The sequence below is a fragment of the Triturus cristatus genome, chromosome 5_1 (assembly GCF_964204655.1).
Source record: "Triturus cristatus chromosome 5_1, aTriCri1.1, whole genome shotgun sequence".
NCBI lineage: Eukaryota > Metazoa > Chordata > Amphibia > Caudata > Salamandridae > Triturus > Triturus cristatus.
The window spans coordinates 104212198-104630992 of NC_140587.1; the positions used below are offsets into that span (position 1 = coordinate 104212198).

A 418795-nucleotide genomic window follows, 5' to 3' on the forward strand; every position below is an offset into this window, starting at 1 on the left:
AACAGCAGCACCACTTACGGAGTGCTCTCAAAGCAGGCATGTTCAAGAATAGTGCAAAATATGCAATATTATTCAAAAAATGGCACTTAAACGTTGCGCCGTTCAGATTCAAACCACCCCGGAGAAATATCTCCACATGACCTGCCTATATGTGTTGCAACGCATATATTTTCACATTATTCATTTCAAAATATGACCGGTCATCACAAATCAAATCAAATAGCCTTGCCAACCCCGGCTTCAAAGCTCGCAGCAAGTACCGTACAACGGTTCTTACCAATCAAGAGCGTCCAGATTCCAACTGCCAAGTTTCAAATCCGCCCAAACGGCTATTGCACGGCAAAACCGACAGAAGGGACCTCAGTCGAGGACCGGCACCACCCAGATGGTCAGCTCGGAAGGGAAGGAAGAAAGCCTCGGGATGCCAGGACTAAAGACGCCGCTGGCAGTGATCACATCCCTGGCAAGGTTCCACTCCTTCGTCACGACCAGTCCTTCGAGTATCCGAGTCGCCGATGAGCCCCACGTGACAGGCGCCAATTAATGAATACAGGCCCCAGCTAGGCCCGCAAGTACAGAGGGTTCGCCCTTCTGTATACGAAGAACTAGAAGGAAGTTGGCACGGAAACTGCAAATACAAAGTTTATTAACCTTCAAAGGTGGTCCTACAATCTACGCAACACTCTACAGTATTGCACAGAGTAGCACACAGAACTTGTGCACATGGTCCCCTTTTATACACAATAGGGGGGCTCATAAGTAGGCGGATACAACATGAAGTAAGATTTGTGGCCTTATATGGACATGTTCAATGCAGGATCAATACATGGGTGGAGTTAACAGTTCCTGAGACCCGCGAAAACACATTCGAGCAAAGCCTAATTAGTAACAGATGTGGTCAGTCTTGAACATATACCAAACGTACAAAGGAGCTATTTATAGACTGTTGCTAGGCAGATCTCGGGAGTGACCAATGAAGAGGTAAGACTCTTCTCGTGCAGAGCACGTGGCTTCGTGGCCATACAAGATGGCGGACGGCTAAACAAAATGGGGTCTTGAACACTAGTCAATATAAAGCAGAAAACGTAATTCAGACATGAAGAGCACATGTCTTCAGTGAATGCTTCATTTACAACACTTGTGGCGCCGGAGCCAACGTTGCAGGATCCTGTGGCGCCGAAGCTGGATCCGCCGTCGGCCTCACAGGTTCCGGACACGGGCCCCAAAGCCGTGCCGGCGGGAGCCCGAGGCCTAAAAAGGCAGCCCATGGTAGCAAAAAATTCTTGCACCTGTTCGGGAGTCGCCAACAGACCCGGGTAAGGCGGGTAGGCTGCGGGACTCTCAGGCTCCAAAGAAGCCGCAGGGGCAGAACCCGCCCCCCTTATCCGCATCCAAGGACCGACGGGGGGACATCGGAGAGCGAGCTCGCTTCTTCGACTTTTATTTATGTCGTTGTTTACCCGAATCTGAGGGCGATGACTTGGAGCACGAGGAGCGACGACTGCAGCCACGTGAGCGTTTTCGGGAACAGTACCTGGACCTGGAACGGCGCTGGGACAAGTGCCGGGCCTCCAGCAGCTTTCGGCGCCGCTCCCTCAAGGCCTTCAGGGCCATGGCCCGACAGTCCCAGCAGGTCCAGGAGTCGTGGTCGGTCTCCAGGCAGTAGAGGCAAACTTCGTGGGGGTCCGCCATCAACATACTGCGACGACAGGCCCCACAAGACTTAAATCCAGGCATCCCTATGTGCACCAAGGAGAAAAGGAGACAAAAAGTCTCAAAAGGGGTAGTCAAAAAGTGACTAAGGTACGTGCTCTAACCGGATCTGCACTTGCTGGCACGGAAAAAGAAAACTGACGTCAGCGCGCATGGGTGGCGCCTAAGTAGTCTCTGTGACGTCATCTCCGCGCTTACGACACCAGCGACAGACGCAGAGCCACACAACGCCACCTACTGACGCGCAGGGGTACTGCTAGCAAAACTTTCCAGATCCAGTCTGCGCCTGGGGATATTCTATGGTAAGGAATCCATCACTAACGTGTCTCCTTCAGATACCACATACAAATAGGGTGAGGGTCCGTCGCAGACGTCAGCGCGCCGGGGTGGGACTTATGTGACCTCGCAGATGTTACGTCCGCGGACGTCAGGGCGGGGTCGCGTGGTGCCGCCCCCGCGCGCATTGATGCTGTGGCAAACAAAATTCCGGATCCAATCTAACGCCTGGGGATAATTCTACGTTAAGGAATCTGCGGCTAGTAGTCTCTATAAGATACACATGCTTGCATAGACTGTAACGCAGTCCCTCTCCCTATACAGTGGTTAACTTGTGGGGGTTGCAGTTATCTAAAAACGAGTCTTAACTAATGCCAAACCAACAATGGCTTGTTGACATGCAAATACATCCACACAATAATGTTTTGTGAAGGTGTATGGAGTAGACCATGTTGCTGCTTTACAAATATAAGTAATAGGAATGTTCCCTAAAAAAGCCATAGAAGCTCCAATTTTGCTAGTGGAGTGCGTTTTTGGTAGAACAGATAGAAATCGTTTAGCCTTTGCATAACATGTCTGTATGCATTTAATTATCCATCTTGAAATGCCTGACTTGGAAATTGCTTTTCCTAAACAAGGAGGTAAAAAGGAAACAATTGTTTAGTTTTTTTCTAAATGATTTAGTCCTATCAATGTAATACATTAATGCCCTTTTTACATCTAAAGTGTGTAATGCCCTTTCTGCAACTGTGTCTGGTTGTGGGAAATACACAGGTAAATCAATGGACTGATTGATATGGAAACTGGAAACTACTTTTGGTAGGAATTTAGGGTTCGTTTTAAGGACTACCCTATCCCTGTGTAGTTGGAAAAAAGGCTCTTCTAGGGTTAATGCCTGAATTTCACTGACTCGTCTAAGAGAAGTAATAGCAAATAAAAAGGCAAGTTTCCATGAAAGATATTGCAACTGACAAGAATGTAATAGTTCGAAAGGAGGGCCATTAATCTTGTTGTGCCTGAATTTCACTGACTCGTCTAAGAGAAGTAATATCAAATAAAAAGGCAAGTTTCCATGAAAGATATTGCAACTGACAAGAATGTAATAGTTCGAAAGGAGGGCCATTAATCTTGTTAGAACAATGTTTAAATTCCATGCCGGGGAAGGTGGAAATCTAGGGGTATTATTCTTTTAAGTTCGTCCATGGAAACTTTTATAACAGGAATTTAAAACATTGATATGTGTTGTCTATTTTGGAGATATGCTGCAAGATGTAATCTTATACGAGTATATGCGAATCCTGCAATTTGTAAATGCAATAGGTATAAGTGTTTGTACCTTTGCCTGAGGAGGGTTAACGTTTTGTTTGTGACAGAACATAACAAATCGTTTCCATTTTGCTGCATAAAATTGCCTTGTAGTTGATTTATGAGCCTCTTTAAAAATGTTATTACAGACTTGAGGCACATTTATGTATCCAAACTCTAAGACTTCTGGGAGCCAAATTGCAAGGTTAATTTCTTTGAGATTGGGATGTTTTAACGTTCCATGGTTCTGCGAGAGAAGGTCCATGTTCAGGTGAAGCTTCTCGTGTGGGACTAGACATATGAGTGTTGAGAAACATGGTTGTCGAGCCCATGTGGGAGCTATTAGTATGAAGGTGAGTGATATTTGTCGGAGTGTTGAGGTTCCGTGAAATCTGAATCTGCGCTATAAACATCATGGTTCCGTTACGATTTTGGTAACAGCGAACCGTAACTAGTGAGTTCGGCTAGTACGTGTGTTTTCGTCACATTACACCAATGGATTCACGGCGTATTTAGGGTTTTCGTTCCAAACCCTGGGTTCCATTTTGCGCATGGTAGCCATTTTGTGGTTGCCCTCACATAGGCAGATGACTGTGGTTAAACGAGCTTTTTAGTCAGGCGCACTTTTAGCTCGAGTTTGTGCTGACTCCTACATGACTTGAGTGAACTGACCTCGTTGCCTGAGGCAGACCCTGCCAAACCCGTTCCCGCCCGCTAGCTGATCTTGATTAAGGGTCAGAGCACGGGATCTTGTAAAGTTTTATTGCCCACAAACATGCCCCATCCTACTTCTATCTGTTTCTGTTTCTTCTTTCATGGTCCATTTACGATATGGGTTGTGGTCTCTTTATCATGGGTCTGTCCGGCTTGTCTAAAGAAGAATGTTGGGATTGTTTGATGATTGATCATGGGCCGGACACCTGAAAAGTGCGTTTTACCGCCATGCGATACTTTTGGTGTGGTTACATGCGATTGGACAATTTGTAAAATATGGGTGTCTGTCTGGAATGTAATGTTTTTGGCATAAAAAGGGATGACTTGCTTTGTAAAGTTGAGCAGTCACCTGAGAACTCATACCGTGATGACTTCTAGGACTTCTGTTACTGGCTGCAGCCAATAAATTTGAACTCCGACGCCACCAAGAAGTATCCTGTGACTCTGTATTCTAAGACGGGTGAACCCGAAGACTTTGGGCGTGCCCCTGACGCCGCTGGGTTCTAAAAACCCAGTTCTTCAGTTGGCGCCCAACGTAGGGCGACAACTGAGCGGTACCGGTCCAAGCCCGAGGATCGAGAGGAACTTCGTGAGGAAACTCTGGAGGAGGGCCCCCACTTCAGCGACCCTTGCATGTCGAAAACGTGGACCGAAGGGCTTTTCCACGAGGTTTCCCCCTTCTGACGGCTACGTAAGGACCGCTGCCCTGACTGTTGCCCTGTCTTGGACAGCGCCCCCTCTTTGTGAAACTTCGTAAGGCGAGACGACCGACGGATCTTCTGGGTGGCGTAGCAGACAACTTGGTTAAGTATAAGTGGGTTGCTCCCACTAATTTGTTTGGTTCTTAGTTTTACTTGGTCCTTAGTTTGATCGGTTCTTGGTTTTGCTTGGTCTTAGTTTGGTTCTTAGTTTGTTTGGTCCTTAGTTTTGATTTGAAAATTGCAATTTCCAAAGCCGAGGGTCTAGTATATTTACGAGTGTATCGGTAGAGATAGCCCCTTGAAGTTTGAAGCTCGATTAGTGAGCGAAGATGCCTAATCGTAGCAAATTTGGTACTTGGTTTTGTTGTGATTATAACAGGAAGTTCCGATTGGAGGATTCGTGTCCGATACCTCCAGTTGGAACTCCGACTTATGAGCTCTACGCTAAACACGGCATGGGCCCCATTACGTTCAATGAAGTATGGGTCCGCTACACTAGGAAAGATGGTGTCTTACGATGGCCCCAACATAGTAGTTTTGAAACCGAGATTTTCGACAATTTGGAAGCGAAATTATTTAGGAAGAAAGCCCGGCCGGCAATGTTCGACTCCTTCCGCCTTTGGCGCAAAGAAGCCAGACAACGAGAGATAAAACAAGCTAAAAGAGATAAGAGAGAGAAAGGTGTATCGATAATGCAAGCTGCTAGGCAGTTTAAAGAAGATGAAGAAGGTAAAGCGATTGAGGTGTCAAATAGGCAACATCATATGGCTATTGACAAATGTTATCCAGTTTTGTCACCCCCTCCTGTGAATCCTGTTAAGGATCCCGAAAAGGATCCATTAATGTCTTATTTGTTAAAATCACCTCCCCCTTACGTGCAAGGTGCTACTGCACCGATATTACCGCTTGTTGTACAACAGGTTGCTGGTCAGCCTTTAGTCCCTCCGCAACCCCCTTTTCCTGTTCCACAGTTGGTTCAGGTTCCTCCGGCACCCCCTCTTCCTGGGTTGCCTACTTTACCTTTGCCTGCCTTGACTCACACTGCTTTGCCTCCTGCTCCTGTCCCTTCGACTTCCTCCACTTCTGCGTCTTTTTCTTTGCCATCGCAAGGTACCTTTTCTCCTGTTCTCATGACTGCTTCCCCTTCTGTTCGTCGGCGAGTAGCTGACGCTATTACTAATTTCCTAACTCCTCTATTTGGGTCGCTAGTCACGACCCCCGTTTCTGATGACAGACAGAGACTTAGTCAGCTCCCTGGTTCTGTGGAGCGTGGAGTGTTGGATTCGTTGGCTCGTAGGTGGGTTATGAATGTTTCTATGTATGATCCGGGAGCGGTGCTGAATACGTTCCTACAGTGGAAAGAGCCGACGCAGCGGTATGTTTTTGATAGGATGTGTACTTTGCTTCGGGAACAGTGGGAAGATGATGAATTGGAGTTGGCTCCTGTTGGACTGCTTGATATTCAGAGTGAGTTCGCCAAAGGGATGATAATGGGAGCTGGTGTTGAGGATGCGGTAGTGACACTTCTTACATATAGGTCTGCACTTCCTCCCCAGCCATTGTTTGAGCCTGATGCTTCAGTTAGAAAGAAGGTACGACAATATCCAATGAGAGAGGTTCCTCCAGTCTGGAGAGAGGGAGACGCAAACGCTAATCCACCTGTTTTGGCTCATTTCCAAAGAGTTTGGATACATGTCCCTTGGAAGAGAGCTGAGGTTTTGGCTCTTAAGCAAACCTTACGCGACCCCCGTAAGAATCCCGCGGGGTATTATAAGGAGTTGTCCCAGACAGTCGACGCATGCATTATGAATCTAGCTGATGTGGATATGTTATTGGGTAATGTAGTCCCTCAACCGTTGTGGGCGAAGATTCGCCACGAGGATCATGCGGTAGAATTAGGTGATACATGGGTGAATATTGCGACTGTAGATGCTAGACAGGTAGGAGGAGCTAAACCTGAGCCTCTAATTGCGGAGTTACCAGGTAGAATCCTTAATATGATAAAAACGATGATGCCAGCGTTACGAGTGAATTGGGACAAGTTGACAGCATGTAAGCAGAAGAAGGGCGAAAGTGTGTCTGATTTCTTCACCAGGTTTGAAGAGACTTTTATAGATCATAGCGGTCAAGATATGAGTACGGAAGGTGGCCAGAGATTGTTTGTAGATAAGTTTGTTTTTAATTTACTTCCCGAACTGTGTAATAAGTTGAAAGATTCCGAGAGTTCTTGGGCTGTCTCTTCGTCGGCCCAGATATTGGCGACTGCACAGTACTACGAGAATAGGGATAAGGATGAGAAAGATAGATTAGAGAAAAAGACAAAAGACTTAAAAACAGAGGTTCTTCTACAGCAGGCGTATCCGCCTCGCTCGAATCAGCAAGAATCACAGCAACGTCTACAGTTTCAGCAACCTCCATCTTTTCAGAGACTGTCACAGAAACCCGAGTATTTTCCTCCAAGACCACCTTTGGGTCTGAATCAGTGCGCGTATTGTAGAGAGGAAGGTCCTTATAAGAATGAGTGCCCTGCTTTACGACAACGTGCGAGCGGTATGTTGGCTCCAAGAGGTCGTGGTAGTTACCAGCAGGTGTCTAGGGGTAGAGGACGTGGCGCGTTCCCTCAGAACGAACGTTCTTTTCCCCCACAGACGTCTATGAATTATTTTGATCAGCAGAACGTGCAGACTGGCAGATCTCCGCAATATTATGTTGACGATTGCTATGTTGAGAGTGAGAGCACTGGTTATAATGATTGCTAGGACAGCCAAGGACAAAGAGAGGGAGTAGGGTCAGTTCCAGTAGACCAGGATGGACCTTATGTTGCAGTGGTTACATCAGGTGTGGAAGAGCCTTATCTTTTGAATACTGGTGCAGCGAAGAGTTCTATCATGCACTCTAAACTCCCTGGCGCACCTTTGTCTGGCTAAACGAATATTTCAGTGGGATTTTCTGGCGCCCCGGTTCGTAATCCAGTTTCTAGTCCCTTGTCTCTTTCTATTGGGCCTTGTGAATTGGAAGCACCCCTTATTCTAACGACAGGTTGTGGTGAGAATTTGTTGGGTCTGGATTTACTAAAGAGACTGCACGCGACATTGTATTGTTCTCCTTCGGGAGTACACCTTACATTGGGTAAGAAAGTGACCTCTCCGATTTATCTGTCTAGAGATCAGCTTCCACTGGAATTGCGTTGTCTCCCTGATACTCTTTGGGCTACTGGTCCTAATGATGTGGGTCTTTTGGGGATTCCACCATATGTTGTGACGCTCAAATCGAATGTTAGATTGCCACGTATTCCCCAATATCGGATTTCGAGTGATGGTGAAAGAGCGCTTTTAGCGATCATCTATGATTTAATTGAGAAAGGCGTGATCGAAGAGATGAGAGGTAATGTGTGTAACAGTCCTGTTCTGCCTATCTTGAAGCGTACTGGTTCTTCTCAGCAGCCTGAGTATAGGTTTGTGATTGACCTTCGAGAGGTTAATAAGATTGTTGTGCCCCAGTTTCCTGTTGTTCCGGACATTACTGCATTGTTGACTTTGATTCCAGCTTCAGCTGCCTGGTTCTCCGTCATAGACTTGAAGAACGCTTTCTTTAGTATTCCGATCGCCGGTGAAAGTAGAGATATTTTTGGCTTCTCTTTGGGAGGACAAAGCTTCCGGTTTAAGCGCGCTCCTCAAGGCTATTGCGAAAGTCCATCCATCTATAGTCAGGCTTTGAAAACTCAGCTTGATACTTTTGTTGTTGCCTGCGGGTGCTGCTCTTATTCAGTATGTTGACTATCTGTTAGTGGCTGCTGATAAGGAAACTTGTAAAGAAACTACTCTTTCGTTGTTACAACATTTGTCTGATTTGCATTATAAAGGGTCACGTTCAAAGTTACAGTACTGTCGCCAAGAGGTGACCTACTTAGGTCATCTCTTGGCGAAGGAGGGAAGAAGGTTGACCCCAGAATGAATCCAAGCCATTGCTCAAATGACTGTGCCTAGTACGCAAGAGAGGTACGCGCTTTCTTGGGTATCACGTCGTACTGTAGACAGTGGATTCCGAATTTTTCCTTGTTGGCAAAACCTTTGTTGGCTTTGACTTGTAAGGATACACCGAGTCCTCTTCCCTGGTCTGACGATTGTCATATATGTTTTTCTGAATTGCGTGACGCGTTGTGTTCTGCGCCGGTGTTGGTCACTCCTGACTACAGTAAGCCTTTTACGCTCTATGTTCATGAGAGAGAGGGTTGTGCATTGTCAGTTTTGACGCAGCAGTTTGGTGAGAAGCAGCGTCCATGTGCGTATTTCTCGTCGACTCTGGATCCGGTAGCTAGAGCGTTGCCGAGTTGCTTAAGAGCTACATCAGCAGCGGCTGTTTCCATCCGACAGTCTGCTGGGTTGGTGATGGATAATACGTTGGTAGTGATGGTTCCACATGCAGTGGATACTCTATTGAACAGAACAAAGACTCAGCATCTTACTAGTGCAAGGTTGTCGGGTTATGAGTTGACGCTTTTGGCCAGTCACGTGCACATTAAACGTATTAAATCCAGCGACATTGTTGCCGATTTCTGTGGATAAGAATGGTCAAGAACAGCATGATTGCTTTCTTAGGACAGAAGAGGAAACGAAGGGTAGAGTTGATCAAAAAGATACTCCTCTTTCAAATCCAGATGGTACGCTATGGGTTGATGGGTCATGCTACAAGCTCCCGAATGGTGATACGACTGCGGCATATGCCGTGACGACATTGTGTACGATTGTTGAAACTGCACGAGTAAGCTATAATTCAGCACAAGCAGCGGAATTGATCGCATTAACAAGAGCGTGTGTCTTGTCTGAGGGAAAGAGAGTGAATGTATATACCGATAGTCAGTATGCGTTTGGTGTAGCACACAGTTTTGGACGCTTGTGGCGAGAGAGAGGATTCCTTACGTCGCATGGGACTAAAATCCAACATGGACAGTTGGTGAATGAGCTCCTTGAGTCACTTACTCTGCCGAAGCAAGTTGCGATTGTGAAGTGTAGCGCTCACCCAAAGGTTACGGATGATGTTGGCCGCGGTAACGCATTTGCGGACGAAGTTGCGAAAGAAACAGCGAAAAATGTGATGGGTCGAATGTATGTTGCAGGCCCTGCGAGATGGACTGGTGCGGCTGCAATGTGTGAGGATATGATTGAGAGTGTAAAATCGATTCAGGCCTAAGCTACGGAGAGTGAGAAAAACGTGTGGAGAGAAACTACGGGTAGGTTGGATTCGACTGGTTGTTGGGTTGAGTTGTCGGAACACCAAAGATGGATGTTACCCGATGCGTATGTGCTTGCGGTGGTTACGATGGCAAATGGAATGATTCACATCAGTTCGAAAGGGATTTGTAAGTTGTTGGCTCCAGTGTGGGAGAATGGAGGAATTCCCAAGTGTGTGGAGAATGTGGTCAAGAATTGTATGGTGTGTCTGATGTATAATCCTGGTAAGGGAACTCCAACTCCAGCTGGTCACTTCGCGCCTCCGACGTATCCGTTCGAGGTTTTGCAATTGGATTTTATCCACATGGAAAGATGCAACAATTTGAAATACGTCCTTGCAGTCGTTTGTGCCTTTTCTAGATGGGTAGAGGCATACCCCCTAAAAGATAATACTGCCTTGTCCACAGCTAAAGTCTTGCTCAAAGAATATTTCCCTAGGTTCGGGTTGCCAAGGATGGTGTGGAGTGATAACGGAAGTGAGTTTGTGGGTAGGATCATGAAGAGAGTATGTGAGGGTTTGGGCATAAAACAGAAATTCCACGCTGCGAATCATCCCCAATCAGCTGGTTTAGTGGAGTGCTATAAAGGCACTCTGAAGCTGAAGTTAGCCAAGATTCAGGTGAGCTCTGGTCTCCAATGGCCCGATGCCTTGCCATTGGCACTTTTGTCAACTAGAACTACAGTGCATTCCCGAATTGGACTTAGTCCGTATGAAATTGTTTTTGGTCGACCGGCAAATGTGTGGGGAGTGCCGAGACCAACGAAATTTAGTGACATCGATTATCCTGTATTGGTGGACTATTTGTATGATCTGACGGCTAAATTGCGTGTCTTGCATCAACAGGTTCATGATAGCTTGCCACCAGCATCCGTGGACCCAGGTCATACTGTCAATACTGGTGATTGGATCCTGGTAAAGAATTTTCAGAGGACTAATAACGATCAGCCCCGTTGGACAGGCTCTCACCAGGTGTTGTTGTCTACAAGGACATCTGTAAAAGTCTTCGGAAAAAGAAATTGGATCCACGGCGTACACTGCCGTACGACCAATGGATCCGCGGAGGTATCGCAGACACCGAAACTGAGAGATTACCGAAATTCACACCGTTTAGCGACGCTGAATTGTTATGGACAATGTCTGAGAAAGGAGATGACGATGTCTTGCAAGCACCTGTGCCTTCACCTTTAAGATTGGACACCACTGAACCTGAACTGTTTCAAAGCCAGACAGAGCCTGGTAAAAGTCGTTATAACCTACGGTCTAGAGACAATGGACTAATAAAAAACAAATAATTCCTTTCATTTTGAGAACAGCACTCTTTCAGCCGAGGAACTGTTTTGATCTTTTTTCTTTTTTTCGAACCACCATCCGGGTTCAGCTGTAAGGTCGCGGTGTAAAGACTTGGGATTGCAGCCGTGTAGACACAAGGTCGATGGTTCTGGTTGGTCCTAGGGCGTTCCTTGGACTGACAGACGCACTCCCTAGCAGAAGAAAACCAACCGCCGCGAACAGCACGGTGAGAGGATGGAATTTTTTGAGGTCAAGAGAGCTGTTGAGAAAACGAACTTTAAGACGAAACTATGCAGGATAATGCATCTCAAATGTTTTCCGATTACATGTATTATGATGTTTCTTAGCATGACGCTAGCTTTGGTGGGTTGGATTGTTTTTTCTACCCAATTGACTTCTGCACCCACTTCCCAACCTACATCTTTTCCTATTACTACTTCTTTGCATTCTTTTCATATCTTACCCGAACACGAGCAGATTAGAAGGTCAGAATTTGTAAATAACTCATTTGTACAGCTTCTGCATAAACATCAGTTGGTAGTGAACATCACTAATTGTTGGGTGTGTGGTCTTATGCCACATACTACGGATAGAGGTATTCCATATCTGGTTTTGCCGTTTAGTCAGAATGGGTCTTTATGGGCTTTCCAAACGATGTTCATTTATGGTATCGAAGTCTATCCCTGCGTACCATAAGAGATAACTCGAGTAATAAAGCCTTGGTGAAGGGGATTGCGAATATGAGTAGGGATATCGATACATATAGGACTATTCCCAAGGACGAGTTACTAGCTTATGTTGGCTGGAACGCGACCGGATACAGTGTTAGCCTGAGTGAAAAGCAGAGACGAAAGAGGTCACCTCCGATTTGGATCGTACCCCACCGAGGTCATTTTTGTCTGCAAGGTATTGGCAGGAATCCGAAAGCTCAGTTAGGGAAGAGTCTTTGTACTCAAACGTACGTTTTTACGTCTCAGTCTTCCCCGCCGTTTTTGGCAGCCAAGGATACGTATTTCGTTTGCTACAACAGAGCATATACATGGTTGCCCCCTGATTTTTCGGGAACGTGTTATGTTGGATATTTGTTGCCTCCTACGTATACTGCTGCCGCAGATTACCACAAGACGAGAGTTGTCAGGGGTGTCTTCGATCAGGAAGATACCGCTGGACAAGAAGTAGGAGACTTCTTTAAGGGTTTCCTACCGTTTTGGGGACCTATGGTTAACAGTAGGAGCTAGCGGCAATTGACGAGAGTGGTTGAATCCACCATAAACGAAACTGCCGGTGCCCTTAGTAATTTGACAGCTGAGCTTCAAGCGGATCGCCTTATGACATTGCAGAATCATATGGTTTTAGATGTCATACTTGCAGATCAAGGTGGAGTATGTAAAGAGATCCAATCGAGTTGCTGCGTTTTCATTCCAGATAATGCTCCGAGAGTATACGAGGCCATCTCCAGGTTACATAAGATCTCCGAGTCAATACATACGGACGGAGGAGATTGGTCGTTAACTGGAAGGTTTTGGGGACTGTTATCCGCTTGGGGATGGAGGATTCTGACGATCATTGGTGTGGCTTTGGCGATCCTTTTCTCGTGTTGTCTCTGTGTACAGTGTGGTCCTGCCATATGTGGCCTTTGTGCTACTACCTGCGTTAGGAGACCGCCTGTCTTGAGAAAGGTACAGAGAGATAGGATGATGCTTCAACAGCACCTTGATGATTTGATGAATATCGACATCAATTCAGATGCAGACTGAGATTGCCTATGTAAGGGCAAAAGGAGGGTCTGAGGTTCCGTGAAATCTGAATCTGCCCTCTAAACATCATGGTTCCGTTACGATTTTGGTAACAGCGAACCGTAACTAGTGAGTTTGGCTAGTACGTTTGTTTTCGTCACATTACACCAATGGATTCACGGCGTATTTAGGGTTTTCGTTCCAAACCCTGGGTTCCATTTTGCGCATGGTAGCCATTTTGTGGTTGCCCTCACATAGGCCGATGACTGTGGTTAAACGAGCTTTTTAGTCAGGCGCACTTTTAGCTCGAGTTTGTGCTGACTCCTACATGACTTGAGTGAACTGACCTCGTTGCCTGAGGCCGACCCTGCCAAACCCGTTCCAGCCCGCTAGCTGATCTTGATTAAGGGTCAGAGCACGGGATCTTGTAAAGTTTTATTGCACACAAATATGCCCCATCCTACTTCTATCTGTTTCTGTTTCTTCTTTTATGGTCCATTTACGATATGGGTTGTGGTCTCTTTATCATGGGTCTGTCCGGCTTGTCTAAAGAAGAATGTTGGGATTGTTCGATGATTGATCATGGGCCGGACACCTGAAAAGTGGGTTTTACCGTCATGCGATACTTTTGGTGTGGTTACATGCGATTGGACAATTTGTAAAATATGGGTGTCTGTCTGGAATGTGATGTTTTTGGCATAAAAAGGGATGACTTGCTTTGTAGAGTTGAGCAGTCTCCTGAGAACTCATACCGTGATGACTTCTAGGACTTCTGTTACTGGCTGCAGCCAATAAATTCGATCGCCGACGCCACCAAGAAGTATCCTGTGTCTCTGTATTCTAAGACAGGTGAACCCGAAGACTTTGGGCGTGCCCCTGACGCCGCTGGGTTCTAAAAACCCGGTCCTTCAGTGTCCTGACAACTAACGAAGGTAGTGGGAGAGATGGAAAAGCTTATGCAAATATCCCTGACCAGCTCATCCACAGAGCATTGCCTTTGGATTGTTGGTGGCGACATCTGCTTGCGAAGTGTGGGAATTTCACGTTTTCTTTTGCTGCAAACAGGTCTATCTGTGGGACTCCCCATTTGTGAAAGTTTGGTTGAAGAACATTGGGGTTAATCTCCCATTCGTGGACTACTTGTGATCTGCTCAGAAAGTATGTAATGTGATTGCTTGTTCCTGGGACAAGTTCTGCTAACAGATGAATGTTGTGGTGTATTGGTAACTTCTTTATTTTCTGAGCTATGTGAGATAATTGGAGAGTGTGTCCCCCATCGTTTTCGTAAATAATACATTGTTGTCATTTAGTTTGTTCAAAAAATTACAACCTTGTGCTGTAGGTGATTTAGGAAGGCTTTGATCGCTAGATGAACAGCTTGCAGCCCTAGGTGATTGATATGGAGATTCTTGTGTTTGGAATCCCATACTCCCTGAATAGTAAGGTTGTGGAGATGTGCTCCGTTTCCTGTTAGGGATGCATCTGTTGCCCTTTGGGTGGATTTTGTGGATTGTAACAGTGCAGAGAGTGGTACGTGTTGCTGTTTACAAATACTAGATCGTGAAGTTGATCCAGTGACTGAGTCCATTGTAGGGAGAGACATTGTTGTAGAGGTCTCATATTTAGCCTGGCATGTGGGAGTCTGTAAATACAAGATGCCTTCATTCCCATAAGTCTGAGAAATGTTTTGGCTGGAATGGGAGTTCCAGTTTGAAATTGCTGAATATTAGTATATTGCATATTTGGTCTGTTTGGGGATGCTGACGCTCGATTTGTGTTGAGCATGGCCCCTAGAAAAGCTTGAGTAGTAGCTGGCTGTAGATGAGATGTTTATAGGTGGACCGTGAATCTTAGTTGATGTAGTAAATCTAGGGTCTTTTGAGTGTTTTGTTTGCGAAGTGTGTATGTGTTTGCTTTGATTAGCCAATTGTTTAGATAACTGAAGACATGAATGTTTTCAATGCACAGATGTGCTACTACAACTGCTAACCCCTTTGGGAATACTCTTGGTGCTGTAGTGATCCCAAACGGAAGAACTTTGAACTGATGTTTTCCATGAAATAAAAATCAGAGGTATTTTCTATGTGCAGGATGCTTTGGTATATGGAAATAGGCGTCATTTAGATCTAAGGTCGCCATGAAGTCTCTTTTTTGTTGTAAAGGGATAATCTCTTGAAGTGTGACCATAGGGAAATGTTGATATTATGCAATAATTTAGTGGTTCAAGATGTAGAATGGGCCCAAGAGAGCAATCTTTTTTGGGAATAAGGAAGTATAGTGAATATACTCCTGTACCGTAAAATTGTGGTGAAACTGGTTCCATGGCTCCTTTTGGCAACAGAGCTGTTAGTTCTTTTTGCAGAAGTATTTGATGTTGCATGGATAGTTTGTGGTTGCGAGGGGGAATATTTGGAGGAGTTATGAGAGCCATACAATGACCATATTGGGTAATGTCTAAGACCCATTGGTCGGTTGTAATTGAATTCCAATTTGAGAAATTGTTGAAGATGACACCCAACCTGTGGTGTGCTGTTTGTCCTCAGCTGGCTGTTTGGTGTTTCCTGCTCTATCGGGGCTGGGCTTTGCTCCAGCGGACCACAACCCCCAGCATTCCTAGGGACAGGACGCCTCACAATCCCGCGCCAGGAGGCGCTTAAAGGCGGACTCGGTGCTGAGTCCCTCGGTGTGCTGTTTGTCCGCAGCTGGCTGTTTGGTGTTTCCTGCTCTACCGGGGCTGGGCTTTGCTCCACCGGACCACAACCCCCAGCATTCCTAGGGGCAGGAGGCCTCACAATCCCGCGCCAGGAGGCGCTTAAAGGCGGGCTTGTTGCGGAGTCCCTCTGTGTGCTGTTTGTCCTCAGCTGGCTGTTTGGTGTTTCCTGCTCTACCGGGGCTGGGCTTTGCTCCACCGGACCACAACCCCCAGCATTTCTAGGGGCAGGACGGCTCACAATCCCGCTCCAGGAGGCGCTTAAAGGCGGGCTCGGTCCCTCGTCCCGCGAGGACACGCGCGGGCGGTGCCGGGCTAAGCCCGGGCAAAGGGCGAGCCCTCTGTGGCCCTCAGAGGACCGATTGAGGCCGGGCTGGGCCATCCCCTTTGGTCATCGCTCCCAGAATCCAGTAAGCTCTTTGTGATTGTTTGATAGTTCCTGTGAGCTGTGTGTGCCTCCAGTTTCAGGGGATTGGCGTATATCAGTTTAACAGCCCTGCAACACATAGCCTGCTGTTGCGCAGTAGTTGTGTAATCCAATTAATGCCACTATGACCAAACAAAAGTCAACCATGGATAACTATCTGGTCAAAGTTGTAAGCAAGATAAACAGTGACCGCAGAAAATCCTTAGGGCGAGATAATTTGCCTGCTCTGCCCCTGTCCTTGGGACCCCGTGAAGAAGAAATAACTGACACTGTTGAGTCCGTGGTCACCCATTGTGATTCCGAAGTTCTACCTGTAGCAGTTTCTGATCCCCCAGCTGTTTCTGCCTTGATTGAAGATCTATTGGTAGTACCGGAGCTTGTCCCACAGCAATGCCCGTTGGCCCCGCGTGCAGTGAGGGCATGCAGAAAAGTAACTAACAAACGGGGAGGAAATTCTACTAGAAGAAAAGCCGAACCTGCATCCAAGAACTTTGTTTGTGAAAAAGGGACCTTGGCTAAGGACAATTCAGTTACCATTAATACCGAGCAATTTAATCTACTAGTTGGTAATATCGAGAGTAAATTTGAGCTGATTGTTAAGCCATTAACCACCAAAATAGACGAACTTACAGCCGAAGTGTCTAGATTGGGGAGTGCCCTAGATAGGCTTATGACTAAGATGGAACACCATGGGCCTTCAGTGAAGGATGGTAGTAGAGCTGAACCTGCCATAAAACCGACTAATAAAAGCGCCTGTTCTGTGCAAGTAGCCACACTAGGTACACGAGCAGGTGGTCGGACAAAGCAGGTCCAAGTAGTACCTGCACCGGCAAGTCGGAGTGAACTACAAGCTTGTAATACAAGCACTACTGTGCAGGAGCCTGTTATGACTGCTATACCAGTTAGGGAAGCTGCACCCAACAACAACCGATCTGTAGACCTCCCACCTGAGTGTGCACCTTATGTTGCTGTCCTATCCAATGTCCCCTACTTAGATCTTGGCTGGACTAGAACCTCTTTAGAGTCGCAGGACTCACTAAAAAATAAAACAACCTTCTGGCTAAATAAGCATTGTGGGTTCCCGGTAAAGTTCTTTGATCAAATTATAACTACAAGAAGGGTTAGCTGGATAGGAAACACAAGGAAGTCATGTAGGGGGGATTGTGTTATTGTTAATTTTCAACACCCTCAGCATGTTGCGACGGTCCTGCAAAGAGCAGCCTCTATATCACAGAATGAGACTGACATAACTGTACGACCTTTGGGTTATTTTTACAACCATCTTAGTAAGCCGCCCCATGCTAGTAACAGGGATAGAGTCCCCCCCCCTCCTAATCATACCATAAACAGAAATAGATTATTATCCCCCAATCACGGGTTAGTTTTTGTAATCCCTGTTCAGAATAGATACCAATGCCTGAGCTCCTTAGATCAGAATGACTGACATAAGAAGACATTCAGGTCTCAGGCGACCGTTATTCCTAGCGGTCTGTCTAAACATTCTGATGGGTTTAAGTTAGCTCATGAGGATCCCCAGTTTAATGATAACCTGGGAACTATTAACAGTGGATCAGTAGTAGCAAATGTTATTGGGGGTAATTTGGAATCGATTAATGATGTAGCTAGCAGCTTGGGTGTGACTGTGATTTATCTATGCTGCGATGGAGACATCCCCAATACTGTTCAAGATGAGCTTAATAACAGCTCACATAGGGGTATCTCTATTGCTAGCTGGAATATAGCCGGTTGGGCCTCTAAGGAAAACAATCCGGGATGGGAGGTCCTGATTAGATCACATGATATTCTTTGTCTTCAAGAATCCTGGTGTACTGCTCAACCTTGCTTTGATGGTTATATATGTTATAGCTTGGATGCTACTGAGTCTAGACATGGAAGAGCAAAGGGGGGACTGCTTTTTCTTATATCAGTAGACCTTAAGTTGACGGTTGTTAAACATCTAACAGTTGGTACCCATTCCCAAATTCTCTGGGTGCGACTAACAGAAGGTTCTGAAGTGCTTTTAATAAATTTCTATAATAATATTTTTAACAATTCCCGGCACAAAGTAATAGCTGAGCTTGATAGTGCCCTCATGAAGCTTGTAGCAGAAGCAAAATGCATTCTTACTCTTATTTGGTTAGGTGATTTTAATTCTACAATATGCAGTTTGTCCTCCTCTAGGGCTTGTAGGGTACAAAACAATAGTGGCGAAAATACGCCTCATTTCCCACAGAACACCTATGGGGAGGCCATTAATAATATAATGGCAACCTATGATTTAGAGCTGGTGAGGCCTGATGTAGAGGCTAGTGGTTATTTTATCCCTACATTTACTGGGAGGAACGCTAGTTCTAGCATTGATCATATTCTGGTTTCATCTAGTCTAATGCCCCAGTGTTCGATCATGATAAAGGATGTTTCCAGCATGAGTGATCACAATTGCATTACCATGCGAATTGAGTCATGGAATTGCAGAGACCAGAAAGCGCCAAGAACCATAGCTAATATTGAACCGCATAGAGCTAACGGAACTAGGCTTAGGTGGAAAGGGGAAAAATCTGCAGTAGTAGTGCCTATAATCATATCTAAAAGTTTGGAAGATATTAATACCCTTCTAACACCAGGGTGTTCAGCTATCTCCGTTGTGACTAATTTTATTAATATCAATTTGATTATTAATTATATATTTACGGGAAATAAGCCGGGTATGAGAGGTAAGGGTTGGTTTGATCATGCTTGTACAGTCCTTTTTTCCCAACTTAAAAAAGCGCTAGCCCTTACCCAAAGGGACAAGAATCTAGTCACACTCTTACGATATGATTACAAAATGGCACTAACTAGAAGGAAAAAAGAACTACAGCAGGAAGCCTGGGATAACTTAACTCAGGCGGCAGAAACTTAGGACAGCCGCTTATTCTGGTCTACTATTAATTCCCCCTTCCTACATGATGATACAATTCCCCAACTCTCTTCTCATGTGGGAAGTGAGGCCTGGGTGTCACATTTCTCATCTATTTTTCAAGATAGTGTCAACTGATAATGAGCAAAGGCATTGGCCCATGCTTCCACTAGACATCTCCCTCGGTGAGGTGGAATGCAGTATTAAGGCTAGCAAGGGGGGAAAGGCCCAGGGGCCCGTCGGATGTCCCTATTGATGTCTATAAGGCCGAACCGCGGATTTGGAGACCGATACTTACTTTGGTCCTCAATGCAGCGGTAACCACTTTGATTCCGCCCACATGGGGAGACTAAATTATTGTCCCTATCTATAAAAAGGGGGATAAGGCTTTAGCTTGTAATTATCGACCGATTAGCCTGTTGGATTCATCGGTGAAGATTATGAGCAGGGTGTTGCTGTTTAGATTGGAAGCGTGGGCAGAGGAGAATGGGATTCTTGCCAACTCCCAATATGGTTTTAGAAAGGGCCGTGGGACCTTGGACCAGTGCCTCAACTTAAAACTATTAATCGGCAAGTATACCAAGACTATGCGTGGCAATTTGTATCTTTGCTTTGCCGATTTAAGTAGCGCTTTTGATCTAGTTAATCATCTGCCTCTCTGGTCAGTCTTGTTAGAATTAGGCGCCCCTAAGGAAATTATTTTTTTCCTTGCTAGATAACAAGATGCAAGCAAGCGTTCGATATGGGGTCAATGGGGAGTGCACCCCGAATTTTAGTGTGAAACGGGGAATTAGACAGGGCTGTGTCCTTGCCCCTTTGTTGTTTATTTTATTTATTAATGGGGTGGAAACCATCCTGAAAACAGTTAAGGCTGATGCTCCTCAGGTTACCGGGATAGGTGTGCCGGTTCTGCTTTATGCGGATGATGCTGTGCTCCTATCTCGGACACCTATTGGTTTGCAGCGCCTGATGGATCAGTTTTCCGAATTTATAGGGGAGAGGAAGCTATTGATAAATAAAAGTAAAACTCATATTATGATTTGCGGGCCTAAGCCCAGTAAGAACCACGCCTTTTTTATAGAAGGAGTGAAAGTGCAGCAAGTAAGAAATTTCTGCTATTTGGGTGTCACTTTCTCGGACGATGGTAGCTGGGCCCAGGATTTAATAAATGTAAGAACTAAAATGGCCAAAAGTTCCTACGGCATATTTAAATTTGCCGCAAAAACAGGGGATAGACGAATAAGAGACATGATGGAGATATATAAGGCCAAAAGTGTCTCCATTGCCATATATGGTGCAGGGTTGTGGGGTTATTCTAACGTTGGTTGTCTTCAGAGGGAAGAAAACACCTTCCTCAAGAAACTAATGTGTCTTCCCGCTTCTGCAGAGCTAATTCATAAAGAGGTCGGGGCTGCCTATTTGAGTGACCTTGTTTCCCTTAGACCACTGTCACTTTACAAAGCAATTTGGCTTAAGGAAGAGACTGAGTTCAACCAACTTGTTATCAAGGACTGTTTTAAATTAGATAAGTGTATGAAAATCCCTTGGCTTAAGTTTGTTGTCGACAGCGCGCATCCAAGATGGTCGCGTGAGCACAGGGCTCCCCGGACCCTCGCTGCTCCTCGGAATTTATCCTGACAATATCCTGATTTGGTTTATGGAATCTGGGAGAGGACGACCAGCTGAGCACGTATCTCTTTTCAGGAATTTAATCGGACCCGGGAATCCTGAAATATCGTTGTTTGAACTTTTGGGACCCATCCGACGGAGGTGCCCGGGGCAAGGTGAGCCGTGGGGCCGTGACGCAGTTGAACAACAACGGCTGTGGCGCGGTGCCAGGGGCCGCTTGTCCACTTTCGGTTTCACTTTCAGACCTCAGGGGGCTGGCCGGTGGAGCGATTGAGGTGGCGGGGTGTTTTCCTAAACTCTGCACAAAGCTTTGTCTCCGCCTGCCACTAGAGTGCCTATCGCCCTGGGTCCCCCCGCACCGCCATATTGTGGCCTCGGGTGAGGCGTTGGTTTCCAGGGCCGGTATCCCAACTACTTTTGATCGGCGGTCCCCCTCGGAGTCCGTGGCCACATGGGGGGTAAGGGGGGCCCCGAGGGGCGCAAGACTAAATCCTCCCTCCGTGGAGGATCGGTCCAGACCAACAACATGGACCGCTACACTCAGGGCAGAGGCTCTCCTGGAACGGCCGGTCCCCCTTCGGACGTCGCCGGAGGTGGCACATCCGTCTCTTCGGAACCTTCCCTACAGGACATCATGGGCGCCATTGATGGCATCAGGGAGACCATCGCCACGCAATATGAGGCCCTGGCCCGTAAGATCGATACGGTGGCGATTGATGTCACCTTAATACGGGCGGACCTCTCCAAAACAAACGAGAGGGTTCAAACTCTCGATGCACGGACCTCCACCCTGGGTGCGGATGTGTCGAGCCTGCAGGCCGCGCTTGGCGACATCAAGGTGGTCAACGAGCAGATGGCCCGGCGGCTGGAGGACTTCGAGGGACGGGCCCGACGCAACAACATCCGTGTCATCGGCGTACCGGAGTCCTCCGACGACCGCCCGGTTGACCTCCTGGTCGAGGAACTCATCCTCCAACAGCTGACCCCTGCGGGCTTGAGTAAATTTTTTGCCGTTGAACGGGCTCATCGAGTTCCGGGCGGGCGGCCACGGCCGGGGGCCCCCCCGAGGCCTATCGTGGCCAAATTGTTTTACTACAGAGACCGGGATGCGATTCTGCAGGCCTCGCGGGTCCATGGCCCGGTTCGACATGAGAACTCATCCATTAACTTTTATCCGGACTTTACTCAACTTGTCCAGAAGCAGCGGATGGGATTCCAGGGGGTGAAACGTCGTCTTCGTGAGCTGGGCCTAAAGTACTCTATGCTCTACCCTGCCAAACTCCGAGTGGAACATGATGATCGGACTGCCTTCTTTGACTCTCCTGGGGCCGTGAGTGACTGGTTGGACTCGCTGCCTGACAGAGGTGGCCGTCCCGGGCCCTCTGCGGGTGCCAACGGTGACGGGTCCCCTTTGGAGTGACTTTTGGTCCTTGACTTTGCCAATTTGCACTGCTCGGCTGGGTTGTACTTCTTTGGTTCAGTGTGTTTTGCTAGTATGTGTATGGGGGGCGGGCGGGGACGGGTCCCTTTCCTCCTCCGGGGTCTTTTTGTAGACTGGGGTTAGTTGGGCGACAGGCACACTGCAATTTTGGGGGGTTTTATGGCCCGCAGGGGTGCAGGGTGGGGGGAGTTGGGTGTTGGGGGGGGGGGTGGGGGGGAAGGAGGGGTTGTTTTGTAGTGTGGTTTTTGTTTGCAGGGCGAGGTATTGATTTTCATTCACTTTTGGGACTTGTGCTACTTGCGGGGGGACCTCTGGTCTATTGGAGGGGATGGGGGGGGGACGGGTTGAAGCTGATGTCTTGGAACGTCAATGGGTTGGGGGACCGTATCAAACGGGGTGTAGTTCTGCAGTATTTGCGTCGTCTGACTCCTGATGTGGTGTTTCTCCAGGAGACGCATTTGGTTGGTAATGTCTGCCATGCAATGAACAGGGGGGGATACCGCCTCGTGGCTCACTCTGGTTACACAACTGGCTCCAGGGGGGTGGGCATTCTCCTGCGATCCTCACTTCCGTTGGAGATCACGAGGGTGGTCTCAGATGACAGAGGGCGTTATGTTTGTCTGACTGGGAGGTGGGAGGGGCACCCCCTTGCCCTGGTCTCAATTTACGTCCCACCGGGCCTCCAGAACTCCACCTTCGCGGACTTGGGTCGAATGCTGCTTGAACTTCCGGATGGCCTTTTGCTCATGGGCGGGGATTTTAATTCGGTGGTCTCGGGTGACCTGGATCGTCACCCACCCAGGGCCCTCCCCGCTGCCCATGCTTGGCTAGGTGGTCTGTTGGATACCTTCGGCCTGGTGGATAGTTGGCGATTAATGCATCCGACCCAATGTCAATACACCTTTCACTCTGGGGCACATGGGAGTCTTTCTAGGTTAGACTATTTCCTTATGCCCGCGACGCAGGCGGGTCGAATTCGAGAGGTCAGGCACCTAGCGAGGGGTATCTCCGATCATTCCCCGCTGTGGCTTCTCTTTGACACCGAGTCGCGGTCTGCAGGGCGGATCGCTCCCATTAACCCGTGGTACTTGCGAGACCCCACGACCCGTGAGAGTCTGGTTAAGGCTATGGACCAATACTTTCTTGAAAACGAGGGGTCTGTGTTGTCTGCAATGTCCCTGTGGGAAGCCTTTAAAACTGTAATCCGCGGACACGCCCTCTCCCAGATAGTGGTGGCTAAGAAGCTCAGGAGTGAGGCGGTGGTGAAGCTGGAGACTGACATCTCGGGGCTGGAGTCGGCCTTGGAGGCGGGTGTCACTCCGGACGGGCTCCATGCCCTTAACCTGAAACAGTTTGAATACAGATCTCTTGTCACCGACGCTGCCAAAACTATGTATAGGGAGCAGCAGGGTCGGTTGTATGATGCCGGGGACAAGGCGGGAAAGCTGATTGCGTGGCTGGATAAGAAGGAGAGAGTGAATCGTGTGGTCCCGGAGTTGCGTGTCTCGGATGAAGTGTGTGTGACGGAGCCTGGTGAGATTGTGGAGTGTTTTGCCGACCACCTCCGGACTGTGTACTCCCCGGTGACTGATAGAGATGAGGAAGATTCTTGCCTTCTCCTGAGGGACATTGCTTTGCCTGGCCTTTCTGCCGAGGACCGTGAGCAGCTGGACGCTCCCTTGACGGTAGATGAAATCGCGACTGCGATTCGGTCCCTTCGCTCGGGCAAGGCCATGGGTCCCAACGGTCTACCTATCGAATTATATAAGTTGCGCCCGGATAAACTAGCGCCCTTCCTCCGTCGTATGTTTCAGGAGTCCCTCGAGGCCGGTTCCCTTCCGGTCGACCAGCGACTGGCCACGATAGTCGTGATCCCCAAGGACGGTAAGCCACGGGACCGCTGTGCCTCTTACAGGCCTATCTCACTGCTAAATGCAGAGCCTAAAATCCTGGCTAAAGTCCTTGCCAATCGTTTGTTGAGCGTCATCTGCGATCTGATTCATCCTGATCAATGCGGATTCATACCACATCGCAACACCGCCCTCAACTTGAGGCGTCTCCATGGCGCCCTCGCCAGGGCGGAGTACCTCTCTGAACCGGCCGTGCTGGTTTCTTTAGATGCCACGATGGCCTTTGACACCATCGAGTGGCCATTCCTCTGGGCTGTTTTGACCAAATTCGGCTTTGGGGAGGGATTTCTTGGCTGGGTGAAGCTTCTCTACACGGGACCCATGGCTCAGGTGGTGGTTAATGGGCGGGTCTCTCGGCCCTTCGCTCTTGGTAGGGGTACGAGGCAGGGGTGCCCGTTGTCCCCTCTGCTCTTTGCTCTCGCCCTGGAGCCACTCGCCGCTTGGCTCCGCTGGGAGCCCTCGATCAGGGGGATCCGGTGGGCACCGGGCTTTGAGGATCGGGTCTCGTTATATGCTGACGATATCCTCCTGTATCTTACCTCGCCGCGGCAGTCGCTTAACGTTCTCTTCGATGTTCTGACTTCCTACGGGAGAAACTCGGGTCTCACGATTAACTGGTCTAAATCCTGTGTCTATCCTATCTCCGGTGGCCCCCCTCTCCTGCCGCCTCGGCTTCCGATCCAAATATCTCTGTCCGGCTTTAAATACCTGGGGATACACATCTCGTTGGACACGGTAGCTCGCTATGAGCACAATCTCCTGCTTCCACTTCGACGTTTGAGGGAAGACACGGCTCGGTGGTGTAGGCTGCCCCTGTCCCCACTGGGTCGGGCCGCATTGTTTAAAATGATGTCCCTTCCCAGGTTCCTCTATGCACTTCAGAACTCCTTCGACATCATTCCAGTAGCCTACTTTCGGGAAGTAGAGAGTCTGCAGAGGAGACTGGTGTGGGACGGAAGGGCGTGTATTGCCCTGGCCAAACTTACTCTCCCCTGGTATGACGGGGGCATCGCGCTTCCCGACATTCGCAGGTACTATTGGGCCTCGCAGCTATCAGCCATTAACCACGCCACGTATGCGCCTGGCTTGAATCCGGCGTATGAGATGGACAAATTCCTGCTTCCCGGCGGTAACTATAACAGGGCGCTTTACTCCCGCTCGGCTGGACGGACCCTGACGGGCCCCACTAAGATCGCGGTACGGATTTGGAAGGCGGCTAATGTAGCCATGGGCTGGAGTGAGCGACTAACATGCGCTACTCCTTTATTTGCCTCCGACCGACTGGGAAGCCTCTGGACAACGAAGGGGTTTGACCGTTGGGACACGATTGGCATCAGTAGAGTGGGAGACTTATGGATGAAGGGCGCAGTGAAGACCTTCGCGGCGCTCCAGAGCGAATACGAACTCACGGAAAAGGAGTTCTTCCGATACGCCCAGGTTCGGCACGCCCTGCTCTCTGTCTTTGGGGAGGGGACCAAGGTTCCCGACAGTACTATCTCCTTAATTTATAAAAAACTCATTAACAATCGGGCCGACCTATTGGTGCGCCTTCGGGAGACGTGGACGGGGGACGGGGTGGAATTAGACGACGAGGACTGGCAGTCCGCACTATCATCCCCCAAGGAAGTTGCCATTCCAGCCCGCCTCCGCCTGGTTCAGCTAAAGATTCTCCACCGGGTGTATGTTACGGGCCCCCGTCTGGTTTCGATGGGATTCTCGGAGGATGGGCTCTGCAGGCGGGGGTGTGGGCTCAGTGCCACCTTTCTTCATATCCTCTGGGAGTGCCGGGAGGTGGCGGAATACTGGCGTCGGGTTCATGGGGTCATGGGGCAAGTCACCGGGGTGGAGCTGCTGCCGGAGGTGCGTCGCTGTGTCTTGAATGTGTGGGAGCCCAATGATTATAACGCGGCGCAGACTCGGTGGGCGGCCCTAGGCTACATGATTGCCAAGAGGGATATAGCGCAGCTTTGGGGCTCCCAGCGGCCATCCACCGTGTCAGTATGGAAGGAAAACATGGACTGGTGTATGTTCAGGGAGAAGACTGTATATGTGGCCCGCGGTAAGCCCGGGGCATGGGGTAGAATTTGGGGGCAATGGAACGTATATCGTGGGGGTATTTGTACGCCCCCCCTAGTGGACACCGATATTGCTTTGTCCCCCTGACCCTTGATGGTTCCTCGTAACTGATTGTATAATCGCATATATGGATGTTCCTTTCCCGTTACCCCCCCCCGATCTTTCAATACTCCCTCCTGTTGATAGCTAATTGAAGTCTTGGAGTAAAAGTCCCCCGGATGTAGCCTGACCCACGTTTTCTGCCTGTATGCCTCGCCTTTTGTTTTTTGTTGTTATTTATGTTAAATGTATGTCTCCTGCTTCTCTCGAGCTATCCTGAGCCATTTACGGGGCTGAGCCCCAGGTGTCGCCTACTGCTTTAACTAATGTACGATCATTTCTGAATCTAGCGGCCGGCCCTGGTGGTTGTAGGCCCATGTTTGTATCTGATTTATTGTTTCAATAAAATTTAGGAAAAAAAAAAAAAACAAAAAAAAAGTTTGTTGTCGAGAGCTATCAGGCTATTTTTGGGTTGAACTTGTTATTAGATTGTTATTCCCCACGAGTTCTAGTCAAACATGATATGAAAAAATCCTTTTTGTGGTCTAGAACCCAAAAACGTTTAGTTGAGTCTGATCCCTCTATTACTGTTGAACTATATAATAAATTCACTGAAAATGAGGGTTTTCAGCAGTACCTGAACATGGTAACCCGCCCAGCGCATAGATTTGTCCTAACCAGATTAAGGCTAGGAATGGTGCATGTCTTGGTGGCCTTCCCCCAACAAAAAAGATACCCTGTTGGCCCTTGCCTGTGCGACGGACACTCCAAACAAAGCAGTATGCACTTTATGCTTATTTGCACTCTGTTCTTGAATGTAAGGATTACATTTTTAAAACCCATGTTTTTAAAATATGGTATTTTTAATACGGAAGATGCAATGAGGTTGCTTTTTAACATGAATTCCCCTGATATATGTTTTTATACTGCAAGTTATATTTGTAAAGCTATTTATTAAAGGAAAAGTATGATTTTTAAAATGTGTTTCTTTTTAGTCTGTATCTTTGTATCTCTGTGTTTTGCTGTGTGCTTTTATGGTCATCACATGTTATGAACCGAATAATTGAATTGAATTGACACCCAACCGGTGTTTAATGTTGTAGGGAGTCATTGTTTAGTAATGGTATTTGAGGAACAGGTATTGTTTCTCCTGCCTCTTCCTTTAAAATGGTTACCTCTGTAAGAATCTCTGTAGAAGGTATTGGTTATAGAGATTTATCCCTGAGTTTTATATTGTGAACTAGAGGTATCTGTGGAAGCTGTCATTGCCCCTTGTTTGAAATTGGGTCTACGAAAGGGACTTCTATAGGTGTTAGTTTGTAGAGCTCCCATTGATTTTGCTACCTCGGAGTCTTTTGTCATTTTCTCAAAAACGGTGTCCACCTGCAGGCCGAAGAGCTGTTCCTTGTCCAATAGCAGGTATAATATAGTTTGCTGTACCTTTAGCAGCAGTATCGGCTGCATCTCATGTACACTTAATAGAGTTGTTGGTGATTAAGTTTGCCTTCATTGACAATCTCTTGACCTCTTTCTGTGCTCCTCTGGGAGGTGTTGGAGAAGCCCCTCCATTTCGTCCCAGTGGGACCCGTCATATATTGCTAGTAATGCTGGACTATTGGCTATATGCCAATGATTAGCTGCTAGAAGCCAAACTTTTACCAGAGGCATCTATAAGTTTGGCTTCCTTTTCTGGTGGTGGTGCCAGTCCAGTGGTTGGGGAGTTAGCCCTTTTTCTAGGATTGGATACCACTAAAGAGTCAGGAGTTAATTGACCTCTAATAAAAATGGGGTCTGATGGTGGTGGTTTGTATTTTTGATCAATGAGAGGAGTAATTTTTCTTGCTTTGATAGGCTGTTTAAAATGATTATCTGCATGAATTGTCATACCCTTTAGAAGTGGCAAGTATTGTGCCCCTCTTTTTGTAGTTTCAAAGAGGAAATCCTCTTCTATTGAGTCCTTGTATAAAGGCACCTGGTGTCAAGTAGCGGCTCTGGTGGTGATGGATGGCTAGGCTATAAATCAGGATGAGGGTCAATATTATAATCTTCCCAATGATCCCCTGGTTGTGTGTCATCTGGGATGTCTTAATCCTCGTCTACTGTTTACCGAGGAGACATGTTATCTGCCTCAGATAACCGTGGTGAGTGGGTGGTGCAGGTGTTGATTGTGGTACAGATGAAGTAGGAATGTGAGTGTGCAATGGACTATTTGCAGCATTCTTTCTTATCTTCTTTAGGGGTTGAACAGGAACGTCCAAAGTCTCCTCAGAACTCAACTGCTTCTTAGGAGTATGTTGTTTTAGTGGCGGTGCCATAATTTTCTTCGTTCCAGGCTGAATTTGAAGTGTTTTCTTTTCTGGATCGAGCTTTTGGTGAAATTGCTCAAGGATTGGCTCTGGAGGATTGGCTCTGGAGATTTCGGACCGAAAACAAAGCATTTCGGTGGTGGAAGCTTTGTCTTTCAGTGCAGAGACCGAAGAGTGAGGTGTTCTGGTCTCGGATGGAAGGGATAGATAGGCCTCTTCTGTGGGCTGAACTTTTGGAGCCGAGCTGGAGGACGAGGCTTCAGAGTCATGTTTTAGGTGCACGGCGTGGCTTGAGTGCAGTGGCGGCCCGTGAGCAGTTTTTTTGGGGAAGGTGAGGATTTTGTTTTCTGAGCAGTGGTAGAAGTAGCCGAGTCTCCTTCAAGTTTAGACTAAGTCATGTATGGAAAGGGATTCTTCCTGTGTCGACCGAAGATGTCGGGGATATAGTCTATTTGCTTGCGCAGCATTTATGGTCTCCTAGCCCATCGATCTTGAAGAGTCCATTTAGACTGAAAAGACTTACAGGCCTCACAGGTGTCTTCTCGATGTTCAGCCAAGAGTCTTAAGTTGCAAACGGGATGTTGGTCGAGGATATTTGGAGTGGCACTTTGTACAGAAACAGAACAAAGTGTGTTCCATTAGCAGGTCATTCGCGATCTCATTCGAAATGAAGTGCTGCCCGGCCGGGCATGGCCCGTAAGACCAAGGGACGAGTCTAAACCCTGCTACAAAAATCTAGTATGAGATGTATAGAATACTGATCGAGACAATACTGTTGAGATATACAACAGACCAAAGGAGACTAAGGGGATAAACTACATCCAAATCAGTCGGCAGAAAAGAAAATCTGAAGATGGTGTTGACCATGTGCAGTATTCCCAAGAGGAGTCACACAGCCTATTGACTCGAAGAAAACTTTTTGGAACAAAAACAACTTGTAATTATTCAAGCCCAACACTAGATGTCAAACTTATGCAAAACATGTGTATCTACAGCACACATGCTTTGAACAAAACGTACAAGTTACTTACCTTCGGTAAGTATGTATCTGGTAGATACGTTGTCTAGCCGCAGATTCCTTAACTTAGAATATCCCCCGGCGTCAGACTTGATCCGGAAAAACTTTGCAGCAGAACTTCTGCGTGCCGGAGAACAGCGCCACATGACCCCGCCTTGACGTCGTCCATGTACGTGACGTCAGCGAGGTCATACAAGTCCCTCCCGGCACGCGGACATCAGTTTTCTTTGGAGAAACTTTTCCGAGACAACGCGGAGCCACCAATAACAAAACGGTGAAAGTATGGACACAGTGTGCGATGGATGAAAATCCGTGAATAAATAAGGATGGTGCAGACACCATCGTAAAAGACATAATTAAACACCACCTACATAGAGGTGGAAAAGCTGTGAGAAAGAACCTTGAAAGCTAAGCGAATACCCTTCCCTAGTTTTAGAAGGTAAGAACATCTCAACAGACAGAAATAAACTGTCAGTACTATGCAGAACTGTGCCGTCCAGCAAGAACGGAGCACAGAGAGAACAGTCCACCGCAGGAATGAAAGGTCCGGCACTGCCCCTTTAATAACAGAGGTCTGAAACAGAGGTGAGTAGAGCCCCAAAGAAGACAACCGTACAAGAGCCCAGAACCCTGAGCCAACAGAGAAGGCGGAAAGACAGCAGGAGGAGAAGAAGAAAATGAAGAGGAATTGATAAGGCCTCATTTTACAGTTAAGAAACCTTTGAGAGTGAGGCAACGGTATTATTTTGACAAAACCCTTGAGAGGGAGTCAGCGGCATTATGGCAAATCTCAAAAGGGGCCCAACAATGTGAGCACCCATGAGAGAAAAAAAACAATACCAACTGTAACAGGGGGGCCAGCGGAGAACCCCACTTGGCAAGGCCCTCGCAGAACGGGGAGGCTGGGTGGGCGTTAAGAAATCTGCGGCGAGACATCTCTACCAGATACATCGCTACCGAAGGTAAGTACATCTGATAGAGATATCTAGCCGCAGATTCCTTAACTTACAATAGATACCACAGCCATACACCAAAGAAGAGGTAAAACTTGGTAACAAACAGCGCCTAGCATCCGATCTGACAGATAAGGGGGGGGGGGGGGGCAGCTGTGGCGGAACAGCCCGACAGCAACCCAAGCAGCTCGGAAGAGCAGAAATAACAGGATGGCAGATATCCTAAAAATGCCAGAATGGCATGAACTATACCCATATTAGAAAAGGGGGAGGTAGAACGGCCTGAGCCATATACCAGAGCAAAGATAGAGAAAGAAAGAAGGACCACTCTTCACTTAATGGCGCACGATCAGGACACCGACTCAAGTTCCAAAAGAACCAGAAGAGATGCAACCAGAGCCTAACGAACAAGTTACTTACCTTCGGTAACGCTTTTTCTGGTGGATACAGTATATGCCTGTGGATTCCTCACCTTGTGAATATCTCCTGCGCCAGCAACATTCGGAATCTTTTGTAGCCCTCCACGCGGACGAAGACGACGTCACAGAGGCGCGGCTCCGCTGACATCACTGGATCCATAAGAAGACCTCAATGACGTCATTTCCTCCCTTTTTTCCGTGCCTTCGAGGCACACGGACAGACTGACAGCAATATATATACAGTATACATAGTGCATAATATACAAAGCAACACACACCGTGTGGAGATAATATAGGAAGGCAAAAGAAATAATACACTGCCTGTGACAGTGACAAATCAAATTTGAAACACCATCGTTAGAATTCTAGGTATACAAGGGTGGACAACGGGGAGGCGGGTGGGTCAGTGAGGAATCCACAGGCAGAAACTTTATCCACCAGAAAAAGCGTTACCTAAGGTAAGTAATTTGTTCTTCTGATGGATACATCTGCCAGTGGATTCCTCACCTTGTGAAAAGATTCCAACAGCAGTCGCACTCCTGGAGGAAGGTGTCCACCCTTCTATACCAGAAAGTCCTGAAGAACGCAACGAGCAAAGTGTCCGTCCCTCCTCACCTCGGAATCCAAGCAGTAATGCTTTGCAAAAGTGTGGAGGGAGGCCCAAGTTGCCTCCCTACAAATGTCCTCCACAGGAACACCCCTAGATAAGGCAGATGTAGAAGACTTTGCCCTGGTAGAATGAGCCCTTATACCCTCTGGAGGTTCCTTACCGGCCAAAGAGTAACAGATCTTGATGCACAAGATAATCCATCTGGAAAGGGTGCGCTTGTGCACCACTCTGCCTTTCCTGCAGCCAACAAAGCCCACGAAGAGCTGGTCGTCCACTCGAAAGTCCTTAGTCCTATCGAGGTAGAAGCTCACCGCCCTCTTAGGGTCCAAGCGGTGAAGCCGCTCCTCCTCCTTGGAAGGGTGAGGGGGGAGGATAGAAGGTATGAAGGGTAATGGATTGCCCCAGATGGAAAGGAGTTACCACCTTCGGCAGAAAAGCAGCCCTGGTCCTGAGTACCATTCTTTCAGCAAGAATAGTCAAGAATGGGGGTTTTGAACTCCGAGCTTGAAGCTCACTTACCCTCCTTGCCGAGGTAATAGCAATGAGAAAGACTGTTTTGAAAGACAACAGCCTCAAGGGACACTTGTGCAAGGGCTCGAAGGGAGAACCCATCAAGTAAGTTAAGACCAGATTTAAGTCCCATTGAGGCACAATAAAAGTAGTAGGCGGAAGCTTGTTTGTAAGGCCCTTAAGGAATCGTAATACAATAGGTGACTTAAACAGGGAAGGCTAATCCGGCAAGCAAATAAATGCAGACAAAGCCGACAAATATCCCTTAACAGTAGCTACAGCAAAGCCCTGCTGAGCAAGAGAAAGAGCAAACTGAAGAATGTTTGATAAACGAGCCCTCAAGGGGTCAATAGACTTCTCTCCGCACCAAAGAACAAATTTGGACTACCAATAGGAATAGATAGATTTGGTGGAATGACGTCTAGTAGACAAAATTACATCTACCACATCAGGTGGGAGAGAAAAAAAAATTCAGGTTGCCCCGTTCAATCTCCAGGCATGAAGGTGTAAGCTCTGGCGGTGGGGGTGTAGAACCTGCCCCTCCGACTGCGAGAGGAGGTCTGCCCTGAGAGGGAGACGGAGCAGAGGGCACGAGGAGAGGTGGAGAAGATCTGTGTACCACACCCTTCTTGGCCAATCCAGGGCGATCAATATGAATTGGGCCCGGTCTTGGCGAATCTTCCTCAGAACCCGAGGAATCAAGGGTATGGGAGGAAATGCGTAAAGGAGATGTGAGTCCCATCTCAACTGAAACGCGTCCCCCAACACTCCCTGCTTCAGAAATTGGAGACTGCAGAATGACGGGCAGTGAGCGTTCTCATGAGTGGCAAAAAGGTCCACCCGAGGAGTTCCCCACATCCGAAAGATGTGCTGAACTACCTCTGGATGAAGCCTCCACTCGTGGTCGGCAGAAAACTGTCGACTGTGACTGTCTGCACGCACGTTCAGAACACCGGCCAGTTGATTTGCCATCAGACAAATCTGATGATCCTGAACCCAGGACCATAGACGTAGAGCCTCTCTGCAGAGACAAAGCGACCCCACTCCTCCCTGCTTGTTGACATACCACATCGAGGTAGTGTTGTCCGTCAGAACTTGAACCGACTGACCGCGAAGGGAAGGGAAGAAGGCCTTGAGCGCCAAACGTATTGCCCGTAACTCCAGAAGGTTGATGTGAAGCAACCTTTCCTCTGGAGACCAAAGACCCTTGATCTCCAGATCCCCCAGATGAGCACCCCACCCTAAAGTGGATGCATCCATTATCACCGTGGCCACCGATGGAGGAAGATGGAAGGGCTTTCCTTGAGACAGATTGCCCTCCACGCTCCACCAAGACAGATCCGCTGCAGCTTCTCTGGAGATCCTGACAGACCCCCTGAGATCTCCCTTGTGCTGATACCACTGCCTGCGGAGGAACCACTGGAGCGCCCTCATGTGCCAGCATGCGTGGTTGACCAACAGAATGCAGGAAGCAAACAGACCGAGCAGATGAAGGACCTTCAGGACTGGAACGACCGCTCTATTGTAAAACAAGGGAATCATTTCCTGTATGTTGAGAATCCTTTGAGGAGGAGGGAATGCCCGACACACAGTACTGTCCAGTACCGCACCTATGAACAGGTTGCGCTGAGAGGGCGCCAGGTGAGATTTGGGCACGTTTTTCGAGAAACCCAATTTGTACAACAGCTGAGTTGTATCCTGTAGATGATGAAGCACCTTCTCTGGCAACTGCTTTGATCAGCCAGTCGTCCAGATAGGGGAAAACTGGAATCCCCGACCTTCTGAGATGGGCTGCCACCACTGCCATCACCTTGGTGAAGACTCGAGGTGCAGTAGTAAGACCAAACAGAAGGACCGCAAACTGATAAATGTTGCGACCCTACTGTAAAACGGAGATACTTCCTGTGCGACTTCAGGATGGGGATGTGAAAATACGCATCCTGCAAGTCGATCGACACCATCCAGCCATCCTGTTGCAGCGCTTGAAGAACCTGCGCAAGGGTGAGCATCTTGAACTTCTCTTGCTTCAGAAAAAGATTCAAGATCCTGAGGGCCAGGATTGGACGCAGCCTGCCATCCTTTTTCGGAATCAGGAAATACCGGGAGTAGCATCCCTGACCCCTTTCCTGCTCTGGAACCACTTCTATCGGACCTTTTTTCTGTAACATTAGGACCTCCTCCTGCAGGAGAATAAGATGGTCCTCCGAGCAAGCACCTTGGCAAGGAGGGTAATATGGAGGAAATTCCCGAAAGGGAAGTGCGTACCCATTTTCTACAAGATCTAGAACCCAAAGGTCTGTAGTAACCGATTCCCAATCTTGTAGAAAATGGGTAAGCCGGCTCCCCACAGGACCAACATGATCCAGAATGGTGGATCTAGGGCTGCTTTGCAGTGATGGGAGGGACAGAGGAAGAGGAAGAGGAAAGCTGCCGACCTCATGCACGACCTCTGATTCTGCCCCTGTAGCTCTTATACAGGGTGTTCTGTTGCTGTTGCTGGGGCTGCCTGTAGGTCCGAAAGGACTATCTTCCAAAGCCCCTGTACCTCCTAAGAAAAACCCTAGGTTGTGTCTGCAGACCCAGAGATTTGGCCGTGGCTTTGCTTTATTTAAATCTCTCCAGTGCAGCATCAGCTTTTTTACCAAAAAGCCCAGATCCATCAAAAGGCAAGTCCAGAAGAGTTGCCTGCACATCAGGGGAGAACTCAGATGACTTCAGCCACGCACTCCTCCATGTGGCAACAGAAGAGCCCATGATTCTAGCGACAGAGTCCGCAGTATCCAGGCCACTCTGGATAACCTAACACGCAGCCGCCTGAGTGTCTGATAGCACCTCATTAAAGTTCTGTCTATCCTCCTCTGCCAGTTGTTTCGCTGAATCCATTAGAGCATGGATATATCGGCCCAAAAGACAGGTCGCATTTGTTGATTTTAAAGCCATACTGGCAGAGGAGAAGACCTTCTTGGCTGATTGGTCAAGTTTTTTTAGCATCCCTGTCGCTAGGGACCTGGGGAAAGGCACATGAAGATCTTCTAGAACAAGCAGCCTGAATCACAAGACTCTCCGGAGAAGGATGTGAAGTCAGAAAGTCAGGGTCCCCCGGAGCTGCCCTATATCTTCTTGCTACAGTTTTAGAAACTGCAGGAGCTGAGAAGGGCTTACGCCATACTTCCATGACCGGTTCAATAATGGCGTCATTAAATGGAAGCAAGGGTTCCGATACAGAGGAGGGAGAATGTAAAACCTCTGAGGATGTTCGGCTTAAACTCAGCAGAAGGTAGCTGCAAATCCAAAAGCTCAGCTGCTTTTCGAATAACTGAGTGGTAGGGAGCCACATCTTTTGAAGGAGAATCAGCTTCTTCCATCCCCTCAACCTGGTACCTTTGTTCTTCTAGTACCCTCTGAGCTTCTCTCCTGGATCTTATTCTCACAACAGGAGTCGGTGGCACCGACTCAGACGGCGCCGGATCCGGCGTCGAACCCGGATCCAGAGGAACAGCCGGAGTCGAACGAGGTCGAGCCAGAACCGGTGAAGATGGAAGCGGCGTCAATGTCCTTGGTGCCGGGAAATGCCAAGACGGCGTCGCCAGGAAAAATGGCATAAAAAGGAGCTTGAGGGTAAGCTTGAGGAACTCCCAAGTTTAAAGCCATTGGACCCATGGGACCCGAAGGCGCTCCAGAGGGGTACATTGCTCTAGTCAAGACCCCATACATCGCATTAAAATAATGCGTTGGATCTTGACCCGGGCCTGGAAAGGTAAGATATGGCTGAGGAATAACCGGATTCGGGCCGATCGGCGTCGACGGTGGAGCCAGCGCAGTCAAAGACTGATCCGGAGCCGGGACTTTCCTTAACTGGAGCCGGAGAATGAGCCAGCGTCTGAGATGGAGCCGGAGAATGCTCCGGTGAAGCCGCAGGCGAGGACAGGCCAACAGGAGAGGCAGGAACAGAGATAGGAGAAGGAGACACAAAGTCCTTACAACGTCGAGAAGGTGAGGTCTATCTCGGAGCCGCATCCCTATCCGAACGATGTCGAGAATCATGCCTCTTCTTTTTCTTGTGCTTCTTGGACTACGAAGCATGCCCTGACGTCGACTTCGACGCCGACCTTGATCTTCTTCGACCTCTCTTCTCCTTTTTCATTCTGAATAACTTGGCCTCTCTTTCCTTCAAAGCTTTCGTACTCATCTTGCGGCAGCAAGAGCATCCTTCGACATTATGATCCGATGAAAGGCACCAGACACAGTCCTCGTGCGGATCCGTGATCGACATGTGCTTACCGCACTCCCTGCAAGGCTTGAACCCGGACTTCTTAGTCGACATTTTCAAACTGCAAACAAGAAGAAAGAGACACCAGCAGAAAAACAAAGTAACCAGCAAAAGCTACAGAGTCCCCTAAAACAGTTAGCGTCAACAGTGCGGAAAAAAGGGAACTGACGTCATCACGCCGACGAGGTCTTCTTATGGATCCAGTGACGTCAGCGAAGCCACAAGTGGAGCCGTGCCTGTGACGTCGTCTTCGTCCTCGTCGGCGTGGAGGGCTACACAAGTTTCCGAATGTTGCTGGCACAGGGGATATTCACAAGGTGAGGAATCCACTGGCAGATGTATCCATCAGAAAGACTAGCCTATAGAAGGAAGGCTGAAGGAGCCGGTGCCAAGAGCCTAAAGGCAAGAGCTTGAACCTGAGCAATGCGATTGGAATAGCCGGCGGCAGCAGCAATGTTAAACCCGCCAAAGCAGGTAGAAACACGTAGCAGGCAAATGGCCACAGAGACCTTAAAGTGGGTTACAGGCAGCTCAAAGCAAAAAGCATCCAAGGGATGCCAATAAAAGGGTAATCACCCTTGGGAAAAGAAGACAGAAGGCTCACCGCCCATGTAAAACACAGAGCGCAGCTAAAGGATGCGAAATGAAAAAGTACCACCATGGAAGAAAGGCCTAAGAAGACCTAAGTGGGAGGAGGAAAGCCCGCAAGGAGCCGGTGAACAGCCGACTCGGCATGAGCATCAAACAGCAAAACCGCATCAAAGGGTGTCAACACGTCGCTCCCGGATATTTTCGGAGAAGGCACTATCGCGTAACCAAGCGTAATGCCGTAAGGCAACAGAGCATGTCCCAAAGAATCAACAGTATCCAAGGCTGAGCGAATTGTGAAATCGGCAAGGTCGCGCCATCCCGGAGGAGGCGAAGGAGATCAACCTGAGCACCTTCAGAGGGGGCCGAAAGCAAAGACTCTGCAGAGACCCACAGGGCAGAAGTTGCCCGTGCTAAAACACACATTGTATTCAAGGATCGTAGGGCCGCACTAGTGGAGGCAAAGACGTTCCTTCCCCATGACTCTAACCATCGGGACTCCAGAGAGGGAGGAAGCATTAGAGGAGGCAGGGAGGGGAAAGCAGTCTGCAACACAAACCCTTGCACATCAGGGTGTGCAAAAAGAAACAGGATCATGGACGGTGGCGGTGCAAAACTGAACGAGCCACCGGATCACCTGAAGCAGGCCGGACCCAGGTACCTAATAGGGTATCATAAAGGGAAGCCTCAAAGTGTAGAAGCGGCTCCAGAGTCCCGGACCCCCGATGAAGTATTTCAAGTAAGGGGACGACCGATAAAGGGGCAGAAGGGGGGGTTGCATGCTCAAAATACAGGTTGCCAATGAGACCACACTCAAAAAAGCTGCACCGGCCTTGGTAGCCCTCCGTGGAGGAGACAACTCATCAGTGGGGGAGGGTTGTAAACTGACACCCCCCCCCCCCCCCCCGACAGTAAGGGTGTGACCAATGTTCCACAGAAGGGAGTCCCATTGAAGAATGAGGATCAAGATGTTGCTCCTGGGGATGAGGAGCCTGCCAGATCTGGGAGCTCCAGAGGAAGCTCAACAAATTCCAAGGGGGGCACAGGCAACAGTACGTCCAGTGATGGTGGGCGAGAAGACGGCGCCGAACTCCCTCCTGAGGCCTCTGGAGAAGAGTCGTAATTCTGCACCGACACGGCACAGAAACGACGCGCGTCGGCACCAACCCCGCGTCATTAGACGCCAACTCGGCTGCGTCCGGTCTTCGACTCGGCGCTGGAGAGGAAGGAGCAAACGCCGGCGAGGCAGGCTTTCAGCGCCGGCCCGGCAGACTCCACCTTTTACATGCTAGGCTCCGACTCCAGGAAAAGGAGCGGGGCGTAGCTGAGGAGGTGAGCCTCCGACACCGGTACAGCGCCGACCCCGGCTCCGGACAGGCGACTGCCTGCCCGGGAGCCTGGGGCATATGAACAGGCTCCGACTCCGGAGAAAACAATGGAGGCGGAGCTGAGGAGGCGAGCCTCCGACGACAGTATGGCGCCAAGCCCGGCTTCGGACAGGCGTCCGCCTGACCAGGAGCCTGTGGTGTGCTCAGAGCAGGGCTATGAGCCCCAGCAACCCCCTACGGCGCCGCAGAGAGCCCAGCGGGGCTATGTGGCACGGCGGAGGCGCTGTGGGTCGTAGAGGGGAACCTCAGCGGGCCGTGCCCTAATGACTCCACGTGGACCGTAGAGGGGGACTCAACTGGGCCGTGCCCTAACGCTAACATCTCAGATGTCCCTAGGGGGGTGAGGCTCAAATGGCGCCGGGGACGAACCCACCGGCGAGTCTGTCGGAGAGCCCACAAAAAGCGGAGGCCCTGAGGACGTCCCAGGGACTGGAGAGGGCCCAAGGGAGGCCTGCAAAGCTGCGGCATATGCCTCCATTTGGGCCAGAGTTGCCCCACACCCGGAAAGGGCAGGAAGGGCGACTGCTGGGAGTGCACGTCTGTAAGAAAGTGCCATCTTTCTTGCATGGTATGCCCCCACTTTTTGCTGAATGTACTTTGACTGAGTGTGCCCTGGACTCCTGCCAATCAGGTGCCCAGGGACTATGTTCCTTCCTAAAAACAAACCAAACCCAAATTGGCAAACCCTGGCCACATGTCAGCCCATGGTAAATGGTACCCTAGGTACCCAGGGCCTTGTGGCCAGGGAAGGCCTCTAAGGGCTGCAGCACTCCTTGTGCCACCCTTAGAGGCCCTGTACCCTTACACACACACACTGCCCTGGCAGGCTGAGTGTTTGGGTACAAGACAAAAACAAAGTCGACATGACATACATCCCTGTGTGCCATGCCCATCACCTACACTGCCATGGCATACATCAGCCACCCCTCTAGCTGGGTGCCATATGCCAATGGTGTGGGCACAGGAGCAGGAGTCCTGTGCCCATACAGTGCCCAGGTCCATTCCTGAGCACTGTAAGTGCAGTGCTGCCATTTGAGAGTACATGGTGCTTAGAGCTCGTCAAACACGAGCTCCACAGCACCATAATGGCAACACTAAAGACTGAGAAGTTTGGTATCAAACTTCTCAGCACATTAAACCCGTGTGGGATTTAATGTACCAAGCACCCCAGAGGGCATCTTAGAGGTGCCCCCTTAAACCTAACCTACAATCCACGTCTGCTCTGAGGCTGCCTAGGCTGCCACCCAGCAGACATGTTGCTGGACCCCTGGGTAGGAGAGCCCCTGCTCTCCTGGGCCTGCAACAATGCACATCCTGGGCGAGGTGCTAAATCTCCTCCCCCAGGATGGGCAGGGGGAAGCTTCAAAGGCATGCCGCCTCTGTGAGAATGCAGTTTCTTCCACCTTCTCCCCCTTTCTCCCTGGATCCTTTGTAAGGGTCCTCTTGTGATTCTGGCACCTTTACAGTAGACAATAAGAGAGCTGCACAACAATCAAAAATTTCACATGAAAAAAGTTCCATTCAAGTTCCAAGTTCTTTCCAGTAAAATCTAAGTTTTCTGTGAAGAGCTTTTCTGCTCTCTTCTTCACCCTCAAGTCTTCCAGCTTACCGCAAAGTCCTCTATGCTTCAGGATCCCTTTGGACATCCACTAGATGGCGGAATGATGCACATCATGTGAATCCAGAAAAGATTCCCACTACAAAAGCTTGATTTCTGAGAGACAAATCTCAGCAAAATGTGTGAACACACCACATACGTTCCTAAAATCAATCACAGGAGTGGGAAAAGGACAGATTGTGAGGGAACTGCCATTAACAGCATCATAGGCTCTTGGAGCCTTAAAGCAACAGAACACCTTTTTTTCCCCAATCCTTCCAATATAAGCCTATCTCAAACATATTTTTAATGGGCCAGTCATCCTCCCCAATTCCTATACCTCTGTTTTAGAAAAGACTAAGATTCAAAAGATCTTGCCTATGACAGACTTTCAGAAAGTGCTAAACACCACATGACCTGTTGGATTCTTTACCAGTTCTGCTAATTTAGTGGCATAAATAAGACATATTGCTGAAGAAGTGTTCCACGGCCCCTGGACCTATGGTCTCTTGGAAGACAAAACAAGATAACTGGGTGGTTGTCAATAATGGCAAACGTTTGGCTGTAGTTCGGGCAGAACATGAACAACATTTAAACCAGATGTTTACATTCCAGTGATGGTCGACCTCCACCAGACCTCCTACGATCTTGCATGGACCTATTGATGTTTTCATTCTCCGGGAAAGATTCCTTCATACCCCTTTAAACCTGACCGCAGCAAACAAGAAATCTAAAATCGAATCCAGTATTGTGGCAGTGTACACTCCAATCAGGTCAACGCCCCAAAAAGCTAAAAAAAAAAAAAAAAAAAAGGAATATTTCAAACACTTCTATATCAAACTACCAACTGATGGGAGTAATAATGCACATCACAAGATTCTAGAGGAGATTTCACACGATAAAACATGACACGTTGGAGGTGATTAAAGGGGAGGTAGAGCGTATGCCAAAGTGCGTTTCACAGTAGTTTGGTTCTCCAAAGTTACAGATATGAATAGAGATCTGACCAATTATTATGCTTTATCAATAGCGCAATAAAACCATACACAGACGAAGTTCAATATTCTAGTTTAGCACTGCTCATTTAGAGACTACAGAACGAATTTCAGAATAAAAGTTTTATTCACAATTATATTGTATTGATTTACCTAGTGACAATATCTGAGCCGGGAGTACAGAGTGGGCTACAATTTTGCAAATTCAGTGTCTGCAAAATAGGAGTGTACTTAGTTCAAGCTTGCCTCACTCTGGTAACTACCCATGAAATGATCTTCCCATTCAGGCAGAATTGCAGACTGTGTGACAGTCTGAATTCTGATCAATTACACGATCTTTGTGTAATTACAATTTAATAAAGTCAATGGAAAGGGAAATACAAAGTCAGAGCAGAGGACAAATGAACTGACCAGGGCTGGGTAGCAACACCTTTTCTTCTAGGACAAGACTGTACTAACCTCTAGGGCGCCTACAACAAATTAGCAAATTGGACTGTTTGGAATAACACCATACATCAATACCCCAAAACTATCACTGTGTGGTTGTTGAAGCCACTGAAGCTCAGAACACGCAAAGATGCTTAAGCATTAATGCACAGACGCCTACCAGAGCAGGTCTCCTCATCCCAAAGCAAAAGTACAAGGATGTAGCATCTCTAAAAAACAAACAATGACCAACTGAAATAGCAGCCCCTAAAACTGCGTATTATTCTCCGTACAAAAGTAGAACAGAAGACCCCAGGCTATAGGATTCAAAACATTAAAAAGACAACAAAGCCAGTTTCGAAATGGTGCCGTAAGCATTTTCAAAGCACCAAAGCAGAAATCACTTGTGTGTATTGCTGAAAGTTTTCAGTGCTTAAAAGTTTTTAAAACAAATACAACATTGCCACTTGAAATGGGATGGAGCTTCCCATAAAGATTTTCAGTTCTGAAATTTTCAATTTTAGTCCGTTATGTTCATCTTGCAAGAGGAGATTACCTTTCAGCAAGGACCATTGTCCATACTTTTATTAGGGTTACCATAAATATTAAAATGTATGAGTGTTCTAGAATGGTAGCCAAGAGATGGTCAGTGAAGACATGATCACCCTGTCCTCGCAGATATCTGGACGTAAATCAGACTGTCCTCAATGGGTTTACAATGCAGGTGCTGAAACTGATTAAAGTCATAGGAAAATAATGAAACGATACACCAGCACAGTGCAACTAAACGTGTCTCGCTGGCTCTAGAGTTCACAAATACCATCAGGCAAGCACAGAGGCAGCATATCTTGAAATTAAAAACATACAATTGAGTTTGTGTTCAAACAAAATGCTGGTGCTATGCATGGACGGAATTTGCTACATCTGATTCGGTCAGAGAAATGCAAAACTTTGTTTGGTTCACAGCAGTTATCGCAAGTTAAAACAAAACAATTCTTCATCCAGCAGGGGAGTACAAGGACTATTGCACAACTGTCTATCACAAACAACGTAGGGACAGGCACACTGGTTTGTGTGTCTGTACTGTGATGCCCCTGCAGAGCATTCAGATTTTTAGAGGTTGAGAGGAGAAATATGGAGGTGCTCAGTGATAGAGGAGCAAGGGTTGCTCCAAGGGCTCTCAAAACATCACAAGCTGGCATCCATCATGCAGATTAGGTCAATCCAGAGATGTATCCTTTATAGCAAGAGTTGACATTCATAGAAGCAAGTAGGATCATCCATGGCATATTGGGCAAATGTTTTCCACATTTCTCTGCAAGCAATCTGGACAGAAGCGAGGTCTTAAAGTCGCAGATTTGTGGGCATCATATGCACATAACTTGAAACCTAAAGAGGAGAGAAGAAACATTAACATCCTGGGAAAAAGGCTAGATTTCAGCACAAGATGGACCAATAGAATGACAAAAAATCCAAGACAAATGTATTGGTCACAGGCAGGATGTGGGGATGAGAGACACAAATGGTGAGCAAGAGGAAGTTCGCACAGTGCATATTTTTCCAGCATCTATTTTTCTAGAACCTAGTCTTTCCCTAAACATTCCCTACATCAGGAAAAGTGCCTATCACAGTATTAATGTAGCTACTCCAGCGCACCAGACCATGTATTTTGAGACCATGTATTTTGAATCTGAAGCTATGACCTGTTAAAATGTTAATGAGAAAATAACTTGCTAAGATACCTTTGTAGTACAGTTGGAGCAATGTAGAAATCAGACTGATGTTGGTCTCCTTGTACTGTTTCACTGTTCTGCGTCATCAAGCTAGTCAGTTTCCCTTCCAGCTCTACTTTATCTCGGTAAGCCTGTGGAATGTTGGTAAATTGGTCATTAGGAGGGATGAGTGATCCAATAGACTAAGGTTAAGTCCTTGTGTGCCCCTCTATGGGGCATACCCAAGGTCTCGGAGTGGGAAGACAGTAATATGGTGAAGAAACTGTCAGAAGAGGCATAAGGGCTGGTAATAACAGTCATCTCTTGAGGGGCCATCACAATGGCAAGCAGGCATGAAGACTTGGGGACTGTTCCAGTGGGATTAGCCTTCTATAGAGACCTGTAGGAAAGTGCTCCTTTTTTTACATGGTCACTCCCACTTTGTCTGGTAATTGATATGATCTCGACTGGAAGTGCACTAGGTTCCTGCTGTCCAGGTCCCCAGTGCAGATTGTTTTCTCCAAAAACTGTACAATTGTTTCCCAATTGACAACACCTTTAGCCCTCTCTGAAAGTCCCTAGTAAATGGTACCTTTGGTACCTAGGGCCTGAGGTACTAAAGAGGTCCACCAAGGGCTGCAGCATGAATTGTGCCATCATAAGGCACCCCTCACCAACCTTATGCAGGGCTGCCATCGCAGGCTGTGTGTTTTGGTGCAGACCAAAGTGATAACACATGAGACGCACATCCCCGTGTGCCATTTCCTCTAACACTGCATGCAATATGTGTGAGTCACCCCTACATCAGGCTTCACAGCCCTATGGCAGGGTGCTTTATATTACATGTGAGAGCATACCTGAAAGAGCAGATATACCCCTGTGCTTTTCAGCCCGATTACTGCCACTGCAAGTAAATAGGGAAGCCATTTTAGAACATATGATGGACAACAGTGAAAAGGAATATGCTACTTACCAGTATGCATCTGTTCTTGGCATGTAGAGCTGCAGAGTTGTACACTTAGCATAGATCGCCATCTGGTGTTGGGCCCGGATGTTTGCAGTTTGTTTTTCTTCTTGGACAGTCTTTGGAAGTCACGAGTTTGGTGACTCCTCCTTCGGTCCGTACTGCGCATGGGCTTCGGCTCCATCCTCAGATTGTTTTTCGCCAACAGGGAAATGATGGAGCGTAGTAATAACAGTGAGAAACCCATGTGTTGTATCTAAATAAGATGTACTGGAACGGATACAGGTAGCCGGGGAGGCAGGTGGGCGTGTACAACTCTGCAGCTCTACATGCCAAGAACAGATGCATACTGGTAAGTAGCATATTCCGTTCGAGGCATATGAGCTGCAGATTGTACACTTAGCATAGATTATATAGCAGTACCCAACCTTAGCGGCGACCACCGGTATCCGTTGCAGCTGTTTGAAAAAGTGTCTTTAGTACAGCCTGGCCCACCCTAGCTTGCTGCTTGGAATGCACATCTACACAATAGTGTTTTGTGAAGGTGTGCGGTGTAGACCATGTGGCTGCTTTGCAGATGTCATCTAAGGGTATATTCCCTAGAAAAGCCATAGAAGCCCCTTACTTTCTTGTAGAGTGGGCTTTCGGAGGAACAGATAATGTTCTCTTTGCCTTTTGATAGCAAATTTGTATGCATTTTACAATCCACCTAGCTATCCCTGATTTAGAAATGGGGTTGCCTTTATGTGGTGGAGAGAAGGAAACGAACAATTGTTTAGTCTTCCTGAAGGGTTGCGTTCTTTGTATGTAGTATAGCAACGCCCTTTTCACATCAAGTGTGTGTAGGGCCCTTTCTGCAACAGATTGGGGTTGCGAAAAGAAGACAGGTAATTCCACTGATTGATTGAGGTGGAAGGGGGAAATGACTTTGGGCAGAAACTTCGGATTTGTGCGAAGTATGACCTTGCTGTGATGCATTTGTATGTAGGGTTCCTGTATGGTGAACGCTTGTATTTCACCAACCCTTCTAAGGGAAGTGATAGCTACAAGGAAAGCTGTTTTCCAGGTGAGAAACTGTAGCTCACATTTGTGCATTGGTTCGAAGGGCGGACCCATTAGTCGTGTAAGAACTAAATTTAGATTCCATACAGGGGAAGGTGGTGCCCTGGGAGGAATTACTCGTTTAAGGCCTTCCATGAAGGCTTTAATAGCGGGCACTCTGAAGAGTGATAAATGCTGTCTGTTTTGTAGATAAGCAGCGATCGCTGCTAGGTGTAGGCGTATGGATGAATATGCCAGGTTACACCTGTGAAGATGGAGCAGATAGCATATGATGTGCTGTATGGATGCATCTAGAGGGTTGATTGTATTGTTACGGCAGTAAATTACAAATCTTTTCCACTTTGCTGCATAGCATGCTCTAGTGGTAGGACGTCTGGCTTCCATGATGATGTTCATGCAATCAGGGGGAAGGTTAAGGTATCCGAATTCTAGGATTTCAGGAGCCAGATCGCCAGGTTGAGCTGAGCTGGGTCCGGGTGCCTGATTTCTCCATGGTTCTGTGTTAGGAGGCATGGGGATAGATGCAGTTTTTGATGTGGTACCACTGACAGTTGTAGTAGCGTGGTGTACCACGGCTGCCTGGCCCACGTCGGAGCTACCAGAATGAGTGTGAGGGAGTGCTGTTGTAGCTTCCTGACCACTAATGGAATTAGTGGGAGAGGTGGAAAGGCGTATGCAAATCTGCCTGACCAGTTCATCCATATCGCATTGCCCTTGGACAATGGGTGTGGGTATCTGGCGGCGAAGCTTGGGCATTTTTTGTTTTCGTGGGTGGCGAAGAGGTCTATGTGAGGATGCCCCCACTGTTGGAAGAATGGGTGAAGAACTTGTGGATGCAGTTCCCATTCGTGTAGTTGTTGTGTTTGTCTGCTGAGCAGATCTGCCATGGTGTTTTGTACGCCTGGAACGTGCTGTGCCAGGAGAAAGATGTTTTGGGGAATTGCCCATCTCCATATGCTCTGGGCTAAGCGGGAGAGCTGGGGAGAGTGTGTCCCCCCCTGTTTTTGTATATAATACATCGCAGTCATATTGTCTGTGCGAATGAGGACTGCTTTGCCCGAAATCTGTTTTTGGAAGGATTTTAGGGCTAGAAAGATCGCCAAGAGCTCCAGATGGTTGATGTGGAGCGATTTTTGCTGTGGCGTCCATAGACCTTGCATGGTGAGGTGTAGGAGGTGCGCTCCCCAGCCGGAGAGCGATGCGTCCGCTGTTAGAATCACCTGAGGAACCGGGTCCAGGAACGGCCGCCCTTTGGAAAGGTTTGTGGTGTTCCACCACTGCAGAGAGTGATGTGTGCGGCCGTCCACCAACACCAGATCCGTCAGCTGACCCTGGGCCTGGTTCCACTGTTGTGCTAGGCACTCTTGAAGTGGACGCATGTGGAGTCTTGCATGGGGCACTATGAAGATGCAAGACGCCATCATTCCTATGAGCTTCATAAACACTCTTGCTGGAAGAGAGTGTTGAGGAAGGAATGTTTGGCGCAAGGCTTGTATGCTTGCGATTCTGGCTGAGTTTGGATAGGCAATACCTTTGGAGGTGTCTATAGTGGCCCCGAGATATTGCTTTGTGTGAGATGGTAGGAGGTGGGACTTTTGGTAGTTCACCGTGAAGCCTAGCTGGTGGAGCAGTTGGATGGTGCTGTTTGTATGTTGCACACATTGGTCGTAGGACGCGGCTTTTATCAGCCAGTCGTCTAGGTAAGGGAAGACGTGAATGTGTTGACGTCTGAGGTGTGCTGCTACTACTGCTAGGCATTTGGTAAACACCCGTGGTGCGGTGGTGACCCCGAAGGGGAGAACCGTGAATTGGTAATGTTGCCCGTCCACCACGAACCTGAGGTATTTCCTGTGAGAGGGGTGTATTGGAATGTGAAAGTATGCGTCTTTCAGATCCAAGGTTGTGAGAAAGTCTCCCTGGCAGAGGAGTGGGAGGACTTGCTGTAGGGTGACCATGTGAAAATGGTCTGAATGTATGTAGGCATTTAGAGGCCGGAGGTCGAGAATGGGTCTGAGGGTCCCGTCTTTCTTTGGTATTAAGAAATATAGGGAGTAGACCCCTAGATTTTGTTGATTGACTGGGACCTGCTCTATAGCGTGTTTTTGGAGGAGTGGGAGTACCTCTTGTTTGAGCAGTGTGGAATGTTCTTGAGACATTGGACGGTGCCTTGGTGGGATATTGGGTAGGGTAGATGTTAGTTCGAGACAGTACCCTGACCGAATGATTTGGGTCACCCATTTGTCCGATGTTATGGACTCCCATGTGTGGATAAAGTCTTGTAGTCTGCCCCCGACCGGAGTGGGATGGTCTGGGGGGAGCGGAGGGGAGTCATTGTGTGGGTGGGGTGGCAGAACGGGTGTTGTTGGTTTTGCCCCTGCCCTTATTGTTGTTGCCTCTGTAACCGCCCCTTTGATTGCCCTTTGAAAAGGTATTTTGAGGAGGGGACTTGTAGGAGGTAGAGGCGTTATCGGTGGAGGAGCCTCTGCCTGTACCACGAAAGGACGAGCGTCGAAAGGAACGTTTAGAGGCTTGTGTTTGGAGTGCCCCCATAGACTTTGCTGTGTTTGTGTCCTTTTTCATCTTTTCCAACGCTTCGTCTACCTTTGGCCCAAAGAGAGTTTGCTGGTCAAAGGGGTGATTGAGTATGGACGCCTGGATTTCAGGCTTGAACCCTGAGATCCTGAGCCAGGCATGGCGACGAAGCAGGACACTTGTATTTATGGCTCTAGAAGCAGTGTCGGCTGCATCGAGGGCACACTTAATGGAGGTGTTTGTAATTAGTTTACCCTCCTGTATCAGGTCATGAGCCTTGCGCTTGTGTTTTTCTGGAAGGTGCTGCATAAGAGCCTCTAGTTCGTCATAGTGTGCTCTGTCATATCGCGCAAGCAGTGCTTGTGTGTTTGCAATGCGCCACATGTTTGCAGCTTGGGAGGCGGTGCGTTTACCAGACGCGTCCAGAAGTTTAGATTCCTTGTCTGGCGGTGGGGCTTCTCCTGAGGATTGGGAGTTAGCCCGCTTTCTAGCTGTGGAGACAACTAGGGAATCTAGGGGAGCAGGGCCCTTAATGTATGCAGGGTCTGTGGGTGCCGGTTTGTACTTCTTCTCTATTCTAGGGTTCAGTACTCTGGCCCTGACAGGGTCTTTGAACACCTCTGTAGCGTGCTTGGTGACGCCCTTAAGCATGGGTAAGATAGAAGTAGATTTGTCTTGTATGTCAAATGTATCCAGTAGGAAGTCTTCTTCCACTGGTTCACTGTGCATGTCCACCCCATGATAGTGTGCTGCTCTCTGCACTAAATGATGAAACCCTAAGGAGTCCTCTGGAGGAGACGGCCTGGATGGGTATAGGTCGTCCTGAGGTATATCTGGTATATCAGGGTTATTGTAATCCTCCCATGGGTCTGGGGTCCCTGGTGGAGTGGGATCCACTGGGGCGTCCGCCGGGTAATTGTCCGGGTCCCCGTCATCCGGATCTGGGGATGGGGCCGGATCGTAGTGAGGTGGAGGTGGCGGAGACCTGGGAGGGGGAGGGGGTGGAGGTGGTGGAGGAGGTAGGGGAGGCGGTAGTGGGAAGGGCACTCTGAGGGGTGAAGTAGCAGAGTCCTTCCTTTTGGGTGGTGGAGGAGGAGCCGGAGTATCAAGGCGTCTTTTCTTGATAATTAAAGTCAATAGTCCAGTCTTTGGATCTTTGGACAGAGTCTTTTGTAGAGGGTCTGGTGTAAACAGAGCCAGTGGCGTCGAATCGTCCGTCGGCACCGGTGATTTCGGAGCCGAGGGCTTCGATGGTTTGTGTGCGCCATGCTTTTTTGGGGCCTCCTGTTTTTTCGGCGTCGAAGAAGTTTTCGGCGTCGGAGCCGACAGATTTATGTTTGTGTTTGGTCGGCACCGAGAGTCCAGGCTTCGGCACCGGTGGCTTCGGAGTCGAGCTGGATATTGCTTTCTTCGGTGCCGGATGCTGTTTTTCGGCACCGGGCGTCGGCTGGCTCGATCCCGAGCTGCCGTGAGACTTTGGATGCTTCGACACCGAGCCCGAAGGTGGGGTGATCGAAGCTTTGGTCTTGGTTTTGCCCAGGCCGGCAGGCGAGGGAGTAACCCGAGTCTCTTTGGTTTTGGGCGCGGGGGTGGGAGGGGGCACAGTACTCACGGCCCGCTGCGCCGGTGTGATGTCCTCCACGTCGGAGTCGTCGGCTTCGGAAGTGCTGACGACGTCTTCTTCCTGCTCGGTGTGTGTTTGCCCCAAAGCTTCGGCGCCGTCTCCGAAGATGTCCGGTGGAGCTGCAGACGATGAGTGCGCCATGGTGCGTCGAGCTTTTCGATCCCGGATGGTTTTCTTCGATCGAAAAGACTTACAGGCGGGGCAGTCTCTGGCCTCGTGTTCTGGAGAGAGGCAAAGATTACACACCTGATGGAGGTCGGTGTGGGGAAATTTAGACCCACATTTTGGGCACTTTTTGAACGGAGTCCTTTCCATCGGCCGGGACCGGAGTCGAGGAGGGCCCGAAGGCCGGTGCCGATGTACGGGATGGAGAAAAGTGCCGCTTCGAGAGATGAAGATGATGATGAAGAAACTCGAAGATACGAGGATTTTCCGTCGAGGCTGGAACCGTAGAAGTTCGAAGCCGGAGCACGAAGTATCACATCCGAGCCCGATGGCGGAAAAAAAACAATCTGAGGATGGAGCCGAAGCCCATGCGCAGTACGGACCGAAGGAGGAGTCACCAAACTCGTGACTTCCAAAGACTGTCCAAGAAGAAAAACAAACTGCAAACATCCGGGCCCAACACCAGATGGCGATCTATGCTAAGTGTACAATCTGCAGCTCATATGCCTCGAACAGAGTTATTTAGCTACATGATGGCTTCACTGAAAATAGGAATGTTTGGTATCAAACATCTCGTATTAATAAACACACATTGATTCCAGAGTTTGATTTATCAATACATGCACCCATAGGGTACCTGAGAGGTGTCCCTGAAAACCTACTAGCTTCTGGTGTGTTGGCTGACTAGTGCCTGCCAGCCTGTCATTCAAGAAAGGTTTCTGACCTCCTAGGATGAAAGCCTTTAACAGGAGGTCAGGAACAAAGCCTCCCCACAAGATACCCTGCTGAATGGCCGTTCTAGGCATGTGAGCTTCAAAGAAGTTCCCGTCTTTGCAATGGATATCTGGCTACTCTCACAGGAGAGGAGACCGACCCCCTTTGTCCAGAGCCCTTTGGCACCTGGACAGGTGGGAAAATTAGGTAGTCAAGTAGGCGTGCTCACCTCCAGGTTAGTGCCACCCCTAAGGTGGCCTAACCTGGAGTGCGTACAACTTTTTAGAAGTGTCCATCTTTGCTTTGGCAAACTTAGAAGTTTTGGGACAGGGTTATGCCCACTTCCCACAGTAAGTGTTCAAATAGGGGGGATAGTGACCCCAGGGGTAGGTAGCCCATTGGCTACAACGCTACACCCCTTAACGCTCCTAAATTAAGTATTTAGAGGGGAGTCTCTGGTACCAGAAAATCAGGTCCTGTCAAACTGAAAGTCGAGAAGAGTAGCATCTTGCAAGAACTGAAGACACAGCAACTGACTAGCTGCCAAACCTGCCTGCTGCCTTCGCCAATTGCATCAAAAGTCGACTTGTCACCAGAACCCAGGAGACATGCAAGCACTTCACCCAGTAACCAGGACCTCCCAAGAAGTAGCGGACCTTCTTCCCTGCAGGCATCCAAAGAGTCCTGGAAGGACTGTGACCACAGAAACCAAACGTCTAAAGCAACCACCGCACCCATCGCTCCAAGCCAGAGATGAAGTGGACCAATGGTGTCAGAATGGTCCCTCAGGTCTCCAGAGACCGAGTCCAGAGAGATGACACCCTCATGGACTCCCAGAGTCACCTGCAGTCTCTGTATGCAGCTCCCCTCTACCATGACAGCTCCTGGTAAGAAAAACCCGACGCATAAGGACTCCTCTGCACCAGTCACCCCTGGGCTGTGGAGAAGAGGACGAAAGGTGTCCCTACTTCCAGAGCATCGTGAGGCCTGAGCTCCCCTGGTGGTTCAGCCCAACTGGCTTCCCAATCCGAGCATGCAGCCTCTTTAAGAGAGAACCGATCCCCACTGAATAACATTGGGCACCCGGCCGCCGTAGTGCCCCTGGTGGAGTTCTGCCGGTGCTGCCTTGGGCCTTGCCAATCACTCACCATATCTCCTTGAGATTGGTCCCGTAAGTCGCTGTACTGTACCTGAATGCCACATTGACCTTTCCTCCCATAGTGCAATTTTGAGAAGCTGCAATATTATCCTGTCGACTTTTTGAACTCTAAAATATTCCTATTAAAAACTGCACTTGCCTGAAGCAATTGATTCTGGTGCTAAAGCCTATATAAAAATACTGGCTGTTTAGGTCTCGGCTAGCGATGGCTGCGCTTGCACAGTCTCGCTCGCGAGAGATAATGACTTGGGAGAAGAGGGGCTTGAACCCGCCCCTCTTCTACCCTGTTCTCCATTGGCTGGCCTAGTAAATGCTGGCCAGCCATTGGAGAAGAGGTCCCGTCACTCCAATCCTGCCCCGTCCTTTTCGGATCGGGGGGCGTGTTTTTTAAAGAAAGTCTCATTCTCTCCTCCAGCCAATGGCTGGAGGAGAGAAAAGACAAACACGCCCCCGAATCCGAAAAGGACGCTGCGTTTCTCCGAGGCATTTTTGCTCTGCCTCGGGGAAAGGCGGTGGTGTTCCTGGCGTCCTCTTCCCCTGCTGTTGGCTCCACACATGAAAATAGATTAATTACGAAAATCTTACCTGCACTCAAAAGCGCGCTTGCAACTCCGAGGAGGTTCATTTTGCCCAGGTAAGTGAAGCGCACGCCGCGGACTGCTTTCTACGAATTGGCCAGCACCCTGAAATGGAAACCATTTCAAGCTCAAAACGTAAGCCTGGGCGGAATGAAAACCCACATCCGCGGATTCATCAGAAACTTTCCCTTCGAGTCAGAACAGCTACAAACCCACGGCGTAATGAGGCAATGCAGGCACGGTATGATGACAAGCGTGCTGCTCCACCACGTCTCCGGGCTCAGCTAAGGGCACCGCAGCCTGCCAGCCTCTTTTCTAATGCCTGGAAATGGAGCACACCGCTACCGCTGCAGGGGAACAGATCGGAGGAGTGTCCTGTTCCCAAGCAGGGCGCGAGGCCCAGTGGGCGGGGTCAGACCACGGGCTCGCGTGAGCCGTCAGTCACACCAATTCAGCAGCACTCCACCGGGCCACAGGAAAGGCCATAGACCCCGGGGCAGAGCACCACAGAGCCTAGGAGTTCGCATCGGAGCCGCAGGGTGCAGATGTGTGTGTGTGAATTTGCAATAGCTACGGAGGGGACTTCTTTCTGTAGTTTGTGTTTAAATATGCATTAGTGTTTGCGCACGTCCGTATGTGTGAATTTTTATCGTCACGGACTGGGATCTCCTGCTGCTTGCGGTAACAGATCGGAGGAGTGTCCGGTTCCCAAGCAGGGCGCGAGGCCCAGTGGGCGGGGTCAGACCATGGGCTCGCGTGAGCCGTCACACCAATCCAGCAGCACAACACCGGGCCACAGGAAAGGCCATAGACCCCGGGGCAGAGCTCCACAGAGCCCAGGAGTTCGCATCGGAGCCGCAGGGTGCAGATGTGTGTGTGTGTGTGAATTTGCAATAGCTACGGAGGGGACTTCTTTCTGTAGTTTGTGTTTAAATATGCATTAGTGTTTGCGCACGTCCGTATTTGTGAATTTTTATCGTCATGGACTGGTATCTCCTGCTGCTTGCGTGTGCGAGTGCAATAGCCAGGGAGGGGCTCCCTTGCTGTAGGTGTGTGTTAATGTGTGTGTGCGTGCGCTTAAACGTGCAGTCTCCACGCAGAGGATTTCTTGCTGTATAGGTGTGTATGTCTGTGTGTCTTTTTTGAGAGGGCTTTTAGTATCCTCAGGGACACGGATCTCCTGTTGTATAGATAAATCTGAGTTCCTATATGCACGTTAGGGATACATCTAGATACATCTATAGATGTATGGTTGTGTGTGTGCGCGCGCGTTAGGAAGTGAGAGAGAAAGGGACAGTCAATGTGCCTGGATACAGAACTTGGGGACAACATTTCATGAGTTCACTGTAACTGGCTGTCTGATAAATGCGCGTAGGTGACAATTAATGAAACGCTGGACTCAGAAGATGGGGTACGCTTACCGATTCCCTGCCTGGCACCCACATTTTCTAAAGTCGTTTGTGGTGCAGGCAGGTGGGTAATAACTTCCAATGGATTGGTGCAGCCGAGGTAGAAGCAGCGGCGGGGAAGTTTCACTCTAACGCTAACGCGCAGGAGGGGAGGGAGTAAATACGAACCGGCACCTCGCACAAAAACACACTTACTGCAGAGACTTAGTCTGAATGACATGTGTTGCAGGAGCACGTCGAAGTGGGTATCTCTCGGCATAAAATTGGCACTGTTGGAAGGAACATTGAGAGTAAGCAAGGCTTGAGGGGGATTAGGAACAAGTGTGGTATTGTTTTTATATTACATTGTCCACAAGTTCCATACAATCTCCCAGTTGTTCCTTTCAGTTCAGACATGCTGTTCCTTTGCACCCTTTCAGTTTCTGTTCCCGCTATCGTCTGGGCAGAAGATGCGCCATTGTTTTGTCATTTTGTGAGGTAATTTCCTATGTCAGCGTCTTTGGACAAATGAATATTTTTTCAGTATTAGCTATGCCAAATAGACTTGTGCGAAATTCGCAGCAAGGCAAGGGGATAGGGTATTCGCGGGACTTTTGGGTTAACCTTTTCAGAAAGCGTGCTGCTACAGATAAAAAATCAATCACCTTTCAGTGTGGCTGTGCCACAATTATCACTCATTTAAAAACAGTGAAGCTAATGGAGTGTTTTATCACGGCAGGCAGGGCCGACATTTTATTCTGAGCCCTCCTAACCCCTCCTCATCACAGTGGTGAATACAGAACACGACTATCTCCAGTCTTGAAAATTCCGACCACACGCAGCCTGCCAGGCCAGCATTATTACCCTGCCTTCCTGTCAGGGCTCTGTGTGCAGGGTGGCTCTGTGTGGGGGTAGCTGTGTGTGTGTGTGTGTGTGTGTGTGGGGGGGGGGGGGGGGTGGCTCTGTGTGTGGGGGAGGGTCTGTGTGTGTGTGGCTCTGTGTGTGGGGGAGGGTCTGTCTGTGGGTGGCTTTTTTGTAGGTGGCTCTATGCGTGGTGGGTCTGTCTGTGTGTGGGTAACTCTGTGTGTGTGGAGGTGGCTCTGTGGGTGGCTCTATGGGTGGCTCTGTGTGTGTGGGTGGCTTTGGGTGTGTGGCTCTGTGTGTGGGTGCAAATGCAATAGGTCTCGCATTTGAGAGTGATTAAGCTATTGACACTGTAAATAACAATGCCATTTCTTTAAATGTTTTAAAAACAAAAACATAAACAAAAATAATGTCATGAGCAGTGCCAATAGTTCTAACTTTAACAATGCCGAGACCATTGCATTGTAAATGCTTGTTTTATATATTAGTGTGGTTCTCCTTATTGAGTCTGGTGTATCATTGACTGTTGTGTATTTGCAGATGTCTTGCACTCCTCTTTGATAAATCTAAGGCTGATCTACCACACTACCCCCTAAAATAGCAAGTTGGGATTGCCACAGCAAACCCCATGTCCACTCACAAGGGAAACCCTCGACTCTTTACACAACAAATCATTTTGATATATTATATAAAGAGCCAGCTTCTTACAATTGCACAGCATGTTTTGGAGCAGTGTAAAATGTCTACTCCACATGAAGTATAACTCAAGGGAGTCGGTCTATTTTAATGATGTTATCCAAGTCTGCTGTGTACCAAGAGGCTGAATAAACTGAAAAGCAGTGTGGCTGCAGTTATAGCTTTGCAATTATGCCTCAGGCGGGGAGACAGATAGAAGCACCACCCATATTGAGGCCTTGTATAGTTGATGACAGTCCACTGGAGTCTGTTCCAAGCCCCGATAAATGACTAGTGCATTTTGGAACCTTTCATCTACCTTAACATTACTGTAAAAGGTACAGTGGGGTCTTCAGTGCTGGGGTCATTTCCAGTGGGCCTGAAGTGGTAGAGCAAAAACCCAGCATGGAGTTCTACTCTTTAGCAAAGACTATAGTCAGACACAATAGTACAAGTCTTCAGAAATCTCCTAATTATGCTTATGATGGCTGCTGTAGTAGAAGAAGCTAAGCAGAACAATTAAGGAGAGCTTTCCGGGTTAGACAGTGTCTTGGTCTTGAAAACGGCAACAGGCAAATAGTGATAGGAGCTTACACATTCCCCTTCTAATTCAGAGCTAAAGTGCCTTCCACTAGATGAAAAGACTGATTCCCTTCCTGAGAACCTCTGGATTAGCCACAATGATTCGGAGAAGCTCCACACAGTAGATCACAAAGGTAGTGGATAGAGAATTTTATACAAATTCCACTACTGAGACACAGCCGGGGTTCAGACTTGCTGCACAACAAAATACAATTGACCTAGAAATCCACAAAATGGGACATAGATGTAGCCAAGTGTAAATGTTTCTGAAGATGTTAATTTGGAAGCGATTCACAAACTCTGACAAATGACTGATGTACATAACCTAATTATCTAGACCCTTCTCCCCTTCCCCCCACAGTAACAGGCTCAGGGATCATTAATACTCTAGCCCTGCACTGGACTACTTTACTGAAGCTACTGACTCAGGCATGCAACCATTGAGCACTGCCGGCAAAGTTAAATTTCATTCCCCATTAAGAGATTATGGTTATTGCATCTCTGAAGCAGCATTTGATGGGTGTTAAACTTAACCTGTGTGAGGGTACTTTTACAGGGAGGTAACAATACAGCTACTCGTGTCAGGAATAGCCCCCCCCCCCCCCTACATTACCAGCTAATGTGGGGGCTGCAGCAGGTCCCAATGGGCTGGTGAACCAAGTGCTATCAAAATGTTGATTAGTTGTCTATGGGTTGTTTCAGTTTGTAGGTTTCATTAGGGAAAATGACAGGGGTATAAGCGGTGGGCCGGAATGAATATGGAAGGGAACAGAAAAAGGGGATAACGGGGGAATAGAAAGACACAAACAGGAGTGAACATGAGAGCGAAAGTTAAAAAAGGATGGAAGAGAAAAGATTAGTAGAATGAATGAAGGGGAGGAGAAGGAAGAGTGAGTGGAGGAATGGACAGGTTGGTTCAGTGAGGGATGGAGTAGTGAAATTATTAATGCATTTAAATGGTAAATGAACAGAAGGATAGAAGAATGCCCTAGCGGGTGAAAGGATGATGGATGGCTGAAAGGATTGCTGGATACATGATTATATTAATGGGTGAATGGATGGGTGTACATACGAGACGATGGACTGATGGAAGAAAGTAAGGCTTGATGGGTAGATAGGAAAAATAGATGTACAACAGGATGAAAGTGTGAAAGGATTGAAGGAAGGCAGGTGAAAATAAGTGTTCTAAAAAATAATTTGGTGTGCTTGCTTCTGTGTTTTTTACGGTATGGTTCACAGTAGGGTATTAACATTTTCTGGCAACATTTTGTTCTACTGTGAGGGTATCTTCGCCATATTAACAACCCCAGTTTAATTCTTGGCAGCAAGAGACAACCTCTTGTTTCAGGTCTTCTGTGTATTCCTATACTGTAAGAAAAAAATTGTGTATTTGGTTTTGAGGTTTCTGAGATGTGATAGGATCCCCTAACCGCACAAAGAAAATTAAAAATAGCAGTAACCTTTTCTTTAAAATCTCTATTTTCTCTTTGAAGACGTGATTAGAAAGTGAAAGTACCAAAAAAAGTTTAACAGAGCAAAGGACTATTTGAAAATGCAGATAATACAGGAAATCTACGTGCTGATGACAAATTGGCCCAACTAATAATTTAAGTTTGAAGTGATCTTTTCATTCTCCATCCTGGCTGGGATCTTACCCGGATTAATAAAGTTAGAATAGATTTCATTGTAATCCCACATAAGATCAACACAGATAGTGGAGAAATTGCAGTTACTGCTGAACCATATTTTTATTTTTTTTAGATACTAGCTAACTTTCTACATCAACTGGCACCCAATCTGAATCAAAGTCACACTGGCTAAACAAAACATGAAGATACTGATGTGACCTAAACAGCTGATGCCTTAGGCCAAGAAATTGTTTGCCACTACCATATTAGAAATGACTGGACCTCAGCGACTGACAAACTGAAGAGCTGAATCCTAATCCCTCTTTAAAGTTCAAGGGTGCTCTGTTCCTAAGTGTGTACACTACTCTAATATGTAAAAGAAAAGCAACAAATAGCAACTGCAGCAGAACAATGAAAATGCCTTCAGACTACAACCTTATAGCAGATCTTGATTATGTAAGAAAGCTCCAATAGCAGATCGTTCAAACAAAACACCATTTATATTTTATGAAGTGGTTTGAGAAACTGAAAGCAGAGAAATTATTCAATACAAAGCTAGCAAAGTTAGAAAACATGTATTGTGAGAAAATGTCTCAAAAGTGTAGAAATACAAATACAAATTCTAGTTTTAAACTCCACGAACAAGTTACTTACCTTTAGTAGGGCTGTTTTTGGTAGAAATTATCCAGGTGCAGATTTTTCGCCTTTTAAATACTCCCTAGACGTCAGACTTGATCCAGAAACATTTCTATAGTTGTGCCGGAAGGTGGTGCCGTGTGGCTCTGCATTTATGCCGTTTCACTCCAGAAATGATGTGCAGACCCTATATGGGCACCACTCCTGCACGGTGGCTTCAGTTGCTTTCAATACGGTTTGTGCCCCAGACAGGGAACCCCAAAAGGAATACTGGTAGACTAGTGTGCAGATTCCTAGACCTGCAATCTTATTGATGGGCTAGAGCCTAATCACAGAACGGGGAGGATCAGTGCGGAATCTGCAGCTAGACTGAGTCTCAACCAGAATGAGTGTTATAGGTGAGTAACTTGTTATTTTGATAAAATGCAGTCTAGGTGTAGAATCTTCATCTTTTGAACAAATACTAAAGCATTACCTATTTGGAGGTGGGTCTGTGATTGAACATAAACCAGAAAATCCTACAGGACCAAGTGCCACTACCGGCGGACTTGGCTGTCCAGAAGGAATGTGTTACTTATCCTGAAGCATCTGTTCATGGCATCTAGCGCTGTAGATTCACATGCTTTGCATACTTCCGTTATCTAGTGTTTGGTTCGGATGTGTGCAAGTTGTTTTTCTTTGTAGAAGTCTTTCAAGTCATGAGACAAAGTGACTCCTCTAGGTGATAATGTGCATGGGTTTTGACTCCATTATTAGATGGGTGATTATCAGTAGAGATGTCCATGCAAATAAAATAGTGTAAAGAAACTGAAACTACCACAGGTGTCTGAGGAGGAGGGTAGACGCATGTGAATCTACAGCACTACATGCCATGAACAGATGCTTACAGGGTAACACATTCCATTCATGCATGTGTGGCTGTTGATACACATGCTCTCCATAGGCTGTAAAGCAGTCCCTCTCAAAAAAGCAGTGGTTAACCTGTGGGTGTTGCAGTTGTTTGATAGAGTATGCAGCACTGCCTGACCTACATTGGCTTGCTAAGACATCTACACAATAATGTTTGGTGAAAGTGTGTGGTGTCAGCTATTGGGATATTGCTCAGGAAAGCCATGGAAGCTTCTATCTTACGAGTAGTGTGCCCTGAAGCCTGTAGGTAAAGTCCTTTTAACTTTGGCATAACATGACTGAATGGATTTAAATATCCATCTAAAAATGCTTGATTTAGATATGGGCTTACCTTTGTGAGGGGGTGAAAATGCAACAAAAATGTGTTTAGTCTTACAAAAACTCTTTAGGGCTGGCAATGTAGTACATTGGAGCTCTTTTGATATCTAGCTTATGAAGAGCTCTCTCTGCAACTGAATCTGGTTGAAGCAAGAAAAGGAAAATGCTGCTTACCAGTATGCATCTGTTCTTGGCATGTAGAGCTGCAGAGTTGTACACTATGCATAGATCGCCATCTGGTGTTGGGCTCTGATGCTTGCACTTCGTTGTCTTGGTAGAGTCTTTTGTAGTCACGAGCACTGTTCGCTAGAACGTGCGCGCACTAAAGTATCTCTGAGCGCGCAGTGTCCCAATTGTGGCACGCACACACACACAGCCCGTTCGCGCTGCCAATTTTACCAGCTGGGCAGTTTGTGGGCCCTTGTGAAAGTATTGTTGTTAATTGCAGCGCCGTCATGCACTGCAATTAACATGAATACTTTCACAAAGACCCACAAACTGCCCCGCTGGCTTGCACTATTAGGAAAAGGAATGTGGTAATCTAAAGCGCAACGTGTTTTTGATTCTGAAAGAACAAGTTGCGCTTTAAATTACCACATTCCTTTGCTAATAGTTGGCATCTGCGGGGCTGAATGTAGGCCTTTGAAATAGTTTTCATGCTAATTGCAGTGCACACGGGCGCTGCAATTAACAAGAATGCTATCTCAAAGGCCCACATTCAGCCCCGCACTATCAGCAAAAGGAATGCAGTCATACACAACGTGTGCTTTCAGAATCGTCTGAAAGCACACGTTGTATTTGACACTGCAGTTCTTTAGCTAATAGTGGGCAGCTGCGGGGCTGAATGTGGGCCTTTCAGATAGTATTCTTGTTAATTGCAGCACCGGTGTGCACTGCAATTAACAAGAATACTATTTCAAAGCAGGCACCGGTTCTAGCGGGTGGGCCAGGCCCACCCAAACAGGAGCCTTGGCCCTCGCAGTGAGGGCTTGAAGGCAGGCGCGCAACGCCATGGGGCTCAAAGTGCTTCAAACCCTCCCGCCCCCGTTCGTGTGTGCGCGCCCGGGCTGAGACAGCTTCCCGGGCTCGCACACACACACAGACAGTTTTTGAGATGACCACCGCCGCTGCAACAGAGTACTTCACAGGTCTTTAAAAGACCATTTACATGTTAACGAAGCTTTGTTTATTTTTTCACCCCTTCATCTCCACATGGCAAAGGCAACAATGTTCTGCTCCACATGGCAAAGGCGACAATGTTCTGCTGCATGGATATTTCTTTTTCTATGCAGCGCCCGGAGAAAATAAGTTTGTTTATTCCTATTCACCTTTCCTGACCCCTGCAGCTGCTTATCACATCAGGCTGCGACACTAAGTTTGACTAATGGAGAAGGTAAGAGAATGTGTTACTATTTTGTCTTTCTTTTTAAAATATGCACAGGCCCAGCAGCACACATACTTAGTGTGTGCTTCATTTAAACAGTTTATCATTATCATGGCCACTGCAGGACAATAAGACAATACAAAATGCCCAGATAACGCTGGTGATTAATGATCCAGCTTGAGCAATCATTTGTCCGTTAGTAGTTTTTAAATGCAGATGAACTGTATTTTATGTGGAAGCTCAGTGGGTTACTGCCTTGGTCAAAGAGATCCTTGTGCAACTTGCAGTTCAGAAGTTACAATCTTAACATAGGACAGTGACCAATGAACTGTCATCAAAGAGCTGCATACAAACATGAATGGTATAGTTAGAACTTTGCTTTCGTTTTTTTGTGCTGTAGTTAGAACTTCCCCAGTCTTTCATTATTCTAATTTTGCTAAAATGAGTATGTTTGGGCAGATATAAATTAAAAAAAAAAAAAAAAACATTTTACTGATATTATCAGCTGCACATACAAGATCACATTAGCCTCAGCAGCAACGTAGAACACATTTCTGAGTAACAAGATATACATTTTTATCAGTAAAGCTGACCCCCATGGAATATTCTTTAAATCCTGAGGTTGTGTTTCGCCAGACCAAACCCTCTTAAAATATGCGGCCCACCAGTATGTATGACATGTGATTCCTACACCTTGTAATCCTCATTGGCTTATGTGACATTCCCTGTAGACTGATTTACACACTTGTATGATTCATTGTCTCTATAATGTGTGCATGGTGTAAAGTACTGACAAACACTACACTGATATGAGTAGAGCTGTACAACAAATGAAATGCATATGAGAGAGGGGCTACGTAAAGATGAGGGGCACTGTTGGAGGGTGGCAGTGAGGGAATCCAAGGAAGAGGTCATGGGGTGGAGTGGGGAGCTAGGGAGAGATGAGGGCACTGCTGGAGGGTGGCAGTGAGGGAGTCCGAAGAGGAGGTCATGAGGGGGATGGGCTACAGAGATGAGGGGCACAGGTGGAGGGTGTCAGTGAGGGAATCCGAGGAGGAGGTCATGAGGGGGAGGGGCTATGGGGAGATGATGGGCACTAGTGGAGGGTGGCAGTGAGGGAATCAGAGGAGGAGGTCAATAGGGGGGTCATGGAGGGATGATGGGCACTGTTGGAAGGTGGTAGTAAAGGTTATTTATGGAAAAATAGGTTATTGGTACGGCGCCAAAAAAGACTTTCGCATCAGTGCTGAAGTCGGCCTCGTCATGGCCTTTCTGTTTTTGTTTATTTAATTAGCAGTCGGGTCATGAAGGGCTACTGTGCAAAATACTTTCAAGTGCGTGCTAATTATATTTACCGCTATATTCAATGTTTTAAGTTTGAAGGTGATTTTACTAATGTTTTTACCGGGAAAAATGAAGTGGAGCCTGATGGTGCCTGATATGGGGCTGGGGCCCAAGGTCAGCTGTGAGATAAGGTGCACTGGACAGGAGTAGTGGATAATCAAGCCTTTAAGGGAGTGCGTTGCAGAGTACCACTGTTGGAGTCCTATGCTATTCTAAACCCGAAGTGTACTTGCCTGTGTAACCAATTCATGTCATGGCGTGTGTATCTAAATTGAACACCTGCCTTTAGACCCTTCATGTGGTGCTACAGGTGTGGAAATGCATCGTCCTTTCAATTTTTTAAGCAAAAATTTGGAGTGATATTTGGCACTGCACCCACACGCGCGGTCTGATTCCCGGCGCACATAGCCTGGGCTGCAGTGCACAGAGGAAAAAAGTAGAGGGAACATTGGTCACGAGATAGGGGACTCCTCCCTTGGACGACAGTGCGCATGGGCATCGACTCCATCCTCAGATTGTTTTTTGCCATGATGGGAAATGATGGAGTCAGTAAGAAGTAAGATGTCCATGTGAATGTATCCAATATAATACTGGAACAGATACAGGTTCCGAGGAGGCAGGTGGGCGTGTACAAGTCTGCAGCTCTACATGCAAAAACAGATGCATACTGGTAAGTAGCATTTTCTGTTTGAGGCATATGAGCTGCAGATTGTACACTATGCATAGACTGTACAGCAGTGGTCACCTGTATCTGTTGCAGTAGTTTGAAAAAGTGTTTTAAGAACAGCTTGGCCTACAGAAACTTGTTGCTTAGCCTGCACGTCAACACAATAGTGTTTGGTGAAGGTGTGCAGTGTAGACCATGTTGCTGCTTTACAGATGTCCTCTAAGGGAATGTTCCCTAAGAATGCCATGGAAGTCCCTAGTTTGCATGTTGAATGCGCTCTAGGGGGAATTGTTAATGTGCGTTTAGCCTTTGGGTAGCATATTTGAATGCATTTTACTATCCACCTCGCGATCCCAGCTTTGAAGATGGGGTTACCTTTATGAGGTGGTGAGAAGGCTACAAACAGTTGTTTTGTCTTAGTCCTGTCAATGTAATAAAGTAGGGCTCTATTGACGTCTAGTGTGTGAAGAGCTCTCTCTGCCAGAGTCTGGGTTTTGTAAAAACACTGGTAACTCAACTGATTGGTTAAGATGAAAAGCAGAGATTACTTTGGGAAGGAATTTTGGATTTGTGAGAACCACTTTGTTACGATGTATTTGTAAGAGTGGTTCTTGTATGGTTAAAGCCTGGATCTCACTTACCCTTCTGAAAGAGGTAATTGCGACAAGGAAAGCTACTTTCCATGTGAAGCACTGCAGTTCACATTTATGTAGAGGTTCAAACGGGGGACCCATGAGCCTGGTAAGAACAATGTTTAAATTCCACACCGGAAAGGGTGGCAGTCTGGGAGGAATTATTCTTTTACGGCCCTCCATAAAGGCTTTATTTGCAGGTACTCTAAATATTGACAAGTGTTGTCTGTTTTGTAAATAAGCAGCAAGTGTCGCTAGATGTAATCGTATGGATGAATATGCTAGATTACACCTTTGTAAGTTTAGCAAATAATGTCCTGGATTGAAGCGTCCAGCGGATCAATTTTGTTATTTTATTGTTATTGCAGTAGATGACAAATCTTTTCCATTTTGCTGCATAGCAAGCTCTAGTAGTAGGGCGTCTGGCTTCTTTAATGTTCATACAGACAGAACTCTAGGACTTCAGGAGCCAGATCGCTGGATTCAGTTGACCTGGATCGGGGTGCCTTATCTCTCCATGGTTCTGCGTTAGCAATGTTGGGGAGAGGCGTAGCTTTTGGTGTTGAACTACTGGCAGTGCCAGCAGTGTTCCGAACCACGGTTGCCGTGCCCATGTGGGAGCTACCAGGATCATCTTGAGAGAATGTTGTCAGAGCTTGCGTACTACTAGGGGAATCCGTGGGAGTGGCAGAAAAGCATATGCAAATCTGCCTGACCAGTTCATCCATATCGCATTGCCTTTGGACAACGGGTGTGGAAACCTGGCGGCGAAGGTTGGGCATTTGCATGTGTGGCGAACAGATCTTATGTCTGGTTGACCCGACATTTGGAAAAATGTTCGAAGACCTTGGGGATGAAGTTCCCATTCGTGTATCTGCTGCGTCTATCGACTTAGCAGATCCGCAATCTTATTGTGAACTCCTGGAAGATGTTCTGCCAGAAGGTATGTGTTTTGTGGAATGGCCCATCTCCAAATGTTTTGAGCGAGCTGGGACAGCTGCAAAGAATGTGTGCCTCCTTGTTTTTGTATGTAATACATGGCTATCATGTTGTCCGTCCGGACTAGGACAGTCTTGTGATGTAGATGTACTTGGAATGATTTTAATGCTAGAAATATTGCCAGTAATTCTAGGTGATTGATATGGAGCACTTTCTGTTGAGTGGTCCATTTGCCTTGAATTGTGTGGTTTAGGAGATGTGCTCCCCAGCCGGTGAGTAATGCGTCTGCTGTTAGCACTATCCTTGGAACCGGCTCTAGGAACGGCCGCCCCTTGGAAAGGTTTTGTGTGTTCCACCACTACAGAGAGCGATGTGTGCGGCTTCCACCAAAACCAGATCTGTAAGTTGTTCTTGAGCCTGGTTCCATTGACGTGCTAGGCATTCCTGTGAGGGGCGCATCTGAAGTCTTGCATGAGGTACGATAAAAATGCAAGAGGCCATCATTCTTAAGAGTTGCATGAATACCCTTGCTGGGAGGGAATGCTGTGGTTGAAATTTGGTGATTAGTGTTTGCATACTGGATATCCTGGCTGGATTGGGATATGCCAGAGCTCTGGAGGTGTCCAATGTGGCCCCCTAGATACTGATGTATGTGGGAGGGCTGAAGATTTGACTTGGTGTAGTTTACTATGAATCCCAAGTTGTGTAGCAGCTGGATGGTTTGATGAGTGTGATGAACACAATGGTTGAATGACTTGGCTTTTATTAGCCAGTCGTCGAGATATGGAAAGACATGGATTTGTGGTCTTTAAGTGTGCTGCTACTACTGCAAGGCACTTTAATGAACACTCTGGGTGCGGTTGTCACCCCAAATGGAAGGACTTTGAACTTATAGTGTTGTCTGTCCACTATGAACCTTAGATACTTCCTGTGAGCAGGGTGTATGGGAATGTGGAAGTAAGCGTCCTTGAGATCTAGTGTGGCAAGGAAGTCGCCTTGTTGAAGTAGTGGGAGGACCTGTTGAAGAGTGGTCATATGAAAATTATCTGACTGTATGTAGAGATTGAGGGGTCTGAGTTCTAGTATTGGCCTTAGGGTCCCATCCTTTTTGGGGATTAGGAAATACAGAGAGTAAACCCCTGTTCCTTGATGCTGTAAGGGAACGAGTTCTATAGCCTGCTTTTGAAGCAGTGAGAGAACCTCTAGTTTTAAGAGCGTGAGGTGTTCCGTGGACATTGGACGCTGTTTGGGTGGTATGGTGGGTGGGGTTGCAGTAAGTTCCAGGCAGTAACCATACTAGATAATTTGTCTTACCCACTTGTCTGTAGTGATGGAATCCTAGACAGGTAGGAACTGTGAGTCTCCCTCCGACCGGAGTGGAATGGTCTGGAGGGAGTGGAGGGAAGTCACTGCTTATTAGTGGGGGAGGCGCAAGTGTTATTACCTCGGCCTCTCCCTTTATTTCCCCCATGTATCCGCCTCTAAAATATCTTCTGTTGGGGGATGTTTGCGTGGTGTTTTTGTAGGAAGAGGAGGCGGTGTCTGTTTCAATGTTTTTGGATGTTCCTCTATAGAAGGAGCGACGAAAGGAACCACGTGTGGATGGAGACTGTAATGCTCCCATGGATTTAGCAGTCGCCGTGTCGTTTTTCATTTTCTCTAGAGTGGCGTCTACAGCCGTCCAAAAGGTTGTTTCTGGTTGAACAGCTATTGAGGATAGTTGTTTGTACCTCCTATTTGAAGCCTGAGATGCGTAACCAGGCATGTCGTCTGAGTAACACACTAGTTTTAATGGACCTAGAGGCTGTCAGCTGCATCAAGGGCACACTTGATTGATGCATTGGTTATTAATTTGCCTTCTTGAATTAAATAATTTGCCTGGGTTTTATATTGATCAGGTAAATGTTGTAATAGGGTTTCTAGTTGGTCATAGTGAGACTTATCGTACCTAGCAAGTAACGCTTGGGTGTTGGCTATGCGCCAGTGATTAGCTGCTTGGGCAGCAACTCTCTTGCCAGAGGCATCTAACAACATAGATTCCTTATCTGGAGGTGGTGCAAAACCGGAGGTTTGAGAGTTGGCACGTTTCCTAACACAAGTTAAAACTAGGGAGTCTAAGGGTAGCTGTCCCTTGATGTAGGTGGGATCATCGGGAGCGGGTTTATGTTTTTTGTCAATCCTGGGATTGAGAATTCTAGCTCTCACAGGGTCTTTGAAAATGTCGGGGGCATGTTTAATGACCCCTTTAGCATTGGCAGGATTTGGACAGTCTTCTGTGACTGTTCGAATGTGTCTAGAAGGAAGTCCTCGTCTGCAGGGTCAGAATGCATCTGAACACCATGGTAGACAGCAGCTCTATTTACAAGTGGACCAAAGCCAATATAGTCATCTGGGGGAGATGGCTTTGTTGGATATGCCTGGGGATCAGGGGCAGTGAAAGGGTCATTGTTGCCTTCCCCCCACCCCCTAAATCATCATCATCATCATCATCATCATCCGGTGGTGAAAGTTTTGGAGGCTGTGGAGGAGAGACAGGCTCAGGAGGAAGAACAGGCTCAGGAGGAAGAACAGGGTCGCATAGGTGAAGTGGCACAGTCTTTTTTCTTCAAAGGCACTGCAGGAGTGTATGATGTGTCCAGCTTCCTCTTCTTGTGTGGAAGAGCAGCCACATGTCCTGTTTTGGGGTCTATATGGAGCTTTTTCTGTTTCAGATCGACAGGATCGGGTCGAAAAAGTTCTTCCTCGGTAACCGCTTCCGGCACCTACTTCTTCGGGTCCGAGAAGGGTTTGGGGTCCTTTGGCTTGGCTATGGAGACTGAAATCTTTTTCGGTTCCGAAGGCTTTGGTTTCGGATCCGATGGTTTTTCTTTCAGCGTCGAGGTGGTTGGTGCAGACTTCTTTTTGGGAGTAGGTTGCTCTCCCGTCTTAGGTGCCGAAGGCGCCTGCGGGACACTGAGATGCGGTTTGCTTGGTCCCGAGCTACCGGAAGGCTTGTCCCTTATCTTCGGATCCAGGCCCGAGGGTGGGGTTTCTGAAGCTTGTTTTCGGTCGCGACTGGGGCCAGCAGGCAAAGTCTTGACCAGGGCCTTCTTTTTTTTGGGTGGAGTTGGGGTGTGGGCAATTTTACTCACTCGTTGACCAGGAGTGATGTGATCACCTGAGTCCGAGTCGTCTGTTTCGGACAATTTCCAGGTCCTCAGAATCCTCCTCCGGGACATCGGGCCTTCATCGAATATGTCCACTGGTGCCGTAGCTGCTCGCTGCGCCATGATGTGTTGTCGGGCCCGGCGATCACGGATGGTCTTTTTGGATCGAAAAGGGGCGCAGGCCTGGTAATTGTTCTCGTCGTGCTCGGGCGAGAGACAGAGGTTACAGACCTTGTGGTTGTCACTGTGTGGGAATTTCGCTCCACACTGGGGGCATTTTTTAAATGGAGTCCTTTCCATGAGCTGTAGGCCCGAACGGCGTCGATTGGCCCAGCGGCCCGCGCTGACTGGAATAGAGTCGTGAAATGCGCGAAGATCACGCCATCGAAAACAAAACAGTCGAGTTGTAGATAGTTTGCAAGGTGAAAAGGTTTGGAGAATAAGGTGCCGAACCGGAGCGCAGAAGTTACATCCGAAACCAATGACGGAAAAAAACAATCAAACAATGAGGATGGAGTCGATGCCCATGCGCACTATCGTCCAAGGGAGGAGTCACCTATCTCGCGACTACTAAAGACTCTTCCAAGACAACAACAAAGTGCAAGCATCTGAGCCCAACACCAGATGGCAATCTATGCATAGTGCACAATCTGCAGCTCATATGCCTCGAGCCAGGTAATTCAACTGATTGAGGTGGAATGATGAAACTACCTTTGGAAGGAATTTTGGGTTGGTTCTAAGGAACAGCCTATCTCTATGCAACTGGAAGAAAGGTTCTTCAAAAGGTTAATGCCTGGAGCTCACCCACACACCTAAGTGAGGTAACGGGCACAAAAAATGCAACCGTCCAAGATAAGAATTGGAGAGTACGGTTTTGTAATGGTTCAAATGGTCCCATAAGTCTGTCATGTAACGGAGATTCCATGCAGGTGCAGGTGGAACTCTAGGTGGAATTACCCTTTTAAGGCCTTCCATAAATGCCTTAATAACTGGTACCTTGAACATGTGAGAAAGTACCAAGCACCCCAGAGGGCATCTTAGAGATGCCCCCTCAAACCTAACCTACAATCCACGTCTGCTCCGAGGCTGCCTAGGCTGCCACACAGCAGAAATGTTGCTGGACCCCTGGGTGGGAGAGCCCCTGCTCTCCTGGGCCTGCAACAAAGCACATCCTGGGTGAGGTGCTAAATCTCCACCCCAGGATGGGCAGGGGGAAGCTTCAAAGGCATGCCACCTCTGTGAGCTTCCCCAGGCCACTACAAACCCCCACTCTGGCGGGAAGCTTGGCCGGAAACCTCAAATAAGGACAGAGGATGTGCCAGCCTGCCAACCCCACCCCTCAGGTGGGGGAGGCGAGGTGAAGCACATCTCCGGGCTCTCGACATCTTGAAGATGGGAAGCCCTACCCTATCAGGACTAGGCTACTGCCCCCCCTCCCACAGGAGAGAGGCAGGATAGAGGGTGTACCCACCCCAGGAGAGGGACCCATTGGTCCCTGCCCTTCAACTACCTGTAACGCCCCTAAATCTAATATTTAGGGGCACTCTGAACCTTCCGTCCCCAGATTCCAGATTCTGAAATACAAAGAAGAGCAAGAAGAAAGAAGACCTGCCCTGCAGCTGCTAAGAAGTGGAAGACACCAACTGCTTTGGCCCCAGCCCTACCGGCCTGTCGACCCTCGAACCTGCTCCTGCTCCAACCCAGCATCTCTTGTAGCCAGCAACCTCACAAACCACTGAGGACCTGGCTACCTTTTGGCTCTAAGCCCCTGGGACTCCCATGAGTAGAGGCTCTACTCAAAACCTACCTCTACCCCTGGCAGCAGCCCGGAACCGCGAACCCAGCACACTCTGCACCGGCCAAGCCTGGCCAGTGCCGGAGTGAACAAAGACCACGAGGATGACCCCACGGCGACTGTGACCCCGAGTCCGGCACCCAAGGACCTCCCTCGACCCTCCTGAAGAAGCCTGCAGCCTCAGAACAAGGTGCCCCCCCCTACCGAGATCAACAGAGGGTAAGATTTCCCGACACCAAAGGGCACCCCTGCACGCGGCGCCCCGTGGCCCCCTGTGCCCAATCCCGGGGTACCTACCTATCCTCCAAGTACCCAACTTACCTCTCGAAGTGGTGGTGGCACCTGAAGAAACCTCGTCACCGAGCTTGCAGTCTTTTTCTAAACCGGAGATTTCCCATTGAAATCAATTGAGCACCCGAAGGCCAAAAGCACCCTGCACCCAGCCGCCCGAGTGGCCCTGGCAGTGCAACCTCTACACCTACCTACTTCCCCACTTGCCCTAAGTAAGTGACCAGGAGCCCAGCTCCCACAGCCGTATGGCTTGCTAGTCAGCAGCCACCAACCAAGGCCCCCCCTATCCCTCATAGGATAACATTGGGCCTAACTCTCTCTGCAACCGGCCGCCCAAGAGTCGCTGAGGGTGAACCAACTGTACCTACCTGACCCTGGGGGACCCCTGAGTCTATGCCCAGAATCTCAACTCTGCCAGTCGAGTACTTACCTTTAAACCGATAACTCTATTTTCTTCATAGGGTAACATTGACTGGCTTTTTCCTGAAATTTCTTCTAAGTGTGGACTTTTCAAATCTTAAAATATTCACCAAAAATCAGCCGAGTAACGAAAACGAAAATACTCACCTGCTCTTGGGTGAGCTTCCAGTGCTGGATCTTGGTGCCCAGCACTGACTGAAAAATACTTACAACTGTACATACCAGTAACCCAATTTTCTCCCATAGGAAATCATTGACTGTTTTTCTGTGAAATTTCTTCTAAGTGTCAATTTCTGCAATCTTTAAATATTCTTTAAAAATCGTATAATATCTGAAAACGTAATTACTTACCTGTTTTGGATAAAAGTCCCAGTACTGAGTCTAGGCACCCAGTACTGGATTACAAAAGTAACGAGAACATACTGTACCTGCAACTTAAATTTTCTTCCATAGGGAATCATTGACTGTTTTCTTTGAAATATTTTAGTGTCAACTTTTAAAATAGCTAAATATTGTTTAAAAATTACAGTAATTAAGTCGACTTTCATCACTTGATTCTGAGTACTGACCCAGGACTGAATCTAGGATCCAGTCCTGGAATTCCAAAAGTAATCCTAAAAGTAATCTGTTGCAAATAACTTTAAATTTCCATTGAGCTCAATGCATTGTTGTGTTTAAAATAGTGTTGCCTATTGCAACCACTTGTAACTGTTTATAAAAGTCAATTGCAAAAGTATTTAAATAAAGCATCTCATTCTGCGAAAGTACATTTTAATGCCAGGTGTTGGTTCAAAAATAAAACAAGCATATAATTTTTATATATAAACCATTGGCCTTTAGTTCAGTTATTGAGTGTGTGAGACCATTTGCTGACTGAGTGTACAACAAATGCTTTACACTGTCCTCTGATACTGCCTTACTGCTCGACCAAGCTACCACTTTAGAGAGTAAGGTTATATCTAACTTTAGCCTCTGTCAAACCCTTGGGGACTGTGGACTCTGTACACCCTGTACCTATTAAGGAACATTATATACAGAGCAACTTTATCACAGAACAAAGATGTGTTGCCTGTTTGATAGATGGGTACGACTGCAGCTAAATGTAGACGTATTGAAGTATGACCCAGGCCAAAATGTCTGCAAATGAAGGCAGCAAACAATGTTTTGCACAGTTGCATCAAATGGATTAATGTGTTTACTGCAACAGTAGAAGACAAATCTTTTCCACTTCGCTGCGTGACATGAAAGCCAGTACACTTATGTGTCAACAACACACTCAAACTAGACCTACAACTAGAGCATAAGTCAGTCGTCCAGATATGGAAAGACATGAATGTTCTATCTGCACACACAGAAGTGCTGCTACCACTGCTAGACATTTAGTAAGCACACAGGATGCGATAATGACTCCAAATGGGAGTACTTTGAACTGGTAATGCCTTCCAGCTATAACGAATGAGGTATTTGCGATGAGCTGGACGGATCGGAAAACGGAAGTAGGCATCGTCTAAGTCTAGTGCTGACAAAGTCGCTATTTTGGAGCAGTGGGATCATGTCTTTAAGAGTGACAAAATGGAAGTGTTCCGATAGTATGTAATGATTTAACAGCCTGAACTCTAACATGGGCCATAGTGATCTGTCTATTCTGGGCATTAGAAAGTATAGGAAGTAGACTCCTGAACCTTGGTTTTGAAAAGGGAAGGGCTCTATGGCTCCTTTGAGCAACAGAGCCTGCACTTCTTGTTTGAGCAGATTGTGATGTTCTATGGAGGAATTGGGTCTGCGAGTTGGAATGTTTGGAGGTGTGGTTATGAGCTCCAGACAGTATCCATGTTGGATAATGTCCAACACCCACTGATCTGATGTTATAGTTTTCCAATTGAGGTAGACATTTTGTAATTAGTCGCCAACAGGTGTTAAATGTTCAGCTGGAACGAGAAAAGATAGTTACTGCTTTGAGGAAGAGGGTGTAGAGCGTGTTGAGGCACCTCTACCGCGACCCATGGAATTATTTCCTCTACCTTCGTCTCCGTAGAACCATCTAGAGGAGGAGGTTTGATGTTGCTGTCTGTACATGGAGTTAGAGGCATCCGATAGTGTCGCTTTGGCACCTTGTTTTTATGAGGGATGCCGAAAGGAACCATGCGAAGCAGGCGTTTGGATTGCACCCATTGATTTACCCACACTGTCTTTCTTTCATTTTCTCCAATGCTTGGTCAACCTGGGGACCAAAAAGATGCTCTTTATCAAATGGCACATTTAAGAGTGTTTGTTGCAACTCTGGCTTGACGCCAGATATACGGAGCCAAGCATACACTTGCAATGATGCCACTGGCTGCTGTATCCACTGAGTCTAGGGCACACCTGATTGAATTGTTGGAACTTAATTTGCCCTCATTTACAATTTCATGTAACCCTTGTTAATACTTCTCAGGAGTTCCTCCATCTCATCCCAATGTGCTCTATTGTATCTTTCTAATAAAGCTTGTGTGTTGGCAATCCGCCAGTGACTGGAGGCTTGTGGTGCCACCCTCTTCCCTGAAGGGCCATTAAGTTTTGGCTCTGTGTCAGGTGAAGGAACACCTGCTGATTATTGTGAATTTGCCCTTTTACGGGCAGTAGATACAACCAGTGAGTTTGGGGGAAGCGGACCATTGATGTAAATAGGATCTGAGGGTGCTGTTTGCATTTCTTGTCGACTGGGAGTAATGATACGTGCCAGAACTGGGTCTTTGAAAAAGTCAGAGTGACGCAGCATGCCCTTTACCATAGGAAGATATTGACATTATCCCTAGCAATATGGTCTTGATATGAGTGAGCATCTTCAGGGGGGGCGATGGTCTGGCCAGGAAGAGATCTGGGTCAGTATTACCCAGGCAATCAATGTCATAGCTATCCCAAGGATCTGTGGGCTGTGGAAGAGAGCCCCCGCCCCCCTCCATGATGTAAATGGAAGCTTGTGGAGACTGTGGTGTAATGTCCCCTGGTTCACCGTGTGAATGATGTGGTGGTGAAGAGGGTGGAGAAGGATAAAGTAGAATGCAAAGGGCTAGTTGCAATGTCCTCCTTTGTAGCAGGCACTGGTGCATCAATGGCCTCTTCATAAGTAAGTTGATGTTTAGATGGTTTGGACACCGGGTGCACAGTCAGAGCTAATGGACGGCTAGTACAAGGCTCTATATGCCTTTTTTTCTGCTTCGGTTCGAGCCGCTCCTGCATAATTTGGAGGATTGGTTCTGGAGGCAACTTGGATGCTGAGGCTGAAGGTTTCGGTGCCAAAACAGATTTCTTTTTGAAGGAGGGCGAGAATGGAGTGCTTGGAACAAAGAGCCAGTTGGTCGGCTCAGTACAGAGTCTTTAGCCAGCTCAGTATGGAGTGGAGTTGTTTTGGCTTTGCTTGTGTTGCCGAGCCAGATGGCGGGGTATCCGTGGATGTTCCGTGCCTACCGTGGCTGCTGGCAGAGGCGGCCCCGGAGCCGTATATGCAGTTGAAACTGTTTTTTAGCAGGTGGAACAGGGGCATGGGTACTGGCAGTACGCTAGCCCGAAGGAAGATCCTTTATCTGGAGACCAATGTCAAGGTCAGAGTCAGAATTGTGAATGGAAAAGGCCTCTTCCTCAGTCGCTGAGGACTCGTGAAGCTCTCCCAGTTGCTGATTGACATCTTGTTGTTCGAAGATTTCAGGTGTTTCTTGTATCTCGCTGCATCTCTCTGCAACATGCCCGACAGTCCCACAAAGTCTTTTTTGATCGGAAGGGTCTGCAAGCCTCACAGCTTACCTCCTGATGGTTTGGAGACAAACATGAGTTGCAAACCTGATGGTGGACGGTTCTCGGGTACGTTACGTGGCTCATGAGACAGAAGCGAAATGGAGTACATTCCATTAGCAGTGCATTTTTGGTTGAAGCCGGCGATATGAAGAGTAGGTTCGAACAGGCGAGGCCCGAAGGCCACTACTGAAGCATGTCAAATCGATGAGCGAAGGTTTTATGGTTTTCAGTACACGACAACAGAAAAGCGCTTGAAACAATACTGATGAGGGTGGAAATGAACAGCGAACCGAAGGGAGCCTCGAACCGGAGGGACGGCCTCGAACCAGAGCGCTCACATGTCCGAACCAGACAGTGGAAAGAAAACAATCTAACATTGAAGTTGATGCCCATGCGCATTATCATCAAGAGGATATGCAGAGCATCTGTATCGACAGCCACATAAGCCTTAAAAAATAATGCTTTGTAAACGTATAGAGGGATAGCCACATAGCTGCGCAGCAGATTTTTAGGATAGGGACTCCAAACAGCTTTGGTCCTTTGAAAAATGAGAACGCAGACCTTCTGGCAGGTGCTTCCTAGCCAATACATAGCAGGTCTTAATGCAGAACATAATCCAGTGTGAGAAAGTACATTTCTGCACAGCCTTGCTTCGCTCCAGCGAACCCCACTAACAACGGATCGTCCACCCAGTATTCTTTGGTACGATCTATGAAGAAGCTCAGTGCTCTCTTGGGGTCTAAACATTGGAGTCTCTCTTCCTCAGAGTTGAAGCAGAACACAGAATGCCAGCAGGATGTTAGTTTGACAGACACGGAACAGCGTCACAACTTTTGGCAGGAAGGATGCCCTAGTCCATAGAGCAGGGCGATGGCATGTGGCAATCTGTTGATTGAATGGTGGCTGGAGTAGGTTTGGCCCAAAGTTCTAATAGGGTGTCCGTTAGTGCCTCGAAGGGAAGAAGGGGGTTCAGAAGACGTCTGTTCGATTGAAGACATTTGTTTTAACCTCCAAGGGGGGTGGGGGGGGGGGGGGGGGGGGAGAGCTGGAGGTCAAGTAAGTCTCCTGCAAGAGGCAGATTCTTCTGTGGCTTGTGGGGGAGTTGTCTCGGGGAAGGTATTGAAAGCACTACCCTTGTGTAAATTCTCATACTACTTGTCATCCTGATAGGGTTGAGCAAACTAATAACCCGGGTCACAGTCACTGTGAGAAAGTGCCTCTTTTTGCATGGTTAGCCCCCCGTTTGCCTTGTTTTGATGTGGTTTCAAATGTAGTGCCCAGGGTCCCCGTCTACCAGGTCGCCTGTGCTTCTTCCCCAAAACATTCACAATTGGTACTTCTACCCCCTTTAAGTCCCTAGTAAATGATACCCTCGGTACACAGGGTCTGGGAGCTGAAGAGGGTCCCCTGGGATGCCACTCACTGGGACCATGCCATTGCCCTTGCATGCCCCTGTGAGGGAGAAAACGACAAAGCTGACATGGCACCCTGCCTGAAGGTATAGTTAAGTCGCCCCTCTAGCAGGCCTCACAGCCCTAAGGCAGGGTGAACTATACCACAGGTGAGGGTCTGCATGAGCAGATATGCTCCTACACTATTAGGGTCCATTCCTTAATATTGCAAGTGCCAGTGAAGCCATAGAGAGTACATGGGCTGGAGACCCAACAACTTGAGTTCCACAGCAACATGACGGCTTCACTGAACACAGGAGTGGTTGGTACCACAGCTACTCCTCTCAATAAATCCACACTGATGCCAGTGTGATATACATTATACCATGGACTCAGAGGGCACCTCAAAGGTGCCCCCTGAAAACCTACCAACCCTGGTGTGGTCTCCGACTGACTGTAGGCAGTCAGCCACCAGACATGTTTATGGATCTCTGGGTAGAAAGACTCTGCTCTCAGGGATCAGAAACAATACACATCCTGGGCAGAGGCATCACACCTACTCCCCCAGGATGGGCCAGTGCTCGAAGGGGGAAGCATCAAAGGCCTGTCGCCTTTGTAATGCAACCCCCTGCCTCTGCTGCTAGCAGCAGATGGCATCCCCCGGTTTACAACCCTACTGTGGCGGGAAAACTTAGGAGAATGTGAGGGGTGCCCACGTCTGCCAACTTCACCCCTAACGTGGGGAGGTGAGGTGAAGCACATCTTCCAGTCCCGCCATCTTGAAGACAGAGAGACCCCTTCAGTCATGGCTAAGTCTAAACCCCCTACCACATGAGGGTGGCATAATAGAGGGTTTAGTCACCGCAGGTAATGTGCCCATTGGCCCTGCCTGCAACTCCCCTAAATTTAGTATTTAGATAGCTCCTCCAGACCACAAAACTAGATCTGCGATATACAGAGCCAACTTCCTACAGTCACTATTCGAGTCAGTCCCAATGAAGAAGTGCAAAGAATTATGTTTGCCTTGAGATAATTCAAAGACAGAAAATGGCGCCTTGATCGTATTCGGGCACAATGTTAGTTGAAGTCAGATTGACGGCGATTTACTGTGTCCACCTCTTTCGCTGGAGTTCACATGCCCAGGTGTGGCATGGATTTGGACGCTGGAAGAGCAGTCAGAACAGCAGCGGAGACAAGACAGGCACGGAGGGTCCAGCTGGTGCGGAGGGTGAATCTGCCAGCGATATATCAGGTGGAATATCCTCTTGGCTCCTTGTGACCCAAAGGCACACCAGTGGGAGTCGGTAGGGATCCGAAGAATCGGACCGAAGCTGCACAGAACTCTAATCTGACGTGGTGTGACAGAAGGTCCCAGAAACTAGGGTGGAGCTGGGAGAAGCTGCGGAATCGTCTCCGGCTTTGGTCGACTTAGGGGGCAAGATTGAGACAGGTGGTGCTGCCAACTTGCTTGCTCAGGTGAATGAGACTTCTTGTGCTCACCTGAAGACAGAGTGCAACGAAGAGGGACCTCTGGAGCAGCACAGTTGACTCCGTGAATGGATCGGCATTTAACCTTGGGCTCGGAGCAGGACTTGAAACAGTCTTGACGGTAGGCCACGTAAAGTTTCGCCTCGCGTTCCCTGATGGTCTTCAGGACAGCGACACATAGGCATCACAGGTCTTGGTGTCATGGGCTCACCCCAGGTTACCTGTTGGGGATCCATCACAGACATCTGTTTGTGACAGCGACAGTCCAAATAGGGTTTGAAACACTGAAGAAATATGGGGGAATTGTTTGGGAAATCAAGGTAAGTGTCTTGAGCGACACGAGAGGAAGCACCGAATCTGCTTCTGGTGGGGCATAAAGAAGGAGTTGCCTTCAGTGCACCGGAGTGGAACCTATATAGGCTACACATTTCCTGATCTGAATGGCATCAGTGAGGAGCTGCTCAAAATCACCTCCCTATGTGCAGAGCTACTACAAAAAAGTTTCTGAATCCACTCCTAATGCCTGGGAAATATTCAAAAGGTGAGGAATCGGTTTCTAAAAGTCTCTATTTGATGCAGAGTTCTATGTTACAAGGGTTTTTATAAACCACAATTTTCACAGCAGAAGGCAAGTCGATACTGGCAAATCTCTATGGGCAAATTCAAGTTAAGTAATATGCCAATGGAAACTGCAGACGAATCTACATGCATCGTGATACAACCATCCGATGTGAAGTAATAGCAGGGAAGAGAGGTGCAACCTTTGTAAGAATAATAAATGCAAAATGCAGAATACAGACAAGTTAAAGGTAGCTTTATTAGCCAACCCAGGAAAAGGGAGTACAATAGATCTGGTATTCAAAATTATAGGGAATCACTAGGCAAGTAGCAACCCTTTCTCTGATGAGGAATTTAGCCCTTGTACAAGTGTAGATAGATTCCATGAAACCACCCAAGTTATATGTTCACGGCCAGACAACAGAAATCTTCTATAATGGATCTACCTTAAATGGTCTTTCCTCTATGAGTACCTAAACAACCCTGACTTTATTGCAGGATGCCACATCATTTACAAGAGGAAACGAGGTGTAGTTTCACTAACCGGTCTTCCTCAATGTTTCTCTCATCATCGTAATTGTCATCAATTTCCTCTTGATCATCTTCAAGATCCATATCCAACTCAGTGCCAACTTCAGAACGTGTGTATGTGTACCCACTACAGAAAGAAAACATAAATAATACATCAGAGTGCAAGAAATGTTAGCATTGCTTAATGCTGAATTAGACACAAAGTGAGTACCACAAGAAGTGGGACAATATAGAAACAAAGGAAGAACATTTCCACACAAATACTTACATACCCTTACCTAATATTTACCTGCCTAGGTTAGTGCCACCCTTCTGTCAGGTTTCTGCATATTGTGCCGGCTAAGAGCCGAACAGTACACAACAGTGAATTTCTTTATTATTTTGAGTCAGATATGGGAATCATTTATTTTCATGAAAGTTACGCTTACTCAGTACTATTTTCACAGCTACTTCCAATTTTGTCGTTTAAAAAAAAAAAAATAATATACAGTGATAACTTTGTCCCAGAGCATAGTTGTCACATCAGTCTTTTGGAACTGAGTGCAATTGACTCTCTCAAAGCCTTCCTCCCAGCACTTTATCATCATTCTAAATGATATCATTCGAAATGGAGAGCAAATGCCTCTAATCTCCTGGTACCCGATGTGCACTCCCCATCCTAAGGAGGAAGCATCTGTTGCAACCGCAGCCACTGCTTTCACTGTGTCGCCCAATGCTCTATACTGATCACCAGCATGAGACAAAGCATTCAAATCAGACTCCATCCATCCAGTTAGGGGGGTATTGTTCTCCTTACAGAAGACAGAATGCCTCTCTCCTGGAGTGATGAGTTGGGTTAAGGTGAGCCCCTATCGATGCTGAAGGTCGATTTGGCACAGATACCAAAGGTGGCATTGAATATCTCAGATTCTGCAGAGCGTCATGCCAGACCAGAGAAGACGTTTCCACAGACGCTGGACTTGAAACCTGTGAGTGGGATAGGGGCCCAAAAAAACAGGGGGACTGCATCAGACAATACAAATGGCACCAAGGGCATTCCCGGTATGAGGCCCTTTGGGTCTGGTTTAGGGCATAGTAAGGGGTAATAGCGGCACACCTAGGGCACACCTGACATTGCTAAGGTAATCTCCTTTAACTTAACGATGGGGCCGGAGGGAACTTGGACTTATCTGTTGATTTTGACCCTCAAGGAGAAGCGCGGTGGTTTTCCTTTTGCCGCCTCTTGACCTTCAAAGATCTGGTGAATGGGGACATGTTTCAAGTTCACCTAGACCGGTCCCTTGACCGCAACTTCGTCCTACCGTGCACCTGACAAATCCTTTAAGAGTGGACCAAAAATAGCCTGGCCATACATACGCTCCTTCACGGCCTCCTGGTGCATTTACATGTAGATGTCACACAACTACGTGTCATGCCTGGACCAGAGGCACCAGAGGGAGCCGTTGTGTGAAAGGGTGATGGACATTAAAGATGGACTCTCAGCGCTTGCAACTTGGTGACCTATCTCAAAGTTATGGCAATTAGAAATACAATGTTACTAGCCTTAATTGGCAACATTAAAAGGACTAGAAAATCAAGAGTGACCATGTTTGTCAGACTTTCATAAAACGCAGCACAATGGGCGACTTAAACAGGGATGGCAATAGTTAGGCCTTTAGCAGTACTAGGCATTTTTTTGTGTAAGTTCTTAAAAAGTTGCCAACTACTTTATCTCCCAGGAACTCGACCTCCCAGGAACTCAACCTGGTTCCCCATCAGCATCTTCGAGTATCCCAACTCAAGGAGCTCAGTAAAGCATGGAAACTTCCCACGGGACTTAAACCAGCAAAAGCTCATATGCAGAAGTTGCTGGCAGAGATTAAGGCTTTGGCAAATAAAGGATCCCATCCTGGGTATGATGAAGAGGATCCGGAGGTTGATGAAGTTGATGATTCCAGCAGAAATCCTACAGTAACCAATACCACTGGAAGCACTGCAAGTAGTACCGCAGAAGTTAGATAATGAAGATGCAGATCTTCAGAAACTAGCCAAGAGGATAGCAGTAGAGGCTAAACTCTTGGCTACAGAAAAAGAAAGAATTGAGACGGGCCTCGGACACATCTCTGATAGCAGCAACAACTTAAATAGGGAGACAGAAGTAGCTTTTGACCCTAAAATGCCCAAAATACTCAGAGGGTAATATCAAAACATGGGTTACAGCCTTTGAAAAAGCCGAAAAAACGAGACCGCTCAAAAAGTAGTATTGGGGCTCTCTGCTGTATGAGCGGTTGTCAGAAAGTGTAAGGATAGTCTTGTGACACTGAACGAGACAGCTGCGAAGACCTATGACCCCATGAAGGATGCTCTAAGGGCTTTGGAACTCACCACTGAGGAATACAGGATCAGGTTCAGGGAGACTTAGAAAACCCAGTCAGTTCTGGGTTGACTGTAGATTTTTCAGTGAAAACCATAGGTGGTTGGTTAAAGGGAAGTCAGGTTCAAGATTATGATGGGATTTAGACATTGTTTAAGAAAGAACATGTTAAGTAACTGTACTTCTGAAAAGTTGCATCAATACCTGGTGGACCTGGGGCCAGTCTCTCCCCAAGAGTGGGGGGAGGAAGGTTGATCATTGGGTAAAAATAAGAGAATTCAAAACTAGGCATGGTGGGGGTGACAAAAAAAAAAAAAAAAAAAAAAAGAGAGCAAAAAGCCCCCCCAAGAAGGTTCACCACTGTGAAGACAAAGATAAAAGTAACGAGTCCTCTGTAGACCCCCAAAAACCTGTCCAAGAGGGAGGGCCCCGAGACACCTCACTAAACAAAAGTGGATACCAGGGTATGAACTGGGACCCCAAGAAGGCTTGGTGTCTTAACTGTAACAAGAAAGGACACCTGGCAAGGACCTTTCCTGTCCTCAAAAAAAAAAAAACCCTGGTGCACCTCTAGGGGGTTGCTAGTGTAGTTTTTCAGGACAACTCCTCAGATGAGGAGGTTCTCCTAGCTTTTAACTGAAAATTGGGCCCAAAGGAGAGTTGGGGATTCCAGAGGGGAGTAGACACTTCCACCACCGACTGGTGAATGTAATCCCAGCCAATGCCCTGAGAGATACCTGTGCCAGTCACACTGTTGTGCATGACAGGTTGGTACTCTCGAACCAGTATATCCCAGTTGAGGCTAAAAGAGTAAGGGCTATCCCAGGGAAAGTTACTGTCAGGCCTGAGGCTTTAGTACCACTAGAAGCAGCTGGGTCCCTTAGTTGAAGAAGGGTGGTAGTTGTGAGAAAGTGCCATCTTTCTTGCATGGTATGCCTCCACTTTTTGCTGAATTGCTGAATGTACTTTGACTGAGTGTGCCCTGGGCTCCTGCCAATCAGGTGCCCTGGGCTCCTGCCAATCAGGTGCCCAGGGCCTATGTTTCTTCCCTAAAAACTATGGTGAAACCTAAAACCCCATTTGGCAAACCCTGGCCACATGTCAACCCCCGGTAAATGGTACACTAGGTACCCAGGATCTTGTGACCAGGGAAGGCCGCTAAGGGCTGCAGCACTTATTGTGCCACCCTTAGAGGCCCTGTACCCTTACACAAACACACTGCCCTTGCAGGCTGAGTGTCTGGGTATAGAACAAAACAGAGTCGAAATGGCACACATCCCTGTGTGCCATGCCCACAACATACACTGCCCTGGCATACATCAGCCACCCCTCTAGCTGGGTGCCCTATGCCAGTGGTGTGGGTACAGGAGCATGAGCCCTGTGCCCCTACAGTACCCAGGTCCATTCCTGGGCACTGTAAGTGCAGTGCTGCCATTTAAGAGTAAATGGTGCTGGGAGATCGTCACCACGAACTCCACAGCACCATGGTGGCTTCACTGAAGACTGAGAAGTTTGGTATCAAACTTCTCAGCACATTAAACACGCACTGATGCCAGTGCAGGATTTAATGTACAATGCACGAAATTGCATGACAATGCACGACAGAGGGCAACTTAGAGATGCCCCCTGAACCTAACCTACAATCCATGTCTGGTCTGAGGGGCTGCCTAGGCTGCCACACAGCAGACATGTTGCTGGACCCCTGGGTAGAGAGCCATCCCCTCTCCTGGGCCTGTAACAATGCACATCCTGGGTGAGGTGCTAGGTCTCCTCCCCCAGGATGGGCAGGGGAAGCATCAAAGGCATACCGACTGTGAGCTTCTCCAGGCCACTTGCTGTACCAAGCAAGCCTGGCTGACGACGGCTGAAATGCCAGAAACCGGTCCTAGGAAGCTTGTTTCCGGTCCAGGGAAGGCATGGCTTGGCAGTTCGGGCTGGACTGTTCCTATGAGGCACAGGGTCAGACTGATTTGCATATGGCCATGTCTGAACTGGGGTGGCAGAGTGGGCTAAAGAACGGTGATGGATCAAACCCAGATCTGTTGACTGGGTGTGAGTGTTTGATTGGTTCTGATGCTCCGTCCATCACCACCCCCTTTTGTACTGCTTTGTTCGCCATAAGTTGGCAGGGTATGCTCAGACGCGAGTCCCTTGCTCACTTTGCCACTGGATTCAAGCAAGCCTGGCTGAAGACGGCTGAAATGCCAGAAACCGGTCCTAGGAAGCTGGTTTCCGGTCCAGGGAAGGCATGGCTTGGCAGTTCGGGCTGGACTGTTCCTATGAGGCACAGGGTCAGACTGATTTGCATATGGCCATGTCTGAACTGGGGTGGCAGAGTGGGCTAAAGAACGTGATGGATCAAACCCAGATCTGTTGACTGGGTGTGAGTGTTTGATTGGTTCTGATGCTCCGTCCATCACCACCCCCTTTTGTACTGCCAAGCAACTGGCCCCCACATGTTCTAAACCCCCTCTCTGGCGGGAAGACTGGCCGGAAACCCCAAGGAAGGAAAGGGGGTGTGCCAGCCTCTGCCAACCCCCACCCCTCAGGTGGTGGTGGGAGGGGGGGGGGCGAGGTGAAGCATATCCCCAGGCTTTCGCCATCTTGAAGATGGGGAGCCCTACCCAATCAGGACTAGGCCACTGCCCCCCTGAGTGTGGCAGGATAGGGGGCGTACCCACCCCAGGGCAGGGACCCAGTGGTCCATGCCCTTTACCTACCTATAACTCCCCTAAATTTAGTATTTAGGGGCACTTCCTGAGATTCCAGATTCTGAAACAGCAAAGAAGATCAAGAAGAAAGAAGACCTGCTGTGCAGCTGCTAACAAGAGGAAGACACCAACTGCTTTGGCCCCAGCCCTACCGGCCTGTCGACTCTCGAACCTGCTCCTGCTAAATCCCAGCATTTCCCATGGTCAGCAACCTCACAAACCCCGGAGGACCTGGCTACCTTGTGACTGAGCATCTGGGACTCGCACGAGCAGTGGCACTGCTCAAAGCAAGTAACTGACCCCTGGCACTAGCCAGGAACCGCGAACCCTGCACACACTGCACCCGCCAAGCCTGGTCTGTGCTGGAGTGGACAAAGATCCAGAGGACATTCCTCCGGCGACTGTGACCCCGAATCCAGCACCCAAGGACCCACCTCGACGCTCCCGACGACGCCTGCAGCCTCAGAACCAGGGACCCCCCCACCCCAACCGTGATCAACAGAGGGTAAGATTTCCCGACATCAAAAGGGACCCCTGCACCCGGCGCCCTGCGGTCCAACTCCTGCGACCTACCTATCCTCCAACTACCCAACTTACCTCTTGAAGTGGTGGTCGCACCTGAAGAATCTCCGTCCCCGAGCTTGCAGCCTTTGTTCGTCCTTGAGCTTTTCCATTGCAATCCATTGAGCGCCCAACAGCACAAAAGCACCCTGCACCAAGCCGCCCGAGTGGCCCTGGCAGTGCAATTTCTGCTCCTACCTACTTCCCCATTTGCCCTGAGCAAGTGACCAGGAGCCCAGCTCACACAGCCGCATGGCCTGCTAGTCAGCAGCAACCAACTAAGGGCCCCCTGCCTCTCATAGGACAACATTGGGACTAACTCACTCTGCACCCGGCTGCCCCTGTGCCGCTGAGGGTGTAACAACTGTACTTACCTGACCCTGGGTCTATGCCCAGAACTTTAACTCTGCCAGTCGAGTACTTACCCAAAAGCCGATAACTCACTTTTCTTCCATAGGGTAACATTGACTGGTTTCACTTGAAATTTCTTCTAAGTGTGGGGTTTCTCAACTTTAAAATCAACCGAGCAACAAAAACAGAAATATTCACCTGCTATTAGGAGAGATCCTAGTGCTGGATCTTGGTGCCCAGCACTGACCCTGAAGAATGAATAGGCTACTTACCAGTATGCATCTGTTCTTGGCATGTAGGGCTGCTGACATTCATATCTGTGCATAGATCGCCGCCTAGTGTTGGGTCCGGATGTTTGCACGTTGTTGTCCTGGAAGAGTCTTCGAAGTATCCTTGGATAGGTGACTCCTCCCCTGGACTACAGTGCGCATGGGCATCCTCTCCATCCTCAGATTGTTTTTCGCCATTGTGGCAGTGATGGAGTAGATACAGAAAGTGATGACCATGCTTGCAGTAATTCTGAGAGCTGCAGCTGCGACAGGCGCCGGGGAGGAGGGAGGGCGATATGAATGTCAGCAGCCCTACATGCCAAGAACAGATGCATACTGGTAAGTAGCATATTCAGTTTGAGGCATGTGGGCTGCTGAATTCATATCTGTGCATAGAATACATAGCAGTGCCCTCTATTAGCGGCGGCTACCCGTGCCAGCTGCAGCGGTCTGAAAAAGTGTCTTGAGAACAGCCTGTCCTACAGCTGCCTGCTGTTTTGACTGCACATCTACACAATAGTGTTTTGTAAATGTGTGTGTAGTGGACCATGTGGCTGCTCTGCATATATCATGCAGGGGAATATTTCCTAGGAAGGCCATGGAAGCCCCCAACTTATGTGTTGAGTGGGCTCGTGGTGGAATAGTTAATGTGCGTTTTGCCTTTTGATAACAGATTTGAATACACTTAACTATCCATCTGGCTATCCCTGCTTTGGAGATGGCGTTACCTTTGTGGTGTGGGGCAAAGGCAACGAACAGTTGTTTTGTCTTCCTGAATGGTTTAGTCCTGTCGATGTAGTACATGAGGGCCCTCCGTACATCTAGTGTATGTAGTGCCCTTTCTGCAACAGTTTGTGGGTTTTGGAAGAAAACGGGCAGTTCAATAGTCTGATTCATGTGGAACTGCGATATTACCTTGGGCATGAATTTGGGGTTGGTACGTAGTACGACCCTGTTGGCGTGAACCTGAATAAATGGCTCTTGAACGGTTAGTGCCTGGAGTTCACTAACTCTTCTGAGGGAAGTGATCGCTACTAGGAAGGCCACTTTCCAGGTAAGGAATTGAATCTCGCATGAGTGTAGAGGTTCAAAGGGTGGACCCATCAGGCGTGTGAGGACCAAGTTGAGGTTCCACATTGGAGCCGGTGGGTGACTAGGTGGAATGACTCGTTTGAGCCCTTCCAAGAATGCTTTGATGGCAGGCACTCTGAATAGAGAGAGGTGCTGCCTGGTTTGCAGATAGGCTGATATTGCGGTCAAATGGACACGTATAGAGGTGTACGCCAGATTGCATCGATATAGGTGTAAGAGATAACAGATGATGTTTTGGATGGATGCGTCCAGCGGGTTGATGTCATTATTACCGCAATAAATGACGAACCTTTTCCATTTGGCTGCATAGCAAGCTCTGGTAGTGGGTCTCCTGGCCTCCTTGATGATGTCCATACAGTCAGGTGGCAGGTTGAGATAGCCAAACTCTAGGACTTCAGGAGCCAGATCGCCAGATTCAGCTGTTGCGGATCTGGGTGCTGAACCTCTCCATGGTTCTGCGTCAAATGCGCGGGTTTGATCCGCAGCCTTTGATGCGGCACCACGGAAAGTTCGAGGAAGGTGGTGTACCACGGCTGGCGTGCCCACGTGGGAGCAACTAGGACGAGTGTCAGGGAGTGTTGTCGGAGTTTGCGGGCCACTAGCGGTATCAATGGCGCTGGGGGAAAAGCGTACGCAAATCTGCCGGACCAGTTCATCCATATCGCATTGCCCTGCGACTGCGGATGTGGGAATCTGGCGGCGAAGCTTTGGCATTTTGCGTTTTCGCTTGTCGCGAATAGGTCTATCTCCGGATGACCCCACTGCTGGAAGTACGGTTGGAGTACTGATGGGTGTAACTCCCACTCGTGCATCTGGTGGCTGTGTCTGCTGAGCAGATCCGCCATCTGGTTGTCCTTGCCAGGGAGGTGTTCCGCCATGAGGAACATGTTCCTTTGAATGGCCCACTTCCACATGCTCTGAGCCAGATGAGACAACTGTGGAGAGTGTGTGCCTCCCTGTTTCTGTATGTAGTACATTGCGGTCATGTTGTCCGTCCGGATCAACACGACCTTGTTGCATAGATGTACTTTGAATGCCTTCATGGCTAGGAAGATTGCCATCAATTCCAGAAGGTTGATGTGCAACTTCTTTTGTTGTGTTGTCCATAGTCCTTGCACTGTGTAGTGGAGTACATGAGCTCCCCATCCCTGGAGAGACGCATCCGCTGTCAGTACTATCTGTGGGACAGGCTCTTGGAACGGTCGGCCCTTGCAAAGGTTTTGTGGATTCCACCAATGCAGAGAGTTGTATGCCCGACCGCTCACCAACACTAGGTCCTTTAACTGTCCTTGAGCCTGATTCCACTGACGTGCTAGGCACTCCTGAAGTGGGCGCATATGTAATCTCGCGTGCGGGACTATGAAGATGCAGGAGGCCATCATGCCTATCAACTGCATAAACACTCGCGCTGGAAGTGAGTGATTGGGTTTGAATTTGGAGATCAGCAGTTGTATGCTGTTGATCCTCACTAAATTTGGCTGAGCTGTGGCCGCCAGAGTGTGTATAGTCGCACCTAGGTACTGTTGTACGTGTGCGGGCTGGAGATGGGACTTTGGATAATTTAGTGAGAATCCCAGACTGTGAAGAAGGTGAATGGTGCGGGACATGTGGCTTGCACATTGCTGGGCTGACTTCGCTTGAACGAGCCAGTCGTCTAGGTAGGGGTAGACGTGTATATGCTGCCTCCGTAGATGTGCTGCCACTGTAGCTAGGCACTTCGTGAAAACCCTGGGCGCTGTTGTCACGCCGAAGGGAAGGACTTTGAACTGATAGTGCTGCCCCTGAACAGTGAACCTGAGGTATTTTTTGTGTGAGGGGTGGATGGGTATGTGAAAGTACGCATCCTTGAGGTCCAGTGTGGCTAGGAAGTCTCCCTGCTTGAGAAGCGGAAGGACTTGCTGTAGAGTGAGCATGTGAAAGTGCTCTGAAAGAATGTACTGGTTCAGGGGTCTCAGGTCTAATATAGGTCTGAGCGACCCGTCCTTTTTTGGAATTAAGAAGTAGAGGGAGTACACTCCCACACCCTGCTCGTGGATGGGTACGACCTCTATAGCGCCTTTTAGAAGCATACTTTGCACTTCTTGCTGTAAGAGCGTTAAGTGCTCTGAGGACATAGGACGGCTTCTTGGTGGTATTGTGGGTGGAGTGGAGGTTAACTCCAGACAGTAACCGTATTTTACAATATCTTTGACCCACCTGTCCGTGGTGATGGAATTCCACGTGGACAGGAACCTTTGTAGCCTTCCCCCGACAGGTGTTATGTGGTCGGGAGGAAGGGAGAGGGCGTCACTGCTTGTTCTTGGGGGAGGACCTGGTGTTGCCGTAGCCGCGTCCTCTGCCCTTTGTGCTGGAGCCACGATATCCACCTCGGGTGTTTTTATCATAGGTGGTCTGTGTATTGCCTTTGTTATATGTTTGTTGTGACCCCTGTCCTCTACCTGCTCCCTTGTTTCCGGGGCGACGAAAGGAGCCGCTCCGAAAGGACTGAGTTTGTAGGGCGCCCATGGACTTTGCAGTGTCCGTATCCTTTTTTATCTTCGAGGGTGGTGTCAACCTCTGGCCCGAATAAATAGTCGGGGTTGACGGGCTGGTTCAGTATATTGTTTTGTACCTCAGGCTTGAATCCTGAGATCCGTAGCCAGGCATGTCGTCGCAACATGACGCTTGTGTTTATGGCTCTGGCAGCCGTGTCTGCAGCATCTAGTGCGCATTTGATGGAAGCGTTCGTTAGTAGCTGTCCTTCTCTGATGAGCATTTCTGCGCCTTCCTTGAACTGGCCAGGGAGATGTTGGAATATTTGCTCCAGTGCGTCATAGTGCGCTCTATCATAGCGAGCAAGGAGCGCTTGAGTGTTGGCTATGCGCCATATGTTGGCAGCTTGGGCGGCAACTCGCTTGCCAGAGGTTTCTAACACCTTGGACTCTTTGTCCGGGGGAGGAGCGTCACCTGTTTGCGAGTGTGCCCTCTTGCGTGCATTCGCTACGACGATGGAGTCGAGTGGTAATTGTCCTCTGATGTAAGTAGGATCCCCAGGTGCTGATCTGTATTTTTTATCAATCCTGGGGTTTATCACTCGTGCCCTGGTGGGTTCTTTGAAAATGTCCTTGGTTGGTTTGAGGACCCCCTTCAACATTGGCAGAGTCTTTACATGTCTTTCTGAGGATGCAAAGGTGTCCATTAGAAAGTCATCTTCGATGGTATCAGAGTGAAGCTGTACCCCATGGTTATTTGCAGCACGTTCGATAAGAGCGTTGAACGCCGCAGTATCCTCCGTAGGAGATGTCTTTGCCCCATAGAGTTGTTGATCCTGTGCATCGAGAGGTGCACTGGGGTCTGCAGGGTCGCCCCAAGTTTGATCAGGGTCCTGCTGGTCATCAGGGTCCGTGTCTACATGGTAGGGGACTTGGTCATCCATGTAGTCCTCCAATGCATCTGTATCGGAGCGTGTGGGGGAGAACCGGTGTGGATCCTGGTAGGATGAATGGAAGGGTTCATAAAGGAGAGGTTCCGATTCTGCAGGCAACTTCCTTTTTAGTGGGATCCTGAAAGGGTCCAATGGCGGCTCCGAAGTTATCCTTCGGTCGTGGAGAATCATCCTGCCAGTGTCGGCGTCGATGATACGTGCCGGAGACGTCTCAGCAGGTGTGACCGTAGGTTGGGTGACCCGTGTCCTGAGTTGGAACATTTTTGGGATTGTCGACGGAGGCAAGCCGAAGGTAATGTTGGTCGGCACCGAAGAGGCTGCTGGAGCTCCGATCAAACCGGAACCCGACGTGTCCTGGAGGACAGCTGTGGTTTTGCTGCCTTGCGTCGCACCAGGTCGTACTTGGGGCGCCTTCGAGGCTTTGGCACCGGCCAGGCTCGTAGAGGCGGCCGTAGATTTTTTCGGCGCCGGCGGTTCATCGAGTCGAGGTGCAGAGATCACCGTCGAAGTCTTCGATACCTGAGGCTTAGGTGTCGTCGAGGGAGCGATGCGAGACACAGCAGGCGGTACGGCCCTTGGTGTCGTTGGTGCCGGTAGCCGAGCAGGTTTGTCGGTGCCGATGGCTTTTTTCCGTTTGTCGACTCCAACGTCGCCCGCTTCAAGTTCGGCACCGAAGTCCCTCTTGGTGCGGTCGGTGCCGACGCGGTGCGCTGGCGTCGAAGGCCTCGATCCGACCAGCGCCACTTTCAGTTTCGGTTTCGGTGGAACCGGAGCAGCTTTCGGTTTCGGTTTTGTGGTAGGGAAACCAGCCTGTTTATGTAGTAATGGCTGCCGCTGAACGTCCGAGGCCGGGCCCGAAGAACTGCGGGATGGGTCTCGGGTAAGGCCCGAAGGCGATCCCTCGACCGGAGCCATAGGCTGTGGCACTGGTGTTTGAACGGTTTGAACAGGTAGGCCTTGTTCATCATTGGAGCTACTTTCTTCGGCCCCTAAGGCCTCCTCGTCGTCTCCTACCTCGGTGTCGTCTTCACCTCTGTGGAAGAGTGACTCGTCTACCTCGTCCGATCCGGGTTCGTGTTCGGAAACGGGACTGGAGGGCAAGACTTCCAATTCCTCGACGTCTTCGGCCTCGTCGAAGATGTCTGTAGGGGCCGGTGCCGCGTGCTGCGCCTCAAGTCTCGCCGCTCGTCGATTCCGCAGAGTCTTCTTGGAACGGAACCGGGCACAGGCCATGCATGTCGATTCGTCGTGGTCCGGCGAAAGGCATTTGTTGCACACCGGATGGACGTCGATGTGTGGGTACTTCGCATTGCATACCGGACACCTTTTGAATGGCGTCCTCGATTCCATCGTCGAAGTAGTCGATGGACAGGTAAATGCGAAAAAAGTCGGTGCTGAAAGTTAGTAAACGAACAGGATTGTATCGAAACCCGATCGATAAACAGTACCGACGCAAACTAAAGGCCTTTTGGCCTCGAAAAAATATTTTCCTAATTTGAGCTAAGATAGCACATCCGAACCCAATGGCGGAAAAAAACAATCTGAGGATGGAGAGGATGCCCATGCGCACTGTAGTCCAGGGGAGGAGTCACCTATCCAAGGATACTTCGAAGACTCTTCCAGGACAACAACGTGCAAACATCCGGACCCAACACTAGGCGGCGATCTATGCACAGATATGAATTCAGCAGCCCACATGCCTCGAACCAATTGTTACTTACCTGTAAACAGGTGGTTCTCCAGTATTGGTGTCTTTCATAGATTCACATGCTGGAATATTCCCCGTCGTCGGAGTGGGAGTCCCACGGTAAATAATATAGCAATATATACAGTCATAATATATATATATATACATAAGTAATCATATAAAACAGAGATATAAGTAAGTGATAAACATCAAGAATGTCCCTATATGAAATCTCCATAGAGATACATGGAAAGAGAAAAAAGACATTCGCAGTCTATCTCTGACATTATGTTAGTCCGAACTACGGCCAATCAGGCGTCAGCTCCTCTCCAGAACCTTCTCCTCAGAGCTCCTCACCTCAGATTTTCGTAGCACCAAAGTGACTTTTAGAGTGTATGAGGAGAAGAGAGCCTCTGAAGGGAGGAGGGAGGGTCGCATATGAATCTATGAAAGACACCAATACTGGAGAACCACCTGTTTACAGGTAAGTAACAATTGTTCTTCTCCAGTATTGGGGTGTCTTTCATAGATTCACATGCTTGAATATAGAATAGCTAGCAGTAACAATCATCATTGTTTCCATGATCACACAGCTTCGAAATTGTAATGACAATGTTCTTATGCATATGACAGTACTGAATAACTGTAACAGTATAAATATATCATTATGTCAATTATAAATGGAAACAATATGGAGGAGGGAAGGAAGAGGCTCATCTTATTTAAAAAGATTGCGAAGCACTGCCTGCCCAACTGCAGCATCCTCCTCGTTTAAAGTTGTCAAGCAATAGTGTCTTGTAAACGGGTGTCTGGTCGACCACGTAGCTGCTCTGCAGATCTGATGCAAAGGCACTCCAGCAAATAAAGCAGTTGAGGAAGACATTGCTCTGGTGGAGTGAGCCCTCACTGGTGACTGCAATGGCTTGTTTGCCTTTTGATGGCAGAAGACGATGGCAGCTGAAACTCAACGTGCAATAGTTGGTTTAGTCTCTGGACGACCCTTGTGAAAGCGTCCAAAAGCTATGAATAGTTGATCAGTCTTCCGTAAAGCAGCCGTTCTGCTGAGGTAGAAATGTTAAACATCGTTTCACATCCAGGGAATGTAATCTCTGCTCCGCAGGAGTTTGCGGATTAGCAAAGAAAGTTCTTAAAATCACTGGTTCGCTAAATGAAAGTCTGAAGGCCCCTTCGGCAAGAAGGTTGGATTTGTACGCAATACTACAGAATCTGGTTTGAACTGTAGGCAAAAGGTGGATTTATGGCAAATGCATGAATGTCACGGACGCGACGTGAAGACGTTAGCGCCCGAAGAAGAGCCACCTTCCATGTTAGATACTTCAACTCGACCTTGTGAATAGGTTCAAACGGTGGTCTCATTAGTTGAGCCAATACGATGTTCAGATGCCACAATGGAGGAGGGCGTCTAACAGGAGGAAATTTGCAAAATAACCCCTAGAAGAATTGATGGATAATGCTTGAAGAACAAAGGGAAGTTGAACCATCCTGACGGAAACGGGAATTGCCGCCAGAAAAAACCCCTAAAGGTTGCATGAGAGAATCCGGAGTTGGCTAAATGCAAGAAGAACGGTAACAATTGTTCTGGTGTGGAGTGAAACGGGTGCACCCCATTAGATGCACATCAGTGGAGAACCTTTTCCACTTCAATTTGAACGTTTTCACCGTAGAAGGAGCCCTCGCCTGAGCCAAAATGTCTCTACAGTCCTGTGGAATGTCTAAATGGGCAAATTCACAGTGCTCAGGTTCCAAGCTGATAAGCTCAGTGAGGAGGGATTCGGATGACAAATTTTCCCCTTGTCCATCGTGAGTAGATCTACACGAGGATGTAGAAAGATTGGTTCGCATTGAGACAGTAGGAGTAGTTCAGAGAACCATGCCTGCCGAGGCCAACGGGGGGCTATAGAAGTAGATGGCAAGGTTGCCTCCGCATCTTCCACAGAAACCCGAGGTATGAGTGGGATTGGGGGAAGAAAAAACGTAGTCAAACAGATTGTACCAGTTCATCAAAAAAGGCATTGCCCAGAGATCCTTTGTGGGGATGCCAGCTTGCGTAATCTCGGCATTTCCGGTTCTCTAGTGTGGCAAAGAGATCCAGCTGTGGGCGACCCCATCGTTGAAATATCCTCTCTGGAGTTGGTAGATGCAACTCCCATTCGTGGGTCGATAATGGACCTGCTCAGGGAAACCGCCAGGATATTGGATACCCCCGGTCGATGAACTGCTGCAATCGTGATGCGATGGTTGACAGACCACTCCCAAATCGACTGAGCTAGTCGAGACAGTTTCGGAGATTTTGTTCTGCCCTGCTTGTTTACATAGTGCATGCAGGTTGTATTGTCTGTATGTATCAGGACTGACTCTCCTTGGATTAAAGGATGAAAAGCTTTGAGAGCCAGAAATATATAGCCATGAGTTCCAACCTGTTGAAGTGCCAGGTTCTTTGACATATTGACCATTTTCCTTTTATTGATAAATCCTCCAAATGAGCACCCCATCCTTCCAGAGAGGCGTCTGTTATTGTCATGTCTGGTACCATTGTCAGAAAAGAAATGCCTTCCGTTAGATTTAACGGTTGTGTCCACCACTTTAGCGCCAACCTCATCCGATCTGTGACGTTTACAACATCGATTAAAGAACCTGTAACCTGGCGTTATTGGTCATCCAGTTCTCCTTGGATGGGGCGTGTCTGTAATCTGTAATGAGGGATCAATGCAATGCATGAAGACGCCATTTTCAGAAATGACTTCAATATTCTTACAGAAACTGATCTTTTTGATCTGATAAGGGTTACCAGTCGGAGAAGTTTTTGAAGACTGTCTTGGGAGAGAAGTGCCCTTGCTGACACTGTGTCTAAAGTTGCTCCCAGAAAATCCGTGCGATGAGAAGGCTGTAGATGGGACCTTGTTGTATTTATGGAGAGCCCTAAGGTGCGAAAACACCTCCTGGCAAAGATGTGTGTGTTGTAGAAGTTGAACTTTCGATTGTGATCTTTGGGAGATAGTCGTCCAAATATGGAAAGATCTGAACACCCTGGAAACGTAGGACGCTACCACAGGGGCTAGCACCCTTGTAAACACTCGAGGGGCCGAGCGTAGTCCGAATGGTAATACTTTGAACTGGAAAATCCTCTCGACCCACTCGAAAATGAAGAAATTTCCGATGTTGTCGTAGTATGGAGATATGTAAATATGCATCTTGGAGAGCGATGGTTTCCATGAAATCTCCTTGTGAAAATAATCGCAAGATCTCTACAAGCGTTCGCCTACGAAAAGATGGTTTCTTTAGATACCTGCTGAGAGCCCTCAGATCTAGAATGGGCTTCCATTCCCCCTTCCTTTTGGTGATAAGGAAGAATCGGGAATAAATCCTTTCCCTCTTTTGAGATCTTGGTACTACTCCTATGGCTCCCTTGTGTTATAGAAGTTGAACTTGTTGTAACAGTCCGGTAGGTGGTGTGGGTGGAGGGAATTCGATGAACTCCAAAGTGTGACCTCTTTCTATAATTTCCAAAACCCAACGGTTCCTCGTATGGAGGACCATTGAAAATAGCACCGATAGATTCGACCTCCAATTTTCTGGGACTGATACAAGTCATGTTTCTTAGGAGTGGAACCCTTGTAAGAGGATTTTCCTCTGTAAGTCTTGGAAGACTGCTGTCGAGAAGTTTGCTGTTGGTTAGAGGAATATCGGTTTGAACCCTGGTATAAGGTCGATATTGATTGTTTCCTCTTCGAAAATTAGAGGAGGTGCCGCGTCCGCGTGCAACCCGAAAGGGCTGTTTTCGAAATTGCAATGTGCCCAGAGAGCGAGCAGTGTCTGTTTCTTTCTTTATCGATTGGAGAGCTTCATCCACATGATCTCCGAATAAAGCCTCTTCGTCATATGCCATGGTCTTTGACGGTTCCGGCAGTTGCTCAACTAGTATTGACATATCCGCCCATACTTGACGGTCCTAACGACCCAGGATGGCTAAAGCATTAGCCGTTCTCACCATGGTGGAAGCCAACAAAGAGAATTTTCACCCTAAGGCATCCAAACAACATCCAGCATGATCAGGTGGTGCAGTGATCGTAGATGCAGGGTTTCTAGCCCGGCGTTGCGCTGCCTGTGTGACTACAGAATCTGGCTTCGCTTGACCAGTGAGGCACGCTGGTGCTCCTAATGGTGATTTGTACCTTTTCTCCAATCTAGGCACCCATGCCGGAAGACTATTTGAGGCCTTCATAATCTTTTTGCCTTCCTCCCAAATAAATTCGATTATAGGGATTGTATGTGTTTGTTTAACAGGCTGATTTTTGAAATCGTACAGGAAATAACCCTTCGTTAATTTGAACCTTTGTGCTGTCCTATCCCTTAACTGGTGGAACTTGCATATCAACCGGTGGTGAGCCACCAGGTAGCACCGGAGAGGGAGATGGTGTTTGGGCATGATATAGTTATCCCACTCCGCCATACCATCATATTCATCATCAGCATTGCCACCATCATCGAGAATCTCACCATCCTCCCTGTGCTGAGGAATTTCTTCTTCTTCTTCAGTATCATGAGGCCCAACGCTCCTTCCAGATATGGGAGAATAACACCCGCTCCTCCGACACACCCCTCCAATGTGGCGTGCCTCAGGGCTCCTCCCTGAGCCCCACATTGTTTAACATCTAGATGTCCCCATTGGAGGAGGTTGTCACCCCGTTCGGAGTGAGCATTGTCAGTTATGCGGATGACACACAACTAGTTGTCTCCCTTTCCCACCCTAGTCAACAGCCTGCGGACCTATTTAACTGCTTGACGCAGATCCAAGGGTGGATGAATAACTCAGCCTTAAAGCTGAAAGGTTCTAAAACTGACATTCTCCTTTTGGGTCAGAAAGGACTCACCTTCCCTTTGAACATCTGGCCACCCTGTTTGGGACCCCCCCCCTGCCCCCAAACAGGAAGTAAAACGCCTGGGAGTATGGATTGAAACAGACCTTTCATTCTCCACGCAGGCCAAAAAAGTAGCAGGCACCTGCTTCGGGCTACTCAAATCGATGAGAAAGATCCTGCCCCTTCTTCCACCCACATCGCAAAGACTTCTCATCCAAGGCCTCATACTGTCCAGGCTTGACTATAGCAACGCTATATACCTGGGCGCACCCAAAGCAACCCTAAACAAACTACAGAAAATCCAAAATGCTGCCACCCGGATCCTCACGCACACCCCTGCCAGAGCTTCAGCCAAACCTGCTCTGAAGCTCCTTCACTGGCTTCCAGTAAGGGAACGAGTAATATTCAAAGCCTTAAGCCTGGCCCATAGACTACTGCAGAATCAGGGCCCCCCCATTCTGAGGAAATTTATACAACCGTATAAAGCCCCTAGATCCCTCCGATCGGACAAGGAGTCCCTCATCATCTTGCCGAGATTCAAGAAAGCCCGCACGGGTGGAAGGCGCTTCTCGATCCACACAGCTCGCCGATGGAACGCTCTCCCCCGAGACCTGAGGAAAGAACCTAACTACCTGCGATTCAGGAAACGACTCAAAACACACTTGTTCCCTTAATATTTTTAACCACATCTGTTTAAAATTGCTGTCCCCCCCCTTTTTTTCTCACCCCCTACCCCACAGGTGTAGGGATCCTTAGCGCTGGGATACCTCAGGGTGACTACGCGCTCTATAAAAAATTTCTAATTCTAATTCTACTGTCCGAGTTGAAGAATGTCTCAGCGGTACTGCAGGTATTACCACAGAAAGTATTGGAGCCGGTACCGGTTCCGATATAGTTGTTGGCACCACTGGAGTAAGCTGAACCACAGACACTTGTGGTGATAAAGGAAAAACCTCAGACTATAGTCGTCCAACATGAGTTGCAGATTAGTTATCAGTGACAATGGTAGCGTCGCAGTTTGTCTTCCGTAGGAATTTCTTCCTGATAAAATTGTTCCTCATCATCACTATTATCTTCCTGGCATCTTATTACTAAATCTAAGGGACTGTGTGCCGTCCCAACCGATTCAGCTAAGCCTTCTTCTGAATCTTGATCAGAGTCAGTGGTAAAACAATGGTGAAGGAAGGCGGGAATCCTCCACCGATATAACCTCACCTGACATATCTTGTCAAGTACTCGGTGGTAATGGTAATAAAGGAACAGCAGCAAAGGACGAAGTAGTCGCTGTATATGTGGAAGAGATTTGGATTTTTAATGACCTCTGTGCAGAAGTAGTCTTTTTTAAACCCTTATTTTCACTGATGAAACTGCAGTCGACGGGCTCTGAGGCATAGAAGGCTATTGAAGACATCTTCGTAGACGGAATCGTCGACGGAACAATCGTCGACGGAACCACCATCGAAAGAATCATTGCCGACGGAACCATAGTCGACGGAACCATCGTCGACGGAGCCATCGTCGACGGAGCCATCGTCGACGGAGCCATCGTCGACGGAGCCATCGTCGACGGAGCCATCGTCGACGGAGCCATCGTCGACGGAGCCATCGTCGACGGAGCCATCGTCGACGGAGCCATCGTCGACGGAGCCATCGTCGACGGAGCCATCGTCGACGGAGCCATCGTCGACGGAGCCATCGTCGACGGAGCCATCGTCGACGGAGCCATCGTCGACGGAGCCATCGTCGACAGAATCATCGTCGACGGAATCATCGTCGACGGAATCATCGTCAACGGAATCATCGTCGACGGAATCATCGTCGACGGAATCATTTTGAAAACTGGAAAGTTGAAAACCTCACTAGCCTGAGAACTAGGTCTCGTGGGCGACACAGCAGTATTCAATGAAGAAGTGGCAGATGTCATAGTCAGAGACATTTTCTTCTTTTTATGGAAAGGAGCAGGTAACTCCTGTACACTACTGCGTTTTGAGGCTGTGTGGGAACGGCCAGAAGTAAAGTTTTCTACCTCAGAAAATTACTTCATCTTTATCCTTAAGTCTCTGGAGCCACAACAAGAGACGGCCTTCCCTGTCTTTCAGAGTTTTTGTAGAAAATTCTACAGAATTTACATTCACACACCTCATGGTTAGGGTAAAGACAGTAAATATACTTACTGTGTGGATCTTCTGAGATTAATGTAGCTTTCCACAAAAGAACAAGGTCTAAACAAAGACTTCTTACTTGAAGTCATCCTGAAGAGAAAAAACTGAGCAGAGCTCAGGGAGACTCCCTTTCACATGACGTGCGGTAGAAAATCTGAGGTGAGGAGCTCTGAGGAGAAGGTTCTGGAGAGGAGCTGACGCCTGATTGGCCGTAGTTCGGACTAACATAATGACAGAGAGACTGCGAATGTCTTTTTTCTCTTTCCATGTATCTCTATGGAGATTTCATATAGGGATATTCTTGATGTTTATCACTTACTTATATCTCTGTTTTATATGATTACTTATGTATATATATATATATATATATATATATATTATGACTGTATATATTGCTATATTATTTACCGTGGGACTCCCACTCCGACGACGGGAAATATTCAAGCATGTGAATCTATGAAAGACACCCCAATACTGGAGAAAAGTACTTACAACCGTACTAACCACTAACTCAATTTTCTTCCATAGGAAATCATTGATTGTTTTTCTGTGAAATTTCTTCTAAGTGTCGATTTTTGCAAACTGTACATATTCTTTAAAAATAGTACCAACTGTGAAAATGTAATTACTTACCTGTTTTAGATAGATGTTCAGTACTGAGCCTAGGAGCCCAGCACTGGATTACAAAAGTAACGAGAACATACTTTACCCGTTACTTGAATTTTCTTCCATAGGAAACCAGTGACTGTTTTTCTGTGGAAAATTCTTCTGTGTCGATTTTGCAAACTTATAAATATTCGTTAAAAATCGACTGTATAACAAACGCAAACTGCTAACAGGTGGTACACTAGTGCTGGATCCAGGATCCAACACGGACCTAGAAAAATTAACCATAACCCCACTTACCTGCTAAGTGAATTTCCTCCCAGAAGGATAACATTGGTAATTTGATTAGAAAAAGTTTCTAAGTGTCAACTTTTAAAATAGCAAAATATTGCTTAAAAATTACAACAGTAACTAAAACGTATTTACTCATTTGTTTCCAAGAACTGTCCCGGGACTGAATCTAGGATCCAGTCCTGGAGTTAGAAAAGTAATCCTGAAAGTAATCAATTGCATACAACTTAAAATTCCCATTGAGCTCAATGTATTATTGTGTTTGAAATTGTGTTGCCTATTGCAACTAACTATTGCATTCCAAGCCAATTGCATTGTGCAAAGTATTTAACTAAAGCATCTCATTCTGAGAAATTATATTTTGATACCTATTGTTGGTTCTAAAATAAAACAACCATATATTTTTATATACAAACCATTGGCCTAGAGTTCAGTTCTTGAGTGTGTGAGACCATTTGCTAACTGTGTACAACAAATGCTTTACACTGTCCTCTGATACTGCCTTACTGCTCGACCAAGCTACCACTTTAGAGTGTAAGGTTACATCTAACTTTAGCCTCTGCCAAACCTCTGGGGGCTGTGGACCCTGTACCCACTGTACCTATTTGGGAACAGTATATACAGAGCCACTTTCCTACAGTAGTCAGTACAGACCTCTCACTTGACTGTCTCCTTGGAAATAACCATCCAGAGGTTGGTCTGAGCCAAGAAAATGTACTGGTCCAGTGCCAGTCCTCACCCAAGGATTCTGGGGGGCTGAATCTCTGCAGCTAGTGCATGTAGGCCCCACATGAAGAGGAAAAGCAAAGTGTAGGAAAGATGGGCAACCTTTAGCCACTGTTCCAGTGATCCCAGGAGATTCAACACCAGTAGGGGAGACCTCCCATGTTGGCACTGGTGCAGCCACACCTGACCCACAAGAAGTCCTGACTAGTCAGGCAGTTAAGCTTGAGATGGTGGCTCCTCAGGTAACAGAAAGGAGGGTGGAAAAAGGGTGTTTGCTACAGGATGTAGTAACCCTCCCACTCTAAAGCAGCAGACAGGCAACCGGGACCCCAAGAAACCTTCAAGTTAGCACCTTCACCGGTCAGGGAAGAGCTACAGGTGTGGTTCCGGGCATTTACAGCTGTCAGTGGCCTCTGCTGGATGTTAGCATGTATGGCTGCACTGTTCTTGGCATGGATGTCTGAACCCATGTAAAATAGTGAGCTAGACCCTGTTGGTCATGGTGGGGTTACTCAAGTTGCGAGTAAGCTGGGGGTTGTCCTGGCTAAGTTAGGGTTAGCAGGGGTGAACACCTCTGATCCCAAACCCCAAAAAAATGAACACGGAAGTTTAAGAGACAAGCATTGTAAACAGGGTCCTCACACTATTGAGGTAGATCAGCTCCCCAAAAGGGAATGACCTGGACAGGAGGATGTAGGGCAGAGAAGGTCCTGCAACAATCCAACCTGCTTTCTTATTTTTCCTCACCGACAGACCCAGATTGTGGCTAGGCTTCCTTGTCTATTGGCAGGGGGGGCTGGAGGGGAGAATTTTGTGTAGGAAGATGGTACTTGTTGCAGTACCCACCCCCCACACTTTCTGCCTGGTATTTGATGCACTTTTGACTTAAGTGTACTGGGTTCCTGTTAAGTAGGTCCCCAGTACCCGTGTTCTTTCCCTAAAAATGTACAATTGTTTCCCTAATTGGTAAAACTTTTAGCTACCACTGTAAGTCCCTAGTAAGTGGTACCCTGGTACCTAGGGTGCTACACAAGGGTCTCCAAAGGGCTTTAGCACTAATTGTGCCACCTTAAAGGGCCCCTCACCAAGCACATGCACGACTGCCATTGCAGGCTGCATGTCTTGGTGCAAACAAAAGTGGAACCATGACATGTCACATCTCTGTGTGCCATGCCCCCTACCACTGCATGTACTACCTGTAAGTCACCCCAACATGGGACTTGACAGACCTAAGGCAGGGTGCTTGGCATTGCCTGTGCTGGTCAGTTCCATTACTGCCAGTGCAAGTGACCAGGGAAGCCATTTTAAGATGTGTTGGACAATGGTAAAAATTAGTTCCCCAGCTACATGATGGCTTCACTGAAGACAGGGAAGTTTGGTATCAAACATTTCGTATTGGTAAACCCACACTGATGCCAGTGTTGGATTTACCAAAACATGCATGCAGAGGGCACCTAATAGGAGTCTCCTGAAAAACAATCCGCCTCTGAGGTCCTTGCTGACTGGTTTCTATCAGCCTGCCACCCAAGACGCTGTTCTGACCTCCTAGGATGAAAGCCTTTGCTCTCAGGAGGCTCAGAACAAAAGACTGTCCAGGAAGAGGGTGCAACACCCATCTCCCACAGGATGACCTGCTGATTAGCCTTCCTTGGGCAGAAAGCCTCAAAGGGCTGCCTCCTTTGAAATGCGATTTTGGCTCACCTTGATAGGAGAGGAAGCAGACCTCTTTGTCCAGGACCCCTTGGCACTTGGACAGGTGGGAAAATTAGCTAGTCAGATGAGCTTGCCACCTCCGGGCTCGTACCACCCCTCAGGTGGGCTACTGTGAGGTGGACACAAATTTTCTAAAGTAGCCATCTTTGCAATGGCATACTTAGGAATTCTAGGACAGCGTTATGCCCACTTCCCACAGGAAGTGGTCATATATGGGGTGCAGTCCCCACACTTCTCTAACACCCATAAATTCAGCATTTAGGGGAGTCCCTGGCACCAGAGAAGCAGATACTGACAACCTAAGAAGAGAGGACATCGAAGAGCCGCAAAAGCAGAAAAGAAAGAAGCGGAGTAGTACCTGGTACCAATCCTGCCAGTCTGCCTGAATCCCCCATCGCAAAACGGCACCAAAGTCGACTCATCGTGCAGCTGTGGCCCAAGAAACTTGGGAGCACTGCCTGCCTTTGATAAAGACTCAAGACCTCCAGCGAATAGCGGAGACTCTGAGGGCTCCGAACCGCCACCACCTGATGTCACCACTGCACCCGTCGCCTTCGGCTCGATGAAGTGGGCCAACAAGGTTTCCCAGCCTTCTATAACTTGAGTCCATCATGTCACCCCTCCTGGACTCCCTGACAAAGCGTGCAGCCTCAGCATGCAGGTCCCCTACACCAAGACTGCTACGCTAATGAAAACTAGACGCCCAAGGAAACCCCTGCGCCTGTCTCCCTGGGCCTTGGAGAAGAAGAACGAGGAGCTGCATGGGGAGCTGCATTTCAGCAGCTCCCCATGTGGAAAAGCAATCCCGGCTCCCGAATGCCTGCTGGGATCGTGGGGCTCTCCCCACGGTCCCCAATGATTTCTTAATAAACCCCAGGGGAAGGGGTCCCCGGGGATAATAAAAATTAGTGATCCTAACGCGTTGGGTGCACGATTTCTCTCGCGTATGGTGCGCGGTTCCCAACGCATTGGGTGCGTGGATCCAAGGAAAAAAAACGTGCGCAGGGATCGAGAAAGGTGCACATAGGGTGCACGAATCCCAAAAAAAAGTATACAAAAACAAAATAAAGTATTGAAAGGAATATGCTACTTACCAGTATGCATCTGTTCTTGGCATGTAGAGCTGGTGTGAAGAGCTACTGTGACACAGGTTGTTCGGTCGGCGCCGAAGGTTTCGGGGCAGACGGCTTTTTAGGTTTGTCGAAACCGTGCTTCCTGGGAACCTCAGTTTTTTTGGTCGGCGCCGTAGAAGGTCTCGGCACGGGAGTGTTGGTGCCGAGGGTCTTGTGATGTTTGGTCGGCTCCCGAGGAGCAGGTTTCGGCACCGAAGACTTCGGTGGTGGAGGTGGAGGCCGATTGGCCGATTGGTGTGGAGGTGGAGGCCGATTTTTTCTTCGGTGCCGAAGGTTGTTTCTGGGCACCGGTGGCCGGCTGGCTCGAGCCCGAGCTGCCGGAAGGCTTAGAAGGCTTCTTTACCGGGCCCGAAGGTGGGGTGTGAGAAGCAATGTCCTTGGTCTTGCCTAGGCCCGGAGGCGAAGGTGTGACCGAAGCCTTTTTCGGTACCGGCGTGGGCGGGGGAATTGTACTCCCGACCCGCTGCGCCGGGGCGATGTCCTCCACATCCGAGTCCTCGGCCTCGGAAGCGCTGACGAGGTCGTCGTCCTCCTGTTGTATGTCCTGCTGTCCCGGAGCTTCGACGTCGTCCCCTAAGATGTCGACTGGAGCGGAGGTCGAGGAGTGTGCCATGTTGCGTCTAGCCCGTCGATCTCGAATGGTCTTTTTTGAGCGAAAAGACTTGCAGGTGGGACAGTCTCGGGCCTCGTGTTCTGGGGAGAGGCAGAGGTTGCACACCTCATGGAGATCGGTGTGGGGAAACTTGGACCCACATCGAGGGCACTTCTTGAAGGGAGTTCTTTTTCCATCAGCCGAGACCGGAGCCGGAAAAGGCCCGAAGGCCGCCGTCGACCACCGGAATCGAAGAAGTGCCGAAGAGAAGATGAGTAAGATGATTTATATATTTGAAGAAGCTCGAGGATTTGTGCGTCGATCGGTGAACTGGGAAGTTCGGAACCGGAGCGCGAAGTATTACATCCGAGCCCGATGGCGGAAAAAAACTGAGGATGGAGCCGAAGCCCATGCGCAATACTAACCAGAGGAGGAGTCACCGACCTCGTGACTCCCAAAGACTTTCCAAGAGGAAAAACAAACTGCAAACATCCGGGCCCAACACCAGATGGCGATCTATGCACAGTGTATAATCTGCAGCTCATATGCCTTGTACATATAGTTTAAAAAATATTTGATAAAATATAAAAAAATATTTTTAAAAAATTTACAATAAAATAAGAAAAAAACATTAAAAACAAAGAATATTTTTTAATTTTTAAAAGAATTAATTGAAAAGGAATATGCTACTTACCAGTATGCATCTGTTCTTGGCATGTAGAGCTGCAGATCTACACACTTGTGCATAGATCGCCATCTGGTGTTGGGCCCGGATGTTTGCAGTTTGTTTTTCCTCTTGGAAAGTCTTTGGAAGTCACAAGGTCGGTGACACCTCCTTTGGATCGTATTGCGCATGGGCTTCGGCTCCATCCTCAGATTGTTTTTCGCCAACAGGAAAAGATGGAGCGTAGTAAAAACAGTGAAGATGCCCATGTGTGTGTTATCTAAATGAGATAAACTGGAACAGATACAGGTAGCCGGGGAGGCGGGTGGGCGTGTGTAGATCTGCAGCTCTACATGCCAAGAACAGATGCATACTGGTAAGTAGCATATTCCGTTCAAGGCATATGAGCTGCAGATTACACACTTGTGCATAGATTATATAGCAGTACCCACCGTTAGTGGCGACCACCTGTCTCTGTTGCAGTGGTTTGAAATAATGTTTTGAGTACAGCCTGGCCCACACTAGCTTGTTGCTTAGTTTGCACATCTACACAATAGTGTTTGGTGAAAGAATGCGGTGTTGACCATATAGCTGCTTTGCAGATATCATCTAATGGGATGTTCCCTAGAAAAGCCATAGAAGCCCATATCTTCCGTGTAAAGTGGGCTTTAGGGGGAACGGATAGCGTTAGTTTTGCTTTGTGGTAGCAAATCTGAATGCATTTGACAATCCACCTAGCTATACCCGAATTGGAGATGGGGTTGCCCTTGTGTGGTGGAGAGAAAGAGACAAACAGTTGTTTGGTCTTACGGAAAGATTGTGTTCTCTCGATGTAGTAGAGTAAGGCTCGTTTGACATCTAGTGTGTGTAGAGCTCTTTCTGCAACAGTTTGTGGTTGCGAGAAGAATACTGGTAGTTCTACAGATTAGTTTAGGTGAAAAGGAGAAATGACTTTAGGGAGGAATTTTGGGTTGGTACGGAGAACAACTTTGTTATGGTGCATTTGCAGAAACTGTTCTTGAATGGTAAATGCCTGTATCTCACTGACCCTTCTGAGGGAAGTGATGGCTACGAGAAAGGCGGTTTTCCAGGTTAAGAATTGGAGTTCACATTTGTGCAATGGTTCGAAAGAAAGGCCCCATTAGTCTGGTGAGAACGATATTTAGGTTCCACACAGGACACAGGTGAGGGTGGCACTCGGGGGGGAATTATTCTTTTAAGGCCTTCCATGAAGGCTTTAATTGCAGGTACTCTGAAGAGTGATAGATGTTGCCTGTTTTGTAGATAAGCTGCTATAGCTGTGAGGTGTAGTCGAATGGACGTATAGGCTAGATTACACCTTTGTAGGTGTAGTAAATGGCCTATGATGTGTTGGATGGAGACGTCTAGGGGATTGATGGTGGTGTTGTGACAATAGACAACAAAACGTTTCCACTTGGCGGCGTAGCACGCTCTAGTGGTGGGTCGTCTAGCTTCCTTGATGACGTTCATACAGTCAGGGGGAAGATTCAGATAACCGAATTCTAGGACTTCTGGAGCCAGATCGCAAGGTTGAGCTGAGCTGGGTCCGGGTGTCTGATCTCTCCATGGTTCTGGGTTAAGAGGTGTGGAGAGAGGCGTAATTTTTGGTGCGGTACTACAGATAGTTCCAGCAGTGTGGTGTACCACGGTTGTCTGGCCCAAGTTGGAGCTACTAGGATTAGTGTGAGGGAGTGTTGCTGTAGTTTGCGCACCACTAGTGGAATGAGTGGGAGAGGCGGAAAAGCGGATGCAAATCTGCCTGACCAGTTCATCCATATTGCATTCCCTTTGGACAATGGGTGTGAATATCTGGCGGCGAAGCTTGGGCATTTGGTGTTTTCGTGGGTGGCGAAGAGGTCTATCTGTGGATGCCCCCACATCTGAAAGTACGGGTGTAGAATTTATGGGTGGAGTTCCCACTCTTGGATTTGTTGCGTTTGTCTACTGAGCATAGTGTTTTGGACTCCTGGGACATGCTGAGCTAGGAGAAAGATTCTCTGGGGTATGGCCCATCTCCATATGCTCTGTGCTAGCTGAGAGCGCTGTGGAGAGTGTGTGACGCCTTGTTTTTGAATACAGTACATGGCTGTCATGTTGTCTGTGCGGATTAGGACTGCCTTGCCTGAAATCTGTGTTTGAAAAGATTTTAGGGCTAAGAAGATTGCTAGTAACTCCAGATGGTTGATGTGGAGTAACTTTTGTTGAGGTGTCCATGTGCCCTGCACGGTGAGATGTAATAGATGAGCTCCCCAGCCGGAGAGCGATGCGTCTGTGGTTAGTACTATCTGGGGAACCGGGTCCAGGAACGGTCGACCTGTGGAAAGGTTTGTGGTGGTCCACCACTGCAGAGAGCGATGGGTGCGACCGTCTACCAACACCAGATCTGTTAATTGACCCTGGGCCTGGTTCCATTGGCGCGCTAAGCACTCTTGGAGAAGACGCATCTGGAGTCTTGCGTGAGGTAGTATGAAGATGCAAGAGGCCATCATCCCTATTAGTTGCATAAACACCCGAGCTGGAAGGGAGGGTTGTGCTATGAATTTTGTGCGTAGAGCCTGAATGCTTGCAATCCTGGCAGGATTGGGGTAGGCGAGCGCTTTTGAGGTGTCTATCGTGGCACCTAGATATTGTTTTATGTGGGATGGTTGTAGATGGAACTTTGTGGTTTACCGTGAAGCCTAGCTGGTGAAGTAGCTGGATCGTGGTGTGTGTGTGTTGTACACACCGATTGTATGAACTGGCTTTTATCAGCCGTCCACTGCAAATCTGAGGTACTTCCTGTGAGCGTTGTGCACTGGGATGTGAAAATAAGCGTCTTTGAGGTCTAAAGTTGTGAGGAAGTCGTTTTGGCAAAGTAGCGAAAGTACCTGCTGAAGCGTCACCATATGAAAATGGTCGGAGTGTATGTATTTGTTTAGGGGCCGAAGGTCTAGGATGGGCCGTAGAGTCTCATCCCTTTTTGTATGAGAAAATATAGGGAGTAGACCCCCGTATTTTGTTGGTTGGTAGGAACGTATTCTATTGCCTTTTTGTGTAGGAGGGAGATTACCTCCTGCTTGAGTAGCAGTAGATGTTCTGGTGACATTGGGCGTTGTCTGGGTGGAATGTTTGGGGGGTAGATATTAGTTCTAGGCAGTAGCCTGACCAAATTATTTGTGTTACCCATTTGTCCGAGGTGATGGTAGTCCAGACCGGAAGGAAATGTTGGAGTCTGCCCCCGACCGGAGTGGGATGGTCTGGGGGAAGCGGAGGGAAGTCATTGGGTAGGCGCGGTGGCAGAGCGGGAGGTGTTTGTTTTGCCTCTGCCTTTGTTATTGTTGCCCCTGTAGCCGCCCCTTTGGTAACCCCTTGTGAAGGTGGACTGAGTAGGGGATTTGTATGAAGTGGAAGCGGTGTCTGAGGAGTAGCCTCTGGATGTGCTCCGAAAGGAAGAGCGGCGAAAGGAGCGTCTGGGAGGATGAGATTGTAAGGCTCCCATGGATTTTGCCGTGTCAGTGTCCTTTTTCATTTTCTCTAGGGCGTCATCCACTTGGGGCCAAACAAATGTTCCTGGTCAAAGGGATGGTTGAGGATGGAGGCTTGTACCTCCGGTTTAAAACCGGATATCCTTAGCCAGGCATGGCGACGGAGGAGGACACTAGTATATGCTTTTGAGCCTTCGGGCGCTCAATTGATTTCAATGGGAAAGCTGTGAGGTGGTCTTTGTTCACTCCGGCACAGGCCAGGCTTGGCAGGTGCAGAGTGTGAAGGGTTTGCGGTTCCGGGCTGATGCCAGGGATTAGAAGCGGATTTTGAGTAGAGCCTTTACTCATGGGAAACCCAGGTGCTTAGAGCCAAGAGGTAGCCAGGTCCTCCGGGGTTTGCGAGGCTGCTGGCCACAAGAGATGCCGGTTGGAGCAGGAGCAGGTTCGAGGGTCGAAAGGCCGGTAGGGCTGGGGCCAAAGCGGTTGGTGTCTTCCTCTTCTTAGCAGCTGCAGGGCAGGTCTTCTTTCTTCTTGCTCTTATTTGTATTTCGGAATCTGTGGAAGGAAGGTTCAGGGTGCCCCTAAATACTAGATTTAGGGGCGTTACAGGTAGGTGAAGGGCAGGGACCAATGGGTCCCTGTCCTGGGGTGGGTACACCCCCTATCCTGCCTCTCTCCTGTAGGAGGGGGGCAGTAGCCTAGTCCTGATTGGGCAGGGCTTCCCATCTTCAAGATGGCGAGAGCCCGGAGATGTGCTTCACCTCGCCTCCCCCCACCTGAGGGGTGGGGTTGGCAGGCTGGCGCATCCCCTGTCCTTATTTGGGGGTTTCCATCCAGGCTTCCCGCCAGAGTGGGGTCTGCCAGTGGCCTGGGGAAGCTCACAGAGCCGGCATGCCTTTGAAGCTTCCCCCTGCCCATCCTGGGGAAGGAGATCTAGCACCTTGCTCAGGATGTGTATTGTTGCAGGCCCAGGAGAGCAGGGGCTCTCCTACCCAGGGGTCCAGCAACATGTCTGCTGTGTGGCAGCCTAGGCAGCCGACCAGACGTGGATTGTAGGTTAGGTTTCAGGGGGTATCTCTAAGATGCCCTCTGGGGTTCTTGGTACATTAAATACCACACTGGCATCAGTGTGGGTTTAATGTACTGAGAAGTTTGATACCAAACTGCTCAGTCTTCAGTGTTGCCATTATGGTGCTGTTGAGTTAGTGTTTGACGAGCTCTCAGCACCATGCACTCTTAAATGGCAGCACTGCACTTACAGTGCCCAGGAATGGACCTGGGTACTGTAGGGGCACAGGGCTCATGCGCCTGTGTCCACACCACTGGCATAGGGCACCCAGCTAGAGGGGTGGCTGATGTATGCCAGGGCAGTGTAGGTGGTGGGCATGGCACACAGGGATGTGTGCCATGTCGACTCTTTGTTTTGTCTTGTACCCAGACACTCAGCCTGCAAGGGAGGTGTGTGTGTGTGTGTGTGAGGGTATAGGGCCTCTAAGGGTGGCACAATGAGTGCTGCAGCCCTTAGAGGCCTTCCCTGGTCACAAGGCCCTGGGTACCATTTACCAGGGGCTGACATGTGGCCAGGGTTTGCCAATTTGGGTTTTAGGTTTTTAGGGAAGGAACATAGGCCCTGGGCACCTGATTGAGTGTGCCCTGGACTCCTGCCAAAGTACATTCAGCAATTCAGCAAAAAGTGGGGGAATACCATGCAAAAAAGATGGCACTTTCTCACAGTCCACCACTGCAGAGAGCGATGGGTACAGTCGTCCACCAACACCAGATCTGTTAGCTGACCTTGAGCCTATTTCCACTGACGTGCTAGACACTCTTGTAATGGACGCATTTGCAGTCTTGCATGAGGAACATGAAAAATGCAGGAGGCCATCATTCCTATTAGTTGCATGAACACTCTTGCTGGTAGTGAGTGTTGTGGCTGAAATCTTTGAACTAGCTTTTGTATAGCACTTATCCTGACTGGATTGGGATATGCTAGGGCTGTGGAAGTATTTACGGTAGCTCCTAGATATTGTTGTATTGTGGAAGGTTGGAGATGGGATTTGCCTAGATTTATTGTGAATCTCAGACTGTGACGCAATTGTATTGTACGGAGTGTGTGTTGAACACAGCTGTTGTGGGAGCTTGCTTTTATGAGCCAATCATCTAGATATGGGAAGACATGAATTTGTTGTCTTCTCAGATGGGCTGCAACCACTGCGAGGCACTTGGTGAAAACTCTGGGCGCTCCCCAAATGGGAGAACCTTGAACTGGTAGTGTTGACCATCTACTACAAACCTGAGATATTTCCTGTGAGCTGGGTGAATGGGAATGTGGAAGTAGGCATCCTTTAGATCTAGAGTGGAGAGAAAGTCGCCTTGCTGTAGTAGTGGAAGCACTTGTTGTAAAGTGACCATAACATAACATAACACGTGTATTTGTAAAGCGCACGTTCACCACTACGGGTATCTTGGCGCTGAATAACAGATGTTTATTGTTACCCAACTTAATGGTACTCATTTTATCGACCTCAGATGGATGAAAGGCTGAGTGGACCCGCCGGGATTTGAACCTGTGACCATGAGGTCGAACACAGGCCCCTGCAGCAGACGCATTAGTCCACTGAGCCACCAGACTCGGCTATGTGGAAGTGGTCCGATCAAATTTAAAAGTTGAGCGGTCTGAGGTCCAGTATTGGTCTGAGAGAGCCGTCCTTTCTTGGGATTAGGAAATAGAGGGAATAGACCCCTGTGCCCTGATGAGGCGCAGGAACCGGCTCGATTGCATGTTTTTGTGACTTTGCTAAGACCTCTTGTTTGAGGAGCGTTAGATGTTCTGATGACATTGGGCGCTGTTTTGGAGAAATGTTGGGAGGCGTAGAAGTGAGTTCCAGGCAATAACCATACTGGATAATCTGTCTTACCCACTTGTCTTGTGATGGAATTCCAGACAGGCAGGAACTGTGAGAGGCGTCCCCCAACAGGAGTGGAATGATCGGGTAAGCGCAGGGAAGTCACTGTTTGTTATTAGGGGAGTTGCGGGTGTTACCCCTGCCTCTATCGTAGTTGTTCCCTCTGTAAACTCCTCTATTGTATCCCCTGGAAAAGGAGCTCTGGTTGGGGCTTTTATAGGATGAGGACGGGTGTTCTGACGTATTTGTCTTGGAACCTGCTCTATAGAAAGAGCGACGAAAGGAACCTCTTGCAGATTGTAACTGTAAGGCTCCCATAGACTTTTCGGTCTCCGTGTCTATTTTTATTTTATCTTTTCTAAAGATGAGTCTACTGCAGGGCCAAATCGGTGCTCCTGATCGAAAGGTTGATTAAGGATGGTATTTTGTACCTCTTGTTTACATCCAGATACCCTGAGCCAGGCGTGTCTGCGTAGCAAAACACTGGTGTTTATTGCACGGGACGTGGTGTCTGCTGCGTCGAGCGCGCATTTGATGGATGTATTGGTTATCAGTTTGCCTTCCTGTATAAGGTCACTAGCTTTGTCCTTATATTCCGGAGGTAGATGTTGAATGAGCTTTTACAGCTCGTCATAGTGTGCCCTATCGTATCTTGCTAGAAGGGCTTGTGTGTTTGCTATTTTCCATGAGTTTGCAGCTTGAGACGCCATATGTTTACCTGACGCGTCTAATAATTTAGATTCCTTATCAGGAGGTGGTGTGTCACCTAACCCCTGAGAGTTTGCCCTATTGCGTGCATTGGCTACAACCAGCGAATCTAAGGGAAGTTGGCGCTTGATGTATATAGGGTCAGTGGGAGCTGCTTTGTATTTCTGATCTACTCTGGGGTTAAGAACCCTAGCTCTAACTGGGTCTTTGAACACCTCAGGAGCGTGTCTAAGAAGGCCTTGTAACGTGGGTAAGACGTGAGAAGATTTTTGTGGTTGGTCAAAAGTCTCCAGTAGAAGATTCCCTTCTACAGGATCTGAATGTAGTTTGACATTATGGTATGTGGCGGCCCTATTGATGAGCTGGGCAAAACCCACATTGTCATCTGGCTGAGATGGTTTTGAGGGGTAGAAATCCGGATCATTGGTTAGATCAGGATCAGTGTCATAATCATGCCATGGGTCTGGATCCTGTGGTGGATCATCAGGATCTTCAGTCTAATGGTACTAGATCTTCATTTTCTGGCCCATTTCCATGTGAATCATCACTGTCCTCCGGTTGTGGAGTGTGTGCTGGAAAAATGAGTAAATTGGGGTTGACTGGTGGTGAGGTATTAGTAGCTATGTGTAATTTCTTTGGAGAAACTGGAGCATGTGGCAAATGTTCTAGTTTCCTCTTTGTAGGTAGTTTGGTGACTATGTGACCAGTCTTTGGGTGAATAAAGATGGTAGTTTGTCTTGGATCGGGAAAGAAAAGCTCTTCTGGATCGATAGGTTTCTTCGGCGTCGAAGATTTCTCTTTGGAAACTTGTTTTTGGACAGTGTCCGGTACAGAAGCTTTCCCTGGTTCCGAGGCCTTCGGTGTGGGTTATTTAGCAGGCTTATTTATAGGAGTTTTGTCCTTTAATGTTCTTGGCTCTGATGTTTTCGGTGCCGAGGTCTTTTCTGTGTGCTTCGTGACAAAGTCTTCTATGTGTGCTTCGGGGCCGAGGTTTTATCCGGCTGCTTTGGTGCCGGGGTCTTATCGCGGTGCTTCGGTGCCGAGGGATCTTTTGCCGCTTTTGGTGCCGACGGAGGGCGCTGCAACTCGGACCGACTTTTCGGTGCCGAAGATGGTTTTCCGGTACCGGGTGGTTGGCTCGAGCCGGAAGGCTTTCCTTTGTCTTTCGGTGCTGGGCCTGGAGGCAGGGCACTCAAAGTATTCGTACTGTGAGGACCTGAGCCCGAAGGTGTAACCGGAGCCGTTGGTATGGGCTTGGGTGGGGTGGAGCGGGGGTTTCGGTACTCACGTCCCTTTGAGCCGGGGTGCTGTCACCTTTGGCATCGGAGGCATCTGCTTCAGAGTCCAGGACCTGTTCTGGCTTCGGAAGGCTATCGAGACCTGGATGGAAGATGTCCGGAATAGAACATGGGCCTAGGGACCTCTCGTGGCGTCGAGCTCGACAAACCCGGATGGTCTTCGTGGGCTTGAAGGAGAGAAGCCTCACAATCATCCTCTCTACGTTCTGGAGAGAGGCACAGATTGCAAACAGGATGGAGGTCAGAGTGTGGAAACTTAGCACCACACTGTGGACCTTTTTTAAAGGGAGTCCGTTCCATCGTCTTCCGTCTCTAACGGCGTGGGTAGGCCCAGCAGCCCGTGTCGAAGTCCGCAGGGGTCTAAGTTTTTCGAAAGTTGCAGAGGGTGCGCGTTTAAGGTACGCGATTGAGTCAATACCGTCGGTTAAGTGTGATTGCATGTCAAAAAGGGGGTTCAATAACGACACCGACCCGGAGCGCAGCAAGTCACATCCGAACCGATGGCGGAAAAAGCAATCTAATGATGGAGCCGATGCCCATGCGCATTGTCCACCGAAGGAGGATTCACCGGTCTCGTGACTGCAACACTTCTTCAAAGACAAAAACAACATGCAGATATCCGAGCCCAACACCAGATGGTGATCTATGCATAGTGTACAATCTGCAGCTCATATGCCTCGAACAACATGTTACTGTTTCTGAATCCCAGGTAAAGACAAAAAGTGCAGCATCTATGGTCTGAAACCTTTGGCAGGATAAATCAAAGACAGAAGGAGAAATGTTTATGCTGCACACTGTAAATCATTAAAGATCATCTGAGGATAATACACTGCAGTAGACCATGGCCTCTAAAAAGCAACTGAAAGGCGAAGCAGAGAAAGGGCAGCAGACACCAGACCTTGTTGGAGCTCGCAGAGAAGATGCAGGTCTAGGGGTAGTCATTGGTAGGCTATATGTTGCATTACATTATAACAGCACCTTTGTTTGGGTGTGTAATTTGCCCAAATATCCTTGCAATCCCAGCTCAAACACTGCAACTGTTGATCTAATATCACTCTCAATCTCAAACTGTTATGCAACAAGGCCACTAAAGTGTGGCAAGCAGTGGCCACCACAGAAGGACCCAGATATGCATCTGAAGTCAACGTAGCAAAGCCAAAGCATACACAAGGGATTTTTGTTATCTTTTAGCTGGCTTTAGAGTCTTGTCCCTTTTAACGCCATACAGCAGTCTAATGCAAAGCAAACAAGTGTTTAACTGCAGGGGCTTGGTAAATTCTCTCATCACCTTTAAAGATCCTGTACAGAGTTTAAAAGATCAATGTAGTGGCACATACAATGGCTGAAAAGTGAGTGGCAAATTCACCCACCTTAAAAAGAATGTATTAACAAAATCAGAAAAGGATTAAAGAACTTTCCAAAGTGATAAGGAAGGCTACGATAAGGAACAGTTGGATCTAACAAAACATGTTACAAATAACTTGTCTGAAGTTAAATAATATTTTTTTAAAAAAAAGATTTAATGGAATAAACTTACAATACAGCCACACCAATTTCAGGGCTCCTCTTACTATGAGAGGCACACTTCTGCAGTCTCTCTGATGCCTAAAGAGGTCACTTAAATACAGAATTTCAGACAATATTGTAACCTAAAATCTCAGGATTCGGTTTTTCATTTAACAAAAAGATTAACTATAGCTTTTAATACTGACCTGATAGACCGACACGTGAAGAAGACTATCCTCTTAAGTTTTTTATTATAGAAAAAGTAGTTGAATGACCAGAGGCTTCCCTCCTCTCCGAAAGGATCACAGTCCAGATCAGGGTTATAGCTAAAGCAAAGGATAAAACTATATTAACGGCATGAAGGAGAATAAATGGCATGCAACAATACAATGTGTGAGACCCACAGAATAGTGGAGTATAATTAAAGACTGCACAAAACAAGTAATATAAAACCATTTCAACAAATGCGAAGTTTACAACACAGTGAAATGCTTAGATTATAGGCTTTGAGTTTGGTAGCACAAACTTTGCATATTGGCATGTGTAAGAAAGGGACACTTTTTGCCGGGGTCATGATGTGATTTCAACTGGAAGTGCTCTTGGTTCCCGCTAACCAGGTTCCCAGGGCCAGATCTCTTTCCCCAAAACTGTACCATTGTGTCCCCAATTGGCAAGACCTTGAGCACCCTCCAAAAGTTCCCAATAAATGGTACCCATGGTACCTATGGCCTGAGGTACTAAAGAGGGTCCCCAAGGACTGCAGCACGAATTGTGCCACCCTAAGGGACCCCTCCGAAACTCATGCACGTCTGTCATCACAGGCTGTGTATTTTGGTGCAGATCAAAGTGAAAATATGACATGGCACATCCCTGTTTGCCATGTCCCCTAACACTGTATGTAAGATTTGTAAATTATTCCTTCAGCAGACCTTACCGACCTAAGACAGGGTACCTTATATTACATGTGAGGACATATCTGCATGAGCAGCTATACCCCCTGTGATGGTCAGTCCTATTACTGCTATTACAAGTGATCAGGGAATCCATTTTAACACAGATGCGGGACACTGGTGAAAACGAGTTGCCCAGCTACATGATGGCTTAACTGAAATAGGGATGTTTGGTATCAAAGAACTTATATTCACAAACCCAACCCGATTCCAGTGGTAGATTTGTGAATACATGCACACACAGGGCACCTTCGAGGTAAACTACCAGCCTCTTGTGTGTTGGCTGACTGGTCTCTGCCTGCCTGCCTGCCGCCAGGGACATATTTCTAACCTCCCAGGGTGAAGGCCTTTGCTCTCAGGAGGTCAGAAACAAAGCCTGCACGGGGAGAGGGTGTTCACACCCCCTCCCTCAAGATGACCTGCTGATTAGCATTCCAAGCCAGAGGAGGTTCAAAGAAGCTACCGCCTTTCAAATGAGAATCTGGCTCCCTAACAGGAGTGAAAGCCGAACCCCTTTGTCCAGAGCTCTTTGGAAGGTAAGCTTGCTCACCCCCAGGCTAGTGCCACACCTAAGGTGGGCTAACTGACGTGGACACGACTTTTCAGAGTTGGCCAGCTGTGTGATGCCTAACTTAGGAATTCTGGGACAGGGTTATGCCCACTTCACACAGGAAGTGATCATATAGGAGGCGTAGTGACTCCAAGGGTAAGTAGTACCTTGGCTTCTTCCCTAAATCTAGTATTTAGGGGAGCCCCTGGCACCAGATAATCCGATCCTGCCGACCTGAAGGAAGACAGATGTCGCATCCTGAAAGAAATGAAGACCCAGCAACTAACTTTACACCACCCGTGCTAATAGAGGACTTCATGCAGCTCCTGAGTCCCCAGAGCTCGGTAGATCTGCCAGCACTTCACCCAAGAACCCTAGACAAGTAGCAGACCTGCTTCCCTGCCTCCTACAGGCATCCAAAGACTCCTGAGAGGACTTTTTGACCGCAGTAACCTGACACAGGAAGACACCACTGCACCCATCGCTCCAAGTCGGTGTTGAAGTGGTCCAATGGTGTCATCCCAGCCCACCAGAGAGGAGTCTACTGTGGTTTTGACCCCAGTAAACTCTGACATTGCCTGCAGCCTCTGTACACAGGCCCCCTCTACCGCAACTGCTCCAGTAAGAAAATCTGGATGCCTAGAGACACCTCTGCATCCGTCACCCCTGGGCCATAGAGCAGAGGACCACAGGTGTTGCTACGTCCCAGAGCGTCGTGAGGCCTGAGTCCCCTTGTTGGTTCAGCCCGACTGGCATCCCAGTCAACACCTGCAGCCACTTTTCACAGAGACCGATCCACATAGAGTAACATTGGGCACCTGATGCTGTTTTGCACCTCTGCACCCGGCTTCCCTAGTGCCACTGGTCGCTGTACTGTACCTGTACCCATATGATAACATTGCAGCTTCTAAAAATTGCACGGTCTACTTATTGATCACAAAAGTCTTTTTTTTTTAAAAATAAATATTTATTGTTTTTCACAAAAAGAAAAACAATGTGACAACTTACAGCAAGGGCTAATTATGCTGGACAGGAAATACAGTTTGAACATGTCTGAGCGGTTGGTATATAAAGTCAGTGAAAAGCACATAATGGTAGCTGAGCTGTAACAGCAGTGGATCTTCACAACAGTGTAACTGGGGGTGAATATAAGGGTCGGGATGAGAGGTGAGCGGCTGGGTGTCAATGGCAGAGTGTGTAGAGCAAGGTTGGCATTGTGACAAGGACAGACGGGCTAGCAGAAAAGGTTGTGAGAACTCCCGTGCGGGATATCAGTTTCGTTGCGTGTAGGCAACGTTTATCGTGTTTATGGATGCAAGTCATCATTTCCCGCCTTGTGTTTTTAGTGTGTGAGCAGGGGGGCCCATTTAGGGGAGATAGGAAGTTTGCGCAGGTGGCGTACCTTCTCATAACGGAGGGCGTCTTCCTCTGCTGCGCCCCATTTGCGTACCGCTCCATGCCATGCGGTTGAACTCTAAAGTATTTTTCTTCAAAAACGTACTTACCTGAACTAATTGATTCTGGTGCCTAAACATATGGAATATGCTACTTACCAGTATGCATCTGTTCTTGGCATGTAGAGCTGCAGATATGTACACTTTTGCATAGATCGCCATCTGGTGTTGGGCCCGGATGTTTGCAGTTTGTTTTTCTTCTTGGACAGTCTTTGAAAGTCATGAGTTCGGTGACTCCTCCTTCAGTCCGTACTGCGCATGGGCTTCGGCTCCATCCTCAGATTGTTTTTCGCCAGCAGGGAAATGATGGAGCGTAGTGATAACAGTAAGAAACCCATGTGTGTTGTATCTAAATAAGATAGACTGGAACGGATACAGGTAGCCGGGGAGGCGTGTACATATCTGTAGCTCTACATATCAAGAACAGATGCATACTGGTAAGTAGCATATTCCGTTCGAGGCATATGAGCTGCAGATTGTACACTTTTGCATAGATTATATAGCAGTACCCAGCCCTAGCGGCGACCACCGGTGTCCGTTGCAGCGGTTTGAAATAGTGTCTTTAGTACAGCCTGGCCCACACTAGCTTGTTGTTTGGAGTGCACATCTACACAGTAATGTTTTGTGAAGGTGTGCGGTGTTGACCATGTGGCTGCTTTGCAGATGTCATCTAAGGGTATGTTCCCTAGAAAAGCCATAGAAGCCCCTATCTTTCTTGTAGAGTGGGCTTTAGGTGGAACAGATAATGTTCGTTTTGCTTTGTGATAGCAAATTTGTATACACTTTACAATCCACCTAGCTATCCCTGATTTTGAAATGGGGTTGCCTTTATGCGGTGGAGAGAAGGAGACGAACAACTGTTTAGTCTTTCTGAAAGGTTGCGTTCTTTGTATGTAGTACAGTAAGGCCCTTTTAACATCAAGTGTATGCAGAGCCCTTTCCGCAACAGATTGAGGTTGCGAGAAAAAAAACGGTAATTCCACCGATTGATTAAGATGGAAGGGGGAAATGACCTTGGGCAGAAATTTTGGATTTGTGCGAAGTATCACCTTGCTGTGATGTATCTGCAAAAAGGGTTCCTGTATAGTGAACGCTTGTATCTCACTAACCCTTCTAAGGGAAGTGATAGCTACGAGGAAAGCTGTTTTCCAAGTGAGGAACTGTAACTCACATTTATGCATTGGTTCGAAAGGCTGACCCATGAGCCTTGTAAGAACTACGTTGAGATTCCATACAGGGGAAGGTGGTGCCCTGGGTGGAATTACTCGTTTAAGGCCTTCCATAAAGGCTTTAATAGCAGGCACTCTGAACAGTGATAAATGCGGTCTGTTTTGTAGGTAAGCAGCAATTGCTGCTAGGTGTAGACGTATGGATGAATATGCCAGGTTACACCTTTGAAGATGGAGCAGATAGCATATGATGTGCTGTATGGAGACATCTAAAGGGTTGATTGTATTGTTACGGCAGTAAACAACAAATCTCTTCCACTTTGCGGCATAGCATGCTCGAGTGGTAGGACGTCTGGCTTCCTTGATAATGTTCATGCAATCAGGGGGAAGGTTAAGGTATCCAAATTCTAAGATTTCAGGAGCCAGATCGCAAGGTTGAGCTGAGCTGGGTCCGGGTGCCTGATTTCTCCATGGTTCTGTGTTAGGAGGCATGGGGACAAGTGCAGCTTTTGAAGTGGTACTACCGATAGCTGTAGCAGTGTGGTGTACCACGGCTGCCTGGCCCATGTTGGAGCTACCAGAATGTGTGAGGGAGTGCTGCTGAAGCTTCCTTACCACTAACGGAATTAGCGGGAGAGGTGGAAAGGCGTATGCAAATTTGCCTGACCAGTTCATCCATATCGCATTGCCTTTGGACAATGGGTGTGGGTATCTGGTGGCGAAGCTTGGGCATTTTTTGTTTTTGTGGGTGGCGAAGAGGCCTATCTGAGGATGCCCCCACTTGTGGAAGAATGGGCGAAGAACTTGTGGATGCAGTTCCCATTCGTGCATTTGCTGCTTTTGTCTGCTGAGCAGATCTGCCATGGTGTTTTGTATGCCTGGGACGTGCGGTGCCAGGAGAAAGATTTTTTGTGGAATTGCCCATCTCCATATGCTCTGTGCTAAGCGGGAGAGATGGGGAGAGTGTGACCCCCCCTGTTTTTGAATATAATACATCGCAGTCATATTGTCTGTGCGAATGAGGACTGCTTTGGCTGAAATTTGTTTCTGAAAGGATTTCAGGGCTAGAAAGATCGCCAATAACTCCAGATGGTTGATGTGGAGTACTTTTTGCTGTGGCGTCCATAGACCTTGCACCGTGAGGTGTAGAAGGTGCGCTCCCCAGCCGGAGAGCGATGCGTCCGTCGTTAGAATCACCTGAGGAACCGGGTCCAGGAATGGCCGCCCTTTGGAAAGGTTTGTGGTGTTCCACCACTGCAGAGAGTGATGGGTGCGGCCGTCCACCAACACCAGATCCGTCAGCTGTCCCTGGGCCTGGTTCCACTGTCGTGCTAGGCACTCTTGAAGTGGACGCATGTGGAGTCTTGCATGGGGCACTATAAAGATGCAAGATGCCATCATCCCTATTAGCTTCATAAACACTCGTGCTGGGAGAGAGTGTTGAAGAGTAAATGTTTGGCGCAAGGCTTGTATGCTTGCGATTCTGGCTGAATTGGGATAGGCTATAGCATTGGAGGTGTCTATAGTGGCCCCGAGATATTGCTTTGTGTGAGATGGAATGAGGTGGGACTTTTGATGGTTCACCGTGAAGCCTAGCTGGTGGAGCAGTTGTATGGTGCTGTTTGTATGTTGCACACATTGGCTGTAGGGCGCGGCTTTTATGAGCCAGTCGTCCAAGTAAGGGAAGACGTGAATGTGTTGCCTTCTGAGGTGAGCTGCTACTACTGCTAGGCATTTGGTAAACACCCGTGGTGCGGTTGTGACCCCGAAGGGGAGAACCTTGAATTGGTAATGCTGACCGTCCACCACAAACCTGAGGTACTTCCTGTGAAAAGGGTGTATTGGAATATGAAAGTATGCGTCTTTCAAGTCCAGTGTAGTGAGAAAGTCTCCCTGACACAGGAGAGGGAGAACTTGTTGGAGGGTGACCATATGGAAATAGTCCGAATGTATGTATGCATTTAGAGGCCGGAGGTCTAGAATGGGCCGTAGGGTCTCGTCTCTCTTTGGGATTAGAAAATACAGAGAGTAGACCCCTAAATTTTGCTGATTGACGGGGACCTGCTCTATAGCTTGTTTTTGGAGGAGGGAGATCACCTCCTGTTTGAGCAGTATGGTGTGTTCTTGTGACATTATACGGTGCCTGGGTGGAATATTGGGTGGGGTAGATGTTAGTTCGAGACAGTAGCCTGACTGAACAATTTGTGTCACCCATTTGTCCGATGTTATGGACTCCCAGGTCTGAAGGAAATATTGTAGCCTGCCCCCGACTGGAGTGGAATGGTCTGGGGAAGCGGGGGAAAGTCATTGGGCGGGTGGTGTGGCAGAACGGGTGTTGTTGGTTTTGCCCCTGCCTTTATTATTGTTTCCCCTATAACCACCTCTCTGATAGCCCTTTGAGAAGGTGTTCTGAGGAGGGGACTTGTAGGAAGTAGAGGCGTTATCGGCAGAGTAACCTCTGCCTGTGCCCCGAAAGGAGGAACGACGAAAAGAGCGTCTAGGGGTATGGGATTGTAATGCCCCCATAGACTTTGCCGTATCCGTGTCGTTTTTCATTTTCTCCAATGCTTCGTCCACCTTTGGACCAAATAGGTGTTGTTGGTCAAAGGGGTGATTTAATATAGATGCCTGGACTTCTGGCTTAAACCCTGAGATTCTGAGCCAGGCATGACGACGGAGCAAAACACTGGTGTTGATCGCTCTCGAAGCTGTGTCTGCTGCGTCGAGGGCACATTTAATTGAGGTATTGGTGATGAGCTTTCCTTCCTGTATTAGCTCCTGAGCCCTGTGTTTGTTTGTCTGGGAGGTGTTGCATGAGAGCCTCCAGTTCATCGTAATGTGCTCTATTATAACGTGCAAGCAGAGCCTGTGTGTTGGCAATGCGCCACATATTTGCGGCCTGCGAGGCAGTGCGTTTACCAGACGCATCTAAGAGCTTGGACTCCTTATCTGGTGGGGGAGCCTCCCCTGAGGATTGAGAGTTAGACCGCTTTCTAGCTGTGGAGACCACCAAAGAATCCAAGGGAGCAGGTCCTTTAATATATGCAGGATCTGTGGGGGCTGCTTTATATTTTTTCTCTATCCTGGGGTTTAGTACCCTAGCTCTGATTGGGTCCTTGAACACCTCTGCAGCATGTTTGGTTACCCCTTTCAACATGGGCAATATTGCTGAGGCCTTATCTTGTATATCAAAGGTGTCCAGTAGGAAATCGTCCTCAACTGGCTCGCTATGTAATTCTACCCCATGGTAGTGTGCCGCCCGCTGTATTAAGTGGTGGAACCCCAGGGAGTCCTCTGGAGGAGACGGCCTGGATGGATAACGAATAGTTTACCTGTCGGTGTAGTTTTGCAGCTTGAAGATCTTTCTGGATTCACTATGCTGTGCATTATTCCGCGATCTTGTGGTTGGGTCCGGATTCGTAGTCTTTTCTTTGTTTTTTTTTTTTTTTTTGTAGCCCAGGTGGGCGTCGACGTCCACCATTTGGTGCACCTCCCGTGACGTCGTCGTGCTTCCTGCGGAAGTCCCACCTTTGGGGCGCCATCTTCGGGTTCTTTTTTCCTTTCCTTTTTTTTTTTTTTTTTTTAACCCTAGGCGATTGATTAATCCTTCTTGTCCCTTTATCTGTATGTTTTCATTTCTTTGATCTTTTCCATTTTACCCCCTCTTCCTCCAGCCTCATCTTCCTGGAGGAGGTGGGTGGGTTCGCTAGTGAATCCAGAAAGATCTTCAAGCTACAAAACTACACCGACAGGGAAGAAACTATTCGTTTTGCAGCGTGAATCTTTCTGGATTCACTATGCTGTGCATAGACTTTGTAGCGGTTTTCCTAATTCTGTGGCGGCTGGGTGGTAGATGAGCGTTGGTCGTTGAAAATGTGCTGAAGCACCTTCTGTCCAACCTGTGCTTCCTTGTTCATCTGAATGTCCACGCAGTAGTGTTTCGTGAACGTGTGCACAGATGCCCAAGTTGCCGCGAGGCATATGTCCTGGATGGGCGTGTTCGCCAGGAAGGCCACGGTGGCCCCTTTCTTCCTTGTGGAGTGAGCCTGCGGCCCCTCCGCTAGCTCCTGTCCAGCCTGTTTGTGGCAGAATTGAATAGTGAGGGCAATCCACCTTGCGATGGTGCCCTTAGTCACTGGCCTACCCATGAAGCTAGTAGCAAAGGACACAAACAGCTGTTTCGACTTCCTGAGTTCCTTGGTTCTCTCAATGTAGTGCATCACCGCTCTTCTGGCATCGAGGGTGTGCAGTGCCTTTTCTGCGTTTGTAGTCGGGTTTTGGAAGAAACTTGGTATCTGGATACTCTGATTTATGTGGAACGCCGACACTACCTTGGGCATGAAGTGTGGGTCCGTTCTCAGGACTATTCTATCCTTGTGAATCTGAATGTAGGGTTCCTGCAGCGTTAGTGCTTGAAGCTCGCTCACCCTGCGTAGTGAGGTTATGGCCACCAGAAAGGCCGTTTTCATAGTCAACATCTGCAGTGTGGCCTTGTGAATGGGTTCAAACGGTGCCTTCATGAGCTCCGTCAGGACCACATTCAGATTCCATGCCGGCGGCGGCAACCTTTTCGGGGGGGCCATCCTTTTGGCTCCTTCCATGAATCTCCTCACCACCTGCGAGCTGAAGAAACTTCCACCTTTTTCACCTCTGGTGTAGGCCACGATGGCCGCTAGGTGTACCCTTAGTGAGCTCGAGCAGAGGTTACTCTTTAGAAGGTGTGTGAGGTACCTCAGTACTGTTGAGTCTCTTGTCATTCTGTTTTGCAGGCCCTTTTTCCTGCACCACACAGTGAACCTCTTCCATTTTGCGCTGTAGCATTTTCGTGTTCTAGGTTTCCTCGCCTCCCGTAGCACTCGCATCGTGCTCGGCGGCAATCTTAGGTGTGCGAACTCTAGGTCTTCAGGAGCCATGCCGCCAGGTTGAGGGTCTCTGGCTCTGGGTGCAGGACCTCTCCGTTTTGCATTGAGAGCAGGTCCTTCCTCCTCTCGAACCTGTATGGGTCGCCTTGTGCCATTTCTTGAATTTGTGAGAACCATGTCTGCCTCGCCCACTGCGGAGCCACCAGGATCAGAGTCATGTTGCTGGTTCTGCACTTGTCGAGCACTCTGTGCAACAGGGGTATCGGTGGAAAGGCGTAGGCAAATGTCCTCGACCAGCTTATCCATAGGGCATTTCCCTTGGATTGCTGATCTGGTTGCCTGGACGCGAAGCTTTGGCATTTTGCATTGTGGCGTGTTGCAAATAGGTCTATTGTGGGAGTCCCCCATCTCCGGAAGAGTTTCTCCGTTTCCTGGCCATTGAGCTCCCACTCGTGTGATGCTGAGGTCTGCCTGCTTAGCCAGTCTGCCTCCACATTGTCCTTCCCCGGTAGGTGAATTGCCAGTAGATCTATCCTGAGAGGTATGGCCCATCTCCAAATCTCCTGAGCTAGGGATGAGAGTGGGAACGACTGTGTCCCCCCTTGTTTGTTGATGTAGAACATCGCCGTGGTGTTGTCTGTTTGGACCAACACCCTCTTGTTGAACAGGTGTCTCTGGAATGCCTTCAGGGCTAGCAGGATTGTTTTCAACTCGAGGTAGTTGATATGGCGGACCGCATCTGCTGGGGCCCATAGACCCCTCACTCTGAGGTTGTCCATGTGCGCTCCCCATCCCTTCTGCGATGCGTCCGTGGTAATGGTCACTGTTGGGATTGGTGGTGTCAGGCTTCTCCCTGTTGTTAAGTTGTCTCTGTTCCACCAAGTTCTCTCCTCCTGCACTGCGTGCGTAACAACCACTAGATCCTCCCAACTTCCGTTTGCTTGTGACCATTGCTGTTGTAGCCATTCCTGGAATGGTCTCATGTGCAGGCGTACATTCGGCACCAGCTGGATACAGGACGCCATCATCCCCATCATCTTGCTCACAGCCCTCACTGTCAGAGCTCGCCCCTTCTGGTAGAGCTTCGCCTCCTTCAGTAGAGCCTCTGTCCTCCTGTCGCTGGGCACTACTGTACTGTTGCGGGAGTTGATCTTTGCCCCCAGGAAAATCTTCACCTGCTTCGGTTCCATCGATGATTTTCCCCAGTGGATCGAGAATCCCAGATTCGTGAGGGTGTCTGTTACGCGTTTTGCGTGCCTCTCGCACTTTTCGCGTGTGTTTGCCTTGACCAGCCAGTCGTCCAAGTAGGGGTAGACATGTATTCCCTGCCTTCGTAGGTGCGCCGCTACCGCCGACAGGCATTTTGTAAAGACCCTTGGTGCTGATTTTAATCCGAAGGCCAGGGTCGTGAACTGGTAGTGTTCCTGTTCGATGTTGAATCTTAGAAGGCCCTTGTGCCTTCTGTTTATTGGGATGTGAAGGTAGGCATCCTTGAGGTCCACGGTGACCATGAAGTCCCCTTCTCTTATCTGTGGCAGAACCTCCTGCAGTGAAGTCATTTTGAACCTTTGCGTTCTGATGAACTTGTTTAGGTAACGGAGGTCTAGTATGGGTCTGAGGTCTCCGTCTACCTTCGGAACCACGAAGTAGTTTGAGTAGACCCCTTTGTTGCGTTCTCTGAACGGCACTGTCTCTATGGCTCCCTTTTGCAGGAGTTTCCGCGTTTCTTCTCTGAGTATTGCCAGTTCTTGGGCCGATCTCAGTCTTCCCTTTGGTTTCCTGTTTGGAGGTCTTTTCTCCAAATCTACGCAGTATCCGTACTGCACCATGTTCCGTATCCACTTGTCTGTGGTTATACGCCGCCACTCCTGAAGGTAGAACCTCAGTCTTCCGCCTACTGGTGTCGTATGCTCGTAGGCTCTTGAATCTTCTCTTCCCCCTGATGACACTTTTTTGCGCCTCACCCTTGGGGTCCTGACGAGGGTAGGCGTCCTCTTGCGTGCTGAGTCACTTCGTCGAGGGCTGTTCGCCCCCTCTCCTCCTTTGGCCACGTCCGTTCCCTCTCCCGCGAAAGGACTGGCCCCGAGGTTGATACTGCCAGTTTTGCTTCTGCTGACCTTGTCCGTGTCCTTCACCCTGCTGACTTTGTTGGAATGCCTGGTGCGACGTCCCCTGCTGGCTTCCTCCCCTACCGTAGGGTCTCCTCGAGGGATTTCCTCGCCTCATTCCCCTCAGCTGTAGCGCCCCCATGGACCTCGCCGTCTCGTTTTCTTTTTTCAGCTGGGTGAGCCTGTCGTCCACTGTTGCTCCGAACAGTGTCTCTCCGTTGAAGGGGGTGCCAAGGATGTTGTTCTGCACTTCCGGTTTGAATCCCGAGATTCTTAGCCATGCATGCCTCCTCTCTGTGACCCCTATGGCCATGAGTCTTGCTGAAGTCTCTGCCCCATCCAACGCCGTCTTTATACAGGAGTTGGCGATGTTCTTGCCTTCGTCTATCAGGTGAGAGGCTCTGTGGCGGTATTCTTCGGGGAGGTGCTTTACTAGCTCCCCCATCTCATCCCAGTGCTGGTATTGGTGTCTATTGAGGAGTGCATTTGAATTCGCCATGCGCCAGTGCATTGCGGCGTTCCTCTCGACCTTTCTTCCTGTGAGGTCAATCCTCCTGCTCTCCTTATCCGGAGGTGGGCCCGAAGTTGCTGGTACGTTGGCCCTTCTCCTGGCCGTGGAGGCTATGATGGAGTCCGCGGTCACGCTCCCCTTGATGTAAGGGGGGTCCAGGGAGGAGTGCTTATATTTCTTCTCTGTCCTGGGCGTGATCGACCGGCAGGTCGCAGGTTCCTTGAAGGCTTCTCTCCCCTGATTCATCACGCTTTGTAGCATGGGGAGGAACTGGCTCCTTGTCTGGATGGGGAGCAGTGTCTCGACGAGAAAATCGGCTTTCGGTTTCTCCTCGTCGAGTTTGACGCCGAAGGCCATTGCTGCGCTCCTGACCACCATATTGTAGACCCCGATGTCGTCGGGTGGCGAAGGCCTCGAAGGGTACGTGTCCACGGGCTCCTCCGGGTTTTCGGTGTCGAGATCGTGCCATTCGACGTCGTTGCTGGTAGATGCCGCCGATTCGTAGAACGACCGTTGGTCTTCTTCCTCGGCTTCTCCCTCATAATAGGGCTCTTCTTCCTCTTCGAGATCCCTTGTCAGCCCTTCGGCGTCGAACTCGTCTTCGACCTCACCGACGTCCGCCGATGAAACCGTTGGAATCTTGAATTCCTTCATCCTGGCGTCGAACTCCTTCTTCCTTTGAAGGATGTTCTCCATTTCGGCCTCGAGCCGCCTCTTCTTTTTCTCCATCTCGGAGATGCTTTCGGCGTCGACCGCGGGTCTTTTCGATGAAACTTGCGTCGACGTCGAACGTTCTTTCTGCGTCGATCGGCCCGTTTCATGGGATGCTTTCGACGACCCTTGCCTTTCGGCGTCTTTCGGCACCAGGGAGTCCTTTTCTAAGGATCCGCTCGGCCTCTTGTCCGTGGTTCCCCCTTTGGACGTCGAAGTTTTCGGCGCCGGGGCTCCCTTCGTGGACTTTGACTCAGTTTTTCTCGAGTCACCCTCGTGTTGTCGAGGTGCTTTCTGTTTTGCGCTCGACGATTCTCTTACCTCGTCTTCTTTTTTCTTGTCGGTCTCTACGACCGTGAAGTTTTCGGCTGTCTCGGCGACGTTGTCCTAGTCGTCCGTGGAGAGGCCCAGATCGTAGAGCGTCGGGAGCTTCCCCTTGCCCTCCATGTTGGCGTTGGCTCTTCTCTGCCGCTCTCTCACCCTGAGTGTCTTCGGCGCGAAGGCTGAGCAGGCGTTGCAGTCGATACTCTGGTGATCGACCGGTAGGCAGAGGTTGCAGACCGGATGCTGGTCTTTCTGCGCGAACTTGTGGTGGCAGTTTGGGCAGAACTTGAATGGCGTCTTGTCCATTGCGCTCAGGGTCTCTGAGCGTGCATTCTCCAAGGCCGTCGAAGAAAAGGGGCGCTGGTCCTCCTTTCTTCGCGCTCCTGAAGAAATCTCTTCTTTTCCTGATATCTTCTAGTGATTCTATCGACGAAACTCGCTTTTCTTCCTTCTTCCTTCGAGTGTAATTCTGGAGCTTCCCGATGACGATCCAGACCCAACGGCGGAAAAAAGAATCTGAAGATGGCGCCCCAAAGGTGGGACTTCCGCAGGAAGCACGACGACGTCACGGGAGGTGCACCAAATGGTGGACGTCGACGCCCACCTGGGCTACAAAAAAAAAAAAAAAAAAAAAAAACAAAGAAAAGACTACGAATCCGGACCCAACCACAAGATCGCGGAATAATGCACAGCATAGTGAATCCAGAAAGATTCACGCTGCAAAAATGTCATCCTGAGGCATATCTGGCACATCGGGGTTGTGGTAATCCTCCCATGGGTCTGGTGTCCCTGGAGGTGTGGGGTCTATTGGGGCGTCTGCTGGGTCATAATCTGGATCTCCATAATCAGGGTCTGGAGATGGAGTCGGAGAGCGGTGAGGCAAGGGTGGTGGAGATATGGGAGGTGGAGGAGGTGGAGAAAGTGGAGGAGGTGGTGGAGAGGGCACTCTGAAGGGGGATGTGGCAGAGTCCTTCCGTTTTGGTGGTGGAGGAGGATCTGGCTTGTGTAAATGTTTTTTTTTGGTAAACAAAGTTAAATGACCAGTCTTTGGATCCTTTGTTAAAGTTTTTTGATAAGGATCAGGCGTAAATAGTTCTTCTGGCACCGAATCATCTGTCGGTGCCGACGTTTTCGGAGCCGAGGGCTTTGATGGTTTCTCCATGCCATGCTTTTTCGGGGTCTCCGATTTCTTCGGTGCCGAGGCGGTCTTCGGCGCCGGAGCGTCGGTGCCGAGGGACTTATGCTTCTGCTTTACCGGCACAGAGAGTGCAGGTTTCGAGCCCGATGACTTCGGAGCCAAACTGGGCGTGGTTTTCTTCGGTGCCGAACGGTGTTTTACGGCACCAGGAGTAGGCTGGCTCGAGCCCGAGCCGCCGGGAGACTTATGATGCTTCGACACCGGGCCCGAAGGTGGGGTGAAAGAAGCTGTATGTTTGGTTTTCCCTAGGCCCGGAGGCGAAGGTGTAACCTGAGTCTCTTTCGGTGTGGGTAGGGGAGTTGGAGGAGGTAAGGTACTCACGACCCTCTGCGCCGGTGTTATCTCCTCCAGATCAGAGTCGTCGGCCTCGGAAGCGCTGACGAGTTCTTCCTCCTGCTCTGTGTGCTGCTGCCCCGAAGCTCCGGTGTCATCTCTGAAGATGTCGGGTGGAGCCGAAGTCGATGAGTGCGCCATGGTGCGTCGAGCTCTTCGATCCCGAATGGTCTTTTTCGATCGAAAAGACTTGCAGGCGGGGCAGTCTCGAGCCTCGTGTTCTGGAGAGAGGCAGAGGTTACACACCTGATGGAGGTCGGTGTGGGGAAATTTAGACCCACATTTTGGGCACTTTTTGAAGGGAGTCCTTTCCATCGGCTGAGACCAGGGTCGAGGGAGGCCCGTAGGCCGGTGCCGATGTCTGGGATCGAAAAGTGCCGCCGAGAGAGATGAAGAAGATGATTTCCCTTAAGAATCTCGATGGACGAGGATTTTCCGTCGAAGGTCGAACTGGAAAAGTTCGAAGCCGGAGCACGAAGTATCACATCCGAGCCCGATGGCGGAAAAAAACAAGCTGAGGATGGAGCCGAAGCCCATGCGCAGTACGGACCGAAGGAGGAGTCACCGAACTCGTGACTTCCAAAGACTGTCCAAGAAAAACAAACTGCAAACATCCGGGCCCAACACCAGATGGCGATCTATGCAAAAATTACAATCTGCAGCTCATATGCCTCGAACATAAAGATACTTGATATTTTTATAAATTGGTGTGGATCTCTTTGCTGACGTGTGTATTTTCAGATGTCTGGCACTTCTCGAAGATAAACCTAAGGCTCCTCAACCACATTGGCCCCTAGAAGAGTACCTTGGGATTGCTAGAGCAAGCCCCTATCCACTTATAAGGGAACCCCTGGACTCTTTACACAATATATCTCATTTTGATGTATCATATTGAGAGCCAGCGTGCAAAAGAATGTTTAATAACCACTTCAGCTCCTGTTAAGTGCTGGAAAATGGCTAATAGGGAGGCAGGAGTGAGTCTGAACTTGATTTGATTTCTCTCTTAGAATTTCAATGAGCTGAATGAGAAATTAAGAGGAGTGGCAGTGCTAAAGTCGGCAAAAGGACTAGCTGCAAACTTATTAAGGCTACAACAAACACTTCTCTTCCCTCTTTTAAAAAAAATAAAATAAAAAAATAATTAAAAAAAAGGACATCATGAGATCACAGTTTAAAAGGACGAGTGCACAGACTTTTGACAAACATCTCCCATTTTTTCCAAGGCTCGTCATGGGAGTATGAATGCGGGTGCTCGTTTGCTGTGAACATTTATCTGTAACCTTTTGGGGCACAATAGGAGTGTACAAATACTTCCTTTATGTATGAATGTATTGTAACACAAGATTTATCTTGCTAGGAGATACATATGTATGAAAGAATGTTGAATAAATGTGATACTGGGCACTAGAAATCACAAGGTGTGTTCTTTCAGATGATTTAGGAGTAGAGGACATTTAGCAAATGGTACCATTACCTACAACAGAGTTGCACAAGAGCCATATATTGAATATGCTACTTACCAGTATGCATCTGTTCTTGGCATGTAGGGCTGCTGACATTCATATCTGTGCATAGATCGCCGCCTAGTGTTGGGTCCGGATGTTTGCACGTTGTTGTCCTGGAAGAGTCTTCGAAGTATCACGAGATAGGTGACTCCTCCCCTGGACCACAGTGCGCATGGGCATCCTCTCCATCCTTAGATTGTTTTTCGCCATTGTGGCAGTGATGGAGTAGCTACAGTAAGTGATGACCATGCTATACAGTAATTCTGAGAGCTGCAGCTGCTACAGGCGCCGGGGAGGAGGGTGGGCGATATGAATGTCAGCAGCCCTACATGCCAAGAACAGATGCATACTGGTAAGTAGCATATTCAGTTCGAGGCATGTGGGCTGCTGAATTCATATCTGTGCATAGAATACATACCAGTACCTCCTATTAGCGGCGGCTACCAGTGCCAGCTGCAGCAGTCTGAAAAAGAGTTTTGAGAACAGCCTGTCCTACAGCTGCCTGCTGTTTTGAGTGTACATCTACACAGTAGTGTTTGCTAAATGTATGTACAGTGGACCATGTGGCTGCTCTACATATTTCCTGTAAAGGAATGTTTCCCAGGAAAGCCATGGACGCCCCTAACTTTCGTGTTGAGTGGGCTCGTGGGGGAATCGTTAATGTGCGTTTAGCTTTTTGATAGCAAATTTGAATACATTTAACGACCCATTTGGCTATATCTGCTTTGGAAATGGCGTTGCCCTTGTGTTGTGGAGAAAAGGCAACGAAAAGTTGTTTTGTCTTCCTAAAGTCCTTAGTTCTGTCTATATAGTACATGAGGGCCCTCTTTACATCTAGTGTATGGAGCATTCTCTCTGCGACATTTTGTGGATTTTGAAAGAAAACAGGCAGTTCAATAGGTTGATTCATGTGGAACTGCGATATTACTTTAGGCATAAATTTGGGGTTGGTACGTAGTACGACCCGGTTTGCGTGTACCTGTATGAATGGCTCTTGAATGGTTAGTGCCTGGAGTTCACTAACTCTTCTTAACGAAGTGATTGCTACTAGGAAAGCTACTTTCCAGGTGAGGAATTGAATCTCACATGAGTGGAGAGGTTCGAAGGGTGGACCCATCAGTCTGGTGAGGACCAAGTTGAGGTTCCACACCGGTGCTGGTGGGTGTCTTGGGGGAATCAGTCGTTTAAGCCCCTCCAAGAAGGCTTTGATGGCAGGCACTCTGAATAAAGAGAGGTGCTACCTGTTTTGGAGATAGGCTGCTATTGCGGTTAAATGGATATGTATTGAGGTGTATGCCAGATTGCATCGGTATAGGTGTAAGAGGTAACAGATTATGTTTTGAATGGATGCGTCTAGTGGGTTAATGTCATTGTTGTTGCAGTAAATGACAAACCTCTTCCATTTAGCCGCATAGCAAGCTCTGGTAGTGGGTCTCCTGGCCTCCTTGATGATCTCCATACAGTCAGGTGGCAGGTTTAGGTAGCCAAACTCTAAGACTTCAGGAGCCAGATTGCCAGGTTCAGCTGTTGCGGATCTGGGTGCTGAATCTTGCCATGGTTCTGCGTTAAAAGTGCGGGTTTGATCCGCAGCCTTTGATGCGGCACCACGGAAAGTTCCAGAAAGGTGGTGTACCATGGCTGGCGCGCCCATGTGGGAGCAACTAGGATGAGTGTTAGTGAGTGCTGTCGCAGTTTGCGTGCCACCAGCGGCATTAATGGCGCTGGGGGAAAAGCGTACGCAAATCTGCCGGACCAGTTCATCCATATCGCATTGCCCTGCGACTGGATGTGGGAACCTGGTGGCAAAGCTTTGGCATTCTGCGTTTTCGTTTGTGGCGAATAGGTCTATCTCTGGATGACCCCACTGTTGGAAGTATGGTTGGAGAACTGATGGATGTAGCTCCCACTCGTGCATCTGGTGGCTGTGTCTGCTGAGCAGATCCGCCATCTGGTTGTCCTTGCCGGGGAGGTGTTTCGCCATGAGGAATATGTTCCTCTGAATGGCCCACTTCCACATGCTCGGAGCCAGATGAGACAACTGTGGAGAGTGTGTTCCTCCCTGCTTCTGTATGTAGTACATGGTAGTCATGTTGTCCGTCCGGATCAACACGACTTTGTTGCACAAGTGTACTTTGAATGCCTTTATGGCTAGGAAGATTGCCATCAGTTCCAGAAGGTTGATGTGCATTTTCTTTTGTTGCGTTGTCCATAGTCCTTGCACTGTGTAAGTGAGTAAATGAGCTCCCCAGCCCTGGAGAGAGGCGTCCGCTGTCAGTATTATTTGTGGAACAGGCTCTTGGAACGGTCGGCCCTTGCAAAGGTTTTGTGGATTCCACCAATGCAGAGAGTTGTATGCCCGACCGCTTACCAACACTAGGTCTTTTAATTGCCCGTGAGCCTGATTCCATTGACGTGCCAAGCACTCCCGAAGCAGGCGCATATGTAGTCTCGCGTGCGGGACTATGAAAATGCAGGAGGCCATCATGCCTATCAACTGCATGAACACTCGCGCAGGAAGGGAGTGTTGAGGTTTGAACTTCGAGATCAGCATTTGCTTGCGGTTGATCCTCACCAAATTTTGCTGAGCTGTGGCTGCCAGAGTGTTTATGGTCGCGCCCAGGTACTGTCGTACATGGGCGGGTTGGAGATGTGATTTTGGGTAATTTAGTGAGAATCCCAGACTGTGAAGAAGGTGAATGGTGAGGGACATGTGGCTGGCACATTGCTGGGCTGACTTTGCCTGAACAAGCCAGTCGTCCAGGTAAGGGTAGACGTGAATGTGTTGTCTCCGTAGATGTGCAGCCACCGTAGCTAGGCACTTGGTGAAAACCCTGGGTGCTGTTGTCACACCGAAGGGGAGAACTTTGAATTGATAGTGCTGTTCCTGAATAGTGAACCTGAGATATTTCCTGTGTGAGTGGTGTATGGGTATGTGGAAGTACGCATCTTTGAGGTCCAGTGTGGCTAGGAAGTCTCCCTGGCTGAGCAGCGGGAGAACCTGCTGTAGGGTGAGCATATGGAAATGCTCTGAGAGAATGTAGTGGTTGAGGGGTCTCAGGTCTAGTATAGGTCTGAGTGACCCGTCCTTTTTTGGGATTAAGAAGTACAGAGAGTACACCCCTGTCCCCTGCTGGTTGACGGGCACGACCTCTATTGCACCTTTTTGCAGCATACTTACCACTTCCTGCTGCAATAATGCTAAGTGCTCTACGGACATAGGACGGTGCTTTGGCGGTATGTTGGGTGGAGTGGAGGTTAATTCGAGACAGTAACCGTGCTGGATAATGTCCCTGACCCACCTGTCTGTGGTGATCATTTTCCACGTGGACAGGAACCGCTGGAGTCTCCCCCCGACAGGTGTTATGTGGTCGGGGGGAAGGGAGAGGGCGTCACTGTTTGTTTTTGGGGGAGGACCTGGTGTTGCCATAACCACATCCCCTGCCCTTGGTGCTGGAGCCACGATATCCACCTCTGTTGGTTTTATCGTAGGTACTCTGTGTGCCCCCTTTAGTGTATTGCTGCTGTGACCCCTGGCCTCTAGCTGCTCCTCTATTCCCGGGGCGACGAAAGGAGCCACTACGAAATTGCTGCGTCTGCAGAGCCCCCATTGATTTCGCAGTGTCAGTGTCTTTCTTAATTTTTTCGAGGGTAGTGTCAACTTCAGGGCCGAATAAGTAGTCGGGGTTGACTGTCTGATTTAGGATGTTGTTTTGAATCTCCGGCTTGAATCCTGAGATTCTCAACCATGCGTGTCGTCTTAACATGACGCTGGTGTTGATTGCCCTTGCTGCTGTGTCGGCAGCATCCAGGGCGCACTTGATGGATGCATTGGTAAGGAGTTGTCCCTCTCTGATGAGGAGCTCCGCTGCCTCTTTGTATTCATCTGGCAAATGCTGGAGTAGTGATTCTAGCGTGTCATAGTGTGAACGATCATAACGGGCCAGGAGTGCCTGTGTGTTGGCAAAGTGCCAGATGTTTGCTGCTTGCGCTGCAATTCTTTTGCCTGGTGTCTCCAGCACTTTGGACTCCTTGTCTGGGGGAGGAGCATCACCTGTTGTCTGCGAATGGGCTCGTTTGCGAGCGTTAGCAACCACCATGGAGTCCAGAGGTAACTGACCTCTAATGTACATAGGGTCTCCGGGCGCAGGCTTGTATTTTTTTTCAATCCTGGGGTTTAGCACCCGTGCCCTGGTTGTTTCTTTGAAAATGTCCTTTGCAGGTTTGAGAACTCCTTTTAACATGGGCAGAGTTTTGACAGTTCTTTCGGAGGAGGCGAAAGTGTCCACTAAGAAGTCTTCTTCAACAGTGTCAGAATGGAGTTCTACTCCATGATTGGCGGCAGCTCGTTCTATGAGGGCATTGAAGGCAGCAGTGTCCTCTGTGGGAGATGTCTTGGCGCTGTAAAGCTGCGTGTCCTGGGTATCTGGCGCGGTACCCTGGTCTGTAGGGTCATCCCATGCCTGATCTGGGTCCTGCAGATGCTCATCAGAATCGACATCCCCAGGGTAGGTGGTATCATCTCCCATGTAGTCCTCTACTGCGTCCGTCTCTGAAGGCGTAGGAGAAAAGGACTGGGGATCCTGATAGGAGGTTTGTAAGCGTTCATACAGAACTGGTTCCGACCCCGCTGGCAATTTGTGCTCGAGAGGTATTCTGTAGGAGTCTAATCCCCTCTCTGGTGTGATCTTCCGCTTGCGGAGCATCAGTTTACCAGTGTCGGCGTCGATGAATTGTGGCTGTGAAGGCTCAGAATCTGTGTGTCCAGTAGACGGGGACTGTGTCTGGCGGACACGTGTTCGGATCTCGAACATCTTCGGCGCTGTGGACGGCGGCAAGCCAGAAGTGATGTTGGTTGGCGCCGAGGGTGCTTTCGGAGCCTTGTGCGTGTCGGGGCCCGACGTGGATCGGAGGGCTGCCCGTTCCCTGATGCGTTGTAACGACGCCGCGACTTGTTGCACTGAGAACGCAGAAGGCTCTTTGGAGCCGGTCGGCACCGTGGAGGTAGGGGTCGACTGCTTTGGAGCCATGGGGTCATCGATCCGAGGACAGGTATCGACGGTCGTTGGAGTTGACGACCTGGCGTGTGTCACGGTCTTCGACGTGGACGCAGATGGAGCGGCCATTTTTACTTTGGTGGTCGGGGCCGACGGCTTCGGTGCCAGAGGCCGAGGCGCTTTGGGGGGGACCGAGGGCCTTTTTCTTCGGGTCGGTACCGATATCCGCTGCAGTGAGTTCGGCGCCGAAATCCCTTTTACTGCGTTCGGGGCCGATGGCCTTTGCTGGCGTCTAAGGAGTGGAGGGCTTCGAGGCCTTCGAGCCGATTACAGCCAGTTTCACTTTTGGTTTCGGTGGAACTGGTGCGACGATTGGTTTCGGTTTCGTTGAAGGGAATCCAGTCGTCTTCAGTAATAATGGCTCGTGCGGGATGTTCGAGGCCGGGCCCGAAGAACTTTGAGATTGATATCGGGTAAGGCCCGGAGGCGATCCCTCGACCTGAGCCTTAGAATGACGCACTTTGACTGCCTCCGTATCGACGGGTGGGCCTGGCTCCTCGCTAGAGCCATCTTCTTCGGCCCTAAAGGCCTCATCTTAGTCTCCTACCTCGTCGATGACTTCTTCCCTTTGAAAAAGCACTTCGTCGTTTTTCGATCGGGAATCGTGTTCGGAAGCGGGGCTGGAGTTTACGTCTTCCATGCTCTCTGCGTCCTCGGTGCTGAAGATGTGCTTCTAATCTCGCCGCCCGTCGATTCCGGAGAGTCTTCTTCAATCGGAATCGGGCACAGGCCATACATTTCGACTCATCGTGATCCGGTGAGAGACATTTGTTGCATACCGGGTGGACGTCGATGTGTGGGTATTTTGCGTGGCATAAAGGACACCGTTTGAATGGAGTCCGATTCCATCGTCGATGTAAGTCCGATGTTCAGACCAAACGAATCCGAAAGGCTGGAAGAAGGTTCTAAACTAGTAAAGAAAGTAGTCGATACCGAACGAGAACAGTACCTACGAAAACTAAAGGCCTTTTGGCCTTAAACTGAATTTTCCTAGCTTGAGCTAAGATAAGCACATCCGAACCCAATGGCGGAAAAAAACAATCTAAGGATGGAGAGGATGCCCATGCGCACTGTGGTCCAGGGGAGGAGTCACCTATCTCGTGATACTTCGAAGACTCTTCCAGGACAACAACGTGCACACATCCGGACCCAACACTAGGCGGCGATCTATGCACAGATATGAGTTCAGCAGCCCACATGCCTCGAACCACAAAAAAGCTTAAAACTTTCCACGTGATGGAGATGCGAATAGCTAAAGATAAATGATAAAAGCCATGATTTATCCCCCAAAAATTATTTTCAGATTCTTAAGATATACAAGTGGTATATTTTTCTACTCCAATAACAGGGAACAAAGGACATTGTTTGTGACTATCAGGCATATGTACATTTATTCTATCACCCATTGAGGTTTAACAGGGATCGGTTTTTTGGTCCTGAGGAAGAAAGCCAAGGGGATGGCTTCTGAAACATGTCAACCTTGTAGGAGGTGACTCATTACAGTACACCATCTACACCTCCCCATTTTTACTATTCTCAGCCAGGGAAGACAAAGTATTTTCGTTCCACTAGCCAGAGAATTTTTAACCATCTCACATTTTCTTTTCACGGTCCCACGCACTACACATACTCACCAATCACTGAATAGGGCGGGAAGAACCCAATGATGAAGCATGACACTGAATCAGGTTTCAGTGTGTGAGAGGTATTTTACAATTTTTTGAAACATTGCCCTTCCCACTAATTGAGAGAAGGAGCTCTGATCCTTTTGCACCATTTTTCACGTATGACTAAACACTTCAAATAAAAATAAAAATAGCAGCACACACATGGGTGCATATATATTCACATAATACATGGTAGAATCCCTATGTTAGATAACAGTATCAAGAGGAGGACGATTCTACCTTTTTCCTCTTCACTCCCTGCTTTGATTTTTTGATAACAACAAACACTTGTCAGACACAAATAGTTCAAGCATACGAGTTGTACGAAAAAACCAATACTAGAGCTCCAGTTTTGTAGCGATATGAGACTTCCTGCATATGTGCTTCTACCAGTGTATCCTTCCTGTTCATATATTGGAAACTGGTTCCATCATGTGTGATCTAGGGTTAGAAGTAAAGCTTCAAAAACCTCCTCTGAGGGCACTGGTGAAGCTTGGTCAGCTCTTTGGTGGCCTACATGCATACCCGTCTTACCCTTTTAGTTCTGGAATCCTGTATGGCAAGTTGGCAGTTCAGCATTCTGACTTCAAATGGGTCACCAACACCTTAGGTACTATGGTCAACAACGAAGCATATACCAGACTGCCTACCAATCATGGATTTCCTCCATATCTATGGTCACTGTCAGGAGACCAACTTCAATTGTCCTGCTCGACATTTGCAACCTGCAATGTTTTACCAGGTTATGCAGAGGACTTCTGGCCAATTAAGCTTAACACAGACAGAAGTAGTTTACCCGCCGGACAAGATACAGTACTGAAGGATCCAACATTTCCAACAGGATGCCATCACCCTTGCTCAAGAAGCATTAGCGATGACCGTTTAAGGTGCACACCTGATCAGAGTACTTGCCCACACAGGATGTTGGAGTACCAGAAATAAGACACAGAGTTGAAGTTTGACAGCCCTGGTAAACTGAAGTAAAGCGGAGTAAAAAGCAAGAAAATTGTAAAAGGTGTGTAGGAAGTTGTCTCTTAATGAGATGTAGCAATAATCTGATATACTGTGTAACGAGACCAGGGGTTCCCTTACTACTGGACATAGGCTTGTTATTTAATCCCAACGCACTCTATTAAACACAGAGGAGTGCAAGACATTCACAAAATACACACAGTGGTCAATAAATGATAATACTACTCAAGAGGAGATCCACACCCCTTTATAAAAAAGCAAGTATATTTATATATATTTAGGCATCAGAGAAAAATCATTCTGGTAAGTATGTTTTTAAATATGAATTTGTAGAAAGCTTGCTCTTAATAAGTTATGCCACTAGGTGGTTATCGTGCACAGAATCCAGAGATTCCCCAGAAGTGCACAGGGCTCAACGTAAACCCAAAGTGCTCTATTAGTGGTAGCGTGGGCGAGCAGCCTTAGGCCTAACACAAAGGAGTGCAATAAATATCTTACGCAACACTGACCAACAAGGGACACAGAATTGAAAAAGGCCTGGTTTGTGCTTTATTTCTAAGACCAAGATCTTCGCATTAAGGTAAGTACGTTTTGCAGGAAAAATACTTAAGACTTTCAAACGTTGACAGTGCAATTTCTGAACAGTTCAATGTTATCCTATGGATGAAAACATTAATGAAGTTAAACAGCTAAGCTCGCAACTTACCGTTCCAGTCTTCAGGACCAAAGGTCAGTAAGGGTCAAGGGTCATGAGAGTACAAAAGTGCAACACCAGCGGTACAGGGGCAGTCGAGTGCAGAGGTGAAAATCTGAGTGCGGCCAAATGCGTTTCAATGGACACTGGGTGTGCTCAGAGACACACTGCTTGCAGGTAGGTCAATCGGTTGTGGGGACAAGCTTTGGGGGTAGGGGTGGGGTGGGGGCACAAAGCAGCACCGAACATACACCACCAGCAGCACATGAATGGCTGGGTACAGGGTCCAATTTCGAAGTCAGGTGCCCGATGATCTTCAATGGAGACTTTGGTTTCGACAAACAGGCTGCAGGCATCATGCACGAGGGAAACCACTGACAGCAGAGGTAAGTACTGATGTAGGCGGTCGTAGAGGCACCATCAATTTGGCTCACCAAGAATAAGCGGCTTCGGGTGCAGGGGTGTATTTAGACATTGCAGTCTTCTTACCGGAGCCGGTCGCCTTTAGGGGAAGCCACTGGATTCAGGCTGCAGGCGTCATCGTGGAGTCCAGGAGGAGTAAGCAAACACTGGACTGGAGGTCAGGATCGCGGGGAAACCTGTTCTGGGTTCGTGGTCCACCTGGACACGGCCCGAGGCATTGGGTGCAGAGTGGGAAGGACTCACAGATCTGCAGGGCAATGGAGTACTTTGTGTTGGATTCTTGGTGACAGAATTACCGTCCGCTGAAGTTCTGGTCTTTTTCAAAGCTCAGGCAGTTTTCCTCAGGTTTATGAAGTAGCCGGGTGCAAGACAGGCGCAGTCTTCCCGCAGGGTCTTGGAAGCTGGAGACAGGCTGGTAGGGCTGGGGCGAAATCAGTAGTCTTCAGGCTTCACTACACTGTCTTCATCCTGAAACATACTAGATTTAGGGGGGCATTTAAAAGGAAGTAACAGGTAGGGCCAACGGGCACCTCACCTGGGGTGACTACACCCTCTATTATGCCACCCTCCTGTGGGAGGGGGGCATAGGTCTAGCCCTTATTGGAGGAGTCCCTCTTCTTCAAGATGGAGGGGACTGAAAAGTGAGGGGTGGATTTGACAAAGGTGGGCATACCTAGTCTTTCAAAGTTTTCCTGTTCAAAAGGGGAGGTAGTCAACCGGGGGATGCCATCTGCTGCTAGCAGCAGAGGCTGGGGGTCGCATTACAAAGGCGGCAGGCTTTTGAAGCTTCCACTTTGAGCACTGGGCCAATCTTGGGGGGAGGTGTGACCTCTGTCAATGATGTGCATTGTTTCTGGTCCCAGAGAGTAGAGGCTCTCCACCCAGGGGTCCAGAAACGTCTGTGTGTGTGTTTGGCAGGCTGCCTAAAGCCAGTCAATGCTCACACCAGGGTCGGTAGGTTTTCAGGGGTCACTTCTGAGGTGCCCTATCAGTACATGATTTAATAAATCTCACACTGGCATCAGTGTGGATTTATTACAAGCAATTGTTTGGTACCAAAACTCCTGGTTTCAGTGAAGTCATCATGGCGCTGGGGAACTTGAGTTGTTGAGTTTCTATTCCATGTACTCCTTATGGCTTCACTGGCACTTACAATATTTAAGAATTGGCGTAAGTATTGTAGGGGCATATCTACTCATTCAGATATGCCATCACCTGGGGTATAGTGCACCCTGCCTTATTTATATACTTTCAGGTAGTGCTGGCAGGCATGGCATCCAGGCAGAGTGCCATGTTGACTGTCGTTTTTCTCCTCACAGAGTCATGCAAGTGGCAAGGGGAGTGGCATGGACCTCGTGAGAGATGTCCCAAGCTACCTTCTTCAGCTCTCAGGCCTTAGTTACCCCGGGTACCATTTACTAGGGACTTATAAGGGGCAGAAGGCCCAGAGGTGGATTTGTTTTTAGGGAAGAAACTCTGGCACAGGGGGCCTGGTTTGCAGGGACCCTGTGCACTACAATCAAAACCACAGAAATGTCCAGGCAAAAAGTGGGGGCCTACCACGTAAAAAGAGGCACTTTCTCACAGTTTGGGATCCACCTCTGGGTGGTAGGCTACAGACAGACTGAGAATAGAAACAACGACACAGAATGTTATGAAGAATCCAAATGACTAGCAACCAGAAACCACTTAAATCTCACATCTACACAAATCAGTTGTTTTTCGAATCAAAATCAAAATGTGACAGGAGTAGCATGGAGCAGTGCATTTGATAGTAGTCTGACTAAACCAATCGCTCACCTGTATATGTCGCACTCTGAGAGACCAATCTCTTCATCAACAGCGTTCCATAAATGTGGTTTCAGAGTATTAAACTCTTCCCCGACCGCAGAGCACAAACTGCAGTTAACAGCATTTACCACCTAAAAGCAAAGGATAAAAGTAAGCATACAAGTGAAGAACAAGATGGGTCTCAGGTAACAGCCAAGCATATAGGTGAAAGCAACCTATACTGGGGACATGGTTAAAATGGTGTAGGTCACCTGTGCTTCAAAGTGGGGCGGAGAAGGAAAATGCTACTTACCCAGTATGCCTCTGTTCTTGGCATGTAGAGCTGTAGATTAACATGCTTTGCTTAGCCTGCCATCTAGTGTTGGGTCCGGATGTTTGCACTTTGTTTTTCTTCAAAGAACTCTTTCCCAGTAACAAGGTAGGAGACTCCTCCTTTCGGTGATAGTGTGCATGGGCATCGACTCCATTGTTAGATTGTTTTTTCCAGCAGAGGGTGATAATGGAGTTAGAGTAGTATAAAGAGATGTCCATGTATATGTAGCTAAGAAGCTATCACTGCAACAGATATAGGTACCCGGGGAGGCGGGTGGGCGCATGTGACGTCCAGCCTCTTGGATATATTTATACAGTCTGGTGAGAGATTGAGGTAGCCAAACTCTAAGACTTCAGGTGCCAGTTCGCAAGGTTGAGATGACTGAGATCCAGATGTCATCTCTCCACAGCTCTGTGTGAGGAGATTGGGTGTAAGATGTGGATTTTGGTGAGGAACTACTGAGAGCTCCAACAGGGTGGTCACCCAGGGTTAACAGGCCCATGTGGGAGCAACTAGGATTAGTGTCAGGGATTCCTGTCTGAGCTTCCGAACCACTCATGGAATGAGTGGGAGAGACGGAAAAGCACAGACAAATACCCCTGACCAATACATCCATAGTGCATTGCCTCTGGACAATGGGTGTGGATACCTGTGAAGCTTGGGCATTTTGCGTTTGGGTGTGTGGCGAACAGATCTATGTCTGGGAAGCTCCACATCTGAAAGAACGAGTGGAGAACTTGAGGGTGTATCTCCAATTCGTGGATTTGCGGTGTCTGACGATTGAGCAAATCTGCCATCTGATTGTTTACTCCTGGAAGGTGTTCTGCTAGGAGATGTATTTGAAGATGTATGGCCATTTCCAGATGGTCTGTGCTAGCTGGAGTGTGTGTGTGTCCCTCCCTGTTTTTGTATGTAGAACTGGGGTGGCGGAGTGAGCTAAAGAATTATAATGGATTAAACCCAGATCAGTTGACTGGGGATGAGTGCTTGCAATGTTCAACACTCCGTCCATCATCCCCTTTGGTTTTGCTTTGTTCGCCCTAAGTTGGCAGGGTATGCCCAGACGTGGGTCCCAAGGTCACTTTGCCACTGGATTCAAGATAGCCTGGCTGATGACAGAACCCGGTCCCAAGATGCTTGTTTCCGGTCCAGGGAAGACATGGCTTGGCAGTTCGGGCTGGACTGTTCCCATGAGGCACAGGGTCAAACTGATTTACATATGGCAATGTCTGAACTGGGGTGGCGGAGTGAGATAAAGAATGATGGATTAAACCCAGATCAGTTGACTGGGGGTGAGTGCTTGCAATGTCCATCATCCCCTTTAGCTTTGCAGTACATGGCTGTCATGTTGTCTGTTCAAATTAGGACAGTCTTGCGTACTAACAACTTAAAATGCTTTCAGCGCCAGAAAAATCAGTAGCAGCGCTAGATGATTTATATGATGCTGTTTCTGCTGCAAGCTCCAAATGCCCTGAACTGTGTGGGTTTGGAGATGCGCTCCCCAACCTGTTAGTGATGCATATGCTGTAAGTACTATCTGCGGAACCGGCTTGCTGAATGGCCGCCCTTTTAAAAAGGTTTTGTGTGTTCAACCACTGCAGAGAGCGATGGCTGCAGCCGTCTGCCAACACTATATCTGATAACTGACCATGAGCTTGGTTCCACTGACGTGCTAAGCATTCCTGTAGGGGACGCATTTGAAGTCTTGCGTAGGGGACTATAAAAATGCAAGATGCCATTATTCCCAGTAATTGCATGAACACTCGAGCTGGTAAGTAGTGTTGAGGCTGAAACAGACATCCGGGTTTGTATATTCTGAACTCTGGCTGGAGTTGGGTATGCTAGAGCTTTTTGCGTGTGTTTATAGTAGCTCCTAGATATGTGTGAGACGTGGATGATTGGAGATGGGATTTGGACGGATTTACTGTGAATCCTAGCTCGTGGAGTAATGAATATGCTACTTACCAGTATGCATCTGTTCTTGGCATGTAGGGCTGCTGACATTCATATCTGTGCATAGATCGCCGCCTAGTGTTGGGTCCGGATGTTTGCACGTTGTTGTCCTGGAAGAGTCTTCGAAGTATCCTTGGATAGGTGACTCCTCCCCTGGACTACAGTGCGCATGGGCATCCTCTCCATCCTCAGATTGTTTTTCGCCATTGTGGCAGTGATGGAGTAGATACAGAAAGTGATGACCATGCTTGCAGTAATTCTGAGAGCTGCAGCTGCGAGAGGCGCAGGGGAGGAGGGAGGGCGATATGAATGTCAGCAGCCCTACATGCCAAGAACAGATGCATACTGGTAAGTAGCATATTCAGTTCGAGGCATGTGGGCTGCTGAATTCATATCTGTGCATAGAATACATAGCAGTGCCCTCTATTAGCGGCGGCTACCCGTGCCAGCTGCAGCGGTCTGAAAAAGTGTCTTGAGAACAGCCTGTCCTACAGCTGCCTGCTGTTTTGACTGCACGTCTACACAATAGTGTTTTGTAAATGTGTGTGTAGTGGACCATGTGGCTGCTCTGCATATATCATGCAGGGGAATATTTCCTAGGAAGGCCATGGAAGCCCCCAACTTACGTGTTGAGTGGGCTCGTGGTGGAATAGTTAATGTGCGTTTTGCCTTTTGATAACAGATTTGAATACACTTAACTATCCATATGGCTATCCCTGCTTTGGAGATGGCGTTACCTTTGTGGTGTGGGGCAAAGGCAACGAACAGTTGTTTTGTCTTCCTGAATGGTTTAGTCCTGTCGATGTAGTACATGAGGGCCCTCCGTACATCTAGTGTATGTAGTGCCCTTTCTGCAACAGTTTGTGGGTTTTGGAAGAAAACTGGTAGTTCAATAGTCTGATTCATGTGGAACTGCGATATTATCTTGGGCATGAATTTGGGGTTGGTACGTAGTACGACCCTGTTGGCGTGAACCTGAATAAATGGCTCTTGAACGGTTAGTGCCTGGAGTTCACTAACTCTTCTGAGGGAAGTGATCGCTACTAGGAAGGCCACTTTCCAGGTAAGGAATTGAATCTCGCATGAGTGTAGAGGTTCAAAGGGTGGACCCATCAGGCGTGTGAGGACCAAGTTGAGGTTCCACATTGGAGCCGGTGGGTGACTAGGTGGAATGACTCGTTTGAGCCCTTCCAAGAATGCTTTGATGGCAGGCACTCTGAATAGAGAGAGGTGCTGCCTGGTTTGCAGATAGGCTGATATTGCGGTCAAATGGACACGTATAGAGGTGTACGCCAGATTGCATGGATATAGGTGTAAGAGATAACAGATGATGTTTTGGATGGATGCGTCCAGCGGGTTGATGTCATTATTACCGCAATAAATGACGAACCTTTTCCATTTGGCTGCATAGCAAGCTCTGGTAGTGGGTCTCCTGGCCTCCTTGATGATGTCCATACAGTCAGGTGGCAGGTTGAGATAGCCAAACTCTAGGACTTCTGGAGCCAGATCGCCAGATTCAGCTGTTGCGGATCTGGGTGCTGAACCTCTCCATGGTTCTGCGTCAAATGCGCAGGTTTGATCCGCAGCCTTTGATGCGGCACCACGGAAAGTTCGAGGAAGGTGGTGTACTACGGCTGGCGTGCCCACGTGGGAGCAACTAGGACGAGTGTCAGGGAGTGTTGTCGGAGTTTGCGGGCCACTAGCGGTATCAATGGCGCTGGGGGAAAAGCGTACGCAAATCTGCCGGACCAGTTCATCCATATCGCATTGCCCTGCGACTGCGGATGTGGGAATCTGGCGGGGAAGCTTTGGCATTTTGCGTTTTCGCTTGTCGCGAATAGGTCTATCTCCGGATGACCCCACTGCTGGAAGTACGGTTGGAGTACTGATGGGTGTAACTCCCACTCGTGCATCTGGTGGCTGTGTCTGCTGAGCAGATCCGCCATCTGGTTGTCCTTGCCAGGGAGGTGTTCCGCCATGAGGAACATGTTCCTTTGAATGGCCCACTTCCACATGCTCTGAGCCAGATGAGACAACTGTGGAGAGTGTGTGCCTCCCTGTTTCTGTATGTAGTACATTGCGGTCATGTTGTCCGTCCGGATCAACACGACCTTGTTGCATAGATGTACTTTGAATGCCTTCATGGCTAGGAAGATTGCCATCAATTCCAGAAGGTTGATGTGCAACTTCTTTTGTTGTGTTGTCCATAGTCCTTGCACTGTGTAGTGGAGTACATGAGCTCCCCATCCCTGGAGAGACGCGTCCGCTGTCAGTACTATCTGTGGGACAGGCTCTTGGAACGGTCGGCCCTTGCAAAGGTTTTGTGGATTCCACCAATGCAGAGAGTTGTATGCCCGACCGCTCACCAACACTAGGTCCTTTAACTGTCCTTGAGCCTGATTCCACTGACGTGCTAGGCACTCCTGAAGTGGGCGCATATGTAATCTCGCGTGCGGGACTATGAAGATGCAGGAGGCCATCATGCCTATCAACTGCATAAACACTCGCGCTGGAAGTGAGTGATTGGGTTTGAATTTGGAGATCAGCAGTTGTATGCTGTTGATCCTCACTAAATTTGGCTGAGCTGTGGCCGCCAGAGTGTCTATAGTCGCACCTAGGTACTGTTGTACGTGTGCGGGCTGGAGATGGGACTTTGGATAATTTAGTGAGAATCCCAGACTGTGAAGAAGGTGAATGGTGCGGGACATGTGGCTTGCACATTGCTGGGCTGACTTCGCTTGAACGAGCCAGTCGTCTAGGTAGGGGTAGACGTGTATATGCTGCCTCCGTAGATGTGCTGCCACCGTAGCTAGGCACTTCGTGAAAACCCTGGGCGCTGTTGTCACGCCGAAGGGAAGGACTTTGAACTGATAGTGCTGCCCCTGAACAGTGAACCTGAGGTATTTTTTGTGTGAGGGGTGGATGGGTATGTGAAAGTACGCATCCTTGAGGTCCAGTGTGGCTAGGAAGTCTCCCTGCTTGAGAAGCGGAAGGACTTGCTGTAGAGTGAGCATGTGAAAGTGCTCTGAAAGAATGTACTGGTTCAGGGGTCTCAGGTCTAATATAGGTGTGAGCGACCCGTCCTTTTTTGGAATTAAGAAGTAGAGGGAGTACACTCCCGCACCCTGCTCGTGGATGGGTACGACCTCTATAGCGCCTTTTAGAAGCATACTTTGCACTTCTTGCTGTAAGAGCGTTAAGTGCTCTGAGGACATAGGACGGCTTCTTGGTGGTATTGTGGGTGGAGTGGAGGTTAACTCCAGACAGTAACCGTATTTTACAATATCTTTGACCCACCTGTCCGTGGTGATGGAATTCCACGTGGACAGGAACCTTTGTAGCCTTCCCCCGACAGGTGTTATGTGGTCGGGAGGAAGGGAGAGGGCGTCACTGCTTGTTCTTGGGGGAGGACCTGGTGTTGCCGTAGCCGCGTCCTCTGCCCTTTGTGCTGGAGCCACGATATCCACCTCGGGTGTTTTTATCATAGGTGGTCTGTGTATTGCCTTTGTTATATGTTTGTTGTGACCCCTGTCCTCTACCTGCTCCCTTGTTTCCGGGGCGACGAAAGGAGCCGCTCCGAAAGGACTGAGTTTGTAGGGCGCCCATGGACTTTGCAGTGTCTGTATCCTTTATCTTTTCGAGGGTGGTGTCAACCTCTGGCCCGAATAAATAGTCGGGGTTGACGGGCTGGTTCAGTATATTGTTTTGTACCTCAGGCTTGAATCCTGAGATCCGTAGCCAGGCATGTCGTCGCAACATGACGCTTGTGTTTATGGCTCTGGCAGCCGTGTCTGCAGCATCTAGTGCGCATTTGATGGAAGCGTTCGTTAGTAGCTGTCCTTCTCTGATGAGCATTTCTGCGCCTTCCTTGAACTGGTCAGGGAGATGTTGGAATATTTGCTCCAGTGTGTCATAGTGCGCTCTATCATAGCGAGCAAGGAGCGCTTGAGTGTTGGCTATGCGCCATATGTTGGCAGCTTGGGCGGCAACTCGCTTGCCAGAGGTTTCTAACACCTTGGACTCTTTGTCCGGGGGAGGAGCGTCACCTGTTGTTTGCGAGTGTGCCCTCTTGCGTGCATTCGCTACGACGATGGAGTCGAGTGGTAATTGTCCTCTGATGTAAGTAGGATCCCCAGGTGCTGATCTGTATTTTTTATCAATCCTGGGGTTTATCACTCGTGCCCTGGTGGGTTCTTTGAAAATGTCCTTGGCTGGTTTGAGGACCCCCTTCAACATTGGCAGAGTCTTTACATGTCTTTCTGAGGATGCAAAGGTGTCCATTAGAAAGTCATCTTCGATGGTATCAGAGTGAAGCTGTACCCCATGGTTATTTGCAGCACGTTCGATAAGAGCGTTGAACGCCGCAGTATCCTCCGTAGGAGATGTCTTTGCCCCATAGAGTTGTTGATCCTGTGCATCGAGAGGTGCACTGGGGTCTGCAGGGTCGCCCCAAGTTTGATCAGGGTCCTGCTGGTCATCAGGGTCCGTGTCTACATGGTAGGGGACTTGGTCATCCATGTAGTCCTCCAATGCATCTGTATCGGAGCGTGTGGGGGAGAACCGGTGCGGATCCTGGTAGGATGAATGGAAGGGTTCATAAAGGAGAGGTTCCGATTCTGCAGGCAACTTCCTTTTTAGTGGGATCCTGAAAGGGTCCAATGGCGGCTCCGAAGTTATCCTTCGGTCGTGGAGAATCATCCTGCCAGTGTCGGCGTCGATGATACGTGCCGGAGACGTCTCAGCAGGTGTGACCGTAGGTTGGGTGACCCGTGTCCTGAGTTGGAACATTTTTGGGATTGTCGACGGAGGCAAGCCGAAGGTAATGTTGGTCGGCACCGAAGAGGCTGCTGGAGCTCCGATCGAACCGGAACCCGACGTGTCCTGGAGGACAGCTGTGGTTTTGCTGCCTTGCGTCGCACCAGGTCGTACTTGGGGCGCCTTCGAGGCTTTGGCACCGGCCAGGCTCGTAGAGGCGGCCGTAGATTTTTTCGGCGCCGGCGGTTCATCGAGTCGAGGTGCAGAGATCACCGTCGAAGTCTTCGATACCTGAGGCTTAGGTGTCGTCGAGGGAGCGATGCGAGACACAGCAGGCGGTACGGCCCTTGGTGTCGTTGGTGCCGGTAGCCGAGCAGGTTTGTCGGTGCCGATGGCTTTTTTCCGTTTGTCGACTCCAACGTCGCCCGCTTCAAGTTCGGCACCGAAGTCCCTCTTGGTGCGGTCGGTGCCGACGCGGTGCGCTGGCGTCGAAGGCCTCGATCCGACCAGCGCCACTTTCAGTTTCGGTTTCGGTGGAACCGGAGCAGCTTTCGGTTTCGGTTTTGTGGTAGGGAAACCAGCCTGTTTATGTAGTAATGGCTGCCGCTGAACGTCCGAGGCCGGGCCCGAGGGCGGGGCCGAAGAACTGCGGGATGGGTCTCGGGTAAGGCCCGAAGGCGATCCCTCGACCGGAGCCATAGGCTGTGGCACTGGTGTTTGAACGGTTTGAACAGGTAGGCCTTGTTCATCATTGGAGCTACTTTCTTCGGCCCCTAAGGCCTCCTCGTCGTCTCCTACCTCGGTGTCGTCTTCACCTCTGTGGAAGAGTGACTCGTCTACCTCGTCCGATCCGGGTTCGTGTTCGGAAACGGGACTGGAGGGCAAGACTTCCAATTCCTCGACGTCTTCGGCCTCGTCGAAGATGTCTGTTGGGGCCGGTGCCGCGTGCTGCGCCTCAAGTCTCGCCGCTCGTCGATTCCGCAGAGTCTTCTTGGAACGGAATCGGGCACAGGCCATGCATGTCGATTCGTCGTGGTCCGGCGAAAGGCATTTGTTGCACACCGGATGGACGTCGATGTGTGGGTACTTCGCATTGCATACCGGACACCTTTTGAATGGCGTCCTCGATTCCATCGTCGAAGTAGTCGATGGACAGGTAAATGCGAAAAAAGTCGGTGCTGAAAGTTAGTAAACGAACAGGATTGTATCGAAACCCGATCGATAAACAGTACCGACGCAAACTAAAGGCCTTTTGGCCTCGAAAAAATATTTTCCTAACTTGAGCTAAGATAGCACATCCGAACCCAATGGCGGAAAAAAACAATCTGAGGATGGAGAGGATGCCCATGCGCACTGTAGTCCAGGGGAGGAGTCACCTATCCAAGGATACTTCGAAGACTCTTCCAGGACAACAACGTGCAAACATCCGGACCCAACACTAGGCGGCGATCTATGCACAGATATGAATTCAGCAGCCCACATGCCTCGAACTTGCTCAGTTTTTTGTGTGTGGCGTAGGCAGTTCTTGTGGGAGCTGGCCTTTATGAGCCAGTCATCTAAGTCAGGAAAACATGAATATGTTGCCTTCTTAGTTGGGCTGTGACTACTGCCAAGCATTTTGTGAAAACCCTGGGTGCGGTTGTTACTCTGAATGGGAGTACTTTGAATTGATAGTGCTGACCTGCTATCACAAACCTGAGGTATTTGCGGTGCATTGGGTGTATTGGAATATGAAAGTAAGCGTCCTTTAAATCCAGAGTGGAGAGAAACTCACCTTGCTGAAGGGGCAGCACTTGTTGGAGTGTTACCATATGAAAATGGTCCGACTGAATGTATAGATTTAGTTCTCGGAGGACGTGCGTGTTGTATTACCTCTGCCTTTTCACTTGCCGTGGTTTCCTCTATATCCTCCTTTAAAATGGCCTCTTGAAGAGGGCGACTGATTGTTGCCATTGTAAGAGGAGTAGGGATTGTCTGTAGACACATTTTTAGAGGTGCCCCTGTAAAATGAGTGACGAAAGGACCCTCTGTTGGAAGGCGATTGTAAGGCCCCCATGGACTTAGCAATATCAGTATCCTTGTTCATCTTTTCTAGTGATGTATCGACAGCTGGACCAAAGAGGTGTTCTTTATCAAAGGGTTGGTTAAGAACAGAGGCTTGTACCTCAGGCTTGAATCCTGAACTTCTTAACCAAGTACGTCTACGGAGCAGTACGCTAGTGTTTACTGCCTGAGCTGCTGCGTCTGCCTGATCTAGAGCACACCTGATAGAGGTATTAGTTATTAAGTTACCCTCTTGAATCAAGGCACTAGCTCTAGACTTATGCTCATCAGGAAGAAATTCAATGAGCTTTTTAAGCTCATCATAACGAGCTATGTCATACCTTGCCAATAGTGCTTGAGCATTGGCAATGAGCCATTGATTAACTGTTTGCGATGCTACCCTTTTGCCCGAAGCATCAATTAATCTGGACTCTTTATCGGGGTGGGGGGGGGGGGGGGGGAGCTGTTTGTGAAGTAGCTCTCTTACGAGCATTGGAAACTACCAGAGTCCAAAGGTAACCGACCCTTGATATCTACAGTATCATTAGGTGCCGATTTGTACTTTTTCTCTAACCTGGGCGTAATGATTCTAGCTCTTACAGGGTCCTCAAAGATATCAGTATGTTTAAGCATACCTTTTAACATTGGTAATGTCTGTGTAGCCCTGAGATGAACTTAGTGTGTCAAACAAAATGTCCTCTTCTAAAGTTTCTTTATGAAGCTCTACTCCCTGATATTGTGCAGCTCTGTTAACAAGCTCAATATATCCAATATTATCGTCTGGACGAGACTCTGGATGGATATAGGTCAGAATTATTATCTAGCTGAGGGTCAGCATTATAATTATCCCATGGGTTAGTATCCTGTGGTGTGTAGTCATCTATATCCCCATCCCCTGTATCCTGTGGGTCAGGTGTCAGGAGTAAATTTGGATCAATGGTTGAAGGAGGTGGAGAAGGATTAGTACCCACATTTTCCCTTTTTAGAGGAATGCGATAGTCTTCTTATAAGCCCATTTTCCTTTTTTTCCCCGGAAGTTTCGCATGAATTTGTCCAGTTTCTGGATTTATCACAATCTCCTTCTGTTTCGGATCCGAAGATGGAATATCGGTCGGAGGCTCTTTCTTTGAAGTACTTTCTTTAGACGTCGGTTTTGGTGTCGAAAGTTTTGGTTCCGAAGTTTTTGGTTAGTAGACCAGTGGAACGGAAACCATAAGGTGTTTGGATTTCGACGCCAAAGGTTACGGGTCGGCACCGGCGTGGGGACGAGTAAACCTGGAAGGCTGCTGTTTATGTTTTGGCGCCGAGCTCAAAGGTGGGGCGCTCAAAACCTTTTCTCGGTGCAGACCTTGTCCCTAAGGCAGAGGAGGGACCGGAACCTTTTTATGGAGGAGATGGTAGGGGAAGGAAGTCTCTTTACTCACGATCCGTTGTCCCGGTGTGAGGTCTTCGGCATCGGAGTCGGCTTCCGACACGGAGATGTGTTCCTCCTCCAGGTCGGCTTTCTGCGCTTGTGATTCTTCGCGCTCGGACTAGTCTCTAAGGAGATCCTGCACGGACCCACTTTGATTTTACATTTCATGACGTTGAGCCCGACGGTCACGGACCGTTTTCTTCGACCAAAACGACTGACACGCGTCGCAGTCCTTCTCGTCGTGTTCCGGCGATAGGCAAAGGTTGCACACTTCGTGCAAGTCGGTGCGCGGAAACTTAGCGCGACACCCTGGACAGAACTTGAATGGAGTCCGTTCCATTGACTGCTACTGTTCCCAGCAAGGGTAGGCCCAGCGGCCTTCCTCAAATGTTACAATCTAAGGTTTTCAAATGTAAACGATACGCAGAGAATGGGAAATGTGATCGATAAACAATACCGTCGAGGGTAGTGGATTGCACGTCAAAGGGGGCCTGAAGAAACTGTGCCAAACCGGTGTGCAACAATTCACAACCGAACCCGAAGGCCAATAAATAAATAAATCAAACAATGGATTCGATGCCCATGCACACTATCACCGAAAGGAGGAGTCACCTACCTCGTGACTAGAAGGACTTCTTTGAAGAAAAACAAAGTGCAAACATCCAGACCCAACACTAGATGGCGATCTATGCATAGCATATGATAGGGCTCCCGGTTTTATGGTATGTTTATTTATTTTTTAACATTTCCGTCTGTATTTATCCATATTTATATTTTAGCCATCATATTGGTATTTATCCATATTTATTTGTGTTTCAAGAATACATGTAGCTGTAAAATGGTATATTTCTGCTTCTATATAACTCTTCGACATGCACTCTAACATGGATGCCTATCACGTTTTAGCAAACTAAGCAGCCACGTATAACAAAAGACTACACTCACATATTAGCATGATACTACAAATATATGTTAACATATGCCTGTATTTAAGGAAATCTCATCCTGTATGTTGACTCTCCATGCTGTCTGGCTGCTTAGCTGTTGCCTAGAATTCATGAGACCGCATGGAGAGTTTCTCACAAGAAGCACCATTTTCAGTATTTTTCCGCTTCTAAAAATAAAGAGAGTGGAAACGCATTGTTTTCTGTCTGTATTTACGTGTAAAAATCTGTAAAAACGGAAAACCAGGAGCCCTACATGTGATCTACAGCTCATATGCCTCGAACATAGTATTCTTAATTGTGATGGGATGCAATGTAAGAAACTTTGTATTGTTAAAGAGAAGGTATAGGGCAGGGTAAACGTGCATAAAAACACAGACCAAAATAGATTTACACCCCTATTAAGGGTGCTCGAAATTAAACCACCACTGAGGGTAGAATTATATTGTAATCCTAACAGCTTTCAAGCTTCATGAAATATGCAAAGTGTGTGAGCATGAAAGAGAAGAAAATTTTTAAACAAGTTGTAAAGAAAAACATGGACTGAAAGACCACATCTATAAGTAAACTGTCTGATGACAGCTGAAGCATACCGTACCCATCTTTAATAAGCCGCAAATCCTGCAACATCACTAGACAATTCATTTAAAGACTTTCCATGAATCATAGCCAACATTTCAGATTGTGGCAATTGCAAACTTTTAACATGCAAATTCCATTGTTTTCCTCCATCAAAAATATTAAACTCACCCAGTTGAGGCTAGGCTCTCTGCTGAACTCATGGCTCTTTGCTGCACTGAAGTCGTAGTCCGGCCTAAAAGACTCGTTCAGCGTGGCAATTAAATAAAACAGTGTCTTCCTGCAGCATTTGTCACTGAGAGGGCTGTCTTCATCCCCACTCTGACTTTTACCTAGTCTATAAAAGAAAAACATTCATTAGCATACTGGTTACAACATGGTGCAAAGAACAGTAATGAACAAGTTACTTAACTTCAATAACAATGTATCTGGTAGAGACATGTTAGATGTAGATTCCTTACCTTAGAATTTACTTCAGGCGTCAGACTGGATCCAGAGATTTTTTTCTTCAGCCGTACCCCAGCATGTCGATAGGTGGCATCGGTTGACTCCGCGTCCGTCGTCGCCGGGATAACGTTGCGGTGCCAACTTAGATGTCGCCCCTGCGCACTGACGTCAGTTCGGACACAACTTTCCACGCCAGAAGTGCCAAGCCATAAAATACACGGACCACTGGTGCGCCACAACAAGGGTCCTGTAAGGGAGTCCCTATCCCTAGAAATCAGTTCGCAGAGCAGGGAGAATGGGTGGGGCGGTAAGGAATCTGCAACTAACATGTGTCTCTACCACATACATCGTTACCGAAGGTAAGTAACTTGTTCATCTTATAGAGACTGTTAGTTGTAGATTCCTATACCTTATAATAGATACCCCAGCAATACCATCCCCGGAGGAGGGTCTGTGAATCAAGTTCACCCGGCAAAGTCCTGGAGAACCGAAAGAGCCAAATAGCCGTCCCTCTGGACTGGCCTGTCCAGGCAATAGTATCTGCGCCTCCCACCCATTCCGGGAGCCGGAGCGTCCCTAACACAACTGCGCCTTTGGGTCGCGCGGAGCAGGTCGAGGGTCCTGGGCCTTCAATGCCGGTGGCTCGGGCGCCGGAGGGCCCTCATGGGTCCAGGCCCGAATCCAGATCAATGCCGGTCGATCACTGAACCGCCCCATGACGACGACTGCACTGGCTGTGCCCCCAGCTGACTCCGTCCCCATCCTCATCCACGAGTTGGACAGTGAGCCGGAGCGACGTCAGAACCGACATCGGAGGGTACTTTTGTTCCCATGTTCATCTCTGGTGTTCCTGATCGACCAGAGGTTGGTGATGATGACTGGGAGGGGTTACTGGACCCTTTAACTGACCAGCTGGAAGAACCGGACTGGCGAGAGGACATGGGTGATGCCAGTGGTCTGAACACCTCTCTAGACACTGGTTTGTTTTCTCCCCCTACCGTGGCTACGGAGGAGGGAGCGTCCTATGCTGTGTTGGTGAGAAGGGCTTCCGAGGTCCTGGGCCTTTAGCTCCTTTCAGTGGCAGTCTGGACTAACCTCCTGACAGACGTGCTTCAGCCTGCTGCTTCCTCCTGAACCCCTACTGCCATTTAATGAAGCCCTTACTGCTGTCTTCCTGGGCACTTGGTCCAAGCCTAGCACAGGGAGTCCTGTGGAGAGGACAATTTCCTCCGCCACCGCCCAGCCCCGAACGACCCAGTGCTCTTGATCCAACACCCTTGCCCTGAGAGCTTGGTTGTCCAAGCCTCTTCTTCTAAGGGCACATTCCCTTCTCCTGCAGATAGGGAATCCAAGAAGCTGGGCCCTCCCGGGAAGCAAATGTTCTCTTCTTCCAGCTGGGCACTGCGACAGTGAATACTGCATGCCTCTTGGGCCGATACTCCCATACCATCTGGTATACGATTGTGCAGGTGCTGCCTCAGTGCCTGGAGGAGGCAAGAGCCGTTCTCTCCCAGGCAGTTGCGGATGGGAGAGACCCAGCCAAATTCGCAAATCAGCGTGGACTGGATACCTCCGACTCACTGGGCAGAATGATTGCCATGTCTGTAGCCCTTAGACGCTATGCCTGGTTGAGGACATCAGACTTTTTGGAGGATGTCCAGTCAACCTTGATGGACATGCCCTTTGGCCGTGGTCTTTTTGGCGACAAAGCAGACCTGTCGCTTGAGCACTTTAAAGAGACTCGAGCTAAGCTACAGCCAGGTCTATGGGCCTCACTGTGCCTTCCCGTCCACCCCAGTCTGCTTTTCGTCACTTTCGTGGCTACGGAAGGGGCACCCAACCACACTCTGTCTAGCCACCAGTTCACACAAGCTGCCTTGCCTCTGCGTGGTTGCGGCCATGGGACCCAGCGACGCAGGTCTGGGAGCCAGTGGGCGGGCCAGTCCACCATCTCCCCCCACCAATGCCTCCAAACCATCCTTGTCCGACGATCCAGCCCCATCTTCAGCCAGTTGGAGGCAGGATTCGCGATCGCATCCTCCTCTGGCAATTCAGCTCGTCTGGACAGGTGGGTTCTGTAAATTGTCCGATGGGGCTACTCCCTCCCCTTTGAGACTACCCCTCCCTCCATGCCACCGTCATACGATCGCATGTCGGAGGATCATTTGACTCCTCTTTTTTGGCCAAGGGAGCTATAGAGAGGGTCCCTGTGCCAGAAGTAGGGCGTGATTATTCCATGTACTTTCTGGTGCCCAAGAAGGACAAAGGCCTGCATCCTATTCTAGACCTACAGGCCCTCAACTGCTTCCTCCGGAAGGAAGTCCATGATGCTCATGTTAGCTCAAGTCCTGTCTTCCCTTGACCCTGGAGACTGAAGGCTGGCGTTTGACATGAAGTACGATTAATTTCACATTCCCGTCCTGCCAGCCCACAGATGCTATCTACAGTTCACGGTGAGCCACAAGCACTTTCAGGTCACCATGCTCCCCTTTGGCCTTAACAGTGCCCCATGGGTTTTCACGAAGGTGATGGCGGTGGTCACAGCTCATCTGCGCAGATCAGGGGTTCCAGTCTTCCTTATCTAGACAACTGGCTGTTGAAGGACGGCTTGCACCAGGCTGTCGACTCCCACCTCCAGACTACGGCGGACCTTCAACATTCAACTGGTCTGGACAGAGTGTAGTTTCAGGCCTATCCTCCAGAACAGCGAGTCGGTATATACGGGCGATGATACTGATGATGTTGATCCTGCTGATTGATCATGTCAGGTGGCATATGCAGGTTCTGCAGTGGTACCTGCAGGTGTTCACAGACAACACCACAGCCATGTGGTACTGCAACAAACAGGGCAGGTTGGTATCGTGGACCCTTTGTCAGGTGGCTCTCTGCCTCTGGAAATGGCTGGGACATCAGGGTATAACCCTGGTGGTTCAACACCTGGCTGGATCTCTGAATGCTAGAGCGGACGAACTCCCATCTGTGCTTGGTCGATCACGAATGGCATCTTTATTCGGAGGTGCTGCAAGGTCGCTTTCAGTACTAGGGAGAGCCTTGGTTAGATCTGTTAGCCGCTGAAGAGAACACGCAATGTCAGCAGTATTGCGCGTTGGAGTTTCCAAGGTGGCACTTGCTCTGCAACGCTTTTCGACTTAAGTGGAACTGCGGCCTCCTGTATGCCTTTCCACTTGTACCACTTCTGCCCCTAATGCTCAAGAAGATCAAGCATGACTGGGCTCAAGTTATCCTTGTGGCTCAGGACTGGGCACTTAAAGTCTGGTACACTGAGCTTCTGAGCATAGCCATCGATCTTCCGGTCCGACTGCCCCTTCGGGAGGATCTTCTGTCGCAACAGCAGGGGACAGTTCTTCACCCAAACCTGTCCAGTCTCCACCTCCTTGCGTGGCGATTGAGCGGCGACAGATAGCAGCTTTCGACCATCTGACCGAAGTCTGTGATGTCATCTTGGCAGCCAGGCATCCCTCCACTAAGTTGGTATATGCCTGTAGATGGAACAAGTTTGTGGCATGGTGCACAGCAAAGGCTAAGGATCCCCTTTCTGCACCTCTTTCAGAGGTCCATTGGTATATACCTTCCTTGGCCCAGCAGGGCTCTGCTCTCTGAGCACTCAAAGGTTATCTTGCAGCTATTTCTGCTTTCTTTTGGCGGCCAGATAAGCCATCCTTTTTCAGTCTCCTATTATCTGATTCTTTAAGGGCATTACTCCCCAGTGGGACTTGAATCTTGTTCACATTTCTTGTGTACTCCCTTCGAGCCTCTTCATAACGGTCCTCTCAGGCTCCTCAGTCTCAAGACTGCCTTCATTGTTGCCATCACCTCTGCTCGCAGGGTAAGTGAGCTTCAGGCTATATCTTCCAAGCCCCTTTTCTTCTCTGTGCATCCGGACAAAGTGGTGCTTAGAACGAGGCCTTCATTCCTTCCTAAAGTGGTTACACCATTTCATGTAGGATAATCTTATCACCTTGCCCACCTCCGCACCCTTCCAAGGAGGAGGTGACAAGGGATTGTGCTTTTTCGCCGCCGCCTTCTGCTTCGACTTAAGAAAGAACCTCGACGACTTGGAGCGCGACAAGGAGTGAGGGCTCCTTGAACGGTCTCGTGACCTTCCTCTTGAATGAGACTGGGGGTGGCGCGGAGCTGAGCCCTGTGCCTCCAACAACTTTCGGGACCACTCCCGCAAAGTTTTCAGGTGAATGGCCCGGTAGTCAGAGCACGACTTTTGGTCGTGGTCGTGCTCCAGACACCACAAGCTCACGAGGTGTGGCTCTGTCACAGACATCTTGTGACAGGAACCGCAGAGTCTGAAGCCGGTCCGACGCTGGGACACCCCTCGCGCACCAGGAGTTCAAGACTAGAAAAAGATAACTAAATTTGCAAAAAGCTAACCAAAAAACAGCTAAGTGGTAGCGGTCTCTGGATCTGCGCTAGGCTGGGGCCGAAAATGAAAGAACTGACGTCACCACGCAGGGACGTCGTCTTAAGTAGGCACCGCGACGTCATCACGGCCACCACGACACCAGACGTGGAGTCGACCGACGCGCAGCGGTACTGCTAAAAAAAACATCTCCGGATCCAGACTGATACTTTGAGGAAATTCTAGGGTAAGGAATCTACAACTGACAGTCTCTATCAGATACAGCAAACAGGACTTCAGTGGGCAATGAACAAAAGGGGAACAGGCGTAATTGAATGCTTGCTAAACCAAGTTACTATGACTATACAAACGGGGCAGGAAGTAGTATGTAGTAAGAGATGAAAGCAACACAAACAGAACAAGCAGAATGGCAATTTATGGATTGAGAAAAGTATTCTGCATTGCAATATCTCAGGTATGTGGATATAGTCTTAACATCACAAACTCCTATAAAGGATTGCATGGGGGAAGTGTTGAAGTTCTTAATAGACAGAGACCAGGCATGGCAACTGCCAAACATGCGTGCCAGGAATACAGGTGCTACCTTAACTCCCCTGAAATCCGCTCAGCAAAGAGATACTTACATCAAACACTGCATCTCTTTCACACACAGGCATCATCATAAAATGGAAAGCAATGAACTATAGCACTGGTCCAAAATCCCACAACACTTTAAAAAAAAATACATCATTCGACGTTATTATTGGGCCACTCAGTTGAGCGCGATTAACCATGGTGTCTATGGTCCGGCGCTGAGCCCCGGCTACGCCATGGACCGGTGGTTGCTGCGTGAGGGTAATTACCACAGAGCGTTGTACTCGAAGTCGTTGGACTGAACCCTTACGGGGCCCACCAGGGTGGCCGTGCATGTGTGGAAGGTGGCGACAGATTCACTGGGCTGGAAGGGTAAGCTTACCCTTGCCACCCCGTTGTTTGACTCCGATATTTTGGGAAAGCTTTGGCAAACAAAGGGGTTTGAGAAATGGGACCTGATCGGTATATCCAGGGTTGGAGACCTTTTGGTTAAGGGTAGGGTAAAGTCATTCGAGGAGCTGCAGAAGGAATATGAGCTAGGGAGCACGGAGTTCTTCCGATACGCTCAAGTGTGTCACGCCTTGCGGTCAGTCCTTGTAGAGGGGGAGAAGGTGCCCGAGTCCTCTCCGTTAGAGGACCGGATCCTGGATGGCCATATGCCAGAGAGTACGATCTCTCTCATTTATAAGAAACTAATTAATGTTCGGGCAGATCTTCTTCTAGGGTTGCGCGATCAATGGACTAGGGATGGCCTCGAATTAGATGATGAGGATTGGCAGTATGCAGTTTCTTCTCCAAAAGAGGTCGCGATCCCTGCGCGCCTGCAGCTGGTGCAGCTTAAAATACTCCATAGAGTTTACGTGACAGGGCCCAGGCTGGTCCATATGGGTTTCTCTGAGGAGGGCTTATGTAAGAGAGGCTGTGGTATGGTGGGCACCTTCCTACATATTATTTGGGAATGCGGTGCGATCATGGAGTTCTGGAAGCGAATCCACGATGTGATGGGGGAGGTGACGGGCATCGTCATGCAGCCGGAGGCGCGGTGTTGTCTCCTGAATAATTGGGGTCCTACTGACCACGACGCGGCACAGACTCAGTGGGTGACCCTAGGGAACATGGTAGCTAAGCGCGACATCGCTCGCCTGTGGGGCTCTACTAGGCCTCCTACATTGACAGTGTGGATGGAAAACATGGATTGGAGCATGTTTAGGGAGAAGACCGTGTATTGTGCTAGAGGGCGCCCCCGGAAATGGCACTCTGTATGGGGGCGATGGAACCAGTACAGAGGGGGCATATGCCTGCCCCCAGACCCGGACCCGCCTGAGGAGCAGCTCTCCCCTTAGCATTCTTTCCGGCTTTGTATTCTTTGCTGGTATGTGTTTGTCTTCTTGAGTCTCTGCCTTCCCCTCCTTTCCCTTACTATAGACCTGTGTCTGATGGACGAAATGGGGCTCGCTCCCCCTGATGGGAACCCTTTTTGTGCTTTAAGTACTTATCGCCTTGCTTGTGTTTAGGTTTGGGTTTGTGTTTATTTAAAACAGAACCTTTTGATTCTCCTGTCATTGAAATGTGGACGCTCGCTTGTGTTGTGTTTCTAAAGCTGCCGTACCTCCGGGTTGTCGGCTGAATAGCGGTGTCCCCGACTTAAAAGAATAAAGGTTTTTGAAAAAAAAAAAAAACATTTTTTTAATTTCAAACCAACAACAATGATGATGTAACATTCTATTTATTATATGTACATAATGTGAAAGCACTAAATCAAGGCAGTCATTAATATACATAGAAAACGCACCCCTTTCCAACTAATAGTCCCAAGAAATGGGAGGAAGAGGTGCCATGAATACTTAAATGTACATTTGCATCTATATGGTCCAGAGCAGCTCTCTTAAAGACATCCAGATGCCCCCAACCCCATCATTAAATGTAAAAAATACCTTGTAATAAACAGCAAAACTGTAATTCACGACAACCCAAGTGGGCCAAGAGGAAGGGGAGTACATAGCAAAAACATAGAAGTGATATATATATATAGATAAAATATATAGTTTTTAAAATCTAGAAACCTCAACTGCTTAACTGTTAGATTTTAAACATCAGAGTAATTAGGTTTTATTATGGGCTAAAGATACTCTCAGCATAATTGCACACATTACTACTAGCAGGTCCTTCCTTGCAAGATTTGCATTATAGTCATGCTGCTATGGAAATTGTAGAGTTAGCCTTTTTATTGGGATATGCTGCTAAGTTAATAAAACTTTTATAGAGTGATATTATGAAATTAATAGGCAGCTGTTTATATCCTGCTTTTTTGCACATTTTTGAATGATAGATTTACAATAATTTGGACATAACCTGTACTGTATAGGAAATTGTGGTTTTGGCACTTTGTGGATATGTTGCTTATTTGTGACATCAACAAACCAATATGGATTATTGATTTCTGGCCGCTATAATAAAGACACTTTGCACAAACATAGATTAACAGCTCTGCCTTGCATTTCTTGAGGGAAGTGTTGAAGGTGTGCACTACAAGAATAAAAGCCTGGTCTACAAATGTATGTGAATATCGAAATAGAGACATTAATTGGAATGAGAGGAACGTAAAAGAAAGCAAAAAGAATGTTAATTGAATAATGGAAACAGGAATGTTATTGAGAGGCTAAGAAAATAATTTGTGAATTGGACACTGACCCGGTATGAGTTGATTTTAAATGTTTAACGCGAGAGGTGTATTGAAGGAATCGGTCTTCTGACTTTGGGTTGGAAGCTGTGATGGATTGTAGTATTTGTTTCATAATCATGAACGCTTTTAAAAGGTTTCACATGGTTATGGAGCTTGTACACTTTGAGAAAGGCTGAAGACAGCCGAAAAATGTCCGTGTTTGGATAAGTTGCTGTAAATAAGAGAATCGCGTGCACGACACGCCGTCTGGAGTGCCCACTTTGTCTTGCCGAGAAGGATCATATATATATATATATATATATATATATATATATATATATATATATATATATATATATTCACTTAAAAAACCATAGGTTTCACACATGTTATAGTTAGGTGGATATTTCACTCGTAAAAAAACAATGAAATTCCCCCGTTATAGTTAGTTCAGATAACTATAACTCGCGCGCCCGCAATCTGTTGCACATGACGTCACATATTACATCACTCATGACATGGGCAGTGGCATCACTCATGACATCACTGATGACATCATCCTTGTGATAGAGTGGCGGTCGCGCGAGTTATAGTTATCTGAACTAACTATAACGGGGGAATTTCATTGGTTTTTTACGAGTGAAATATCCACCTAACTATAACATGTGTGAAACCTATGGTTTTTTAAGTGAATTTGCAAGGTTTTTTAAATGCTAATTCCTAACTATAACGTGTGTGAAACCTATGGTTTTTTCAGTGAATTTGTACGGTTTTTTAAATGCTAATTTATTTATGTATTATTATTTTTTTATATATTTATTTTACAATAAACTACGTATTAAAAATTATTTTTTTTTTGGTTTTCACCCTGCGATTTAAAAAAAAAATAAAAATAAAAAATAAATTTTGTGTTTGGGTTTTTCAGGGTGCGCGCACTGTGCGCGCACCCCCGCGATTTTTAAAAAAAATAAAAAAAAATTTGCCTTCGGGGTCCTTCAGGGACCCCCTGACAAAGGCTAGGGGGTCAGGAACTCTCTACCCTGCCCCCTTTTCACGTTCGCCACCTTCCTTTTTCACTCTCGCACTGAAAACAAACAAAATGGCGGCCGACACTTCCTGATTTCGACCGCTGACTAACATGTAACCACCAATCAGAATTACGCTCGCGCACGTTAGGGTGCTCGCACGGTGCACGCGTATAGATATATATATGCTTTTAAATGCTATTATCTCCGGAAATACTGAACAGATTTACACCAGACCTGCAAAAGGCACTTCCTTGACCTTATGGCTACCTCTCTGCCAAATTTCAAGTAATTCTGTTCAGCCGTTTGGGCTGTAGCTGCGACTAAAGGTCCTATGGAAAAATGCATGGGGAAAACGCGTTTTGGGACCCCCCTTTTTTTCTCGGCCCCCGCTTGACGAATCACCCCGAGACTTTCAGGGTAGGAGCTGAGCGGAGCGCCCCATTAGTTTTGAAAAAAAAACATATATATATATATATATATATACATATATATATATATACATATATATATATACATATATATATATACATATATAACTCCAAAACAGCGCTCCTTCTGAATTGCTGGGACCCAAGGGAGTTGGCGCACACGCCGGCGGAGCACGCCGGAAATAAGATATGTCCAAATGTCAGATATCGTGCGCTCTCAGGAACAAAGTAGATCGACACAGATAGCGGAGAAACGGGTGTTTATTCACAACGCGTTTCGACTATACAAGCCTTGATCACGTGAATAACAGTGCTGCGGTGGCAATGAACTTAAAAGAGTGAAGGGCTGTCAAAACAAACAAAGGACCAAGTACATGGTAATCAGTATCCTACTGTGGCGGCCATCTTAGAGTGGTCAAATACCAACAAAACATGGAAATGTTCATTCCCAAGTTGTCCTGCTGTTGCATTGTCAACAAATAAACAACATTAATGATAAACACATAAATAATATCCAAACTGCATTATATTATGGAACCTGGCAAGTGCCTAATGTTAAGTTCACCCTATGTGACTCCAAGTGGAGAGATAAATTTGCAAGGCACAGAATGTAGCCAGTGTATGCGGGATGTCAGGACGAGCATAGCAGTATATAAAACATAGCGACAGAGGGAGAATAGTATGTGTTCCCCAAGTGGGGCTAACCGTGTTGACCAAGAGATGGACCAAAGTCTTTTCACACGCCCATGTGTCCAGAACTGGTGATGACCTCAGTGAGATGGAGGGGAGAGAGGGTAGGCTGCCCGTGCAGAGTGAGTGTCAGTGTTGGGGCCCCTTCCTCTCCTCCTGAAAAGAAAATAAGAATACATAATTAAAAACAGATGCAAATGGGTCTGCATCAAACACAATTCTAGTGCAAGTTCTAACGTAGGAAGAAGGGAAGAAAGTGCACACTAGTTGCAGCAACAAGACATAATCCAACCATATGTACATCATACATAAACATATTGACACATAGTCCAAATACATCATTCTCTAAGATGTATGGCCAATTCTTCGTCCTGATTGAGACCACCAGGGTTTTTGCTTTGAAAGTCAACAATGTATTTGGATTCCCTTTGTCTCAACCTCAGTACCCTGTCGCCTCCCCTGGGAATGCTGGGGATTTGTTCAAGAATAAAGTATCTGAGTGATGTGGCATCAGAGAAATGATGGTCCCTGTAGTGCCGTGCAACAGGATATTTTTCGTCCATATGCGTTATGGCCCTGCTGTGTTCCAGTACCCGTTTTTTGGCCTGGAGGGTAGTGCTCCCTATGTACCATTTGTTGCAAGGACATGCAATCACATAGATGGCAAATGTGGTGCTGCAAGTGAGAAATTGTTCTATCTTTTTGTACACTCCATTGTATGTAATCGTATTGAGGAATGTACTTTGTTTGCATGCCTTGCAATGGCCGCAGGGAAAAAATCCCTGCAACCCGTGTGTGTGTCTGTCAGGGTACATGGTAATATCACTGCGTACCAGCATGTCCCTGATGTTCTTCCCCTTCCTGTATGTGATACTGGGTCTCTTGGGAATGCTGGTGCCAATGATGTTATCGGTAGTAAGAACATCCCAATTTTTGGTCAGGATACGTTTGATGTTGTCTGAATTGGTGTTATATGTCATGATGATGCGCGTGGTATCGTCATCATCCTGAGATGTCAGTGTCTGTTCGTTGGTCAGTGTTGAAGTTCTAGAAATCCCGCTGGCCCTGTCTCTAGCTCTGTTAAGTACCCAATTGGGATAGCCTCTCTCTCTGAAACGTTCAAACATCCCCTCACTCACTTGTGCATAGGCTTCCTCTGAGTTGCAGTTTCTTTTGGCCCTCATGAGCTCGCCAAAAGGGATGCTCCATTTAAGTGTCTCTGGGTGGCTGCTCAACGCATGCAAGATGCTGTTGCCAGCTGTTGCCTTTCTAAAGAGAGTGGTGTGTAATTGGTTGTCAAGGATGTCAATTCTGACATCCAGATATTCTGCCCTTGTACTGCTGACATTCCCCGTAAGAACAATATTGCTGGAGTTTTGATTCAGGCACTCGATGAAAGCCAGAGCTGCCTCCTCGTCACCATCCCAGACAATAAAAAGGTCATCGATATAACGCAGCCATTTAATGACATGCGCGAAATGATGGGCAAGGTCTTGCTTTGCCCGTATGGTCTCCTCCCAGTGACCCATAAAAAGGTTGGCAAAACTGGGGGCAAAGCAAGATCCCATCGCGGTACCTGTTGTTTGCCTGTAAAGTGTACCATCAAACAGAAAAATGTTGTTGGCGAGACAGAATTCCATCATCCCCAACAACATCCTGCTGTGTTCCCTGAGTCTGAGAGGTCTTGCGTTGAGAAAATGTTCACAGGCCCTCAAACCTTGTCTATGTTCAATGATCGTATAGAGGGATTGTACATCCAGTGTGATGAGAAAGAATTTCTCATCCCACTGGATGTCTTGGATCTTGGTGAGGAAATCTTTCGTGTCCCTCACATAGCTGGGAAGTTCCATGACAAACTCTCTAAGGAAATGGTCCACGTATTTGGAGACATGTTCCGTGACACTCCCTCTCGATGACACAATGGGGCGTCCTGGGGGATCTATGGGGTTTTTGTGTAGCTTGGGCAAAAGGTATAGTACAGGGAGCACCGGATGATCGTTTTTGAGGTATCTGTACTCCTCCCATTCTAATATCCCTTTATCTTTCCAAACAAGAAGTTTGTCCCAAAGATCTATAATGCTGAGATTGTATATCTCCATAGAGACAGAGATGTAGCTCTGGGAATCACCAAGCTGTCTGAGAGCTTCTGCTACATACTTATCACGACTGAGAATAACAACATTGCCGCCCTTGTCAGCAGGGCGTACTACCACATTGGAGTCATTGGCAAGCTCAAGAAGAGCCTGCCTCTGATCAAAGGATAGATTGTTATATTTGGAGTTGTTTTTCTTTTTGTTTGTTCTGTAAGTACATAGGGCTTTGGCCACACAGTCATGGAACGTGTCTATGTTGTCATGTGGAAGGGAAGGGAGAAATGTGGATTTTGGTTTAAAACCTGATGATACACTGTCATCCATGACGACCCCACAATCAATAAGGGTCTGAGTATTGCTGGTCGACACAGAAATGTCATCCCCATTGGTCACATTGTGGATGATCACATCAGTGGCACTCGTTGCTTCTCGTTCTAGTTCAATGAGATTGATCAAAGCATCCATATCTCCTGTGGACATCTCATTCTGGCGTTTTGGGATGAATGGTTTCGTACCAACAGTATTGCCCAATCTTTTGAGGGCATGCCATTTTTTCAGTTTTAATTTGCGAGTGAACTTAAACAGATCAATCCTGGTCTCAGTGAAGTTAAAAGATCTGGAAGGGCAGAAGGACAGACCCAGGCAGAGAGTTTTTTTCTCTAAATCACTCATGACCCTGTTAGACAGATTGATTACAGTTTTGTTTACCATAGTCATGTCCATTATCGCATCCTTCTGGAGCGGGTTCTGTAGCTTCCCATGCCGCCCCTTCCTCTGCCTCTCCTCCCATCGTTGGTGGATTCTCTTTCTTCTATTCCTTCGTTTCCTCGTCCCCTTCCACGTCCTCGACCTCGTCCCCTCCATCCTGGTGTTGTCTTCGCCGGAGCTTCCTTTGTCGTCCGTCTGCTCCGGCGCAGGTGACGATACTCCTCTAAAAAATTCACTTGCCGTGTTGATGTCTCCAGGCTGTTAGTTTCTTCCGTGGAGATGTCAGATTCAATGTCACTGGCTGTGGACGTAGATGGTGTTGGTTCCGTGTCTCTGTCCTCACTCGTGGATGGTGGTTTATCTTTATGCTCGTACAGATGGTCATACTTGCGGCTAAAAGTGAGAATTCTGCCAGACTCATAATCATTGTAGTCCCTGTTCATCTTTCTCTCCTTCCGTGCTTTAATCTCCTCTTCATGTTTTTTCAGCCGTTCTTTCATGCTCTGTAGAGATTTCTCTATGGTCTCTTTGTCTACGATAATTCTCAATTCTGCAGTGATTTCCTGTATTTGTTTCAGAATTGTCTCTCTGTCAATCCAAGCGTATTTTACTAAAATCTCAAGCATGCGCCTGGAGCTTGTGGCTGAGTTCTCAGACCATTCTTTGAGCATGGCTGGATTGGGTGCTTCATAGGTCGGTGTTGTAAAAATTCTTAGACCCCTGGGCACCATTTCCTGGTCAATGTAGTTCTGGAGTGAAATGGCCTCCCACCATTTTGAGATTTCTGTTCTTTTGAGTTTCTCAAGTTTATTCATTTTGTCGTCTGTGGATACCATCGTGGTTGTTCCTGGTTTGTTGATTGTCATGCTTTTGGGTTTCTTGGCAAATATCGCCAGGGCAGCCGCCCTGCGTTCCTCTTCTTCTTCCATGTGCACTACACCCGAGTGCAATATCCGCTAAATGCGTGAGTACTGTTCCCCTTGTGAAATACAAGTTGCTCCTGCCAGTCCAAGGTTTGATTAATGTAAAAGGGTGCCTGGGAAAGCTCCACCTCGATGTGATCACTGCTACAATGACCCCCTTAATGGCTGTAGATGACAATATGCCACATGATGTAAACTGTTTACATCAACTTGTATTTCACAAGGGGAACAGTACTCACGCATTTAGCGGATATTGCACTCGGGTGTAGTGCACATGGAAGAAGAAGAGGAACGCAGGGCGGCTGCCCTGGCGATATTTGCCAAGAAACCCAAAAGCATGACAATCAACAAACCAGGAACAACCACGATGGTATCCACAGACGACAAAATGAATAAACTTGAGAAACTCAAAAGAACAGAAATCTCAAAATGGTGGGAGGCCATTTCACTCCAGAACTACATTGACCAGGAAATGGTGCCCAGGGGTCTAAGAATTTTTACAACACCGACCTATGAAGCACCCAATCCAGCCATGCTCAAAGAATGGTCTGAGAACTCAGCCACAAGCTCCAGGCGCATGCTTGAGATTTTAGTAAAATACGCTTGGATTGACAGAGAGACAATTCTGAAACAAATACAGGAAATCACTGCAGAATTGAGAATTATCGTAGACAAAGAGACCATAGAGAAATCTCTACAGAGCATGAAAGAACGGCTGAAAAAACATGAAGAGGAGATTAAAGCACGGAAGGAGAGAAAGATGAACAGGGACTACAATGATTATGAGTCTGGCAGAATTCTCACTTTTAGCCGCAAGTATGACCATCTGTACGAGCATAAAGATAAACCACCATCCACGAGTGAGGACAGAGACACGGAACCAACACCATCTACGTCCACAGCCAGTGACATTGAATCTGACATCTCCACGGAAGAAACTAACAGCCTGGAGACATCAACACGGCAAGTGAATTTTTTAGAGGAGTATCGTCACCTGCGCCGGAGCAGACGGACGACAAAGGAAGCTCCGGCGAAGACAACACCAGGATGGAGGGGACGAGGTCGAGGACGTGGAAGGGGACGAGGAAACGAAGGAATAGAAGAAAGAGAATCCACCAACGATGGGAGGAGAGGCAGAGGAAGGGGCGGCATGGGAAGCTACAGAACCCGCTCCAGAAGGATGCGATAATGGACATGACTATGGTAAACAAAACTGTAATCAATCTGTCTAACAGGGTCATGAGTGATTTAGAGAAAAAAACTCTCTGCCTGGGTCTGTCCTTCTGCCCTTCCAGATCTTTTAACTTCACTGAGACCAGGATTGATCTGTTTAAGTTCACTCGCAAATTAAAACTGAAAAAATGGCATGCCCTCAAAAGATTGGGCAATACTGTTGGTACGAAACCATTCATCCCAAAACGCCAGAATGAGATGTCCACAGGAGATATGGATGCTTTGATCAATCTCATTGAACTAGAACGAGAAGCAACGAGTGCCACTGATGTGATCATCCACAATGTGACCAATGGGGATGACATTTCTGTGTCGACCAGCAATACTCAGACCCTTATTGATTGTGGGGTCGTCATGGATGACAGTGTATCATCAGGTTTTAAACCAAAATCCACATTTCTCCCTTCCCTTCCACATGACAACATAGACACGTTCCATGACTGTGTGGCCAAAGCCCTATGTACTTACAGAACAAACAAAAAGAAAAACAACTCCAAATATAACAATCTATCCTTTGATCAGAGGCAGGCTCTTCTTGAGCTTGCCAATGACTCCAATGTGGTAGTACGCCCTGCTGACAAGGGCGGCAATGTTGTTATTCTCAGTCGTGATAAGTATGTAGCAGAAGCTCTCAGACAGCTTGGTGATTCCCAGAGCTACATCTCTGTCTCTATGGAGATATACAATCTCAGCATTATAGATCTTTGGGACAAACTTCTTGTTTGGAAAGATAAAGGGATATTAGAATGGGAGGAGTACAGATACCTCAAAAACGATCATCCGGTGCTCCCTGTACTATACCTTTTGCCCAAGCTACACAAAAACCCCATAGATCCCCCAGGACGCCCCATTGTGTCATCGAGAGGGAGTGTCACGGAACATGTCTCCAAATACGTGGACCATTTCCTTAGAGAGTTTGTCATGGAACTTCCCAGCTATGTGAGGGACACGAAAGATTTCCTCACCAAGATCCAAGACATCCAGTGGGATGAGAAATTCTTTCTCATCACACTGGATGTACAATCCCTCTATACGATCATTGAACATAGACAAGGTTTGAGGGCCTGTGAACATTTTCTCAACGCAAGACCTCTCAGACTCAGGGAACACAGCAGGATGTTGTTGGGGATGATGGAATTCTGTCTCGCCAACAACATTTTTCTGTTTGATGGTACACTTTACAGGCAAACAACAGGTACCGCGATGGGATCTTGCTTTGCCCCCAGTTTTGCCAACCTTTTTATGGGTCACTGGGAGGAGACCATACGGGCAAAGCAAGACCTTGCCCATCATTTCGCGCATGTCATTAAATGGCTGCGTTATATCGATGACCTTTTTATTGTCTGGGATGGTGACGAGGAGGCAGCTCTGGCTTTCATCGAGTGCCTGAATCAAAACTCCAGCAATATTGTTCTTACGGGGAATGTCAGCAGTACAAGGGCAGAATATCTGGATGTCAGAATTGACATCCTTGACAACCAATTACACACCACTCTCTTTAGAAAGGCAACAGCTGGCAACAGCATCTTGCATGCGTTGAGCAGCCACCCAGAGACACTTAAATGGAGCATCCCTTTTGGCGAGCTCATGAGGGCCAAAAGAAACTGCAACTCAGAGGAAGCCTATGCACAAGTGAGTGAGGGGATGTTTGAACGTTTCAGAGAGAGAGGCTATCCCAATTGGGTACTTAACAGAGCTAGAGACAGGGCCAGCGGGATTTCTAGAACTTCAACACTGACCAACGAACAGACACTGACATCTCAGGATGATGACGATACCACGCGCATCATCATGACATATAACACCAATTCAGACAACATCAAACGTATCCTGACCAAAAATTGGGATGTTCTTACTACCGATAACATCATTGGCACCAGCATTCCCAAGAGACCCAGTATCACATACAGGAAGGGGAAGAACATCAGGGACATGCTGGTACGCAGTGATATTACCATGTACCCTGACAGACACACACACGGGTTGCAGGGATTTTTTCCCTGCGGCCATTGCAAGGCATGCAAACAAAGTACATTCCTCAATACGATTACATACAATGGAGTGTACAAAAAGATAGAACAATTTCTCACTTGCAGCACCACATTTGCCATCTATGTGATTGCATGTCCTTGCAACAAATGGTACATAGGGAGCACTACCCTCCAGGCCAAAAAACGGGTACTGGAACACAGCAGGGCCATAACGCATATGGACGAAAAATATCCTGTTGCACGGCACTACAGGGACCATCATTTCTCTGATGCCACATCACTCAGATACTTTATTCTTGAACAAATCCCCAGCATTCCCAGGGGAGGCGACAGGGTACTGAGGTTGAGACAAAGGGAATCCAAATACATTGTTGACTTTCAAAGCAAAAACCCTGGTGGTCTCAATCAGGACGAAGAATTGGCCATACATCTTAGAGAATGATGTATTTGGACTATGTGTCAATATGTTTATGTATGATGTACATATGGTTGGATTATGTCTTGTCGCTGCAACTAGTGTGCACTTTCTTCCCTTCTTCCTACGTTAGAACTTGCACTAGAATTGTGTTTGATGCAGACCCATTTGCATCTGTTTTTAATTATGTATTCTTATTTTCTTTTCAGGAGGAGAGGAAGGGGCCCCAACACTGACACTCACTCTGCACGGGCAGCCTACCCTCTCTCCCCTCCATCTCACTGAGGTCATCACCAGTTCTGGACACATGGGCGTGTGAAAAGACTTTGGTCCATCTCTTGGTCAACACGGTTAGCCCCACTTGGGGAACACATACTATTCTCCCTCTGTCGCTATGTTTTATATACTGCTATGCTCGTCCTGACATCCCGCATACACTGGCTACATTCTGTGCCTTGCAAATTTATCTCTCCACTTGGAGTCACATAGGGTGAACTTAACATTAGGCACTTGCCAGGTTCCATAATATAATGCAGTTTGGATATTATTTATGTGTTTATCATTAATGTTGTTTATTTGTTGACAATGCAACAGCAGGACAACTTGGGAATGAACATTTCCATGTTTTGTTGGTATTTGACCACTCTAAGATGGCCGCCACAGTAGGATACTGATTACCATGTACTTGGTCCTTTGTTTGTTTTGACAGCCCTTCACTCTTTTAAGTTCATTGCCACCGCAGCACTGTTATTCACGTGATCAAGGCTTGTATAGTCGAAACGCGTTGTGAATAAACACCCGTTTCTCCGCTATCTGTGTCGATCTACTTTGTTCCTGAGAGCGCACGATATCTGACATTTGGACATATATACATATATACATACATATATACATATATACATATATACATATATACATATATACATATACACATACACATATATACATATATATATACATATACATATATACATATATACATATATATATATATACATATACATATATATATATATACATATATATATATATATATATACACATATATATATATATATATATATATATCTATCTATCTATCTATCTATCTATCTCCCCTACTGGCGGTCGCCAGTAGGTAGTTATAGTTAGGACCCCTTTTCCATAGGAAAACCTCAACATTCTATTTTGAATAACTTTGGCGCCGGTCGATGAATCCTCGCGAATTTCTCAAAATAGGTGGGGCGCTACGCTCCGCTCCTACCCTGAAAGTCTCGGGGGGATTCGTCAAGCGGGGGCTGAGATAAAAGGGGGGTCCCAAAACGCGTTTTTCCCATGCATTTTTCCATAGGACCTTTAGAACGAGCTACAGCCCAAACGGCTGAACAGAATTACTAGACATTTGGCAGAGAGGTAGTCCCTAGGTCAAGGAAGTGCCTTTTGTAGGTTTGGTGTAAATCTGTTCAGTAGATTCTGAGAAAATAGCCTTTAAATCAATATATATATCTGAGCCCGCTTACGGTACGCTTACCGTACGCTTACCGTAAGCGTACGGTGGCGTGCGCGAGCGCGATTCTAATTGGCTCTTAGATCTTAGTAAACATTCGAATCGGCCGAAACCAGGAAGCGGCGGCCGCCATTTTGTCTCTCGCACTGAGTGTTGTTTATCAAACAAGATGGCCAAAAACATGTTACGGGGCTGTTTTGACAACTCCCTCCCACATAGTCATGTTGAGGGAGTCCCCAAACATGGCCCAAGAGCAAAAACGGTTTTATTTTTTTTTCGGCAATTTCGCCCAGTACGCTTACCGTACGCTTACCGTAAGCGTACGGTAAAAAAAATAAAATAAAAAAAACACTATCCACACTTACCCCACCCCCTGTGCTTTTGGTGGCCGTAGGCCACCAAATGTACAGGGCTTATTAATAGGTAAAAAAAACTAAATTTTGGAAACATGAAATTATAAAATCGAAATAAAAAAAACACTATCCACATTGACCCCACCCCCTGTGCTTTTGGTGGCCGAAGGCCACCAAATGTACAGGGCTTATTAAAGTTGATAAAAACCGTGCACGGAACGAACTGCGTTAAGTGGGCGCGCACGCCTCGAATGGCGTAAAGTAACTTAGCATTTAAAAAACCGTACAAATTCACTGAAAAAACCATAGGTTTCACACACGTTATAGTTAGGAATTAGCATTTAAAAAACCTTGCAAATTCACTGAAAAAACCATAGGTTTCACACATGTTATAGTTAGCGGAAATTTTACTGATAAAAAACCAGTGAAATTGCCCCGTTATAGTTAGTGCTGGCAACTATAACTCACGCGACCGCAATCTTCTGCTGATGACATATGTGTCTTTATGAAAAAAAAATATTTGTAATATATGTATAGCTAAAAATGTATGGAAGAAGACATGGGCAAATAAGTGTCTAAATACAGTATTAGCATCAGCAGAGGATTGCGGTCGCGTGAGTTATAGTTGCCAGCACTAACTATAACGGGGCAATTTCACTGGTTTTTTATCAGTAAAATTTCCGCTAACTATAACATGTGTGAAACCTATGGTTTTTTCAGTGAATATATATATATATATATATATATATATATATATTTTATCTATTGGCAATTGCCAGAAGGTATTTATAGTTGGGACCAAAATTTCCATAGGAAAAGCGTTATGTTTTGTCAATAACTTTGGTGAAGCTTGACGGATCTAAAAAGAAATTAAAAAGAAAAAAACTCATTTTTGTTTCAGCTGCTGTGTTGAAAGTTGAGGTGATCTGAGAAAAAAGGAGGGTCCCAACATGCGTTTTCCCCATGTTATGTCTATGGGGATTTTTATCATTTTTGTTTTAACACGACAGACTGAACAGCTGAACGGAATTACACCAAGTTTTGCAGAATGCTAGATATTGATCCAGAAAGCGTGCTTTTTGTGATTTGGCGCAAATCCGTTCAGTAGTCCCAAAGAGATTTATATTTAAAAAATATAAATATCTGATGGAGCGAGTCCTTGCAGTGGCCTCGCAGATCCCACTAAAATTTGACTGGCTGCCAACACTTCAACCAGGAAGTGCTGGCAGCCATCTTGGGACTCTGCATGTGGCAGACTATCACAAAAAAAAATAATAAAAGAAGGAATATGCTACTTACCAGTATGCATCTGTTCTTGGCATGTAGAGCTGCAGATCTAGACACTGTGCATAGATCGCCATCTGGTGTTGGGCCCGGATGTTTGCAGCTTGTTTTTCTTCTTGGACAGTCTTTGGAAGTCACGAGTTCGGTGACTCCTCCTTCGGTCCGTACTGCGCATGGGCTTCGGCTCCATCCTCAGATTGTTTTTCGCCAGCAGAGAAAAGATGGAGCGTAGTGATAATAGTGAAGAAACCCATGTGTGTTGTATCTAAATAAGATAGCCTGGAACAGATACAGGTAGCCGGGGAGGCGGGTGGGCGTGTATAGATCTGCAGCTCTACATGCCAAGAACAGATGCATACTGGTAAGTAGCATATTCCGTTCGAGGCATATGAGCTGCAGATTATACACTGTGCATAGATTATATAGCAGTACCCAACCCTAGCGGCGACCACCGGTATCCGTTGCAGTAGTTTGAAACAGTGTCTTTAGTACAGCCTGGCCCACACTAGCTTGTTGTTTGGAGTGCACATCTATACAGTAATGTTTTGTGAAGGTGTGCGGTGTTGACCATGTGGCTGCTTTGCAGATGTCATCTAAGGGTATGTTCCCTAGAAAAGCCATAGAAGCCCCTATCTTTCTTGTAGAGTGGGCTTTAGGTGGAACAGATAATGTTCGTTTTGCTTTGTGATAGCAAATTTGTATACACTTTACAATCCACCTAGCTATCCCTGATTTTGAAATGGGGTTGCCTTTATGCGGTGGAGAGAAGGAGACGAACAACTGTTTAGTCTTTCTGAAAGGTTGCGTTCTTTGTATGTAGTACAGTAAGGCCCTTTTAACGTCAAGTGTATGTAGAGCCCTTTCCGCAACAGATTGAGGTTGCGAGAAAAAAAACGGTAATTCCACCGATTGATTGAGATGGAAGGGGGAAATGACCTTAGGCTGAAATTTTGGATTTGTGCGAAGTATCACCTTGCTGTGATGTATCTGTAGAAAGGGTTCTTGTATAGTGAACGCTTGTATTTCACTAACCCTTCTAAGGGAAGTGTAATACGAGGAAAGCTGTTTTCCAAGTAAGGAACTGTAGCTCACATTTATGCATTGGTTCGAAAGGCGGACCCATTAGCCTTGTAAGAACTACGTTTAGATTCCATACAGGTGAAGGTGGTGCCCTGGGTGGAATTACTCTTAAGGCCTTCCATAAAGGCTTTAATAGCAGGCACTCTGAACAGTGATAAATGCTGTCTGTTTTGTAGGTAAGCAGCAATTGCTGCTAGGTGTAGACGGATGGATGAGTACGCCAGGTTACACCTTTGAAGATGGAGCAGATAGCATATGATGTGCTGTATGGAGACATCTAAAGGGTTGATTGTATTGTTACGGCAGTAAACAACAAATCTCTTCCACTTTGCAGCATAGCATGCTCGAGTGGTAGGACGTCTGGCTTCCTTCATAATGTTCATGCAATAAGGGGGAAGGTTAAGGTATCCAAATTCTAAGATTTCAGGAGCCAGATCGCAAGGTTGAGCTGAGCTGGGTCTGGGTGCCTGATTTCTCCATGGTTCTGAGTTAGGAGGCTTGCGGACAGGTGCAGTTTTTGATGTGGTACCACCGATAGCTGTAGTAGTGTGGTGTACCACGGCTGCCTGGCCCATGTCGGGGCTACCAGAATGAGTGTGAGGGAGTGCTGTTGTAGCTTCCTTACCACTAACAGAATTAGTGGGAGAGGTGGAAAGGCGTATGCAAATCTGCCTGACCAGTTCATCCATATCGCATTGCCTTTGGACAATGGGTGTGGGTATCTGGCGGCGAAGCTTGGGCATTTTTGTTTTCGTGGGTGGCGAAGAGGTCTATCTGAGGATGCCCCCACTTGTGGAAGAATGGGTGAAGAACTTGTGGATCTGCGATGGTGTTTTGTATGCCTGGGACGTGTTGTGCCAGGAGAAAGATTTTTTTGTGGAATTGCCCATCTCCATATGCTCTGTGCTAAGCGGGAGAGCTGGGGAGTGTGTGTCCCCCCCCCCTATTTTTGAATACAATACATTGCAGTCATATTGTCTGTGCGAATGAGGACTGCCTTGGCTGAAATTTGTTTCTGAAACGATTTCAGGGCTAGAAAGATTGCCAAGACCTCCAGATGGTTGATGTGGAGTAACCTCTGTTGTGGCGTCCATAGATCTTGGACTGTGAGGTGTGATAGATGCGCTCCCCAGCCGGAGAGCGATGCGTCCGTTGTTAGAATCACCTGAGGAACCGGGTCCAGGAACGGCCGCCCTTTGGAAAGGTTTGTGGTGTTCCACCACTGCAGAGATCGATGGGTGCGGCCGTCCACCAACACCAGATCCGTCAGCTGTCCCTGGGCCTGGTTCCACTGGCGTGCAAGGCACTCTTGGAGTGGACGCATGTGAAGTCTTGCATGGGGCACTATGAAAATGCAAGACGCCATCATCCCTATTAGTTTCATGAACACTCTTGCTGGGGGAGAGTGCTGAAGAAGGAATTTTTGGCGCAGGGCTTGCATGCCTGCGATTCTGGCTGAATTGGGATACGCTATAGCTTTTGAGGTGTCTATAGTGGCACCGAGGTATTGCTTTGTGTGAGACGGTATTAAGTGAGACTTTTGGTGATTCACCGTAAAGCATAGCTGGTGGAGTAGTTGTATGGTAGTGTTTGTATTCTGCACACACTGGTGGTAGGACGCGGCTTTTATGAGCCAGTCGTCCAGGTAGGGGAAGACGTGAATGTTTTGTCTTCTGAGGTGTGCTGCCACTACTGCCAGGCATTTGGTAAACCCCCGTGGTGCGGTTGTGACCCCGAAGGGGAGAACCTTGAACTGATAATGTTGGCCGTCCACCACAAATCGGAGGTACTTTCTGTGAGCAGGGTGTATTGGAATATGAAAGTATGCGTCTTTCAGGTCCAGTGTAGTGAGAAAGTCGCCCTGACGGAGGAGTGGGAGAACTTGCTGAAGAGTTACCATATGAAAATGGTCTGAATGGATGTATGCATTTAGAGGCTGGAGGTCTAGAATGGGCCGTAGGGTCTCGTCTTTCTTCGGTATGAGAAAGTACAGAGAGTAGGCCCCTAGATTTTGCTGATCGACGGGTACCTGCTCTATCGCGTGTTTTTGCAGGAGGGAGAGTACCTCTTGTTTGAGAAGTGCGGTATGTTCTTGTGACATCGCACGGTGTCTGGGTGGGATATTTGGGGGGCTAGAAGTTAGCTCGAGACAGTACCCTGACCGAATAATTTGGGTCACCCATTTGTCTGATGTTATGGCCTTCCAGGTTTGAAGGAAGTGTTGTAGTCTGCCCCCGACCGGAGTGGAATGGTCTGGGGGGAGCGGGGGAAAGTCATTGTGTGGGCGGTGTGGCAGAACGAGCGGTGTTGGTTTTGCCCCTGCCTTTATTATGGTTTCCTCGATATCCACCTCTTTGATAGCCCTTTGAGAAGGTATTCTGAGGAGGGAACTTGTAGGACGTGGAGGCATCATCGGAAGAGTAACCTCTGCCAGAGCCTCGAAAGGAGGAACGGCGAAAGGAGCGTCTAGGGGTTTGTGATTGCAGGGCTCCCATAGACTTCGCCGTATCTGTATCCTTCTTCATTTTTTCCAGGGCTTCGTCTACTTTTGGGCCAAATAAGTATTGTTGGTCAAAAGGGTGGTTTAATATAGATGCTTGGACCTCTGGTTTAAAGCCCGAGATCCTGAGCCAGGCGTGACGGCGAAGCAGAACACTGGTGTTTATAGCCCTGGACGCCGTGTCTGCTGCGTCAAGTGCACATTTAATAGAGGTGTTGGTAATAATGTTTCCCTCTTGTATAAGTTCATGAGCCTTATTTTTATATTTCTCTGGGAGATGCTGCATGAGAGCCTCCAGCTCATCATAGTGCGCTCTATCGTACCTCGCCAGCAGCGCCTGCGTGTTGGCGATGCGCCACATATTGGCAGCTTGCGAGGCCGTGCGTTTGCCTGACGCATCTAAGAGCTTGGACTCCTTATCAGGTGGTGGAGCCTCACCAGATGACTGAGAGTTGGAGCGCTTCCTAGCTGTGGAAACCACTAATGAGTCTAGGGGCGCAGGTCCTTTAATATAGGCAGGATCCGTGGGGGCTGCTTTGTACTTCTTTTCTATTCTGGGGTTTAAGACCCTAGCTCTGACGGGGTCTTTGAAAACCTCTGTGGCATGCTTGGTCACCCCTTTTAGCATTGGTAATATAGCGGTGGATTTATCTGCTATGTCAAATGTGTCAAGTAGGAAGTCTTCCTCAACTGGATCACTGTGTAACTCCACCCCATGATAATGTGCCGCCCGTTGTAAGAGGTGGTGGAACCCCAGGGAGTCCTCTGGTGGAGACGGCCTGGATGGATAGAGATCATCCTGAGGCACATCTGGGACATCGGGATTGTGATAATCCTCCCATGGGTCAGGTGTTCCCGGAGGAGTGGGGTCCTGCGGGGCATCTGTGGGATCATAGAATGGATCTCCGTGGTCATCAGGGTCTGGAGACGGGGATGGAGAATGATGAGGCAAGGGTGGAGAAGGTTGGGGCGGAGGTGGAGGAGGAAGAGGTGGAGGTGGTGGGGAGGGTACTCTGAACGGGGACGTGGCAGTCCTTCCGTTTTGGTGGTGGAGGAGGAGTTGGCTTGTCCAAAAGTCTTTTCTTGGAAGACAAAATTAAATGTCCAGTCCTGGGATCCTTAGTTAAAGTCTTTTGAAGAGGATCCGGTGTGAAAAGCTCCTTCGACACCGATTCCTCCATCGGTGCCGATGTTTTCGGAACCGAAGGCATCGTCGGTTTATCCACGCCGTGGTTTCTCGGGGTGTCCGATTTTTTGGTCGACGCAGAGGCAGGCTTCGACATGGAAGTGTCGGTGCCGAGGGATTTGTGTTTGGTCGGCAACGAGAGGCCAGGTTTCGACACCGATGGCTTCGGAACGGAGCTTGTTTTCTTCAGTGCCGAAGAATGTTTTTCGGCGCCGCTAGGAGGCTGGCTCGGGCCCGAGCCGCCAGGAGACTTGTGATGCTTTTTCACCGGGCCCGAAGATGGGGTGATGGAAGCAGTATGCTTGGTTTTCCCTAGGCCCGGAGGCGAAGGGGTAACCGGAGTCTCTTTCGGTATGGGCGCGGGAGTGGGAGGGGGTAGAGTACTCACGACCCTCTGCGCCAGTGTGATCTCCTCCACGTCGGAGTCGGCCTCAGAAGCGCTGACGTCGTCCTCCAGCTCGGTGTGCTGCTGTCCCAAAGCTCCGGTGTCTTCTCCGAAGATGTCTCGTGGAGCCGAGGTCGATGAGTGCGCCATGGTGCGTCGAGCTCGTCGATCCTGAACAGTCTTTTTCGAACGAAAAGACTTGCAAGCGGGGCAGTTTCGGGCCTCGTGTTCGGGAGAGAGGCAGAGGTTGCACACCTGATGGAGGTCGGTGTGGGGAAATATAGACCCACATTTTGGGCACTTCTTGAAGGGAGTCCTTTCCATCGGCCGAGACCGGAGTCGAGATAGGCCCGAAGGCCGCTGCCTGGAATCGAAGAAGTGCCGAAGAGAGAGATGAAGAAGTCGATTACGTCTAAGAATCTCGATGGACGAGGATTTTTCGTCGAAGGTCGAACTGGAAAGGTTCGAAGCCGGAGCACGAAGTATTACATCCGAGCCCGATGGCGGAAAAAAACAATCTGAGGATGGAGCCGAAGCCCATGCGCAGTACGGACCGAAGGAGGAGTCACCGAACTCGTGACTTCCAAAGACTGTCCAAGCAGAAAAACAAACTGCAAACATCCGGGCCCAACACCAGATGGCGATCTATGCACAGTGTATAATCTGCAGCTCATATGCCACGAACAAAAAGAAACAAGCATTGGCATAGCCAATAGGTCTCGCCTTTGGGACCTTATAAGTGTTTAGCCATGCAAGATTTGATGTTGTTGCACCAAGGATATTGTGCTGCATAACTAAACACTTGTACGGTCCCAAATGCGAGACCTATTGGCTATGCCAATGCTTGTTTTTGTTTTGTTTGGGTGAAGGAGGAATGTTGTGTTGGGGATGGAACATCCCAACACACAAAATGAGGATGGGTATTTTAGTGGGTGACCCCGCCACGTGTAGCCTGAATGCTATTGGCCATGACGTACACGGAGGTGATAATAAAATGCCAGTGGCCCTGACCTTGTGGCCAGAAACGAAAGCACACTGTCGACTCCTTTATTTGTACCTGCCTCGCTGGCAAACCTAACAGGTAGGTTCTTGTCATGCAGCAGGTGTGAAAGGAAACCACTGATAGTACAGCCAGTGTGAATAGTGAATGAGTGTGGTGAAAGGCCAAGCGCTTGTGAAATAAAGTGTTTACGCTAGGTTTCCTAGTGACAGGTGATAGATTAAAAAATCTGCTGATTTACTCGACTTTGTAAACTGCCTCATGTCGGGTATGAAAATCTCGTGCGGTCCTATTTTTTTTCTTTTACTTTTTTGTTTCCTCCTCTAAATTCAGGACTGCAACTTAAACGTTGAACTAGGCAATAAGTGTTCCGCGAATCTCAAGCGTCAGATTTCACTCTGCTGCAAAATGTTTTTTTTTTCTTTTTTTTTTAAATGCATCGCTTGTGATGCCCAGTCTTGCAGATGAGAAGCAATTGCCTCGAATGGCCTTCAGATTGAGGGGCATTTATGGGGTCATTGTCAGTTAATCACCACCACTCTAGTTGGTGGCTTCAGGGCTTCAGCTGGGGCCTGCAGGGGATCACTTGTGGTGTCCATGTCATTTGGGAAGCATTATGAACCAAGTCACAGAAGAAGCAAATTAAGGCTTTTATAGAGTTAACTCGAGGAAACACTAGCCAAGGGCCAGGACGTCTATCGACTCTGTTACCTACTGCAAATCATGTTTCTATTTTTATTCGTGCATCTAATTGGTCAGTTAGTGCCAGCGCCAAATGACAGGGAAGCAACTTTTCCCTTTCAGTATGTCTATTTTGCATAACTTTGGCTTATGGGAAACATCGCAGCCACCGACGACATCCGAGCCCTGCTCGACAACGATGAAACAGCGGCACTCATCCTCCTAGACCTCTCTGCAGCATTTGACACTGTCTGCCACCGCACCCTAGTCCAACGCCTCAACGACAACAGCATCCAAGGGAAGGCTCTGGAATGGATCACCTCATACCTCGCCGGCAGAACACAGAGAGTACGCCTCCCGCCGTTCCGTTCTGAGGCCACCAAAGTCATTTGCGGCGTCCCGCAAGGAACGTCGCTCAGCCCCACCCTCTTCAATGTCTACATGAAACCCCTCGCTGCCATCGCACGCCAACACAACCTCAACATCATCTCCTAAGCCGACGACACCCAGCTGATCCTCTCCCTCACCAGAGACCCCGACACCGCCAAAGCCAGCCTACACGAAGGGATGAAAGACGTCGCCGAATGGATGAACATCAGCCGCCTGAAACTGAACACGGACAAGACAGAAGTCCTCATCCTTGGACCATCACCCTCCGCATGGGACGACTCCTGGTGGCCCCCGGCTCTAGGCACCGGACCCAAGCCAACGGACCACGCACGCAACTTGGGCTTCATCCTGGACTCCTCCCTATCGATGACCAGACAAGTCAACGCCGTCTCCTCATCATGCTTCCACACCCTCCGCATGATCTTCCGATGGATCCCGACCGAAACCAGGAAGATGGTCACCCAGGCCCTCGTCACCAGCAGACTGGACTACGGAAACACCCTCTACGCCAGAACAACAGCCAAGCTTCAGAAAAGACTTCAGCGTATCCAGAACGCCTCGGCCCGACTCATCCTGGACGTCCCCCGACGCAGCCACATCTCGGGCCACCTGAGAGACCTGCATTGGCTCCCTGTCGACAAGAGGATCACGTTCAGACTCCTCACCCACGCACACAAATCCCTCTACGACCTGGGCCCAAGGTACCTCAACGACCGCCTGACCTTCTACACGCCCACCCGCCAGCTACGATCCGCGTACCTCGCCCTCGCCGCCGTTCCCCGCATCCAGAGAGCCACCGCCGGTGGAAGATCCTTCTCCTACCTGGCGGCTAAGACATGGAACTCCCTGCCCATCCACCTGCGGCTGACCCAGGACCACCTCACCTTCAGGAAACAGCTCAAGACCTGGCTGTTCAAGCAGTAGCAGACCCCCTCCCCCAAGCGCCTTGAGACCCTTCCGGGTGAGTAGTGCGCGATATAAATGATTGATTGATTGATTGATTGATGCCACTGACCAGGTCATGAGTCATTTAATATGTGAGAACATAAGCAGTGTATTGCGGGCTGCAAGTTATAGTTCGCTCATCTAACTATTACTGCTGAATTTCACTGGTTTTGTACGAGTGAAACCTGGGCCTACTTTTTTTGGGCCCTGCGGGGTCACAGTAGGACACCCCCCGCCTTCCAGAGGCCTAGGGGGTCAGGGTGTTTCAACCCTGCTCCTTTTTAAAATAAATTTGTGGGACTCAGTTTAACTGAGTCCCAAGATGGCTGCCAACATTTCCTGGTTAAAGTGTTGTCAGCCAATCAAATCTCAGTAGGGTTTCAGTAGGATTTTGGGCTCCTAGATGTTTATTTTTTAAACTTAAATAGCTCTAAAGTTACTGAACGGATTTACACCAAATCACAAAAAGCACACTTTCTGGACTAACATCTAGCTTTCTGCCAAATTTGATGTAATTATGTTCAATGGTTCAGGCTGTATTAGAGTTAAAATAAAAGGGAAACATTACCACAGACTTAACATGGGGATAATTTTTGGGACCACCCTTTTTTCTCAGACCATTCTTGACGGATCACCCTGAAACTTTTGTGAAGATTCGTCAAGAGCCGCCAAAGTTACTGGCAAAACAAAAAACGCTTTTCCTATGGAATCTTTGGTCCCAACTATAACTAACTACTGGCAATATATAATGATATAATATATATCCAACAAAAACAGAAGACTATTAATGAGCACATCAGAGCCAGCATTTAAAGGAATATGCTACTTACCAGTATGCATCTGTTCTTGGCATGTAGAGCTGCAGACCCACACACTAGCATAGTAGATCGCCATCTGGTGTTGGGCTCGGATGCTTGCACGTTGTGGTGGTCTTGGAAGAAGTCTTTGTGGTCACGAGATAGGTGACTCCTCCCTTGGACGATAGTGCGCATGGGCATCAACTCCATCGTTAGATTATTTTTCGCCATGATGGGAAATGGAGTTAGTAGAAGAGAGAGATGTCCATGTGTGACATCTAAGTAAGATAATGCTGGAACAGATACAGGTCCCGGGGAGGTGGGTGGGCGTGTGTGGATCTGCAGCTCTACATGCCAAGAACAGATGCATACTGGTAAGTAGCATATTCCGTTTGAGGCATATGAGCTGCAGATCCCACACTAGCATAGACTATATAGCAGTATCTCCCCTAGCGGTGGTCACCTGTATCGGTTGCAGCAGTTTGAAATAAAGTTTTAAGGACAGCTTGGCCCACAGAAGCTTGTTGCTTTGCTTGCACGTCTACACAATAGTGTTTAGTGAAGGTGTGTGTTGTAGACCATGTGGCTGCCTTACAAATGTCTTCTAAGGGAATGTTCCCTAAGAATGCCATGGAAGCCCCTATTTTGCGTGTGGAATGCGCTCTAGGGGGAACGGTTAGTGTGCGTTTAGCTTTCTGGTAGCATATTTGGATACATTTAACTATCCACCTAGCAATCCCAGATTTGGAGATGGGGTTGCCCTTATGTGGTGGAGAGAAAGCTACAAACAATTGTTTTGTGGAATGATTTGGTTCTGTCAATGTAGTAAATTAGGGCTCTTTTAACATCTAAGGTATGAAGAGCTCTTTCCACTAGAGAGTCTGGGTTTGGAAAGAACACTGGTAGCTCTACTGATTGGTTAAGATAAAAAGGAGATATGACTTTTGGAAGGAATTTCGGGTTTGTTCTAAGAACCACTTTGCTGCGGTGTATTTGTAGGAATGGTTCTTGTATGGTTAAAGCCTGGATTTCACTTACCCTTCTAAGGGATGTGATTGCGATAAGGAAAGCTACTTTCCATGTGAGGAACTGTAGTTCGCATTTATGCAGAGGTTCAAATGGGGGTCCCATGAGCCTAGTAAGAACAATGTTTAGATTCCACACTGGAGAGGTTGGTAATCTGGGAGGAATAATTCTTTTAAGTCCTTCCATGAAGGCTTTGATCGCAGGGACTCTAAAGAGTGACAAGTGGAGGGAGGAGCCTAGCGCGCAACCAAGATGGCCGCGTAGGTGCGAGGCTCCCGAGGACCTCCGCAACCTCCTACGTTTATCCTGTCCTCATCCTGCCTCGGTTGAGGGGACTGTGTCGGTGAGCCTGAGTTGAGGTGGTACCCGTTTCCCGTTCCCGAATCGGACTTCGGGTGCCGGAGTGGGCACCGATTGAAGTTTGCGGCCTACTTCTCGCCGGACCCCGGATTTGCGCTGGGGGGTGATCCAGTGGCAAAGTGAACAACAACGGCGGGACGGGCCTGGCGAATCGCGTGCCCCGCACTTTCGCTTTCACTTTCGCACCCCCTTGCCGTCTCTGCAAGTGAGATCGCGGAGCTCTTTGTGTTGGTGTGGCCTCGCCGGGGGACCCTGCCTGCCTGCCGGCTGTGACCCAACCCGTCGACCTGGGGTGGCCCCCCCGGAGCTCGTGGCCTTGATTGCTTGCCCTCTACGGCGTAGCTGGTGTGGGTGTGTGACCCGTGGCGATGGCCACGAAACAAGATGGAGATCGGTCAAAGACCAAGTCGACCCGGCGTGGCGCTGTACATCAGGCCAACATCATGGACCGCTATACCCTCCAGAAGGGATCTCCCGGCGGACCGCACAAGTCATCTGAGGGCCCCCCTGATGCCCCGGATTTGCCCACAGATCTGACTCTGCAAGACGTCATGGGCGCCATTGCTGAGATGAAGGCCTCGGTGGGCCAGCGGTTCGACACCTTGGCGCATAAGATCGACGCGGTCCTCGTGGATGTCGGCCTGGTGAGGGCTGATCTCTCCAAGACCAACGACCGGGTTGATTCTTTGGCCCGAACCGCGTCGGGCCTCACGACTGAGGTGGCGGCCCTCCAAACGGAGGTGCACCGACTTCGTCAGGCGAGTGCGCTTATGGATCGGCGCCTGGAGGATTCCGAGAGTCGGGCCCGGAGGAATAACATCCGCATCATCGGAGTGCCCGAGGGACGGGAGGAAGCGGCGGCGGATTTTTTTGTAGAGGACCTGATCGCTACCCATCTCCAGCCGCGGGGACTGAGTAAATTCTTTGCCGTGGAGAGGGCCCACAGAGTTCCCGGGGGAAGGCCGAGGGTCGGAGCCCCTCCGCGGCCTCTCATTGCCCGGATTTTTAACTTTCGGGACAGGGACGCGATCTTGCAAGCCTCCAGACTGCAAGGGCCGATTAAGCTGGAAAATATGGAGGTGAACTTTTATCCCGATTTCACTCAAGCGGTCCAGAAACAGAGACTGAGTTTCCTGGGTGTTAAGCGCCGGCTCCGGGACATGAACTTAAAATACGCCATGCTCTTCCCGGCCAAGCTGCGGGTGGAGGTGGATGGTCGCACGCACTTTTTTGATCGTCCCGAAGCGGCCGGGGACTGGCTGGACACTCTGGGGGGTAGTGCTTGAGATGGTGGGGGGGGGGGGCGGCGGCGGGAGGAGACGGCCCACTGGATCGGGACTGAGGGGTTGATATTGGGCCTCACTCTGGACGACTATGATGCCACTTTCGACCAAGCTTCTGTCTTTGTTCTTTCCCCTCCCTTGGAGGTGTTGTGGGGTCTAGAAGGGGTACTCTTTCCTCCGCTAGGGGGTCTAGCTAGTTTTATTATATAGGGGCGACAGGCACACTGCAAGTTGGGGGGGCTGTCTGGGCTCATGCAGGGGTGCAGGGAGGGGGGAGTTTTGTTGGGGTGGGTGGGTTGGGGTGGGGTGTTGTTCGTTTCTACCACAAGGCAAAAGCATTGTTGTGTTATTTCTAAAGTGCTCTCTGGGGGACGAGTGATGGCTTCTGTTTATGATGGGGGGTAGGGGACTGAGTCTGTTGTCCTGGAATGTTAATGGATTGGGGGACAGGATAAAACGAGGTGTGGTCCTGCAGTTCTTGAAGCGAATTTCGCCCGAAATAGTTTTTCTGCAGGAGACGCACCTCGTTGGCAACTCCTTTTGTGCCATGAATCGACGGGGCTACCGCCTTGTGGCCCATTCGGGCTTCACGTCTGGTTCAAGGGGTGTGGGCATTATGGTTAAGAACTCGCTCCCGTTGGAGATTGATGAGGTGCACCATGACGACAGGGGACGTTATACGGTTTTGGTGGGTAGAATGGAGGGCAGAGTGGTCGTTTTCGTGTCTGTTTATGTCCCGCCGGGGCTGCAGACGACCACCTTTGCGGATCTGGGGTGCCTCCTCCTTGGCCTTCCGGAGGGGATTCTAGTGGTGGGGGGGGGGGGGGATTTTAATGCTGTGGTTTCCGGAACTGTGGATCGTCACCCCCCTAGGGATCTCCCCCGTGCCCAGGCGTGGTTGTCTGGCCTCTTGGATACCTTGGGGCTGGTGGATTGTTGGCGTTTGAAACATCCCACGCAGCTACAGTACACCTTCCATTCAGGGGCTCATGGTAGTCTCTCACGGCTAGATTATGTCCTGGTTCCGGCGGCGCACTTTGGGAGGATAGGGGAGGTGCGCCATCTGGCACGGGGTATTTCGGACCACTCCCCGCTCTTGTTGCACTTTGATATTCTTCCGAGGGGAGAGGGTAGGGTGGCCCCGATTAATCCCTGGTACCTGCGTGACCCCACCATTCGCGCAGAGCTGGTTAAATCCCTTAAGCGCTACTTTGACGAGAATGTGGGGTCTGTGTCATCGGCGATCTCATTGTGGGAGGCGTTCAAGACGGTACTCAGGGGAGAGGCCTTGTCCCTTATTTCCCATTCCCGGAGGCGCGAGCGGGAGGAGGTGACCCGTGTTGAAGCTGAGATAACCGAGTTGGAGGGTGATCGAGAATGTGGGGTGACGGATGACAAATTACATGTTCTCCGACTCAAGCAAGCGGCTTATAAGGCCCTCGTCACGGAGGCGGCCAGGGGCCTCAGTAGAGAGCAACAGGGGAGACTGTATGATGTGGGTGATAAGGCTGGTAAATTGATTGCGTGGCTGGACAAAAAGGAGAGAGCGAGTCGAGTTGTCCCGTTGATTGAGAAACAGAATGGTGTGTGTGTCACTGAACCAGAAGAAATTGTCTCCTGCTTCGCAGACTATTTCCGTGGGGTGTATTCCCCGGTGTCCTCCCGCTCTGAAGAGGATTCCCACGCCCTGCTCAGGGATATCGCGCTGCCTTCCCTTTCGGAGGAGGACAGAGTGTCGTTGGACGCCGCTCCAACTTCCGAAGAAATTGCCCTCGCCATACGTTCGGTCGCTTCCGGCAAGGCCATGGGTCCTAATGGTCTTCCCATCGAGTTGTATAAACTGCGCCCGGATACGCTGGCGCCGCATCTCCGTGCTATGTTCCTCGCGGCCCACTCGGCGGGTTCCCTCCCGCTAGACCAGCGTCTAGCTACTATCGTGGTTATCCATAAGGAGGGGAGGCCACGGGACCGGGTCACATCCTATCGGCCTATTTCGCTATTGAATGCGGAGCCCAAAATCCTCGCCAAGGTGTTGGCCAATCGGCTGGTCGGCGTAGTGTGTGACTTGATTCACCAGGATCAGTCCGACTTTATCCCTCATCGCAATACAGCGCTTAACCTGCGGCGTTTGCATGGGGTGCTCGCACGTGTCCCGTTCATACGAGAGCCGGCCATTTTGGCGTCCTTGGACGCCACTATGGCGTTTGACACGCTTGAATGGCCTTATATTTGGGCGACGCTCGCGAAGTTTGGGTTTGGCCCAGGATTCATCAGTTGGGTAAAATTGTTGTACTCTGGCCCACTGGCGCAGGTGGTGGTGAACGGTAGAGTGTCGGCTCCGTTCGAGCTGGGCAGGGGCACGCGGCAGGGCTGCCCGTTATCGCCGCTCCTTTTCGCGCTCGCCTTGGAGCCCCTGGCGGAGTGGCTGCGGTGGGAACCTTCTATTCGTGGTCTCCGCTGGACCCCCGAGTATGAGGACCGCGTATCTCTATACGCTGACGATTTTCTCCTGTACCTGGCTTCCCCACGTAAATCACTGATAGTACTGATGGTGTATTGCATTCATTTGGTCTTAACTCCGGCCTTGTCATCAACTGGGCTAAATCGTGCGTCTATGTTCTCTCTGGGGAGGATCCTATCCTTCCGCGGGGCTGTCCTATCCAGATCGCCCCGCGGGGATTTCGGTACCTGGGTGTCTTCATTACCCTGGACGCGGAGGCCCGATATAGTCAGAACTTGCTTCCCCCCCTCCAGCGCCTGAAGGAGGATGTTGCGCGTTGAAGGCGCTTGCCGCTCTCGCCGCTCGGCGGGCGGCATTGTTTAAGATGATGTCGTTGCCGCGTTTCCTGTACGCTCTGCAGAACACAATGGACGTCGTCCCGGCGCGCTACTTTCGCGAGGTGGAGAGTCTGCAGCGCCGACTGTTCTGGGAAGGTAGACCGCGTATCGCCCTGGCGAAGCCGACGCTCCCGTGGTATGACGGGGGGATCGCCCTCCCGGATATCAAACGGTATTATTGGGCCTCCCAGCTGGCTGCGATTAATCACGGCCTGTACGGGCCCGCTCTAAACCCGGCCTTTGAAATGGATGTTACTGCCGGGTGGTGATTATAACCGAGCGCTTTATTCCAGCTCGCTTGACGCACGTCTGACGGGCCCCACGCGTGTCATGGTACGAGTGTGGCACGCGGCTAATGTGGCGATGGGGTGGAAAGATCGTTTGACCCGGGCGTCGCCACTATACGCATCTGAGCAGTTGGGCTCCCTGTGGACCTCGAAGGGCTTTGAAAAGTGGGACATGATAGGCATCAGCAGGGTGGGTGATCTCTGGACGAGGGGGGGATTCAAAACGTTTGAGATGCTACAGACAGAATTCCAGTTGCAGGACAGGGAGTACTTTCGGTATATGCAGATCCGTCATGCGCTATGCTCCGTATTCCCGGACGTTGCCTCCATCCCGGAGTATTCCCCTCTGGAGGATAGAGTGCTAGATGGACATGTACCGGACAGCACGATTTCATTAATCTATAAAAAAACTTATCAATGACCGCTCGGGATTACTGACTAACCTTCGTGAGGCATGGGTGGCCGATGGATTGGAGCTGGATTACGAGGACTGGGTATCGGCGGTGGCCTCCCCGAAAGAGGTGGCCATACCGGCCCGCCTTCGCTTCGTCCAGCTCAAGATACTCCATAGGGTCTATGTTACGGGGCCAAGGCTACTGCGTATGGGCTATGCTGTGGACGGGTTGTGTAAGCGTGGGTGTGGTTCTTTGGGGACCTTTCTCCATATTTTGTGGGAATGCCCGGAGGTGGAGCGATTCTGGCGTGGCGTGCATGAGTCCCTGCGGGTGGTTACGCGTGTGTCGCTGCTGCCCGAAGCGAGGAGATGCCTGTTGAATGTGTGGGAGCCAACCGACTACTCGGTGCCGCAGACGCGGTGGGTGACTCTGGGATATATGGTGGCCAAACGCGACATTGCTCAACTGTGGGGTTCCCAGAGGTCGCAGACTGTCTCGGCATGGAAGGATAACATGGATTGGTGCATGTTTCGGGAAAAGGTGGTGTATGTTGCGAGAGGTAAGTCTGGGGCATGGGTGAAAGTATGGGGCCCCTGGAACGCCTACCGCGGGGGAATCTGTACCCCGCCGTTATTGCCCGATCCGTCACCGGCCCCGTCCCCTTAACCAGTTTATCTCCCCGGTTCCGGGCACTGAGTCCACCTAATCCCAGTCTTGACCTTTTTTCCCCCCTTGAAACTCCTATGGATTGGTAGGGTCCCCCCGCTAGGGGAGCACATGCTGCTGTTTCCGATTGTGGGTTGGGTTGCCTTGTGGATTTTTTTTTTTTTTTTGTTGTTATTTATATTAAAATGAAACCGTTATGTGGGCCCGGATGGTGTGGCTACCACCGCTTCTAACTCCTGTGCATTTCCCTTTGCCGCGGCATGCGCGCTATTGTTTGTATCACATGCTCCTCTGCTTGCTAGCGGCCGGCCTGAAGGTTGTAGGCCCATCTTTGTATATTTTTTGAATTTTGTAATAAACTGTTTCCAAAAAAAAAAAAGAGTGACAAGTGCTGTTGATTTTGTAAGTAAGCTGCTAATGCTGCTAGGTGGAGACGTATGGATGAGTATGCTAAATTACATCTTTGCAAGTGTAGTAAGTAGCAAATGATGTTCTGGATGGATACATCCAGTGGGTGTATATTATTGTTAGTGCAGTAAATGGCAAATCTTTTCCATTTTGCAGCATAGCAAGCTCTAGTAGTAGGTCTTCTGGCTTCTTTTATAATGTTCATGCAGTCTGGTGGCAGGTTAAAGTAACCGTACTCTAGGACTTCAGGAGCCAAATTGCCAGATTCAGTTGACCTGGATCGGGATGTCTGATCTCTCCATGGTTCTGGGTTATTAAGGACAGGGAGAGATGCAGTTTTTGGTGTGGAACTAGAGAGAGTTCCAGTAGTGTTGTGAACCACGGCTGGCCTGCCCATGTGGGAGCTACTAGGATCAGTTTGAGAGACTGCTGCCTGAGCTTGCGTACTACTAGTGGAATGAGTGGGAGAGGCGGAAAAGCGTACGCCAATCTGCCTGACCAGTTCATCCATATCGCATTGCCCTTTGACTCCGGGTGGGGAAACCTGGCGGCGAAGGTTGGGCATTTTGCGGTTTCGTGTGTGGCGAACAGATCAATGTCTGGTTGGCCCCATTTTTAGAAAAAAGGGCAGTAGAACTCGGGGCTGTAGTTCCCATTCGTGGATCTGTTGTGTCTGACGACTTAACAGATCGGCAATCTGATTGTGAACCCCTGGAAGGTGTTCTGCAGGTAGGTATATGTTCTGAGGAATGGCTTATCTCCACATGCTCCGAGCGAGCTGGGACAGCTGCAGAGAATGTGTGCCTCCTTATTTTTGTATGTAATACATGGCTGTCATGTCCGTGCGGATAGCCTTGTTCTGTACATGTAGTTGGAAGGATTTTAGTGCTAGGAATACTGCTAGAAGTTCTAGGTAATTGATATGGAGCACTTTCTGTTGAGTGGTCTATTCGCCCTGAGTGGTGTGTCAGAGGAGATGGGCTCCCCATCCTGCGAGTGATGTGTCTGTTGTCAGCACTATCTGTGGACGAGGTTCTAGGAACGGCCGCCCTTTGGACAAGTTTGTTATGTTCCACCACTGTAGAGAGCGATGAGTGCAGCTGTCCACCAACACCAGATCTGTGAGTTGTCTGTGAGCCTGGTTCCACTGACGTGCTAGACATTCCTGTAAGGGACGCATTTGAAGTCTTGCAGAAGGCACAATGAAGAAGCACAATGCCATCATGCCTATGAGCACTCTGGCTGGAAGAGTGTGTTGGGTTTGAAGTTTTCTGATAAGAGCTAGTATACTGGCTGTCCTGGCTGGACTGGGATATGCTAGGGCTGTGGAGGTGTTTATGGTAGCTCCTAGATATTGGTGTATATGAGAGGGTTGGAGAGGAGACTTGGGATAGTTGATAGCGAACCCCAAGTTGTGTAATAGTTGGATGGTTTGGCGAGTGTGTAGAACCCATTGGTTTAATGACTTGGCTTTTATTAGCCAGTCGTCTAGATATAGGAAGACATGAATTTGTTGTCTTCTGAGATGTGCTGCTACTACTGCAAGACATTTTGTGAATACTCTGGGCGCGGTGGTTACCCCGAATGGAAGGACTGAACTGGTAGTGTTGTCCGACCACCACAAACCTTAGGTACTTCCTGTGAGCAGGATGTATGGGAATGTGGAAGTAGGCGTCCTTGAGATCTAGTGTGGCAAGGAAATCGCCTTGTTGCAGCAGTGGGAGCACTTGTTGAAGAGTGATCATATGGAAATGATCTGAGTTTATATACAGATTTAGGGGTCTGAGGTCGAGTAGTGGTCTCAGAGTTCCGTCCTTTTTGGGGATTAGGAAGTAGAGTGAGTATACCCCTGTCCCTTGATGCTCTAAGGGAACTGGCTCTATTGCGTGCTTTTGAAGCAGTGAGAGAACCTCTTGTTTGAGGAGCGCAAGATGGTCTGGGGACCATGGACGCTGTTTGGGTGGTATGTGGGGTGGGAGGAGGGGGGTAAGCTGTAAGTTCCAGGCAGTAACCATACTGGATAATTTGTCTTACCCACTTGTCTGTTGTGATGGAGTTCCAGACACGTAGGAACTGTGTTAGTCTGCCCCCGACTGGAGTGGAATGGTCTGGGGGGAGCAGAGGAATAAACTGTTTTATGGCAGGGGAGGTGCGAGTGTTATTACCTCGACCTCGTCCCTTTTTGTTGTTCCCTCTGTATCCACCTCTAGAATATCTTCTACTGGGGGATGTTTGTGTAGTGGCTTTGAATGTAGATGAGGTGTCTGGGCCCATATTTTTGGAAGCTCCTCTGTAGAAGGAGCGCAGAAAGGAGCCACGTGTTTGTGGAGACTGTAATGCTCACATGGACTTAGCAGTCTCTGTGTCCTTTTTCATTTTTTCAAGGGCAGTGTCTACAGCCGGCCCAAATAGCTGTTCTTGGTTGAATGGCTGACTGAGTATGGTAGTTTGTACCTCTGGCTTAACACCTGAAATGCGTAGCCAGGCATGTCGTCCAAGGAGCACACTGGTGTTAATTGATCTAGAGGCAGTGTCTGCCACGTCAAGTGCACATTTAATTGACGCATTGGAAATGAGCTTGCCCTCTTGGATAAGGTCATTTGCCTGGGTTTTATACTGGTCAGGCAGATGTTGTAAGAGATTTTCTAACTGGTCGTAGTGTGCCCTGTCATATTGTGCCAGTAGTGCTTGGGTGTTGGCAATACGCCAGTGATGAGCGGCTTGTGCTGCTACTCTTTTGCCAGAAGCTTCTAGCAGTTTGGATTCTTTGTCCGGGGGTGGTGCATCTCCGCAGGTCTGGGAGTTGGTGCATTTCCTAGCATTGAAAACTACCAGAGAATCCAAAAGGCAACTGTCCTTTGATGCAAGTAGGATCTTCAGGGGGAGGCCTATATTTCTTTTCTATTCTAGGGTTAAGAACCCTGGATCGGACGGGGTCTTTTAATACTTCGGGGGCATGCTTAATGACTCCTTTCATCATAGGTAGTATTTGCACTGATTTAGAGATTGTTCAAAAGTATCCAAGAGGAAATCTTCTTCTGGTGCGTCGGAGTGCATTGTAATGCCATGATAAAGTGCAGCTCTATTTAATAATTGGCCAAACCCCAGGTGATCAACTGGGGGAGATGGTGTTGGGGGAGATGGTGTTAAGGGATATGGCTGTGGGTCTGGTAGGTCTGTTGGAATAGGGAATGCCCAATCATCCAGTGGTGAGGTATCTGGATCCGTGAATGGGTCATTAGGATCACCCCCACCCCCTAGGTAGTAGTCGTCATCATCATCCGGAGGTGGTGTATGTGGTGGAGAAGTTAGAGGTAAGGGTGGTGTAGGCAGAGGAGGTGGGTTAGAAGGCAGTATAGGAGAAGAAGGGGGCATAGGCGATGTTGCAGAATCCTTCTTGTGTACAGGAAGGAGTAGTTTCTTTTCTGTAACTCCAGTTCTGTAGTAGGGGTATCTCTGTTATAGTCATAATCTAGTGAATAGTCCCGCCCATGTGCGTGGACCCCGGAGCAATAAAAAATAATCTCTAAAGGTGACAAATCATGCAGACCTGCATACACCTTTAAGAGAGAATTTAATTTAAAGACAGATAATGCAGCCTATACCCACAGGCTACACTGTCCAGTACTTCAACTAGAATTCCACCAACATCCACAAACAGCACTGCCTGTCCAGCTTTTCTCCACATAGGAAAAAACCCTGCCTCTACCGGCAAAAGCCTCTGGAATGATCGAGAGGAAGGAGTGGACAGACAAGCCCCATAGGCTGCCATTATGTGGCTTAAAACAGGATACTGTGCCTTTAAGAAAACTTTCCAGATTTCCAGAACTTTCCCCAGTATCCCAGAATGCCCAGCAGGTCCCATTTACTTTCAGTTCTTTTTGAAGGCGTAGCACGCCAGACCTGTAGCATTCTACATATGAATAATTATCTCTCCACCGGGGAGGAGGGCGGGCGTTTATGACTATAACAGAGATACCCCTACTACAGAACTGGAGTTACAGAAAAGAAACTACTCCTTTTGTAGTAGGGGGTCTCTGTGTATAGTCATAATCTAGTGAATAGAATGGCAAGCCCATCCCCATACAACAACGGCGGTGGAGAACACACAAGACAATACCACTACTGTGCGAACATATTTCGCAGCGAAGCCTGCTCAACCTGAACATCTGCTCTGGCATCCGTGTCCAGACAGCAATGCGTAGGAAAGGTATGGACCGACTTCCAAGTGGCCGCCTTGCAGATTTCTGCAATCGGAACATTACGCAGCAAAGCCGTCGTGGCAGCTTTGCCCCTGGTGGAATGAGCCTTAGGTTTACCCCCCAAGGTCTTATTAGCCTTTCGATAACACAATTGTATGCAGGACACAATCCACTGAGAAATGGACTGCTTAGAGGTCGCGAGACCGGTCCTGACTGATCCATAATTAACAAACAATTGGTCAGACCTACGAATATCCTTGGTCTTATCCAGATAAAATTTCAACACCCTCCGAACATCCAGGGAATGGAGAGACCTTTCCGCTGGCGAAGAGGGATTCTGAAAGAACGTAGGCAAAGTTATGGTCTGTTTGACATGAAAATCAGAGATAACCTTAGGAAGAAATTTAGGGTGAGTACGCATCACAACCTTAGCAGCATGAAATACAGTATAAGGTTCTTGACAACATAATGCCTGAAGTTCACTCACCCTGCGGGCCGATGTAATGGCCACTAGGAACGCCGCCTTCCAGGATAGGTGCTGCAATGAAGCCTTGTGAATGGGTTCATAAGGCTCCTTCATCAGTCTGGACAGCACCACATTCAAGTCCCAGGAAGGCAAGGGAAGTCTGACAGGAGGAAACACTTTCTTCAAGCCTTCCAAAAAATCCTTGACCACAGGGATCTGAAAGCAGGAAGTCTGTGAAGGGCATTTCCTGTAAGCAGTCAAAGCAGCCAGATGGACCTTAATGGAATGGAAATTAAGGCCAGACTGCGCCAAATGCAAAAGGTACGGAAGGACGACATCTTCCTTACATGTCGTTGGATCAAAGTTCTTGGACTTACACTAGATACAGAACCTCTTCCACTTATAGGCATAAGACGTCCTAGTGGAGGGCCGTTTAGACTCCTTCAGTATGTCCATACAATCTTCTGGCAGATACAGATGGCCATATTGTACTATTTCAGGAGCCATGTCGCCAAACTCAAAGATGAGAGGTTGGGGTGCACCATCCGCCCCCCGAACTTCGTGAGAAGGTCCGGCCTGCACGGCAACCGTATGTGAGGAAGGAGAGACCGGTGAAGTAGGTCCGTGAACCACCACTGTCTGGGCCATTCCGGGGCGATCAGGATCATCCGCGCCCTGGACTGGGACAGCTTGATGAGCACTGCCGGAATCAGGAGAATGGGTGGAAAAGCGTACAGAAAGCTGTTCGACCAATCGATCCATAACGCATTCCCCAGCGTCCCCCGCTGGTAGTACCTGGATGCGAAGTCTCGGCATTTGCTGTTTTCGGCGGTGGCGAACAGATCTACGTCTGGAGTCCCCCACCTTGCGAAGACTTCTCCTAGTACTTCGTCGTTTATGACCAATTCGTGGTTTTCCTGAAGCAGCCTGCTCAGTGCGTCCGCCTGAGCATTCTGCACCCCTGGCAGATGCGTGGCCGTAATAGTCAGTCCTCGGGCCAGAAGCCAGTGCCAGATCGCCTGCGCCTCCTGCGACAAGAGTGCGCGATCTCGACCCCCCCTGCCTGTTGAGGTAATACATAGTGGTTGTATTGTCCGTCTGTATCAGCAGCGAGTTGGTCTGGAAGGACGGCAGGAAGGCCTTCAGTGCCAGGAAGACCGCTCTGAGTTCCAGGAAATTGATGTGGTACTCCAACGGGGACCACGTTCCCTGAATCCGAAAGTCCCCGGAATGCGCCCCCCAGCCTTGGAGAGACGCATCCGTCACGACACTTTTCGTGGGAATGTCCTTGTGGAAGGGAACCCCCCTGAGGAGGTTTTCCGCCAAGCACCACCACTTCAGAGACTGAAGAGCATGTAGAGACAGCCGTATCTTGTCGTCCCAAGAACCTGTCCTCTGATCCCACTGATCCTCCAAGCCCTCCAGCAGTGGCCTCATGTGCAGCCGTGTGTGAGGAAGATACATGATGCCATCGATCCCAGCAGCGAAGACACCTTCCTCACTGTTGTCGATGGAGCGGTCATAAGGGCCTGAGTCTTCCGAAGGAGTGACAATAGTCCCTCCTCCGAAGGAGACACGCTTACTGACAGCGTAGAGATGGAGGCCCCCACGTACTGTATGCACTGGACCGGCGTCGGGACAGACTTGGACATGTTGACGTGCAACCCCAGCTTGTTCAAGAGAACGCACGTCTTCAGGAAGTGCGCTTGTGCTTCCGAGAAGGAGTTAGCCTTGATCAACCAATCGTCAGAGACGAGACCGGCCCCACCGTTGGGGGGGTTGTGGGGGGGGGCATGATTATGAGAACTCGAGCCTTCCGAAGGATCGAAGAGTGTCTCCCCTCCGAAGGACACACAGTCGTTGAGCCAAGACAGACCTCGTGAGGTTGGTGCGGAGGCCCAAACGAAGTAAGAGAGAGAGAAAGTCCGAGTGAAATGCAGGCGCGCTTACCTGAAAGTAGCTGCCTTGATCAACCAGTCGTCCAGAACGGATAGACAAAGACACTGTTACTCTCATATGCGCAGCCACTACGTCCTAGCGTATGGAACATTCCGAGGTGTTGGCTTCAGGCCGAAAGGAGGCACAAAGCAATGATAATGGTCGTTGCCCACTGTGAAAAGCAGGAACTCGCGATATTTTCCCCGCCAGGGGTACGTGAGAATCTGCGGCCTTCAGATCTAATGCGCATAGTCAATCTCCCTGATGAAGTTGAGGGGAAATCTAACGCAGGGACCTCCACCGGAATTTATTACTCTTTGACCCCACGAGTCGGCTTGTCGCACGCCGAACACGGGTCCATGTCTCCCTGGCACACTAGAAGGAACAGTGAGCACCATCCCTTTCCATTCCGTCCCAGAGGGGCCGATTCTATCTTCCTTTACTGGAAGAGGGTGGTGGCCTCCCTCTACAACTCGCACATGGGGCGCGATTGAGGTGGAGGAAGCGCTGGAGGAGAACTGGAAGAGTCGCATGACATTCAGCACCTGAATGATTCAATGGCGGCCCGAGACCGCAGACACAACATCTGGGAGGCATAACGCCGCTGGAGAGGACAGACAGCCTTAAGCCGTCCTCAAAGCCCCTCCCAACATACAGCCTTCAAAGCCTCTGCCTCGGCCTTCATGCGGGCCACCTCGCTATCCGCATGGGAGCACAAGAGTTGCGGCAGAGAACGGGAGATTGGAAACACACTGCTGTGCCGCAGGCCTCAGAGATGTCAGACGAAGACAAGTATGTCGCCGTAGAACAAAACCATGGCAATGCCGGGGTTTCGCCTGAAGCGAATATCTGCTGCAGAACCGAAGAATATATATCCGCAACCATCATGCCCTGTAGACTACCCCTGTCTCTGGGCAGGAGATCCACACTTTGGTGAAGGAACTCACACAGGGATTTATCACCACGGCCCAGCAAGAGGTTTCATCTGTAGAGTCTTACACCTCACTGATGTCAACTATTACAGGAAGCTCCGAAGCCAGAATCTACTGGCCGGTGACAGTGTACGAAAGTCAAGTAGCACACACCAGTGAACAACCCGCTAAGGGGGCAAGTCGTAAGAGCAGGAGAGCACCTCTCCCTACTCACGTAAGATGCATCCCTGCCTGACCCGAGACCTTCCAAAACGGTGACGACGTGACCTTATGGAAGACAGCGGAGTCCATGGGACCGACGCCCCCACACAAGACCTCGTTCTAGGGACATCAAGATTCCACGGGGGGGGGGGAAATCGCCGGCTGAGGAGCCATAGGCCCCTCGGGGAGTGGGAGATGAGCCGGAGAGAATTCTGCGGCATCCCCGTGGTATCACCAGTGGGGGCGGAGCAGGAGGCGACCTAGATGGTGAGCCGGTACGCAGACACTACTAAACGAAGGGACCAAAGTCCCTCGCTTCTGAGCGGACCACGTGTAAGTAGCCCCAGACTTCAAAGGGTTCCTCGGCGTCCACCCCCAGTTCAGCGTCGAGAGACATTGCCGGGAAGACGAAGTCCCCGCCTATGATGTTAGGCCCACTACGGAGGGAGGTCCAGAACGGGACCTAGACATCGAGCGCCAGTAATGACCCCTCGACGTCACCCATGACGTCAAGCATCGCCTCGACGTCGACGTCAAGCATCGCCTCGACGTCAAGCATCGCCTCGACGTCAAGCATCGCCTCGACGTCAAGCATCGCCTCGACGTCAAGCATCGCCTCGACGTCAAGCATCGCCTCGACGTCAAGCATCGCCTCGACGTCAAGCATCGCCTCGACGTCAAGCATCGCCTCGACGTCAAGCATCGCCTCGACGTCAAGCATCGCCTCGACGTCAAGCATCACCTCGACGTCAAGCATCACCTCGACGTCAAGCATCACCTCGACGTCAAGCATCACCTCGACGTCAAGCATCACCTCGACGTCAAGCATCACCTCGACGTCGAGGTCCTTGACGTGGGCTTTTTCTTGGGTCGACGGAGAGCATTAGGTGTCATACCTGCTCTCGACGTCGCCGTCCTCGATGCGGACCGGAATCGCGCCGTTCTACAGTCGCGTTCCTACTGGGTAAAGCCCCCGAGGCCACAGCATGGGACGTACCCAGAGGCTGAAGAAGATGCCTAGACAGGTGTCAAAGACATAAGACACAGGCAAGCACAGAAGACAAACTCTGTGAGCTTCAGCTTTGGCCTTTACGTCCTACCGCAGTCAAAGCACTTGTCAGATTAAATAGAGACAAGAAACTGCAGAAATTCTGCCAAAAAACCACAGCAGAATGTAGACAAAGGCCAAAGACGTCGAGTGAAACTTCAAAATCCAGAAAAAAAATCACTAAAAATGAATAAAAGCTCAAAAAATGAAGAGCTAATGCTCCAGGGTCCTGCTAGCTGGAGCCGGAAAAAAGAACTGAAAGTAAATGGGACCTGCTGGGCATTCTGGGATACTGGGAAAGTTCTGGAAATCTGGAAAGTTTTCTTAAAGGCACAGTATCCTGTTTTAAGCCACATAATGGCAGCCTATGGGGCTTGTCTGTCCACTCCTTCCTCTCTATCATTCCAGAGGCTTTTGCTGGTAGAGGCAGGGTTTTTTCCTATGTGGAGAAAAGCTGGACAGGCAGTGCTGTTTGTGGATGTTGGTGGAATTCTAGTTGAAGTACTGGACAGTGTAGCCTGTGGGTATAGGCTGCATTATCTGTCTTTAAATTAAATTCTCTCTTAAAGGTGTATGCAGGTCTGCATGATTTGTCACCTTTAGAGATTATTTTTTATTGCTCCGGGGTCCACGCACATGGGCGGGACTATTCACTAGATTATGACTATAACAGAGATCCCCTACTACAGAACTGGAACAGATGGTGTGTCCAGTTTTCGTTTCTTACATGACACAGCTGTGACATGTCCAGTTTTTGGGTTGATATAAATCTTTTTCTGCCTTGGATCGATGGGATCTGGGTGAAAAAATTCTTGTTCCTGGGTAACAGTTTCCGTTGCCGATTTTTTCGGTTCCGAGCGAGGTTGTGGTTGATCTGTGTAGGTTTTGGCTTTAGGAGGTGTATCAGAGTCCTTAGCCGTTTGTTTCGGTGCAGACGATGTTAGTTTCGGAGCCAAAGCTGGATCTTTAGACGTGGGAAAATTCGACGCCGGCTTATCTATGGGCCTTGGCATTTTTGGAGCCGATTTGGAGGTGGAAAGCGCCGGAGCCGATTTCGGCGCCGAGTGTTCTTTTGGCTTCGGTGCCGAAGGTGCCGGTGGGACAATGACATGTGATTCGCTCGGTCCCGAGCTACCGGAAGGCTTGTGTTTCGTAGGAGCCGAGCCCGGAGGCGGGGCTTCTGAAGGATGTTTTCGGTCTCGACTGGGGCCAAGAGGCAAAGTCTTGACCACTGTCTTTGGTTTTGGAGGGGTTGGGGCAGGGGCAGTAGTACTCACACATTACCCAGGAATGATGAGGTCATCTGAGTCTTCTGCCTCGGAGATTATTTCGAGATCCTCTGAATCTTCTTCTGGGACATCGTGGCCTTCATCAAAGATGTCCTCTGGTTCCAGAGCTGGTCTCTGTGCCATGATGTGTCTTCTAGCCCTTCGATCTCGAATGGTCTTTTTGGCTTGAAAGGATGCACAGGCTGGACAGGTGTTCAGGTGATAGGCACAGGTTGCAAACCTTGTGATGGTCACTGTGGGCATTTTTTGAAAGGCGTCCTTTCCATGAGCCGTAGGCCTTACGGTATGGATAGGCCCAGCCGCCCGAGTCGCTTCAGAAGCTTTGAATTGAGATTTCCAATTGGTGCGGAAAAGTTGCATCCGAACCCAATGGCAGAAAAAAACAATCTAATGATGGAGTTGATGCCCATGCGCACTATTGTCCTAGGGAGGAGTCACCACAAAGACTTCTTCTCGTAAGACAACAACAACATGCAAGCATCCGAGCCCAACACCAGAGGGCGATCTACTATGCTAGTGTGTGATCTGCAGCTCATATGCCTCGAACAATATGTGTTTACATGACCCGGTAACCAGCCTCACCTGTGACCAAGGCTAGTAACTGAGCTGAAGCGCGTTAGGAATGAGGACTCGGGGATGTGGAATTCCTATAGCCCGACGCCCGGGACATATTGTTTGGGTTCAAGGGCAACAAGTTTTCATGTGCATTTAGTCCTTGGGACAAGTAGGCCCAACCCCTTACAGCACAAACACTTTGGCTGCCAGTTTACAGTACTACATTATGAATCAGGATTGTCTACTGTTAAGGTAATATGTGTGTCCATGTGTTTATGCTGTTCAAACTTGTATTTATGGTTCATTAATGCAAAGCCTTTATTATTAGGGTAAGCATTAAAAGTAAATGTTGTAAGCTTGGCCTGCACTACTGACGGTGGTTCCAGTATCAATGTGTACACATGTTTACAAAGTTTAGAAATATGAGGCTATGTGTAATGCTCCCAGAATGCTCTCGGATTATATGCAAATATTTGCAGAAGCTTGAAAGAGTGATGATTCTTTGCTTTCAAATTAAAATGATAACAAAAAAATGCAAGTAGGAAAAGAATCATTAAGCTAAACTACTGTAAGATTTTAGGTACCATATCTTTGCAGCATTATTTAGTAACATGTTGATGTATGCTTGTATTTCCCAAAAATATTCATAATGGAAAATCAGTGTAACCAGTTTATATACGATTATGGGAAACAAAAATAAATAAGTATTGGCAAAGCCATTGGGTCTGAAATTGGTGGTCAGCCTTTTGGTTTTGTCAATGCAGGACTTGTTTAGGCATGGTTTTTGTAAAACTTATCGGCGTGGGAGCTGATGGGCTTTCACCATTCTAACAAGCATTACAAAAAGCAAAAATTGTTTATGGTCTCAAAAAGCACACATTGCCACAGCAGTTTCGGGAACCGAACAAAACTACTTTGTGTGCCAATATGCTCCTAGCAAAAGAGCAGAATACGGAAAAAAGAAAAGAAAAGAAAAGAAAAGAAAATGTTATCAAAACACAAAAGGTCATGGTTAACCCCTTCGATGCTCATGACGGAACGGTTCCGTCATGAGCATCGGTTGGGCTGTGCTCATGACGGAACCGTTCCGTCATGAGGACAGCCCCCGGGGGAAGCGCTGGCGCTCCCCCCCCTTGTGCCTCGATCTTGCCCCCCTTTACGGGGGTGGCAGCGGAAGAGCTTCCGCTGCCACCCCCGAACCCCCCCGAGCCCCCCCACGCTTTCTGATGACGTCAGCGCGCACAGCGCGCGCCGGCGTCATCAGGAAGCGTTGGACGCGCTGGAATCCATTTCTTCCAGCGCGTCCAAGGGGAGCAGAGGTAGGTGTTTGTCGTCTGGTGGGGGCCGCGGCGGCGAAATCTGTAGTATTGAGGCATCGGGGGAGAGGAAAGAGTATTTCCTCTCCCCCGATGTCTCAATACAGGGCATTCCTGCTCCACGATCGCGCACAGCGTCGCGATCGTGGAGTAGGGATGCCCCACTAGACACCAGGGATTTTGTATTTTGAGTTTGGGAAGCGACCCCTTGGGCAAGGGTCGCTTCCTTGGGGATGAAAATTTGGCAAAGTCTTTTCTGCCCCCCCTGGGGGCAGATCGGCCCGCTTTCTGCGCGTTTCTGCCCCCAGGGGGGGCAGAAAAGCCCACTAGACACCAGGGATGTCGTTTTTACTATGTAGGAAGCGACCCCTTGGGCAAGGGTCGCTTCCTTGGGGGCAAAATTTGTGGAAGTCTTTTCTGCCCCCCCTGGGGGCAGATCGGTCCGCTTTCTGCGCGTTTCTGCCCCCAGGGGGGGCAGAAAAGCCCACTAGACACCAGGGATGTCGTTTATGCTATGTAGGAAGCGACCCCTTAGGCAAGGGTCGCTTCCTTGGAGGGTCAAATAATTTGAAGACTTTTCTGCCCCCCTGGGGGCAGATCGGTCGTCTTTCTGCCCGTTTCTGCCCCCAGGGGGGGCAGAAAAGCCCACTAGACACCAGGGATGTCTTTTTCTTTATGTAGGAAGCGACCCCTTGGGCAAGGGTCGCTTCCTTTGCGGCCTAATTATGTAGAATACTTTTCTGCCCCCCCCTGGGGGCAGATTGGTCGTCTTTCTGTCCGTTTCTGCTCCTTGGGGGGGGGGGGCAGAAAAGCCCACTAGACACCAGGGATATAAATATTATTGTAGGAAGCGACCCCTTGGGCAAGGGTCGCTTCCTTGGGCCCCTAAATGTTTTGAAGACTTTTCTTGCCCCTCTGTGGGCAGATCGGTTTTATTTTTTTGCCGTTTCTGCTCCCATTGGAGGCAGAAAAGCCCACTAGACACCAGGGAATTAGTTCAATTAGAAATAGAAGTGACCCCTCGCTTCCAGGGTGCAATTTGTTATATGTATTTGGCTCACCTGCCCCGGGACTGAATAGCCTTTTTTTTCCTGCTGTTTTCTGCCTGACCTGGCACACAAACCGATTGACCATTTGGGTAGTGACATGGCATGTTATAATGTTTATTGTTATATTTTTTGTGATTTCCAATTGTAATGTTTTTTTTGTTTACTTTTTTGTTCTAGGTGAAGGCTTTTCTTCTGTTCACGGTGACGTTTTGGTTCTGGTGGTTTTGCTGTTTGTGTAGTTTGGTAAGAGACTGTTTTTTTGTACAATGCAAATGTGTTTGATTTCTCTGCCTGTTTTTTTTTGCAAATGGTGTAATAATAGCAGTATGTTTGGTTTTTGAGTTTCAAAAACTTTTTGCATTGGTGCACGATGTGTATTTTGTTGTCTTGTGAGTAATTTGTTTTTTTTTCTTCTTTCTAGTTTGATATCGTTGGTCTTTGCTGTGTCACTGCAGAGTTTGTTTCTGGTGAGTGTAGCTGTCTCTTTTGATTTTGGATTGTATAGTTTTTGAGTACATTGATCTTATTGATAGAAGGTACACATTTCTTTACTTACTTGGTTTGCACATTGTTGGTTGTTGTTGACTTGTTTGTGCAGTCTTCCATCTTAGTAGGTATAATGGCTAGCCGCAGGATGACTGCTCAGCAGGTTGTTGGTTTGCTGTTTGAGTCTTCCTCTGATATTGGGTCAGAGACTGACTCTGCTTCTGAGGGAGAGGGGGCAGGGGACGATTCTGGCAGTGAGTTTTCTCTCCGTATGGGGTCATCGGATGATGAAGATACTCTTAGTGCGGATGAAGTGCCTGTGTTAGAGGAGGAGACTGATGTGCCGATAGTGCGGCAAGAGGCATCTGGGCTGCAGCCTGCGGCTGCAAGGCTTCCCGTTGGTGTAGTGCGGCAAGAGACATCTGGGCTGCAGGCTGGGACTGCAAGGCTTCCCGTTGGTGTAGTGCGGCAAGAGGCATCTGGGCTGCAGGCTGGGGCTGCAAGCCTTTCCGTTGGTGTAGTGCGGCAAGAGACATCTGGGCTGCAGGCTGGGGCTGCAAGTCTTCCCGTTGAAAGTGATGACCTCTGGGTTGCCCCTGGCATGGTGCAGCCGGAATTTCCTGAGTTTACTGGTGTTCCAGGGTCTAGAGTGAATACCGAGAACTTTTTGCCTGTAAATTTTTTTCAGTTGTTTATGGACGATGTGTTTTTGGCAGAGATTGTTGAGCAGACTAATTTGTATGCCGAACAGTTTTTGAGGGACAACAGTGCCAGTCTTAAGCCACACTCTAGAGCTACCCGGTGGACTCCCACAAATGTTGAAGAGATGAAGAAGTTCTTGGGTTTAACTTTTTTGATGGGCTTGCTAAGGAAGCCATCATTGGCTTCATATTGGTCTAGCAGTCCCTTGATGGCAACGTCTATTTTTCCGGCAGTCATGAGTCGTGACAGGTATTTGCTTCTGCTTCGGATGATGCACTTTGTAGATAATGGTTTAGCGTTGCCACGAGATCACCCTGATTGTGACCGTCTTTTTAAGATTAGGCCTGTCCTTGATCACTTTGTTGATCGATTTTCTGAGATTTATGCCCCTGGTAGAGAAATTGCAGTGGATGAGTCTTTGGTGTTGTTCAAGGGCCGCTTGGTTTTTAGGCAATACATTCCTAGTAAGAGGGCACGCTATGGAATAAAGCTGTATATGCTGTGTGACAGTAGGACTGGATATGTCTCTAATTTCAGGGTGTACACCGGTAAGGAATCTAGGTTTAACCTCCCTGGTTGTCAGTCCACTTTTGGAGTGACTGAGAAAATTGTTTGGGAACTTGGAAGAGGATTTTTTAACAAAGGCCACCATTTATATGTAGATAACTTCTACACTGGTGTACGGTTGTTCAGGGAATTGGCCAAAGTGGACACTTTTGCTTGTGGCACAGTCCGCTGTAACCGTAAAGGTTTTCCGAAAGAACTTGTTTGTCAAAAGCTTGTGCGGGGACAGTGCAGTGCGTTGCGTTGCCAGGAGCTTCTTGCTGTGAAGTTTACAGACAGGAGAGATGTCTACATGCTGACTTCCATCCATGATGAAAGCACTGCACCTGTGACTGTTTGGGGTCAGGTCGCTGAAGCGCGCAAACCTGTATGTGTTTTAGACTATAATAGGTACATGGGTGGTGTTGACAGAGTAGATCAGAGGTTGGAACCTTACACTGCTCTTCGTAAGGCTTACATTTGGTACAAGAAGTTGGCTATCCATCTTTTCCACTTGGCAATGTTTAATGCTTTTGTTGTGTTCCAGGATTCTTGCCCTGAGTCAAAGATGACTTTTGCTAAGTTTCAGGAGTCTGTAATAGGCAGCCTTGTTGTAGTGGAACAGGCAAGTGTTCCTAGAGTTGGACTGGTGGAGGATGTTGCTAGATTGAAAGAACGCCACTTTCCAGATCACATTCCTCCCACACCCGCAAAAGATTTTCCCAGTAGGAGATGTAGAGTCTGTTGGCGAAGAGGTTTGCGGAAGGAGAGTCGTATGTACTGTCCCGATTGTCCCTCTCATCCTGCACTGTGTCTCTCTGCTTGTTTTAGAGCGTACCACACGCGAAAGAATTTTTGGGAGGATTCTTGAGTGGTAAAGTGAACTGCCTGGTCTGTATTCTTTGGATAATTTGATTCTGGTTCAATGTTGGTGTTAGTGCAATGTATTTAGTTGCTGATTTTCTGTTAGAAGATTTGTATCTATTTGCAATTTGTTTGTGTTTTTATTTTTTTCTAAAAAAATCCAAAATGTGATGGCGGTGTGTGTAGGTTTGCGCTTGGCTGTTGGTGTGTGTGGACTGGCACTTGGTTGGTGGTGTGCGTGGAATGGTGCTTGGCTGACGGTGTGCATGGACTGGCGGTGTGCGTGGACTCGTGCGTGGCTGGTGGTGTGCGTGGAATGGTGCTTGGCTGGCGGTGTGCGTGGACTGGTGCGTGGCTGGCGGTGTGCGTGGAATGGTGCTTGGCTGGCGGTGTGCGTGGAATGGTGCTTGGCTGGCGGTGTGCGTGGAATGGTGCTTGGCTGGTGGTGTGCGTGGAATGGTGCTTGGCTGGTGGTGTGCGTGGAATGGTGCTTGGCTGGCGCTGTGCGTGGACTGGTACTTGGCTGGCAGTGTGTGTGGACTGGTGGTGTGTGCGGACTGGTGTTTGGCTGGTGGTGTCCGTGGACTGGAGCTTGGCTGGTGGTGTCCGTGGACTGGAGCTTGTCTGGTGGTGTGTGTGGACTGGAGCTTGGCTGGCGGTGTGCGTGGAATGGTGCTTGTCTGGTGGTGTCCGTGGACTGGAGCTTGGCTGGCGGTGTAGGTGGATTGGCGATTGGCTGCCGGTGTGCCTGGACTGGCGATTGGATGGCGGTGTGCCTGGACTGGCGCTTGGCTAGCGGTGTGCGTGGACTGGCGTTTGGCTAGCGGTGTGTGTCGACTGGTGCTTGGCTGGCTGTGTGTGAGTAGTGACTTTCTGCTGGTCACTACACACACTGCTAGCTGAGTGCCACTCCACGCAATCCTTCAGCCTGTGTAGTTGCTGTGTCTGGATTGTGGGCGTGTGAAAGTGATGGGCCCTTGAATGGCGCTGTGTGCTGGTGTGAGTTTTGTTATGTGATGGGCCCGCGGCTGGCGGTGTGAATGGTTTTGTATGTCTCACACGTATGAAAGGTGTATGAATGGCCTGTAAAGAGGTTGGTGCCTTGTCGTGGCTTTACAGCTCACGAGCTGTGAGTCAATGGTTCAGTTTCTTGCCCTTTCAATTATTACCAGTGCATTTCATGTTTTGTGAAATCACTTGGTAATACAATTTTATCTACTGAACCATCACTCACCCTCGTGCCAAATCCAACCAGTATGTGTGTGTGCTTGCGGGTTAGATGACTGTGCAGTAATATTTGTCTTTCTGAAGCAGGGTGTACCTTGTCCCTTTTTGGTGATTTTTGTACTGTGTTGCTTTTGTACCTGGTGGTGCGAATGGTCTTGTTTGTATCACGTATGAAAGGTGTGTGAATGGCCTGTAAAGCGGTTGGTGCCTTGACGTGGCTTTACAGCTCACGAGCTGCAAGTCATTGGTTTGGTTTTTTGTGAATTTAATTATTGACAGTGCATTTCATTTTTGTGAAATCTCTTGTTAATAAAATTTAATACACTGAACCATGACTTGCCCTCGTGCCAAATCCAACCAGTATGTGTGTGTGTTTGAGGAATAGATGGTTGTGCAGGAATCTTTGTTTTTTGTTTCTCTGCCAAGGTACACTTTCCATGTAAGAATAACCCACCAACTGTAGATATTGTCGAAAACCTTTGGGAGTTCATGGTGATGTCTCTCTAGTGATTTGAAAAATATTTTTTATCCCCATTGTCCTGTAAACCTCAAATTGTCTGCCACATTTTCTTTGCAGTATTATTCCTAAATTCTCACGCTGTAGTAACAATAGGTAATCTGGTTTTGCAAGGGGGGTTACTTTGGTTTTTTGCCCAGGGCTCGGCGGCCATCTAGGGAAACCTTTCCAACCCACGCATTTCTGAAAACTAGACACCCGGCGGCTTCCAGGGAGGTATGGCTTGCGTGGATCCCCCAACGTTTCCTTACCTAGAATCCCCTGCAAACCTCAATTTTTGCCCAAAAAAATCACTTTTTTCACACATTTTGGTGTGGGAAAGTAGTGGCATCACCGAGCTCACACAAATTTACCACCACCCAGCGTTCCCCCAGGTCTCCCGGTAAAAATGGTGCCTCACTTGTGTGGGAGGCCCAAGTACCCGCGGCAGGCAAGGGCCCCAAACGTAGTGAGGCGACCTCAAGATGGCCTATCGCCAAACCACCTGGTTTTGCAAGGGGGGTCACTTTGGTTTTTGGCCCGGTGCGCGGCGGCCATCTAGGGAAACCTACCAAACCCAGGCATTTTTGAAAACTAGACACCCGGCGGCTTCCAGGGAGGTATGGCTTGCGTGGATCCCCCAACGTTTCCTTACCCAGAATCCCCTGCAAACCTCAAATTTTGTCCAAAAAAATCACTTTTTTCACACATTTTGGGGTGGGAAAGTAGTGGCATCACCGGGCTCACACAAATTTACCACCACCCAGCGTTCCCCCAGGTCTCCCGGTAAAAATGGTGCCTCACTTGTGTGGGAGGCCCAAGTACCCGCGGCAGGCAAGGGCCCCAAACGTAGTGAGGCGACCTCAAGATGGCCTATCGCCAAACCACCTGGTTTTGCAAGGGGGGTCACTTTGGTTTTTGGCCCGGTGCGCGGCGGCCATCTAGGGAAACCTACCAAACCCAGGCATTTTTGAAAACTAGACACCCGGCGGCTTCCAGGGAGGTATGGCTTGCGTGGATCCCCCAACGTTTCCTTACCCAGAATCCCCTGCAAACCTCAATTTTTGCTCAAAAAAGCACTTTTTTCACACATTTTGGGGTGGGAAAGTAGTGGCATCACCGGGCTCACACAAATTTACCACCACCCAGCGTTCCCCCAGGTCTCCCGGTAAAAATGGTGCCTCACTTGTGTGGGAGGCCCAAGTACCCGCGGCAGGCAAGGACAACAAACGTAGTGAGGCAACATCAACATTGCCTATCCCAAATGTCGCCTCACTACGTTTGTTGTCCTTGCCTGCCGCGGGTACTTGGGCCTCCCACACAAGTGAGGCACCATTTTTACCGGGAGACCTGGGGGAACGCTGGGTGGTGGTAAATTTGTGTGAGCCCGGTGATGCCACTACTTTCCCACCCCAAAATGTGTGAAAAAAGTGATTTTTTGGGCAAAATTTGAGGTTTGCAGGGGATTCTGGGTAAGGAAACGTTGGGGGATCCACGCAAGCCATACCTCCCTGGAAGCCGCCGGGTGTCTAGTTTTCAAAAATGCCTGGGTTTGGTAGGTTTCCCTAGATGGCCGACGCGCACCGGGCCAAAAACCAAAGTGACCCCCCTTGCAAAACCAGGTGGTTTGGCGATAGGCCATCTTGATGTCGCCTCACTACGTTTGGGGCCCTTGCCTGCCGCGGGTACTTGGGCCTCCCACACAAGTGAGGCACCATTTTTACCGGGAGACCTGGGGGAACGCTGGGTGGTGGTAAATTTGTGTGAGCCCGGTGATGCCACTACTTTCCCACCCCAAAATGTGTGAAAAAAGTGATTTTTTGGGCAAAATTTGAGGTTTGCAGGGGATTCTGGGTAAGGAAACGTTGGGGGATCCACGCAAGCCATACCTCCCTGGAAGCCGCCGGGTGTCTAGTTTTCAAAAATGCCTGGGTTTGGTAGGTTTCCCTAGATGGCCGCCACGCACCGGGCCAAAAACCAAAGTGACCCCCCTTGCAAAACCAGGTGGTTTGGCGATAGGCCATCTTGAGGTCGCCTCACTACGTTTGTTGTCCTTGCCTGCCGCGGGTACTTGGGCCTCCCACACAAGTGAGGCACCATTTTTACCGGGAGACCTGGGGGAACGCTGGGTGGTGGTAAATTTGTGTGAGCCCGGTGATGCCACTACTTTCCCACCCCAAAATGTGTGAAAAAAGTGATTTTTTGGGCAAAATTTGAGGTTTGCAGGGGATTCTGGGTAAGGAAACGTTGGGGGATCCACGCAAGCCATACCTCCCTGGAAGCCGCCGGGTGTCTAGTTTTCAAAAATGCCTGGGTTTGGTAGGTTTCCCTAGATGGCCGCCGTGCACCGGGCCAAAAACCAAAGTGACCCCCCTTGCAAAACCAGGTGGTTTGGCGATAGGCCATCTTGAGGTCGCCTCACTACGTTTGGGGCCCTTGCCTGCCGCGGGTACTTGGGCCTCCCACACAAGTGAGGCACCATTTTTACCGGGAGACCTGGGGGAACGCTGGGTGGTGGTAAATTTGTGTGAGCCCGGTGATGCCACTACTTTCCCACCCCAAAATGTGTGAAAAAAGTGATTTTTTGAGCAAAAATTGAGGTTTGCAGGGGATTCTGGGTAAGGAAACGTTGGGGGATCCACGCAAGCCATACCTCCCTGGAAACCGCCGGGTGTCTAGTTTTCAGAAATGTATAGGTTTGCTAGGTTTCCCTAGGTGCCGGCAGGGCTAGGGTACAAAATCTACAGCTAGTCACTTTGCCAAAAAAAGGGTCATTTATCACTCCAAAACCACTTTGCGTTTTGCGCCATTTCCTGTCGCGGGCACTAGGCCGACCCGCACAAGTGAGGTACCATTTTTCTCGTAGGACTTTGGGGAACGCGGGGTGGGTGGAAATTTGTGGATCCACGCAGATTCCAGAACTTTCCATCACAGAAATGTGGGGAAAATGTGTTTTTTTTGTAATTTTTTTACGTTTGCAAGGGATTCTGGGTAACAGACCATGGTGGGAGGCAGTCAAGTCACCCCATCCTGGATTCCCCTGGGTGTCTAGTTTTCAGAAATGTATAGGTTTGCTAGGTTTCCCTAGGTGCCGGCAGGGCTAGGGTACAAAATCTACAGCTAGTCACTTTGCCAAAAAAGGGTCATTTTTCACTCCAAAACCACGTTGCGTTTTGCGCCGTTTCCTGTCGCGGGCACTAGGCCGACCCGCACAAGTGAGGTACCATTTTTCTCGTAGGACTTTGGGGAACGCGGGGTGGGTGGAAATTTGTGGATCCACGCAGATTCCAGAACTTTCCATCACAGAAATGTGGGGAAAATGTGTTTTTTTTGTCAATTTTTTACGTTTGCAAGGGATTCTGGGTAACAGACCATGGTGGGAGGCAGTCAAGTCACCCCATCCTGGATTCTCCTGGGTGTCTAGTTTTCAAAAATGTATAGGTTTGCTAGGTTTCCCTAGGTGCCGGCAGGGCTAGGGTACAAAATCTACAGCTAGTCACTTTGCCAAAAAAAGGGTCATTTTTCACTCCAAAACCACGTTGCGTTTTGCGCCGTTTCCTGTCGCGGGCACTAGGCCGACCCGCACAAGTGAGGTACCATTTTTCTCGTAGGACTTTGGGGAACGCGGGGTGGGTGGAAATTTGTGGATCCACGCAGATTCCAGAACTTTCCATCACAGAAATGTGGGGAAAATGTGTTTTTTTTGTCAATTTTTTACGTTTGCAAGGGATTCTGGGTAACAGACCATGGTGGGAGGCAGTCAAGTCACCCCATCCTGGATTCCCCTGGGTGTCTAGTTTTCAAAAATGTATAGGTTTGCTAGGTTTCCCTAGGTGCCGGCAGGGCTAGGGTACAAAATCTACAGCTAGTCACTTTGCCAAAAAAAGGGTCATTTTTCACTCCAAAACCACGTTGCGTTTTGCGCCGTTTCCTGTCGCGGGCACTAGGCCGACCCGCACAAGTGAGGTACCATTTTTCTCGTAGGACTTTGGGGAACGCGGGGTGGGTGGAAATTTGTGGATCCACGCAGATTCCAGAACTTTCCATCACAGAAATGTGGGGAAAATGTGTTTTTTTTGTCAATTTTTTACGTTTGCTAGGGATTCTGGGTAACAGACCATGGTGGGAGGCAGTCAAGTCACCCCATCCTGGATTCCCCTGGGTGTCTAGTTTTCAGAAATGTATAGGTTTGCTAGGTTTCCCTAGGTGCCGGCAGGGCTAGGGTACAAAATCTACAGCTAGTCACTTTGCCAAAAAAAGGGTCATTTTTCACTCCAAAACCACGTTGCGTTTTGCGCCGTTTCCTGTCGCGGGCACTAGGCCGACCCGCACAAGTGAGGTACCATTTTTCTCGTAGGACTTTGGGGATCGCGGGGTGGGTGGAAATTTGTGGATCCACGCAGGTTCCAGAACTTTCCATCACAGAAATGTGGGGAAAATGTGTTTTTTTTGTAAATTTTTTACGTTTGCAAGGGATTCTGGGTAACAGACCATGGTGGGAGGCAGTCAAGTCACCCCATCCTGGATTCCCCTGGGTGTCTAGTTTTCAAAAATGTATAGGTTTGCTAGGTTTCCCTAGGTGCCGGCAGGGCTAGGGTTTCAAAAACTACAGCTAGACTCTTTGCAAAAAAAGTGTAAATTTTCAGTGTGAAAATGTGGTGTGTTCACCTTAGGTTTTGAGCCACTTCCTGTCGTGGGCACTATGCCTACCCACACAAGTGAGGTACCATTTTTCTCGGGAGACTTAGGGTAGTTCAAATTTGTAAAGCAACTGTTATTACCTATTGATTTTTGATGCATTTCTCCCTTCCAAATGAAAGACATTGTGTAAAAAAAAAGTCATTTTGAAAAATGACCAATAATTGTCATGCAAATATGAGTATTCCCAATTTCGAAAATGTGCAAATATGCACTGTTTCTGAACTCTGTAATTTGTTCCCATTTCAGAAATACATAGGTGACTTTCATACCGATTTTTCCAAGTACACATTTTCCCACAATAATTGCTATATACCCGGACCAAAAAAAAAAAACATTACAAAATGCTGCTCATTTTTCTACTCTGGGTTCGTTGGGCTCTTGATGAACCTACAAGTCCTATATGTCCCCACAACCAGGAAGGTCTACCGGATGTAACGGTACATTGCTTTCAAAGAGATGTCATAATTCGAAGAAGTTACAGGTAAAAACGTTGACTCAAGAGGCTGCTTTTTTCAACAAATTTTTAATTTTTCCTATATTTGCCTGTAAATTTCTATAAAGAAACCTTGATGGATCTACGCAAATGACCCCTTGCTGAATTCAGAATTTTGTCTACTTTTCAAAAATGTATAGCTTTCCAGGATCCATTATTGTTTTGTTATCCTTTTCTACCGTTAACTGGAAGGAGGTTGAAAGCACAAAAAATAGCAAAAATAGGGTATGTCCCAGAAAAATGCCAAAACTGTGTAAAAAATGTTGGTTTTCTAACAAAAGTCTGTCATTCCCTAAAAGCTGGAGAAATTGTGATTTCAGCCCCACAAACCCTTTTTTGATACCATTTGCAGAGAAAAACCCAGAAGCTTTCATTTGCAGCCCGTTTTTCACATTTTTCACAAAAAAAAAAAAAATTGCTGTATTTTGACTAATTTCTGGGAACCCTCTAGGAGAATCCACAAACCCTGGGTACCTTTAGAATCCCCAAGATGTTGGAAGAAAAGGACGCAAATTTGGCGTGGATACCTAATGTGGTCAAAACGTTACAGGGGCCTAAGCGCGCACTACCTCAAATAGCCCAAAAAGGGCTTAGCACAGGAGGGGAAAAGGCCTAGCAGCGAAGGGGTTAACGCAAGGCCCAATTATTAAAGAAAGTCTCAAAAGTGAAACCATGGTATATATGGAGTAGTTTCTTACCTGTAACTCCAGTTCTGTAGTAGGGGTATCTCTGTGATAGTCATAATCATGTGAATAGTCCCGCCCATGTGCGTGGACCCCGGAGCACTTCAATAGATATATAGTCTCTTAAAGTGTCTTCCACTGCAGTCCTGCATAGACACTTAAGAGATAATAAAAGACAATAATGCAGCCTGAAAACACCAGGCTACTCTGGCCATTACTTCATCCTGAATTGAAAAGGATAGCCAGGTAACAGTAAAGTTCAACTACTTCACCGGGTTTCACACACAGAGAAACTCCCCTTCACCAAAAATCCCTTTTTCATGATAGAGATGAAGGGTTGGACAGACAAGCCCCATAGGCTGCCATTATATATCTGCAAATGGATACCGTGCCTTTAAGGATCCTTCCAGAGACCCTCGGTATCCCATGATGCACAGCCAAAGGCCAGTTACTTTCAGTTCTTTTTGAAGGCGTAAAGAAAGGCCAGGTGCATCAGGATATCACTGTTTCATCCACCGGGGGAGGAGGGCGGGTTGCTTATGACTATCACAGAGATACCCCTACTACAGAACTGGAGTTACAGGTAAGAAACTACTCCTTCTGTAGTTGGGGATCTCTGTGTATAGTCATAATCATGTGAATAGAATGGCAAGCCCATCCCAAAAAACAACCCCAGCGGTGGAAGAAACAAACACACCCACTAAGATGCAAATAGAATCCGCAACGCAGCCTGCCCAACCTGAGCATCTGCCCTGGCATCAGAGTCCAGGCAGTAGTGTTTAGCAATGGTATGGACTGACTTCCAAGTGGCTGCCATACAGCATTCCAAAATAGGTACGCTACGAAATAAATTTGCAGCAGCTGCTTTACCTCAGGAAAAATTAGCCCTAGGCTCACTAAGCAAAGGCTTGTCAGCTTTCTGATAACACAGCTGAATACAGGAAAACAAGCAACCCAGAAACAGATAGCACGGAGGTAGCTACACGAGTTCAGACCGAGCCATAGATTACAGATAGCTGTTCTGAAGTACGGATATCGTAATTCTTGTCCAAAAATAGAATTACAAGACCCTCCTAACATAAGGGAAGAAAGCTCTCTCAGCAGGAGAAGAGGAATTCGGACAAAAAAAAAAATTGCAGGCAGTGTAACAGTACTTGTTACATAAAACTGACACAACCTTAGGAAGGAACTAAGATCGAGTCCTCATAACTACCCTAGAGGAATGAAAACCGTATACGGTTCTGTACAACATAAGCCTGAAGCACGATGACCCTGCGGGCAGACGTTACGGTCGCAATGAAAACCGTCGTCCAGGACAGATGCTGAAGAAAAAACCCTACGGAAGGGTTCCTTCATCAGTTGTGACAGGACTACATGCAATTCCCAGGAAGGCAAAGGGCGCCGAATGGGAGGAAACACTTCCGTCAATCCTTCAAGAAAATCTCCGATGACTTGGATTGTCAAACAAATTTTGGGAAGGACATTTCCTATAAGCAGTCAAAACTGCCAGATGAACTACTTTGGAATGACAATGAAAACCAGTCTGAATCAGGAAAAATTGGCGGACAAGCGTAGAGAAAAACCGCCTGACCAATCGAACTACAGAGCCTACCTCACAGTCCTTGGGTGGCAGAACCTGAAGGAGAAGTCGCGGCATCTGTAGTTTCCTGCGGCAGAGAACCGAACAACTCCCGGAGTATCCCATCCTTCGAATATGCCATGCACCATGTCGTCATGCAAGACCCATGTGTGGTTTACGTGAATGAGTCTGTTGAGAGCGCCTGCCTGAGCATTGTGAACAGAGGGAAGGAGATTTGCCATGCTGGTCAGCCTCATGGCCACCAGCCAAAGCCAGATTGTCTGGGATCCCCAAGACAACACTCGAGAACTGGATCTCCCCACCAGCTTGTTGGGGCAGAACAGTGCCGCCGTATCGACCATCTGGACAAGCAGGAAGCAGGTGTGAAAACGACGGCTGGACGGCGTTGGCGCCATCCGGACTGCTCGAACCTCCATGAAGACTATGTGGAACCAGGTCTCATTCGAGGACCATGTTCCCTGTATCCGAAGACGGTCAGAACGCGCACCCCAGCCATGTAGAGAAGCAACCCGCACTAAGGGTTGCATGGCCATCTCTTTGCGGAAGGGAATCTCTCAGAAGGGAGTTTGTGGAGAACACCACCAGCGGATGGACTGTAGAGCTTTTCGTGACAGCTGAATCCAGTCTTCCCAAACCCCCCCGTGTCTGGTCCACTGAGCCTCCAGACCTCTCTGCAGGGGTCACATATGGAGGTGTGCATTGGAGAGGGGAAGACACATAGATCTATAAAGTCCAGGAGAAACCAGACCGGCCCCACCATTATGGAGGAGGGCATGATCATGAGAGCTTGAGCCTTCCGAAGGATCGAAGCGCGTCTCTCTTCCGAAGGACACACAGTTGTTGTGCGTGCGTCGACAGTGGCTCCGAGGTGCTGTATGCGGAGACCCAAACAAAGTAAGAGATTGGAAGTCCAGTTGAAAAGCAGGCGCGCTACCTGAACGTAGCTGCCTTGATCAACCAGCCGTCCAGATGCGGATAGACGAAGACACTGTTCCCTCTCAGATGCACAGCCACTACGTCCTTGTGTATGGAAAATTCAGAGGTGTTGACTTCAGGCCAAAAGGCGGCACGAAGTAATGATAATGGTTGTTGCCCACTGTGAAAAGCAGAACTTGCGATATTTCCTCCGCTATGGGTACGTGAGAATCTGCATCCTGCAGATCGAATGCTCATTGTCAGCCTGCATGATGAAGTTGAGGGGAAATCCAATGCAGGGACAACCACAGGAATTTTTACTCTTTAAACCCACATGTCTGCTTGTCGCAAGTCGAACACGGGTCCACACTCTATCATGTCTCTCTTGCACACTAGAAGGAACAGAGTACCATCCTGTTCCTTTCTGTCCCAGAGGAGCCGATTCTATCTTCCTTTACTGGAAGAGGGTGTTGGCCTCCTTCTACAACTCGCGTATGTAGCGTGATCGAGTTGGAGGGATTGACGGAGGAGAACTGGTAAAGTCGCGTATCCACTGCGCACAATATTCAGCACCCACTTATCCTGAATTATTCAATGGCGGCCCGAGACTGCAGAAAAAATCTGGGAGGAATAACGCCGCTGGAAAGTGCAGAAGGCCTCAAGCCGTTCTCCATGCTTTTCCAAACCTACAGCCTTCAAAGCTTCCGCTTCTGACTTCATGCGGGCCACCTAGCTATCCGCATTGGAGCCAAAGAGTTGCGCCAGAGAACGGGAGATTAGAAAAACACTGCTGTGCCGCAGGCTTCAGAGATGTCAGACGAATACAAGTATGTAGCCGTAGAACAAAACCATGGCAATACCCGGGGGTCGCCAGGAGCGAAATATCCACTGCAGCGCCGATGATTAGATCCGAAACCATCAGGCCCTATAGACTATCTCCTGTAAGGCTTTACTCCTGTCTCTGGACAGGAGATCCACAAATTAGTGAAGGAACACACACAGGGATCTATCACAACGGCCCAGCAAGAGCGGGCCACAGCATGCTGTTTGCATGCCGCCACCACTGTGACAAAGTCAGGCGTAGGGTCCAACGGTGGAAAGAAGGGTCCGACTCTGGAAATAATTAAACAGTACTACCGCCGGTTCCTCCAAACCCGGCACCAACGTAAGCAGTATAGTTCAGCTGTAGAGACTTAAACATCACTGATGTGGACTGTACAGGGAGCTTCGAAGCCAGAACCTCCTGGCAGGTGGCAGTGGGCGAAAGTTAAGTACCACCAACCAGTGAACAACCCGTTATGGGGGAAATTCGTAAGAGTAGGAGAGCATCTCCCCGTACTCGTGGACGATGCATCCCTGAACCGAGACCTTCCATAACGGTGACGACGGGACCTTATGAAAGACAGCGGAGCCCATGTGACCGACGCCCCAAAACGAGACCTTGTTCTTGGTCATCGAGGTTCCACGGGGGTCGTAGGGTGCGGAGCCACAGGCCCCTGAGGCGGTGGGTGGGAGAGGAGCCAGAGAGAATTCTGAGGTATCCCCGATGGTACCACCACTGGAGGCGGAGCAGGAGACGACTTAGATGATAAGTAGGTAAGCGAATACGGCGAACTAGGCGAAGAACCCAACGTCCCTCGCTTACGAGCTGGCCACGTTAAGTAGTCCCAGACTCCTCCTCAGAAGTTCTCCTCGAAGTCGACCTACTGCTAGACGTCGAGAGTCGGCGTTGCCTGGAACGCGAAGTACCCGCTGACGATAGGCTCCCCACAGAGCGAGGCCCGGAAACGGGACTGTGACTACGTCGACACGCTCCGTGACGACACGCTCCGTGACGACCGGGACCGGCAACATTTTCACACGTTTTCCTGCTGGGCAGCACCCCAGAGGTCGCAGCATGGGACTTGGTAGAGGACTTACCCTCTCCTTTCCCAGAGGCTGAAGAAGATGCCTACAGTCTTCCCAGCTCCAACCCAGGGAGCCAAATCTTCTCCCTGTCCGCAAGGTGCGCCTGGAAAAGATGTTACAGAGAAGACAGGTGTCAAATACATAAGACACAGGCAAACACAGAAAACAAACTCTGAGCTCCAGCCTTGGCCTTTTTTCCTACTGCAGTCAAGACACTTGCCAAATAGAGATAGCATTTTGACAAGAAAACTGCAGAAATTCTGCCAAAAAACCACAGCAGAATGTAGACCAGGGCCAAAGATGTCGAGTGAAACTGTAAAAATCCAGAATTAATCACTAAAAGTGAATGGAAAACCCAAAAAGGGAAGAGCTAGATGCTCCAGGGTCCTGCTAGCAGGAGCCAGAAAAAAGAACTGAAAGTAACTTGCCTTTGGCTGTGCATCATGGGATATCGAGGGTCTCTGGAAGGATCCTTAAAGGAACGCTATCCATTTGCCGACATATAATGGCAGCCTATGGGGCTTGTCTGTCCAACCCTTCATCTCTATCATGAAAAAAGGATTTTTGGTGAAGGGGAGTTTCTCTATGTGTCAAACTTGGTGAAATAGTTGAATTTGACTGTTACCTGGCTATCCTTTTCAATGCAGGATAAAGTAATGGCCAGAGTAGCCTGGTGTTTTCAGGCTGCATTATTATCTTTTATTATCTCTTAAGTGTCTATGCAGGACTGCAGTGGAAGACACTTTAAGAGACTATATATCTATTGAAAAGCTCCGGGGTCCACGCACATGGGTGGGACTATTCACATGATTATGACTATACACAGAGAGTCCAAGATGTAGGAACTGGTTTGAGCACGCGTTGAGTGTGGGATATAGTAATCTTACACCCGATGTGTAAGTTGGGTGGACCATAAAGCATTAGAGAGTAGCAAACAATAAGTCACAACCCAACAACGCTCAACATCCTGTGATTCTGGGCAAATGACATCGTCTCCCTGTGCCTAACAAAAATATGATTGTGTTCATCTGTAAGAAACTGGTGCTCATGTAAAGTGCTCTGATATCCTCAGGTCTAGTTTGCGCTATATATCACTTTAAAAAAAAACCCACTTTAAACCTAATTAAATGTACTTAGACATTTAGAAAACCATGGCCCATAATCTAACAAACCTTAGCTGTTCCTAGCAGTGCTTGTGACTGATGTGAATGAAAAGAAATGCGCTCTGCTCAAACGCCATCTCAAAAGAAAGGCAAATAAAAACTCCTTTGCTTTAAGTATTCTTTGCAACTGCTCAAGAGCACCTGTGACTATTCCCTTGAACTTTTATAGTGCCTTGTGGAAAGCAATATACCAGAGTATCCCATGCAGAAAGGTACGCACGTACAACATATTTGAGTTTGATAATTTTATATATCTTTTAAATATCACTGAAAAATCAAAGGTCAAAGTGGAGTTATATGGAGAGCTTCTAATAATAAAGAAAAAGGTTTTAAAACCCAAAACACACCACTGAAATTCACCAGTTATGCAAATCTGACTTAAGTATAACTTGCACTGCCATAGATTTCAGCAGACATCAGTGATTTAATATGAGAGGTCATGAACAGTGCATCATAGCAGCACCAGTAATACTTCGGTCAGTTACATAAAACTGGTGAATGTCAGTGGGTTTTAAAACGTATTACTATTAGAAGATCTACATATAACCACTTTAACCTTTTGTTTCTTTCACTATCTTTCTATGTTTTTTAATGCAAAGTAAGCTAAGATAACCATATGGCTGCAGTCAAAGCCACCCAACCTCACGTAACCTTTCGCCGTGCAAGCTGGGGAATTCACAAACAGGGTGTGCAGTCATCTTCCTCCAATGTTTGGCATGGCCTGTGATTACCCACAGGATCCGACCTGTGGCTTAGCGCCCAACCCCCGTGACCAGTAACATTCTGTGAGCAGCCTCCCGGCCACTGACTGACACATCCATTTTTGCGGGCGGCGACGTCGTGGGTGGAATAGGGGAAGCGCATTAAAGAAAATAGAGCTCACCCACTAGATAAAGCAGACTGTGTAAGACCACAAATAAAAAGTCCAGTCGTTGTGGGAGGTTAGAAATGCAGACAAGGCGGTACCAGGGAGGGACTAATAAGCCTATTCCCAAATGAAAAGCAGCGATTTTGAAATGACCAAGAGGAGCCAAGATACAGCATGCCTCGCAGACCATGCGCTGTCCAGGGTCGACCTAAATAACAATCTGCATAAAGACACAACCAAACAATTTATTTTACTTGCTTATATAGCGCCTGAATTACCCCCAAAGGGGTATCTCTGCGCTTGAGGGCAAATAGGGGGAAAAAGACGATGCTGAGGGAGACATCTAGAATAAAAATGTTTTCAAAGTCCTTCACATGCACTAGCACACCATTCAGGAGAGCATACCATGCTTATGCATAAGGACATACTCTGTGCAAGGTCACATTTATTGCCACGAGAGGTCAAGGGATCAGAATTATTGTCACAAGCGATCTGCAGAGGTCAAGGAAGGACTGAGCACCCCTCCCCTCCAAAGACTTCAACCGGCCAGTAGGAAATGCAACATGTGTATCAGCTCCGTTCATTTAAGACTGCTTGCTACTTGCCATGGCTCGCCCAGCAGAAGAGTGGCCTGGCATATACAGAGCTCAAGCTGAGAAGGCTTTTAGGATTTACTTGTCGCTTCACATCGTGCTGGACTGTTAAGAAGCCAATGCGTTTAGGGATTAAGTAGTGTGCTTATGGCAAAGTGTGGCTCACGATGGGGGAATAAAAGCAAAAAAATATGAAAGCAGAAAGGGTTATTGATGGCTTCTTACCGACTGGGGCTGATCCCACTAGTCTGCGGCGGAGACAATGCCTCCAGTACATGCGGCTGGCCTTCCTGACAGAACTGTTTGAACATGTGCTTGTCATCACCAGCCATCTTACATGAGTAACTCTCGATCCTGTCAAGAGAAAAAGGAACTTCAATAGGATGATCGCATGTCAAGGTTTACACTAGGGTAGAAAACCAACAAATGAACATAAAACATATGCTGCAGTCATTCTTCAATGGTCTAAATAAAACAATTAAAAAAATAAAAACACAAGACGTTTAGATACAAGTACATTAGAGTTGCAGATAGAATCCTACCATCTAGTTCCTGCTCTGATTATTGCATGACCTGTTTTCATCTGGTCGGTATTTTTGTATGGTCTGAGGGCCGATCATAACTCGAGCTACTAAACAGGAGTGGGGATATTTAGCCTGTCCTTCGGGAAAAATAATTCTCTGCACACAATAGAGATAAGGAAAAGTTACTTACTTGTAATCCTATTCCTATCGTTAGAATGGTCACCGAGTTAATAATCAATGGCTATCTTGGATTATGTGTTGCAGTCCCACCACTTGAAAAAGAGAAACCTCAACACAACTTCCCCATCGTCCTTAAAGGTGCATGTGCTATTTTTTAACCAATGAATTTAGTGATAAAAGAACACTTAAATTCCCTTATTAAACAAGCATTGGCAAATCTAGTAGGTCTGACCTTACTTTGCCAACACAAACACGACCAAATACAGTTTGCATATTTTAGTACATTCATTGAAAATGAACCAGAAGACACCCCCTGGCAATCACACCAAGGTTCCTGCAACAAATCTCAGCTTTGAAATCAGTATTAATAGGTATCTACCTATCTGGTTTAGGCTACATGGTTGTCAATGTAGGCATGAACAGATACAACACAATGCAGCTCGCAAGAGGAGACCTGGACCAAGCACAGTTCGGTAAATCAAGGTCAGCCAGCATGCTGGAAAGGTTAGGTGCCCCAGTGTTGTGGCAGCTGCCTCCGAGACCACCGGCCAAGTGACTCCAGAGCTCTGGCAGTGACAGAATGCCTCCTTGGCCCTGTGCACTGCTGCTGCTGCTGCTCTACCCCTCAGTATGAAACACCTCGAAGCGCCCACAGTCTAAGTCTGCTTCTGGCCGATCAGCCCATGCATGGGCACGGTGGGCCAGGTGCTTTGCTGAAAAACAAAAACAGGCAACGTGCCAGCCACCCCAGGACCTTCTGCTGGGTCCAGAATGGCTAGGACTGCTTAAATGGTTCGCCTGTGGGGTGTCAGAGTATCATTAATCATGTAGCATGAGTGCCGCTAAAACATTAAAACAAGTGAGATAGCACACCCAAGCACAGTGCACGCCGTTGAGTGATAGCTTAATGATGTGCAACTGACCTCCTATAACATGCCTCATCATGTGGTCAAGAGGACCAAGTTACAGGACCCACGCATTTTAGTGCAGTGATGCGGACACCAGCACTAAAATGCATTAGTCTAACCCCTGATGCTTGGTACTTGGCAAGGCTGATTAATGCCATGGTAAAGGAGTGAAGCAAACCATAATGGTGTGCAGTCACGTTCTTTGAGTGTGCCTAACCCAGCTCGAGTTCGCCATCTTTACCTCCATACATTGACTGCGGGAAAGTGCGCAGCTCCTTCTAGCACAGTCTATCTGTACCATTGGGGGGCAGGGAGGGAATACTGACCACCCTCAGAGATAACAAGCATTTGCAGTGCAATAGGTCTCGCATTTTGAGCTATTGGCATTGCAAATGACAATGCCTTTTATTTAGGTTTTGAAAATGTGCAAGCGCTGCATAAACATGCACTTTGTACTTCAAGTCGTTGATTAGGAGAAGCAAGGCTGGCAATTACTGCAACTCTTTTACTGCCAGCTTTGCTTGTATTAAGCTAAGATTACAGTACAAAAAGCATTTATTTTTTAGCACCACTTGCAGGTTTTCAAAACATAAATAAAAGGAATTGTCATTCACAATGCCAATAGCTCAACCTCTTGAAAATGCGACACCTATTGCATTGCAAATGCTTGTTATTTACTCTTGACAAGACTAGACAACTAGTGAATATTGCAATCAAGATTTGCTCTTTAGGTTTAATTAAAAGAATTAGACCCCAATAAAGATATTTTGCTCTACCCCACCAAAGAACACACTGTATCTAAATGTTGAATGTGTTGGCCACAGTAATTCTTGGCACAGATCTAATCGAACTGTAATTAAAAGCACACGATGGCTAGATGGCCGAGCAAAGCGACAGGGACAGACTTAAAAGAAATGTCATTGGTCTTTCTGCAAACTGCTGCAGAGAGGCTGCCACAAGATTGCAAAATTAAATTTGTTGCCTAAAAATACTACATACGAACGCAGCTCTATCTACAAGTGTGAATGTGTCCGGAAGTTCTGCACGAAAATGACATGTGCGGCATACCAAAGGATTTTTTTTCAAAAAAATATATATATGGTTGTGCTCGAATAATTAAAGGCAAACTAAACTTTGCTTTTAAGCACATGGACTATAACTATTCCCAGTAGAAAGGTGCCCCATGCGAGAAAGTGAGAGCTGTAGTGAACACAGACCGGCATGTGTGCACCTACACACTTGTAAACGTGTCATGTAAGAATTCCACGATTAGGCTGGTCGGTCTTATAATCATAACAGAGTATTCGTGTATTGCACAATTTTACTAAAAAATTAAAATAAAGCCTACATATTTCCGTTTATTTGCTTTATTAAAACAGGACATATACCAGACAAAAAACATGCTTCAAAGGACAGGGCAACGGGGTAAAGAAGATAAACATTAAACGAGCTTATTCGTAGAATGCGGTCAATTCTTCTGGCCCAGAGTGGGTAAATAGGCTAGCAGTGACGGGGTAAGATGTCAGCCAATTAGTCACCTCTCATCGAAATGAGGCGTGGGGCATGCAATCAATAAACGGGATCCCGGGGTAGCAAGCTTTCGTATACATTCACTCAATAACTGTTGCACTTGTAAGCTAATTTCATCCAACGGTCCACACGGTGGCGATAACACCTCGCATAATTGATTCGGATGATTCCTGTGTACCTTGTTGCTCACCCCACACGTGTACCAAGAGACTGCCTTTTTTATTATAATCCTGACATGCAATCAATGCTTAGGTACGTGACGTGAGACAATAATAAAATACACAAGCTAAATATCAAATTAGAAACGTGACGTAACAATAACAAAATAAACAACGCAAACATTTGAAAACAAGCATTTGCAATGCAATAGGTCTCGCATTTACAGGAGTTTGAGCTATTGGCATTGTAAATGAGAATGCCTTTTATTTATGATTTGGTTTTTAAAAAATAAATAGAAAGGCATTGTTATTTACAATGCCAATAGCTGTAAATAGCTTAAACACGCGTAGAGGCGGGACATATTGCATTGCAAATGCTTGTTCAGGGAGAAGGGAGAGTGAAGTCGAATTGAAAGTGTGGCTAGACGAGATGGAGATGATAAGAAAGAGCTATGGGCAGAATGATAGTAAGGGAGAGGTAAGAATGGCATGGAAGAAGAAAAGTTGGAAACACAGGACAGGCATGGACTGAGGGAAGGAAGGGCCAAGAAAGGGGTCTGGGAGAGGCAGAGACGATGACATCACACAACAGGAAGGTACCAATGGAGGTGGCGGCGGGTGGAGAGGGCAGAGATTGAATCTAGAAAAGAATTAAAGGCAATGTTGGATGAGGGGAGGAAAATTAAGAAGGCGAGACAGGTGGGCTACTAGAAGGGGGATGGGGCGCACGAAAAGCTCATAAGACAGATGGCGAAAAGCAAGTGCGATGGGAGTTAGAGAGAGAGAGAGGAGAGTGGGGAGGGAGGAGTCTAGAAGCGGAGGGCAACGGAGAAGGGTGGGAAAAAGGCAGGGAGAAGTAGGTAGCGCAGTAGTCTGAGCGGAAAGCAGCAGTAGATGGCGAAAAGCAAGAGAGGTCAGCAGGGTAAGAGGGGCGACCACAGGAAAGAGGTCCGGGAGGAGAGAGGCAAGCATGGGAGGGAAGAAGATAAGGCTGAGAGAGTGGAGGGCCTAGGCGGGAAACCGGGGGTGGGAGGACAGGGGGGCAGAGATGGACAGGGGGGCACGGGACGTAGATACGGTTTAATAACTTAGTAATTCATCGGAGGGAACGTATTCTTTATTCTGCAACATTGGAACACAAGGGCGGTAGAGCCGAAGAGGCCAGGGTCAAACCGTGCATCTGAATGAAAAGCCGTGTCCGCGTGGGGGTGCAGGGCACAGAGCGAGGCAATGAGAGGGTGGGGAGGTGGCACAGAGGAAGGGGGCACAGAAAATGGGACGGCCAGACCCTGGACGCTTAACGTCAACTGGCTGGGACTTGTGATTTAAAAAAAAAAAGCATTAGCAAAGCCAAATGCTTTGGTTTTAATGCACCAACGCATATAAACACAGGCAGTCATACTGCTTACGTGCATTGCATACACAACTGATTATCACATTACTGGCTTTGTTAATGCAGGGAAAAAGAAGTAATAAAGGAGGGCTTTGGGTATAGAAAGCATGTAGTAGATGATGAGTTAAATGTGAGAGCGTGAAAATGGAGTGCAGTTTTCCGATGGAAAAGCAACCCTCATGCATCCGATGGAAGTACTTGCATGAAGGGGCACCGAAACAGCAATCAGAGGCGAAAATTAAACTTCTCTGTAAGGAGACAACACCCACTCTGTGCACAAAGAATTGCTAACAATAGGTTACTGATAACCGCGCTGTCAGCCAGACTTTAAAAATACAAAACACTTGCATGGGATGGTACCAGAATGCAGGAGGCAAGGCTAGTGATAGTTCAGTGCTTCTCAAGCGAACATCAGCCCCCACGGTAAGGGGGGGTGCAGGGGATTGGGAGCACTTATTACCTTAATGACACACAGTGGCGACCAGCACGTGCCATCAACACGCGCACATCACCAGCCGAGGGCAACCCTCCTGTGTAATTAAAGGCCGTCACAGAGGCCCTTGGGGCGCAGGAACCGCAGCACAGGCACGTGCACATGCCCTGTCCGGGCGCGTACAGGCACGGCAAAGAGGAGACTGCAACGAGCCCAGGCGCGTGCACATGCCCTGTCCGGGTAGGCACGCCAAACGAAGACGCAGCGGAAGCGCTGCTCCAGGGCATCAGCGGCTGACTTGTTGCACTGTCGGAGGACTTGGGTGCACACGTGGGACACAGCGGTAAGTGTGCAGCGGGCTGGGCAGGCTGCGGGCGTGAAGACTAAAACGTCCCAGTATGTTTATAGGCAAAAGCACAACGTGTGCATAAGCTCTTGTATGCATTTGTCTAATTTATTAATTTGTTAAACAGGGAAACAGAACGCAGCAAAGAAAAAACAGGAGGCGTATTACAACAGCGCACCGTTAAAGCGAGCCTGCATTTCTCGTGTGTTTGTTAATTAAGCTCACATGGCGCCAGTGAGACGGCCACCTATTTCCTCTCCTGGGAGTTGTTGCACTACAAAGCAGAGCCCTTAATTGTTGCACAACAAAGCAGGGGGCTCATTAACGCGGCGCCAGCTGTACACCTGCAGATCTTCTAAACTGAAAGTTAACTAACAACTCGCAGTTTATGGTGGCGCGTGTTCACGAGCGCGTTCACAATTCCAGTCCGTCCTGCTCCGTGCACATCTTCTGTCTCCCTTCCGAAGCAAGTCAGTAACAATACATCTCACTGGCGACAGAGATTTTGCGCTGCGTCGCCAAGCGAGACCTAAAAATCAATGAGCTGTCGCATGTAGTCTTGAATTGTGTTTGGATACACAAGCACGCAACCAAAGTATTCAGAGCAAAGTCGAAGATCTGGTAACAAAAGAAAGGGATGATCCAGGCAGCGTGTTGCTACAAAGAGAACAAGCACTGAAATACAAGCGTGGCCAAGAAAGCTGCGAAAGTTAAATGTGATAGGGGGAGCAGGAGGGGAGCCCGTGAGTGGTGCGTGCTGGAGAGAGCTCTTTTTCAAAGCACTTACTCGTGCTTGTGGCGCACCGCTGCACACTCCCGCAAGGCGTATGCCGCCACAAGCACGAGTATGTGCTTTAAAAAAGAGCTGCACGACGGCTAAAGGTCTCCTACGCTGCATAGGCGAGACCTAAAAATGGGAAGATATGCAGAAAAATATAAGGACCATTTTTGCAGACTATTACTCTCAACTATAATCTAATTTAACAATTCCATGAACCACAGGTGTCTTGTCTTACCCGGATGACGCCTCAGTACCGGAACTAAGAGACACACTGGATTCCTCTACAACAAGAGGTCTTCTGCCTAGAGGTAAGGCAGCAGGCTCCGACATGCAAAGAGTTCTATGGGATGTGAGGCAACTGGCACATCCCCTATATAATCTGTGCAACACCTTGTTGGAAAACGGTTTAGCTTGCTCTTTACTGGCTTGGCCCTAGCCGTCACCAAACGTAAAACAGCAAAAGCCACAAGTGCATGGTGTGAGAAAGTGGCTCTGTATATACTGTTCCCAAATAGGTACAGTGTGTACAGAGTCCACAGTCCCCAGAGGTTTGGCAAAGGTTAAAGTTAGACATAACCTTACTCTCTAAAGTGGTAGCTTGGTCGAACAGTAAGTCAGTATCAGAGGACAGTGTAAAGCATTTGTTGCACACACTCAGCCAGCAAATGGTCTCACACACTCAATAACTGAACTCTAGGCCAATGGTTTATATAAAAAATATATGGCTGTTTTATTTTAGAACCAACAATAGGTATCAAAATATACTTTCTCAGAATGAGATGCTTTAGTTAAATACTTTGCAATAGGCAATTGACTTTTGCAGATAAAAGTTTTGTTGCAATAGGAAACACAATTTCAAACACAATAATACATTGAACTCAATGGGAATTTTAAGTTGTGTACAATTGATTACTTTCAGGATTACTTTTCAAACTCCAGGACTGGATCCTAGATTCAGTCCTGGGACAGTTCTTGGAAACAAGTGAGTAAATTCGTTTTAGTTACTGTTGTGCTTTTTAAGCAATATTTTGTTATTTTAAAAGTTGACACTTAGAAACTTTTTCCAATCAAATTACCAATGTTATCCTATGAAAGGAAATTCACTTAGCAGGTAAGTGGGGTTATGGTTACTTTTTCTAGATCAGTGTTGGATCCTAGATCCAGCACTAGTCTACCACCTGTAAGCAATTGAGAAACTACCTTTAAGTTACACAGGCGATTTTTAAGGAATATTTATAAGTTTGCAAAATCGACACTTAGACAAAATTTCACAGAAAAACAGTCAATGGCTTCCTATGGAAGAAAATTCAAGTTACGGGTAAAGTATGTTCTCGTTACTTTTGTAATCCAGTGCTGGGCTCCTAGGCACAGTACTGGGGCATCTAACTAAAAAACAGGTAAGTAATTGCGTTTTCACAGTTGGTACGATTTTTAAAGAATATTTGTAGTTTGCAAAAATCGACACTTAGAAGAAATTACACAGAAAAAGAGTCAATGGTTTCCTATGTGAGAAAATTGAGTTAGTGGTAAGTACGGTTGTAAGTACTTTTCAGGGTCAGTGCTGTGCACCAAGATCCAGCACTGGGATCTCTCCTAATATCAGGTGTGTATTTTCATTTCTCAGTGAATATTTTAAAGTTTATACATTCCACACTTAGAATAAATTTCAGAAGAAGCCAGTCAATGTTACCGTATGGAAGAAGAGTGAGTTGTTGCACCCTCAACGGCACAGGGGTAGCCGGGTGCAGAGTGAGTTAGGCCCAATGTTATCCTATAACATTGGGCCTTGGATGGTGGCTGCTGACTAGCAGGCCACGGGCTGTGGGAGCTGGGCTCCTGGTCACTTGCTCAGGACAAATGGGGAAGTAGGTAGGAGTACAAATTGCACTGCCAGGGCCACTCGGGCGGCTGGGTGCAGGGTGCTTTTGAGTCTTCGGGCGCTCAATGGATTTCAATGGGAAAGCTCAAGGACGAACAAAAGACTGCAAGCTCGGGGATGAAGTTTCTTCAGGTGCCACCACCACTTCGAGAGGTAAGTTGGAGGATAGGTAGGTATCCAGGAGTCGGGCACAGGGGGCTGCAGGGCGCCAGGTGCAGGGGTGCTCTCCACCCAGGGGTCCAGCAACATGTCTGCTGTGTGGCAGCCTTGGCAGTCCCTCAGACCAGACATGGATTGTAGGTTATGTTCAGGGGGCATCTCTAAGATGCCCTCTGTCGTGCATTGTACATTAAATCCTGCACTGGCATCAGTGCGGGTTTAATGTGCTGAGAAGTTTGATACCAAACTTCTCAGTCTTCAGTGAAGCCATCATGGTGCTGTGAAGTTCGTGGTGACGATCTCCCAGCACCATTTACTCTTAAATGGCAGCACTGCACACAGTGTCCAGGAATAGACCTGGGTACTGTAGGGGCACAGGGCTCATGCTCCTGTGCCCACACCACTGGCATAGGGAACCCGGCTAGAGGGGTGGCTGATGTATGCCAGGGCAGTGTAGGTTCTGGGCATGGCACACATGCCATGTCGACTCTTTGTTTTGTCTTGTACCCAGACACTCAGCCTGCAAGGGCAGTGTTTGTGTTAGGGTACAGGGCTTCTAAGGGTGGCACAATAAGTACTACAGCCCTTAAAGGCCTTTCCTGGTCACACGGCCCTGGGTACCAAGGGTACCATTTACTAGGGGCTGACATGTGGCCAGGGTTTGCCAATTTGGGTTTTCAGAAGGAACACAGGCCCTGGGCACCTGATTGGCAGGAGTCCAGGGCACACCCAGTCAAAGTACATTCAGCAATTCAGCAAAAAGTGGGGGCATACCATGCAAGAAAGATGGCACTTTCTCACACATGGATGTCCCAAATATTACAAATTGGAAAAGCATGTATACAATTGGACAACGTTGAATGCAGTGCAATCCCCGCACTGGCTACAGCTGCATGAAGCTTGTATGACCTTGGTGTGGGGTATATACCTACTTAAATTGGCAGGCATTGATTGCAGACCAACCTAGATTGTTAAACACACATAGTATGAAATAGTGCATGAGCTTTTGTATTAGTAAAAAAAAAAAGCCTCTAGATTCACCAACTGTTACACCAATGTATTCATATTTTCGTTTCATGTACTGCTGACATGTATGTAGCTGACAGTGTCAAAAGCAGAGCGTTAATGTCAAATTGTCCTACTCTGACTGCACGTCATTGTATCGGTTCAATTCTTGGTCTGCATATTTGTATCCAAATAGAACAGACACCGAATAAGTTGGTCACCCTTATCTTTTAAGGAAGTCTTTTCTCCTTGGCGCCATCTTCGATTACATGTTGTCCAGCTTTAGTACTGTTATTGCTGAGACCCTCGCATCAGCTCTCCATGCGCACTCACATTGAGAAAACGAAGCATGAGCAGGTTTTCCGATAAACGTTTAGCTCTGACAGACATATTGCTTCGAGATAGTACTGCAGAAAATGTAAATAAAAAAATGATGGAATGCTTGTATTAATGCTGGATTCTGTATGACTTGGAACTTAAGTCTATTGTTTTTTACCCACATTAAACCTTAGGCAGGAACCATATGCAAATCAACTGTGGACCTGAACCCCTAGAACAGTCCACCCGAGCTGCCAGGAGAAGCCCCGTCCTAAAGGGGCCAAAAGGAAGCCCATATGGGTTTCCACCCATTTAGCCTCTTCAGTGGGTGTAGTTTAAATTGTATGGGACAGTGAGCATGGGGCCCACTCTGGGCATACGAATCTCACTTACAGCATACGAGACAGTAAGAAACAAAACGAGCAGAGACAAAATCAATAGGTCTCGACTATGGGCAACTTATTGTTCTTGGCAATAGGGAGGGGGTGGTGAACGGGAGGACGGGTGGGGGTCGTGAACAGAGCGGAGGATTCATTAATGATAAGTGTGCGCACGCTTAAAGTCCCCGACAGAAGGGAGCTGTTTTGTATGCGCCTTGTGAACGGGAAAATGCTGTAACCCAAAGTGAACGTGGTTCCCCCATCATCCCATGACGTAGTGGGTGAAACAAAAAATTTGAAGGATAGTAATAGACCAATGGATAAAATGGTTGACTGAAATATTTATAACTTCAGTAACACCTACATGTGTTTAATAACAGTCCTAAAGAGAAGTATTTCACTTAAGTACAAGTGGCCGGACACAATTGTGTCCAGTTACAATGCACCATTTGACTGTTGTAGCGGAGCAGGCATGATTAACAGTCTCCATGTTTAAAAATGTATACCGATTGCAGGCGGAGGTAAAGAAGATACCAATGCGCAGGTGGACGACCGACAATCAGCAGAATCTGCTATGTACGAAACAAGTAACACTGATAAGTGCACAGTGGCAGCACTACAATGGGGAAGAAAATGAACCAGTTTCAGCATTTAGTTTCCTAAATGGCTTCCTTCTACATTTCATGTTAGGATGATAAGCAGCCTTCAAGTCCCAAGCGTGGATTGATCGGTTACATGATGGGGTCATGTGCACGATTGAACTTACAAAAGAGGAGGTCTTGTAATGGCAAACGTGTTGCCAGAGCTTACTTTACATAAATGTCAATCCAGGATGCTTGTTTCTGGTCCCGGGAGAACCTGGCCTGCCAGTGCCGGCTGGACTGTTCCCATGGGGAGCAGACTCGAGATTGATTTGTATAGGTCTGGGTTTAAACTGGTATGACAAGGGGAGCAAAAAAAACGATAGATTTAGGCCCAGATCTCTGTACTGGGGAAAATGTTTGACATTGATCGGCATTCTGTCCATCAATTGTTCTTTTTGTACTTTCTAAAAGTGGCGTTTTCAACCACACAATTTAAAAACTATCTTTACCAAAAGATGTGTTAATAAATTCGGAGGTCAGAGAGCCTAAACTCCATTTCTCTATCCTGTCCCAATGGAAAGTTACACTTGTAAGATGTTACAAAGGAACTCCCATGTTAGACTATGGGACAGATAGGCTTTCAATAGTGAAAAACGGAATTGGCAGAATTTCACTATCACAACATGTAAAACACCAGCACGTGTCCTACCTTTAACATATACTGCACCTGGCCCATGGGGGTACCGTGGGTCTAACTGAGGGATACCTTGCGTGTAAGAAAATGGAATGTTAGGGCCTGGCAAGTGGGGGTGCACTTACCAGGTAAACATAGCAGTTAACTGTGCGCGCAGACACTGCAGTGGCAGGTCTGAGACATATTTACAGAGCTACTCACGTGGGTGGCACAATCAGTGCTGCAGACACACTAGTAGCATTTGATTTACAGGCCCTGGACGCACTCAGTGCACTTTACTAAGGACATACCAGTAAATCAAATATTTCAATCATCGATAACCAATCAAAATTACAATGAACTTTAGCACTGATCAACAGTGGTAAAGTGCCCAGAGTCCTAAAGCCAACACAAGCAGGTAAGGAAAAGAAGCAAAAAAAACTTGGGAATAACCCTGGTAGCCCGGGTGCCTGGCACCAGTTATCCACTCTCCCTCCTGCCAGGTTATGGAAGGCATCTTGACACTGGCCCACCATGGGCAACTGGGGTGGCCTCTCCCACACCCTGTCCTCCTCCCTGGGGCTCTCCACCCCCAACTGGAGCGGTATCCCCAGACATCAGAATTGTCAGGGCACCTGTGGCAGGTGCCCTGCACAATTCTCCCACCAAGTCAGGGGCGCTATCCTGCAACTGGTACACCAGCCTAGGTTTGGTCCCCATAGGCTGGGCAGGGGCCAGGCTTCCCTCTCCTTGCCCACTCTCTTGGAGATCTGCACCCTCCCACCTGGAGCAGTACCCCCAGATGAAACCAGTAAGCTAGCAGTAACCCTTTCCTTCAGGTCGGGGGGGGGGGGCTGAACCTCCAACATATGGCCTGTACCCTTAGGCTGTGCCTGGCAAGCAAGGACTTCTCGGGGGGGGGGTGGAAGAGATATGCATCCACCACCCCCACCCCACCCTCATCGGAAACGCACACACGAGTTGTGCGAGAGTCTGCCTGGCACAGGTCTACAGTCACATGTGCCTGACAGTGCATTACAGCTCTCCAGCTCTTGTCGTTGGCAGAGGTTCCTCAGGAGTAGAGAAGTGATCTAATTATCTGGGGTTTAAGATCCAATACTTATACCCCATTTTCTCTTTGTTCACTTTGTGGCAAGGGTCTCCGAGTCAAGTCCAAACCAGTTCTGCCCTCTCTGGTGCAGCATGACCACAGGAGATAGAGACAACAGTGTACAAAGGAGAGACTGCCTATCCAGGTGCAAGTGAAACTCCTCCCACCACTCTAAATGCAGCCAAGGTCTATTCAGACCAGCTATGAGTCACCCAGGAAAGGCAGGAGACACCTCAAACCCCCTTGTGACTCTACAGTGAATGCACATCCTCAGCTCCTGTCACTACAAAACCAGACAGTCAATACACAAACCAGTAGAGGCCCACAGAATGGTTAAACGAGAAAATGCCTACTTCATAAAAGAGGCATTTTCTACCACACAATTCATAAACCATCTTTATCAAAAGATGTGTTATTAATTTCTGAGTTCAGAGTGCCTAAACTCCATTTCGCTATCTTGCCCCAATGGAAAGTTATATTTGTAAGATGTTACAGAAGCACCTCCCATGTTAGTCTATGGGACAGATAGGCTTTCAATAATGAAAAACTAAAATTGGCATTATTTCACTATCAGGACATATAAAAAACACCAGCACATGTCCGACCTTTTACATACACTGCACCCTGCCCATGGGGGTACCTTGGGCCTACCTGAGAGTTGAATTACATATTTGAAAAAGGAAGGTTTGGGCCTGGCAAGCGGGTGCACTTGCCAGGTCGAGATGGCAGTTAACTGCGCACACAAACACTGCAGTGGCAGGTCTGAGACATTTACAGGGCTATTCATGTGGCTGGCACAATCAGCACTTCAGGCCCACTAGTAGCATTTGATTTACAGGCCCTGGGCACACTCAGTGCACTATAAGTGGGACTTACCAGTAATTCAGATATGTCAATCATGGATAACCAATCCAAATTACAATTTACACAGAGAACGTATGCACTTTAGTACTGATCAGCAGTGGTAATGTGCAGAGAGTCCTAGAGCCAACAAAAGTAGGTCAGGAAAAATAGGAGTAAGAGGCCAAAAAAAACGTGGGAATAGCCCTGCACAAAAGCCATTTACAAAGGCCATGCGCACTATGACTGAGAGAAGCAGTCACCTTACCTCGTGACTCAAAAGATTTCTTTGAAGAAAACAACTTGCAAACATCCAGACCCAACACTAGATGGCAGGAGTATGGAAAGCATGTGTATCTACAGAACACATGCCTCAAGCGTAGGCTTTTCTTGATGCATAATTTATGTATCCCTGCCACCTAATTTGGCTCTCTCCTGCTGCATAATTCCAGTGGGCCTGACAATAGGTCAATTCAATCACTGGGTAAAAGACAGACAAAATGTGCGCCAGTTAGCCACAAAGATAAACAGTAAAAAGCTCTGAGACGCTCTAAAGGAACAGAAGTTACTGGCAAGCATAACTTGTGCATGTATTCGCTTACCTGCCAATAATATGAGCATCGCCTGTTTCCACTGACAGCTGAGAGTTGATCGCTTCAAAGCTTGAATTCTCCAACAGCTTCATGTTTGCAGCTTTTCTTTCCGACACTTGATAGGGCAGTTGCTAATTTCCTGATAAATATAAAGATAATTTACAAGCAGGTATGCGTACTTGAGACAATTTTTACTATACAAATGTGACTTTGTGGCTTCATTCGTGTGGCTCACAGCTCAATGATTAGCAAAGTTGTTAGGGAGTCATCTTTTATTCTTTTTACACTTATGCCCACGTTCCCCCACCAACTGGCTATGGGTGAGATGGTATGCACAGCAAGAGACCCATAAAACATACATCACTCCAGCCATCACTGGGGTGCATGCACCCAGTGCATACAGAGAGCAGCACTGCAGTTTCTCGATCCAGTGCAGGATGTGGTCCCCAGTGAGCTTCCTGCCCCAAACCGCACCCCCCCCCCTCCCCCGGGGCCACTATCGGCACTGGTTTGCTTGTATTTTGGCCTTGCCAATGAGTGTTAAAACAGTTGTATAATAATTTTATTCTAGTTAGTCCCATTGTCAAGATACAGAATTGCGTTTTCAATCTGTACTCTAGGTTTCTCCATAGAACAGCTAGGCCTGCCAGAATGAAAAATAGCTTTTGTATTCTAGTCCCTGTAACAACAGGTTAATATTAAATTTCTGTGTGTCAGACTTATAAATACCATGCACGCTACAAGGCCTACATAAAATTACATCAAAAATGAAAAGAAAAAAACAAACCTTTATAGAGCGCAAACAAATGCCCAAATAACTCTATGATCTCAGGTCTTGGGAACATGCGTTAGAGATATGCCACGGTTTTAGGGCCTTAGGAAAAGGAACCTGAACTTGAAGACTGGAAATAGAACGAGGAAGAGAATTCCAAAGCTTAGCTGTGGCCACTGAAAAGGCTCTGCCTTCCCACCTTGCCTTTCAATATGTAGTAACAGTTCGATTTTTACCTGAAGATAGTAGATGTCTGGAGGGATTATACCAATGGAATAAATGTTTAATTCCATCAGGCCCAATGTTATGCAGTGCCTTGTGAATGCTACATAGACCCTCAAAAGTGATACGTTTGTTAACAGACAGCAAATAAAGCTTCCGGATCCCTGTGGAGGCAGATTGGGGAACATCAAGAATCAACCAACTGCGGTTTGGTTAGTGCAGTCGTATTGAGATCTAGGTAGAGCACATTCCAATAATCCAACCTGGATGTGATCAATGCCCAGGCCGCTTGCATACATGCTGGAAAGGAGATGCAAGGAAACACTTTCCCGAGAGTCTTGATCACCCAGAAACAGGTAGAAACTGTCCAGATAACCAGACGGTCGAAAGAAAAAATGTTGTTAACCAATACTCCAAGGTTCTTTACGGAGCGGTTGGAATGGATAGTGCACCCAACATATCTGGCCACCACATATGGGTACATATGGGTGGTTGACTCCAGATAGAGACCTCTGTTTTGTCTCTACTCAGTCTGAGGTCGTTTTTTACCATCCATTAGGCCACTGCCTGCATGCAGTTTTTAAAGTTGGTAGCAATTGCCTCTGTGTCCTTAGTGATAGACACAATCATGTTTGTGTGTCGTCAGCATAGGGCAGAGCCTGAAGCCCAAACTACCTTATAACTTTCGCCAGTGGTGAAACATAAGTTAAACAGTGTAGGGCTCAAGGAGGAGCCTTAAGGAACCCCAACTGGCAGTTATGGACACTGAACACAAATAATCCACTTTAACTGTCTGAGTCTTATCACTTAAACAGGATGCTAATAGATTCAGCGCAGAGTGACACCAAGTTCCTGCAGCCGATCAACAAGCATAGTAGGAGAAATGGTATCAAAGTCTACAGATGGATCCAAAAGATCAGTGCTGCAGCCTGCCCTGCATCCACCATCGAAAGGATATTGTTGATTGCTGATACCAATGCAGTCTCAGTCAAGTGGTTACTCCTAAATCCAAACCGAGAGACATCAAGCAGTTGATGTTGTTCAAAATAAGTCATCAGCTGGGCATTCAGATGCATGTACAGGCAGCAGAAGGAAGGGCTCAGATTAGGCTTTTTAAAAAGAGGCTTAACAACGTATTTTTTTCAAAAGTTGAGGTTAGCAGCCAGAAGTAATAGCTTTATTCAGAGTTGCTGCAAGATGGGGAACAATATTAGCTCCCAGCTGAATAACACTGAGCCAACAAGGTTCAAGTGGAGAGCCTGATTTAAAGCGGAGAAGATAATGCTCCGTCAGCTAATGTGTGAGCGGAGTAAAACAAGACAATAGAGCAATAGGGCTCTCTCTGGTAGTCGTAGTCTTGGATAGACCTGGCTCAGCATCAATGTCCAGCTGGGAGGAAATAGGAGACCGCGTTAAAGCAGTAGAGTGCTATATAAATATTACACATTTTGGTATGGAAAAAAGTGCCATTCGATTGCAAAAAGCCACCGAGCCCTTTATTCTAGAGGGCGCAGTTAGAAGAATAATTAACTTGAAGATATTTCTGGATGATTTGGCAGAAACAAGCGCGTTAGTACAATGAAGAAATTTCTCTTCCTTAACAACCACTTTATATTCTGCAAGAATAGCATAATAGCCAGCTCTTTCATGAAAATTGTTGCTTTTCTGCCAGGTCCATTCTTGATGACGACATGCCTGTTTCAGCAATCTAGGTCTCTTGGAGAACCACGGAGAGGTAGGAGTCTTCTTCCGCATATAGGTTTCCTTCAACGGGGCCACAGTATTAATGGCGGAGGTAAGCCAAGAGGAGAATTCTATGGCCACCAATTCTGTGTCCTCATGATCTGTCCATTTGCAATAATAAAAGGCTGGGATAAGGATTCTTTACTAAACCCTTTCCAGTTTCTTTTAGAAATTCTATTACTTCCACCAATAACAGTCTACTGTGTAACAGACCAGGAGGGAGAGATGGGAACAGCATAATGACTGGACCAGGTGAGGGGGGAAGAGGCTGAGACACGGAGGTCATTAGAGAAGATACTGTCCAAAATTAGAGAAATGAAAATTGAGAGAGTCCACAACATGTCATGTCTTTAAGGCTCGAGAGTCCTTGCATATATGATTTTACAAGTGGTAACTGAAGTCCCCCCAGAAGTCTAATGCTGTTTTCCCAAATAGGGCTCTATTAGGAGTGCAAACTCAGAAATAAAAGCAGACCTAGGTCCAGGAGACCTGTAGAATAAGATCCCTGCGAATGATTCGGAAGGCCGTATTTTTAAGGGGAAGAATGGCCCTTTGTGAGAAAGTGCCATCTTTCTTGCATGGTATGCCCCCACTTTTTGCTGAAATGCTGAATGTATCCTGGACTCCTGCCAATCAGGTGCCCAGGGCCTATGTTCCTTCCATAAAACACACAAAACCCCAATTGGCAAACCGTGGCCACATGTCAGCCCCATGTAAATGGTACCCCAGGTACCCAGGGAAGGCCGCCCAAGCCCACACACACACACACCCAGCCCACACACCCAGCCCACACACACACACCCAGCCCACACACCCAGCCCACACACACACACCCAGCCCACACACACACACACACACACACACACACCCAGCCCACACACACACACACCCAGCCCACACACACACACACACACCCAGCCCACACACACACACACCCAGCCCACACACACACACACACACACACCCAGCCCCCACACACACACACACACCCAGCCCCCACACACACACACACACCCAGCCCCCCCACACACACACACACACCCAGCCCCCACACACACACACACACCCAGCCCCCACACACACACACACACACCCAGCCCCCACACACACACACACACCCAGCCCCCACACACACACCCAGCCCCCACACACACACCCAGCCCCCACACACACACCCAGCCCCCACACACACACACACCCAGCCCCCACACACACACACACCCAGCCCCCACACACACACACCCAGCCCCCACACACACACACACCCAGCCCCCCCCCACACACACACCCAGCCCCCCCACACACACACACACCCAGCCCCCCCACACACACACCCAGCCCCCCCCCACACACCCAGCACACACACCCAGCCCACACACACACACCCAGCCCACACACACACACCCAGCCCACACACACACACCCAGCCCACACACACACACCCAGCCCACACACACACACACACCCAGCACACACCCAGCACACACCCAGCACGCACCCAGCACGCACCCAGCACGCACCCAGCACGCACCCAGCACGCACCCAGCACGCACCCAGCACGCACACACACACACACACACAAAATCTCCACCCCCAGGATGGGTAGGGGGAAGCTTCATAGGCATGCCACCTCTGTGAGCTTCCCCAGGCCACTGCAACCCACCCCCACCCCCACCCCCCACTCTGGCGGGAATCTTTGGCCGGAAACCCCAATTAAGGACAGGGGATGTGCCAGCCTGCCAACCCCACCTCTTAGGTGGGGGAGGCGAGGTGAAGCACATCTCCGGGCTCTCGCCATCTTGAAGATGGGGAGCCCTATCCTATCAGGACTAGGCTACTGCCCTCCTCCCACAGGAGAGAGGCAGGATAGGGGGGTGTACCCACCCCAGGACAGGGACCCATTGGTCCCTGCCCTTCACCTACCTGTAACACCCCTAAATCTAGTATTCCCTTCCTTCCCCAGATTCCAAAATACAAAGAAGAGCAAGAAGAAAGAAGACCTGCCCTGCAGCTGCTAAGAGGAGGAAGACACAAACTGCTTTGGCCCCAGCCCTACCGGCCTGTCGACCCTCGAACCTGCTCCAACCCGGCATCTCTCGTGGCCAGCAACCTCACAAACCCCGGAGGACCTGGCTACCTTTTGGCTCTAAGCCCCTGGGACTCCCATGAGTACAGGCTCTACTCAAAACCTACCTCCAATCCCTGGCAGCAGCCCGGAACCGCGAACCCAGCACACTCTGCACCAGCCAAGCCTGGCCAGTGCCAGAGTGAACAAAGACCACGAGCACGACCCCACGGCGACTGTGACCCCGAGTCCGGTACCCAAGGACCTCCCTCGACCCTCCTGAAGAAGCCTGCGGCCTCAGAACAAGGTGCCCCCTCATAAGAGTGAAATAGGACGATAGTTCTTGGGGTCTATTCAATCTCCTTTTTAGGTCTCGGCTAGCGAAGGCTGCGCTTGCGCAGTCTCGCTCGTGAGATTTAATGATTTCAGTACGGGGCTTGAACCCGCCCCTCTTCTCCATTGGCTGGCTTCCTAAACGGGGGCCAGCCATTGGAGGAGAGGGGCGTCTGTCCGTTTAAGACAAGTCTTTTTCGGATTCGGGGATGTGTTTTTCTGTACTTTCGGTCCTCTGGAATGTAAACATTCCAGCCAATGGCAAGAGGAGAGAAAGAAAAACACACCCCCAATCCAAAAACACCGCTGCGTTTCTCCGAGGCAGTTCTGCTTGACCTCGGAGAAAGGCGGTGGTGTTAATGGCGTCCTCTCCCCCTGCTCTCGGCTCCCGTGTTCAGCTGCTGCTCTGGTCTCCTCCCCCCTGTCCTCTCAGGCTGGCCCCTACTAAGTTTAAGCAAAAAAGAACATATTCAAAAAGATGCATAAAATACAAAATAGAATTTCAATACCTTATTCCTGTACGCTCACTTTTTATGTTGTTTTCAGCAGCCTCATGAACTGAGCCGTTCGTTACGATTCCTTAAACAGCTTTTCAATAAACCGGGAAAAAAATCTGGCATTGGTATCTAGTTGATGTAACAATGAGGCATGCCCTTACCTCAAGCCAGCGAGGCGTGTTTTCACAGAAGTATTTCCAGTACACGAGAATTGCTCGATGTAAAGTTGGAGACAGTCCAGCATGCAGGGCTCGTCAGAAGCTCTCCAGCTCCCAGTCGGGTCACGTGTCCCACCCGGTGTTACGAAACTCAAAACATTTTGGACTCGTGTTTTTTGGCAGATGCCATTTATTTGACTAAAGAAAAAATATATATTTTTAACCATTACATGTTCACAAATTTGAAGCACTTCTGAAGGATTTTCAGAGATGGAAACGCTCTTGGAAAACACGAGTCTCTGGGGTAATGCCAGCTCATAAGAAATGTGCATAACAGGCATTTCTAGGTTTCTTAACGTCTGTTTTCAACGCCAGGAGCTGCTTTCACTTGCGAGATCACAGCGAACTGCTCCGTTTTTCGAGGCTGCAGGACACAACATAAAGACCGAACCTGCAGGAGTAAGGTATTGTCATACTGAATTAGCATATTTTGGAGTGATGTTGCATACGTTTATATATGGCCCAGCAAAAACAGCGGAAATGTTAGCTATGACTGGGAACTCTGTTTTATAGACTTGGAAGTAATTTGATTTTCTCTTTCAGTTAGCCGAGGTTATACCCAGTTTATTCATCTAATTTTCCATCATCAATAGAAATCCATTTATTAGATTTGGAATTTTTGACTCATTTTGTAATAGTTTAACAAGCTGCACGGTACTAGAGCGTTACCATAAAAAAAATAAGCATATTGTGTCTGATAAAACTATCACCCTAAGAAAAGCAAGATGCATGTATAGATTTGAAAAGTATTGTCTGGATTACCTATATTGCAGAGTTTTGTTTTATAGAACGCAAACTTGACCCGAATCCAATCAGGTATCAGAACGCTGTTCAGTGTCATTACCGATACTCAAACCCAGTTCCCCAGATCCGAGGTTGAGCGCCCTAGCCGTTAGGCCAACTCCTCTCCCAACTCTTCGACACCCACATTTACACTATGCATACGTGTCAGTCAGTGCATTCGTCGATACAAATGTCAGTGAGCAACGTCATCAGCATGGATGCAATTCGTGGAACCTGGAAATGTTTCAAAAATATCATCGATTCTGGTGCGGTTCAATTAATCAAGATCATATATTAAAAAAATAAATACATTGCATTTTGATTGTGCCAGAGACTGTGTAGCTAATATACTGGAACGGTTTTAGATTTCGAATACATATTGTAACCACATCGTGCACTCACATTTGGTTCTATTTAAACTTATTTCAAGGTGTGCAGACAAAATAAACATTTCTTAGATGTATTTGAGTATTATTTTTGATAATTTGTAAATGAATACATTAAAGACGGCATGTGTTGCTAATTTTCATTGCACAACATTTATCCTAATAATATTTATTTTTAGGCGAAATCACACAATGTTCACCGTTGATAAATCCCCCTTTATGTGATTGCTTCAATTGCTGTAACTTTTGACTCTTCTCCTTTGAAGGTTATACTTGAACCTTTCTAATTGGTAGAAGTAATTCCTAATTATGTTATGTATTTATTTTTTGAAACCCTCCTGCCGTGCACTTTTGTACATCTGACGTATTGAACCGTATAACTTCAAGGCGATGATTGTTTGCAATGCCAAACACTCACATTATTCAATATTGTCACTTGGAAGTGGCAAGATAGAAAAAAAAAAAACAAGAATAATTTACTAGGAAAGGAGCGGGTGGGACAATGAAAGGTTGCACAGAGCTCCCAGACCACTGACAGCAGAGCTGCACAGATTTTAGTGAATCTAACAGGAGAGCTAATGCTTAGATTAGTAATCAGTAGGTTCAGACAGAAGACCGTTTACACCAAACGTTGAAGCACAGGGCTAAGATAATAATATTGATAACTTCCTAGACGGCTTTTTTAGTGTGTGCAATGAAAAAAATATTCACATCAGAATTACTGACATGACAGTAAAGTACTCTAGCATCAAGGAGGCTAAGAAGAAACTACTGTAATTTGAAGTTTTCCTTCCAGATGTTAGTGAAGTTAAACTGCCACTTTATGGACCAATTCCTTTATAGGTCTCGGCTAGCGAAGGCTGCGCTTGCGCAGTCTCGCTCGCGAGATTTAACGTTTTAGAAGTGGGGCTTTAACCCATCCCTCTTCTTCACTCTTCTCCATTGGCTGGCCTCTTAAATGCTGGTCAGCCATTGGAGAAGAGCTTTGTCTCTCCAAAGAAGCTGCTTTGGGGCGGAGCTGTTAGTCCGATTAGCCTAAGGCCGCCTTCTGGTGATTTTGATCATGTGCTGCGATTCTGTTCACACTATCAGTGAGCCGATTCAGACAGACAGGCTGAAAGAGAGGCTGATCAAGTCCTGATGCGAAGCAGCGGGGAGTCCATCTGAAGGAAGGAGATTTGCTGTACTACAGTGGAAATTTCTGAAGCAGGGTACGTAGACGTCACAATACTCAGCCAATAAACAACTGACATGCGTTTATTAGGCCAGTGGCGAGCCACTGCACAGCTTCAAAGGCCTCGTGTCCAATGAATGACAACCAAGAACTCCTCTTTCTCCAATCAAACGATAAGGGGATCCCTAACCAATACAAGGTATGCACACTTTCCAATGACTAATCCGATACGTTTGCTCTTATATGATTGGTTGCGAGTACCTTGGTGTCCCCAAAGCTGCGGTTCTTCGCTCTCCCGTGAATACGAACAGAAGACGTCTGTGAAATGAGTATTAACGGACAATTAATTCCAGTCTCAAAAAAAGGGCTGTCGAGTTACAGAGGGTGGGAGACCCAATATTAGGGTGCAAACCTTGCAGGGTTTCCATGTGACTGTTAAGAGCAAGGTGAGACTTTAAGTAGGGGGTGCCAGATTGCTGAAATACAGTATACTGTATGTCATGATGACTCTGGTGTTCTTCCTAGAGAGAGATCGGAGTTTTGTCTAGTGGAAGTTTTGACTCCTGGAAAGGTAGCACATAGGGTTAATGTGCCTGCAGCAAAGAACATGTATCATGCAGATCACAAAGTGCACATAATGTAAATAGGTCAGTGGGCTACTGCGTGTGTGTGTGTGTGTGTGTAGGTGGCCCTGTTGGTGGCTCTATTTGTGTGTGGGTTGCTCTATGTGAGTGGCTCTGGGTATGTAAGTGGCTTTGTGTGTGGCTCTGTGTGTGGGTGCAAATGCAATAGGTCTCGCATTTGAGAGTGATTAATCTATTGACATTGTACATAACAATGCAGTTTCTTTAAGTGTTTTAAAAAACAAAAACATAAACAAAAATAATGTCATGAGCTATGCCAATAGCTCTAACTTTAACAATGCCGAGACCATTGCATTGTAAATGCTTGTTAAATATGGGTATGATGATCGATTCTCCCCATGTCTGGGGAATTGTATCAGTAATGGCTGAATTAAACACTCTAGATAAGATGGGCCCCCTGCGAGAAAGTGGCTCTGCATATACTGTTCCCAAATAGGTACAGTGTGTACAGAGTCCACAGTCCCCAGAGGTTTGGCAGAGGTTAAAGTTAGACATAACCTTACTCTCTCTAAAGTGGTAGCTTGGTCGAGCAGTAAGGCAGTATCAGAGGACAGTGTAAAGCATTTGTTGTACACACTCCGTCAGCAAATGGTCTCACACAAGAACTGAACTCTAGGCCAATGGTTTATATAAAAAATGTATGGTTGTTTTTATTTTAGAACCAACAATAGGTATCAAAATATACTTTCTCAGAATGAGATGCTTTAGTTAAATACTTTGCAATAGGCAATTGACTTTAAAGAGAATAGGCAACACAATTTCAAACACAATAATTCATTGAGCTCAATGTGAGTTTTAAGTTATTTGCAATTGATTACCTTTCTAACTCCAGGACTGGATCCTAGATTCAGTCCTAGGACAGTTATTGGAGACAAGTGAGTAAATTAGTTTTAGTCACGGTTGTGATTTTGAAGCAATATTTTGCTATTTTAAAAGTTCACACTTAGAAACTTTTGCTAATCAAATTACCAATGTTATCCTATGGAAGGAAATTCACTTAGCAGGTAAGTGGGGTTATGGTTACATTTTCTAGGTCAGTGTTGGTTCCTAGATCCAGCACTAGCGTACCACCTGGAAGCAGTTGAGAAACTGCGTTTAAGTTACACAGGCGATTTTTAAGGAATATTTATAAGTTTGCAAAATCGACACTTAGAAGAAATTTCATAGAAAAACAGTTAATGGTTCCCTATGGAAGAAAATTCAAGTTACGGGTAAAGTATGTTTGCGTTACTTTTGTAATCCAGGGCTGGGCTCCTAGGCTCAGTACTGGGACCTCTATCTAAAACAGGTAAGTGATTACGTTTTCACAGTTGGTACGATTTTTTTAAAGAATATTTGTAGGTTGCAAAAATCGACAGAAGAAATTTCACAGAAAAACAGTCAATGATTTCCTATGGAAGACAATTGGGTTAGTGGTAAGTACGGTTGTGAGTACTTTTCAGGGTCAGTGCTGGGCACCAAGATCCAGCACTGGGATCTCTCCTAATAGCAGGTGAGTATTTCCGTTTTCGTTACTCGGTTGATTTTAGGTGAATGTTTTAAGTTTTAGAAACTCCACACCTAGAAGAAATTTCAGAAGAAACCAGTCAATGTTACCCAATGGAAGAAAAGTGAGTTATCAGCTTTTGGGTAAGTACTCGACTGGCAGAGTTAAGGTTCTGGGTACAGACTCAGGGGTCTCCCAGGGTCCGGTTGGTACAGTTGTTACACCCTCAGCGGTACTAGGGCGGCCGGGTGCAGAGTGAGTTAGGCCCAATGTTATCTTATGGGAGGCAGGGGGGTCTTGGTTGGTGGCTGCTGACTAGCAGGCCGCGCGTTTGTGGGAGCTGGGCTCCTGGTCACTTGCTCAGGGCAAATGGGGAAGTAGGAAGGAGTAGAAGTTGCACTGCCAGGGCCACTCGGGCGACTGGGTGCAGGGTGCTTTAGAGCCTTCGGGCGCTCAATGGATTTCAATGGGAAAGCTCAAGGATGAACAAAGGCTGCAAGCTCGGGGACGAAGATTCTTCGGGTGCCACCACCACTTTGAGAGGTAAGTTGGGTAGTTGGAGGATAGGTAGGTACCCAGGAATCAGGCACAGGGGGCCGCGTGCAGGGGTGCCTTTTGATGTCGGTTGGGGTGGGTCCCTGGTTCTGAGGCGTAGTCAGGAGCGTCGAGGTGGGTTCTTGGGTGCCGGATTTGGGGTCACAGTCGCTGGGGGGACGTCCTCGAGGTCTTTGTCCACTCCGGCACAGGCCAGGCTTGGCGGGTGCAGAGTGTGCAGGGTTTGAGGTTCTGGGCTGATGCCAGGGGTTAGAAACTTGCTTTGAGCAGAGCCACTGCTCATGGGAGTCCCAGATGCTCAGAGTCACAAGGTAGCCAGGTCCTCCGGGGTTTGTGAAGTTGCTGGCCACAGGAGGTGCCGCGATTTAGCAGGAGCAGGTTCGAGGTTCGACAGGCATGTAGGGTTGGGGCCCAAGCAGTTGGTGTCTTCCTCTTCTTAGCAGTTGCACGGCGGTCTTCTTTCTTCTTGTTCTTCTTTGCTTTTGCGGAATCTGGAATCTGCGGAAGGAAGGGTCAGGATGCCCCTAAATACTAGATTTAGGGGCGTTACAGGTAGGTAAAGGGCAGGGACCCCTGTGGTGGGTACACCTCCTATCCTGCCACTCTCCTGTGGGAGGTGGGCAGTAGCCTAGTCCCGATTGGGCAGGGCTTCCCATCTTCAAGAGGGAAGCCCTGGGGGTGGGGTTGGCAGAGGCTGGCACATCCTCTGTCCTTACTTGGGGTTTCCGGCCAGTCTTCCCGCCAGAGTGGGGGTCAAAACCGATGGGGGCCAGTTGCTGGGAACAGAAAGTGGCCTGGAGAAGCTCACAAAGGCGTCATGCCTCTGAAGCTTCCCCCTGCCTATCCTGGGAGGAGGAGACCTAGCACCTCGCCCAGGATGTGCATTGTTGCAGGCACAGGAGAGCTGGGGCTCTCCACCCAGGGGTCCAGCAACAGGTCTGCTGTGTGGCAGCCTAGGCAGCCTCTCAGACAAGATGTGGATTGTAGGTTAGGTTTCTGAGGGCATCTCTAAGATGCCCTCTGTAGTGCTTTGTACATTAAATCCCACATTGGCATCAGTGCGGGTTTAATGTGCTGAGAAGTTCGATACCAAGCTTCTCAGTCTTCAGTGTTGCCATTATGGTGCTGTGGGGTTCATGTTTGACAAGCTCTCAGCACCACATACTCTTAAATGGCAGCACTGCACTTACAGTGCCCGGGAATGGACCTGGGTACTGTAGGGTCACAGGGCTCATGCTCCTGTGCCCACACCACTGGCATAGGGCACCCAGCTAGATGCGTGGCTGATGTATGCCAGGGCAGTGTAGGTTGTGGGCATGGCACACAGGGATGTGGGTCATGTCGACTCTTGGTTTGTCTTGTACCCAGACACTCAGCCTGCAAGGGCAGTGTGTTTGTGTTAGGGTACAGGGCCTCTAAGGGTGGCACAATGAGTGTTGCAGCCCTTAGAGGCCTTCCCTATTCACAAGACCCTGGGTATCTAGGGTAGCATTTACCAGGGGCTGACATGTGGCCAGGGTTTGCCAATTTGGGTTTTAGGGAAGGAACATAGGCCCTGGGCCCCTTATTTGCAGGAGGCCAGGTCACACTCTGTCAAAATACATTCAGCAATTCAGCAAAAAGTGGGGGCATACCATGCAAGAAAGATGGCACTTTCTCACACCCCCATAATACAGGGACAGATTGATAAACATCAACTGGGACACCATGCGGGCCTGGGGTCCGCTCCCTGGCACTCGCCTGAATGGCCTGGAGGACTACATCACTGGTAATATTCAGAGGGAGATATCTCCCCCCTCCTAACTGCCACTCTGACTCTCCCATCGTCTCCCCATTATTGCTAAAAATTCCAGAAAAAGGTGTCATCCAGGTATCTGAAGAAGCAAAGGAACCGAACTCTGTGATATTATCACTCTTCAGGAAGGGAGCGTTTACTGTACCCAGAGGAGTTTGTTATTCCTGGTTTATGCAGCAATAGCCAAGTGTTCCCATGCCTAGGCCTGAAGTGACTTTTTCCAGGCAGCTATAGCTATTTTGTACTCGCACCGTAGGGTTTTGATTGGTTAATAAATCTTGCGGTGATTTAGACAGGGCATGCTTTAAAACCTGTAATGCTTTGGTGCAAGTACCATCAAACCACCCCTTTTTTTGTTACATGACGATCCAGGATGCTTCGTTAAAAGTGATTTGACGGAATTGGCAATGGAGCAAAAAAATTCTGGGTCACTATACTTGGGGCGATTTCATTCTGGAGACAGTATGTTATTTCCCTGCGATTAGAAACTACTATTCTTCTCATGCTCGAGAGTGGATCAACACCCGTCCATTTAATTCTAACACCATTTGTCCGCACGGGGTCAATATGGTTTGCTAAGTCAAATACATCATTCCTTTGGCCCCAGAAGAAAAATGTTAATGTAAGGAGGTTATGATCACTAAATAAGGAGGAAACGACATTAAGGTTGCCACACATACAGATAGCAGAAGCAGACACTAATACATGGCCTATGATGGAGTATAAGTTCCTCCCTATAAAAGTTGGGGAACCAGCCCCCATTCAACCACAGCACCCCCCCCCCAGTAGTTGGAAGGCATATTTAGGGATCATATGATTTAGGACTTCCCCATAGTTGTAGCAAAAATTTTCATTTTCCTCTCCGCCCTCATATGTGGCCACATGCCTGGTTGTTAGATGCTCCGCATGCCTGTATGTTAAAATCTCCTGCCCACAATAAAAGATACTCTGTATTAATTGGAGATAAAAAAAAGTTTCAAGGCCATGATCAAGCGCTATTGCCACATTACTACGTGTAGAATCGAAGTTGTTATTGTACAATTACCAGATCTCTCCCCCCCCCACCCCCCTTTTTTGCTTAGCCATAGTATTTGTGCATGGGGGCCCACGAATGCAATCTTTTTAACATTAATAGAGATTTTATTGGAAATGTCATAACCAGATATGGTACTAACAAAATCAATATTTGCAGCATTATTTGATAATCCATTCACATGCCAGGTTGCGAACTCAAACCCTTCCATGTGGGGCTGTCCTGCCTGGTAAGTAGTAGATACACTTATAGGTGCACTAAACTTATCACTAATCAACCTTAGCTACTACCATCCCGCGGATTGCGGGTGCCTGCGTGAAATGTGTACAGTCTGAGATTGCTGCATTATCTGATTGGCTATGGGATCTCTTGTAAAATACAATTTCTGGTGATTCCTGGAGTCACCAGCACAGCTTTGATCAGAGCCAAGTCATTTGTTATCACCTAGTCTACTCAGCACCTCATATCTGTTGGGCATTATAAATTAAGGCCCCTGGGGCGGGTATGAGCTTTGATGGGAGAATGCTCACGTCTTGTGTCTCCATCGATAATACTCCTGTCATTTTATGGATACCACTGGCAGTTCCTGGGCTTCTAAAATTAAATGACACAATCACCCCCAAGATTTTTTTTCCAGAGGCCCAATCCACCCACCTCTCCTTTTAAGCAAGATTTCATGGGCTCTACTAGGAGAAAATAAATGTCTGATGCCAAGCCAATGAACCACCTTATTCTTCAAACATTCTGTAGTTTCCCTAACCCCTTATTTTAGAGGGAGGACACTGACTAGAACCTCCACATATGGACAGCTAGCTGGTGGCAAATTGATGGTAACTAGGTCTTGTAGGGGCACATCAGTGTCGATATTAAGGGGGTGCCGATTAAAACTTCCTTGGTGTTGTACCATAATGTCAGTCCTAGAAAATTTGCTATTAGGCTCTGGTACATTTTTGCTCAACATCACATGCTGTCTGGGACGGGTTAAACCCTCGGTATGTGGGGGCTTGCCACCTATGGAATTATTCAAACCAATGTCTATTGGTGGGAGTCTCTTAGCCAGTTGCGTTTTACTCCCAATAGTGGCCTTTTTCAATTCCTCCTCCATCCTACCCAGCCTTTCTTTAAGTGGGTTTAATAAATTACTAATGACAGATGTTAATTTGTCCCAAAATAGTGCCCATATTTGGTTGGCCATACAATTAGTTCTATGATTCCACCCCCCATAAAAAAGAAGTTCATTCGGAGATCTTAAATCAACACGGGTCTTTCTTTTTTGTTTTGCTGCTGGTTGGTGGGCCACGTTCGGGGCTTTAACTTCTCGTGGGGTTGCTTGTTCCAGGGGTAGAGGTGGATCCCTGCTCTAATACAGTTGGTGTTACAGTTTGACAGATCATTTCCCTTGTGCATCCTGCACTCTGGTCGTCTTGCTCATTACCTAGATACACCTTTCCTTTAATGGATGTTACACATTGGCTACCCCAGTACCTCCATTTCCCCCAGATGCAGTAAGAGAAATGCGCTGCTCCGCTATGTCAATTTCTTTAGCTAGAGTCCAAACAGCACGGGCCATGAAGCGGTCAATGGTGGTACGCTTAGGAGTACTGGGCAACTCAGTTAATGGCTTTGTACCCCTCACCTTTCATTTGCCCATATTACTAAATATTTTTCAAAAGATAGATGTGACCACAGAAGGGGAAGACAGACTTACTCCACCCCAGCCCTCGCTGTTACACAGCTAGTGTCCTTTTGCCAGCTATGGTAACCCACTTCCATCAGCGGGAGCTCAAACCAAGAGAGTGGGACCAGCCCAGCCTCTTCCGGCAGCAGTGGGGCGCAGACGGGCACGGACTTTAGCCCGGTCACGCCCACGTCCCGCGCTGCGGTAGCCTTGAGGTGGTTATAAGAGCCTCTGGGTGCAGGAAATGTGGAGTTGGCGCCTCCTGTCGCTAGGCGTTATGGGGCATGCAGTCCACCGGGATGCTGGCGTCAGGCTGCGGCGTCTGGCAGGCAGTAAGCGGCTCCCGCGCTGCAGGAGCCGCAAGGTGGTTATAAGCGCCTCCGGGAGCAGGAAATGTGTTGGCGCCTCCTGGCGCTACACGTTATGGGGCCTGCAGTCCCCCGGGATGCTGCCGGTGTCAGGCTGCGGTGTCTGGCAGGCAGTAAGCGGCTAAACTGTACTCCATTGCCAGCAATTAGTTAGTGTCTTGGGCGCCCCATCCCTAAAGAAAGAACTTCTAAGAAAACTTAAGAGGGCACTTGTTGTGATGTGAAGGACAGGCAAGGCTTCTATCCATTTGGGATAGTAGTCTACCAATACTATGACATATCTACCCCTGAACCTGGATTGCTGAATTGGGCCAATGATATTCATAGCTAACTTGTTCAAAAGCCTGCCGGGTACCTTCACTGCTGACATGGGAATATCTTCTAGCACTCTAACATGTCACTAACAGCACAGCCGAAACAATCTCTTTCTGTACTATCATTTTATCCATGGGGGCCACCAAAACTGTGAACTAACCCGGTTTTGGATAAACTACTGCCCTGATGACCCACATGAGCTAAGTCAACTATGTTATCTCGCACAGATCCGAGAAGGAGGTGGGGGCATTTTCTTGCTTCTTACTCACATGTTGCCCACTAAGCATGTAATTTCTTAAATCTCAAAATCTCTCTACCTGGTCAAGCACATCCTTATGATTTTCAGGCCATATGTTTTTTTGTAAATGATTTAACATTTTAAGTTCATCTTCTTCCAAACTACCCTTCCAATTTTCTTCATTAAGCCCTTCTATTGTTATTGCCAAAACATTGTTGTCATATTCCTCATCAGCAATATCTCTACTCTAAATCAGCAGCTGGAATAGACAGTCCGCTAACAAATTACTTTAACCAGGAAGGCATTCCACCTTAAAATGTTCACCTTCTAACCCAAAAACCAAATCAAGAAATTCTGGGCGATGTACGTTTTACACCTCCGAGAGAAAAACTAAAAATCAAAAGGTCTGTGACCCATTCTTATCGTGAAAGGATTAACCCATAATACATTCTTGAAATGTTTGATTGCCTATAAGGAGGCCAAAGCCTCCTTATGCACTAAGGAGTAATTTTTCTCAGAACTCTTAAGCATGCAGAGGCAATTTCTATGACATTTTCCTTACCTTGATCATACTGTCAATGTATCACCTAATCCTTTGGTACTGGCATCTGTGTTTAGAAGTGTATTAAAATTAGTGGCTTCTGGGATTACTTTTTTATGGTCAAGAAACCCTCATTGCCAAGGTACTCTTCCTTAAGAAAGATCCTAATATGCTCAACCTTGTCACCAACCCCTTCACAAATTTGGAAGCATATACAGCAAAGGCCAGGAAATACCATGCCTAATTTGTTTGTTTGCCTAGTTTTTGTTTGTGGTGTGGGTGCTTTACCAACAGCTGCTGCTAGATCTGTGGAGAAGTGTAGCTCACTGGTTAGAGGAGGCATACCCTGAAGCAGAGATCAGGCCTGGGACCTGGGTTCGATTCCCGACGCGGCAGGGTCCAGAACCCAATTGTCCACGGACTTGATAATTCTCGCTTCGGTGCCCACTCTAAGCATGAGTTCACACTATGCAGCTCTGGGCAACAAGCCTGCTTAATCTCCACAACGGCCCCCCGCGGCGGGATGCCTGGCTTTCACCTTGGGGATACCCAGTATGGGTTATCTTACAGGGAAAAACCAGGACGGGTTCCCAATGCAAGCGCCAAGATGCCCGTAGGGTGATAGTTGCGCTCTATAAGTACCCCAATCAATCAATCAATCAATCAATCTGTCTTGGGTTTAATACCATCTTTTGGTGTGACCCAAGTATGAAACGGATCCTACATATATTTGATAATTCTCTTTACTGATGGCAGACCAGCTTTAAGTTTTGCCAATACTTCGATAAAAGTATTATTGTGACTTTGTACATCTTGGCCGTATAGTAATGATGGTCTGGAAGCACCCAACATGCGGAATGTCCTCCAATACATTTTGCAATTATGCTGGAGAAAGGCAGCAGAGACGAACTCTTATGGCATGCGACAAAAGGGGAAAGCCCCAACACTAGTTCTGAAAGATGTGAGGGCTAATGACTCTGGATGTTTTTTCACTGGATGGTATGCTGCATTTAAGGCCAACAATGTAAACAGCTTTTTTCTCCTATAACACTAAGCATTTCATTTATGTGAGGTAGTGGATGGCGATCCACCTATATGCTGCCAGTTATATGCCTTAAACTTGACACACAAGTATGGCTTTTCCACCCAAAGCGAACATTCTATGCATTCAATAACTTCATTTCAGAAGCCTGCCAAAATATTTTTAATTGCTCTTTCATCATATGAACCTTAAGCACTACAGGTCTAGTAGGGGAATTAAGTTTAATTATGTTGAAAACCAGTTAAAAGACCGAATTAATCAGTAAATACTTCAGGGAATTCTTTGCATACCTCATCTCCTGTGAAAGAGCGATTTACTCTAAGGGGCAGGTTCCACTGTATTGAGATTTAAACAATCCCCAGTTCTTCTCGAAGTTCTTATCCCAGTGGATCCCTTTTTTGGTATCATTTTCCTGGTGTCTGTCTACCTTTGAATGCCATTTCCATCTGGAGCATGCATTCTAATGGAACAGGATCCTTATTTTATCCACCCAGATTACAAAGCCCTTTACAATAACATTTCTGTTAAACTAACTGGTCATAAAATATCTTATGAAAAGGGATCAGATATTTCCAAAGATGTGTACCTCCTCTCCATCAAATATCACAAAACGGTGACTGTATCATGGATTGCACAGCCTTACCCCCAGAACACCAAATGGTTGGCAAAAATGTGAATTGCATGCAAAGAGTACACACATATGAACAACAGAGTGGGTAACATCTAACCACAAACTCATCCTCAGCTGCAAAACCAGTCACCAGGGAGAAGTAGACAAAGAAACGCTTCTTCCTCAGCTACACCACACAGAACAGGACATATCATCGTACAATGAAAAAACCCAAGGCAAAACAGTCTCATTTTTGGGAAAACATCCTTGATGTGACAACCAGTAAAGTAGTTTCGGCAGTGAAGACAGGAAGTTATCATCTGTCCCTCAGTGGAAGTCTACAGGGAGGAGTTATAAAGTCTTGGATAGCAGTGAGGGGCGCTATTGTCTGTGGAAGGAAGGGTATCATTACGAGAGTAAAGGTTCACTTACAGGTTGCAAATGAGATGGGTGTCTGTAGGTGAACAGATTCACCTACATGCAGAGAAGGAAAGGGGTGTCACTGTTGATGGAGCAAGGTTTCGTATAAAAGAAACTTGCTTGTATGCAAACCTCTCAAACAACATGTAACAACGTAACCGACCAGTCTTGTAAATACTAATATCGCATTACATACAACATGCTGTATATAGGGGAAGCTTTTATATGCAATTACTAACAAGTAACCCAAGTGTCTTAATATGGCCGCCGAAAATGCGGGATTTTCACTGCGCATGCGTCTACTGCATCTACATAGTATGATGCCGTCTTTGCTTTGGAGGGGGAACTTTGCAGCTGCGCAATAGCTCCTAATATGGCCGCTTGAAACTCACATGTTAATGCACATGCTACTGCTTAAACTAAACCTCGTAAGTTCTACTAAACACTAATGCGGAAGATTGAATTAAGTAAATGGGGATAAAGTAGAGCTAAGTGGTATACAGTGAAATCATTTGTTTTTGCAATCTAATAAGTCTTTTTCTGACTATTAGTTTATGTTTGGGCCTCGGAGGGTGACTAAAATCCCTACCCCACCAGCTGTCTGCGCAGGCGCACAGAAGCCTGCCGAAAACCATGTTAGCATTATTGCCAAGGCCACACTGGACTGAAACGCCTGGGAACTCAAACTATTGACCCGGACAAAGAAAGAAACGTAAATAAATTGTGTCAAATGTGTATTGATCATAACGTGAAATGTGGGTGGGAATAAAGCTTGGAAAAACTAATTAAGGGGCGGGAACAAAGAACACGGGACCCTCAGAAAATGATTACATCTGCTATGGTGTGATGACCTCCTCCCCTTGCCTTGCCCAATGAAAATAGGGGTTTTCACGGAAATTGAAACATTGGGGGGTGGAACATACACGCAGAATGGTATAATTGAGCTAAGTTTAGTTAGTTGTTAGACTGACCGCCATTGAGCAGACTGCCATTACACTTGATGGAGAACTGATGACACCATCATCAGACGCAGGGGATAGCCACAGACTATGCCTATTCCAGACTCCCGAGACCCTGCTTGAGAGAACGAGATGCTGATCGAAAGCCCATCATCTAAAAGGGAAGTTTCAGAAGAAACTACCCGAGGAGAATAATGCCAGAGAGGGGTGTGACGCAGGCGTTGGTTGCACTTAGAAGGGGTCCCCTTTCCGGTCCTCAACCGGTCTTGATCCTTATCTCCCAACTTATTTGGGAGACCTTCACGGACTCCTTGGCCAGGGGATCGGTCACCGCATTATCCTAGGTAATTATAATTCTGTGTAGTATGTCCATGTACTGCTCTCTGTTCTCTCCCTCTTCAGGTACCGTCATCATTGATCTTTTATTGTGACTTTGCTTGTACTTGATTTTAAATCTTCCTGAATGAAGGTGTTTACTGTAATTGATTCTGACTCACAAAATTGATTTAGATAGAGATTTTAAAACTTCTTGAGTTTGTGGTTATTTGAAGGTAAATTAATGTCATTTCTACCTTAAACTAATTCAGCAACCTGATTCTTTGAGTAGATGAAAATTATTTACAAGGCGTTGGTAAGATTTGGTAAAGCTGAATATCAAATTACAGGTGAACCCAAAATTAATGCCAGCTGGGTTTTTCTAGCTTACTTGTATGAATGTTATGGGCCCAGGTGAGTATATGGTATGTGTGAGTAACCCAAGCTGGTAACCCGCTCCATCAGTTTTTCTTGGTAGCAGAGACATGGTTAGGTTCTAGTTAGATAGGTAGAAATATTGTGGATTGCATTTTTGATTTATGTATTAACCCGTGTGTTTTTTTTTTATGTTGTCCAGAAAATTCCCGGGAATATTGAATAGCGGGTGGTAAATGGAAGCCACACTGTAGTGAGGTTACTTGTCAGGATTCATAAAGGTGCTAAAGGTTACGCAGAACTAGAAGCACTGATGTAGGGATTATTTTTCTGTATTGAAGTGAGAATGAGTGGTAGCAAAGGAGTTTGTTGGTGAAACTTTGGTCTTAAATCACCTAGAAAGGGTAATACTAAAGGAGTAACAGGTTCTATGATGTTTATGTGAGGAGTAAGCGGAAAGGTTTTACTCGTAGTGTGCGAAGAGTAAGCAGAAAGGTTTTACTCGCAGTAAAAGAAATTGACTATTCTTTGAAATTTAGAGAATCTGACAAAGTAGTGAATGTTTCTATGTTGTTAATGCAAATTTACATGAAAAGTGTTAAGAAATTAAGTTGTCGCATTACCTTGTAAAGGAGGGGTCAGTTGCGGGTGCTGTACAGACGTCACAAAGAGCCGCGCTGGAATTGGTAGAAACAGCAGGCGTGTGACTGACGCGAGAATTGTAAAGGGGGAGTCAGTGGCAAGGAGTGATACAGACGTCACTGAAAGCCGTGCTACTGTATTGGCTAAACGCACAGTGTAAAACAAGCCCCGATTGGTTGCAAGAATAGAAGACGCACTAGTATTGGAGAAGATGTTTAAGTGAAAGCACATTGATTAGTTGTAAACAATAGAAATCCCAAGAATAATAATAGATAGTGGATTTTGTATGTACGATCCGACATTAATAGGGACTCGCCCAGACAGAAGATATTTAGGGACCGCACAAAATGTATAGAGAGAAAAGAAAAATGTCCTTTATGCAGAAAGTTAAGAATTATTTTTAAAAGGATAAACCCATTCAAACTAGAGCAGGAATTCTCATTTCTCCTCCGAAAACTCCCGCATCCTACATGATGGTAGAAAGAGGATATTATACCGGTGTATGGTTAGAAAATTGGATAAAATATACAAAAGATGATGGAATATTGGCTTTTCCAGAGTACAGAACATTCAATGGAAGTATTTTACATAATTTACGCACTAGAATGAATGAATTAGAACCAAGACCCAGATTAACTCAGTATGAGGCACTAGAAGAATGGGAGACAGAGGCATTTGAACGAGAAAGACCAAGGAGTGACAGAAATTTGAGCAGATTTTATCCAGAATTTCCACATGAAACCCGAGACAAGCAGATGAAACAGTGGAGGCAAGCCATGTTAACTGAAGGATTATATCCTGTATTAATGGCTAAGGAACAGACAGGAGGCAAGTGCACAGAAAAGAAAAAGCATTTAATGATGACATGGTGCAGAGATTCAGACGATTATTTAGAAGATATATTTTAATGAAAAATCTTCCGCCTTATCAAGAAGGACCAAATAAAACTACTCCCGAGTGCCCCACTCCTAGACACACCCTTGGTACCAGAAATATTACATGAGAAAACAATGGAAAGGGTACTTCAGGAAAAAGAAGGAAGCGATAAATAAGAATAGAGACAAATTAATACAGAAGATAACCCAGTTAAACACGCATCCTGAAGCACTAACTATACCAATGACTATAGGTCCTCTAGTCCCATTGTACGGAGATAAAACTAATAGTCTTAAAACACCTGTCATGACCACACCCATGATTGAACCTAGATAACAGAAAATAATAATTGATAACCAAACCAGAGAATGCGAGTCAGTAATTTCATTAATGGACTTGCTAATAAGAGGGCAAATAAATGACACACCCAGAAGAGTCACACCAGGTTGCTCAAAAGAGGTACGAATTGAGACATCCACCTGAACAAAGAGTGCCACCATAATAACCCCAGAGGAATTAGAAAGATGGACACGAGACAGAGAAACCCGATCCACCACCAAAAATACTAGATATTTTTAAATTAAGAGATGAATTAGAAGAAATGATAGCTGGAAATGTAGGACTGGACAGGTTAAATACCTATAGTGAGGAAGAATTGCTATTCATTTGCAGAAGCATAACCAGAAACACAAAAACATTTCATGAAAAATTAATGAATTTAGCCTCCGAAATGGGAATAGAGATAGGGCAATCCAAAGTACTGCAAAAACCTTATAGAGCAGAATTTCCATATAAAGATTTGGAAAAATGTCAGGAAGAAAGTTCCAGGTAAAAGAATTAATGACGATATTGCAGAAATGGGGAGATTTAGATCGATAGAAAGTAAGGTGGGCAAAGAAAAATGAGGAAGCACAGACCAGTCTAGTGACATCAGAATATTTAAATGAAAGAAACAGAAAAGGCAGAAGGGTTGTACCCAATGAGAGAAGTTCCAGGAGGAGGTTATGTACATGTTCCATGGACAGACAAGATATTTTATCATTTACAGATGATTTCCCAAAACTGAGAGAAAAACATGTGGAATGGTATGGACGAGTTGAAAGGTTTGGGAAGATTTCAAACGTTTTGCTGAAGGATCACATGGTCGTTTTGACATAGTGGTGCCTGCTGATTAGTGGACTGAATGTAAAATAACAGTCGATTGGTCAAATGATGAGTACCCGAGAAACGAGAAAACAGGAGCCCCGTAAGAAGAGGTTATGAAAAAATATAACCAAGTAATTACTTTCTTAAAAGGGAAAATTTCCCCAAAAGAGACAGATTGGATAAAGATAGACAGAACAACCCAGGAAAAAGAGGAGTCTGTACATGCATACTGTGAGCGCCGTATAGTGGATTTGAAAGTATTGGGAATAAGGACGACTCATTTTGTGTATCGATTTGTGTTAGGGTTAAGAAAAGAAATATCTGAAATAATTAAGCAGCATAATTTGTGTTGGCAAGCAAAGCCCATAGATGAGATTATAAAATATGCAAAATACTGTGGAGATGAAATTGACAATAGAATTTAGAGAAGAAAGTGATGTGGGCTCAAGTAAAACTAGCAGAACAGCAGGAACTTCAGTTAACTAATATGGCGGGAAAAACAGGAAAGGGGCAAAGTAATGGTGAAAATAATGGGGGTAAACTAAAAGGGCGGTTGAGCAGAGAAGAGGCAAAGAAAAGGTTCCCTTGTCATGGGTGCGTAAAATTGGGGCATTGGAAAAACTAGTGTAAAAATATACAGAATAATGAAGACCCCAATAAAAATGTAAATCCACAGACGCAGAATGAGGAGATAATGGGTCAACCGCAACAGGTTGTAAACCTGCAGAGTCAATTGCCACCTGCCCCTTTGCCAAATTTTGAGAGTCAAGCAGAGTACAGTGCGGACACCGGATTTCAAGAAGGAAGTGGTAAGAAAAATTACTTAACATCACAGTTTCTTTTGCAGGATCCATATTTCGAAGATCAGGATCAATGACGGTGCCCGAGAGGGGAGGATAAGGAGTGCGTACTTGGCGCATCCTTACCGGTAGATCAGTCAGGTCCATATTTGATGGAAAGGTAGGAGGAAATGATATTACCTTTTTGTTGGACACTGGTGCTACCCGTTCTACTGTGAGAACAGCAGACATCCCAAACCTACCCCTCTCGGGGGAAGCGATCCAAGATGTGGGCGTTTCTAATAAGCAAATTAGGACCCCTATTACAAAACCAATGGAGGTATGCATTAACAACTTTAAAGAGATGCACAAGTTCGTAGTATGTGACTCCAGTCATGTGAATTTACTAGGGAGGGACTTGTGCAAAATTAATTGCACCATCTTTTGCACACCGGACGGTGTTGCCATTCAAACCCCAGATGAAGATGGAATATACAAAATCATGCTAGCTAAACAAGGAGCAGAAGTAAATGAATTGTTTTCCATGATAACCCAAAATGACCTACCAGAAGAGGTCAAAACGACAGTAGATCCTGAAGTTTGGGATTTTACAGGAAAAGAAGTAGGTTTGATGACAGATGTAGACCCTGTTAAAGTGACTGAAAGAAGGTGCGGTCTGTCCAAATACTCGACAATACAAGATGAGTCCCGAAGTAAAAGCTGGTGCTGCAATAGAAATAAATTGAATGGTCGAGCAAGGCATTCTAAAAGAAATAATGAGTAGTCCCTGTAATTCACCTATAATTGGCATTAAGAAACCAAACGGAAAGTATAGGGTCATTCAAGTGTTAAGAAAGATAAGCAAGATTGTTGTGCCCTGTTGTCCTATAGTACCCAACCCTGCAGTGATTTTGTACCAAATACCATGGAATGCAAGGTGGTTTACTGTAACTGATTTATGCCATGCCTTTTTCTCCATCCCATTGCATTCTGATAGTCAGTTTTTAATTTATTCAAATTTGAGGATCGTGTTTAGGTTTGGTTGGAATAGCCTTCCTCAAGGGTACACAGAAAGTCCTTCGATCTTTAACCAAATTTTGAAAAAATGTCTTGAGACATTAGTGCTGCCCAGGGAGTCAGTCCTGGTGCAGTATATTGATGACCTTCTGGTCACATCTAAAAGATAGAGTGACGTGTAACTGATTCCATTGCCGTGTTAAACTATTTAGCCAAAGGTGGACATAAAGTGTCCCCTGAGATACTACAATTTTGCAGAAAAGTAAAATATGTGGGACACCAGATAGAACAAGGAGAAAGGAGAGTGACCACAGAGAGAATAAAAATAATAAAACAAATGAAGCTACCGCAATCCCAAAAGGAAATAAGAATGTTCCTTGGTGTCGTAGGGTATTGCAGGCAATGGATTGTACGGTTTACTCTACTGGCAAAACCCTTGATACAAATGACAAAGAAATGAGCAAAAGACCCGATAGAGTGGGATGATCAGAGCATAAAATCCTTTTTGGAATTACGAAACTGTTTATGTGAAACACCTGCTCTAGGTATGCCAGATTATTCTAAAGAATTTGCATTATACTGCTGTGAGATAATTGTGCCCTCTCAGTCTTAACATAGAGACATGGCCTAATGCGACGTCTTGTGGCATATTTTTCTGCTACCTTAGATCCTGTAGCATCCGCCTTGCCGGGATGCCTAAAAGCTGTGGCTGCCACATGTGTGAGTCTGGAACAAAGCGAGTGAATTGTGATGGGACACCCAGTAAAGGTGTATATTCCACATGCAGTTGTGATTCTTTTAACAAGAACTCGAACTCAGTATCTTACTCCAAGCAGATTAACAAAATATGAGAGGATCATATTAGGAGCAGAAAAGGTGACCATAATTAGATGTACTGTTCTTAACCCAGCTACTTTGTTACCAGATCCATACAATGAAGAAGTGAAAGATGAAGCTGAAAAGGAATGTCTTGACGTAACAGACATAGTACTAAACCCCGTCCAGACATACAGGATGAGCCTTTAAAAGATGCCGAGCATGAGCTTTTTGTAGATGGCTCATGTATGCGCCATGAGGAGGGAGGTTTGAGTGCTGCTTATGCTGTGTGTACATTGGCTGGAATAGTCAAAGCATCCTATTTACCAGGAGTCAGGTCTGCACAAGTAGTCAAATTGATTGCTTCAATTAAAGCTTGCAAAAATGGGAAACATTGGAGAGTAACCATTTACACTGACAGTCAGTATGGTTACGGAGTTGTGCATGACTTTGGCCAGCTTTGGATGCAGCGAGACTTCCAGACTTCTTCAGGGTCTCCCATTAAAAGTGGACAATTTGTTAAAGAATTGCTTGAAGCAATACAATTACCGAAAGAAGTGGCAGTGGTCAAATTTGCCGCAAACCGGTCGGGAAATGACCGTGTGACTGCAGGTAATTGTTATGCTGACCAGGTTGGCCAACACTGCACAAACAGGAAAGTTGAAAATTGTGGAATCAGCTGCCAACTTATGCTATATTCAGGTTTACAAACATGGAGAGAAGTAAGAACTACAAGATGAAGCAGAGACAAAAGAGAAAGAAAAGTGGGCGGAAATTGGTTGTATGAGAAGGGCAGAAGATGGTGTATGGGTTTACATAGATGACAGACCTGTATTGCCAGACTGTATGCTTGCACCCACGGCTAGAATGTATCATGGAGACACCAACAGAGATGCAATGATCGGACTTTTCAGACGAGACTGGTTTAATCCAAGGTTCAGGAATATTACAGAAAGTCTTTGCCAAAGATGTTTGACATGCCAACAAATGAATCCAGGCAAAAAAACAATAGTCTGTATGGGGAAAATTGGAAAGGCTGAAGGTCTCTTTATAAGACTTCAAATTGATTTCATTCAGTTGCCTGTCTGTCGAGGATTGAAATATGTACTGGTCATCGTTTATTTTCAAAGTGGGTGGAGGCATACCCCACCAGAAGAAATGGCATCGGCCAAACTCCTATTGAGAGAGCTCATACCACGCTTCGGTTTTCCAGTAACTATTGAATCAGACCAAGGGTCTCATTTTAATAATGAAATAATTCGATTTGTGAAGCATTTAAAATTGAACAAAAGCTCCACTGCGCATACCGCCCAGAGGCATCATCTGGAGTGGTAGAACAATTGAATGGCACAATTAAGTCAAGGCTGGGGAAGGTGTGTGTGTGTGCATCCACTCCACTGGACTGGCCTGATGCTTTACCTCTTGTTCTGATGGGACTTAGAAGTATTCCAAACAAGAATACCGGATTGAGTCCCCATGAAATAATCATGGTAAGAGCAATGAGGCAGGCATGTATACCAGAACACAAGCTGTTGAATATAACTGATGATTTGGTACTGGACTACTGCAAAGAGTTGGCTGACCAAGTGCGTTCTATATCTCACCAGGTTGGAGAAGACCCAGTCCCCAGGTAGCCGAACCAAGCGCATGATCTGAATCCCAGTGACTGGGTTGTAGTGAAGAGTCACACTCTAGAATCGTGCCTAGCACCAAGGTGGGACAAACCACATCAGGTTATATTGGTCACAACAACAGCGGTAAAATGTGCAGGTTTGCCTAATTGGATTCATGTAAGCCATACTAAAAGAGTACCAGCACCTGACTTGGATGAGCCTCAACTGACTCGGGCAGTTGAGGGGGCTGAAGGTTGCCCAGCTAAAGGATCCCAAATAATAGATCCTGAAGTAGCTGCCCAAGAATAACCGAGCACCAGTCAGGATGATTGGATCCCAATAGTAGATACACCTGAAGTGATTGTAAGAACCAGAAGCCCAACTAGATTAGCTAGTCAGGAACCTGAGCAGGGCCAGAAAAGGAAAGAGCAATCTACTCAGACAGATGAAATCGGAGTCACTGCCCCAGAGTCTGAGGAGGGACAGATAGGTTTTAGAGAACACGTTCAGACAGAAGAAAATCAAGAAACAGAAAGACCTGAGCAGGACCAGATAGAAGTCAAACAAGTTAAGGTAAATGAAGAAGAAAATCTAATCAAAATTGAACCTGAACAGGGTCAGATTAGGGAAGAAGATTGCATCCATACAAGCGACATTAAAATAATAAGCCCTGAACAAGGCCAGATAGGAGAATCATAAGATAAAAATAATCAAGTCGTGCCACAAATTAATGAAGATAAAAGAACACTTGAAGAAAGTGCAGTGCAAGCTAAACTAATCAGAAAAAGTGAAAATTGGCCAGGTGTTAGCAAAAGATTGAAATATCACCTTAAAACCATAACAGAGGAACCAGAGCAAGTGGACGAAGTATCCAGTCGCTCTGGACCATCAACTGAAACACCAAATTGAAGAAGCTCAAGAGCGAAATTTATAAATAATGAATTCAAAAGGTCCTGAGTGGACATACGTAATTCTTGAAGATTTTGAGAATTTGGAAATAATTGAAGAGAAAAATGAAAGCTTAATTGCAGAGCAAATTGACGAAGAAGTGAGACCAACCTGAAACGAATTTCCCCTTTTTATATTCTGTCACAAAGTTGAAATACTAAAGTAAAGAAGAGAAATCTTCTTGTCCTATTTCAAAATGGCTGACAGGAGAGCTGCTGGAAAACCGAAATGTTTAAAGAAATGTTGTATAATGTGTATATGTTGCATATTTTTAGTACTCATAATATGGTTAGAACTAACAGTGGCCATTCCTTATTTTATGGTTAAGAACGTACAGAATAGCACTAATACACATGAAAAGGTAGCTACCATCAAAGCAGATAGGGTAGAATTAGAAACATCAGATGAGTTAGATTTACATCACACTGTGAATAAAAATGTTACCGATTTAAATGTTTTTACAAACCGGTTAGTACAATATGTAGAAACCATGGAGGTTAGTGATTGTCATGTATTTATGAAATTACCTGCATATGTAGCAGAAGGAGTGACCCATCATCATTTGCCATTGACCAATGGTATTTCATGTAGTGTTTTAGCAAGCTTATTTTATAGAACAGGGAAATTGCAATATTATTATTCTAATGTAGATGTGATTTTTCCGAGGTTCCGATGCGAAAGAACATGAACCTTGTTCTTAGTACGAGAGACTCACAATTTATGGGTGAATATTTTCTAACTATAAAAGCAATAGATATAGCTGAAGCACATAAGCACACTTTAACCTGTAAATTACAGGAAGAGAAGATATTTTTGAATTTAGTTTAACAAAGGAGACAGGATTGCCAAAGAAGAGCTTCTGAACCCAAACCTCAGATACCTAAATGGGCTGAGGAGGAAGAGCATTATGCAAATACCAAGACTCATGCTGCTATGTCTCCATGGGTTAAAAACAGAGTATAACAATGTATTTATTGTTTCCAGTGAATGTGAACATAATTTCTCAGTAATTGGGGGATGGAGACTAAAAAGAGAGACAGATCCAGTATTTCCTGGAATCTATTATGTGTTTGGCAATAAAGCCTACTTTAGGCTGCCAGACCATTGGTATGGGAGTTGCTATTTTGTAATAGTATTCCCTAAAGTTTACCATGTAAAAAGAATCACTGGAAGCAATGAAGACAATAATGGACTAACACGTGTAAAAAGAGCTAATTATTCAGAAATAGTAGGTGACATTTTTGGTGCATGGATACCTTCAGTGGGAGTTCTTCTAAATTCATGAAAAATTTGCCAGTCGTCTACAGTAGTTGATCGGTTATCTACTAACACTGATGGAGGATTCTTGATGATTAACACTGAATTAGTTGCTGTCAGATCTATGGTTATGCAAAATAGACTTGCTCTTGACATATTATTGGCAAAAGAGGGCGGAGTCTGTAAATTATTGAAAACGCAACATTGTTGCACGTATATTCCTGATAAAAGTGTTGAGATTGGAGGATATATTAAAAATATTACGAAAATAGAAGGGCTAAAAAAAATGCTGGAAGTTGGAAGTGTATGGAAGAAATTGACAAATAGCTTTTCTAACATAGGTAGTTGGTTTTCCAACGTAGGTAAAGGTCTTTTAGGTCAAATAATACTGCCCATAATGGGAATAACTATTAGTATTAGCAATAATGTTTTGGCACAAATGCTGCAAAAGGAGAAATAAATATGAAGTGAATGAAAGGGGCAAGAAAAGAAAATGTGAAGAAATACAGCTAGAAGAATTAAAAGGAGATGTTTACAAAAGAATGAGAGGCTAACAATGCAAAAAGGAAAAGAAAGAAATGAAAGGGTTGAAGAAGAAATAGAGTTGTACTAAAGTTGGCATCAGATTCAGGAGACATTAGTGATGGCAATAAATGCCATCCGAGAGGGGATTGATGGAGCAAGTTTGGTATAAAAGAAACTTGCTTGTATGCAAACCTCTCAAATAACATGTAACAACGTAACCAACTAGTCTTGTAAATACTAATATCGCATTACACACAACATACTGTATCTAGGGGAAGCTTTTATATGTAATTGCTATTAAGTAACCCGAGTGTCTTAATATGGCCGAAGAAAACGCGGGATTTTCACTGCGCATGGGTCTACTGAATCTACGTAGTATGACGCTGTCTATGCTTTGGGAGGGAAACTTCGCAGCTGCGCAATAGCTCCTAATATGGCCGCTTGAAACTCACATGTTAATGCACATGCTACTGCTTAAACTAAACCTTGTAAGTTCTACTAAACACTAATGCGAAAGAATAAATTAAGTAAATGGGGATAGGAGTAGAGATAAGTGGTATACAGTGAAATCATTTGTTTTCGCATTCTAATGTGCCTTTTTCTCACTTTATTAGTTTATATTTGGGCCTCGGAGGGTGACTGAAATCCCTACCCCACCTGCTGTCCGTGCAGGCGCACAGAAACCTGCCAAAAACCATGATGGCATAATTGAAACACAGCCAAGGCCACACTGGACTGAAACACCTGGGAACTCAAACTATTGACCCGGACAAAGAAAGAAACATAAATAAATTGTGCCAAATGTGTATTGATCAGAACGTAAAATGCGGGTGGGAATAAAGCTTGGAAAACGAATTAAGGGGAGGGAAAATAGAACAAGGGACCCTCAGAAAATGATTACATCTGGTATGGTGTGATGACCTCCTCCTCTAGCCTTGCCCAATCAAAATAAGGGTTTTCACTGAAATTGAAACATTGGTGGGTGAAACATACACGTAGAATGGTATAATTGAGGTAAGTTTAGTTAGTTGTTAAAACTGACTGCCATTGAGCAGACCGCCATTACGCTTGATGGAGAACTGATGACTCATCAGACGCAGGGGATAGCCACAGTCTCTATGCTGATTCCAGACTCCCGAGACCCTGCTTGAGAAAACGAGATACTGATCGAACGCCCATCATCTAGAAGGGAAGTTTCAGAAGAAACTATCCGAGGAGAATAGTGCCAGAGAGGGGTGTGACGCAGGCATTGCACTTAGAAGGGGTCACCTTCCCGGTCCTGAACCGGTCTTGATCTTCATCTCCCGTCTTATTTAGGAGATCTTCAATGACTCCTTGGCCAGGGGATCGGTCACCGCATCATCCTAGGTAATTATAATTCTGTGTAGTATGTCCATGTGCTGCTCTCTGTTCTCTCCCTCTTCATGCACCGTCATCATTAATCTTTTATTGTGACTTTGCTTGTACTTGATTTTAAATCTTCCTGAATGAAGAAGGTGTTGCTGTAATTGATTCTGCCTCACAAAATTATTGATTTAGATAAAGATTTTAAAACTGGAGTTTGTGGTTATTTGAAGGTAAAATTAATGTCATTTCTACCTTAAACTAATTCAGCAACCTGATTCATTGAGTAGAGGAAACTTATTTACAAAGGGGTCGAGTTGGTAAGATTTGGTGAAGGTGAATATCAAATTACAGGTGAACCCAAAATTGATGCCAGCTGGGATTTTCTAGCTTACTTGTATGAATGTTATGGGCCCAGGTGAGTATATGGTACGTATGAGTAACCCAAGCTGGTAACTCGCTCCATCACTGTCAGAGGAAATGTGTCATTTTCCGCAGAAGGGGGATTCACGTACAGGCAGTGGGGGTGAAGCTTGTTATTTTCTGCTGGTGGGGGGGTTTTCACTATCTTTGGGAGGAGGAGTTCCCTTCACAGGCAGTGAAGTAGAGAGGTGTCAATGTGGGTAGAGGGATTCCCTTACAGGCAGTGAATGAGAGGGGTGTCATTGTCAGTGGGTAGAGAAGTGCCATTGCCTGTGGGAGGAGAGGTTCACCTAGAAAAGGTGAGGGGTGTTACTGTCTGGCAGGAGGGGTTCCCTTGCAAGCAGTAAAAGCGAAGGGTGCCATGGCCTGTGGGAGGGTGAATCACTCATAGACAGGCTCTGACAAAAAGAGGCATTATGGCAGATAAAGTGTTGCATTTTAAGTGGAAAACAATACGAGTCAGTAAGCCACTATGTAACGGGCCATCACTAACATCTTTTGTCATTTATAGACTGTCTGGCAGTAGGTGTCAAAGGGGAAGGGACTCCAAATATTCCCGAAACCTCTCTTCCCCAACACTACTGAAAATCACACTATCGATACTTGTACAGTTTAGTATGGCCTGGCGGACCAGAATAGTATGTTTGGCAATCGTATTTGATTGCATTTTTAAAAGGGGTACCATACCTTAACTGCAAAGTTTAAATATTGTTACACAGTTCCAATTCACAAAAATAGGTGTGAAAAATTATTTGGGGGCCCTGGAAGATTTACTTTTTTAGGTCTCGCGCCTAGCGTTGCAGTGCGTAGCACTGTTCGCGCAGCGAGTGACCTCATGTAGGGGGTCTGAAAACGGACCTAGGAATCGCACATGCTCGTGCGTGTGCTTTTCCTTTTGGCCCACGCCATTGGCCTTTGCGTGCGTCTTTTTATTAAAGATAGCCAGTAATTGGCCAAAGGCGGGCGCATTGCTCAGCCTATGGCCTATTGGTGTCTATTACGCGCACTGCTGCCATGTGGTTTCAATTATCGTGCCCAGACATGGGCGCGATAATTGAAACCACATGTCTCGCTGTGGCGTGCGCACGCACCACTCGCGGGCTTGTTTGTTTTACAATAGCGATCGCTTTCACTGCCGCTTGTTCCATTTCCTTTTCTTTCCTTCGCCTGAACTGACGGTTTGCTTTTATCCTATTTACATGCCTTTAAAATTTCTCTTTTTCACTGATGACAGCATTAATTCTTTTCATCACCTTATCTTACCGGTTTGATAAACATATAGTAACTCTTCTTTGTCCCCTTGGATGTCATCACACGGATGATACCAGCCGCTTCTCACGTTAGGTTAGAGATCATTTATTCAAGCGCGGCCCGGCTCGGAGTCGGAACTCAGTTTTTCCCGGGACCGCAGAGACCATGTCGCTTAGACTACTGAAAAGGAAGTAATTAGACCTTGCACGGCCCCTTACTAGTTTTGCATGCTGCTCACTTGTCACCTTGAGCCTTAATTCTACATCAGTACCGGAGGCTTCGGATTATGCTTTACTCTCTCTTCGCTTTGGCTGCTGTGTTTTTCATCAGAATAGAGATTTCACAGTAATCATTGAACATTAACCACAGAAAAAACTACAACTCCCTACAACCAGGGAGACATTCTGGAATGGAGTCCATCAACTGTTTCCATAAATCATAATACAAAGTCCTCTGTCTTCTCCCTTCCTCTTTCTTCGCAGCCAGTTAAGCGCTCTCTATCTTCTCTTGTCATGTTTAAACATGAATGGTTATTATCTTTCTATAAGTGTTGTGGTATCGTATTGCTCGTGTTGATCTTGTAACGATTGCCTTTCAGAGCCCTTGCCGGCCGCGGGAATGCTCGTCGCTCCTCACGCGGCCGGCTTCCCTGCTGGTGCGGTGTCATGTGCTGCCGCTAGGGGGACTCGTCCTTCTCATTGCTCTCGCGCCGTGGCTCTTCAGATGAGGAGCGCGCCGCGAGAGTAACGATCGCTGAGCCTTGTCCCCGTACTCTGCCTCACCGAGACGTCCGCAAAGCGGATTGTATTGCCTGCATTCCTTCTGAACGCCCCGGCGGGGGTCCGTAGTGCGGTATTGTGAAAGAGTTTGTCAGCCCAGTAAGCACCTGTCAAATCCCACGCATTGAGCGGACTGTATAAACGGCTCTGGGCACCAACGATACTATTAGAAACGCGCTGGGGGGCAGACACCAGGTCAGGTTTTGCTCCTGAGGGTTTGGGCGCGTTGTGGGTTGTGGTGCGGCCCTATTTGTGGCCCCTTGGGCTACCCTAATACCCCAATTTTTGCAGCCTCCGGCCTGCCCCTAACATTTTTTACCTGCGTGTGTTGGGTGTATTCTTGTGGTTGTGTTGTTCTCAGACACGTTAAGTTGTAGTTCCCTTTAGGTATTTCCCTTTGTCGCAATGGATGGTCAGGCAGAATATTATGAGGAAGAGGTCCAGGAGTACCTACCTTATGCTGATTTTTTTTGACGCTGTTGATAATTCAATTTACAGGGTGGTTAATGAGGTAGTGGGACCTATGGAGCAAGGTCTCTCGGACAGAATAGTGCAGGAGTGTAACAGGTTGGCGGCGGTGCGTGGGGGCACCACGCCGGTCCCTGGCGACAGTCATGAGGACGCCCCCCCACCCTCCAAGAAGCAGTGTCCGGACGGTGTGGATGTAGACGCCTTTGCGCGCCTTAAGACGGCGTTTTTAGCAAAAGCGGCATCGTCTGTTCCCCTCACTCCATCAGAGGGACCGCCCCAGGATATCCCGGACCCACCATCCCCTTCAACGGAAAATGACACTCATGGGGATACCGACAAGGAAGCGGGGTCCTCTCGTCCTTGGCGTCGGACTCCAGCTGCCTCTTCTGCGGCGCCGAAGGAAGATGCAAACATGCTTAATCCCGACGATATCATGCATCCCCGGTCTTCGGCTTGGGTCCCGGGGGATAAAGTTGATTGTTTCCTTGCGAACCGCCTCCGCAAACATCTTGAGAAGGAGGCGCAGAGTTGTTTGAGAGCGGAGTGTCCGAGACCCTCTTTGTCTGATAAGATCGCGTTTACGCCAGAGTTGGACTCTAAAATGGCCACTTCTTTGGCGAAGTATGTGAAAGACCCTTGGAAGGGCATAGATAGGTCTTGGCAGTCCTGTCAGGACAAACTCCTTGATGCCATCGGTCCAATGGCCAAAATCTTGGACATGGCGGAGGAGGCTAAAGTGACAGGTTCGACAATCTCACCAGAAGTCCTATCTAATTGGGCCCAACGCACCATCATTTTTATGGGGAACGCTAATTGCGCTCTTTCAACCGAGCGTCGCCACTTGTTGATTAAATTAGATCCCAAACTTGGGGATCTAGCTTCTTCGGAAGCTGGGGCAGTGCCCAAGGGGGCCTCTTTGGTGAAACATTCATTAAAGAGCTTGGTAAATTTGTATCTACTTTACCTCGTAGGACAAGGCCCAGTCCAGTATTAAAAGGGTGTTTACCCAGCGGGTTTTCCGCGGGGCCGGTCGAGGCAGGGGCCGCTCGCCCGGCCGTGGGTTCCAACAAAACCCTTCGAGGGGACAAGGCTCTGGCCGCGGCCAATATAATTAGACCGCGAACTACAACAACTTTTATCCAACGCGAGGACAGCGTTTCAGAGGCCGTGGAGGTTTCATGTCCAATTCCGGCAGTGCAAATTGGAACGGTAAGTGTCGTTCCCGCAGATCAGATTCGTATAGGGGGGCGACTAGCATGCTTTCAGGACGCTTGGGCAGCGTTAACTTCCGATGCATGGGTCTTTCAGACCGTTCAGGGCTTTCATGTGGAGTTTCTGGACAACCCTTGTCAGGAGACGCGGCCTCGACCGCTACAATTCAGCCCTCAAGACGCACAGTTGACCGACGAAGAGGTCTCCGAGTTGCTCCGCAAGGGAGCAATTTGTCGCTCAACTTTGCACCCACACGGTTTTCTCAGCAATATATTCCTGGTAGACAAAGCCGATGGGGGTCGTCGACCCGTAATCAAGCTCAAGGAATTCAATGTTTGGTTAGTGTATCGCCATTTCAAGATGGAGGGAATCCAACTGCTGCGCGATCTGCTGCGACAATCCGATTGGATGGCGCGTCTGGATTTAAAAGATGCCTACCTGGCAATTCCCATTCATCCGCCCCACCGACGGTTCATGCAGTTTTGTTGGGAGGGTGTGGTGTACGAGTTCACTCGCCTTCCATTCGGACTTTCCTCTGCACCGTGGTGCTTCACCAAGGTGCTTCACCCTGCAGTGGAGTTTCTCCAAGCGCGGGGTATTCGCATGATCGTCTATTTAGACAACCTTCTTCTGATGGCCCAGTCTCCTCAAACCCTGTAACATCAACTCCAACAGACTGTGTCCCTTTTACAGGATCTGGGATTTGTTATCAACGCAGTGAAGTCGGTTCTTCAGCCTTCGCAGTCCGTCACCTTTCTTGGTTTTGTGGTGGATTCCGTTCAAGCGACTGAGTCTTCCGTCACGGAAGATGGTGAAAATTCGCCACGAACTCCGCCGGACTGCGTCCAGGCCGACTATCTCCTTACGGCACTTGGCCAGAATCGTGGGCCTTCCATCGTCCTCGATCCAGGTGATTTTTCCAGGACCCTTACACTATCGAGCCCTGCAACGTCTCGAGGCGTATCATCTCAGGAGGGGTCGGTCGTATGATCATGTGGTGCCGCTTTCGGTGGAGGCCAAGGACGAAATTACATGGTGGCTCACCCATATGGAGACATGGAACGTCCGCGCGATTTTCTGCTCCGTTACGGATTTGGTCATCGAGTCCGACGCCAGCAGATTGGGTTGGGGCGCTCGATGCGGGGATTATGTTTGGTCGCTAGACGAGCAGGATTTTCATATCAATTGCTTAGAACTACTAGCGGGTTCTTCCGCGGTACGCTGTTGGACCAAAGACAGAGTGCAGTCTTGCGTCCTATTGAAGATGGACAACATCTCCGCAGTCCGATATGTCAATCAGTTGGGAGGGCCCCGTTCTCGGACGTTGGCCAATCTGGCGAAAGACTTTTGGGGGTTCTGCCTGGATCACCACATATCGGTGACGGCGGAGTATCTCCCGGGCCAGCACAATCGGGTCACGGACTGGCATTCCAGACACCTCTACGATTCCAGCCTATGGCAGCTGGGCCCTCCGGTTTTCCGCTGGTTGAACATTCTTTGGAGGCAGTTTTCAGCAGATCTCTTTGCCTCCCGCCTGGACAATCAGGTTCCACGATTGTTCAGTTGGAGGCCGGATCCGATGGCTCTTGCCACGGATGCCTTCCTTCAGGACTGGAGTGCGGAACCCGGATATGAGTTTCCCCCGTTTTCAATGAAAACAAGGACGACGGCCCAGATCCGCCAGCAGTGTGCGGAGGTAACCCTGGTGGCTCCCCTTTGGAGGTCTCAAGTGTGGTTTCCGGTTCTTCTGGAACTTTCCTGGGATTCTCCAATCCTACTCTCCCTGTATCCTCAGCTTCTTCAGAACCCGGACGAGGATCCTCATCATCTACTTTACAATTGTTTTCCCTTTAGTTTACAATTTAATTGATCACCTACTTAAGGATTTCAACAAGTGTTTACCTGACCTTGCCAACCTGTTATTGTTGCCTTAATAGTAGCCAGTTGATCTGAAAATCAAGGCCTAAAAATAGCAACTTAGATATGATCCGCAAAATGCCATCCCAGATAGGTCAGCAGTGGCAATGGTAATGCCTGTAATGTATGTTGTGAGCAAAGGCACAATGTAAGTGAGACACTTAACTGTCAGGCCAGACCTAAAACTACAGAATCCATGGTCTATTGTAGTGGCGCTCCTAGGAGGGTGGTAGGGTTCCTGAGCCCCCATTCGGACAGTTGTGCATGCGTGACTTTTGGAATAATGGCAGTGTTTAATATGGAAGTGCTTGCGCTCAAACGTTAGTTTAGGTGCCCATCTGGTGCTGTTGAATGGCAGGGATGATTAATACCAGGGCTGCCTAGTCTACATTCCACTCAAACCTCTTTCTTCTACCCCCACACACTACATGTCTCCTTATCTCCCCCTTGCGATCCTTGCTTTCTTATTCACATTTTTTTTAATTACTTTTTTGCATTCAAATTGGGTCAGACTTTGATAAAAAAAAAAACTAGTACAGCCAAAACCAATAGGCCTTGCCTTTATGAAAAGTGCTAAGGTATTGCATTTGCCCGTGCTTTTTTTTTTTTTTTAAGTAGAAACCTTTCAAGATACTGGAGGAAGAGCAGTAGTAGTAGTAGATTAGCTTTATTCGATTTTTTGTTACATAAAATCATAAAAGCGACAATTCATATATATACACATCAATACAAATCATTACAATAAATAACATTTAATTAAAACAGTATTAAATCAATTCAGACGAGTTCGCTAATCTTCAAGTTCCGTTTTCGAAGAACAATTTTTAAAAAACCAGACATAACCATAGTACAGGTAGCATTTCCCAATTGCTGCAGACTAAGGAACGCAGGACGGCATTGACGACAAGCACCTTGCTTCAAGTACTGTTTGATCCACCTATTACGCTCACTCCCATATAATTTACAGAACAGTACTACATGGAAGGTGGATTGTGCAGAAATACTATCACAAGGGCAAGGAGCCAGGGCTCTAGACCAGTCATTTTTGGTTGGATATGTAACTAACCGATGAAATAGGTTAAACCAAAATCTTGTCAAAATGAATCGGTCGAAGCCCAGATTACACATGGTTAGATATGGCTGGATTGTGTAGGTGGTCAGTGACAATTGATGTTCACTCACTGTTTTCTTTGTTATTTCTCCTACACACCTGAGAAGTTCAAAATGGGCCATACATAGCCTCTTTAATTCGGATTTTGAGATATTCAAAATTGAAGCTGGGATGCTGAAAAACTCCGGCCTTTGGATATCAGTAAATATTTTCCCGATATACTCAAGCCAGGGTATACTCTTGGCGTTATCTAGGCCCATGACATCTTTTATTATTTCCTGATTTAAACCAAGGGCCACTGAGACCCATACTCTGCGCCAGAGTAGGACAGGTTGCAGTTTAATCAGGTCGGATATATAATCCATCCCCAGTTCCTGATGGCAATTAAAGACTGAGGTACCTTTCGGTAGAGCTAATAAGTATCTGAAAAAGTTATTTTCTTCAACTTGTATCGCCGATGTATCCTGGTAACCCCATATCCCTGCCCCATATAACGCTACACTTCTGCATTTAGATTTATAAATCTTTAGCATGACCTCAGGGGGTCTTTTGCCAAGCTTAGCGGCGAAGTTCTTTAATGCTCCTATGGTGCGTTTAAAAGATAGGGTCCAATTCTTGACCTCAGGCCCCCAGGAGCCGGAACCCTCAATTACAACCCCGAGTTATGGAAAACTTTTAGTATGCTCAATTACAAGCCCCGACGCTCTAAAAATTTTACAGCTTGGGCGAGCGTTACCACACTGCATCACATATGTTTTTTTAGCATTTATCATAAGGTCCCTTTCTTCCATAAATTCAAGATATTTTGTAAGGGCTTTCTTTGCTCCGACCTTCGTTCTCGCCATTAGTACTGCAACGTCCGCGTACAGAAGCGATACAATTGACTTGTTGCCGTACTTTGGGGAGTCTATTTTACAAGCGCGCAGTTCCTCCTCAAGTTTATTCGTATAAAGGGTAAAAAGAAAGGGGGCCAATACACACCCTTGTCTTACCCCTTTTTCTATCCTGAAGGGCCCAGTGCACTCCCCTCTCAACCCAAATCTAACTTTGGCCGTTGCCCCTGAATAAAGTTGCCTTAGAAAGAGTACAGTGGCAGGATCGACTTCCATTTCCTCAAGAATTTGCCACATCTTGGCATGTATCACACAATCAAAGGCGGCAGAGAGGTCAACAAAAATAGCGTATAATTGTCCTTCCTTAGCCCGAGTGTATTTGGCTTGTAACAAAACTAAATTTAAGACCTGCTCTACCGTGCCCATCCCTTCACGAAAGCCATACTGTACAGGGCTCAAAATATCATTTTCCTCGGCCCACAATTGCAATTTATTTAAGACCACCCTCCCCGCCATTTTCATGAGGGAGTCTAATAAAGAAATAGGTCTATAATTAGATGGTCAGTCCCTGTCCCCCTGTTTGTAGATCTGTATTATAACCGATTCCGACTAGGTACCAATAAAACCTATGGCACAACAAGCCTGTAGGACCCGGGTACAAAGTGGGGCTCACAAATCTATATTTAATTTATTGATATCATTAGGGATCCCATCCGGTCCCGGGGCTTTATTACTTTTACTAGCTTGTAGTGCCAGCTCTACTTCCTGTAGGGTAATCCCCATGGTAATGGCGTGAAAATCACTCCCTCTCGATGAACACCCTATCAATTTGTCCTCTTTCATGGGAGACCCTTCGACATTTTTATATACCTTTGAGAAGAAATCAATCCAAGTTTTTTCATCAATAGCGATGTCCAACCTTTCTGCCTCCTTCTTGGTAAAAAAGGGTGCGTTGACTGCCTCCCAGAAGGCCTAAGGAAGGAAGAGCATATCTAAATGTATTTCAAAGTAGTACATGGAATTCTTTATTTTCTAGCTTTATAAATTAGATGGCTTAAGTTTCCAGATTATTTAAATCCTGCCAGTTTGCAGATTGAAACTATTATTTTCAGTTATAAGGAAAACACTTGCCAAGTCATGATTATTTTACACAGGGCTTAGCATTTGGTCTGCTGAAGTAGATTACAGTAGAGGTTCTTAACATGTCTTCCATGGAGCCACGATTATTTATTAGTGAAATCCAGGGACCCACACTGAGTCATTGCAGGAAGCCGGGGACCCTGGCTTAAGCATTTTCAATGATCATAAACTGCTAACAAATAGATCTTTGTGGATCTGTTCTAAGATTGGGGAATCTCTGCTTCGTAACGCAACAAACAAAGCTGTGTTTGAGTTGGTAAAATGTGGCGCTCTCTAGTTCATTAATGTGCTCTGAAAGTGACTACGACTTGCTTCCATCTATACAGGTTGTTGTAACCGAGACCTGGACACATGCAAACTGTGAGACCGATTTAGCAGCTGCTTGCCCGCTAAACTTTAATATTCTTCATCTCCCCAGACCCAAAGGCCGCGGTGGCGGAGTGGGCGTCATCTTCCGAGCCTCGTGGCAAATGAACACCTTAGACATAGATCCCGTACCCGGAACCGAGCTCTTTGGTTTGACTATAAACTGCCACCAAGGAGTCACCTTCACGGTGATTATCTGCTACCGTCCACCTGGGGCCTTTCCTCTCTCGCAACAGCAAGCACTCCTCACGATTATCACTAACATGGCAACCTCTCACAATAAACTTATACTCTTAGGAGATTTCAATCTTTGGCCAAACGGCAGCCTAGACACAGGTCTAGACAACCTTCTGCTGTCCTGTGATAGTGTGGGGCTTTACCAACTGATAAAGGACCCCACTCACTCCGCAGGCAACCGGCTTGACCGTATCTTCTCGACCCCGGGTCTAACTCAAGTAGGCGACATTCTACCCATGAGCTGGACAGACCACTCGCTCATCAAACTGTACATCAATAACGCCACAACAAGTAAGCCCATAAATCACTCGCCACCACAATTCTCTTATCGGAACTGGAAAGCTTTAGAAAAACTCAGCATTTCCACCAAAGTCTTTGAGGTGGAGGAAAGTTTTTCCTCCACCAGCTCGGTGGAAGACAATTACAGATCCCTTAGCTCGAGAATCACTTCCATCGCGGACTCTGTTGCCCCTATTAAACTTTGTAAACCTAAAGGTAGAGCACCCGCTCCCTGGTACAATGACTCTCTGAAAACCCTCAAATCTACCTGCAAACAGGCTGAGAGAAAGTGGAGACACGGATACTGTAACAACAATAAAATCCTCTGGAAAAAGTCACTCCGTGACTACAAACTCGCCATCGCAGAGAGTAAAGCGAATTACTACTGCTCTACCATAGCCGACGCGGCCAACAGTCCAAAAAGTATATTTCAGATCCTTGACAACATCTTACATCCCGACTGCGTTAAGAACCCCATTCCCCCATCTCAGTCCCTTTGTGACAGCCTTGCTCAGTTTTTTACTGACAAAATTGAGAACATCATCATCAATCTGGCAACGCCCCCGTCACACACTTCTCCCATCCTTCCCGAAGTCAGCCCCACCAATTCTGACTCTCTGAGGTCAACCTGCCCTCCTACGTATAGGCTACTGGCTTTCCCCCTTATCTCTCAAACCGAGTTTGAAAAAGTTGCACAGGGCATCACCTCGGGATCCCACCTTGATCCTCTGCCTCCGAAAATCTGGAAAGCATGTGGGCACGAACTATTTGACACTCTCCGGATGATCTGTAATCAATCCCTCGGCTGCGGCTTCGTCCCCCGCTCCTGGAAGCAAGTGCTTATCACCCCGCTACTAAAGAAACCCACGCTAAACCCAGAATGTTTATCCAACTTCCGCCCCATATCACTCCTACCTTTCCCGGTGAAGGTGCTCGAACGTTGGGTCAGTAAATGCCTCTCAGCCCACCTCGAGCAGCACCACATTCTGGACGAATTCCAATTTGGTTTTCGCCCAGCCCATGGCACTGAAACTGCTGTGCTCACCGCCATGGAGGAGCTGCGAATGCGTGCAGACAGGGGCCAAGCCGTGGCCCTGATTTTATTAGACCTGTCTGCCGCATTCGACACTGTCAATCATGGGATTCTGCTCGAGCGTTTGAGAGAGGCAGGGATCGACGGCACGGCCCTGATCTGGTTTCACTCCTATCTCAGCGAAAGAAAACAGGCCGTATCCCTCCCTCCCTTCCAATCGGTTTTTTCCCCTGTCCCTCACGGTGTCCCCCAGGGTTCCTCTATCAGTCCGATTCTTTTTAATGTTTACCTGAAACCACTGGTCACGTTAATTAAATCACATTACATGACCACAGTAAACTATGCGGACGATACCCAGCTCCTCTTCTCTTGGGAAGGCGAAGATTCCATATCCTTGCAAGCCTTCCATGAATGTCTAAGAGACACTGCGAGCTGGCTGCATCAGAACTCCCTTCAGTTCAACGCCTCGAAAACCGAGGTGCTGTTCTGCCCTGCGAGTCGTATACCCCGCTCTCTGCCCGCTGAATTCTGGCCCCCGGAAAACTCCAACAACCCGTCACCTGTCACCACTGTTCGCAACCTGGGTGTCATGCTTAATCACCAACTGAGCATGGAAACGCAGGTCTCAAGAACAGTCGCTACCTGCTCTGGCCTTATGCGCTCGCTGCGCAAGGTTGTGCCTTTGCTACCTGCCTCCGCCAGAGCACTAGTAGTCAGGTGTACTATTCTTAGTCGCCTCGACTACTGTAATGCCCTGCTGCTTGAATCTCCTGCGACACTACTGGACAGACTCCAACGAGTTCAGTCGGCGGCAGCCAAACTGGCTCTTGGATGGACCAGGAGATCCTCGGCCACCGCTGCACTGGGCGAGCTGCACTGGCTGCCTTTGAAGCAACGCGTTGCCTTCAAGGCCCTCTGCCTGGTCTTTAAGGCACTACACGGTGCAGGACCCAGACCTCTTCAACGTCTGTTCTCTTGGTACACCCCCATCAGAACACTCAGGTCCACAACTGCCTGCCTTGTGAGAGTGCCCAGATGTAAGAAGGCCAGGACGGGGGGGGGGAGATCGTTCAGAGTAACTGCTGCCAAGCTGTGGAACAGTCTGCCTGTCGATATCCGCCATATCCCCCATCTCCTTCCCTTCAGGAAACGAATCAAAACATGGCTCTTTCCTTCACCCCTTTAGACCGGCCAGCCACAGTCATTTCCCCCCCCCCCCCCCCGGCAATAAACCCCCGGAGTAGCTACCAGCGCCAGGATACCTGCCAGGTGACTGCCGCGCTCTATAAATATTTTAAATAAAATTTAAATAAATAAATTTGTGGTAGTCCTGGTCCAGGAGGACTGACTTGGTTTCATGCCATCACTTTACAGCCCATAAATCCTCATGAGGGCAGACCTCTCACCAATAGACTTGCCTCAGATTTGGTAGATTGAGTTTTTGTGGAGGTTGTGATATGGTATTGATGAAATTGTTTTTTTTAAGGACATGTCTAAACAAGGATTGATTACACCGTGTTGAAGGCCACAGTAACAAGCATTTGCAATGCAATTGGTCTCGCAATTGCGAGAGTTTGAGCTATTGGCATTGTAAATGTCAATACCTTTTATTTATGTGTTTTGAAAACCTGCTAGCGGTGCATAAACATGCACTTTGTACTTCTAGTCCTTGCTTACAAGAATCAAAGCTGGCAGTAACTGCTGCTCTTTTTTTGCCAGTTTTGCTTCTGGTAAGAAAGGACTACAAGTACAAAGTGCGTGTTTACGCTCCACTTGCAGGTTTTCAAAACACATAAATAAAAGGCATTGTCATTTAAAATGCCAATAGCTCAAACTCTTGCAAATGCGAGACCTATTGCATTGCAAATGCTCTTTTTTAACTGGGGGGTGGGTTGAAGGTAGGGTGCGACTTAAAGTTTGAAGACCGCTGCTCTAGGCAATGCAAGTTAAGGGGAATGAATGTATTACGGTATGCCAAGTTTATTTTGATACCAAACTCAGACAAAGGTTCACATAATTATACACTACTGGAGAGCAAAAAAAGCAATTCCATCAATAAATAGGTCTCCTTAGTACAAAGCTGCCTCCTTTAAACAGTCATGTAAGACAACGAAGTGCAATATACAAAGAACAGGGAGGAACAGAACATTCCCAAAAAGCAGAAAGTAAAAACATTACAACACATATACCAGGATGAGAAGAAATTATATTACAACCTAAGAAATAATTACCGGCAGTGAAGTGGGTGTGTTAGGCCAAAGAAGGAGCTACTCTACTAACAGCAACTGTAAAGCGGAGGGGAAGGGTGAATTTGACCAAGGTGAAGGATTTATTTTAAGGCAGTATGTTTGGGTGAGAGATTTGATACACCTGGGGGGAGGGGGTTATCTTCTATCTTCCTTCTATCTTCCTTCCGTATAGAGCACTGGGGGCGTTGTTTAGTCGGGGATGGCGCTAGGGGCATTGTTTACAGGAGGATACGTTATATTTTTGGTTTGCATAGCTGCCTAAAAGATTCTTGATCTCCCGGGCGGGTGAAGGACAAGGGTGGCCTCCTGCTCGCAGTGAGGGTGTGGGTTCATTGACGAAGATGGTACACCTCCTGCGCGGAGGGGGGGGGGGGGTACTTTTCTTGTTGGTAGGGAGAGGCCGTTATTTAGCAGACGTTTTTATTGATGGGGGCTTCTGTTGCCTAAGGGCGATGGCTTTTTATTGGCGTGGAAGGTAGTTACTTAGTACTGTGGAAGAGGGGTTGTTAGTATCGGGAAGGGGAGTAACAGTTACGGGGGCGGGGGTAGATGGGGTTCTGTGGGGTGTTTTATTCCGGAAGGGGAGAGGCGTTTATCGATTGCGAAGGGGCGTATGAATGAATACACAGGCCCTACAGCAGTGGTGCCGGACCCTGGATGAATTGGGGGCCTCGGTCTCACATTGTTCCGGGAGGGTTCAGTCTAGTCCAACAGGCTCACCTTCGGCTCCTCAGTAGTGGGCGGCTCCTCTCCGTCGGTGCGATCTCGCCTTTCCCTGCGGACTACGACTCGAGCAGCCTCTGAGCCCCGCCATGTCACTCGGTGGGGGTGGGGGCGGACTGACACTAAGGCCTCAGGCTCACGGACAACGAACCCCAAAACCAGCGACGCCACAATCGACGAAGACAACAACAGAACCTGAGCTGCCGACCACGCAGCAACCTCATTGGCCTATGTCGATCAGTCACGTGATCTGTAGCCGTCAATTCTTCCACTCTACCCTTCGCCCTCAAGAAGTATCTTTCTGATGATTGGATTTCACAGCTATCAGTCATGTGCTTAACCCAATCAGAACAGGGTAAAATCGTCCAATCTACAACCGTGCCCTGGCAGCTGGCAAAATACACTCTTAGCAAAACCTCCGGGGCACTGGAAAAGACTGGGATCCCCAGGGGTCCTAAAATACCGCTCACAGGGCACCGATTTCGCAGCTGCTGAACGCTACTCTCAATGGGCGATTCAATACAACAAAGCTTTATTTGCTCTATTAAAACAAGTGAGAATTACCTCCTCACTACTACCACATAGTCTACTGGCAGGATTAGATACTGTTAATCTTCATTTTTTTTTGTTTTTTTGTAAATGAATGTAACGTTGTCTAATGTAACTGGTTGCTCATATAAAGTGCTCCTATACCTAATGCCTTTAGAGGGATGTAATGGTTATAATACTGTTAATGTTGATGACTATGTTCATCGCGTGCTGATGGCATCTTTCACACGGTCAGCGTGCGATACTTGTTTTATGATGTTACTTTACTGTGTACTTTTAAATGTGGTGTGGTGATGCGCTCTAGTGGTGTGAGCGTGCGCCCGAGGCATGCCGGGAACGTAGGCGGCCATGTGAGTTGCCGCAAGTGAATGGTGGTGAGAAGACGTATTCCCGGCGCTCGGGAAATAAAACACGAGTTAAACACCAACTGTGTTGGCGGTGGTTAATTACGGTAACCGGATTACTATAAAAAGTGGCGCTCAGGCTGAGAGGGCGCTGCGATCGCCAACTGACCGGTGCACGTCCAGAACCCACCGCGTCCTGATCACAGACCCGAGCGCGGCAGAGAAGTGTGCCACACCACGTGCAGGGAAGCACATTGTAGAGCCCACGAGCGCACTACACCGGCGCTGCTTTTTCCCCAGCGGGCGCCACTGCCATAACCTGCAAGGGCGAGCGGGTGCCACTGAAGCCCAGAAGGCACGAGAGACTATACAGCAGCACACGAAAGCCAGTGCTAGAAAGAGAAGGGTCCTGAGGCACTACCAGAGGTCGGGCTGGCATCAACAGGGAGCGGACACGCCCGAGGTCTAAACAATCTGCTGAAGCCAAGGCCAGAATCTGTAGTGTTCTCTCACCGTGAGTAACCAGAGACACAGCTGTGCACCACGGAACACAAAAGCACGTCCCTACGCACGCCAGGGGAGACCCACAGAGATCAGTCAACACGCCATAGGGGAGCATAGCACTGGAGGCCCCAGGTTCATCCCGAGAAGGGGGAGGAGACCCTTCACCCACGCAATCAAGCGGGCCAGGAGAGAGGCAAGCTCCAGGGAGCCCACCAGGGGTTGCCACACAACAAGACCCTGCCCAACGCAACGGGGGTAAAATGTGCGCGCAGTCGTCTTCGCTCACCAACCTAGTCCCCTTCTTACCCATGAGGGGCGAGCCAGCCATGCCATGGGAAGACAGGAAGCGGTACTTCCTGAACTACCTAGCAGCCCTAGAGGAAGAAGGGGAAGGGGCGTTCTCTAGTTCAAGGAGGACGAAAATACTTCTGCACAACCTAGGCCCAGAAGGCATCAGAGTGTATGACAACTTGGTGAAGAAGACAAGAGCCCCAGACGACACGGACGAGTTACAACACGCGCTGGAAGATCTAGACTCCCACTACCACCCAATAGTGTGCACAGCCATAGACAGATACAATTTCTTCCAAAGGAAACAAAGCAGCGGAGAATCGATAGACGAGTACGTAGCAGCACTACAGAAGTTGGCGGTGATGTGCAAATTCGGTACCCTGCACGACGAACTCATCAGAGATCAGATCATAATGCACACCGCCAATACGGCGATCCAAGAGAAGTTGTGGGTCAATGGAGATGCACCCCTCAAAGAAGTAGTGGCACTTGTGATGAAAGCAGAACTGTCAAAGAGGTGTGCAGAAGCGGCAAAAAGGGAGAGCATCAACAGAACTCCAGTATGCAAGATATCAGACAAAAATAGGCCTGAAGCAACACAGCAACACACACCGCCAAACTCAAGGTACCAGAAGAAATACCCTCAGAAGTCCACGAGAACCCAGAGACCACAAGGAGAAAGCAGAAACACATGCTACAGGTGTGGTAGCCAAACACATACAAGCAACGACAAAGAATGCCCGGCGTTCAGGGCCAAGTGCTCAATCTGCGGAATAATGGGACACTATGAAAAGGTGTGCCGGCGTAAGCTCAGTAGAATGGAAGTGAAGTACGTCACCCAGGAATTGGACGGAGACGAGGAAGCCCATGAAGGAGATAATGAAGAGGACGAAGTCTTGTGTATAGATGACCAAGTTCTTGGAGTAAACTGCACAAGATCCAAGAAACCGGCGTTACAAATGTCGATCGGAGTGGTACAGGTGCACATGGTGGCAGATTCGGTTCCCCGTACTCCATTATTCTACGAACCATATGGGAAAGAGACTTTGAACCCAGAGTGGGCGCAGACCTGCACCCCACAGACATACACCCAGTCACGTTCATGGGGGAACCTATACCCATGGTGGGATATCGACCATTGATGTTCGAGTTCAAGGGGCGAACTGCAGAAGAAAAGCTGTACGTCAACATCCTACGCATGCTCCGAAAGATCTTTCGATGGATCCCCACCGAAACCAGGAAGACAGTCACCCAGGCTCTCGTCACCAGCCGACTGGACTACGGAAACACCCTCTACACCGGAACCACAGCCAAACTACAGAAAAGACTCCAACGCATCCAGAACGCCTCCGCATGACTCATCCTGGACATCCCCCGACACAGCCACATCTCCGGACACCTGAGAGACCTGCACTGGCTCCCCGTCAGCAAAAGAATCACGTTCCGACTCCTCACCCACACACACAAGGCCCTCCACGACCTGGGCCCCAGGTACCTCAACAACCGCCTGACCTTCTACACTCCCACCCGCCAGCTACGATCGACCAGCCACGGCCTCGCCGCCGTTCCACGCATTCGAAGAGCCACCATGGGAGGAAGATCCTTCTCCTACCTGGCAGCCAAGACTTGGAACTCCCTCCCCATCCACCTCTGTCTGACCCAAGACCACCTCTCCTTCAGGAAGCAACTCAAGACCTGGCAGTTCGAGCAGTAGCGGACCCCCCTCCCCCTAGCGCCTTGAGACCCTCCGGGTGAGTAGTGCGCTATAGAAATTTCTTGATTGATTGATTGATTACGTCGCAGAGAAGGGTCCCTCCGTTCTAGGGTGGATGGATCAAGGAGCTCTAGAAAACCAACTCAATCCCGGCGGGACCACCCAGGTGTTGATGACAGACGCAGTCCAAGCATATGAAGAAAACGCGTGGAAGAAGGAATACCCAGAAGTCTTCAAGGGGACGATAGGGCGGATGACAAAATTCACGCACAAGATATGCCTTAAGGTCGGGGCAAAACGGGTAAGCCACAGGGTTCGCAACATTCCCTTCAGAAGCAGGGAGGCGGTCCAGGAAGAACTACAATGCCTGGAGAGAAACGGCGTCATAGAAGCCATCGAAAGTGCAGAGTGGCTCGCACCATTAGTGGTCGCACAGAAACCCAACGGGAAGGTGCGCCTATGCGTGGATTTGAGGGAGCTCAACAAGAACATCATGGTGGACAAGTTCCCACTACCCCGGATAAACGAAATGCTGGCGAAAACAAAGGGAGTCAAGTGGTTCTCAACGGTGGATCTCACCTCCGCGTACCCTCAAATCGCCTTGCACCCATCATGCAATCACCTGACATCGTTCATCACGCCTTTTGGATGCTATAAGTTCCTTAGGATGCCGTTTGGACTAGCATCAGCTGCCGCGGTATTCCAAAAGCTCATGCACCGATTGTTCCAGAAGGTGGAAGGAGTGCAGTACTTTCAGTACGACATCCTCATCATGGGGAAATCAAAGGAAGACCATGATGCCAAACTGCACGCTGTTTTGACCATACTGGCACAAAATGGTCTCACCGCAGAATGGGAAAAATGCAAGTTCAGTGTGGGGTCAGTGACATACTTAGGCCGCGAGATCAGCAGAAAGGGGATAGAACCTAAACGAGCCAACATAGCAGCCATCAAAGAAGAGCCTACACCCAAAAGGAAGGAAGATGTCCATTCCTTCTTAGGCATGGCGGAGTTTTACAGCAAAGTTGTCCCTCACTTTGCGTCCAAAACACACCATTTGAGACAACTCCTGAAAGAGAAGAACACCTTCAAATGGGCATACGAAGAGCAAAAGGAATTTGATCTGTTAAAGCAAGACATCTGTGCCGCCATCCCTCTCAAGGGTTTCGACCAAGCGGCCCTGTCCATACTAACCACCGATGCCAGCGACAAGGGACTGGGTGCGGTGCTAATGCAGAGATCCCAGGAAGGAGAAGTCACCACGATCAGTTCTGCCTCGCGGTCTCTAGCATCCAACGAGGAGAAATTCAGTGTGATAGAAAAGGAGATGTTGGCAACAGTCTGGGCCATGGAACAGTTCAGACAGTTTTTGTGGGGATCGAAATTTCTACTCCGCACTGATCACAAACCACTGGTGAGAGTCCTGACATCTTGTGGAAATGCACATGCGAATCCCGTATAACGAAGATGACCCTGCGACTACTTGATTATGTGTACGAGGTGGAGTACCTTCCCGGCACCAAACACAAAGTAGCTGATTTTTTGAGCAGAGCAGCCGCCATGGAGCCGGCATCAGATCAAGAGCCCTCAGAATGGGAAGGCTACATGGTAGCACTCACACATGACCACGAAGGAGTGATCAGTGCACAAGAGTGGGAAGAAGCGTACACTAATGATGATACCTTGGAAGCTGTGAAGAGTTACCTAACGCAAGGGTGGCCAGACAAGAAGCACCTAGATAGCAATCTGAGGAAATTCTGGGAAGTCCGGGAGGAATTATCTATTAGAGACAATCAAGTGTTCCTACTAAGAGGAGAGAAGGTGGTTCCTCCACAGCCCTTGGTAAATCATCTTCTAACCATCCTACATGAAGGGCACCTTGGGATCATGAAGACCAAGGCAAGAGCAAAGCAGGCGTATTGGTGGCCAGCCATTGACAGTCAACTAGAGAAACACATCAGAACGTGCGAACAATGCAACCGGGCAGACAAAACCCAAGTACTACTACGCCCCCCCACTAGGAAAATTCACCTGTCCTTCCAGTCCGTGGGAAATGCTTTCGGTGGCCATATTGGGTCCCATTCTGAATACAGAAGGCGTGCCCAAATACGCCATAGTACTGGGAGATAGGTACTCTAAGTTGCCGGAAGTGGATGTGTGTGAAATGGCTGACACCAAGGCTTTGCTGTCTTTCCTCACCTCCACATTCTTGAGGGAAGGGATCCCAAAAGTGGTTACCTATGACAATGGACCACAATTCATTTCAGCAAAATGGAACACGTTAATGTATCGCAACGGAATAGAAGTCAAACATACTCCAGTGTACCACCCGGCGGGAAATGGACTAGCAGAGACATTCAATCGAGTAATTATGAGGTTGGTGCAAGCAGCGATCAGTGCTGGACAAAACTGAGAAAAAGAGCTCCAACGGATGCTATGGGCTTATCGTATCACCCCAGCAAACACCGGATATAGCCCATCCAAAATACTCTGAGGACGTGACCCCTTCACGAGGGACAATCTGGCGTGGAAACAACTAATCGTCCAAAGCAGGTGGTCTCCAGCTGTGGTGCGTCGCAACATCGACAAGGCGCAAGCCTTGTACACCGAGTACTACAACAAACGTCGAAATGTCAAGGAAGTAACCCTAGAAAGGGGTGAGTGGGTTAGAGTGAAACAAGCAGTACTAAAGAAGAAAGGAGACAGTAAATTAAGTCCACCTTTACAAGTTGTGGAGCCTTACGCCAGGTCAGCCCTGTTGAGCGATGGGAAAATATGGTCGCAAGATAGGATGGCGAGATGCAACAGAATCATGAAGTGGGAAGATCCGGAGAGTAGGAGTTTACCCACCCCAGAGGAAGGCAATGAGCCCGAGACGGCACCGGAGCTGGAGGACACAGTGCAAGGTCCCACCACTCCTAAACGAGGTAGTGAAGATCAATACACCTCAGAGGAGAGTGAAGGCGTAGAAACAACCAGTCAGCTTACACCGAGGAACCCAGGCGTCAGGGTAAGGGAGTGAGAGCAGCAAGGGGAAGCAAAGGTAAGAGGAGGACTTCCAGTAAGTGACCAGAGTGCGGCCCTCATCCCGACACACTCCCGAACAAGGCTGGGCAGACTGGTCAAAGTGCCAAAGAAGTTTGAAGACTTTTACATGAGAGTCAAGTAAGACCATAATGTACTTATGCTCGCTGCTCTTTACCTGTTATTCTTGTGTGTGTCCAAAGGGGGGTGATATGTGGTGACGCGCTCTAGTCGTATGAGCGTGCGCCCGAGGCATGCCGGGAACGTAGGCGGCCATGTGAGTTGCCGCGAGTGAATGGTGGTGAGAAGACGTATTCCCGGCGCTCGGGAAATAAAACACGAATTAAACACCAACTGTGTCGGCGGTGGTTAATTACGGTAACCGGATTACTATATGTGGTTCTATGCGCTCTCGCATGGAGTGTCGGTGTAAGGTTTGAGTAGCATCTGACAGTTGCTATTCAGACGGCTGACTGAGAGGACGCTCCGTGTGTCGGGTGGAGTAATCTACTGAAATAAACTCTTGCACTTTAAGAAGACGTCTGCTGTTTCTTATTTCAAGGGAGTAAGTTTACTCTATATAAAGCCATCACCTTAATGCCGAAACAAGGGAAGGCTTTTGTAGAATGCAAATTCTACAGTCAAGTTTCACTGCTGAACTTAGATACACATATTTTTATTAAGATACTAACCAATGGTCTTGACAGATTGTTGTAATTTCTTTCTTCCCACTTGGTACCTTCCTCTCCCCCCTCCTCTCCTTTGTTTAATAGAATGTTCCCACTGTGGGGTTCCGAAGGCTACCTTAGAATGTTGGGCTTGTGAGGCACCTTTAGGCTGTGACAGGAGTGGAGCAGTGGAGACGGTGAATAAACTTACTTGATCCCATCTGGATCTTGTGCTTCTTCCGCCGCTGATCATCTTTGTAACACTATCCCATCCTCGTCGCCAGTGTTACAAAGATGATCAGCAGCGGAAGAAGCACAAGATCCAGATGGGTTCAAGTAAGTTTATTCACCGTCTCCACTGCTCCAAACCTTGGTAGAAAGTAGCCCTAGACATCATTGGTCCAATCAACAAGGCAGGGGTGACCAAACACTATGCACTGGTCATGGTAGATTACAATTCTCACTGGGTGGTTTTTAAAATGGTTCATCAAATCACCACAGAGCACATAATAAAGTTTCTTAAAGACTCTTTTTACAGTGAAGGGATCCCGGCCACTATTGTAACAGACAACGGAGTGCAATTTACGTCTTCTGCCATGGTGGAGTTTCTGGCTCACCTTAATGTTTGCCAATTTAAAACTGCCTTATACTGCCCCCGGGCCAATGGATTGGTGGAGAGAATCAACCGTATGGTTAAGGAATGCATCCAGTTAGCCTGTGCCAACCACTTGGACGTTGAAAATGCTGTGCAGGGAATGTTGTGGGCTTACCATACTACTCCCAGCTCTGTAACAGGAGTCTCACCCTTCACTGCCCTTAAAGAAGGAAAACCATATACAAAAATGTTTCCGGGTTGGTTGGGGGGAGGGGATAGAGTTTCTCAAGACCCCGACCTGGCCAGAGACAAAATTGCACTCTACCAAGCCAAGTATGAAAACCAATACAATGTCAAACATGGCACCAAATGTCAACTATGGAATGTTGAGGCATGGGTGTATGTAAAGAGGCCTTCTGGCCGGGAAGACTCAATGTCCAAATTCTCCCAACCAATGGGCATTGCTGCAACTAAACTAAATGTTGCCATAATGGATAATAGACAATGTTGGAGCATGGACAGACTGGTTCGACATGACCCTCGTCAATTGTCCTCCAGTGAGAGTTCTGCAAGGGGGAGCAAGTCAAGCCCCTGTAGCAGTGAGATCACTACTGCCGAGAATCCAAAATGCCGGTCTGGCATAAAGACTATGTCATGAACACTTGAACATTATCAGTTGGATATGTCTACCATATCTTTGGCTATCCTCCGTTCTTCTCCTCCCTCCAACCTGTCCCTTCTTCCTTTCCATGCTCCTCCTTTGCTTCCCCTTTCTTTTATTTCCGTATAGGGGGAAGATGTGTTGTAATTTCATTATTCCCACTTGGTACCTTCCTCTCCCCCCTCCTCTCCATTGTTAAATAGAATGTTCCCACTGTGGGGTTCTGAAGGTTGCCTTAGAATGTTGGGCTTGTGAGGCACCTCTAGGCTGTGACAGGAGTAGAGTAAAGGAGACAGTGAATAAACTTACTTGAACCCATCTGGATATTGTGCTTCTTCCGCCGCTGATCATCTTTGTAACACAAATATCTTCCATTGTTGACGCAGGCCAGTCAGCGTTCATCAGGGGTTGCAGGACACATGATAATATTCAAGGAACGACTCACCTAATGGAAAAAGTAAATGAGAAGATCCCAGTTATCATGTTCTCACTTGACCCCGAGAAGGCGGGTCCTTCTTCAAAACTACACAACAAAAACTGGATTTTGGTGCCAGGCTCTTTAGCTGAGTTTTTGCAAGTTATAAGACGCTGGAAGGTCCAGGGAAGACTCAGAGTTGAGGGTACGTTTTGTAAGGTCCTTTACTTCTCTTTCTCAAGTTGAAGTACTCGACCAGCAGAGCTAACGTCTCAGCAGCAGCTGCCACATTCCAACAGTCACGCATCCACCTGGTGCGTTTGCCTAGGTGGCACCCGCAACTGCATTCTAACTGAAGACCCAACACATCTTTCTTCTCACAATGCCCACAGCACAGAACCAGCATATGGCATTAAAACAACGAACCCCAACTTGGATACATAAAACATAAAAACGAAATGAAAGCAAATAAAAACCTGGACATAAAGTAATAAGGCAATTACTCCAAAATATCAATTAGTGGACAATAAGAGTTGCAGAAGTCATACCTACACACAATTCTCAAATCGTGATATAATCATTGAAACGAGACGGTGGCCTTTTATCTCTCACAGGCGTCCCTGAGCTAGTACCACAGTGAAGTGGGTTGACATCTCCCCCTTATCGGAGCAGCAATGGCATACTTCTCCTGTGCCTCCCTACATCTCTCCTTCACACACTCCAATTTGGCTTGTTGTACTGCCAAACCATTCATCCATGGTCTGACCAACTTGGATGCAGCCATTCTCCCCTTAAGTAAAACAAAAGGTGAAACCTTGGTGGGAGCACAAAGAGTGGTGTGCAATGCCCATAATAAATCCAAATGTTCTTCCTTCCCGTTCAACCCATTGGCTACTGAGAGTTGAATATTGTCCTTTATGATTCTGTTATAGAGCTCTACAAAACCATTGCTGCGGTGATGATAGAGAGAACTAGTGACATGTTTAATACTCCAACGAGACACAAAACTATGAAACTCCTCTGATGTGAATTGCACCCCGTTATCAGTGACATGTTCCACCGTGGGTACATTCTCTTAGGAACTAAATTTGCAAAAATGTTCAGACCTCCTCCGTGTTAGTAGATTGAACAAACTGAACCTCTGGCCATTTTGTGCCATTATCTGATAGTACTATTCCAAACCTACTGCATTCATCCAAAACATAAATGGGACCAATTATATCCAAGCCCAACTCTAACCAGGGTTTCTCCTGAGCTGAAATGGCTTCCACTCAGCTGGGGAAGGTCACCTGAGTTTTATCACTAACTGCATATGCTATACAGTCCCTGACAAAATGCTCTACACTCTACCAGAAAAGTTCCCTGATCCGCCTCTTCGTGGCTCTCATTCCCACATGTCCTTCATGAGCTAAAGATAACATTTTACTTTGTAACTTCAAAGGAACCCCCAACAAACCCATCCTCCTCAAAACTCCATCACTGATACTCAACTCGGAAAATACATGTTTATACAAATTTACCCCAGCAACAAAATTATTAGGTGTCCAATCTTTCCCAAGCATGCTTGTGAGTACTTGCATGGCCTCATCACACAAACAGCCTCCTTCCAGTCTCCGTGTGAGATGCATCCAAATCCAGCTTCTCCCAACGTGGCTACTATACAGTCCTCATAACTTACCCCATCTGTGATATCATCTTGGATGGGCAACCTGGATAAATAATCCACAAACACATTCTTGGCACCTGGAATATACTCTAGGTTGAATTGGTACTCGATCATCCTATAATGCCACTTAGCTAAACAGGAGTGGCCTTACTGGCAACATTTGGTAGTAAATAGATTCAGCAGTGGTTTGTGGTCCATGCGGATGGTAAACATGGAACCCCACGAATAGTTCCTGAAATACTCCACTCCCCACCAACAGTTTCTCAATAACTGAGTAGGTGGGTTCAGCTCCTCTGAGTGCCCTAGAGGCAAACGCCACTACCACTTCTCTGCCATCCCTTTTCTGCAGCAGTACAGCACCTAAACCGCGTTGACTAGCATTTGTTACAACAATTGGAGGATCAATGGTACCAGAAGGTTGAAGAGGAATGGCATTCCCCAATGCACATTTGACATCTCGGAAATCCACGTCACGCTCATCAGACCACACAAACTGCTGATTTTTTTTCAATAACTCCCTCATATGCTGTGACCTCCCACTGCAATTGGGTATGAATCTAGCATAGAACTTCTGCATGCCAAAGAAAGTCCGCAATTGATCCGTGTTGAGTGGAACGGGGAATTCCTTGATGGCCTTGACTAGATCCTCTTTAGGTTCTACTCCTTGGAAAGACAACCTGTATCCCATATAATCTACAGCATTGACTGCGAATTTACATTTATCGCTTTTGAGTGTGACTCCTTTGTTAGTTAGAATGGAAAGCACCACGACTAGGGACTTATCATGGGACACCAGGCAATTTCAGGAATGGCTTAATACACAGAATGCATTTTTGAAGTTCACTCTAGAGATGCACCCTTCCACGATAGCCTTTCTCGATTTGTCCATTTTTGCAACAAGCACAGGATTGGGCAGTGAGCTATATCGTAAACCTATGGCCCGCAATTCACTGCTTCGTTATGACAGTCAGCATCCTAAGGCATTGCGCGACAATCTGCCATATGGCCAATTTTTACGCTTGAGACGTAATTGTTCATCAATCGATCTCTACAAACATCATGCGAATGTCTTAACTGATCAACTTTCAGCAAGACTCTATCCTAAGAGGCTGGTCAAGAATGCCCGCAAACGTGCTCTCAACAATCATCGAGAGGCTCTGTTAGAGAAGAAGATAGAGAAACCACCATCAGGTCGTTTAACCTTTGTGAATACCTTCAGTACTCTATCCAATGGCATTCAGAAATGCATTCGGAAGAATTGGCGTTTTTTGAATACCTCAAAAACAAACATTCCACTACCACTCTTTGCCTTCAAACGAGGATCCAACCTGAGGGATAGACTAGTACATACATGCACTAGGGAACTAGAACCAAGGAGAGTAGGCACCCTTTGGAACCTTCCACCAGTCCAGGGTCACTTCCCGTGTGGTAACTGTACAGTATGCCCACAAACTAAGCATACCAAAACTTTAGATCTAGGCCTGACCAGATCTTGGATACAGAAGAATTACTCCAACTGCAATAGTGATAACCTTATCTATCTATTACAATGTCCATGCCATCTGAAGTATGTTGGCATGACGACGCGCAAGGTTAAAACAAGGATGCTCGAACACAAAAGCACTTTCAGATGCAAGAAAGATAATACGAGACTCACCAGACACTTTGTGGAGCTTAATCATCAGGCAGACGATTTCTCCTGGACTGTCTTGGAGAAACCATTCATACCGTCCCACAATAGTGACAAGGCCAAATTCTTATTCACTAAAGAGCAACGCTGGGTTTTTAAACTCCAAAGTGACACAAAAGGCCTGAATGACTCCATTCCATGGACTCTTCTGTAAAGGGTCGGTTTTTGACCCATGATTTGATAAAGAGCTCATAACGAGTTGAACATTTCCTCCACAAGGTGTATTCTCTGCTCTGTGTAATACAGGATCTGTCTTGGGGATTCCTGTCTTGATTTCTGGATTCCCTAGCATTATACTCGTAATACCTAATAGTGCAATGGACACATTGATTGTTTCTCAAGCGACTACACCTCTTGCCAATCCACCGGCATATCACACATCCACATGATTGTGTAAGAACTACCATTTCTGGGTTCAGTGACGTCATCTTGTAGTTCTCCATCGTCATCACCCCGAGTCATTTGTAAAACGTAGCGTGAAGCGTCACATGACTCACTCACGCTTTATACTCTCGTCACACAATGCCTCGGCACCTCCCACAAACACAGGAAGGACCGAGGCACCGACGGAGAGGTGAGTTTGACTGCATGTATGCGCGTTTACCTTCGCTTGACTCTGATTTTTTCCTAAACATAGGGCGATTCCCAAATCAGCTCTGTTACGTTATCTGCCCCAGGCTTACTTACAGCTATACCGGGGATGTTTACAAACTGACGCGATAGGCATTGCGAAATGTTTAAACAGATTTTGCTTTCCTCCTGTTAGAGACAGGTCTAAACCACACTTAGTCGGCCAGAGAGATTCCGAATCGTGTGTGCCTTACTAAGTAGTGACCGGCTAGTTACACAGTCGGATACGCTTGAAACTTTACATTAGACCTTTATACTGAAGTATTCATTTGTATATAGGCACACCATGCCGACAAAATAACCCCTAGTAACTACCTTTGGGGTTCTGCTGTACATGCTGTGAGTGTGCCATCTTTCACAGTTAATCGGTTCTTTTTTATCTTAACAGCTGTAATAAAATACCGATTATTGCGGTACACACATAATACTCCTGGTGATTTATTCTTACTGGACACATGACTGGGATTCTGTCCCTAAACCGCTTTTTAACAATTGTTAAACAATTTTTAACACTACCTTTGGTTTGTTGAATAATTCGCCCTACATGATTCACACTTACAGGGCGGGGTCTCAATTACCTGAGTTGTAACCGGGTGAGGTGAGGTCTGACGCTCACGCAAGTAAGGTGAGTTGGCGTTTTTTCTCATAGATGATACACTGGTTGGTACTGTTATGAGATCTAATTTCTAACTTTGTATGTAATGAGGAACATTGAAACAGAACACTACCTATCGTTTGTATTTTCTTTCAACAGGAGTGAAATACACCCTACTTGCCGTGAGGTCGATAGGTACCAGGATGTATTGTTGGACAACTTGTCACTTTTTCTTGTTTTTCTTAATCACTTGCAGTAGCAATTATGTATTGGTCCTGAAGAAAGCCGGGAACACATTCCCTTCTGGCTGAAACTAGTCGACCCCTATATGACGCAACCTATTTGTTAAAAGTTGCCGCTACACGCCTTTTTAATAGGATTGGTACAGAGATATTCATTAAACATAGTTTCTTCTGTCCAACTCCCTTTTTAAAGTTTTCACTTGCACTGCACTTACTACACATAGTACCCTTCAACAGAAATACATATGGCCACTCTTGGTCGATTTCTCTCTCGAACTTGTACTCTACTCTGATCTTGGCCACTACATCTGCCTCTTGGCTTGGAGGAGTAGTGACAAGAAGGAAGGATTACCAAGTGATGACACTGGCCTCCCTTGGCAGTTGATGGGAATCCGTATCTAGAGTTCAATGTTCTATCTCTATCAACAACACTTAGATCAGTTAATCATAGTAACACTCTATACTTTATCTGTTCTAGTTTCTTTATGTTCAGTTCCTCATTTTGCACGACCACCAGTTCACTAGTGTTTTTCACTCCATATCTTTACCATAGACTAAAATGTCATTCTGGAAAAACCTCACGTGTGGAACCCCCTCAAACATTTCGTCAATGATTCGCTGAAATACAAAGGCAACTGATGCTAACCCGAATGGCATCCTTTTTAACCTGTATGCACCAGGTGGAGTAATGAAAAACGTCAAATGACGACTCTCTTTGTGCAAATTTACCTGATGGTAGGCCGACGACATATCTAAGGTTGAAACATTTTTGGCCCCCTTCAATGAGCTTAACATTTCAGTGATATTGGGTAAGGGATGTCTGTCAACCCAGATCCTCTCATTTAGATCTCTCAAATCAATGCACATCCTGAGAGAGCCATTGGCTTTCCTGGCTAAGACTACTGGAGCTAACCATTCAGAGCTTTCTATTGGCTCAATTATTCCTTGTTTACATAAGCGTGCTAGCTCTTGTTCTAATTCTTTCCTCATGACAAAAGGTACATGTCTAGATTTGTGGACTACAGGTTTGGACCCATCCTTCAAAATTATTCAATGAGAGAATCCTTTAATTCTGTCTAAGTCCTCCCAAAATACTTCAGGGTAACTTGCTTCCCATTTCTTGTCCTGAACTGCACACACAGATTTGTAATCTTCCTTAAGCAACACTTGCTATTAGGGTCAAGAATGACGCCTAAGTTCTTTTGCTCTAACCATCCTAATAAATTGGGTCCTTCCTTTACCACATAAACTGTTGCAAGGGTAATATGATCCTTAAAATTTAATTTAGTGTTGAATTCCCCAAAATCCCCACTGGTTTGCCCCATACGCTATTGCCATGCAACCTTTTCAAAGTGACATTGACAATTTTGTTCCAGTAATCTGGACCAATGAGGGTGAAGAAAGATCCTGAATCTGCCACAGCAGATATACAAATGTTTGCCAAACCTATTTGACACAAAGGTTTTTTCATACGTACAGATTCTAATCTAAACACTTCATTTGGTAACAACACCTCTTGCATCGGAAATTATCATCACAACATTGCTCTCATCGTTATCTGAATCAGGACTATGTTCAGAAACACTCTAAAGGGCAAGAACAGGTTTAGAGGTAGTTTGACTATTCTTAGCTTTAGATATGCAAACTTTAGCAAAATGGCCTCTTTTTCTACATCTAGCACAAGTCTTGTCCTGAGCTGGGCACGAAGGAGCATTCCCTAAATTTTTTCTGTTCCCACATCTGTAGCATTCCCTAAGATCTTTTGGTTTGAACGTATTTCTCCTCTCAGTTTTCCTTGCAGTTGTGTCAGAACCCACTGTATGAACCTGTGAATTCAGAGCCATCTGGTCCATGTATTTGGTTGTTTGCTTCCACCCCTTTTGCTATCTCCAAGGCTTTGTCTAACGTAAGGTTCTCTGGCGTTAAAAGTTTCTCCTGTACTTTTTTACTGCTGGTTTTGTCTACCAATTGATCTCTCAACATCTTGTCTATAAAGTCATTATAGTTACACGTGGAAGCTAAAACTCTGAGGTCATTCATAAAGTTCTCTACTGTCTCCCCCAGGAGCTGTTTCCTCATGTAAAATTTATGTTGTTCCATAATGGTGTTGTGTTTCTTCTTGAACCGAGAATCCAACATTTTGATGGCAGAAGCATATTCATCAATGGCGTCACCTTCACCCAATACTACTACTGTGGGTAGATGTTTAAGAACCTTCCTGCCCTCAGTACCTAAAGAATTACGTAATAATGCCAACTTCTTTTGGGAGTAAAAACCTCCCCTTCTATTGATTCTAAGTAGGCTTCATAGCCCTCTAACCACGCCTCCCACTCTACAGGGGGATTGCCAGGGGTGGAAAGGAAGGGAATGGGAGGAAGCACACCCTGTTGCATGTTAGCAGGATTACCAAATATTAATGAGATGATGACTAAAATATAATTACAAAAATTGTGGCATATACAATTACAGAAAAAATACACAACATTACAGCATAAAAACCCAATAGTGGAAATGAAGAAGTAGCAAAATTAGAGGGTTAAATATCCACAACAGTAATAAAAAGGTACTCACAACACTGATCATAGAAACTGGTGGAGTTGAAGACAAGGGTTGAAAGCCCCGTATATTTGTTGCTTCCTCAGAATTTGCACAAGGGAAAACTACGTGTAATATGTACAAACAGACTGTGTTGGTGTAGCTGAGACTTGCTTGTTTAAAAATGATGGTATGCAGATCACCATGAATCTACCCTCCTTTATCTGATAGCTAAATCGCACAAGCCTGGCTCCTGAGTTGCTAAACAACTGGGAGGAATTAGTAGTGCACTGGCCAGTAACAAGTTAATGCTTGTCATACACTATGCGATAATAGTGTGGCCAAGGGCAGGGCGGGACCAGCTTTGCAAATCACTAATGAGATGAGCCAACGGTTGAGGAAGGGTGGAAACAGGTTCAAAGTGCCAATCCTGTGCCTGGCGTAATGTAGCCGTTGGTGAATGCCCTCCTCATATCGTAGCAGTAGATGAAACGCAGTGACAGCTTCAAAACTGCTCACAAAGCACAGAAGAAACGCAGCTTCAAAACCGCTCACACGCCCTCCTATTGCGTCGGGAGACACAGCACGGCAGAAACACAGCTCCAAAACTGCTCCTGGAGCCGCTCTGACGGAAACTGAAAGTGCCCTGCTGGTCAAGGAAACAGGAATGTCTCCTGGTCGTCGCCAAATGGGAGGTCCAGGGAAGACTCAGAGTCGAGGGTACGCTTTTGAAGATCATTTATCTCTCTTTCTCAAGTTGAAGTACTCACAAGTAGAGCTAATGTCTCTAGGGTGACCAACTGGCATTGGTGCAAATTCAGGACGGTGAGTGTAAAAATTCAGGACAAAGTGTCAAAATTCAGGACACAAATTCAGGACAGGAGATCAAAATTCAGGACAAAACTTCAGGACAATAGGTAAGTTTTACAGACACATCAGAGGAGGTTGCGCAATAGTATATAAGTAAGCCCAGACATATCCATACATATTCAACCATTTGCAAACCTATCCATTATGTATCCTTCCATCTATCATTTCACTCATCCATCCCTTCATCCATCCTTTCACTCATCCATCCATCCACCCTTTCACCCTATCCATCTGTACACTCATCCATCCACTCTTCTACCCATCCATTCATTCACTCATCCATCCAGCCATTTACCATTTCACCCATCCACTCTTTCAGTCATCCATCCATCCTCCCTTTCTCTCTTCATCGACCCTTTCACTTAGCCATCATTCCTTCCATCCATCCACCCACCCACCCATCTACTCATCCACTCATGAATCCATCCATTGACCCTATCACTCATCCATCCTTTCTCTCATCCATTTATCCTTTCACTCCTTCACTCATCTATTCATCCTTTTGTCCACCTATACTCCCTTTCACTCACTCATCCATCCATACATCCACCCTTTCACTCATCAGTCCATCCATTCACCCTTGCACTTATCAATTCATCAATCCATCCATCATTTCACTCATCCATCCACCCACTCACTCATCATCCACCTTTTCACTCATCCATCCTTTCACTCATCCATCCACCCTTTTACCCATCCAGCTACCCTTCGACCCATACATCCAGCTATTTACCTTTTCTCTCATCCATCCTTCCACTCACTCATCAATCCATCCATCCTCTCTCATTATCCATCTATTCAATCTTTCATTCATCCATTCACCCTTTCACTAATTCATCCAGCCATCCAGCCTCCCCTTCACTTACTCTCTCGCTCACCTTTTCATATTAATTTTGAGCTGAGCCTTTTTGAGAAGAGGCCCATCAAGAACTTCACCCTCGCTGCAGGAGCCATTCCAGGGCTGGGACAGAAGCCACCCAGGGCAGAGACAGGATCCACCACAGGGGGGGGGACAGGAGCCATCACAGGCGGGGGGGGGGAGGGAGGGCGGCGACAGGAGCCACCACATGGGGGGACAGGAGCCATGGGGGGGGGGGGGAGGCAGGAGCCATCACAGGAGGGGGAACAGGATCCACCAGGGTGGGGACAGGGGTGGGCATGCAGTATTCTAGTATCATCTTGGTCTCTTCCAGGGTGGGGTAGGGCTCCTCACCCCCTCCTGGACAAGACAACGAGACGAGAAGACAGGCTCTCTTTCCAAAATGTTAGTTTTGCCCCCCCCCCCCCCCACTGTGATGTACAGTACTTAAAGGAGATACTCCAAGATAACTGATTGTCCTCCATACTTTGTTAATCAGTGTGGGTGTGATTGTGCCATTTCTTTATTTTATTGCATTATAGACTGCATGTTTGAAGAACCGAGGTTTGCTTACAATCCAGTGACAGTAATTAAGCTCTGTGAAGAGAACCACGTGCTGCCTCGGTGTAATCAGGGCCGGTTCTAGGACGTTTGGGGCCCTGGGCAGAAAGGGAATGTGTGAGGCCCCTCTAAACTGCGCCTGAAGCTTCAGCCCCCCCTCTCAGTCACCTTCAAACACCTCTTAACAGCTCATCAAGGGCGGAAGGTGTGAGGGTTGCCATCCCGCTGTGCCTCTCCAATGCTGCTGGGTATCTGAGCTTTGGTGCTGCATCGGTGTCTGTTACACCCGACCTCAGCAGCATCGGAGTCAAGCAGGAAGGTGGCTGGAAGCTGTGCCGGCTTAGGGTGGTGCGACCGGTGCCCGGTTAAAATTGCGGACAAATGGCGTCCGTTAAACAATCCTTCACGGACAACGGACAGACGTCCGAAATTACGGACTGTCCGTGAAATTTACGGACGGTTGGTCACCCTAAATGTCTCATCAGCAACTGCCACATTCTGTCATGCGTCACCCCAGTGCGGTTGCCAAGGTGGCACCCACCACCGCATTCGAACTGAAGACCAAACAGAAGCCAGAAGCAATAATACTGGTCAATAGACTCAAATCAGAAGCAATAGAACTACAGCGGGGGATATGACACTGATGCCACTTTTATTCAATGTATGTATTGAACCCCGAGCCTCTACAATTAGAGAAGACCCAGAGACACAATAAAATAAAGCTGGGGGCAAAAGACTCTGCACCATTTGGAAGACAGAGAGATAGGAGCGGGATTTGAAATTAACAAATAATAATCTGTGATACTAAAATTACTCTCCTCCGGGAAGAGGTAAGAAAGCAACAACATACATTTCATTGTAAATGGGGGAGAAGCACATATGCTACATAGGCTCAAATATTACTGGCTGCAATGGCTGCTGTCAACTGGTTAGTTTTGAGAAGGGAAGTACAAGTTGATATATGTAAATGTGTTTGTACTTATATAGCACACAGCTACCCCATTTCGGGGTTTCCCGGCGCTGTACTCATACCGCTAGGGAACCCTTCCGGACTTTTCCCTGTGAAACGTCCACTCCTGGGCATCCCCAGGGTGAAGCCAGGCATCCCAGCACTGTTGGGGCCGTTGTGGAGATTAAGCAAGCTATTGCCCAGAGTTGCAGCGTGGGACCCATGATTAGAATAGGCACCGAGGCAAGAAATCAGGTCCGAAGAATTATGAGCCCAAGACCCGCCGAGGTGGGAATTGAACCCTGGTCCCAGGCCAGACCTCTGCAACAGGGTCTGCCGCTCTAACCATTGAGCCACACTTCTCCACATATAGAGGTGAAGTTGTCTGCCTTTATCATTATTATTATTATTATTATTACCGAGTTTTATATAGCGCCTGGTTACCAATCGGCATCCCAGCATGGCTGAGGAAAATAGCTCCAGACAAAATGAATATTTTGCCATGCTTCCATTACTTGTTACAGGCCATACCAAACCTTTGATGAGAGAAGAAATAGTTTCCTTATAAAAAGGTGGAGGCATTTGTGTGGGGTGGCAAGAGGAATAGGATCTTTAAGGGCACCGTGATGGCACCACGATCTAAGAGTAGGCTGGCATGCCTGCATTTTTGGAGATTTTGCCAAGTGGCGTACCTGTGGCTACTTCAAGCATGGTTGTTTCAAGAAACTAATAAGAAATGGGTATTCATGGCTAGATGAGTGGTAGGGAGATACCTTTGGGGCATCCTGTGAGTACCTGTAAGGAAGTGGGTTTCTGTTGCCGTAAGCCCCCCACTTTTTGCCTGATAACTTATGCACTTTTCCTTGTTGTGCCCTGGGCTCCTGCCAATCAGGTGCCCAGGGCCTGTGTTCCTTCCCTAAAAACTGCCTAACAGCCAAAACCCAATTGCCATCTCTGGTCACATGTCAGCCCCTGGTAAATGGTACCCTAGGTACCCAGGGCCTTGTGACCAGAGAAGGCCACTAAGGGCAACAGCACTTATTGTGCCACCCTTTGAGGCCCTGTACCCTGACACACACTGCCTTTGCAGGCTGAGTGTCTTGGTGCAGAACAAAACAAAGAGTCGACATGGCACACATCCCTGTGTGTCATGTCCACAACACTCACTGCCCTGGCATACCTCAGTTACCCCTCTAGCTGGGTGTCCTATGCCAGTGGTGTGGGCACATGTGCATGAGCCCTGCGCCCCTACAGTACCCAGCTCCATTCCTCGGCACTGTAAGTGCAGTGCTGCCATTTAGGGTATATGGTGCTGGGAGGTCGTCAACACGAACACCACAGCACCATGATGGCTACACTGAAGACTGAGAAGTTTGGTATCAAACTTCTCAGCACAGTAAACCCACACTGATGCCAGTGTGGGATTTACTGTAAGATGCATGACAGACCTTTGCTGCTTGAGCACTGGTAACATCATTTCGAATGATTCCGAAATTGAGGATGCCTTCGTCCAATTTTTCCAGAATCTATACACTGATGAGACTTTACTTGATAAAGATAGTATAGAGGAATTCCTGTCAGATCTAGCTCTCCCCACACTCCACCGAGACGAAAAAGAGCAACTAAATCACCCTATATCAAGGAAGGAGATTATTCAATCGATCAGTTCCCTAAAAAGGGGGAAAGACGCTGGTCTTGATTCTATCCCCAACGAATTAAAATTACTCTAAAATAAGAACTTGCTCCTTTTCTCCTTCAATTTTTTAACTCATGTTTTATTGAAGGTCAGAGCCCTCCGGCGTCGCGGGAAGAGGCTACGATAACAATCCTATTGAAACCAGATAAAATTCCTAGACACTGTGAGTCATATAGACCCATTTCACTCTTGAATTGTGATCACAAGATTTACACCCAGATTATTACTAAACGCCTAGATAAAGTAATAGGCAGTTTAATAAATCCAGATCAGGAAGGGTTCATGAAAGGGAGGCAACTTAGCGAATTGACTCACGACCTAATTGCGACGATAGATATGGCACAGACTTTTAAGATCCCTTTGGCAGCAATGACATTCGACGCTGTCAAAGCTTTTGATCGGGTCAACTGGTCTTTTTTGTTTAAAGTAATTCAACAGCTTGACTTATGTGAAAATCTTTTGACAGCAATCGAAGCCATCTATAAAAATCCCACCGCTAAAATCCTGATCAATGGGAAATTAACTAGGTCAATACAAATAGGAAGGGGTACTAGACAGGGATGTCCCCTGTCCCCTTAACTTTTTAACATTTGTATTGAACCTTTAGCGTGCATATTGAGAGCTTGTCAGAATATTATCCCCTTCAGTTGTAATGGATGGGTGAAAAAAATAGGGTTATATGCAGATAACCTTATAATCTACACCAGCAACATAGAAAGATCGCTCCCAGAGATATGGTCTAAATTAGAGAGCTTCGGAAAGGTTTCCGGGTATAGCATTAACCAACAAAAAACCAAACTAATGAAGTGGAATATCAACTTTAGGAGCACCTACACAAAGAAAGAGATTAGATATCTTGGCATCCAAATAGTCCAAAACATCAACAAAATAAATATGGTTAATTTCGAAAAAGTTACTAAAAAAGTTAGAACGCAATTACAATCATGGGGGGGAGGGCTCTCACTTTCATTATTAGGTAAATCAAACTTATTGAAAATGTCAATTCTGTCAAAGTACACGTTCTTATTTAATTCTATTCCTTTAGATTGTCCAAAAATGTGTTTTAAAAAGGTACAGGGGCTTTTTTCAAGTTTTATCTGGGGAAACAAAAATCCTAGAATTGCCCTAAAGAAACTTATAAAGAAAAAAACTTAGGGCCCGATTCACAGAACAAAGACAAAAACCTAAACTTAGTACCATTTTGGTATTCACAGAATGCACTTACTACTTCTGGTATTCACAGAATGAACTTACTACTTTTGCGATTCACAGAATAAACTTACTACTTTTGCTATTCACAGAATGGATTTACGACTCCTAACTTTACGTCCGCACTCGGGCCGGAAATGCCGGCCCGGAGGCGTAGCTTCCAGCCCGGAGGCGGGGCTTCCGGGCCGGAGGCGGGGCTTCCGGCCCGGAGGCGGAGCTTCCGGCCCGGAGGTGGGGGATTCCGGCCAGTGGCGGAGCTTCCGGCCCGGAGGCAGAGATTTTGGCCATGGCTAAATCTCCGCCACTGGCCGGAATCCCCACCTTCGGGCCGGAAGCTCCGCCTCCGGCCCGGAAGCCCCGCCTCCGGGCCAGAAGCTCCGCCTCCGGGCCGGAAGCTCCGCCTCCGGGCCGGAATTTCCGGCCCGAGTGCGGACGTAAGTTTAGTAGTCGTAAATCCATTCTGTGAATATCAAAATTAGTAAGTTTATTCTGTGAATCGAAAAAGTAGTAAGTTCATTCTGTGAATACCAGAAGTAGTAAGTGCATTCTGTGAATACCAAAATGGTACTAAGTTTAGGATTTTGTCTTAAGTTTGTTCTGTGAATCGGGCCCGTTGGTCTCAGCTATGAAGCTTTGGTCTCAGGTTAGACGCCTTCTAAAGATGCCATATTACAATGAAGTAGCACCTGTCTGGGATTCCCCAGGAACACCCTTCTGTCTGGAAGATGCTCTTGCAACCCCCCTCCGCGCCTGCGGCATCACTACTTGGGGGCAATTGATTATTGAAGCGGAATTGATTTCCTGGCCCCATGTGAGAATTCAGTCTCAAAGTTTTAATATTATCAGTTGAGCAGCTGGGCAAGATCTGCAGGTAAAGAGTTAAAAGGGAACTCGGACTGGCTTTGAAGATCAACAAACAAAGTCAAAAGAAGTATCAGAGTGGTACTGGTTAGTAGCCCAAAATGGAGAAGATATGCAGGCCTCATTCAACGAGATTTGGAAGAAGGACCTGCCGGATGAAGACCTCGAAAAAATTGGGCAAGTATCTATGTCTTTTTTATGATCTTATGTAAATGCTGCACCTTTAAAAAAAAAAACACCTCTTCACAGTACACAAAGCCTAATCGAAAATGGGAAGTCAAGAGATTAAGAAGTGTCCAAAATGTGGAGAAGCTAAAGCAAACAAGTTGCACATGTTCTGGAGTTGCCCAGTAATACATTCTTATTGGCAGAAAGTAGGTAAGACTATTTCAAATGTTATGGGGTTTGAAATAAAATTAACAACGGTGGCTATAGTATTCGGGACACTTCTGAGGGATTTAAACGGTGTTTTTTTTAACAAAAAGATAGAGCACTGTTCTTTACTTCTGGCTCGAAGAGAGCTGTGCATCAAATGGATTTTAGCCTGCCCCCCTACAGAAGATGAGTGGATACACTCTATTCAGAGGGTATCAAATTTGGACCAATCTGGTACAAAGTTGAAAAAAAACGAATTCTGGGAAATCTGGGATAAGTGGGTGGAGAGGAGTTCCTCTATATAGAATTAAACACTGCGGCATGGAATTTATTAAAATTTGTTGATATTCGGATTAATTGTTTTCCCTACAGATATATTTTGATCACGTGGCCGGGCATGGGTATAGTCTACTTTTTGTGTTGTTTGGTCCGATGATTAAAAAATATGCTATAAATAGACTCCAATGGTTCGGGATGTCACTGGAGCACATCCATTCAAAGAATCAAGATTGGGGCTGGACCCACCATAATGAAGCCGAAGGGGTGGCTTTCCGGAGATCCATGGTATCTCATCTCTCCTTGTGGAGTGACCGGAGATCCCCCAAAACATCTGGCTATCTGTGTTGGGCGAAAAAAAAAAAAGATGCCAAAAAAAGATGCACGACAGAGGGCATCTTAGAGATGCCCCCTGAACCTAACCTACAATCCACGTCTTGTCTGAGGGGCTGCCTAGGCTGCCACACATCAGAAATGTTGCTGGACCCCTGGGTAGAGAGCCATCCGCTCTCCTGGGCCTGCAACAATGCACATTCTGGGCGAGGTGCTAGGTCTCCCCGACCAGGATGGGCAGGGGTAGCTTCAAAGGCATGCCGCCTTTGTGAGCTTCTCCAAGCCACTTGCTGTACTCAGCAACTGGCCGCTACGGGTTCTGACCCCCACTCTGGCGAGAAGACTGGCCGGAAACCCCAAGGAAGAAAAGGGGGTGTGCCAGCCTCTGCCAACCCCACCCCATCAGGTGGGGGAGGCGAGGTGAAGCACATCTCCGGGCTCTCACCATCTTGCAGATGGGAAGCCCTGCCCAATCAGGACTAGGCTACTGCCCCCCTCCCACAGGAGAGTGGCAGAATAGGGGGTGTACCCACCCCAGGGCAGGGACCCATTGGTCCCTGCCCTTACCCTACCTGTAACGCCCCTAAGTTCAGTATTTAGGGGCACCCTGAACCTTCCTTCCTTAGATCCAGATTCCGAAACAGCAAAGAAGATCAAGAGACAAGAAGACCTGCTGTGCAGCTACTAACAAGAGGAAGACACCAGCTGCTTTGGCCCCAGCCCTACCGGCCTGTCGACCCTCGAACCTGCTCCTGCTAAATCCCAGCATCTCCCGTAGCCAGCAACCTCACAAACTCTGGAGGACCTGGCTACCATGTGACTCTGAGCATCTGGGACTCCCACGACCAGTGGCACTGCTCAAAGCAAGCAACTGACCCCTGGCATCAGCCAGGAACCGCGAACCCTGCACACTCTGCACCCGCCAAGCCTGGCCTGTGCTGGAGTGGACAAAGACCACAAGGACATCCCCCCGACAACTGTGACCCCGAATCCAGCACCCAAGGACCCACATCGACGCTCCTGACGACGCCTGCAGCCTCCGAACCAGGGACCCCCCCAACCGCGATCAACAGAGGGTAAGATTTCCCGACACCAAAAGGCACCCCTGCACCTGGCGCCCTGCGGCCCCCTGTGCCCATCCTATCCTCCAACTACCCAACTTATCTCTCAAAGTGGAGGTGGCACCTGAAGAATCTTCGTCCCCGAGCTTGCAGCCTTTGTTCGTTCTTGAGCTTCTCCATTGCAACCCATTGAGCGCCCGACGGCTCAAAAGCACCCTGCACCCAGCCGCCCGAGTGGCCCTGGCAGTGCAACTTTTACTCTAACCTACTTCCCCATTTGCCCTGAGCAAGTGACCAGGAGCCCAGCTCCTACAGCCGCGTGGCCTGCTAGCCAGCAGCAACCAACCAAGGGCCCCTTGCCTTCCATAGGATAACATTGGGCCTAACTCACTCTGCACCCGGCTGCCCCTATGCCGCTGAGGGTGTAACAACTGTACTCACCTGACCCTGGGAGACCCCTGAGTCTATGCCCAGCACCATAACTCTGCCAGTCGAGTGCTTACCCAAAAGCCGTTAATTCACTTTTTTTCCATAGGGTAACATTGGCTGGTTTCACTTGAAAATTCTTCTAAGTGTGGAGTTTCTAAACTTTAAAATATTCACCTAAAATCAACCGAGTAACGAAATCGAAAATACTCACTGACCCTGAAAAGTAACTACAACCATACTTACTGCTAACTCAATTTTCTTCCATAGGAAACCATTGACTGTTTTTCTGTGAAATTTCGTGTCGATTTTTGCAATATACAAATATTCTTTAAAAATCGTACCAACTGTGAAAACGTAATTACTTACCTGTTTTAGATAGATGTCCCAGTACTGAGCCTAGGAGCCCAGCACTGGATTACTAAAGTAACGAGAACATACTTTACCTGCAACTTAAATTTCCTTCCATAGGATAACATTGCCTGGTTTTTGCTAAAAAAGTTTCTAAGTGTCGATTTTGCAAACTTACAAATATTCGTTAAAACTCGCCTGTATAACCTAAATGCATTCTCTCAACTGCTTACAGGTGGTACACTAGTGCTGGATCCAGGATCCAACACTGAACTACAAAAAGTAACAATAACCCCACTTACCTGCTAAGTGAATTTCCTCCCATAGGATAATATTGGTGATTTTATTAGAACAAGTTTGTGTCAACTTTTAAAATACCAAAATATTGCTTAAAAATCACAACGTTAACTAAAACGTATTTACTCACCTGTTTCGAGGAACTGTCCCAGGGCTGAATCTAGGATCCAGTCCTGGAGTTAGAAAAGTAATCCTAAAACTAATCAATTGCATTTACGTAGAATTTCCCATAGAGCTCAATGTATAATTGTGTTTGAATTATGTTGCCAATTGCAACAAACTGTAACTATTGCATTCAAAAGACTATTGCCTATGGAAAAGTATTTAACTAAAGCATCTCATTCTGAGAAAGTATATTTTGATACCTATTGTTGGTTCTAAAATATAACAACCATATATTTTTATATACAAACCATTGGCCTAGAGTTCAGTTCTTGAGTGTGTGATACCATTTGCTGACTGAGTGTGTACAACAAATGCTTTACACTGTCCTCTAATACTGCCTTACTTCTCGACCAAACTACCACTTTAGAGAGTAAGATTATATCTAACTTTAGCCTCTGCCAAACCTCTGGGGACTTTGGACTCTGTACACACTGTACCTATTTGGGAACAGTATATACAGAGCCACTTTCTCATAGTACACAAACAGTTTAAACCGAAAATGCATATGTGAGAAGTATCTTAGCACATTGATGTGCTTGTTGAATGATGTAGACAGGAAACTGGGACTGACTACATATACTTCCCTATTTACACCAATCCACCACAACCCAGACTTTACCCCAGCCCGACAAAGCCATGCATATAAGAAATGGAAGGAGGGAGACCTTCTCAACAAGGGAAAACCAAATCCTTTCAACAATGTGAGACCAAATTTAAATTAAGCGAAAGTAAGATTAAAATATGCACATGTTAGACTGCTCGCCATGCATCTTATCATAAAACCAGGGGCAACAAGGGGGTTTAAACATTTAAAAAAATATGTGAAAGTATACCTAAAGTCTAAAGGTATAGTATCAAACAAGTAAGAGTGGCTGAAGATGGGTGAAAGAAACTAAAATGGGAATTCCCGTAGATATGGGAAAAGGTTCTCCAAAGCGATATAAACAATAAAGAGTGGGATAAGACATGAAAACATATTGTATGCAACCACAGAAATGTCATACATAGAGAGCAAGGATAAAAATGTATATATCATTGGGATCTCACCACAAAATGATGAAAAGAAATATATCGATATGGAAAGGGAGACTAGGGAAACCAGATGAATCGACAATACATATTTGGTGGCAATGTGCTTAACCGAGGCACTTTTGGAAAGAGGTATCCAGCAGAATCAGATAGTAGATTACCTGTACATGACTTACTCAATGCGTTCTTGTTTGGACTACAAGACGGAAGGTCAAAACAGATGATCAAGGAAGCAAGAGTCTAAGTGAGCCATCTGGCTAATACTTGCCAAACCATTAATTGCTATTAACTGGAAAATGCTCAAACCACTGTAGATATTGTTATGGTTTTCAAAGCACTGGAAGCAACACAACACAAGTAGTTCATGTTAATATGGCAACAAATGGGTCAGGTCCCAAAGGGAGTCTTGCTGCAAGACCTTGGTGTCCCTGGACACCTACAATGGCAAGCAAAGGTAAACTTGCTGTCATTGATAGGAATTTGAGGAACACAGGGAAAGTGAGTGAGACAGAAACACCAGACTAGAGGTGGTGCTATGTTGCAGAATTGGATGGATGGCAGACACTACCTTGACGTTATCATGGTAGGTGAAAATGAGACCAGTTTCGGCAGCGGGAATTGCTGTGATGAGCCTTGGGCTGACCTGGAATACAGCCATAAACTCCAGGGTGCTGTAGCAAACACACTGGACAGAACAACAGAACATAGAAGGAGGCACAACACAGCATATACTGTTGAATTTTTTAACATGGCTAATAGCAATTTTTCTAAGATCTCATTTTTTTTCATTAAAGCAAATCGGGCTGAATTTTATAACAAGACTAATATTGTTATTTTTAAGATCATGATTATTTTCTTCAAAGGAAATACTGTTGAATTTATAACGAGGCTTACATCACTTGCACTACATCACCCATATACAGGTGAAACACATTTCAACACCAACCAACCTCAGCCAGGCTGGCCATAAAAGAAATGAACTCACACACCAAACCACTATTTCTGTCTTCACCATGCCGGTGAATGTGTTTGTATGCTTTGCCCCCATTTTGAGGAATAATTATTTGAGGAGGAGCAGAGAGAGGATTTACAGGCAAAGGATCAACATCTTTGCTATGCCCAGGGAAGCAGTCATTGCTAGATACCACTTCTCATCTGTTATGGTCCTTGGCATGGTAGCTTGATTCTCCTGCAGCCCACTCCTAACTATCCCACCTATGTAAAAAATACTGACTGACCCCCATTTCATGGCTGCTGGATCTTTCCAGAGGGTCAGCTCTGACCGAGTCAGCATCTCACAAGCAAAGCCAATCTTGATGCATCAACAGAAGAGTGCACACAGGAGGAAGGGCAAAGGGTGGTATGGGAATTGTATGCCTTTGCACAGTTCCCTAGTGTTCTTAGGTGCCACTGACTGCACTTCAGCCACCTCACCACACAGCACACTGTTCAGCAACACACAGCACTTGTGTTCCATGCTCTGCTGGTGCAGTGCTAGGAGTAGATATCGGTATTCTGGCAGGCGGCGGATAGGACAACAAGACAGGTCCTTACAAATGTTTCAATACAAGTATGCTTATATAATACTGTAACACCATGCATGTCAAAGTTAGATTTGACTACAATTATAAGCCATGAAAAAACACTTGATAAAATATAGTGTTAGGGTTTAACACAACAAGTGATAGAAACCCCCTATAGTTTGTTATTCCGATTGTTTGTATAAGGACATACCTGTGTGTGGAGGTGGGTTGCATTGGAAGAACTGCCTGTATGTTGCCCTGCTGCACTTGCAATGACTCCTGCCCCAGCTGGAGCAACCGATGTACTCAAAAGATTGACTGTATGAAAAGTGTAAAAATATCATCAAAACTCCTATGGAGTTCTATGGTGTGAGTTAGAGGTTGCTTTTGAGGGTTATGTATGTAATGTGTACCTAACTATGTAGTATGGATTAAGAATACAAATGGGTGGGTGATTGATTGGTTTCCTTTTGGAATTGTAATTTTAGTGAGGAGGGGTTAGAATCTAACCTGGCTCCGCATTAATCCTCCTGGAAAGAGGCAGCCCATACAGTAGGATGAAGTGCATTGTGGAGATGACAGCCTCATTGATAGGGACGGAGAGACAGGAACCAGGTACCTCTCCACGAATCGTTTGTGACAGTTGAATCCAGGAGAACTTCTGCTACAGCCGCCTTGTTAAATCTCAGTATTAATCAATGGGGATACCCAGTATAGTGCAGAACCTGGGGACAATTACAGGAAACGAACAGTGGTTCTGCCACAACACACTTTTCAAAGCTAAATAACTTCAAAGTTTATTTTATCCCTTTCTTTGTTATGATATTAACAAGCGTTTCTAGAAAAACTGTCTAAACACATACTCGAAGCAAATAGCACAAACTAATTGTGTTATTCAGTAGTTTATTTTAGGCAAAAAAGATTTTCATAAAGAAACAGGTTATACACACATTAATATCTGGTAAAAGATGTGAGACAGAGTGAAATAACGTGTATAATGTACATAAATCATAAATGCATTGGATACATACATAAATGAGGCCTGCACAAATAACATGACTACATTTGTCCTTCACTGGGAACCAAACACCCAATTGTAGTGCCTGACTCTCAGAGGGTAGCGTTGCAGAGCAGTCTGAGGCTTACTCAAGGGAGGTGGTGTGGGCTAGTAATCGCCATTTTCAGGTGCACAAAAATAACACTCAATAATTGATTGTCCAGTCTGCACTTTGCTTTATAAAAGTAAAAGTACATTTATTAAACACACACACCACTCAATGTTATGCACCAATTTACAAATATACATAAGCTGTTGGAATTACTTTGTGACATTGCATAACATCTCCACGCCTCCCGCAGGGAGGGTGAGGTCTAGTACCACCACTCCCATGTATGCACATCAACTTGCCCCCAATGCAGTTAGTTGAACATAACCTGGAGCGAGGGCCCTGCGCACTGGCTCCATCCCAGTGGCGAGCCACCCCATTAACTCAACAAGCATTAACAAGCATTTGCAATGCAATAGGTCTCGCATTCACGCAAGTTTGAGCTATTGACATTGCAAATGACAATGCCTTTTATTTGTGTTTTTGTTTTTAAAACAAATAAAAGGCATTGTCATTTACAATGCCAATAGCTTAAAGTAGCGTAAATGCGAGACCTATTGGATTGTAAATGATTGTTTTAAAATGTGGGTGGTGTAGGGGAGAGATTGTCAGAGAGTGATGGGTGACAGGACACAACGTTTACTATGGTGCAGGAGCGGGCACACGTGTGGCTAGCTCAGGCTGGAGCTAAAAAACAGACTACCAGTTCCGAAAATGTAAACAGTATTTTTTTAACAGCTCTGCCTAACGTTGAAAGCTGGTAGGAGGGTGGTCCTTGCACAGCTAACATTTTAATGAAAACCCAAATTTTAAAAAATCCACAGTTCTTGGTCTTTAAAGACCTGTGAAGAGTTTGAGCATGCCAGAGATAGGACTCCAGACACTGCCCAGCAGAGCACACAGCTGCAGAGAGACATGAAACACACTAAGGAGAAGAGAGGGGGGAGCAGGAAATAATTGAACTTCAGAAACAGAACAGTTGTGTATAAATTCAATTTTTTTATTCCAGATTTGTATAGCACAAACTCAACCAGAAGGAATTTGAGGGATTTACAAAAGCACCGGTAACATTACACATGAACGCATTCATTTTTGTAGGCACAGCGGGATTAGGTAATTTGCCCAGAATCACAGAATATTGATCCGAGGCCGAGACTGGAAACCTAGAACCTGGCCGCTTCGCCACATCCTCTTCCTTATTGCAAGCAGCCACAGCACCATTGAACATTATAATGCACCCTTGCACACTTCTAAAGTCCGATCATCTAATTTCCAGACTTCGAGCCAACATTCTTTCATTATTCTTTTAAATAATACGCTTGAATGAATTAGTTTGACCGTCTTCTGGTTACTCTCAAGTGTTCAATAAAGTTTGTTAAAATAAACTGGATAAGGGCTCTCCTGAAACCAACCTTGTCCGTCTGTTCCCGCCTCCTAGGCTGTTTCGCCCAATGACTCACGGCAATTGGTGTCTAAACTAGCAGCATTGCCCACAGCTCGCCGGCCTTTATTCTACATGGAGCTGAAAACGAGGGAAATTTGGAGCAGTGAGCATGGAGCTAAAAGCAAAGGAATTGTATCAGCTGCTCTCTGTGTCTCTTTCGAGATAAAAATGAAGAAATGTGCAGTTTTAACTCAAATAAGTCTGGCAGGATGGGAATGGGTGTAGGAGAGCTCGCACGGAGCAATGCGATGACCGAGGCAAGAGAGGCAGTGAATCTAATTATGGGGACTATGGCGATTTCCCATCATCGTGCCTTGCTCAGCGTGTGGCGCATGCGTGGTATGGGTGTTTGGGTACGCAGCTGATAGCTGGGGCACGTTCAGAGACCCGACTATAGCGGACCTAACGCTAGGGTGCAGTCCGGAGCAGTGGAGAGGGCTTGGGAGCAGTACCGGGGCACGTCAGATCGCCGTATTGGATCGAAGGAGGTAGCACTTGGGAAGCCTTCACAGCAGCGAGAAAAAGCAGACGCACTACCGCCACCATGTACAGGCACTTGGGCCCGCAGCGCTCCCCGTCCCGAGATTTTAACAGCATCGTCCAGATCTGCAGCGCAAATGTTCAAAGGATCAGTGGCAACAGTGAGTATGATGGCACAAAATTAATGACTTGCCTTGGAAGTGGAACACGAGATGTGCACGTCGCGTGTCTGTCTGTACGTGCGTGAATTACAGGAGGCTGGTGAGGACGAAAGCGAAACTGCATGCTGGCTTGCGAGGGAAGGGGGACAGGAGATGTGCACGCCGCGTGGCTGTAGGCGCATACACCAACTCAAATCCGCCAAAAGCCTGCGCGTGCACATCTCCTGTCCCCCTTCCGAGGCAAGTCAGCAACAATAGATCTCGCCGAAAGCAGCGCTCCGCGCTGCATTCGCAGGCGAGACCTAAAAAGGGGTAAACCTGCCTTGGTGACACATGACCCTGACTGAGCATCTCCTACTGACCATAAAGTATGCACCTCTATATCTTAAGGGCTAGCAGTCTGGGGTCTTCACCTAAGCGCAGCAGCAAGAATTCATGTTTACGCACACTTTAGAATGACAGTACTCATCACCTTGGTTGATCATTTGAATGCATTGCAATTACAGCCCCTAAGGGCATCACAGAAGAAATCACAGGATTGCGCATATACAGCCAGACACCCTAGCAGGACGGTCTAGCAACATAGCCCCACTTGGCTTATGACATCTCCTTACACATGTGACTTACAGTCCCTTCAAAAGAAGTACTCCTGGCAACTACACTTCTCCTGCAGTGTGCCTCTTCACTTTAAAAGGAATCACAGGTAAAAGCATGGGATTACGTAAATACAGCCAGACCCCCTAGCAGGAAGGTCCAGCAACATAACTCCATTTAGCTTAACATCACCTTACACATGTGACTTACAGTCCCTTCAAAAGAAGTACTCCTGGCAACGAAATAACCAATAGTAAATGCATTTCGGTGCAATTACACCACTTCACCTCCAGGGGATGCCCTTCTCCAGACATCCCCAACTCAGCCCTTCACTCCATGATGCACTTCATAGTACACCCTCTGCTGTAGAACATAAGTTCCAGCCTAGAAGGTGTTAAAGGCTGGCTGAGCCCTTGAGGGGTTATTCTTTCAGATGCCCTGTGAAACTTAGGGGTGGACTGTTCTTCTTTATGCTTGGGGAAGACTGAGGTGCTCCTGCAGCTCCCCTGCACCCCTTTTCACACGTGAGGGTGACCCCCCCTCCTCTGGGGGCCACAAAGCACCAAAACGGCAGATTTCCAAATGCCTGGCGAGGCATTATGGGGCGCTTCATGCTCCTCTTTACCAGCCCCAGCCACTGGGAACACTCTCCTCTGCCCTCTGGGTCTCTGAGAGGGTAGATTCAGCAGTGTGCTGTCTTCCGTGAGGGTGACCCCCCTCCTCTGGGGGCCACAAAGCACCAAAACGGCAGATTTCCAAATGCCTGGCGAGGCATTATGGGGCGCTTCATGCTCCTCTTTACCAGCCCCAGCCACTGGGAACACTCTCCTCTGCCCTCTGGGTCTCTGAGAGGGTAGATTCAGAAGTGTGCTGTCTTCACTGGCTCCCTGCGCCAGCCTTTTGCCAGGCTCGCCTTCTGGGCGTCTCTCCCTGCGCAGAGGCCCCTGCTTCTGTGCACCAGTCCTGGGCTCTTCTTCTGGTGCTGATAGGGTCCTGGGGGCAGTCAGGGGGTCTCTCCTTCCAACTGCCCATTGCGCCAGGCTCCAGCACCTTCACCCTCAGCAGACCACACCCCAGAGAGAGCTTCTCTTCCTGTGCAAGCACTTTTTAAAAGTTGAGTAGGGGGCTGGCAGGAAGTCTCTGTTGGTCCTATCAAACAGCGACACATCACGTCCCTGCCCCTGCTCCCTCCTTCTTGACAAGCCTCTGAGCTTGTTCAAAATGGCGTCGTCCAGGGTTTCTGCCACATGTCTCGGAAGCACCTTCCCCCCAAGCTGCCTTCCCTCCTTGGTGCAGCCTGGTGCCTGGCACCCAGCGACAGCGGTTGATGGATTGGCCTGTAGCCCCACCCATCTTCTCTTCGTGGAGAGGAGGCCCTCACTTGTGGAAGAAAGGTTATCAATCCATCCAGCTGAGGTTAGCCCTCAGCCTGGGTCTGGTCATGGCTGGCTCAGAGAAATATGACAGTTCTGGATGACCCAAAAGCAGTACAAATATGACTTTGGACTCTGCAGAATACTTCTTTTCACATTTGCTACAGTGGACTTAAGTGTGTGTCCGGAATCTGTAGGCCTAATTGAAGTTATTCTAGCCCCTGGCTCCACATTCCCATAGGGGAATAAGGAAGTGAAAACACAGTAAAACACACTGACTTTCCCTGGCATGTCTCTTCCATCCTGAGTTCACTGTGGGTGAGTCCCAACTTATGAGGCTCTCCCACCGTAAAAGCTCAACAATGAGGTGCTCAAAAAGCGAAAAATCGGAGCGGCCCATAGAGTCAGAACCACCTTCTAACACATTCAGACACAGAGTAAAAACAAATATTAATTCTCACAGTTACCTAGAATTTTCCTTGATCAATTTATAATGGTCACAGTGGAATTTGGTTCTTCTAATTATGCGTCGACGTTTCGACCCATGTAAATCTGTGTGTTGGACTTGGCCCTTTTTGCAGAGTCATCCCTGAACTTTTTGCCTTCCTCCTATATTTTGTCTGACCTGGTGTTGGCTGTTTTATGCCTCTGGGCACTTTACCACTGCTGATCAGTGCTAAAGTGCATATATTCTCCCTATGGTAAATTGATGTATGGATTAGTGACTCCATGATTTAATTATTTGATTTACTGGTCAGACCCTGGTACAGTGCACTGAGTGTGCCCAGGGCTTGTAAATCAAATGCTGCTGGTGGGCTTGCAGCCCTGGTTGTGCCACCCACAGAAACAGCCTATAAAGTGTGTCTCAGGCCTGCCATTACAGAGCCTAAGTGCAGTCTGGTACTGCCATGTTGACTGGCCAAGTGCACCCACTTGCCAGTCCCTAAACCTTCCCTTTTCTGTATATTAGTCACCCCTATGGTAGGCCCAAGGGCAGGGTGCATTGCAGGTAAAAGGTAGGACAAGCCCTGATGTATGTGGCATGAATTACAGCCATTTTCGTTTTTCACTATTGCAAGGCTACCTGTTCCCCATAGGCCAGAATGGGCAGTTGGATTATAACACTTTATAATCCTAACTGACCCAGGGAACATGGTAGAAATTCGAGTCTAGTATGCCTGAACTCAGAATGATAACATGCATCTTTTAGTGAAGTAGGTTTTAACATTCTGTTTTTGGAAATACCACTTTTAGAAAGTAGGTATTTTCTTGTCTAACTGTCCAAGCCTGCCTCTGCTAGGTTGTGTATTCCTTGTCTGGCGTTTGAGTGACAGGAGCTGGGGGATTCCAGGAGACAGGGTGAGTCAGCACAGCGCTGAATAGAGAGATCTGCATGTAGATGGGTGGGAGGAGTTGCACCTGAGACCTGAATAGGGCTGGGCCTTCCCTCCACAATGCTGGCTCCACCTCCTGTGGTGCATCTGATGTCCCTGGCCTACACTGTGAAAGGAAAGGAGTATTGTCAACAAAGTGTTCCAGGACTGACCAGAACTGGTTTGGACTAGGCAAAGGCCTCTCTGCCTTCAGAGAACAAAGAGAAAATGAGTATAACAGAGGGGACCCAGACCCCAGAACTTTAGATCACTTTTGGGAAACAAGAAGAAACCTTTGCTGAGGAGAGGAACCAGAGAAACTGAGGAAGAGACTATCCCTAAGCTGAGTGCTGTTTGGGGGATTGGCCTGTAGTGGTTGCCTGACTGCCAAAGAAAGGAGAGAGGAACTTTGTGTGTACTTTCATCAACTTGTGAAGGATCTCCAAGGGCTTGTGATAGAGCTTGCCTCCTGCTGAAGTCTCAGGGACAACAGACTTCACCAACCAGCTCCCCAAGAGTCTTTTGGAAGTGCCTGCTGCTGTGCTGGGTTTCTGAGGGACTGCATGTCGCAAGGAGCTGGAAGCGTGACTCACAAAGAAGCGTGTTGCAGCCGCTATCGTCGCATCGCCAGAGATGAGGATCGACGTCTCATCAGACGCCGCCGCATCAACGGAGAAGCGTGTCGCCGCCGCTGCAGCTGTCGCATCATCGCTGAAGCGCCTTGTATCACCGGAGAAGAGTGTCGCCGTCGCATCAGATGGCGTTGCATCCCCGGGAAGCGTGTTGCAGGGCCTGTCGCAGCTCAGAAGAATCGTTGAGTCGCCGCACGGCCGTCGAGCGTGCACGCATCATGTTGCATCAAGAATACGACACCATCTTTGTTTCATCGCACCGGATCTTCTAGGCATCACGGTGTTGCGGGTCGCATCGCCGTGAAAGCGCAGTAAGAAACCGACGCATCACCTCCCCTCGCAGAGAAGAACCGACGCATCCCCTATGCATCAGTAGGGACCCGACGCATCACCGTTCTTGCGTGTAAGGAACAAACGCATCACCTTCCCTGCGACACTTTCGTTGGATAGCGTTACGCATCCTAAGGTACATTAAACTCAAAGTGTCCCATTTACCATCTTAAGAGAACGAATCTATTTCTACCATTTTTAAAGTACAGTATTGTGGATTTTTGTCGTTTGTGGTCTTGTGTTAAGTCTATATAAAAATACTTATTTTTATACTACAACTTGTGTGGTGTCCATCTGTAGTGTTGTCACTGAGTTACTGTATGTGTTCACAAATGCTTTACGCACTGCCTCTGAGATAAGCCTGTCTGCTTGTGCCAAGCTACCAAGGGGGTGAGCAGGGGTTATTTTAGGAGTGTACCCCCTTACCCTGACTAGAAGCAAGGGTCCCTATTTGGTCAAAGGTACCTACCTCTGCCAACTAGAGACCTCCAGTTCTAACACTGTGCTACATATAAGCATCAAACGCAGGTCTTCTTCAGGACAAAACAAGATAGGTTGTGTGTAGCCTGTATGACAAGAAGAGATGTATTTTGTTTAGATCTCACGTGTGTAGTCTACTTAAGTTATAATAGGGTGAGACCTAATAGTTATGCTCACCTTCTTGGTGAGCATAACTATTAGGTCTCACTAATTCAAAAAGTAGACACTTCATGGAGCTTTTAAGTAGGTCATTGGTGGTGGCAATCAACACTGGATGGGCACAACGTGCTTCTCTAATTATACAATTGTGAGCTATACATGAATGAATTCATGGAAATTATCAACTACATAGATGGGTTCCCCTTCGATAACGAAAAACAACTACTGGTAACCCTCGACGTGGCTTTGCTTTATACAAGCATTCCACAGACAGAAGCCCTGGAAATGGTCTATGAAGTCCTAGAGCGTAGGGAGAGACCCCATTGGGTGCCCACTAACTTTATCATTTCTTTACATTCCAAAAGGAGTTTTACTATCAAACCAAGGGAGTAGCCATGGGGGCTGGGTTCGCCCCAGACATAGTGAATCTGCATATGGATCGCTATGAAGACATTTTCATCTACAACTCCGATAACCCTTTCATAGAGAATATAACTCTATTGAAGAGGTATATCGACGATGTCCTCTTGATTTGGATAGGAGATTCAACCACCTTGGAGGAATTCTGTGGTTGGCTCAATGTAAAATCCAAGGATCTACAACTCACGATGGCCTACAGTGAAGAAGAGATACATTTTCTAGATCGTACGATAAAGATAGAGGCGAAGACGCTGTACACCTCCCTATATAGAAAGCCACTAGAAAGGAATACATTGTTGGGTTATACCAGTAATCACCCCAGGAATCTCAGAGACTATCTGCCCTATGGACAGTTTCTGAGATTGAGCAGGATCTTTTCCCGTAGGTCAGATTTCTTTAAGGAATCAGACTCATTGCCATCCAGACTAAGTGAACGTAGCTACCCACAAAGTCTTCTGAAAAGAGCAAGGAAAAGAACATGGTATTGTCATAGAGACTTACTATTGCAAACCAATCCCAATAGAAGAACTGAAAGTAACCAGATTGTATGTGTCTCCACATTTAACCATAGGAGTAATGAAATCAGACATATCATAAACCACAATTGGTCCCTTGTAGCAGACGAAATGGAGACTACTGACCCTCCTTTATTTGCCTTCAAAAGAGGATGTAACATCAGGGACTGTGTGGTCAGTTCATACTTGAAAGAGAGAGAAGCACTTGACACCCGGGCTTTACTAATGTTACCACCACTGCTAGGCCACTCTAAATGTGGATTTCGCAAAGCCTGTGACTAAACAGTGGAGCAGAAAGACTTCACACACAATGGGAAGCAATTTAAGTTGCAGCATCCTACACATTGCAATACGAAAGATGTAATTTACATCATAAGTTGTTCATGTCCCAAAATGTATGTTGGCCAAACAAAACAAAAGATCAAAGCCAGAATACTACAACACTGCTCCCGTATTCGCTGTAAGGTGTAAGGCGCACTGTTAGTGGAACACTTCCTGGAGATGCAACACTCCCATGAGAGCCTGAAATGGTGGGTGTTGGAGAAGATCCAAAACAAACAGAGGGGGGGGGGGATTCCTGACAGCCACCATGAACCTCAGAGAGTGTAAATGGATTCACCTCTTAGACTCCGCACAGGGAGGATTAAATGAATCTGAGGAGATCTCACAACAGATTTCACTATTATGTACAGGCTAATTACTTGCACATGTACTGTGACCAATATATTAATTCGAGCTGCTGGTACGGCCTGTATTAAAATACATGGCTAAATTCTTGCAATTTCTGATAAGGTTTGTCAATAGGTTGATGTATAATACGCACGTGTTTACTTATATAATTCCCCTATTTTAGATTTCCGTGATCAAGTTTCTGATATGTCCTGCAATTGAAAACATGGGTGAATTTCATGTAATTTCTAGAACATTCTTGTAAATAGAGTGATGTATAATACACACATGTCTAACACTTACAATGATCTTCTTCTCTTCCACCAATTCCTTGATATGACAAAAAGATTTTTTTTGAGTATGACAAATCAATCATCTGTGATGTCTTTTAAGAGAAAATAAGATTTATTTATATTCATGTAAATTTCTTATACATTCTTACAAATAGATCCGCAATACCGTAGATGAGCAATACACACATGTCATATGCTTCCACTCATGGCCATATTAGGCCTCCAGGTTATTTTCTGATTTATTCTTGCCTTTTTTAAATGTTTTTTTTATGGTGTAAGAAACATCATATGTGGAATAGATCCCTTACAATTAGCACCTACTCCCTGCCATCACACTGTATACATGGTGCTATCCTGGAAAGATTCATTGCAACGTCAATAACATAGGTGCACACGGTTATGATGCCTTCTGTGAGTGGCAGATACTTACGCTGTCAGCACAGTGCAACTCTTGTAATAGTACAGAGTGCGATCTTATCAGGCTTATTCACGACACAAGTGAGGGAGAGATGTTCTCTCACAAACAGGACTGTTCACACAGGCAGGGGCCAGTCTGACTCACATTCCTCACGTGCCAGCCGTCAACGAGGATGCTAGATATGCGTCAATTCCTTTTAAACAATTAAGGTTTATGCGATCCTCCACAAGGAGAGGACACATTCACGGCGACGCGGACCGACTAAAGGTATTATTTTATTTTTAAAACCAGTAGACCGTTTTTTTAGCAATCTCTTTTGTGACAAAATTAATCCTTCACGTATATACTGCTTTTACTTTGTCATCACACAGAGCCCATGGGAAAAATAATACCAGGACTCGTGTATGTCTTGATTCATTACAAACGGGAAACAGTAACGCCCACATTTGAGTAGCTGACAATACCTTCAACTACCGGAGGCCAGTACCCTCTCAGTTCTATTTTAAAAGACACCCGATGTAAATATTTACCACCATTTTACAATACGGCAGTTCTTTTTTAGATCTCGCCTAGGCAGCATGCATGCGCTGCTCTAGGCGGGCCATTAGCCATCGGTCTGCTCCTTTTCCCCACACTTGTACTTGTGCTGGCATCCACCTTGCGAGAGTGCACAGCGGTGCGTGTGGTAATTGACAACATATGTCTCTCGCGCCGCTGCTGTTCGCTCCCGCAAGGCGCATGGCAGCACATCACGCTTGTTTTAATGAACTTTCACGCGTGCGCTTGTTTCTAGCCGGCTCGGGCGTTTGGAAACAGTGGCGCGCGCAGGGGCCATTTGTTTTTTTAAATACTTGTTCTGTCCTAGTCTCCCACCCTCTATCATCATTTACACTTCTACCCTCAGTCAGTTGCTCGCTTTCCATCTAGTTAATGTTTTAATACCTATTCGCCCCTCTTTCACGCTCAACTCTTGGCCTTTTCTCCATCCTTCGCCTTGGCAGCGTGCATGCGCTGCTCTAGGCGGGCCTTTAGCCATCGGTCTACTCCTTTTCCCCACACTTGTGCTTGTGCTGGCATCCACCTTGCGAGAGTGCGCAGCAGTGCGTGTGGTAATTGACAACATATGTCTCTCGCGCCGCTGCTGCTCGCTCCCGCAAGGTGCATGGCAGCACATCACGCTTGTTTGAATGAACTTTCACGTGCACGCTTGTTTCTAGCCGGCTCGGGCGTTTGGAAACAGCGGCGCGCGGAGGGGCCATTTGTTTTTCAAAATACTAGTTCTGTCCTAGTCTCCCACCCTCAATCATCATTTACAATTCTACCCACAGTCAGTTGCTCGCTTTCCATCTAGTTCATGTTTTAATACCTATTCGCCCCTCTTCCACGCTAAACTCTTGGCCTCCTCTCCATCCTCTGCTTCTCTTCCTTTCTCCTGTGCCTCTTACACCTGGGTCTTCATTTTCTCCTGCTTGCTGATACTTTTATGCATCTTACTTCCACTTATCGCTAACCTTTTTTTCTTTACTTTCGATCTTACCTCAAATGTCTCTTTGTGTCATTCCCTACCCCCCCCCCGCAATAATTTCCCTCTCTGTAGGTAATTTTAGCTTATGTATTTCTCCGTTATGCTTATGGCGGGTTCAGCATTGTCCAAGGATTCGTTTTTTAACTGCTGTGTTGGGTTGATATTGCTATTCGTTTACCACATGCAGTTTTATTGGGAAAAGGTTTTTCTGCTTGTGCCTGGCTGGCAAGGGTCAACTCTGCATTATTCACAGAAACCCATTTTACGTCTAGGTGCTAGTTTTTTTATTTTTTATTTGTAGCAGATCAGCCTCATTTCATATCAAGACTGAGGCCTTTTTCCCGCATGGTTTAAGAACCTGGTTTTCTACAACATCACTTCACCAAAAAGATACTTTGTGGTTCATACAGACCAATGGAAGCTCTCATTTGGCAAAGAAAAAAAGTGTATTGCATCAAAGGAGTTGCCTAACGGCTAGGGCGGTCGACCGCCAACCTGGGGAACCGGGTTCGAGTCTCGGCAATGACACTGACCATCCTGTGATTCTGGGCAAATCACTTAATCTCCCCGTGCCTAATAAAACAAGCATTTGAGTTTCAAAACAGGTGCAAACTATGTGCGTCCCAAATCTAAACAAGCATTGGCATAGCCAATAGGTCTCGCATTTGGGACCTTATAAGTGTTTAGTTATCCAGCACAATATCCTTGGTGCAACAACATCAAGTGTTGCATAGCTAAACACTTATAAGGTCCCAAAGGCGAGACCTATTGGCTATGCCAATGCTTGTTTAGATAACTCACTGGCCCCGGAACTTATCATTTAACGGACGCATTGAGTCAGTGGGAAATTGAAAACCCCTGTTTTTACAATATTCCATGATGGCACTAAGCACAAGACGCCATAGGTCAGTGAATTTATTCATCTATAGCTCACAATTTAAATAAACCACATGGCTTTTACCTGACTAGGTTTATGCATTTATTTAGATAATTAGAGAAGCACGTTGTGCCCATCCAGGGTTGATTGCCACCACCAATAAGCTACTTAAGAGCTCCATGAAGTGTCTACATTTTGGATTCCTTTGGAACCACACAGAGAAGGTGAGCATAACTATTAGGTCTCACCCTATCCTAACGTAAATAGTCTAAACACACAAGATCTAAACAAAATACATCTCTTCTTGTCATACAGGCTACACACAACCTATCTTGTTTTGTCCTGAAGAAGACACGCATTTGATGCTTATATGTAGCACAGATTTACATGGGTCGAAACGTCGACACATAATTAGAAGCACCAAATTCCACTGTGACCATTATAAACTGATCACGGAAAATTCTAGGTCACTGTGAATTAATATTCGTTTTTACTCTGTGCCTGAATGTTAATGTCATTTATGTATGTATCCAATGCATTTGTTGTGATTTATGTACGTTATACAGGTTATTTCACTCTGTCTCACATCTTTCACCAGATATTAATGTGTGTATGACCTGTTCCTTTTTTGCCTAAAATAAACTACTGAATAACACAATTCGTTTGTGATATTTGCTTTGAGTATGTGTTTAGACAGTTTTTCTAGAAACACTTGTTGATATCCTAACAAAGAAAGGGATAAAAAAAAACTTTGAAGTTATTTAGCTTTGAAAAGTGTGTTGTGGCAGAAGCCTTGTTAGATCTGGCATCCTTAGTATGGTCTTCCCCCAAAGATTTGCCTTCACCCATCCTGTTTTCTAAATTCATTTTTGTTGGCATTAGGCCTCTGTGCACTTTACCGCTGCCAACCAGTGTTTAGGTCCTTGTGCTCTCTCCCTAAAACAACGTACGATTGTCCTACACCTGATTGGCACATTTAATTTACTTATAAGTCCCTAGTAGATAGTGCTAAATGTATTCAGGGCTTGTAAAATAAATGCTACTAGTGGGCCTGAATCACTCATTGTGCCACCCACTACAGTAGTACTTTAAAACATGGCTGATGCTTGCTATTTGAACCTGCAGAGCAGGTTTATACTGCTATTTTGACCTGGCAAAATAAACCTTTTGTTAGGCCTAAACCTTCCTTTTTAATATGTATCTGTCACCCCCTAAGGTGGACCCTAAAAAGTCCATAGGACAAGGTGTATTATATTTCAAAATAGGACATGTGTTTTTAAATTTTACATGTCCTGGTAGTGAAAAACTCCTATATCCGTCTTTCATTACTGTAAGGTCTATTTCTACAATTGGATAACATTGGGTTGCCATATTACTTTTAATAAGTGCTAACTTTTGATTGGGAGCAGATGGGGATGCCACGTTTGGGCCACATGACCGTAAATGGCCTAGCTATTGGGATTTGTGTATTCCTCCCAGACAGTGAGACAAAAAAGGGACCCAGAGATGGTTGAATGGCCATTATGCCAGGATGGCTGGAGTAAAGCTGCTCCCTGGCCCACTTATACTCTCACTTCAACCTTCTTGTGCTTTACGATCTCCGTTAACCTTGCTGGACCCATTTGAGTTTCTGGATTCCTACCCTTCAAGTCCACAAAGGGTGAATTCTGAGTCACACTGTTAATTGCAATGCAGACTCACACTATATCTGTTACCACTTTCTTTTTTTCTTGAACTTTTGTCAATGCCACTGAATTACAAGTTTGATTATTCCGTTGGCTCTCTCAACAAAGCCATTGAGTTGAAGACTATACAACACAGTGTGGCAATGTTTAAGCCCACACTTCATTAAAAATTCCTCATTTCAGCTGTGGCCAGTTGTGTCATGATTAGGCGTAGATAGAATGTGGAGTACACATAGGCACGCACTTGTGTGGATGTAAGCATGAATGACGAAACTACATCTCCCAGAAGTCAATGGTAGAGATTGGCTGTCTCGTTTTCGTGCACAGGTACATAAGCCCCGCCTCTGTTTTACTCGGGGCTTGCCACTCGAGAAATAACGCTCCGAGAGTAACTGTTTGTATGCGCCTGCCAAAACCTGGAAATACCAAGCATCCCCGGCTCCTGATCGCTCAGGGGGGCCCTCCTGGAGGAAGAGCGCATCTGACACAGGTCCACGACGGGCCGACAAGTGCCATCTTTTTACCTCCTACAGAACCCGGACGCCATACGCGCTGGATCCCGCGCAGAAGAGAGAGCTGCTCTAGAACGCGGCAGCGTTGGAGTTGCTGCGCTAATTACTGCAAGTACTTATTTTCGTTTAAGGAACCTCCCGAAAGACGCGCAGAGAATCGCAAGGGTAAATGAAAATCCAAACAGCAAAAGAATGCTTTACACGCTAAGGACAGCATGCGTGATATTCAAATATGGGGGAAGTTAGTTGATAAAGAAGAAGCTCTAAAAAACCTTTATGGAATAGCACTTCCCAGGTTCCAGGAGGTGGATGCTCTCATTAGTCAATCTAGACCTTCAGACTACAATGAGAGACTTTCTGGCATTCACCAGGCCTTAGTGAGGGACCTTGCAGATATCTTTAATCCGGCCCTTCCCACTAGAAGGAAAAAGACTCGCGCGCCGACTTGGTACACCTCCACCTGCAGGAAAACTAAGTCTGAGCTTCTTTCCGCAATTAAAGAGGGCAGCGATAAGGTGAAGATTGCAGCCCTTAGGAGGGAGTACAAGTTAGTACTGGCTAACGCAAGGGCAGAGTGGGACTGGAATCATTGGCATGAACTCTCTGAAGCCCTCAAATCTAAAGATTCTAGAAAATTTTGGGCTCTGGTAAACAATGGAACAGGGGATCTGCTATCTGCAGTAGAACCCAATATTGCCCCCTTTATTTGGGAGGCCCACTTTGGGACACTTTATCAAGAAACCACTCTCTGGTCGGAAGGGATGGTGGTGGAGTCCCCCTGCCTGCCAGATGGGGCCTTGGAATTTTCCTTGGGGGAGGTGAAGCTAGCACTGGAGCGCTTAGCGCTGGGGAAGGCACCGGGGTTGGACAAGCTACCCGGTGATTTGTTCAGATACCATCCTGACATTTGGGCCCCGTACTTTCTTGTTCTTTTCAATGCTATTTTGGGAGGTATGGCGGTCCCTTCCTCTTGGCTAGGGGCTGAAATAGTTCCGATTTACAAGAAAGGGTCCCCTTTGAGTCCGGCAAACTACAGGCCTATTAGCCTGATAGATGTTCCCCAAAAGCTTTTTGCGCGCCTTATTTTGAACCATCTACTAGACTGGGTGGAGGAAAATGACATCATGAGTCCCCTGCAGGCAGGCTTCAGGAAAAACACGTCGACCATGGATCAGATCTTCCGCCTCGTTCTCCTCTACTGGAAGACGGTGAAGATCGAGGGCGGGAGATTGTACATGGTCTTCGTGGATCTGAGGTCAGCCTTTGACCTAGTCCCGCGCAGGAAACTTTGGGAGGTGCTGGAAAAGTTAGGAATTCCCCCCCAGCTACTAAACATCCTGGCCAGGCTGCATGAGAACAACTATGCGCAAGTCAGGTGTGGGAAAGATGGCAAACTCTCATCCAGGTTTCCTGTTCGTCGAGGTGTGAGGCAGGGTTGTGTCTTGGCACCGACCCTGTTTTGCTTATTTATTAATAACGTCATCTCACACCTGGAAAACATCAAGGACAACGACGCCCCCTGTTTGGCAGGTAGGAAGGTACCGGCAATCATGTTTGCCGACGATACCCTCCTCCTTTCAAAATCCCCCATGGGGATCCAGAGGATCCTGGATGGATTCGGTCTTTTCTGTCATCAGCATGGGTTGGAGGTGAACACAGAAAAGACGAAGTTCATGATCTTCAACCCACCAATCAGAACTAGGCCCAATCCCACCCTGGGGACCGCCAGCCTTGAGAGGGTGTCCACCTTTATATATCTGGGGGTAACACTGCAGGAAAATCTAGCATGGGACCGACAGATAGTACGATCCAAGGCCAAATTATCCCAACTGTCGGGTGCAATCCTGAAAGTGGCTAATACTTCTTCCTTCAAGCCCATAAGCCCGGCCCTAGAAACTTATAAGACCCAGGCCAAGGCTGCGGCCATGTATGGCAGTGAGCTATGGGGATTTAAAGCGGTGAAGGGCTTAACAACAGTGGAAAATAGTTTTCTAAGGCGCCTTCTAGCCCTCCCAAGTGCCACGCCACTTCAGCCTCTGAGAATGGACATGGGTCTCCCCCCTATTGCAGAGGAGCTTGTGTCAAAACCAGTGAAATTCTGGCACAGGCTCTGGTCTACGGACGAACTTCATCATTATAGGGAGGATCTGACCCATGTCATGAGTTTAAACTGCAGTGGCAAAATCCCCTGGCTCACCTTTGTGGAAAATGAACTGTCTGCCATTAATCTCCGTGCCCTGTGGGAGGACCCCGCGCGAGGTTGCCAATCAATCTCGCGCAAAGCCCTGGCACAAATCTACAAAGCCAGGTCCCTTGCTCACCTGATGGACGCTCAAAATAGCGGCACCCTAACCTTGCGATTTTTAGAATCCAAAAATTCTTATGCTTTTGAACCTTTTATGGATTTTATCTTTCCTATCCTGGCGAGGAAACTGTATGTTCAATGGAGGCTTAGCACACTACCCATCAATTCATACACCTCTAAGTGGACAAATGGGGGCGATAAAACATGTCCCTGTTGTAACAACCATGTGGAAGATGATCCCCACATCTTGTTTGTGTGCCCTGCATACCAAAGGCCCAGAAAATACTGGATAGCACCGCTCTGTAAGAACCTGGGGTTCAGAGAGTATGCACAGGCATACAGGATTTTGAAAACTAGCACCCTGGGCCACATTGTGTTCGCTGTTTCCAAATTCCTTATGGCCATATGGTTGATCAGAAAGAAAAAAATCGTCTGAAGCACCTTGAACTTTTTAATGAACTTTTTAAATGCAATTTTAAATCTCTCCTCGCTGGGAGAGCTGACTTTATTTAAATGTATTTTAAAATAATGTTTTAATGCTGTAATGTTTGCATTGCATCTTTTATGGTCTATATGGCCGAAATAAAGAATTTTGGGAATTGGAATTGGATATTCAAATCTGGCAGAGGTTATTCCCAGAGCTGTTAAGAGGCTCGGAGTTCGTATATTGCAGTATTGCACTTTTTGTTGGTCTTTGAAGTAACTGGGTGCTTCTTAACACACTGTCGCCGCATGTAGAGAGGAATTCTGTTGAGACTAAGCGGAGCTACTCTACACTACCGGAGGATTATCTGCAGTAAGAGAAGAGCCTCTAACTTGACTTGATGAAATAGTAGTTGATTCCTATTACCAGAGCACATACCCAGAGTATTATCCAGGAGGAATCAACTGGACTTGCCTTTTTCTTTATTTTTCTCTTTTGTGCTTTTTATGTTGGGATATGTGCGGCAGCATTAACTGTAAATACATTACACATAGAGAAGCATTGTTTATGGTGGCATAAGGGGGAAACTTCATGTATGTGTATTGTGTCTCACTTGCAGGGAACACTGAGCGATCGTAGGAGTGAGGTCTACAACTCCCGGAGACATTCCAATTAAGTGTTTTGCTGTTGCAACTTTATTGTTTCATTTGTCCCTTTTTCCCTTTCCCCTACGGTGGTGAGACCTGTAGAGTGATATTCATATGCTCACTGGTGTTTCCATATAAGGGGAAAGGGTTAACTAGCATCAACCATCGTTCCCGCTGTATCCGGCTTAAAAGGTTAGTGGTTAACCTTCCTCTGATGTGACATGTTGGATACCTTTATCTGTAATTAAGATAGAAGGAAATCATTTATCACTAAAACAACTCTTCCAGCACATTGATTGTAAGCCTCGTGGTAATCTCATGTAACAACTTCACTAGCCACCACTTTGAATGAACATCCTTTAGGAGTAACGCATACTTTCAAATAAAATCTTTATTTATCATTTTCTTCCAACAAAGAACAAACAACAGTGTACATGGTCATTTGAATATTAAGTGCAATAAAGGTGTAAGACAGAATACAAGCTATGAATTGTACAATGGTGTACATAAGGTGGCACCCTAATCAGCTGTCAAAAGAGTCCCCAAGATCATGCTCCCCACTCTCTTTGTCGGACAAAGATGCCTTGCTCTCAATACTTTCGGTATCAGACTCAAGGAGTAACGCATACCTAAATTCTCTGTGGCATTGTGAGAATGGACTATGGAATCCAGACAGGCATTATGTCAATGTAGTAACCTGGTTCTGTATCTACTATACTAAAGTAAGATGTAGTGTGCACAGTGTTCAGTGAATCCTCAAAGGTAGGCAGAGGTAAAAGCAGATAATACCTCACTCTCTATTTGTGGTAGTGTGGGCGAGCAATAAGGCTTTATCAGAGGGTAGTGTTATGCATGTATTCTACGCACTGAGGCAAGAAATGGTTTTACACACTCAAGGACTGAACTCTGACCAATTTGTTTGGTATAAAAATATTATTTAGTTTTATTTTATTTCTAGAACCTCTAGAACCAAGCCAGGCCTGGTACAGGTAAGTGTAATAGTATTTTACAAGAATAACGCAATTGATACAATTGAATGCAATTGGTTTGGTTACAGGAAAGTCACTTTCATAAACAGTTGAAATTACTTTTCACTTACTATTGAAATTACTTTTTAATTTACTTTTCAGGTTACTTCTTACTCAGTGTGGTATACCTAGCTACCACACTGGGACATTTCCTGGATAAAGGTAAGTAATGTAATTTGTTATCAAAACACATGTATAACTTCTCATAGAATTTCCAGCGCTACACTTAAAACTTTTTCCACAGAAAAGCAGTTAATGCAATCCTATGGCAGGAAATGAAGTTATCGGTTTACAGGTAAATACTTGATTTTGGGAGTTAGGTTTCTGGGGTTAGAACCAGGGTTCCCCCAGGGTCAAGGATGCACTCCAAGAGCCCCTTCAGTGACACTAGGGTGGCCGGGTGCAGAGTGCTGAGGTCCAATGTTATCCAATGGGGGGATAAGCAGCCTCCTGTTGGTGGCTGCTCATCGGCAGGCCACAAGGTTGTGGGAGCAAAGCTCTTGGAGTTGAGCTCAGGGCAAAGGGAGGCTCAAGTTAGCACACAAAGTGCACTCACAGCGGCACAGGGGCGGCTTGGTGCAGGGTGCTGTTTTGGCATCAGGTGCCCGGTTTTCAATTAAGATTCTCCAGTTGCAATAAACACTGCAGGCTCGGGGAAGAAGATCTTCTGGAGGTGACCACTAGTTGGAGAGGTAAGTTGGGATGCCAGGACACTGCCACCCAAGGCCGTGGAGTGCAGGGGTGTATTTTGGCATTGGGTTTTTCTTACCGGCTCCGGTCAGGGGGATCCTCCAGAAAGGGGTTGCAGGCGTTGTCGGGAGACTTTCAGGTAGGTCAGGGATCACCAGGTCAGGATCACCGGTGAGCCCTACTTGTGGTTTTGGGCCACTCGAACTCAGACCGTAGGCGTCAGATGCAGAGTGGTGCAGACTCACGGATTTGGCTGGAGCCAGAGTTTGTTGGTAAGCAAATCCAGTGCTCATGGGAGACAAGTCTGGTTGGGGGAGGCAGGGCAGGTCCTCTGGGTTCTAGTGGGTTGCTGGCTGCAGGACACACCAAGATTTCACTGGAGCAGGTCGAGGTTCGTAAAGGCCGGTAGGGCTGGAGCCAAGTCAGTTGGTGTCCTCTTCTTCCTTCAGCACAGCCCTTCGGTCCATCTTCTTGTTTCTTCTTGTCTGAGGAGGCAAGGTTCAGGGTTGCCCCTTAATACTAAATATAGGGGTGTTTCAGGTAGGTAAAGCTTTGGACTAATGGGTCCCTTCCTTAGGGTAGGTACACCCCCTATAATGCCACCATCCCGTGGGAGGGGGCAGAAGCCTCACTGTGGTTGGCTGGGTCCGCCCATCTTAAAGATGGTGGGGACTGAGAGTTGTGCCTCACCTCCCCCAACTGAGAGGTGAGATTGGCAAAGGTGGGCACACCCCTCCTCCTATCTTGGTTTTCCCGCTGATTCTCCCACCCAAAGTGGGGGTCAAAACCAGTGGGGCCCAGATGCTGGGAGCAGCAAATGGCTGGGGCAGCTAACAAAGGCGGCAAGCCTTCGAAGCTTCCCCTTTGTGGACCCTGCCCATCCTGGGGGAGGAGGCTTGATACCTCTGCCCAGGATGTGTTTTGTGTCAGGACCCCGTGAGTGGAGGCTCTCGACCCAGAGGTTCAGAAACATGTCTGGTGGTGGCAGCTGGTGAGCAGCCAGTCAGCCAAGACACTAGAGTCAGGTAGTTTTTCAGGGGGCATCTCTAAGATGCACTCTGAGTGCATTTTACATTAAATCCCACACTGGCAACAGTGTGGGTTTAATGTGCTGAGAAGTCTGATATCAAATTTCCCATTTTTCAGTAAAGCCATTATGGTGCTGTGAAGTGCAGGGGTACAGGGCTCATGCACCTATACCCTCACCAGTGGCATAGTGCACCCAGCTAGAGACGTGGCTGACCTATGCCATAGGCAGTGGGTTGTAGGCATGGAACACGGATGTGTGCCATGTCGACTCTTCACTTTGTTCTGCACCAAAACACGCAGCCTGCAATGGCAGTGTGTGTGTGTGTGTGTGTGTGTGTGTGTGTGTGTGTCAGGGTACAGGGCCTCTAAGGGTGGCACAATATGTGCTGCAGCCCTTAGAGGCCTTCTCTGGACACATTACCCTTGGTATCCATAGTACCTTTTACAAGGTACTTACATGTGGCCTTGAGTTGCCAATTTGGGTGTGCAACTGTACAGATTTAGGGAAAGAACATAGGCCCTGGGTACCTGTTTGGCAGGAACCCAGGGCACACTTAGTCAAAGGGCATCAGCATTAGGCAAAAAGTGGGGGCAACCATGCAAAAAGGGGCACTTTCCTACAGTCAGGCCTTCCCAGTAACTTGGATGCGTTTTCATTCCCACACTCAGCCTTTTCTCACCTTCTCTGCATTCTATTTACTGTTCAACCTCATAAATGATCCGATTGTTGATCCCTTACCACCAAAATCCATCTTAGTTAGGGTTATTGCCTTGATGGTTTTCATGACCATATCAATAATGCTCCTAAGCAGTCTTCCCCCACACACCGACAGCTTGTTAACAATTTTCAAATATGGTCTCACAACAGGCTGCACCGCACTCTCCGTCCTTCTGTATCAATGTTATCTCTTCATTCCATACTTCATCACATTTCATCTTTCTATCCCATTCATCCACATGGTAATGGCACCTTCAGACTCCACTTACACATCCTGCACACTGCCTATGGGGCCCTCCTTTTCACTAACTGCAACCCCATGCATGTATTGCTGGGATAGACAGTTGATTTGTGCATTACTCCACCCAGGATTATGTTCCACCACATAACACTATACCTTTAGACTTGCTGCGAGCCTCACCCTTCTTGCCGAGCCTTTACAGCACCTCCAAGAAGAAACACTAAATCAGAGATTGAGAGTGCATTTCACACCACAGATAAAGGTCTAATATAGCCTTGTAGCCCCTCAAAGTGGGCTATACCGGCCATTAAAGGCCTGCTCCAGCATTGGCGAGGGCCTTTAACAATGGAGCAGAACTTTAATGCTGGTATAGCAGAGCTACGGAGGGCTGTAGGGCTATTAGAAATTCTCTCGGGCTCCATGAGGCCTTTGTTCACAGCAACAGCTGTGAACAACAACATTGGAATGTTGTAGCTCCGGGCTTCTACCGGCCATTAGAAGCCCAGAGCACTTAATTGTTTTCAATTCAACTCCCAGCATCTCAATGCTCTAAGAGTACTTGGCACCCCACTGAGAGAACCGCCACTCGAAGCAATAGAACAGTTCCTTTCCGAACTCATCAAAGAGCAGAAGGCACAACTCATAGGGACCAATTTGCAAAGGGCCTGTGCACTCGTGTCGGAGCCCTCTCGCTCGTGGCGGGACCTCTGCATTGCAGTTTCTCATTGAGGAGGTCCTGCCACGAGTGCTGTGCCCCTGCCACGACTGTGGGGCCTCTGCCACGATTGCGGAGTCCCTTTGTGAATCGGGCCCTCAGTCTTCTGAGTACCACCATGTATCGGGGATAAGATAGTCCCAATGCCTGTGAAATCAAACGGTACCTAATCCCAGCATTACAGGTTTCTAGTTTGATCGTTTTTGTTCTCAAAATACTGCTGCTGAAACTCAACCTTTCTGAAACTCCTGTCTCTCCTTAAAAGGTCTCTCAACCTCTGTTACCTGTATTGTGTGTGCACACCCTCCACGTTTCCAGGGGGCAGCTTCTCTCCAGGGGTGCACAGATCATTCCAAGCTTCAAGGAAAGTTTTCAACCACTGCTCTTTTTAAACAAATGCAGCAGGCCAAAAGAAAGCTTTCTCTTGATGCTCGCAATCTCTGTATTTCTTAAGATCTTACAACCCTGAGAAATTGGGAATTCTGTGTGGTTTTATGACAGGAAAAATCGGTCCCACGTTGTAATCCTCCATTCCAAGGAGTTGTATTTATCATATTTGCACAGTGCAGTAAGAGTAAAACCACGTGTGATTTTAACATATCCCCAGTATCATTCAATGTGTAACCGGCCCATGAGCTATTTCATTATTATGAGATCTATGTATAACAATGCTAGCACAAAGCTTCTGGATTCAAACTTTGCATTACTTGTTTGTTTTATGATATGGTTGGAACGCCCATATATTTTTTAAAAGATTTCGGTAGTGCTTTCCATGCTCTGTGGCCGGATCCTTTTTGATCAGTGCTGTGCAAAATAAATAATCAGTGGGTTATGCACCAGTCGTTTCCGAGTCTTTTCAATTGGAAATTGATCCCATAATTCTAAGTCGCCCATGGCATCTGGCCTTAATATAACTCATATGACATGGCATGGCGCCTGCCCATGAGTGTGTAAACCTGGCTCCCATGTCCATGGCAGGCAAGTCCAGCAGGCTGTTGGAGGTGCCCGGCCGCCATTTCCATGGGCCTGTACCATGGAGGTGAGATGGCAAGTGAGCAGGCCTGGGAAGCATACAGTTCTCTTATAAGCGACACTTTACGTGTAGTGTGTTCATGAGCGCCATTTCCAGATCTGATGTATAACCATGTTAGTGACACTTCGTAAAAAGTTGAGCCAAATGTCTATATCCAGTTGTTGCAATATTATGGTTGTGACTATCCTAAAAGCTCTGATATTGTGCACAAAACAGAAAAATGCACACACGCACACTATTCAGCTGCCTCTTACACATGCTGGATGTGTCTAGTGTAGGTGTACTTGTCAGGGTGAGAGAATCCCATTTGCCATCCAACACAAACCTGCAGGATGAGCACACACATAGAGGTGATCTGGGGCCTGCCTCCTGCCACCAGTGTCTCTTCCTCCTTGCCTCTCATGCTCCCCCTGCTCCTCTTTTCTCCATTGTATCCCTATGGCCCATCCAGCATTTCCTATTCTCTCTATCCCATCCCTCAGACTCACTGCCTCTCTTCCACAGGCCTCATTACAGGTGTGCCCACACAGAGATCTACACACATACGTGCTGCCGATTCACATCACCAATGCTTTTGGACCCAACCCCCACACACAGCTCTGCAGACGCCCCTCCGTTTGGCATTGCGTCATTCCTGCTATTTGAGAAGAGAGACCTTTTTCATGGGCAGTTTTGCTTTTCATCACCAGCACATGTGATGGTCAAATATTGGATTTCATACATTGCGAGTCTGGATTTCTGCAGGTTGTCACAGGGATCACTGAGGTGCATTGGTATGTTGAGCCTCGGGTCAAAGGGGACCTAAATTGCATCTAACAGTTCTCTATAATTAGCTGGCACGTCATCTATGAATGATTCTAATTGGTTCCTCCTCTCAGAGGAGGTCTTGCACTGGCTGTGATCATGCTGCTGTGCCGCTTGCCCATCTGCTGTGTGTGGTGACTCTCTGCAGCCACCAGTGCCACTCACCTGCCGCTGACTCTGGGGGCTCATTGCCTCCATGGAGAGTTGTAACATGTTTTCAACTCAAGTGGACTTGGCTGCAGCGCTTGGAGACTCTTTGTTGCCGAACACAGGGGAAACAAGCATTGGCATAGCCAATAGGTCTCGCCTTTGGGCCCTTAGAAGTGTTTAGCCATGCAACAGTTGCATAACTAAATACTTATAAGGTCCCAAAAGCGAGACCTATTGGCTATGCCAAACATCAAAGCGGCCGCGAAAGTGAAAGTAATCGCGGTCAAGCGCAACGCGCGCGCCAGCGCACATGCACTGTAGCTCTAGGCTGGCCTGGTAGCACTTTTTGGAGCCCTCTCAAAAAGTCTCGCCAGACCAGCGCATGCGCTGGGTCAGGCGAAACCTAAAAATGAGAGGGAACATTGCTCTCAATAATTCAGTCTTATCAGCAAACCTTTCCTCAAATTGTGATTACTACTCAATGAGCCACATAAAATACCCCAATTGTTTTTATTTCCTGCGGAGCAGGAGCCAATCATATTGCTTTTAACACAACGGCATTGGGGTTAACACCACCTGCCGAGATTGTGTGCCCTAAGCACTTATTCTCTTCCAAAACACATTTTCTTTTATCTTTCCTTAAAGTCAAGCCTGACTTTACTAATCCGTCCCAGGCTTGTTTTAGCTCAGAATTTTGCTCTACCACACCTTTGCCAAAAAGCACGTCCTGAAAATAGACATCAAAACACCTGCAGCTAATTGTAAGCTAAATGGCACCCTGATAAATTGGAACACTGTTGGAATACTGTTTCCATGGTTATGGATGCCGAAAGCACCTTGGATTTCCCATGTAGTGTGATGTGGTGGGATGCATTTTTTAAATCTAATTTGAAAAAAGTATTTCCTTCCATTCAGCAAAACTATAAGCTCATTGATGTTTGCCAGAGGAAAATTATCAACAACAATATTTTGAATAAAGCTATGGCTGCGATCTATAAAAAATCTTATTTTTTGTGTCCTTTTTTAGTTTCAATGGACCCAATGATGGCCTCCTGTACTATTTCTTTTAGCATTGCCCTTACGTCAACAATGATGATGGGCAATCTCATAACTCTATGCTGTACTGGAATAGTCCCAGGTTTCACAATAATTTTGTGGACATACTCCTCAGCTTTTCCTAATTAACCCCCTAACACCCTCTTTTGCTCTACAAAGAGTTGTCTTTAACGGCCCTTACCTGATTGCATGCCCTTGGGTTAATGATAATACGCTGATCATATTGAGCCATCCAATCCAGAACTGGGGGACTATCCTCAGCCAAACACACTTTTCCATCAATATCCCTATCTCGCAACGCGGTTCTCGCCTGCACGTATCTTAGCATTTCAATTCCTTCACCTTTAGACTCTATCTTAAGCAGTTTCTTGGGTATGATGTTGTGCATCGACCAATAATCACCAGAATATCTACTTTTCTTCTTTCGGACCCAAATTTCCCCCACTCGCATCTTTGATCACCAGTTATCACTCGGCACTCTCTCAACATCATCTTCCCTTACTGTGTCCTCAGATCCTGCTGCTACTCAGGCACTCCCTGTGTCTCTGCACATTCAAGCAAAGTGTCCTTCCCTCCCACACTTTCTGCATTTCTTGTTGATGGCAAAACAGTTTTTAGATTTAGGCCCATGGTAACTGCTGCCACACCTATGCCAACATCTCCACCCTTGCTTGGGTGTGTTACAGTTCTTTCCTAGTTTGTTCAAACTTCTATTCAAAACATTCACTTCACTATCAGTTTCTTGGAGTGACAGAAATGGCACTTTGCATAATACTTTCGTTTCTCCCCATCTTGTGCATGCGATATTCTGATCTTTCAGATCCTGAGCAGTCATAACCTCTCTTGCATCTTTTTGCTATTGCACTGTACTATAAATTGGTCTCAAATAAGTTAGTTTGTGTCACAAAACAGACAATTTGCAGAAGGTTCGTGCAGCCTCGCCTCACACTCATCCACGGCTCTACCACATTTGTGCCTGTGCTAAAAATTAAAAGCATTTCTGGCTACATTCATATCTTTGACAAATCTGGACTCTAGTCTTTGTTTCGCTTCCTTGTTTATACACAAAACTTGTTGACCATTAGGTCATAATGCCACTGGGAAAACTTGAAGATATGTTTGCTTTCCTTTCTGAAGGCGCTCAAGAGATGGCTGTTTTCTGTCCATCCAGGGCCTTCAAATAATTCTCACAAATATCTACCCTTTCCTTCCATTCGATGGTTGTAGGACCATGTTCAGTCAATAAAAGGGAAAAGGTATCACCCACTTGCCTTGCCTCCATAATAAATAAGCTTTGTAATGAAAAATGTTCTCCGACGCTCTTACAAGGACATTATCATGAAATTGTCTTAATTCTTTTGAGATGTTCCTCTGTAACATCTGTGCTCCAATGCAATGTGAGGCACAAACATATTATATCACTTTAAATCAATCACACTGTCAGAACCCTTTTTCTGTGTGCGACGGGTTTGAGGCCTTTTAATCCTGATGTCTTGTGGCCCGATCTACTACGGATCCTTCTCAAATGGGCCAAGTACCTCTTCTGTACTTGACTCTCAGTGGTAGCTGCGATCGAGCTGTCAAGGTTCCCTGGGAGAAAGGGGGGTGTAGATACAGTTCAGTGAACACCCACTCATAAATACCTCAAAAGTTCAACCAGTATGAACAATAAAATCATTGTCCAGTCAAATACTTGCTCTCATATGAAAAAGTTGTATTTTATTTCTAACTCTAGGCATCAAAAGGTATTCGACATTTAGAAGCAACAACACAATCCCCTGGAGGTCGGAGACTTTAGTAGTTGTCAGGTAAATTCCTGTGCCACTCTCCTTCATGTAATGTGTTCAGGGTTATTCCACATTCACTGGAGGCCGCATCCAGGGAATGCGCACTATTAGGCTGTGCTCAAGAATTCCCCTTTGGTTCTTTAAGACTTATTTAAAAGTGTCAATGTTGCTTCAGAACCATTAACAGTGAGTCTCTTGGGGCCCAACTGGCCCAGTTTATGTCTTACCCGCTCTGGTAGCACAGAAGAGTTCAGCGGTGCAGTGGGTGCCCACAAGTCCTGCTCTGCTTGGAGAAGTAGGGCTGCTTGTAGCCCACGTGACTGCACCCAACGGTGCAGGCTCTCTCTCCTGAGCGCCGCTGCCGGAGTTCTTCTCCATTGCCGCAGCATCTCCCAGCTTGCAAAAACACGGTAGGTTGATTTTACCCAGCTGGGAAGGGTGGATCCTCTCTTCAACTCCCGACTGGAGCCGAACGCCACCTTAAACTCTACTTCCGGTGGGGGACCTAATTCCGCTGCAACGTTGTTACCGGCAGCCTCTCCTGTCATAAGGGGTTACCGCTGTACTTGATTGCAGTGGCGTAATGAATCTTGAGGGGGCTCCCCTGCAAAGCACATGGAGCCCCCCCCCCCCGCCCCAGCGGCACGGCCCACCATCTACCACTTTGCCCTACCGCACAGAAATCTAGCATATTTTGATTTGAAACCTCCAACATTTAAATGAAATGCCTCTATATTGTCTTTCTCTAAGTTCCAATGAGAAAGTGGGAAACACTCTTAACATGCAAGCTATGGCATTTGTATCAATACTGTCAAAAGCAGATTATTTAACTGAGGCAGCAATCAGAACAATGCCAAGGAGTGATCCTATTATCTCAGGAACTGCCTTTGACTGAAAAACAAAGAACAACTATGAAGGGTCTGGAATAGAATTGACAATACCTTGAAACTTTGAAAGACCAACCCAAACCTGCAATTCCATAAAAACTCGACTGACAATACACATGAGAAGTACACAAACTATAACTAAACTATAACTCAGTATCCTGCAAAAGTCAGCAGAAATAGACTGGTGAATTATCTGCATGCCACACACTAGCGACTGTCAAGGGTTGTGCATGATAATAATGTGAACTGAGGAAGCATTTTCAATCATAATGTCTTTGTTAGTAAGCACTGAAAAACAGGCAGGCAAACAAGGCTGAGGAAGAAAACTGGATGCTTCAGAACATTGATGCAGATGTTTGTCTGTTCTAATTTATCATTTCTGTAGTGTAAACAATGCTAAATACAAGATTTAAGGTACACGTATTACAGACAAGTGCAAGCAACACCTAAATAACACTGCATGTAGAATAAAAACAAACCATATCAGCAAGTACCTAATGACAATCTATTCAAACTGTAGTTGGTAAAGCAAAAGAAAAAGTGCAAATACTTTCAAAGTGCAAAATAAAGCAATCACCAGTCCAGCAATATACAAAAATCAAGCATGTTTTGTAAAACAATCCAACTTTCTTCTTGCATCAAGGTGAAAATACTTTCAAAGTGCGTGGTAAAAACAAGTTCAGCAGCTTCCCTCACAAGGACTGACCTGAACCACCAGACTGGACCTTACTTCATAACAAACAGAGGCCTCAGACCTCAGTGTGTCAACACTGGCGGTATTTACAATTCACTAAGAGTATAGACACGCCTGCTAAATTACAGATTCACCATTGCCTCCAAATGGCTCTATCGTCACGAGTGACACCACCAGCCAGGCGTGGATTTTAAGCCAACAGCGCCTTGCTTTCTGGGAGTTGTGCTGTGACCATCTAAGTAAGGGGTTAAACATTCGAGCATGCAAAGTGTTGCTGGATAAAAACTACGAATGGACACGACATGGTGCCAATGCCATTTGGCAGCTATGTTTTATACAAGCAGAAGGGGATGTTTAATTTCCTCAACACAAGCTGCAGAAGTCTGGCGTCCAATAGCAAACATGTCGTGCGGAGAACCCAGAAACGTGCTGTGTAGCCCCCGTGTATGGACCTGAGGTGTCATTCTCTAAGAGACCCAGTGGTAAAAGCCCACAGTTGTCTCTAATGCATGTTAGTGCCAGGCAGTGGTCGAAGTGGTGGGAAAAAAGTAGGGAAACTGTGGGAGGACAATCAGAGGGCGGGAATAACCAATGGATTGGGTCAGTGGGCGCAGTGCGAGGTGTGGCAGAAAGAGCAAAATATCCAATTTTTTTGTATTTGTGTCCCATTTCACTAACCGGTTACATATTATTACATTATTTAATTTAACCAATAGATACACATGTTTACTTTAGGTTAAATATGTGTTATTGACATTAAAATACATTCACAAAGTGGGATACGTTTCCAATCACAAAATGTTCCAAATATCCTTAAAAGTGGAATCGCAAGCCATTTGTCTCCCAGCCGTGGAGTTTCTGTCATCAGCACTTCTCCTCCCTTTTTCCACAAGAGCAGTTCAAACATGAATGGCAAAATATCCTAGTTTGCAAATGTTTTCCACATAACTGTGGCTTTGACATATTTGCCACATAATATATCATATGCTGCATAATCTGAGGATTTTAACTAGTAAATTGTTTATAGCTCAAACACATCAAAAGTTGCTAAAAAATGTGACTTGTGCTGCTGTGAAGTGGAGGGCCCTTTGCAAAAGTTGACTGGTCACCTTTCTCGTTGCTGCAGTTGTATATTCCACTAGTACTAATAAGGAAAAATCTTTGCAGAGACTGTAAGCATGTGTACAAATTTCAAAAAAAGTATCAGAAAATGTACTGCACCACTAATACCAGTGTAGGGTATCAGAGCACTTTACATCACACATATTACACAGAGACAATCATTCATATGTGTGTAAATCACTTTGTAGGAAATGTTACATAAGACAAAGGACTACAAAGTGTAGGAGTCACATGACAGCCATACTAGTAGGCAGCATAGTTTAATAGTGATTGGTCTGCAGAAACACAAACTCAGAATTAAAAACATAATACCATGGTTGGGGGTTCTCTTTAATAATCAGAATTGATTTCTACCCAAATGAACCCTTTTTTTGCAACATTAGGATAATCGAAGACTGGGAAAAAAAACATAACGCTCTAATTTATACCTTGGAGTTTGTTAATAGCTCACTGTTCTGTATTAGGATTTTAACTCAATAACTGCAATTAACAATAGGGTCTTTCTGACAAAAGCAGTGACCCACTGACCTATTCACATTATGTGCACTTTGTGATCTGCATGGCACATGTTCTTAGCAGCATGCACATTACACCTTTGCCATTTCTTTTCATGAGTCAAACCTTCCACTAGACAAAACACCATCTCACTCTACTAAGAACATTAATCACTGGAGTTATCAAGACATTTTTATTGTTGCCCAAAAATGTTGGAGGCCAGGAAGGAGGCAGCAAGTGCTTTTAAAACCATATTATACTTACAAACACGACGCCCCCACCTAAAGTTAGCGCCCGGTGCGGTCGCACTGCCCTAGAGCCGCCCTGCTCAAGGGTCCTGTGACCTCAGTGACAGAGTCACTGCCACTCTATGGTGTGCTGCTTCATAGGTCTGTCCCCAAGACTGGGGGTGAACTTCATTGATAGTGGTGGACAGGCCTTCAAGGTTAATCCACACTTGCCACCGCTAGGGTCCAGCTGCTGGTGCTAAGACACCAGGGCTTTTAAGATCTTGCGTTGCCTTCTAATGTGTAGCACAGGAATGTGCTCCCTCAGGAGAGTGGTCTGGGAGCCTGGTCATTAAGGCTGAACCTGGTTCACCAGTTCCACTTCAGCAGCTCTCACCATAGCGCCACAGCCTCTCCCCACTGAACACCATACTGCCCCACTTAGAGAAACTTGCACTGCGCTGACCCGCTATAAACACCTGGATGTGACTCAATTCTAATTACACACTAGACAAGAGCAATATGCTGCCTAAAAAAAATTTACATCCTAGAAAAAGCAAACACTCATAGGGAATACAAGATTAAGTAAAGCATGTCAAATGTAAGCAGGAACAACATGATTACCTTTTTCCTTTTACACTCATTATTCTGGAATTAGTGAGTGCTTTTGCATGAAAAGGTAAGGCCATGACTACAGGGCCCGCAAGGGACCTGTTTCAGTGCCCATTGCTTATATCTTTTCAAAACATAAGCAGTATGGTTTAAAAAGACAACATTCGGTAACACACAGTCGCTGTACACATTTTGGGGCATATTATCAAGGGCAATATCGCCGCTTTAGCGGCACTTTTTGCCGCTAAAGCGGCGATATTTTATCGCCCTATTAGCAAGCTGTCCGTTTTTTTTGCCAGTTTGCTTTTCAGCGATATTTATCGCTAATGACATGCAAAGTAGGTGTTCCTCACTAAAACTAAATGGAAACAGTCGTAATCACAACTTCCCCCTATTATCAATGCCCGCGTTGCGATAAAAAAAGTCGCACTAACCGCGATTATCGCTGGTTCCTAATGCCGGATTGAAACCTGACTTAGACATCTTTTCAATGGGAGGTGGATTGTCAGGCTGAGACCACCGTAGCTTATTACCAAGGATTTCACTATCGCAGGAATTTCATCACTGGATGTCCAGCGATGATCAGTCATTTCGCCGCTATCGCTGTTTTTTTTATCGCCTACGTGTTGCTAATAACGCGCTATCTCCGTGATAAAAACCAGCGATAGCCAGCGGTAAACAAATTGACGCTAAGCGCGCTTTGCGATATTTATCGCAAAGCGTTGCTAATATGCCCCTTTGTTTTCCAATTCACCCATCAAGCAGGTATTTCAGTACCTCCAGGCAAGGTGCACTTTCCCACCCAGGGAAAGCAATGTTGTTCAAAGAGAGAGGAGAAAACAAAAGTATCACTTCACTGGCAAACACTGTAAAGTGGCGCTAATGTGTTTAGGTGTAAATCAATCTGGCCACCTTGAAACCACTCTGTCTTGCTTTAATTAGTTATTTATTTTTCACAATTGGAATGTTTTATTTCTCTCCACCCTGAGGCTGCACTTGTGTCAGAAAAAGACAACGTTTCCAGCAAAAATGTTTTTCTTTTTTGGATCCATTCCACAGGGGAGCAAATAAGCCAAAGGAGGAAAGAGAGGGTAATACCCGTTTCTTGAAGTCTCGGTTTTCACTAGCTGAGGAGCGAGACAGAAAGAGAGGGAAGACTCGGAGGCCTAGAGGCCGTCACCGTGGCGTGTGTGCAGTTTAATTTATGGGGACTTGGGGAGGCCGTGCGCGCAGGAGCACTATTTAATTTGAGAAGACTGGTCTCCCTCACTGAGAGTAAGGGGGCCCCTGGAGTGTGGGGCCCCCCGCACCGCAGGGGCTGCGGGGGGCCTGTGTTACGCCCCTGCTTGATTGCTTGGGCACAGTCTTTTTAGATGCAAGTACCCTCGCCAAGATGGTTACAAGTCCAAGCGCCTCTCACAGTAGCAACTTTATCAGTGGCCCCCTCTTGCATGCGGCATCAACGCAGCATGGCTCTACGGGTTGATCCAGGCCCACACAGTGCTTATTTCAGGGCCCAGTCCAAGGCAGCCCTCTTCTGGCATATGGGGATCGCTGAACTGACACTCCTGCACACAGGCAACAACCTGATTGTTGCACAGCCGTTCCCTCACACCTCGATCAGGGAGTCTTCTTGCAAGACTCCCTACTCCCTACAGAGCTCTCCTCTCCCTCAGAGGGTACACTGATCTTGGCAATCAGACAGGTGCTCCAGGGCATGTGATCTTGATATCTTAGGTGATGTTCTCTCACCCAGCAGGGAGACTAGCAGGCGTGTGTCCCCAGTTCTGGTCACAGGTAGAAATCTTGCTGAGCTTCCCCTATCTCATACAGCCCATCTGGCTGCTTGGCAGATAACAAAGTTTGGTGTCTTTAACCCCTTCTGTGCCCATGACGAGATGGTCTCGTCATGGAGCACAGTCGCGCTGTGCCCATGACGAGACCATCTCGTCATATGACCCACCCTTGGGGGAAGCGCTGGCGCTCCCCCCGTGATTCCTCGATTTGTTTTTTTTTTACTGGGGAGGCAGGGGAAGACCTTCCCCTGCCTCCCCCCGCCCCCCCCCCCCGCCCGCGTCATCAATGACGTCAGCGCGCGAGCCGCGCTGACGTCACCGGAGGCTTCCCCTTTGCTCTCCGAGGCGCAGGAAGCCATTTGCTTCCTGCGCGTCGGAGAGTAAAGGTCAGTTTTGGGGCTGGGGAGGGGGTATTATTGCATCGGTGGGTTAGGTAGGGTGGGGGCACAATGTTGGGAGGGTGGAAATGTTTTTTTCTAGACTCCGCTTTGTTCCTGCGCTTGGATCGTCCAAGTGCAGGTGATTTTATGTGAAATGGATAAAAAAAAAACGCTCGTTTTCGTTTTTCTGTCGTTTTCTGTGTAAGGGGTGCTGCTAGCGTGGGATGGGGGTGGGGGGCGAAATAAAGTAAGCCTTTGGGGTTGCAAAGTGGCCAGATTGATTTTATGTGCATCCAAATACACCAGCATCACATAGTTTTCCAGTGTAGTGCTACTTTCGTTTTCTGGTCTTCCTTTGAACAGCATTGTTGTTCCCCGGGGGCAAAATAAAGTTAGACAGAGGGATTGCAAAGTGGCCAGATTGATTTCTTTTACATCTTGTGATCGGTGGGTGCTGGTAGGGGGGTGGGGGGTGAAACAAAATAAGTCAGAGGGGTTGCAAAGTGCCCTGTTTTTTTTTTTTAGTATGCAAATACACCAGCATCACAGAGTTTGCCAGTGAAGTGCTACTTTCGTTTACTCGTGTAACGTTGAAGAGCATTGTTGTTCCCAGGGGGGTGAAATAAAGTGAGACAGAGGGGTTGCAAAGTGGCCAGATTGATTTTATTTGCTTCCAAGTACACCAGCACCAGAGTTTGCCAGTGAAGTGCTACTTTCGTTTACTCGTCTAACTTTGAACAGCATTGTTGTTCCCAGGGGGGGCGAAATAAAGTAAGACAGAGGGGTTGCAAAGTGGCCAGATTGATTTTATTTGCTTCCAAGTACACCAGCATCAGAGTTTGCCAGTGAAGTGCTACTTTCGTTTTCTCGTCTTCCTTTGAACAGTATTGTTGTTCCCAGGGGGGGCTAAATAAAGTAAGACAGAGGGGTTGCAAAGTGGCCAGATTGATTTTATTTGCATCCAAGTACACCAGCATCAGAGTTTGCCAGTGCAGTGCGACTTTCGTTTTCTCGTCTAACTTTGAGCAGCATTGTTGTTCCCAGGGGGGGGGGGGGCGAAATAAATTAAGACAGAGGGGTTGCAAAGTGGCCAGATTGATTTTATTTGCATCCAAGTACACCAGCATCAGAGTTTGCCAGTGAAGTGCTTCTTTCGTTTTCTTGTCTTCCTTTGAACAGTATTGTTGTTCCCAGGGGGGGCGAAATAAACTAAGACAGAGGGGTTGCAAAGTGGCCAGATTGATTTTATTAGCATCCAAGTACACCAGCATCAGAGTTTGCCAGTGAAGTTCTACTTTCGTTTTCTCGTCTAACTTTGAACAGCATTGTTGTACCAAGGGGGGGCGAAAGAAAGTAAGACAGAGGGGTTGCAAAGTGGCCAGATTGATTTTTTTTGCATCCAAGTACACCAGCATCAGAGTTTGCCAGTGTATTGCTACTTTCGTTTTCTCGTCTTCCTTTGAACAGTATTGTTGTTCCCAGGGGGGGCGAAATAAAGTAAGACAGAGGGGTTGCCAAGTGGCCAGATTGTTTTTATTTGCATCCAAGTACACCAGCATCAGAGTTTGCCAGTGAAGTGCTTCTTTCGTTTTCTCATCTAACTTTGAACAGCATTGTTGTTCCCAGGGGGGGCGAAATAAAGTAAGACAGAGGGGTTGCAAAGTGGCCAGATTGATTTCATTTGCATCCAAGTACACCAGCATCAGAGTTTGCCAGTGTATTGCTACTTTCGTTTTCTCGTCTTCCTTTGAATAGCATTGTTGTTTCCAGGGTGGGAGAGTGTACTATTTCTGGAGGTACTGCAATACCTGGTTGATGGGTGAATTGGAAAACACAATGTGCACCATGGTTCTGTGTTTATGGATGTGGTCTACCATACTGCTTATGTTTTGTAAGGATGTAAGAAACGGTTCCCTTCAGGGCCCTCTAGTCATGTCCATAACTTTTCCGGTGAAACCACTCGCTGATTTCTGAATAGTTAGTGAGAGATCGTTTAGGTAACCATGTTGTTTCTGCTTACACTTCACATGCTTTGCATTCCCTAGGAGTGTTTTTTTTTTAGGCAGCGTATTACTCTTATCAAGTGCATAATTTGAATTGAGCCACATCCAAGTGTTTATAGCGGGCACAATTAGGTTATAGCTGAAGGCAGTGCGAGTTTCTCTCAGTGGGCAAGTATGGCGTTCAGTGGGGATGTGGCACTATGGCCGGAGCTGTTGAATTTGGAAATGGGGAACCGGGTTCAGCATTCATGACCAGTCCACCACACCACTGTACTGAGGGAGCACATTCCCATGCTACACCGTAGAAGGCCCCACTAGACCTTAGAAGGCTTGATGTCTTAGCACAAGCAGGTGTACTGTAGTGGTGTCAACTTACAAAAGAATACAAAGTACAAGTAGAGGTATAAAAGTGCAATAAGTGGCGGACACGCAAAACACAGGAACACACTGGGTAGGCACTTCTACGGGCATGGAGAACAGAATTTCCTATAATGTAAAGACTTCCTTCACACAATAGAGAGGGTGTGAATTAAGTTTGGAAGTGTCTTTGCAGGAGGAGAACTTTGAGGTTAGTTTTGAAGGACTGGGAAGAGGGAGGGGGTGGTCCGGAGCTGAGGCTTAGTTCCAGATTCTCGCTGCGTTGTTTGTAAAGGAGTGGGCCATCGATCTTTCCTTTTTGAAAGTGGGAGGGTCAAGCAATACATTTTGCGCAGTACGTGATGGTCTAGAGCATTATATGCATATGTTACAATAACGTTTTTTTTCTTCTTTTTATTCTAGTCTAAAGCTTTTCGACGGTGGCTGTTCTGCAGTTTTGTGTAGTTGCATTGTGTTGGTAAGAATTTTTTTGTTTTTGTATTTACACCAAATGAGTAATAATATAATGTCTGAATGAATTTTTTTGTAAGTGATGTCATAATGGCGGCATATTTAGCTAGTGGTTTGAGCATGAAATTCTTTGCGATGTGTTTTGCATAGTCTTATGTGTAATTGCTTTTCTCTTTCTTTTTTAGTGGGATATTGTTGATCCATACTGTGTCTGTACAGAGTTGGTGGTGGTGAGTAGTTTAGCTGCCTCTGGCAAGTGAGTGGTATTGTTTTGGAGTATATTTGAGTTTTTGATAAAGGTGCTTTTTGTTTATTACTTATTTTACAAAGAGTTTGTTGTTGTTGACTTGTTTGACAAGTTACCTTTATTAGTAAGCAATATGGCTAGCCGTAGAATGACTGTTTAACAGGTGGTCGGTATGCTTCTTGAATCTTCCTCTGAGCATGATTATGAGACTGACAGTGCGTCTGAGGGAGAGGAGGGAGGGGAAGATTCTGGCAGTGAGTTTTCACTCAACATGGAATCATCGGATGATGAAGGTACTCTCAGTGCAGATGAAGGTACTCTTGGTGTGGATGAAGCAACTCTCAGTGCGGATGAAGTGCCTGTCTTAGAGGAGGAAACTGCTGTGCCGATGGTGCAAGAGGCATCTGGATTGCAGTCTGAGGCTGCTAGGCTTCCTACTGGAAGTGCTGGACTTTGGGTTGATCCAAACATGGTGCAGCCGGTGTTGCCTGCCTTTAGCGGTGATGCAGGGTGTACAGTGAATTGTGAAAACTTTTTGCCTATACAGTTTTTTCAGTTGTTTATGGATGATGTATTATTGGGTGAGATTGTTGAGCAGACAAATTTGTATGCTGAACAGTTTTTGAGGAACAACAGCGACAAACTTAGGCCGCAGTCTAGAGCTACCCGGTGGACTCCCACATATCTGGAAGAGATTAAGAAGTTTTTGGGTTTGACTTTATTGATGGGTGTGGTAAGGAAGCCAACCTTGGCTTCATATTGGTCTACTAGCCCCTTGTTGGCAACTGCCATATTTCATGCAGTTATGACTCGTAATCGGTATTTACTTTTGCTACGTATGCTGCACTTTGTTGATAATTCTATGGCGTTGCCACGAGATCACCCTGACTGTGACCGTCTTTTTAAGATTCGGCCCGTTCTTGATCACTTTGTGGATCGATTTTCTGAGATCTATACTCCAGGGAAAGAAATATCTATTGATGAGTCTTTGGTCTTGTTCAAGGGCCGTTTGGTTTTTAGGCAGTACATCCCTAGCAAGAGGGCACGCTATGGAATTAAGCTGTATATGTTGTCTGAGAGTAGGACAGGATATGTTTTTAATTTTCGTGTGTACACTGGTAGAGATTCTGCTATTGACCCCCCAGGTTGTCCGTCCACTTTTGGAGTTGCAGAGAAAATTGTGTGGGATCTTGCTAGGAAACTGTTTAACAGAGGCCACCATTTGTACCTTGATAACTTCTATACTGCTGTGCAATTATTTAAGGAATTGTATAAAGTGGACACTTTTGCATGTGGCACAATCCGCTCTAACAGTAAAGCTTATCCGAAAGAGCTTGTTTGCAAAAAACTTCAGAGGGTCAGTGCAGTTCCTTGCGTAGTGATGAACTACTAGCTGTAAAATTTGTGGACAGGAGGGATGTGTACATGCTGACTACCATCCATGATGAGAGTACTTCACCTGTGACTGTTTGGGGTCAGGTTGCTGAAGTGCGCAAACCTGTGTGCATTCTAGACTACAATAAGCACATGGGTGGTGTTGACAGAGTAGATCAGAGGTTGGAACCTTACTCTGCTATTCGGAAGGCTTATGTTTGGTATAAGAAGTTGACCATCCATTTCTTCGAATTAGCAATGTTCAATGCTTTTATTGTGTTCAAGGAGTGTTCTCCTGCGTCAAAGTTGACATTTCTTCAGTTTCAGCACTCTGTGATAGCTAGCCTTGCTGTTGTGGAACAGGCAAGTGTTCCTAGATTTGGAGTAGTGGAGGATGTGGTTCGATTGAAAGATCGCCACTTTCCTGATTTCATCCCTCCCACACGGGCAAAAGATTTTCCCACTAGGAGATGCAGAGTCTGTTGGCGAAGAGGTACACGGAAGGAGATTCGTATGTATTGCCCCGACTGTCCATCTAAACCTGGGCTGTGTGTCCCTGCTTGTTTTAGAGCGTACCATACGCAAAATAATTTTTGGGAGCATTCATGAGTGGTAAAGTTAACTGATTGGTTTGTATTCTTTGAAAAATTTGATTCTGTTTCAAGGTTGCCGTTAGTGCAATGTGTTTAGTTTCTGATTTTGTGTTTGTAGATTTGTATCTATTTGTGATTTGTTTGTGTTTCTATTTTTGTCTAAAAAAATCCTAAATGTGTTGGCAGTGTGTGTGGACTGGCACTTCTTTGGCGGTGTACGTGGAGTGGTGCTTGGCTGGCGGTGTGCATGGACTGGTGCTTGGCTGGTGGTGTGCGTGGACTGGTGCTTGGCTGGCGGTGTGCGTGGACTGGTGCTTGGCTGGTGGTGTGCGTGGACTGGTGCTTGGCTGGCGGTGTGCGTGGACTGGTGCTTGGCTGGCGGTGTGCATGGACTGGTGCTTGGCTGGTGGTGTGCGTGTACTGGTGCTTGGCTGGCGGTGTGCGTGGACTGGTGCTTGGCTGGCGGTGTGCATGGACTGGTGCTTGGCTGGTGGTGTGCGTGGACTGGTGATTGGCTGGCGGTGTGCGTGGACTGGTGCTTGGCTGGCGGTGTGTGTGGACTGGTGCTTGGCTGGTGGTGTGCGTGGACTGGTGCTTGGCTGGCGGTGTGCGTGCACTGGCGATTGGCTGGTGGTGTGCCTGGACTGGCGCTTGGCTAGCGGTGTGCGTGGATTGGTGTTTAGCTAGCGGTGTGCGTGGACTGGTGCTCGGCTAGCGGTGTGCGTGGACTGGCGCTCGGCTGGCTGTGTGTGAGTAGTGACTTGCTGCTGGTCACTACACACACTGCTAGCTGAGTGCCACTCCACACAATCCATCTGCTTGTGTAGTTGCTGCGTCAGGAATGTGGGCGTGTGAAAGTGATGGGCCCTTGAATGGCGCTGTGTGCTGGTGTGAGTTTTGTTATGTGATGGGCCCGCGGCTGGCGGTGTGAATGGTTTTGTATGTCTCACGCGTATGAAAGGTGTATGAATGGCCTTTAAAGAGGTTGGTGCCTTGTCGTGGCTTTACAGCTCACGAGCTGTGAGTCAATGGTTCAGTTTCTCGCCCTTTCAATTATTAAAAGTGCATTTCATTTTTGTGAAATCACTTGCTAATACAATTGTATATTCTGAACCATCACTCACCCTCGTGCCAAATCCAACCAGTATGTGTGTGTGCTTGAGGATTAGATGGCTGTGCAGTAATATTTGCCTTTCTGAAGCAGGGTGTACCTTGTCCCTTTTGTGAATTTTGTAATGTGTTGTTTTTGTGCCTGATGGTGCGAATGGTCTTGTGTGTATCAAGTATGAAAAATGTGTGACTGGCCTGTAAAGCGGTAGGTGCCTTGTCGTGGCTTTACAGCTCACGAGCTGCGAGTCATTGGTTCAGTTTTTTCTCCATTGAATTATTGACAGTGCATTTCATTTTTGTGAAATCTCTTGTTAATAAAATTTAATATACTGAACCATCACTCGCCCTCGTGCCAAATCCAACCAGTATGTGTGTGCGTTTGACGAATAGGTGGCTGTGCAGGATTCTTTGTCTTTTTAGTTTCTCTGCCAAGGTGTATGTTCCATGTAAAAATAACCCACCAACTGTAGATATTGTCGTAAACCCATGGGAGTTTATGGTGATGTCTCTCTTGTGAATTACAAAAAGGTTTTTTATCCTCAATGTCCTGCAAACCTCAAAATATCTGTCACATTGTCCATGCAATATTGTGCCGAAATTCTCACGTTGTAGAAACAATGTCAAAACGTTCTGGTTTTGCAAGGGGGTCAACTGTCTTTTTGGCCCGTGCTCGGCGGCCATCTAGGCAAACCTACCAAACCCATACATTTCTGAAAACTAGACACCCAGGGGCTTCAGGGAGGTATGGCTTGCGTGGATCCCCCAACGTTTCCTTACCCAGAATCCCATGCAAACCTCAATTTTAGCTGAAAAAAATCACTTTTTTCACACTTTTTTGTGTGGGAAAGTTGTGGCATCACCGGGCGCACTCAAATTTCACACCTCCCAACATTCCCCTGGGTCTCCCGGTAAAAATGGTGCCTCACTTGTGTGGGAGGCCCAAGTACCCGCGACAGGCAAGGGCCCAAAACGTAGTGATGCGACATCAACATTGCCTATCTCAAAACCACCTGGTTTTGCAAGGGGGGTCTCTTGGGTTTTTGGCCCGGGGCACGGCGGCCATCTAGGGAAACCTACCAAACCCATGCATTTCTGAAAACTACACACCCGGGGGCTTCCAGGGAGGTATGGCTTGCGTGGATCCCCCAACGTTTCCTTACCCAGAATCCCCCGCAAACCTCAATTTCAGCTGAAAAAATCACCTTTTTCACACTTTTTTGTGTGGGAAAGTTGTGGCATCACCGGGCTCACTCAAATTTCACACCTCCCAGCGTTCCCCTGGGTCTCCCGGTAAAAATGGTGCCTCACTTGTGTGGGAGGCCCAAGTACCCGCGACAGGCAAGGGCCCAAAACGTAGTGATGCGACATCAACATTGCCTATCTCAAAACCACCTGGTTTTGCAAGGGGGGTCTCTTGGGTTTTTGGCCCGGGGCACGGCGGCCATCTAGGGAAACCTACCAAACCCATGCATTTCTGAAAACTAGACACCCGGGGGCTTCCAGGGAGGTATGGCTTGCGTGGATCCCCCAACGTTTCCTTACCCAGAATCCTCTGCAAACCTCAATTTTAGCTGAAAAAATCACTTTTTTCACACTTTTTTGTGTGGGAAAGTTGTGGCATCACCAGGCTCACTCAAATTTCACACCTCCCAGCGTTCCCCTGGGTCTCCCGGTAAAAATGGTGCCTCACTTGTGTGGGAGGCCCAAGTACCCGCGACAGGCAAGGGCCCAAAACGTAGTGATGCGACATCAACATTGCCTATCTCAAAACCACCTGGTTTTGCAAGGGGGGTCTCTTGGGTTTTTGGCCCGGGGCACGGCGGCCATCTAGGGAAACCTACCAAACCCATACATTTCTAAAAACTAGACACCCGGGGGCTTCCAGGGAGGTATGGCTTGCGTGGATCCCCCAACGTTTCCTTACCCAGAATCCTCTGCAAACCTCAATTTTAGCTGAAAAAATCACTTTTTTCACACTTTTTTGTGTGGGAAAGTTGTGGCATCACCGGGCTCACTCAAATTTCACACCTCCCAGCGTTCCCCTGGGTCTCCCGGTAAAAATGGTGCCTCACTTGTGTGGAAGGCCGAAGTACCCGCGACAGGCAAGGGCCCAAAACGTAGTGATGCGACATCAACATTGCCTATCTCAAAACCACCTGGTTTTGCAAGGGGGGTCTCTTGGGTTTTTGGCCCGGGGCACGGCGGCCATCTCAGGAAACCTACCAAACCCATACATTTCTAAAAACTAGACACCCGGGGGCTTCCAGGGAGGTATGGCTTGCGTGGATCCCCCAACGTTTCCTTACCCAGAATCCTCTGCAAACCTCAATTTTAGCTGAAAAAATCACTTTTTTCACACTTTTTTGTGTGGGAAAGTTGTGGCATCACCGGGCTCACTCAAATTTCACACCTCCCAGCGTTCCCCTGGGTCTCCCGGTAAAAATGGTGCCTCACTTGTGTGGAAGGCCGAAGTACCCGCGACAGGCAAGGGCCCAAAACGTAGTGATGCGACATCAACATTGCCTATCTCAAAACCACCTGGTTTTGCAAGGGGGGTCTCTTGGGTTTTTGGCCCGGGGCACGGTGGCCATCTAGGGAAACCTACCAAACCCATGCATTTCTGAAAACTAGACACCCGGGGGATTCCAGGGAGGTATGGCTTGCGTGGATCCCCCAACGTTTCCTTACCCAGAATCCCCCGCAAACCTCAATTTTAGCTGAAAAAAATCACCTTTTTCACACTTTTTTGTGTGGGAAAGTTGTGGCATCACCGGGCTCACTCAAATTTCACACCTCCCAGCGTTCCCCTGGGTCTCCCGGTAAAAATGGTGCCTCACTTGTGTGGGAGGCCCAAGTACCCGCGTCATGGCAAGGGCCCAAAACGTAGTGATGCGACATCAACATTGCCTATCTCAAAACCACCTGGTTTTGCAAGGGGGGTCTCTTGGGTTTTTGGCCCGGGGCACGGCGGCCATCTAGGGAAACCTACCAAACCCATACATTTCTGAAAACTAGACACCCGGGGGCTTCCAGGGAGGTATGGCTTGCGTGGATCCCCCAACGTTTCCTTACCCAGAATCCTCTGCAAACCTCAATTTTAGCTGAAAAAATCACTTTTTTCACACTTTTTTGTGTGGGAAAGTTGTGGCATCACAGGGCTCACTCAAATTTCACACCTCCCAGCGTTCCCCTGGGTCTCCCGGTAAAAATGGTGCCTCACTTGTGTGGGAGGCCCAAGTACCCGCGACAGGCAAGGGCCCAAAACGTAGTGATGCGACATCAACATTGCCTATCTCAAAACCACCTGGTTTTGCAAGGGGGGTCTCTTGGGTTTTTGGCCCGGGGCACGGCGGCCATCTAGGGAAACCTACTAAACCCATACATTTCTAAAAACTAGACACCCGGGGGCTTCCAGGGAGGTATGGCTTGCGTGGATCCCCCAACGTTTCCTTCCCCAGAATCCTCTGCAAACCTCAATTTTAGCTGAAAAAATCAATTTTTTCACACTTTTTTGTGTGGGAAAGTTGTGGCATCACCGGGCTCACTCAAATTTCACACCTCCCAGTGTTCCCCTGGGTCTCCCGGTAAAAATGGTGCCTCACTTGTGTGGGAGGCCCAAGTACCCGCGACAGGCAAGGGCCCAAAACGTAGTGATGCGACATCAACATTGCCTATCTCAAAACCACCTGGTTTTGCAAGTGGGGTCTCTTGGGTTTTTGGCCCGGGGCACGGCGGCCATCTAGGGAAACCTACCAAACCCATACATTTCTAAAAACTAGACACCCGGGGGCTTCCAGGGAGGTATGGCTTGCGTGGATCCCCCTACGTTTCCTTACCCAGAATCCTCTGCAAACCTCAATTTTAGCTGAAAAAATCACTTTTTTCACACTTTTTTGTGTGGGAAAGTTGTGGCATCACTGGGCTCACTCAAATTTCACACCTCCCAGCGTTCCCCTGGGTCTCCCGGTAAAAATGGTGCCTCACTTGTGTGGAAGGCCGAAGTACCCGCGACAGGCAAGGGCCCAAAACGTAGTGATGCGACATCAACATTGCCTATCTCAAAACCACCTGGTTTTGCAAGGGGGGTCTCTTGGGTTTTTGGCCCGGGGCACGGCGGCCATCTAGGGAAACCTACCAAACCCATGCATTTCTGAAAACTAGACACCCGGGGGCTTCCAGGGAGGTATGGCTTGCGTGGATCCCCCAACGTTTCCTTACCCAGAATCCCCCGCAAACCTCAATTTTAGCTGAAAAAATCACCTTTTCACACTTTTTTGTGTGGGAAAGTTGTGGCATCACCGGGTTCCCTCAAATTTCACATCTCCCAGCGTTCCCCTGGGTCTCCCGGTAAAAATGGTGCCTCACTTGTGTGGGAGGCCCAAGTACCCGCGACAGGCAAGGGCCCAAAACGTAGTGATGCGACATCAACATTGCCTATCTCAAAACCACCTGGTTTTGCAAGGGGGGTCTCTTGGGTTTTTGGCCCGGGGCACGGCGGCCATCTAGGGAAACTTACCAAACCCATACATTTCTAAAAACTAGACACCCGGGGGCTTCCAGGGAGGTATGGCTTGCGTGGATCCCCCAACGTTTCCTTACCCAGAATCCTCTGCAAACCTCAATTTTAGCTGAAAAAATCACTTTTTTCACACTTTTTTGTGTGGGAAAGTTGTGGCATCACCGGGCTCACTCAAATTTCACACCTCCCAGCGTTCCCCTGGGTCTCCCGGTAAAAATGGTGCCTCACTTGTGTGGGAGGCCCAAGTACCCGCAACAGGCAAGGGCCCAAAACGTAGTGATGCGACATCAACATTGCCTATCTCAAAACCACCTGGTTTTGCAAGGGGGGTCTCTTGGGTTTTTGGCCCGGGGCACGGCGGCCATCTAGGGAAACCTACCAAACCCATGCATTTCTGAAAACTAGACACCCGGGGGCTTCCAGGGAGGTATGGCTTGCGTGGATCCCCCAACGTTTCCTTACCCAGAATCCCCCGCAAACCTCAATTTCAGCTGAAAAAATCACCTTTTGCACACTTTTTTGTGTGGGAAAGTTGTGGCATCACCGGGCTCACTCAAATTTCACACCTCCCAGCGTTCCCCTGGGTCTCCCGGTAAAAATGGTGCCTCACTTGTGTGGGAGGCCCAAGTACCCGCGACAGGCAAGGGCCCAAAACGTAGTGATGCGACATCAACATTGCCTATCTCAAAACCACCTGGTTTTGCAAGGGGGGTCTCTTGGGTTTTTGGCCCGGGGCACGGCGGCCATCTAGGGAAACCTACCAAACCCATGCATTTCTGAAAACTAGACACCCGGGGGCTTCCAGGGAGGTATGGCTTGCGTGGATCCCCCAACGTTTCCTTACCCAGAATCCTCTGCAAACCTCAATTTTAGCTGAAAAAATCACTTTTTTCACACTTTTTTGTGTGGGAAAGTTGTGGCATCACCGGGCTCACTCAAATTTCACACCTCCCAGCGTTCCCCTGGGTCTCCCGGTAAAAATGGTGCCTCACTTGTGTGGGAGGCCCAAGTACCCGCGACAGGCAAGGGCCCAAAACGTAGTGATGCGACATCAACATTGCCTATCTCAAAACCACCTGGTTTTGCAAGGGGGGTCTCTTGGGTTTTTGGCCCGGGGCACGGCGGCCATCTAGGGAAACCTACCAAACCCATACATTTCTAAAAACTAGACACCCGGGGGCTTCCAGGGAGGTATGGCTTGCGTGGATCCCCCAACGTTTCCTTACCCAGAATCCTCTGCAAACCTCAATTTTAGCTGAAAAAATCACTTTTTTCACACTTTTTTGTGTGGGAAAGTTGTGGCATCACCGGGCTCACTCAAATTTCACACCTCCCAGCGTTCCCCTGGGTCTCCCGGTAAAAATGGTGCCTCACTTGTGTGGAAGGCCGAAGTACCCGCGACAGGCAAGGGCCCAAAACGTAGTGATGCGACATCAACATTGCCTATCTCAAAACCACCTGGTTTTGCAAGGGGGGTCTCTTGGGTTTTTGGCCCGGGGCACGGCGGCCATCTCGGGAAACCTACCAAACCCATACATTTCTAAAAACTAGACACCCGGGGGCTTCCAGGGAGGTATGGCTTGCGTGGATCCCCCAACGTTTCCTTACCCAGAATCCTCTGCAAACCTCAATTTTAGCTGAAAAAATCACTTTTTTCACACTTTTTTGTGTGGGAAAGTTGTGGCATCACCGGGCTCACTCAAATTTCACACCTCCCAGCGTTCCCCTGGGTCTCCCGGTAAAAATGGTGCCTCACTTGTGTGGAAGGCCGAAGTACCCGCGACAGGCAAGGGCCCAAAACGTAGTGATGCGACATCAACATTGCCTATCTCAAAACCACCTGGTTTTGCAAGGGGGGTCTCTTGGGTTTTTGGCCCGGGGCACGGCGGCCATCTAGGGAAACCTACCAAACCCATGCATTTCTGAAAACTAGACACCCGGGGGCTTCCAGGGAGGTATGGCTTGCGTGGATCCCCCAACGTTTCCTTACCCAGAATCCCCCGCAAACCTCAATTTTAGCTGAAAAAATCACCTTTTCACACTTTTTTGTGTGGGAAAGTTGTGGCATCACCGGGTTCCCTCAAATTTCACATCTCCCAGCGTTCCCCTGGGTCTCCCGGTAAAAATGGTGCCTCACTTGTGTGGGAGGCCCAAGTACCCGCGACAGGCAAGGGCCCAAAACGTAGTGATGCGACATCAACATTGCCTATCTCAAAACCACCTGGTTTTGCAAGGGGGGTCTCTTGGGTTTTTGGCCCGGGGCACGGCGGCCATCTAGGGAAACTTACCAAACCCATACATTTCTAAAAACTAGACACCCGGGGGCTTCCAGGGAGGTATGGCTTGCGTGGATCCCCCAACGTTTCCTTACCCAGAATCCTCTGCAAACCTCAATTTTAGCTGAAAAAATCACTTTTTTCACACTTTTTTGTGTGGGAAAGTTGTGGCATCACCGGGCTCACTCAAATTTCACACCTCCCAGCGTTCCCCTGGGTCTCCCGGTAAAAATGGTGCCTCACTTGTGTGGGAGGCCCAAGTACCCGCAACAGGCAAGGGCCCAAAACGTAGTGATGCGACATCAACATTGCCTATCTCAAAACCACCTGGTTTTGCAAGGGGGGTCTCTTGGGTTTTTGGCCCGGGGCACGGCGGCCATCTAGGGAAACCTACCAAACCCATGCATTTCTGAAAACTAGACACCCGGGGGCTTCCAGGGAGGTATGGCTTGCGTGGATCCCCCAACGTTTCCTTACCCAGAATCCCCCGCAAACCTCAATTTCAGCTGAAAAAATCACCTTTTGCACACTTTTTTGTGTGGGAAAGTTGTGGCATCACCGGGCTCACTCAAATTTCACACCTCCCAGTGTTCCCCTGGGTCTCCCGGTAAAAATGGTGCCTCACTTGTGTGGGAGGCCCAAGTACCCGCGACAGGCAAGGGCCCAAAACGTAGTGATGCGACATCAACATTGCCTATCTCAAAACCACCTGGTTTTGCAAGGGGGGTCTCTTGGGTTTTTGGCCCGGGGCACGGCGGCCATCTAGGGAAACCTACCAAACCCATGCATTTCTGAAAACTAGACACCCGGGGGCTTCCAGGGAGGTATGGCTTGCGTGGATCCCCCAACGTTTCCTTACCCAGAATCCTCTGCAAACCTCAATTTTAGCTGAAAAAATCACTTTTTTCACACTTTTTTGTGTGGGAAAGTTGTGGCATCACCGGGCTCACTCAAATTTCACACCTCCCAGCGTTCCCCTGGGTCTCCCGGTAAAAATGGTGCCTCACTTGTGTGGGAGGCCCAAGTACCCGCGACAGGCAAGGGCCCAAAACGTAGTGATGCGACATCAACATTGCCTATCTCAAAACCACCTGGTTTTGCAAGGGGGGTCTCTTGGGTTTTTGGCCCGGGGCACGGCGGCCATCTAGGGAAACCTACCAAACCCATACATTTCTAAAAACTAGACACCCGGGGGCTTCCAGGGAGGTATGGCTTGCGTGGATCCCCCAACGTTTCCTTACCCAGAATCCTCTGCAAACCTCAATTTTAGCTGAAAAAATCACTTTTTTCACACTTTTTTGTGTGGGAAAGTTGTGGCATCACCGGGCTCACTCAAATTTCACACCTCCCAGCGTTCCCCTGGGTCTCCCGGTAAAAATGGTGCCTCACTTGTGTGGAAGGCCGAAGTACCCGCGACAGGCAAGGGCCCAAAACGTAGTGATGCGACATCAACATTGCCTATCTCAAAACCACCTGGTTTTGCAAGGGGGGTCTCTTGGGTTTTTGGCCCGGGGCACGGCGGCCATCTCGGGAAACCTACCAAACCCATACATTTCTAAAAACTAGACACCCGGGGGCTTCCAGGGAGGTATGGCTTGCGTGGATCCCCCAACGTTTCCTTACCCAGAATCCTCTGCAAACCTCAATTTTAGCTGAAAAAATCACTTTTTTCACACTTTTTTGTGTGGGAAAGTTGTGGCATCACCGGGCTCACTCAAATTTCACACCTCCCAGCGTTCCCCTGGGTCTCCCGGTAAAAATGGTGCCTCACTTGTGTGGAAGGCCGAAGTACCCGCGACAGGCAAGGGCCCAAAACGTAGTGATGCGACATCAACATTGCCTATCTCAAAACCACCTGGTTTTGCAAGGGGGGTCTCTTGGGTTTTTGGCCCGGGGCACGGCGGCCATCTAGGGAAACCTACCAAACCCATGCATTTATGAAAACTAGACACCCGGGGGCTTCCAGGGAGGTATGGCTTGCGTGGATCCCCCAACGTTTCCTTACCCAGAATCCCCCGCAAACCTCAATTGTAGCTGAAAAAATCACCTTTTTCACACTTTTTTGTGTGGGAAAGTTGTGGCAACACCGGGCTCACTCAAATTTCACACCTCCCAGCATTCCCCTGGGTCTCCCGATAAAAATGGTGCCTCACTTGTGTGGGAGGCCCAAGTACCCGCGACAGGCAAGGGCCCAAAACGTAGTGATGCGACATCAACATTGCCTATCTCAAAACCACCTGGTTTTGCAAGGGGGGTCTCTTGGGTTTTTGGCCCGGGGCACGGCGGCCATCTAGGGAAACCTACCAAACCCATACATGTCTAAAAACTAGACACCCGGGGGCTTCCAGGGAGGTATGGCTTGCGTGGATCCCCCAACGTTTCCTTACCCAGAATCCTCTGCAAACCTCAATTTTAGCTGAAAAAATCACTTTTTTCACACTTTTTTGTGTGGGAAAGTTGTGGCATCACCGGGCTTACTCAAATTTCACACCTCCCAGCGTTCCCCTGGGTCTCCCGGTAAAAATGGTGCCTCACTTGTGTGGAAGGCCGAAGTACCCGCGACAGGCAAGGGCCCAAAACGTAGTGATGCGACATCAACATTGCCTATCTCAAAACCACCTGGTTTTGCAAGGGGGGTCTCTTGGGTTTTTGGCCCGGGGCACGGCGGCCATCTAGGGAAACCTACCAAACCCATGCATTTCTGAAAACTAGACACCCGGGGGCTTCCAGGGAGGTATGGCTTGCGTGGATCCCCCAACGTTTCCTTACCCAGAATCCCCCGCAAACCTCAATTTCAGCTGAAAAAATCACCTTTTTCACACTTTTTTGTGTGGGAAAGTTGTGGCATCACCGGGCTCACTCAAATTTCACACCTCCCAGCGTTCCCCTGGGTCTCCCGGTAAAAATGGTGCCTCACTTGTGTGGGAGGCCCAAGTACCCGCGACAGGCAAGGGCCCAAAACGTAGTGATGCGACATCAACATTGCCTATCTCAAAACCACCTGGTTTTGCAAGGGGGGTCTCTTGGGTTTTTGGCCCGGGGCACGGCGGCCATCTAGGGAAACCTACCAAACCCATGCATTTCTGAAAACTAGACACCCGGGGGCTTCTAGGGAGGTATGGCTTGCGTGGATCCCCCAACGTTTCCTTACCCAGAATCCTCTGCAAACCTCAATTTTAGCTGAAAAAATCACTTTTTTCACACTTTTTTGTGTGGGAAAGTTGTGGCATCACCGGGCTCACTCAAATTTCACACCTCCCAGCGTTCCCCTGGGTCTCCCGGTAAAAATGGTGCCTCACTTGTGTGGGAGGCCCAAGTACCCGCGACAGGCAAGGGCCCAAAACGTAGTGATGCGACATCAACATTGCCTATCTCAAAACCACCTGGTTTTGCAAGGGGGGTCTCTTGGGTTTTTGGCCCGGGGCACGGCGGCCATCTAGGGAAACCTACCAAACCCATACATTTCTAAAAACTAGACACCCGGGGGCTTCCAGGGAGGTATGGCTTGCGTGGATCCCCCAACGTTTCCTTACCCAGAATCCTCTGCAAACCTCAATTTTAGCTGAAAAAATCACTTTTTTCACACTTTTTTGTGTGGGAAAGTTGTGGCATCACCGGGCTCACTCAAATTTCACACCTCCCAGCGTTCCCCTGGGTCTCCCGGTAAAAATGGTGCCTCACTTGTGTGGAAGGCCGAAGTACCCGCGACAGGCAAGGGCCCAAAACGTAGTGATGCGACATCAACATTGCCTATCTCAAAACCACCTGGTTTTGCAAGGGGGGTCTCTTGGGTTTTTGGCCCGGGGCACGGCGGCCATCTCGGGAAACCTACCAAACCCATACATTTCTAAAAACTAGACACCCGGGGGCTTCCAGGGAGGTATGGCTTGCGTGGATCCCCCAACGTTTCCTTACCCAGAATCCTCTGCAAACCTCAATTTTAGCTGAAAAAATCACTTTTTTCACACTTTTTTGTGTGGGAAAGTTGTGGCATCACCGGGCTCACTCAAATTTCACACCTCCCAGCGTTCCCCTGGGTCTCCCGGTAAAAATGGTGCCTCACTTGTGTGGAAGGCCGAAGTACCCGCGACAGGCAAGGGCCCAAAACGTAGTGATGCGACATCAACATTGCCTATCTCAAAACCACCTGGTTTTGCAAGGGGGATCTCTTGGGTTTTTGGCCCGGGGCACGGCGGCCATCTAGGGAAACCTACCAAACCCATGCATTTCTGAAAACTAGACACCCGGGGGATTCCAGGGAGGTATGGCTTGCGTGGATCCCCCAACGTTTCCTTACCCAGAATCCCCCGCAAACCTCAATTTTAGCTGAAAAAAATCACCTTTTTCACACTTTTTTGTGTGGGAAAGTTGTGGCATCACCGGGCTCACTCAAATTTCACACCTCCCAGCGTTCCCCTGGGTCTCCCGGTAAAAATGGTGCCTCACTTGTGTGGGAGGCCCAAGTACCCGCGTCATGGCAAGGGCCCAAAACGTAGTGATGCGACATCAACATTGCCTATCTCAAAACCACCTGGTTTTGCAAGGGGGGTCTCTTGGGTTTTTGGCCCGGGGCACGGCGGCCATCTAGGGAAACCTACCAAACCCATACATTTCTGAAAACTAGACACCCGGGGGCTTCCAGGGAGGTATGGCTTGCGTGGATCCCCCAACGTTTCCTTACCCAGAATCCTCTGCAAACCTCAATTTTAGCTGAAAAAATCACTTTTTTCACACTTTTTTGTGTGGGAAAGTTGTGGCATCACAGGGCTCACTCAAATTTCACACCTCCCAGCGTTCCCCTGGGTCTCCCGGTAAAAATGGTGCCTCACTTGTGTGGGAGGCCCAAGTACCCGCGACAGGCAAGGGCCCAAAACGTAGTGATGCGACATCAACATTGCCTATCTCAAAACCACCTGGTTTTGCAAGGGGGGTCTCTTGGGTTTTTGGCCCGGGGCACGGCGGCCATCTAGGGAAACCTACTAAACCCATACATTTCTAAAAACTAGACACCCGGGGGCTTCCAGGGAGGTATGGCTTGCGTGGATCCCCCAACGTTTCCTTACCCAGAATCCGCTGCAAACCTCAATTTTAGCTGAAAAAATCAATTTTTTCACACTTTTTTGTGTGGGAAAGTTGTGGCATCACCGGGCTCACTCAAATTTCACACCTCCCAGTGTTCCCCTGGGTCTCCCGGTAAAAATGGTGCCTCACTTGTGTGGGAGGCCCAAGTACCCGCGACAGGCAAGGGCCCAAAACGTAGTGATGCGACATCAACATTGCCTATCTCAAAACCACCTGGTTTTGCAAGTGGGGTCTCTTGGGTTTTTGGCCCGGGGCACGGCGGCCATCTAGGGAAACCTACCAAACCCATACATTTCTAAAAACTAGACACCCGGGGGCTTCCAGGGAGGTATGGCTTGCGTGGATCCCCCTACGTTTCCTTACCCAGAATCCTCTGCAAACCTCAATTTTAGCTGAAAAAATCACTTTTTTCACACTTTTTTGTGTGGGAAAGTTGTGGCATCACTGGGCTCACTCAAATTTCACACCTCCCAGCGTTCCCCTGGGTCTCCCGGTAAAAATGGTGCCTCACTTGTGTGGAAGGCCGAAGTACCCGCGACAGGCAAGGGCCCAAAACGTAGTGATGCGACATCAACATTGCCTATCTCAAAACCACCTGGTTTTGCAATGGGGGTCTCTTGGGTTTTTGGCCCGGGGCACGGCGGCCATCTAGGGAAACCTACCAAACCCATGCATTTCTGAAAACTAGACACCCGGGGGCTTCCAGGGAGGTATGGCTTGCGTGGATCCCCCAACGTTTCCTTACCCAGAATCCCCCGCAAACCTCAATTTTAGCTGAAAAAATCACCTTTTCACACTTTTTTGTGTGGGAAAGTTGTGGCATCACCGGGTTCCCTCAAATTTCACATCTCCCAGCGTTCCCCTGGGTCTCCCGGTAAAAATGGTGCCTCACTTGTGTGGGAGGCCCAAGTACCCGCGACAGGCAAGGGCCCAAAACGTAGTGATGCGACATCAACATTGCCTATCTCAAAACCACCTGGTTTTGCAAGGGGGGTCTCTTGGGTTTTTGGCCCGGGGCACGGCGGCCATCTAGGGAAACCTACCAAACCCATGCATTTCTGAAAACTAGACACCCGGGGGCTTCCAGGGAGGTATGGCTTGCGTGGATCCCCCAACGTTTCCTTACCCAGAATCCTCTGCAAACCTCAATTTTAGCTGAAAAAATCACTTTTTTCACACTTTTTTGTGTGGGAAAGTTGTGGCATCACCGGGCTCACTCAAATTTCACACCTCCCAGCGTTCCCCTGGGTCTCCCGGTAAAAATGGTGCCTCACTTGTGTGGGAGGCCCAAGTACCCGCGACAGGCAAGGGCCCAAAACGTAGTGATGCGACATCAACATTGCCTATCTCAAAACCACCTGGTTTTGCAAGGGGGGTCTCTTGGGTTTTTGGCCCGGGGCACGGCGGCCATCTAGGGAAACCTACCAAACCCATACATTTCTAAAAACTAGACACCCGGGGGCTTCCAGGGAGGTATGGCTTGCGTGGAACCCCCAACGTTTCCTTACCCAGAATCCTCTGCAAACCTCAATTGTAGCTGAAAAAATCACTTTTTTCACACTTTTTTGTGTGGGAAAGTTGTGGCATCACCGGGCTCACTCAAATTTCACACCTCCCAGCATTCCCCTGGGTCTCCCGGTAAAAATGGTGCCTCACTTGTGTGGAAGGCCGAAGTACCCGCGACAGGCAAGGGCCCAAAACGTAGTGATGCGACATCAACATTGCCTATCTCAAAACCACCTGGTTTTGCAAGGGGGGTCTCTTGGGTTTTTGGCCCGGGGCACGGCGGCCATCTAGGGAAACCTACCAAACCCATACATGTCTAAAAACTAGACACCCGGGGGCTTCCAGGGAGGTATGGCTTGCGTGGATCCCCCAACGTTTCCTTACCCAGAATCCTCTGCAAACCTCAATTTTAGCTGAAAAAATCACTTTTTTCACACTTTTTTGTGTGGGAAAGTTGTGGCATCACCGGGCTCACTCAAATTTCACACCTCCCAGCGTTCCCCTGGGTCTCCCGGTAAAAATGGTGCCTCACTTGTGTGGAAGGCCGAAGTACCCGCGACAGGCAAGGGCCCAAAACGTAGTGATGCGACATCAACATTGCCTATCTCAAAACCACCTGGTTTTGCAAGGGGGGTCTCTTGGGTTTTTGGCCCGGGGCACGGCGGCCATCTAGGGAAACCTACCAAACCCATGCATTTCTGAAAACTAGACACCCGGGGGCTTCCAGGGAGGTATGGCTTGCGTGGATCCCCCAACGTTTCCTTACCCAGAATCCCCCGCAAACCTCAATTTCAGCTGAAAAAATCACCTTTTTCACACTTTTTTGTGTGGGAAAGTTGTGGCATCACCGGGCTCACTCAAATTTCACACCTCCCAGCGTTCCCCTGGGTCTCCCGGTAAAAATGGTGCCTCACTTGTGTGGGAGGCCCAAGTACCCGCGACAGGCAAGGGCCCAAAACGTAGTGATGCGACATCAACATTGCCTATCTCAAAACCACCTGGTTTTGCAAGGGGGGTCTCTTGGGTTTTTGGCCCGGGGCACGGCGGCCATCTAGGGAAACCTACCAAACCCATGCATTTCTGAAAACTAGACACCCGGGGGCTTCCAGGGAGGTATGGCTTGCGTGGATCCCCCAACGTTTCCTTACCCAGAATCCTCTGCAAACCTCAATTTTAGCTGAAAAAATCACTTTTTTCACACTTTTTTGTGTGGGAAAGTTGTGGCATCACCGGGCTCACTCAAATTTCACACCTCCCAGCGTTCCCCTGGGTCTCCCGGTAAAAATGGTGCCTCACTTGTGTGGGAGGCCCAAGTACCCGCGACAGGCAAGGGCCCAAAACGTAGTGATGCGACATCAACATTGCCTATCTCAAAACCACCTGGTTTTGCAAGGGGGGTCTCTTGGGTTTTTGGCCCGGGGCACGGCGGCCATCTAGGGAAACCTACCAAACCCATACATTTCTAAAAACTAGACACCCGGGGGCTTCCAGGGAGGTATGGCTTGCGTGGATCCCCCAACGTTTCCTTACCCAGAATCCTCTGCAAACCTCAATTTTAGCTGAAAAAATCACTTTTTTCACACTTTTTTGTGTGGGAAAGTTGTGGCATCACCGGGCTCACTCAAATTTCACACCTCCCAGCGTTCCCCTGGGTCTCCCGGTAAAAATGGTGCCTCACTTGTGTGGAAGGCCGAAGTACCCGCGACAGGCAAGGGCCCAAAACGTAGTGATGCGACATCAACATTGCCTATCTCAAAACCACCTGGTTTTGCAAGGGGGGTCTCTTGGGTTTTTGGCCCGGGGCACGGCGGCCATCTAGGGAAACCTACCAAACCCATGCATTTCTGAAAACTAGACACCCGGGGGATTCCAGGGAGGTATGGCTTGCGTGGATCCCCCAACGTTTCCTTACCCAGAATCCCCCGCAAACCTCAATTTTAGCTGAAAAAAATCACCTTTTTCACACTTTTTTGTGTGGGAAAGTTGTGGCATCACCGGGCTCACTCAAATTTCACACCTCCCAGCGTTCCCCTGGGTCTCCCGGTAAAAATGGTGCCTCACTTGTGTGGGAGGCCCAAGTACCCGCGTCATGGCAAGGGCCCAAAACGTAGTGATGCGACATCAACATTGCCTATCTCAAAACCACCTGGTTTTGCAAGGGGGGTCTCTTGGGTTTTTGGCCCGGGGCACGGCGGCCATCTAGGGAAACCTACTAAACCCATACATTTCTAAAAACTAGACACCCGGGGGCTTCCAGGGAGGTATGGCTTGCGTGGATCCCCCAACGTTTCCTTACCCAGAATCCTCTGCAAACCTCAATTTTAGCTGAAAAAATCAATTTTTTCACACTTTTTTGTGTGGGAAAGTTGTGGCATCACCGGGCTCACTCAAATTTCACACCTCCCAGTGTTCCCCTGGGTCTCCCGGTAAAAATGGTGCCTCACTTGTGTGGGAGGCCCAAGTACCCGCGACAGGCAAGGGCCCAAAACGTAGTGATGCGACATCAACATTGCCTATCTCAAAACCACCTGGTTTTGCAAGTGGGGTCTCTTGGGTTTTTGGCCCGGGGCACGGCGGCCATCTAGGGAAACCTACCAAACCCATACATTTCTAAAAACTAGACACCCGGGGGCTTCCAGGGAGGTATGGCTTGCGTGGATCCCCCTACGTTTCCTTACCCAGAATCCTCTGCAAACCTCAATTTTAGCTGAAAAAATCACTTTTTTCACACTTTTTTGTGTCGGAAAGTTGTGGCATCACTGGGCTCACTCAAATTTCACACCTCCCAGCGTTCCCCTGGGTCTCCCGGTAAAAATGATGCCTCACTTGTGTGGAAGGCCGAAGTACCCGCGACAGGCAAGGGCCCAAAACGTAGTGATGCGACATCAACATTGCCTATCTCAAAACCACCTGGTTTTGCAAGGGGGGTCTCTTGGGTTTTTGGCCCGGGGCACGGCGGCCATCTAGGGAAACCTACCAAACCCATGCATTTCTGAAAACTAGACACCCGGGGGCTTCCAGGGAGGTATGGCTTGCGTGGATCCCCCAACGTTTCCTTACCCAGAATCCCCCGCAAACCTCAATTTTAGCTGAAAAAATCACCTTTTCACACTTTTTTGTGTGGGAAAGTTGTGGCATCACCGGGTTCCCTCAAATTTCACATCTCCCAGCGTTCCCCTGGGTCTCCCGGTAAAAATGGTGCCTCACTTGTGTGGGAGGCCCAAGTACCCGCGACAGGCAAGGGCCCAAAACGTAGTGATGCGACATCAACATTGCCTATCTCAAAACCACCTGGTTTTGCAAGGGGGGTCTCTTGGGTTTTTGGCCCGGGGCACGGCGGCCATCTAGGGAAACTTACCAAACCCATACATTTCTAAAAACTAGACACCCGGGGGCTTCCAGGGAGGTATGGCTTGCGTGGATCCCCCAACGTTTCCTTACCCAGAATCCTCTGCAAACCTCAATTTTAGCTGAAAAAATCACTTTTTTCACACTTTTTTGTGTGGGAAAGTTGTGGCATCACCGGGCTCACTCAAATTTCACACCTCCCAGCGTTCCCCTGGGTCTCCCGGTAAAAATGGTGCCTCACTTGTGTGGGAGGCCCAAGTACCCGCAACAGGCAAGGGCCCAAAACGTAGTGATGCGACATCAACATTGCCTATCTCAAAACCACCTGGTTTTGCAAGGGGGGTCTCTTGGGTTTTTGGCCCGGGGCACGGCGGCCATCTAGGGAAACCTACCAAACCCATGCATTTCTGAAAACTAGACACCCGGGGGCTTCCAGGGAGGTATGGCTTGCGTGGATCCCCCAACGTTTCCTTACCCAGAATCCGCCGCAAACCTCAATTTTAGCTGAAAAAATCACCTTTTTCACACTTTTTTGTGTGGGAAAGTTGTGGCATCACCGGGCTCACTCAAATTTCACACCTCCCAGCATTCCCCTGGGTCTCCCGGTAAAAATGGTGCCTCACTTGTGTGGAAGGCCGAAGTACCCGCGACAGGCAAGGGCCCAAAACGTAGTGATGCGACATCAACATTGCCTATCTCAAAACCACCTGGTTTTGCAAGGGGGGTCTCTTGGGTTTTTGGCCCGGGGCACGGCGGCCATCTAGGGAAACCTACCAAACCCATGCATTTCTGAAAACTAGACACCCGGGGGCTTCCAGGGAGGTATGGCTTGCGTGGATCCCCCAACGTTTCCTTACCCAGAATCCTCTGCAAACCTCAATTTTAGCTGAAAAAATCACTTTTTTCACACTTTTTTGTGTGGGAAAGTTGTGGCATCACCGGGCTCACTCAAATTTCACACCTCCCAGCGTTCCCCTGGGTCTCCCGGTAAAAATGGTGCCTCACTTGTGTGGGAGGCCCAAGTACCCGCGACAGGCAAGGGCCCAAAACGTAGTGATGCGACATCAACATTGCCTATCTCAAAACCACCTGGTTTTGCAAGGGGGGTCTCTTGGGTTTTTGGCCCGGGGCACGGCAGCCATCTAGGGAAACCTACCAAACCCATGCATTTCTGAAAACTAGACACCCGGGGGCTTCCAGGGAGGTATGGCTTGCGTGGATCCCCCAACGTTTCCTTACCCAGAATCCCCCGCAAACCTCAATTTTAGCTGAAAAAATCACCTTTTTCACACTTTTTTGTGGGGGAAAGTTGTGGCATCACCGGGCTCACTCAAATTTCACACCTCCCAGCATTCCCCTGGGTCTCCCGGTAAAAATGGTGCCTCACTTGTGTGGAAGGCCGAAGTACCCGCGACAGGCAAGGGCCCAAAACGTAGTGATGCGACATCAACATTGCCTATCTCAAAACCACCTGGTTTTGCAAGGGGGGTCTCTTGGGTTTTTGGCCCGGGGCACGGCGGCCATCTAGGGAAACCTACCAAACCCATGCATTTCTGAAAACTAGACACCCGGGGGCTTCCAGGGAGGTATGGCTTGCGTGGATCCCCCAACGTTTCCTTACCCAGAATCCCCCGCAAACCTCAATTTTAGCTGAAAAAATCACCTTTTTCACACTTTTTTGTGTGGGAAAGTTGTGGCATCACCGGGCTCACTCAAATTTCACATCTCCCAGCGTTCCCCTGGGTCTCCCGGTAAAAATGGTGCCTCACTTGTGTGGGAGGCCCAAGTACCCGCGACAGGCAAGGGCCCAAAACGTAGTGATGCGACATCAACATTGCCTATCTCAAAACCACCTGGTTTTGCAAGGTGGGTCTCTTGGGTTTTTGGCCCGGGGCACGGCGGCCATCTAGGGAAACCTACCAAACCCATACATTTCTGAAAACTAGACACCCGGGGGCTTCCAGGGAGGTATGGCTTGCGTGGATCCCCCAACGTTTCCTTACCCAGAATCCTCTGCAAACCTCAATTTTAGCTGAAAAAATCACTTTTTTCACACTTTTTTGTGTGGGAAAGTTGTGGCATCACCGGGCTCACTCAAATTTCACACCTCCCAGCGTTCCCCTGGGTCTCCCGGTAAAAATGGTGCCTCACTTGTGTGGGAGGCCCAAGTACCCGCGACAGGCAAGGGCCCAAAACGTAGTGATGCGACATCAACATTGCCTATCTCAAAACCACCTGGTTTTGCAAGGGGGGTCTCTTGGGTTTTTGGCCCGGGGCATGGCGGCCATCTAGGGAAACCTACCAAATCCATACATTTCTAAAAACTAGACACCCGGGGGCTTCCAGGGAGGTATGGCTTGCGTGGATCCCCCAACGTTTCCTTACCCAGAATCCTCTGCAAACCTCAATTTTAGCTGAAAAAATCACTTTTTTCACACTTTTTTGTGTGGGAAAGTTGTGGCATCACCGGGCTCACTCAAATTTCACACCTCCCAGCGTTCCCCTGGGTCTCCCGGTAAAAATGGTGCCTCACTTGTGTGGAAGGCCGAAGTACCCGCGACAGGCAAGGTCCCAAAACGTAGTGATGCGACATCAACATTGCCTATCTCAAAACCACCTGGTTTTGCAAGGGGGGTCTCTTGGGTTTTTGGCCCGGGGCACGGCGGCCATCTAGGGGAAACCTACCAAACCCATACATTTCTAAAAACTAGACACCCGGGGGCTTCCAGGGAGGTATGGCTTGCGTGGATCCCCCAACGTTTCCTTACCCAGAATCCCCCGCAAACCTCAATTTTAGCTGAAAAAATCACCTTTTTCACATTTTTTCTGTGGGAAAGTTGTGGCATCACCGGGCTCACTCAAATTTCACACCTCCCAGCGTTCCCCTGGGTCTCCTGGTAAAAATGGTGCCTCACTTGTGTGGGAGGCCCAAGTACCCGCGACAGGCAAGGGCCAAAACGTAGTGATGCGACATCAACATTGCCTATCTCAAAACCACCTGGTTTTGCAAGGGGGGTCTCTTGGGTTTTTGGCCCGGGGCACGGCGGCCATCTAGGGAAACCTACCAAACCCATACATTTCTAAAAACTAGACACCCGGGGGCTTCCAGGGAGGTATGGCTTGCGTGGATCCCCCAACGTTTCCTTACCCAGAATCCTCTGCAAACCTCAATTTTAGCTGAAAAAATCACTTTTTTCACACTTTTTTGTGTGGGAAAGTTGTGGCATCACTGGGCTCACTCAAATTTCACACCTCCCAGCGTTCCCCTGGGTCTCCCGGTAAAAATGGTGCCTCACTTGTTTGGAAGGCCGAAGTACCCGCGACAGGCAAGGGCCCAAAACGTAGTGATGCGACATCAACATTGCCTATCTCAAAACCACCTGGTTTTGCAAGGGGGGTCTCTTGGGTTTTTGGCCCGGGGCACGGCGGCTATCTAGGGAAACCTACCAAACCCATACATTTCTAAAAACTAGACACCCGGGGGCTTCCAGGGAGGTATGGCTTGCGTGGATCCCCCAACGTTTCCTTACCCAGAATCCTCTGTAAACCTCAATTTTAGCTGAAAAAATCACTTTTTTCACACTTTTTTGTGTGGGAAAGTTGTGGCATCACCGGGCTCACTCAAATTTCACACCTCCCAGCGTTCCCCTGGGTCTCCCGGTAAAAATGGTGCCTCACTTGTGTGGAAGGCCGTAGTACCCGCGACAGGCAAGGGCCCAAAACGTAGTGATGCGACATCAACATTGCCTATCTCAAAAAAACCTGGTTTTGCAAGGGGGGTCTCTTGGGTTTTTGGCCCGAGGCACAGCGGCCATCTAGGGAAACCTACCAAACCCATGCATTTCTGAAAACTAGACACCCGGGGGCTTCCAGGGAGGTATGGCTTGCGTGGATCCCCCAACGTTTCCTTACCCAGAATCCCCCGCAAACCTCAATTTTAGCTGAAAAATCACCTTTTTCACACTTTTTTGTGTGGGAAAGTTGTGGCATCACCGGGCTCACTCAAATTTCACACCTCCCAGCGTTCCCCTGGGTCTCCCGGTAAAAATGGTGCCTCACTTGTGTGGGAGGCCCAAGTACCCGCGACAGGCAAGGGCCCAAAACGTAGTGATGCGACATCAACATTGCCTATATCAAAACCACTTGGTTTTGCAAGGGGGGTCTCTTGGGTTTTTGGCCCGGGGCATGGCGGCCATCTAGGGAAACCTACCAAACCCATACATTTCTGAAAACTAGACACCCGGGGGCTTCCAGGGAGGTATGGCTTGCGTGGATCCCCCAACGTTTCCTTACCCAGAATCCTCTGCAAACCTCAATTTTAGCTGAAAAAATCACTTTTTTCACACTTTTTTGTGTGGGAAAGTTGTGGCATCATCGGGCTCACTCAAATTTCACACCTCCCAGCGTTCCCCTGGGTCTCCCGGTAAAAATGGTGCCTCACTTGTGTGGGAGGCCCAAGTACCCGCGACAGGCAAGGGCCCAAAACGTAGTGATGCGACATTTGGGATAGGCAATGTTGATGTCGCATCACTACGTTTTAGGCCCTTGCCTGTCGCGGGTACTTGGACCTCCCACACAAGTGAGGCACCATTTTTACCGGGAGACCCAGGGGAACGCTGGGAGGTGTGAAATTTGAGTGAGCCCGGTGATGCCACAACTTTCCCACACAAAAAAGTGTGAAAAAGGTGATTTTTTCAGCTAAAATTGAGGTTTGCAGGGGATTCTGGGTAAGGAAACGTTGGGGGATCCACGCAAGCCATACCTCCCTGGAAGCCCCCGGGTGTCTTGTTTTCAGAAATGTATGGGTTTGGTAGGTTTCCCTAGATGGCCGCCGTGCCCTGGGCCAAAAACCCAAGAGACCCCCCTTGCAAAACCAGGTGGTTTTGAGATAGGCAATGTTGATGTCGCATCACTACGTTTTGGGCCCTTGCATGTCGCGGGTACTTGGGCCTCCCACACAAGTGAGGCACCATTTTTACCGGGAGACCCAGGGGAACGCTGGGAGGTGTGAAATTTGAGTGAGCCCGGTGATGCCACAACTTTCCCACACAAAAAAGTGTGAAAAAGGTGATTTTTTCAGCTAAAATTGAGGTTTGCGGGGGATTCTGGGTAAGGAAACGTTGGGGGATCCACGCAAGCCATACCTCCCTGGAAGCCCCCGGGAGTCTAGTTTTCAGAAATGTATGGGTTTGGTAGGTTTCCCTAGATGGCCGCCGTGCCCCGGGCCAAAAACCCAAGAGACCCCCCCTTGCAAAACCAGGTGGTTTTGAGATAGGCAATGTTGATGTCGCATCACTACGTTTTGGGCCCTTGCCTGTCGCGGGTACTTGGGCCTCCCACACAAGTGAGGCACCATTTTTACCGGGAGACCCAGGGGAACGCTGGGAGGTGTGAAATTTGAGTGAGCACGGTGATGCCACAACTTTCCCACACAAAAAAGTGTGAAAAAGGTGATTTTTTCAGCTAAAATTGAGGTTTGCAGGGGATTCTGGGTAAGGAAACGTTGGGGGATCCACGCAAGCCATACCTCCCTGGAAGCCCCCGGGTGTCTAGTTTTCAGAAATGTATGGGTTTGGTAGGTTTCCCTAGATGGCTGCCGTGCCCCGGGCCAAAAACCCAAGAGACCCCCCTTGCAAAACCAGGTGGTTTTGAGATAGGCAATGTTGATGTCGCATCACTACGTTTTGGGCCCTTGCCTGTCGCGGGCACTTGGGCCTCCCACACAAGTGAGGCACCATTTTTACCGGGAGACCCAGGGGAACGCTGGGAGGTGTGAAATTTGAGTGAGCCCGGTGATGCCACAACTTTCCCACACAAAAAAGTGTGAAAAAAGTGATTTTTTCAGCTAAAATTGAGGTTTGCGGGGGATTCTGGGTAAGGAAACGTTGGGGGATCCACGCAAGCCATACCTCCCTGGAAGCCCCCGGGTGTCTAGTTTTCAGAAATGTATGGGTTTGGTAGTATTCCCTAGATGGCCGCCGTGCCCCGGGCCAAAAACCCAAGAGACCCCCCTTGCAAAACCAGGTGGTTTTGAGATAGGCAATGTTGATGTCGCATCACTACGTTTTGGGCCCTTGCCTGTCGAGGGTACTTGGGCCTCCCACACAAGTGAGGCACCATTTTTACCGGGAGACCCAGGGGAACGCTGGGAGGTGTGAAATGTGAGTGAGCCCGGTGATGCCACAACTTTCCCACACAAAAAAGTGTGAAAAAAGTGCTTTTTTCAGGTAAAATTGAGGTTTGCGGGGGATTCTGGGTAAGGAAACGTTGGGGGATCCACGCAAGCCATACCTCCCTGGAAGCCCCCGGGTGTCTAGTTTTCAGAAATGTATGGGTTTGGTAGGTTTCCCTAGATGGCCGCCGTGCACCGGGCCAAAAACCCAAGAGACCCCCCTTGCAAAACCAGGTGGTTTTGAGATAGGCAATTTTGATGTCACCTCACTATGTTTTGCGCCGTTTCCTGTCGCGGGCACTAGGCCGACCCACACAAGTGAGGTACCGTTTTTCTCGTAAGACTTTGGGGAGCGCGGGGTGGGTGGAAATTTGTGGATCCACGCAGATTCCGGAACTTTCCACGACAGAAATGTGGGGAAAATGTGTTTTTTTTGACAATTTTTTAGGTTTGCAAGGGATTCTGGGTAACAGAGCCTGGTGGGAGGCAGTCAAGTCACCCCATCCTGGATTCCCCTGGGTGTCTAGTTTTCAAAAATGTATAGGTTTGCTAGGTTTCCCAAGGTGCCCGCAGAGCTAGGGTTCAAAAACTACAGCTAGTCATTTTTCCAAAAAAGGGTCATTTTTCACTGCGAAATTGAGGTGTGACCAGGTTGCGTTTTGCGCCGTTTCCTGTCGCGGGCACTAGGCCGACCCACACAAGTGAGGTACCGTTTTTCTCGTAAGACTTTGGGGAACGCGGGGTGCATGGAAATTTGTGGATCCACGCAGATTCCGGAACTTTCCACGACAGAAATGTGGGGAAAATGTGTTTTTTTGACAATTTTTTAGGTTTGCAAGGGATTCTGGGTAACAGACCCTGGTGGGAGCCAGTCAAGTCACCCCATCCTGGATTCCCCTGGGTGTCTACTTTTCAGAAATGTATAGGTTTGCTAGGTTACCCAAGGTGCCCGCAGAGCAGGGTTCAAAAACGACAGCTAGTCATTTTTCCAAAAAAGGGTCATTTTTCACTGCGAAATTGAGGTGTGACCAGGTTGCGTTTTGCGCCGTTTCCTGTCGCGGGCACTAGGCCGACCCACACAAGTGAGGTACCGTTTTTCTCGTAAGACTTTGGGGAACGCGGGGTGGGTGGAAATTTGTGGATCCACGCAGATTCCGGAACTTTGCACGACAGAAATGTGGGGAAAATGTGTTTTTTTGGACAATTTTTTAGGTTTGCAAGGGATTCTGGGTAACAGACCCTGGTGGGAGCCAGTCAAGTCACCCCATCCTGGATTCCCCTGGGTGTCTACTTTTGAGGAAATGTATAGGTTTGCTAGGTTTCCCAAGGTGCCCGCAGAGCTAGGGTTCATAAACTACAGCTAGTCATTTTTCCAAAAAAGGGTCATTTTTCACTGCGAAATTGAGGTGTGAGCAGGTTGCGTTTTGCGCCGTTTCCTGTCGCGGGCACTAGGCCGACCCACACAAGTGAGGTACCGTTTTTCTTGTAAGACTTTGGGGAACGCGGGGTGGGTGGAAATTTGTGGATCCACGCAGATTCCGGAACTTTCCACGACAGAACTGTGGGGAAAATGTGTTTTTTTTGACAATTGTTTAGGTTTGCAAGGGATTCTGGGTAACAGACCCTGGTGGGAGCCAGTCAAGTCACCCCATCCTGGATTCCCCTGGGTGTCTACTTTTCAAAAATGTATAGGTTTGCTAGGTTTCCCAAGGTGCCCGCAGAGCTAGGGTTCAAAAACTACAGCTAGTCATTTTTCCAAAAAAGGGTCATTTTTCACTGCGAAATTGAGGTGTGACAAGGTTGCGTTTTGCGCCGTTTCCTGTCGTGGGCACTAGGCCGACCCACACAAGTGAGGTACCATTTTTCTTGTAAGACTTTGGGGAACGCGGGGTGGGTAGAAATTTGTGGATCCACGCAGATTCCGGAACTTTCCACGACAGAAATGTGGGGAAAATGTGTTTTTTTTGACAATTTTTTAGGTTTGCAAGGGATTCTGGGTAACAGACCCTGGTGGGAGGCAGTCAAGTCACCCCATCCTGGATTCCCCTGGGTGTCTACTTTTCAAAAATGTATAGGTTTGCTAGGTTTCCCAAGGTGCCCACAGAGCTAGGGTTCAAAAACTACAGCTAGTCATTTTTCCAAAAAAGGGTTTTTCACTGCGAAATTGAGGTGTGACCAGGTTGCGTTTTGCGCCGTTTCCTGTCGCAGGCACTAGGCCGACCCACACAAGTGAGGTACCATTTTTCTCGTAAGACTTTGGGGAACGCGGGGTGGGTGGAAATTTGTGGATCCACGCAGATTCCGGAACTTTCCACGACAGAAATGTGGGGAAAATGTGGTTTTTTTGACAATTTTTTAGGTTTGCAAGGGATTCTGGGTAACAGACCCTGGTGGGAGGCAGTCAAGTCACCCCATCCTGGATTCCCCTGGGTGTCTAGTTTTCAAATATGTATAGGTTTGCTAGGTTTCCCAAGGTGCCCGCAGAGCTAGGGTTCAAAAACTACAGCTAGTCATTTTTCCAAAAAAGGGTCATTTTTCACTGCGAAATTGAGGTGTGACCAGGTTGCGTTTTGCGCCGTTTCCTGTCGCGGGCACTAGGCCGACCCACACAAGTGAGGTACCGTTTTTCTCGTAAGACTTTGGGGAACGCGGGGTGGGTGGAAATTTGTGGATCCACGCAGATTCCGGAACTTTGCACGACAGAAATGTGGGGAAAATGTGTTTTTTTGGACAATTTTTTAGGTTTGCAAGGGATTCTGGGTAACAGACCCTGGTGGGAGCCAGTCAAGTCACCCCATCCTGGATTCCCCTGGGTGTCTACTTTTCAGAAATGTATAGGTTTGCTAGGTTTCCCAAGGTGCCCGCAGAGCTAGGGTTCATAAACTACAGCTAGTCATTTTTCCAAAAAAGGGTCATTTTTCACTGCGAAATTGAGGTGTGAGCAGGTTGCGTTTTGCGCCGTTTCCTGTCGCGGGCACTAGGCCGACCCACACAAGTGAGGTACCGTTTTTCTTGTAAGACTTTGGGGAACGCGGGGTGGGTGGAAATTTGTGGATCCACGCAGATTCCGGAACTTTCCACGACAGAACTGTGGGGAAAATGTGTTTTTTTTGACAATTTTTTAGGTTTGCAAGGGATTCTGGGTAACAGACCCTGGTGGGAGCCAGTCAAGTCACCCCATCCTGGATTCCCCTGGGTGTCTACTTTTCAAAAATGTATAGGTTTGCTAGGTTTCCCAAGGTGCCCGCAGAGCTAGGGTTCAAAAACTACAGCTAGTCATTTTTCCAAAAAAGGGTCATTTTTCACTGCGAAATTGAGGTGTGACAAGGTTGCGTTTTGCGCCGTTTCCTGTCGTGGGCACTAGGCCGACCCACACAAGTGAGGTACCATTTTTCTTGTAAGACTTTGGGGAACGCGGGGTGGGTAGAAATTTGTGGATCCACGCAGATTCCGGAACTTTCCACGACAGAAATGTGGGGAAAATGTGTTTTTTTTGACAATTTTTTAGGTTTGCAAGGGATTCTGGGTAACAGACCCTGGTGGGAGGCAGTCAAGTCACCCCATCCTGGATTCCCCTGGGTGTCTACTTTTCAAAAATGTATAGGTTTGCTAGGTTTCCCAAGGTGCCCACAGAGCTAGGGTTCAAAAACTACAGCTAGTCATTTTTCCAAAAAAGGGTTTTTCACTGCGAAATTGAGGTGTGACCAGGTTGCGTTTTGCGCCGTTTCCTGTCGCAGGCACTAGGCCGACCCACACAAGTGAGGTACCATTTTTCTCGTAAGACTTTGGGGAACGCGGGGTGGGTGGAAATTTGTGGATCCACGCAGATTCCGGAACTTTCCACGACAGAAATGTGGGGAAAATGTGTTTTTTTTGACAATTTTTTAGGTTTGCAAGGGATTCTGGGTAACAGACCCTGGTGGGAGGCAGTCAAGTCACCCCATCCTGGATTCCCCTGGGTGTCTAGTTTTCAAAAATGTATAGGTTTGCTAGGTTTCCCAAGGTGCCCGCAGAGCTAGGGTTCAAAAACTACAGCTAGTCATTTTTCCAAAAAAGGGTCATTTTTCACTGCGAAATTGAGGTGTGACCAGGTTGCGTTTTGCGCCGTTTCCTGTCGCGGGCACTAGGCCGACCCACACAAGTGAGGTACCGTTTTTCTCGTAAGACTTTGGGGAACGCGGGGTGGGTGGAAATTTGTGGATCCACGCAGATTCCGGAACTTTCCACGACAGAAATGTCGGGAAAATGTGTTTTTTTGGACAATTTTTTAGGTTTGCAAGGGATTCTGGGTAACAGACCCTGGTGGGAGGCACTCAAGTCACCCCATCCTGGATTCCCCTGGGTGTCTAGTTTTCAAAAATGTATAGGTTTGCTAGGTTTCCCAAGGTGCCCGCAGAGCTAGGGTTCAAAAACTACAGCTAGTCATTTTTCCAAAAAAGGGTCATTTTTCACTGCGAAATTGAGGTGTGACCAGGTTGCGTTTTGCGCCGTTTCCTGTCGCGGGCACTAGGCCAACCCACACAAGTGAGGTACCGTTTTTCTCGTAAGACTTTGGGGAACGCGGGGTGGGTGGAAATTTGTGGATCCACGCAGATTTCGTAACTTTCCACGACAGAAATGTGGGGAAAATGTGTTTTTTTTGACAATTTTTTAGGTTTGCAAGGGATTCTGGGTAACAGACCCTGGTGGGAGGCACTCAAGTCACCCCATCCTGGATTCCCCTGGGTGTCTAGTTTTCAAAAATGTATAGGTTTGCTAGGTTACCCAAGGTGCCCGCAGAGCAGGGTTCAAAAACGACAGCTAGTCATTTTTCCAAAAAAGGGTCATTTTTCACTGCGAAATTGAGGTGTGACCAGGTTGCGTTTTGCGCCGTTTCCTGTCGCGGGCACTAGGCCGACCCACACAAGTGAGGTACCGTTTTTCTCGTAAGACTTTGGGGAACGCGGGGTGGGTGGAAATTTGTGGATCCGCGCAGATTCCGGAACTTTCCACGACAGAAATGTGTGGAAAATGTGTTTTTTTTGACAATTTTTTAGGTTTGCAAGGGATTCTGGGTAACAGACCCTGGTGGGAGGCAGTCAAGTCACCCCATCCTGGATTCCCCTGGGTGTCTACTTTTCAAAAATGTATAGGTTTGCTAGGTTTCCCAAGGTGCCCGCAGAGCTAGGGTTCAAAAACTAGAGCTAGGCACTTTGCAAAAAAAGGGTAATTTTGCATTGTGAAAATGTGGTGTGACCACGTTGCGTTTTGCGCCGTTTCCTGTCGTGGGCACTATGCCTACCCACACAAGTGAGGTACCATTTTTATCGGGAGACTTAGGGTAATTCAGATTTGTAAAGGAACTGTTATTATCTATTGACTTTCCATGCATTTCTGCTTTCCAAATGAAAGATATTGTGTAAAAAAGAAGTCATTCTAAAAAATGACTGATAATTCTCATGCTAGTATGAGTATTCCCAATTTCAGAAATGTGCAAATATCTACTGTTTCTAAACTCTATATTTTTTTCCCATTTCAGAAATACATAGGTGTCTTTCATACCGATTTTGAAGTACTAGACACATTTGTAACATTCTGTGGGAGTAGAGGACTTGCAATAAATACTGAAAATTGTAAGTTTATGGCTCTCAACCTCCATTACTTGTTCATAAGCAGGATGGAGGAGGATTGGTCCCCAGTTGAGCGGGTCAAGAGCTTTGTGTACTTGGGAGTCAGGCTCTCTGACAATTCATCTTGGATGGCCCAGCTTGACAAAAGCAAAACCACTCTGCACAATGGATCCACAGCCACCCTGAAAAAGTATAAGCAAGCTTCAAAGAGGACTGTTTCCCCAGTCCTCGAGGTCTACAGAGCAGTGGTGCACTGGTTGCCCATTCAGCAGAGAGTACAGTTTAAGGCTCTCTGCATTTTACATAAGATTCTGTCAGGTTCTGCCCCTTCTATTACTGGTTCCTTTGCTTCCTTTTATCATCCGTTCAGACACCTTCGTTCAGGCAATAAGTGGCTTGCAGTTGTTCCCAGAATTAGGAAAGTACGTGCCGGGGGCCGATCCTTTTCTTATAATGCAGCCAGGCTCTGGAATTCACTTCCTCTCGATATTCGATGTGTAACTAACCATCTGGGCTTTCGGAAATGTTTAAAAACGTTCTTGTTTCCATAAATCGATACTATTCACTAGCTCTTGGCCTCTAGCACGGGGATGCCTTTGGTAACCATGCGCTCTATAAATATTTTACAATTACAATTACAATTTTACAATTACTCTGCACAATGGATCCACAGCCACCCTGAAAAAGTATAAGCAAGCTTCAAAGAGGACTGTTTCCCCAGTCCTCGAGGTCTACAGAGCCGTGGCTCTGGGTAGGGTCTTGTATGCGGCTGAAATATGGGGCTATGGGTTAATCCGTATGGAAATTACATTTATGAGATCTCTATTTAATCTTCTGAATAGCACACCCTTGGTACCATTAAGATAGATTGATCACATTGTCCGTCTAAGAATCCTTAACTGTTGGGTCCGAATTTGGGCAAAGCCGCAATTGAGCCCCAATGGAATCAGCTTGGGGGAGCTAATTGCATTAAATAGGAATTGTTCAACGCCGTAGCTAAAGACAGTAAAAGACATCAGTGGCAACTTAAAAATAAAGAATGTTTCAAAAGAGACAGCTAAATTGGGAAGAAACGCCTTTAATCAGATATAGGGCTTATACTGGGACCACATTCTTTCAGAAGTGTGGCGTGAGCCACAACTCGAGGGCCTTTGATACGTTTCTCTCCCACAAATGTCCTCCTAAGTTTGGAATATTCCTGGATAGGATTATTCCCTTCATGGCCAGAACACTTTATATATGCTTCAAAATTGATACGCTGCCCTTAAGAGTGCTCACAGCTAAAAGGAATAGGAGTCATGGTGCAGCTGGAGAATGCCCCTTCCACCCAGGGACTTTGGAAACAGAAGAGCACTCTGTATTCTTTGGCCCCAGCTATAGCAAGCCACGCTCTAAGTGGATTATTCCACTTTGCCGATCTTTGGGTGTCAGACAGAGGGCTAGATTACGATATCGGGTAGACCGCCACCGACAGGTCGTCGTTGGCCGTCCACCTGACAGACAGCCCTTCGGTCTGACCTTCGTATTTCGATACTTGCCGTCGGACCGTCAGCAGTCTGGGGGAAGACTGCCGCCTCCGCCAGGTTCTCAAATCCCAACGGGGCAGCGTTCGGAATCTTAGTCCTGACAAGAGGCGATGCTGAGGCAGGCACCACCATCGGGATTACGAGGTCCCTTTCCAAAAGCCTTTTCATGGCAGGAAGACCACCATGAAAAGGCTGTCTGAAAGTGACTTTGGGTGCCTCAAACAGGGCCCCATCCCACGTGGGCCACTGCAAAGGGGCCCTGGGGGCATATGTAGTGGCCAAACACACATCCATGCACCTTGTGCCATGCACCATATGGTGCATAGCACAGAGTGCATAGATGTGCACAAAGTGCTCTTTAACACTGAGGCTTGTGCTGCGGGCCTTTTCCTGGGCCTCATCACAAGCCGCAGTGTTAAAGTGCACTTTCTGACCGCCAGCAGGACGGTCCTATCGTAATTGGGCAGTTGGAGAACTGACTGCTTATTGGGCGGTCTCCTAACTGCTGCAAGCGGTCGGAGGTCCGACCCTCTGATATTGTAATCAGGGCCAAAGTGTGGTGGCTCAAATATGACATAAATGAACCAATTGTTTTTACTTTATCAAGTTTCTTAAACTCAGCTTGGTCTATTAGATATAGAATTGCTAATTAGAATGCCCTGAAATGGCCTATATAGTACTTTGATGACGGAGGTCACTATAGAGGGAAACCGTATGGGACCAGTATAAGCGGCGATTGTGCACTGTGCCACTTCCAGGTTGTTGCACTGGGCTCCCTATAATGATTTTATGAATATCATATTGTTTTAACTGAGTTTATTTTACATCTTACTATTGTCCCTGCCTTTCTCAGAGGTGTGATCATTGTACTTTGGAATTCATGCTTGAAATAATTTTTGGTTATGTAGCCATCTGATTTCTTTATGTTATGGTAAATATACAGGTTGAATCCTTGGATATGGATGTTGCATTTGTCATTATTTAACTGCTGGGCACTTGACATTTTAAGGGCAAAGTTGTTCCTGTGCCATCTTTACTGTAATTCTATGATTATATATATATATATATATATATATATTCTTAATCCAAAAGCCCGGAAGTACGGAGCTTCCTCACGACGGTCCTGGGCGGGCTCCGGCCGTCTCATAAATCAAAGTTCACTCCCACACACACGATGAAAGAAATCCAGGACTCCCACAGGCGATGCTTTAGAATTTATTTCAGGCACAAAGCGCCTCACCAACGCGTTTCGCTTACAGCTTGGTCACGGTGATGACAAAACCTTTATTCAGCCTCATTTTATGAACAAGTTTCGTTCAAATCCACGAAACAAAGGTAGGACCATTTAATTCATACAATGCATCTTTGTAAACAAGCGCCACCTTAGAATGGTTCATAAACTATGAATCGATAGCTTGACTGATTATTTGTTTAGCGATTTCACAACAATCAAGCTTATTGAATAATTTGATGATTCATAAAAACAATTTCATTAATTCATGACGGTAGATTCCATAATTATCAAGTCCAAGTGGACAAATATACTATACATCCCAATTCATTAGATGACAGAAAAATTATAATGTGCTAAATTAGCGTCATACAAATATTTAGAAGGCACACAACAACTTAGTGACCCATTGTGTTACATATTAAGTAACAAATCGGAGGTTTTGTCATCTTACTCGCGATATAATGAAATGTTAGTAGACTGCCAAGATCAGGGTCTACTGGAATGGGAGGAGTTTCAAAGTTTGTATTGTAAACATCCAAAACTACCTATCATGTACCTACTTCCAAAGCTGCATAAAAACAAAGTCAAGCCACCTGGGAGACCCATTATGTCTTCAATGGGTTCTCAATTGGAAATTACGTCAAAATTCATTGATCATTATCACTGGCTTGCTGGCAGACACTGAAAGGCTGTTACCAAGAATACAGGGGGGTCTCCTAAGGAGCACCCCAGTACATGGGATCATACTTCTAACACCAGTAGTGGTGTTGGGGTATGATTCTATTATGTTTGATTCTAAACATGACCAGGTTCGGTGTAGCCATTATATAGTTGGACATCTCGTAATGAATGATGTCCACTATATACCTTAAAATGGCTGACCGCACTTACAGACTTGTTCATAAAATGAGGCTGAATAAAGTTTTTGTCATCACCGTGACCAAGCTGTAGGCGAAACGCGTTGGTGAGGCGCTTTGTGACTGAAATAAATTCTAAAGCATCGCCTGTGGGAGTCCTGGATTTCTTTCATCGTGTGTGTGGAAGTGAACTTTGATATATATATATATATATATAAATATATAAATATATATATATATATATATATTCAATTCGTTTGCCCGCAAAGGCTTCCTCGCGCACTCCCAGAGGGAAAGACAACTTCAAACACGATCGTATGTTATGATTCCTTTTACTTTCAGCATGCCAGATACAAGTAAAACCTCTACGCGTTTCAGTCTCAACAGAGACCTTGATCACGAGTCTAGCATTTGTTCAAGGTTGTCATAGTGTTTTAAATATGCAAACAATTAATTGGTGACATCACTTCCTGAGACAGTGCCGCTCAGCATTCTGGTACTGGTAGTCCGTGACAAATTTTCATTTTAAATTATAGCGTGTTCAGTTTCATCAATGAAGCAAATTAAGAGTATTATAATCATAAAAATAAGCCAGCATTCAATATATACACCTGGACTGGTCCTATGATATACTGTCATGTTAAACGGCATTTCCAATAATCGTTATATTGACAGTGGTGCACAGCCTAATCAAAGTCGATCTTTTTGACATATGACCATCTTGATATAATTCACTCTCATCACCCAATCGTGAATAATTATAACCTGAATGTTATACAACAACGGACCATAATGTAAAACTCAGATAATGCTGTAAGTAGTCACAGAGTTAGACATGATTATATCATGAGTCAAGCCCTCCAGTGGGCCTTAATCACTGATGTGTGATAGATGGATAGACACTGTCTCACATGTAAGTCGTGGATTAATTTAAACTACAAAACAAACATTAAATCTAAAAAGTCTGAGAGGACAATGTCAAAGTCCTTGTCAGATATGACCATCTTATTGACAATTTCCGACTAGTGTGTAGCAAGTTAAAGGTGGTAATGAAGTTCCTCATCCTGGTTCAATCCGAAGGGGGTCAGAGTTCTAAAGTTCAAAATATGTTTGGATTCTTTTTGTCTCAGAGTTTTCTCTCGGTCTCCTCCTCTGGGATGTATTCCAACGGCTTCCACTGCATAAAATTTTAGATCTTTCCATTTTCCTTCGTGCTCCTTCTCCATGTGTTTTGCAACGGCATTGCTTCTGTCAGTGTTGATGGTGGCACGAACATGTTCCAAGATGCGTTTTTTCAATTCGCACTTGGTGCTTCCAACATACTTTAATGAGCAGGGACATTCGATGATGTATATGACGAATTGACTTTTGCAGTTGATTAGTTGTTGGATCTTCCATGTGCGTTTATTGGCCACCACTACTTCCTTGGTGTTCTGAGCAATGGTGCATACCTTACAACTCGTACATTTGAAGAAGCCCTTAGGTTTCAACCAGGTTTCCTTTTTGTTTTGATGTTTAAAATGACTGTGGATCAACTGATCCCTTAGATTTTTAGTTCGTCTGTACGTGATGTTGGGGTGGTCACCTACAATCGATGAGGTTGTTGGATCCATGTGTAAGATATGCCAATTTTTGCGTAATATTTTCATTAGCTGTTGGTTTTCTGTAGAGTGAGTGGTTATAAATCTGATTAGATTTTCTTCATTTGTTTTGATTTCTTTATCTTTTAGCAATTCTGTTCTGTTGATGGTTGTTGTTCGTTGCAAGGATGTTTGGATGGTTTTGGAGCTGTATTTTCTTTTTTTAAAACGTGTTATTGCCTGGTTGCGATGTTTGAACCACTCTTCTTCCCTGGAGCATATTCTTTTAATCCTAAGAAATTCACCGTAGGGGATGTTTTGTATTAGACTCTTTTGGTGGAAGGATACTGCATGTAGTACTGCATTTGTTGCAGTATCTTTGCGGTGTAAAGTTGTGTGTACTGTGTTATCCAAAATGTAAATTTTAGTGTCCAGAAACACCACTTGTTCTTCACTGATATTGTACGTGAATTTCAAGTTGAAGTTGGAGTTGTTCAAAACTTCAAAGTATTCTGCGAACTCACTGTTTGTTCCTTCCCAGATGATCAGTAGGTCGTCTATATATCTAAACCAGGCTATGGTTTTGTTTACATAGACATCATTCTCATTACTCCAAGCCCATGTTTTTTCCCATACTCCCATAGTGAGACAGGCATATGATGGACTAAATGATTTCTCCAAAGATCCAATTTCAAATCCAGTTCCTCCTTCCATTTTTTGGTGGGGTTGGTTTTTCAATTACTCATAATATTCTTTGTTTTCGAGTTGTGAATATGCTTCTTTGATGTATGCTTCTTTCTGCAGGATGATGACATTTCCTCCTTTGTCTGCCATTTTTATTTCGATCGAGTCATCATTTTTTAGGTCAAGTAATGCATTGCGTTCTTCATATGAAAGATTGTCCTGTTTTTTTGAGTGGTTGATTTTGTAGAGATCCTTAATGACACACTCATGGAATAAGTCTTTGGAGAAATCAAAATCTGTTGGATGAGGAAGAAGTTAAATACTTAAAAATGGACCACCCCAAAATGGCTACTATATACTTTCTTCCCAAGATCCACAAACACCCAACCAAACCACCGGGAAGACCTATAATTTCTGCGAAAGGAGCCTTACTCGAACCTATGGCCAACTTTCTAGATGTATTCCTACTACCATATGTTAAAGGTCTATCGTCTTATTTACAAGACACAGGAGATCTGTTGAGACATCTACAAAATACTCCATGGCAAGCCTCTTACAAATTAGTAACGATGGATGTAATATCATTGTACTCAAATATTCAAAATGAGATTGGGCTAAAAGCATGTAACCATTTTCTGGCCGAAAGAAACATACAATTCTCTGACCACAATGAGATGTTATCACAAATGATACAGCTATGCCTTGAACAAAACATCTTCATGTTCGGTGAGGAAATCTATCGCCAAGTAAAAGGCACGGCGATGGGTTTTTCATTTAGTCCATCATATGCCTGTCTCACTATGGGAGTATGGGAAAAAACATGGGCTTGGAGTAATGAGAATGATGTCTATGTAAACAAAACCATAGCCTGGTTTAGATATATAGACGACCTACTGATCATCTGGGAAGGAACAAACAGTGAGTTCGCAGAATACTTTGAAGTTTTGAACAACTCCAACTTCAACTTGAAATTCACGTACAATATCAGTGAAGAACAAGTGGTGTTTCTGGACACTAAAATTTACATTTTGGATAACACAGTACACACAACTTTACACCGCAAAGATACTGCAACAAATGCAGTACTACATGCAGAATCCTTCCACCAAAAGAGTCTAATACAAAACATCCCCTACGGTGAATTTCTTAGGATTAAAAGAATATGCTCCAGGGAAGAAGAGTGGTTCAAACATCGCAACCAGGCAATAACACGTTTTAAAAAAAGAAAATACAGCTCCAAAACCATCCAAACATCCTTGCAACGAACAACAACCATCAACAGAACAGAATTGCTAAAAGATAAAGAAATCAAAACAAATGAAGAAAATCTAATCAGATTTATAACCACTCACTCTACAGAAAACCAACAACTAATGAAAATATTACGCAAAAATTGGCATATCTTACACATGGATCCAACAACCTCATCGATTGTAGGTGACCACCCTAACATCACGTACAGACGAACTAAAAATCTAAGGGATCAGTTGATCCACAGTCATTTTAAACATCAAAACAAAAAGGAAACCTGGTTGAAACCTAAGGGCTTCTTCAAATGTACGAGTTGTAAGGTATGCACCATTGCTCAGAACACCAAGGAAGTAGTGATGGCCAATAAACGCACATGGAAGATCCAACAACTAATCAACTGCAAAAGTCAATTCGTCATATACATCATCGAATGTCCCTGCTCATTAAAGTATGTTGGAAGCACCAAGTGCGAATTGAAAAAACGCATCTTGGAACATGTTCGTGCCACCATCAACACTGACAGAAGCAATGCCGTTGCAAAACACATGGAGAAGGAGCACGAAGGAAAATGGAAAGATCTAAAATTTTATGCAGTGGAAGCCGTTGGAATACATCCCAGAGGAGGAGACCGAGAGAAAACTCTGAGACAAAAAGAATCCAAACATATTTTGAACTTTAGAACTCTGACCCCCTTCGGATTGAACCAGGATGAGGAACTTCATTACCACCTTTAACTTGCTACACACTAGTCGGAAATTGTCAATAAGATGGTCATATCTGACAAGGACTTTGACATTGTCCTCTCAGACTTTTTAGATTTAATGTTTGTTTTGTAGTTTAAATTAATCCACGACTTACATGTGAGACAGTGTCTATCCATCTATCACACATCAGTGATTAAGGCCCACTGGAGGGCTTGACTCATGATATAATCATGTCTAACTCTGTGACTACTTACAGCATTATCTGAGTTTTACATTATGGTCCGTTGTTGTATAACATTCAGGTTATAATTATTCACGATTGGGTGATGAGAGTGAATTATATCAAGATGGTCATATGTCAAAAAGATCGACTTTGATTAGGCTGTGCACCACTGTCAATATAACGATTATTGGAAATGCCGTTTAACATGACAGTATATCATAGGACCAGTCCAGGTGTATATATTGAATGCTGGCTTATTTTTATGATTATAATACTCTTAATTTGCTTCATTGATGAAACTGAACACGCTATAATTTAAAATGAAAATTTGTCACGGACTACCAGTACCAGAATGCTGAGCGGCACTGTCTCAGGAAGTGATGTCACCAATTAATTGTTTGCATATTTAAAACACTATGACAACCTTGAACAAATGCTAGACTCGTGATCAAGGTCTCTGTTGAGACTGAAACGCGTAGAGGTTTTACTTGTATCTGGCATGCTGAAAGTAAAAGGAATCATAACATACGATCGTGTTTGAAGTTGTCTTTCCCTCTGGGAGTGCGCGAGGAAGCCTTTGCGGGCAAACGAATTGAATAAGTAACGGCTTAACCCTGCCGTATCTCGAACGCACCACCGTAGAGCGCCCATGACTCCTGAAGTGGGTTGTGCTGAAATATTTATATATATATATATATATATATATATATATATTCACTTACAAAACCATAGGTTTCACACATGTTATAGTTAGCTGGACATTTCCCTCATAAAAAACCATTGAAATTCCCCCGTTATAGTTAGTGCAGGCAACTATAACTCACGCGACCGCAACCCTCTGCTGATGACATCAGATATTACATCACTGTATTTAGACACCTATTTACCCATGTCTTCTTCCATTAATCTTTAGCTATACATATATTACAAATATTTATTTTTCAGAAAGACACATATGTCATCAGTGAGTAATTTGATGATTCATAAAAACAGTTTACCCTGGCTGGAGTTAGGAATAGTATATCTGCCTCTCACAGTGCCCAGCACCTTCCCCGGGTTGGCCCTGGCTGGAGTTAGGAATAGTATATCTGCCTCTCACAGTGCCCAGCACTTTCCCCGAGTTGGCCCTGGCTGGAGTTAGGAATAGTATATCTGCCTCTCACAGTGCCCAGCACCTTCCCCGAGTTGGCCCTGGCTGGAGTTAGGAATAGTATATCTGCCTCTCACAGTGCCCAGCACCTTCCCCGAGTTGGCCCTGGCTGGAGTTAAGAATAGTATATCTGCCTCTCACAGTGCCCAGCACCTTCCCCGAGTTGGCCCTGGCTGGAGTTAGGAATAGTATATCTGCCTCTTACAGTGTCCAGCACCTTCCCCGAGTTGGCCCTGGCTGGAGTTAGGAATAGTATATCTGCCTCTCACGGTGTCCGGCACCTTCCCCGCGTTGGCCCTGGCTGGAGTTAGGAATAGTATATCTGCCTCTCACAGTGTCCAGCACCTTCCCCGAGTTGGCCCTGGCTGGAGTTAGGAATAGTATATCTGCCTCTCACAGTGTCCGGCACCTTCCCCGCGTTGGCCCTGGCTGGAGTTAAGAATAGTATATCTGCCTCTCACAGTGCCCAGCACCTTCCCCGAGTTGGCCCTGGCTGGAGTTAGGAATATTATATCTGCCTCTCACAGTGCCCAGCACCTTCCCCGAGTTGGCCCTGGCTGGAGTTAAGAATAGTATATCTGCCTCTCACAGTGTCCAGCACCTTCCCCGAGTTGGACCTGGCTGGAGTTAGGAATAGTATATCTGCCTCTCACGGTGTCCGGCACCTTCCCCGCGTTGGCCCTGGCTGGAGTTAGGAATAGTATATCTGCCTCTCACAGTGCCCAGCACCTTCCCCGAGTTGGCCCTGGCTGGAGTTAGGAATAGTGTTAGAAATGGGATTTCTGGTTGGCTGAGCCTTGCGCCAAAGCCAGGCAGAAACCACCACTCTAGTCAGGGCAAGGAAGTTACACGCCAAAGATAACCCCTGCTCACCCCCTTGGTAGCTTGGCACGAGCAGACAGGCTTATCCCTGAGGCGATGTGTAAAGCGTTTGCGCGCGCACCCAGCAACAACACCCAAGGCCCACCACAAAGGAAACTCCACACAAGGTATTATATAAAAATAACCTTTGTATTATACACAACACATTAGATAAAAACACACACTTTACAATGTGCCAACAGGCACGGGCAGAATTTACAAGGGATTATATATACAGGGGACAGGGCCACATGGACCACTGTCAGGAATTAGCACTTTGTAGGAATAGCTTTAGAACGTAGGAATAATATTTGAGAACATAGCACACAATCACTGGAGCACTAAAAATAGAACATGTAGCACACAACCAGTAACTACTGGTATCAGAACGTACCACCTACGCAACCCTAACCACCTTTAGGAATACCACGCAGGGAACTAGGACCTCACTAGTACCACCTGTACTAAGGAGAAAACAACCACCTAAGTATCACTCTACCTGTAGGGGTCTAAGCACATAAACACAGGATGCATAAAATACATTTAGAGGTGTAAAGCACATGACGCATAAACATATTCAGAGGTGCAGGAAAGGAAACAAGAACACACTAGCATAATTACTACTAGTAAATCAATCTTCAATGCATAAACGCAGTTTAGGAAGGAGAATATCATAAAGATATTGCGCAGGCGCCAAAGTGCATATATAAAAATCACCAGGTACCCTAGGGGAGGGCACAATACAGAAAAAACTGTCCCCCAGGCCAACTGGCCTCTCAGGGGTGCAGAAATGACCAATCCAATAATGTCACGGCGCGACTGCGCAGGCTGCGCAAGCCAGGCGCCCAATGTACAACCTAAACGCTGCAGCTGCCCACTAAGTGCTGGGCAGCTGTGAACACGGAGTGTGGGCACCACTGTGCCTTTTAAAACAAATGTGGCATACCTTGGAGCCTCTCTGGGCTCGGCCAACAAGAATGCCCCCAAACGTTGGAGCCTGGTGGGCTCAATAAACAAACGTGCCCCGTTAGAGCCTCGTGGGCTCGAAATCAAAATGTGCCCCAACCGTTGGAGTCCCTCTCAGGGACTCGCGAGCCTCGCAGGCTCGTGAAACAATGTGCCCTGCTGGAGCGTACTAGCGCTCTACAACAAAGATTGGTCCCTCGTTGGAGCCTCACTCGGGCTCGGAACAACAATGCGCCCGGCTTGGGAGCGACCTCGCGCCCTTCCCACAATCAGGCCACCCTGACTCACCGGGTCGATTCCGCTGGGGGAGAAGGCTTCCCAGGACTCTGGCGGCATACGAAGCACTTCCCTCTGCTTCTCCGGAGTCCCGCTCAGGTCCGCACACCTCCCGGCTCCTCTTCTCGGCCGGACGTCCTGCAGAGAGAGCAGCGGCACTCACCGGGCACACGCAGGAGCGCGGGGTAGGCTCCCGCCGGCTTCCTGCTTAAACCACGCCCCCGTCCGAACACAAACTGCCTGACTTCCTCTGGGAGCCCGGCTGCGGCGGTGATTTTCAATCTCAGTAATCAGAGGGGTAGGCTCCCTCGTAGATGCGGTATACGGCGGGGTGGGCACCCGCCGCAAGAATAAGCAAATAAGCGGGGTGGGCACCCGCAAGCAGCTACGGCAATGTCCCTGGCAGGGTGGGCACCTGCCAGGAGACTCTAGAATCAGCAAATACGGGGCAAACGCCGGGTGGGCACCGGCTTTCAGAAATAAAGCGCTCCTAGCGCTAAGGAAAATAAAAGCGCTTCCAGGCGCTTAGGGACCCACATAAAGCGCTCCCAGCACTATGAGGGAAAGGAAAGCCCTTCCTGGTGCTTAAGGATAAAAAGAGCCACAAAGTCCAGCAAAAGTTCTTCCCTGCATGCAGCAGGGCAGGGGTGGGGGCAAGGCTGGACCCAGAGCCAGCTCACTGGGCCTCCAGGCAGGGAGGTAATCCAAGTGGCGGTCCTCTGGTCCAGCAGCAGCAGCAGCCCCCCCTCAGGTAAGATCCTGGCAGAGAACAGTTTCTGTGGGGACACAGCCCCATTTTTATACAGACAGACCCTTTGTTCTGGGTTCAGGGTGAGGGGGAAAACCAGTCGCAGCTGGTTGGGGAGCACCCTTGATGTGCTCAGCCCCTCACTCTATTCATTGGCAGGGCTAGGGTCGTCAGTCGCACCACAGGGGGCGGGGCCAGCATTGTGTTTGGAAAACCCTGTCCTATTCAGGACCCAGGTGGACTCCTCCCACCCATCTAGCTGATGATCTCCCCATTCACCACTGGGTGACTCATCCTGACACTGGGGAATCCCTAGCCCGTCACATGACACGACCAGCCAATCACGCGACAGACACACTGCACACAGAAGTGCCCACTTCTAGAAGTGGCACTTCCACACTAGGTACATACACGCCGCACACATCATCGCGCAGCATTCACTCCCACGAGTCCGCACATACCAAACTCGGGCCTGCACACCCCACGCATCAGGAACTACTAGGGACACATACATTCCCCATGCATTCCTATGGGAGGGCAGGCCTATCTCACCACATGCACTCAGAGCACGCACGCACTTTACCCTGGGACACAGGGAAAGTGCGCAGAAACCAACCAATCACCACACCAAGTCACCAGTAAAAATCAAAAAAGTTCAGGGGTGAACCTGCCAGAAGGGCCAAGTCCAACACAACCCCCTTCCAGCCAAAACGCAGGGCAGCCCAATCACCACCGTGATGGACTTCCCTGCTTGGGGCGATAGAACACGGACGCGGGCCCGCAACTGCAGGGACACCCTCCGGTTCTACGCCACGGCGAACCCATGGAATTCTTCCTAACACCACTGTCTGGACCAACTGGGCTACCCCACTGGTACTCCCAAGTTGTCCGCGGCCAAGACCAGGCCCTAGGCCACCCAGGTGCCACTGGTCTTTGCCTAACCACAGAGTGGGGGGTAGTAACCCCTGGCACATAGCGGCCATTCTCCACTCTTCCTCTCTGAAAGACAGGACTAGACTGCCACTGGTTCTCCAGCCTAGGGTCTACACCCTCAGGCGGACCAGGAGTCTCAGGGAAGGCTCTCCTCCCCCTACCTCTTCTCCTAGGGTTCCTCCTCCTCTGGCGAGGGGTACACCTAGAACGCCATTCCAACCCAGGGTTTAACCCCTCAGGTTGTACCGGGGGCAGAGGTGGGCTCTCCCACCCTCTGCACCCCCTTCCAGAACCCTGCTCCCTACCAACTGGGGCGGTACCTCTGGAAGAAGAACTGGTCGGGACGCTGATTACAGACGTCCCACCCTTCAGGTCAGGCTGATCCCGAACCTGGCCTTCCAACCTCCGGCCTAGAACCTTTGGTGGAATAATTGCCTGGCACTCCAGGACTTCTGGGGATCTCCACTCCATCCCCCTGAGGCTATCAAATGGCACGTATGTCGAGCGACTGTCTGTCTGGCGCTGATCTCCCGTCCCCTGTCCACCTGACAGTGCGCGGAGATCCCCCAGAACAGAAGTGGTGTCACCCTGGTCACTACACGGGAACCTAGCCCAACTGGGAAGTCCCTGACCCACCGGCTCTTCCACTGGGGAACTCATCCCCCAATCACTCACGCTGGACTCCTGTACCCTCCCTACCGGAGCGGTACCGCCAGACTCCAGAACCACAGGAGCCCTGGTTACAGGTGCCCCAGGTCCTCCACTCACTAAGAGATCTTCCTCAAGTGGACTAACAGGACAGCCTAGGTCCCCAACTTGGTGTTCCCTCATGAAACCATCCAAGTCCTGAGGCAGGGTTTCGGGCGTCTGGGGACCCTCGGTCACCCCCTCACTCCTGCTCCACTGAGCCAGGCAGCGAGCCCCTACACCCTCCTCGCTATCCTGGGACCTAGCTGGGCTACACTGAGCCTCCTCCACCACGCTGGGCTGGAGGATCTCTGACCCACTATTGTTGGAATCACTCACTAATGACACTAGAGAACCTCTGGCCCTTTCCCAGCGCTCTGCTTCCTCTGCAAGTTTCCATGGACAAAAAGAGTTATACCTCAACAGGTGTTGGCGCAACCCTGGAGAACAACTACTGAGCATCTGCTCCTTGATAATCATATTTAGTACTCCATCCAAATCCTGCTCCGGGTTAAACACCAACCAGTCCACCAGTGCATCATGACATTCCTCCACAGCCTCCTCCCAAGACTGGTGAGACAGCTTCTTACTGCCCCTGAACTTCAACCTACATTCCTCCTCTCTGGAACAAGGTACCACCCTCGGGGGACTGGGACTCTCTGTACTGCACTTTATATCGCTGCCCCCCCTGGACTCCACCCTCACTGGGGAATCCAGAAAACTACCACTACACTCAGGGGACAAGGAAAGGGATGAGGCGCTATCTCCTACGCTGGACCCAGCAAGGGACTCCCTACCTACGGGGTCCTCACTCTCTACTGGAGTCCAGGTACTGTCATCTTCTTCTAAATCTTCAGGGCTCCCCACGGACCCACCACCCTCCAGGTGTGAGGCCCGGGCCCTTTCTTCCTCACTGCGCTCACGTTCCCATTCATCTGCTTGCCATCCAATCATGTAGTTCCTCAATTCGTACACAGTGTCTGACTCGCTCACCCCTATGTTTCTCTCTCTACAGAACCTTTCCAACTCCTGCATACTGTAATAAACTAGATCACTGAGATCAAAAGCAGGCTCCATTCTGGCAGACGTTCTAGAGAAAAGATCACACAGGGAACCTAGGGGTCTGAGCTTAACAGGAGTACACACTTCACAAAAAGATTCAGCAAGCTCTCTAACCCAGAGAACTCACACTCACTTGCCTAGTGCCACTCACCACTCATCCACACACAACCCTCCCCTCGGACTGGTAAGGCAGTTTCTACCACCCCTGATTCCTCAACCTGACCACCACGTGACACAGGTACCAACTCTGGGCGCAGGGCGGGGGACAAATGTACTGGACACTATTACGCTGCCACCACTGGATCCCACCCTCTGGTGAATCCAGAAACACAATGCACTAAGGGGGATGATCTACCCTCCCGAGCTAGGGACACCTAACTCACAGTGCACAAAAGCACATTTCCAAGGAAATGACAATTAAAAACAATCTTAGAACAATAATCCCTATACCATGTGATTTATCTAAATGCAGAGTTTTGTAGTGCGGCCAGTTGCCGCTGCGGTACAGCGCAAACGCAAGTCCAAATCCCACCGCTGATCACCAATGTTAGAAATGGGATTTCTGGTTGGCTGAGCCTTGCGCCAAAGCCAGGCAGAAACCACCACTCTAGTCAGGGCAAGGAAGTTACACGCCAAAGATAACCCCTGCTCACCCCCTTGGTAGCTTGGCACGAGCAGACAGGCTTATCCCTGAGGCGATGTGTAAAGCGTTTGCGCGCGCACCCAGCAACAACACCCAAGGCCCACCACAAAGGAAACTCCACACAAGGTATTATATAAAAATAACCTTTGTATTATACACAACACATTAGATAAAAACACACACTTTACAATGTGCCAACAGGCACGGGCAGAATTTACAAGGGATTATATATACAGGGGACAGGGCCACATGGACCACTGTCAGGAATTAGCACTTTGTAGGAATAGCTTTAGAACGTAGGAATAATATTTGAGAACATAGCACACAATCACTGGAGCACTAAAAATAGAACATGTAGCACACAACCAGTAACTACTGGTATCAGAACGTACCACCTACGCAACCCTAACCACCTTTAGGAATACCACGCAGGGAACTAGGACCTCACTAGTACCACCTGTACTAAGGAGAAAACAACCACCTAAGTATCACTCTACCTGTAGGGGTCTAAGCACATAAACACAGGATGCATAAAATACATTTAGAGGTGTAAAGCACATGACGCATAAACATATTCAGAGGTGCAGGAAAGGAAACAAGAACACACTAGCATAATTACTACTAGTAAATCAATCTTCAATGCATAAACGCAGTTTAGGAAGGAGAATATCATAAAGATATTGCGCAGGCGCCAAAGTGCATATATAAAAATCACCAGGTACCCTAGGGGAGGGCACAATACAGAAAAAACTGTCCCCCAGGCCAACTGGCCTCTCAGGGGTGCAGAAATGACCAATCCAATAATGTCACGGCGCGACTGCGCAGGCTGCGCAAGCCAGGCGCCCAATGTACAACCTAAACGCTGCAGCTGCCCACTAAGTGCTGGGCAGCTGTGAACACGGAGTGTGGGCACCACTGTGCCTTTTAAAACAAATGTGGCATACCTTGGAGCCTCTCTGGGCTCGGCCAACAAGAATGCCCCCAAACGTTGGAGCCTGGTGGGCTCAATAAACAAACGTGCCCCGTTAGAGCCTCGTGGGCTCGAAATCAAAATGTGCCCCAACCGTTGGAGTCCCTCTCAGGGACTCGCGAGCCTCGCAGGCTCGTGAAACAATGTGCCCTGCTGGAGCGTACTAGCGCTCTACAACAAAGATTGGTCCCTCGTTGGAGCCTCACTCGGGCTCGGAACAACAATGCGCCCGGCTTGGGAGCGACCTCGCGCCCTTCCCACAATCAGGCCACCCTGACTCACCGGGTCGATTCCGCTGGGGGAGAAGGCTTCCCAGGACTCTGGCGGCATACGAAGCACTTCCCTCTGCTTCTCCGGAGTCCCGCTCAGGTCCGCACACCTCCCGGCTCCTCTTCTCGGCCGGACGTCCTGCAGAGAGAGCAGCGGCACTCACCGGGCACACGCAGGAGCGCGGGGTAGGCTCCCGCCGGCTTCCTGCTTAAACCACGCCCCCGTCCGAACACAAACTGCCTGACTTCCTCTGGGAGCCCGGCTGCGGCGGTGATTTTCAATCTCAGTAATCAGAGGGGTAGGCTCCCTCGTAGATGCGGTATACGGCGGGGTGGGCACCCGCCGCAAGAATAAGCAAATAAGCGGGGTGGGCACCCGCAAGCAGCTACGGCAATGTCCCTGGCAGGGTGGGCACCTGCCAGGAGACTCTAGAATCAGCAAATACGGGGCAAACGCCGGGTGGGCACCGGCTTTCAGAAATAAAGCGCTCCTAGCGCTAAGGAAAATAAAAGCGCTTCCAGGCGCTTAGGGACCCACATAAAGCGCTCCCAGCACTATGAGGGAAAGGAAAGCCCTTCCTGGTGCTTAAGGATAAAAAGAGCCACAAAGTCCAGCAAAAGTTCTTCCCTGCATGCAGCAGGGCAGGGGTGGGGGCAAGGCTGGACCCAGAGCCAGCTCACTGGGCCTCCAGGCAGGGAGGTAATCCAAGTGGCGGTCCTCTGGTCCAGCAGCAGCAGCAGCCCCCCCTCAGGTAAGATCCTGGCAGAGAACAGTTTCTGTGGGGACACAGCCCCATTTTTATACAGACAGACCCTTTGTTCTGGGTTCAGGGTGAGGGGGAAAACCAGTCGCAGCTGGTTGGGGAGCACCCTTGATGTGCTCAGCCCCTCACTCTATTCATTGGCAGGGCTAGGGTCGTCAGTCGCACCACAGGGGGCGGGGCCAGCATTGTGTTTGGAAAACCCTGTCCTATTCAGGACCCAGGTGGACTCCTCCCACCCATCTAGCTGATGATCTCCCCATTCACCACTGGGTGACTCATCCTGACACTGGGGAATCCCTAGCCCGTCACATGACACGACCAGCCAATCACGCGACAGACACACTGCACACAGAAGTGCCCACTTCTAGAAGTGGCACTTCCACACTAGGTACATACACGCCGCACACATCATCGCGCAGCATTCACTCCCACGAGTCCGCACATACCAAACTCGGGCCTGCACACCCCACGCATCAGGAACTACTAGGGACACATACATTCCCCATGCATTCCTATGGGAGGGCAGGCCTATCTCACCACATGCACTCAGAGCACGCACGCACTTTACCCTGGGACACAGGGAAAGTGCGCAGAAACCAACCAATCACCACACCAAGTCACCAGTAAAAATCAAAAAAGTTCAGGGGTGAACCTGCCAGAAGGGCCAAGTCCAACAAATAGTATATCTGCCTCTCACAGTGCCCAGCACCTTCCCCGAGTTGGCCCTGGTTGGAGTTAGGAATAGTATATCTGCCTCTCACAGTGCCCAGCACCTTCCCCGAGTTGGCCCTGGCTGGAGTTAGGAATAGTATATCTGCCCCCTTCCAGTGTCCAGCACCTTCCCCGAGTTGGCCCTGGCTGGAGTTAGGAATAGTATATCTGCCTCTCACAGTGTCTAGCACCTTCCCCGAGTTGGCCCTGGCTGGAGTTAGAAATAGTATATCTGCCTCTCACAGTGTCCAGCACCTTCCCCGAGTTGGCCCTGGCTGGAGTTAGGAATAGTATATCTGCATCTCACAGTGTCCAGCACCTTCCCCGAGTTGGCCCTGGCTGGAGTTAGGAATAGTATATCTGCCTCTCACAGTGTCCAGCACCTTCCCCGAGTTGGCCCTGGCTGGAGTTAGGAATAGTATATCTGCCTCTCACAGTGTCCACCACCTTCCCCGCGTTGGCCCTGGCTGGAGTTAGGAATAGTATATCTGCCTCTCACAGTGCCCAGCACCTTCCCCGAGTTGGCCCTGGCTGGAGTTAGGAATAGTATATCTGCCTCTCACAGTGCCCAGCACCTTCCCAGAGTTGGCCCTGGCTGGAGTTAGGAATAGTATATCTGCCCCTCACAGTGCCCAGCACCTTCCCCGAGATAGCCCTGGCTGGAGTTAAGAATAGTATATCTGCCTCTCACAGTGTCCAGCACCTTCCCCGAGATAGCCCTGGCTGGAGTTAAGAATAGTATATCTGCCTCTCACAGTGTCCAGCACCTTCCCCGAGTTGGCCCTGGCTGGAGTTAGGAATAGTATATCTGCCTCTCACAGTGTCCAGCACCTTCCCCGAGTTGGCCCTGGCTGGAGTTAGGAATAGTATATCTGCCTCTCACAGTGTCCAGCACCTTCCCCGAGTTGGCCCTGGCTGGAGTTAGGAATAGTATATCTGCCTCTCACAGTGTCCAGCACCTTCCCCGAGATAGCCCTGGCTGGAGTTAAGAATAGTATATCTGCCTCTCACAGTGTCCAGCACCTTCCCCGAGTTGGCCCTGGCTGGAGTTAGGAATAGTATATCTGCCTCTCACAGTGTCCAGCACCTTCCCCGAGTTGGCCCTGGCTGGAGTTAGGAATAGTATATCTGCCTCTCACAGTGTCCAGCACCTTCCCCGAGATAGCCCTGGCTGGAGTTAAGAATAGTATATCTGCCTCTCACAGTGTCCAGCACCTTCCCCGAGTTGGCCCTGGCTGGAGTTAGGAATAGTATATCTGCCTCTCACAGTGTCCAGCACCTTCCCCGAGTTGGCCCTGGCTGGAGTTAGGAATAGTATATCTGCCTCTCACAGTGTCCAGCACCTTCCCCGAGTTGGCCCTGGCTGGAGTTAGGAATAGTATATCTGCCTCTCACAGTGTCCAGCACCTTCCCCGAGTTGGCCCTGGCTGGAGTTAGGAATAGTATATCTGCCTCTCACGGTGTCCGGCACCTTCCCCGCGTTGGCCCTGGCTGGAGTTAGGAATAGTATATCTGCCTCTCACAGTGTCCAGCACCTTCCCCGCGTTGGCCCTAGCTGGAGTTAGGAATAGTATATCTGCCTCTCACAGTGTCCAGCACCTTCCCCGAGTTGGCCCTGGCTGGAGTTAAGAATAGTATATCTGCCTCTCACAGTGCCCAGCACCTTCCCTGAGTTGGCCCTGGCTGGAGTTAGGAATAGTATATCTGCCTCTCACAGTGCCCAGCACCTTCCCCGAGTTGGCCCTGGCTGGAGTTAGGAATAGTATATCTGCCTCTCACGGTGTCCGGCACCTTCCCCGCGTTGGCCCTGGCTGGAGTTAGGAATAGTATATCTGCCTCTCACAGTGTCCAGCACCTTCCCCGCGTTGGCCCTAGCTGGAGTTAGGAATAGTATATCTGCCTCTCACAGTGTCCAGCACCTTCCCCGAGTTGGCCCTGGCTGGAGTTAAGAATAGTTTATCTGCCTCTCACAGTGCCCAGCACCTTCCCCGAGTTGGCCCTGGCTGGAGTTAGGAATAGTATATCTGCCTCTCACAGTGCCCAGCACCTTCCCCGAGTTGGCCCTGGCTGGAGTTAGGAATAGTATATCTGCCTCTCACAGTGTCCAGCACCTTCCCCGAGTTGGCGCTGGCTGGAGTTAGGAATAGTATATCTGCCTCTCACAGTGTCCAGCACCTTCCCCGAGTTGGCCCTGGCTGGAGTTAGGAATAGTATATCTGCCTCTCACGGTGTCCGGCACCTTCCCCGCGTTGGCCCTGGCTGGAGTTAGGAATAGTATATCTGCCTCTCACAGTGTCCAGCACCTTCCCCGCGTTGGCCCTGGCTGGAGTTAGGAATAGTATATCTGCCTCTCACAGTGTCCAGCACCTTCCCCGAGTTGGCCCTCGCTGGAGTTAAGAATAGTATATCTGCCTCTCACAGTGCCCAGCACCTTCCCCGAGTTGGCCCTGGCTGGAGTTAGGAATAGTATATCTGCCTCTCACAGTGCCCAGCACCTTCCCCGAGTTGGCCCTGGCTGGAGTTAGGAATAGTATATCTGCCTCTCACAGTGTCCAGCACCTTCCCCGAGATAGCCCTGGCTGGAGTTAAGAATAGTATATCTGCCTCTCACAGTGTCCAGCACCTTCCCCGAGTTGGCCCTGGCTGGAGTTAGGAATAGTATATCTGCCTCTCACGGTGTCCGGCACCTTCCCCGATATATCCCTGGCTGGAGTTAGGAATAGTATATCTGCCTCTCACAGTGTCCAGCACCTTCCCCGAGTTGGCCCTGGCTGGAGTTAGGAATAGTATATCTGCCCCTCACAGTGTCCAGCTTCTTCCCCGATATAGCCCTGGCTGGAGTTAAGAATAGTATATCTGCCTCTCACAGTGTCCAGCACCTTCCCCGAGTTGGCCCTGGCTGGAGTTAGGAATAGTATATCTGCCTCTCACAGTGTCCAGCACCTTCCCCGAGTTGGCCCTGGCTGGAGTTAGGAATAGTATATCTGCCTCTCACAGTGTCCAGCACCTTCCCCGAGTTGGCCCTCGCTGGAGTTAAGAATAGTATATCTGCCTCTCACAGTGCCCAGCACCTTCCCCGAGTTGGCCCTGGCTGGAGTTAGGAATAGTATATCTGCCTCTCACAGTGTCCAGCACCTTCCCCGAGTTGGCCCTCGCTGGAGTTAAGAATAGTATATCTGCCTCTCACAGTGCCCAGCACCTTCCCCGAGTTGGCCCTGGCTGGAGTTAGGAATAGTATATCTGCCTCTCACAGTGTCTAGCACCTTCCCCGATATAGCCCTGGCTGGAGTTAGGAATAGTATATCTGCCTCTCACAGTGCCCAGCACCTTCCCCGAGTTGGCCCTGGCTGGAGTTAGGAATAGTATATCTGCCTCTCACAGTGCCCAGCACCTTCCCCGAGTAGGCCCTGGCTGGAGTTAGGAATAGTATATCTGCCTCTCACAGTGTCTAGCACCTTCCCCGATATAGCCCTGGCTGGAGTTAGGAATAGTATATCTGCCTCTCACAGTGTCCAGCACCTTCCCCGAGTTGGCCCTGGCTGGAGTTAGGAATAGTATATCTGCCTGTCACAGTGTCCAGCACCTTCCCCGCGTTGGCCCTGGCTGGAGTTAGGAATAGTATATCTGCCCCTCACAGTGTCCAGCTTCTTCCCCCACTTATAATTAATGACTTAATAATTTCAGTAAATATTTAACTTGTGTTTGCCAAAGGAGCACACTAGCTGATATATGTGTTTCTTCGGTAATATTGTCTGAAAGTGCTTCTAGAAAAAAATGATTTCATATTCCCATTGTTTTTAAGTAGTTATTATTATTATTTGTTATTATAAATTTTATTAGCATTTAAGTTATATGAATACATTCCAATAATATATTGGTGAAGCATACAGTGGTGCTCGTCAACAAAGTTCAAAATAACGTCTATAAACGCACAGCTTATACAATAACAACAATTAAACATCCCAATCCCCTCAGCAGTAGGTCCGTCATGTGTGTTATGGTGTGACCTGGTCTGCATGGGCACGGACCTCTACTCTGGTAATTTGTGACATTGTGCGTAGAACGGCCTCCCAGAAGCGAGTGATTATTCGGCAGTCCCAGACTGTATGCCAGAAGGTGCCTTCAGCGCCACAGTGTCGGCGAGAGAAAGGATTGTCTAACCTGCCTAGCTTGTGCAGCAGGGTTCTTGTGTAATATATGAGATGTTAAAGTTTTAGTTGTAATAACTTTAGTGTAGATGGTATTGCCACCTCCCTCGGGGACGCCAGGGCTGCCTGCCAGTCTTCCTCATCCAAATCTCCTAGGTCTACCTCCCATTTCTCCTTAAGGGCCGTCGTGGGATCCTGCTGATAATTTATTATCTTACAGCATGTGAGAGAGATGGCTTTTGTCTGGAGGTGTTCTGTAAGAAGTCTGTCCTCTAATGGGGAGGAAGTGTACCAAGCTTGCTAGATAACATGTTACAATTGTCGGAATCACTGCTAGAAGTGCATGTCGGACCTGCATGTATCTATAAGTTTCTGTCTGCGCCAAATGGTAGGTGGCTTGGAGTTGGACCAAAGGTACAACATCGCCTTTTTTCCACAAGTCCCCCACCCTGCAGATACCTATTAGATCCCACTGTTGGAAGACCTTGGTGTTTCGTAGTCTTCCTAACTTTCAGGTATCCCACAATGGCGTAGCTTGCATAAGAGTCCCTTCCCAGCCCAGTGCTCGCTGAGCCGCGGGTCAAATTTGTAGTGTGTGAGCCGTGGGGCCTGTATATTGCAGCTTCTTAATTCTATTATACAGTGCTCCCATTATCCCCTCGGGATCGAGGAGATGCCGGTCCATACGTTACGCCGGATCGTCTTGCGATGCATGGAGCCACTGGTTTATTACAGTGAGTTGCGATGTACAGTAGTATGTATGTATGTTCGGGAGGGCAATTCCCCCGTCGTACCAGCCCTTTACTAGTTTTTTCATTGTGATACAGGCTGATCCCCCGTCCCATAGAAGTTTAGTCACCTCAGTATTAAGCAGCTTGAAGAATGAGGGGGGGGGTCAGGAAGGGGGTGTTCTGTAGGACATATAAGAATCTGGGTAGCGCCATCATTTTGAAGAGGGCCGCTGTTCCTAACAGGGTAAGTGGTAGTGAACGCCAGTGCTTCACATCTTGGCAAAACCGACCCAGGGGCTTCATGAGGTTTTCTTCAATAAAGAGCGTGACTTGAGGGGCGATATAAATGCCGAGGTATTTAAAACCCCATCCGCTATTTGAATCACAGTTTCTTGGCAGTCTGGGCGGGGGGTCATGAAGGATGTAGAGCAATGATTTTGACCAATTAATGGTATAACCTGAAGCTTTGCCATAAGCCGCACAAATATCTAATAGACAGTTAATGGATCAAGATGGGGAGGTCATGTAGAGTAACACATCATCTGCATATAGTGATATGCCGTCTTCCCATCCCATCGTCCACCATAGCCACCTGATAACCGGATCCTGGCGTATCCAGGAAGCGAGCGGCTCCAGCATGACAGCGAACAGAAGCGGGCAAAGCGGGCCCCCCTGTCTCGTTCCCTTGCCCATAGGGAAGTCTTCCGAAGTGCGGCCATTCGCTACTACATGTGCCGTGGGCTTGTTATATAATAAGGGTACCCAGACACAGAATTTGGGCCCGAATCCCAAATGACGGAGAACTGCAAAGAGGAAGGGCCATTCCACCATGTCGTATGCCATAAGGGAGTCCAACGAAAGAATTACGGCTTCTTCTACAATGGTGTGCTGTCGTGCTATGACTCCGTGGAGCTTCCGGAGATTTAGGGTCGTGTTATGATGGGGCATGAAGCCCGATTGGTCCGGGTGGATCAAGATAGTTAGGTATGACTGAAGTCGTATTGCCAGTGCCTTGGCCAATATTTTTGCCTCAGCATTTATAAGTGATATTGGTCTGTATGACGCGCATTCTTGCGGTGGCTTGCCCGCCTTATGAATTGCGACTATGGTCGCTAAGTGTTGATCCCTGGGGAGTTCTCCCACCTCTAAACTGGCCTTGTACATATTTAGAAGGTGTGGCGTGAGCTGGGTCCTCATTTTTTTAATAGAGTTCTACCGGGATCCCATTAGGCCCCATGGCTTTCCCGGTATGCAGTGCCCCAATTGCTAGGGTGAGTTCGTCTGTAGTTAGTTCGGCGTCAAGAGCCAAAGCTGCGTCACCCAGCAGCGTGGGCATGTGAATATCCTTGAGAAAGGACACATTGTCGTCAATTGTATTTGTGGCAGTTGGTGTGTATACCTCCATGTAATGTGAGGCGAGCGTGTCCACTATCCGTTGTGGGTCTGTGGTTACCTCGAGTAGCTTGCCAGCCTTATCGCCCATCTTGTATATAGTATGCTGTGTTGCTGTGAGCTTTGCCTTTGCCTCTTCCCATGCGAATGCTTTATATTCCTGCTGCGCTAAGCTTAACGCATGGGTTGTAGCATCAGTGAAATCAAGTGCGTGGTTTGTCTCTGCATCGGCCACTTCCTGTTCTAGGTCTCCCAACTTCGCCCTCTGCGATTTCTTGTGTCCAGTTATGAATTAAATTGCATGACTGCGTAGTACTGTTTTGTAGGCTCCCCAAAGTATTACAGGGGACGACACTGAGCGTTCATTCTCGGTGAAGTAATGTTTTGTGGCCGCGCTAAATCCCTTGCATATTTTCGGGATTTTGAGATATCCCGGATGTATTGGGAATATTCGGCGCCGTATTGTGTCAGGGGACACATATGTCATGTACAGAGATGAGTGATCAGATATTCCTCGGGGTAGGTGTTGAATTTCTGCGACCTGATGTAGCCCAGTCGCTATCGTGAATATGTAGTCAATTCTAGAGAGGCTATTGTGTACCCCCGAGAGGTGCGTGAATTATCTCTCCTGCGGGTATTTAGATCTCCAAATGTCAATTAAGTGTATGGCATCAATGAAGCCTGCCAATTTGAGATTTGCACTGCCTGGGTCTCTGGGTGGCTGCTTATCTAGAGATGCATCTATTATGGCATTGAAATCTCCCCCCATGATAATGTCTCCTTGTGGCAAGGACAGTAAAAATTTGCCTAACGCTGGGAAGGTTATTTGATGTAGTGTCGGCGGGATATATACTGAGACTACTTTAAAGGAACGCCCTTCCCACTGGCATATCAGCGCCGCAAAGCACCCACGCTCATTTGTTTTGGATCTGGTGAGTATCAGTGGGAAGCGTTTGTTTAACAGAATTCCTACCCCGCGAGAGCCGGAGGTGAATTCCGAATTAATTGCCATCTTGTATCCCCATCTGCCCAACGCCTTAGTGGCTGAACCCGTCAGATGTGTTTCCTGTATAAGTGCTATCGCTGGACCTTTGCGTTTTATGTATTGGAGGACCAGACCCCTTTTAATCTTGTCTCCCAGTCCGTTTATGTTCCATGATAGTACCGTGAGAGGAGGGGGCGGCCCCTCAGGGTTCTGGGATGGGCCGTCCGCGGTGCCTGCTAGCGGGTTTGTGTGTGCCATGTGTCCATGTATCGGAATAGGGATGTGGAGCCCACTGCATTGTCCACCTTAGTATGCTGTTGTGAATGCTGTATAACAAACTCAACAAAAAACAAACTCAAATCCGAGAACTGTCCCTCTTTTCCCTCCCACCTCCCTGCCCGGCGGTCCCCAAACTACCCGCCACCCCAACTGTGCAGAGGGCTTTGTCCCCATAACTAGTACTTGCGTGGGGGGTCCGAGTCTATCCGAGATCGTCAGAGGCCCGCTTGATGTGTTCGTACAGTATAGGCCTATGACATATCAGGAGGTAAAGAGACCACCCCTGGAAACGTGGTCATCTCGATATCCGGTCTGCACGTGTAGAGCGCAGGATATCGGTAGAGTCAATGCGCCTTCAAGGAGGGGCGAGCTATAACTGAATTTTAAAGAAAGTCTCCAATGGTAGGTGGTAGGTGAAGGTAATTCAGTCCCCTTTGGTACTGGAGTCAGTGGATCTTGACCTCTGCGACTCCTGGCGTCGGTGTTGCTGCTGGGCCCTTGGTTTCCCAAGCTTCGTCGCTGGGCGCCATCCTTCTAGCCAGTCTCGGGTTTCCTCCGGTGTGGCAAAGAACCATGTTTTCCCTTCTGCCTCTACTCGCAGTTTCGCCGGGAAGAGCATTGAGTATTTGAGTTCTTGGATCCTCAGCTCTTTTTTAACTTCCAGAAAACTGCGGTGCTGTTTTGTCACCGCTGCTGTGTAATCTGCATACAGCGTGATCACCGGATTTTCCAGACGGATGGTTGGGGCTATTCTTGCCGCCTGCAAAATTGCGTCCCGGTCGTGGAAGTTAAAGATGCGTGCTAGAATCGGTCTGGGGGGGTGCCCCTGGTTTGGGCCTGCCCCCGGTATACGATGCACTCTTTCCACAGAGAAGAAACTCGATAGTCATCGCGTTTGAGGCTGGTTGTTGATAAGGTCTTCAACGAAGAGGTCCAAGGCAGGTCCTCCCACATTTTCTGGTACGCCAATTATGCAAATATTATTGCGCAGTGAGCGGCCTTCTTGATCGTCCATTTTGGCGAGGATTAGCTTATTGTCTGCCTCGAACTGGCGTACCTGGCGTTGCAGCGTGGCCGTATCTGTGGACAGTGCCATCACTGTGGACTCAAACCTCAGTTAGTCTTTCCGACAATTTTGATAAATCCGCCCGTATCAGAGATATATCCGTTGAGATTGTACCTACTGGACTTGTTGTAGGGCAGCCATGATGTCCACTAGTGTGACTGCTTCCCGTACTTGCGCGTGGGAGCCTCTGTCTGTACCGGGTTCAAATGCTGCTTTTCTGCCTGATCTTTGGTGTATGCAAATTTCTCCAGCTTGCCAGCAGGTACTGCGCGTGGACCACGGCCTGCCATCTTGTCCCACGTAACCTTGTCCCTCTGGTTGCCAAGGGGGGCGGGCGTAATCGCCACTGCCTGCCGCGGGATAAGTTGCACCGCACAGCCTCTCGTGTTTCCTGTCCTTTAATCCCCTGGCAATGTTGGCCGAAGGAGGTGGTGTTTTAGCGTATAATATGTCTGTTTAGATTATGGCGCTTTGAGGCCCCTGGTGTGGAGGCCTGTTTCACCTCCCGGTAATCAATGCCAGTTCAGAGTCTCTCAGAGGGGGTCTAAGAAAGGAGCTGCAGCTAGGGTGTGGTGGTGAGTGGGGCTGTGCCAGAGCCCCGTCGTCTGCGCAGGGCCGCCAGGGCCCAGTCCCCGGATCACTGAGGATTAGCCACTCGAAGTTGGTGCTGTAGTGTTCAGTAGGGGGGACGACACTTCCCCGCCGTCCAGAGCTTACGGCCTCTCGGAGCGCCCTCTGCACTCTCCACTCAGCGCTACAGTTTATTGGGCCAATCCATCTGTCTTAGTATGCCAGGGGGGGGGTCACGCGTGGTTCTCCAGGGGGGTGTCACCAGGAGCCGTTGCCGTCCGACGCCATCGCCGCTACACAATCCTCTCCCCCACACAATCGCACCGGAAAGCGCTCCTATGCCAGTGGGCATCCTTAAGATTCTTCACACCGCAAGCGTCACCAGGCTCACCCTATATGCCGTTTTAGCAGTCCGCAGTATTACGTTTCCTCCGCGGGTCTGCAGAGCAGGGCAGTCATCCGATTCTGGTTGTTGCCGTCACCATGCACCGCCCCTTGCTCCGCTGTCGCAGGAGATCAGGAGCACCCGAGGTCCCAGCTCAAGCGAGGCTGGAAGGCCCTCCTACACCACTGCAAATATCTCGGCGGCCGTTCTGCCCACGAAGTCCCAGAGGGGCGCGATCTGTGCCGCTAGTTTTCTGATTGAGGCGCCCCTCGTTTCACCCGTATGCAGGCAGGAGAAGTGCTCAGATTAATTACAGGGGCTCTCCCGATCACAGTGCTCACTCAGGCTGAGGCCATCTTACTCAGCCGCGAGCCACACCCCCCAGTAGTTATTATTAATAACATCAATGCAGTCATAATAATACTTGCATTGATTGAGAGAGCGCAGTATTTGAGAAACAGTCTCAGTCACACTCTCCTCTCAGCAGTGAGTGTGGTTACCTCACAAGTCTAACACTGAACACAAAACGGTGGACGTCCATTTTTATATCTATAAGGGATTACCAAACTTTTCAACAAAATAACTGGTGTAACACTTGTTTTAATGCTAGGAAATGTATGACTTAACATATATTTTTAGTAAAAGTGATTTTTGCCATGTTTTTTACCTTCTTTAGTATGTTTGTCCACCTCAGTTGGGGACAGACGTGCAGATTTAGTACGGCTCCACAATTCGACCCTTGCGTGGCTTTAAAGATAGTTTCGTACCATTTGCATTACTTTGTGTTCTAATGTATTGGGTTGCATGTCACAATTGTAATATTTTTTGAGCTTGTGCTAGGCAAGTACATTTGTATGGCCAATTTTAAATTTACATTATTAGGAACATTATGGTTAGTTCTATATAAAAACTGAGTGTAATTGCAGTCGTTATAATGCTTTTTAAATTTTTTATGTAAAAAAACAACATTTCCATTAAAAACAAAAATGTGTTGTAAAAGTATGCGTAGTAAATGTAAACGTGATAAATGTATGCATGGTTGGTAAAGGTACTTTCAATGTTATCCTATGTGTGTGCGTTGTAAAGGTATGCACTGTAAAGACTTATTTGTGCTAAAGGCATGTGTTGTATTGTTACACAACTATGTGGCCTATTAGGATGGCGGGCGGACTTTTGTCCGCCCGCCACCCTAGCGGTGCTGGGTCCGGCTGCCAGTGGTGCGGCGGTCCCACACCAGCAATTAGGATGCCACCGTGGCATCCTCTATTCCCAGCATTGTGGCGGGCGATGCTCACAGGACAGCCCGCCACAATGCTGGGAATGCACATCCTGTATTGGCATGCACAAGGTGACAGGCACCGCGCGGTGCCTGCCACTTTGTCTGTGCCAATGCAGGGGGGTACCATAGGTACCCTCCCACCCCCCAACATCCTGGGGGCCCACAACGGGCCCCCCAACTGCAAAATCCGCATGTCTTTCCGTGGCGGCAATGCCCGCCATCATAATATGGCGGGGGAAATGGGAGGCGGGCTGGGGATGATGTCGGGCAGATCGCCACCACCACGTGGGCGGCAGCGATCCGCCCGACATCATAATAGACCCCGATGTCTCTTGGCGGGGGTGGAGACATGCTGCGGAATAGGGGAAGTGGGGCTGGATGTTTGTTTGCTCTCTTTTTTTCCCCGTTTATCTTTCTATGCCTAATCTACCTTTCCTGGGAAAAGCCAATTTACTGATCACTTGACTTTTTGTTAACATGCACACATTTTGACTTGCAATGATAATTTCCTCTATATTTACATTATTGGCTTTTGTCGTTCCTGACAACAAATGTTCTATTTGATTGGACGACATACGATGTAAATGCATTGATATATTGTACACTTGAAAGTGCTGCTTTGTTATGTTTTTCTATTTCAATAAAAATATGTTTAAAAAAAAAAAAACACATGTCCGTAGGGAGCACTGAGATACCTTTGATTGGCACATGAGGAAGACATTGACATGCAACTTGACTGCAATGAAACAGTGCATTTTGCAGGCTGCTGTTGAGGCACAATCATGGCAGTGTAATTTTCTTCACAGTCCCATAAAATTACGCAGGCATAGGAGCCACCTACCAAACGTTATCTAAAGCACTCACTGTGAATCGAAATGTGTTCACTACTCCACACTTGCCACAAAGCTCATGCTGATTAGTTCTCCACACAAGGTTCACTTTGAACAACTCCTGGGTTGTGGTCACCTCTGCCTGGCTAACTCATTGACAAACAATTGTTTTAACGTAGAAGAAGACAAAACTTGGGGAATGAAAAGATGGCCGCCAGATGGGAGCCTCTCCAACCGGCTCCTGAGAGCTTTGCCAATCTTCTTCCAATAGTAGGTCACCTCTACATCCAAATCTCGCTTCTGGTCCAATCCTTCTCTACATGTGAACATCATGAATATCGCTTGAGAGCTGATTTAGATCCTAGAAGTATAACAAAATCAGTCAACTGACCTGCCATGTCTAACTGTCACTGAGGTTTTACAGAATTTGTCAACTTTTAGCCATCCACGCTGCATAGCTTCCTCCACGTTGACTGCATTCTCACTGATCATTAATTCAATTATTTTGTGAAGAATTGTGATTCTCCTATTACCATGACCAGAGAATCTGGATTTCATTAAAGACACGGAGGCTAACATTATGCATGCATTATTCCTTTAATGCAACTTCAAGCAGCCATTTTAAAATAAACATCCCAAAGCAAAGCTCTAGAATGTTCATATGTTACGATGGCAACAGGAATACACAGATCTGCCTCTTTTAAATGCAATGCGAAAGGTAAAGTTCTTCTAAAAAGTAACGATTTCTCCTTAAATGCAATGAAGAATTCCAAGTAGTAAGAAGGCGTGATGCCGAGACTTGCTTGAACTGTATCTTGATGAGGAGCCAATCAAGTTGATTAACTGAAAAAGGATAAAATATTAGGAATTGAATATAACGTCCTATGTAAAGGGGAAGAGAATTGGTGATAATATTGCATAATATAGGTAAAAAATATGATGAAAACTGAGTTATGTTCTCACCAAAACATTAACTTAATTTAGAACTCTAAGATTACGACAAATGCATGGAGGGTTTGGATGATCTTAGCCTCCGTGTCTTTAATGAAATCCAGATTCTCTGGTCATGGTAATAGGAGAATCGCAATTTCATTACAAGACTGGAGGCTACCATTATGCATGTTGGCAGTCTAGTAAAACTACGTCAGACATATGTTTGACAGGTTTGCAGTGATGTTTTGCAAATGTATAGGACCTGGACCAGTCTGCTGCCTTTAGAATGTCAACTAACTCACCTCCTTTCCAAAAAGATTGGCTAGCCATAGCGCCTCCTAAAGAATGTGCTTGAAATTTTGGAGATCAATGCTTGCCATTTGCATAGCCAGTTAACCCATCTGGCTATGGAAGAAGAGACCGGATTGAAGGGTTTAACAAAGGAAATAAGAAGCTGGTTTACACCAGCGGTGATATGTTTGTTCATCCTTGAATCATACTCCTTCATACAATCTACCATGCAAGCATTGCATCTAGGGTAAAAATTCATATCAGACATTGTTTTTGTTCTCTTCATAATTTCAAATCTGACGCCGAAGGCGTCATATGATCTGTTAGTTACTTCCAGTGCTTTAACATCCGAAACCCTACGGCAGGATATTAGATAGGAGAGAAGCTAGTTTAATAGAGTTTTTTATTATCTAGCAGGTTATTATTGGGCCAGTTACAAAATAGGTCAAGTAATAATTTTACGTCCCAAAGAGTGTCGTATTTAGGAGATCTCTTAAGCCTGATGCTGTTCATAACTCTGCATATTATTGAATTCTTAACAATAGTTCTAACATTTAAAAGGGAGCGAGCCGCAGAAATGGCTGATCTATAGCAGTTAATTGACATATAGGAAAGACCTCTTTTAAATTGTTCAACAAGAAAATTGGCTACATGCACAATAGGAGCCTTCACGGGATCCGTGTTCCTTTCCAAGCACCAACGAAACCATCTTTTCCAGATTCCGTTGCATCTATAGTGTGTACCAGGGGCCCATGATTCTTGGAGGAGAGAAGAAGCTTGCGCCGAAAGCTCAAAGATTTTGTTGGCTCACCTGACACTTTCCAAGCAAGAAGGTTCAAAGTCCCATTCTGAAGAAGAGGATGTTCCAAACCATCTATGTCTCTTAGGAGGCCTGGTAAAGCTGGAAGTAGAAAGGGTATTTCGTGAGGAAATTTGAGTAGCAAAGGAGGGCCGCGCCCTTGCAAGGACTCACAGAAAAGAATGCGGATTAGGGAAGCGGCTATTGGAGGGTTGCCGTGTATAAAGGCAGCACGGCGTGGCCCGCACTCCGTAAATTGGAGTTGCGAAGGAGGGCCGCGCCTTCGCGAGGAGAAGCAGATCCGAGAACAGATTATGGAAAGTGGGGACTTACTCTAAGGAGGCCGTAGAAGTGCCCTAGGGCAAAGGAAAAGGCACAAGAAGGATCAGTGGACGTTAATACAGTGGCGAGGTATGTTGGGAAAAATGAGAAGCCCAAAATATGAAATGAAAAAAACAGTGAGGTAATAAGATAGACAGAAGATTTGCGTTGAAAAGTTATGATTAAAAACGCAGTACAAATGTAAGCAAAGACAAGAAGGTATAGAGAGCAATGATCAAACAACTTACCTGCTTGAAGACGCATTTAAAAGAGGCAGATCTATGTTATCCTGTTGCCATCGTAACATGTGAACATTCTAGAGCTTTGCTTTGTGATGTTTACTTTAAAATGGCTGCTTGAAGTTGCATTAAAGGAATAATGCATGCATAATGGTAGCCTCCAGTCTTGTAATGAAATCCAATCTGTCTCTCGAGATGACAGCTTGTATGCAGGTGAGCTAATAGTTCATTGCTCTAATGCCAATTGGGCACTGTCCTGCTTTATGCCATGCATTATTCTACTTCTACTGTCCTATGGATCACGGAATTTGAAGGATGCTGGTTGTTTGGTTGAGTTAGGCCCTGAACCACATCCCATGCAGATCTGCAATGCAAGCTTCAAATTACATCAGCAACTGCCATTTTTTTTGGTCAAAATTGTTTTTATTATAATTAAATAAAAGACACAAACAAAATAACCAAAGAAAAGGGAAGACATGCGACAATTCCGCCATAATTCCCACGCAGGGGAGGTGCACAAGATGAGGCGGGCCGCCATGACTAGCGAAGGTCCTGTTGTCCAGCCCAGCAAGGTAGTAGCGCTAAAGAGGATAATGAGGGGCCAAGACCGGGTCGCCAGATTGGGTGCTTTACAGTTGGACAAAGTCCGCTCTACGAAAATGTACACCTACAAGTGAGTCTCCAGGGCCGGATCAGCCAAGTCCAGTATCTCGGGCCCGTCCCTCTCGGATTCCGGACTGTCACAATTATCTTTCAAACCAAAGAAAAGACAACCAGGGGAACTCCCCCCCACACCCTCCAACAACCCCCCCCCTCCCCCAACCCTCCAGTGGTGGAAGCACGCACTCATACCGCTGCCAGCTCCCCGCGGTATTCACACTTGAAATAGATGTAGGGCTCTAATCGACGGTGGGCACACTGCAGCTGGTAGACCCCGAGAAAGGAAGCGTACTAAGGGCCCCCAGCGGAAAACAAAGTTCTGAAAGTCCCCCAAAAATATGTCCGCCATTCGCTCCATGCTCAACAACTTCCACAACCTCGCATGCCAGAGAGAGATCGCTGGGGCCTCCCTCTTTTTCCAGGCCGCTGCCAAAGTAATTTTAGCCGCCCCAGTGCAGAGCTAGAAGATTTTTTTGTCCGCTCGGTCTGATGTTCAAGAAGCGGGTCCCTAAGGCCCAACAGCACATGCTCCAAGGAATCCACGATAGGGTACCCCAGGATGTCTTTAATTTGGGCCAGAATCTCTTCCCAATTAGGGCGGATGATCGGGCAGTCCCACCAGATGTGGCGGAAGTCCCCCAACAACCCACAGCCTCTCCAACATCTATCCGAGGTGTTAGGGAAGATGCGATGGAGCTTGGCAGGGGGGAGATACCAGTCCATCATAGTTTTAACATGTGCCTCCCGCAGCTCCATCGAGTGATTGTGTCTGGCCAAATCCCGCCATAGATGGGACCACTCCTCGTTCGTGATGTCACGCCCAATTAGGCTCTCCCAGTGACCCATATATCGCGGCCTAGGCGGGACAGTTGTGGCAAGGAGGTAGCTATAGATGAAGGAGATAGCCCCACGCATTGTCGAGGTGCGGGAGAGAAAGGCTTCAAAGGGGGTAGGCGGCCGAGTGGCCGCCTCCCGTACTGACGGGGATAAGGCCCAGTGTAGCAACTGTCCGTGGTGGAACCTTTCCGTTTCAGCAATCCCGTAGTCCCGCCCACAATTCGGGAAAGTCAACGGGGCAGAGCCGTGGAACAAATGTGTGAGGGCCAGGCAGCCTCCCTCTCTCCAGGTGTCAAAGGGCCCCTCCTTAAGCGCAGGCGGAAAGGCCGGATTGAAGTGAATGGGAGTGAAGGGCGATGGGAAGGTGGTCCATCGCTCGTCCCCGGAGACCGCATCCCAAACCTTAAGGGTGGTGCCGGTAGGGGTGCTAAGATAAGCATTCTTGGGCCTATCCCCCTTAGGCTTCCACACCAGGTCCCAGATCGTGCGGCCTGCAACACTCCTATCCATGTGGAGCCAATGCTTTTCCGAAAGCGGCTGGGTCCACTCCACCAAGACTCTCAATTGCGCTGCTTTGTAGTAGCAGTGCATGTCAGGGAGGCCCATCCCTCCCTCCGCCCGTGACCGCCGAAGAGTGGCAAAGGAAAAGCGGGCCCTGCCCCCCTGCCATACAAAGCGCAGCATAAGCGTCTTTATACGGCGAAAAAAGTCTCTGTCTAAGACAATAGGAAGAGCCTGAAAGAGGTATAAAAGCTTCGGAAGGAGTGTCATCTTGATCGCATGAATCCTGCCCATCCAGGAGATAAACAGCGGCTTCCAGCGCTGCAGCTCTGCCTGAATAGTTGCCAAAAGCGGGGGGAAATTAGCCGAATATAGCTTGCCCACTGTGGGGGTCAAGCGGACCCCCAGATACATCAGCGAGGAGTGAGACCACGGTAGGGGCGAGAGCGGGTGAAGCCGTTCCACCTCCGCCGAGGAGAGCGTAAGGTTGAGGATATACGATTTGCTATAATTGACCCGAAACCCCGCTACGTCCTCAAAGTGCGCCAGGGCAGTCTGCACATGAGGGAGAGAGTGCACCGGATCCGCAAGGGAAAGGAGGACATCGTCTGCGAACAGGGAAATCTTATGTTGTTCCCCCGTGAAGGGCAGGCCCCGGATGTCTGTCTGTTCCCGGATTGCCATTGCGAGGGGCTCGATACTCAGGGCAAACAGCAAAGGGGAGAGAGGACAACCCTGTCGCGTTCCCCGCGAGTGTGAGAAGAAGGGGGACAGGGGCCCATTTACCGCGACTCTAGATCGGGGGCTGCTATAGTTGGCTTTAAGCATGGTCACAAACTTGTCTGAGAAGCCAAAGGCCTGAAGAGTGCGGAACAGAAACGGCCAATCCACCCGATCAAACGCCTTCTCGGCATCCAGCCCATGCAACACCGCCGGGATACGAAACCGGTTGGCCTTCTCAATAAGATGGACCACCCTTCTGATGTTATCATGGGTCTGCCTCCCCTTAATGAAACCGGATTGGTCCGGGTGGATCAGTGCCGGCATCAAATCCTGCATGCGCGACGCCAAGATAGAAGAGTAGAGTTTAGCATTGAGGTTGAGAAGAGCTATCGGTCGGAATGATGAACAAACAGAGGGGTCCTTGCCCGGTTTGGGGATCACCGAGATAACCGCCTCCGCCATGGAGACTGAGGACACTCCCGCCTGGGCCATTTCATTAAACAGGCGAACCAGAAACCCACTGATTTCCACCGCAAATGTCTGGTAGAAAAGGGCCGTGAACACGTCCGCGCCAGGCGCCTTGCGAGGCTTCAAAGACTTAATGGCGTCCAGCACTTCCTCGCTAGTGATGGGGGCAGATAGCAGGTCGTTCCATTCGGGAGAGACTCGAGGGAGCGGGAGAGCGCGTAGGTAGTCCTCCTGGGCAGTGGGGTCCAAGTCGTCCCCTGTGTAGAGTGCGGCATAAAAGTCCCCGAAGAGTGCTGTTTTGGTTGCGTCGTCGTGTTGCAGCAAGCCGGCGGCATCCCTTATGCCCCCTATGTATTCCCTTTCCCGTTTGTGGCGTAACTGACGGGCCAAGTGTCTCCCCACCTTATTCCCCTGGGAGTAAGAGTGATGGCGGAGCTTCAAAAGGGTGAACTCAGCCCTGTTGTTGTAGTGGGCCCGAAGTTTGCCCCTGATAGCCGTGAGAGAGCGCAGCGTCAGCCTGGACGGGTTGGCTTTATGCGCCTGCTCCACCGTTGAGAGCTCCCCCTCCAGCGCCTCCCGGTCCATTCTCCGCAGGCGATTAAGTGCCGCGTTGAGGGCCAAGCATCTCCCTCGGATTGACGCCTTGAAGGCGTCCCAAGTAGTGAAGATCGATGTGTCCCGCACCGGGTTGAGCCGAAAGAATTCCCGGATCGCCTTGCGGAGGTCGTTACAAGAAGACTCATCCCGCACCACTGACGCCGGAAAAAACCATCTACGCGGCGCAGACCCCTCCGGAGCCCACTGAAAGCCCAGAGCCAGTAAGCTATGATCAGACACAGAGAGGGGGAATATCTTCGCGTCTCTCAGGGACCCCTGTAGGGATTGGCTGTAGAAAACATGATCCAGGCGGGAGTAAGAGTTGTGCACGTGGGAAAAAAAGGTGTAATCACGGGAGCGGGGGTGTAGCGAACGCCACCCGTCCCGCAGACCAAGCTCCTCGAATCGCCGTCGTGTCTCCTCAGCGAAGAGGCCGGCCTCGGCCCTCCGCTGGTGAGAACAGTCCAAGTCCCTGTCCCATACCAAATTTAAATCGCCCATCAGAAAGAGGCCGCCCTCCACAAAGTCTTCCACCGAACTCAACAGATCCAGGAGGAACCGATTTTGCCCAGCATTGGGGGCATACACCACTAGGAACGTGCAAGTTCTGCCAAGGAGCACTCCCTTAACAACGAGCCATCTGCCCTCCTTATCGCTGCGCACCCCCAGCGGATGAAACTGAAGAGTCGAACGAAACATCAGGGCTACTCCCCTGTGCTTTGACGCCGCCGAGGACCTGTAGATAAGAGGGAATTGCCTATGCTTGAGACGGGACTCGTCACTCCGGGTCAGGTGCGTCTCCTGGAGCCCCACCACATCCAGGTGGTGGTCCAGGATGTATTTCCAGACCTTCTGGCGTTTCTGCGGCGAGTTCAGCCCCTTCACATTCCAAGTACCTAAGGTACCAGGCATCCTACCACACTCCCCTCTCTCTTCTCCGCCAGATCTCCCCCCGCTCTACACAGCAACCTCACACCTCCACTAGCACGACCAGCACTCCCTCTCCAAATTCGGGCCAGCAACGCCCCTCTGGGCCATCGCTCTCGAAGCACAGCACCAGAGACTACCAGATCACATCCCGGGTTGTCATGCGGCTCATCGTGCCTATCAGCCAGTAATTGCCTCACGCCTGGACATGGCAAAAAGACCAAGGACCCAAACCCATTCTGCCCCCGACTCCCTCGTCTGCAGCCGAGAAGAGCACTGTCACTCATGCCGGGGCCTCTCTCCATACCCCACCCAACAGACATCCCTCACATCGCTCGCACACTCTCCCCCTGGCCTCCACCACTGGACCCTCCCATCCCCAAGCCCAACCAACCCAACCCCCCCTCCCCCCCCTCATCCCGGGAACCTGAGTATCCAAGAACCCCAAAGCCGGGACCACTGTGGTTATCCCCCAAGCCCCTGAGGCGGGGTCTCCGCCCTCACCCCTCCAGTGAACAGGTCCAGGGCGTCTCCTCACAAAGTACATCAATACCCAGTGGTACCTGAAAGGAGGACGGCCCTCCGGCGCCGATCAAACTGAGGTCTCCCGGGTGGCTAGGCAGCAGAAGAAGAGTCCTGCAAGGCTGCCTCCGTCACGTTCACCACCGAGGCCACCGCGGCGTCCCTCTCCTGCACGCTGGTCTCAGGGTCCTGCCGACCCGGGGCAGCAGAGCGCCCCACTCGTTGCCAAGGGAAGGAGCGCCGACGTTGCCTCACAGGCGAGCCCCCATCTCCCTGCGAGGGGGACCCGTCATCCAAACCAAGGAGATCCTTGGCAGCCTGCAGAGAGCGGACCTGAACCAGCCTGTTTTGCCACCGAAAAATCGTCCGAAACGGGTGCCCCCATAAGTAGGTGATGTTCTGGCCTCGCAAGAAAGACGTTACGGGGCGAAAGTCACGGCGTTTCTGCAGCGTCGACGCCGCTAGATCTTGAAACAGCTGGGGATGGTGGTCCCTATAAAGCAGTGATGGAAACCCTCTCGCCTTCCGGAGTATACGCTCTTTAAGCTGATAGTCGTGGATGCAAACCAAAATGTCCGGGGGAGGAGCCCCTGTCCCTCTTGGCAACCCCACTCGGTGCACCCTGTCCATCCGGACTTCGCGGATGTCATCCTCTCCTAAAATCTGTAGAAACAGGCCCTCCACATAGCCCCGCAGGTCCCCAGCCTCTCCGTCCCAAGGTACCGAGCGAATGCGGATATTGTTCCGTCGGGACCGATTTTCCAAGTCCTCCGCATGGGCCTGGAGGTCCAAATTCTGTTCCGTGAGCCGGAGAACATCTTGCTGAAGCTGATGGACGTCGCCAGCGAGCCCCAAGTCGTGCTCTTCCAGGGTGGCCACCCTCTCTCCAATACCATCCACATCCCGTCGTACCTCCCGGAGGTCAGAGGCCAGCTGGAAGCGGAGGCTGGTGATATCCTCCTTGATAGCATTAAACAGTTCCAGCATAAAGGCCTTGGTGACAGGCGCATCATCATCAGGTGGCTTAGAGGAGGCACTAGCGCCAGGCGGCGTCGAAGGGGCAGCTCCCCGCTGCGGACAGTCTCGTCCGGTTTTGCCCCCACGGTGCTTGCCAGACATCGTGTCCTATTCAAGGTAGTTCGGTGCCACCCACTGGCACGTGTCACCACCGCCGGTACCACTCTACCACGTGCCCCCCCGATCGGGGGAGATCAGTCTTCGGACACGGCCACTCCGCAGTTCGTGCCCAGCGTGGGGGAAAGTCAGACATCACCCAGCTCTCAGCCGTAGGCCGAAAATCCCAGCAAAAGAGCCGGTCCACCGCACCACCGGCCACAGGGCAGCTCCCCGATCAGTCACGGGGCGATGGTCCCCCCAGAGATCGCCGGGAGGAGCCCCTAGAGGTATCGCCCACACCTCGGGCCCCAGCACAAGCTTACCGGGTCCTCACGGGGAGCGCCTGGGTCCAGGTGGAAGCCCTACAGTCCGCGGCTCCTCTAACAGTCCGACTGGGCCAAAGCAGGCCCTCCAGCGTCACCACGGCGGAGCGCGCTCAAGCTCCCATGCCTCAGGGCCTCCCAGGCGCTGTTAGGCGATGGCCTCCTGTGGCCGCAGCCCCACTACAATCTCCGCTGCCTTCAGAAGCCCCGGGGAGCCGGACACCACACCGCACACCGCGTCCTCGGGCTGGCCCGGTTGGGGCAAACTCCGGTTCCACAGCTCCTCGGTCCGGTGACTCCCTCAGGCTTCGCCCTCCTCGCCGGGGCGGGGATCCGTGCCCCCCAGGCGCCCACAGCTGCGATCACTCGTGGGTTAGGGCGCTCCGCTTCCGCCTGCTGGGTGACCGCTTCTCCTTGCTGCCGCCAGCATAAGCTCCACCCTCGCCGGGAAGCCGGGCTCCACAGCATCGGCCTCGCGCCGCAGGCGAGGTCCCGGCTCCTCCTCCGCCAGCCGCCCCACAGGCCTCAGATGTTACGGGACAGTCAGCACCTCAGGGGAATCCGCCGGCGACCCCCGATTGTCTCCGCAGTCACCGGACATCGAGCGCTACTGCCGCCAGGTCTTGGAAGTCCCTGGGAGGCCGCTCATACAAAGCTTTGCAGGTTCGGCGCCGGAGGGACCTAGGAGAGCGTCCTACTCCGTCGCCATCTTGACTCCGCCCCCGCAACTGCCATTTTTAAGTCTGGCTTGAAGACCGCTTCAGCTGGATTGTCAACCACAAGTTTTCTAAAAAAACAATTTATACCTCTCAGTGAACACTTTTTTTTGTCAAACTTCTTTTTATTAGATTTTACCAATAACAAAGTATAGCGAGACTTTTAAGTAGTTGGGAACACACAATGGTTATTATGCAGGAAGTTTATTAAGAAATTCAGGACACAACCTCCAGCAGCTGTCTTCTTAGCAACGCCCGTCCACCGTCTCCTGGACTCCACATACCGGATTCCAGAAGTCGAAGCCCGACGTTGCTAAGCAGCAATACCTACAAGTAAACACATTCTATAATATACAACATATCCTCTTTTCTTTAAATATATATATTTTTTAAGTACTATGCAGTAAAGACATAAAGAAAGTAAAGATAAAACATCATATCAAACATAGGAGACTAATTGCAAATATAATCTGAAAATTTTCTTGGTGGAAATCTAATTCGTGTGCTGGAGTCCCTGACCTTAGACTGAAATTTAAGTTGAGAATTTGCTCCCTTGAGATCCTCTTTAGGATCACTGGTTACGACTGAATTAGACTCCGTGGGGTCAGATGAAACCCTCGTCCATTCACGCACTTCAGTATCATTACATATGGACACACGATTAGAATTCCACCATTTCCCATCAGAAAGTTTTAAGAAATCACCATTAACGGAAAGAATCTTCTTTGGATCAGAAAATTTTGAACTTCCTTTCTGTTGAATCGTCCCCAATTTTACTCTTACAAACATACCCTCAACAAATACTTTAGGATTTTTTAATAACTTGTCATTGTGCCTTTGCACATAGGAACTTTGATAACATTCAACTTTGGATCTGATGACACTATCATTAATAGATTTTTTTCCAAATCTGCCCATCCTTCCTGGAAGAACAATGGAACATGGAACCCTGCCCTTAAGTAAACAAAAAGGAGTTTCACCAGTGACAGAGTGAGGGGTAGTTCTGTAATTCCATAGCATTTTTTTTACTGAGTTTTTCCAATCAAGTTCATTGTGTAAAGCCATTTGTACACATTCACCCAAAACACGCTTAAATCGTTCTATTAGACCATTTCCCCATGGATGATAAACTGGAGTCCTTAAGTGCTTTATACCCCATTTCTTGAGGAATTCAGCAAACTCGATAGATGTGAATTGAGTGCCATTATCAGTCAAAATTCCTGCAGGACATCCTTCTCTTCGGAACACTTCTTCACAAAACTCAATTACATTGTTGGATTTTACCTCACGCACAAAAGTCACTTCTGGCCATTTGGAAAAGTAATCCATTAATACTATGGCAAATTGACACCCAACACCAAGAATTTCAAAAGGGCCGCAAACATCGATTGCTAACCTTTCCCAAGCTTGTTTCGGCCAAACTACTTGATGGATGGGAGTTTCCTGAATTTCGTGTGTTTTGTCACTACGTGAACACGAAACACAATTCCTAACAAATCTCTCAATGTGCTTGTCCATCCCAGGCCACCAGAAGTGTTCCCTGGCTTTCCTCTTCATGGCAGACATGCCGCCATGTCCCTCATGCAATAACTGTAATAACATCGATCTCAAAGGAGAAGGAACCACTAATTTGCTATTTCTTCTTAAAATGCCATCCACTACAGTCAATTCACACCATATTTCTTTGTAAGTCAGCAATTCATCATACGACTTCCAACCTTCATTCATCGGAAGACATTCAATTATTCTTTTTAGTTCAACATCCTCTAAAGTTGCTCCTTTCCAGTCTGACTCATCTATAGCGTGACACACATCGCTAATTTTAGCTACAATCCAATCTTCTCCTTCTGAATCACACCCATCACATTCACTACTCTCATTCTTTTCAACAGGAAGGCGCGACAAACAATCTGCATTCACATTTCTTATGCCAGGTACGTACTTAATACAAAAATTATAATCCTGTAGGCGGTAAATCCATTTAGAAATGCGTGGACTTGCTCTAGCTGCGCCCGATGTGGAGAAAATATCAACTAAAGGTTTATGGTCTGTATGTAACTCAAAATGTGTGCCCCACACAATATTCCGGAAATGCTGAACTCCCCACCAACACGCTAGCGCTTCCTTTTCTATGGTGGAATAAGTGCCTTCAGCTCCCTTAAGAGTTTGTGATGCAAAGGCTATCACTCTTTCCTTGCTATCAAGGATTTGCATAAGTACTGCACCTAATCCATACCCACTTGCATCTGTTACAATTATGCATTTATCACTGGCGTTGAAGGGTTTTAAGGAAATAGCACTTGCTACCGTTTTTTTTACTTCTTCAAATGCGTATTGACATTTGTCAGACCACTCAAATGTTGCTTTCTTTTTCATTAATTCTCGCAGTGGAAACACGCAATTGGAGAAGTTGAAGATAAATCTTGAGTAATATTCAGCAAGTCCCAAGAAAGATCTCAGTTGATCTTTATTTTGGGGAACTGGTGCATTTTCCAAATCTGCTACCAATTTTAATCTAGCTTTGATCCCATCTTGATTTAAGGTATGGCCTAAGTAGTCCACTTCAGTTTGACAAAATTTACATTTTTTTAAACTAATGGTCAAGCCGGCTAGCTCCAATTTTTCGAATACTGTGCTTAATACATTATCATGCTCCACGTTATCTTTTCCCCACACTAGAATGTCATCTTGAAACACAAGAATTTTTGAAATGCCTTTCAAAATTCCTTGCATGACCCTTTGGAAAACTGCTGCGGCAGACGCTAGACCAAAGGGCATGCGGATGAATTGAAACGCTCCTTCAGGAGTGATAAAGGACGTTAAATGTTTAGATTCTGGTTGCAGTAATATTTGATGGTATGCACTAGACAAATCTAAGGTGGAAAAATATTTCCCGTCGTGAACAGAAGCTAACATGTCGTTAATGTGCGGAAGAGGGTGGCGATCAACCCAAATACATTCATTAAGATCTCTTAAGTCCACACACATGTTGATACAACCGTTGGGTTTGTGTGCGATTACAATTGGACTAAGCCATTCGGAGGCTTCAATCGGTTCTATGATGCCTTCTTTGCATAACCTGTCCAATTCTTTTTTAAGCGGTTCCCTCAGTGCTAATGGCACATTCCGCACTTTGTGAATCTTTGGTAAAATATCTTCTTTAAGAATAATTTGGTGCCTAAATTTTCTCAAACATCGCAGACTTTCCTTAAAAAGGTTGGGATATTTTGACACCCATTCACTTTAGTTTTGAGCTTCAGTTAAGAGCACTTGCATGGGATGATTCGGGTTAAGAATTATATTAAGGGCCTTCTGTTCCCTCCACCCCAGTAAGGATTTCCCTTTCTCAACAACATAAAGTTTAGCTATTGATTCTCTACCTTGAAACCAAATTTTTGAGGAAAAGTAACCAATAACTGGTAATTTTTGACCACAGTAACCAACCGGACTGACATCAGGAGTTTGAAGTTCTTTAGAACCTAAGTCCATCCAATTCTGTTTGTTGATTAAAGTGAATGGGGAGCATGAGTCCGCCCACATTGGTAATACCTTATCATTAACAGAAATGTTGCACTTAGGAGGATTATAATTTCCGACACAAGCAATGTCATCGACTTTATCAATCATATATACGTCAATGTCACTTTCCCCTGACACATTGGGCGCTGCTTCATTAATGGCATTGATGACAGGTTTTGAGTGGAAGGAATTGGATGATTTACAAACTCTAGAGAAATGACCAATTCTTTTACACTTATAACATCTACACTTAGCTGCAGGACAATGAATAGCGTCAGATGTATGTCTGTTACTTCCACATCTGTAGCATATTTTGTTGAAGTTTATTACATTCTTCCTTCTATCGCGATTTACTTCTTCAGATTCTATACTTTTTTTATTTTTGTCAGTTATTTTACATACTTTGGAAGAAATAGGTTCAACTTTGGATTCACCCTCCGTCAATTCTTTGACATATAATGCCGTATTTTCAATACGTTTGGCTATTCCTATAGCTTTCTCCAATGTGGGGTCACTCAAATCTAACAATTTTTCTTGAATTTTTTTGTTGTTGGTAGCATTAATCATTTGGGGCCATATGTAGGAATCACTTTTGCGATCGCAAACACTGCGATTAGCAAGAATTTGGGTGTTTGCGATCGCAAAACTGACTGTACCTATGTAGGAAAGATTTCCGCTGCACTAAAATGCGAATCGCTAAATTAGCGATTAGCATTTTAGCGTAACGCAGATTCTGCGAATTATTTTGCGGAATCGCAGTCTGCCTCCCATCATTAGCGGAAATCGCTATTACTGTCCTCGCAATTTGCAAAATCAGATGTAGGTCAAAATCGCAAATAGCGAATCATCATAATTCGCAATTTTGCACTTCTCAATTACCACCAACCAAGTGCAACCAATTTAAACAGGCCCACAATGCCACTGGGACTTCCCACCATGGCTGACCTGTACGTGATAGCCAGGAGGCTGCGAATCAGGGATGCCACGCAGAGAAGGAGACGCCAGGAACGGATCTACAGAGCATGCATCACCCTATTCCAACTGACCGAGGAGGAGATCCA

General features: G+C 47.7%; 1 protein-coding gene across 6 annotated transcripts; it reads right to left on the reverse strand.

Moving 5' to 3' along the window:
* Positions 1–40860: 40860 nt before the first annotated feature.
* On the reverse strand, positions 40861–401934 carry MAF1 (MAF1 negative regulator of RNA polymerase III). Of its 6 annotated transcripts, XM_085604535.1 has the most exons (9): positions 400296–401934; positions 285621–285756; positions 231417–231546; positions 217838–217966; positions 150612–150777; positions 138449–138570; positions 112370–112489; positions 77059–77172; positions 40861–42567 (listed from the first exon to the last, which is right to left on the reverse strand). In XM_085604535.1, the coding sequence occupies exons 3-9, from the start codon at positions 231497–231499 to the stop codon at positions 42546–42548; spliced, it is 756 nt and encodes a 251-aa protein (XP_085460661.1). In that variant the 5' UTR covers positions 231500–231546; positions 285621–285756; positions 400296–401934; the 3' UTR covers positions 40861–42545. The 6 variants fall into 6 exon arrangements, with proteins under 6 accessions (XP_085460661.1, XP_085460659.1, XP_085460660.1 ...); XM_085604533.1 differs by lacking the exons at positions 285621–285756; positions 400296–401934 and adding an exon at positions 276959–277249; XM_085604534.1 differs by lacking the exons at positions 285621–285756; positions 400296–401934 and adding an exon at positions 271805–271901.
* Positions 401935–418795: the final 16861 nt, after the last annotated feature.

Excerpts from the sequence above, each read along its gene's own strand:
- MAF1 (XM_085604531.1), bottom strand. The coding sequence starts at position 231,499 with ATGAAGCTGTTGGAGAATTCAAGCTTTGAAGCGATCAACTCTCAGCTG. Across the intron at positions 217,967-231,416 it reads GATGCTCATATTATTGGCAG|GATCGAGAGTTACTCATGTA; the intron begins GTAAGCGAATAC and ends TTCTCTTGACAG. Across the intron at positions 112,490-138,448 it reads TCAGAGTGCGACATATACAG|CTATAACCCTGATCTGGACT; the intron begins GTGAGCGATTGG and ends CCTTTGCTTTAG.